Genomic DNA, 576,716 nt, shown 5'->3' with positions numbered 1-576,716 from the left:
ACAAGTCTAAAATTATAGTCTTCACTAAAAGATTCAGAGAAATGACTTGGCGTTTTAATGATGAAAAACTGAAACAAGTTAAGACATACAAATATTTGGGGGTCGTTTTTCATCATACAGGATCCTACCAAGGGCACATAGAAAACGTACACGGTAACGCCCAACGCACGGCGCTTGCTCTGCAGGAGTTTTACACCTCTAAGGGCGCTTATAACGCCTTAGCGGCTATTAAGGTTTACAACGCCAAGGTTATACCCCAATTAATGTATGGAGCTGAGATTTTCTTGTATAACAAATTAACTAAATTGGAGACGGTTCAATCGAAGTTTGTACGATGTATCCTACAGGTGCCAAAATATGCCTCATCTATTGCAAGCCTCTCCACATTAATGTGGATTAGAGGCTTGAGTCTCCTTTTAAGGGTGCTGGCAAACCCGGATGATATTGCACATCAAATTTTCTATGACTCATTCGTTAGCAATTGGTTGATGAAATTAAATTCTAAATTAGAGGAAAGTGATCTGAATATTGATTCTCTAGCCCTCATGTTTAAGAACGGGGCAAAAGCAATTATCAGAGACCGATTACTGAAATTGGAGGTGAAACAATCTCTGGCCAAAGTTGGGGGGACGTATATCCCAACCCTCTTTACAAGTGATCTTAAAAGTGCCAGGTATCTAGGAAAGATACAGCCAATTAAGATCAGGCGGATGCTGTCCTTGGCACGCTTGAACATTCTGGACACAGCAGTTCTGAGGGGCCGTTTCCATAAGATTCCGCTAGAAGACAGGATCTGTCCGTGCGGCCTGGAGGAGGTTGATACTGTTCCCCATCTTATTCTGAACTGTCTTTTCCATACAGAGGTAAAGTACAAACTTCTGCGGAACCACTTAATGTTAGCTGAATCTTTAAATCAGGCCCAAGTCTTGCACTTCCTCCTAGGTGACGGGTGTGATCAACTTTCCCTGGATCTTGCTAAGTTCCTATATGTTTCCGACCTTGACAGGAAGAAATTTAACACTGCTTGTATTTGAAAGAAAGTTGCCCTTAGTTAAGTATTGCCTATATCAGAAAATTTTATTACTACTTTGATGGTTGTACATAGTTATTATATTGTTTTGTGATATTTTAGCTTGGTGTTGTGTTGTTGTTGTATTGTTATCGATGTGTTGTGTTGTGGTTGTTGATTGGCCTAGAGCCGTATTAAACTGACTGACTGACTGACAAGTGGATTTCACTGGGTAGTTTATTCCATCTTGTGAAGCTTGATGGCACTCATCAAACTTGATCAAACTCTTCTTTTACCCTTTGAGGAGTCACCTGTAGAAGTTCAGCCAAGGCTTCATTTAATATTTTCTGCAAATCTTCAGTTTTCTCTTCTGGTATGTTTTGAAACCTCAGCATATAGGCAGCTCTGTCTATTTCCAACTGCAAGAGTCTGGAATCATGTATGTTCTGTTATTATCCAAGTTGTTCCACCTTTTGTGTATTATCTGTCACCTGGGCATCTAATACCTTTAAGGCTTTATTGGTCTCTGCTGTCTGTTTACTGTTCTCCAAAAGCTCTTGTTCGATCTCTGCCATCTGTTCTCCAATATTATCTACTTTAGTAGTCAACTGTGCTATGGCAGTTAGTAGAGTATTTTGCATCTCTTTCATATGGTTGTAAACTTCCCTGCATGGTTGTAAACTTCCCTGGGCTAGAGGAAGAACTGGGTGAAGGAATTGGTGGTTTTCCTTCTCGATTTTTTTTTTACGGTTTCTTTAAAACCAGTCACAGCTTTATTTTCCATTCTTATTCAAGTAAATGCACTCACAATCACCAAGTCTGTATGCTGCCTCTTCAGAGTTTGCTTTGGAACTCAGTATTCCTGTTTATAACAGATAAACTAATCTCTACCCAGCAGTGCCATTGTTATGGAAAGATTTTAAAAAGAAAACAGCCTTCTAGTTTCTATCAACAATTTACCATACTCAAAACAATAATAAATCTAGTAGTAAACAGAGGTTTTTTAGAACAACACCCTTTGTACCACTTAGTCAAAACAATTCAACTCACTAAAACAAAAACAATTCACTATAGCCAGTCTTCTACCAATGTTAATTTAACTGAAATCCAAGTCACTGCAGGATCATCCGGCTGCTTCAAGCCCTATTTGTAATCCACGGGTGAGATCCAAAATTAAAAATTAAACAAATAGCCCAAGAGAAAAAAAATTAAAAAACACAAATTGGACCAGATACTCCCAAAAGGGAAAAAAAAATTGCAAAAGTAAGGAAGACTCCAAATATGGTGAGTAGAAAGAGGAAAAGGACAAAAATATATCCAAAGCCAAAAATATTCAAACTATATCCAAAGTTTTCAAACCATGGAGAAAAAAAAAAAGGCAAAATTAAAGGGTTATATCCATAACATCCACCATCAGAAAATTATAATCCACTTTAGAAATTGGCGCAGGTATTCTTCCTTCAACCAAAAGTCATGCTATGTTTTATAATGTTTTATAATCCAGTATACAATGCCCACTAGGATTCAAGAATCTGATTGGAGCTCATATAAATTTGTTCAGAGCACTGCAGCCTAAGCTTCAGATTGTTTCTTAAGCCAACTGTCCTTCACATCCATATATGCTTGGAAACAACTTTCCCAAAATCAGATCTTTTTTAAAAAAAAGTTAAAACAAATCAGTTCAGCCATCAAGTCTCTTCTAAGTTTAAGAATTAGTGCGATTCTCATGCAGAAATTCTAAGGATCACCAAGATAGGCAGAAACTTTTAGAAGCCTTGAGAGAGAAGGAGAGAGAGTTCCCCCACCTTCTCTATCTTTGCTTCCAATTAAATTCCGCTTCAACCGCAGTTCTCCGTTTTTCCTGCTTTTTAAAAGCTATGCCTCAAGGAACAGTAAAAAAAGAGAATAAACTCACAATCATAATAGTGAAGATGCAGCTTGTCAGCTAGAATGCAAAGTTGCTTGAATCAAAGCAGGGAATGGGAAAGTCGACCCTTGAGCCATTTAAAAATGGTGATTGGGACTGTGATGCTTGGAGCAAGCTGGGATTGGGGGGCAGCCGCCTCTGCTGTTACCCCTGTTTGTCCGCTCGAGCTCCCTACCTTCCAGGATCCTTCCTGTGTCCTAGAGTCGAGTCACCCCTCGTGGGGGACCCCTCAACAGTCCGATGTAGAAGCGGCTCTGGACACGCCGGTCCAAGTTGCTCCTACAAACGCATCATCAAAACCGGAAGTCTCCAGTAACAGCACTTTTCTAAAACCTTTACTTGGAGTATGGGACACTCTCAAGAAAAAATTACTTCCGACTACTTCCAGATTCTCGTCATTTTTATTCCAAAGCTGGTTTCCTCTAGGCAATGAAACAAAAGTGGCAGAAATCTAGAGACAAGTGGGACTAATGAGACTGGTAGATACAGCTAATAATTCTGGATTATTACCTAAAAACATATTGGAAAGAAAACTACAATGACAGATTCCTTGGTACTTTTATTTGCAGCTTCAACATGCCTTTTCTATCTCAACTTGAAAAAAGTTATATCATCTCCTCACTCTGATTTTGAACTGCTTCTTAAACCATTGGACTATAATCTCAAAGGCATAATTTCTAAATCCTATACTATATTGATTTCTCTGGATAGTGCTCAACATTTACCATGCCAATCAAAATGGCAACATCATTGTGGGATAGCTTTCAGCAATGACCAATGGAACAAGATCTGGTCATCTAATTTGTTCCGCACTAAACTGATTGGTTCAAAATAAATGTCTTACATAATTATAACTCAATGGTACCTCACACCTAAAAGACTATCCTTAATATCATCTAACCACTCTCCGTTATGCTGGAAAAACTGTGGTGAAGTTGGTGATTTTGCCCACTGCTGGTGAAAGTGTCCTCGAATTACTTTGTAATTTGCATCAAATCAAAATTATAACGGGATATGAAATCCCATTTCTTCCCCAAGTGATCTTCCTGGACATCTGGCAAGATCCAACAATACCTCAATTTAGGCGAACACTGATAGCTAGCATGCTGATAGCAGCAAAAACCCTAATTGCATCAAAATGAAAATCACCTCAAGTTCCAACAATCTCCAGCTGGTTATCCAAGGTTTGGAACATTCTCATACTAGAAAAAATAACAGATCATATCCAACATTCAAACTCAGACAATGATATCTCAAAATTCATTAAAGCAAATGATATTCAACCACACAAACCAGAATATCTTGATCTTCTCTACTTATAAGTTTTTAATATTTTTCTTCAGTTTTGTTTTTTGTTTCTTTTCCTTTTACTAGTACTTTTTTATTTCTCTCTTTTTCTACCTTCCTTTTCTTTTACTGTGTTAGTTGTGGATCACGCCTAATAGTAATTACTCAATAGTAATTTTTGGAATAATCTGTAATAGTTTGCATAAAAATTATTTAGGCAGTTAAGAATTCTTAGCAATGCTTACTTAATAGTTTAATGATAACATGGGTTCGATTAGATTGATTATATTTTGATGCAGGAATTATTGCCTTAACTTTAATCTTCTTTTCATCTTGATTTCTCTCCTTGGATAGAAAATGGTCTAGATATCTAGATACAGCTATATAACTTAAAATTCTTACTAGATGTTTTATTGTATGTATGTAAGTATTTATGCTCGTTTATAACCTGATTCCATAAGATTAATTGTATATGAGTATTAATATTGATATTAACTTGTATATTTTCAAAATTCAATAAAATATATAAATGAGGGGGGGGGGAGAATGGCCAGTTGAGCCCCTGACCCTCTTACAATCAGCGGCATTAGTTGATGGGCCAGATACAGTTCATGGGTCTGAAGTTGTCTACCTCTGGCCTGACCACCCTGCATACAATACCTGGAAATACTAGTTGCAGTTTTCATGCTATCATTTTGTCACCATCACACCAATAACACAAAAGTAAACAACAACAAAATCCCCCTCACAGTAAAATACATTCACTGGTATAAACAAAACAAAATATCTGATACTCATATAGTTGCATAGATAACAGAATGAGCTGAACGGAAAGTTGCAGACATAAGCATGTGAAACTGAAGAGCTGAATTCATTCGAGCTTCAGCAGACAATTGACTGTAAGTAAAGGCTGAAAAGCTCCAAGCGTTTTGGAGCTTTGGAAAAGACTGTAACCTCAGCCTGATCTTGATGTGAAACTGGATCAGTAACCTGTTTTGGACAGTCATTGCTCATAGGCAAAGAGACAACAGCATTCTGTGTATGAGGATTAACCCCATTGGTTCCATGTACCTGCTGTTCTTTTTTAAAGCCTTATACAGACTGGTATCTACTTCTTGTATTTCACCCTACAGTACAACAGCATCCTCAGAGGAGAATGTACTAAATGTATCTAGAGTTCTATATGTTATAGCTTCTAAACCTCCTGCAATTTCACATTTCAGGACATTCAGATAAGGGCGCCAACAGCCTGGAGAAAAAGTGTTCTGTCCCTTTAATGGAGACCTTAATGACATAACTTGTCAGATGCCGTTATTTACCTTAATAGCACAAAAAGCTTCATTTGCCTATTTCCACACATTTCCACACATTAAACCTCTATTAAAGGAACAGGATGGGTTTTTTCTCCAGGTTGTTGCTAACACTACATTTAGACAGCATATGAGGCAATAACTTTTGAGTCTTCTTACATGTTAATTCTCAATAAATTTATTTTAACATTGTTACATTCCTAGCAAAGACAATTTTCTGTGGCAGAGAGTTCCATTGGTTACAGCGTGATTATAACCACTCGTGTCCAGCTTTCACCTGATTTTCTTGTAAGTAAAGCAGCTATGTGGATCCAGTATTAATATGCATCAGAAAATGTGCTCATCTTTAGGAGGGAAATCATGGTGTTAAGTATGCACTTTATTTTAAAAACTGAATAATATTTAATGACCTTTGATACCATATTAAAATCCATCCTCTGCATTTATTTGTGAAGAAATTAATAATCTTCTGTCTGGGCACACAGCAAGCAGCTGTTATAGCTGCCTGACTTAATACAGCCATGTGACAGAAAAGTCTAATGAAGAGTTCCATGATATCAATATAATTGTAAAGTGGGGAAAAGATTGAAAAATTGGTTTCAGTGGTGTGTGATGCAAGAGTTCATTTGTTTCCTCATTCATGCACTAAACAAGACCCTAATTAATCTTGAGCCTCAGAAGGAAAAGAGACTTGATTGGCATCTTCTGAATAAGAATGTACTTCACATTTTTGGAAAGTTTGAAGAGGCTTTTCAGCTTTCTCTTTTAACAGTATTTTTGCAGGGTTTTTAGTGGCTTTCATTAGACAGCCAAAGCTACTAATTGCATTACCATACATTTAAATTTTGGAGGTGCAGATTAGATGTAGACATTTCCAAAATAATCAGATTAATTTCTGAGCTGGAAGTGCCTGAGCTTTGTTTGAATTGTGGGCTCTCCTTCTGTGCTAGTCTTGATTGGTGGCAATTGTATTGGTCAACTGGACCATCTACTACATATTCTCTGGCAAAACACCCTGCCAGCTGCTGCTACAGCAGTCGGGTCTTTAATGTCTATGCTTGGAACGACGGCATCAACATGAAAAAGCAAGGGCAGCCCAGACATCTGGTGAATGTTTCAGCAAATGTTTGTCAGCAAACATACATACTATAAAGTATTACAAAGATAGCAAGACCATGTTGTTTTTGTAATCAATGAGTCCTCTGACTTAACTTGGTATTTGATGTTCATTTGTATATATTTTTATCATATAGCTTCAACTTTGATCACTGAAATAGCAGAATGAAATTTTAGATGCATGCTCAGGGACTCAGTTCACCATTTCAGTTTCAAATACCAGTGTAGGCTCTGTGCCTCTGTTGTTAAAGGGGAGGGGAGGAAAATGGAAAATACAGTGGAATCTGTTTTCTGTCTTTAAAACAGTGTGTGTCTTCTGTTTGGATACTGGCATGAATCTTGGCGGGTGCATGTGGGTCACCAGCTCAGCCCCTACACACATTCTCAAAGTAACCAGGAAAGATATGGAATACTGCAAGGCAGCGTTTCCCTTGATCATCCAAATATCACTGTGCAACTTTATGTCCCATCCCTACACCTTCATTCTTTTTGGCACTCATGGGCTTGCTTGTTACATTTTTTTAAAGCCTTTGCCATTCTACCCTACCATCTCCAAGCAAGATCAGCCCTGTCACCTCCCATTCTATGGGGCCGAGCTACTAGTCTCTATAGCAGCAGCAGCAGCAAAAAATCTTACAGTGATTGTAAGATGGCACTTCGAAGCCCTCCAAGATTGTATTAGTGTTCATAACTCCCTGAGTTGTCATCTCTCCTTTTCATTGCCATCCATTTATTCACATACCTTTCCTTAACCAGAGATAGCTCCTCATACCTTCCCCATTCTTGTTCTGCTGGTGTATTTCTTTTTTTATATCCTCAGTTCCTCTATTTCATGTAGGGAAAGGGGACCTTCTCTTTCTCTCTTGGATGACATTGCTACATGCTACTATTCATGACCATCTGCCTGAAGGTCCAGGAAGTGGATACAACTTAGGCATCCTCACACTTAGGGCTTTTTTTTTTTAGCAGGAATGCACAGGAACACAGTTCTGACTGGCTTTGTGTCGAGGAGGATGAGGCCTAATATGCAAATGAGTTCCTGCTGGGCTGTTTCTACAAAAAGTCTTGTGTAAAACAATGGCATTGGTGACATTAGGAGTGTGGCCTAATATGCAAATGAGTTCCTGCTGGGCTTTTTCTACCAAAAAAAAGCCCTGCTCACAGTATTTGAATGACTTGCATAAATCATTTTACTAATGGGCTGTTATGTATTATAGTTCTCACTAGGATACTAGGCTTGAAGTATGCTTCCATTAGTCTCCAGGATCCTGATGCCTACATTCCGATTGGCCATTCTCTTAGAACTGGCCAATCAGGACATGAGGCATTCCTTCCAGGAAATGAAATGAAGAAGGGATTGCCACCAACTAAATGGGGCATGTTTTACTTGGTCATAGGGTGTATATATTGAGTTGAGTTGCCTGTGTTGTTTGTGACTGTTCTTGTTCAATAAATCATTACTGCTTACACCTTAAACTGGCTGAACTCATTTTACAATACTGGCAATGAGGATGGGATTTGCTTGGGTAGGCAGCCCCAAGGTCTAAGCTAAATCACCGAGCTGAATCACTGCCAGCGAGGAATTGTCGCCTCAACCATCCGGCACATGCAGTCACCCATTTCTCCAATGCACAGCCGGCTCTTCCACTAGGCAAACTAGGTGGTTGCCTAGGGCGCCAGGAGGTTGGGGGTGGAAAATTCGGCTCCCCAAACCCCTCCCAGTGCCCCAGGCAAGCACCTAGTTTGCCTGTCTCCTCGTCTGCCACTGCCACCCGCCACCGCAGCCCCTCCCTTTCCTTCGTCTCTGCGCCACACCTCCCCCTCCCCACCGTGCCTCCTCCCCTCCCCGCCATGCCTCCTCCTCCTCCCTCCCTTCCCCATGTGCAATTGCGATGCCAGAACTGACTCTAACACCATGTTTCGGCGATCTAAAGCCCACCCCCGCTGACGATGACCTTTCCCTTAATCCCTCTCTACACTTGGTGGATTCTACGTTCTTACCAAAAATCTGCTGGAATAATCAGACAAAACAAGCAGCTCAGTTACTTTTAAACTCTCATTCCCTTTCGAATCTTAGAAGTGTTTTAACGAATGCAAATAATCCTTCAGTGCTAATAACAGCCTATGATTCCCTAGTATCTAACATTCTTAGTTCATCAAATGCTAGACCTAAAAATGTAAAAAGGGAAAGAAACATGAAATCTCTGCAGCCCTGGTTTGATAAAGAATGTAGAGCCGTTAAAACTCTGTTGCACAATACCTATAAATGTTACCGTGACTCCAGGGCTTTGTCCTTACCACCAGAGTATTTTGATCTTCAAAATCAGTTGTCTCAAGTTATCATAAACAAAAAGAATGACTATGCTAAGCTTCAATGGGAGGAGCTATTCCAGGCCATAATATTAAAGAACTCTAAAAAATTCTGGTCTATTGCATCAGGTGCCCATAGAGTTGATGCCCCTTCTATGTCTGCTATCTCACCCAATGTCTGATACCAATATTTCTTTTCTATCTTCTCCCAAAGTACTTTATACACTTCTGGATTTTTCTAACTATCTCAGGTAGATCTTCCGGCGTGGCCCTCTGTGCCTTCTGATGAAGTTAAAGAACTAATTTCACAATTGAAATTAGGTAAAGCAGCAGGCCCTGATGCTATTCCTTCTGAAATCCTAAAGTTAGATTCAGATTGGTGGGCCACTCCACTTGCATCCCTCTTTACAAGTATTGACAGAACAGGCATAATTCCTAAAGCCTGGCTCAACTCAATAGTGGTCCCAATTTATAAAAAAAGGAGATCCTGCCATCCCAAATAATTACAGGCCGATTAGTCTCCTATCTACCATTGGCAAACTATATTCTAAACATCTGTTGAGTAAACTTGAACAATGGATGACACAAGAAAAAATTCTTGGTCCGGAACAACTGGGATTTTGTAAAGGCAAAACTACTCTTGATCATTATAATACCTTGTCTCGTCTAATTTCCAAATACACTATTAGGAAAAAGATGAAATTGTATGTAGCCTTTTTAGACTTAAAGGGAGCATTTGATTCAATTGACAGGAACCTGCTTTGGGCTAAACTTGAACAAACAAGTATTGATAAAAGACTTCTCATGCTTATTAAAAAATTATATACTTCTAACTTTTGTCAGGTCAAATGCTCTTCATCAGGCAATCTTACGTCAAAAATCCCGTTAAACAAAAGGGTTAAACAAGGCTGTGTGTTGGCCCCTTTTCTGTTTAACCTCTTTCTTAATTACCGTGCTCCCTTTTTGTCAGATATCGATCATCATAGTCCTAAACTCAGTGCCAGACATGTTCCCTTACTTTTATACATGGACGATACAGTTTTTGTTCCAGAATTGGATTAAAACGCTTGCTTGCCCATTGTATCACTTTCTTTAACTACAATAAGCTCCTTTTGAACTACAACAAATCTAAAATTGTTGTATTTTCCAAATCTTGGGAGCCAACTAAATGGTCAATAGGTGGCAAAGAGATGGAACAAGTAAAATACTATAAATACTTAGGAATTCATTTCTAATATAACACACTTTGGACTAATCACCATAACTGTATAATTAAGTCAGTCAATGTTAACGTTGCAGCTATTCAGCACTTCTTTTATAGTAAAAGCAATCAGTTTGTCCCAGCTGTGCTAAAAATCTTTAAGACTAAAGTGATACCACAGCTCTTATATGGGATCCCAGTTTGGATCACAGCCTTGGACAACAACATTGAAGGTGTCCAATCAAAATTTCTACAGAAAATTCTGGGATTCCCAAAGCGTGTACCATATGCAGTTCTATGTTTAGAAACAGGGATGAATCTTGTGGAAATACAAGCATGGCTAAAGTTATTTAAATATTGGTTATGGCTACATTTCTATTCTGATTCGGAGAGCCTTCTATATCAACTGCTCTCTGAATCCAATATGTCAAATTGGTTAGTATTTATTGAGAGGAAAATTAAGTCTATGGGCATTGATATAGATTCACTTTTTATGCTATCCCTAAAAGATGCATTCTTGAAACTTAAGCTTAGAATCTTGGATATTGAAATCCAAACATTATATAGCCTGGCCAGCAAAACTTGCTCCCCGCTGAATTTTGAACTTCCTGTAGGGAAATTAGCGTCATATTTCTCCTCTCTGCAAGCACCACAACAACGGTGTGCTTTCTCATTGACAAGATGCAATGCATTATCATCTGCTATTTTATTTGGCAGATTTAACAGGATTGATTACTCTGCCAGACATTGTCTTTGTAATCCCAAATGTATCGAAACTATCTCCCATGTATTATTGAATTGTCCCCTTTATGATGATATTCTTCGTATATATTTGAAAGATGTTTTAGCAGATATGTTGAGCTGTGCTGATTCAGGCAAAGTCTACAGACTTTTAAATGACACCTGCTCTGAGTTAACTTTAACAGTTGCCGAATTTCTTCAACAGGCCATGGAAATTCGATAGAGACTGGCTCTGGAATGACCATATCTTATTTTTATTCATTTAATTTTGTTAAACTTGAAATTACATATATTTTACTCATTTTATGTACATTAGCTCTCCTGCGTACTCTATTTTCCAGGATTTTATATTACTTACATTGTTATTTGTACTGCTAAATCTGTTTTATGCCAATAAAGGCTTCTTTTGTTGTTGACTTGCTCAGCGGGTAAAACTGCACTGCAGGGCCTCGTTTGAACTCTGTCCGGACTGGCGTCCTAAAAGGGCGGCCTCACTGTTGCTGGCTCCTCTCCCATCCAGGAAGTGGGGAAGGGAGGAATCAGCAACAGCGAGGCCGCCCTTTCAGGATGCCGGTCTGCCGGACAGAGTGTAAGCAAGGCCCCCCGGCGTGGTTTTACCCACCGAGCGAGTCATCATCGGCAAGGGAAGGATTAGATCGCTGGAACACGGTGTTAGAGCCAGTTCCAGCATTGCAATTGATATGTGGGGAAGAGAGGGAGGGGCAGGGAGAGACGCGGAGCCACAGGGGGAGCCGCGGGCAGGGTGCTTTGGGGGGACGCCAGGCAGCAAGTCTGCCTAGGGCACTCCAGGGTGTCGGGCCAACCCTGCTTCAATGCAAGAGTCAGCATGGCTGCCAAGGGCCAATTCAAACCATTCAATGCTTCCAGAGAAGACTGGGGCTCATACATGTCCAGGTTCCAATTCTACTGAACGGCAAATGAGATCACTGACACAGCAAGAGCCAAGGCCACTTTCCTGTCTGTGGGTGCTCCACATTTGACATAGTGAGAGCCCTTGTTGCACCCACAGAACTCAACCAAGAGCCTTTCGACTCCATCCAGGCCAAACGTCATGATGACTTCACCCCGAGGCCTTCCAGAATCGCCTGCTGACATGCCTTCTACAAACAAGACCAGACACCAGGCAAGTCAATCACTGCCTTTGTAATGGTGTTAAGAATGACAGCACAATTATGTGACTTCTCAAATCTCAAGGAGGCCTTCTGTGACCGCCTAGTCTGCAGCCTCCATGATGAGAAGCTCCAGTAGCAGCTTTTCACCAAAAGAGACTTCAATTTGAAAACAGCCTATGAAGAGGCTATTGCTGTCAAGGTGGCCAACCAAAACACCAAAAAAGCCTGAGGAATGAATTGGATGAGGACGATGAAATCCATTGCACATGGGCAGTTTGGCCCAAGAAAAAAGAATCACAACCATTCACTGGGAAGCCCTATGCCAGTTGTGGGGACTCCCATCTCCAAAAGATCTGCTGTTTCCAAGATGTCCAGTGTCGAGACTGTGGTAAAACTGGGCAAATTGCACATGCCTGTCAGGGCACAAAGTCAAAAGACTGCACACAACCGACCTCTTCTTGCCTACAAATGGCCCACAAAGCGCTCATCAAATGGGAGGAAAGCCACACCATCTCACAGTGTTCCTGCCTGTCTGACCCATGCCTGGGGAACCACCATCCAGAAGGTCTATCCAAAAGAAAATCAAGGTGATGGTCTGCATTGATGATGTATCCTGTGAGATGGAAGTAGACTCTGGCTCAGCACTCTCCATTATCTCCATGGACACATATCACTGAGCCTTAGCCCAAGATCGAGGCTGAACTTGATTGACTGATCGCCACCTGTAGCCATTTGGGGTCCACCTTACAGACTTTTAGGGTTGGCATGTTCCTATAGCTGGCATCGGCTCCTTCAATGTTTGCTACAAAGACAGCCCTTTGAACCTTGTTGTTCCCAAGGGTTACCGTGCTAGCCTTCTGGGACTCAACTGGTTTGAGGCGCTGGGTATTCAAGACATGGTTGTCCAACAATCAGCCAGCTCTCCTTTGACTCCATCTGTTCTGAATATGCAAATGTCTTTGATGGGTCCTTGGAACACTATACAGGGCCTCCAGTGCCCTTTGACCTCAACCCAACAATAACGCCAGTGAAGCTCAAGGCTTGTTAGGTACCATTTACGCTGAAGCCCAAGATCGGGACTGAACTTGATTGACTGATTGCTCAAGGGGTCCTGAAACCGGTGTCCCACGCTTGGTGGGAAACCCTGATTGTCACTCCAATCAAGCTGAATAGGGCAATCTGCATCTGGGTGGATTATAAATGCACCATCAACAAGGTGCTTTGACAACATGCCTATCCTGTTCCAGTAGTGAGCCATCTACTCATATTCTTGGCTGAAGGGAAGATTTTCACCAAGACAGGCCTGGCACAAGAATACCAACAGCTGCCTATAGATGAAACTACTGCAGAAGCCCAGACCATTGTTGTCCATCGTGGCACCTTTAAGGTTAAGCATCTACAGTTCAGGGTGAGTGTGGCTCCAGGCATTTTTCAGTGACATTTGAAGGGAATTCCAGGTGTTATTCCCTAATTTGATGATGTCTTGATCTTGGGAGGCTCCACGATTGAACTGACTGAACACCTCTGAGGAGTCCTTCAGAGACTTTGGAGTTCTGCAGGTTGAGTTCCTGGGATTCCTGATAGATGCAGCCAGCATCCATCCAACAGCAGCTAAGGAGAAGAAGAAGAAGAAGAAGAAGAAGAAGAAGAAGAAGAAGAAGAAGAAGAAGAAGAAGAAGAAGAAGAAGAAGAAGAAGAAGATATTGGATTTATATCCCACCCTCCACTCCGAAGAGTCTCAGAGCGGCTTACAATCTCCTTTACCTTCCTCCCCCACAACAGACACCCTGTGAGGTGGGTGGGGCTGGAGAGGGCTCTCACAGCAGCTGCCCTTTCAAGGACAACCTCTGCCAGGGCTATGGCTGACCCAAGGCCATTCCAGCAGGTGCAAGTGGAGGAGTGGGGGATCAAACCCGGTTCTCCCAGATAAGAGTCCGCACACTTAACCACTACACCAAACTGGCTCTCCAGTGAGAGAGCCATCCTCAAAGAGGTGAGAGCCATCCTCAAAGCACCTTCACCTACATCCAAAGAGGTCCAGTCATTCCTTGACCTCCTAAATTTCTACCACTACTTTCTGCTGCACAGAACATCCCTAGTTGAACAACTGCACTAGCTTCTGGAGACCAAGCACCCCTGGGTATGGGGCCCAAGAGAAAAATGAGTGTTCTCTGCTATCAAGGACCTGCTCTCACTGGACAGCATACTCATCCACTTTGATTAGAGAAAGCCTCTTGGCTTGGCTTGCGATGCATCACCATACAGCATTGACACTGTACTGAGCCACCGATTGTCAGACAGGTGGGAAGCCCCCATTGCATACTATTCACCAACTCTTTCTTCAGCCGACCATAACTATGTGCAAATTGACAAGAAGGCACTGGCTGTTGTGGCCAGTGTTAAAAAGTTCCACAACTATGTCTACAGCTGCCACTTTGACATATTCATGGACCACAAGCCTCTACTTGGACTGTTTGCAGTGGACTGCCTAACTCAACAGATCCTCTCACCATGGATGATGCACTGGTCTATCTTTCTGTCTGCTTCTGACTACTTACCCTGCCACCAACCGGGCAAGGTGTTAGGGCCATGCAGACACCTTCAGCTGTTTGTCGCTTCCTGAACTGTTGGCTGATTCTCCTCCAGACCTCAGCATCATGCTCCTGGAAGATCTTCCACAGCCACCTCTCCATACCTCTGATGTTGCTGCCTATTCGGCCAAAGACCATACCGTGTCACAGGTTCTGAACTGGGTGTGGAGGGGTGGTGAACCAGTTGGATCAATGCTGAGTTCCAGCCATTCAGGTCCCACCAGCATGAATACTCTTTGCACAAGGGGTGCCTGCTCTGGGGGAACTACATTGTCATCCCCCAAAGCTATGACAACAGGTGCTCAAGGCACTATATGCAGGACACCTGGGCATCATGCAAATGAAGGCATTGGCACAGAGCTATGTTTGGTGGCCAGGGCTGGACAAGGCAATTGGGCTCAGTCATGCCAGCCTTGTCAGGAATCATGTCCTGCAATGCTGCAAGCTCCTGGCCAGTCCTGGGAGTCAACACATACTCTATTGGCCACATAGACTTTCCTGATTGGCCACACCTTCCTGACTGTGGTGAACTCATTCTCAAAATTGTTGGAAGTGCTCTGGTCTCCATCATGACATCAGCTGCGGTGGCCCACTCCTTAAAGCATCTGTTTGCTACTCACAGCCTGCCTGATGCCATTGTGTCCAACAACAGGGCACAATTCACATCGGTGGAGTTCCACAGATTTATGGACAGCAATGGGATCCACCACATCACAGCCATGCTATTCCACCCATCATCCAATGGGCAGGCAGATTGAATGGTGCTGACTATGAAGGACTTCCTAAAGCGAGTTGTGTGGGGGGACTAGATCTGCAGCTGGCTGACTTCTTGCTCCAACAGCACATAACAAAGTCCAGTGGAGCTGCTTATGGGTTGGAGGCTCACAACACTGTTGGACAGACTGCATCCCGATCGAACAAGTGACCAGCTGCCTCATAAGGAGAGCCAGAGTGCACCCCAAGCTTTTCAACCAGCAAACTCCATCTATGCCAAGAACTATGGCCGTTTTCGCACTGACCTTACTCAGGAGTGAGGTTCCTCTTCACCGCGCAGCGTCTGCGCAGATTTCGCACTAATTGCTCCGCAGAACCCGGAAGAGCCGCAAAGTCCCGCGGCTTTTGCGTTGCAAATGTAAACTGGCCAAAAAACAGTTTGCATTTGTGACGCTCTTCCGGGTTCTGCGGAGCAATTAGTGCGAAATCCGCGCAGATACTGCGCGGTGAAGAGGGACGTCGATCGTGAGTAAGGTCAGTGCGAAAACACCCTAAGAAAATGGTCCAGCATGGATTCCAGCCACCATCATCAAAGCCACCAGGCTGGTCTCATGCTATGTTGCCATCAAGGATGGCTTGATCTGGTGCTATCACATAGAGCAACTCTGGTGGCCATGGCCGGAACGTGAGCAGCAAGTGATCAGGAACTATGAGCCTCCAGAAGCTCCTCCTGTATTGGACTCTCTGACTTCCATGTTGGCAGATTCTGTCCCCTCTAAGGACAGGGCAGGGTCATCAGCTGGCAACTGGGAGTACTCTAGACTCTGGCCCTCCTGATTGGGCAACCCCTGCAGTTGAGTGGGAGCCAACTCCAGAACCAAGACACTCCCAGCAAGTGAGGGTTCGCCCCTGCTATTTACAGGACTATGTCTACCCTTAGGCAGCTTTGACTTAGGGGGGGAGAGGTGTTATGTGTTATAGTTCTCACTAGGGTACTAGGCTTGAATTTAAAGCATGCTTTCATTACACTCCAGAATCCTGATGCCTACCTTCCAATTGGCCATTCTCTTAGAACTGGCCAATTGGGTTATGAGGTATTCCTTCCAAGAAATGCAAATGAAGGATCCTGGAGAGACCAATAGGAGAGATTGCCACCAACTAAAGGGACATGTTTTACTTGGCCACAGTGTATATATATCGAGTTGAGTTGCCTGTATTGTTTGTGACTGTTCTTGTTCAATAAATCGTTACTGTTTACCTTAAGCTGGCTGAACACACTTTACAATAAGGGCTTCCCATTTTCTTACTTCTGTATGTATTTATTGCACACTTTCCTCACTAAGAATCAAGAAGGAATACCATTTTTTAAAAAGAAATCAGGCCCAGAAGCAAATGATCACAGTACAATAGATAAAAATGGATTTGGATTCAGTATTAGTTTATTCTAATCAACCGCAGATTTGTTTGCCTAATCAAGAATGAAGCAAGAGGAAGAGCTTGAACATACTAAGGTTACCAGCCTCAAGGCAGTGTGTTTAATTGTCTGAGAATTATTGCTCATCTCCAGACTATAAAGATTAGGTCCTCTGGACAGTATTGCCAGGTCTGGGTTGGGAAATACTTGAAGATTTTGGGGATGGAGCCAGGGGAGAGTAAAGTTTGGGGGTGAGGTATAATTCCATAGAGTCCACCTTCCAAACAGCCATTTTCTCCAGGTGATCAGAATTTGGTCATCTAGAAACCACTTGTAATAACAGGAGATCTCCAGGTGCTACCTGGAAGTTGACAATCCTAGAGAAAATGGCACCTTTGGAAGATAGACTTTATGGAATTTAATTTGTTTGTTTGTTTTTATTTGATTTTTAGCTCACCCTTCCCATAGAACAGGCTCAGGGCAGGTTACATCATAAAAAAAACAGTAAAAAAACAATTTAAAATATATAAAATCTAAAATTACAGAGTAACAGTATGTACTAAAATGGCAGTAAATACTAAAATTCCATTATTGCTCAGCTTGCACCCCAAAGATTTTCCTTCCCTAGCACCATGTGCAAATCTCCTGGAATTTCCCAGCCAGAGTTAGCAAACCTAGGGACAGCCAGTTTGGGGTAGTGGTTAAGTGCATGAACTCTAATCTTGGAAAACTGGGTTTGATTCCCCACTCGTCCACGTGCACCTGTGAGTGATCTTGGGTCAGTTGTAATTCTTGAAAGAGCTCTTCCAGCTCCACCTACCTCATAGGGCATCTGTTGTGGGGAGAGGGAGGGAAGGAGATTGTAAGCCTCTTTGAGACTGAGTGAAGGGCAGGGTATGAATCCAATCTCCTCCTCCTTCTGTGTAATTTAGGGCCTGTTTCCTTGTCTCTGTCCCCCCACAAGAACATAAATACCTTTTCAATCTGTGTTTAAGCAAAATGCATTTTTAACTGACATTATTAATTTAACCTTAGTTCCTGAGTTCTGCAAAGAAGCTCATCAATGGTCAGGGACTGGAGTGTGTTACAGTACACCTGGGCTGTAGTCAGATGAACAGTTTGATACAAAATTGTTACTGTTTCTTTCCATATTTAAGATACCCCATTCTGACCCACCTTCAAAGTGGAGCTCTTAGGCACATAAAGTCTGCTCTTTATGTATGCCAGTGTTTTCACCCCACATTCCTGATCCACATCTTTTACCAGTTTCACTTTTCAATCTCCCATGTGCTTCAAAGTGTGGAATGTGGGAAGCAAAAGCAAAACCTCAGCCAGAAGTTAGTATAGAAGTACTGTGTCTTCTTTTTCTGATATCAGCTCAGCTGTTCTCATGACAGTCAATGGTCTTCTGAACTTTGATAAGGTCACTTCCTTCAGAGATAGTCTTCAGCTAATCCAGGTGGTTTATCTGGGGCAATATTATTGCAAACCAGATAAGATAACATGGTTAGCTTCAAACATCTATCAGTTGTTGATTGCTGTAACCTGTATTATGTCAGGGAAAAGGGAAAACCAGCCATTCTCAGAATTAAAAATGGTGAGATAAGAGCGAACACAGAATCTGAATAAGGTAAATATCTGAATCATGACTGGGGTTTTAAGTGAATACAGAATACACTAACATACAAATGAACCTCTCCACTCCCAATAGCCTAAGGATTTAATTCACTTTATTTACTTTATTTTTCAGATTGTGCCCTTGCTCATTTTGTCACTAGCGATTCAATATATTATTGGAGTCTGCAGAACCAAGAGTCATACAGGTTTCATTAGTTATGTTTATGCCAATAGAAATAAATCTCAGCAGAGGAGAGGTAGTTCATGCTACCAGCACCGTCTAGGAAATTTGACTGGCTGCATCCTTGATGTGCTGGTGAAGCAGATACACTTTGAGATATACTTCTGCCTTATTGATTTCAAGGCTCCTTCATTACCTCCACAGCATTGCCAATCAATAACCAAGCCTGGAGCAACATAATAGATTTTTTTAAAAAATCAATTAAACAGAATATTCTTAGCAGAACCTGAGTGGAAAATTCTAGTTGCATTTAGCATTATCTACCATACGACTGAAATGGATTTACATTTCAGATGTTTTTTGATTATAATAAAGAATCTTTTGTTTGAAGAAGCACATATAGCAATATTAATGTGTTTGCATCTGAATAGTGACAGTAGATCACTTAATAGCAAAAGCAGAAACCTCCCAGTTTTTTGCTTTTGAAACTCAAATTCATCATGAAAGATGGCTGGAAAGTGAAATAATGTTTGGGGTTTTCAATCGCCAGTGGACAATAATTCAGTTAAAAGACACTGAAATCTGTCATGATTTTCTCTCTCCCTCTGGATGTAAGGGATAACTGCTCCTTTTAAATTAGCTTTCATGGTTGAAAGATTTTCCTTGTGCTAGTGGAGCCTGATTCTGCTTCCACTCAAGCCCCTGACAAAGCCTCCAGTGATTTCTTTGGGTGCAGGATTAGGGTCAAAGAACAGATTTCCCAAAGGGCAGTTACCTCAGGGCTAAATAAGGCACATGAAGTTCTGGAAAGCAGACGTCTCTGCCCTTCTCAGTGTGAGGTGAAATGAGGATGTGGTAGATCATCTAGGGAAAGGAGGTTATTTTGGAATCTCTCTTCATCAGGAAACAGATAAACAAAGGCAGATACTATTGCTGGGCACTCTTGATGTGAACAAAAACAATGCTGTTTCCAAACCAAATTAAGGAGCTGGTTCTCCATACTGTACGTCAGGCCCAGGACTAGTCCCTTGGCTCTGGACTCAGTTTTCAATGTGGATGATGGAGCAGAATCAGCTTTCTCAGCATGATTCCTTTTCAAGTTTGCAGAAGAACATTTGACTTTGTACTAATCTGATTTAAGAGCATACTCATTTCTCTCTCCACTGTTTGGTTATTTTTCTGGTGATTTAAATAAATTAATCATATGATAATATCAGTCATATGGCATTTGGTTATGTTTTTATTGATCTGCTTCACGGGTTTGTTTTAGATGGCAAATGTAGCAGAAAACAACAAGATCTGCTGACTATGAACTTCATTCAATGTTAATACTGTTGGGTATGTTTATCTATCTCCCAGACGACATCCAATCCTCCTGAAGTGTTCCTTAGGGAATTATTCCCAGGTGTGAGAATTTTAAAAAGATCAGATTGGTTGTATATGAAGCTAGGACAGTGAAGCTAGATATTTCTGACAAAAATAATCACTTTCAATAAATAAATCCAGAGATCAAATAATGATTTACAACAAGGCAATTTGAAGCCATACAGCTTACTGAATGGTGCCTGTATCCAAAAGGGGAGACCATCTGTCTTCTGTCTGCCTGAAAATGCCTTATCCTGAGTCAGGGCATTGCTTGGTCAAGGTCAATATTTTTTGGTCTGGCTGACAGTGGCTCTTCAAGGTCTCAGGCTGAAGTCTTTCACATTGCGTGCTACTGATCCTTTTTAAATTGTAGATGCTGGGAATTCAACCTTGTACCTTCAGCATGTGTTGTTGTAGTTGTTTAGATTTTTGACCACCCTTCCTAGTAGCCATAAAGATGTTCTGCCACTGAACCATGAAATCTTCCATCAGCAGATTAAACCCAATGTAATCATTCCTCTGCCCTTCAAGAATTCTGAATATTTTCAGTGGGATAGTAGCTCTATGCGTAGTTGCATGGAAGAGGCTACAGCCAATCATCCTTGATGTCATTTGAAGTTCCAGATACCAAGTATTTAAATAGCACTATAACTTAAATCAATTCTATTATCTCTACAAACTTTATTGGTTCTGTGAACATATGAAGTTGCTCAGCCCCGGGGTGCTACTTGAGGAAACCCATATGTTCACTAGGGATGTGGAAAAAAAAATATTGGAATTATTCAGATTCGGAACTATACAGGGCAAAAAAATTTGGATTACCATATATTTCCGAATACCAGTATTCAGAAATAGCCAAATATTCAGGAGATATTCCTGACAGCCGCCCCGAGTCTGCTTGCGGAGAGGGCGGGATAGAAATTGAACATAATACATATTTGGCTATTCCCAAATATACAGCCCCATTATACCCTATGGGCCAATGAACCCAATGGCAACATAGGGTATATTGGAAGCTGCCTGGAGGGGACGGGATTTGAGGAAGAGCCCCCATATCTGCAGGGAACCTGCAGGGGACTCTCCCCTATGGAACTGCCAATGCCCAAAAAGATTTGCCAAGGGGGTCCCATTCCCACCATTATAGTCTATGGGCCTTTGAACTCAAAGGCAACATAAGGTATACTCAAAAGCTACTGGGGGGCAGGGGGTTTGAGGGAGAGCCCCCAAAACTGCAGGGCAGCTGCAGGAGACTCTCCCCCAAGGAACTCCCAAAGCCCAAAAAGATTGGGCCAGGGGGTCCCTATCTGTGGGCATCCCAAAAGGCCCATTGCTCCCAATGCTGGGGAAAACCCAATTAGCCACTTCCTCTGCTGTAATTGCCCTGGGAAAAGTGACTCTGGCCAGCAGGGGGAGAGCCCCCAAAACTGCAGGACAGCTTCATGGGACTCCCCCACGTGCAACCCCCATGGCCCAAAGAGACAGGACTTCTCTGTGGGCACCCCAAAAGGAACACTGTTCCCAATGGTGAGGGAAAAAACAATTAGCCACTTCCCCCACTGTAATTATTGTGGGAAAAGTGGCTCTGGGGAGCAGGGGGCTTTGGCGAGAGCCCCCAAAACTGCTGTGCAGCTTCAGGGGACTGTCCCACACAAGCCAAAAAAAAAATGGACTGAGGGGTCCAATTCCAGGGTCACCCAAAGCCAAATCTAACTTTGCATCAGAGAATCTCTATAGGCCCCAAATGCACTACATCCATCTATCTACTCTATGCACCCTGCTGGCCTGGCATCAATATAAAACCAGTTGCCAACTTCACTGCCACACAAAACACAATCTGCTCAAGGTCTGCTGTGCAGTCCTAGCTGCAGCAAATCCAGATGCCAACTCTCCAGCCCTGCCCCCAAACAACACAGGGAGAATTGAACAAGCACACCAACCATGCTGCTTCTGGGTTTCTCACCCAGATGCCAGCTTCTCTGCCACAAAACACATAATCTACAGATGCCAGCTCTCCAGCCCTGCCCCAAACAACACAGGAAGAGTTGCCCAAGCACACCAACCAGGCTGTTTCTGGGTTTCTCACCTGGATGCCAGCTTCCCCGACACAGAACACACAATCTACAGGTGCCAGCTCTCCAGTTTTGTCCTAAACACCACAGGGAGAGTTGGCCAAACAAACACAAGTCTCAAACAACAAAAGCAGTGAACCACACCTAGCTCCACATCTGTCTATGTCTATGACACTAAGTGATGTGCAAAGCAAGATGCATTTGGACTTGAGCGATGGATGGTCGACCGGTCTAGCTCTTTGGCATTACCCAGGGTGCACCATGAGGAGGCGAGCCAGAGTTGCACCCCAAATGAGGAAGATCTCTTGGAGGACCTCAGATTGTGAGAGAGAGGGAAGGGAACCATTCCTTCTCTCTCAGCTCAGCAGCCACACACCAACTATCACTGTCCCAATTACAGGGATCTCAGCCTAGGTGTGGCTGCTGGCTGCCTATCATCATCATCTCACCGCTGCGGAGCTACGAATATCGTGGGATCACTAACAGAGAAAAGAAATATCCCACCATATCAAAGTTGTATAGCACCACAAAATGTTTTAAATGTATTTTATTGGTTTTCAATTGTATTTTATAACTGATTGTTAGCTGCCCTGAGTCCACTTGCGGAGAGGGCAGCGTATAAATTTAAAGTAATACATTCTAATAAATAATAATCATTGGCACCTCCCTCTTCCTTCCTCCTGCCCCTGCAAAAAGAAAAAAAAAAGTAATCCTGCCTGGGACTCCTGTGGGGGCTGTTGGTTTCTGTGGGGGCTGCAACCATGCCCCTTTCATTATCATAAATTCGTGTACATATGAACATTTGGATTTCTTTGGTTAATGTAGAAATCAGCATTCAGTTTTGATTGGGGGATGGGGTAAGGGGGTCTGCCAATCATTTGATTGTTCAATTGTTGGGCTGTGGAACCATCCTTGGGGCTCAATGTTTAGTTTTTGGTAGAGCGTTTTCCAATCACCTTCCAAGCACAGACCAAGAGAGAATGCAGGCACAAGTAGGTGTTCATTTCATTCACTCTCAAAATCAGTGTTTGGGGAGCTGAACAGAGTTGTTGACCTTCAAGACCAACTGCTCAACTGTCCAGGGTTGCAGGCAATTGTGATGTGGGTAGACAATGTAATCCATATGCGAAAAGATGCGGGCATGAGAGGAACATCTGGGCTCTGGTGGAGAGGGCCACCAGACCGCCTCCTTCACAGCCCAGTAGTTCAGAGGGCACGTGTCCTGCGACTCATAGGGCTACAAAAGGTATTCCTTCACCATAGCAGCATGTGTCTCCATTCTCAGGGGCCCACAGCTCCCAGAAGGGCCAATGAGCTGCCCAATGAGTATCATCTCAGCACTCTTCACGGCGTGAGCCTGGTGGGAAACACTGCCGAGCTGGGGACGCCGGGGATGGACAGCAGCAGCAGTGGCAGATGAGCTGCTTTCACACCCCTCCTCCGCAGCTCCCAGCACTGTACTCCCCCCCAACTCTGCAGCGCTCAACCTTCCAGGAGAGCTCCTCTCTCCAACGATCAAGCTCATTGGCCCACTCAGTGATCTTGCCTTTTATGTGTGGGTCTAATATGGTCGCCAGCATGTAGACCTTATCCTGTGTGAAAGTCTGAAAGCTGTCCTCGAGACCTTCCTGCAGCCTAACAACCAAGGCGCGCACCACTGGAAGCATGTCTGTGTGGTCTTGATCTGGCACTAGAAATGAGGCTAGGTCCTCTTGGGCCATGGGGACAGCCAGTGCGATGCTTGCCGTGTCAGATGACAGCATCTCTGTGTAGGTCTTGAAGGGCCCAAGAACCTTCACAGTCTGAGAAATGATCACCCAATCCTCCTGGGTGAGACAGTTCTCTCCCTGAAAGACCCTTGTCTCAGAGACAAAGGCTTCCAGAGCCAGTTTGGTGTAGTGGTTAAGTGTGCGGATTCTTATCTTTGATTCCCCACTCCTCCACTTGCACCGGCTGGAATGGCCTTGGGTTAGCCATAGCTCGGGCAGAGGTTGTCCTTGAAAGGGCAGCTGATGTGAGAGTCCTCTCAGCCCCACCCACCTCACAGGATGTCTTTTGTGGGGGGAGAAGATATAGGAGATTGTAAGCCGCTCTGAGTCTCTGATTCAGGGAGAAGGGCAGGGTATAAATCTACAATTCTTCTTCTTCTTCCACCAAGTGCTCCAGCATGGCACAGGGGGAGTTCCAGTACATGTTGACATCTCCAAACAGGCAGTGATCTGTTATGCCTGTTATTGTCTTTTTCTCACGCAGCAGATAAGTGTCTTTATTGCTGCGTGAGAAGTGACCTGTGATGTGCCAACACTTCTGGAGCAGAAGTCAGTACTCATGGATCACGGCAAGATACAGATCATCATTGCTGGTTGTCTGGCCCAATGTGTCCCTTACCACCAGGTGGAGAAAGCGGGCCACACAAGGAAGGCATTTTAGGCCCTGATGCTGGACAGCCACCTTGATGTTGGAGCCACCATCCATCACCATGAAGCCTGAGTGAATGTCCCTGCCTAACCAGCTCTCTAACTGCCATGAGAGGTTGGCTCTGAGATTGTCCACTGTGTGCAGCGCATTGACAGCTTCGACGTGCAGCAAAGCCCACCAACAGCCAGCCCAGTGGCTCTGGCTCTGCCTACCGCTAGAGCCATCTCCACCCTCAAGCTCACTGGGTTGCCACCAATGCACAGTCAGGAAGAGATACCCTTCAAACGCATTTGGGGAGCTCCAGAGATCCGAGGTGAAGTGAACAATCCTCCTCAGCAGCATGGGACAAATGCTCCTTCACCACAGATCTGGTCACCCTGAAAACAGATGGCACAATGGTCCTGTTAACGGTAGTTCAAGCAAGTACCTTGTACCAGGGTGCCAGGTACTTGAGCAACCCTAGCAACCCAGGATTCTTGGTCACAGAGAAGGGTGACCATCCTGGCAATGTTCCACCTTCCTGCCATGTCTGATTCCCCCTCTTGGCACGACAGTGCCACCCCTATCAAACATCTCAGGCAGAGATGCCTGGCATCCCTGCCCTGTTGTGGAACTCTCCTGGAGAGCTCTGGAGGTAGTTGTAGTAGGACTCGCCTCCTGGCTGGGTGGTGGTGGCCGCTTGGGCACCCCAGCACCAGCCTGCTTCTCCCTCATAAGAAGCACCGCCTGCTTGTGCTTCCACAGGTGGTTCTGCATCCTCTCCGGAGTCAGGTGGCCATGGTCCCACCCATGACTGATCCAGGCCCTGCACAGCTGGCACTGTGCATAGCATGGATCATCCGTTAGCTGGAAGTGCTGTCAGACTTCAGAGGTGTATGGATGCCCAAGCTGACCAACGATGTGTCTGTCCCAAGCACCTTACAGGAGGTGGCTCCAGTGGATACTCAAGCTGTTGGCCAGCTTGGGTATCCACTGGAGCCACCTCCTGTAAGGTGCTTGGGACAGACACATCATGTCTTGTGGTGGCAGGAGGAGCTGACGGCAGGGGGAAGTGGGTGGAGATAGAGGCACCTCATGTGTCTCCATCTCTTCCCCCTTCACCCCCATGCGGCCTCCCCTCCTGGCCATCCTCCAAAGGCCTGTTGGTGCCCAAAGGAACCCAAGAAAGGGGCTGGTCCTCCTCAATCAGCTTCTTCTCCAGCTCCTCCACAACACTCTACATCCTCCTTGGGGTGATCATTTTGGACAGAAAACTCCCCAAAACTCAGTTCCAAGGAGGAATGCTCTTGCTGCCCCTCCTCCGACTGCTGAGGCTGAGTGACATCAGCTGGTGGAGAGACTGCCCCTGCTGAGTGCCAGCACCTAATGACACCTCTGCTGGGGGCACCCCAGTAGCAGCCTTGATGAAGGGCCCAAGGCGGGCCTTCTTCATCACACCATGGCCAGAGGTCAGAGTGCTGGAATGTGGCTGTGGAGTGGCCCTACACATAGGTGTGAGGAAAACCATGGTCCTCCCCCTCTCCTCCACCCCTCTAGTCTTCTCCCTGGCAGCAGAAGGGCCCCTCTTCTGCTGCCTGTCACTCATGTCACCCTTGGCCAGTCTCACAACCTGAACCAAGGATGGGGGGGGGGGGGTTACAAACCTAACTCACTACACACTGTACCCTGAACCAACAGGTGGCCTGACTTCTTTCTAAAAACCCTCCCACCAAAACTGGTGGGGGGGGTGTCCCTAACCTGTCTTTTTTTTTTTTTTGGATGGGGGTAGTAGTCTTGTAAGGTTTAGGAAACTAGGTGATACTGCCTGTACTTGGCTACAGTTTTTATAAGGCTACTTTGAGATGAAGGCAATCTTTGTTATATGCTCCTAGTTAAACTTCTCCTAACTAGATCCTGGGATAAACTAGATTTCCTTGCAAACTAGAAATCAGGTGTCCCCTATGACTAGAGACAAGCTATGGTTTACCCTATGGAAATCAAAGGATGCACTGGTTTTCAGTGGCTGAAAGCAAGATGCACTGCAACCCTAATCTCTTTAAAAGGGAGCCTGATCTGGCCTAGTCACACTGCCTTTTTGAAGAAACCTGCAATCTTTATAAATTGCCCCTATCTGGCCTAGTTGAGTTTGAAAAATACTAAAGCCCTAAACTGGATTAACTTTTTTAAAATTTGAAAACACACAATCCCTAAAAACACCCTTATTAGTGGGGCAGCCTATTTACTGCCTCTACTCAAACCAAAAATTCAGACCAAACCAAACCCCACACACACAAGAAACAGAAGCAGAAGGAAAAAGGAACAACAGCAACCCAACAGCAGCAACAAATCAAACAGAATCCTTTTAAAACACTAAAAAAAACCTTGACTTTTAACAGTACAACTTAACCAACCTTCCCCACAACAACCTTCAGCCTAACCCTAAGAAATCCAAGCCAACCATAGAAATCAGGAAAAGTAAAAAACACTGTACTTTTAAAAGTCCTTTTGCTAAAGTAAGATATTGAGCAACACCCCCCTGCCCCCACCTCAGGCCCCCATCACCCCCAACAGAACTCCGTAACCCCATTCGCACATTTAATGTGTGATTGTACTGAACTGAAAAAAGGTGGGGACCAAGACCCTACCTGTAAACTCCATAATGTGTGAAGATGCACTTTTTGTTCATATGTTTGTTTCATTTGACACATCCCCAATCATGGTTATTGACTCTTCTCCCTAGTTCCGGTGTTGTGTCTTTATGTGGTTTTATTGAATTATTTTATAATGTTACATGCTGTTTTAATTGTTCCATCAATGTTTCATGTTCACCACCATAGGGGCCCTGATAAGAAAGGCAGCTTAAAAATGTTTTAAATAAATACATCAGGCCACTGGTCTATCTATCTCACTAGTGACATGTCTGACTGATGGTGATTCTTTGGGCTTTCAAGTGATTAAAAGTCTTTCCCAGCACTTGCTACCCTATTGAACTACAGATGCAGGGACTAAACTGGGGCTTCTACATATAAACCCAACCTCAGCTTCAAAGGTATTCTACATAGATAGGAGCTGTTGTAATTGGTGCCTGTTTTATTGGCCTCTATTCAGCTTATACTAAGCATCAATTGTTGTATCTTGTCCATGATGTCATCACTTTAACGACTGGTGTGCTATTAGACTCCCATTTTCAATAATCCTCACCAAACTATAATGAAATCAACATAAAGTGAATGAGGACTGCAAAATGTGGATATAGAGCTGGTATAGTAGTTAAGGACAATGGACTCTTATGTGGAAAACTGGGCTTGATTCCCTGCTCCTCCATGTGAAGCTTGCTGGGAGACTTTGGACCAATCATAGTTCTCTTGGAACTCTCTCAGCCCCACCTAGAAGATATTGGATTTATATCCTGCCCTTCACTGCTCAAAGGAGACTCAGAGCAGCTTACAATTTCCTTTCTTTTTCCCTCCCCACAACAGACACCCTGTGAGGTAGGTGGAGCTGAGAGAGTTCTGGCAGAAATTGCTCTTGAGAGGAACAGCTCTGAAAGAACTTGTGACTCAAGGTCACATCAGCAGGTGTATGTGGAGAAGTGGAGAATCAAACCTGGTTCTCCGAGATAAAAGGTACACACACTTAACCACTATGCTAAACTGGCTACACCAACAGGTGCCTGTAAGCTGCTTTGAGACTGCTTAAGGCAGAAAAAAATGGAGTATAAAACCAACTCTTCTTCTTTGTTGCTTTCACTGCTGCAGTCACATTGGAAAAACAGGGATGGGGAGAAAGATTAAACAACCAGAAAACACCAGATATCTCCCTTGTATAATGAAAACAAAGCACTAAATATCTCCAACACATAAATAATACACAAAACACTAGTTTTACATATGAGAAAACAAAGCAGGAGTCAAGGTGCGCCTTGAAGACCAACCAAGTTTTATTCAGAACGTCAGCTTTCGGGTGCTCTCTAAGCACACTTCATCAGACGAGGGGATCAGGTATTGTGGGCTGAAATACATGCAGTTTGTTGATTGAGAGGGCAAACTAACTGATCACATGGTCACATTAAACAGCGTGGCTTGGCCATTTGGTCTGGATAGCCATAAAACATAATAAAGTTCCCTGCCAAATGAGAAAAATTCAAAATGTTGTAAAACACACACTGTTGCCAATAAATACAATATCCAGAATAACATAAACCAAACCACCAAGTTCCATTAGAGTTCCAGGCTTCCAAGGAATATGTAAAGACTTGTACAACACTCAAAGGTGATATAAATGTATTCTCCAACTGTGCATAAAGTAGGCTCTCAATGGAATTTCGATCATTATATTTCCTGTTTTGATTAATATCTTTGTCAAGAGATGCACATATGAATAACCTAAGAGTATAAAAGTAAACAAACAACAAGGTAGAAGCATCACTATCCAGCTAAAAATACAACATTGCAATGGCTAGAGATAGATGTGTGCTTATTTTATCTATTTATTTATTTGATTTATATCCCGCCCTACCCCACCAGCCTGTCGGTCACTTCCGGGTTCCTGTCCTGCATCTCGACCTGTGTTATTAGTGACAGGCTGCTTCGGCGGGCCGCTGCGCTGGCCCCCTGGGTCCCACAATGATGGGACCGATGCCACAGGGACGGGCTCCAAACACTCTATAACCCCTCAAAAGAACAGCAGTCTAGCTCGCTTCCCCCGAGCCCTGCCGCCATAAGCCTCAAGGGGGCTCATTTTGCAGCATCTCCCGGCGGGAGGGTGGCACCCGCAAGGGACAAATATCAAATGAAAGAGGGGGCGCAGGGCTATCAGAAACAGCCGGCAAAGGGAGTTGGGAGACCACCCCACTGGGGGATCCACACCCCGAAAGTGATGAAGGTGGCGCAGATAGAGCCAACAGAGCAAACAGGACAAAATAAATAGGCTGCATTATGCAGCACAGTCTCACTGGAATCTGACTGGCTTCTCAGCGTGGAACCCGTTCTCTCTAGTCTTCTCACTTTTGAAAAAAGTAAAAAAAAGAGTTTTATTTAACTTTATTTCCCCCTTTCCCTCTCTATAAATAATCTTGGTGTTTCCGGCGGTGATATTTGGGGGATTTTTGGGGACGTCACAGGAAGTGCTGTGAAGTCACTTCCTGTTTCTGGCAGTGGCATTTGGGGGAAATGATGTCATTTGGTGGAAATGATGTCACAGGAAGTGATGTCACTTCCTGCTTCCGGCAGGTGGCACGGGGGAAATGGTGTCACCGGAAGTGACGTCACTTCCTGTTTCCGGCAGTGGCATTTGGGGGAAATGATGTCACAGGAAGTGATGTCACTTCCTGCTTCCGGCAGGTGGCACGGGGGAAATGATGTCACAGGAAGTGATGTCACAGGAAGTGATGTCACTTCCTGCTTCCAGCAGGTGGTGCGGGGGAAATGATGTCACAGGAAGTGATGTCACTTCCTGTTTCTGGCAGTGGCATGATGTCACCGGAAGTGACATCACTTCCTGTTTCCGGCGGCGCGCGCTGCGCGCACACGCGCACATTCCTTTCCCCCTCAAGGTGTCCCTGGCTGGCCTGCAGATATTATGGCCACCCTAGTTGCTCTATCCTCTCTGTTATCCCTTCGTTTTGTGCCTCCTCATACCCTGATGCCATTATATTATAAACTCCTTCTATTGTAGTACCACCTTAAGCCACCAGAAGGAAGCATGCCAAAAATTTAAACTTCCTAAGTGTCAGAACTTGTATCTTTACTGCTGATGCCCTATAGTGTAACCAATGCTGTATGGGGTTTCTACCGTGGCTCAGAGCTGCTTTATTCCTGAACCAAACCGACTCCATGTTGTAACCTTTTATTAACCCAAGATGCTTGAGTAGTAATTAACCTCGCCCCACTGGTATCCAAAATATTTGGGGCTGTAGAATGAGTTATGTTATGTCTCTGCACATTCTCACACTGGGACCCTTTGAAGCCGAACAGCATGGCCTTCGGAGTAGGGAGGCATCCTCTCTACTGATAGTGATGGTGAGAAGACAGATGTGCCTGTAACGGTGTGAATTGTGGCTTTGTGAGATGTTTGCTTTATGTGTATAAAATTGAGTTGGTGCTGGCTCTCGCCATCACTGTTATCTTGCCTCTTCCAGTGCTTAGTTCTCTCTAATAAAATCCTAGCTTTGTAACCAAGTATGGGATCCGTTTGAAGTTCTTGAGTTCTGACATTATAACAGTGATCCCATTGTTTCGTGGCTTATCTGGACTGGAGGCTTGGCCCGATGGCGGCAAAAGTCCCAGACGACGGAGAGCCCACCACCCCAACGGAGGACCCACCGCTCGACCCAAAGGTGACGGGGGTTCGGCGTAAAATTAAGGTCCCAGCGCCTTTCTCGGTCGACGCGTTCCCTGCCCCGCGAACCTGGAGCCCGCGGAAGTCTACGGCAGCGATCGACGCCGCGGAGCAACGGTACAGGAGCATGTTGGGCGAAGGGGGAGCCGGAGACCGCGACGAAGAACAGGCAGAAAGCCCGGGGCCCCGAGGGGGAGACGACCCGCTCCGGACCCTCCGCAACGACTTATTCGACTGGGTGCGGGAGATCCACGACGACGTGCATCGGTCCCGCGTGTCGATGGCCGAAGAGATGCAGCAGAACCTCGGCGCGATCCACGACCAGCTCCGCACCCTGCAAACTGCGGTCCTGGGGGTTCCTGCTGGAGGGCTGCCGCTGGGGCAACCGCCCGCAGCCCCGCCGGCTCCGCCGGCCCCGGCCCTGCCGGCCCCGCCCGTACCGGCGCCACCGGCACCGCCTGCCCCGGCGCCACCGGCTCCGCCCGCCCCGGGGCCACCGGCGCTACCCGCCCCGATCCTGCCGGCCCAGCCGGGCCCGGTGCCACCGCCGGCAGCACCTCGAGCCCCGGGGGGGGCCGAGGGTCGGGGAAGAGAGTTGAAGATTACTTTCGACGGGAATCCCGAGGACGTGGAGTACTTTACAATACAGTGCGACACGTTCTTCACCCACTGGGGTGCCGATTACCCGACCGAAGCCAGCCGAGTGTACCACATCGCGTCCCGACTGAGAGGCCCGGCCCGCAAGTGGTACGTGGGCCTCTTCATGGGGAGGAAGCCCGAACTAGCCACAGTGGCGGGGTTCCTGCACGCGATGCTCCGCCAGTATGGCGACCCCCTACGAGAGGAGAAGGCCGTCGCCGCCCTTCAGCGCATCGAGCAAGGCAATCGCTCCACTCGCGAGTATGCCACCGAGTTCTTGGGGTATTGCGCAGCAGCGGGAGGATGGAACGAGGTCATGAAATACACCGCGTTTATCAATGGTTTGAACCCGAACATCCTCGACCGCTGCTACAGCCAAGGGAGACCCGACACGCTGGTCGGATGGATCCAGCTGGCCGGAGAAGTGGAGACCAACCTCCAACACGTGGGAATGCGTCGGCAGCAGTTGGCAAAGAAGGGGACCAAACACACCCCGACTAAAACCGAAGGACGGAAGATCCCGGTGACCTCAACTCCGTCCCCCGCCCGCAAGTGCTTCAGATGCGGAGACCCGGATCATCTTGCTGCCAACTGCCCGGTGAAAGCGGGGGCCACCCCACCCACGGCGAAACCAACTGCCTCGGGGCCGAAAAAGAAGAAGAGCAGCCGTTCGAAGGAGCCCAGTCGGGGCTCCGTCGCCACTTCCTTGGCGACTGACGAGGATTTTACCACCGACCTGGCAACCGTGGAAGAATCGACCGAGGAGTCGGACGACACCGAGTCGGCGGGAAACGACAGCGACCTGCTTTAATGGGTGCCGCAAAGCAGGTCCAACAACAGCCGGCACTCCTCACGGTGAGAGCCTCGGGGGGTTTACTATTTATGGCCGTCACCCTCCTTAACCCAAACCTAAAGAGATTCATGCACGCCCGAGCGCTAATCGACTCAGGGTGTAACAGAGACCTGATCACACCCCGCCTGGTTGAGGCGTTGGGATTAGCCACCTCGCCCCTGCCACAACCGATGCAATTCCAACAGATGGACGGGGGTCCCATGAGGGGGGAGCCATGTACTCTAGAGACTCAGGCGGTCCCGGTAGGAACCGAGGAGCACTGGGGGATCGAGACTTTCGTGATCGCCCCCTCCTGCTCTTTCGACGTGGTGGTAGGCTCAGCTTGGCTCGCCCGCCACCAGCCAGACATAAGGTGGGAGGAACAAATCGTCCGGTTTCCCGATTGGAGGTGCGAATACCACCACTGGCGCCCCGAATGGGGGCCGCACGCTCCCCCCCAAAACATGCGGGCTTGCCTCACACTCGAGGAAGTCGCCTCAATCCCCAAAGAGTACCGGGACCTGAGGCTAGCATTTAGTGAGAAAGAAGCGGACGAGCTACCGCCCCACCGCCCCACGGACTGTGCCATTGAGCTGATCCCCGGGCAACAGCTTCCCAAGGCGAAACTGTATTCCATGGGCTGGGCGGAGAAAGCAGAGCTCCGAAAGTTTTTGGACAAAAATCTTAAACGCGGCTTCATACGACCAGCCACGGCCCCCCATGCCGCCCCCGTCCTCTTCCGAAAGAAGAAGGATGGGTCGCTTAGGCTTTGCACAGATTTTCGTGCGATAAACGGGATTTCCATGTCCAACGCCTATCCGATCCCGTTGATAAAAGACTTGTTGAACACTGTAGCAAAGGGAAAAGTGTTTACCAAACTCGACCTCAGAGACGCGTACTTCCGCGTCCGCATCAAGGAGGGGGACGAGTGGAAGACAGCCTTCAACACCCCTCTGGGACAGTTTGAGTACTTAGTTATGCCATTCGGACTGCAAGGAGCCCCAGGGGTATTCATGAACTTTATCAATGAAGTGCTACGGGACTTTCTCTTTAAGGGAGTGGTGGTGTACCTTGATGACATCATTATCTATTCACAAGATCTGAAATCTCATGTACCATTGGTTAAAAAAGTGTTAAGCACCCTCTGTAAACACAAACTATACGCCAAACTGTCGAAATGTGAATTTCATAAGACCGAGCTGGACTACTTGGGTTTCCGGGTGTCGGGGGAGGGATTGTCAATGGACCCCGCAAAGGTCCAAGCGGTGCTGGACTGGGAGCCCCCTCGCACGCGCAAACAATTACAAAGTTTTCTCGGGTTCGCCAATTTTTACCGCGACTTCATTAAGGGGTTCGCTACAGTCATGCTGCCCCTCACGGAACTCCTTAAGACCAAAGGAAAGGGTGACGAGGCGAAAAAGCCAGGCGCACGCCTAACGTGGACGCCTGACTGCCAAAAGGCTTTCACTGAGCAAAAACGCCTCTTCACCTCCGAACCCGTGTTGGCTCATCCCGATGAACTAAAACCCTTCGTGGTCCAGTGCGACGCCTCCGACGCCGCAGTGGGAGCCATACTAATGCAAAGGGGGGAAAATGGGGTGCTCCGGCCGTGTGCCTATATTTCAAAGAAATTCTCCAATGAGCAGAGAAATTGGTCAGTCTGGGATAAAGAGGCGTTTGCAGTCATGTTTGCCCTTAAAACCTGGCGCTCCTGGCTAGAAGGAGCGAGAGTCCCATTTGAAATCTGGACCGATCACAAAAACCTCGAAGCTCTCACCGGGCGCCGCAAAATGACTGCAAAACAAATCCGGTGGGCAGGCTTCTTTGCTAAATTTGACTTTGTGCTGAAACACATTCCGGGCTCAAAAAACTTCTTGGCAGACGCCCTTTCTCGCATGCCACAGCACGACAGTCTCCGGGAGGAGGTGGTGGACTCACTCATCTCCCCCTCGGCCATTTCGGGGGGGGTCACCACCCGCTCCGGCAGGCAGACCAGCCCTCCGGATTCAGACCTGCTGCCTCGATTTCTCTCAGAATATAGCCAGGAGGCGGATCGCCCACCCAACTTAGTTAAAACCGAAAACGGTCTCTGGCTGCACAATGGAAAGATCTATGTGCCCACTCCCCTCAGAAAAGAGGTCTTAGAACGCTGCCATTCTAGTCGCCTGGCCGGCCACTTTGGCTATGTCAAAACTCTCAATTTGCTCACCCGCCAGTTTTGGTGGCCAAAAATCAAAAAGGATGTATCGGAATTTGTTCTCTCATGTCCCACCTGCCTCATGGCAAAGCGAAGGGGTGGCAAACCTCCGGGCCACCTAGTTCCCCTTCCGACAGCCACCCGGCCTTGGTCGGTAGTCTCCATGGATTTCATTGTCGAACTCCCACCCTCACAAGGCAAAACAGTCATCCTGGTTGTAGTCGACACATTTTCAAAGCAAGCCCATTTTATCCCTTGCAAGCAGCTGCCCACAGCCAAAAAGCTCACCCAGCTCTTTTTCACCCACATTGTACGCCTACACTCATTCCCGGACAAGGTCATTAGCGACCGCGGGACGCAGTTCGTTGCCAACTTCTGGCGGGAGTTTTGCAAACTTGCAGGCATCGAGCAAGGGCTCAGCTCTGCCTACCACCCCCAGTCGGACGGACAGACGGAGAGGGTTAATGGCCTTCTCGAACAGTACCTCCGCTGTTTCATTAATTTCCAACAATCCAATTGGGTGGACCTCCTCCCTTTTGCGGAGTATGGTTATAACAACAGCCTCCATAGCTCTACCAAGACCTCCCCTTTCCAAATCATCAATGGGTACGAGGGCAAGCCATTTCCCACGCTCACCCTCCCTGCTAGCCCTTCCGAACCGACATCCTGCCAACAATGGTGGGAGGGCCTTCGTGCAGGCTGGAAGGGTATTCAGGAAAACCTGGAGGAAGCGAAAAAGGCCTACAAGAAGCAGTTTGACAAAAAACACTCCCCAGAGTGGGATCTAAGGGTTGGGGATACAGTCTTTTTGTCGACAAAAAACCTTCCCCTTCCCCAGTCCTGCCGTAAACTCGCACTGAAGTTCCTTGGTCCCTTTAAAATCAAAAAAGTCATAAACAAAGTAACGGTGGAACTTGATTTACCCAAATCTCTAAGCAAGATCCATCCTGTTTTTCATTGCAGCCTGCTTCGGAAAGACCCTGGTGCTACGTCCTTCCATCCCAGGGCCCCGCCGCCCCCTCCGACGACAGTGAGGGGTCAGAGTCACCATGAAGTCCAAGAGATCCTGGACTCCAAAGTAAAAAGGGGGAAACTGTATTACTTGGTCAGGTGGAAACACTTCCCCCCGAGCTGTGATGAATGGGTCGAATTTCAGAACGTAGCTGCTCCGCAACTGCTGAAAAAGTTTCACCTACTGTACCCGCACAAGCCCAAGGCTAGCCCCGCGGGAGGGGGCGCTTAGGGGGGGCAGTATGTCAGAACTTGTATCTTTACTGCTGATGCCCTATAGTGTAACCAATGCTGTATGGGGTTTCTACCGTGGCTCAGAGCTGCTTTATTCCTGAACCAAACCGACTCCATGTTGTAACCTTTTATTAACCCAAGATGCTTGAGTAGTAATTAACCTCGCCCCACTGGTATCCAAAATATTTGGGGCTGTAGAATGAGTTATGTTATGTCTCTGCACATTCTCACACTGGGACCCTTTGAAGCCGAACAGCATGGCCTTCGGAGTAGGGAGGCATCCTCTCTACTGATAGTGATGGTGAGAAGACAGATGTGCCTGTAACGGTGTGAATTGTGGCTTTGTGAGATGTTTGCTTTATGTGTATAAAATTGAGTTGGTGCTGGCTCTCGCCATCACTGTTATCTTGCCTCTTCCAGTGCTTAGTTCTCTCTAATAAAATCCTAGCTTTGTAACCAAGTATGGGATCCGTTTGAAGTTCTTGAGTTCTGACACTAAGTTTGTTAGGGAACCAAATGTTCCTTTTTCTGTCAACTATCCCAGTATCTGGCAGACAATATCAATATTTTGACAAGATAATAATTTGTTTAGGAACAGTCACTGCCTTCTTATTTCCATAAGTTAGAGAAAGTAGAAAGTCTAAATAAGAGCTGAAAATATTTTCAGTGATGCAATTTTACCATAACACTCACTCAGATGCCCAATGCCACAATATACCACCAAGTCCAAAGGACAACACAAGTCTCTTAGCTTGTATCCTCAAGACAGATTCAATAGTTCTGCCAGTCCTAGTTTTAAGATAGTTCAGGCCAGTAATCAAACAATTTGTGAGAAAGCTACAAGTTGTAATCCAAGGATGCCAAGCCAGATAATTACAGCTTCTCAAATACCATGCAAAAGCTATAAATTGCAATTCAAAAATGCCACCTCCAGGAAGTCTCCCTCCTCTCAAGAACCATACAAGAAAAAAACAAACAAACAGAGAAATCTTATATCCAGCCAGCCCAAAAGGCAAAAAAGGGCCAAATAAAAATGTAAAAACCCAAAAATCCACAAGGACATTCAAAAAAGCAAAATTATAATCCAACAGAAAAAGAAAAGCCCAAAGAAAAAAGACAAAAGAAAAGAAAAACCCATATATTCCACAACAAAATTATAATCCACAAAAGTAGACCTTGCAAAAACAACACAAAAACCCCCACAAAGTTCTACATCTTCCCCAAGTAACTCCTCCTTATAATCCACTGAACACGATGTTCTTCCTGGCCCTTTAAGACCAGCAAAGATTTATTCAGAAAAGCCCAGCACTCTTCTCTTCCTCCTCTTCTCCATTTATTTTTAGCATTTAATACCAGCAAAGTTTTATTCAAAATGTAGATCTTCCATCCTTCTAGAGTAAACTCCCAATATCTTTCTGACTTTATATCAGGGATTTCCAAAGCGAAATAATACAGCTCACCTCCTAATACGATCACTGTTAAGAATCCAGTCAGCTGCAGCTCAGAGAGTAAAAAATTTTGGGAACTCAGTCAACTTTATGCATGTAAGATTTCTCCTTAAGTATAGTGGATGTAAGCTAATTAAAATCTGATTCAGAGTGAGTTAATAGATAAATAGAAAAGTCTAGCAGAGCCTTTTGGAAGCCTGCTTGTTGAGCCACCAACCTGCACAAACCACCCTGGGGTCCACAACTTGAGTCTGTGGGGGGCCCTCCACTGCCTGATTAGAGAGCGGTCCGTGGGAACAAGCCCCAGTCACTCTCTAACTCAGGTTGCCGAATATTATGAGACTCATCCAGAGAAACAAGCCGTATTAATAACTTTGAATGCAGAGAAGGCGTTTGATAATGTGCATTGGCAATTTATGATACAACAACTGAAGGGAATGGAATGTGGTGAGAACTTCTTGAGGGCAGTACAATCAATATATTCTGCTCAAACGGCGAAGGTGAGAGTTAATGGTGAATTACTAGAATCAATTCCTATACAGAAAGGTACTCAACAAGGTTGTCCATTATCACCCCTTCTTTTAATTTTAACTCTGGAGATATTGAACAATCAGATCAAAGAAGATCCAAATATTAAGAGGGCTTCGATTAAAGGTGAGCAATTTAAATTGAGGGCATTTGCGGATTCTTTGGTTTTTATATTGGAACACCAATTAGACTCGATTGGTCACTTGATGGATAAAATTGAACAATTTGGTGTCTGAGCAGGCCTGAAGATAAACTATAATAAAACCAAAAATATGACAACAGAATTAATCCAGCTTTTCCAGCAAAAATCAGGTTTTTCTCACAAGAAAAAAGTGAAATACTAAGGTATTTATATCTCTAATAAATGCAGTACTTTAAAGATGGATAACTATGATAAACTACTTACAGAGATTAAAAAGGACTTGGATAAATGGCAATACCTGAACATATCATTGATGGGAAGGATAGCTTCGATAAAAATGAATATCTACCAAGATTGCTATTTTTATTCCAGACTATACCGGTGCTTTTAACTGCCTTTTTTTCAAGAAGTGAATAAATTGATTTTGGAATTCATATGGAAAAAGAAAAAAACCAAGAATTAAATTAAAAACACTCCAAGATTCCAAAACAAGAGCAGGTCTGGCGCTCCCAGATTGGCAATTATACTACGGAGCCTCAGTATTATCTTGGGTAAGAGATTGGGCACTTTTGAATAAAAGAAGACAACTATTGTTAGAGGGACATGACCTCACTATGGGTTGGCATGCCTGTCTTTGATATCAAAGATTAGAAGGTCATTCATATTTTTAAAATCACTGGTTTAGGAAATCCTTATATCATACTTGGTCATGGGTGAAACCTAGAATTTATCAGGAAACTCCAAGATGGGTCTCTCCATTAGAAGCATTTACTCCACCAAATCTTATAAAATCAAACCAGTTATATAAATATGAAGATCTGTTGAAAAAGGATAATTACCTGAAATCAAGATAAGAATTAGAAGATATTGGCATTAAAATGAGTTGGTGGATGAGACTGCAAATAGAATTCAGATATGTTAAAGATAAAACAATGGGTTTTAATAAAGAACAGTATGCATTTGATAAAATATTTTTAGACCCTCAAGAAAATCTAATTTCAAAAATATATTCATATTTACTACAGATGAGAATGCAAGATGAGATTGTGAAGGACTGTATGGTCCAGTGGGCTAAGAATTTGGGCTGTAGCATTATGTTAGATGAATGGGAAATGTTATGGAAATCTAATATTAAAATGACCAAGTCATTTTAAAGAAAACTTGTATAAGATGTTTTATAGCTGGTATGTAACCCCCAGAAACTCGCAAAGATGTATCCTAATATCTCTAATAAGTGTTGGAAATGTGCAAAGCAGGTGGGGTCGTTTTACCACATGTGGTGGACGTGTGATGTGGTGAAAGATTTTTGGAAGATGGCTCAAGAGCTATTACAAAAAATTTTTGAAGACACAGATCCAATTCAAACCAGAACTCTTTTTATTGAACATTTTTCCCAACACATATACAAAGGAGATGAGACATTTAATCGTTCACTTCAACACAGCAGCCAGAAATCTTTTGGCACAAAAATGGAAACTTCAGGAAACTCCCTCTAGACTCGATCTGATGAGCAAAATCCTGAGGCAGCGGTAGCAGACTATTTATCCCAGCTGTTGGCAGGGAAGTCGAAGGAAGATGCAAGGAAATGTTGGGAGAAGTTATATGTCTTGCTAGACATGTAAGACATTGTGGTGGTGTGAACTCATATTCTTATTCTATCTCCAAAGATATCTATTATATGTAGAAAGGCAATACTTTGCAGTTAGATAGGCACCCCTAGAATTGATTTACAATCTGTATAAGACTTTTTATAGACTATGAAGATAAGCATAAAATGAAAAATAATAATACTATTTTATAGGGAAGATTTAATTTCATGCAGACTGTACTAGAAGTGTATTGCTAAACTGCTATAAGAGAGCTCTTACAGCAGCTGCCCTTTCAAAGACAACTCCTACGAGAGCTATGACTGACCCAAGGCCATTCCAGCAGCTGCAAGTGGAGGAGTGGGGAATCAAACCTGGTTCTCCCGGATAAGAGTCCATGCACTTAACCACTACGCCAAACTGGCATCCAGTCTATCAGTCTTTGCGATTCTGCTGAGATACATGAGAAAAGGCTTCTATTAGTTATGTCAAGGGGCCTTGCCGTTTGTATGTTTCTGTACACTGAAATATTTTATTTATTTATTTATTTATTATTTAATTTAATTTATATCCTGCCCTCCCCACCAAAGGCAGGCTCAGGACAGCTCACAGGTTGGGGTCAAACAATGACCGAACAAGATAAAACAGCAATAAAACATAAAAACAATTATTAAAACATGAATATCAATAGGTGCTAGGGCAGTAGTTCATACAGACAGTTAAGATTTGATGGTAGCAACATACAGTATGTCACAGAAGTGAGTACACCCCCTCACATTTTGTAAATATTTAAGTATATCTTTTCATGTGACAACACTGAAGAAATGACACTTGGCTACAATGTAAAGTAGTGAGTCTACAGCTTGTATTTTTGAGGGGACAGCGTAAATTTGAGGGGACAGCACATTTACACTGTTATACAAGCTGTAGACTCACTACTTTACATTGTAGCCAAGCAAATTCGATGGGCAGAGTTTTTCTCCAAATTCAGTTTCACATTGCACCACCTCCCGGGAGATTATCACCCGGGCTATCACCCTCTCCCACCTCCCACAACACAAAAGCAAGAGGGAGGAGACAGTGTTCAGTCCCTCCCAGCTGGAAGGAGTGGTGATGACACAGGAAAAGAAAGCCCGCCTTACCAATCTGTCACTCAAATGAGAGCCAGTTTGGTGTAGTGGTTAAGTGTGCGGACTCTTATCTGGGAGAACTGGATTCGATTCCCCACTCCTCCACTTGCACCTGCTAGCATGGCCTTGGGTCAGCCATAGCTCTGGCAGAGGTTGTCCTTGAAAGGGCAGCTGCTGTGAGAGCCCTCTCCAGCCCCACCCACTTCACAGGGTGTTTGTTGTGGGGGAGGAAGGTAAAGGAGATTGTGAGCCGCTCTGAGACTCTTTGGAGTGGAGGGCGGGATATAAATCCAATATCTTCTTCAAGTGCTGTAGGGGGAGAAACTCTGAGTAGCAGCTGACACTGAAGGGAAGGGGGAGCATCCACCAGAGGTGAAACTGGGTGAGGGGAACTTTTGGTATAAAGACAATAGACTGTATGTGCCTAAGAGCTTGTGTGAAGATATTTGACAACACTGCCATGACAGGAAACTCTCAGGGCATTTTAGATATATAAAGACCTTGCACTTAGTGCAACAACAGTTCTGGTGGCTGCATATGAAAAAAGCCATTTCAGAGTATGTATCCACTTGCCCTATTTGCCTCATGGCTAAGAAAAGGAGAGGACCCCCCCCCCCCCCGGTCTTTTACCACCATCGGAAATAGCTTCATGCCTTGGTCGGTAGTTACTATAGACTGCATCACCAACCTTCCCCCTAGTAAAGGGGAAACCATAATCCTGGTAGTGGTGGCTACATTTTCTAAACAAACTCACTTTATGCACAGTTGCCGTCAGCTAAAAAGCTAGCCTGGCTCTTCTTCCAACTCATAGGTTCTATTCATTTCCTGATGAGGTGATCACGGATCAGGGCCCTCACTTTATTGCAGCTTTCTGGAGGGCTTTTTGCAAATTAACCAACACAGAGCAGGGACTCAGCTTGGATTATCACTCTCAAACAGACGGACAGACAGAACGCCTTAATCAATGATCAAACAATATCTTAGATGTTTTATCATCCACCAGCAGGACAACTGGGTGGAGCTCTTGCCCTTTGCAGAGTACAGGTACAACAACAGCATGCAGGGCTCCACCCAAAGTAACCCTTTCTGAATTGTAAATGGCTATGAGGGCAAGCCATTCCCTGGACTTCCAGGGGGCGCTCTCTCGCTCCCTGTGACCTTTAAAACTTTGTGGACTGCGTTAGCCAACTCTTGGCAACAAATCCAGGAGAATCTGAAAAAAGTGAAGGAGGCTTACAAAACACAATTTGATAAGACACCCCCCCCCCAAATATGGGAACTGAAAGTGGGGGACTCAGCTTTCATTTCCACTAAAAAAAAATTTAAAAGTTGGGCTACAAATACTTGGGACCTTTTAACATCAAAAGTGTAATCAGTAAAGTGACTGTGAAGCTCAATCTCCCCAAAGCTTTTTGTGACATACAGCCTGTGTTCCATTCCAGTTTGCTCAAGAAATATGGAGGCAGTTCCTGGCACCCTTGACCAAAGGCTCCGGAGGCTATCGTCGTGGGGAACCAAACACTCCATGAAGTAGAGGAAATTTGGACTCTAAAATCAAGAGAGGAACTCTATACTACTTCATCAAATGGCTACCTTTCCCCCCTCGCATAATGAATGGGTTGATAGCCAATTTATACATACACTTCAATTGGTAAAGAGGTCCCACTCCAAATACCCAGGAAAAATCTGGGGGGGCTGGCTTGAGGGGGGCAGTATGTCAAGGGGCCTTGCCATTTGTATGTTTCTGTGTGCTGAAATACTTTTGTGTGTTTAGAAGGAGGGGGTATGTTGAGTGCTTGCTTCGCTCTGGCTTTGCTCTGTCCATTGTATCTGTTTATGCCCCGTGGAAGGGAGCAAAGCTGCTGTCTCAAGGCCACTTTTTCTCATCCAAAAGGCAGCTTGATGTTTAGAAAATGGAAGGTGTTGGTGGGAACCAATTTGTACTGCTTTACGTGGGCTTTTTTGCACAGCATAATAACTTTGGGCGGGCTGCATAATAGCCCCAGTTAAGGTGTAAGTACTGACCACCCCCAAAGCTGACACAGATGCGTATTGCTACTTAGGGTTTGTAGAATCTTTCGGGCTCAAGTGCCGTGTTCTACTGGAGAAAGTTTTCCTTCCAGACGTTTCGTTCTCAGCTGCGGAGAACATCCTCAGTGGCGTTGCAGCCGGAGCAGGCGCTCAGACCTTCTTGGCTGCTGTGCATTGAGTATTGCTACTGTTTCTATCTTTCAGTAAAGCTAGCTTTCTTACCACACTGGAAGCCTTCTTTAATTGAGGATAGTGCCGGGGCTGGCACCCAAGACTAGTGGTAAAAGTATAAATGGCAACATTAAGTTTCCTAGTCCTTCCTCCTCCCCCCTTTGATTTTACTATCCGCACTTCCTTTGCCATTGAGAAGAGATTGCTCCCCTCTGACATGCTATGCTGTCTGTCAATGCCTCTCTCGCTAATGATTTCAAAATCATTAAATGTTCCCTATGAAAACACTTGTGGGTTTTGTTTGACTAACACATGGAAGGGAGTGAGGGGAGGGCTTGTTTGGAAGAGCAATTTGTTTGCTTTGATGATAGTGAGATATGTTTTGAAGAGACAGATGGAAGGCACTTTTTATTTGCTGCAGACACTTCATGATCCAAGCTGTCCATATTGTGTAACAGAGGCCAGATGCCTTGTTAATTCATAGACATGTTCGCAGCATAGAGATCCTAGGAGGTGAATATGAATGCAAAATAATTATAGTGCCTTCCTGACAAACAACTGCCTTGTGATCAACACTGGAGCAAAGCTTGACCTTTTCTAATGTAGCTAGATACACTGGCAAGTGATAAACTTGGGGAGCCTTTTAGTCAGCTTAGAAAGGCAAGCCCTACCATAAGGCTTGGAATGAGAGATATGTCAGGAAGGTTATGCCTGTAGGCGAGATGGTTAAGGAAGTTTCCTGTTCCTTTGAAAATTTAAAAATGGGGTTCATTGTGGTGGGTTGCCAGGTTCTTGTCTGGAGGCCATGTCTATACCTTTAAATTCTTCAAGCTATTGAGGAATGCCACTACCTGATTCTACCACCAGTCCTCTCACCTGCTTCCAGAATGGTCACAATGAGTCTCTGGGTAAGTGACCTGTGAAGGAATAGAGTGGGAATGGTTCAGCCTCCCTCAGTGTCTTGATAGGGTTGCCATCTCTGGGTTGGGAAATACCTAGAGATTTTGGGGGTTGAGCCTGGAGAGGAGTGGAACATCAGCAGGGTATAATGCCATTATAATGGAGTCCACCCTCCAAAGCAGCCATTTTTTTCTCCAGGGGAACTGATCTTGGTTGTCTGGAGATCAATTACAATAATTTTGGCAACCTGAGTCCGTGCATTGAACTGCTGCCTCATCATACGAATCGGAGGACTCAGGGGAAGACAATGCACTCAAGCTCCAGCACGCAGCTCAGAAGCAACCATCGAGATGACCAAACGAGACTGCACCTGCCCGTGAGTGAGCCAGCTGTGGGAAGTCCCACAAGTGATGTTCCTGCAGGTTCAGAGACACTGTCTGCCACCAGTGGAGAAAGACGGGACATCTGGCTAGGGTCTGCCATTCCAGATCCAAGCTATCAGCCCCGGGAAGCACCTCCCAGCACGAACAAGGCTGAAGCCAAGAGGCCTCCTTCGCAGAAGAGCTCCGCTCCATCATGGTAGTGGGAGAACAGGTATGCCAACTCCCCCTGCCCTCTCCATAGAAACTGTAGATCACCGTGCTAACTGAGGGCAAACCATGTAAAATGGGGCCGGACAGAGTATAATCTCAGCTTGGACCCTCCAGCAGCTGTGCCGGGGGGGGGGGGAACCCCAGCTGCAGCTGTCCCTGTTCATTGTCCGGGAGTACCAAAAATAGGAGATCACAGTAGTGGGAGTTGGGGTTCTGCGGGTATGGTCAATTCTCTGGGAGGCTGCCCCTGGTTGTAGTCGAGGGGGACTTGTGCAGTTTGGTAGGCCGGGCATGGTTTGGGCCCCTGGGGATTCAGGTGACCAGGATACACCAGACCCCTGCAAGGCTGCAGGATTTCCAGAGCATCTGTGGGGAGTTCCTGGCTGTGTTTGACGGCACTCTTGGAATGTACACCGGGCCCCTCGTATCTTTGCAACTAAACCTGAATGTGCAGCCCATAAGGCTGAAGGCCCAGCACATACCTTTCAACCTCAAACATAAGATCAAGGAGGAACTAGACCTCCTGGTGTTAAAGCCAGTTGCTAATGCCCAATGGGAGATACCCATCATCACCCCGGTCAAGCCTGACAGCCGCATCCACCTCTGCACAGGCTATAAGTGTACTTTTAACAAGGTGCTACAGGGTCACGCCTACTCAGTGCCGGTGGTCAGCCACGTATTGGCATACTTAGTGGGGGCAAAGATTTTTGGGAAATTGGACTTGGCCCAGGCATACCAACAGCTCCCGGAAGATGCTGCCACAGCTGAGGCACAAATGATTGTCACACACAGAAGCACTTTTAAGGTCAAACGCCTCCAGTTCAGGGTCAGTGTGGCTCCAGAGATTTTCCAGAATTTAATGGATTCTCTTTTGAAAGGTATCCCTGGGGTTCAGCCATTTTTTGATGATATGCTGATTGCCACAGTCACGGAGCAGGAGTTCGCCTTCCACCTCCACGCCATGCTGCAGTGTTTTGACTCTGCAGGGCTGAAGGTGAAGAAGGAGAAATGCCTCCTGGGGGTCCCAAAGATAGATTTCCTGGGGTACTTGGTGGACACAAACGGTATTCATCCCTCGAGGGGAAAGGTTGAGGCCCCCCACTAATAAGGCAGAGTTACAGGCTTTCTTGAGACTCCTCAACTTCTACCATGCCTTCCTGCCCCACAAGGCAGCGGTAGCAGAGCCCCTCCATCGATTACTGGACAAGAGGGCCCTGTGGGTTTGGGGCCACCAACAGGTCGCTGCCTTCCAACCAGTGAAGGACCTCCTCATGTCCAACAGTTTGTTGGTGCATTTCGACGAGTGGCTGCCCATCGTCTTGGTCTGTAACATGTCTCCGCATGTGGTGGAGGCAGTCCTAGCTCATGTGCTGCCAAACGCCACAAGGTCCCGGTGGTATACTATTCAAGGACTCTACCAGAAACAGAGTGCAACTACACGCAAATAGATAAGGACCACCCGGGGAAAGCGATGGGCCATGCGGATGCCTTGAGCCGGCTACCACTGCCTCCGGGACCTGGATCCAGCCTCGGCACACCAGATTGTGTTGCTAGAGTCCCTTCCAGACCACCCCGGTGGACGCCAAGGACATTGTTCACTGTTCAGCCAGGGACAAAATCATCTCCAGAGTTTTGAACTAGGTGTGGAGGGGATGGCCCACGGGCTGGGTGGGCTCAGAGTTTCCCGCCGGGACGAACTGTCAGGATTCCTGTTGTGGTAACCCTGAAGCAAAAAAACCCCACTTGATTCATTATGGTCTTTGTTCCTTTCTTGTTCTTTCCCTTTTTTTTCTTAGTTTAGTTTAGGGTGCAGTTTAGAAAAACTAATGTTCATAGATCCTATAGGAGCATAAAAACATATGTTCATATATAGGTTGGAAGTAGAGGGTTGAAGTATACATCTGAGAACTATAATATCTATTTTACTGGAAGCACCCCCAAAGATTTAGCCAGAATTGTGGGAGGTAGAACTGGTATTTCTACCATCTTGCTGGTTTGAAGCAAGGCCGAGGAGGCTTTAGATATATTTTATTATAGCTTAGATAGACAGAAAGAAAGTAGTTTTATTAGTTCATTAGTTTGTTAGTTGTTAGGAAATAATTTAGATGTAATTATAAGTTTAGACTAAACAAGTCTCAAAAATAGAGGGAAATCAGTGGAATTAACCTATTTAATATATATTTAGTTGATTGTATGCTATTTTATATATCTTTGAAGTTAAATAGTAGTTTTATTATCTACTAGAGTACAAGGGTTTTTTAAAATATTTGCAAAAACAAAAAATCATAGAAACAATATTAGTTTTGCATTTGTGGTACATATTGTATGACTTTCTCTCTGTTTTGACACTTTTGGATACTGAAGATTTGATAATAGTTGTAATATATATTATATCTGTTTGGTTTTGTAAATTTATAAAAAAAATACATTTGGGGGGGAAAAAAAGAAAATAGATGAGCCACAGATGCAGAACAATGGCACACAAACAGAACTTTTACATGTTGCCTTAAGTTTGCCTCCTTTTGTCAACCCCCGCTCCCAGCAATCCTTCTAGCTGCAAATCCTTATCCTTTCCTCATTCTGTTGACATATATGAAAGGGAAAACTTTTGACATCACGTAAGTCAATTAGCTAAAAAAAAAGAGCCCAGCAAGAACACTCAGCCCGCCGCTCCCCCTGCTCTCCCCCCTCCCTTAAGAACATAAGAGAAGCCATGTTGGATCAGGCCAATGGCCCATCCAGTCCAGCACTCTGTGTCACACAGTGGCAAAAAAATTTTATACATACACACACACTGTGGCTAATAGCCACTGATGGACCTGTGCTCCATATTTTTATCTAAACCCCTCTTGAAGGTGGCTATGCTTGTGGCCGCCACCACCTCCTGTGGCAGTGAATTCCACATGTTAATCACCCTTTGGGTGAAGAAGTACTTCCTTTTATCCGTTTTAACCTGGCTGCTCAGCAATTTCATCGAATGCCCACGAGTTCTTGTATTGTGAGAAAGGGAGAAAAGTACTTCTTTCTCTACTTTCTCCATCCCATGCATTATCTTGTAAACCTCTATCATGTCACCCCGCAGTCGACATTTCTCCAAGCTAAAGAGTCCCAAGCGTTCAACCTTTCTTCATAGGGAAAGTGTTCCAGCCCTTTAATCATTCTAGTTGCCCTTTTCTGGACTTTCTCCAATGCTATAATATCCTTTTTGAGGTGTGGCGACCAGAACTGCACACAGTACTCCAAATGAGACCGCACCATTGATTTATACAGGAGCATTATGATACTGGCTGATTTGTTTTCAATTCCCTTCCTAATAATTCCCAGCATGGCGTTGGCCTTTTTTATTGCAAACGCACACTGTCTTGACATTTTCAGTGAGTTATCTACCACGACCCCAAGATCTCTCTCTTGGTCAGTCTCTGCCAGTTCACACCCCATCAACTTGTATTTGTAGCTGGGATTCTTGGCCCCAATGTGCATTACTTTGCACTTGGCCACATTGAACTGCATCTGCCATGTCGACGCCCACTCACCCAGCCTCAACAGATCCCTTTGGAGTTCCTCACAGTCCTCTCTGGTTCTCACCACCCTGAACAATTTAGTGTCATCCGCAAACTTGGCCACTTCACTGCTCACTCCCAACTCTAAATCATTTATGAACAAGTTAAAGAGCATGGGACCCAGTAATTCTGTTGACAGTAATTCTCCCTTCTTTAGAGGGAGCTGGCTGGTCCAGCAGAACATGCCAGTGCGATGACGTCACTGGGGCGGCAGAACCTTTAATTCCGGGCCTGACAGGGTATCAGGCTCCCAGCCCTGGAAGGCACACCACTTATGCTGGCCCAGAAGGTGAAGAGCCTGGCAGTGATCCTGGATGCCTCACTTTCTATGGAGGCCCAAGTCAATACAATTGCCAGGTCAGCCTTTTATTACATTTGGCACATCAGGGCAGCCGGCACTCTATCTCTCCCCTCAGGACTTAGCTACAGTGCTCACTTCCATGCAGTGCTCATTTCCAGACTTGATTACTGTAACTCTCTCTACATGGGCTTATTTTGGGGTCTAATCCAGAAACTCCAGATGGTAAAAATGCAGTGGTGCGCCTACTGATGGCACTGCCTGTGGAGGCATGTGTTTGGTCAGTGCTATGCCATTTGCACTGGCTACCTATTGAATACTAGATCTGCTTCAAGGTCTTGGTATTGATCTTCAAAGCCTTGTGCAGCCTGGGACTGACATAACTGAGGGACTGCCTCTCCCCATATGTGCCCCAAAGGGCGGTACGCTCAGAAAACCAACGTCTGCTGATTGTCCCTGGCCCTAGGGATGTCTGCTAAGCCTTCTCTGCCCCGTCCCTGACCTGGTGGAACACGCTCCTGTTAGAGGATAGGGCCCTGCCAGATTTGCTACCTTTTCACAAGGCCTGCAAGAGAGAGATGTTCCTCCAGGCCTTTGAACGAAGCAGCTACCAGACATCCAAACTAAGTTAAATCAGCCTCCCTCGCTGAAGAGCTAAAATGTTTTATCTTCAACAGCCCATTTGAAATTTGACATCATTGATTTATTAGCCAGCTGGAAACTGCATTAATTTGAATCGCTTCTGTCTCTGCTCTGTAACAAGGAGGTTTAATTGTTTTAATGTATTGATATATTGCTCTTAATGTAACAATTTTAACTGCTCGATTGTGTTGTAATCCACCCTAAGTCCATTTGCAGTGTAGGGCAGAATATAAATTTACTAAATAAAAATAAATACTAAACAGTGATAGTTATGTACTTTGTAAGATTGGAATCCTTTCTCACAAAAATGGTGCCCAAGGCGGCCGCATACCTGGCCTACTCCCACGTGCCGGCCCTGTACCCTGTTCTCCTCCACCCTGGCTCAGGTACAAGACCTCTGCCTTTGTTGGATTAAGCTTCAGATGGCTTTGCTACAGTCACCCAGCCATGGCCCCCAATGCCTCAGCCAGATTGTCTGGGGTGGAGTCTGAGCAACCATCCATCAACAGATAGAGCTGGGTGTCATCTGCAAACTGGTGACAACCCAGCCCCAACCACCTGGGTTAACTGGGTGAGGGGATGCATATAGATGCTAAACATCATTGGCAAAAGAATTGCACACCACATTCAAGTGAGGAGACCTGGCTGCCAAGCACCACCCTTTGTCCCTGTCCACAGAGAAAGGAGGAAAGCCACTGTAAGGCAACCCCCTAAACTCCTATGTTGACGTGTTGGTGGGTCATAAGATCATAATCAACCATATCAAACACTGCTGTCAGAACTAAAAGCAACAGCAAAGCTGACCCATCTTGAACAAGATGCCTCTGGAGGTCATCTGTGAAGGTGATTAAAGCAGTCTCCATCCCATGGTCTGGGCAGAAACCGAACTGAAATGGATCAAAGACAGATGTGTCCTCCAGGAAAGCCTGAAACTGTTCAGCCACTGTCTTTTCAACTACCTTACCCAGGAATAGGTTAGACACTGTGCGGTAGTTGGCTAGGACCATAGGGTCTAATGTTGGCTTTTTCAGAAGCAGACAAATTACTGCCTTCTTCAACCCCTCAGGAAAAGTCCCTGAAGAAAGAGACAAGTTGACAATTTCACCCAGAAGGTCCTGAATGCCACCCCCATGTGCTTTAATCAGCCAGGATGGACATGGATCAAGGAAACAGGTGATTGGCTTCACAGCTGACAGAATTCTGTCAATGTCTTCCTGAGAGAGTCAGCTGAAGTGGACCAAAGTTGGAGCTGAAGATAGACAGGGGGCTTCTAGTTCTCTTACTGTAGCAACCGTGGCCAGGAAATCCTGTTGAAGAGACAGGACTTTATCTGTAAAACAGGTCACAAAGGCTTCACAATCAATATCCAATTTCCTATTATTTTGTTGGCCTGATGGCAATGTGGTTAAAGATCAAATTGTTCTAAATAATTGGGCATGACTTCTCAAATGCAAGGGAGGCTGCATAGAACTCCTTCTTGGGGGGGGGGGGCATCAGCTGTGCTCATTGGCAGATGCAGTTTATGTGGATTCTTTTCCTCCCTCACTTCTATCATCGATTTCACATATCCAGTGGAATGCTAGTAGCCTCCAGTTTATGGACAAAACAGGAACAACATGAAAGAATATTGTGTCACCAAAAAAATCGACTTTAAAATCATATTTTAGCCCCGATAACCTGACTTCAACAGGCATGCTATGGCACACTACTGAAACAAACATGGTCATTGGGACTGCTGAGATGGACCTTAACCAAAATCCTGTGTCAAAACTGGAACTCCAAAACTTGTTTAGAAAGTTCAAGATGGAAATTTTAATTGAACTCAGCTCACTACTTAAACCAATATCTGACCAACTTTTGGCCAAACAATCTTCACTCATTAAAATCACAGAGACTGCAGACACAGCCTTTGAAAACAGCATGACTAACAGCAAAGACATCAGGAAGTTACAAAGACATGAAACTTGGGCTAAAGAAATAATCCTTCAGCTTGAACTCAAAATGTGAGAACGCTTTGTTAAGTTTAGAGGCTTCAAAGAACAAGCTGAAGGCAATATAGAAGTGGCCACTTTTATCTCCACATGGGTGCTGCTATATTCAACTAAGAAGATGGGGTAGCTCCAGTGATTATCAAAGTATTCAGAATCAGCTCATTACAAATGGCTAAACGACATGGACCTCACAATATTCTTGTGGAGTTCTTGGATCTCCATACTAAACAGGCTGTTCTGCAAGAGGCTAGGTCAAGAAAAACCTTACCATTCAACAACTCCATGATTTTAGTCTTCCTGGAGCTACCACCAGAACTGCTACAATTGAGACAAACTTTGAAACCGATCACTACAAAACTGAATGAGGCTGGGATTAAATACAAATGGGTAACCACTGGGAAGCTCTTTGGGCAATATAACTCTATGTTGCTTCAGGTTGATGATGAAGAATCAGGCTGTGAAATGCTTCATGCTCTGAAGCTAGACGTGCCAAAAACATATTCAAGGAAATCATCAAAATGGAAACGGGATTTAATTCAAACTTGCTGGAACAGAATACCAGTTCCAGATCATAGAGATGACAGTAAGAAGGACAGAAAAAATGACACTTGAATGCTCTTTAAAAATTTCATATTTCTGCATTTCTAATTTTTGGAGGTATACTTGGGCATGACACTGTTAATCTAATAAGTTTTTCCTTTTTAACTAGCTACCTTATTAAAGCATCGACAGGATAGGGGGCAGAGATTTCTGCTTAACAGCTCCTAGAAATGGAAAGAGGAATGTATCTCATTTTGTTTTTGTTCGGTTCAATGGCAATGATGTGCAGAATGAGACATTTGTTTCCTGCTTGGTCTTTTATACCAAGTTTTCTTTTGTGGGGAGGGAACTGTTTTCATTATTTTTATGGAAACTGTTTTTCCTGTCTGGGGAGTTTTTTTTATGTTATTGTGGTGCAAGCTTTGCAAAGATCCACTTGGATAGTTTTTTGTTCTTTTAAGTTTGTTTAGTTTTTCTTACCATAGTGGCACAACTTGACAGGAACTTGTTAGACTTAAAAGGGGAAAAGGAAGGGGTGGCTGGGAAGGGAAGAGAGATTGTTCGTATTCAAAAGTTGATATGCTTTCTTTTTTTTCATTTTCAAATTTTATTAAGTTTGGGTATAAAAAGAAAAAATAATGCAGGCATACAGAAGCAAAAAAAAAAGAAGAAAAGGGGGGGGACAAGACAGAAAAACAATAGACAGGAAAAAGCAGCAAATATATCAGTTACATTTCTACCTCAAAGCATAATACCAAATTCTTTTTACCTGCAAGTCTTTAAATTTTAACCAATATAACCATTAAATTCTACAGTCTTATTATTTCATTATATACTTTTTACTATTCTATTGCTTATGATATAAATACAAGCGATTCATCTTCAGTGCATACAAATGAGAAAAGCAGAAAGAAAAAAAAACCAATCACAAGATAGAACTAACCGGTTAACTTTAGCAATATTAAAAATAAGAACTAATTACTTAATTTGACAACAGTGTTCCCTCTTAACTTAGTTAGTGTGAGCTAGCTCACAGATTTTTAGCCTCCAGCTCACACATTTTTGTCTTAGCTCAGAAGATATGGCCACAGAGCACAATAATTTATGCAGTAGCTCACAACTTTAATGCCAGTAGCTTACAAAGTAGAATTTTTGCTCACAAGACTCCACAGCTTAGAGGGAACCCTGTTTGACAATGCTGAGAATAAACATAAGCAGAAAAGATGAGTATAATTTCTGTATCCTTAATACTAACAATTATTTCTAGCAGAATAGAAAGAAGAAAAACAGAAAACACAATACTTTGCCTATTTCAATATAAACAAATTCTCAAGTCAAGAATATCAGGAGCAGATCCTTTAAAAATAAAAAATATCTATATTGTCTACCTTATTATAAATTGACCCAAATTATTTGTTTGTCTATTTTGAATATTTAAGATTCCTTTAAAACTTTTGGAGATTCTAACTCCTATTTTCATATTACTCTAAGAAAAACAAGTTTGATAAGAAGTAACAGCCTCATCTCCCACGCTTATTTATTTTTGCCTAGGGAGGAAATCATACAATCTCTATAACCCACTCTCTATTAAATTGCTTCATTTAGCTTTAAAAATATGCAATCCATAGATGAAAATAACAAATAGAAGAGAAAAATCCAGATTCTAAAAACCTCGCTTGCCATTTCAAAGTCGCACACCAGTTTTTATTAATTCAATGTTGACCAATTACGTAAAAGAAAACATTTTATAATCCCTTCTTTTTGAAAGGTTTCCAAGTCTTGATCTTCTTGAAGTCGTCTGCCTCTTCTCCCTTTGGCACATTCATCCATTTTGCTAAAAGTGATGAGGCCTCCACACCGTCACTTCCTCCTGTAAAAACTTTCATCAGTCTTGTTTTCAAACAATTTTATTGGTAACATATGGTAGTATATTCAATTTCTTATATCATTAATAACTACTTTTTCCCTCTATCCCATATATTAATTTCTACCTACCCCTCCCCCCGTTACTTGACCCCCGCCGGTGTACTATACTTAAAATATTAGTATTAAAGGTATCCTTAATTAATTAGAACCAATATTCATATCCTCCTCCCTCTTATACTTAGTCATTATCAAAAATTGTTCAATGTCCTTTTATTTTCCACTCTTTTTCCACGACTGGTGCTTGCACAGGGGACTACATTTACCTTTTTACATTCACTTTAGATGAATCTGCTTCTAATCTTAGAGGTCATTATATATTTGTTAAACACCTATTAGATGACAAGCCCATAAAAATTGTTTCACTTTATGTGCCTTATGGAAAACAAATCCCATTTATCAAGGGAGTGTTAACCCTCCTTTCCTCACTTACTACTGGTGACATGGTGGATTTAAATTTTTGTTCTCAATTTAGATTTAAATAGGTCTACTAAATAGGCAACATAAAATATACAGGAAAACCCCTTCTTTACTCATTAATAAAGAAAGAACTTCACTCATTAATAAAAACTTTACTTATTAATAAAGAAATTTCAATATGCTTATCTATGGAGATCTTTGAACCCATTTGATAGGGACTATACATATTACTCTGCCAGGTTTCAGGTTCATACAAGAATTGATTTCCTTCTAGGATCAATAAATACTGTTAATAGTTCAATGAAACCTGAAATAGGACCTAAATTATATACAGATCACGCCTGGGTGTTGGCTGTAATAAAATGGACTAAAATAAGAAAAGAACCAGAGGCAACGTACCTTAAATTCAGCTATTTTATTACACAATCAAATAAGAAAAAAACCTAAAGTATCTTTAGAACACTACTTTTAAGAGAATTATAATGGTGAAACTTCTAATGCAATTCTTGGGGATGCCATGAAATCCGTTGTTAGAAGGCCAGATCATTTCTTTTAACATTTTCCTATAGAAAACAACAAGAACAGCTAAGATCAGAACTTATAAACAAAATATGAAACTTAGAACAATTCCACAATACTGGTAGCCCCAAAATATATAAGAAACTGATTGCTGAAAGAACAGCCTGAGATGCTTTGGAACTCTCTTATATGAACAAAAAAACAAGCCCTTCAATTAAAACAAACATATTGGATTCGAAATTTTCACACCTTGAGAAATCTTGCACAAAAAGTTCATTGTAAACATCTTAATACACCAATAAAATTGATCAAAGACTCACAAGGAACTTTATATACAAACAATCCCCAAATTTTAAATCAATTTTATATTATAATTAATTATACCAATCAACTTTTCAACTTGAATTTCCAATCTTAAATATTTGGATTGAAGGCCCCACCAAACCTAGAAATATGGATATTTTAGAATACTTATTTGCTGCAGCAAGAATGCTGATTGCCAAAAACTGGAAAACTTCTAAACCATTAACAATTACTGACTGGTTACTAAAAGTACAAGAAATCTGCATTTTGGATAAAATAACTGATTCCTTAACTCATCAAGTGATATATTTGATTCAGAATTCATGACTGTCTGGTATCCCTTTTTGGAATATTTCGATAAACAGGAAAAATATAATTCAATACTAGAAGCTATCAATGTCATTTATTAGGTTTCCTTGAATGTTTAACCATAGATTTGTATTCCCCTATTTTTAAGGTTTAAGATGTATGACTATCATACTTTGTATACCGTTAGATACTGTACTTCAATTACTGTTCCTGTGTTTGTACATGTTTCTTTTTTTCTCAATAAAATTATTTAAAAAGAACTCCTTCTTAGTTGACCTTCGTAAACATTCTATAAGAAGCTCTTGCCTCTCCATCATGAGTACACTGCCACACTCGTCTCAGCTGCCGCTTCATTCTTCGCCAAACAATGCCGGGACCACAGAGGTTAACAATCAGGAAATGACAGAAAAGATACTCTCCGTGTTACAAAACAATATCAAAATATAATTGCAATACTTTCCATTCACAACACAGTATTACAATATAAATTTCAGTGACAAATTCAGTGACAAGTACCATCCGAAGCAAACAACTTCACTACTGTGCATAAGATGATATCAGGTTCTTTCCAAACAATACAGTCCGATGATGCAAAACCGGTCCGTTCTCGTTTTGGATCCTTATGATCCTTCCTCTGTGACCATCTTATTGATTTTGAATGCAGTAGTCTGATGGTGCGTTATTTCTTTACTATACACTGTTTTCTGTGAACAAATGTTACATTGTAATTGTAAAGCACAGACTGAGCTTCTCTAAACCTTTCTCAAAGTTTTACTCCAAACAAGTTTGATTTTTACAAAATTGCAAACTTACCCAGGCTTTCTCTAATTTATTTCATTACTAGAATGCTACTGTTCTTTCTCCATCTTTCAGCATTTCATTGCGTTCAATTTCCCTTTCACAAGCTCTGGAAAAATAAGCCTAGTAACACTGCACACCTGTTTCACTGTGCTGACTGCAATTTAAAGACACATTACCTATTTCTTAATAAATGTATTACAATACAGTTACAATCCATTTCATTAACATTTATACAATAAAATCATTGTTATTCAATTTATTAGCCTGGGTAAGTTTGCAGTTTTGTAAAAATCAAACTTAAATGGAGTAAAACCTTGAGAAAGGTTTAGAGAGGCTCAGTCTGTGCTTCACAATTACAATGTAACATTTGTTCACAGAAATGCGCCACAGAACAGAGGTCAGGAGCTGCCTAAGCACCCTCCCCATCATGCTTTGCTGCGCACACCCCAGAGGGGCAGACGGGCACAGGTGGCAAAGTGCTGCTGCAGAGGAGGGTGGTGGCTGAGGTATTTGCCTAGGGCACTGGTAGGAGGGAGGGCCCAATTCACGCCCCCCCCCCCCGACCCAGTGCCCTAGGCAAATGCCTAATTTGCTTAGTGGCACGGCTGCCTTCCAAATAGGGCCAACTCTGCTTGGTTTCTGAGATCTGATGGGATCAGGCTATCCAGGGCCATCCAGGTCAGGGCACACAATGGTGAGGGACTATATTATCTAAGCCCTGCCAGTTGCATGCAACCTATCTGCTGATCTGCTGAGCTAGGGAAGAGATGGTTTGTCCAAACTTCTCTCTTCTAGCTTAGCAGCTCCTCTTTTATCTTCTGCCAAGCATGCAGAGTATGTTTTTTTTTCCCCAAATGGGCAACATTGTCAGCCCACATCACTCACATCTGTTCCTCTGAAGAGTTGAGCAATTGGTCTTCCTGAAGGTCAACTTGCTGGTCTTCAGCTACCCAGCCCTTGGTGAATGAATGAAGAGAGGATGTCCTTATGCCTGCATCCTCACATTTTGTGTTGGGGAGACTGGGGGGGAAATACTCTTCCCAAAATTTGAAACTTAAAGCTCAAAAGCAGAAAGAAACATCAGGGAAGTTATCCAGTTTGATTGGCACTGTATGGTGTAGCCAGCATAGTGTAGTGGTTAAGAACAGCAGGTTCTAATCTGGAGAACCAGGTTTGATTCCTCACTCATTCACATGAAGCCTGCTGATCACTCACAGTTTTCTCAAAGCTCTCTCAGCCCCATCTACTTCACATGGTGTCTGTTGTGGGGAGAAGAAGGGAAGGTGATTGTAAACCACTTTGAGACTCTTTTGGTTAGAGAAAGGGAGATATAAAACACAATTATTCTAAAATCCATATTCCAAATTGAGTTTTTAAAAAAAAAACAAACAAACAAAAACTAGTTGCTGGGGGGAAGTTGGTGGGGCGCAGCATGTCTTGGCACAATTCTGTGCAGAAAATACTTTGCCAAAAATGTTGCTCTTGTCACCATCATAAAGAACCCTCCCAATAAATATCACTGGAACAAGAGATATTAGTAAAGTAGATGACTAAATCAATTAAAACAAGCAGAGTCCACAGAAGCACCTAAAACAAAGCACATGCCTACTGTATTGATGTTTGTGTTCCTTCTTTACAGGGGTGGGGGGGAACAGGAGTGCCGGTGATGAAGGGCAGCTGCAGTTCCCAAGGCTCCTCTTGCAAGCAAGTATTACAGATTGAAAATTACAGACAGGGGAGAACTTGGGTACCACAAACTGCCTCCCACTTGCTTTCTGGGAAAGTTGGGGGAAGGTGAAGTCTGAATGGCTCCATTGGTAGTAGCTTGCCAGGTTGCTTTAGTTTGGATCCTGTGCTTTTATAAGGCTCGTGTTGGGCTTGCCATATTGGTCCACGGTTCTGCTTGGATCCTCTAATTTGATGTTCGTTCTGCTGGGCTTGTTGATTCTGTTTGCATTTGGAGGCTTTTGGTCAGTGGTTGCTCTTGTGCGTTTGGCTATTGACTTCCTTGTCCTGGAGAAAGCATGGAATTTTTTCCAACAGGAAACAATAAAGAAAAGTATGACAGATGGGATTGCCTTGTTTATGGAACCTTAGAATTAGAAACTAGGTTTCCTGCAATACCGGTGTAATTTGTTTCAAAATTAGGCACCAAGGCTCCCACCAGAAAAAGTCTCCCATAGGGAATAACAGACTGGAAAAAGTGGGGAAATTCCAAAATAACAGGAGAAATCAGAATTCTGAAATGGTATGGGCAGCTAAATGCTTCACAATACTGGTTTGGAACTCATTTTTGAAATCTAAATCCAAAGTTTTATTTGCAGGTACACATCCCTATAACCATATACAGAGACCGATTTCTCATGGCTTTGTGATGCTGTCTTTTAAGGATTAAAAAAACAGGAGGGGAACTGGAGGGAGCCGCACATTAAAATGCGCCCATGGAGCAACTCATAGGAAATCAGTCACTTGTGCTGGAGGGAAACAGAATCCTGGAGGTGGAGCAACGCTAGTGAGAAATCGGTAAGAGAAACAACTCAGACCCTGTTCAGCAGCTGTTTTGGTGGTGAGACATCTTTATCCGTCAGGGATTCAGGACAGACAAAATAAAGCATTTCTTCACATAACTTTTTGACATATTTATTGTTCCATTGTCCCCCCCCCCATAATTAAATCCAAATATATTTTGACCTAGAAACTTGGCTTGTCATTGCTATCTAGTCTTTGCATATGTCAAAACATCTTCATTAAGCTGTATGCTAATTTGCGGTTTGCCTATGTAGCGACATCTGCTTAATATACCGTATATAAAACATTAACTTCCATTTCTTTGCATCTGAGGAATTGTAGCCACACATGAAAACTCATACCTTGAATAAACTTTGGTTGGTTTTAAAGGCGCCACTGGACAGAAACTTTGTTCTGCATGGAATACATAATTAATTTCTAAAATTCTGAGCCACTGGCTTAGATATCTTTAAAAGGCACATTTATGGAGGATAGATCTATAACACTATTAGCCACTATAGGTAAATAGAAGCTCCGTGCTCAGAGGCTATATTCCTCTGAATATGAGTTGCTGGGGCCCAAACAATATGAGAGAGTTGTGGCCTTCTGTGTTTGGGGAAGGCTGGTAATTGATACAAATAGCCTTTGTAAAGATAAAATTTAGAAAACACAGTTGAGGAACAAAGTTTAGAGAAAACACAGGGGACAGAAAAATCTGCTCCTCTTGGCTGACCTAAGTGTGGAACATGGAGGGGATTGGTTATTACTTGGCTTGCCTAGAATAAGCTAGGTTGATAGATTGCTTGGAAGTTTAAAGTTCTATGGCTGTTTGGACAGTTAAAGTCAGTTTTTGATGCTGACAACAAAAAATTGGATAGCAGCCAAGTATAATATACCAAATCATCAGTAGTTTAGTATAAAAATATTCAAGCAGGATAATTTCAGACAGGATACACTAACTTTAGGATTAAAGGATGAACTCATATTTCTTTTTCATGTTCTTTGCTTTAGAATTTGAAATTATTTCTAACTTTGTAGAATTACTTACATAACAAATATTGATAGATTCAGGTCGGTAGTCATGTTGGTCTGAAGCAATAGAGCAACATTTGAGTCCAGTGGCACATTTAAGACCAACAACATATAAATTAAATAAATAAATAAACATTTAATTCTGAGTATAAGCTTTCATGTGCATACATACAAAAGCTTATACCCAGAATTAAACTTTCTTTGTCTTAAAGATCACACTGGATTCAAATAATGATTATGAAATTGGTACATAAACCTGATAGTTCTTGGTACAATTGAATTCAATATCAAGTAATGTAAGAGGCCCAAGTATATTTGAGAGTACTTGGGGTAAAGTATAGGTCTCATGTAGCAACAACTTCTGGACATGCTAAACAAATTTCTGGGTGTCACACCTTCATTTGCTGTTTATAGCATCTGGTGGGATTAAGATGGCTCCATGGTTTGATCTTGCAGTGTTTTAAGAAATAAGGTGTCTACAATGTCGAACGCCTTAGCTATGTCTAATGATAGAAAGGCTGTGGGTATTTTGTGTTCCTTAACAAAATGCATAATATTCAAAACTTTAGTTGTGTTATCTGCAAGGTCTCTGCCCCTAATAAAGCCTACCTGGTCGTTGTCTATGTAGTTGTGAATGATTTCATTAAGTCTTTTTGCTAAAGAAGCAGTAAATATTTTAAAGTCTACGTTCAGTAGAGATATTGGTCTGTAAGAAGATGGAAGAGTGGCATCCTTATTGGGAGCATATAGTGAGCCAAATGTTACAATTTTCCCTGCTAGGGTTCCCTTTGTATAAAGAAATCTGCCTTTGGGGTCAATTAGCATATCTTTACAATTAAATAATATATTTTTTGACAATAAGATTGTGACTCCTCTAGATTTTGATGAACCCCCTGCTTGAAATTGTTGCACAAACCAATTTTTTTTTAAGAGTGGGATACCTTTGTCTCTGAGGTGCATTTCTTGAATGAATACGATGTCAGGGTGTAACTTCATTATATTAGAATACACTCTCTTTCTTTTGATTGGGTTGTTTAACCCCCTGACATTAATAGAATGGATTTTAGACTGCTGCACCATTTTGTCAATATAATGAAAGAAAATTTGGTTAAAAATAAAGAAAAAAAGAGGAGCAGAACAAGAAAAGGTAAAGGAAGGAAGAAAGGAGAGAATAATATGAGGAAAGCTTATAGAAACAACCACAAGAGGTTATAACACTCTCTCTATATAGATAATGAAACACTATTAACAAAACTTCTATTATTGAAGCACTAATTACTATTATGTATAATGCTTAGCAATAAGCTTATTTCACTCTAAATTCTATACAACTTATATTAACTATTTCTACCTACTTAACTTTTCTAACTTCTATCTATCTAATACTATATCCTAAACTCTAACTAATCTCGTCTATATAATTTTAATCTAATCTAATTTAATAAATTTCTAGGAGTATTTATCTATAGTTTATCTGTTAACCACTTGGCTCCTGTTCACTCACAGGAGAGTAAAACTTAATTTTTTACTACCAAAATAGGGTCTACAGTTTCCCTGGGAGCTATTACAAATAAACTATAAACTACATATTATTCCCGATTCCAACATTATAAGGTACTTAAAACATTATTTATTTTATTTTTGAAACTATTAATAGCATAAAGAAAAAGAAAACCTTTGCAGTAAAGGTATAATTGTAGAGTTCTTGAAAAGAGTCATAATGAAGTTACAGTTGTCTGCTGCAATATGAGTATAGGAATTCTGCTGTTTTTGTTCTTAGGTGGTGTAGAATATAAGAGACATTTTCTCTTGATGTTCTTTTTGGAGAGAGAGATAGATAGATAGATAGATAGATAGATAGATAGATAGATAGATAGATAGATAGATAGATAGATAGACAGACAGACAGACAGACAGACAGACAGACAGACAGGCAGGCAGGCAGGAAGGCAGGCAAGCAGGCAGGCAGGCAAACAGACAGACAGACAGACAGACAGACAGATAGATAGATACATTTTATTTGTATCCCGCCCTCCCCAACCAAGCGGCTCAGGGCGGCTAACAGCATAAAATTCGATACATACATTGTATAATAAATAACATTTAAAAACAGTTAATTAAATCCATAAAATTCTAAAAACATTAATACATTTAGTGCTATTCCATCAGTAAGTTTAGAGATCTGCAGGTTCTGACAGTCCCAATTTCTTTAGAAGATTCAGGCCAGAGTCTATATCTGTTGCTTGGATTCGAGTATTATTATGAAGAACTTGTAATGTGGCTGGACCAATCCATTTATATTTTTGTTGTGCTTTTTGAAGTTGGAGTGTGATCTGTTTCAACTCTCTTCTCTTCTTGATGGCATCAGGAGGCAAATCCAGAAATGCTTCTATAATGAATTCTTTGTACTGGAAGTTTTTTTGCTTTCTAGCTTCTTGTAGAACTTTGTTTTTCACTCTAAGATCCAGAAAAGAAATCACATTATCTCTTGGTCCTTTTCGCTTAGGATTGATGGGTGGTCTTAGCCGATAGGCCTTTTTTTAATAATAGGAACTATATCATCTTCAAGTTGAAGTTCCTTAGCTAGCTATTGAGCCATGAAAGATTGTATATCAGTCATTTCTGGCATATTTTCAGGAAATCCACGGAATTTATATTATTTTGTCTGAGGTCCGTTTCCAGTACCAATATTTTAGATGCCATTAAATTGTGTTCTTTTTGTATTATTTGGTTTTCTTCCTGGATAGTCTCAGCCAGAGTCATTGCTGTCTCAGCAGTTTTACCGACCTCAGTAAATGTAGTTTTTATTTCAGTCAGTTGTGTTTGTACTGGCTCAAAAAGTGCCGCAGTTTTAGCAAGGAGGCTGTTTTCCAGTTCAGTTAAGTCTGCTTTAAAAATTGGCTGAGCCTCCTCCTGCAAATCTACACTTGCGTCCGCCATTTTGTTAGGTGTTTCTTGCCCGCTCTCTGCCATCGCTTTCAGAGGATTTTTAGGAAAGAAATCACTCACCTGGCGTATTTTTTTATCAGCGTTTGTCCCTGTAGCTTTTTTCTCTGCTCCGGTGAGTTTTTTGCCCATTCAGGCTGCAGAATAATGCAATTTAGAGGCTTTAACTGTCGGTCTCAGGAAGTGCTAAGAGCTTAGCCATCCATTTTGCTAGTGCGACGCCCCCCCCCCCCAATTAGCCAGTTTTTGATCCACAAGAGGACTTGTCCTTTTACCCCATGAATCTTGAGCTTACCTAGGAGCCTTTGTTGAGAAACTTTATCAAAACCTTTCTGGAAGTCAAGGTAAACAACATCTATTGGGTCCCCTTTGTCCTCATGTTTGTTCACCCCCTCAAAGAACTCTAACATGTATAATTCCTAATTTCTTCCCTCACCATAGCCTTGTGAAGTAGGTTAGGTCAAGAGTGTGTAACTTGTTTGTTCAGTGGCTCAGAAGGAATTTGAGCATACATTCCATAACCTCTAAAATCTAGTTGAAACAATCTTCTATCTAAAAATATATCATTGGAAATATATCATGCTAAAACAAAATGCACACAATGAGGCACACCAAAATCCAGTTCCAAATTTTTATGGTATGTGTGTGCGAGAGAGAGACAGTAGAAATATAGGACTCAGAACACATTAATATATATACACTGCATTGCCTGAATAATAGAGAGCTACAGAAGTTCCAAAAAGGGCTACGATAGAGAGATAGAGGGTGCTGCAATAAAATAGCCTTACAAGTACCACAGGTCTTTTTGTTGACTTTCAGATTAATGAAGAATGCATGCAGAACAAATACGACAAAGACTGGTAACTGTTAATGACATATTCCACAGATATTTCAGTTTGTGGGTTTGTCCTAAAGTAAGTGGTTTGTGGATTGTAGCCAGCCATAAAAGCTGAACAAGCCTCTGTGTTTTATATCTGCCATATATTTTAAGAGGCAATTTGAATATATTGCATACAGTCAGTTCAAAACTGTTAATTGTGACCCCTTAGCATGCATTAAACATACACAGAAGAGCCTAGGTCTCTGGCTACATACCAAAGCCAACTCATTCATTCATTGCCTATAGTTTCTTCAAACCTACAAACATTTACAGATTTAAACTGAAGAAGGGGGAGTGTGGGGGGAGGGAGAAAGAAAACACATGAGATATTCTTGAAAATGGAAGAAGAGGTCCCCCCCACGTTATGAATATTGTCAATGAAATTAGCCCACGCTATTTGAGAAAAAATGAACAGGGAGTGAGAAATGTAAGGCAGGCTCAAAGGCAAGTTTGCAAAAAGAGAGCAAGAGTGAATGTAGCCTTTGTTTAGCCTTCTGATGCAGTGAATAAGCAGCCCGCAGCCCTGTGGTTCCTAACATGCTGCCTGTTGAATGAAGGATGGGTCTCCAATAATGAGAGCAAAGGAAAGAATGTGATTCATATTCATTCCAAGAGCTAACCAACAGCAGAGTAAAGTTAATTTACTATTGGACTTAATTTCCTGGTTAAGAGAAGGGATGAAGGAACAGGTTATAATGAACATATAAACTCTGTAACAGAGACACCAGGCAGGCACTCTGTTTCCCCATATGAAATTCTGAAGTGCCTCATTACTGAGATCACTTAACAATGTCCTTTACACTTCATTGTCAATGTCTGCAATGCTTGGGGCAGGGTGGAGGAGGAATTTTCACATGTGCTACTAAAGGGTCAAGATTTGACATATATACAGAATGAAGGCTGCATCCTTCTATTTCATTTAATCCTGTTCTTTTTCAAATGCACTAGAGCATTTTTATGTAAGTAAATAACTGCAATGGTGAAGAAATGACCTGTATCATAGTTTTATAATCATTTGCCCAATAAAGTATTTAAAATGGTCTGACCAAGCACTCACTTAGGGGACTGAAGACTCTGCATTAACCCCGTCTTCACCCTGAATGATTTCCCATTAGCCTTTCCACTAGAGTGCAACTAGCTTCACCTTTTTTCATGCAGCAAACAGAAACTGGTTTTTAGAGGTTTCTGTTTGCTGTGCGAAAAGGGCGAAGCTAGTTGCAGCCCCCCACAGAGAAGAGGAGCGTGAGAGCGGCGAAAGGCTAGCAAGAAATTGGTCCCTGTGTTTTGAGTTGTGGAGATTCTGTTTGCTTTGAAAAGAAATACAAATAAATAAATGTTATATGGCAGGAAAGTCCGTTTTTAATCTTTTAAATAAATTATGCAAATCAGAAAATGTAATTGTGCAACTTGAATTTTGCAACTGTTCATGAACAAAGCTTTGCAAGTAGAGTAAAAATGGAATACCAAACCATGCAAAGGGAGAGTAGAAGTGGCGGTGAATACCTTTGCCTCCTATCCCCACAGTGGGCTTTAAGTCTCAGGCAGATTTCACAATTACTGTAACAGGATTGCCAATCCCCAGTTGACAGGTAGAAAGCCAGAAGGCATCCATGCCAATACCAGCCTCAATAATTTAAGTATTTATACAAAACTTTTTTACTTATAGATAACACAATTTGGGGGGTGTTTTGAGGAGAGGCACCAGATGCTATGCTGAAAATTTGGGGCCTCTACCTCAAAAAATAATCCCCCAGAGCCCCAGATATCCACAGATTGATTCTCCATTATACCCTATGGGAACCAGTCTCCGTAGGGAATAATGGAGTGTCCAGCAGACATTTCCCTCCCCCACCCCTGCTTTCTGATAATCCTGAAGAGGGGGGAGAGCCTCAGAACTGGGGGATCCCCTGCCCCCAACTGGGGATTAGCAACCAAAAAGGGTAACATGGAAAATGGAACAGGTAGAAAGCCAGAAGGCATCCACGCCAATACCAGCCTCAATAATTTAAGTATTTATACAAAACTTTTTTACTTATAGATAACATAATTCTATATAAAGTGGAAACAAAAGCCACACCTGAACGCAAAGTCCATATTTATATCAGATAATTAATACTTCAAAACTGGAACTCCGGGTTGTGGTATGGTGAACCGTGGAAATAGAGTCCAACGCTCAAGTCTTCTTATAGCCAGTGTAATAATTGAAAGCCGCAAGGCACAATTGTTTGCCAAACTGTCAAAGTGCTAGTTCTACAAAACGGAGCTCGACTTTTTGGATTACTGCATCTCCACAGGGGGACTGGGAATGGACCTGGCCAAGGTACAAGCTGTGGTGGACTGGGAACCCTCTCGAACCTGCAAACAGCTCCAGAGTTTCCTCGGGTTTGCAAATTTTTATAGGGGTTTCATTAATAACTTTGCTGAGGTCACACCCCTCACCAAACTGTTGAAAACCAAGGGGAAAGGGCCACAAGCCACAAAGGGTAGCTCCAGGCTCCCATGGATGGAAAAGTGTCAAAAAGCATTCGATGGACTGAAAGCCTGGTTTATCTCTGATCCCTGCCTAATATATCCTGATGAAAACAAAAGGTTTATGGTGGAATATGATGCAAGCGACGTTGCCCACGCCGCCGTATTGCTCCAAGAGGGGCCAGATGGTCAGTTACACCCCTGAGCATACTTGTCCCAAAAATTCAGCCCAACTGAACGCAATTGGTCAGTGTGGGACAAAGAAGCCTCTGCTATCAAACTGGCCCTAGAAAAATGGAGGCATTACCTAGAGGGGGCGCGAGAGCCATTCGAACTATGAACAGATCACAAGAATTTAGCCGCCCTCATTGCTACCTGCAACCTCAACAATAAACAAGTACGGTGGACGGGGCTGTTCCTGCGGTTCAACTTCAAGCTAGGGCACATCCCCGGGAAACTGAACTTCTTGGCGGATGCGCTGTCCCACTCCCCTCAACACGACAGCAAGAGGGAGGAAATTATCAACTCACTGTTCATGGCCTCCCAGCTCAGTGCATTGGTAACTACGCATGCGCAAAGCCAGAAAGGGGGGGGAGCCCCCTGACGGGTTCCTAGGAGAACTGAAACAAGCTGTCCAGGACAATCCCCCAGGGGAGGACTTACAATTGGTGAAGGCAGGAGATGGGCTGTGGTAGCGAGGGGAGAAACTATACGTAACCCCACCCCTTGTAGAAACAAGTGATCCAAAGAGCGCACAACTCCAAGTTGGGGGGGCATTTCAGATTGGTAAAGACAATGCATTTGATTCAAAGGCAGTTTTGGTGGCCGGGGTTGTGGAAGGATGTAGGGGAATATACGACAGGGTGCCCCACCTGTATAATGGCAAAAAAGAGAGGGGGCTTGCTGCCAGGACACTTACAACTGCTTCCCCTTGCTTCACGCCCTTGGGAATGTATATTCATGGATTTTATGACAGATTTACCCTCTTCAATGGGGAAAACTGTGATTTGGGTCGTGGTGGACAGTTTTTCCAAACAGGCCCATTTCGTGCCTTGTAAACAACTCCCCACAGCCAAACATCTGGCCCAATTGTTTATCCAGCACATCTTTTGGCTACATGTTTTTCCCGCCAAGGTGGTCTCCGACCGCAGCCCACAATTCGTTGTCAAATTTTGGTCACATCTGTGTGAACTTACAGGGATCGAGCAAGGGCTCAGTTCTGCCTACCACCCACAGACGGACGGACAGAGAGAAGAAGAAGAAGAAGAAGAAGAAGAAGAAGAAGAAGATATTGGATTTATATCCCGCCCTCCACTCCGAAGAGTCTCAGAGCAGCTCACAATCTCTTTTCCCTTCCTCCCCCACAACAGACACCCTGTGAGGTGGGTGGGGCTGGAGAGGGCTCTCACAGCAGCTGCCCTTTCAAGGACAACCCCTGCCAGAGCTATGGCGGACCCAAGGCCATGCTAGCAGGTGCAAGTGGAGGAGTGGGGAATCAAACCCGGTTCTCCCAGATAAGAGTCCGCACACTTAACCACTACACCAAACTGGCACCAAACGCGGTGCTCGAGCAGTTCTTATGCTGCCATACGTCCTTCCAGCAGGACAACTGGGTGGCCCTACTGCCCTTTGCAGAATATGCATACAACAACAGTGTGCATAGTGCCACCAAAGTTAGCCCCTTCCAAGCAGTCTATGAATATGAGAGCAAACCGTTCTCTGAACTTGCCCCCTCCCCGCATCAGCCGCAAGGACTTTACGGAATGGTGGCAGGGGATTGCAGGGGGCTGGGCAGTTATAAGCAAAGAACTACAGAGGGCGCAAGAAGCCTATAAGACCCAGTATGATAAAAAAAAAAAACCACTCTGAACTGTGGGATTTAGCAGTGGGAGACAAAGTGTATATTTCAACCAAACACTCACCTAATGCACAGAATTGTAAGAAATTGGGAATGAAATACTTGGGACCTTTCCCAATAAAAAGGATTATAAATAAAGAACTGGATCTGCCTAAAAATCTTAAACATGTGCACCCGTGTTTCCATACCAATTACTTGAAGAAGGACCCTGGACTCTCACATTGGCATCCTCAGATGGAACCACCACCCCCGACTTTGGTTCGTGGTCAGATTCATCATGAAGTGCAGGAAATTCTCAATGCCAAGATCAAACGTGGTGAACTGTTTTATCTTATCAAATGGACTCATTTTCCATTAAGTCAAGCTGAATGGGTCAACTCCAAAAATACCAACTGCAAAGCTTTAATTAAAGAATTTTACAGTAAACATCCTAACAAACCTGGGAGAAGGGGACCTTAGGGGGGGCAGAATGTCAAGAGTCACTCCATCCTGTTCCTCTTGTCATATGTATCCAGTTATACAATACTATGCTTGTGCTAGCTATGCTGCTTTGATGTAGTTACTGCTTGTTGCTTATCTGAAGGGAAGATGGTATGTCTGGAAGATGGCTGGTTGCTATGTAACCAAGGCCGCGAGTAGGAGAAGAAGTGACCCGAGAACTGATAATGACACCTGTAGGGGTGAGAGCTTAATAGAAACCTCGCGCAAAACTCCCGCTTGAGCTTGGCGCACTTTGGTTTGAATTGCAACAGTCAGGGCAAAGGTTTATAAGCTGAGAGAACTGGCAGGCTTGTCAGTTCTGACAATGCATGTGTATGCCCATGAAGCTGAAATAAAGATTTTGAATTCTACTTGTCTTTTCCTTGGCTCTGGGCCTGACACCCCCTTTGAGAATTTTACTGAACTCTAAGATTGGACAAACTTTCTAATGTTTCCCCCCCCCCAAAAAAATGGGAAAATAACCAAAACATATAAAGCAGACAGATGGAAGTCTTCATCATGCCACTGTGGCCACAAAGGAGAAAGTAATTTAAAAAGGATGATGGGAATAAGGTTTTATTATGACAATTGTAATTCAAGAAGCATTTTAAGGTAGATGCTGAGCTGATAGAATTCAGTACACCTTCCAGTGTTGTCAGGGACATGTAGCATATGAAAAATGAGGTGCTAATGAGCTCTGGCACCTCTTTTTCTACAAAATGACCCCTGAATAATACAAAATCAGTCTGTGAATATGACAAGGATGAGAGAAACAGCCTAAATAATAAAAAAAAATTCATTTAAATATGAAGAAAAACAATTATATTTTAATTGAAAAATTCACCATACAAGCTGGAGGAAAATACATACTACTCTTAAGAATACCACAACTATATTTAATTATTCTGTCTGTGAAAAGCATTGCACTGCTGACTTATGGTGACCCCAGAGAAGAACTTTAAGGACAAGTGAGAAACACAGGTGGTTTGCCATTGCCTTCTTCTGCAGAGCCTTCCTTGGTGGTCTCCCATCCAAGTACTGACCCTGCTTACCTTCAGAGAGGAGATCAGGCTATTCAATGCCTCTTTCTCACTCATGTAATGATTATAAAAGCAATGCATTCTAAAAGGAAGCTAGGCAATTCAACCTGCACAAAATGAAAAAAAGCCCATATTGCCTGGAGAATTTCAAAGCCAGAATTCAACCATCTCAGCAAGTGAAGTGCTGGATTAACCAAGCGAAGACTGCAATAATGCACAATTCTTGTAGTCTACTTTAACATTATACATTTACAAATGTTATTTTACATTTTTCTCACGGCATAATCAGTTATTTGTCTTGCTTTCACCTTTTAAGTAAGTCAAAGTCAATATCTAGGAAGCTTTAACACATATCAGAAAACAACTTTTAAGCCTCGTTGTGTTGTTTAGAAGTAGTGGTGATTAGTGAAACAGCAGAGCCCAGAACAGTTTTGTATCAACATGGATTAACTAACAAATCAACTGCTTGCACTACTAGAGACAGTGGACGAGGTACTAGCCATGCACTCTGAATGTAGCACAACCACAGCTTGGAAGGGGACTGAAATGATGCTGATCAGAGCAAGGGCTGTTAAGGAAGCTAGGTGACTATGGTGGGGAGCTCTATCAAGCTGACAGGAAAGGTGCCCTGAACTCTGCACAACAGAGCAAAGAGAAAGACAGCGCTGCTTCCTGTCACTCAGCACAATCCCACCTCACATCCAGAAAAGCACTCTGCTAAAAAATCAGCACAACTTGCCCTAAGGGAGCAGGAGAGAAGCGGCACTCCACCATGTTCAGTGGGTCCAGTCTTTCCTTGCCCCTCTGCCAGGCTCTTACCAGACTCAGGCGGGGAGGGAGGGTGGGGAAAAAGCAAATTGGGAGGATGGGAATGCTGAAGCTAAAGTAGAAGGAGGCGGTGGCTGAGGAGGGAAAGCAGCGAATTGAGGGGGGGGGCAGGGAGAGAGCAAATTGGGTGGGTGGGAAGGCTGGAACTGGAGTGGAAGGAGGCGGAGAGAGACTGTGGCCAAGGAGGGAAAGCAGCGAATTGAGGGGGGGACAGGAAGAGAGCAAATCGGGAGGGTGGGAAGGCTGGAACTGGAGTGGAAGGAGGCGGAGAGAGACTGTGGCCAAGGAGGGAAAGCAGCGAATTGAGGGGGGGACAGGAAGAGAGCAAATCGGGAGGGTGGGAAGGCTGGAACTGGAGTGGAAGGAGGCGGAGAGAGGCTGTGGCCAAGGAGGGAAAGCAGCAAATTGAGAAGGGGGGGCGGGGAGAAAGTATGGGAAGAGAGTGAATCGGTCTCCAGGCCCAGATTGAGCAGAGAGGATAAGAATTTAATATCTAGATAGAACAAACTGGGGGGGGAGAGCCGGCCCGGGGCCCCTAAAGGCGTGGAGGCCCCTAGGCCAGTGGAGGCCCCTAGGCCAGCGCCTACTTGGCCCATTGGGTTAATCTGGGTCTGTTTAGACGGCTCAAGGTTGAATCAGCCTTCCATCCTTCCGAGGCTGGTAAAATGAGTATCCAGCTTGCTGGGAGGAAAGTGTAAATGTCTGGGGAAGGCAATGGCAAGCCACCCTGTAAAAAAGTCTGCCATGAAAACGTGAAAGCAACATCACCCCAGAGTCAGAAATTACTGGTACTTGCACAGGGGACTACCTTTACCTTTATTTGTGAGAAAGAAGGCAGTATTTCAACAGATTTCTTCAGATTTCAGAAGCTAAATGGGGTCAGTACTTGAACGGGTGAAAACCAAGGGAGATTATGCAGAGGAAGACAATGACAAGCCACTTCTGCTTCTCACTAACTTTGAAAGCCCCGTGCTAAATCGGCTGCAACTTGATAGCACTTTACACACAAACACACAACTCCGCTTAGGCTTGCCTTGTTAACCACAGTCTGAGTAACAAACATAACCAGGTGTAAGTAACAAATCCTGGTTTGTGTATTAACTCTGGCTTCTCTGATTCTTGCTCTGTCCACCTCCTGGCAGAGAGAACATTCTCTTTAAACAGTAGTTTCTGTGGATCGGCAGAAGCTGCAGGTGGTGCAACTCAAACAACTGTGGTTTGTGAATTCAGATGTTGGTTTTTAAATTTTTTGATCTTGTTTTTGCTATATGCATTGTGGTAGGATCTACAATGTAGAGATATTCTGTTATATTTTACTTTGTTAAAGAATTGGTAATTTGTGGACTTGCCTTAAGATCCCATGCTCTTAGTTTGTTCTAGGGCTCAGAAACTTTTCATAATTAAAGATTCAAAATAGAACAAAATTCAAAGCAAGAGATCAACGAAGAACCAGTACAAGAAAGCCGGTTTTCATAACTGAAAATATGCAACATAACGTTAATGATAATTGACATGTTTATCAATAATCCATAAAGTTTCAGCAGCCCAAACACTGTTTTTGCAAGTCCTTTGTTAGAAAGTGTCACACACACATAAGGTCTCATAATAAGTAATGAAGTGTTGGGTAAATATGCATAGAGGCGATGGATCGTAATTTTAAAAAATGAAGCTGTTTATCTAAGTCTGTTAGAAAAATGGAATACATGGGAAGGTTCTAAGAAAATAACAAAGGTTTCTAAAAACCAAAATATTAATTTTATTGTTTTTAGAATTTTAATGGATGTTAATTAATTGTAGTTAAAATGTTATATTATACAATGTATGTATTGAATTCTTGTTGTTAGCCGCCCTGAGCCTGCTTCGGCGGGGAGGGCAGGATACAAATAAAATGTGATGATGATGATGATGATAAAACTACATATTTATTTTACAAAGTAAGTTTACAGATAAAACATAGGCCACAACAAGTACAAGTCACAGATAGCTAGGCAGGCAGGTGAAGCAATTAGCCTCTTTTCTACGTTCCTGACTGAACATTAGTCAACCCAAAACACCGATAACTTAAAACCACCCAAACCGTTTATCAAACACACCAGTTAAAGCACAGGATTGGCTCTGAGCCAGGTTATACTTCTAGGTCAGGTATGTACTGGAATCGAAACAAATGTGTTAACTCTATAATAACTGAAATTTAGGTTTTGCCATACCCCAACAATAAGTAGTTTTACAATAAATGTTTTATTATTGGTCATGATACACTTACTCATGCTGGAAAAGAATTCAGCATTTAAGGGCTAGGAACCTTCAAGAGATGGGAACTCTCCTCTTCCCACTGCCAGTCGGGTGCTGCGTATGTTCTTCCAGAGCATTTAGCCTCAGGGATATCTCCTGCAGTGATCATACTTAATATGACCATGGCTCCAGATATAGCTGATCACCATAGTCCATTAGCACCATCACAATTCCCCTGATTCTGCCATTCTTCACATCAATGTACTTCTTGTAAAATTAGTCATAACTTTGTCAGTAACCATTAACAAACCCTATAGGGCTGTAATCTCGTGACACCAACCACATTGGGAGCTGACCCAATTTGATGTCCAGAAGCCACAAGACTTTTAACAAGAATGGGTCCATTCACAATCTTGCTGCTGCCAGGTGGCAGTTGCCTTAGGTAATTATGGAACCTATGGAACCAGCTCCCGGAAGAAGCTCCCGGAAGAAGTGCGGGCCCTGCGGAAACTTGAACAGTTCCGCAGGGCCTGCAAGACCATCCTTTTTGGGATGGCCTTTACCAATCACCGATTAAATGACAGAGGGACTCGCCTAAGTGATTTTCGCCATCATGCTTATTGGAAATAGCACCAGAATGTTAATTTTAAATTAGACTGTTTTAAAGCTAGTTACTGATTTTAAATATTTATTTGATGTCGTTAGCCGCCCTGAGCCTGCTTTGGCGGGGAGGGCGGGATATAAATAAAATGTTGATTGATTGATATATGCTTGAGTATCTTGTACAGTTGTTTTTGTGCACTGGCACAAATTTGTGTGTAGCTTGCACTTGGATTACTGGTGACAACTATTCATCTCTATGATTTCCCCTTCTGTAAAGCATTGCTAAGAAGTCCTTTAGTCCCTTAAAAATCTCTACCTGCCATTCCTTTCACATTTTAGCATTCCATCTACCATCTCCAATAAAAGATTTTAGGTTTATTTATACAGTCATATTTGGTTCCATACTGAGCATAGTGTTTACTCACTATGCTGAGAAGACTGATAGGTCTGTAGTTATTGGGATCATCTTTATTGGCTTTTTTATATAGGGGGATGATGACCACAACACCCCAAGCCCGTGGGAATTTTCCAGACTGGTCAATGTGTATGAACAATGAGGTTAAAACTGGGACCCACCAATTGACATTCCATGTTATCAACTCTGGGGGGATTATCTAGGCCCGGAGCTTTACTAGGCTTCAGAGTGTCTATAAACAGTTTTACCTCCGAGGACTCCACAGGGGGCCAACTGGATAGGTTGTTGAAATAATCAAAATCAAAGTTACCTGTCGAGGTGTCTTTATAAAGTTCCATACTGAGCCACATTTGGCTCTGGAGTTATAGGCTGATGACTTCTTTTCTACAGCAAGACTTATAAGTGGCTTTACAAGGTGTTTTAGTTGTGCTTTCCTATTATTACAGTTATTTTAAGCCATTCCTCATTCTGGTAGTCTTTAACAGTGGATCTAGAAATGGGCAGATTTGGGAAAGGGAATAGTCCTGTAAAAAAAGGACCTGCCCTCAAATGAGGAAGAGAGTGGCTGCCCAGCCAACCAGCCCCAAACACAAAGTGCTCAGTGCACCCAAGTTGGGTGGCTGGGCAGGGTGAGGCAAGGTGGGCCCATCCTGTAACTAACCAGCTGAGGTGAGACCAGGCCCATGGCCTAGGGTTGCCAGCCTCCAGGTGGTTACTTAGCAAAACCTGAAACTGCAGTGTACAGGTTGAGCAACCATAAAATAAACAACACTGTATCTTACTTAAGTTAGCATGTTATAATTGTTATTCACACACTCATGCACTCAACAATACAAAGTTACATTTCCAGAGCAAAAATTCATGTCTAGAAAGCCAAAAAGAAGTCCATGTAGAAGTCTCTAGTCAGTTTTCAAAACTCTGGTCAATTTCCAATAGCGGCAGAGATTAGCTCCCCTGTAGAAAATGGCTGCTTTAAAGGGTGGACTCTATGATATTGTACCAGGCTGAGGTTCCTTCCCTCCACAAACCCTGCCTCTCCTGGATCCACCCCTAAAGTCTCCAGGTATTTTCCAACACTGACCTGGCAATGCTATCCCTCACTGAAGTGAACCTAGGTGGGCATATCCTATTCCTCACTGTGTCGCAGCAAGGTTGGGCTGGGCAGGCACATCCTGTCCCTCATTGAAGCTGGCACATCCCTGGCCCTCCTTCCCTGCATCTCTGGCGCATGCCTATCCCTCTCTTAAAGATGAAGTGGTCCTGATGAGGGGTAGCCCCCAGGTTTGGATGACCCCAGTGTGTGTAGGGCAGCCCACCATGACTCTTCCCTATGGTGTTAATGGCCACATCTGCCCAGAAATATTATAATACAGATTCCTGAAAAGGTGAATATTAGTTTTGAAAGTCAGAAGAGATTCTTCTTTATTCTTCCTCACAGCTCAGAGGCCCTTCAAAAGTCTTGCTAAGCATTGTCACCTGCCTCCTTTCCTTCTGCCTCCAAGACAGTAGGAAAAAAGGTTCTTACAAATAAAAGTTTTATGTTCAGAATGACTGGTTCGATATAAATTCATGCACCTCTTCCATTTTGCATCGTTTGTCTTGGATGTAAAATCTGGGGGTTTAGTGGTGTATGTGTTATGATGCACAATTTAATTTAGATCAATAATTTTAAAGACATTCAAAGCATATGGTTCATTAACTGTCAAAATAAATAAGAAGTGTTAACTACAGGGGGGGGGTACTCTGAAAGGGGACAGTGAAGGGTAATTATGAATTTTGGTCAATGAATGATCCATTCCATACACTTTGCATACATTGTACTTCATCATTCACTGTAAGATGACTTTAACCAGCTTTTACGATGCCTCTACAATCTGGGCAAATCCAGAAGCAGTGAGACAAAGAGAAGTTTGACTGTGCTTGGTGCTCCTTTCCTGCTTTGCACTCCATGCTGCAACTAAAGAAATGTTCTTTTCTAATCACATCACCTTTCTGAATTTATCATTTTAATGTTCTCTGGGCCACTGAGCCCTACAGTTGTAAATTATTATCTTTTTTAAAGTAATACAGATTTTAAAACTTCCATCTGTTTCAATGAACTGGGAGGACTTTCATTGCTTGTATTAGAAAACAGGCATGCAATTACTTTGCTTTCTTGGATTCCCTCAGTCTCAGGGACCCAACCACCAGGATGCCTTGCCCTCTCAGCATTCTGATTCTTCGTGGTTACGTGGCATGTCATGCTTGCACTGCACGCCATGTGCCTTATTGTAGGGAGTATAGTCACCAAGAGAACCCTTCTAAGGGCTTACAGCAAACATTGGCAGATCCCTTGACAGTTTCCTTAGGCACCTTTCCATTAATCCAGCTTGGCAAAGTAGAAATATGAGGCAGCTAATGAACAGCATCAGTTCAGGCTGCCTGGAGGAACGGGATTAGCTGGACGTCTCTTTGAACTGCTTGATTACTGGTGGGAAAACTTCACCGGGGGGGGGGGGGGGATTGAGATCTGTATTTATTTTTTTCTCCCAGTCTTCTGCGCCTGTTTTGTAATATTTGCTCATAGTGTTCTTTTTTAATCAGCAATTAGCCTAATAAGCCACCTTTTCATTGCATGCGTGTAGATTAGCCACTTCAGAGAATACAAAACAAACATTATTGCACCACCCCACATCCAGTGTCTGGGGGAAAACAAATCAGTAAAGAGGGTCCTCTAAACATCAAAGGTTTGGGTTTTCATTATTAGCGCTGATTTTTTTTAAAAAAAAAAATAACTCAGATATCATCTTTAGTTGTTGGAGAGTACAATTTTTTAAAACATGGATACTTCTTCCTAAACGAAGCATGCAGAAAAACAAGATATTATTCTGAAAGATGAATGAAAACCGAAATCATCTTAGAACATGACGCTTATGAGCCTCTCAGAGCAAACAGCATATTTATGTGAAGCATTTCACATACTACAAAAGGCAAACCTGTAGTTACAAGTCATGGCTCTCTAATAAGTTTACATGTGTGTGTGTGTGACATTCATATGTTTTTAGTTTGACACTATATATGTTTTGAGTGTTCATACTTTTTTAGGGTAAGGCAGAAGGAGAGGCCCCCTTTCCAGGAGTGGCCTCTTAACTCCTCTGGGAGCAAATGCCAGTGAAAACCTTGGGCCTCCAGCAATGCCAAGAGGCCCCCTTCCAACTGACTGGCTCCTGATTGGTCCCCTTTGGTGCCAGTGCCAGTCAGTCACCCTATTGCCAAGCCATGAAAAACCACCTCTTAGCTGGGGTTAGTCTACTAGAATTGTGCATCGGCTCTGCAAAATAGTTGAGACTGAGCAATATTAGTTTGTCTAGTAAGATTCATGACTGGGCAGCAAGTAATTTGAATCCAAAATGGGCCAATTCCAGCGCTCTTTCCTTTGTATAATACTGCCTCTCAAGACAAACGATGAGAGATGTCTGGACTTTCGGGGAGTTCGTGTTTTAAAAAATTGTGATGGAGGAGCCCAAGGGGCAAAGAACATCAGAGGAGGTTCAGTTTTTTTTTTAATGAACATAAAGTTTATTGAAGTATTTAATCCATATAACTCAAACAATACATAGCGTAGCATATATAGCATACATCAGGGGTGGCCAACAGTAGCTCTCCACATTTTTTTGCCTACAATTCTCATCAGCCCCAGCCATTGGCCATGCTGACTGGGGCTGATGGGAGTTGTAGACAAAAACATCTGAAGAGGAATCATTGGCTGCCCCTGACATACATCAATACATCAAATGCTTCTTTTCAGAGATCATGCCCTACAGTTACAGTATTTCTGAACCCTTCAGTCTGATTTCTCAACCATCACCCTATTCTGCATAGAATAGCCTCTGCACATTACAAGAACCTCATCCATAAGCTTGGAAACCCCATCAAAACTGCATGTCCTGACTGTATGTAATAGAACTTGCAACTATAGTGTGTGTGTACACACACACATTTATTTGCAAGTATTACATTTACAATTTGTATAAGAAATCCAGCAATAGATTTTTTTTTAAAAAAAAAAAAGAATCCTGAATTATTTTCCTTAATCCAAAGAGCAACACCATGCAAAAAAAAAAAAAAATGATAAAGAGGGGAAAAAAATCAAACCTTGATCCAATAAGAAATATTAGTCTCAGAATGAAATTACAGTGATAAAGCCTATTAAAAACATTCCTGGTTAATTAATTGGACAAATTTAAATGTATAAAACTCCTGTAGTTCTCATTATGAGAGATGCATTATTATGCACAGCAAAATCCCTAAAGCAGAAACAAATATGTTCATTTGCAACATCCTTACCCCAGGAGGTATCAGCAGTCAGGCATTTACAGCAAAGCTGGATCACACAACCTGCCTGAATTCACACCTGTCAGACTGATTTGGTAACTACTAGGTAATTCAAGAGCCCCCTCTATGTCTCATCCACTCCCCTCCACAGTCCTACTTTCTAGCCCAGAGGATATTAACTGTTTAAAGGGTTCCACTCTATAACTTCTCATGGTGTATGTGTCAAGCATAAGGTTTATACTCCGTATTAAATATATGTTAAGTTTGATTTGTCTTGTAGAATGCTTTCCCATGCTTTGGCATATCAAAGCCAAAGAACCATCCTGCCCTCTACCCTCCCTTTTTTTTCGTTCCCACCTTTGAGTAGCAAATAAAGAACATATGAGAACATATGAAGCTGCCTTATACTGAATCAGATCCTCGGTCCATCGAAGTCAGTATTGTCTACTCAGCCTGGCAGCGGCACTCCAGGGCCTCAAGCTGAGGTTTTCACACCGACTTGCCTGGACCCTTTTTAGTTGGAGATGTCAGGGATTGAACCTGGGACCTTCTGCTTACCAAGCAGATGCTCTACCACTGAGCCACTGTCCCTCCCCATGGAATGTGCTGCTTTGATAACAGGCGCCTCCCGGAAGGTTTCCACACTGTAACCATCAACTGTATGCATGAGACCAGGGAAGTTTTAACCACAAAGATAGCTATGTGTAGATACGTAGTAATTCACATGTCCTTGTTATGTCTTTGAGCCATCATTCCCAAAGTGCTTTGATGTAACCCTTAAAGCTTCATGCCTTGCAATACTTTGTATCACTTTCAAGGAGTCTTACCGACAAGCAACAATGGAGTATCAATAAACTAAGAATTTGTATTAAACAAGTGCTTGGTTATCTGAATCTTCCATGCTTGACAATATGTTCCATGTATTATATATTCTCAATGATGCCACAAAAACCTATACTGTTAGATATAGTGGTCTTCATAGGTCATGCTCAGACATTACTAGGCCTTTTGTGGTAAAAAAAAGCCCAACAGGAACTCATTTGCACATTAGGCCCCTAATGTCACCATTGTTTTGCACAGGGCTTTTTTGTGGGAAAAGCCCAGAAGGGACTTATTTGCATATTAGGCCACACCCCCTGGCACCAAGCCAGCTGGAACTGTGTTCTTGTGTGTTCCTGCTCAAAAAAAGCCCTGGACATTACAATCTGAAATAGGTTTCTCTGCATTTTATCAATATTGTTACCAGTTGACATGTTGTCAGGTCCTGGGAGGGGGGTTGCAGGGAGCCTATTGTCTGTCTGCAAAAAGAGCCAGTTTGTTGTAGTGGTGAAGTGTGCGGGCTCTTATCTGGGAGAACCGTGTTTGAATCCCACCTCCTCCACTTGCACCTGCTTGGAATGGCCTTGGGTCAGCCATAGCTCTGGCAGAGGTTGTCCTTGAAAGGGCAGCTGCTGTGAGAGCCCTCTCAGCCCCAGGGTGAGAGGGTGTCTGTTGTGGAGGAGGGAGATAAAGGAGATTGTGAGCCGCTCTGAGACTCTGAGATTCGGAGTGGAGTGCAGGATATAAATCCAATATCTTCTTCTTCTTCTTCTTCTCTCCCCTGCTTGCAGTAGGTCAGTTGCTTTCCGAGCATCTCACCCATGCTCTTTCTCCCCAGCCTGGCCCATGCCTGCTGCTTAAGCCCTCCTCCTTGGGGCATGATGCCACCAGGCTCTCCCATTCCCCTTTCCTGGGTGAGGTTCATATAATAGACATCCCTCACGCCCAGTGAGGCACCTCCTCTCTGGCCCCACACCGTTCCATCAAGCTCTGCTGCAAGCTGGGGAAGGCCGGGCATGCCTGCCTTGCTCCTGCATTGTACAACACACAAAGAGTAACACGGCAAAAGGACAAGAAATCAAAGGCACATAGCCCACCGTGAAAACCAGCTTCTATTATTAAATTATACAAATTCAACATAAATTAACACACTCATATATAAATTTCACCATCATCAATTACACCAAAGCAACCCTAACATTCAGTCCTTAATACAAAAAGAAAGCAATGATTCCAAGAGTCCCTTTTTTTTCATTTTGTGATACAACTTTCCAATTTTCCAATTCATTCCATGAAATCCTGGTGTAGTACTCCAGATGATCAATGTCTGTCAAAAGATGCAGCCAATAATCCAAGTTTCCAAGGACAAGGTCGTACTGAACCCTTGTTTCGCGTAAGCTTCTTCAAGCTGCAATAATCCTGAATGACATAATAAATAGTATCCAATGATACAATAAAACCACATGCATATAAGTCATAAAAACATTTTAAACACTGAATAAAATCAGCAAACCTCTTAGCAATTTTCTTAAGTATTCGGCCAACCTAGCCGGCTTATTTCTAAATGAACACCTGAAAGGTGCTACAATGAGTCATGCTGAATGGCTTATATGCAACAGGTGCAACAATTCAAAATGTTCCTTAAAGCTACAGTGCCCAGCTACAGTAATGTAAAAAACCTATATATAACAGATGCCCAAAACACATGCACTTACGGCATACATTATAAAAAACCTGCTAAATCCCAATCGCTGTTGAGACCACGAGGAAACAATGTTCTTAATTTAAAGATCATGCGCTTTTCCTGCTGATGTAACCATCTACTACAATCCATCCTACCCTGCAATTGTGTTGGGAATTTAAGAAGTACACAAAAACGTAAAGAGTCTGGTTCATGATTAAACTGAATGAAGTGCTCTACCAAAGGAGCATCTACCACACGATTCTTCAGTCTAGATTTATGTTCCAACACACGTGTACGAATAGCACGTATGGTGGACCCCAAATACATTTTTTACATGGGCACAAAATCACATAACTACATCTCTGTGTGGCACAAGTAGTGGCATCATTTAGATATATTTTATACCCAGTTTCTGGATGCACAAACACAGACGTCTGCAACGAAAGACTGCAAGCTAAGCAGGCACCGCATTTAAAGTGCCCCCCCCATCCTAACCATCTCCCGCTCAGGATGTACAAAATCAGCTCTAATCAAACAGTCTCCTAAATTCTTAGTTCTACTAAACCCCATTTTTGGTATTTCCTGACACCCTGGTAAATCTTTCACCAGAAACCAATTTTTTTTAATAATGTTATAAATGGATTGACTCAAAGGGGAAAACTGCATGGCACAGGTTATATTATTACTGCCCACATTCCTTTCCCATGTCCTCCGGGAGCTATCAAAGAGCAAAGACCTATGTGTCTGATTGATTCTTGAAACTGCCTTAGTCAAAATCCTACTAGGATAACCCCGGGATATGAATTTTTCACAAATCCTGTCCCTCTCCTGTTCAAAATCCTGTATCCTAGTCGAGTTACGTTTAGCCCTAACCAATTGACTATAGGGCAAATTAGCTCTTAAATGTACAGGATGACAAGAACTAAAATGTAAAGGCACATTCTTATCTGTAGGTTTCCTATAGATTTTAACCGCCAAAGTTCCGTCTTCCATCTTAAAGACACATGTATCTAAAAACGCAATTGTTTGTCTATCCGCAATATATGTAAATTTGATGGAGGGATGTATATTATTCATCCACTGCATTAAAGGGGCAACTACTGACTCCTATGTGACTACTATCATAATGTCATCAATATATCTCTTGAACCAAATAATGGAATCAAAAAACAGATTAATATCAGAATTACAGAAAAATTGTTCTTCCAACTCAGCCATGAACAAACAAGCTACGCTGGGTGAAAGAGGACTACCCATAGAGACCCCCTGCACTTGCAGAAAAAACTGTTCCCAAAAACCTAAAAAAATTGTTCTCAAAAATAATATCTACCAAATCCAGCAGGAAATGTGTAGGGGGTTCTTTATTAGATCTTCTATCCAAAATCCTCTCTATCAAAGCCCTCGCCTCCTCATGGGATATGTTAGTATATAATGAGGTGACATCCATGAATACCAAAACAGCATCGGGTGGAACCCACAAACCTTCCGCCTGATCAGATGTATCTCTAATGTAAGACCGAATCTTAAACACCTCTGGTTTCAGGAAAAAAATCTAGATATTGACTCAAAGGTTCCAACACTGAAGCAGATGCAGACACTATAGGGCGTCCTGGCAGTGGAAAGCCGCTCTTATGGATCTTAGGAAGCATATAAAATAATGGAGTTCTCTGGTACATATTGTGTAAACACTTAGCCACCTGTTCAAGAATGTATCCCAATTCCACCGCTTCCACTACCATGATCTCAATAATTTTAGATACCTTATTTGTAGGGTCTGTCCTTAGAGGCTTGTAAAAGCTCTCATCAGAAAGCTGTCGATGTGCTTCCCTAAAATAATCTTCCTTATTCAAAATGACTATGCCTCCTCCTTTATCTGCGGGCTTTATGACAATGTCCTTGTTAGAAATCAATAAATTCAAAACCTGTCTATCCAACCTGGAAAAATTACACCAACTAGGTCGAAAGATTTTTTCCGCTCGGAGGGGGCATCTATCAGGAGGCTCCCTTTAAGACTAAGTCTGCCTTTATACCACCACACTTTGACAATTCGATATCGGTCTTTGAGAAATTTGTGCTCAAAGAAATAGAACAGCTAGAGAGTACTTATCGACCTAGTTGGTGTAATTTTTCCAGGTTGGATAGACAGGCTTTGAATTTATTGATTTCTAACAAGGACATTGTCATAAAGTCCGTGGATAAAGGAGGCATAGTCATTTTGAATAAGGAAGACTGGCTGATTCTCCCAAACCATTTCCATGTGTGTACAATTTGTATTTATAACCAGACCTACTTATTGTAGTTGTTATTACCAATAACCATAATGTGCCACTGTAATTGTAAATGGCATCTCAGTGACTAACAAAATCAATTTACCCCAAAACAGAGCAAACAAGAAAAGTCTCCACCATAAGAAATTTATATGAGTATGCATGACAAGCAGTGTGACCTATTTGCCTCTATCTCACAATGATAATCTACAAGACTTCAGACAAAGCAAAACCCAAGAAATTAAGCATGGCATTAACTCTCTTTGTGATCCAATAGAGCATAATAATTGATGTCTTTTAAAATACTTTGCTGTTTTGCTGTAGCAGATTAACCCAGATTATTCTGAATGGCCACCTACATCTGCTGAAACTGCCTTTTCTGCACAGCTAACCAATGCATAGGAATGCTGTCCTCCTTTGGATCTTATAATATAGTGGGTTCTAAGCACTGAAGAGGCAAGGTAGTGAATAATAGCTCTTTATTTGATACAGCATGATGGATAGCTGCACTGTAAAGACTGAAGAATTGGGCCAACGGGCCAACTATACAACCCAGGATTCCTGTGCAAGCATGTTATTGGGTCATTCAAACCGGCGGGAGCTTGTGATTGGTGTAGGGCAGCAGGGATTAGGATCCTGCTGCCCATTGTTCCCAAGTCCCCAAGCTCCATTCGTATGGCTCCAATGAGCCAGACATGAACACCCAATTCAGTCCTCTATTGAGTCCACATACACAACATCCCTCCCCCCTTGGTTTGCAAGCCTTAACTGACATAGTCCTTTAGATACGCCGGCTTGCGGTGCTCTCACATCGACTGACTGAGCACTGGAGTGGATGGTGGAGTAGCCGCAGCTTCTGGCGTGGTGAGCTGCAGGGCAAGCAATGCTGGGACTTTGGCCAGCAAGTCCTCAGAGGTCTCGGGCATATACTGCAGCTCCATTGACCAGAGGCTTCTGGTGCTGATGGGGGTGTGGAGGGGCCTCTGCTTCAGCTGGTCCGGAGGCTGTCAGGCTTGGTGTGGCTGATGGGTCATCTATGCTATCCTCCTCGATCCCGTCTCCAGGGGCCTCACATGACCACAATTGGTCTGTGTGACGCCTCATTGTGAACCCGTCCTCCGAGGTGACCTCGTACATTTCTGCCCATAACACCCTGGAAACTCGGGCTGGAATCCAGGCTGCCCCCCCCCAAGTGCTTAGCAAATACCAAGTCCCCCATATCAAACCATCTGGGAGCCCAGGCCACCTCAGGCACATCTTATACGTCGGGGGCACAGTCTGGGTGCATGAGGTCCAGTAGGGTTGCCAACTACCAACCCATTAGGAGTTTGGCCAGGCTACGGCCAGTGGCGGTACTGGGAATGGAATGTTGTGCCAGTAGGCACTCAGCGAGGTGGGCGGAGATGTATTTCCTGCTGGTCAATAGATAGGTCCCCAGTTGAACAGTGTTGAACCTTTAAATATCTGGGCATCACATTTCAGTCAGTCAGTCAATCAATATTTATTATGATCAAAGACCAGTACAAAAAAAAAAAAAAAAGACAACAAAGCAACTCATAGATGTACAGTCGATGAAATCAAGGATCTTCCAAATATTTCCGCTTACAAATTACAGTGTTACAGAATTTCGCTACTGCATGAGTTATAGAGCTCTGTGTATTTTCCAATAGGAATTTCTGAAATACTTCAATTCTAAAATTCATGGGAAACTCTAAAGGTTTAAATTTAGAGCATCACATTTAGCAACACACTCTCTTGGAAGGCACATCCAATAGTATAGGATCCCAATAGTATTGCATATAGTTAGTTGTCGATAATAAAGAGTCTCCTAAAAAGAATACATTTTGAGTAATTTGAGACATAATGAAAGTTTCCCAAATTCTATTGTACCATGTTTCGAATGTAAGTTTAGCTGAATCTTTCCAGCAGGAGGCAATGGTATGTCTGGCAGTTGCTAGTAGCTGGGAAATAAAATCTCTCTTGGATTTTAGCATCGAGATATCTGGCCAGTGATCTAAAAGCAGAAATTCAGGACTGAAAGGAATGTTCACCTTTGCCCACTCTACAATTCGAATCATGACTTTTGACCAAAAAGATGCCACCTCCTGACACTCCCACCACAGATGAAAGTAGGTTCCCAACTGACCACATTTTTTCCAACAATAAGGTTTGTATCAATCTGATAAAGTCGGCTGGGTGTCATATACCAATTTGCTATGAGTTTAAAAAATTGGGTTTTGATATTAAAGATTGAAGATAAATTAGACGGAGACCGCCATATCTCATCCTAGTCATCTAAAAACAATTCTGTTGGGAGAATTTTTGTCCATTTACTTACATATAATGGAGGAGATGACAGATAAGTGTCCAAAATAGTTTTACAGTTGCAAGAGAGGACACGTCTTGTTTTGGAACCATAATTATTTATAATGGTCTCGAAAGCAGTCAAAGGTTTAAGGGGAGTTTCCTGGGGTTAATTTCTAGCATGATATTAAGAATTTGAAGATACTGAAACCAATGAACTGGCTTGTGTATTTTGATTCCACCTCTTCCTTAGTCAACACTGCTTTATCTTTAAGCCACTGAATAGGTTTATCAAGACCTGCCCATTGCCGTGATAAGAGAGACTTAAAATCACTACCTTGTGGAAACCAATGTAGTTTTAAAACACTCTAGACGGGTGAAAGTGGGGAAGTTAATCTCTTCCTGAGTCTGTCCCAGATTTTAAGAGTATTACCCAAAATTGGGTTTGCAGCAACTATATGAGATCTAAAATTTGGTTTTGACCATATTGTTCCTAACATTTGAAAAGGTGAAGCATAGGCAGATTCTATAGCCACTCATTTATTATCTGGACAAGGTCGAAGAGTTTTATCAACTGGGCAATTTGAGCAGCCCAATAATAGAATTTTAAATTGGGCATATAAAGACCTCCCTTTTTAATGGGTCTACATAAGGTATGGAAATGAAACCTTGGTTTTTTCCCCTCCCAGAAAAAATTATTAAAAGAGTTTTGCCATTTTGCCAATATAGAATCTGAAATTTCCATAGGTATTGTCTGGATAAGATAAAGAAATTTAGGAAAGGCAAATGTTTTTAAAATTGCCAGTCTTATTGTCAATATCATGAAACAATACATCATAATTATATTTAAGGGAAGGATCTATTGGCACTTTAACACCCATGTACTTCCACTTTCCATAATCCAAGCAAAAGGAAAGGCCTTTTTGAGAGTTAGAGAAGTATCATGGGGTAAATTAATTGGATATATTTCTGACTTTTCTGCATTTAACTTCAAGCCAGAAATCTGACCAAAATGGTTCAGAAGGTAAAGCAAAGGAGGAATAGATTTCATAGGGAATGTAGTATACACTACCACATCATCGGTGAATAGGGAAAGTTTATGTTCTATGTCACCTATCCTTACTCCCTTGATTTCACTGTGGCAATGTATTGCTTCCACTAGTGGTTTAATAGATAAAGCAAAAAAGAGGGGAGATAGAGGGCAGCCTTGGTGAGTGTCCCTTGCAATCAGAAAGATTTGGGATCTTGTGTTATTTACCGTAACTTGCGCAAGATGGTTTCCATAAAGAGCTTGAATAGTTCTTAGGTGATTTGGTCCCAAGCCTATTGTCACGACTCAGGGGGTATTATCAATTGCTGCCACCATTCTGGGTTAAGGGTTCCCCTTGAGAAGGCCCAGAGTTCCCTCCCAAGCCCTTCAGGCCTCTTGTAGCTTAGGCCAAATAACAGGCGTGAGGACCAGGCAGAGTGAACAACAACAAAAAGGTTTATTTTAAGGTCAGTGCAATATAAACAAACGTGCATAAAACAGTAAAAGGGGTGAAGGGAAAAATAACCAAATGCCCTAACACGTCTGAACTTACTGTCCCTAACTGTCTCAGTCAGACCGGGTCTACTCACCCTACCGCACAGGGTGAGGGTCTCTCCCTGGCAGCAGCCCTTCCTCAGTTCTACCTCCTAGGAAAAGAACACCCACTTCCTGGGCTTGGCTTTTATATTCTCTTTCCAGGCCCCACCCCTCTCTGGGCCTGTTTCCCTCCAAAACCCACGCTACCCAATCAGAGGGACAGAGGGGATCCTGGGAGATGTAGGCTTTTTCCAGTAACTCCTAAGCAGGCTTCCCTGGGGCCTGTAGGCCTCACTAGGCCCAGGATCATGACACCCATAACAGAGAGAAGACGGAGAAAGTGAGGCTTTTCAATCGTATCAAAAGCTTTTTGCATATCTAAGCTAAATAACAATGCCTCGGCTTTAGTTATTTTGCAGTGTTGGGTCACATTAAAAGTTCTTCTTGTGTTGTCAGATATATTTCTACCAGGCATAAAGCCTGTTTGGTCCAGTTGTATAAGTTTGGGAATAACGTTCTTCTACCTGTTTGCAAAAATAGATGAAAAAATCTTATAATCATTGTTTAAAAGTGCTATTGGCCTATATGAGGCTGGATTTGCTGGATCTTTCTCTGATTTATGAATAGGAACCAATATAGCATATGACCAAAATGGAGAAGTGATACCAGTTAACATTATAGAATTACACAGAGGTTAACAGTATAATCCTAAAGAGACTTACTCCAGTCTAAGCCCATTAAAATGAATAGTCTTAGACTGGTGTAACTCTCTTTAGGATTGCACTGTTAGTGCTTTACTAACCTAGTCTGGATAACAATCTTCTCCTGGGGCCGAGTTATTTTTCATACAAGCTATTGCATATAACACTTCTTGTTCTGTTATGGGAACATCTAACATTTCGCAAGATGGAGGCCAAATCTTAAGCAGTTTTAATATTTCCATCTTTACTTCTAAATTGGTGAATAGTTCTAGAACAAATTTGTGTTTGTAGTTTTCAAGCTAGAAGTTTTAAGGATTTAGCCAACCTAGACCAAAATTTTTATTTAGTAAATATCAACTTCTTTTGGATTTGATTAGTATCTAATATATCCAGCAATTTTCTTTCTGCTATTAATTTGTGATAAATTTTAGAAGATCCTCCTTGTTTATGATATTGTTCTAATTGATTTATACGTTTAAGTACTTTTCCTCTAAATTGTTGTTTTTCCTTTTTAAAAGCTGCAGTCAGTTTAATCAAGTACATTCAATCAAGTCAAGTACATTCAAAGTGCATTATCCAACATGTATGAAAGCAGCTTTAGGGAGCAGGTCTGGAGTAGACAAACAGATAACCTTTATTGGCATATCAAAGATGTTAAGAGCTAAAAGTTTAAAAATGCAATGAAAGAACAAAGCAAGGCATAAACAAAATACATCAGTTAATAGCTTCTCTGGTTCAAATTGCGAGCTGAAGGAAACAGGTGACATTAGATGTTATAAGAAGGTTATAAGCAGAAAGTAACCGCTGGACCTTAACTCTGTACAAAGAATAGGGTTGTCGACCCCCAGGTGGGGGCAGGGGATCTCCTGGTTTGGAGGCCCTCCCCCTGCTTCAGAGTCATGAGAAAGCAGGTGGAGGGATGGAAATGTCTGAAGGCACTCCATTATTCCCTATGAAGACCAATTCCCATAGAGTATAATGGAGAATTGATCTGCTGTTATCCAGGGCTCGGGGAGAGCTATTTTTTTTAGGTGGAAGCACCAAATTTTCAACATAGCATCTGGTGCCTCTCCTCAAAACACCCTCCAAGTTTGAAAAGTATTGGACCAGGGGGTCCAATTCTATGAGCCCCTAAAGAACATGCCCCTATCCTTCATTATTTCTAATGGAGGGGAAGTATTTAAAAGATATGCGGTCCCTTTAAATGTGATAGCCAAAACTCCCTTTGGAGTATGCCTGTCACAACCTTGCTCCTGGCTCCACCCCCAAAAGTATCCTGGCTGCACCCCCAAAGTCACCAGATATTTCTTGAATTGTACTTGGCAACCCTAACAAAGATGGGGATTCAAAAATTTTCCTCGGAACCTTGTCTGGAGTAACCGTTCCATCTCTCCCATACTGAAAGAGTTACAGTTTACTTATTTTAAATACCACTCTTCCTTTGCCCAGACACCCTGCAGAGTACAAGGCTTCCCCTTATCAGCTTACCAAGGAAGCAATCCTAATCAATTCTGTTCAGAATCCTACTTGATTTGGCGGGCTCATTCCCAGGCATGTATTCTTCAGATTGCATTGTAAATGCTGCATTTTTAAAAGGGAGGTGGTTATGGGGATTATATTGTATTTTGCATGTTTTAAATCTGAATCTTTCAGCCACCTTGAGTTATGGGAAAGGTGTGATATAAATTAGACTTGCCAGGTGGTGCCTGGAGATCTAGAATTAAAACTGGTCTCCAGACAAAATGAGACCAGTTCCCCTGGAGAAAATGGCTTCTTTGGAAAGTGAACTCTATGAAATTATAACCCATTGAGGCCTCTCCTGTCCCCCCCAAAAAGGCTTACCACCCCCAAATCTCCTGGAATTTAAAAAAACCATAGCTGTCAACCTGAGGTATAAATATTTTAATAAAATAAATACATACATAAATCTGTCCTCTCCTAATGGAAGCCCTTGGTCTGAGCTGGTCATGATTACAACTGATAGCCAAGCTAGCAAAACATTATTTGCAAATTTCCTGCATTGTGCAGGGGGTTGGTCTAGATGACTTCGGAGATCCTTCCAACTCTATGATTCTATGATTAAATCATCACCTGAATGCCAAAGTTAAACAAAAAAAAAGCAGCCCTGAGTGATGTTAGGATTGCCAGTGCTGGGTTGGGAAATTCCTGTAGATTTGGGGGTAGAGCCTAGTGAGGGGGGAATTTGGGGAGGGACCTCAGTGGGGTGCAATGTCAGAGGGCAGTGCCATAGAACCCACCCTCCAAAGCAGCCACTTCCTCCAAGGAAAGTGTTCTCTGTAGTCTGGAGGCCAGTTGTAATTCTGGGAGTTCTCAAGACACCATTTGGAGGTTAGAAGCCCTAAGTGATGTCTTTGTTTCTCAAGTAGACCACTGGATTGCAGGCAAAGGATTCAAATAGTTAAATACATCCTAGCTAGGGTTGCCAACCTCCAGGTTGTTATAAGCAAGAGAGATCCACGAAAGGAAATAGGTCACGACCCCAAACAAAACACTGTGAATATATATAACTAATACAATTTCGTTCTCAATTTATAAACAATGTGTTAGACAATCCAAAATACATATAATTAGATTTACAGAGATTCATATATAAGTAGCAAACAATATATCATTACCTCAGTTCACAAACAGCCTCTTTTGAAGTACAATACTTGGATAACTTTAAATCCTTCCAAATGCAACAGTCTCTTAAGATGCAACGGTCTTCTCACATGTGCATGTACAAAGGTGCTTGTGCTGATCCTATGAGATTCCAAGTATTTATGAAAAATGTAGTCTTGTCAATTTTTCTTGTCAATTTCTTGCTGGTAGTTATGGATCAATTAAAGCCTCTTACGGATACTGTCAGTCTGTGAAGTCATAATAATATGTATTATGCCTTTAAGGTTCAGTATGGGTGCAATTGATTGGCTGTATATAGTGCTGTAGTATGTATAGCCCTGGTAAGAAACTCTTCGCCATTAAATGGTGCTTGAGACATTGCCGTCTACTTCTGAATGATGAGTGCTGTACCTTTTTGAAATGTTTAATGATTTGCTGTATATTTTGGATATGGATTTCTTATGTGGTTTTGTAGATATGGATTTGCATCAAACTGAGAGCTGGTTTGGTGTAGTGGTTAAGTGCATGGACTCTTATCTGGGAAAACCAGGTTTGATTCCCCACTCCTCCACATATACTTGCTGAGGTGACCTTGGGTCAGCCACAAGTTCTCTCAAGGCTGTTCTGCTCAAGAGCAGTTCTGGGAGAGCTCTCTCATACCTGCCTACCTCACAGGGTGTTTGTTGTGGGGAGGGGGGAAGGGAAAGGAGATTTGCAAGCTGCTGTGAGACTTCTTTGGTTAGTGAAGGGCGGGTTATAAATCCTATCTACTCCTCTTCTTCTTGTCATCATGCCTCTTTGAGAAAGAATGATTGAGAAATGGCTTTATTTTGGATTGTCTAGCACACTATTTATAAATTGAGATTAAAATTGTATTAGTTCTATATATTCATGGTGTTTTGTTTTAGCTTGTAAGTGACTAGCCTCTAGGAGGTGGTTGGGAATCTCCTGGGATTGCAACTAACTTCCAGGTGAAAGAGATCAACTCACTGGGAGAAAATGGATGCTTTGGAAGGTATACTCTCTGGGATTATAACCCAGTGAAGCCCATTCCCTCCCTAAACTCCACCTTCCTCAGGCTCCACCCCCAAAATCTCCAAGTATTTCCCAACCCAGTGCAGGCAACCCTAGCATTAAAAATACTAGCATGTCTAGGAGAAAGCTAGGCTAGAATCTCCCAGACATGTTTACTTTGAATGTACAGGGATCTCTTTTTCGGTCAAAAGCATTCAAATACTTGACATACACACACACCTGCAGTCTGAAGTGGTATGCTTCAGAAACCACTGCCCCTCATTGTGGGGACCTCATGTAGATGCTGTCTGAGGCAGAGTACTAGGGTAGGTGTTAAACATAGAAGGATTGTTCCATGAGATATTCTGTGCTTCTCACAGGCTCTGTGCATTTAACACACACATAGGCATATTGCTCACAGATGACACTAATAGTAACAACTGACCCTACAATGGGCTTCTCCTGCCAAGCTTGTCACCTATGTTGTCATCACTCATTAGAGGTGACAGAATCAGCAGGATTAAGAACTCCTTTATGGAGTGGAGCGGTAACTGAGAAAGATATAGCCAAACTGATATGATAGTGGCTAGATTCATCTTGAAGTACTCTGCTGAGGAAACTGAAGTAGCTGGAACAAGAGCCTTGCACTGAAGGGAAGAGAATGGCTGAATGACCCTGAGATGCAAGAAGTATCTAGCGAACTCAAACAAACAAAGGCTTGGAAGTGGAGGAAACCAGCTATTAATTGTGAGCAAGTTAGGCTTTTATAAGTAAAGCTGGAATAACAGATAAATGAAAGGCATTGCTTTCTGGACTTTCAACGTATCATTGCCAAAGGGAAAGTGTGGAGTTTTGAGCTTCACTGGTTATGTATGACCCAATAGACATAGCACCAACATGCTGGATATAAAGAGGCTGGCAGCCCCGGCTCTTGAGAGGTGCCATTGTCCACATGGACAAAAAAAGGGAGGGGGGACAGCATATAGGTCAACAAGAAAAAAACCTCAGAACCGCTGTTAAGACCATTTTACAGATTCACACAATGAATTCATGTAAAATGGCTTATGAGAATATTGTATATTGCCTATTAGTTTTGGACCACAAACCATTTGATATGAACTAAAAAAGGAAAAGAAGAAGAGAAGAGCCCCATGGTACAGAGTGGTAAGCTGCAGTACTGCAGTCCAAGCTCTGCTCATGACCTGAGTTCTATCCTGGTGGAAGTTGGGTTCAGGTAGCCAGCTCAAGGTTGACTCAGCCTTCCATCCTTCCAAGGTCAGTAAAATGAGTACCCAGCTTTCTGGGGGTAAAGCATAGATGACTGGAGAAGGCAATGGCAAGCCACTTCATAAAAAGTCTGCCAAGAAAACATCATGATGTGACGTCACCCCATGGGTCGGTAATATTAATAATTTGGAGATGGGAGTAAGCAATGAAGTGGCTAAGTTTGCAGATGATACTAAATTGTTCAGGGTGAGGGGTCGTGGCAGCAGAACTTCCGGCTGGCCGCACTCTCCTCTCTCTCCTGATACTCCCTTTGGATAATATAAAATTGCACTGAAATTAAGGCATTGTTTTGCATGTACTGCACAAGATCTGTGATGGGAAGAACTAAAGGAAAAAACGGTGGTAAAATCCTTCAAACAGACAACCAACAAGATCAGTGTCTGAGTCAGAAGACGAGTTGCAGCTGCTCTCCTTAGAGAAAATGGCATTGGAAGGAAAGAGTCCAGATACAAGTTTCCAAACAATGATAGCGAGCGTTCTTACAGAAATGAAAAATGAGTTCAGCCAAGGCATTGACTGTTTAAAGGGGGAGATTGGATACTTAAAAACAGAAACTCCAGGGAACTGTTGAACCAATGCAGAAGAAGTTTGAACAACTGATGACCACAATGAAGGATACAGAATTAAAAGCAGAAGCAAGCTTTACAAGAATAAAAACGACAACAAAAGATTTGAAAGCAATGAAAGACTTTGAGATGTGGGCAAAGAATAAAATTATATTACAGGACATAAAATCAAGAGAATGCAAAACTAAAATTAGAGGAGTTTAAAAGACTTTCTCGCCAGAAGATTTGTGTATGTCCTTAAACACCTGGCTCTTATCTCTGCTTGGAATAACAGTTTTAAATCAAAAGGTAATTACAACAGCTTTTCGTTTGCCTTTGGCAAAAAATGCCCCAATAGAAGCAACTCCAAATATATTAGTGGAATTTGTAGACATTCAGCAAAATAATAAATTACTTAAAATGGCAAGAGAACAACAAGGATTGCAACTGGCTGACACAATAGTGCAGCTCTTTTCTGATTTACCTCCTGAAATTCTTGCTTCACAGAGAAAATCACGAGGCATGCTTGATAAACTCAAGAGGAATGGTGTTAAATTTTGCTAGTTACCTCTCAGGAACGTTATTGTGCATCTGGAAGGCAAAACTTATATGGCTTTTGATAAATTATGTGGACAGAAATAGTTAGCAGCATGTGCAAAATTATAGAAGGTGTGGGAGGGAAATAGATAGTTTTGAATGTCTATTAAGAATAATTTAGGGTACAATTTAAAGATTAAAATGTTGGGAAAGATGTAAGGTTCTTTGTGTAATATTAAACAGAAAGGTTTTCTATGTAATATTAGTTATTAGTTTAAGGTTATAAAGCAACATTAACATTTTTTTGAGTTTTAATATTTAGAAATGCAAAACAGATAGTTGGAAATATACATATTAAGTTTGGGTTGTAACATTGAGCATTAGGAGGAGAGAGGGGGGAGCTTCCCCACAATAGCCTCTCCAACAGGAGGGAGGGTCCTTTCCCCACCCTGCTGAGTTCTTTTGGCTCCCGAATGAGAGGCAGCCATTTGGTTTTCTTTCTCTTTTTTATCTAGGTGAAACTGACTTCTTGGAAGGCAAACAGAAGGGGGGAAATGTGATAACATAGTTAGTGGAAGAAAGTTTAATCTAGAATGATATGAAGGCAATTAAGTTGATATTATTGTTATTAAGGTGATTAGGATAAAATGAAATAGGGGGAACTGAATGGTAATTAATGGGTGATATAAGATGATAAGATTCAGAATAGAAAATGAGTCTTGGTTAGTATAGGTGTATCAAATGTATGTGGATCAATTGAAGAATGCTTTCTATTGTAAAATGCAGATGAATGTTACAGTAGATAGATGGGAAAAGGTGGTTAATAATTAGTGTTAATGTTCGCTGTAGAATTCAATTCAATTCAATAAAAATTTCAGTGTAAATTGTTCAGGGTGGTGAGAACCAAAGAGGATTGTGAGGCACTCCAAAGGGATCTGTTGAGGCTGGACGAGTGGGTGTCAAGTGGCAAATGAGGTCCAAAGTTACTCCAGCATGATAGGCACTTCCTGTAACTTCAGCGCAGATGGTGGGAAATCCAACCGGACGCTGCAGAGGGAACAGGATTGTGACTGCGAGGTAAGCTGTGTGCGAAAACGGTATAGATTGCATGAGGGAGCGAGACAATAATTCAAAGCCTCGTATGATACCAGAAACTGGGGATAAGAACATTAAAGATTTGCAAAGAGTGGTGCATACGCTAGGTAATGTTAACTTGCAGGCTTGTACAGAAACCAAACCCTTGGGATGCATAAAACATGGGTTCCGATGTCTCTACACTAATGTACAGAGTATGGGAAACAAACAGGAGGAACTGGAAGTCCTAATAAAGGAAGGAGACTATGACATAATAGGCCTTACTGAAACTTGGTGGGATAAGAACATAAGAACATAAGAGAAGCCATGTTGGATCAGGCCAACGGCCCATCCAGTCCAACACTCTGTGTCACACAGTGGCAAAAAATTTTATATATACACACACACTGTGGCTAATAGCCACTGATGGACCTGTGTTCCAAATTTTTATCTAAACCCCTCTTGAAGGTGGCTATACTTGTGGCCGCCACCACCTCCTGTGGCAGTGAATTCCACATGTTAATCACCCTTTGGGTGAAGAAGTACTTCCTTTTATCCGTTTTAACCTGTCTGCTCAGCAATTTCATCGAATGCTCACGAGTTCTTGTATTGTGAGAAAGGGAGAAAAGTACTTCTTTCTCTACTTTCTCACAACTGGAATATTAGGATTTAGGGGTACAACTTATTTAAAAGGGATAGGCAAATGAGAAAGGGTGGAGGCATAGCAGTATATGTGAAGGAGGTATATACTTGTGAGGAAATATGTGAATCTGAGCATGGCAGCTCAGTTGAGAGTCTCTGGGTAAAAATAAAAGGAGTAAGAAATAACAGTGATATTATTGTGGGGGTCTACTATAGACCACAAAGTCAGAGGACTTGGAGGACATACTTCTACAGCAGATTGCAAAGTTCTCCAAGAGAAGGGATACAGTGATCATGGGAGATTTCAATAACCCAGACATCTGTTGGAAGTCCAACTCTGCTAAAAATGAAAAGTCAAATCGATTCCTGACTTGTCTTGATGACAACTTCCTTTTCCAGAAAGTGAAGACGGAAACAAGGGGATCTGCTATCTTGGATTTGATTCTCACCAACAAGGAAGAATTGATTGAAGAAGTAGAAATAGTGGGCACCCTGGGCAGTAGTGACCATGTGATTTTGGAATTTACAGTCTTAGGGAAGGGAAAAGCTATATGTAGTCACACTTATGGGTTGGACTTCAGAAAGGCAAACTTTGATAAACTTAGAACTATGCTGGGTAAACCCCATGGTCAGAAATACTTAGGAGGAAGGGGGTTCAGGAGGAGTGGGAGTTTCTTAAAAGCAAAATACTGAAAGCACAATCACAGATGATTCCTATGAGAAGAAAAAATGGAAAAAGCCTAAAGAAGCTGAGTTCGCTCCATAAACAGCTCTCTAAAGACTTGAAAAATAAAAAAGACTCTTTTAGGAATTGGAAGGAGGGCCTTATAACCAAGGATGAATATAAACAATCACCAGTGCTTATAGAGAAAAAGTTAGGAAAGCTAAAGCTCAGTATGAGCTTAGGCTGGGCAAAGATACTAAAAACAACAAAAAAGGGTTCTTTTCTTATGTTCAGAGTAAGAAAAAGAGCAAGGATATGGTAGACCCATTGCGAGGGCAAGAAAGTGAAATTGTAACAGGTAATGAAGAGAGGGCGGAACTGCTCAATTCCTACTTTTTCTCAGTCTTCTCTTCTGAGGGAAACGGTGCTCAACATATAACATAAACATATAGCAAAAACAGAACATATAAGGAGGGTATCAAGTTCCAACCTAGGATCAGCATAGGGGTAGTACATAAACACCTATTTTATTTAAATGAAACTAAGTCCTCAGGGCCAGATGAATTGCATCCAAGGGTTCTAAAAGAGCTTGCGGATGTAATTTCTGAGCCTCTGGCTATTATTTTTGAGAATTCTTGGAGAATAGGAGAGGAGAGGTGCCGGAAGATTGGAGGCGGGTGAATGTTGTCCCCTTCTTCAAGAAGGGGGAAAAAAGACCCATCAGCTTGACGTCTATACCTGGAAAAGTTTTAGAACAAATCGTCAGTCAGTCAGTCCTGAAACATTTAGAAAGAATGCTATGGAGCAAAGCCTCTATTTTCTCCATTAGCTGAGACTCCTCCTTGGGGAGGAAGGGGGGGGACAATAGTTCTATTTCACAATAGAACTACTAAGCCAAGCCTCTCTTTCTTCTATTGGCCGAGGTTTCTCAGAGTAAGAGTTGTCAGTTATCAGAGACAGGTAAATAAAATATTGCAAGAGTACTAATGTTTTAAGCATGTTTTATCTTAAGCTTTTTAAAAAAATCTTTAATTGCATTTGTCTGTGTCCCTTTTAAAGTTTATATCACCACTATCTGGCATTACTTTTTAGGACACACATGGCCCATCCCAGCAAGATCTCATTTATGTCCGATCTGGTCCTCTTAACAAATTATTTCGGCACTCTTGTTCTAGAGCAACTTCTGTGATACTCACTCTGTTTGTGGAAGGCACTGGCCAGGACTTGAGCCCCACTGTTTCTCTCCTAAGTTGGAGGCTGACTGGAACACCCTCCCAACAGTCTCTTCTGTGATTGCACAAGACAGAGCAAGATCTTCAGAGGTGTTTTTAAGGGAAGCTTGTCTGCTGTTACTGATCTTTTCATTAAGGAAACCAGTGTTTTCCAGGGGCCAGTTCAATCATTGCAGATGCAAGCATATTAGGGTGCACCTACTAATATAAGTAGATTCAATAGCAGTATGGGAAGCTTTGAGAAAGCCAATGGCAGATGAACGAAGACCAGAGAAAGATGGGAAATGGAACAGGGAAATGAAGCAGATTTCATCCAATTGAGAGACTGGAATAAGCATTTTTCACAAAGTGATTGCTACAGAGTAGATGCCATATACAGGAAGGAGTCACTGATGTCACAGTTCTATTGAATCTAATTATTTAATAAGAGATTTTTTTAAACCTCTGCTGCTATAAGATTTTTAACAGGACACAACTGTAACTGTGCCAGCGTGTTAGCAATTATCTCCTTTTTTCTTCTCATACTGTGGAGGCATGAAGTTTTTGATGTTTATATTGCACACAATATACAATTACAAATATTTTTTTCATTATTCATATAACGATAGCTTGCCTTTATGTTTAGAGGTCCTTCCATCAACCAGAAATATAGATCCAATTTTAGTGCTACCAGGTTTTGCCAGTCTACACAAAGAATACCAGGGTAGCTTCACAGAAGCAGGCAATGGCAAACCACCCTTGAACACCTCTTGCCTTGAAAACCCTACAATGTCGCTAATGCCATAAGTTCGCTATGACTTGACAGCACTTTCCACCACTATCACCACCACAGCTAATGGCTGCCACTTGGATATTCTCTGTGTTAGGATATCTGGTAGTATTTTCATTTTTCACCAATGTCTTGCAACGAACTGCATATAACCAGAACTCAGTATTTTGAATGTGGCATAAAACATACAGGCTGTTTTCGCACTGACCTTAATCAGCAGCGAGGCCCCTCTTCATCGCGCAGGATCGGCGCGGATTTCACACTAATTGCCGCGGAGCACCCGGAAGAGCCGGAAAGTCCCGCGGCTTTTGCGGCGCAAACGGAAACCGCCAAAACCCAGTTTCCATTTGCGCCGCAAAAGCCGCGGGACTTTCCGGCTCTTCCGGGTGCTCCGCGGCTATTAGTGCGAAATCCGCGCCGATCCTGCGCGGTGAAGAGGGGCCTCGCTGCTGATTAAGGTCAGTGCGAAAACACCTACAGTTAAAAAAGCTGTTCTAAAACCTTGGAAATCCTTAACCAAGAGACAAATTTCACTTGCCATGTTTTCTCTTAAAATAGCAAAACATACCATTTTCATCAGGTAGTATCTTTATATATTATTCAGTTTGTGATGCAGTAATCATTACTTGGATTCTACTGTACATCAGGAGTGAAGCCACATGGTCATGTGCCCATCCTGTTCATATCAAGGTTTTTAAAAATTACTAGAAGAAAATCCGTTCTAGTCGTGTCAATGAAACAATCTGCTGTGGCTGCTTGTTTGTAGGTTGTTAGGCAGAGGGGGCTTGCAAGTGTTGATCTATATTTATGAGCATTATAAAGTTGGCTCATTTTGTAAGTAGAACCCCTTCTTAGCTAAATTTGTTTCGCACTTACTGCAATGTTATTTATTTGTCTTTCCCCTAGACTTACATGTGCAGCAGACACAATAATGCCTCCAGCATCTGAAACGACAGGGTGGTTTGAGATATTTCCCTCCACATAAACATAATCAGATCTCATAAAACTTGATAGGCTAGGAGAAAATTCTCGATTGTTCGATATTTTCTGTGTGAAAAGCAAAGGTTAACTTCAAATTGGACTACTTAAATATATTGCATGGAAGTAAATCTTGTCTGGTCTAGAAAGCACAGTTCATTCTAAAGTGTAAAGCACTGAGATTTAATTGTTTTGTTCTGGACTTCTCTTTCTATTGCCTTTTAGAGCTATGTGGTCTCCCTCCAGTGGCAAAACCAGTTCCAATTATACTCTCTTTTCTGTGATGCAAAGACACTGCCTGATTCACAACAGCTAAAAATAGCACTATTGTGCATTGGGGGTGGGGAAGGGTGCTCCTATGCTGCACGCTTACTAACCCATTACACTGGTATTACTCGATATATTATAAACTCATCAAGCATCAATTGGAGATACCCTCCCCCCCTCATTTCCAGAACCTTGCAAAAACCTCAAGACAGCAAAATAAGATTTCACCTGGAGCTGCTATAATAACCAGAACTCAGTAGAAAGCCTTAATAATAATAGAGAGGATGACCACCTGGCAACTGAATGGTAAGGCTTTCCAATTCAGGAGTCTTCATAGCAATGTAATGTGACACACAAAGAAACATAATGCTCACAGAGCAATCCTATCACCAGTTTATGCCTCCAGGGTGTAGCGGTGATAGGATTGCTTCTAAGAGCACTAACAGTCCCAGAAGATTAGTTTATATAGGGATTTTTCCTGGTATAGCACCACAACTAGATTGGTGACACTTACTGCTGAAGAACCCTTTATGTACATAAAGGGTTCTTCAGCAGTAGGTGTCACCAATCCAGCATGACAAGTAAAAAGTGGGCAAAGCAGGACATGGTGACAGACTAACGGAGCTTATTAGGAAATCTGTGATTCTCTAGAGCTTATTCCTGCACCATGTGACATCATTAAGAGACTTTGCTACCTTCATTTCCACTTATATTAATGGACAGCCCCTCCTCTCTCTAGTGGAGGATGGGATTTCAGTTTGGGAGGTGTTGGAGGATGGGATGAGAGTTTGAGTGTCTGATTCGACAATATGTTAAATGTGAGTTGTGGAAACCCCAACCCAATATTTAACGTGTGACCCAGGATTCACCTTAAAAATAGTGTGGGAGTGCCAAACTGGCTCCCAAGTTCAGCACAGCAGCAGGAAGGACTTCAGCATTCTCTCCCTTCCACATTGTGTGCTGTGGCCGTGGAAGGCAGCTGTTTGTTCTGCTGTGGTTCCACATCTCTGCAGCTAATCATGACAGACCAGTATGGGACTACATCATTCTTTGCTCATGTCTGTAAGATCGTACGTGTTAATACTATAGTTGGGTCCCACTCCTGCAGTGCTGGGCAAGTCCACAACTTTGCTGCAGGTGCCTTGGCCAAGGATGGGCCAGGTGCTGATCCCAGACATTGTGTTTAGGTGGGTAAGTATCTCTCTAGACTTGCAATGCTATTGTACCTGTGTGACATACAGGGCGATTTCCCACACAGCTTACCGAGGAGTGAAGTCCCTCCTCACCGTGCAGCATCTGCTTGGATTTCCCACCAAGTGCTCCGCGGATTCAGGAAGTGCCGCACCTTTTGCATTGCTAACGTAAACTAGGGTTTTAACGATTTCCATTTGAGACGCAAAAGGTGCGGCACTTCCTGAATCCACGGAGCAGTTGGTGGGAAATCCGAGCAGACGCTGCGCGGTGAGGAGGGACTTCGCTCCTCGGTAAGCTGTGTGGGAAATCGCCCACAGTGTCCACCCTGTATCCATTGGCTTGCAACCTTTGTGCTACATATGGCCTAAAGCCATGTTGATGACAATGAACTGGTCATTGACTTAAGATGGAGGGGGATAGACAAAGACCAACAAAATGAATGCTTGAAGGCAACACAATGACAGTCAACTCACCATCTGACAGTGCCACTGAGCTGAGGTAGGGGTGTATGCACATTTTACTCATGGCTTTGCTACTTAATATATGAGCAAAGTGCAGGGGAAATGCCCAAGAGCTTCATGCCGTGAATACTGGCATACTAATAACAGATCTGAATGAATTATAAGGAGTGGGGAAGGAATGGAGAACAGTCTGTGATGTATGAATAACCAGCAGGCACTTGGGCAATCATTCAAAGGGGAAGGGGGCTGGGATGAATTGGCCTGACCAAAATGAACAGCATCCTGGAGCATCACTTGTGTACTAAAATATTGATTTTTGTATTACTCCTTGACTGGCACTATTTCTCTACTGATTCATGGTTCAGCCACAAACCATGAACTGACATGAACCATATTTTGGTGGGGGGTCTGCTATAGACCATCAAAGGACTTGGATGAGATACTCCTTCAACAAATTACAAAGTTCTCCAAGAGAATGGACACACTGATCATGGAAGATTTCAATAACCCTGACATCTCTTGAAAGTCTAACTCTACTAAAAATGAAGGTCAAATAGATTCCTGACTTATCTTGCTGACAACTTCCTTTTCCAGAAACTAAAGAAGGAAACAAGGGGATCTGCTATCTTGGACTTGATTCTCACCAACAAGAAGAATTGATTGAGGAAGTGGAAACAGTTAGCACCCTGGGCAATAGTGACCCATGTGATTTTGGAATTTACAGTCTTAGGAAAGGAAAAAGCTATATGTAGTCAGACTTACAGGTTGGACTTCAGAAAGGCAAACTTCGGCAAACTTAAAACTATGCTGAGTAAAATTTTATGGCCAGAAATACTTAGGAAGAAGGGGGTTCAAGAGGGGTGGGAATTTCTTAAAAGTTAAATACTGAAAGTGCAATCACAGATGATTCCTATGAGAAGAAAAAATGGAAGAATCCTAAAGAAGCCGAGGTGGCTCCATAAACAGCTCTCTAAAAACTTGAGAAATACAAAAAGATTCCTTTAAGAAATGGAAGGAGGGCCTTATAACCAAGGATGAATATAAACAAATCACCAGTTAGGAAAGCTCAGGCCTCTGATTCAGTGGGAGCTCACAGGAGTGGAGCTCCTGAACCTTTCTGAGAGTTCTACCTCCTCCTTCTGAGAGTTCCACCTCCTTGTCCATTGAATAGTATGTGCAGCTGCATAACAATCACTGGATGAGTTCTACCACCTATTTTTCTACAAAATGACCTATGGGAAAGCTAAAGCTCAGTATGAGCTTAGGCTGGCCAAAGATGCTAAAAAAACCAAAAAGGGTTCTTTTCTTATATTCAGAGTAAGAAAAAGTGCAAGGACATGGTAGACCCATTGTGAGGGCAGGAAAGTGAAATTGTAACAGATAATGAATTGTAACAGGTAATGAAGGGCGGAGCTGCTCAATTCCTACTTTTCCTCAGTCCTGAGGGGAACGGTGCTCAACATGGCAAAAACAGCACATATAAGGAGGGTATAAAGTTCCAACCTAGGATCTGCATCTGGCTAATACATAAACACCTAGTTTCTTTATATGAAACTAAGTCCTCAGGGCCAGATTAACTGTATCCAAGGGTTCTAAAAGAGTTTACGGATGTAATTTCTGAGCCTCTGTCTATTATTTTTGAGAATTCTTGGAGAACGGGAGAGGTGCTGGAAGATTGGAGGCAGGCGAATGTTGTCCCCTTCTTCAAGAAGGGGAAAAAGAAGGATCCGGGTAACTACTGACCCGTCAGCTTGACATCTATACCTAGAAAAGTTTTAGAACAAATCATCAGTTAGTCCTGGAACATTTAGAAAGGATGGCTGCGATTACTAAGAGCCAGCATGGGTTTCTCAAGAACAAGTCACATCAGACTAACCTGATCTTTTTTGAGAAAGTGACTACCCTTGCTGGATCAGGGGAAAGCTGTAGATGTCGTTTAACTTGATTTCAGTAAGGCTTTTGATAAGGTTCCACATACTATCCTTGTTGACAAATCGGTAAAATGTGGTTTGGATCCTGTTACGGTTAGGTGAATCTGTAACTGGTTGACAGATTGCACCCAAAGAGTGCTTGTGAATGGTTCCTCATCCTCTTGGAGAGGAGTGACAAGTGGAGTGCCTCAAGGATCTGTCCTGGGACCTGTTTTGCTCAACATCTTTATAAATGATTTAGATTAAGGAATAGAGGGAATGCTTATTAAATTTGCAGATGATACAAAATTCAGAGGGTTTGCAAATACAGTAGAAGACAGAAACAGGATACAGGAGGATCTGAAAAGGCTGGAAAACTGGGCTAAAACCAATTTATTGAATAGAATAAATGCAGAGCTTTTCTTTCTTTAGCAGGAACGCACAGGAACACCATTCTGGCTGGCTTGGTGTCAGGGTGTGTGGCCTAATATGCAAATGAGTTCCTGCTGGTTTTTTTTCCTGCAAAAAATTCCTGGATAAATGTTAAGTTCTGCATTTAGGTAGGAAAAATCCAATGCATGGCTATAGGATGGGGGAGACATGTCTTAGCAGTAGTATGTGCGAAAAGGATCTTGGGGTCTTAGTGGACCATACACTGATCATGAGTCAACAGTGTGATGTGGTGGCTAAAAAGGCAAATGCAATTTTGGACTATATCAACAGAAGTATAGTGTCCAGATCATGTGATGTGATGGTATCGCTTTACTCTGCTCTGGTAAGACCTCACCTGGAGTATTGTGTTCAGTTTTGGGCATCACATTTTAAGAAGGATATAGACAACCTGGAACGGGTCCAGAAAAGGACGTTGAAGATCGTGAGGGGGCTGGAGTCCAAGTCCTATGAAGAAAGGTTGAAGGAGCTGGGGATGTTTAGCTTGGAGAGGAGGCGGCTGAGAGGTGATATGATCCCCATCTTCAAGTACTTGGAGGGCTGTCATATAGAGTTTCATTAAAGTCAGGTTTTTCTGCGATGCCTCGGAGATGCCTGGCCTGCCACGGTGCATCGGGTATGGGAATCAGAATGATCGGATGAAGAAGACGCCGAAGATTCAGGCCGCTCACGATGGAGGGCGGCAAGAAGTTTCCATCCTGAGGTGAGGTCTGTGGCCATCAAGCGTTGACCCTGGTGCACTACCAGGATTTGTACGTGTGTAGACCAATGGAATTGGATCTTGTTGTCTAAAAGGCATGAAGTAATCGGGCGCAGTTCCTTGCAGTGTTGTAGGGTGTCGAGGGATAAGTCAAGGAGAACGAGAATCCGTTTATCGTTGTATAAGAGCCCTTTCTCGGAGCAGGCTTTAGTAAGGATGCACTCCCTGGTGCGGGCATCAGGGAAGGTAGCAATAATGTTGTGGGGAAAATCTGCATAGTGCTGCATGAGGGTCCCCAGGCAAAAAGCGATCTCGATGACCGACGCGACGCCATCTTCTAAGTTAAGATTTGAGGCGAGCCAGTTCATAAGTAAAATGCGAACTCCCTGGTTTCCTTCTGCCTTTTCTGCTATTCCCCTGAATTTTAGGTTGCGTTCACTCAGTTTGTTGTCTAAAACCATAATTTTTTCCTTCCCCCATATCTCTGCTTGGGATAGGGTGGCAAGATCTTTCTGTGACTGGGTGGCTATTTCATAAGAGGAGTCCGCCATCTGCGCCACGTCTAAGATAGTTTCGTTTAGCTTTTTGAGTTCATCTTGAATAGGGGAGATAGCCTGTAGAATGTGGGCAGAAAGATTATTTTCGAGTTTGGATATGGCTTCGAAAAAAAGTCTGGTTTGAAAGAGCAGCGTTCCCTTCAGTCAAAGGGGAATTCTCACCCACCATTTTCTCTGAGGCTTCTTGGGCCTGAGGGGAGTTGCGGCGTTGTGGCGTTGTTCTCCTGAGTGGAGATATTTGATCAGTTTTTGGGAGGCCCTAGAGCAGGGGTGTCAAACTCATTTGTTATGAGGGCCGGATTTGATATAAATGAGACCTTGTCAGGCCGGGCTATGTGTGTCATAAAAGGCAATGCCAGATAGTGGACATATAAACAGTATAAAGGGGGCACAGACAAACAATTTTTTTCTTACTTAAAACATTAGCACTCTTGCAATATTTTGTTTTAAAGTCTGATGTCATCTCTTGCTATGAATTATTGCATCAAAAATGCAGACATTGTCTGTGCTATACCACTCTTGATTATGCTGTTCATTTATGTCAAATCCGGCCCTCATAACTAATTAGTTCGACACCCCTGCTCTAATGTTTCCTTTCTGGCACTTTGCCATGTCATATTTGGTAAGGTGTATGTGTGTTCCTTTTTGTGGGCAGTTTGTTCTGGATCCCCAGTTTGCAGTCAGGTTTGCTTTGCCCCACCATTTATTGAGTAAACCTGCATCAATAAGTATGCATTTGCTCATGTCCAGTAAAGATCTGAGTTTCCTTTCAGCAATGCCATTCTGCTCAGGTGTAAAGCTCACCAATTTCCTATGCAAGATGCTTTCCTCCACCAAGAAAGTTTGTGTGTAAACTCACTACCAGTAGCGCTTGATGCTTTCTTTCACAATGATGAGGAATTTGTGAACATCACTCTTTTGGCTCAGAAGATATGGAACTGAGTAGCTTGAGAAATCATCCAGAAAGATTAAAATATATCTATTTCTACCATTTGATGTTACATGTATTGATCCAAGAACATCATTATGAATTAATTCTAATGGTGTGGTGGAAATGAGGGTCTAATTCCTAACCTTATATAACACACACATTTGTTTATGTCCCTGATGCAACATGGTTTTACCTTTATGCCTTTGGTGAGGTGCTTGTTCTGAAGGTCTAGGATTACCTTTGAATTACAATGTCCTAGGCATCTGTGCTGCAGTTCCAGACTTTTTTTATCTGTGTCTGTCTGCCTGGCTCCAGCTCTGATGCTTACAGCAAGCGCCGGGATCAGAGGGCGGAGGGAGCGATCCTGGCACTTGCTGTAAGCATCAGAGCTGGAGCCAGGCAGAGGAAGCACCCGCCCCATCCGCAAACCCAGTGCTTCGCGAGTACCGGCTGTGGAGGGGGCAGAGTGCTTCCTCCGTGCCTGTCTGCCTGGATCCAGCTCTGATGCTTACAGCAAGCGCTGGGATCGAAGGGCGGAGGGAGCGATCCTGGCGCTTGCTGTAAGCGTCAGAGCTGGAGCCAGGCAGACAGGCACGGAGGAAGCACTCTGCCCCCTCCACAGTGGGCGCTCGTGAAGCGCTGGGTTTGCGGTGGGGGCAGTGTGGAGTAAGCCCAGCACTTGCTGGAAGCAGAGCTGGAGCCAGGCAGGCAGGTGTGGGGGAAGCGCCGGGATCGGAGGCGGAGGCAGCGGATCGCCCCCCAGGAGGAAGGTGAGTCCTATGGTCCAGAGCGCCTTATGGACTGAAAAATACGGTACAAAGATGATCTGACTGCACTGGTAGCAAGAAAAAGAAAGTTTACTTAAGAAATAGAAGCACATCTTGCATGACATATTCATGTAGGGACAATTAACTTGTTGATAGATTAACTTCAAAAAGGTTAACTTGCTACAGCTCTAAGCCCAGATAAAAGTCCTTTCATAAAACCAACTAAGCCAGGTTTTTCTATGAACCCCTTTCTCCATGACCTCTTACTCTTCTGTGCTCCTTGCCTGCTCTTCCCTTCAGGCTTCTCTCTCTTATACCTATACTATTAGGCTACTGTCTCCTTCAGCCATTCTGCCTTAACTCTCCCTGTCTGGTGGTTTCCTTACTTGACATAGGCAGAACTGGTCCAAAGTATTTTATCATCACAAGCAAGGTACAGTTTTCTTGACACCCTTTCCCCCATTAATTCCTGATCAGCATAATGTGTTCATAAAAAAATAACCCAATTTACTAGGATATTTTTAAATTTTATATTAATATGTAATATTTATTAATTCAAAGCAAAAGATCTCAGCCCTGTAGTGGAGTATATTTTAATGGGTATGTGATGGACTGAACTTTAAAAGCTCACAAGTGCTGTGTAAACATGTGAAGGACTGAGAAAAGTTAATATCGCACACAGCCAGTGACAGGTTGCTCAAATTAATTTGATTGGTTAGTGTCAGTTGAGGAGAAAGACTTGGGAACTGACTGCTGAGCTCTGAAAAAAGTTTCATACTGACTGAGGACTGGAAGGTTGACGAGGAAGAGTGGGTGGATCAGTGAAGACCCCCATTCAGGCCAGGAAAAGGGATAGATTTTGTAGTCAGAGAAGTGATTCCTTGCCCAGTTGATAAGGAAGATAGCTCAAACACTGGAATGATCTCTAGAGTGTTCAGATAAGGAATTTGGGTACTAGGTAAGATATTCCTTTCTTTTGAAACTTATACTCAAGGAAGTGTACTGGAGTGTTAGGGAACACTGGAACCAAAGCCTCTCATTGCTAAGATTCAAAGACTTTGTGAAAAGCTTAAGCTCTCTCAATTGCTGGAAACATATGAATGTGAAATTACTGAGTTACCTCAGAGTTCATTGTGGATTTACCTCAGACATTTTACCTTTGATTTCATCTGACCATTTCCCCTCTGTGTTGAATAAGGTATCTTGTTTCTCTTTGAACTTTACAAAGCCTCTCATGTGCTATTTTTCAGAAGTATAAGTTAAAGAGAGTGATCTTGTCTCTTCCTTCAAGTTCCTGGACTGAGCCAGCATCAGAATGTAATACTGCAATAGAGTAGGACAGCCATAAACTTTCACAAAAGAAGAAAATAGATAAAGGGGCTGCTGAGCCAGAAAGGAAGGGAAATGGAGAGAAAATCCTGCATCTGAATGAGAGAACAGGGTAGGTCATCATAGGGTATTACAACAGCTGCCTTTCCTTACTAACAAGAAGGACCTTTGTGGTATCTTCTAAGCTAAAAATTTATTGCTGCATAAATAATTACTGATGAAATAATTGCTGATTTAGTACATATCAATAGATTTAACTGTGTTAACTAAGGCTTAAACAGAGATAACATACTTATCCATTATTGATGCATAATCAGCTTAATGTAATCAGGAAAACTGTGTTATCACCTGTTGTGACTATTGTAAATGCTCACTGCAATTATACTTCTGTGATTTACATAGAAATGTCACAAGCTATGATCACTTACACACAGGTTGTTTGCCTCAGTTTACATGCCATTGTGTCCCTCCACCCTTCCTGGAGGATTCACTCAAAAATTTGTTGTAAAAGTCAAAAGTTTGGGGTGAATCCTAGAGTGTCTGATGACACAGTGGTATCACTTCCAATTATGCAGCCAGGAGTGACATTGCAGCATTGATGGATGCCATTTGGGAAGACCTGCCCTTCCTAATCTCCTGGGAAAGTGGATCTTTCTGATCCTGGTTATATAGGCACAATTTTTGTTACCCAAAACCACTGCAGCAGCCATTTCTCTCTAAGGTTGCCAGGTCCTCCCCAGCAATCAGTGGGAGATGGAGGATAAAGTTGCCAGATCCAGGTTGGGGAACTCCAATCCAATCCAATCCCACCTTTATTGGCATAACGAAAATAGATATACAGAGGCTTGTCAATCAAACAACAATCAGATGTCTGTTCAAAGCATAAAAGGCTAAACTAAAATTAAGATCACATTAAAACCCGCATAGAATAATTTTTAACAATTTCAGCCAAGAATTTGGCAACAGCTTTTGTGATATCGATTATGTTGTCATTTAATAGGAAACAGCAATAAATCCTATTTTCTTTCCTAAAATCTTTTGATTGTATCTTTTTACAGGAAACATGGTCTACAGAAATGCTAAACTTTACAGATTCTAGAGTTTTTACTCTTCCTGCTTACAGAATTCACTCAAAAGGTCGATGTAAAGTGGGTCTAGCAATTTTGGTGAAATCCCATTTACAAGTCAAGGTATCTGCTTTTAGTCCCTGTCCACCTGTAACCCATGCATTGTTGCTGTCATTTACTGCACTTCATCTAATCATAGTTGATGTGTACAGTCCATCCTCTAATGATGAACTAGAGTTAACTGCTTATTGGGAGAAACTTTCTGAATACATTTTGTCTATATCCAGACAGTACTCTTTAGCCCAGATTATGATTGTGGGTGATCTGAACGCCCAAATTGGCTCTGATAATAAAAAATGGATCTCCTTTTTGGGCTACGAGGACACAGAGACCTTACCTCTACAGCTTGGGCTGACGTACCATTCTAAGGATACACTACTTAACAAAGCTGGTTTAAGCCTACTAAAATTTTGTATCAAACATGATGTCCAAATAGTTAATGGATTCCCCCAATTTCCAGCTGCCAGTGAATTTACATTTGTATCCTCTCAAGGTTGCAGTATGATAGATTATTGTCTATGCTCACCAAATATATTCCCATTTATTAACAACATTTCCATTGGTTGGGGAACTCCCAGTTTGGGATGGAGCCTGGAGAGGATGAGAACCTCAGCGGGGTACAATGCCAGAGTCCATCCTCCAAAGCATCCGTATTTTCCAGGGGAACTGATCTCTGTAGTCTGGAGATGAGTTGTAATTACAGGGGATTCCCAGGTCTAACCTGGGGGCTGATACCTTTAGTCGTATCTGAGTTGCATTGACAGCTGAAGCAGCAACAGGGAAACCACATAAGCTTGTCCCTTTGTGGAAAACACCTGTACTGTTTATATTTTGTAGTTTAACCCCACTGTTAATTTTCCCCCCACATATGTAGTTACATCTAGTGACTGAGGATTCACTGCATGTTTTAGCCATAAAACATATACAACGATAAATCTGTTAATCGTTGAGGCTGCAACAGGCCTCTGGAATTCATTTATGAAAATCATTATTTAATTTGTGCTATGACTGGGCCATAGCCAAGATTTTTCATCCAGTGGGGCACACAGCCAGTTTTTTTTTTAATTTAGGGGGGCCAGGGAGGCACTGCGGACCCCATTCAGGCCCCGGGAAACAAAGACACACACAGAGAGAAATACAGAGGTGGAAAGAAAGCAAATAGAAAGGGAGGGAGGGAAGGAGACAAAACTATGTCTCTTTAATCTCTTCTCCAAGCCAAGCAGCCCTGTGAGGTGGCAGGGATGGGCCTTGGAGACACATTTAAAGTTAAACGAATTCTCCAGACACAACCCCCCCAGCTGTGCAGGCTAGCTTGGTGAAGAGATTTAAAGAGACATATGCATTCTCCAAGCTAAACCAGTCTGTGCGTGGTCCCTTACCCCCTCTGCTGCATGGGCTGGCTGACTTGGAGAAAGCCACAGTGGCAGTGAGGGCTTGGAAAACTCATTTAAAGTTACATATGTTGTCCAAGGCAGCCCCACCCCCCAAAAAAATTAGGCCAGCTTTTTCTTGGGGGGAAAGGATTTAAAGAGATGTCCCTTCTGCAAGTCAAGTCGGCTTGTGCAGCAGTGGGGGTGGCTTGGAGAAGCCTGCCCCCCGCCTCCATCTCTGGTGCACACATTCACACACACCAACAGTGCTGGCTGTGGGAAGCCCACGAGGGGCATCAGGCCACATTGCCAAGTGGAAGTAAAGAGAGCATATGCAGCCTCTCCCTACCCCGATCCATGGCTCCCACACTACCAGGCCCCATGCAACACATACACATGCTGACAGTACTCCTAAGAAGTGCAAGAACTTGGAAGTCAGAGTAGTAGTAAGTGGGGTAGTAAGTGGTGGATCTGGGACCCTTGTGTTCATGTTAAAGTGGTGAGGCCAGGACCCTGGGAATCCACTGAAGCTACAGGCCCAGACTTCACTGGGGCTTAGCTCAACAGTCTGTCTTCAGCCCTAGAGCTGAGTTCTGGAAGAAAAGTACCTGCGAACACACAGAGAGTGCCCTCCCTCACCGCTTAACAACTGCTGGTTTGTTGCCTCCCTGCGCATTTAGCAATTCAAGAACATGTTATCTTGGCACAGACTTAATGAGGTTTCAAATAAAAGTTGACTCCACAATTCTTGGTCTCCATTAAAAAAAAGTCCACTCCTGATTTCTTTCTACTTCGTGAGAACTTCAGTGTCAGAGCACCCCCACGAGTGGGTGTGTATAGTGGTTCATAGGTGACAATTTAGCCTAAGGATCAGTTTCTTGGGTAAAGGAGGTATTTGTGTCTGGAGGTATTTGGAGGTATTTCTGTTGTTGGTACTAAGAGTTCATTGTTCTATTCAACTTTCTTTTGTTTATTTCTAGCAAACTGTAATTTGGATTGTGTAGCCTAATTTGCAGTAGACTGTAAAGTTGAAGGTCTTTGAACTTGATGGTGTTCTGATCCCTCCATATCATCCTGGTGCTCTGATTCTGCAGGACACAAGAAGTACACTCAAAACCACATAATGTAGTTTTGTTTGTATTCCTACTGCCTTTCAGGCATTATCTGAATGTTGACAACAGTGTATGTAACTCTTCTCAACTGTTAAACACTTGCTTCTGGGCAAACTGACAATAGGAACCAAATCTACGTTACTGATTGCATTTTTGAAATAAGGGGATATTTTTGGAATAAGGGGATGAGCAAAATGTGATAAACGGTTTGTTGTTCAGTCGCACAACTGAGCCCGACTCTTTGCGACCCCATGGACAAAGTCACGGCAGGCCCTCCTGTCTTCCACCATCCTCTGAAGTCTGCTCAAATTCATGTTAGTTACATCAGTAACACTGTCCAGCCATCCCATCTTTTGCTGTCCCCTTCTTCTTTTGCCTTCTGTCTTTCCCAGCATCAGGATCTTCTCCAGTGAGTGCTCCCTTCTCATTTGGTGGCCAAATGAGCTTCAGTTTTAGCATCTGACCTTCCAGGGAACAGTCAGGGTTGACTTCCCTTAGGGCTGACTGATTTGATCTTCTTGCAGTCCAAGGAACTCTCAAGATTCTCCTCCAGCACCACAGCTTGAAAGCATCTATTCTTTTGCTCTCGGCCTTCCTTATGGTCCAACTTTCACAGCCATACATTACTACTGGGAATACCACCACTTTGACTATACGGACTTTTGTTGGCAGGGTGATGTCTCTACTTTTTATTATACTGCCTAGGTTTGCCATAGCTGTCCTTCCAAGGAGCAAACGTCTTTTAATCTCATGGCTACAGTCACCATCTTCAGTGATCTCAGATCCCAGAAATGTGAAGTCTGTCACTACTTCCATGTCTTACCCTTCTATTTGCCAAGGTGTGATGGGGCCAGATGCCATGATCTTAGTTTTTTGATGTTGAGTTTCAAGTTTACTTTTGTGCTCTCCTCTTTCACCCTCAACAAGAGGTTCTTTAGGTCATCTTCACTTTCTGCCATTAGAGTGGTGTCATCTGTATATCAGAGGTTGTTGATGTGCAATCATCATTCTTCCGTCAGATTTTAGGTGCTCCCAAATGTGTCCCCCTACTCATTCATTTGTGAAGAACTAGGTTTACATCTTCTAGAAACCAGAGCCTGGATTATGGCTTTTAAGTTTTGGTTAAAAATTCGTTTCAGAACGGATTCAGGAAGTTTACTATACTACCTGATGAAAGATAGGCACAGCATTACTTGGCTCTCTACATTTACCCACAAACTACAAAAACTTGGTATTGAGGTGGACATTCTTTTCTTATGTGATGAACTATATATTTTAAGAACAATCCAATTAAGGCTTATGGATCATGAATACCAAAAAGTGTTCTCCTTACATCCCCCCGTTTGCTCTGCAGCCAATCTAGGTATACTCCAAAGACATGGGAAGATACCCCATTATTTCTTAACTTTAGATTCCCCATTCATCAGACTTTTACTCTGGCACGTTTAAATGCCTTCCCATCAACAGTTCTCTTTGGTAGGTTTAGACAGATACCTCTCCAAAATAAGATTATGTCCATGTAATTAGGAGTCCTTGATTCTATATCCCATATTATTTTAGAATGTCCTTTCCTGGCCTCACAACGTAGACAATTTTTAGCTGAATATCTCCAACACAATGTATTTACTAAAAGGAAAACTCTAACCTACTTTTTAGAAGATGTTAATCCCCACATTACTACATGTGTTGTGAATTTCTTAGTAGAAGCCTATAAAATTAAATCTAGGCATGCTACTGTATTTTAATTGCTTGGTGTCTACTCTTGATTAGTATTATTGGCTGCCATTTTATTTGATTGCTTTATGTATTGTTCTTACTATACTTCAGTGGGGAATCTAACCCAGTCCTCCAGATTTGAGTCCTGCTGCCCCTAACTGCTATACCAAACTGGCTGTCTGCATACTGCAGACATAATGCCTAGCTACAGAGATCCAGTGTCATCCCATGCACATTTACTCAGAAACAAATCACACTTAACGCTCCTTATCTTGGTGCCTCTGAAATTAACATCTTCCCTGATCTTCCATGTATAGCCAAGTCCATATTTATACACTAATGTTCAAACAGTTCTCTTGGCACAGTTGCTTGAAACATACCGAATCCATATCTAAGGGTCCTTTCCAATATGGGTGTGTTTTCCACTCTTCCTGATAACTGTTACTAAAAATGCCAAGCAATCTGCAGTGATGTATTGGCACTGAATAAAAAACCTACCTTGGCTCTGGCACACCCTATATAGGTGAGTGCTGTCTTAGATACGTCACTGCTAGGTTTGTTTTGTTAATAGGAAGCCGGCGGGGGGGGGGGGGGTGGGGAGGGCTCAAATGGGAGCTTTTCCTTCCTCAGTGTGTGTTTTGCAATGCGATGGTGCGATCTAATCCACTTCGATGTTACTCTTTGAATGGAGAGTGTGTGTACGGGAGAGGGAGAAGGGGCATTTAACAAACGATTGCATTGCATGTGGGCTAGACTCTAATCGGCCAGATCTGTTGCGGGTTTGGTATTGGGGAAGAACTCTTGTTATATTTTGGTTGTTTTGGCAAAAAAAAAAGAGCTCGCGTGGGTGGCCGGCAAGTGCAGCCGAGCGCATCGCGCGGCGGTTGGTTTTGCTCCATCAGCTCGCTCCCCAAACATCACCGGGATCCTCTAGAGCTGAAAAAGAACCACAGCTGTTCACCGAGACAGGGGCGGCGTCAAAGCGCATGTCCGCCTATGGCGCAAAGCTGTCCGCAGACTCCCCGTGCAAGAACCGCCGCCCGAAGCCTGCTTCTTCGCAAGCAGCGTCCTGCACCTGCGGAGGGGACGGAAACGGCGCGGCGCCTGCCTCGGATGCAGGTTAGGTAACGCGGCCAAGATGGCAGGAGCGGAGCAGAGCGGAGCAGAGCAGAGCCTGGCAAGCAGCCACGCGATGACTCCGGCAGGGGGGCGGCGCCGCTGACGCGCTCTCCGGGCTGATTTGCATGTCTCCGAGGCCGCCCCGCCCCCCGCGAGCCACGTGATCGGAGAGGCGGGCGAGACTTCCTGCCGAGGTCAGGAACTGGGGGCGGGAGCAAGTCTCGCGCCTCCCCCCCCCTCCCCTCCCCTCGCCGCGCTCTCGCGCCGCGTCCCCGCCTGGCTCCTTGTCAGTTAGCGACAAAATGGCCGCGGTGGCTGCAGCTCTGCTCCTGAAGCGGAGGACGGAAGCGGCGGCTGAGGCGGCGTGGAGGAGCGGCGGGCCAGCGCGGCGACACCTCTGAGCCCGGCGGCGACGCGGCCCCCTTCCCCTGCGAGGATAAAGCTCCGCCCGAGGAGCGGCCGCTGCCTCCACAGACCCCCCCGGAGAGACCGCTGCGTCCAGCCCCTGCTCGGGCGGGAGAGAGTCCGACGGGGCCTGCCGAAGAGCCGCTGCGGGGATCTGGGCGAGAGGGGCAGAGGCGGCATCCCGCTTTCTGCCACCCGCGCTCGGCGGAGAGAAGGCCGGGGGGTCCCTCCCCGAGAAGACGCGCGTCTGGAGCCTTCTTATGCCTGTGGAGAGTTTGCCGGAGCGCCCTTCCCCGCATCCACGCGCGAAAGGCACAGCTGGTGGGGCCCCGTGAATCCTCGCCTCCCGAGACACCGCCTGGGTCTTTCTGCCCCTCGGATCTTCCGGAGAGAGACTGCTAGATCTTGTTCTCTGTTCTGTTCTGTTCTGCCTCGCCTCCCTCGTAGCGAGGCTCTGCTGGGTACTTCTGTTTGGATCCCCGCGCGGAACACTGCTGGGTCCTCCCGTGGCTTCTTTTTGTTTTGTTTTGTTTCCCCCCCCCTCGAGATATTCTCTTTGAAACCTTTGGATGGGTTTGGTTTTTCTCCCGTTTTAATTTGCACTTTTGAAAAAAAAATAAAAATAAAACCCTTCGGGAGCTCGTCTATATAAACTGAGAATCTTTCAGGCCACCGTTTTTTTCAAATAAATAAATAAATAAATAAAAAATCCCTGCTGCAAAGTGCAACGTTTTTCCACCGGCTTGCATCCTCACAGCGCATTTTTTTTTTTTTTGCTGCTGCAACCGCGTTTTATTTAATTCTAAAGCAAATTCCGTGTGCAAACCTCTAGCCGGGAACTCGTAACAGCTAGTTTTGCTTCACTGGAAATTTAAAAAAAACAAACAACAACCCACAAACTTGTTCTGGAATTGGACCTGCATCTGCTGCACTTACTCCACTGGACTGGAATCGAACTGGAGCTTTTAGCTCTTCTGCTTGGATACTGTTGATTTCTTGTCTGATTCCTTCTCCCCTTCCTCTGTGGCAGTTTTTGTTTTCGTTTTAATTTGGAACGGGCATAAACATTAAAAAAAAAAAAAACTGACTTTCTTGGCCGTGTGAGATTTTTTTTCGTATTAAACGTGAAAAAAATACGGGTACTTTTTGTAAGTAACAGCATTAAAGAAAGGAGCACGCTAGTGAAACTCTCAGACGCCAGACAAAATATTCACTTGTTCTTTTCCGAGGAGACTGAGTCAAAAGCTGCCAAAGAGCCCCAGAAAGAAACGAAGCAGAGGTAAGATGGCTATTCCCATCTCTTGATATAGAAGCGGGAGAACTTAAAAATGGGAAAGACCCTTTTAAATCGTTTCAGTTATATCACTCCCTGTGCCATATTGATTATTGCTGTGTATGTTCTTATTTCCTGGTGGAATCAGTAAAAGGAGTCAATTAAATGGAAGTTTTAAATTCTCATGCATATTTAATATAAATCCTGATCGTAGGGGGAGGGGAGACGAAGCACGCTGCTTACCAACAGAAGAAGAAATAATACATTACAGAAAAAGGATTAATTTGAAATAATGTTCGTGTGTGCATACTGTTGATAACATCTTATTACCATGTGATGTGATGTTTTGAAAATAATGCTAATTATCCTTGACAATTTGTCATGGTTTAAAGTGTGGCTAGAACAGGAAGGCTGATATAATGTAACCAAGTGGACAAAATTTGAACTTCATTCTTGATTACCTACAGTGAGGTGTAAAAAGGTGACTGTAGATCTCTTTCTTTTGTATAGAGAATTCAGTTGTCCTTGGTACTCAGATTATGAATTTGTTGAAATGGATTTTTTCCCCATGAGGCCAAGTGTTTTCCTCTCCATGGTCATTTTGACTAAATGGAGGTTAGGCATTAATTTTGCACAAAACCCCTGCCAGTAGAAGTTTATTAAAAAAAAATCTGAAATCTCTTCATTTAACAAGTTTTTGTGGAAGTGTAATCTTTGTAGAAATAGTTCAGGCAAATAAGTTGTTTTGCTGAATTATAGAAAAGCTTATTATGACTTGTTTAACTTGTTATGGAATGAAAGATATTTGGGATGGTGTTTAAAATTGCACTTGTGAAAATGAAAGTTCGAATGTCATTTGCTAAGACTGTTAATGACTATGTAAGGTCAGTATGTGCAAATGTACTTCCATAGTAATCTTCACATAGTCTTCTAATAGCAACTAATTGTTACAGACATTGAAACCTCATCACCTGTTTGAACTGAATAATATAAAATCTAGTATTTCCAATTTTTTAACTGAACTTGGTCAAATGCATTATGTTAGATGAAGGAAATGGAATGCAGTAGATGTTTGGTAATACAAATACCAGAACATGAAGGAAATAACATCTTAAAAATCTATAGTCATGATTTTAACATGGTGTGGATCACTTCTGGTTTGTTCTGTGTGTGTGGTTGACAATATAAACAGCAATTAAAAAAATCCCTTCAGATACCATCTAGAGAAGAACAGAGCAGCATCTCAGTGGTGAAATTGGTTATTTTAAAAAAATGTTAACTGGATATTGGAATTTTTGGTCATCTCAGTTACTGGAAAGTCTTCCAAGTGATGCACCATTTAGCTTTTCTAGCCACTAACAACCAGTTATTAACTTTGATCTCAAGATGATATCTCAAATATTTGAAATTACTATCACAATTACAGTTATTTTCTAATCTGAAAATACCTGTGCAAATTTTTTTTTCTATATAAATGTATTGAACAGATTTCAGCTTTGTTACAATAGTCACTTTGGTAGAATATTCAGGAAGTTATAGTAATTTTTGATGTCTATTCTATCGTAGGTCTTGATTATTTAATAATAGGCATTAAATGTGATGATGCATGGTAGTTGTTAAATAAAGTACTACAAACAAGCTAGGGTTCCATTTTGTCATTTGGTATGTACCTCAAGTTAATATAGAACAAATTTCTGGCTGCACAATAACCAAAATAACCATTTTTAATTCCGTATGAGAAGGTAGTTTCACTGCAGAAGAGATCACTGGTCAAGACTTAATGGATACAGGGAGTGGTTTGACTCCTAAAGGTATATATTTCAATGCAGACATAAGAACAGGTACATTCTGCTTCCTTTAGGAATGCTAAAGAATATATCCTAAAAACAATTTCCTGTGAGTAAGCCCCATTGAATAGACCAGTTTAGGATTGCTCTCTAAATAGACTGAAGAGAGAATACTCAATGAAGAGACCATGTCATCATTTAAAAAGCATTATACTGCTGCAGGTAGAATTTTGTTTGTTTGCCTGTACTTTTTGATACGTTTTTCTTTTACCAATATGAGCACAATAAAAAAATATGAGTTCTATTTTACTCTGTAGCTCACAATGGACATGTGTCCTAAGTCATCAGCACTGAAGTAGTGCATCCTTTTAAAAATTAGGCTATCTATCATGACGTGAGACATATATCACATCCTTCTACAATAGCTAATACTTCTATTATCCAGTGGGAGAGTCGAAACACAAGGGAATCTCAGTGGATCACATAGCGTGTTGATCAAAGTCTTGGCAAAACACTCTGTTCTAATGAGAATTCTAGAGAGAAAACCCTGATTTTTGACATGCTTCTATGTCTTTGGCCCATGTAGTAAAAGCAAAGATGTCTTCTATTTTGAAATACAATTCCATATAGGACTGTTGGAGATCTTCAAGACCTTTTTTTTTTTTTGTCTGAAGGACCTGCTTTAAGTTATTCTCATACCAGGAGGGGTTTTTCCCTGTTCAGAATGTTTTTTTAAATCATTACGACCCTTGATTTATTACTGAAGGTGGAGCAGATAAATGTGTGCTTTTGGCAATATTTATTAATTGTCTTGGGTAGGCGCAGTGTTAGGACATTAAGCAAATGTTTCAGCAATTTTATTGCTTTCAATATTAAATTATTATGGTATATTATAAAATCAAGATTCTTGTAATCATAAGGGAAGGATTATGTGCTCCACAAGATTTTTTTGGGTAGTTAGGTATTCATGCATTTAGTTAGACAAGATGCTCTAGTCTTAACATCAAAAGAGCATAACTTGACCTGTGGTTAAAGACATTACAAAATAATTTTCAAGTTTATGTATGAAAACAGAATTTTGGAAACATTTCAAGACATTCCCTATTATTTCTGACTAAAAATGTGAACACATTTCCATCTACAGAGAGCTCAGCTTCTTTATTTACTAGGAAAAAACAGTTGTCATGGTGACTGGCCTATTTTGGAATATTTAGAAATCTAAAAATATGGCCTTTGGAAACTGCCTCCTCCTTTCCATTAATCAGTAATATAGCTTCTGAAACAGCAACGTGGAAATGATTTGACATTCAATTTTAGTGGCATAAAAATAAGAATGCTGTATCAGGGGAATAGAATAATACCTTTATGTTACCTTTAGTTACTCCTAAGCAGCTGGTCTTGTTGAGCTAAATATGTGCTTTCCCCAATACTGTCATCTGGCTTCTTTCCAAAATAAGCTGGGGGAGGTCAGGGGTGGGGTGGCCTTCTACTTCAGGGAAGGAAAGCTTTACGATAGAAAGAATAGTTAGAGACCAGTTTCGCACTAGACCTTTCATCCTGGTTTCGCCCTGTCCCCAAGCTGACATTCTACACTAAAATCATAGAATCATAAAGGCATAGAGTTGGTTTCTCTGATTCTAGTGTAGAATGTCAGTTTGGGGACAGGGCGAAACCAGGATTAAAGGTCTAGTACGAAATTGGTCAGAGTCTCTGTGAGAACACTACAGACTGGAGTTTTATCTCTCATCCCATTTCTGTTCACAGATAATATATGCTACTTTCATCTACTTTAAAATCTGTTGCTGATACTAGTTATGGGATTTCTTATAAACTGTTTTAAATGCATAGATTAATACTGCTAGTTGGAGGAGCTCCTAAATTATTGTTATATTATGAACTAAAGAATAAGATTACTTTGAAGACTGTCTAAAATTCATATTACTTATTTTGTGGGTTGCTCTTTGCTGCTAATGTCTTGTAATGGTTTTTTTGCTGTTATTGTTAATATTATTATTAGCAGCTGTTATAATTCAGACGAGAAGATGTTTGGAATATTTTTCTCCTGGTTTTGAAGCTTCAGGAAGGAATTTATCAGGCTATTTAGTACTATAGATATGATAAGAAACATCTAAAGTACTTTCTGATGGTGCAGTCTAGCCAATATAATATCAGCAGATGCCTTCTGGAGATAATGCCAGAGGTCTTCAGTAGCTTTATGAAGATATCAGCAAGGTCAAAGAAAATGTAAATTTAAATATGCAGTATACTTTTGAAATAAACCATTTTACAAACTTTTTTCAATTCTATTCAGTCTCTATATTTAAAGAGTTTAAATTTGGAAACTTCAGAGGAAAGATCCATGCATGCTATTTTGCCTTACAGCCAAGTAATGAAGTTATAAACTGCAGGAACCTCTCATTGATCGTTTATTTCTAAACATGAGTGCTTAGGATGAAGGTGCAAGGATGTGTTAATGTGCAGATATTCTAGGAAAATAGCAGTGTTTTTACCAGCATTTCATTATTCAAACATATCAGTGAAAACAAAATATAACCTAAGTTGTGAATGTTTTATCAAATGATTGTTGAAGGGCAGCTTGGCTTTGTACTGCTTCATGCACATTGGTACAATAGTAAAAAAACTGGCTGGAAAACAGAGCTAGAATTCAGTGTGGAGCAGTTGCATAGATTGAGAGTGACTGACTTTCACTTCTAGCTTTATCCTCTAACTCTAATGGACTGCAGAGCCCCTGGTGTTGGTGATGTAGAGGGCTATCGTCATGAAGGGAAATGCTTATATATGTTTCTGAAACACCATGCTTTTGCCAAGATTTAGAATTAAAACTATATTTAAGACAATATCTTTGCATCTGGAATATGCAGTGCCTTTTGAACAGGTTTCATTTATTCCAAGTAATAAACAGTGTATTTTGAAATGTTCTTAAAAATTAGGTGTCATGTTTGTCTTCTATAACTTAAGCTCAGTTCTTCCTTATTTAATGGAAATCTATTATATACTTCAGTCTGAGGTGTTAGATTTAAAAAAAAATCTGCTTTTGATATTTGCTGCTTCCCTGTGCCTTAAGAAAAGACATGGATTTCTATAAACGTTGGCCTACAGATCATGAAGAATCTGACGCAGTAAAGGCTTGTTACTAGAGCTCCTCTTGTTATATTTTACAGCTGTGAAGGGCTCAAGAGAGTGAAAGCAGTGTCTGTGCTACGAAGTGATGTTTTATGGCTGGCTGCCCAGATTGTCTAGCTTTGCGCACAGCTCTGTGGTTTGCCTTTGGAGGGCTAGAGAGGTGGAATGTATTCTTATAAACAGCTTTATCTCTGCAGAATTGCTTTAACTTGTTTTGAAATGGAGTTCCTCTTCCAATCTACAGTTAATTTCATTTTATTTTTATAAGTTGTAAACTGAATATTAACCACCAAATGTCTTTAGTAATTTCCGTAAAAAAAACCCCTTAAGCTGCTACTCATTATTCAGAATGCATACATTTCAGAAGAGACTGCTCACAAAAGCAATTTTTTTTCTGGAATAAAAGATTGATTTATTTTTGAATAGCCCTAAAAGTCCGTATGTTAGTAGTCTAAAAGCAAAACTGCAAGTTCAGTATCTCCTCCCAGCCCCCCAATGTGATACATTGAAGTCCCAGGAAATATGTGTGCAGTGGCAGTATTGCTGTTATTAAATGCCTACTGAACAGTGCCCCCCTTCTACAAGCTATGGCTGCTTTTTTTCTTCTGCATGTTCAGCTGAGTTAGTCTTTTCTATTTGATTTAGGGCAGGAATTTTCAATTTATTCTAAGGAAATACCTCAAGAATTTTGAAAGAGTGAAAAATGGTCTACACAGATATAGTTAAGACTGTACAGTCTGTTAACCCCATTTACACGTTCTCGTCTTGACTCTTAAGCCACATACTTCCAAGTTCAAGGGTGCACTAACTTTTTAACCTGTAGGTATTTGGTATCTATCCTGGGATCCCAGAGATCAAGGAAAGGAATAGCACACATCAACATCAGTCATCAGTTCCACAAAAATAACAGAACAAGTGTGTGTTCACAGTTAAAAGGGGAGGCAAGGATGGAGTTCGTGCTTCATCTAGCAGTTTCTTTAATATGGAGACCTGCATATTTTGAGAACAGTGGATAGTAAGGATCCTCTGGTAACCTGCTGTTGCTGTGTTTTATTGCTCTTGTTTTGCTGAAAAGAATGTTAGTAGGAAGATTCACAAATTGATGATTTTAAATTCTAGTTTGTAGTATTGTTATAAACTCTTGTTTATTTTAATATGTCTTGGAGAATGCAGGTTCATATCTTTAAAATGTACTTATATTGGATTGTTTTTGTATAGGTTCTGTGTTGCAGCTATATTATGGTAGCAAAATGATGAGATGGGAATGCAACTTTGATGTACATAATAGCTTTGCTTGTTAGTCTTTCCTTAGTATTGGATAATATTGCTTCACCTCTTCACTGTAGTTCCGCTGATCAGCTTTCTTAAATAATTAGCCTACAGCCAGAGAAGTTGTTGCTTCCATGACAAAACTAGTAATTTTGTATCTCAACCAAATAAGGTTTAAGAAACATCTGAAGTGGCAGTTCACTTGGGAATGCCAGTCTTAGCATAAAGATAACTGCCTAATTGTTTTGATAAATAAATGTAAGGTGCTCTTAACTCCTGGAGTTAAAGCTGTATATCTAAGGAAGTGTTTTCATAAAAAGAAAAAGTGGCACCCCATACAAATAAGAATATTTTGTAGAATAATTGTCAAGTGATGGATTTGATTCATTTGTTCATCAAGGTTGGTTTGTTTGATCACCAAAAATTTTCAACAAATAAACATTGTGGTTTCCCATGTTCATAAATGCAAACAATGTAACTGCTGGTGTTTTGGGAATATCATGTAGAGTGGTGTAAAGACTGCTTTGAACAAAAGCCAGTTGAGGTAAATATTCTGTGATAATGTGTCTGCACTTTGGTTTGCTGTTTTCCAAAGAAAGCCAGTTGAGGTAAATATTCTGCACTTTGGTTTGCTGTTTTCCAAAGAAAGCTGTATCTTGCTTTGATAGGGTTGCCAACCCCCAGGTCCCAGTGGGGGATCCCTCAGTTTCAGGAGCTTCTCCCTTCTGTGGACCTACTGGCAGGTGAAATCTTTCCCCTAAACAAGGACCTGGAAGTGACATCATTGCATTAGGGACATCGCACAGGGTATACTCTTTGTTTAAGCCCAATTTAACCATAGAGTTTGCCCCCAAACCAGAGCATCCAGGATGCTATGATGTCACTTCTGAGTGCTGTCATCATGTCAGGGACATCATGTGACATCCTCAGCCACCCTCAGAATGCTCCCTAAATCCCCCCTCTGGACCAGTGAGAGAATCTGGCAACCCTATTCTATGATAAGTAGTTGTATTTAAATACAACTCAAATATTTTATTGTCTTTGTTAATGTTTTTTGTACATTGGAAAAGCTACAGATTGCTCTCGTAAAAATTTCCATTAGATTTAGCTGTTTCATTCTTCTAATTTATTTGGACTGAAACAGTTCATCCAGCGTAAGTCTTTGTCTTTCAGCATACACCTGCACTAGAGATAATGGATGGTATTCAGTCACGTGCAAGGATGTGCTCATCTCTCCTTCCAAAAGCTGTTTCTTACACTACATCAGAGGATACAGTTTGTGAAGCTGCTCCTAGTTTTGGAGCTATAGCATAATGTAGATACATCAAGCAATAATACCAGTATCCAACATTACTTTTTAATCTAACTATAGCTGTAAAAACATAGGGCACTAATAATAGTACTACCAAGTTCTGTTATTCTGAATATGGGAGCATGAAGTGTTTCATTATTGTGCACTGTATAAGTGGACTGAATTGTAAAAATTTGCATCAAGTAAATAAGTCTTGAAGGAAAGAAGGTGATGCTGGCATATCTTTTAATGAAGGGGTGTCAAATGTCCATTCCATAGGCCAGAACCAGACCTCCCAGGGTTTTAATCAGGACTGCAGGGCTCTTTTCTTCCCCTCCCATACTCTTGTCCTCACCTTTTGAAGCTTCGAGGCTGCTGAAGTTCCCTGTTCTTTCTACTTTGTCTTTGCCAGCTGCAGCAGGAAGCAAACCTGCAAAGAAAATGCAGAGTGGATTTTCCTTGCAACTTTATCTGTGCTGCAGTGTGTTCCACTTCCCAGTGTTCCTATGGCTAGTTGAAGCTGTTGCTTCCTGGAGTTGTGATCTTGCAAATAAGGGGATGTCTCTGCTGAATGGACGTGAGGACTGCTGCCTAGTGAGCACTGTACCCTGGGAACCCACAGCTAAAGGGGGATATTACTCCGAAGAAGATGACATTGGATTTATATTCCACCCTCCACTCAAGAGACTCAGAGCAGCTCACAATCTCCTTTATCTCCCTCCCCCACAACAGACACCCTGTGAGGTGGGTGGGGCTGAGATGACTCTCACAGCAGCTGCCCTTTCAAGGACAACCTCTGCCAGAGCTATGGCTGACCCAAGGCCATGCCAGCAGTGCAAGTGGAGGAGTGGGGAATCAAACCTGGTTCTCCCAGGTAAAGAGTCTGCACACTTAACCACTACACCAAACTGGCTCTGGAGAGCCATTGCCAATTTGAGTAGACTGGCTGGGGGGAGAGAAGCTTGCAATGCCCAGCCATTTCATGTTTTCTTTAATATGGTTAGACAGAGCATTTTATATTTTTAGCTTCTGTTGCAATCCTTGTGCTTTCTCTTGATGTTTCATTTTAAAAACTGCATTGCCAAATCCCACTATTCTACCACCTTTCCATTTTGTACTAGAAGACTTTTAAGCGTGTTTGTATTTTAAGTGAAAAAATTAATTGTTTTTGTGTCCTTTATAAAGTTTATATCTCTGCTACCTGGCATTACATTTTATGACACGCATTTATGTCAGATCTGGCCCTTGTAACAAATGAGTTTGACACCCCTGCTTTAATGTGATTTTCAGAAATAAAATATTGATTTTAGATGTTTGACCCCTATCTTTAGTCTCGAAGGGAATGGGTAAGCGTGTTAGTGCTGATGCTCTGTTACCAGTGAAAAACCAATAATTCTGAGATTAAAACAATGGGGTTTTTGTTTGTTTAATGGACTAGACTAATGTAAAAGTATTTATCTTGGTAGTTTTTCTCATTAATGAAGCTTTGTGGAGTTACACTCTTTGATCAGGTGTCCCATATGAAGAATACACTGTTTGAATGCTTAAAATATTTTACCTTTATTGCTATTATGTTCTGCTTGTTTTTCATATATAGGAAGGGGGTTGTGTTTTACAAAGAGGGACATGCAATTGTACTATCTATTCTCCCTCTGAGGCAGAAGACATCTCCTTGGGTTATTCCATTGTTCCATTAGGGAGGCAGGAAAAACTTTTTTCCACTTCCTGTTGGCGCCTTTGGAATGACCCACTCCGGTTCTGTTCCTGCCTCTGAGGGAGAAGCGGCGAAGTCTGTAGGCTTTGATCTTGCCTAAATATTTTCCCTTCCTTAACTCCTTCCCCCCCCCCCCCTATTTCATACCTTTATTTCCTTTCTCCTTTTGTTCAGCCTTCTCTCCCCCTTGTCTTGTACTCTTTTCCACTCCTTGAAGAGCAAAGACCAGCATCCCAGAGTGCTCCCGCCTTTTTTGTGACCTCCTTAAGGCCAGCTATGGAGCACTCCGACGTTTTTTCTGCTGATGAGGAGGAGATGGAGATGTGCACCATTCCAACGGCCGCAACTGTCTTTTTGAGAGGGGCCGACAAACCTTCACGGTTTGATCATGCTGTTCACCCCAACGCTCCCAGCAGCAGAGCAGCAGCAGCGGCTGAAGAGAGGACTGTCAAAAAGCGCTGCTTTAATGAGGATGCTGCTGGCCCTTCGGGGCTTTTGGAAGCTGCCAGCCATTTGGGAGGTGTGGAGCCTGGCTCCAATATCCTCCTGCAGCCCAGAGAGCCCCCTGGTGATCGTGGGAATGATATACAGGGCTGCAGCCACCACTAAGCCCATATTCAGAGTGGTAATGTACCCAATCATGGGGGCTTTATTTACACTTTTGGGCTCATGAGTGAGTTAAAACAGGCTATGCAGGAGCAGTTCTCTGCCTTTGGGCTTCCAGTGGGTGCTGGCTGCAGACGGCTGTTCCCTCATCTCCTGAAGAGCTAAGTTTTTAAAGTTTTAAAGCTTTTAAAAATACCTTATTCTGCTATTAACAGCTGGCTAAAGCTTTTATCAAGACTCTGGCAGCCTTGTTATTGTTTATCTGGAAGCTAGCTTCTTACACTTACTTCCTTGCTGTAAGTTGACTTTCAGAAGATGAGGCTGGTTTCTCAGCTGTCGTCACTACTAATGGGAGATTACATTAGCTCTCTTTAAAGACTGTGAGACTTATTTTTCACACCTTGGTAGATTTTAAAGAGCTCAGGTGGCCCTAACTATGAAAACCTCCAAGTGAACAAGGGAAGAAGGGGACTGCTCCCCACTCTCTTCAAAACAATTAAAAATTGATGACTTTAAATCTCGAGTGCCTTCTTGCAATCGCTTTGCAGCACTGGAGAATTTAGGGGATTTATCTGAAACCACAGTTGCCTCTGCTGCCTTTTATTCTATGTTGGAGGATGAAGTGGGAACTAATGAAGTTAATGAGAGCCCAATAAAGCATATAAAAGTTAAACCAGATAGTACCCTGGAAGTAAGCACTAGCTTCTCAGGACTGCTGCAAATAACTGCTAGAACTATGGAGTTTATCTGCAAGTTGCTTCAGGAATTAGATCACAAAATAGACTATATAAGCAGCCTTCTTGAAAGAAATACTACTGGGGAGAGGGCCAAAACAAGGGAGAGTGAGTTTAAGACAGGAGGGTGAAGGCAGCCTGTAACAACAACAGAACAAATCCATCTCAAGGGACAATCCAGACCTCAACTCTTCTGTCAGTAATACCCCAAAGATGAGTTGATGAGAGCAAGTACTGATAACCTCCGCCTGAAAAAGTGCCAAATTTGTTTAACCATTTGCCCCTTTAAAGGCCAGATAATAAAATGGCCTGCGAAGACTCATATTGTAAGACATTAACAGCCCAATCCTGAGATCTGCGACGTAGCCCCACCCGAGTGTAGAACTGACGTGTGCGGTGCTAATTGGCTTCCAAAGGGGAGAAGTTATGCCAGGTGGGGAGGGGGATGGAGCAGAAGTGGGCAGGAGAGACAAGCAGTTGCCATGGTGATCCTGCCCGGGTGTACGCTATTGGCTCGCTGCCAAGGCGGACTGCGGGGAGGGAAGGGATAGTGCAGGACCACAGGATTGGCCAGTCTATTGCACGTGACTGGGAGGGGAGGTGGAAAGCCTGCGCCTGAGAGGCTGGCAACCCCCACACCCTCCCACTGTAAGACTCGTGCCAATGGCAGGCGGACAGCAGAGGCATGTGTCCACTGGCTAGCCACAAACAAACAAGAAGTACAAAGTGCAGAAGTCCACTACCAAAGACAGCAGCCGGAATGTGTGTATAGGAATGAGCAGGCAGAGTCCCAGCCTGGCACCAAGTCCAGCAGGCAACGACCCCCTGTGCTGCCCTGACGTTCCCTGCTGTGTGCACAAAACTCATCCCTTGGGGGCTGCAGAACTCAGAGTGCGAGGCCCTGGGCATGCATCCACTCCATTATGGCCCCTTCGGTTGTGCTATGAGCACAGCAGCCCTGTGGGGTTGGGCAGGCTGTCAGGCCAGCCAGGCTGAGGGGCTGCAACCCCCCTCCCCTTTCCAGGCACTCAGGGGCAGTGAGGCAGCTCATAGCCCTCTTCCCATCGCACCCCCAGAACCAGGTGTGCCCGCCCTCAAAAGCATTCCCTTGGGGAGCCCACTAACAGAGTGGTGGGGGGGGAGGGACACAGGGAACGTGCAGCAGACGCCAAGCAGGAGAGACAAAGGAGGGTGCACAGTTCAGACTTTATTGTGCTAGAACAGAGTACAGTGGTATCCCAGGTGCAACTTGGACAGTCTTGCAGGGGATGGGGCTCCACTTGGAGCAGTGGACAGAGGGAGAGGCTTGGAGTACCACACACAGAAGCCTCTGTGTTGGATTCCCACTTGCAAAACAGAGACAGAGATCGAGAGCACCTGCAGGGGCGGCAGCTGGAGCAGGAGGCTGCGTTTCAGCCGGGGGCTCTCTTAAAGGAATGGTCTCTGACCTACCTCCGCACAGGCATTGGATCAGCTGCCAGACCACCCCCCTGGTGCCCTGCCAGGGGTGGAAACATGGCAGAGGACAGACCAAGGGAAGGGGGCTGGCAGCAGCACAGGGGAGGGGGGCCAGCAACAGCTCCCTGCCTGAAAACGCTTGCACATCACCTGGCCTTGAGTGAGGGGAGGAGGAGGAGGAAAGTGGGTGTGCACAGTTGCTATAGCAGCGCCCACCTCACGGCCTCACTGGATCTCTAAATTTCAGTCTCTTCGGGGTATTTTACTTGTTTAGATGGATGGGACCACAGCAGCTTTGTAGTTTTTCTCACACAATATAGGCTCACGAGAACTTGAACTTAAAACCACAGATTTATTGTTACAAACAGTCTTAAACTGGGGATATGGGAGATATTTACACAGGTTACTATTTTGTTTCAGGCTTCACGATTACTTTTTCTTTTGTTTTGAGTCTTTCACCGTTACACAGTTCACCTTCAACTCCCTCTCCACCTTTTGTCGAGGTCTGGCCTCTTGGGATATATGTGTCTAGTCACACCCCTCGACTGAAGACTCTTCTCTCAGCCCTTCTTGGTGTCTCTGACCCACATCTACTCCCTCAACCTCCTCACTAAGGTCTTTAGAGTAGTTTCCTGGTGTCTGCGACCGTTCAGGTCTTTAACTGACTCACACACACACACACAGCCCTCTCGGCTGGTTAGGTCAAGCTGGCAGTCTCTGGAAGACTTCCCCGTCTCCTCATCCAGCTTCCACACAGGATCAGCTGTCTTCGCAGCCTCTCTCAGGCCCGAACTGACCCACTCAGTCTTTCTGTCAGGCTCCAACACTGACAGACTCCTGACTGAACTCCTGCCTCAGCAGTCTCTTGTCACCAACTAACTTTTTTTCCCTCCCTGAGAGCTCAGAGCACTTTGCCCCCACCCTCAGGTCACCTGACGCAGCCCTGTGCATCTTCAGCGTATGCTTAACCCATTGCTTTCCGTCACATGTCCCTCCCCCTTTTGAGACATTGCGCAAGGCGAAAGGTCTCAGCCTTTTGCTGAGCAATGGGACATGGGCACACTTGCTTGGGTTACACTACGTTATAACACTTTTGTCATAACACCAACTTCAAAATTATATACATTCTTCCTCAGTTATACAGTCTAATACTCTTTAAGATTATCATACAAACAGACTTTTCAAACTTTACATTCTTCTTGATAGTGCATCTGCTATCACATTTTGCTTCCCAGGGATATGCTGAATGTCAAAGTTGTAATCTTGGAGCTGTAAACTCCACCTTATGAGTTTGCTGTTCGTATCTTTAACCTGGTTCAACCATTTCAGGGGAGAATGATCTGTACACAGTGTAAACTTCCTTCCCCATAGGTATGGTTTCAATTTACCTATTGCCCACACAATCGCTAAACACTCTTTTTCAATTACTGAGAGGTGTTGCTCTCGGTCCAATAACTTCCTACTCAGGTACAGAACTGGATGATACAGTCCTTCCTCTCCTTGCTGACTTAAAGTTGCACCTACCCCCACATTAGATGCATCAGTAAAGAGGGTAAACTCCTTTGAAAACTCTGGAGTTTTCAACACTGGCTCCGTGGTCAGAACCACTTTCAGATGTTCATACGCTTGTTCACACTCTGAATTCCAGATTACTGGATCAGGGTTCTTCTTCTTGGTGCACTCACATAGCGGTGCTGCTATCGTGCTAAACTCAGGTATGAACCTCCTGTAGTATCCTACTACACCTAAAAATGCTCGTATGTGTTTCTTGGTTTGGGGTCTAGGCCACTCATGTATGGCTTGCACCTTTCCCCAATCTGCCTTGATCTTACCTCCTCCTAGCACATGCCCTAAATACTTAACCTCGGCCATGGCTAGTTGACACTTAGATGCCTTGATGGTGAGACCCGCATCTTTCACTCGCTGTAATACAATGGCCACATGCTGCAAATGTTCCTTCCATGTAGCACTGTAAATAGCAATATCGTCAATATATGCAAGAGCAAATTCTTTCAGTCCCACTAACATCTTATCAATTACTCTCTGTAATGTGGAGGGAGCATTCCTTAACCCAAATGGTAACACAGTAAACTCAAAGAGTCCCTCTTTGGTTACAAACGCTGTTTTCTGCTGATCCTTAGGATCCATAGCTACCTGCCAATAACCTTTTGTCAAATCTAAGGTGGTAATAAAATTGGCAGCTCCAATTGTCTCGACCAACTCGTCTATGCGAGGCATTGGATACACATCCGGTACTGTGATTTTATTCAACCTCCTGTAGTCCACACAAAACCTCATAGTTTTGTCCGGTTTGGGTACTAGGACTACAGGTGAGGCCCACGGACTTTCTGATGGTACAATCAAACCTAATTTCAACATTTCTTCTACCTCCTGCTGTACATACTTGGCATTCAGGCCGGTCACTCTATATGGTTGGAGTGCTACAGGCCTCGAATCCCCTGTGTCAATCTTGTGACACGCTAGGTTTGTCTTACCTGGTACATCTGAAAAAATTGTTTTGTACCCTCCCAATATTGTTTGTAACTGGCCTCTTTGTTCTCCATTAAGAGAAGGGGCGAACTGAACCTCCTTAATGGTTTCTTCCTGGGATATTTTCCCCCAACCCGATAATTCAGTTCCCGCACACTCTCCCTTCTTTGCAACTAAAACCAAATTACCCCTGTCAAAATAAGGTTTTAGCATATTCACATGGAACACTTTACATTGTTCCCCATCTTCACTTAAGTTCACTACATAGTTCACGTTGGAGACCTTATGGGCGATGGTATAAGGTCCCTCCCAGGCCACATCTAACTTGTTCTTCTTTCTGGGCTTCAAAACCAGTACTCTGTCTCCTGGCTTGAACTCTCTGTCTCTGGACTTGGAGTCGTACCACTGCTTCTGCCGTCGTTGTGATCTTCTCATGTTGTCTGCAGCAGCCGTCCTCACCTCCTGCAGATGCTGTTGTAGTTCTTGTAGGTAAGAGATGACATCTGTCTCCTGGATGTCCTCGTTCCCGGACCACGCCTCTTTCAGAACATCAAGGGGTCCTCTGGCTTGTCTTCCATACAACAGTTCAAATGGACTGAACCCGGAACTTTCTTGGGGTACCTCCCTGTACCCGAAGAGCAGATGTTGCAACCTCTGGTCCCAATCGTTGGGATGCTTGCATGCGTAAGTCTTTAGCATATGGTTCAGGGTGCCATTAAACCTTTCATTGAGTCCATTTGCTTGTGGGTGGTATGCTGTTGTGGTCACATGCCGGATTCCACAAGCTCTTAACAATTCTTGCATCACATTTGACATAAATGTGGTGCCTAAATCAGTCACCATCTCTTTTGGGAAACCCAATCTTGAAAACACAGTCAATAAGGCTTCCGCCACTGTCTTTGCCTCAATGTCCTTAAGTGGAACCGCTTCTGGAAACTTGGTGGCATAATCTACGATGGTCAGGATGTACTTGTTTCCCCTTCTGGTCACTCTGGAGATAGGACCAACAATATCTACTCCTATCTTCCCAAAGGCTTCTGTGACTATAGGGACTGGTTGTAATAGACCCTTAGTTTTGTCTAGAGCTTTCCCCACCATTTGGCAGGCCTGACACGATTTGCAAAAAGCCCTTATGTCCTTGCCCATATTTGGCCAAAAGAACCGTTCTTGCACTCGGTCCCTTGTCTTATTGATGCCAAGGTGAGAGGCCATGGGTGATGCATGAGCCAAATCCAACACTTGCATCCTATACTTTCTTGGCAGGACTAATTGCTTCTTTCTTTCCCACACTATGTTATGTTTTCTTTTTAAAGCCACCCGGTATAGTTTCTGGTCTATCACTTTAAATTGGCATGGGTGTTCAATTGTGATCTCAGTATCACTCACCCCAGTTCTCTGCCATAGTTCCCTCAGGCTGTCATCTTGTTGCTGCTCTCTGAGGAATTCTGCAGCAGGGATGGTCTGCAACATTGTTTCCTCTTCTTCTGCTGGTTGCTGTACACACACCTCAGTCGTTGCTGCTTCTGGCCTGCTTCTTGTAACAATGTTGACAGGATTAGCTTGCTGTCTCTTTAACTCATCAGCTAAATCATTGCCCAATAGAAGCGATGTTCCTATGTCACTCAGGACTCCCACAATCCAATCACCTTGGAACTCTCTATACTTGATAGGAACTTCTGCCAGGGCCACTTCAAATGTAGGTCCTTTAATGCCTTTTATGGTGTAAGATTTTCCAGGCAAATACTGATGACTTTTTACTAATTCTGGCTGTACTAGGGAAACCTGCGCCCCTGTGTCCCTATAAGCCTTGACTTCCTCGTCATTTACCATCACAGTCTCAATATATTCCTCACTCAAGCTTTCCTGCACTTTCCACACCTTCAGAACACTATTGGGTCTTTCCGGTGGTGTGTTCTCTGGAAGTGAGGGGTTTGTTTCTACTTCTTTCTGTTGACTTTGCACTATTTTAACTGTCTTAGCTGGTGGGGTCTTTTTTCCTTTTTCTGGGCAAAACCTGGCATAGTGCCCTATGCCCCCACATTGGAAACAAGCAGCCTGAGTCTTTCTGTAAGGAGGCGGACTGGACCGCTTTGCAGGGCTGTTGTTACCCACCCCAGACTTCTCTGGAGAGTTCCAGACTCGGGGTTTTTTAGTTGGAGCAGTCCACATTGATCTCCCTAGATCTGATTCAATCTCATCTAGAATCATAGCTGCTTCTTCTACTGTCTTCAATTTCTTGTCTCTCAGAACCCACCTATACTGAGAGGGGACTTGGTTATAAAACTGTTCCAAGCCCACTAAGTTTTTCAGGTCCTCTAAAGTGGAAACTTTACTCCCTTCTACCCATCTGTTCAGGGCTCTGTCTAACCGACAACCTAGTTGAGAGTATGTTTCTCCAGGCTTCCTTCTGATTTCTCTAAATTTTTTCCTGCTTTGCTCTGCTGTTAAGCCAAAGCGGACTCTGACCCTTTCCTTGTACAATTGATAATCAGAAGTTTCCTCATCCCTCAGTTCAGAGTAGATTTCACTCAACTCTCCACAGATCTGAGGTCTCAAATAAATCATTCTGTCCTCATCAGCAACTCTCAAATCTTTACATGTTCTTTCAAAATTAAACAAAAAAGCTTCAACATCATCCCCTTTTTGGTACTTGGGGAATTTCTTTTGTTCTACTGTGAGGTGCCTCTCATTTCTAGTATCACGTTGAAACTCTGGCCTTCCCTGAATCTCCTGAAGTTTCAAACTGTACATTTCTTTCTCATGTTCTCTCTCTCTTTCCGCTTCCCTCTCTCTGCGTTCTCTGTCCTCTCTTTCTGATTCCAGCCTAGCCATCTGTATTTCTCTCTCTCTTTGTTCTCTCTCTGATTCCAGCCTAGCCATCTGCAATTCTTTCTCTCTCTCTGCTTCCCTTTCCCTTTGTTCTCTCTCTGATTGAATTTTGGCCATCTGAATTTCTTTTTCTGCCTCTATTCTGGCCAATTCCAACTGTATTTTCATAGCCTCCAAGCTCTGACTAGGATTCTCCTCAGGAATCTCTTCTTGTGTCTGCCCATCCCCCGTGGCTGTGGTAGTTCTCTTAGGAGGAGCCATTTCTGACAGGAATTTTTCACAGAACTGTCTTAATTCCTTTACTGCAGTGTCCCTCTACTTTCTGTGTGTCTTAGTGACACTTATTTTGGGGTTTTTCTTCGAAATCCCGACGCTGGCAACCAATTATAGCAGCGCCCACCTCACGGCCTCACTGGATCTCTAAATTTCAGTCTCTTCGGGGTATTTTACTTGTTTAGATGGATGGGACCACAGCAGCTTTGTAGTTTTTCTCACACAATATAGGCTCACGAGAACTTGAACTTAAAACCACAGATTTATTGTTACAAACAGTCTTAAACTGGGGATATGGGAGATATTTACACAGGTTACTATTTTGTTTCAGGCTTCACGATTACTTTTTCTTTTGTTTTGAGTCTTTCACCGTTACACAGTTCACCTTCAACTCCCTCTCCACCTTTTGTCGAGGTCTGGCCTCTTGGGATATATGTGTCTAGTCACACCCCTCGACTGAAGACTCTTCTCTCAGCCCTTCTTGGTGTCTCTGACCCACATCTACTCCCTCAACCTCCTCACTAAGGTCTTTAGAGTAGTTTCCTGGTGTCTGCGACCGTTCAGGTCTTTAACTGACTCACACACACACACACAGCCCTCTCGGCTGGTTAGGTCAAGCTGGCAGTCTCTGGAAGACTTCCCCGTCTCCTCATCCAGCTTCCACACAGGATCAGCTGTCTTCGCAGCCTCTCTCAGGCCCGAACTGACCCACTCAGTCTTTCTGTCAGGCTCCAACACTGACAGACTCCTGACTGAACTCCTGCCTCAGCAGTCTCTTGTCACCAACTAACTTTTTTTCCCTCCCTGAGAGCTCAGAGCACTTTGCCCCCACCCTCAGGTCACCTGACGCAGCCCTGTGCATCTTCAGCGTATGCTTAACCCATTGCTTTCCGTCACAGTTGCGCTTACCCAGCCATGGGTGACCGTCCTCGTACGCTGAGCCTCCAGAGGCCAAGTACCTGTTGAGACCCGGAAACGAGCAGTTAGCCCTAGAGGAGAGACCTCGATCTCCTCTTTGCAAGTCAAAGATACTGCCTAAGCGGCCTTGCTGTTCAGTGTCCACCACTAAAGTGCCCGGCCCTCTAAGTCTGTGCATGAGTCCCGTGCTGCATACCCTTCCCTACCTAAAGGGCTGTGTGGGCCGGGGCAGCAGGCTTTGTAGGAAGGGGGACTGTGATTAGGTGCTGCGGAGAGGGCTCGTCCCGCCAAGGGCCTGTGGGGATTGGTGTGCCATTTAGTCGGCTCCCAAAGGGGCTTCGAGGCTGCGCTGGGAGTGGCAGCAAACTTTGTTTTTGGGATCCATGGGTCTCTATGGGATACGCCAACATTCTTGTTGTTGTAACTTTGCACCTCTTGCAAGGGGCGTTCCCAGGCGGTTAGGAAGCCGACTAACAGTGGCCATGCCCTGGAACTTCCCTCTTATATGCCGGAGTAGCAGTGTGCGCCCCAGTTCCACCACTGCCTGGGCGCAGTGGCACTCTGCCAGCAGCCATGGGTGGAGAAAAAAAAAGCCGAACCAGCTCCGTGTATGCTCGGCTCACGACCACTGAAATATTCTTCAATAAAGTCAATTTCACCACTCTTATGTTGCACTTCTCATTTATTATATAGGCACAAAACAATAAGCCATGAAAAAAGTGTGGAATACTTCAAGTTTGTATATATTTTACACCCAATCTATTCTCTTTCTCAGGCTGCTTACAAAAGATGCTTCTGCAGCCGCTTAAAGCTATAGCACAGTGCGACAGGATCCATCAATTTTATTTTTCCTGTTTCGCTTTTTAGCTTTATCACCAGCATAAGCTTATTCAGTTATCACAAAAATATTTCTCTTACATCCAATGCTCTACTCGCATTCTTTTCGAATCACTAGCAGGAAGGGAGTTAGAGTGGCAGAAGTACCATTTCTGCCAGTGTAGCGGTTAGTTAGCTCCCAAAGCACTTTCGACCCCCTCCCCTCAGGATTGCACTGTTAAATACTCTCCTGAGGAGAAACCCTGCATCCATTGGTCTTTTGAAATATGAAGATCTCTCCTCTCCTTCAAAACAAAAGGCATAAAATTCAACCGTCTGAACCAAAAGGGAAACTAGATACTCCACTGGAATGTACAGTACTCAGCCTTTTAGAACATGACATATCTAATCAATCTGCCCATTACCAAGTTACACTTCAAAAAGCTCCCCACTTGGAAAATCTTGTAGAACATGAACTCTTATCATCCTTCACTGAGCTCCCCAAGAATGAACAACTTGAGATTGTGGACAGATTTGAACAATTTAACTCCAGACTTAGAGAATTATTAGAACTTGCTGGAAAACCAGACATGAGACCACATGTCAGAAATATGAAGCTGAGCATAGCTGAATCTCTGTCAAAATCTATGGAGCAGAATGACATGGATCTTGTAGAAGATGACAGTACAGGCCCTAACTCTCTGTCCCTGCTTCAACCACAAACCAGTGATAATACATGTAATAATGCAGATCTTCTATTGCAGACTGCAGAAGAAACCCCGAATATAGAGAGAAAAGAGGGGGAACTGCATACTGCCACTTGCCAAATTGCATACTGTTTCAACAAAAATGGCTGCATCTTTAAAGACAACGAGAAAACCATGGGCATTATTGAAAATCTAGATTGACAACCATTGACTTTTATTATCCTGGAATATAGCAGGCTGGAGATCCAAAAATTATGATGGAGAATTTACAAATTATATAAGACATTTCGATATTGTACTCCTTCAAGGGACCTGGATGACAGGCCCTCCCAATTTATTGAATTATAGAGAAATTTCAGTCCCTGCCATTGCTAGCACAAAGGAGGAAGACCTTCAGGTGGTCTAAACATTTTTGTTTCAAGGGCGCTGGAGGCCACGGTTGAGTATGGGAACTTGGCAGTTTGGCTGCCTGTTTAGCCTTTACAAATTTCAAAATTTTATGTATAAATGTGTACCTATGGCCCTAATCTTCTCACTCTCAGATTAGAATTACTTGGGAAAACATAGAACAGCAGATACATAACCTGATGGTTAAGTTCCCCAAGGCACTTACAGTTGTGGGGGGTGATTTCAATGCTAGATTGGGTCAGAATGATGACCAGCTATTAGCTAAATTTGGAGTGGGGAATTTAGATACTGACCCATTCCAGCCATCTGTTAACCGCCAATCACTAGATCCAGTGGCAAATTTGGCAGGTGCATGCTTAGCTCAAATGGCCTTTAGACAAAATCTTTTCATTTTAGATGGGTCCAACCCTGATGATTGTCCAGGTCAGTTTACATACTGGTCAGGGATAAAACACTCAACATTAGATTATATAATTATCTCCCAAAGTCCTCATAACAGAAATTTCGAATTCAAAGTTGATGTAAGACAAGAAATTGACCACCTACCCCTCAGTGTTAGATGGGCAGAAATACCAAGATCTCACCAAAACAGTGGGAAATTTAAAATACATAGAGCAGAATAAGAAGGAAGAATAAAAATTAACTGGAACATCAATCAGAAATTTCTCACTTGGACACAGTCTGTTGAAGTAAAGTCTATAGTCCAGGTATTACTGTCACCCTCTGAGGATGTCGAAATTATATTAAATTCATATGAAGTCCTTACATCTAAGTTAATTCCCTTTTTCTCAAAAGCTAGTAGATCCAAAGATGGCAGGAAACCACTAAACAAAAAATGGTTTGACAAGGATTGTGTTCAAGCTAAGATCAAACTCACAGAGAGCTTCAAAGTCTTCCAGCTAAATCCCAATCTAAATGCCAACCTTAAACTTCAAGCATTGAAGAGAGACTATAAAAATATGCTGAAAGAAAAAAAGTGGGTACCCATAATAAATGGCAGTCATTAATTAGGGCTACTAAGGAGAGGGACAACTCACGCTTCTGGAAGCTCATCTCAATTCAAAGAAATAAAGCAAATGTTGCCATCAATAATATTGCAGTAGAAACATGGGAATACAATTTTGCCACCCTATATAGCGATCACGGTCATATTACTTATGAATTGGGCCTCTTAACAAATGTTGCATCTTGGCCACCAGTCACAGGTGCGGAGATCACCTCATTAGTTTTACAGCTGAAAAAAGGTAAAGCTCCCGGAAGCGACTTTATTGTTGCAGAACTTCTCAAATCAAATATAGACTGGTGGGCTCCAATATTAGCCAGTCTATTTACATATATTGCTCAAACGGCCCAGATACCAAATCACTGGGGCTTAGCCATCATAGTCCCAATATATAAGAAAACGGAAATAGAAATGACCCAAATAATTATAGACCAATAAGCCTCCTAAACACTGTAAATTATACACTAAACATCTATGCTTAAAACTATGCAAGTGGCTAGTTCAAGAGAATGTACTAGCAATAGAACAAGCAGGTTTTCCTCAAGGTCATTCGACCATGGATCACTGCCTGGTACTGGATTACCTAATTCATAAATATGCACTGTTCCCTAGAAAAAAATTATACGTAGCATTCATAGATCTGAGGGCTGCCTTTGATACCATCTCGCGAGGTAGATTATGGGCTAAATTAAGGGATTCCTCTATTGATAAGAGGCTGCTGCATTTGATATGCAGTCTCCATGAAAGTACCGAACTTCAGATAAAATACACACAAGCGTAATTTATCCCAAAAAGTGTCAGTACAGAAGGGTGTCAGACAATGCTGCCTTTTAACTCCCTTTTTATTTAACTTTTATGTAAATACATTGATTCAAGGCCTACATACAGCAGACATCCATGCTCCTAGCCTTGCGGGAAGGAAGGTCCCAATTTTGATGTATGCAGATGATGCATTCCTCTTGTCACAGACCAAAATTGGCTTGAAACGAGCTATCAAAAATTCATTGATCAATGTGACATTAAATTTTTAACAATAAATTATTCTAAATCCAAAATTATGCATTTTAGTAGACATTTTAAGAAAAGCAAATTGGAAATAAATGGGAACACTGTGAAGCAAGTAAAGCATGTTCAATATTTAGGTGTCTTGTTCACATACAATGTCAGTTTTAAAGCAAATACTATCTCAACTGCTAATGCTGCAGAAAGGAGTGCGAACGCAATTCTTAGATTTTTTTTTTTTAGGAGAGAAGGTGCAGATTTCATCCTGGCAGCTCTGACACTTTTCCAAATTAAATCCCTAATTCAACTTCTGTATGGCTGACAATTAAGCTTGACCTCAAATGTGAAGATTCTTGAATTGGTCTAAGCTAAGTTTCTCAGGTCTTTATTTAATGCACCTTGATGCACCTCAAATGTCATCCTCAGACAAGAAGCCGGCATGCCTAAAGTTAAACTTAACATATGGGAAAGTGCAATCTTTTACTGGCTTAGAGTTCACTTTGACCCCAAAAGCTTAATGCCATGGTTGCTAGCGTCTGTTCACTACCCTACATGGTTTGGTATAGTGGTTAAGCGTGCGGACTCTTATCTGGGAGAACCGGGTTTGATTCCCCACTCCTCCACTTGCACCTGCTGGAATGGCCTTGGGTCAGCCATAGCTCTGGTAGAGGTTGTCCTTGAAAGGGCGGCTGCTGTGAGAGCCCTCTCCAGCCCCACCCACCTCACAGGGTGTCTGTTGTGGGGGAGGAAGGTAAAGGAGATTGTGAGCTGCTCTGAGACTCTTCGGAATGGAGGGTGGGATATAAATCCAATACCATCATCATCATCTTAAAGATAATTGAGAAAATCGAATATTTAAAAGTTTTATTGGTATCAAGAAATTAGGGGTAGGGAGTAGGGAGGATAGAAAACAAAAATACATATTAATCTTATTCTGCATAAAAATACATTCAAAGAATATGTCTACATCTGCAATACTTTCTTAAAATAAATTGTCACATATTGTCTCTAAACTATGCATCATCAACATTTTAATATTTTATGTTATGAATCTTTTTGTTAAGATATCTATTGGTTTTGACAATTCCAATAAAGGCAATCTTGTGATACAAAATACAGGAAAAAAGGAGATACAAGTTCACACCAGAAAATCTTAAGAGTCTTGAGTGTCTAGCCAGGCATAACATTTCATCCAATATTTTCTTGCTTCTTCCTTAGATTTCCCAGCCAACAGCTGGGACAAAAAGTCCAGCTCTGCTATTTCCAGAATTTTCCCCACCAAGTGCATTTTTGTGGGAATTTCCTGAGATTTCCATTTCTGCTCAAAGAGAATCCTGGCTGCTGTATTGAAATGTGCCAACAAATGTCTCATTTTTTTGGACTAATCCTCAGTAAATATAGTCAATAAAAACAATTCTGGTTTGAATTGATTCTGTGTTTTCATAATCTTCTGTAATAGTTCATGAACCATTTCCCAATAGTCCTTCACCATCTCACATGTCCACCACATATGATAAAAAGAACCCACCTGTTTAGTACGTTTCCAACATTTGTTAGACATATTAGTATAGATCTTACACAATTTCTGTGGAGTCAAGTACCATCTATAAAACATCTTATACAAGTTTTCTTTAAAAGTTACTGACCTAGTTAATTTAACATTGAACTTCCACAATCTCTCCCATTCTTCTAATATAATGTTGTGACCAAAAATTTTCGCCCGTTGAACCATACAATCTTTTACAACTTCGTTTTGTGTAGTAGATATGCATATAGATTAGACATTAACTTTCCTCGTGGGCCTAGAAATATTTTATCAAATGGGTATTGTTCTTTGTTGAAACCTGTCATCTTGTTTTTGGCATACCTAGATTCAACTTGCATTCTCAACCACCAGTTCATTTTAATGTCCATATTTTCCAACTCCTCTCTAGTTTTCAGCTGGTTATCTTTTCCCAACAAGTCATCATATCTATAACTCTGATTTGGTTTTAAAAGATTTGGATGAGTAAATGCTTCCACTAGGGAGGCCCATCTTGGAATTGTTTGATAAATTCTCATTTTTAACCATGACCACGTATGATACAAAGGTTTCCAAAACCAATGGTTCTTAGAATAGGAATGTCCTTCAAGTCTTCGATACAATAGATACGCAAGCCACCCCATAGAGAGATCATGTCCCTCTAACAACAGTTGTCTCTTGTCATTCAATAATATCCAGTCTCTTACCCGTAAAAGCACAGAAGCTTTGTAATACAATTGCCAGTCTGGGTGGCCCATACCTGCTCTTAATTTGGAGTCTTGCAATGTCTTTAGTTTGATTCTAGGTTTTTTGCCCTGCAAACATATTTGGAGACCATCTTATTCAATTCTTGAAAAACCCCACTATAGTTTGATACAAAAATAATAACCTTGGAAGGATATTCATCTTTATTAAGGCTATTCTTCCCATTAAGGATAAGTTCAAGTCATGCCATTTTTCCAGATCTTTTAATTTCTTTAAGTAGTTTATCATAATTGTCTGTTTTTAAATTGCTGCACTTATTTGAAATAAGTATACCTAGATATTTGATTCTTTTCTCATACAACCCCCCTGATTTTTGCTGAAGAGATTGGATTTGTTCCATCGTCATATTCTTTGTCAAAAATTTTGTTTTGTGGTAATTGATCTTCAGTCTTGCCCAGTAACCAAATTGTGTGATCTTGTTTATAAGACAGTCTATTTGAATCTATTGGTTGCTCTAACATAAAAACTAGGTCATCTACAAAAGCTCTCAGTTTGTATTGTTCACCTTTTACCACTGCTCCCTTGATACTTGTATCTTCTCTTTTTTGGTTGTTCAGTATCTCCAGAGATAAAATAAAAAGTAGTAGTGACAGTGGACAGCCTTGTCTTGTACCTTTTTGAATATTAATTGCATCTGTTGGTTCACCGTTCACTGTCACCCTTGCTCTTTGAAAAGAGTATATTGCTTCTACTGCTCTCAAAAAATTTTCACCACATTCCATACCTTTCAGTTGCTGTAACATAAATTGCCAACGAACATTATCAAAGGCCTTCTCAGCATCCAAGCAAATTAGAGCCAGTTGTTTCTCTGGATGATTTCATAATATTACAAAATATTACAAACTGTTCTAACGTTATCTTTCAAGTATCTTCTAGGCAGGAACTCTGCCTGATCTTGATGTATTATAGACTGTAGAACTTTCTTCAAACTTTGTGCCAATATTGCAGCAAAATTTTTATAATCCACATTTAAAAGAGATATTGGAGGATAATTTTTAATAACTTTCAAATCCAGATCTTTTTTTGAAATTAAGGATATTGTAGCTTCTTGCCGTGAAGCTGGTATTTGGCGTTCATTTTGAATCTTTTCAAGGAGATGCTAAAATGGTAACAATAAAGACTCCTCATAGGCTTTGTAGAATTCAGCAGGAAGTCCATCTGGACCTGGGTCTTTGCCATTCTTTTGGGATGCCATTATGTCTCCAAGTTATTGATTCATTTAAATTTTTTTGCTGTTCCTCTGTAAATTTGTTAAGATTATTTTGGTTAATGTAATCTTCTAAATCTGTTTTGTGAGCTTGATTATCTTCATATAATTTTTATAGAACTGTTTACGATTTAACATATCTCTTGTTTTTGAGCTTTCACTTTGTTAATCACATCTTTCAGCTCTGAAATTATTCTTTTGGCCTTTTCTTTTCACATCCTATAGGCCAACCACCTTCCAGGCTTAAGATAATTGAGAAAATCAAACAAATAGGTCTAGATCCAGAAACCCTGTTTGATATGGGATTAGCTAAGGCAAAAACTCTGGTTATCCAGAGATTAACTGATACAGGAGCCCAAAATGATGATGAGCTGCTCCCCTTAAGCTACAAGAGCCTAAGGAAGGATTTGAATCCTCATATCTTTTGGACATTACTCAAGCGAAGCACAGATGGGCTTTTTCAAGAGTCCGCTTTAATGCCTTTCCTTCTGCTGTTCTAAGCGGTAGATTTTCCAACTTGTCTTTCCAACAGTGCTGTTGCCCTTGTTTGAGTAATGTGATTGAGACTGTCACACAAATACTTTTACACTCATCTATCAGGATGAGAGATGTCAAATACTTATCCCACTATTCTCTAAATTTAAACCTTTGCAAGACTGTATTGACCTCAGACCTGAAATATTGCAGACATTCTTGTTAAGGGATAGCCAGAAACGAGTAACATGTGTGGCAGCAAAATTCTGTGTATTAGCTCTTAGGAAAAGGAACTGTGTGATTAAGGAACGTAATTGACTTAGAATTTATTTTTATGTACATTTACAAACCTGCTTTCTATTTGCTTTAAACTGGCAGGTCCTTGGATCGTAATGAATTCTCTGCCTTCTATGCTAGCTTAGGCATGGCTGCACAGGGCTACAGTCATTCCTCATTGATTTTTTCCCAATCTGATCCCTTCTGGCCCACCAAAGTGGCTAAAAAAGTCTCCCTTCAGCATAAAAGACCCAAGGAGACATGTGATGACGTAGTCTCTTTTGACTCTGACCAGGATGTGCGTGAGGAGGGTGAATTTATTTCAGATGAAGAACTGGTGAAGTCAAGGTTTCAGCGCAGTCCAATAGGCTTTTTAACCCCGAGAACTATCATTTTCTGTTTTCTTAGTTTTTATAATTTTTATTGATTTTAACTACAAAAAGAAGAAGCGTAAGCATAGATACATAAAAGAGGGGAAGGGCATATACAGAATGGGAAAAGCAGAAAAAGAGAAAAGTACAAATATATCAAGTATAATTCTACTTCCAAATAAAATACCCAATTTGTTCTACCTGCAAATATAAAGTTCTCCATATATTTTACCATCTTTATCTTTCAATATAAAACATTTTCACTAAACTAAACTATTACTTGCAATACAAGTCTAAACAATTCTTCTTCAACACAAATAAGTATGAACAAGTCAGAGCAATCTCAACACAGAACTGGCTGGTTTGGCTTAACCATATTGAAAACACAGACTAATTTGTTAGTTTAACAATATCCTCATTAACATAAACACATAAAATTCATATCTTTATCCTTAAGACTAAAAGAAAAATACAATATAGTATTTTGTCTATCTCAATATAAACAGTTTCTCCTGGGAGGCATATTAAAAACAAATTTGCCAGTTTACATAATAACTGTGCTGTCTGCCTTTTTAACAATTAATCCAACTCTTATGTCCCTATTGGTCTAGAAAAAAACAACATATTATATCCCAAAAATAAAAGTTACATGCCTGTTCTTATTGAGAGTTCCATACCCAACTACCCACAAAGATAAAGACATTTCATAAGACCCTTCTTGCTAAAAAGAAATCTATCTCCTGATTTATAACTAATATGCACCTTCTCTCTCCTTAATACAATCTGAGACCAATATCTTTATCCTTAGCAGGCTAGAAATAGAACACAATAATTTATCTTATTATAGACAATTTCTTCAAACAAACATATTAGAAGGAGATCTACTAATTTACAAAATAATTATGATGTCTACCTTCTTAACAATTGTAGACTAACTTTTAGGACTACCCATATTGATAACAAACAGAAAAAGCTAATATCATTATCTGTTAAAGACAAGTCACCAATTTATCAAATAATTATGCTGTCTGCCTTCTAAAAGTTGATGTAGATTAACTATTTTTACATAAAATTCTTTTCAAAACCTTTTTAGTCACTTAGCCTTCTAATATCACATATCAGATTTTCTTGCAAAGTCCATATCCAACTATCCACAGAGAGAAATCTAGTTCAGGAGGCTCTTCTTTCTGAAAGATTTCCACATCATGATTTTCTGGTTAAAATGCACCTTCTTACTTCTTAATGCAGTCATCCCTCTCGAAGAAAGTGGGAAAAATTCCACAGCCTTTGTTCCTCTCGACATAATTTCAGTCAGTCTCCATTTCCGGTCTTCTTTTTTAATTACGCCATAGAGTTCCATTTTGATTTTCTTTTGTTCGTTTCCCAACGAGTCGCTCTCCCATTTCAATTCCACAGACGTCACCAGGTTCTCTTTAGCATTCTGCTCATGTAGATTTGAGATTTCGCTAGCTTTCAACACAAAAGCTCCCATTTGTTTCTTAACCAACTCTGTCAATAAACCAAGATCTTGCCTCAGAGAATTCAAACTGCTTAGAATATCTTTTTTGTGAGAGATTTTGCTTAGCAAAGCCATTTTTCTCTGTCAGCAAACTCAGTCCATTAATCCAAGATCAAAAGTAGCTCAGAGTCCCAGATAGTCGTTCCTTCCCAATCTCCTCCAACTGGAGTTTTGAGTGTTAGCGTATGAATTTCAATCAGACGACAAGGAGGAATCCCTCTAACAAGTATCTTATTTTGTTCAGACCATATTGCAGCTGAATAATAGTCTCTTTAACAAATATCCAATTATAATCTGGGTCAGTTTATGTATACATAGTCAAGTTAATTCAAATTGTTTCCAGTACTTAGAGATGTTCTTTAGCTTTTCGAGGCCTCATTCACAGGGAAATTGGAGGTATCGACCTCTTTCCATTCCTTTGAACAGCCTGTTTATTGAAATGTAAAATGACCCATTAGCCATTGGCAATTGAAAGCCCACTTACTTGCTTGTAGAATTGTCGTGCTTGTGGTAGAGAAGTGATAGATCAAAAGCTTATTGGAGAGAAGAGAAGCAAGCGATCGGGCGTTCAGCTCTTGCTGCTGTAATGGTTATCACGATAGGAGCTTCGGGGCATACAGAGAGAACAGGAACAACTACCGTTGTGCCCTGTCTTGCTGTAAAAGCCCCATGCCGAAAAGAGACCCCTTCAGGGCCTCTTTGGGGGTGTCACATCCATGGCACCCTTCCAGCCGCCTGATTTAGGGGGGGCCGCAAGCAGGATAACCCACGGACCCTGCTAAGATTAAGGCGACATAGCTCGGAAGTCCTCCATTTTCTGTTTTCTAAGGCAGTAGCAGCCTTAGAAAAGGTCATGGCAGTCTTAGAAAAGGTCGTGTTTTCTAAGACAGTAGCAGTCTTAGAAAAGGTCTTGGCAGTCTTCACGATGCCTTGGATAAAAGAGTGGAAATTGCACTGAAGAGGCTTTATGAAGCTGTTGCCATGATGGTTAGAGTTGCAGCCACTGCTTCTATCTCATCCGGGGCGTCCATTGTCTGGAACTGCAAACTGATACAGTTGCTACCTGAGAATAATCGTTACCTTTTAGGTGGTGCCAGCCATATTCTCAAAGCAGCTTCCTTCTCTGCCATTGCTATTTTGGACATTTTGACTTTTGCATCCAAAGCCATGGCCTCTCATATCATGGCTAGGCGGTTAATCTGGCTTCGGGCCTGGCCAGCAGACATGCTCTCCAAGAACCTTGTCTCTGCTTATCCTTTTCAGGGTGACCGCTTGTTCAGTGACTCCCTGGATAAAATTTTGGTGGAAAGCCGTGACAAGAAGAAGGCCATGCCCAGAGGCGTCAAACGCTCGGACAAACGTGGCAACCAGTCCTTTCGTACACAGCACTCACTACCAAGGTTTCGTTCAGAGTCCAAGAAAACAAGCTGGGAATCATCCAAGGCATTCTGGAAGAGTTCTTCAGGCCCCAGATTCAACAAGCAACGTTTTAACACATCTGACTGTGTTGACCGAGATGCCAAGCCCAAGCAGGACTGTCTACAACTCTCTGCCTGTGGGGGCACGTCTGTCCCACTTCCTTCCAGCTTGGGAGGCCTCTCAAGCAGACTTTTGGACTTTGGACATTGTTTCCATGGGTTACATCATAGTTTTGCAGGTTGCCACTGGACAGATTCATCCAGTCACCTGCAACCAAAAATCTTTCCAAGAGTGTGTTCCTCACTCAAGCCATACAGCACCTCATCGACATCCAAGCCATAGAACTCTTGGAAAGGTTTACCATGAAACCATGGCCCTGAAGGCAACATATGGTAATTTCCGTTTCCCAAATGGACTTGGAATTGGACTCCAGAAGATCATCTAAATATGGATGAACATGTATGCCCTGATTTCTCAGATATACAACAGGATTTATCAGGCTCTTGGAAAAAACCCTGGGGGCCGCAGTGAGACCGAATGGGAGTGCTGTTGTCTTCTTCCTTCTTCTTCCTTCTTCCTTCCTTTTGCATCACAGCTTGCCTTGCCAGGTTTGCTGAATCACACAGGAGCTACAGAGCAAAGTCTGTTTTATCAGTTGGCTGAAGCTCTTCCCTTGGGAAGGGAGAGGGAGAGCTTGCTTTGCCAGGCTGTCTCAGTTGCACAGCAGAGTTATTGAGCCAAGCCTCTCTTCCTTCTATTGGCTGAGGATCCCACCTGGTCCCCTGGGGAAGGAAGAATAGAGCCAGAGCTTCCTTTGCTCTGTTCCCTAGATCACACAGGAGAGATACAAAGAAAGTACCATTATGAAGACCAACAAGTGCTAAAGTTTTAAGCATCTTTTATTTTAAGATTAAAAAAAATATCTTCAGTTCTGGTTGTCTGTGTCCTCTATAAAGTTTATAGCTCTATTACCTGGCATTACATTTATGGCATACACAACCTGGCATGACAAGGTCTCGTTTATTTCAGATCTGGCCCGCATAACAAATGACTTTGATACCCCTGATTTAGATGATTGAAAAAAGCAAGTTCTGGAGGTAGGCACTTTTAAGCTTCTTTTAAGTTTAAGCTACTTTTAAACTTCTTTTAAGTTTAAAGAATCACTTTCCTTTTCTTTACCAGTTAGTATGAGGGCCAATTAATCTAGAAATCATCTTATTTATACATATTATACTGTGTTGGGGTTGGGCTTGCACCTGATTAGTAGAAAATTAAAGATAGGCGCCAAACCCTGCCACAATTTGTGAATGCCTGTACAACAAGAACTTAAAGCAACAGTTGGGCCTGTGGTTCCAATGTATCTCCTTCACTAGTTAGTCTTCAAAAGGCAGTATGGAGATTCCTTTCAGTCAGCCTCCCTTCCCTGCACAGAGGACAGACTGGAATATCTTGAAACTTACCAGGTCAGCCTTTTTATCAACTGACAGACAAGTCAAAGAAAACACATTATTTTCAGTTAACGAGCTGTACTGGATAATTCGACAGGGCCATGTTGGGGCAAGCCATGTGTGTTCCTATTTAAGATAAGGTAGTGGAGATATAAACTTTATAAAGGACTCAGACAAACTCAATTACATTTTTTTAAATCTTAAAATCATGCTTAAAACATTAGCTCTCATTGGTCTTAAAGGTACTTTCTTTGTATTTCTCCCATGGGATCCAGGGAACTGGGCAAAGGAAGCTATGGCTCTTTCCTTCCTTCCCCAGGGGACCAGGATGGGAAGGAGCCTCAGATAATAGAAGGAAGAGAGGCTTGGCTCAGTAGCTCTGCTGTACGATTGAGAGAGCCTGGCAAAACAAGCTCTGCCTTGCCCCCTTCCTCCACCAGGAAGGAGCCTCATCTAATGGAGAAAATAAAGGTTTTGTTCTGTCTTCTGTGTGATTGAGCAAGCCTTGCAAAGCAAGCTGTTACGCAGAAGGAAGCAAGAGAGAGGGAGAAGGAAGCAGATGACAGCCAGTTGCTCGGGGGCCTGATTTGGCCCTGGGCTGCATGTTTGACACCCCTGGGTTAGAGTATGACAACCCATGTTATATGACCCTTCACTCCAAGCTTTGTTGCTGGTGAAGAACAGATCAACTAGTGGATTGGACGATTCTTGAAAACTTTACCACAATTGTATCCAAGTATTAGTCCTCCTTCTGCTGCCCCCTCCCCAATTTATTAGTTTAGCTTGCCGTCTCTCAGCCACCTGTGACTGAGATCCTCTACTGCCAGCCATAGCTGCTGAATCCCAGGGGTTGTTATTACTGACTAGTTATTGGGGCATTCATATAGCTTTAGGGGAAGATGTGGAAGCAGTTGCAAAGTTCTTAGTTCAGGGACATTTTCCCCCTGCATTTGCTCCTCTGCAGGAATTATGCTGTGCACATTACTACAACAGAATTTCCCTACTGAGCCACCTGGTGGGAAGGGCGGGATACAAATTACAAATAAATAAAAATAAAAATAAATAAATAAATAAAAATACTTTCCTCCCCTTCCTTGTATCCATGAAGCTGTCTTCCTGCCTGTTTTTTTCCATACACAGCCTGTAGCCAGAAAATTTTTGTTGGAGGGGGAAATAAGTACAGTGATCAGCTCATCATTATTTTACTTTATACTTTATTAGTTATTTACTAGTCTTCTACTTGAGACTCAAGGTGGATTACATGGTATAGAATATTATAATCAGATAGCATATGAGATCTAATAAAGAATGCAATAGGTCTAGGCTTACAAAAGTTACAAAAATGCAAAAAGTATCAAACATGCTATGTCAAGCAATGGAGAAAATTGATCTACAAAAAACAAAAACAATGCTGTAAGAACATGATAGAACATCCAACAGATCAATAATATATAATTTACACTGTGGCATAGACTACAGCCCTGTTCTCTATGAGCTTTATAAAATGCGCTCTCGAGCAACTGTTTTAGTTAGATAGTTTGCAGAATTGAAAGAAGTATGAGAGTCTTCTTCCAAGACAGACCCCAAAGAGGCAATCAGAGAATACCACTAGTGGTTACACACAGCTTTCAATTTAAAACAGTTCAATGCATCATCAGCGACTTACACTTCTACTGGATAATGACAGCTTCCTTTCACAAGTATTGAGGGGCAAACCTTTTTCAGCACACAGATAGGCCCCCTAATCTCAAACTTCTCACCCACAATAATGCACCATCTAATTTAAACCTGTGCAGTTGTATCAGAGCTTGCAGTAAACCCAGATGCCAACTTTGGTGCCACATACACCCAGATAATACAATCACTGGACCCAGCAACATCAACTACACCATCTCAGGTTTATTCACCTGCTCATCTTCTAACATTGTATTAAATACCAACAATGTCCTTCAATTCTCTACATAGGACAAACAGGTCAGACCCTACACCAAAGGATAAATGGACACAAATCTGACATCAGGAATCACAGAAACCTGTAGGAGAACAGTTCAGCTTCCCAGGGCACTCAGTGGGGAACCTCAAAGTAGCTGTTTATTGCAAAGAAATTTCTGAAACACTCTGGAATGGGAGATTTCTGAATTTCAAGTTATTAAAACGCTGAAGACAATGGAACCCCTAGGGCTTAACAGATATATTGGCTTCTTATCTCACTACACTCACTCAGTTCTTACTTCTATCCAGAAATTAAACTTTGTTCTTAAAGGGGCCACTGGACTCACTTGGTTCTCACATCTGTTAACTCTCTTACTATACGTTTGCCAATTTGCTGCTATTTACATGTCCTACCATATTGTTATTCCAATCTTTCTGTATTTATTGCTCAGTTACTTATGCGTCTTTAATCATTTCTTCCTGACAACTAACCCCCCCCCCCCACCTATCTGTTTCTATGTATATGAAGAAGTGTGCACATGCCGAGTCTCTATTCTCGCAAGTTCCCAGGGTTGAGCTTGGTTTGTCTTGAGGGTTAGGTTCCTTTCTACCTTTGTAACATCATTTTCTGCATTTGGCATACCAAGCATAATTATTTTTGCTGTTATTGCATTGCTTATTAGATGTCTCATGTGAATTATTGCATTGACTTACATTGTGTAACCCATTTTGAGTCTCAGAAAGTTAGATCATATATAAAATAAAAGAAATAAAGTGCATGGGGTGGAGCTGTGAGCAGAATTCTTTTCTAAGTGAACAGACATAAGCTGAAGCAACAGGGGCATGATTCCTGAGGTGCCCACAAGTGGGATCCTCTTCCAGCAACTTTCAATCTTCACAGCAAACTTGAAACACTGCATCCTCCCCCTCTTTGAATAAGATTTCTGTGGTTTCGCATATATTAGCCCAGGGGTATCAAATGTCCAGCTTGCAGGCCTGATCCGGCCCCCAGAGGGCTTCTATGTGGCCCTCCATGGTCTGCTTCCTTTCGCTTCTCTCCTGCTTCTGTCATCAATATTTTAATTTTTCTCCATGGGATTGAGGCAGCTGAGCAAAGCATTCTCTCCTCACTCTTCCCCTCTTCCCCAAGGAGAAGTCTCAGCCAATGGAAGAGCTTTGATCTGTAGCTCTGCTGTGTGATTGAGATAGCCTGGTGCAGCTAGAGCTCTCCCAATCAAAGCTTGAGCTGTGCCAGGTTCTCTCAGTCATACAGCAGAGCTACAGAACAAAACTTCTCTATTGACTGAGACTCCTCCCTTCCCCTCCTTTGGGGAAGAGAGAGAGCTGTTTTCCTTGGCTGCCTTAGAGCACCTTTAAGACCAACACAGTTTTGTTCAAGGTAAATAAGAGCTTTTTGCTTTGCCTTCCTCCCCCTTCTCCCTCCAACTCTCTTGTTAAGCTGGGCTTTCCTGGGTGCAATTGGGTTCCCTCCCCTTTTCACTGTATTCGTGCCCTCATGATCCAATCTTTCTCAGTAGGAAAGCAATGGGAACTGTTTAGATGTGGAATAACAAGAAGCCAGTGAGGTGGAGACTGGGTTTTTTAAATTTAGGCTTCCCAGATAGTAGGCTGATAAATTGCTATCTCTCTATTCTTGCACTACCTCGTAGGAGTTATTTTTTGCAAAAGATTATAGCTACTAGATAAACATATAGACCTCAGTCTCTCATTGTGCCTTCACATGTTCTTGACCAGCACACTAAGCAACTTATGTACAAAAGCTTACAGTGCCTGTCCATTTCATGTTTTTTCCTGGGTCCTAGGGCACAGAGCATTGACCATGAGATTGCTGTAATGAATGGCAATAAATCAGAAGTAGGTTTGCAACTTATAGATACATGCCTGAATAACACCTGAGCAACATACTCATTGCTACAGCACATACATTGTCTCCAGATTTTGATGCAGTAATTCAGAGCAAGTGGTGTCAGTTATCAGGGACTGTTACATAAGCTATTGCAAGAGTGCAAATGTTTGAAGCATGTTTTTAAGTTTTTTTAAAAAAATATTTGTTTGTGCCCTTTATAAAGTTTACATCTTTGTTACCTGACATTACATTTTATGACACATATGGCCCAGCCTGACAAGATCTCATTTATGTCATATCTGGCCCTCATAACAAATGAGTTCGACTCCCCTATATAATAACAACAACAACAACAACAACAATAGTAATAAGTTATTGGATTCATATTCCGTCCTATCCTCTGAATCTCAGAGCGGTCACAACCTCCTCTACCTCCCCCCCCCCCCCACAACAGACACACTCTGAGGTAGGTGGGGCTGAGAGAGCTTTTTATAGCAGCTGGCCTTTCAAGGACAACTCCTGTGAAAGCTATGGCTGACCCAAGGTCATTGCAGCAGGTGCAAGTGGAGGAATGGGGAATCAAACCCGGTTCTCCCAGTTAAGAGTCTGCGCACTTAACCACTACACCAATCTGGCCAAAGAAGATTTGTGCTCAGTTACCTCTGGACCTAAATTCCTTATTATGTGTCTCCTGTTGTGTCAAAAATAATTTTCCCAATAAGAATTCTACAGGACTATTGTGAAAAACTGCTGTGTTCTTCTCTCTGTCTTTACATATGAGCTTGCTACACTTTTTTTTTATCCCTTCATTCATCAATCTCACTCTCTGCATTACTCTCCCCTCTTCTGCTAACTGCTAATTCTGTTCTAGCCAACTGCATAGAGAATTCACCCTTGGAAGATTTATGACAGGAGGATTCACACTGTATACTTCAAATTCCTCCTTTTTTTTACTGAAAATTTTTACACTTGATAAATAGGTGACAGATTTCACACCCTAATGCTGATCGTCAGTTCTGGGTCTCTCTGCGATCCTTGCTCTAGGCGACCACTTAGTTGGCCTAATGATAGCACTGGCCCCAATTACATAGATACCTCACATTTTGTAGAACAAAATCCCATGGGGATTTTAGATTATTTGCATTTATGGAGTCCTACTTTTTCTAGTACTTTCACTATATGTGCTTTGGAACATTTCTCCTAGGACATCTTTGAAGCAATTGACTTTTAAGCACTTTTTGTGATGAATATTAGTCGTTGAAATTGCTGCTTTATGAGGATCCCCATAACGGTTCCTGAGCAGCCTTTATTGAAAAGAATGCATATCAGGTGGTAAAGGTTAAAGTAGGACCTTTAAGTCCTTGCATTTTAATAGAAAAAATTTAGAAGTGCATAATCTCTTGGAGCATGTGACAAGTTTTAGACCAGACAAGCAAAGGTAGGTAAAGAAATACGAAGAATAATTGAGCAAGCCATAGTTGAATATGTATACTTAGGCAGGGAACCTGCAAACGTCTAATTTCCCCCTCACCCATTATTTTTTCCCCTCTTCCCTGAAAGTCTCATAGCCTCTTCCCCTTTCTCCTTCTAACCCACCAGCCAGCCTACTCTTATATGATCTTCTGTATTCAGTTTTTCCTCCATCCCTAACCTTTGCAGTTTCTCCCTGGGAAAAGTCTGGGTGAGTTGCATGGTGTCAGCTCTGCCTTCAAGAACTGATAAGAGGCATGTCATTTCCCCCCTTGATTAGTAGCTCCTGTTACCCTCTTCCTGACAACCCCCTAGCCTTACTTCCTTCCAGGTCCATAGCTACGGGAGGCTAGGGGGGCAGGCTGCTCTATTAACCCCCCTACCCATGTAGGACCCCTCCATTGGAGGGCCTCCAGGACCAGAGAGGGGGGAGTGGTAGATAGAGAGAGAACAGCAGTGAGAAAGACGAGGACAGAGTAAGAGAGTGGCAGAGAGAGAGAGAGAATGGCAGTGCGAAAGATGGGGACAGAGTGAGAGAGTGGCAGCGAGAGAGAGAGAATGGCAGTACGAAAGACGGGGAACAGAGTAAGACAGAGCGAGAGAAAGAACAGAGTAAGACAGAGCGAGAGAGAGAAAAAACGGCAGAGCGAAAGATGGGGACGGAGTGGCAGAGAGAGAGAGAGCGCGAGAGCAGCAGCCCGGAAGACAGGAACAGCAGCGTGAAAGATGGAGACAGAGAGAGAGAGAACGGCAGTGCAGGAGAGAGGGGAACAGTGAGACAGCGGCAGAGAGACAGAAAGCGGGAGAACAAGAGAGTGAGAGCCAGAGAGAGTGCAAGAGAGAGCTGGGGCTGGGCGGGTTGGCCACTGGAGGGAAGAAACAGACAAGCTCCACGGCCCCCTCACCAAATTTTTCAGCTCCTGGGCCCCTCCACCCAAAATTTCTGGCTACAGGCCTTTCTTCTCTCATTCCCATTCACCAACTTACATTTTATCTGCCTGCAACTTTCATTTATTATTAATTTTACATTTGTAAGCACCCCCCTTTCCACAATGGGAACCCAAAGCAATTTACATAATTCTCTTCCAATTTATCTTTACAACAACCCTGTGAGGTAGGTTAGGCTGAGAGTATGTTACTGCTCATGGTCATCCAGCAAGCTTCCATGACAGAGTGGGAATTTGAACATGGGTCCCCAGAATTTAGTCTGAAATTCTAGCCTCTACAACATACTGGCTTCCCTCATTACAGGCATGCTAACAGCCTTATATTGGGGGTTCTATTTCTTCTTTGTATAACCTTTCAGTTTAATTTGCTGAACTTAAACAATTCAAACTGTGAAGTATTCTGTGCCAGCTTTTTGCCTCTGGCTGAACTTGTTTTGAAAAATTTCACTGTAATAGTTTAACCATTTCAAAGGAGATACGTGGATAAAACAAGCTGCCTTAATAATTCCATTGATTCAAAATAGTTCCCTGTAAAAATTTGCTTGAGTAGCTCTGAACCAGAGGTATTGAACTCATTTGTTATGAGGGCTGTATCTGACATAAATGAGACCTTCTTGGGCCGGGCCATGCATGTCATAAAATGTCATGCCAGGTAGCAGAGATAAAAACTTTATAAAGGACACAAACAAACACAATTAAAGATCTTTTTAACTTAAAATAAAACATGCTTAAAACATTAGCACAGTCTCTGATAATTGACGTCTCTTGCTCTGCATTACTGCATCAAAATCTGGAGACAATGTCTGTGCTGTAGCAATCTTGAGCATGCAGTTCAGGTATGTATCTCTAAGATGCAAACCTAATTCTGATTTATTGCCATTCATTACAACAATCTCATGGTCAGTGCTCTGCCCTAGCACCCAGGGGGAAACATTAAATGGCTGGGCATTATGAGCTTTTGTATATAAGTTGCTTAGTGTGTTGGTCAAGAACATGTGAAAGCACCATGACATAGATTGAGGGCTATACATTTATCTACAAAACTATAGTCTTCCTCAGAAAAATAACGGCACCTCCTATGTGACAGTGCAAGATCAAAGAGACAGCAATAGTGGTCAGTATGAGCCTACTGGTTTAATTTAATTTAATTAATTTTTCAATTTATACCCCGCCCTATCCCGCAAGTAGGCTCAGGGCAGCTTACAGCATTAAAAACAACATAAAATGAATCACTGTAAAACATCTTAACACATATGTTGATCAAATTCAAGAGCAGTAATCAGTACAACAAACCACACAACATCATGTAGGTTGGAAACTTGCAGCATAGCTTGAGCACCTTGATGGTAGAGTGCTGGGTGCTGAGGGAGCGATGACTTCATAGGGTGCCCGTTGCATCAAGTAAAAGCCTGGTGGAAGAACTTCGTCTTACAGGCCCTGCAGAACTTGGATAGGTCCTGCAAGGCCCGGATCTCCAATGGGAGCTCATTCCATCAAGTAGGGGCCCAGACTGAAAAGGCCTTGACCCTCGTCAAAGCCAGTCGGGCATCCTTAGGCCCAGGGATCACAAGAAGATGTGTAGCTGACCGCAGTGCCTGGGGGGAAACTCATATGGGGAGAGGCAGTTCTGAAGATATGAAGGCCCCAGGCCATAAAGGGCGTTAAAGGTAAGGACTAACACCTTGAAACGGATCTGTATTCAATGGGTAGCCAGTGCAGTTTGCGCAGCACCGGATGCATCCGCGCCCGAATAGGCCTCGTTGCCAACAATCAGGTTGCTGCGTTCTCCCTCAGAGGTCATCGGACATCTCCATGGGTTATTCCTATTGGACCCTTCCCCCCCTTTCCTTTTGGCGCCTTCGGAGTAACCCTGCTTCTCAGTTTAGTTCCTGCCTCAGTAGGAAGCAACAACACGCAGGCTAGACTAAGCATTTTTCCTTGGCTATTTTCCCGTGCAGACTATTTCTCTGCAGACTATTTCCTTTCTGAACTTCTCTAATATCTACTCTCTCTCCTTCAATTTCTCTTTTCTATTGGATCAAAATCTGGGGGAGTTGATCCCTTTGGGGACCCATGGCTTACAGGGGCAACAACGGATTTTTTGTCAGAATAGGAGGGAGGAGAGCCCAGCGCCGCATCACTTGTGGCAGGAAACTTAGGAGGTGCTGACCTGCCTTCGTGGCTTGATCGTGTCCTCCCCAACGCTGCCGAAGGAGATTTAGTGTGTGGAGCCAAAAAATGCCACTTAACAGAGACCCCTTCTGGCACTCAGGGAGCAATGACGACTGCAGGCAGCCATCTGGGAAGCATGGAGTGCTGCTCCCCAAACTTCCACACTCCAGCAGCAGGCACTTCAGAGGCCCGTAGGGCCCTGCAGAATGCTTGCAACAGATCCCAACCGACTCCAGGTCTTCTTGGGGGTAATGTACTGCTGGCGGGCTACCCTCTGGATGCAGAGGCTATGCTTTTTTGGAGATGGGCAATGCAAACGGAAATGAGTTCTTTTTGTACTCGGATGGGTCTTCTTCCCCAAGTACCCTCTTCCTATCACCCCTCCCCCCTATTACCTGGCCTACCAAGGCAGCTCGAAAGGCGCCCTCTCAGCCCCTCCCCACTCAACCCATGGAATCTGAGTCCATAGCCTCAGGGTCGAATAATGAGGATAGGGAGGAGGGGGAGTGCTTTTTTGAGGAGGAGCAAGAGGAAGTCAGAGTACCTGAACAGGCTAGTTGTTTCTTCCGTCAGGAAGATTATCACTATTTGCTTGCAAAACCCCTCTCAGCATTAGAAATACAGGAGGGTCCTCCTGAAGAGGAGGCTACGTACAGCAGCACTAAGAAACTCAGCTCCAGAACCAGTGGGAATGCTGAGTTTCTTCCTCAAGGGGAAACCTCTGAGCAGGTTTTTCTTTTTCCAGAGTATCTTGAAAAGCAGCTTAGGAGTAAATGGGAAAAACCAGCTTCTAATAGGCAGTTCCCTCATTCAGTTAAGAAGCTATATGCCTTTCTAGCTTACACTAATGAACTGTTTCAGGCACCATCAGTTGACGGCCTTGTAGCATGCTCCAATCCTCTGGCCTTGTGTCTGAGGATGGTCAGAGTTCTCTTAGGGACCCCCTAGACAATAAAGCTGAGGCAGCCTTAAAAAGACTTCATGAATCTATATCTATGATGGTGAGAGCGTCCTCCATGGCCTCCCTGGTATCCAGGGCATCCATAGTCTGGATGCGCAAATTACTCCAGATGTTACCTGAGGACGATGGTCGTCTTTTAGAAGGTGCTACTCGTGTTTTGAAAGCAGCATCCTTCACTGCTGATGCAACACTAGACTTTCTAACCTTGGCTTCAAAGGCCATGGCATCCACGATGGTCACCAGGCGTCTCTTGCGGCTTCGGGCTCGGTAAGCAGATTTTCTTTCTAAATCCCCAGTGGCTGCTTACCCCTTCCAAGGAGGCATTGGACAAAATCCTTGTGGAAACTCATGATAAAAAGAAAGCCATGCCCAAATCCATCAAGAGAAATGATAGAAGAGGCACTCAGCCCTTTCGGTCACAACATTCTCTGGCCAGGTATCGCTCAGACACAAAGAAATCCAGTTGGGAGACAGCAAAGACCTCATTTAAGAGAGGCTCTTTCAGCTCCAAATTTAACCGAAATAATTTCTCAAAGTCTGACAAATCAGACAGAGAGAATATGTCCAAACAGTCATGACTGAATCCTTTCCGGTGGGAGCACGGCTTCGGCTTCTTCATTTCCCTTCAGCCTGGGAGGCTTCTCAGGCAGATCAGTGGACATTAGAAGTGATAAAACAGGGATATTCAATAGAATTTTGCTGTCTACCACCAGACAGGTTCATCAGATCTCCTACTCCCAAACAACTCAACAAGAGACTCATTACTCTACGAGCAATGCAACATCTTATAGACATCCGGGCTATAGAACCGGTGCCGGGGGCAGAGAGAGGAAAGGGGGTCTACTCCATTCTCCCTCTGAGTCAGAGGACATCTTGTGGGTGATTTCCCATCCTACTTGTAGGGAGGCAGGATAACTTATTTTATTATTTTTAGCTTTCTGTTTCCTGTGGGAGTCACCCTAGGGTCAGTTCGTTTCCTTTCTCAGTAGGGAGAGCACCTCAGAATAATCTCTGCAGTTGCTATTCTTCTAATACTTTCTATCTATCCCTATTCTCTTCTTTTTCTTACCTTACTCCCTTCCTGTCCTCACCTATTTAGCCTTTACCTTCATTTGCAACTCTTAACCCCCCCCCCCAAAAAAAAACCATAGCCAGTGCCCCTGCTGGGCGGCCGTTTACTGCTTCCCAATGAGGCGTTTCTAGCCCTTGGGCAGAGTTAGTCTTCGCCGCGTCTATTTTATGATGCAGTGCGGCCGGGACGAATTCCTGTTGGAAGACGACAGAGAGCCTCTGGAGACGAGCAGAGCTGGCACGACCCACTTGAGGCTTGCTTCGGCCTCCCCATCGATGCCGCAGTATTGCGGCTCTAATTCAAAGCACGCCAAAACTTCCCACGCTTCCTCTGACGATGCGACTACAAGCGGCCCTGTAATCGGTACCTCACAGCAGCCAGTGGAAGACCACAGAAACACTGAGCAGGGTAAAATGACGGCAAGTACTGGGGCCAGCCCTAATGTAAACGTCGGAATGGCATTTTCCCCAATGCAATGCATGACAGCCTTAATGCTTACTCACGAGTAGACCCGTGAGAGATTTGTCAGGGAAATTATCCAGGAGGGTTAGTATCTGTACTGTTGCCTAATGATTTCTTTGAAGTCCTTAAAGGACAACTCAGGGAGGAAATGTTGAGCCTTAAAAGCAAGGGCAAGAGGTGTCGTAGATCCCCCTCTCCCTCCCCTCCTCCCTCTCCAAGTAACAGATCAAGAGGAAAACTCCCTAGATCCTGGCCTACCAAGGCTGCCCAAAAACAAATCACAGTGGATGAAAGCTTGGGGGATCAGTCTTCCGACAGGGCTTCAGAGCATCCAATTAGACCAGAGAATAGGGAGGAGGGAGGTGATGAGGAAGCTAAAATTTTAGTTTCAGAACCTGCCAGGTGTTTCTTTAATATGGGAGATTACCAATACTTACTTTCAAAGACTGTAGCAGCTTTAGATCTGGATGATGATCCAGATATAGAGGAAGATGCTGAAGTTAAACGCAAGTTAACACACAAGGAAGGTGACAGGGAATTTTTCCCTAGATACAGTGCTACTGAGAAAGCATTTCCATTCCCAGCCTATTTTGAGAGGCAAATGAGAGCTGAATGTAGGAAGCCTTTTGCTAACAAACAATATCCAGGCTTCATTAAAAAAAAACTGTACTGTTTGTATTCCTTCACTAAAGAATTTTTGCAGGGACCAGCTGCAGATGCCCCATTTGCAGCACTCCAAAGCTATGGTATGGTCTCTGAAGGCGAACATGGAACCCTAAAGGATGCTCTGGATAGAAAAGCTGCGTTTGCCCTCCACAGGGCTCACGAAGCCTCTGCTATGTCACTCAAGGCTTCAGCCATAAGTTCCTTGATTTGCCAGAGCTTCCATTGTTTGGATAAGAAAATTATTAAAGATGTTTCCCGAAGAAAACTCACGTGCTATTGACAGAGCAAATAAGTTACTAAAAGCTGTATTCAGCCCTAGACTCCCTAGTCTTTGCCTCCAGGGCAATAGCTTCCACAGCGGGTACAAGGCAGAGAGCTATTGACAGAGCAAATAAGTTACTAAAAGCTGTATTCAGCCCTAGACTCCCTAGTCTTTGCCTCCAGGGCAATAGCTTCCACAGCGGGTACAAGGCAGAGAGCTTGGTCTGCGGACACAAGATCCAAGAACATCATGGTGGCATATCCTTTTCAAGGTGGGCGCCTTTTTGATGAGCATCTAGACAAGATGCCCTCATCCGGTACAACCAAAGGAAAAGATGTGGCACTCACTAGACGTACAAAGGGCTCTAAAACAGTATATAGCCAGAACAGAGGATATAAGGACCACAGACTCACTTTTCATCAACATTGTCCCACCACATACGGGCAGGAAGATGTCTTCGGCGGCGATCAGCAAAGTAATAAGACAGAATATCGCGGAAGCATATAGAAGCTAAGGTTTACAAGTTCCACAAGGCATAACTGCTCACTCAGTAAGAAGTGCTGCAACTAATGCAGCACTAGCCAATAGAGCCTCAATGGAAGAGATTTGCAAAGCGGTAACATGGTCTTCCCTATCTACGTTCATATGTCATTACAAGATTAATACGTATACATCAGCAACCTTCGGGCAGGAAGTCCTACAGCACGTTTTGGAGAACTGAGATGGATTCTAGTGTGGGCAGAGAAGAATCTGACTTCTCTTCGGGCAGAACACATCAAGGGCCAGAACAACATTCAGGTGGATTGGCTGAGCAGGCAAACCTTCTGCGAGGGGGAATGGGCCCTAAATCCAAGTCTATTCAATCTCATTTGTCAATGCTGGGGGCAACCAGAAGTGGATCTCTTCGCATCTGACACAAACAGTCAGCTACCAAGATTCTGCACCAGATTCTTCCATCCAAAAGCCAAACTAATGGACACCCTGACAGCTCAGTGGCCTTCAGGCCTTCTGCATGCCTTCCCTCCAGTACCTCTAGTTCCTTGAGTCATCAGGAGGGTGCTAGAGCTACAAGCAGAAATCATCCTTGTAGTCCCTTTCTGGTCACGTCGACCGTGGTTTTCGATGTTAGCAAAACTTTCTACAGACTCTCCTTTGACTCTACCAGTACTTCCCGACAAGCTACACCAGGGCCCAGTATGGCATCCGGATCCAGGGTGGCTTCACTTGACTGCGTGAAGATTAAGCGGGAGACCTTCAGAGGATTAGGGTACTCTGAAGATGTAACTGCTACCATGCTGGCATCTAGGAGACTTTCTACCATATGGATATATAATACTACATGGAAGGCGTTCGTCTGCTGGTGTCGGAGGAAGAAGATACCCGATTTCTCTCCATCAACAGCAGTGGTGTTTAGCATTCTTACAGGAGGGACTTCAGTCAGGTCTAAAACCAGCTACCCTATGTAGGCAGATAGTAGCTTTGTCTACTGTAATACCATCAATAGGTGGATACAGGTTGTCTCAGCACCCACACATTCAGTTGTTTCTACAGGGTACTACTTTAAAATCGCCCCCTCCTATTCACCGTTTTCTATCATGGCAACTTCATACAGTCCTGACAGCACTCACCAAGAAACCATTTGAATCTCTCCGGGACGTTGATCTAAAGTGGGTTTGAATGAAAACTCTCTTTTTAGTGGCCATCACATCAGCTCCAAGGGTATCAGAGCTGGGAGCCTTATCCATTAAATTGGAATTGTGTGTGTTCCACAAAGAAAAACTGGTCCTACGTACAGATCCCACATTTTTACCTAAGGCAGCATCTCGATTTCATAGGACTCAAGAAATCTTTCTACCTACTTTTTGTCCGCATCCGAAACATCCAAAGGAATTGGTGTGGCATACTTTAGATGTACGCAGAGCACAGAAAATTTTCAACTTGAGATCTCAATCTGTTAGGAAATCAGACTATATGTTCATCAACATTTATACTCCCAGACTCGGAGAGAGGATGTCCACTTCTTCAATCAGTGCAGTATTTAAAGCATGCATTGTGGAAGCATACAAGGCAACAGGGTTGCAAGTTCCTAAGCGCATTACAGCACACTCTCTCGGAAGTGCATCCACCAATGCAGCCCTACTAAACCGAGCCTCGGTGAAAAGTGTGCAGAGAAGTGACCTGGTCCTCACCTTCTACATTTGTAAGACACTACAAACTGCATTTCATGGCCTCAGCAGACGCAGCGTTCGGCAGAAAAGTGTTACAGCATGTTCTGGGTGAGGCCAACGATGAAGACCCACCCATCTAGGGGACTGCTCTGGGAGGTCCCATGGACATGTCCGACAACCTCTGAGGGAGAACTTACCGTGAGGGGTCCTTCTCCTCAGAGGTTTTGAGGACATCTTGCCACTCCTACTGTTTTTCATCGTCTCTATACTACACTGTTTTTTCTACTTGTTATAGTTTTCATTCTCTTTTGTACTTTTGCACTATAGTATTATAGGAGTTGACGTTAGTTCCTCTAGTTATATGTTGTTAGTTTTGTCTATAGTCCTTCTAGATAGAGGGAAGACATCACTGCTTTCAGAGTCCCACAACTGAGAGGCAGGGTTATTCTGCAGGCGCCAAAAGGAAGGGGGGGGGAGTGTTTCCTGCCTCCCTAAAGGGTCCAATAAGAATAATCCATGGAGATGTCCTCTGAACCTCTGAGGAGAAGGACCCTTCACGGTAAATCCAGTGGGCCGTTCTGCACCCACTGGAGTTTCTGGAGCAGGACCAAGGGTAGCTTCACGTAGGGAGAGTTACAATAATCCAATCTGGTGGTGACTGTTGCATGAATCTCTGTGGCTAGATCATGGGAGGCAAGATAGGGGGCAACTGCCGGGCCCGCCTCAGATGGAAAATGGTAGCCCTTGCAGTGGCGGCAACCTGGGCCTCCATAGATAAAGAGGCATCCAGGAATACCCCCAAGCTCTTCACCTCTGTCGATGGGACTAATTGAGTTCCATCGAAGGACAGGAGCCTGATCCAACTTCTTCCCCCCCCCCCCCCAAACCCAAACACAGGATTTCCATCTTTGATGGATTTAACTTCAGTTGACTCTGATGCAACCAACCAGCTACAGCTTGTAATGCCTCACCCAGTTCATCAGGGGCAGAGTCCAGACATCCACCCATAAGCAGATAGAACTGGGTGTCATAAACATATTGGTGACAACCCAGCCCATATTTCCAGACAATCTGTGTGAGGGGGCGCATAAAGTTTTTCAATTTTAAAGGTTTTTATTAGTTTCTAGAAATTGGGGATAGGGGGTAAAGAAGGGATAAGAAATTAAAGTTACACATCAATCTTAATCTGCATAGAAAGTACTTTCATAAAATACAAGTCTGCATCTACTATACTTTCTTAAAATACATAAATTGTCATGTTATTATCTCTTAGCTTTACATCATCAGCATTTTGATATTTTGTATTGTAAATCTTCTTGTTAAAATACCTGTTTAATTTGACATTTCCAGTAAAAGCAATCTTATTGTACAAAGTACAGGAAAAAGGAGATATAAGTTCACACCAGAGAATCTTATGAGTCTTGAGAATCTAAACCAAGCATAGAATTTCAGCCAATGTTTTCTTGTTTCTTCCTTAGATTTCCCAGGCAACAGCTGGGATAGGTAGTCCAACTCTGCTGTTTCCAGAATTTTTCCCACCAAGTCCATTCTTGCAGGAATTTCCTGAAGTTTCCATCTCTGTGCCAGAAGAATCCTGGCTGCTGTGCTAATATGCGCCAACAAATTTCTCATCTCTTTAGAGTAGTCCTCAGGAAATATATTCAATAAAAATAGTTTTGGTTTGAATTGAATCTGTGTCTTCATAATCTTCTGTAGTAATTCGTGAACCATTTTCCAATAATCCTTCATCATCTCACATGTCCACCACATATGATAAAAAGAACCCACCTGTTTTAGCACATTTCCAACATTTGTTAGACATATTAGTATACATCTTACACAACTTCTGTGGAGTCATGTACCATCTATGAAACATCTTATACAAATTTTCTGTAAAGGTTACTGACCTAGTTAATTTAATATTGAATTTCCACAATCTCTCCCATTCTTCTGACATAATATTATGACCCAAGTTTTTCGCCCATTGGACCATACAATCTTTTACAACTTCATCTTGCATCTTCATCTGTAGTAGATATGCATATAATTTGGAGATTAGCTTTTCTTGAGGACCTAGAAGGATTTTATCAAATGTGTATTGCTCTGTGTTAAAGCCTATCGTCTTGTCTTTGGCATACCTAGATTCAACTTGCATTCTCAACCACCAACTGATTTTGATGTCCATGCTTTCTAACTCTTCTCTGGTTTTCAGTTGATTATCTTTTCCCAACAGGACATCATATCTGTAACTCTGGTTAGGTTTTAGAAGATTTGGATGAGTGAATGCTTCCAATGGAGATACCCATCTTGGAATTTTCTGGTAAATTCTTGTTTTTAGCCATAACCATGTGTGATACAAAGATTTCCGAAACCAATGATTCTTAAAATAGGAATGTCCAAGTCTTTGATACCATAAGTACGCATGCCAGCCCAAATTAAGATCATGTCCCTTTAACAGCAGTTGTCTCTTATCATTCAGTAGTATCCAGTCTCTTACCCACAAGAGCACAGAAGCTTTATAATAAGGAGTGGCATGTTATGTTAAAGAGAAATTTAACCCCCAGCTCCTTTTTTCTGCAGATGATGGCTGAATGTTGTTTTTGCAGTTAAACATAGAAGGGAGCAAAATTCTGTTGGCCAATATTTATGCTCCTATTGACCACCAAGAAAATTTTTATCAAAAATTACAGCAAAAATTGACAGATTTTGATTATGATGACTACTGCATATTAGGTGACTTGAATGCAATTTTTAGTAAAGATCTTGACAGGAACGTTACTTCACCAACGAAATCAAAAGGATTGACATTTCTATCCATTTTTTGAAGTTAGCAGAAGAACTAAACTTATTAGACGTTTGGAGAACACGATTTCCGACATCAAGGGACTATACCTACTATTCTCAAAGACATAAGTTGTGGTCCAGAATTGATATGTGTTGGATGTCATCAGGTATGATAAGGGACCAGGTAGAAATTCACTATCAGACTATATCCTGTTAACTATCAGAATGAATGAAGGAGGAAAGGAAGGTGGAATTTGAATACACAGCTCTTGAAGGACAAGCATTTTGTTCAAGATACAAAAAAAGAATTGGACTTTAAAAAAAAAACACCAAAATATTAGCCAAGAAGTAACTATACAAACAGTTTGGGATACAAGTAAAGCCTTTTTTAGAGGGTTTGCAATCAGATATGCAACTAAACGGAAGAAAGATAGACTAAAACAAAATCAGGATCTGAATAAGAAATTGTGTAAAGCTGAAAAAGAATTCAGACAACAAATGTCAAGAACAGAACTGCAAACCAAAATGAAGCTGTTGCAACATCAACTTAATCTCTTATTGATGGATGAAGTAGAAAGAAAGTTTGCTAAACAGAACTATTTTGAAAATGCTAACAAACCAGGTAGATGGTTGGTTTACAGACTGACAAAAGAATGAACAAGAAGAACCATCTTTATAACTCTTAGAGGAAGCGATAATATAGAAAGATTCACAAAGAAGGAAATGGGAAAGATAATTGAGAACTATTATAAAAACCTGTATATAGGCTCAAAAGCAGATAAAGAAACTCTGGAAAACTGTTTGGCCCAATATAGCCCTAAGCCTTTTACAGAGGAACAACGTAAAACTTTGAATGACCCTATAACAATGAAAGCACTGGTGGAAGCTATAGGACTGCAAAAAGAAGGTAAAGCACTGGGTCCAGATGGCTTACCTACGGAATATTATAAAGCATTTGAAGATTCACTGACTCTCCCATACAAACTTTTGCTAGAAAAAATAGGCGCTGAAGGTATAATGCCACCCTTCTAGCAAGACGCTGCCATCTGCTTGATCCCTAAGGAAGCAAACGATTCAAAAGAGATTAAAAACTATAGACCAATTTCTCTTTTAAATGTTGATTATAAGATTTTTTGCATCCATATTAGCTCAGTGCCTAAAAAGAGTTCTTGCAGAGATTATTCATCTGGATCAAGCAGGTTTTCTCGCAAAAAGACATTTAAGTGACAATGTTATAGTAATATGTAATATTTTAGAGTATTATGAAACCCGACCTGATAAGCAAATGACATTAATTTTCTTGGATGCAGAGAAGGCCTTTGACAACGTCAGTTGGCAGTTTATGATATAACAGTTCAAATTTATGGAGAACAGATTCCCTTGATATTCAAAAGGGTACAAGACAAGGTTGCCCATTATCTCCATTAGTATTTATTCTCACTTTGGAATAATTGAATAATCAGGTTAGAGAAGACATTAACATCAAAGGACTCTCATTTAGAGGTGAATATTATAAACTTAAAGCATTTGCAGACAATTTGTTTTTTTATTCAGGAGCAACCCACCAACTCTCTCAAACACCTGGTTTTGCACCTTAAACAATTTGGAGAGTTGGCTGGAATGAATATTAACTATTAGAAAACAAAATTTCTGGCAAAAAATATGTCTGTTGAGCAAATTAAAAGTTTTCAACAAGAATCAGGATTTGCTTATGAGAAGAAGGTTAAATGTTTAGGTATTCAACTTACTAACAAAGCTAGTACCATATATAAAGAGAATTATGAAAAGCTGAATAAAGAGATAAAGACATGGAAAGATTTTTTTTAATGGGAGGAATATCAACCATCAAAATGAACATACTGCCAAGGATATTATTTATCTTTCAAACTATTCTGTAGTAATACCTAAAGTGTTCTTCCAAGAGTTAAACAAGCAAACTACTAGATTCATCTGGCAGAATAAAAAACCAAGAATAAAGCTGAAAGCATTAGAAGACTCCAAAGCAAGGGCTGGTTTTGCACTACCGGACTGACAACTGTATCATAAAGCTTGTGTTTTTACTTGGGTGAAAGACTGGATATTATTGAAAAGAGACTACTTACGTTAGAAGGGCATGACCTTGCAGAAGGGATGGCATTCATACTTGTGGTATCAGAAAATGAACACTTATAAGCATTTTAATATCCATATACTAAGGAGGTCCTTATATGGTTAAAACCTAAAATTGATACCAAAATTTCGAGATGGGTCTCACCAACTGAAGCTTTTATCCAAACAACATTGTCCCAAAATATGATACTCACCTATGAGGAATTATTGAAAGACAATTATGAATTGAAAATACAAGACCTAGCAGCCAGTAGTGTTTCTTTTTTTTGTTGGACAAGACTTCAATTAGAAGCGAGATATGCCAAGGATAAAGTAATAGGGTTTGCTACTGAACAACATGGATTTGATGAGATAATCTTAGGACCACACCAATATCTAATAAAAAAATTACTCAGTGTTCCTTCAAATGAAACTTCAAGATGAGGAAGTTAAAGACTGTGATAAAATGAGCTCAATATTTGGGGTATAATACTGAAATGGGGGATTGGGAAACGTTATGGAAATCGCACATAAAACTTACCAGAGCTGTTACTTTTAAAGAAAATATTTATAAAATGTTTTACAGATGGTATATAACAGCTGATAAACTGTCTAAAAATCCCAGTCTTCAAAGGAAATGCGCTGGACACACATCTCAGCCTAATCCACCTGACTGGTTTGTTGTTCCTCATCTAAATAGTTCACATTGCTTTCCTACTAAGAAAGATTGGATCATGAGGGCATAAATACAGTGAAAAGAGGGCGGGAACCGAGTTGCAACCTCGAGAGCGCTTGCAAAATGAGGTGAACAAAGCACACACAGACAAAAAGCTCTTAGCTTGAATAAAGTTGTGTTGGTCTTAAAGGTGGTTTTGTGTTTCTCCCATGGAACTGAGTCAGCTGAGCAAAACAGCCTCTCCCTCTTTCCCTTCTCCCCCTCTCTCTTCCCCATGGAGGAGTAGCCTCAGCCAGTGGAGGACCTTGGCTCTGTGTCTTTGTTGTGCGTTTGAGGCAGCCTGGGACCTCAGGCTCTCTCAGTCGCGCTACAGATCCATGCTCCTGCATTGGCTGAGGCTCTTCTTCCTCCTTTCTTGGGGAAGAGAGAGGAGGGAAGAGGTTAAGAGTGAGAGTCAGCTTTGTTCCACTGCATCACACTGGAGAAATACAAACAGCACTGACAAAGCAAGCTGCAATGAAGGAAAAAAGGGAAAAGAAAACAGACAACATCCAGTTGCTTGCAGGCTGCATACAAGCCCTGTGGGGCCCACAAGTCATTTGTTTGACACCCTTGATCTAAACAGTACAGCCAGCTCTATCACTGTGATTCTTAAAGTTTGAAGTGACTGTCCTTTAGTAGGCATGACCAGATATTTGGACAAATATGGATTCTGTTTTTATCTCCCTTGGGGGAAAAAAAATAAACAAATCCACTTCATAACATGTCTTGCAAACTGTAGGTTATGGTTCCAGATCATAAGAAGAGGACGAGAATGTTCAGGAGCCATGTTGGATAAAGTCTTAACAAAGAATGGATTATGGAATCAGTGGCCTGTTAAACATAAGTGGTTCCTTCTTATTTTTCTCTCCACCAAAATGCCTTGTGGGTGAGAATTTGGGTTAAGCATGCTTGGTATACGAAGCTTGGCTGCAAGAGAGTCTGGGCAATTAAGTGGGAGAGATTGGGAGATGAGAAGATGGCTGAAGTAGGAAACCAACTAAAAGCAGTGGTATGAGATATCATGGTCACTGTGCAAAGGAAGGCAATGCCAAACCACATCTGTTAGTCTCTCACCTTGAAAACCCTACCGGTTTTCTCTCATGCATATGTGATACCAATGACAAGGTGGGAAGGTAGTGGGAAGGAATTTTTCTTTAGTTTTAATACATAGATGAAGAGGAATTGGGTTGCATGTGACTGTGTGTCACATTCTCAGGGTACAAGCAGGCAGGAGTCCAAAGACAGTCCAAGGTCAACGTCCAGGAAGTCAAGCAGGAGCTGAGTCACCAATGCAGAATCACAAACCAGAATCAGAAGTCAGTGTCCAAAAGCCAAAAGGTCAGGGTGCCAAGGAAATCAAGCAGGTCAGGGTCAGGAAGGAACATGGATGCAAGCCAGAGAATAGATTTGTTGCTTCCACAAGGTTACCAGGTCCTGGATGGGAGCTATATGGGAGTCTCAATCAGCCTTTTCCCTGGGTGGCAGTGACTCTGCTAGAACTCAGGGCTGAGAGATCTGAAGCATCGGCGTGCCTCATGTCTTCGCTCTGAAAGTTCTTTTCGAAGCCTGCTTCGAACTCTTGAGATGGGAGGAGGAGAGCTTGGAGGAGACTGATCGTCAACAGCTGACACTGGTGCCTGGAGAGTGATTGATGGGCCAGCTGCTGTTTGTTCAGCTGAGGAACTGGCTGGCAACTCTTCCAGGTCTGTTAACCCTTTTAGCTCCTCCTCGTCAGGGCTCATGACACTGTGGACTTTAAATGGGAAAGAAGATACAGCCCTTTGCATACAAAGGAATGACATCTGTACTGAAATGGCTGGGGAGCCTACGCATGTGCAGGAGATCCGTGTGTGTTGCAGTACCAATGTCTGGTGATGCTGGAGTGGGATACTTTAAAGTCATTCTAAATTTGGTAGGAGAATAAAGGTTTTTTCCCTTGCAGTTTAAGAAGCACATGTTACAACTGAAAAATTATTCAATCATATGCAAATAGAAGGAATGTGTTCTTGATTTTGAGAGCTCTTTCATATTAAAGCCAAAGTTTCAATAAACAACTAGTTCTACGGGAAGGGTGGGCTAAAAATTGATTGAAATAAATAATGATGTGTCAGATGGGGTTTTATCAGTGCTTTTGCAATCACAGGTCAAAATATAAATTTATAAACAGCAACACTCCTTAATATCCTTTTATTTTATTGCTGGCTGATTACACATGGAAACAGCACAAGCTGCTGTTTGACAGACCACGTGGAGATTCCATTCCATTTTGACCATATTTAAAGTACATGTATCCAGATATGACATTATGTAACTCCACTACAAAAGTGGAGCTCTATTTAAAATTATAGTATCTTTTTCTGATTTAATCTGATCTACTTTAAACTCAGAAGTAGAATAAAAAAGGTTTCGTTTTGAATACCACTTATGCCTCTTATACTCAAAATATAAATGTATTCGAAATATATATTGTCTTTTAATTGCGAATATGTTTGTGGATTTCTGATTAGCTTTGAGAGATTCTAATTAAATAATGCTGTATCTAGGCAGGTTTTGAAGTTAAGTGCCGTTTTAAGTAAAAAGAGCAAGCTGTAGATAAATTACTTGTAAAAAGCGAGAGACAGTGGATTGAAGTTTTCTAGTAAGATCCTAAAACCTTTATCTCAGGTTCATTTTAATATTCACTCAGCTTGGTTAAGAACATAAGAACATATGAGAAGCCATCTTGGATCAGACCAATGACCCATCCAGTCCAACACTCTGTGTCACACAGTGCCCAACCCCTCCCCCCCAAAAAAACCAGATGCCATCAGGAGGTCCACTAGTGGGGCCAGGACACTAGAAGCCCTCCCAACTGTTGCTCCCCTCCAAGCTTCAAGAATACAGAGCATCACTGCCCCAAATAGAGAGTTGCATAGATACCCTGTGGCTAATAGCCACTGATAGACTTCTGCTCCATATGTTTATCCAAACCCCTCTTGAAGCTGGCCATACTTCTATCTTCCACCACCACCCGTGACAGTGAATTCCATGTATTAATTACCCTTTGGGTGAAGGAGTACTTCCTTTTATCCATTCTAACCTGACTGCTCAACAATTTCATTGAGTGTCCATGAGTTCTTGTATTATGAGAAAGGAAGAAAAGTACTTATTTCTCTACCTTCTCTATCCTATGCATAATCTTGGAAACCTCTATCATGTCACCCCTTAGTTGACGTTTCTCCAAGCTAAAGAGCCCCAAGCGTTTTAAGCTTTCTTCATAGGGAAAGTGTTCCAACCCTTTAATCATTCTAGTTCCCTTTTCTGCACTTTTTCCAGTGCTGTAGTATCTTTTTTGAGGTGCGGTGACCAGAACTGTACACAATACTCCAGATGAGGCCGCACCATTGACTTATACTGGGGCATTATAGTATTGGCTGATTTGCTTTCAATTCCCTTCTTAATAATTCTCAGCATAGCATTGGCCTTTTTTATTGCAGTTGCTCACTGTTTTGACATTTTCAGTGAGTTATCTACCACAACCCCAAGATCTCTCTCTTGGTCAGTCTGCCAGTTTACACACCATCAACTTGTATTTATAGTTAAGATTTTTGGCCCCAAGGTGCATTACCTTGCACTTAGCCACGTTGAACCTCATTTGCACATTGATGTCCACTCACCCAGCCTCAACAGATCCCTTTGGTATGCCTCACAGTCCTCTCTGGTTCTCACCTCCCTAAACAATTTCGTATCATCCTCAAATTTAGCCACTTCACTGCTTACTCCCAACTCCAAATAATTAATGAACAATTTAAAAAGCATTGGACCCAGTTCTGAGCCCTGCGGCACCCCAGTGTTTACCACCCTCCACTGAGAAAATTGCCCATTTATATTCATTCTCGGTTTCCTATTAATTAGCCAGTTTTTGATCCACAAGAGGATTTGCCTTTTACCCCATGACTCTTGAGCTTCCTTAGGAGCCTTTGATGAGGAACTTTATCAAAAGCTTTCTGGAAGTCAAAAGGTAAACATCTATTGGGTCCCTTTTGTCCACATGATTGTTCACCCCCTCAAAGAACTCTTAACAGGTTAGTGAGTCAAGATCTTCCCTTACATAACCCATGCTGAGTCTTCCTGAATAATTTTTGTTCATCAGTGTGCCTACTAATTCTCTAATAACGGCCTCCACTAACTTTCCTGGTATTGAGTCAGACTGACTGGCCTGTAATTTTCCAGATCTCTTCTGGAACGCTTTTTAAAGATGGGGGTGACATTAGCTACCTTCCAGTCCTCAGGAACGAAGGCAGATTTTAATGAAAGATTACATATTTTTGGTTGAAATATTTGTGTCTTTTAGTAGCGTGTTTGTAATATTCAGATATTTCCATTTACGGCTAGAGTGGAAGCATATCCATACAGTTGTTCACCAGAGTATTGAATGAAAACTTGATGCAGCAGTAGCTGGAGAAGAAAAACATTCATTTTCAGGTTTATGCCATATCATATACCGTTGGGGGAAATATTTCTCCATTAAATATGCACTGGTTCCATTGCTGATTGGGAGATACTAAGACATAAAAGAAACTGCTAAGCATCTCCATGGCTTCAGTCTTTTAGGTATAAAGAAATCTGTAATGAGATGCTTTGCAATGCTGACAGAAACAAGGATGAAGAAAGATCAGAATAACAGAAGAAGGAAGACAGAATACAAAGGCATATGTCAAAAAAATTGCAGGCAATATGATCTTCAACCAGGAGGGTGGGTGGCAATAATCAAAGAACCTCTAAGCCTTAACAAGTCTCAGAACTGCTAATGTATGGCTGTAATTCAGGCAGCATGGGCAATGAGCCAGACAATGGGAAAAGGAAAAGAGGAAGCAAATTTACAGCATTTCAGATTTAATTTGTAGCACCCGAAATCACCAGCTATAATTTGCTAAGGCAGAGAAAGAAAAGGCACCCTTGTATCATGCTTCAACCTTGTCAAATATCTTGAAACTAATATTTTAATATCTGTATTGACTTAAATTGCTGGAAGCCAATTTTGAACTTAAATGTAAGATAAAATATACAGTAAAAGGATGGCCAAAGCAAGGGATACTCCCCCTTCTGGAGTAAAAGGGTGTATAGCTGCATCCTGCATATTATCAATCTAACTATAAATGCAAACTAGTTCCCTGCATTCTATCATGCCTCAGCCTGACAAGAAATAGACTATGCAGCTATGCCTCATTGAATTTTCTGGGCTAAAGTAAAAAAAAAAAGAGGGGGTTGCTATCTAGAACAGAGCTGTGGGGAGAGTAAGAAAAACCTACTTAACATTCCAGAAACTGGGATAATCATAGACGCATCACAGATTTGCAGGCAAAATAGATCCAAGTGAGCAGCCATGTTGGTCTGAAGCAGTAGAACAAAGTAGGAGTCAAGTGCATCTTTAAGACCAAGAAGGTTTTATTCAGAACGGAAGCTTTCGTGTGCTTCAAGCACACTTCATCAGATGAGGAATCAGGTACAGTGAGCAGGGCTGTATGGTTTAGAATGCAAAATGGTACAAATTTACGATCCAATGACAGAATAGTAAAATTAACAAATTGAGCAAACCTTTGATCCGGGTAGCATGAGCATGTGAAAACAATAAAACAGTAATATGTCAAAATGTGAGAATGTCTGTCAATCACTCTGTTATATAAGCCTGGGTCAAAAAGAGGGCATTATTTTCTCAGATGTTTTTCCCATCTAACTAATTTACCTTTTAACATGTAACATACATTTCAGGAACTTCAAAAACAGAATGGAGAGAGAAATTGCTGAATTACAAATTATTATGAAACTTGGAACAAACACCTACTCCCCAGGACTGAACAGGGATATTGTTTTTTTTATCACATTACAGATGCTAGACCCACTCTCACTGAGTATAGTCATACATCCACAGTATTCCAATGTATTTCTCTTTTAGAATAGTGTATCAGAATAATTTTTGGAATTGACATACTCAAAATAGGTATATTGGCTGTTTATCTCATTACATATACTTAACCCATTTTCACTATATTTTATTGTATTCTTTTTTCTAATGGCAAACTAGAATGATGTTTACATGTTAAATAGTAAATTAGGTGGACAAGAACATTACTATCCAGTGTATTTCTTTTTTAGCTGTATTCACATACTCAAATAGGGATACTGGCTGTTTATCTCATTACATATACTAAACCCATCTTCCACTATATATTTTAATGTATTTTTCTTCTAACGGCAAACTATATATATGTTACGTGTTAAAAGGTAAAAAAGGTAACGGTACCTGATTCCTCGTCTGATGAAGTGTGCTTGGAGCACATGAAAGCTTACGTTCTGAATAAAACTTTGTTGGTCTTAAAGGTGCACCTGACTCCTACTTTGTTCTATTGCAGGCAAAATGTAAGCTTTTACTTTGATCTATTTGCTCATATAAGCAGGTAGTCAATTATTCTTATTGAGAAGTGCAAGATGTTATAATTAACTGTTTATTCACTTCATTTATAGCAGGGGTGGCCAAACTGTGGCTCTTCCACACATATTGTGTGGCTCCTGAAGCCCCGACCGCCCCATTGGCTGGCTTGGAAAAGGCATTTCTCTCTTTAAATCACTTCACCAAGCCAGCTGGCAGCTTGGAGAATGCATTTAAAGTCAAAGTTGCTTTCTTTCCACCTCTTCCTCTCCCCCATCTATTTCGCTTCCTTCCTTCCTTGTGGCTCTCAAACAACTGATGTTCATGTTTTCAGGCTCTCAAACATCTGACATTTATTTTATGTGGCTCTTATTTTAAGCAAGTTTGGCCACCCCTGATTTATAGTTTGCCCTGTTAATTGAGACTTGGTGGTTGGAGTATAACTACAATGCAGTAAGAACAGTACAATAATGGTTCAGTAGGAGCCATCGCCACTGACAATGACCCAAATAGGGGGAGCATTTTGACTTCTTTCCTCCTCAAGACATCCCAGTGTTGCTAACAGATTAATATGCTTGCTGTTACCCTCCCCTCATTCCCAGAAACCTTAAGTTAAGGATATGGACAAAGATAAGATGACACTGATGAGAATTTCTGATCTGCCTTGAGGATTGGAAGCCTTTTCAGTGCTTGGGAGCTGTAAACTGTTGTGGGAAATAAGCATAGATTTGGCACAGCAGACCTGTTCTGCCCCTTGCTCATCCCCAGTCATTGAGAAGTTGGCACAATGACACTGGAGGAGTAGAGTCGGACTACACTGGGCGTTTTCGCACTGACCTTACGCTGGAGCGACGTCCCTCTTCACCGCGCAGCGTCTGCGCGGATTTCGCACTAATTGCTCCGCAGAACCCGGAAGAGCCGCAGAGTCCCGCAGCTTTTGCGTCGCAAATGTAAACTGGTTTTTGTCGGTTTACATTTGCGATGCAAAAGCCGCGGGACTTTGAGGCTCTTCCGGGTTCTGCGGAGCAATTAGTGCAAAATCCATGCAGACGCTGCGCGGTGAAGAGGGACATCGCTCTGGCATAAGGTCAGTGCGAAAACACCCACTATTTCTTACCACTTGTCAAACTTTATGGGCCAGATCTTCTACATTTATGCAAAGCCGGAATATAAAGTAGTAGCTGAGAACTAGCACATGGGATGAGGGAGGTGATGCAATTCTGTGTTCAAAGCTCTAATTCCTTTTTTTCACTGTAGCATAGCATCAGAGAAAAGGAGCAACTGGGGAAGGTGATATAAGGCACAGTAATATGGGGAAATGGAGCCTGCATATGGTGATATATAGTAAGTAGTGGAATGCGTACATGAAGAAAGGCTGAATAGTAGAGGATTGGATAAGAAGGGAAAGGGCTAGGACTGTTAACTTCTGTAGCAGGTGCTTCCTGTCAGTCAAGGGGTTATTAGTTTCTCTCTCTGAAATGAAGTTACGCCCAAAAGGCAGGGCTCCTTAGGTTTCTATGTTAGGATTGCTTAATGAAGTAAACAATTCTTACAATGGAAATCAATATTATAATAAGTTTAAACCAAGCCAATTTAACCTGCTAAGAGAAATCTGCAAAATTCCCTTCCTAAAATTTGTCAGGAACACTCGAAGATGTACAGTGCAAGGAGCTGTAGTTGGAAAAGGAAATCCAAGATCTTGTTATATATGCCCAGTATTTGACTACTGAAGGGACTTCCAGCCTTCCGTACTGACTTGCCTTGCAGAAATATGGCACATTTCCCCTTTTCTAACATTGAAGAATAGCTTTAAAGAATTCTGAGAGAGACCATTATTTTTGTAGTCCTTGCTTGGATCATCCGTCTCTTTGGGGAATTTTCATGTCATGAATGACTCATAGTTGTCATCTTCAGTAGACAGACATTTCTGACCAAAATTGTCTTCCAGTTATTAAGTTGAAATATCAGGTGTTAAATATTTAAAATTCAATCAGGCTTTAATTAGAGGAATTTTTACTTTTTTTTTTCTTTTGCCACATTTGAGGTTAAAACAAATCTAGAACGACAAATCTGAGAATCCACTCTTGTGCTTCAGTCTGCCCTGTTTTCTGATATCTCCCTTGTAACTATAGGTTTGCAGAAACTTCTTCACTAGGGATGGGCACAAACTGACTTACAAACCCCATTTTGGCACGAACCAGGCCAGTTTGTGAAGCATGAACCAGGGGTTCAGGAGATCTGTTTGTCCCCAAACCCACCCACAAATCTCCTTATGGAGGTTTGGGTTCATGGGCAGGTTCAGAAGTGACTTCTGAAGGTGTTTAAATGCTGTCAGAGCCCACCACCCTCACCAAAGTGAGCTCAAAGTGAACTTCTTCATTGCATGAACCATCAGAGCCCACTTCTGGGTTGGAAAGTATTTAAATGCCTTCAGAGCCCACCTCGGGATTGGGGTGGCCCAATTGAGCTCTGAAGACTTTTATAGGCTTTCTGCACCCTTATATGGGCAGGCCCCACTGAGAAGCGGGCTCTAAGGATGTCTTCAGAGCTCATTCTGAGAGCTCAGTCAAGCCAGCCAAATCTGGAGGTGGGTTCCAAAGGCATTTAAATGCCTGCAGGTCTGACTTCTGGGTGGCGACCCCCACGAACTTCCTGAAGCATGAACTGGTTCATGCAATGGAAAAGTTTGTGGAAATTTGTGCCTCAGGGTTTGTGAAAACCCATGAAGCATGGACCTCCATGGACCTCCATTTTTCCAATTTGTGTCCATCCCTATCATCATTAACAGAACTTCTTGAGCAACTATAAATGGCACTGCTTATCTTAGCAGTAAAGCTGGAAACTAGGTATTAAGGAAATTCTTGACTGTCCAACACTGTAAAATTTGTTTCTGTAAAAACGTTGGGCCATGTACTTCTTGCACTAAATATTCTCTCTAAAATACACATGTAGAATCTATGTAAAGAAATACTTATATAGAAGTAATGGCTCCCCCCACCTCACAAACGTGTAAATGCTTAGTAAATAAATACTTAGGCATTCCAGAAGACAAGGCGGATTGTGACTGGGAAGAATAGTATATTTCCATAAGATAAAAATGGAGGTTCAGGTTGTTTGTTTGGTAATTAAATACTTTTTAACTTGTAAACTGAACCTATAAATTTTGGTTAATCAACCCAGATTTCTGGTTGCCAAGAGTTCACACCTTCCACAAGTTAGTCTTGTCTGTAATATATTGAATTTGGGGCATCCATGGCTTAGATCAGGGGTGTCAAACTCATTTGCTAGGAGAGCTGGATCTGACATAAATGGGACGCGTGTCCTAAAAAGTAAATGCCAGATAGCAGAGATATGGACTTTATAGAGGACACAGGCCAACACAATTAAAATATCATTTTTAAACTTAAAATACAAACATGCTTAGTACTCTTGCAATATTTAGTTTAAAACAGAAAGGGGAGATAGTGGGATTTTGCAATGCAATTTTAAAAATAAAACATCAAGAAAAAGCACAAGGATCACAGCAGAAACTTAAAAAAATAAAATGTTCTCAGCCTGGGAAAACATGAAATGGCAAGGCATTGCAAGCTTCTCTCCACCCCCCCCCCCCCGGCTGCTCAGGTTAGCAATTTTATTTATTTTATTTGGCAATGACTCTTCATTGTAATATCCCCCCTTGGCTGTGGGTTCTTAAGTTAGAGTACTCACTAGGCACTAGTTCTCACTCCAAGGAGAAGAGGCAAAGCTGGCTCAATGCATCAACACTTGTTTTGCAACTACACAACTCCAGGAAGCTTCAGCTGGCCATAGGAATGCTGGGAAGTTCCTTTCCATTGAAACACATAGACAAAGTTGCAAGGAAAACATGGAGTGGATTTTCTGTTCACATCTGCTCTGCCCAGAAGCCTGAAAAGAAAATCCATTCCACATTTTCTTTGCTTTCAGCTTTAGCCTCTGCAAAGAAAAGGCAGAAGGAGCTGGGAACGTCAGCAGCCTTTGAGCTTCATAAGCTGAGGACAGGAGGGGGGGAGGGGGGGAGAAGAGAGCCCTCGGGCATCATTGAAGCCCTTGAGAGGGCGGTTTGACCCACAGGCTGCACGTTTGACACCCCTGACATAAATGATTCCCTATATTCCTTCTTAGTTCCCTACTCCTCTGGAGTGCTGCAGCTTGTCTTGTCACCTTGCATTTTAAAGGTATTTTGAGTGTCTCTGAAATGTAGCTTGCTTCAGATAAGACCCAGTCCCCTCCTGAATTTGATTACAAAACCTGTGTTTCAGTGGACGGTCTTAGTGAGAGGTAGCATAGTGTCAAGGCCAGCTTTTATTTGCTGATCCTCAGACCGCAGTACCAAGTCCATTTTGTACTTCACAATCAATTGTGTTAGATTTATGATGATGTCAAAAAGTATTTCCGAGTAGATCAATCTTTACATTTTAATTCACTGTTTGATAGGGGGTCATTGTGGAGTCAGTTTTGAGTGACAGTAGGCTTCGTGCTGAAAGTGCTGCACTGGCTGCCTGTAGCATACAGGATCCAATTCAAGGTGCTGGTTTTAACCTTTAAAGCCCTATATGGCTTGAGACCTGCCTACCTGCGGGACCGCCTTTTCCTGCATATACCCCAGAGAGTATTCAGGGGCCCTAAATCTTTTGTCAATTCTTGGGACAAAGGAGGCTAAGTTAAGTTCGACCAGGGTCAGGACCTTCTCGGTGGCAGCACCAACGTTATATGGAATAACCCCCCAAATGACATCAAGGCGTTAAGAGATCTTGACCAGTTCTGTAAGGCCTGTAAAACGACATTTTTCCGACATGCTTTTAAGAACTAAGGGGAGAGTGCTATCAACCACCTAGAAGCCGGATATGTTTATATTACTATCATTACACTTTGTGAGACATCGACCTAGGCCGTCAGCATATCTGTAAACTACGAGAAACCATGAAGAACCATGGGACGCTGTCCATCTGTTTATTTATTTATACATTACATATCAGCAGATATAGCACCAAAGAAATTAATTTTATGTATCTGGTTTTAATAATTGTTTATTTTTTTTTATTTTCATATTAATGTTGTCTTATAATAGATTATTGTATTTTATCTTTTTACTATGTTGTTAGCTGCCCTGAGCCTGTTCTCAGGGAGGGTGGGATACAAATAGAAATAAATAAATGTGCAGTGTCAAGTTCAGATTTTTTTCTGGACTAGACCAGGGGTGTCAAACTCATTTGTCATGAGGGCCAGATCTGACATAATGAGACCTTGTTGGGCAGGGCCGTGTCAGGTTGGGCCGATCCATGTGAATATGAATAGCTTTTATCTCTCAGAAACGCAAAACTGGGCCTGTTAGGTCTGACTAAAGCATTATGCTTGAAATGGGGCAAATGAGAATTGAAGCTAGAATTTTCTTACTTTTGGCATATCAATGGCTTGAGATACATATAAATAAAAAAGGCCTTCTCCCTTCTCCCTCTCAGCTAAAGTGGTTCTCTTTAAATGGTTGGGGAAAAAATGGAGACTACATGCACTGCATCCAGGATGTGATGATGTCACTCTGCATTCAAAAAATCATTCCAAAATTCTGGGCTGCTCAGTACTCCTACACTGTCTGAATGCTCCCCTTTTTAAAGACATCATGCTGAGGTCATAGTTGAAAATGGATAGATAATTGAGTCTAGAACAAATTTCCACTTTAAGAAAGGCTTATTGCTAGCAGAGTTGTTATAGCTGCTGGCTGTGTAACAACATAATTCACAGTTTATTGCCCTTGCTTGCACAGAGCTGTGGTGCAGGGTCAAAAATTTCACCAGCTATCATAACAGGTCAGGATTTTTTACCCTAGATATCCGACACTGGATGAAAATATGGCAGGAAAGTAACAGACTTCCTCCCTATTTTCTCAGATTTGCCAGTTTACAAATGGAAGCACAGTACCCATGAGAGAAATTGCTATTGTTAACAACTGGAAAGGAATTTGGAAGTGGACTGTAACTGAGTCTGTTTAAAAATAGCTTGATTGAAGAATGCTTTAGAAAATCTGAGGCTGTTTAGCATGTTTAACACACTTGATCCATAGTCCAATTGAACTAAAATTTCTGAATTGTTATAGACAGTGGATTGGCTTACTTACATAATATAAAGTAGCATAATTACCTGTAGGTAGCTTTCTGAATCCTGTCTGAAAATATAGTTTGCAGTTTAGCCTTTTTCTTACCTAATGCCATTTAATTTCTTGAAATATTTTTGTTTTAACATATTCACATTAAATGTGGCACTACAGAAGAAGGTATGTGTACTATTTTTCAGAAGAAATGTTCCAGTTCACCCCAGTATCCCTTTTGGGTGGAAGTCATCCAGTCTAATTTTAATAAAGTGTTAGCAGTTTTGCATATAAGTGTTTACATTCCATATCCCTTTGGTGTAATCATCACTGAATGTTGACTGCAATTTTATTAATACTCTTTATGTTAAATCTTCCATTCAGTTTTTCCCCCTAATATTTCTGGGAATTATGTTGACTTTGTGTTAGATCTCTCTCTCTTTCTCTGATTTAGGTTGGTTTTAAAATATTAAATATTTTGTTTAGGAACAATAGGTCATGTTTGGCTGTTCTTCTGTAACTTCCCCAAGTATTCCGTTAACAAATTGCAGGTACAGCATTTCCTGAGCCATTTGGGTCTGTATCCTATCACTCCATAAAGCAAAGTTTGAAGCCTTCCTCCAAAAGATTAGCCAGTTAAGTTAGAGGAAGGTTCCTTAGGCTAAAGCCTAAGGTAGGGTACCATCTTCAGTTGCTAACCTGAAAGTCACTTTTCAACAAAAGAACACCAGAGGGAAAAAATTGTATGAAACTTAATTGGATTTCATTAAGAATCTCTCTTCCCACGCCCATCCCAATGCTTGAACTGGGATTTAGGATTTCTTTTAAGTACGTTAGCAGAACCTGGGATTCCCTAGTGCAGGGTTTCCCAAAGTTTTCTTTCCTGTGGCCTGGTTATTTTTACACTTCACCTTCGTGGCTCACTAAAATATGGGGGTGGAGCCAAGAGACTTTGGGGGTGGAGCCGGAAGACAGGAATTATGTCATTTCCTTTGGTGTCAAGGGCCAAGTGATGTCACTTCCAGGGCACACTGAACCAAAACTCCACCTTTTCCTGTGATGTCACTTTCAGGGCACTCCCCCAAACCTACCTCTTCTTCTGAAGTAACTTCATTTTCAGAAAAATCTTTCTGAAACTCATGCTGAGCCAAAATGGGTGTGGAAAGTGACCGGTCCTCTCTTTCCACTCCCACACCTGCATGCACCTATTTGCTTGTGTGTTTTTCTCCAGCTTGCAAGCACTTCTAATGCCCATGTTCAATTGCCTGCACCACCTACACACCCCTTCCTCATCAGCACGGGCCAGTGCATGCAGTTGGGAGTGCTGTTGCCATTGCCATCAGGAATAACAGCACTGTGTACCACCCACACTGTGCCCTGGCAGCTGCTCTACCTCAAAATATGCTGAAACATTTGGCCCTTCCTTCAGCTGCTACTACTGGAAACCTGACTCAGGCTATAACCGAGCTTGCTTGGTTTCAATAAAATCTTTCGACAGCTATTTTTCATACTTTTCTTTGGCCGAAACACTGGGAAATTGCTGTGAAAGATAGCAGAGAATTGTACTGCAATTAATGAATTAATTTCCAGTTATATGAAGTTCATACAAGGTTTTCTGTAGTTATCCCCAAAAAGATATTTATGAGGGGCCTGCAGCTTTTTACTGGCTGTGTTTCCCATGCCTTTAAAAGCAACCTCTTTTGCAGATATTTAGCCAGTGAACTTCTTTCTTTTTAATATCTACAGGAGGAGTTTAATTTTGGTGTCAGACCGCTGTTAAAAGCAGGACCAGTAAAATGGTGCCAAGTTCATAGTACCATCACTTCCAGTGCTATTGAGATATACTGCTGTAATCTCCAATAATCTCTTTCTGCCTCACACCTTTCACTCTCAGTCACTCACACAGAAATCTCATAGAAAGGCCAGCAGGCTACAACTGGGGGTACCAACTTTTCATTTGCAGAGCTCTTATGTCTGCGACAACAGTATGATGAACAGAAAAGTTTAATCCAGTAAAAATGGAAGGAAAGAAAGAAAGGGAAAGAATGAAATGGAAGGAGAGGAAAAGAAGACATGGAAAGAAAGAACATAAGAGGAGCTATGTTGGATCAGGCCAGTGGACTATCCAGTCCAAAATTCTCTCATACAATGCCCAAAAAGCACCAGAATGTCCACCAATGGGGCCAGGGCACTAGAAGACCTCCCACTGTTGCTTCCCCCCTCCCAGCACCAATAATACAGACAGAGCATCACTTGCAGGGAAAGAAAGAAGGGGGGGGGGGAGAAAAAAAAAGCCTTTCTCACCATCAGATGATCCCAGCCAGCAACAATTCTGCCCAGGAGTCATTTGGTAAAAAAAAAAAATAGCTACTGGAATGCCCAATCCCCTCTCTTCCTGGCTGAAAAAAACACACACACCCTTCTTTGCCGCCCAGGCCTCCCGGGGAAATCTCCCCAAAAGAACATACTGCGAGGCACATGAAAGCTCATACCTTGAAGAACACTTCATGGGTCTAAAGTGCCAGTGGACTCCAGCTTTTCTCTTAAACACTGGGAGGGGGGAGAAGGAAGGAGAGGCAGCCCAGCTCCTCTCTGCACAACATAGACGTGGGAAGGAAGGAAACAAAATGGAGTGCAGGCTTTGCAGCCTGTGTCAGTCTTCAAGGCTAGCTTTTCTTTGCACAACAGAGAGATGGGGAAGGAAGGAAGCAGAGCAGAGATTTGCTGGGGGCGGGGCTGGCTTTGGCTTTTCTTGTGACCCGGTAGTGAGGCTTCTGTGGCCCAGTACCGGGTCACTACTCTGCAAATGGGAACCACTGCCCTACTCTATTATAGGTGTCAAATATCTTAGCATATCTAGTGAACAGTCATTGTATTTTATGGGAAATTTATGTTCATCCATTTCTTCCTGCATTTCCTGGTCCCCTTGATCTTGCTGTTTAATTTTTTGTTTTTTCCTAATCCCTACATGATATGACAGCATACTGAGGACCCATTCACGGTGTCTGAAGTGGGCTCTACTCCATGGCAGTTTATGCTGGAATATAGTTTTGTCAGTCACAGGTCTTCTGTTTGTTTTGTTATATCCAGGCCTGTAGCCATGGTGGGGTCTACAAGGTCCCATCCCCGCCACTTTGGCCAGGGCCCGGTGCCACTACTTATCGACTTTTGCTGCAGTGGAGAGACCTCCCTGCCCCAGGCTTGCCAAGCTGGAATGGGTCTAAAGGAGGGCGACGAAGATGGTGAGGGGTCTGGAGACCAAGTCCTATGAAGAAAGGTTGAAGGAGCTGGGGATGTTTAGCCTGGAGAGGAGGCAGCTGAGAGGTGATATGATCACCATCTTCAAGTACTTGAAGGGCTGTCATATAGAGGATGGTGTGGAATTGTTTTCTGTGGCCCCGGAAGGTAGGACCAGAACCAATGGGTTGAAATTAAATCAAAAGAGTTTCCGGCTCAACATTAGGAAGAACTTCCAGACCATTAGAGCGATTCCTCAGTGGAACAGGCTTCCTCGGGAGGTGGTGGGCTCTCCTTCCTTGGAGGTTTTTAAGCAGAGGCTAGATGGCCATCTGACAGCAATGAAGATCCTGGGAATTTAGGGGGAGGTGTTTGTGAGTTTTCTGCATTGTGCAGGTGGTTGGACTAGATGACCCTAGAGGTCCCTTCCAACTCTATGATTCTAAGCTGCAGTCCCCTGGCAGATATGGGCCTGGAGCCTCGGGGTGCATGGTGTCTCCCTCCACCTCCCCACCACTGCCACATATGCATGTTGGTGCCTGGCCAACAGAGGCAGCCCTTCATCTGAGCAAGCAACCAGTCTGCATGGCCATGGGAGGGCAGTGAGAGACACCTTGGAAAGACTTGCAAAGGAACCTGGGCCAGCAAAGGACCAGAGTGGCGGCTCTGGCGGGGAGGCGGCATGTCAGCCTGGCCTGGTAGAGCAGTCTGACAGTGGGCCAAGGGAAGGAGTGTGCACAGCACATGGCGTGGGCTGGCCATCATTTATTGGGCTGACGGCTCAGCTTCTGATAGGGCACCACAACCAGATGTGCAGCGGCACGGCACATGGGGCACCCTCATTGGCCAGTGTGGAGGAGCACATAGTGGCTTTGTCATGCCAAGAGGGGGGTCTGCAGGGTTCGCTGGCTGTGGATGGAAGGTGGGAGGATGTCAATCACTTGTGGCCACCTCTCAGCTGCTTCTTTTCCACTCACTCCTTCAGTCCCCTCTGCTGCACAGGGGAAGGGAAAAAGTGAGCAATGGCTGACAAAAGCGCCTCTCTTGCCACAAATTTTGTTTGTCTTTAAGGGAGTTATTGGCAGCCCCCTGTCCCCCCCCCAAAAAAAACACCAACCAACCAGTGGCTATATGCTGCACTAAATTTGAAATCCTGACTATGACCCTGGTTATATTGTTTGTGGACAGCATAGTCAGGATCCATTCATTGTGTCTGAAGTTGGCTCTAGTCCATGGAAGCTTATGCTGGAACAGTTTTGTCAGTTACAGGACTCCTTTTTGATTAGCTATATTATGTGTGCAGCAAATAAAGGTCAACGTTACATATAAGAAGCACTTCCATAACATTTTGAAAGTTTTGAGTGCATTTTTACAGAGATATTAAATAAAACCAAAATAGTAATTTTGCCTAATGCTGTTGATTATATTAAAACTTAAGTTGCATATGTTAATACTCACTTTATATAAGGTATTTTGAAATATAGAACTCTCTAAAATAATTCATCATCTCAATTTTAAACAGGGAGAAAGAACAAACACAAGAAGAGGAACGTTTGATGGAAGAAAAGAAAAAGAAAAAGCAGGAAGAAAAGAAAAAGAAGGAAGGTGCTCAGAAAAAGGTTTGTTTAGATGACTGTTGCTATACGGCTAATATTTTGGGTAACTATTATTGTGTCACGGGCTGGGGCCGTGTCAGGCAAAGTCCAGGGGCAGTCCAAGGTCTGTAGCTGGTGAGCAAAGAGGGTCCAAGGCGCCAAAACCGAATCACAGTCCAGGTATCACAGGTCAGAGGTTCAGAAGCCAAAGTCAGGGGGTCCAGAAGTCAAAGCCAAAGTCAGGGGGTCCAGAAGCCAAAGTCAAAAGCCAACGTGGATGCTAGAACGTCAGGTAAATGACTAGTTGCTTCCACAAAGCCTCCTCCCAAAGCCCACAGCTATATAGCCCTCTGCTGTCTGTTGCCCATTTAGGCTAATTGCTGGCTCAGAGAGGCAGCCAGGATCCTGCTGAGACTCAAGCATCCTCACTCCTAGAAGGGCCAGAATCCTTTCAGAACTCAGGGCTCAGGGAGAGTCTTGCTCGTGAGCGTGCCGCCCTCCTCCGATCCCTGAGGTCCTGACGGAGGCGGTCACGCACACGAGCCACCCGAGAGGGCGAGGCAGGGGGGCTTGGATCTTTTCCAGCAGGAGGCAGGGGCACTGGTGCAGGTGGCAGGGGCACGGTTTCTTCTGCAGGCTCAGCTTCTGCAGGGTCCCCAGCACCCATGACATATTGTGAATTTTAGGAAGCATTTTTATGGTGTTATAAATAGTCTGAAAGATTCAGCAATGTTTGGAAAAGATAATGAAACAGTATGTTCAAGTTTTGTTTTGCTAGCCTTTTCTTCTCAAAATCTATCACTAATAATGATAATAACGTGATCAGTAAATCAATGGGCCTGAGAAAAGTTTTTTTCCCCCTATAGACTCTTGCAGCCCCAAATTATAGCCTAGGGTAATAGTTGGACAGTACAAGAGAGGCCTAAAAACACATGATGCTGGGAATGTTTCTTAAAATTCTGCACACAGAATACTATCCGAGCTTCCTTTTCAGCCAAGAAAAAGCCATCAAGTTGCAACCAACTCATGGCAACCCTTTCCACAAGTCATTCCAGACATGAGATGAGTAGGGGTAATTCCCTATTGTCTTTCTCCACAGTACTGACCTTGGCCAACCCTCACCTCGCAAGCCCAAATGAGCTTAGGGGAAACTGGGCTATTGTGGTAATGAAGAAAAGCTGCTATGAATGTTATTTTCAAATGTGTACCTTTATGGATGGCCATGGTTGATTATTGTGGTAACGCAAATGTATTTGCATAGGCATAATTGTGATCTTTTATTTTTCAAAGAACAGTTCTTAACGGCTCTGCTTTGTTGGCGGGAAATTATTTTTGTATGAAAGCTCAGGAATCTCTAATTGTGAACCTTCTTATATATCACATTTGTTTGATAGATCAGTGCATCCAACTGTAGTTCTAGAAACACTTATTGGTTCCGTATGGACAACTTCAAGTTACAAAAAAAAATCAAAATCAAAATGGGTAGCCATGTTAGTTTGTCTATAGCAGTAGAAAAGAGCAAGAGTCCAGTTAGCATCTTAAAGATTAACAAAATTTGTGGCAGGGTATGAGCTTTTCTTTAAAAGTGAGCAGTGAATCACAAAAGTTCATACCCTGCCACAAATTTTGCTAAGTCTTTAAGGGTCTATTGGACTCTTACTCTTTTATTTTAAAGAATGAATGATTGTTTTCTTGTTGTTTTTATTAGGATTACTGAACTAGATCTAGAGTTGGCTTTTGAGAGCCAGTTTGGTGTAATGGTTAAGTGTGCAGACTCTTATCTGGGAGAACCGGGTTTGATTCCCCACTCCTCCACTGGCACCTGCTAACATGGCCTTGGGTCAGCCATAGCTCTGGCAGAGGTTGTCCTTAAAAGGGCAGCTGCTGTGAGAGCCCTCTCAGCCCCACCCACCTCACAGGGTGTCTGTTGTGGGGGAGGAAGGGAAAGGAGATTGTGAGCCGCTCTGAGACTCTTCGGAGTGGAGGGCGGAATATGAATCCAATATCATCATCTTTTGAACCTCAAAAGGTTGGATGGGAATATCTTGTCTGCTACTGCTGTGGGCAGATGTTTTCAAGTTTTGGTGTGATAAGTGCAGTAGCACCTAGAAGAATTCTCCTTTCTATTTAATGCTAAGACAACCAGTTTTGTGTAGTGGTTAAGTACATAGACTCTTATCTGGGAGAGCTGGGTTTGATTCCCCACTCTTCTACTTGCAGCTGCTGGAATGGCCTTGGGTCAATCATAGCTCTTGCAGAGCTTGTCCTTAAAAAGGACAGCTTCTGGGAGAGCTCTCTCAGCCCCATCTACCTCACAGGGTGTTTGTTGTGGAGGAGGAAGGTAAAGGAGATTGTGAGCCACTCTTGAGATTCAGAGTAAAGGGCATGATATAAGTCCAATATCTTAGTCTTCTTCTTTTAGAAGCTCCCTAAACATTCATACCTGGCAAACCCAAACAATACTTGTAATGTAATGTAAAATTTTATTTGTATCCCGCCCTCCCCCGCCGAAGCAGGCTCAGGGCGGCTAACAACATTTAAGGTGAACAACACAATAATAAAACAATAAATTCATATTAAATTCACATTAAAACCAATCAATGATTAAAACATTCCTAGATCTGATACTAGCGGTAAACATTATTAATCTGGCGGTAAACATTAATTTAGTCATTGGTGAACGCCTGTTTAAAGAGGACGGTCTTGCAGGCCCTGCGGAACTGGTCTAAGTTCCGCAGGGCCTGCACCTCCTCTGGGAGCTGGTTCCAGAGTTGTGGGGCCGCAACGGAAAAGGCCCGAGTGCGGGTGCTTTGAAGTTTAACTTCTTTTGGCCCAGGGATATTCAGTCTATTTTTTCCCATTGACCTCAGTGCTCTCTGGGGCTCATATGGGGAGAGACGGTCCCTCAAGTAGGTCGGTCCTTGGCCATATAGGGCTTTAAAGGTTATGACCAGCGCTTTGTACTGGATCCGGTATACGATCGGCAGCCAGTGCAGTCCGCGCAGCCCTGGCCGTATATGCTCCCATCTTGGGAGACCAAGTAACAGCCTGGCCGCCGCATTCTGCACTAGCTGCAGCTCCCGGGTCCGGTACAGAGGCAGCCCCCTGTAGAGAGCGTTACAGTAGTCCAATCTTGAGGTGACCGTCGCATGGATCACCATTGCTAGGTCCCGACGCTCTAGGAAAGGGGCCAACTGCCTCGCCCGCCTCAGGTGGAAGAATGCTGACTTGGCAGTGGCTGTTATCTGGGCCTCCATTGATAATGATAATAATACTTGATTTCTGATAATACTTGATAATAATACTTGATTATCTCAATTGATAATGATAATAGTACTTGATTTCTGAGGATAATTAAATAGAAAAACAAAAAAGTTCCTAATAGCTGGTATTTCCATTCATGAATTAGTAAAATGTGTTGGCCAGGATAAAAAAAAGTAGCATGTACTCCTTTAAATAGCTTCCACTGCAAATAATGAAGAGACTCACTCATGAGCTGTGCCCGGATCACATGTCCTGTTCAGATTTTTTTTCAGAATAGTGTGGCATTTCCATTATTCTACCATTGTATATATTGAGGGAGAGGAACTTACTCTTTGGATCAAAGTTTGAGACCAGTGGCACCAACAAAGTTTGATTCTGGGTGTAAGCTTTCATGTGTGCATGCACAGAAAAGTTTATACAACGAATGAAACTTCGTTGGTCTTAAAGCTGCCACTGGACTCCAACTTTGTTCTGTTGCTTCAGATCAACATGGCTACCCCCCTGAATCTACTGCTTGAATGTGAGAGATGGTTCATGACCGCCAGTACCTTCCATTGACTGCTTTCAGGGTCCAGTGTATTTTTCAGTACCAGCACCACCATAATTTATATGGATGATATGGTTGATTGTCAAGGGTGTAGATTTCTTTTAACAGTTATCCTCATTTTAAAAAAAACCTTGCTACTGACAGTTTTTTGTTTTTATCTTTCAGGCTGCTGAACAAAAAGCCAAAGGTAATGTAATGTTTGATTCCTTGTAAAATGGTGATTGTTTCTATCAATTTGTACCTGAATTTTAATGTGAACTGTAGACTTATCATTAGATGGGAAAACATCTCATGGTGTGACTGCAGGGGTATGTTTTTATGTTGTAGTTAAGTAAGCCTCTTTAAGCACAGAGTTTATTTTCTTGTACCATCTTATGCTTCTGTGTTCCCTTGCGCCCTGGGCTGTTGTGACATTATTTTAACTGAGTTTATGGACCTAGTTTAGGTGACAAAGGGTGGGGCTTGTGCGCTCCTCCTCGTTCATCTCACCACCCTTCCATGGTTTGAGATAAATGATGTTTTTGTGACATCCAAATAAGGTAAATTTTAGTCGTTGCTGACTATACTTTGTCTTCAGACTAGGGATTGAAACCATGGGTCTGAAGTGTGTTTCAGTCCCTCATTTCGAGGGAAACTATGACTACATCTAAGTGTGGTTTGCTAGGTTCAGAGGCATGACAAACTTTGATCCAAAGGGTATGTGAAGCTTTGGAAGGGAGAGGAAAGGAATATGCAAATAGGAGGTGGTATGCCTAATCACAAAACCATAGGATTGGAGTCCCTGTGATATGGGGCAGATTTCAAAATATTGTGTGGAGACAGTTTTCCGATCAAACTTGAGATGTAATGTTGACCTTCCCTGCCTTGATTTTCTGTTGATACTTCCCTTGATTGTGTAAGTTTTTGTTTTTATTAATCTTACTGATAAAATTTACTCCACATTCCAGAATATTTTAATTTTTCCCCTTCTCTCCTTTTTACTTTTTGATGGACTAATGGGTAGGGGGAGTGACATTGCTTATTTGAGAGTCTTTTTCCTTCCGGGCACTTACTGTGCTAAAAATCACTGGCATTGAATGTGTTGGCCTGGGCTGGGATGCTGATGAGAGCTTGGCTGTCTGGGTGGTGTACCAACCGCCTAATGTGAACCACTGAACAGCCTGCTTGAAGTTGTATCAGGTTGGGCATTGGAGTAGCCCAGGCTTCTAGTGCTGGGGGACTTCAACATTCATGCTGATGATGCGGCTTCCTTGCCAGCAAGAGCCCTGGTGTCATCCATGGAAGCACTAGGGCTTTCCCAGTTTATATTGGATGCCACACATAAAGAGCCAAATGAGAACCCTTAGTGGCTTCAGAAAGCTCTGTGGGATCCGATGCCCCCTGGCATCTCGTTAAATGTGCTGGTGCAGGACTAGCATTGCCAGTTCTCCAAAGCCATCAATGAACTTGCTCCTCGACGTCATCTCAGAGCTCATGCCAAAATGGCCCCATGGTATAGCCCAGAACTATGGAAGAAGAAATGAGAGCTGAGATGGCTAGAGTGAAGGTGGTGGTGTACTCGTGACAAGGCAACAAGAACATCTTATAGAACATTTATGAAAGCCTGTGAGATGGCAGTGAAGGCTGCAAAGAAAGCTTTCTACACAGCCTCCATTGTGTCTGTGAGCTCCTGCCCAGCCCATTATTTAGTACGGTTCAGTCGTTAACCACCCTGCCACTGGGCAGACAAAATCATAGGGAATTGGCTATAGGCTGTGAGGCATTCACAAGTCATTTCGCAGATAAAGTTGTGTCACTCTGCTGGGAGCTCCCAGCCACAATTGAAACAGTAAGAGAGCTGGAGGGCCATTGTCCCTCTTGTGGTCCCCGTTTGGATCATTTCACCTGACTCTCTGCAGAGGATTTGACAGAGTCCTGGCTGCTGTAAGGCCCACAAGTTACCTTCTGGATGTGTGCCCATCCTGGCTGGTGAAGGTCTGCAGGTATGGGGTTCGGAGGCCCCTGGAAGAGATTATCAACTTGTCCCTCTCATCTGGGCTCTTTCCAGTGAAGTTGAAGGAGGCACTGGTAAGGCTATCTTTGGACCCTATAGTCCTCACCAATTACAGCCCAGTGTCAAACTTACCATTCCTGGGTAAGCTGATTGAGTGAGCAGCAGCTGAACAGCTCCAGGTTTACCTGGATGAAGTATTAATCCTAGATCAATTCCAGTCTGGTTTCCGCCTGTGTCATGGGGTGGAGACAGTGTTGGTCGCTCTTACAGATGACCTCCAGAGATACCTGGATTGAGGTGGGTCGGTGCTGCCATTGCTGTTAGATCTGACAGCAGTGTTCCAACACAGTCGACTATGAATTGTTGGCCCACCACCTCGCTCACATCGGGATCAAGGAGACTGCCTTGAAGTGGTTTTCCTCCTTTCTTCAAAGTCAGGGACAGAGGTTGGCGATTGGTGATTTGGCTCTCCCAGCGGTACCCACTGGAATGTGGAGTTCTGCAGGGAACAATTCTCACATCATTGTGTTCATCATCTATATTCAACCCCTTGCCCAGTTGGTATGGAGGCATGGGCTGGGATGTCACCAGTATGTGGATAATACCCAGCTCTGTCTGTTGATGGGCAGCCATTCAGACTCTGCCCCAGAAGATCTTGACTACACACTGGCGGCTGTGGCTGGGTGGCTCAAACAGAGTCAGATCAAACTTAATCCATCTAAGACAGAGGTTCTGTGTTTGAGTCGGGGCGGCATCTGGAACTGGGCTCCCAACCCTCAATGGGGCACTTAGTGCCAGTGCCGAGGGTTAGAAACCTTGAGGTGATCTTGGATGCCTCACTATCTATGCAGGCCCAGGTCACAGTGGTTGCCAGGTCTGCCTTTTACCATCTTCAGCAAGTCAGGCAACTGTTTCCTTACCTCTCTGCTCAGGATCTCACCACAGTGACCCATGCTATGGTCACCTCCAGGCTAGATTACTGCAATTTGTTCTGTGTGGGCTTGCCCTTGAATCTGATTCGGAAACTCCAGCTGGTGCAAAATGCGGTGGCACGCCTTCTGACTGTGATGCCTATATGGGCGCATATCCAGCTGATGCTCCACCAGTTGCACTGGCTACCTGTTGAGTACCAGATCCATTTCATGGTGATGGTGTTAACCTTTAAAGCACTTAACAGTCTGGGACCAGCATATCTACGGGAGCGCTATACCCCACCATGAGAACTTTACACTCTGCTCAGCAACATCTTCTGGTTGTCCCTGGCCCGAAGGATGTCCACTTAACCCCAACTAAGGCCAGGGCTTTTTCTGTTCTGGCCCCTACCTGGTGGAACAAGCTCCCACTAGATCTGGGCCCTGTGGAGCCTGCTGCAGTTCCACAGGGCCTGTAAAACGGAGCTGTTCCTCCGGGCCTTTAGTTGAGGTGGTAGATATCACTGAAGCCAGATATTGCCTCCCTGTCACATGCTGGCCCACTTTGGAGTAGTGACTGATTATGATTGCTATCATTTATTGTTATTATTCAGCTAGGGACCAGGATTTTGAAATGGTAGCCATCTGAAAGTTTAATTAGTCAGTTGGTTTGTTTAGTTTTATGTTTGAGTTAGTTGTTTTAGAAATTATATCATTTGTTTTATTATTGATGTGACCCGCCCCGTGCCCATTTGGGAAGGGGGGGACAGAATTGTGAAGTAATAAAGAAATAAATCTAGAATGTGCTAAATAAACTTGTAAACTCCCCTGCCTCTGAAAAATTAATGAACCAGGAGTTTGAGGATTGCAGATCTCCCTCACCACACTCCTTTCCAACCTTGGGAGGATTACTGGGTTGTGGGCCCTGCATGGATAGCCATGCAGGTCAGGACTGCCATGTGGAGTGGGTAGGGAACAAAATTACCCTCTCTTCTTTTTCTACCAGTGATTTTGCTCTCTTCCTCTCCTCCTCAGTGTTCCTCTCTTCTGTGACTCACATGCTGTGGTCCAGGCTGCTAAACCTACTTGCAGATTGATGGATCCAACTTAGGTTTGCCAGGTCTTCCCTGGCCACCAGCAGGGTATGGAGGGTAGGTCTGCCAGTTGGGAAACTCCTGGAGATTTGGGGATGGAGCCTGGGGAGGACAGGGACCTTTGTGGGATACAGTCCACCCCCTAAAGCATCCATTTTCTCCAGGAGAGCTGATTTATATCAACTGGAGATGAGCTGTAACCCTGGGGGATCCCTAGTTCCTCCCTGGAGGCTGGCATGTTTTAATCATAAGGCTTTGTTCAGCTGTTATGGAGGTGATCTTCAAATATGAATTCGTTGTCAAATGCACAACTTTAACATGCATTTCTATTGAGAAATTGTGTTTAGTTGGAATATTCTCCCTTTACTGACAGGACTGCATTTTGTTTGGAAAGGTCTTGCCTTTGGAGCTAGAAAGGCCAGTGTAGTAAAACCACTTCCAGAATTTGTCCAGTTATGACTGCTTGTAAGAAGACAATAGAGGGATGCTTTTATTCTCATTTTGCTCCATTTGGGCTAGGTCAGCAATGTAGAATTGAATAGGCAGTGGCCAAAGAAATTGCTTCCTATATTCTACCAGTATGGTAAACTAGGAATCTTCTTCGTGGTCTCTGTGCAGTCCCACACATGGGTCTTGCCGCAGGCAACGGATCCATACCTCGGAGCTCCAATAGCTCGTTTATAACGTCTTTTGGCGCGCTTTCCTCCCGCCCTGGGGAGCAGGCAGCGACTGCGCATGCCTGGAGCGGGGGGAGAGCGCCCATTCCACTCAGTTTCTTCCCTTCCGCCGCCCGGACAACACCTACCTCGTTGCGTTCCTCCTCTGGCTCGTCTCTTGGTATCGTACTATCTCTCTTACTTCTCCTTTTCTATTTTCTTCGTCCCTTTAATATATATATATAAAAAAAAAAAAAAAGGTAGATCCGACTTCTGCGCTTAGCCTTTTTTCCTTTCTACCCCCCCCCCAACCCCGTCTCTCCCTTCCCTCCTTCCCCTGTCCGGAACGGATGGAAGGGAAAATCACCTTCAAAAGGTGCAGGCAGTGTGCTGCTAAAATCCCGTCATCCGACGGTCACTCGCTCTGCCTTTTTTGCTTGGGGGAATCCCATAGAACCGATAACTGTCACCACTGCGCTTGCTTTGGTAAGCAGGCGCGTAAGAACAGAGCGGCTCGTCTTCGCAGCTTCCTCATTGAGTCTTCTCTCCGCGGGATGTCTACTTCAGATCCGCCGCCTCCCCCACTTAGAGCGGGAGATTCGGCAGCGTCGGCCCTTCCTACCGCTCCTAGGAAACATAAGTCCGACAAAAAGGCCTCTAAACACTCTGAGGGACATAAGGCGCCTAAACAAGCCCGTCAGGGCGAATACTCGGCTCCGAAAACCTCCAGTCCGAGCACCTTGGCGCCTAAGAAGCACGACCCGTCAGCTTCTACCTCCGCGCGCCCTAGTACTTCCGCTTTTGCTACGGCTGCGCAATCGGCCTCGGCGGCTGCGCAATCGCAATCAGTTGCTTCGGCGGCACAAGCGGCTTCTGCGCAGTCGACTCCGATTCTACCTATCGAACTTTCGGCTCCTTCTGACATCATCTCGGAAATGCCTAACCTCACTCAAACTTCTCTTGAAGTTATCCCGATTGGCTCTAGATCGCCCTCGGTGCACAGCCTTCCTCCCAGCGATATCCTCGACTCCGAGGCTCCACCTCTCAGACCGGAATCCTTCCTCGACATCACTACGCCAGTGCTGAAGGACGTTACAACTCCGGTACTCAAGGATTCCACAGCACCATTGCTTAAGGACAATACTACCCCACTGCTTGTCGAATCTTCTACTCAGGTCTCTTCGCATCGGCTCCGATCTCGATCTCCGCGGCCCCGCTCTCGCTCGCGGTCTCCGCTTCGCCCAAGGTCTCCGCTCCGGGATCCTCCGCTTCGTCCTAGGTCTCCGATCCGAGATCCTCCGCTCCGTCCCAGGTCTCCGATCCGACATCCTCCCAATTCTCCACATCGGGAGGACTACCATGAGAATTGTAAATGTAGCTAGAGATTCTCTCCCGCATCCAATCAAAGAATCCGAATTTATCACCTTTAAGAATAAGGAGGTGAGTATGGGTCTCAGTATGCAGCAGTTGTACCCAATAGTGGCAGTGGGTTTCCTCGTGGGTAATAAGCCTGGTTCAACCCTCAAAAGCTCCCCCTCTGAATTCTAGTCTTCTTCAGTCTAACCATTCAGGAGGAAGTTACCAGATTATATCACAGTGGTCATAAATAGACATATTCCTCTCCAACTCTTCTTCTCGCTCCTGCCATCTGATGGGGAATTCAGAAAACACAGCCTTTTGTAAATGGAGACCTAGTTGGTTCCCTAATGCAGTTAGGAAGGGATCTTGCAGAACTCAGACTGTTACACATAATCTCTTAGCATTCAGGACATAAATCTTGTTCCTTCCATAGAAGGGGGACAAGGAAACTTCTCCATTTTTCTCACCAAGCATTTATAGTCAAATGATCTTGATCAGTCCCTTACTGGATGACTTGTAGATCAAATGAGGTTTAGGAGTGTGCACAAAAAAAAAAGTTGATATTTTTCTGGTTTGGGTAAACCAGGTCTGAAAAATATCGGTATACACTGATATTACTAAATTCCAATATTGGTATAACATTGGGGTAGGGGAGGAAAATAGGTACTGCCAAATATATTCAGCACCATTACACCATATGGGGAATTTGATCCTTTCCTTCCCCCAGCTGCCCTACCAGTGGTCAGTTTCACTCCCCGCTGATCAGCAGGGGAGTGAAATTGACCAGTGGAAGCAACTGGGCAGCTGGGGAAGGGAAGACTCAGCAGGGAGGCATGTTTAAATGCCCCTACACCCTTCCCCAGCCTTCCAGCATCTGAAGGGCACCTAGGAAAGCCAAGGGAAGGAAGTTTAAACTGCCGTCCCACACAGGCTCTCACTAGTATAAAATTAAAAAAAAAATTCTTATAATGAACTAGTAAAGCAATAAAAGACCAAACAATTCTTCTTAATCACAAATTAAATATAACCGGTTCATAAGAAAAATGTTCCTTATAAAGCTGTCTCAACATCAAATTTCCTGATTTAACTTAAACTGATAATAGTGAAGCGGGGCTAAGCCACATGATTTGGTCATGCCCGGTGCTGCTTGATTACTGGGGCGATATACTCAGGTGGATAAACCGCGTATTGGGAAGTCAGCACAGATTCACAGCCATGCAAGTTCTTTTAAACTACTTCCCGTCAGCATGGGTGTTGTCTCGCCCACAGCGATATTGGGGATTTCGGGCACTGATGACGGCAAAGAGGATAATCATGCAGATGTGGAGAACGGATTTTTCAGGAACCGTAGCGCAATGGTTAGAGGACATGCTGCGATTGGCGGTGGATGAAAGGCTGGTCTACCGACGAATGATGCAACAACAACAATTCGAGGACATTTGGGCACCGTTTTTGGCGGCTGTCAATAATTTACAGGGTCCGGGATGTGAATTTGAACATAGTTCCCTCTAGGCTGTGGGGGCCAAGGTGGTCCAGAGAGCTATATCAAGTACTAGGCATACAATAGGCAGTGAGAGATAAGTATGGGCAACAAGGGTGACGGGTCACAGGGTGCTGGATGAGTGGATAATTGTGAACTACGTAATTTTTGTTTGTTTAATTGTTAAATACTTATTATTACTATGGATCTGTTACATATACTTAACTCAATAAATGATGAATATATATAAAAAAAACTGATAATAGGCACAGATTAGTTTATTGATTTAGCAAAATCCTGATTAAAAGGAACACACAAAAATATTTCTTTATTCATAACAAATTACATAAGATACATCAGATACAACTGTCTATCTCCATCTAAATCATTCTCCTGCTAACCTATTAATAACAAATCTACCATATTACCAAAACTATCAAGTTCTGCAGCCTTTATACTGTCTGGCTTTTCACCCTTGGTCCTATTTTTACATCATTAAAAGCAGTCTCCCTAAATATGCAAACTGTGAGTAAATCTACTATCTAGAAAGTTATACTAATAAGCCTCATTAACATCATTTCTTCAAGATCTCTCTTAATCTTTTGAATTTTAACCTCTGTTCATTAATATTAATTACATGTTTGCTTATTCATCAGGAAGAGAGAAAGGAAAAAAAAACACAAAGTTTTTCCCCAAAAAAACTTTTAAAAAAACCCCCAAACCTTTAAGTTCCTTTGCTTTCTACAGCCGAATTGTATCCGAGGCAGTCCCTTTGTCCACAGCTTATCTTTTAAGTAACACCTTTCACTTCTTAGTCAAAGTTCTTTATGCAGCCATTCACCAAAGGAGAAGCAGAAAAACCAAAGACCTTTTTACGGATAGATTTCTAAATTCAGATGCGTTGCTCAAAGTGGAGCTTTACTCTTCTCAGCATGTCCTGCCCCTTCAACCACAGGAAGAAGAATTCGTCGCCATTTTCCCTTCTTCGCTGGAGTGGTTTTAAAAATGCGTCTTAAGAGACCATCTTCTTTTGCCTTTGGTTGTTTCGCATAACAATTTCCCCTTCTATTTTCACTGCCATCGATTCACTCTCCTTAATGTTGAACCCCTGTAGGTTAGCTGTTTCATTAGTTGTCTGATCTTCTTCACTCAAATCATTAGCAATGGGCATAAAGTAATCTCTAAGGAGCTGCGTAAGTGCAATCAAATCTTCCTTTAAAGATCTGAGATTTGAGCAAATATCTTTTCCATGTGCCATTTCATTAGAAAATGCCATATTCAGTTTATACATTCAAAAGTCAGTCTCTCAAGTCAGATTATATTTTCACTTCCCTCCTGTTGAAGGTATTCGTTCAGTTAAAGTCAGATAAAAGAGACAGAGTTCTCTTTCTTTTTTGTATATCTCCTTTGTGTTCAAATCATATTGCAAATTCTTGATAATCTCTGTAATATATATCCAATTAAAGTCCGGGTCAATTTTAGTAATTATATTCAGTCCAATTCAAAAGGTTAAGACTGCTCCTGTCGGTCCGAGGTCACTTGGAATCCTCCGTGAGCTAGTCTTTTGTAGTTATGCAAAGTGACCCATCGGGGTAGATTTAGGAAGAAACACCTACTTGTTAAGTAGAATCGTTGCTTTAGAAGTGGAAAGATGTTGATTTGCAGATGTACTGGAGAAAAAGAAAGCTTCCGGTTAGCTTATGCCGACTAGATAAATGTAGCTTATCAGATTTTTAGTGAAATATACTGGATAGTTTTAATGTTAAGATTTTAAGGTTTTTAGGTTTTTTAAATGTTTTGACTTTTAAATGTATTAACTTTGTACCTTGTTTATTGTTTTGTCGTTGTTGTGAGCTGCCCTGAGCCACTTTGTGGGAAGGGCGGGATATAAATTATAGAATAAATAAATAAATAAATAAATAAATAAATAAATAAATAAAAGTGATCGGGAGTTCTTCTTTTTCTGCTGATAAGCAGCTTTCATAGCCGCAAAGCCTTGAGTTGCACGACGAGCATAGGGGGCAGTTGCCACTAACCCCTTCCCCACCATGGGGTTCCCATGCCGGTTTGGCATCTCTAACCCATTGGGAAGCTGTTCTGCTTCCCAAACTAACAAAACACATGTGGGTACCTGCTTTACCTGTAACTCAGCTCTCTGAAATCCAATTCTCACCAAACTTGGCGAGCAGGTAAAGGAGAGTGCACTGAAGAGTTTGCCACAAGTTTGGGGGCCATTCTACCCCTTCCGAGACCAAATCGACCAATGAACCATGCATTGGTTCAGAAAATTGAAAAAAATGTGAACTGAAACAACCAATGAATTGAGCAACCCAACGGACCACAAAACAAAACAAACCATCATTTCTGCATTCTGTGCTCATCTTCTAATATTTACCTTAAATTGATTATATCTTTTGACTTTAAAACTAAAAATTCTTATGTGACTATCGCTTCTAGTAACACATATCTACCGTGACTTTAAAGAGCATATTTTATAGCCATTTCTGTAATTAGGACTGTCCAACAGGTATAAAGTTTTGATTTGCCCAGTATTCCAACTGAGGGTACAATTTTTCAGCAAAATTAGTAGGGAATTGCAAGAATCTGTTGATACAATTTGATATTTTCCATAATATACTGGTCCCACAGTTTGCTGTACCAAAGAGACAAGGTTGGTGAATGTTGGTTTTTCCATCTGGCAGCTATTGATGTCCTCACCATTACAATTAATGTATTGATTAGATTGTTGTGTTTTCAGGCGTATGAACCCTGGGGCCAAAAATTTAACAGCAGTGTTTCTGGTGTGAAGGGGATAATACTCCCTGTTATCAGTTTAAACTAGGATTGGATCTCTCCAAAATTTCTGAAAAAGAAGACTGCGGATTTATACCCCGCTCTTCTCTCTGAATCAGAGACTCGAAGCAGCTTACAATCTCCTCTATCTTCTCCCCCCACAACAGACACCCTGTGAGGTGGGTGGGGCTGAGAGGGCTCTCACAGCAGCTGCCCTTTCAAGGACAACTCCTGCAATAGCTATGGCTAACCCAAGGCCATTCCAGCAGCTGTAAGTGGAGGAGTGGGGAATCAAACCCGATTCTCCCAGATAAGAATCCACATACTTAACCACTACACCAGACTGAATGACCTCACACAACCACCAATAGTGGGAATATGACCCTGTCTGTTTACGTTATTTCCAACAATCTGACCTTTGAGATGACATCATACACGATGCCCTAAGAGACGTGATATACCATATGGCCATGATTTGGGATGACTGGAGTCTGGTTGTTATTATTGGAGATGTTGCAATTCTGGAGTAACAATTCTGAAATCCATTTCTGCATCCAAGTATCCTCGACAAGCTGTAGGCCACAATCCTTTTGCCATTCCAGTCGATATTTTAATGTTTTTGTTTTCTGGATATTTAATAGGATTTCATAAATGTGGGAAATTAAGCCATGATTTTGAGTAGAGTGGTCCTGTAATCTCCAGTTGCTTCTGAGGCTGGGATATCTTTCCTCTCTGAGTGGCATGTATAAGGCAATCCAGCTGCCTCCCAGTCCACATGCTGCCCCTCCTCCCTCTCTCTCCTCTGCTGGCCCCGGTCAATCATTAGCAAACTTCTGCTCCATGCACCAACTCTTGCCTATCCACCTCATGGTTGCTGTTTGGTGGAATGGTGGCAGAACTGGCCACTCAGCTTTGCCTCAATATGCAGTAATTTTGCCATTTTCCCCACACTGTTTTACCCCAACTTTCTAGTGATGCCCCCTAGCAATTTCCTTTCTATTTCTTGTCTTTTTTCACCACACAGACTTCATTGTGTGTGCCTGTCCTTCCACTCTCCTACCCCAAGCAGCCTCCTGCCTTCTCTCCCTTGTACCTGTGGCTTGCAGGTCAGGTAAGAGCCCTGGAGGGGCCAGTTCTGCCCCCTGGGCCCTAAGTTTGACACCCCTATTTTAAAGTTTCATAGCATACCTAACATACTGTCAGATTGGAAATTACTAACTTTTAGAATATTCCCTCAGATTTCACTGCCTTGGACCCAACCATCTTGCCAAGAACTTTCCTCCAACCTAGGTGGCTCTTGCATTGGAGGAAGAGACATTTAAGTTGGACAAAGACACTTTAGGCTGGAGGAAGGCTTCAAACTGTGTTTGGGAGAGTGATAAGATGATAGTGTGATCCACACCACTGATTACCTACAATTCCTAATGTTCCATGAAAATATATTTGATCCGTTGGCAATCACACATCAGCGTACTAATTGGCATTTGATTAGCCTGGGTGACTGAAAAGTAGATACAGTGTTGCCTCAAAATTTTTAGCTTTAGCTGTGAGCACTCGCCGAGTACAAATTCAGTGCTTATCTGGAAAATGTGGGTTTTAAAAAAGGAGTTCCCTAGTGTGAAGTGCCACTTCACTGTCTGCCTAACCACATTGTCTCTTGCCATCTCAGGAATGAAAATCTAGTTAAGCATAAAAATGGTCAATATGCTGGCATATGTGGCATGTTTCTAATTAAATATCACCCGAGAGCCTCAGCGTGGTTTCATTCGTGGTGTAGATTATAGAGCCTGTCTAAAATAAATGCATGTACTGTTTTGAAGGAGAACATATTTTGATACAGATTTCTTGCTTCTGATGCCTCTATTCTGATACAAAACAGAGTTGCTTTGCAATCTTACTTCTTACTTCTACACTGGTGGAAATTGGCTTCCTGTATTAGAGCAAAAGTTTGTGTCATTGGTCATTTTGCCTTCATTTGTGGCCAGCCAGATGATGTTGCAAAGTGTGCAGATAGTCATTCCATGATGTTCATCTCCAACAAACATCTGGTAACCCAGTACTGTCTCTGAACATCATAGTTCCAGCATTAGCTGCCATGATAAACATATATGTTAATTTGTTTAATCATTTAATATGTCCCAGTAAGGAATCTTAGGAGATTTCACTGTCTAGTAATAGCTATATATATACACTGATAGATAGATAGATAGATAGATAGATAGATAGATAGATAGATAGATAGATAGATAGATAGAGAGAGAGAGAGAGAGAGAGAGAGAGAGAGAGAGAGAGAGAGAGAGAGCGAGCTTAGCACATGTTGTGGACAAAATAAATGGTAAATGTTGTTAAAATCTAGACCTCCAACATGTATTTCTGCCCTTTTATCTTGTCAAAATACAAAATGACAAGATGCCTTTCTTCTCATTGACACACCCGGTCGTTACACTCTAGGGGAGAGGCCTCCTGTGGGGGCGATCCGCTGCCCCCGCATCTGATCCCGACGCTTCCCCCGTGCCTGCCTGCCTGGCTCCAGCTTCTTCCAGCAAGCGCTGGGATCGCTCCACGCTGCCCCCACCGCAAACCCAGCGCTTTGTGAGTGCCGGCTGCGTTGGGGGCAGCGTGGAGCGATCCCAGCGCTTGCTGGAAGAAGCTGGAGCCAGGCAGGCAGGTGTGAGGGAAGCGCCAGGATCAGAGGCGGAGGCAGCGGATCACCACCCCCCCGGAGGAAGGTACCTTCGCTCCATTAGACGCACACACTTCCCCCCCCACACTTTTTTTTGGGGGGGGAGGGAAGTGCGTCTTATGGTCCGAAAAATTCGGTATGTCATTTTTCTATTCATTTTTAGTAGAACAAAAAGTGCCTAGTACATATTGTCAGATTATTAATAAAGAAGATTTGGTACAGGTATTGCACATAATATTGTTCATTTTGGTATGGTGCCAAAATAGGATGTCCTCTCTTGGAAACCATTCAAGCAAGATGAACTCTTTATATTCCAATTAAAAAGCTGTTGAAATATCTTGTTATTCCCAAATTTTCAAATACACTTTCTCCAAACCTCTTGTCTTTTCTTTAGCCTAATTTTGCATCTGGGAGAATGTTAAGCTGCTGTCTGCAGTTTTACTCTCTGTCAGTTCTGTTGACCATTTTGGTTTTAAGATAATATGTTAATGATGCAGTGAAATGTATGTAGCTTATCTGAAAATCTTTTAAAGAATCCTGAAAATCATAAGTTTGTTTTTGGGCAATGCTCTTTTGGTGTGTGATAAATAATTTAATTCCTTCCCCCACCCCCGGACAATTCTGGAGATCAGTTGCTTATGGTATCTTCTTGCTAGAGTTTGTTCAATATTACAAAGTTTTTGTCTTTTAGCAGTCAGATAGGATTTTGTGCACACCTCCAACTCATTTTGCTATTTGTAATTTGTGCTAGAAAAAACTCTCTGTGCCACTCTGCTAATTGGTAGTTCTCTGTATTGAATTCCTTGATTTACAGTAGTCAGAGGATGTAATATTCAGTTCCACAATCTTGTAGTAATATGACTACAGAAACGAGAAAGAAGTGAACTGTATGCTTCTACATTAATTTTTAATGAGTAATTGGGTGTACTGTTTGTCGATATTATCTGTAAGGTTTCCAAGAAAGTGATCCCCTTATACTTTGAATGAAACTGAAGTACAGACTAGATCATCAATAGGTCCCACTTATGGTCTAATCTCGCTAAATTGAACATTGTTAAGTGACTAGATAGAATGTAGTGCTTCCTCAACTTTGTTGCAGAGCAGTGACACAGGATTAAAGTAGGCACAAACTTTCTCTGTTAGGAAGGAACTGAGTCTTTAGGATATGAACTGTGCAATGGTGGACTCCATGAGTGGTATTGGTTTGAACCATATAATTTGTGTGAGCTGGGGATCTCAATTTAGCCAATAAAGACTTTCACACTCTACAAAGAATAAACTTTTTAATCTTTAAGGTGTCACAAACCACCTGTTTGTTTTTCAGTATGATGTCTTTTCAAAATTTAATACACACTTTAAAGTTTGGTTTTGCTCCTTAATGAACTTTGTACATACTTTTGCCTTAGTTTTGTGTCAGTTCACCAGGCTGTATTTCCTTATTTCCTTCTTCACAGGGATATGGTGCAGTGCTCTTTGCCTGGTTTCCACTGGTGACCAAGCATTGCACCTAGAAACTGTAACCAAGTCTGGTAGGTGGTGATTTGGTGATTCAGATTTGAAGCATGTTATTTTAATGTTTTGTTTTCTTACATTCACTAGCATCAGAATATCCTTCATTGCAGATTGTCCTCTGAGGTCTGTCTGTATTTACGTTCTCTTTGGCCTGAGGGTGTCACAGAGAAAGATGTGAAGTGAACTCTAATTAGGTCTTATAATTTGCTGAACTGAATAGAAATGTATAGCTGCCTTTAAAGGAAATTACTTTTATATAGGGTTTGTTAGAAGAGTAGGACTGTTATGGTCATGTTAACAAGTGAATCTAAGAAGCTCTTAGTCCACCTTTAAGGAATATCATTTTCAATGGATTTTTAAAACTTACCTGTAAGATTAATCCAATTTCATCATGTTGTTGCTACAGAGCCACTGTGGTGTAGTGGTTAAGCGCGTGGACTCTTATCTGGAAGAACCAGGTTTGATTCCCCACTCCTCCACATGCACCTACTGATGTGACCTTGAGTAAGTCACAAGTTCTCGCAGAGCTGTTCCTCTCAAGAGCAGCTTCTGTCAGAACTCTCTCAGCTCCACCTACCTCTCAGAGTGTCTGTTGTGGGGAGGGGAAGGGAAAGAAGATTGTAAGCTGCTCTCAGACTCCTTCAGGTCGTGAAAGGTGGGGTATAAATCCAATCTCCTCTTCCTCCTTATGACTACGTACAGTTATGTGTGGTAGTCAGGATCACAGTATTTTTATTTGCAAATCTGTAGTATTTGGTGGCAAAGAAGGTACTGAAAGCTACGATAGCTTTGCTGCAGCTGTCTGTGTTACTCCATCTTTTATGACTAGGGACACCTATAGATCTTTAACCACATTCCTGAGCACTGTATGTTCATTTCACAGAAGTGTTGGCCTCAACACTTTTTAAATAGGGGGCACTAGCATGGTCACATGTGGAAGTTCCTGGTACATATTTCTTACATTTCTTCTTATCCCATGAACACTGCAGAACAAGACCTTGACTATATTTTCACAGCACTTGGAACAGCACTGTGAACCGCCCTGAGCCACTCTGTGGGAAGGGTGGGGTATAAGTTACGGAATGAATGAATGAATGAATGAATGAATGAATAAATAAACAAACAAACAAACAAACAAACAAACGTATCAGATGTAGTTCACAAGTGCTATACATGCAGTGTGCTTTCATAGAGTACCCCTCCATAGTTCATGACAGTTCCTTGAAGTTTGTTCTTAATCCTTGCCTAGTTAGTATGAGACTGCCTAGCTGAGGCAGTCTCAAGACACATAGCTGTCATTTTTACTAGGAGGACCAGTAACCTGTGTCCCATGGGTGCACTCCATCACCACATCCACTGGAACAAAGTTGTTCTTTTTTTGGGGGGGGGGGGGTTGCACGCGCAAGGGGATCAGGGTGAGAACACAGTTGCATTGCAGCGACTCATGAGTAAGCACAGAAAACCAGGATACATGTTCTGCAAACAAACAAGGCTCTAGTTTGCGGGGAGTATTTGCAGTGGGATTGGGGCCATAGTCTGGTCTGAGGGATCTGTTCGCAAGTGAGCACAAACTTGTGATGGGCCATTGCATGGGGAGGGATTGGGGGCACAGAGAGGGTGTGGTGAACTTACTCTTGAGTCAGCTCTTGGGCTGATGCATGAACTCTTCTGGAGATCTCCCCCTGCTTGTCCTTCCATTGTGTGTGTGTCTTGCAGGGAATGAGGGAGCCTTGCACAAAGCAAGAGGGGCAAAGACGTGGGCCAGGAGCCTGTTGTGTACAGCTGGGAGGGGAGGGGGCTTCATAGCAAGAAATGCAGTCTCTAAAAAGAGTGACACTTTGTAGACGGTCTTGGGGGAGCGAGGCTGCATGGGGAAGGGAAGGAGGGGAGGGAGAGCCTGCCTCTTGGAAAGAATCTAAATGAGGAGGGGGGGACCAGGCAAGCTTTTGCCCTGGAGCCCCCTTTCAGCATGGCATACTCTCTCCAGTCCCATCCTGTGCCTCTCCCCTCTAGAGTAGTTGGGGAAGGGACTGGACCCCCCTTCCTCTTTTCCAGTGGCCAGCAGAGACCCAACTTTGCCAAAGCTTGAGGGGGGGGCTTTTCCTCCTCTCCCCTGCCCAGCTGTCCCCAGACCCTGCATCCTAGAGTCTCAGAGCGAGGCCACACCACCACTTTTGTCTGACCCATCAGCTGATCTGAAGGGGGTCTTTAAATGGGAGGGGGTTGGCCTTCTGCCATCTGGACACCTAGCTGGGAGGCAGCAGAAACAGCCCCAGTCTCTCCTCCCCATTTAAAGACCCCCATGGGGGCAGGGACAGGCTGCAGGCAGGGGGGCAGCTTGGTGCAGCAAAACCCCCAGTGCCACCGCTACCTCCACCCCGCCGGTCCATGGAAAAATGGTCTTCCACAAAACCAGTCCCTGGTGTCAAAAAGGTTGGGAGGCACTGAGCTAGAGGGATCTAACTCACTGTATACCTCTGTGGGATTACCCATCCACATGCCCAACAAGTTATGTGTGGATTGGACTTGGGGGGGTTCAAGTTAAGGGCCCCCAAACAAGAGAAGTGCTTATTGGAGTTACATTAGGCGCACATTCAGGAGTGCATAGACCAGATCAACCTCCATCCAACTGAAATATGATCACTGGGCAGGACAAGCCCACCCATCCCACCTGGGCGCAGGAGCCACCCATGTGCTTGTGGATGTCTGCTTCTACCTGGCCCCACCCTCCCTCCCTCTATGAACTGTCAAAGTGATTATTGGGCAGGACCAACCCTTCCACCATGCTTGGGATCCACCCTCAGGGCTGTACATGGCTCTTTCTCCCTGTACTCACCCTCCTGCCCTGCTCAGGGCCTAGGACCTACCTGCAGGATTGCAGGTGATGCTGTTTTCTTGGGCCCAGCCTCCACTGGTATGGTGACTGGTGGGCAGGACCATCCCTCCTGCCCTTCCTGGGAGCTACCCATAGTGTTGTGGGTAATGCTGTCTCTCCAGGCTCCCCTTCACCCTGTGGGCAACATGATAACTCAAAAGGCCAACCCTCCCACCCTGTGCAAGGCCTAGGAGCCACCTTCCCTTACCATAGGGCCCCTACTTTGGAACTAGGCAAGTACCCACACAGATCAGACCAAAGAAAAAATGGGGTCAGGTTTGAAATGAAGAGGAGTAAGGTGTCAAGAATGCTTCTTGCCATAAGAACATCCATTTTGATTTTCCTGCTGTAACTGTGATCATTTGCTTTGTAGCTCTGCATAAGTAACTTTAGACTCTGGGAATATGTGGGAAGACTAGATGCTGAAGGTCAGTCGCTTCTCAAGCCCAGAGACCTTTGCTTTTGAGAACAACCTGCTTCAACAAGGGGGGGATGTTCTCACTGGTAGAAAAAAGAAAACTGTTTGAAAATGCAATACAGGTGGTATATGACACCTAAGAAGTTAGCAAAAATGAACAAGCAGGCATCTGATCGGTGTTGGAAATGTAAAAAGCATGAAGGCTCTTTTTACCATATGTGGTGGACATGTGAAAAAGCAAGACAATTTTGGCAAATGATTCAACAAGAGATGTCGAAGATTCTGGGATATGCATTTAAAAGGGCACCAGATACCTTTCTGGTAGGATTACAAATGGAAAGTTTTCCGAAGCAAGACAGGACTTTGGTGTGGTATATGTTGTCAGCTGCAAGAACATTGTTTGCACAAAGGTGGAAGCAAGCTGAAATACCAGATAAATGGGACTGGATTTTAAAAACTTTACATTGGAGTGAAATGGATAGACTTACTAGAATCTTGAAAGACAGTGATGCAGAAAAATTTAAAGATGAATGGAAGAAGTTTCAGGACTATATTGAAAAGCAATGGAGAGTTAAGAGACATTTGGTGGTTTTTGAAAGTATAACCTGAAATTGGGGAAAATGGGGGAGACAGGTGATTAGAAAGAATTTTTTGAATCAATATACGATAGCTCCTTTTATTAGCAGTAAAAAATATAGTGATAATTACAACAAACAGTTATAATTGATGGGATAATAGATCGATGAAAGATAAGTGTAATACTTAAAAATAATTAAATAGCTATAACTGGTGTGATAATAGATGAAAGATAAGTGTGATACTATGGGTGAACTAAAAGGTTAAGGTGATTTGATTTAGTATATTGAGATAAATAAGTTCAGAATGTGCTAACAATGTCCTGAAGGAAAGCTAGAAGACTGAATTATAAATAGAAATATAAAGATATTAGATTTAATGTAAGTTTTATAGTGCAAGATTCTAAAACGGATGATACCTTAACTGTTTTTTCTTAATAGCTTGAAGCACCAACGGAGGTCAAAGAAAAGAGGTGGGGGAAGTGAGAGAAAGGGGGGGAAAAAAGAAAATGTGTAATGTCTTGATAAGGATTGAAATATTGCTTTTTTCTTTTTTTATTATTTGAAATATATTTCACTATATTGCAAAATTTAATAAATTTGGTTAACACACACACACACACAAAAAACTAGAACTGATAACAAGGGGGGATGCTCTCATTGGTAGAAAAAAGGCACTTTTAGTTTAACTTTTGTAATGGCCTGAACATTATAATTAGATGTCTGAGCCTGGGGACTTAGTTTCACCAAGACACTGTCTTGGAACTGTAACGTCTTCATTTTATGAATAAACCTTATCTGATTACATCATAGAGGTGATCATTGACATAAGGAACCCCAGGTAGTAATTCAGGAACCAGACAAGCACCCACACAGATGAGAAACAAGGGAAGAAGTAGAGTGAGGTTTGAAATGGAGAGCAGTTAATGGAAGGCACCCGGAGCAGTAACTCTGTAACTAGGCGGGCAACCCTACCCGCTTCCCAGGAAAAGAATGTAATTTGAAATTAATAGTAAGGTAACCCAGGTAGTAACTAAGTTGAAGCCCTCCCAGCAAGCAGATGAAAACAAAAACACCCAAAGAGCAATCCTTCCGCTGCAACCCAAAGGAGGGGTAGGGAATAAAATGAAAAGAAAGGGAAAGCTGACAGCAGCAAATTACTGCTATTCCAAAATGTTTGGTATGTGAAAAAGAAACTCAATCCCGATTTTTCTTGTGCACTTCTGCTACTCCCAGGGGCTGTCATCCCACTTCACAACCTTCCATTCCAGTCCTAGAGCACTGAGCCTGTTCCAGGGACTGTCATTCCACTCCCAGAGCACAGATTCTATTGCTAGGGACTGTCATTCCACTCTTAGAACACTTCTGCTACTCCCATGGGCTGTCATTCCACTCTGCGCCCTGTCATTCCAGACTCATCCATGGGCCTATTTTCAGGGGCTTTCATTACACTCTGCAAGCTGTCACTCTGGTCCCAGAGCACAGATTCTATTGCTAGGAATTGTCATTCCACTCTAGGGTCTGTCATTCCAGTCCCAGACCACTGTTTCTATTCATATGGACCATAATTCCAATAAGGGGGAGGGGTTGTCATTCCAGTCCTAGAATAGTCTGAGCCCAGAGACCTTAATGGAAAATCTATCCCACATTTTCTTTGCACATTTTTTTGTGCTGCAATGCATTTTAATGGAGCTCATGCTAGTCAATTGGCATTCCCTGCTCCCATTATGTCCAGTGGACCTTCAAGCCTCTTGCATTGTTTCCAATGAGCAATCAAGTTCCTTTTAGTACATTCCTTATGTGAAAGAGAAATTCAATCCCAATTTTCCCACCTTTGCACCAAACAAACAGGAAGAGGATTGCAACACAGAGGAACACAAGGCAAAGCTAATCCCTGTAGCCTCTCAGTGAGTAGGCTAGCTAATCAACCCTCCACCACCATGCCCAGCAGCAAAGCTCTTATGCGTGCTAGTACACCCACTCCACTGCCCCCCCAACAAAGGGAATGTTCACTTGTCTGATGCTTATATACATCAACCCCTCGCACTGCAAGCATGGAGATTAATTTCATTTCATTTCATTTTATTCGATTTATATCCCGCCCTCCCCACCAAGGGGTCTCAGGGCGGCTCACAACATAAAATTCTAACAATAAGATTAATGAATATTAAAATACATTAAATAGTTTACAGCAGTTAAAACAAGAAAACAAGAAAACGATCTATCAATGTGCTATCCTGCAACCTTCCTTTGGGGTTTTTCAGGTACCAGTCAGTTATATGCCAACCGGAAGAGGACTGTCTTACAGGCCCTGCAGAACTGCCTAAGGTCCCGCAGGGCCCTCACCTCTTCCTGTAGCTGGTTCCTCCAGCAAGGGGCTGAAATAAAAAAGGACCTGTCCCTGGTTGACTTCAGACGGGCCTCCTTCGGCCTGGGAATTGTTAGTAGATTTTGAGAACCAGATCTAAGCACTCTCTGGGGAACATGTGGGGAGAGAAGGTCCCTAAGGTAGGCAGGTCCTAGGCCATTGAGGGCTTTAAAGGTAATAACCAGCACCTTGTACCGAACCCGGTATATTATTGGCAGCCAGTGCAGTCCCCGGAGCCCTGGCTGAATGTGCTCCCACCTGGGGAGCCCTAATAACAGCCGGGCGGCGGCATTCTGCACTAACTGCAACTTCCGGGTTTGGCACAGGGGCAGCCCCATGTAGAGGGCATTACAGTAGTCCAACCTTGAGGTGACCGTTGCATGGATCACTGTTGCCAGATTGTTGTGTTCCAGGAAAGGGGCCAGCTGCCTTGCCCGCGGACTTAGCAGTGGCTGCTATTTGGACCTCCATTGTCAGGGCAGGCTCCAGTAGTACCCCCAAGCTCTTGACCCTGTGTGCCATTGTCAGTGGCACACTGTCAAAAGCTGGTAGGGGAATTTCCCTTCCCGGACCACATCGACCCAAGCAAAAGACCTCTGTCTTTGCTGGATTAGGTTCAATCTACTCAGCCTGAGCCAGGTGCGGGTTCAGGAGTGTATAGCAAGCTATGTTATTGACAGGAAGAATTGCCTGTCAAGCTTTGAGGGTACCTGTTTGTGTTCCCAAGGCTGGAAAATGTCACCACCCCTACTGTTAACTAGCATTTTTGCCCCAGAGTTGTTGGTGGGTTTCATTTTCTCAACTGCTCCAAGCCATGTCCAAAAGTTCAGAGAGTTGTTTGGCAAACATGTGGGCGATGAACTTTGGCTCATGAGCCTTGAACTGGGCAAAGTTCGCTTCAGATTTTGACTCATCACCTGGTTCGTGCCCATCCCTAGATGCCTCTACTTCAGCTTAAACTAAGTATTCCTTCCAGTTTTCTATTTAGACACAAAGATGCTCAGTGGACTCTCCAGCACCTTCCAAATGTGTAAAGCCCCTGGGTATAAAGATGTTTCTTTGCTACTGAACTCCCTTCCAATTAACAGGCCTCTCCTTAGTGGGTTTTTGCCCCTCCCCCCTTCTTTTGTGAGAGAGGGCAACTTATTCCATAAGTTATTAGAGGATGTTCCATGAGAACCATGGTTATGTTGTGTGCAGTTTTCAGATGGATCTTTGCAAAACAGCTAGATGACCAATCCATCAGTATCTGTAAGCAATATGTCTTGGGCTTTATTGTCGCCTCATGCTGTTTCTTATGGGGCAGCCCCAGTATCCTGATGTCACCGTTGCCTTTTGACACTGGCTTTCTTGTTTGAGTCTCTCGTGTGCCTCCACAGAAATCACAAATAAGAAAAATTAGTTGCTTATTTGTACCTCTTTTTTCCCTTGAATGGTTCTTACTGATCTGTGAAGTCACATGACTTGCCTTCATGCCTCTTTGCAGATGTGCATATTATGTTGAATGCTTTCATAGTGGTCATGCAGCAACCAGAGGAGGATAGCATTTGCTCCACTCATCAAAGCATGTATAAAGGGAGAACATGTTTACATTTTCAAGGAGATGGGACCATTGGTGTCAGTTTAAGATGTGTTTGCACATATGGTTACTTGAACAGCACTTGCAGGTAAGCAATCTGGTTTGATTTTGTTTTCACAACTATCTGTACTCACATTTCTGATGGAAACTGTTTTAGATTATGAACAATGTGTTAAAAAGATAGTTGAAATAGTTCCGGATTTGTCTAAGTCCTGGGAAGTCACTTGAAGTTGGTTTTCCCTGTGGTCCTTTCAGATGATTTTGAATATTCCATGCTGTATTCTTTTGCCCAGATACTGTGAAACTGATTTGCTATTGCTTCCTCTCCTCTTTGCCTCCCCACTCTGTTTTTTCTCTTTACACTACTGTGGACAATGTACACAATGCTCATCTTCCCTAGTGCCCCATTCCAGATTTATGCCCCAGTTTTGCACATGTTTGGTTTGGAGAGCCAGTTTGGTGTGGAGAGCCAGTTTGGTGTAGTGGTTAAGTGTGGGGACTCTTATCGGGGAGAACCGGGTTTGATTCCCCACTCCTCCACTTGCACCTGCTAGCATGGCCTTGGGTCAACCATAGCTCTGGCAGAGGTTGTCCTTGAAAGGGCAGCTGTTGTGAGAGCCCTCTCCAGCCCCACCCACCTCACAGGGTGTCTGTTGTGGGGGAGGAAGGTAAAGGAGATTGTGAGCCGCTCTGAGACTCTTCGGAGTGGAGGGCGGGATATAAATCCAATATCATCTTCTTCTTAAATGAGGGTACCATCTTGGAAGTCATAACAGTCATTCCCCCATGCCAATTTCATTTAAAGCTTTAATCTAGATACCTCATGGTAGGATAGGAATTATAAATTTAGGAATTCATTCCTTTCAAACCCTTAATGAACTTAGTACAGGCCACATATCTGTGTGTTCCTACCTTTCCTCTGTTTTATTTGAAGAAATGAGTTAAGGGCATACTGGACCAACATGTCTTCATTTGAGTTTCAGTGATTTGCAGAATAGGCTTGCTGGTTCTTTACCAGGCTGAAAGGTCATTTAGCAAAATTAAGTCTCATGGAATAGCACTGTGCTGGCTAGAATATAAATTTAGCCCAAACTATGTAACAATAGTTAAGGTAGTTGTGATCAGGCTTCCTACTGCTTTATGATTATTTATCTGCCCACAGTGGTTATTTCACTGTGCATTAAAAGACTTTTTCTCCTGTAATGTGCTTTGCCTCGTGCATTTTATTAAGCTACAACAGCTGTGATATGCTCAAATGGTAAAACTTTAGAAATCAGAATGGCTTTTATTCTGGCAAGGTGGGCTTGGATGAGGGATCTACTCAGTGACATTACTGTATACAAAGGGCAGTTTTTAATAAGTATACGCCTGTTGCAATATTTGAAGAGCAGAGGGTAGGCTGTATTTTAATGTACAAGCACAATTACGTGATTGCAATTTTTTTAGGTGCTTGTATTACAAATGCAAAAGTAGGCTGACTGTATGTTAGAACAAGCTATCTCTCAAATCTAGCAATACCATCCCACAGAAGGGCCTTTTCTATGGCCCGTTGCAATATCTTTCCTTCAGCAGTCGTTGAGGGCCACTTTAAAAAGGTGCCTATGGCTGAGCGGGTCTGCCCTTGGGGTGCAGATAAAGTGGAAAAGATTGACCCTGTGTTGCTTGGGTGCGGCCTTTACCTAGGCATACGCACCAGCTACATCTATTCTTTGTTTGAGGGATGCCTGGGGTTCTCTGATTATAAAATCAGAAATATGCTGTTATCAAATTCTAACCCCCAATTTACATCTAATTGTGCCAAATTCTTGGCGGCAGCTAGGAGAATTCATGAGGATTATGTAACGAAGGTGTCTTGAAACGGTCTGGTTTTTTTTAATTATTTTTGAATATTCCCAAGCTTGTATTTTACTTTATCCTAATCCCCGAGTACTCTGTATACTACCATAAATGCTATTGAAACTGAAACAAATGTTAATCAGTGTATTTTAGTTAATATTTTACCGGAGCTGTATAATCTTTTAATTTTTTTATCTGTATTTTTCATATCATATGTTTTACCTTTTTAGGTCCCTCTAGATTTTTACAATTTTTCTGGGGGCGTTGTTGGTCTGCATTGTACTGTGTGTTTGGTCATGGACCGTAATAAAGCAAATTGAATTGAATTGAAGCGAGGAAGTTGGTAGGCTTGTTTGCTCCTTGTAAACTTCTCCCCTTGCATGCCATGCCAAGAACAGTGCTCTTACAGTAACACACAGAGTTTATTGTTGTGTGGTACTACTTGGGACATCATCCCACTGTACACAGGTATCAATAGAACAAAAATATACCTATATTTTTTCAGTAGTAGGGTTGTCAGGTCCAACTCAGGAAATACCCGGGGACTTTGGGGGTGGATCTTGGACACTTTCCTATTACTTAAAATTAATAAAAATGCAGCAGTGCAGTTCCCCTGAATACAGTCTTAAAAAAAATATTTTGAATTTTCAATTGGGGATACAGAAAGAAAAAAATAGGACAATAGGGAAAAGGGAAGAACATATATTAAATATGCTTAGTTATCATTATCCAAATATACAATATATGGTTAGTTTTACAGATACTAAGGATATTTTAATCAAAGTACATGTGTGTTAAAATAATGTATGGGATATTAGTTTAACAAATACTTAACATAATATATTAGCATATTAACATGCTAATATATTTATTATTTATTTATCACTTTAGATTTTTATTCCGCCCTCTCTGAAAGCGGACTCAGGGCGGCTAACAGTCCAAACAGTCCATACAATTTAAAACCAATAAAATACAATTTACAGCATTTTGTGGTGCTGTACAACTTTGATACGGCGGAATCATATATCATGTTTTGTATTTGTTATGTATGCTAATATATCATGTTATATATTTGTTATATATATGAGATAATATAAATACATATAACATAATATAGTGTGATTGTTTAAAGGTTCAGTATAGCTGCCTATTACAGTCTCTTGTCTGTATTCTACATTATTTTCATATTTTCTTAACATTTTTATCCTGTCTTATCAGTCTAATCTATTATATGAGATAATATAAATAACCTCATAAGGACCGAGAGATTTCAAGTTAAAATTTGTTATGTTAAAGAAAAACACTTAGAGCTGATACCCATAATATATTAAGTCTATCATGTAGTATTACCGGTATATACCAACAAACCATCCAGATATCTTACAAGGATTGGTTATAGTAATAATAGAAAACTCTCCAGTTGTTTTTGAATCCACCTTTTGGTCTTTGATTAATATGTCATTTTGCCATAACTGCATTTTCTTGCATCTTGTCAATCCAGTTCTCAAGAGTTTGAACAACTCTGTTTTCCACATGGCTGCAAGTATTAATCTCGCTGTGATTTTTATATATATATATATATATATATATATATATATATATATATATATATATATATATATATATATATATATATATATATATATATATATATATATATATATATATATATATATATATATAATTCATGCATTGTTTTATCCGTGTTCATTTGTAGAATTCCTAGTAGCACTGTCTCTGATGTCATAGGAAATTTGATATTCAGATTTTTTTTTAAAAAAAAAAATCAGTATGTATTTTTGTCCAGTATTTATTAAATTTTTTGCAAGTTCACAACATATGGTAAAAGGTAGCCCTGTGGCGCAGAGTGGTAAGCTGCACTATTGCAGTCCAAACTCTGCTCATAACCTGAGTTCGATCTCAGTGGAAGCTGGGTTCAGGTAGCGGGCTCAAGATTGACTCAGCCTTTCATCCTTCCGAGGCTGGTGAAAGGAGTACCCAGCTTGTTGGGGGGAAAGTGTAGATGACTGGGGCAGGCAATGGCAAACCACCCCGTAAAAAGTCTGCAGTGAAAACATTGTGAAAGCAATGTCACCCCAGAGTTGGAAACAACTGGTGCTTGCACAAGGGACTACCTTTACCTTTTTACCATCTATCTAGTTACACTTCCAACATAATCCTGTGTAATTTTTTTCCATCTTCTCAGTGTCTTTTGGCATAATGTACCAGCGAAAAAACGTTTTGTATCAGTTTTCTCTGAGTGCCTGACTTGCTTTGAATTTTATGTTTTTTGTCCATAAATGGGTCCCCAGCAGCTGCACTTCCACTAAATTAAAGTGAAATGTGTAATACCCCCACAAGTCCCTTACCAGGCTTTGGTAGCATTTCCAAGCATAACTTTATTAAGGGACACACACTCCCAAAGCGGCCAAAATAAGCACCAACGGTTTGCAAGCTTACGCTTTTGTGATCTCACTAGGGCAATGGTATAAATCATTTTACTTACATGAATTGCTGAAAGCAACAATCTGCTGTATTTCAACCAGCTTTTTAAGACCTAACATAGGAAAATGAAAGTAAGGAAGAGGGCATTCAAGGGGGTGGAGTTTTCCTTCATCACATAATCAGGTTCTAGTTAACTATTTACTATCCATTTTACTATACAAATGACTTCTGAAATGAATGCAAAACAAACAGAGGGACTGTGCTCACTTCCTTTCTCACAGGCTTTACACATTCTCTTTGAAGAGCCATTTGACACTGCCTGCTCACCCTGCCCCTCCCTGCAGGTTTCATCCTACAGATTTAAAAGCACACACACATTCCAAAACACAGTTCTAAACCTACGAAGATTTAAAGGCACATCATGGCTTTTGGGGCACGGCTTCCCCCCCGCTAGCTGACTGGTGGCTGAGAGGAGCCTGCAAAACTGGGGGATCCCCTACCTGGGGGTCGGCAAGGCTAGACAGTGAAGGGTGTGTGTGTGTACGTACACACATATACATGCAGCTGCATTGCAGTTTTAAATTCACAACCATGGCAACCAGAAAAGGTTCATATATTTTAAAAGGCAAGTGCATTTATTCATGTATGCATTTGCCCTTTATACATTTACCTCATGAAGTTATATTTTATACTCTAGTAGTTATATCACAAAATGTCACAAGAGCAGCTGTTTCTATGCATCTGTTTAATTACAGCAGATGTAAGAACAAAGTATTCTGTTGAAAGTTCACTAGTGAATTTTTGTATGTTCTTCTATTTACACAAGTTTTAAATATTAATATTAACCTTAAACCTGTAATGTTCTTGATTCTTTGAAGAGAAACAGAATTTGGAGTCATTTGTTCTGGAACTATGTTTTATTACTAAGAGATTGTAAACATTTTTTCCTTTACTGAAATATCAGCTCTTCTAAACATTTAATGAAGTTCCTTCCTCTTTGAGCAACACTTGTGTTAGTAGAATAGTATGTGCTCCCTCCACTGTTTGTCCTTAATTCCTGTTCTACATTATTAATGCAGAATGGTTCAGATAAACAGGCATTTTCTTTTCATTGGCTGGACATTATGCTGTACTCTTGCTAGTTTTTACTGCGTTTTATTTACTTCTTGTACCTTTTTTGAGATGAAATGACCACATTGTACATTATACTCTAGGTGCAGATGTATAGGGGCACCATAATATTTTCTGGTTTTTCCCTAATAATTCCTAACATCTGTTTGCCTTTTTGATGCCAAAGTGCCTTGAGCAGATGATTTTCAGAACACTGCCCACAGTGCCTCCAAAGCGTTTCATAGAGCGCTAATATGCAGCTTGGAAGCTGGCATTGGGTTGCACACTGTAAGTGCAGGCAACTATGGGAGGTGTAACTGTGTCAACAGAGTCCACTGTCCTTGGGTATAAGTGGCAATGGGATACAACCCACTGGGTAAATATTAGTGGGATTCTGCCCTTGCCAACAGTAAATATTTTCCTTTAATGCCTTGTTTCTAGCACCCTGAAAATGTTCTGTAACTCTTTTCTGCACTGCATTTATTTTATATATATATATATATATATATATATATATATATATATAAAATAAATGCAGTGCAGAAAAGAGTTACAGATAATATATATATATATTATCCCGCCCTTCCCACTGGAGTGGCTCAGGGCGGCTTACAACATATAAAACTTACATAGGTTTGGCTTAAAAACAATTACATAGCAACAATTAAAACAGTAGATTAGTAAAACATAAAAACCAGCGGTCTATCAGAATGCACTCTAGCTCCATCCAAAATTCTCAGTGTCGGTTAGTTATAGGCCAGCTGGAAGAGGACTGTCTTGCAGGCCCTGTGGAACTGTCCTAGGTCCCGCAGGGCCCTCACCTCTTCCGGCAGCTGGTTCCACCAGTAAGGCGCCGTTACCGCCTTACTGGTGGAACTCCCTCTTAAATGTTCCCTGGCAGCTCATGTAACTTCATGTGTTCTTCTTTCCTTGGGGTGTCACTTTAAAATGAGAGAAAGCATTCCTTCTTCCATATCTAAATAGAAATTGCTTTTGAAGAAATACTGAAGTCTGAATTTAAGCTTGTATGAAACGTTAAAGAAAGATGCTACAGCCTGAATGACTTCACTGAGAGCAGCTTTCCTGTTCCTTGCCACAACTTCCTATGAACAAAGTTGTAAAAAATGTACCCCCTTAAAGTTGGCTACTTTGCTGCCTCGCTAAAAGCATAAATGTGCCTAAAATCAACTGTACAGAATTTTGACTGAATGAAGTAATAGCATAATATTATTAGTTTTTTTAATAGAACATTTAATTTATTTTAACATTGATGTAATAGGATCTGATTTACTGGGAGTGGCATTTAATTAATTTAATTCAATTTAGACAGTTAACTCTATTACATATTAGTATAGAAAATTACCTCTGAACAGTCATTTCTCATTAGTGACATGCAATAAGTTAATTTAGCGCTGTTCGTTTGGGTGCATTGTGAGTTGTGCACAGAGTTGCTATGGTGACGGGTGCTCAAGCAAGAGCTGTCAACTAAAACAACAAAGAGAATAAGCCATCTCTGCACACTGGCACCACTGCTGTTAGTCTGTAAACACTGGCATACGGATTTTGCTGTATGCCTAAGTCTGGTCTCTTTGATGTTTTTAGGGGATTCTGATTGTTTATATGCTTATAACTGCCCAGGAAAATTTGGTGAATATACCTTTTGAAGGCTTGTCTGATCATGTAAAAAAGTGACCACATTTCCTAGGAAGCATGGAAGGTTTCATTGTTGTATGTGCAGCAAACAGAAATAAATATTGCTGGTTTTCATTGGTAAAGTTACTGGGGAGCTGAGCTTGCTTGGGTTTGTGTGTATGTGTGTGTTGCCTGAAAGGATTCCTCCCCCCCCCCCCCGCAAATACAGCAGCTGAGAAATTTTAAAAAAACTGCTAGATGTGCATTCCTAGTGTTCCTGAATAATTTAAATTCTCCTTCCCATATATGTCATTAATGTATGATGGCCCTGCAGACATAAAAATCTTTTTGGCTTCAGCTGAATTAATGAAGAGTGTTCCTGTACTCCATCATCCCAAGTTTTTTACTCTTGGGTACTTGGATGTTGCAAGCAGTACTGATCAGCCAAGAAAACTCTTTATGAATTTAGGCCATGTGCTAACATGCAAGAACTAAGGGTATTAACTAAACTAGCAAAGTGTCAGGTCTCGTATGTTAATTATTGTAAAGATATCCCTGTTTAGAAACAAATTATTTTGAAGTGTGTTTTAAAGCCAGAAGCATCAGAAAATAGAACCCTAAAGAGCTGTCTGAAGCAAATCCATATATGTATAATTTTATAATTTTATTGTATTGTATTCATATGTTGTGAGCCTCCCTGAGCCTGCCCTTGCGGGGAGGGCGGGATACAAATAATAATAATAATAATAATAATAATAATAATAATAATAATAATAATAATAATAATTATTATTATTATTATTATTATTATTATTATTATTATTATTATTATTATTATAACTGCATTGTATAGTTAATGCTAGATCACAATAGCAGCTTTAATGGACTGAGATATTATACCAAGTCCTGTCTGTCCAATCCTGAAGCACCAGATCAAATTCAAGTTGCCTTCTACTGTCAGGGATCCACATACCTTTGGGACCACCTCTCTCAATGTGCACCCAATAGAGCATTATGCTCAGGTACTTAAAATTTCCTGGTGGTCCTTAGCCCAAGAGGGATCCAGCTGTTCTCAGCCTGGTGGAACTCTGCCAGAGAACATCCATGCTCTGCAGGATTTATTATCTTTCTGTAGGGCCTTTAAGGTAGAGATGTTGCACCAGACCTTTGAGGACACCAATGGATGGCAAGTAGTCTAGTGTTCTCAGATTTCCCACCTAACCCTTATCTACCCCTTCAGAGGCCTTGAAGAGTTTTAATTTCTAACTCAAATTATCTGCCACCTTGGAACTGTGTTTTTCTTGGAACTGTACTGTGTTTGATATTTGTAATTTAATCTAATTTAGATTATGGAGTTTTATGCTGATGTATGCTGCCCTGAGCCCTGCTTGCAGGAAAGGGTGGCCTGAAAGTCCAGACAATCAATAAGAGAATACTGCTCTATCTAAATCTTTGTATTCGGCACGTGTGACTCGTCTTAAAGATATTTCATCTGCATCAGGTTTGCTATCCAATGCCATCCTGGAGAAAAAAAATTAAAAGCTCTATTCTGTGGGGGTTTTTACCTGCAATTAAATCATGCCATCTCTAAGATTGACCTCTCAAAAATTTGTTGCTCTCAGCCTACTTTGAACGACTTTTGGACTCCTCAACCTCTCAGCTTAAAGGCCTCATCTCAGTTATATATGATATTTTAATATGTCTGGACAACTCTAAACCGATGGGACATCAACTAGTTTGGAATCAAGAATGTAATATTTCACTATCTTCTGAACAATGGTCAGCAGTATATTCCTCCTTGTTGTTTTCGTCACCAGCGGTCAGCACTAGACTGCAGTCTTTCAAGATTCTTCATTGATGGTATCTTACACCCTGTCTGTCTCGCTGCCATCTCCAAGTCTCCTCTTTGCTGGGAAAAATGCGATCAACCTGGTACCTATGTACACTGTTCGTGGGAATGCCCGGTAATACAGAAATTTTGGCAGGATATTCTGAAAACGTTGTGATGCAATGTCACTCCAGAGTAGGGGTGTGCAAAAATTTTTGGGGGGGAATTAATTGGATTCGGAAATATACGGGGCCAAAAAATTCGAAATACTGTATATTTCCAAATACGGGTACTCGGAATAGCCGCATATATGGTAGATGCATGGCTATTTCCGAATATACAGCCCCATTATACCCTATGGCCATTGAAATCAATGGCAAAATAGGGTATATTGGAAGCCGCCTGGAGGGGAGGGGGTTTGAGGGAGAGCCCCCAAATTTGCAGGGGACTCTCCCCTACAAAGCCCCCAAGTCCCCAAAAGATTGGGCCAGGGGGTCCCATTCCAGGGGCACCCACAGAGGGTGCCCCTATCCCACCATTATACCATATGGGCCATTGAAATCAATGGCAACATAGGGCATAATTAGAGGCTACTGGGGGGCAGGGGGTTTGAGGGAGAGCCCCCAAAACTGCAGGGATGCCAGCCATCTCTGCGTGAGATGTTTGGTGGGGGTGGCACCAGTGTGCCAAGAGGGGGAATCAGGTATGACAGGAGGGTGATTGCCTGGAACCTTGCCAGGTCGATCGTCCATGGGCTTCCATTTTCAGTGGTCGAGAATCCTGGGGTGCTAGGGTTGCTTGAGTACCTGGCGCCCTGTTAAAAAAGTGACCTTTTCAACAAAAACCTCAGGCCAAATCAGTCAGCAGCACCCCCACCCCCGAAAACCAGAACCAGGAAAAGGGACAGTAGAACAGGAGGATGCAAAACACGCAGCAACAGAGAATGGATCCAAACAAATCACTGAGAAAAGGCCAACAAACTCAACTGTTAAAAAAGTGACCTTTTCAATAATGAAAATTAGGTCAAACAGCCCCACCCCAAATAACCAGAACCAGAAGAGAAAAGGAACAACAGCAGCACAACACAGCAGCAACAAATCAAACACAGAATCCTTTTAAAACAGTAAAAAACTTGACTTTTAACAATACAGGAAATTTACCAACCCCTCCCCCACAAAAAAACCCTTCACCCTAACCCCAAGAAATCCAAGCCACCCAAATCAGGAAAAGTAAAAGGACACTGCACTTTTAAAAGTCCTCTCACTAAAGTAAGATATGGGAAAATTGGCAAACCCCCCACCTCAGGCCCCCACCCCCAGCAGAACCCCCTAACCCTAACCCCAAATAAGCTACCCAGTACTCACCCACCCAAATCTGGATAAGTAAAGGGACTCTGAGTCTTAAAAAGTCCTTTTACTAACTAAAATAAAAACAAGAATCCCAAGACTGTCTTACCTTAGACATCTTCTCTACTCCAGGCAAGTCAGGCAAGGCTGAGAGAGAGCAGCAGCAGCTGAGGCCAAGGGCCAGTGCAGCACAATCTCTCTCTTACACCAACACAGCAGCAATGAAATGGAGTCCAGCCAGGCAGACTCCTTAAATAGGTTCTCTGGCCCTACACAGAGCAGTTTCAAAAAATACCACTGCTCTGTGATTGGCCAGAGAACACTGTTTACTTGGATACCCAAGTAAACAAAAGAACAACAATGCTGCTGTCTGGGGGATTAGCCCAGCCATCAGCTACACAACAGCTCTGCAAATCCAGGGATTGTTATTCAGCTGCACCTACTATTCATGCATCCAAATGGTTGACCCTGATCCAAAAGAAAATCACATCCATAGGAATTTCCTTGGATGCATTTTATCTATCCTCTGCTTCTGCGGTATTTCAATCCATCAAACGTAGACTACTAGATATCCAGTTGCAACGTCTGACTGAGGCAGCTCGGAAAACTTGCTCCCTAAGCTATCTGGGTTTATCTCAGGCTCCTGGGCTTTTAGCTCCCTATTTCCTCTTTTTAACTGATCCTCACCAAAGAAGAGCACTCATGCTGGCTAGATTTAATGCATTACCATCAGCCATCCTCTCCGGAAGATACCACAGAATCCCCCGCAATCTCCTTGTAGCCAAGGAGTCATCGAAACGGTCCCTCATGTTCTTCTGGACTGCCCTTTCTATAGCAGTCCACGAGCAAGATACCTAGATGCACTGCTCTCTGACCATCAAGGCCTTTCTGACAATGACAAGGTTTGCTTTTTACTCCACGGGAAACACAACTTTGTCACTACTCACGTTGCTTGCTTTTTACAGGTTGCGATCCAAATCAGAGAGGCTTTTACTCATGCATAGCCCACAGCTATTTTATGTCATTAAACTTTTGCTGGTTTTTTAAGGTTTTATTATATTCTATAGTGTTACTGTTGGTTTTAAAGTATACTGTATTCTTATATTAATGCCAATAAAGGTCTATGGTCTTCTATTCAATGGACAAGGTAGGTGGGAAGGATGATGGGGAACCATCAGAAAGGCTCAGGAGCTGTGCTCAATTCAAGGCCTGGATGTATGTCACTAGCAGCTTACTGTATCTACTTATTTGCCAATGTTTCTGTACAGCATGGTGGGGTGGGGGAAGAGAAAAGAATATACCATGATGCCACTTATGTTTGAGCATAACTGAATGCCTTCTTACTGACCTAGCCCCAAAGGTTAATCATTCAGCACTTCAGGGCAACTGAACTACAGCACTAGACTGTTAACACAGAGGAACAAGTTAGAAGAATGCTATTCAGCTGGCCAAAGTTAGGGTGGGAAAACCTTTGCTTATGGTAGCAGTCGCTCCAGAATTAAAATTGTGGAAGGTAAGGGTTAGGTAACAGCTCTACCCTTCCCCCAGTAATTGTATGGGGAAATTTACTTACATTGAAGGGAAAGAATAACAAGTTCACTCTTCCGTTTCAGCCTTCCGCTGAGTAGACAGGGTAGGTAGGGACTCATTCATAAGTGCTGTCTTAATTCTTTTACTCTTTACTCATGAAGTCTTATTTTTCTGAGTACCTCTCTCCATATGCTGGATTTGAAATCTGCACTGATCTGTAATGAAATGCCATACCAAATACCCCACAATTGTGCTTGTGCCATCTATTGAAGGCATGGCTTTCTGGCTCCTTACCATGGAACAAATTAAATTCCCAAACCTACTGACAAAGTTGCTGTGATGATAGTCTGGCTGAACTGTGGAGCAGGGCAGAATGCACACACCAGCATTGAACACAGCATGTGTTTAGCAGAGAACACAGCTCTACTTAAGTGTGCTCTGTCCCTACTGTGGTAGCACAAATCCTGCTGTTATAAAGGGTAGCTGATACTGCTGAAGTAACAGGGTAGAAGACTGAAATTATGCATGGGCTCAGATCAACAATTACAACATAGATTTTAAAAAATGAGTTATGCTATGACAGTCATGTCTTCAGTCACCTGTTTTTTTTTTGTTTTTTTTCCCCTCTCTACACTGCTGTCCTGCAAACCAATTATTGGTATGGTTTTGGCTGCTTCCTTTTGCAAGCTGTGTTTGAGACAGTAGACAGAGATGAGTTTATCTAGAACCTGCATGGTCAAAACATAGGGTGATTGATTTATTTGGGTGAGCATCAGTTCTGGTTGCTTTATCCCATGTTATTAAGACCAGGTTTCCAGTTCTGCCCTGAAAAGAGCAAGATGCTGCTGCGCTGTTCTTACATAACTTAATTTATTATCTCTGTTATCTCTATTTTCTCTCTCTTTTCTGGCTCTCTTTGCTGCTAATTTATCTTCCTAATCTTTTATTTTAATTAGTTTTTTTTTTAATCTGGATGTGGAAGGCAGAGAAAGACAAAGGGATTTCCTGGGTTGTGTTTTGTCTACAATTTACAGAGTGTCTTTTGCTATTTTACCTAACTATGTAGTATTTATTTTAACGTCTTTCCATAGACGCCAAGGGAAAAAACCTCACCCAGGAAAGTCTCTGAGGGGAAAAACGGGGGAAAACTGGGCCCCGAAGGGCAAGTCCAACATTTTTTTTTTAACAACACTAACTATCTAACAATTAACTAACTAACTACACTAAGAAAATAACAAACGGGCTATATACAACAAGAAAAAGCAATCGTAAGATTCCTTTACCGACCGGGGACACAAAAGGAGATCCTCTCAGCACAGCGGTCAGAAAGGAACTGGTGGGATCCTCGCGCTGGCACCGGTGAGCATGCGCACTGGGACGCCTGTGTCGCTTATATTTGAGAGGAGTGACAGTTTACAGCACATGCTGTGAAAGTGAAACTGGTGCTAGAAGCTAGATCATCTAAATGACAGTAGGTGGCTGGGTGCCAGAGGTTGCATCAGCCAGAAGCACAGTCAGCATGACACAGCAAGATGCTGATTGGTTACTCAATGTATAAATGTTCAAAGACGCTTTGCTATGTGTGGGTTATGGAAGTTGGAGAGCAGCGGAGCATATTGTCGGAGTGGAGAGTGAATGGTGTGTAAATAAACTGTATATAGTGGTTTTACAACTACTGTGTGCAACCTTCATTCTTGCGTCACTAAAGATCACCCTCTTAAGCTCTAAGCGCATCGACAGGGTTATGGGCCCAGCACGCTTCTGCTGTGCCTAGAAGTCCTGAGAGAGGTGGAGAAGAAAGGACGCTGAGGTGCTCCAGAGGCTGCCTTGGAGATGAGACCAGCAGTGGCTGAACGAAGGAGTCTGAGCAGGATGGCTACAGCAGCAGCTACTGTGCTGGTGGAGAAACTCACCACTACCAACTACAACACCTGGTCGTTGAGGTTAGAGTATTTCCTGAAGAGAGAGAGGGGCTTTGGGACTGTGTGTCAGCTCCTCCCGCTGATCCCACGCCGGCAGAGGCTGTTCAGGACCAAAAGGCTCTAGCCACTATCATTCTAAGTGTCTCAGACGACCAGCTGGTGCATGTCCGTGGGCACCAGACAGCTAAGGCGGCTTGGGAAGCTCTCAAGGCTGTGTATGTACAGAAATCAGCAGGCTCGCTGATATCCCTGACTTGGAGGCTCTACAGGAAACGTATGCTGGCCGGGGAGTCGATGAGGGACCACCTTGACGGTATATCTGTTTGTTTCCAAGAGCTAGAGGCGAGAGGGAAAGCGGTGGCTGAGGAAGATAAAGTTTACCTAATATTAAGCTCTCTGGACAAGAGATATGACATGCTGGTGATAGCGTTTGAAGGGCAAGATGCCGACAAGCTGACGTTGCCTTACGTGACCGGCAAACTTTTGGCTGAGGAGCACAGGCAGCTGGAAAGTAAGAAGGAGCAGACTGACCGCAAGGAGAAGCAGAAGTCTGTGGGAGCTGTTTCCAGCTGGCAGGGGAAGGAGGAGGAGAGAGCCTTGCAAGTGCGGAGGAAGCGCTGTTATCTGTGTAACCAGTTTGGGCATTTGCAGAGAAGGTGTCCTCAACAGCAACAGAGGAAGAGCCGGCAGCAGTCTTCAAGGACACAGGCAACTCTGGTGAGAACTGGCCCGGGGCTGCAGAATGTGCCGTGGATCGTTGACTCTGGGGCAACGCAGATTTTTTGCTGCAAGCAAAACCAGCTGTAGGACAGCAGACCGGCTAGTCAAAAAACAGTAAGCTTGGCTGATGGCCGGGAGGCTGACATGCTTTGCCAAGGCACGGTCCATTTTCCTGGACTTATTCATACTTTCAGTAATGTGCTGTGTGTGCCAGAGTTAGAGACTAATTTGTTGAGTGTCTCAGTCCTGGCAACAGCTGGGTTCACAGTGGTGTTTGATGATAAGGGCTGTGAAATCTTGAAAAAGGGTAAAAGGCTGGCTAAGGGTATATTAAAAGCTAATGTTTAGGAGCTTGGGCAGACAGTGGGGAAGGCACAAATGGTGTGGAATAAACAACCACACAACAGGTGCATTCACCGTTTACACAGAAGGCTCGGCCACGCCAGCTATAATACTATAAACAAAACCCTGGAAATATTGCAAGGGGAAAAGGTGGACAAATGTAATGTGTTTCTAGACTGTAATGTTTGTAAAGAAGCCAAATCAAAATCATTTCCAGCTTCTAGGAGGAGTGAGCGTGTGTCCGTAAGACCGCTCCAATTAGTCCATGCAGACGTTGTGGGGCCGTATGCACCCAGTGTTTCTAAAAATAGATTTGGCTTGGTTTTGGTTGATGATTACAGCAGGTTTGTGTGGGTGTATGCAATCAAGCATAAAAGTGATGTGTTTCTTACATTTAAGTACTGGGCAAAGAGAGTGCAAAAGCAATTAAATGCTAAGATAGCCGCACTCTAGACAGACCAAGGAGGTGAATTTTTAAGCAAAGATTTTGCCAGCTATCTGAAACAAGAGGGCATAAATCACAGGGTTGCCAACGTCTCCTCTCCATGGGAGAACGGGGTGATAGAGTGCAGAGCAGCTGTTCTCCAGGGGATGTGCCACGCTTTACTGGAAGACAGTGGATTAAAGCTGGCATATTGGGGAGAAGCATTAAAAACGTCCTGTTATATAACTAATAGGTTATGGACTGAAGCTCTGAACGATATACCCTATAGAGTCCTATATGGCAAGAAGCCAAGACTACCTTAGGATCTTTGGGTCTAAGGCATGGGTGAACATTCCTCTAGACAAAAGGAGGAAGGGTGGTGCTAGAGCCAGGAAACTAGTGTTTGTGGGCTATCAGAACGGCATGAAGTCCTACAGGTTTGTGGACGGGAATGATGTAATAAAACTAAGCCGATCAGTATCGTTTTGTGAGGATGAAAATTGGTCTGATATACATGCAAATGAAATGCCCAAGGAAGCTGAACTGCAGCTGTCTCTGAAAAGTGAGGAGGGGCAAAAGCCAGAAAGTAAGGAAGCTCCCTCACTAAAACAGGAGGAGGACGGTGCAGGCAGTTAAGGCAGGATTGAGCAGGAGAGCTCTGAGGCTGTAGAGAGTGAACCAGCTGAAATCAGAGTCTCTGCAAGGGAAAATAAAGGAGTACTGCCGAAGAGGTACGGCTATGATAATGAGATACATTATCTGGGCAATGGAGGTTATCTGCCTAATGGAGAGCCCAGGTGTTATCAGAGTGCACTGGATTTAAACTTTGGTACCTCTTCCACTGTGGGAGAGGGAGGTTATATATATGAGGATGAACCTAAAACATATCCAAGTGTACTGGAATTGCTGTATGGTAAATCTCCCAAAGAAGAGGGAGAGACAGAAACTAACAGCCTGGAAGAGAGGCTTTAAACAGTAAAAGAATGAATGCAACATCAAAGACAGAACTGGCTGCTCCAAAATGTATTAAGCTGTAACTGTAAAATGTAATTTTTAAGGTGTAATGTAATATAAGTAATTCTAAACTGTAACTGTTGAAACAAACTGTAAAAACTCAAAGCTGTAAAATGTGTGTACTGAAAAACAGTGTGCCTCTATACTAAACAAGGTACGGTAAATGTTCTAGCTAACAAGCCAGGGAGATAAGAGAGTAATGAGCCTGGAGGAGGTTATCTAACTGATAAGAATGTGCTTGCAAGGTAATTAGCAAGCAGAGCTAAATGTGTGTGTGCCAGCACAGAGTTTCAGAGGCTGAATACTGAACTGTGACAATTGTAAATATGAAAGAAATGTAACCAATGTGTCAATGTTAATATGGAAACAATATGAATATGTAATATTGTAATAGATTGCAGCATGAGCTTATAAACTGAGGAGGGGTGTTGCTTATATTTGAGAGAAGTGACAGTTTGCAGCACATGCTGTGAAAGTGAAACTGGTGCTAGAAGCTAGATCATCTAAATGACAGTAGGTGGCTGGGTGCCAGAGGTTGCATCAGCCAGAAGCACAGTCAGCATGACACAGCAAGATGCTGATTGGTTACTCAATGTATAAATGTACAAAGACACTTTGCTATGTGTGGGTTAAGGAAGTTGGAGAGCAGCGGAGCATATTGTCGGAGTGGAGAGTGAATGATATATAGTGGTTTTACAACTACTGTGTGCAACCTTCATTCTTGCGCCACTAAAGATCACCCTCTTAAGCTCTAAGCGCATCGACAGCCTGCGCATGCCCATTGGTGCCGAGGGTGAAAAAATCCCGGGCTTTTTAGGTACCGATTCGGGGATCGGCGCAGGCGCTCTATCCCATGAGTGTGAATGCGCAGATGACCACTCGAAGATCTACAGTTACAGGTAAGCAACCTGTCTTTTCCTATTAATTCTTGGAGCATTATAGGAAGCAGTTAGTGTTAGTGTTTTATACCATTGGTATTTACACTCCTTGGGACTTTATCTTGCTAAGGCTAATGCTGAACTTGTGGTTAATTGCTACATCTGCTCAGCATTATGTCTGAGTGGGAAGGAATAGTTAATAACTGGATGATTGATCTTGGTAGAAGGACAACGGGTTTTATTCAGATTGGTTAAGATTTTTTTTACCACTTGGTTTCTGCTTTTATATTTTACTAGGAATAAAGCCCTTTGTGAAGAAAAATACAATGGGCTCTAAAAAGAGAAGGGACGGTGGCTCAGTGATAGAGCATCTGCCGGTTCAATCCCCGGCATCTCCACAAAAAGGGTCCAGGCAAAGAGGTGTGAAAAAACTCAGCTTGAGACCCTAGAGAGCCGCTGCCAGTCTGAGAAGACAATACTGACTTTGATGAACCAAAGGTCTGATTCAGTATAAGGCAGCTTCATATGTCCATATGAGACTCTGGGTGTGCCCCCCCTTGCCATCTTCCCACCTCTCCATTTGAAGGTATTCACTCCTCCCATCTCAAGGGGTGCTGATCTCTGCCATCTGTAGAGCAGCTGTAATTCTGAATGATCTCCAGCTGCCACCTGGAGATTGGCAACAGTTGTTCTCCAGGGGGAAATGGCATTGTACCTGTCTGAAACCCCACCCTTTCTCAAACCCCACCCAGAAGTGTGTGACTGATCCGAAATCACCCATTCATCACTGGACCAGCTGGGCTTGCAAACTGCTTGGAGTGTAATTCTGTGCTTCATATGAGTCCTGTTATGCTGGCATTGCCAAAATGGCACTGGGTTCTGCTGAGGGGATGTACTGAAAAAAAATGACTGAATTGCCCATTGGAAACAATGGAGAGGGCTGAAAGCCCATTAGAGATAATGGGAGCCGGGAATGCCAACTGACTTGCATGGGCTCAATTTAAATACATCACAACACGAAACAGTTGCAATGAAAATATAAAGCCAACTGTAAATTAATGTTTCTGGGTCCAGACAAACTGATTTGGGGTTGGAATAACAGGTCCCAGAGTGGAAAGATGACCCCAGAAATAGAATTAGTGCTCTGGGACTGGAATAACAGCCCTCCCAAGTGGAACAACAGCCCATTGGAGCAGCAGAAGTGTTCTGGGAGTGAAATGATAGCCTCTAGGAGTAGCAGAAGTGCTGGGTTTGCACTGCCAGAGTGGCCCTGGATCTACTGGGCAAATTGCACTGGTTCTGCTGGGTTTGCAAAAATGGCCTCCTCTTGAAAGAAGCTCCACATTGTTGCTGTCTTCCCATCCACCCACCCAAGTGAAGGCATTCACTTTCCCCACCACCCTTGGTGTCTTTCCACCCCCCCATCCTAATACCACCACCCCCAAACTGCTTCTTCCTCTTAACTACCCTGCACCCTTGGCATGCCACTACCCTCCCCATGACATTCACCCACCCACACCCTTGCTGTCTTTCCACACACCCCAAACTTTTGGTATTCACTCACCCCCCCCCCCACCCTTGCCATCTTCCCACCCACCCAATTGAAGGCATTCACTTCTCCCCATCTCGAGGAGTGCTGATCTCTGCCAACTGCAATTGTAATTCTGAGTGATCTCCAGCCATCACCTGGAGATTGGCAACTGATTCCCTGGGAAATGACATTGTACCTGTCTGAAATCCCACTCTTTCTCAAACCCCACCCTCTCCAGGCCCCACCCCTTAAATATTCAGGAATTTCTTAAGGAGTTGGCAACCATATCTCCTTCCCTTTATCTGCCCCTCTGACTTCAGCTTTCCACTGCCTTCCCCCTCCCTGCAGACTCTACATAAGCTGTCTTTCTCCACAGTGGGGGGGGAGGACCAAGGCAGTCTACATCATTCTCATCTCACAACCCCATGGGGAAGGTTAGGAAAGTCTGTGACTGGTCTGAAATCACCCAGTCAGCTTCCACAGCAAGAACCTGGGTCTAGCAGGCCCCACTCTGAAGCCCTGACTCTTCTGCCTTCCTCAGACTCCACCACAACCTGGAACTGGCAGCCATAATCAGGACTGGCCCCAATGAGTTCTGCCTCAGAGGCCTATAGTGAGACCTTTCAGACCAACAGTCTCTCTCTAATGATGTTGTTGGCCTTAAGCACAGGACTTCAATCTCTCTCTGTGTATTTGGTCTGTTGGCACAGAGCACCATTTTTTCCCCTTTCCAAAGGAGTTCTCAGCCAATCAAAAGAAGCCTTTCTCTGGCTTGTCTCCCGCCTTCTCCCTCCCTGTCATTCTAAGTTAGGGTTTCTTTCTGTGCTGTGTGACAGGCGGCTCAGCCAGTGGGGGAGCAGGGAGAGCCAATAACTGCCAGAACTAAGGTTGGTTGCATTTCACTGAGAGAATCAGCTTTTATGGCTAGCAACAGCCACTTGGGTGGGAGAGAGGAGCAGGCTGAACCATTGGCACGCAAGTACTCCTGACTGATAGTTTGACGGGCCAAAGATTGTTGCAGTGCAGTCTCACCCAGTTCCAACCAGTGAGGGAACTGGGATTTCCCATTATGAAAACGATTTTATGTCTATAGATACAAATTCGTAAGAATGCTAAATAAGCTTGGTGCAGAACTGTGACTTCAAAAACTGAGAACAAAGAATTGTGATGAGGAAATTATCTACTCCTCATGTCACCATGTTACTTATTTTTTTTATCCAAAGGATAGATTTAATTAATTGCAATGTTCTTGTGTATGTTTTTTAATTATAGTTTTAACCCACAGATTAATACTAGATTGAATTGATATGAGACTGAAAGAGACTTTTACAGTCTTATATTTTGCTGTGAGTTGATACCATATTTTGATTCTACCAGCTGATACCATATTTTGATTTTTGATTAAATATGGGAAAGAAGAGAGAATGTCATTTTACAGACTCCCAACCGATTAGTAAACAAAGCAAATGCTTTGTCCATGTTTCCCCAGTGACAATGAGTAGGGTTGCAGAACTGAAAAAGGGCACATTAGAGAAGTTACAAAAGATGATTTGTCCTCTAATTCCTCACAAAAAATTTTTTTTTACTTGATACTGATATTGACCTCAATATTGATATTGCAAATTTGGAAAGATTATTAGTAGGACTGTAGAAAACCTAAAATGCATAAAAAGATGGGTCAGGAGATTTAACTCCATTGACCAATTAGACTCTTATTAATTGCTGATGCCCTAAGTAAGATATACTGTAAATTGGGTGAACTTTCTGTCAACATAATATTTTTGATGCGTAATAGAGAGAATGCTTTACACATGCTGTTTAAGGGTCTTGGGGAACAGTTGCTTTTTTTGAGCAGGAATGCAGTTCTGGCTGGCTTGGCATCAGGGTGTGAGGCCTAATATGCAAATTAGTTCCTGCTGGGCTTTTTCCTACCAAAAAAGCCCTGCATTAGAATCATTGCTGGCATTGATTTTTCCAGAGGGAAGAATCCAGAGGGAAAAATCAGTATCTCTGCAGTCTAATATTGATTGCATCTGCATGTAACCTTACAAGAGGTTTCTAGCCCAAGAGTGTCAAGCATGCGGCCTGGGGGGCTGAATCAGGCCCCTGGAGGGCTCCTATCAGGCCATGAACAAGTCTGCTCCCTTCTCCCTCTCTCTTGCTTCCTTCAATTATCAGAAACTGTTAAATAAACAAAATATTACAAGAGTGCTGTTATTTTATGCATATTTTATATAAAGTTTTTTTTTTTAAAAAAAAACCTCTTTAATTGTGTTTATATCCCTTATAAAGTTTTTGTCTCCCATTTTATGACACACTTGGCCTGGCCCAACAAGGTCTCATTTATGTCTGATCTGGCCCTCATAGCAAATGAGTTCTCGCCCCTGTTCTAGCCCTTGCTGAAGATTCCAACTTCACTCTCCATTTGAGGGCAGAACGATGGTATCACAATTTCATACTTACCATAATAGTCTAAAGTCCTCTGGTCTGTTCCAGTTTTGGTTTTTAGTATCTTAGTATGATAATGAAATTCCTCTTGTCCTGGAGTCTCTGAAGATTTGACCGTGGTTGTGCTGTATTGATTCTGCTTAATCTTTCAGTACTGTTTGATACCGTGAGGTCTTAGGAGTTGGCAAATCAGCTACAGAAACTGGCAGGCATAGGTGTGCTTTATTCTACTCTTCCCTAGTGATGAGGTGTCAAAGTGGAGATCTGGAGGTTGAGGGCAAAGAAATTATCTTTTTTTAGTTCTTCACCTGTGTAGAATCCTACAAGACTGCATAGTATTAAATGCTGGTGGAACCCTGCTCTTTTGTTATCATATCCTCATCAAATTGTGCAGTCTCTGTTCTTACCCATTATCTGACGTCAGTTAAGGACTAAAATTAGGAGAGTGGACAGAAACAGACCAAAATTAAGATAGGCTTTATATTCTACATCAAAGGTATATTGCTTAGAAACGAGGAAATTATACATTTTGCAGACAGCAACAACCCCTGTCGAAACAAAACAACAGTTTTCCTTCTTCACGAACAGAGGAGTCCTAAAGAGGTGCGATGGAAATCTAGCTAGGATGTAAGCAGTTGCTAGATTTTTACACAGTGTTTCACTTAAAAGTTACTAATTTGTTATTCTTACCTGTCATTCAGTGTTCTACCAGGCCCTAATGGTGCTGGTTCTTTCTGGAGAAGGTAATCTCAAGGTAATCCACTTTATGAAGGAAAGGGAAGCTGAAAGCATCTGGAAGGGCCACCATTAGGGTTGCCAAGTCTGTGCTGGAAAATTCTTGGAGACTTTGGGGGTGGACCCAGGAGAGGGTGAGGTTTGGGGATGGGAGGTGCCTCAACATGGTACAATGCCATAGAGTCCACCCTTCAAAGTAGCCATTTTCTCCAAGGGAACTGATCTCTGCCAGCTGGAGATGAGTTGTAAAAGTGGAAGATCTCCAGGCGGCACCTGGAGGCTGGCAGCCCTACCATTAACACTATTCAGGGATACCATAGGACTCAGTAGCTAATTTTATTGTACAATCATACAAAGACTTTCTGTATTGGGTCTGTTGTGAGCTTTGGGTGGAAATATTTTAAATAAGTAAATTAGATTCTACTAGTAAATGGAAATTGGAAGTAAAATGGGTGGACAAGAATGCAAGATGTTACTCCTCTCACTTCCAACAACGTACAGGTTTTCTAGGCTCAACAGGAGTTGCACTGTTTGGTAAAATTTCTTTGTGTAGAAAAAGAAATTGGAACTGTACATCTCCTGCAGTCATCACAATATTAATTGTAGATCTTTCAAGTTTCAGTAATTAGCTTTAATAGCTATAGAGCAAAATCATATTTTCTTAATGTTTTGGACCTGGAAGCTGATTTTGTAATAGTCGTCTTAGGGTTGTCATCCTCTAGGTAGCACCTGGAGATCTCCGGCTATTACAGTTGATTTCCAGATGACAGAGATCGGTTTCCCTAGAGAAAATGGCTGCTTTGGAGGGCGGACTTCATGGCAATATGCCCTTCTGAGGTCTCTCCCCACGCTCAAACCCCACCCTCCACAGGCTCCACCTCCAAAATCTCCAGGAATTTCCCAACCCAGAGCTGGCAACCCTAAGTAGTCTACATTTTCATTATTGAGATTTTGTTTAATTGGTGTAGAATATGGGATTGTGGCTACTCAATAGGAGGTATAACTAGTGGGATGATCTTTTTGGAAGCATCCACATGCAGCTTCTCCTGAAATTATTACTGGCTTTCTGTAAACTTCCAGGCACAATGCAAAGTCATGCAGAGTGAGAAGAACAGAGAAATCTACTTTTTAGGTCCCCGGAGAGTTGTGTTAACATTCTGTTATATCAAGTAAGAAGTAACTTGGCAGATTTACAGAGTTTTTCGTGAACCCTTTTGGACAAACCCAAAAGTGCATTGTTTTGTTTGGAAGCAGAACCTGTTCCTCTGTATTAGCATTTTGAAGGCGGAGTCAGGTTCCCATCAAGACAGTTATTGATAAGGCAATAAGAAAAGTGCTTTCAGAAAAGCTAAAGTAGTTAACAAAAAGAAAAATTGGTAAGTTCTGTTCACAGATAGCAACCATGGTTTTACCAAGATGCAGTATAGACAGCAAGAGAACGTCTCCAGAGATACTGAAGAAATGCAGAATTAATGGATTTTTAAAAGCACAATTTTAAGAGGCGCTGTTAGCATTAAAAAGTATATATGAAAGAATGTTTACAGCTTTCAAAACTAGCAAAACATTAAATGCTATTCTTAGTGTAGTATTTATATGCTTGAAAAGATAGGAAATACAGTTTCAAGCCAAAATGAGTGATTTCTACAGAGTGACAGGAAGTACTTACTCTGAAAAATGTGATTTGTGACTCACTTATAGTAGAGCTTATAGGTTACCATGGCTTCTGCATAAAAATGTTGATATCCCACTGATGGTTTTAAATCCTTTCTGGATGACATTTTTTCAGGCAGCTTCTCTGGCACCAAATTAGGAATTAATTTGTCTGAATCCGGAGCTGCTGAATAGATGACAAATAAATTTTACTGTTTTATAACAGCTATTTAAGAAGGGCAGTTATCCACCAACTTCATTTGATGATCATATGTCTTGGAATGTGCTTTTAGAATGAATTATGTTTTACAGCTTGAGGACCATTAAAAGGTATTAAGATGAGATCTGCCTAAATTGTTGTACCTCTGATTTAAGACCTCTAGATAGAATAGGTTGTTAGTTCATTCTTCTCAGACGCTGACACATTCTGTGTGCAAAACTTTTTGCAGGGAAGAGAGAGGGAGCCTCTCAGATTTGTATACCCTAATTAGATTGCTTTTAAACTCGGAACATTGTGTAGTTTCAATATGCTACAATATGTGAATTGTGTTGCTTTGCATCTGCTCTGTTTGTCTGTACATAATATGTGAGATTAGGCCCACTGTCTGTCAATGTGACTGGAAAGGGCTAGGCTGTTAAAATCCTCACTACACCTGTTTGTAGGAAGCAGTACTGCTGTACTGGTCAGCTGTCTTCACCAGTATGATATATACATATGGGTTATATTGTCGACCAGTTAAAAAAAGCCTTGTCTGCACATGCACAGCCAGTGCACTCGCCAGTACAGCTGGTGGTGGCTGCCACAGGGAGAAACTCCACTGGGGAAAAGCTCTCTCCCAGGCCCAGCCACTGCAATGGAGGCCCAAATACTGCAGTGGAGGATGCCAGGAGCTGCTCGAGGCCCGGCTGCTGTGGCAGAAGACTCCGGGAGCAGATGACTGGTGGGGCCTGCAGCAGCACCAGGCTAGTCGAGTAAGCGAGGGGGACAAGTCATTTTACTACTGCTAAGAAACTAGCATCAATACATTTGGCAGGTCTGTTGGACCACAGGAGCTAACTATGTACCTGCTGCTATTCATGCCTTTCAGGTGAAGGTAGTTCACATATTAGATGATGTGCCATTTTCAATAGCTGAGGTAAATGACAAGCGTGAATCTTCTTCATGGTATCTGTGCAGTCGCTCACTTGGGTGCTGTGCCTGCACAGGAACTGTCGTCGGATCTTGTAGAGCTAGTGTTGGAGCCCTTTTGGCAGACTTTCTTCTCCGCTATGTGGAGCAGACATCAACTGTGCATGCCTGGAGCTGAGGAGAATCCTGCCCCCACTCAGTTCTTTTCCAACCAGCACACTGACAGCACATCTCCTCAGTCTCCCTTCTTTCGATGTCTTGCTGTTTCCCCATCTTTAAACCTCTTCTCTTAAAATTCCTTCAACTTCATTGTTAACTTCGTCTAACTGATTGTTTTCTTATTTCACCCATCCCCCATCTTTCTCCTTCCCCCTTCCCTCCCTTTCCCTGAGGCAGATAGAAAAGGCCATTTTTCTTCAGAGAGCCTGCTTGGTGTAGTCTGTAGTGGTTAAGTGCGCGAACTCTTATCTGGGAGAACCCACTCCTCCACTTGCAGCTGCTGGAATGGCCTTGGGTCAACCATAGTTCTCGCAGGAGTTGTCCTTGAAAGGGCAGCTGCTGTAAGAGCTCTCTCAGCCCCACCTACCTCATAGGGTGTTTGTTTGGGGAGGGGGAAGGTAAAGGAGATTGTGATCGCTCTGAGACTCTGAGTATAGGATGGGATATAAATCCAATCTCCTCCTCCTCTTCTTCTTCTTTCTGTTGAGCTAAAATCCCCTTCACAGACAGACATGACTTCTGTTTATTCTGCCTGGGTGAAAGTCATAGGATGGAGACTTAAATCTAACAAAACAAGTATGTTGAAATAAAGTGGCACACCTTCGGACTACAATATTCACTCTAAGCTGTGGAGTCTTCTGAGCAAAAATTTGTGAGCTACTGGCATTAAAGTTGTGAGCTATTGCATAAATTAGTTTGCTTTGGAGCTATTTTTCCTGAGCTAGGACAAAAATGTGTGAGCCAGAGGTTTAAAAACTAGCTCACACTGATTCAACTTAGAGGGAACACTGTTTTGGACATCTCTGTTAGAGACAGCTTTGCCACAGCTAATGGTGCACTTCCCACTCCTCCAACTCTTCAACATGAGGACCAACATCTCAGCCTAAGGACAAATGAGGATCAGTGTTGCATCCAGATAACCTTCGGTCCATTCAGGCCAACAGACCACCTCTTGGACAGATGATGTTTTTCACCATCAAGATGAAGAGGCTGACAATGCCTGACACCTTTCAGAGGAGGATCAGGAATCAGCCAGAGTCAATCAGGACATTCAACATATTCCAGATCACCACTCCAAACAGCAATCAGAGGAGATGTCCTTGGCCTCAGCACATCAATGGAGATCACTGACTCATACCCCATATCAACTCAATACCAGGGACTGTGATCCATACTCTTTGGGCTAGGGTTCCCCAAGATGGTACCGTTTTGGCTTTGGATGTCATGCTAGACAGCTGCAATATTCTAGATACTGGTCCTACTCTCAGTTATCCTCTTGAACCCAATCTAGAGCCTGAGAAATTGAGTGCCAGCCAAGATCTTAATACAGATACCTCGATAGAACTTATTACTACCATTCCAGCTTACGTTGAGATCATGTCTCTTCCTGGGCACGATACTCCTCTACTCCTAGGCTGTCTTCCAGGGAACCAGTGCTGTCACTTCCAAACCCAGGTGTTACATGAGCCTGACCAACAGATCTTCGAGACATTGAAATAACCATCTTTGATGGAACTATCCTTTGTCAAGGCTGAGAAGTCAGACCGTGAAGCCAAGGAAACCATCCTGCAAAAGGAGTCAGAGGAACCTCGACCTGGAAACCTCTTACCGTCAGAGGGCTCCAAAGCTTTCCTCAGCTTCTAGAAAGAATGGCAACAGCAAGTTAATCTTGCATCTGAGTCTCCACCAGTGACAGATGTGGTGCACAAGATTCTACAGTCAGATCTTCCACCAACTGCAATACTACCCATCCTTCCAGTACATTTGCTTGCACTGAAGGAGGCACTGGATAGATCTGCCTCTGCACCCCTCATCCCAAAGAGATATGAGGTGATGTATAAGATCCAAACAACAGGAGCAAACTTCCTCCTTTCCAGTCCACAGTCCAGGGTCTATTCAATCATAGTCCAATCATCCACAAAATCAAGACAACCACATAACATCACTCCACTGGACAGAGAGGGAAAGAAAATCAACCTTCTGGGAAGGAAGATCTACTCCCTCACCACCATGTTAACTTAGCTAAGCTACAAACTTACTCTTACTTTGCAGTTTATACTCACTATCTTGCTGCACAATTGGAACCCTCATGATTCTTTTGATGGCATTACTTCCTTTTGCTTCAAGGGATCTCCAGAGTTGCTAAACAGCAAATTGCCACAGAGAGACACTTCTGCACCCTGCTTCTCAAGCTCTCTTGCTTCTGTGGCTTTTAGACACCAAGCATGATTTAGATCCACTAATTACAGCCTGATGTGAAATCCAGAGAGGAAGACTTTCTGTTTGATGGTGATGGACTGTTTCATTCTTCTGCTGATGACATCCTCACATCTGTTGATGACAGTTGTAAAAGGCCAAGAAATCTGAGAGTTACCAGTAAGTTCAGTAAGCACCCATACAATCCCAAATCCTTCAGACAACAAATGCCAATACTATCCACAATCTACTAACCAGTGGAGAAAAAGATCTTTTGCCTCAAAACATTCTTACCAGCAGAAGCACAAATCAACTCCAGCCACTAAGAAGCCTTCTCAACAAAGCAGTCAGTTTGATGTTTTTCAGTGCCACTACGAAGCCACACCATTGCTATATACTCCCCTATAGGGACCCATCTTTTGCCCCATTTGAACATTTGGGAAGAAATAACATCAGACCATTGGGTCCTCACTGTCATCAGGGTGAGGGTACAATATAGAATTTGAAACACAACCACAAACACACCACTATCAGCCTGTAGCCAGAAAATTTTAGATGGGAGGGGGACCAGGGGATAAAAATTTAGGTGGGGGGCTGCGGGGCTGGTGAGTGAGAAAGGCAGCTGACGGGTGACCGAGAAAGGTGGCGGGTGGGTGAGAAAGGAGGCAGGCGGGGATGGGCGTGCAAGGAAGGTGGCAGGTGACCAAGAAAGGCAGCTGGAGGGTAAGGAAGGTGGTGGGTGGGTGAGGAAGGCAGCGGGCAGCCAAGGAAGGTAGAGGGCAGGTGAGAAAGGCAGGCAAGGAAGGCAGTGGGTGACTGAGAAAGGTGGTGGGTGAGCAAGGAAGGCAGCGGACACGAGAGAAAGGCAGGCGAGAAAGGCGGTGGGTGGGTGAGGAAGGCAGTGGGGCTGGCGAGGAAGGCGGTGGGTGACCAAGAAAGGGGCTGGAGGGCAAGGAAGGTGGCGGGCCACTGAGAAAGGCAGCTGATGACTGAGAAAGATAATGGGCAGTAGAAAAAGGCAGGTGAGAAAGGCGGTGGCGGCCAAAGAAGGCATGAGGCAGGTGAGAAAGGTAGTAGGCAGGAGAGAAAGGCAGGCGAGGAAGACGGCAAGTGAGCAGTGGAGGGGCCAGAAAGGTAAAGCAGGGGGAAGATTAGTGGGGTCTGGCCCCTCCCAGGGCCCCCCATAGCTATGGGCCTGCCACTGTGTGATAACGCCACCTTCTCAATCCCTCCTAGAAGAAGTGAAAACCATCTTAACCAAAGGGGCCATCGAACCTGGTCCTCAAACATTGTGGTTGAGCAGTGACTAAGCTAACCTGTTCAAGTTGTTTGGCTATATTTCATGCTTGAGCATGAAGACAAAAACTAATGTATAATTGTGGCATGTGGAATTTTTTATAATGAATTAACAAATACTTGAATTGTATTGTGTAAACATTGCGCTGCAACTTTGCTTCTCCAACTCCAAACCTCAAAGAATTTTTTAAAAGTTGCTTGGAAATAATTAAAAGTCCGTTTGTGAACAGAAGTGTTGTATCAGAGAGGTGTTTTATCAGAACCTTTTCAGAAGAATTCTGAAAATGTAAACTTCTAATGGTGACAGTCTAAATGAGAAGTCAGATAAAATGTTGCCCCCTCACTTCATCTTTCATGCATTGCTTAGAGGCCTCCAAATAGAATGCAGTGCACCAGGAAAACAAGACCAACAGAACCTAGATCATTGTTACTAGAAATGCTGGGGGTGTCCTTTTTTTCTGGGGGAAATTAGCAAAGGATGACCCTGGTAAAGCTTAAGAGCTGAAATTTTGCCAATAATACGAAAGTCCAGTATCAGAAGGAAGACTTCAGAGTTAAAAGTTTTTAAAATGTTTACTTAGAAAAATATGTAAAAATACAATCACACATAAAACAATCAGAATGCACACAATCAAGTGACTAGGAAAATAGAGATGAGCGATAGGGAAATTTAGGGATTGTTGAAGAGGGCAATATTACATGTTCCAGTTGTGCAAATCTTCATTTAGAAATTAAAGATGGAGATGAGTGCTGCCATTGTCCACGTCTGAACAAGGAGGTGTGATTTGCTCTCATCTTTTATAGCATTTGGAGAGGTGGAGATGCTCCCAGAGCGATGACTCTGGATGGTCATTAATGGGGTCTTTCCTGGGTACCTGAATAGATTCCAAGTTCAAGACAAGTAAGCGAGAATGACCCTTAATGTTTATCCATGATGGGCTTTTGGTATCAATTTCGTTGGGACCCCACTACTTTTGTAGGGTAATCCCATAGAGGCATGCAGCACCTCCTGGCCACAGTATCCTGTGAGGATCATTGTGATTAAACATATCCTGCTTCATAGACTGTAGCCCCATACCTCTTGAATGCTCTTATGTAGAAATCTGTGGAACTATATTCCATGCAATGTGCTTATGGTTGGGGCAGGGTTTTTTTTTCTGCTGGAGCCTGCAGGACGACTGGCCGGACCTGGCATGCGGCAGCCATGTGCTCCCAGGCCAGGTGGTGTGGCCGAATATACAAATTAGGTCCTCCTGTGCTTTTTCTACAAAAAAAAAGCACTGGGCTGGGGTATACATATCCTGATTGATAGACTGTGGCCCCCAACATCTTGAATGTTCTTATGTGGAACTGAACTGTATGCAGTGTGCTGATGGTTGGGGTCAGTGTTAAGAACATAAGAGAAGCCATGTTGGATCAGGCCAATGGCCTATCCAGTCCAACACTCTGTGTTACACAGTGGCCAAAACCCAGGGGCCATCAGGAGGTCCACCAGTGGGGCCAGAACTCCAGAAGCCCTCCCACTGTTGCCCCCCAAGCACCAAGAATACAGAACATCACTGCCTCAGACTGGGAGTTTCAACAATATGCTGTGGCTAATAGCCACTGATAGACCTCGGCTCCATGTGTTTATCCAATCCCCTCTTGAAGCTGGCTATACTTGTAGCCGCCATCACCTCCTGTGGCAGTGAATTCCATGTGTTAATCACCCTTTAGATGAAGTACTTTCTTTTATCTGTTCTAACCCAACTGCTTAGCAATTTCATTGAGTGCCCATGAGTTCTTGTATTGTAAGAAAGAGAGGAAAGTACTTATTTCTCTACCTTCTCTATCACATACACAATCTTGTAAACCTCTATCATCACCCCTCAGTCAACGTTTCTCCAAGCTAAAGAGCACCAAGCATTTTAACCTTTCTTCATAAGAAAAGTGTTCCAACCCCTTAATCATTCTAGTTGCCCTTTTCTGCACTTTTTCCAATGCTATAATATCTTTTTTGAGGTGCAGTGACCAAAATTGTACACAGTACTCCAAATGAGGCCGCACCATTGATTTATACTGGGACATACTGGCTGATTTGTTTTCAATTCCCCTCTTTATAATTCCCAGCATAGCATTGGCCTTTTTTATTGCAGTCGCACACTGTCTTGACATTTTCAGTGAGTTATCTACCACGACTCCAAGATCTCTCTCTTGGTCAATCTCTGCCACTTCACACCCCATCAACTTGTATTTATAGTTAGGATTCTTGGCCCCAGTGTGCATTCAATGGCCACGTTGAACCTCATCTGCCATGTTGATGCCCACTCACCCAGCTTCAACAGTTCCCTTTGAAGTTCCTCACACCACCCTGAACAATTTTGTGTCATCCGCAGACTTAGCCACTTCACTGCTTGCTCCCAACTCCAAATCATTAATCAACAATTTAGAAAGCATCGGACCCAGTAGTGAGCCCTGTGGCACCCATTGCTTTCCACCCTCCACTGAGAAAATTGTCCATTTATACTCACTCTGTTTCTTATTAATTAGCCAGTTTTTGATCCACAAGAAGGACTTGTCCTTTTACCCCATGACTCTTGAACTTTCTTAGGAGCCTTTGATGAGGAACTTTATCAAACTTTCTGGAAGTCAAGGTGAACAACATCTATTGGGTTACCTTTATCCACGTTTGTTCACTCTCTCAAAGAACTCTTAACAGGTTAGTGAGACAAGATCTTACTTTAGAGAACCGATGCAGAGTCTTCCTCAATAATTTTTGTTCATCACTGTGCCTACAAATTCTCTCTTTTTATAACGGTCTCCACTAAGTTTCCTGGTATTGAAGTCAGACTGACTGGCCTGTAGTTTCCTGGCTCTCCTCTGGAAACCCTTTGTAAAGATGGGGGTGACATTAGCTACCTTCCAGTCCTCAGGAGTGGAGGCAGATTTTAATGAAAGATTACATATTTTTTGTCAGTAGATCCACAATTTTACCTTTGAATTCTTTCAGAACTCTTGGATGTATGCCATCTGGGCCTGGTGACTTATTAGTTTTTTAATTGGCTTAACTGTTTAATTGTCGTTAAACTTGAGAGTTTAGTAGACAAAGGAGGTCATAGGACCTCCTTTCTCGTCACCTCAGTCTTACTCAGATCTTTCAACACCCCTCTCGAAATCAGCGGTTCTGGAGTGGGCAAAACACTTCTCATCATCCACAGTAAAGATGGAGGCAAAAAATACATCCAGCTTTTCAGCCATTTCCCTATCATCTTTCAGTAAGCCTTTTACCCTGTGGTCGTCCAAGGGCCCCCCTGCCTCTCTGGCTGGTTTCCTGCTTCTACTGTATTTGAAGAATTTTTTATTGTTGGTCTTTATGTTTTTTGCAATATGCTCCTCAATATGTTCGCAATGAGAGGCTTGAGGATTGCATGAAGAATTTTGTAGTGCTAAGAATATTTTACAAATGATCCTAGAAAAAATCCTCATAGTTGCATTGTTTCAGACTGAGTCAGATTATTTCAGTATCAAACTTAAATTTTACACAGTTATGGCTTTAGAGACCTTTCTCTATTCACATTTGAAACATTACCCCTTATGTAAGCTTTGTGATACCTTTGCTTTTACCAGCAGATGTCACTGTTGTTAAACTTGAGAGTTTAGTAGACAAAGGAAGTAATTTTCTGAATAAAAATCCACCATTTCAAAGTGAAATGGGTGAAAAAATAAGTGTTTCCATTCTAAAACTGTATTTTTGCAGTAAAAAAACAGATTTTATTTTTTTAAAAAAACCCAGAACATTGTATCGCTTCTGCTCTAGTTCCAGTGTTTCAACTGGGTAAGTTGTTGTCTTTGTATCTTGGTTCAATAGGGGATACCTCTGTGTGGGTGTGATAATCATCTTGGTTTTATTTAAAAGGTGTTTCCTGTTCCTGTTTGAAGGTTGCTCGAACAGCCTCTTTGCACAGCGTACATGCACAATTTTGGGTGCAAAGGAAATGGCTTCATTAAGGTTGATTGTCGGGAGGGGAGAGAGAGAGAGAGAGAGAGAGAGAGAGGAAAAGGAAAAATCGCCCATTTGATTGGCTGGATGAATAGCTCTGATTTATGGGATCCATCTGTTTCCTGTAATGAATTCATAAACCCATCAAACAATGACCCAAACCAATTATGAATGAGGGAAAAATACATTGGCATGCTATGTTTAATGCAGTGAGGCACTTGCATTGTATAATCGAAAATTCTTCTCACATATAGCACTTTGAAATGGAGATGCTGTGTTTAATGGAAGCTGTAAATAAATCCTGTCACAGCAGCAGCCAAGAATGCATTGCTGGATTTAACTGTTCCTATACCAGAATGCTCCCTTGTGTTCTATCTCTTGTTTCATCTCTAATGAACAATTGCAAGTTCTGTGCAAATCTGGGGAAGAAATTCGGCATGTTAGGGTATTCAGTGTTAGTTGGAGGTTGGAAGTCCATACAGCCAGAAATCAGCACTTGAGAGGCTTAAGCATTCCTTCCTTTGGTCCCAGAAATGTGCTTAAAAGCTTTTGTAGTAATTGAAGTCTTGGTGACTGATCCCATTCATTGCATTAATAAAATCCATATACAGTTTCTTAACGCTTTTGTGTAGAGTTGGGATTCCTCTGAGATTTTAATAATTAAAAAGCATATGTAAGTAATTATTGGATTTGTTTCTGTAAAATTGGATTAGAAAGTTATATACCATTAACCTATGTAGTTATTATTAGCAATAAGCGGTTTGCTTAGAATCTGGGAAGCTCTTCCAGTGTGTTACAAATATGTATCTGTCATTAAAAATCCTAGGCAATATGGGTTTCTCTTAAATTCCATGCTTTCTTTCTGTTTGTGCTACAATCAATACTGTCCTCTCTGTTTCCAAAAGAAAAAAATATATGCAGGCTGCAGTTCTTTAGTGTAACTTAATAACTAAAATAGTACATTAAATATTGTTATTTAGAAATGAACAATGCAGAAGACAGTGGACTGATCTCAACAGCATTAGGATGACAGTAAATGAGATTTCATTACTGTATCTCAAACAGCTCTTTCAATGACAACGGCTATGGCAATCAGGTGAAAGGGTAGACAGGCAACCTCTTGTGTAACTGGCAAGATCTTTTTGTAGATTGGCAGATTGGCCCTTGGGTCTGATTAAATGTGTGGTGCACAGCATTTTAGTGTTCTAGACAGCATTCACTGACCGAAGCGGCTGCCATGTAAGCTTTCATCTTATGAAGTTTGCTTGGTGAGAGAAAATGTTTGTACATTCAGAGGGAAACCATTGGAGGGATCAAGAGAGGTGATCTCAAAGAATTGACAGTTTATAAAGTCAGTTGCTGGATCTGCTAAAGCAGAGAAAGCACTAGCAAAGCAAATGCAGTCACTCAAAAGCAGCAGGCATTTTCCCACAATGCAATAGCAGATCTCCACAGCTACTCCGCCAGCAAGGAATGTTATAAATTGTGTATAAGGGATTTTAATTTAGTATGTGTTACAATTTTGATGTCATTTTTATATGTTAAAATATTTTATACGTTAGTTAAAATATTATTGTTATTATACCTTTTATACATACCTTGATATTTACCTTATATATACCTTTTTATATACCTTGATGTCTAGTCATTTTTATATACCCCTGTAGTATTTGACACCCCAAACAGCAGGGCAATTTGAAAACAAGGCCTGGGGCTTTAGTTTATCTTGGTGCTGTAGCTGAATGCCTTTCATCCACATTCAGTAAGCATGCAACATTTATTTTTGGACAGGGCACTTTTTAATTAAATGGTTCCCTGTTCTTTAATGAGTGTGAAAATAGCTTGTGTTTTTTGTACCATCAGTATAAATTTAGAACTTATTTATAGGTTATTAGAAAATATTAGCCACTACAAATAATTTTCAAGAAAATTAATTCTAAGTTAGTAGGCTGATTACCGCCTTGTTCCTAGCTAGTGCAGTCAACAGATTAGTTTTTAAAATCATTTTATGGTTTTGAACTGATTGATTACATTTCAATATATTCGCATATTTTAAAACACAATTATTATATTTTCACATATCTCATAAAGAGGTAGGGCATTTTCCTTAACCGTGACAATAGCTTTCACTGTCATTGTTTAATAAAAAGGAAATATTAAAAAAAATCTTTTTTATTTTTTCTAATATAATAACATACCAGACTCCAAAGTGGCAGAAAAAATAAACAAATTCAAGGTGTTGTCAGTATTTTTGAAGATTCAGATCGAAAACGTGGCCTGGCACTGATCCACTGCTCTGTCAGCTTCAATATCTTGTGGTTACCAGGAGGAAAAAGATATAATTGTTTCTCTGTCAAAAGAAACTAAAGAGAATACCCATATTCTTTTGCACACTGTTTATTTCACAAATTGGGACTTGATGCATTTATGTGTCCTGCACAGTAGTGAGTCCTTCAAGAGTCCCATAACTTTTTAATTGGAATGCCAAGTATATTGATATTACTTATTCAATGACTGGTGCCAATGGAATATGATTTACAGGTCACTTCTACAAATAAGCAAGAAATTTAGGAAAACCAGCGTTTATTCTCTCCCTGTGTGGTTATTTGGGGATTAACACATTAGGAAAAGTTTTTTTGAAGTGTTGATTGTTGCCTTCATAATTTATCTTTTTCCTTAATAGGAATTCAGAAGGACGGTTAAACAGTATATCTTTCATATTTTCTGATATGAACCTATGCTAGGGAAAAGTAAATGATCCATTAAAATGCCTCCAGAGAACCACTTTAGAATGCCTTTTGCCCTCTTTAGCTGCATTTAATAAATGGTTTAGATGTCAATAAGATTGGTGAAGTCTTTCAATAAACTATTAATTCGTCCATGAAAGAAGAACCTAACCAGCAAGTAATGAATAATTGGACTATTTTTTATGAATGGATATGTAAGGTTTGAATTGTGGGATATACTTGCTAATAAAGCTAACTTAGCAATATGTGATTAGATATAGGGGAAAGAATTTAATCAAGAGTTAACCGATAGTTGTACAACATGGATTTGATGTTTACGTTAACCACCTTCTATACCTTCATATGTTTTATGTCAGATATATCTGTTTTTGTGTATTCTATATGAAGTCAATACAATTCATGAAAGGTGAAAAAAAAGAAAAGAAAAAGATTGGTGAAGTCTACTCCTGAAGGCTGTAACCATATATATTTTTAAAAAGGTGGGGAAGGTGCTTACACCAACCATATCAACACTGGGCCCAAATTTATCTGTTAGAAATCACATAGGGCAAATAATCCAGGAGAGCAAAGTTTCCAGTTTAGGCAAATAAGGAATTCTGAAGAACTGTATCCAGAGCCCCTGACCTGAATGGCTGCTAAGCAGTCAAATCTTGGCTGCTTAGTAAAATCAGCCCTGGTCAGTACTTAGAAGAGACACCACCAAGGTAGTTCAGGGTTGGTATGCAGAGGAATGCAATGGCAAACCACCTCTGTTCATCTCTTGTCTTAGAAACCCTAGAGGGTCACCTTAAGCTGTCTGCAACTTGACAGTACTTTCTACCACATATCCAGCATGCTAAGTCAAGAGGGGAGGGACCTTCCAACTCCTAAGGCTTCCAGCCCTATTTGCTAACCACCACAAAACGTTCTCTAGAAGTGCTGAATTGCTTTGTATACATAATTCATCTCTTTTTCCATAATGGGGGTTCATGAGCAGGAACATGAAGAAGCACTATAGCTATGAGTGGTCACGCTCCCATTTTAGCCAGAAAAGTTAGGCAGATCATCAGGTACAGGTAAAAGTTGTGCTAGTAAAGGTAAAGGTAGTCCCCTGTGCAAGCACCAGTCGTTTCCGACTCTGGGGTGACGTTGCTTTCACAACGTTTTCACGGCAGACTTTTTACGGGGTGGTTTGCCATTGCCTTCCCCAGTCATCTACGCTTCTCCCCCCCCCCCCCATTAGTCTTTCCTGGAGAAAGACTTATGCAACAACACTGCAAAACATCAATTGTTGAAGACAGTTTAAGCTGTATTTTAAATAGTATACATCCATTTTTATAGCATCATCAACATAAGCATCTCCGAGTGGCAGAGTAAACCAAGAATAGAGGAGGCAAAAGAAGTTTTATCTACTTAGTTACTGAAACCAAAGGCAGCTGTTTTTTCTACAGAGATGATGAAAAGCAGAATTGTTTATATTCTTTGCAGGTTTTATCTGTCTGTCGAAAATTTAACTACTTACGCTGGTTTGGATGGATCTAAACTACCATGAATGACACGAGTTTGCAAAAGCAATCCTTGCTCTGTTTTCCTGCAGCCTTGGAAACAGTCTGGTTTCTAGCATGGTGGCTGTGATGGGGAGATGATACTGGGAGGAAATGCCCCCTTAGTTCTAGTCACAAAAGCCTATATGTGAGTCAGGGAAGGGGTGACTTCTGCTGATTCCTTTTTCTTGCTGCAATCCCTCACATTGCTTCTCAAGTAGTTCTTGCAGGTCTCTCAGCCCTTCAGGACCAGTTTCGTAGTGGCACAGGAGAAGAGTGGGGGAAGGAGCAAATACTCATTCTTCAAACTTGTTTCATTTGTGGTTGGTTGAATTCAACCCATTGTCCAAACCTCTTTGCCATTTAATGTATTTCATATTTTTTTTTTCTAGGATGTATTCACACAAAATTAAAAGCATGATTACAATTTTATTGTGCACATCTGGATTTCTTTGCACACCGCATGTTTTCTTAGTTATCAATGAGTTCTTCTATTTGATCATGGGAATAAGCATGTATTTCTTCCTTCAAAACTCCAGAACAGCAGTTCTGAAAAGTCTGCCACAGTGCATGAAATTGGCGCTTTGCCCGTCCACAAAACTCACTTTTTTCCCCTTTGCCTAGCAGCCTGTGCTCTTTGAGCTGTTCTAATCCTCACTGGAACTGCCATTGGTATGTAGCTAGCTAGACTCTGTCAGTTTGTGTGCCAGAAGCTGGTGCATACTGAGTGCGTTTGGCCTCATTACTTTAGCATGTGTGAGGTATCTGATAGAAATCTGGAGGGGAGGTCTAAAAACATACATCATTCCTGGAATGTGCACACATGGCTAATAATAAATAACTGAATAGGTCTGAATGAGAGGAACCAGATAACAAAGGCTTAGAATGACACAAAATTGACCTCTGAATCAGTTATTCTGTCACTCTGTTTTTTGTCTGAAAACTGTGGTTGGGAATGTAAGACCTTTTTCAAAATGCCTTTTTATTCCATTTTAGTAACTGGTTATGAATGGATTTTTTCTGTCATTTCAGACAGACTAATGTTAGTAACCAGCATTAATGGAATTTGTTTACCTGCTCATACAAACCCACTTGCGTTGGGTCAGCAAAGTGTGGTTGAGCCATTTTGAGGGAAACTGCTTTTTTCCCATTACCAACTCCTTTGTTGCACTTCTGCATCACTATGGTGTGCTGTTTAAAAGGTCCACAGTGTTTCCTGAAATGCCATTTCCCCCCCTTCCCCCCCCCCTGCAATCTTCCTCGGACTTTTAAAAAAACATTCTAAGGTGAGTACTATGCAGCTCCATGCATCTCAGTAGTGCTGTTAGCAGTTTAGCACTCACCTTTAAATTTTTAAAAAAAAAAAAGACTGAGGAAGATGGCAAAGTGAAAAAGTTCAGGGAAAATAGCACTGTTTGAAGCGACCATAGCACTTCAGAGACAACTCATTAAAGGATGGAATTTTGCTGTATGAAACCCCCTGTCCCTGTATTTCTTTACTCGAAATTGGGTTAACAGCTAATGACATCTGGTTTAGAATGCTAATGTGAAAAGGGCCATAATGTTTTGGCTGTATACATTAGCCTTTCACGTTGGGTGAGTTGGATAGGGGCATGTTTTCTGTTCCAAAGCCTGAAGAATGTTGTCTCATGTGAACAAATGGTTTCACTGAAGAGAAGACTATCAGGGGAGGGACAGTGGCACAATTGAAGAGCCTCTGCTTTACATGCAGAAGGTCTCAGATTCAATCCCCAGCATCCCCAGCTATAGATTATGTGAAAGACCTCAGCCTGAGACTCTGGAGAGCCGCTGCCAGTCTGAGTAGACGATACTGACTTCGATGGACCAATGGTCTGACTCAGTATAAGGCAGCTTCATGCGTTTTCAAGATTGTAACCTGAAAATTATATATAAACAAAAGCTTGTTTTTGTTTGGGGTAACTGGGGAGTAAGGACCTTGAACTTAAAATAGTAATGCAGTGGTTTAATACATTCCAGTTACAGCAAAAGTAGGTATGTTCTTTATGTTAAGGATGACTGAATGAATGGCCAAAATACAGATTCACTAAAGACCTGCAAAACATGTTCTTAAGTCTTAAACCTAAGTAGTTCATTACAGGTTTAAGAAAATGGAAACTTAAATTGATTCTTTGATAACCTAAGAATGGTTAAGGGCATCATGTTACTATTTTACTTTTTCAGCCCAGTTCTGTAAATCCCATTTCACTAGTTTTCTAGAAGCAAAAAGGGGATAGGAACATTTGGAGGGGGGAATTTGTTATTCTAAAATGTTGCCTATTTAAGAATGTGGAATATTTTTAGCAAAAAAAAAAAGATTTTAAAACTACATTTGATTTGTTTATATGTGTATATATAGAGAGGAGGGAGTGGTAACTCCGTCTGTACCTAGTTCATAAATGTTGAAAGTATAACTTGCAAAGCATTTAAGCTAAGGAGCTTTAGTTTTTTAAAAGGCACATTGACTTATGTTAAGCCACACTGAGATTTATATGTAGCATGAATTCTTGGCTGTAAGCGAAAGCATCCTTATTTCAGCTAAGAACATAAGAGAAGCCATGCTGGATCAAGCCAGTGTTTTATCCAGTCCAATATTCTGTGTCACAAAGTGGTTAAAACCCAGCTGCCTTCAGGAGGTCAGGACAGCCAGAACTCCAGAAGCCTTCCCACTGTTGTCCCCCCAGCAGAGCCGGCACGTGGGAGTAGGCAGGGTAGGTGGATTCCTAGGGTGCCACTCTGCCTAGGGTGTCCCCCTCTCCCCTGATGAGCCAGACCGGGGTGGGGGGTGGGGCTTGCATACCGTACTCCTTGCAGGAGAGCCATATGCAAGCGTCGGCTCTCCCCATCCCAATCAGGCTTCCTGCAAAGCCTGATGGGTTGACTTCATATTGCCTATGAGATGCTGCAAGTCAAACGGTCTTTTGAAAGGATGTTTTGAGAAATCGGCGTGTACAAGTGATTTTCTAGAGCAATAATTTCATTCGGCTTAAGAAAAAGCTTCAGGTAGCGGAACGTGGATTTTTAAGCTGGTGATCACATGAATAAAAATTACCCTTTGGATCTTAACCCTGTTGATAGACTCCTTTTTGCGATCTGAACTTTGGATCTTCCATGGTTTTTTGAAAGAAGGAGGAAAACCAAGGAGTTGCACGGGAAAAATAGACTGTTGCTTTAAGAGACACTGCTTTTGAATGTATTTATTTCAGTGGTTGTTATTGTGATTGCTTATATACCACTAAGAGACTTTTGATATTTTCTAAGTAATTTATGAGTATTGTTTTTTCTTCAGGCATAGTTGCTTTTCTCTATCTGAGGGGGGGGGTTGCGTACCACACTCTGATACGCAAGCATCGGCTATCCCCGTCCCTGGCCTGCTTGATGATGAGGGTGCTGGGGGGGCGCTGCGCAGGGGTCTGCTTTGAACGGCAGAACCCGTAGCGCTGGCCCTGCCCCCCAGGCACCAAGAATACAGAGCATCACTGCCCCAGACATAGTGTTCCATCTGTAAGTTGTGGGTAATACCCACGCATGGACCTCTGCTCTATAATTATCCAATCCCCTCTGAAAGCTGTCTGTTTTTATAGCCACCAACACTTCCTGTGGCAGTAAATTACACATTTGAGTGAAGAAATACTTCTTTTTATCTGTTTTAAGGCTACTGCTCATTAATTTCCTGGAGTGCTCATGAGTTCTTGTATTGTGAGGAAGGGAGAAAAATACTTTCTTTCTCATCTCTGTCCCATGCATAATTTTGTAATCCGCTATCATGTCACCTTTCAGTTGTTTCTCCAAAAGCCCTAATCTCTTTAACCATTTTTCATAGGAAAAGTGTTCCGTACCCTTAATAATTTTAGTTGCCGTTTTTGCACCTTTTCCAATAATATCTTTTTTGAGGTGCAGTGACCAGAACTGTACACGGTATTCCAAATGAGTCCACAAATTTATTGGGAGGGGGGGTTGAGTATTTGTGTGTGTGCATGCGTTTACATGGGCGTGCATGTCTGGAAGTCATAGTTGGCTTCTGGCAACCTCTATTGGGGCTTGGACACTTCAGAGAGGTGGCTTGCTTGCTTGCCTGCCTCTGTGTCCCAGCCCTGTTGTTCCTTAAAGGTCTCCCATCCAAGTACTTGCCAGGGTCAGCCCTGCTTAGCTTCTGAGATTAGATGAGATCGGGCTTGCCTGGGCTATCCAGATCAGGGCTGCATCCTAGATTTATATAGGGGCATTATGATACTGACATTTTTTTTCAAAAAATAACCTTCCTAATTATTTCCAGCATACTGTAATTGTATCATGGTTTCCTTTATAGCAGTGGCTCCCAACCTTTTTGGCACCAGGGACCAGTTTTGTGGAAGATAATTTTTCCACCGACTGGTGAGGGGGGCGGCGCTGGGGTTTTTGCTGCCCCAGGCTGCCCTCCCGCCTGTGCCCTGTCCTTGCCCCCCCCATGGGGGTCTTTAAATGGGGGAGACACTGGGGCTGTTTCTGCTGCCTCCTCGCTAGGTAGCCAGGCAGCGGAAGTGGCCAGTCTGCCTCCCTCTCCTATTTATTTATTTATTTTATTTATTACTTTGCATTTATATCCCGCCCTCTCCGCAAGCGGACTCAGGGCGGCTTACAGTATTATAAAAACAATCAATTCCATAAAACATATAAAACCATAATACATTTATCAGTTTAAAACTATTACGCTATCTCGATCCAGTCTGGCGGTATTGGGTTCTGACTATGACCACCAGCTTCTGTAGGATGTCCGGTGGCAGCTCATTTTCAGTCAACCAGAAATGCCTGTCTAAACAGTTCGGTCTTACAGGCCCTGCGGAACGCCGACAGATCCCGCAGGGCCCTTATAGCTTCTGGGAGGGTGTTCCAGAGTTCTGGTGCTGCCACCGAGAAGGCCCTAGATCTTGTTGCGCATAGCCTGGCTTCTTTTGGGCCAGGGGCAGACAGCAGATTTTTTGTCCCTGATCGCAGTGCTCTCTGGGGGATATATGGGGAAAGGCGGTCCCGTAGATAGGCAGGTCCCTGACCATAAAGGGCTTTAAAGGTTAATACCAACACCTTGAAGCGAACTCGGAACACAACAGGCAACCAGTGCAGCTCTCTCAGCACTGGCTGAATGTGCCCCCGTCGTGGTAGCCCCATTAACAGCCGTGCTGCAGCGTTCTGCACTAGTTGTAGTCTCCGGGTTAGCGTCAGGGGTAGCCCCATGTAGAGAGCATTACAGTGATCTATTCTTGAGGTGACCGTATTTAAAGGGGTAGGTGAAGGTCGCAGCAGCACTGCCCCTTCCACCTGCCTGGGACCCAGGTGGATGAAAGAGGTGGTGTGGCCTTGCTCCGAGGCTGTCTGCCCTGTAAGGGCAGCTTTGCCTTTTTCGTCCACCTGGGTCCCAGGTAGGCGGAAGGGGCAGCGGGGCTGCTCGCCTCACTCTGATGCTGCCTTCCCTACGCTCACCTCTTTTGTCCACCTGGGTCCCAGGCAGGCAAAAGGAGTGCTGTGGCGCCTCTGCCTTGCGGTCTGGTTGCTAACAGGCCACAGACCAGTACCAGTTCATGACCCGGGGTCTGGGGACCCCTGCTTTATAGTATGGGAATTTTAGAGGTGTGAAGAAGGATATGTTGTACAAAAGGTGACAATAGAACTAAAGTGTGTCTCAAAAGTTACGGAGGCCTTTTGGATTATTCTCTAAGGGGAGGGAAGAACTTTCTTATTTGTAAATAGAAGAAAAAGAGATGGGATTTATACCCCACCCTTCACTTCCCCAGAGTCTCAGAGCAGCTTACAATCTCCTTTCCCTTCCCCTACCCACAACAGACACCCTGTAAGGTAGGTGGGGCTGAGAGAGCTCTGACAGAAACTGCTCTTGAGAGAGCACCTCTGACAGAGTTATAACTGACCCAAGGTCACTCCAGCAGCTGCATATGGAGGAGTGGGGGATCAAACCTGATTCTTCCAGATAAGAGTCTGTGCACTTAACCACAACATTATACTGGCTCAAAGTGAACTACAGGAAATTGGGATCTATTCTTGAAAACATAAGAGCTATGCTGGATGAGATCAGTGGTCCATCTTGGTTAGCATCCTGTCTCCACAGTGGCCAACTAGTTCCCCTGGGCGGCTAACTAGAGAGCATAGAGGCCAAGGTTTGGATAGTGCTTCCTCATCCAAGATTAAATCATAAATGACTGGCATTCAGCATCTTGAGACCAAACAGAGTATGCCTGTGTGGCTGCTATGATACCCTTGATTGGGAAAAGGACTGAAAGGAGTACAGTGCCTAATTGTCTAATCCTTCCCTCCCTTATGAGGGGAGTCTATCCCCACTGATACTAGTCCTTGGGTTACCCAGTTTTTCCCAGGCCTGCATCACCACCCAGACACCACTAGTGATGACTAGGGATGGGCATGAGCTGGGAAAATGGAGGTTCATCCTGGTTTGTGAGGTCCCACAAACCGGGACAAACCTCTCCCACTTCACAAACCAGTTCGGGTTCATGAGGTTTTCCTTCATATTCCCTCCCTTCTTTCTCCCTGAGGCCGGCAGAATGGAAGGGGCGGGGGGAAGAATCCTCCAAAAGTGATTAAAAGGCTTTTGGGTGAGGCAGTGGGCACCAAAATACCATCTGTCCTGTCCTGTCATCAACCACTGTCATCAATTATTATAGTCTGTTATGACTGGCTGAAGTGATTATAGTTAACTAATACCAGGACTTTGTAGAAATCATGTGGAATAATCTTGATGCCATCTTTTAGAGCTATTTAATTTCATAGTTTTTAAAGGTGTTTGTGAGTTGTGTGCATCTTACAATTAATGCTATAACCCACCCTGAGCCAGTTTGCAGGAAGGTTGGGATAAAAGTCAAATAAAATATAAATAAATAAAGGGAACATTTTGATAGCAGGCACTGCATGGAAGTGAATGCCCAAGGCTGGCGTGTCCCAGTCAGCCAAGTAGGTGGCTGCCTAGGGTGCACCGGTGCCATGGGGCGGGCAGTGGGTACCCCCTCCCCGTGTGCTCCCTCCTGCCCTCCAGTCCCCCTTCCCTACCACTGCCACACTTGCCCTTGCTGCCACCCTCTTCCACCTCACCGTCCAGGGGTTCTGTGGGTGGCAGCGGCAGCAAGGAAGAAAGGGCTGAGTGGGGGCAGCGCAGTAGCATGCTGGACCACAGGAGGTCTTCCCCTGGCAAGTGGGAGGGAGGGGGGAGCATGATGGTCATCCATCTGCCCCACCAGGAGTTGACAAGGAGGCCTTCTTTAGGCAATGCATGGGGGACAAACTCCCCAGTCACTCTAAAGGAGGCAAAAAGCTACAAGCAAACTGCATTCAACACTATGGAAGGCAGTGAGGAGGCTGAGAGCCCAGTGCTCCTTCTTCTCTGGTTGTTGCTGCTGACACCACAGCTGTTCTCCCTCTTCTCTGCCTCCTCCTTCTCTACCTTCATCTTGCATTCATGGCCTCAGCTGCCATGGACCAGCACTCAGGTAGCAGCATGGGGAGGAGAGGAGAGGAAAGCCGACCACACACACAGCCTTTTGGGACTGGGGGGAACACAGCCATTCTCGGCGGCCCAACTCAGCCATGTGCCTGGTGGAGAAGAATCTCACTCCTCTGCCAAGTGAGCCCCTCACAGGTCTTGGGGGGTAGCTGCTAACGCGGTGATCCCACTCCTCCTGCCCTGTTGCCGAGGCTGAGGCAACTGTCGCTTCATCGTGCCCTTTCTCCCCCCCCCCCCCCAGGGGAAGAGGAGGCAGAGGCCATGTGGCTGGGCTGGCTTTCTGAGGGCAGCTGAGAGGAAGTTTTGACAGCACCTCCAGCTGCTGCTGAGAGAAACTAGGACAGAAGGGAGGGAATAAACGGTCACAATAGGCATGTGTGGGACGTATATATAGGGTGTGGGGATTTTTAAAAACTTATTTATATTTGTACAATGGTGTGTGAAGTGTGCTGACTTACATCACTCTGCCTTTCCCTCAGGTGGGCAGAGCCAGAAAGTCTTACATTTTTTTTGGGGGGGGAGTGGAGGGAGGGGCAGAGGAGGCCATCTCTGTGGGGGCAGGATGTGTCACTTGTGCCACTGTCCATCTGTCACTCCACACTCCCTGAGGCAGGTGGAAGCTTGGTATCTTCACAGCAGACCGAATTCTGTGTAAACCCCAGCAGCCCCTTACACACACACTTTCCCCCCGTTAAGTACACACAAGAAGGAGACACAATGTCCAGTTTTATTTTTAAAGAATATTATTGTTTGTTATTATTGGGACCTTTCCCAAGTGTGGGAAGGGCAGCAGCCGCCCTCCCACGTGATTTAAATTGCCCAGGAAGGAGGGGTGGCCCCCAGCCTGGGGTGCCAGCAAGCCTGGCACTGGCCCTATGAACTCCAAGTGGCAAATTTGCCACTGAACCTGCTCTCCTGTGCAGCTCACATTTGCAAAAATGTTTTAAAGTGAATTTCCCCTTTAAATGGGCTTTGCTGGTGGGTGCCGCACAGGAATGGAGGGCAAGTGGCAAGTTTGCATGGCGCCCGCTTGCAAAAGTGATGTAAGGTGGATGCTTGGAAGGGGGGGCTGAAATAGATCCATGCCATTTCAGCAATCCCTCTCCCCCCCCCTCCCCCGTTTCTCAATATGAACCCTAGAATCCTCCAAAACCATGTTGATGGTCCTGGGAAGCTTAACCTCCTCTAAAAAGATGAGAGAGAGAATCCCAGTGAATATACATCATGCAAAACAAGAAAATAAAATAAAATCAAACAAGTTACTCCTAAAGTTTATAGTTAAACACATCACTTCTGTCAAGTCTCCCATGCTCTTGTTTCTCTCCCAAGTGACAACCCAAAGGAACATCTGTGTGTGTGTGTGTGTGTGTGTAATTTGTGGTGTCAAAAAAATGGATGAAAATATAAATTTAAAAAATTCAGAAACCATTTAAATGTAGATTAGTTGTGTTATGATTCCATTTGCTTCTAAATTGTGTTAGTCAATGTTGCCCATAAATAGTTGTAAAAGAAATGTACCCTGTGCTGATATTTTAGCATAAACTTTGGGACTATCTATCGCTGATTATTTGCTGTCTAAAGCTGGTCTTACAAGGGGGGGGTTTCCAGGGGAAAGGGCACACAGATAAGAGCCGCGTTTCACTTGGTTGCCTTTTAAAATGACTTAATTTTTCCTACTGTAATCTAATTCTGAATATTTCATTTTCCACAGTGCCAGAACCTATTAAGACCAGTTTAAGCCAGCCCCAACCTGCCGGTACCAGTACCAATACTTCCACCAGCACTATTACTAACAATAGCAATGGCAAGCGTGCATCTGCCAATGGGCAGCAGCCAGCTGCATCCCGATACTTGCCTCGTGAGGTGCCTCCACGCTTCCGCCAACAAGAACAGAAGCAGCTCTTAAAGAGAGGCCAGCCTCTTCCTACTGGAACTCTGATCAGCACGAGCCCAGCACCCGGTACTGGACAAGCAGGAGCAAGTCCTCCTCCACAGCCAGGAGCAGGGGGACATCACCACCCAACTAAGACTCAGACCCCAGCAGGTAAGAGGCTTATGTTGAAAAGAATTACATGGAGAGGACTCGTTTGGGTGTGCATTTAAATAGCTACCTCAGAACTGCTCCCTGTCGTTTGGAGTATAGACCGTTTGGAGGAAGAGATTTCATTAACCAAGATACATTAACTTTACGTTACCTTTATCAGCATATTTTTTCCTGGCTTCCACTTGTCGTATCCCAATGATGTATGCTGATCATAGCTCTTGGAACGGCGGGCAGAATAGAACTATGGTAAATGAAGTCGAAGTGAAGACTTGTTTTAGGACTAAACTAGACATGACATGGGGATTGTGGCGGAACCGGCCCGATTCTGCCTTCAGACCCGGTCCCGTCAGCTCCCTATTGAGTCGCCAACTCCTGGAGGGAGCTATTTCTCCTCCTGCCCCTTGGGCGCGCTGCCACCACCTGCTCAGTCCCGGGGTTCAGATTGAGAGGAACAGGACTCCCAGTCCCCCTCTCCAGCTATGAGGCCCGGCCTCAAGGTCCTCTGCCACCCTACACTTGGGTTTCACAGAGACCTCAGCGCTTCTTTGGGGCACCCCTGGAGGATTGGCACCTTATCCAACTGCATGCCTTCCCCCTTCCCCGGGGCCCCCTTCTCCACACAGCGTGGTCTAAAGCGGTCTGGGGATCTATGTGGTACAGAGTTTGACTGCCAGCATTTAAACAGTAAAAATATATTTATTCAAAAAGAGAAAAAGATAGGGAAAGAAAAACAAAACAAAAACAGTTGCATTTTAAAAAGTAGCACAGCACAGCACAGCAAACAGCATGACAAAGGAAAGGTGTTTATAAACGCTTTCTACTGTCCCTGGTCTAAACTTGTCCAGTCTTGAGAATTACTTACTTGGTCTGCCTGCCTGGGGCCTCCCCGGCAGGAGCCTCCATGCTCACCACATGCTTGCTCGAGCGCTGGCTTCCAACTGCCCTTCTCTTCCTGCTAACACACATGCCAAGAACAAAAGCACTTCCTGCCTCTCTAGGAGACTTTCCCCCTAAAGTTGTTGGTTTGGCTCTGGAAGGGAGGGGGGGGGTTGGAGGGAGGCTACAAAGCCTGCTGAGGAATTTACTGATCCCTGCCAATGAAGCACCAGCACTCTAAGATGGTGTTTCTCCACAGGGATCTACAAGTATTTATAAGTGGGTGCACCTGTTCATCTCTAAAGTAGGTTGCGTGATTAAAGGGAACTAAAGCCTGTCACTCCCCCCTCCCGTGCTGTTGTGCTTTCAGCACTGTTCCAATGCCAGATGTGAACCAGGACTGGAGTACTGAAAGCTCCAGAGTTCAGTGAGGTAAGGGTTGGGAAGTGTTAGCTTCCCTCACTTACACACTTATGCTTGTTATAAAAAAAACCCCAGATCCATACCTGCCACTGCATTAGAAGTGAATGGGTGGACACACTGCTCCTCACATCTGTTTTGACCCTTATGAAGTGGGCTTCTTTGCTGTGATTAATGGGATAGTTTTTGAAAAATGTACCTACTTTCATGACTGAAAGAGCATGTTTAGAAATCTCTTGAAACTGGTGAAATTTGGAAAGCCCAGATAATCTGTTCTGGTAATGGATCTTCAGATAGAACTCAAAACACTGTTATGTAAATAACCATAAAGGAACAGGGTTTTACCAATAAGGCCAAGAATTCCACAGCATTCTGGTATGGATAGCTCCAGGTTGAATTTTTGCTGTGAGCAGTGGGGATCAATAAACTGAGACTGCATGTAAATGGAAGAAGGAGCTTACCTTTCTTTATCTAGTCTTTTACAGCTGGTATATTTGTATATCTTGATTAGGCCATAATACAGGGCCAGCTTCCTCCAAGTCAATACAATGTTAGTTTCTTCTTAATGATCTGCTGTGGTTCGGATTATTGTTAAGGTATGAAGCAGGCTTTACAGAGTAGATCAAGCTGTTGCTTTTCATACAGGTTATCCCTGGTTAAAGGAAGGAATATGTGGTGTGAAGAGCTGTACTCTGTTCAGTTTATCATGGTTAAACTATTATTTCAGTGTCTGCAAACAGCAAATTTGTCCTACAAGCCAGGAAGTAATTTTGCATTCTGCAAACACTGCAGCCTCATGTTAGTTGACGTGTATATAATTTAAGATTTGTTCTGATACAACTTGTAAAAGGAGCATTTTCCCTACTTTTTCACGACACATGAAGTGCACACCGTTTATATTTGGTTTCCAATTTAACACTTTTGACAGTGCTTCAAACATTCATTTTGGGGAGTAGCACTAGATTAACACAACTGTGAGCACAAAGAGAATGTTTGGCTGAGATAGGCACAACAATTCCATCAAACTGTCACTTCTAAAACATGCAATTACAGGAATTAATACCACTAGTCCAAGATTTATATAGATATAAAAAAGGCAAGTTTTCAGTATCAGCATATAGGTATTTTAATAATTAAATTACTGAAAGTTTTAGCCAACGTTCTTAATTTAAAAAAAAATTAAAAATTTGTTTTAATTCAGATTAGAAAAAATGTGCTCCTAAGGATACCGTGGGTTAACAGAGATACTGTTTATTGGCTTCTGCAAAGGTAGCAGAGTTTTAAAAGATACTAAACTACTTGGTCATTAAAAAAAAATAGGTTGGATTTCTAACTATTAGATAGGATTGCCAGGTCTTATCCGGGTGGGGGATCTGCATGCCAGTCGCATCGCAGGGGGGACGATCTAGCACTTGGTTATCATAGAGATTTTTCCCAAATGCTAGGGCGTCCCTCCCTCCAACGTGCCCGGAATGATTATGTCACTTCCAGGTGATGTCAATGTGCGAGGCATGAAGTTTTTAAAATGGAGGTTAATGTAAAAACTTACATAACTCCTAGAAACATTTAATGGATTTTAACTGAGCTAAACACTACCCTTGCCCTGACCTGGATGACCCAGACTAGCCAAGTTAAGCAAGTTGGCCTTAGTTAGTATTTGGATGGGAAACCACCAGGGGATTCCTGGGTTGCTATGCAGAGGAAGGCAATGGTAACCATCTTGTTAGTCTCTTATTTTGAAAACCCTGTTCAGTTACCATAAATTGGCTGTGACTTGAGGGCACTTTAGACACGCAAATATGTGACTAACAACTCAGTTTCTTTATACACAGCCTTCATAAATCTGGAAATTGGCTTTTGACTCCATATCCAGAGATAATCTCTGGGGAAAGTGCCACTTAGATTGACTGGAGACTCGTATTTTTGATCCAGGCCCTCAATACCGTTGTTAGAGTCAGATGCAACAAACAAGACCTCCTAACTCAGGTGTGTCAAACTCATTTGTTATGATGGCCGAATCTGACATAAATGAGACCTTTTGGGGCCAGGCCATGTCGGGCTGTGTGTTTTAAGATTAGGTAAATTTAAGTTTAGCTAGCAGAGATAAAAACTTTATAAAGGACACAGACACATAATTAAAGATTTTTTTTAAAAAAACTTAAAACATGCTTAAAGCATTAGCGATTCGTTGGTCTTAAAGGTTCTTTGTATTTCTCCCATGGGATCCAGGGAACAGGGCAAAGGAAGCTCTGACTCTTCCCTTCCTTCCCAGGGGACTAGGAGGGGGAGGAGCCTCAGCCGATAGAAGGAAGAGAGGCTTGACTCAGTAGCTGTACTATGCAATTGAGAGAACCTGGCAAAACAAGCTCTGCCTCCCCAAGGGAGGAGCATCAGCCAATGGAGAAAATAGAGGTCTTGCTCTGTAGCTCCTGTGTGATTGAACAAGCCTTGCAAAACAAGCTTTATGCAGAAGGAAGCAAGAGGGAGGGGAAAGGAAGCAGATAACAGACAGTTGCTCAGGAGACTGATAGGAGCCCTCCAGGAGCCTGATTCAGCCCCCAGGTCACATGTTTGAAACCCCATCCTAACTAATTTCATTCCAACAGCAAAGGGAGTCAAGCAAGGCTGCGTTCTGCCCCCAACTCTTTTTGCCATCTATATTAACAGTCTTATTAAGAATCTTCACCTAGTAGGTACCCATCCTCCCTCTTCGGCGGATCGCCATTTAGTAGCCCTACTTTTTGCAAGTGATACAATCCTGTTGTCTAGGTCATCAGTAGTCCTTAGAAGGGCAAGAAAGCAATTTAGCCTTTATTGCAATCTAAATCATTTGGAGATTAACTACCAAAAATCAAAAGTAATGACCTTCAGCCCAAAACCCAAGGTAAGGGAGTAGAGCATAAATGGCCACAGGCTACAGCAGGTGGGAGCATATAAGTATCTTGGGGTTATGATCCAGGCCTCAGGGTCAAAAAAGAACATAAGAACATAAGAGAAGCCATGTTAGATCAGGCCAATGGCCCATCCAGTCCAACATTCTGTGTCACACAGCGGCCACACACACACACTGTGGCTAATAGCCACTGATGGACCTCTGCTCCATATTTTTATCTAACCCCTTCTTGAAGGTGGCTATGCTTGTGGACGCCACCACCTCCTGTGGCAGTGAATTCCACATGTTAATCACCCTTTGGGTGAAAAAGTACTTCCTTTTATCCGTTTTAACCTGTCTGCTCAGCAATTTCATCGAATGCCCACGAGTTCTTGTATTGTGAGAAAGGGAGAAAAGTACTTCTTTCTCTACTTTCTCCATCCCATGCATTATCTTGTAAACTTCTATCATGTCACCCCTCAGTCGACGTTTCTCCAAGCTAAAGAGCCCTAAGCGTTTCAACCTTTCTTCATAGTGAAGGTGTTCCAGCCCTTTAATCATTTTAGTTGCCCTTTTCTGAACTTTCTCCAATGCTATAATATCCTTTTTGAGGTGCGGCGACCAGAACTGCACACAGTACTCCAAATGAGACCGCACCATCGATTTATACAGAGGCATTATGATACTGGCTGATTTGTTTTCAATTCCCTTCCTAATAATTCCCAGCATGGCGTTGGCCTTTTTTATTGCAAACGCACACTGTCTTGACATTATCAGTGAATTATCTACCATGACCCCAAGATCTCTCTCTTGGTCTGTCTCTGCCAGTTCACACCCCATCAACTTGTATTTGTAGCTGGGATTCTTGGCCCCAATGTGCATTACTTTGCACTTGGCCACATTGAACCGCATCTGCCACGTTGACGCCCACTCACCCAGCCTCAACAGATCCCTTTGGAGTTCCTCACAATCCTCTCTGGTTCTCACCACCCTGAACAATTTAGTGTCATCCGCAAATTTGGCCACTTCACTGCTCACTCCCAACTCTAAATCATTTATGAACAAGTTAAAGAGGATGGGACCCAGTACCGAGCCCTGCGGCACCCCACTGCTTACCGTCCTCCACTGCGAAGACTGCCCATTTATACTCACTCTCTGCTTCCTATTACTCAGCCAGTTTTTGATCCACAAGAGGACCTGTCCTTTTACTCCATGACTCTCAAGCTTTCTAAGGAGCCTTTGATGAGGAACTTTATCAAAAGCTTTCTGGAAGTCAAGGTAAACAACATCTATCGGGTCTCCTTTGTCCACATGTTTGTTCACCCCCTCAAAGAAATGTAACAGGTTAGTGAGGCAAGATCTTCCCTTGCAGAACCCATGCTGAGTCTTCCTCAATAACCCGTGTTCATCAATGTGCCTACTCATTCTGTCCTTGATAATGGTTTCTACCAACTTTCCCGGTATTGAAGTCAGACTGACTGGCCTGTAATTTCCCGGATCTCCTCTGGAACCCTTTTTAAAGATGGGGGTGACATTTGCTACCTTCCAGTCCTCAGGAACGGAGGCAGATTTCAATGAAAGATTACAGATTTTTGTTAGAAGATCCACAAGTTCAACTTTGAGTTCTTTCAGAACTCTCGGATGTATGCCATCCGGACCCGGTGACTTATTAGTTTTTAATTTGTCTATCAGTTGTAGGACCTCCTCTTTTGTCACCTCAATCTGACTCAGGTCTTTCAACACCCCTTCCAATATTAGTGGTTCTGGGGCGGGCAAACACTTCTCATCTTCCACGGTGAAGACGGAGGCAAAAAATGCGTTCAGCTTCTCAGCCATTTCCCCATCCTTCTTCAGTAATCCTTTTACCCCATGGTCATCCAAGGGCCCCACTGCTTCCCTGGCTGGTTTCCTACTTCTAATATATTTGAAGAAATTTTTATTGTTGGTCTTTATGTTTTTTGCAATATGCTCCTCATAGTCCCTTTTTGCCTGCCTGATCACAGTCTTGCATTTGATTTGCCACTGCCTGTGTTCCCTTTTATTAATCTCACTTGGACTGGTTTTCCACCGCTTAAAGGAGTCCTTCTTACCTTTTACAGCTTCCATTACTTTGTTTGTTAACCATGCTGGCCTCTTCTTATACCTGTTTGTGCCTCAGGGATTCCAGTGCTCCTGGGGAGGGGAGATATAGCGGCGGGAGCAGATATTATAAGGGAAGAGGACAGAGACAAGACAGTGCTCGGCCCTCTTCCAATCTGCGTCCCATCCCAAGGGTGACAGGTAGTAGGGCTAGATGGAATAACCCACCTCCGTCATTGGTGTTGTGCAACGCCAGGTCCATCAACAATAAGACCTCAACTCTTCGAGAGTTTCTCCTCGAACAAAACATGGATCTGGCTTGCGTGACTGAGACCTGGACCCGAGAGGATGATACTGTAGCCCTCTCGCAAACAACTCCCCCGGGTTACTCAGTCCTACATCAATCACGGACTAGTGGGCGGGGGGGAGGGGTGGCATTATTTATACGGGAGGCTTACTCCTTCAGGGCACTCCCGGCCCCAAAGATTGAGGGTATCGAATGTGCCGGCCTGGCGTGGGAGGCTGGAGAGGGGTTGGCGGTCTGGCTGGTGTACCGTACGCCTAACGCACCGGCCAGCGCCTTACCGTCCCTACTGGAGGCGGCGACGGGCTGGGCGCTGGAGCACCCAAGGTTGATAATCCTGGGTGACTTCAACGTCCATGCTGATGACCCGTCCTCCAGTCAGGCGACGGACCTAGTGTCCTCCATGGCGACACTGGGACTCTCTCAACTTGTTATGACCCCCACTCACCAGGCTGGTCACATGTTGGACTTGGTCTTTGCGGCCGGGGTTGTAGTGAGCGATATAACCGCCACGGTGGTGCCATGGTCGGATCACTTTGCCCTCAAGGCCCATGTAGATATGCCTCCCCAAACCTGTTTAGGCGAGGAGCCTATTATGGCTCGCCCGCGGAGCCAGATGGACCCGGAACGGTTCCAAATGGCTCTGCGGGATCCCTGGCCCTCTGGCATTCCTCTCGATGACCTGGTTGAGTCCTGGAATAACCGGCTCGCTAGGGCCATCGAGGGGATTGCACCTCGACGCCCTCTGCGACCTCGGATTAGGCCGGCTCCGTGGTATACCCCGGAATTGCGCCGGCTGAAACAAGGCCTTAGACGGCTAGAGAGGCAATGGCGACGTACTCATGACGAAGCGACTAGAACATCTTATAGGAAGTTTATGAAATCCTATGAGATGGCAATCAAGGCCGCAAAGAAAACATACTTTGCGACCAAGATTGCATCTGCAAATTCGCGCCCAGCCCAATTATTTAGAATAATTCGGAATCTTACCTCATTGCCACAGGGCAATCCAAAAGCTAAGGAATTGGAGATAGGCTGTGAGGCCTTTGCGAAATTTTTTGCAGAGAAGGTCCAATCGCTCCGCCACGACTGCCCCGCCAACTTGGATGCAGTAATTGAACTTGAGGCCCAATGCGTGTCTTCAGATTTAACCTTGGACTGCTTCGACCCACTCAGCTTGGAGGAAGTCGACAGAATTCTTGGCACTGCACGACCCACAACTTGTGACCTGGACCCTTGCCCCTCCTGGTTAATTAAGGCCTGCCAGGAGGAATTGAAATGTCCTATACGGGACATCATAAATCGATCCCTTTCGGAGGGTGTTTTCCCAACATCCCTGAAAGAGGCAGTGGTCCGCCCTCTTTTGAAAAAAGTTACATCAGACCCGTCCGTATTGGCACATTATCGGCCGGTCTCAAATTTGCCCTTTCTGGGCAAAATTATTGAGAGGGCTGTGGCGTTGCAGCTGCAGAGCTTTCTGGAGGACGCTTCCACCTTGGACCCATGCCAGTCCGGCTTTCGCCCGGGCCATGGGACGGAAACAGTCTTGGTCGCCCTCATAGATGACCTCCGGCGGCAACTGGATCGGGGTGGCTCGGCAGTATTGCTGCTGCTCGACCTGTCGGCGGCGTTCGACATCGTCGACCACCGGCTGCTGGCCTGCCGCCTCGCCGACGCAGGAATTCGGGGGCTAGCCTTACAGTGGCTCTCCTCCTTCCTCGAAAATCGGGGACAAAGGGTGGCAGTTGGAGGGAAGCTGTCTCAGAGACACCCTCTGCACTGTGGGGTGCCTCAGGGAGCAGTTCTCTCCCCGATATTGTTTAATATCTTTATGCGCCCCCTTGCCCAGATTGCGCGGAGGTATGGGCTCGGTTGTCATCAGTACGCTGATGACACCCAGCTCTATCTATTGATGGAAGGCCGGACTGGCGATGTCCCTATAAATTTGGACCGGGCGTTACAGGCCGTGGCTGACTGGCTCAGGCTGAGTGGGCTGAAGCTGAATCCAACGAAGACTGAGGTCCTTTGCGTGGGCCGGGACGGACCGGGAGGGGAGATCATTCTGCCGGCTTTTGACGGTGCGCCACTGATACCAGTGCGCAGGGTCAAGAGCTTGGGGGTGCTACTGGAATCCTCGCTATCAATGGAGGCCCAGATAGCCGCCACCGCAAGATCCGCCTTCTTTCATCTTAAAAGGGCGAGGCAGTTGGCTCCCTTCTTGGAACGCGACGACCTAGCAACTGTGATCCACGCAACGGTCACCTCAAGATTAGACTACTGCAATGCCCTCTACATGGGGCTGCCCTTGTGTCGAACGCGGAGACTCCAGGTAGTGCAGAATGCGGCGGCCAGGCTGCTAGCGGGACTACCTAGATGGGAACACGTGCAGCCTGTGCTGCGGGATCTGCATTGGCTGCCGGTTGTCTACCGTGTTCGCTATAAGGTGCTGGTTATCACCTTTAAAGCCCTATATGGCCGAGGACCTGCCTACCTACGGGACCGCCTCTCCCCATATATTCCCCAGAGAGCACTAAGATCCAGCTCCCAAAACCTTCTACAAATCCCTGGGCCAAAAGAGGCCAGACTCAAGATAACCCGGGAGCAAGCCTTTTCACTAATGGCCCCTCGTTGGTGGAACCAACTCCCAGAGATGGTGCGAGCCCTGCGGGATCTGAATCAGTTCCGCAGGGCTTGCAAAACCCATCTTTTTCAGCTCTCATTTGGAACAGGACCTGACCAAACTGACTAACTATTGTAATTTTAGCCACTTTATGTTGAAATTGGAACTGATGTATGATAATATGTAAACTATGACCGACAGAAATATAGCACCTATTTCTACCTACTTTATATTTTTATATCTTTTAATCTCCTATTCTCTTATTTTTATATTTTTAAACTTTATTAATTCATGTAATTGTATTATTTAAACTATTGCTGTCTATTTTAACCAAATCATGCTTGTCATGTCTGTGAGCCGCCCTGAGCCCGCCTTCTGGCGGGGGAGGGCGGGATATAAAAATAAAATTTGCTTTGCTTTGCTTGCTTTGCTTTCCTAACTTGTGGTATGTATTTTATCTGAGCTTCTAGGATTATAGTTTTAAATAGTCTCCAAGCTTCCCCAAGGGTTTTGACCGTATTTACCTTTCCTTTCAGTTTCCTCCTCACATGCCTCCTCATCTCAGAGAATTTACCCCTTTTAAAGTTAAATGTGGTTGTGGCGGTCTTTTTGGGCAACTCCCTATTTATACAAATGGTGAAATCTATAACATTATGGTCACTGTTCCCAAGCGGCGCAATCACTTTTACGTCTCTCACCAAGTCTTGGGCATTACTTAGGACCAGATCCAGGATCGCCCCACCCCTGGTAGGTTCTGAGACCATCTGCTCCATAGCACAGTCATTGAGAGCATCAAGAAACTCAATCTCTTTCTCTCGACCAGAACACATATTGACCCAATCAATCTGCGGGTAGTTAAAATCACCTATTACGACACAGTTTTTACGTTTAGCCGCTATCTTTAATCCCTCCATCATATTATAATCGTCCTCTCTCTTTTGATTTGGTGGGCGATAACAAACTCCCATAGTTAAATTTCCTTTTGGGCCCTCTATTTCAACCCAAAGCATTTCTAATAGGGAATCTAATTCTCTGACCTCAGTCTTACTGGACCGTATATCCTCTCTGACATACAGAGCCACCCCACCTCCAACCCTTCCCTCCCTATCCTTCCGATATAACTTATATCCAGGAATCACCGTGTCCCACTGATTCTCCTCATTCCACCAAGTTTCTGAAATTCCCACAATGTCTATGTTTTCTCCCAACACTAAACATTCCAATTCACCAATTTTACTTCGGACACTTCTAGCATTTGCATACAAACATTTATAATTTCCCAAGCAAGCTAGGCCCGCCACCTCTCTCCTGCCGCCTCGAGACTCTAGCAGACAGTCCATACTGTTTGTCACCATCACAGTGGACAACTCTGATCCGTTACTCGGTAGAAAAATAGAAGCCAACCCTTCATCTCTTTGAGACGAGTCCTCCCGAACCAGAGACATTCCATCTCCTGTCGGCTTTCCCCCAAGATTTAGTTTAAAAACTGCTCTGCCACCTTTTTGATTTTAAGCGCCAGCAGCCTGGTTCCATCCGGAGACAAGTGGAGACCGTCTCTTTTGTACAGCTCCGGCTTGTTCCAGAAAGCATCCCAGTGCCTAACAAACTTAAACCCTTCCTCCTTACACCATCGTCTCATCCACACATTGAGACTTCTAATTTGCGCCTGTCTCTCCTGCCCTGCACGTGGAACAGGTAGCACTTCCGAGAAGGCCACCTTGGAGGTCCTGGCCTTAAGTCTCCCACCTAGCAGCCTAAATTTCTCCTCCAGGACCTTACGACTGCATTTCCCCACATCGTTGGTGCCAACATGCACCACGACCACAGGCTCCTCCCCAGCACTGTCTATCAGCCTATCTACTACACGCGTAATGTCCGCTACCTTCGCACCAGGCAGGCAAGTCACCATACGGTCAATACGCGGTTTCGCCACCCAGCTGTCTACTTGCCTAAGGATCGAATCACCAACTACCAAGACCCCCCCTCTCCCCCTGCCCAGGGATGGTTCCTTGGCGCGAAAGGATACCCGCTCACCAACCGAAGAAGAGGTCCCTTCTGAGGGCGCATTCCCCTTATCCTCAGCAAGGTGCCCTGTTCCCTCTAGACCCTCACGCTCTCTGGCAGCAACGGGGCTGCCACATTCAGAGTGGGGCTCATCTAATACGCCCCCAAGAGTCTTCCCCAATTGCCTAACTGACCGTCTCTGCTTCTCCAGGGCAGTCACCTTGGCCTCAAGGGTACGAACTCGTTCCCTGAGGACCAGGAGCTCCTTGCATCGAGCACACACCCAAGACTTCTGTCCTGTGGGCAGATAGTCATACATGTGACACTCAGTGCAAAACACTGGAAAGCCCCCACCCCCCTGCTGGCATTCTACCTTCATGATATATATATTAAATATACAGTCCTCTTTAAATGCTGTTGTTTACGTGGCTCCCCTTCTGGAAGGTCAACTTACCTTATTGGGAGAACAAGGAAATCAGGGATCTGGGTTCCTGGTCCTTAGGAAGCCCCCAGGCAAAGAGCCACAGCCCAAGAGCCCTTTAGCTCTCGCCCTTCGGCTCGGCAAGGCGCCCTTTGGCAAGGCGCAGCTTAAAAAGGCCCACCAGGAACACAATGCTTTGTGCTGGCTGTGTACCGAAATAAACTTTTTGAATTTGGTCACACAATCTCCAGCCTTGGGTTATTTTCACAGTTGTACAAAAAAAAAAAGCCAAAGATGATGACCTACAGAAACCAGTGTTTATTATCTGTAACTCTAGCTGCTATATAAGCCAGTATTCACATTCAGAAAGCTAATAAATTATGGGCAAATTAATGATAAACAATGTGTTAATTTTTCCTCTTTATACTCAGATTTATTTAGCCATTGTTCAGAAGTACACATCTTTTACCTATGTTTGGAAGTATCCAGACATTGACTTTTGCATTTGCTTTAATTTTTACTGGCATCTGGAAGTTTTCCATACATACACACTGGTAAACAAAAATGGTCACCAATACTATACTAATCTATTAATGCACAGTTAACATAATACAGAACAATAATACAGGGGGTTGAGTGCATGTCAGTTTGCAGAAGATAAGAAGCCTAGATGAGAGAGCACCTGTAAATGAACAGTATGTAAGCAGCATAAAGTTCCTTGCAGAAAGACTGGGCTATAAACTGTGCAATATTGCTTTAATAAATATTTTTATATTAACTATCATTTTCTGTATTAACCAAGTGGTTAGCATGAGGCTGCATGGAAAACCATGTTGTATCTTAACAATGTTATTAGTCTTTATTTTTAAGACATACTCCAAGGATTAAGCTCTGATTCCATCACTTCTTCCTCCTGTCATCTTTCTTTCAAGTGAACATCCAGTACCAGCATTCTCTTTGGTTCTCTACTTACATATTTAAATTTCAACTACATCAGCACTTACAGAAACTATTCAAGGCCCACAGCCAACAACTGAGTTCTTTCAAAGGCATTTAAACTCTTTGATGTGCAAGAAACCAAACGCTCTCAGTTTTAAAGTTAAGCAGAATCTGCATCACAACTACATAAAATTTGAAGGCAGATTTAATTTATTGTGTCTTATTAAAGCATTTTATTACTTACAGTCTTACAATAAGTTAAAAATAAAATGGCTAAAGAAGGGTGCCTTCCTATAAATGGAGGAATAGAAAATATTCTAATGCCATTTCACTTGAACTTCCCCATCAACTAAACAATTAAAAGAGGAATCAAAACAAGGAGTTTCCTTTAATGCTGTAGCAATAGCCATCTTTCAGAAAGGGCCTTGAATAGTTTCTGTAAGTGCTGATATTGTTGTTAGATGAGTTAGTAGAGGACTGGTATTTCCAGTTCTCTGCAGTCTTTGATGACATTGCCCCCTGGCGCCCTCTTCGTCGCTGTACCAAATCAGCTCCATGGTATACCCTGGAGCTGAAGAGGATGAAATGGCAACTTAAACGGCTAGAGCAAGTGTGGTGGAGGTCTAATGACGAGAAGTCTAGAACTTCTTATAGAGTGTTTATGAAGACCTGTGAGAAGGCAGTGAAGTCCGCTAAGAAGGAATTCTTTGCGGCCTCCATTGTGTCAGCAAAATCGCACCCAGCCCAATTATCTAGGATAATTCGCTCATTAACTACAGTGCCGACAGGCAATCTAAAAGCAAGGGAATTGGATATAGACTGTGAGGCTTTTGCGACTATTTCGCAGACAAGATCTTGATTCTCCACCAGGATCTTCCAGCCACAGTTGATACAGTACGGGAACTGGAAGCCCGTTGTCCGTCCTCTGGTCCCATGTTGGGCCACTTCAGTCATCTTTCTTGGGAAAATGTGGACAGGATCTTGGCTGCAGTGAAACCACTTGCCCATTGTACCCATGTTCATCCTGGCTTCTTAAGGCAGGTAGCAAGGTCCTTTAGCTGATATTGTTAACTTGTCTCTGGAAACGGGGACTTCCCAAGTAAACTTAAAGAGGCAGTGGTTCGCCCACTTTTTAAAAAGCCATCTTTGGACTCGATGGTCCTGGCCAATTACCACCCAGTTTCGAATTTACTTGGTAAGGTAATTGAGAAAGCGGTGGCAGAGCAGTTCCAAGCTTTCCTGGAGGATACCTCTACCCTTGATCCCTTCCATTCCAGCTTTCGTCCTGGCCATGGGACGGAGACTGCCTTGGTTGCTCTCACTGATGACCTTAGAAGACATCTGGATCAATGCGGATCAGCACTGCTATTGTTGTTAGACCTTTTGGAAGTGTTTGACACAGTCGATTACAATCTAATGACCTTGCCGATATTGGAGTTCAGGGGGTAGCCTTACAGTGGTTCTCCTCCTTTCTCTGTGATCGGGGACAAAGGGTGGCAACTGGCGAGCAGATCTCCCTGTGGCACTCACTTTAATGTGGTGTGCCGCAGGGAGCTATTCTCTTGCCAATGATGTTTAACATCTATGTGCGCCCCCTTGCCCAGATTGCCTGAGATTTTGGGCTGGGTTGTCACCAGTATGCAGATGACACCCAGCTTTATCTGTTGATGGATGGCCATGCAGATGCCGCCCCAGACCATTTGACCAGGGCGCTAGAAGCTGTGGCTGGATAGTTGCAGTTAAGCCCACTGAAGCTCAATCCAACTAAGACAGAGGTCCTGTACCTAAGCCGAGGGGGGGGCGGGGCTAAGATTGGACATCTGTCTCCCCACCCTGGAAGGTGCTCCTCTTGTGCCATCCCAGAAGGTGAGGAGTTTGGGTGTGATACTGGATGTCTCCCTTTCTGTGGAGGCCCAGGTCACAGCAGTTGGGCGATCTGCATTTCATCATCTTCAGCAGGTCAAACAGCTAGTGTCCTATCTGGCCCCCATGACTTAGCTACAGCGATCCATGCAACAGTCACTTCCAGACTGGACTACTGTAACTCGCTCTACACAGGCTTACCCTTGGGGCTGATCCAGAAACTCCAACTGGTGCAAAATGCGGCAGCACGGCTGGTAATTGGGTTGCCTTTACGGGCAAGCAGTTTGCTGACGCTGTGCAAATTGCTCTGGTTACCAATTGAGTATCGAATATGCTTCAAGGTTTTAGTACTGACATTTAAAGCCTTATACGGTTTGGGACCGACATACCTGTCTCTCCCCATATGAGCCCCGAAGACTGCTGCGATCAATCAACCAACACCTTCTGGCCACCCCCAGCCCAAGGGACATCTGGCTTACCTCAACCAGGGTCAGGGCTTTTTCAGCCTCGGCCTGGTGGAATCAGCTCCCTGTGGAGATCCAGGCCCTACCAGATTTGCTTCTGTTTCGTAGGTCATGCAAGACAGAGCTGTTTCGACAGGCCTTCAGTTGAGGCAAGCGGATGTCCTCTCATTCTACTGTCTATACCATCTATTGCCCTCCCCCACAACAGGCTAAAAACCTCCAACAAGCCGAAATACTATGTTTTCATCTCAAATATGTGCTTGTCCACCTGTGTATATTTTTTAAACTGTGTTTTATTCGTATATTATTAAATTATTGTTGTATTTTAACTGTTTTACTATGACTGTGATCCTCCCTGAGCCCGCATGGGAAAGGGCAGACTATAAATTGACCAAAATAAATAAAATAAAATAAATTTACAAAGATGCACAGATTTTAAATTAAAGATTTCACTTTGGCCTATAACAATCTGATAGTCTTTTTCACCCACATTAAACTTTATGTAGTGGCTACAGGGTTGCCAAATTCCTAGTCCAGCTAGGGAATCCCCTGGATCTTCTTCGTGGTCTCTGTGCATCACACTGATGGGAGTAGGCGCCAGCGCCGATCTCGATCGGTAAACTTCAAAAGCTGCGGATTTCCGCGCCGACGTCCCAGTGCGCATGCCCAGGGCCCCCCCCCCCCCGCGCATGCTCACTGGGACAGGAGTGGACATCCCGCCAGTTCTCTTCTGACCGCCGCGCTGATCAGTCGATCTTCTCTGCTACGGTCGGTGAACTTACCCTTGGATAAAAAATTTTTTTCTTCTATTCTTCTTAGTTAGATAGTTGTAGCGGTAGTTGTAGTTATAGTGTAGTTTTAGATAGTTAGTATTAGTTGCGGGAGAGCGGGGGAGTTTTTCCCGCCCTTCGGGGCCCCCTCTCCCTACCTTCGTTTTTCCCGCCGTTCGTTTCCCTCGTATGGAAAGACGGTGGGGGTTCTTTCGCCGCTGCTCCTCGTGCGGGAGTAAAATCGCCCCTCCGGACGGGCACGAACTGTGTTTGCTGTGCCTGGGCGAGAGGCACCGTCCTGACTCCTGTCCTCATTGCGCCAAGTTTTCGCGCCAAACGAGGAAGAACAGGGCAGCCCGACTTGCAGCGGCACTGATGGAGCAGGCTCTTTCCCCTCGTCGCCAGCAGGCTGAACAGGCGGAACAGCCCTCCGGTCATTCCGACCAGTCGGCACCGAAGTCGGTCGACACCGACCAGACCCCTCCCGACACCGACCGCCCTAAGAAAAAGCCGGGCGATGCGGTAACCTCGGAATCCTCGACGCCAGCTAAACGGCGCAAGGAGGAGAAAGGGGCATCAGCTGTAAAGGGGAAGAAGGACAAGAAACAGAGACACAAATCGGCGCCGCTCTCCGCGCCGGTGTCTCCCGTGGACCCTACGGCTCCGATAGTCCCTCCGCTAAAGCTCTTCGCGTCCCCGATACGCCACTCCGACACTCCTTTAGACTCGAGGTCGACGCAGCTGGTCATTTCGGACTCTGATTCGGACATAGAATCGGGCCAGAGGGTCGGTACCGACCGCAGCCCTCTCGGCTGAAGCACCCCTCGACAGCGAAGCCCACTGGTCAGACCGAGTGATCGGCCCCGAGACCGTTCAGCCAGCAGGTCACGATCTCCTCTCGGCAAGGACGAAGGCCGATCGCCTCGTGGAGCCCCGTCCCACGTCCCATGGGACCAGAGGCAATGGCAGTATTTGTATGGGGCTTACCCAGTACAACCTCATTACCCATGGCTGCCGCCGCGACAACCCGAATGGGACCAAGCTTCTGAGACATCTTACCGGTCCCGCACGTCCTTTCGCACGGTGAAGACGGCCCCGTCGGCGTCGGTGTCGAAACCCCTAGAACCACGCACGAAGGAGCACGACTTCGCCCCACCGTTAAAGCCGAGGTCGACCCCGACAGCCCCAGCATCCCCATTGAAGCCGGTGCAGCCATCGGACTTGTCCGACTCCCCGGACGAGTCTCCCAGGTCGCCGGGGGGTTCGTCTCCCGACGGAGGACCTTCGTCGCCGGACGAGCCATCGCCACCGGGAAAGACCTCGGACGAACAGCCGATCTCGCCATCGGAGGACCTCAAGTCCTACGGCGACTTAGTAAAGCGGATGGCTCAAACCCTCTCGCTCCCGACGGTCCAGCCACAACCGGTCGTTACTGATACGGTTTTCGACATCGTGCAACAGGACACTTCCACCGCTGTGGCACTGCCTCTGACCAATGTTATGTTGCAGACTGCCAAGTCCTCATGGGACAAGCCGGCGTCCACGCCTGTGTCCTCTCGCAGGCTGGACCATATGTACAGGATCCAGGAGTCATCAGCAGAGTTCCTGTACGTGCACCCGAGACCGAACTCAGTGGTAGTGTCCTCTTCGTCAAAGGCGAAGAAGACCCATTCCACGCCCCCCGATAAGGAGGGTAGGAAACTGGATGCAATAGGAAGACGGCTTTACACCACAGGCTCACTGGGAGTCAAAGTTGCAAACTACGCAGCCTGTATGGGCAGATATCAATATGCCCTATGGGACCAGGTCTCCACCATTCTTGGTTCCATCCCGGAGCAGGCGAAGACCTCACTGAGAAAGCTGCAAAAGGAGGGCATGGCCCTCGCAAAACAACAGCTGAACTCAGCAAAACACTCGGGGGACACGTGCGCCAAAACACTGACCACTGCTATCGCCCTCCGCAGACATTCCTGGCTCCGTTCCACGGCACTGCAACACGACACGCAGGCCTATGTGGAGGATCTACCGTTCGATGGCTCGGGATTGTTTAGCTCAAACACGGACTCGGTCTTGCAAGAGTTAGACAAAAGTATAAAGACATCTCGGAACCTGGGAGTAACAAGCCCCCGCACTCCAGCCAAGAGACAGTGGCCAAAGACGTGGCACAAGAAGCCCTACTCAAAGTCGCCAGAGCGGCAATGGCGCTCCAAGCAGCCAGCTTTTCCGCGGCCCCAGTACCAGCAGAAACCTAAGTACTCGCCACCCTCTACCCAGGTACCCAGGCAGAAGGGTTCCAAACAAAAGCAGGGCCTTTGACTGCCTCCCGCCCCTGTATGGCCCTGTGGACTTGCACAGTATCCGGTTGGCACGTTTCCTCCCTGCCTGGGCCCGCATCACGTCGGACCGCTGGGTGCTGTCAATTATTCAACAGGGCTATGGGATAGAGTTTACCAACCCCCCACCCACCCCGACTTTCGTTTACACCCCTCCTTCGCAAACCCTCCGGGAAGAAGTATGCTCCCTCCTCGACAAGGCCGCGATCGAGAGGGTCCCTACGCACCAGCTCCGGCGTGGCTTCTACTCCCGATATTTTGCAGTCCCGAAACGGGACGGGGGCCTTCGGCCAATTATGGACCTACGGGCCTTGAACCGATTCGTAAGATGCGACAAGTTCAGGATGACAACCCTGCAGTATATCCTCCCGTTGCTGGGACAAGGGGACTGGATGGCCACGCTCGATCTAAAGGACGCATATTTTCATATATCGATTCATCCCTTCCACAGACAGTTCCTCCGCTTCACAATTGGAGAGGAGCACTTCCAATACAGGGCTCTTCCCTTTGGGCTATGCACGGCCCCTCGGGTGTTCACCAAGGCGATGGTGGTGATTGCCGCTCACTTGAGACAGCAAGGGGTAACACTCTTCCCGTACATCGACGATTGGCTCCTGGTGGCGGAGTCCAGGGAGTCCTTGCTGCGGCACATAGAAATCACCCTTGCCCTGGTGGAAGAACTGGGACTCCAAATAAACCAGAAGAAGTCCCATCTCCAGCCCGCGCAACGCGTGCAATTCATAGGGGCGATATTGGATTCAAGGGAGTGCAAGGCATTCCTCCCTCCAGACCGCGCGAATGCCATCGTGCGAACAGTAGCGGCTTTCCGGCAGAATCCCGTGGTCTCAGCACGGAAGGTCCAGAGACTGTTAGGACTTATGGCAGCCACCACGGCGGTGCTCCCCTTCGCAAGGCTGAGAATGCAGACTCTACAGCTTTGGTTCTTGAGGAGCTTCAAATGCAACCTGGAGCCGTACTCCAGACTCCTAACGGTACCGCCGGAGGTGCTGGAGTCCCTAAGCTGGTGGGGTCAGAAACAGTACCTAGTGGAGGGAGCCCCCTTCCACAAACCAGTACCAGTGCTAACGATCACAACGGACGCATCCCTATGGGGCTGGGGTGCCCACATGGGAGGAATATGTGTGGGGGACAGATGGCCGAGTCGCTACAGTCAACAGCACATCAACTTGCTGGAGCTCCTGGCCATCTTCCACGCCATCTTCTCCTTCCAGACTCTTCTGAAGGGAAAAGCAGTAGCGGTGTTGACCGACAACACCACAGCGGTGGCGTACGTCAACAGGCAAGGGGGGACGGTGTCCCGCAACCTCTGCAAATTGGCCATCTCGCTGTGGGAGCTGTGCAGATCGCTGGGGGTCTCCCTACAAGCAGCCCACCTGCCGGGAGTGAACAATGTGCAGGCAGATTTCCTCAGTCGCGGAGGAGCCCTGTCTCACGAGTGGGAACTGAACTCAGAGTTCCTGGATCCGGTCTTCCGCAGCTGGGGGACACCGGAGCTGGACGTGTTTGCTACGAGGCACAATGCGAAGTGCGACCTGTTTTGCTGCAGAGGGGGAGCGGACCCCTTGGCCCTCGGGGACGGTCTCCTAATTCCCTGGACCCACCATACAGTGTATCTGTTTCCGCCCATCCCATTGCTAATCAAGGTCGTGCAGAAACTTCTACGGGAGCGCCCACAGGGGATCTTGGTGACGCCATGGTGGCCGAGACAACACTGGTTCCCCTTGGTCCTACGACTGGCCAAGGGGAGGTATTACCGATTCCCACAGGCCCCGGACCTTCTCCTCTCCTACCAGGGCAGGATCCTCCATCACGATGTGCCACACCTCAGGCTGACGGCATGGCGCCTGTGATTTCGGACAGGGCGCAGTTTGTCATAATGAACGCGCGGAAGGCATCCACGAGGAAGTCATACGCAGCTAAGTGGGCGAAGTTTGCGGAGTTCGCGGCCAGTCGCTCCGTACCTCCCAGTAGAGCGGGACTGCCCGTGATTTTTGACTTCCTGATTGTGCTGCTGGACAAGGGCCTCGCCCAATCGTCCGTGCGGGTTTACCTGGCGGCCATTTCGGCACAACATCAGAATATAGAGGGCCGGTCGGTTTTCACGCACCCGGACACAAAGCGGTTCCTCAAGGGCATGACGAGACTGTACCCGGCAGTTCGGAGCCCTGCCCCAGCCTGGGACTTGCCCCTGGTCCTGAGGGCACTAACGGGAAGACCTCTTGAGCCTATGGCCTCCTGCTCTCCTCACCTATTGGCCTGGAAAACAGCCTTTTTGGTGGCCATCACCTCGGCGAGGAGGGTGGGGGAGCTGGCGGCGCTGCGCTGCGATGCCCCCTACCTTAATTTCTCAGTGGATGGGGTGATGCTCCGCCCCGACATTAAGTTCCTACCGAAGGTGGTATCCCCGTTTCACCTGAATTCGGAAATATTTCTGCCGGTTTATTTCCCGTTGCCGGCTAATGACTCAGAACGGCGCCTTCACGCCCTGGATGTTAAACGGGCGCTATCTTTCTATCTTCACCGCACAAGTCAGTCGCGGAGAGACCCCAGACTGTTTGTATCGTACGCTGGACCCTCCACGGGCCTGCGGATCTCCTCGCAGCGCTTGTCCAAATGGATTACGGGGGCGATCCGCCTGTGCTACATGCTCCACAAGAGGCCGCTGCCCGGCCCTCTACGGGCTCATTCCACGCGAGCTATGGTAGCATCGGCTGCGTTCATGGAGGGAGTGGCCCTGCAGGACATCTGTAAAGCTGCCACATGGGCATCAGCTCACACCTTCGTGACACACTACGCGCTGGACCTGGGGCAGAGACGAGCTTCCGCTGTGGGCCACGCTGTGTTGCAGTCCGTCTCCTCGTGATGGACCGTCGCACCCGCCTCCAGGTAGGCTTGAGCTTGCTAGTCTCCCATCAGTGTGATGCACAGAGACCACGAAGAAGATAAACAGGTTTCCTACCTGTAACTGATGATCTTCGAGTGGTCATCTGTGCAGTCACACTACCCGCCCGACCTTCCCCGCTGCTGACGGTCCCTCCTGAGGGGCTAACGTGGCGGTCAGAAGGAACTGGCGGGATGTCCGCTCCTGTCCCAGTGAGCATGCGCGGGGGGGGGGGCCCTGGGCATGCGCACTGGGACGTCGGCGCGGAAATCCGCAGCTTTTGAAGTTTACCGATCGAGATCGGCGCTGGCGCCTACTCCCATCAGTGTGACTGCACAGATGACCACTCGAAGATCATCAGTTACAGGTAGGAAACCTGTTTTCTTCAGGGCTTCAATCTACCACTGGCCAGCTGGCCGGTGAGAGAAAATTCCACCCCCAAACTGGAGTAGCATTGTGAGATGTCTCTGATGTGATGATGTTACTCAGAAGTGATATCAGTGTGTTGCCAATGTTGTGTGACAATGCTCTGGGTTTTGGGAAAACTCTGTAGTTCTGTAACAATAAACTGATAAAAGTTTTTGCCTAAAACCTAGTGTAGAGCATTATGTTGGCAACACAATGATGTTACTTCTGGGTGATATCACTGGGCACATGGCAGAAAACTCCTGGAGTGGTGCCAGGATCCCCCCGCCAGCAACAAGGAGGTCCTGGCAACTCTTAAGTTGCTAGGAGCTCAAGACATTTGAAATGAAAATGAACAAAATAATATTTCTACATTCAGCCTCCTAAAAGGGATTATTCTGAAATGTCTAGACTGGCTAACTAGAAAATAAGCAAACAAGACCTGAAAGAACATACAAATGAGGAGGAGGAGGAGGAGATGACGAATTTAACATTGCAGGAAAAGACTGAGGGAAATTAGATACTATACACATTTACATATTCACAAACTCACACACAGTTGGCACTTCAATGAAGTCCAGCCTTTTACTCAAACTAGAATTGCTCAAAAATGGCACATATTCTCTCAACAGTTACAGCAGGCGGGTCCAACCTTTTTGATCCTGCAGGCATCTTTGGAATAATGACACAAGCTGGTTGGGCGCAACCACAAAATGGCTGCTGCAGGAGACAAAAAGTCAGGGACTGAAGTAATGAATATTTCTAATAGTAACTCTAATATTTCAGGTGGAAAATGTACAGGAATGAACATACCGTTAAAAAATTCAAATTTCTAGGCATTGCATCTATGTTGGGATTTGTCCAGCCCCGAACAGGATCAATTTTCATCAGCTTTTTACTTAAGGTTCTGTGTTATTTCAGCATAACATAGCCAGAGAAGGGGACAAATTCAAATTAAATAATGTTCCATTGACATAACTCGCTAAGCACATCACCCCACACAGGTTCTCATTTACTAAACTCTCCCCTCTTGTGTAAATGTCCTTCACTGATACAAATCTGTTTGGGAAATGTGCAAAGGAGGTATGCCCTATGGGTAGAATGTTATCATGTCTAGTTCTTGATCAGACAGGGCATGATTGTGGCAGCAAAGTCCTGGAAGCCTGATGAGTGTCGTATTATAGGAGAGAGCTGTAACAACTCCAGTCCTATCCTCTGTTTCTGTTTATACAAGCACAATCCCCTGGGACAAGAAACCTAGAAATCTAGACAATTCTTCCTCTCCCTACCCACTTTGAAATGGAACTCTGTAATAACTGGCTTATTAAGATATATTTGTAGGACTCTGATAACTGTATACAGAGCTTAGTTACACCATGAATTTTCCTGAACTCTGTCTCTTCTTTCCTAACTTACTTGCTCTGAAATAAGCCATGCCCTGTATGCTGCAAGGGCTGGCTGGCCACCTTTCTTCTAGCTGACCCCATTCAGCCTCCCCATTTCTCAGACTATTCTTAGGGAAGAATATATTCAAATATTTGCAAGTAATTCCACCTGGCTAGGCTATAAACTGGCAGGGAGCCCATTGACTCTCCAAGGAATAGTTATCTTGCTCCAGTATCACATACTGCATTTGTGTGGCATGGTTGCCAGCTTCCAAAGTTTGAAGGCTTTGAAAGCAACAGCTGATGAAAAATCTCAACTTAGTTTAAAGAAAGGTAGCTCTAAGCACACATTTTGACATGCCGATTTTCATACCGTGTTACCTTCTATATAAATTGTTTCAGCTCTTATGATTTCAAGACAGCATAAAAATATCAACAGCTTTCTCTTTTGGGAAAAAAAAACCCCACTTAAGACAATGCTGCACAACTTACTCTGTGTAAATTGATACTTTTACTTTTATCACAGTTTATTTCTGCAAGGGTCAGAGATATCATTTCTCAAACGGGGCGGCAGAAGATACTAGCAGGTGGAGTGCAATCAATCTGTATGTCTTACTGGTAACATACCTATATGGACTGTAAACAGGCAAAGTTCAATGACTCCAAGTGCTGCAGCCCCATAGGAGTCATGCAAAGGGGGGGGGGGGTAAGGATGATCTCTCCTCTTTGCTGCAAGTCTGGTTACCTCAAACTGGAAAGTGCACAGGAACAGGAATTAGTGGGGCAGCCACGTGAACAGACGAGATCTTGCTCAGAGGGTTTATGAACTAGGTAAATATCAGAGAGTGGTCAGAAGACTGAGAGGCTAGAGTGGGTGTGTAACTTCAAAAAGTTTCAGAAAAAAATGGTTACTGAAAAATATTACAAAATGTTACCTGTTTTAATATTTGCTTCATGACAGCCTCTTATGTGTTACTTTCACCTACATGAGTTAGAAGTAACTATGAACAATTAATTCTGTTATTGTGACACATAGTGTAGAAGTAGCTGCAAGCAACATGATATGTGAAAGGTTGGACAGAGAATGAAAATATGGCTGTAGAGTTTTGAGTGCCATAAAAAGGATTGTTCCTAACAGGAAAAATACCAGCATTGGTAGATTGTTAAACATATATTAAACTGAGAGAGAGAGAGAGAGAGAGAGAGAGAGAGAGAGAGAGAGAGAGAGAGAGAGAGATCAGCAGCTCTTGTTTCCTCACAGTAGAGTTTCTGTATATTTTTAGCATGACTAATCGGTTTTGGCTGAGTTGGAAATTGACCTGCTCTTCCTGCTGCTTATGTCCTACTTGAAGTCTTAATCTTCCTCTGGGATGGTTATGACATAACAGCTATTTTCTGTGGGTAGGTGGGTGAGTGGGGTGTCTATGATGCATAGTTATCTATATTTTTTTTTTCTTAAATGTGGCCCCCATCTGTGTATATCTAAATCTGCAGATGGGGGCCACACTGATACTAAAACGATCTTCCTGGGAACCCCCCCCCTCCAGGTTTGCAGAAAAAAAACTTTATCTGTCTGTCTGTCTATCATCGTCTGTCTGTCTGTCTAACAGATATCGACAGGGGAAGAGCAATTTGAGAGCCTCAATGTTCAAATATTTGTTAACATGGGAAGTGAAGACAGCTGATGTGATGGCTGTTCTCATCTCCTTTCTCAATCCTGCTAGTAAGGATATGTGTGAGACTGGAAATGTGATTTTACTTATTTGGAAATGTGATTTTATTTTTTGGGTGCTAATATCACATTTGGTTCCTGTGTCATGTTTTAGGTAGTGCTGGAAAACATTTTTAGAATTTATTAACACTTGAGTCACCAGGTGATTGGGATTATTCCAGCCTTGGAAGGATGCCTCTGATTGCTCGGTTCTCAAACTTAACTCCATTGTGTCTGTGAATACTTGAAATAGTGTGGAGTATATTTTAAATACTTGAAGCCCACTGTATTTAAGTAGGGTTGCCAGCCCCCCAGTTGGGGCCTGGAGATCTTCCGCTTTTACAACTGATCTCTATTTGGCAGAGGCCAGCTCCCCTGGAGAAAATGGCTGCTTTGAAGGGAGGACTCTGTGGCATTGTATCATGCTGAGGCCCCTCCCCTCCCCAAACACCACTCTCTCCCGGATCCACCCCCAAAGTCTCCAGGTATTTTCCAACACAGACCTGGCAGCCTTATATTTAACATACAACTGTAGTATTTCCTTATCTAGAGATAATATTAAATATATCCTTAAATGCTCCACACCACCACCCCTGGCACTACTGTTGTATTCTGGACACTTGTGAAAGATGTCAGATATCTTATGCTAAAATGACAAAATTATAATCTTACCTGTTTATAATCTAGTGTGCATGTGTTTTCAGTATATTATCAGTTATTAGAAACTATGACATAAACAAAATACTGAGCAATTCCTAGAATTTTTAGTGCATGAATCAAATTTATATATTAGCTTTGAGATAGATCAAAGTGATTTACTAGCCTACAAATGTTTACTAGCCTGTCTGCCCATCCCTATTTTGAATGCTGAGAGGAGAGGGACAGAAATACCATTAATTCACAATAAGTAGAATACAGAAAACCAAGTTTAAAAATAAATAAACAAAATATTATTTTGTAAAAAAAGATTCTAACTATTGAGGAAATAATGGAAATTATTTTTAAAACATCATTAAATATATTGAAATGTTAATGATACACAATTTCAGTTAATCAACTACGTTTTTAACAGAGTATGTTTTTAAAGTAATTTTTCACTAAAGTAGTCTAAATTTGAGACAAATGGTTGAATCCTGCACTGTTTTGCATATTGACTTTTGCATAATTTATTTTGTTTTGGGCAGTAATGAGGAGAGGATACTGTTGTATAGTGGACTAAATCATTGCTGACAATTCACAACATTGATGACCTGAGAAGTGGAAAGCGAGCTCATCTCCCTTGTGATTTCCAGTATTGACCAACAATGGCCAAGTAGTTTCAAGCCTAGCTTCATACTCGCAGCACCTAGAATCCCCCTCCCCCAAATATTAACAACAAAAATGCAAAGCCAAAGTTTCTCAGAATGCTGAGTATGCCTAGGTAGAGTCATGGACATAAAACAGGGCATAAACGAGCTTGTATTCCTCAAAAGTTTTGGGAACTAGTGAATAACAGATTACTGATACATTATACATTTTGCTTCCTTGATTAAATGAAATTTGATCGTACACCTGTTATATATGTCGTAACAACCTAGTTTGCTAATCTGCATGCACAAATTACTCCTGGAAATCACCATGCTGCGTTCCCCATTGTGGTAAGGCAGGATGGAAACTGTGAGAAGGCAGATATAACTACGCTTTCCTATTTAGAAAGACTGAATCATAAGAGCATGAATAAAGGAGAGGCAAACTCAGTTAAACCCCATAACAAGCCCAACAAACACACACACACTCTGTCTCACTGTAGCAAGGCAAAAAACTCATCACTAGTCTTAAAATTACTTTCTTTGTATCTCTCCCGATGGAGGGAACTGGGCAAAGGAAGCTCTCTCTCTTTTCCCTCCTTCCCCAGGGGACCAGGAGAGCGAAGTGCTTCAGCCACTAGAGGGAAGAAAGGCCTGGCTCAGTAACTCTGCTGTGTGATTGATTGTGCCTTTTTTTGTAGAAAAAGCCCAGCCAGAACTCATTCGCATATTAGGCCACACACCCTGACCTCACCATTGTTTCATAAAAGCAGGAACTAAGTTGTATATTAGGCTACACCCCCTGACACCAAGCCAGCCGGAACTGCATTCCTGTACGTTCCTGCTCAGAAAAAGCCCTGTGCCTAGCAAACTTACTCAACACATCAGAGCTCTAGAGCCAAGCTCCTTCAATGGAAGAGGCTCCTCCTCTCTCCTCCTCCCTTTGGAAAAAAGGATGGGGAAGAGGAAATGAGCAAGGAGAGGCTGCTTTGCAGACTGACTTATTGTAGGGGAGAAACACAAAATCGTGACTGAAGGAAGCAGGCAAGGGAGAAGGAAGCAGACAATGGTCAGTTGCTGGCAGGCCTGATTGGAGCCCGGGGGGTGGGGATGGATCAGGCCCATGGGCCGTAAATAAGAACATAAGAGAAGCCATGTTGGATCAGGCCAATGGCCCATCCAGTCCAACACGCTGTATCACAAAGTGGCCAAAATATATATATGTACACACACGCACAGTGGCTAATAGCCACTGATGGAGCTCTGTTCCATATTTTTATCCAATCCCCTCTTGAAGCTGGCTATGCTTGTAGCCACCACCACCTCCTGTGGCAGTGAATTCCACATGTTAATCACCCTTTGAGTGAAGAAGTGCTTCCTTTTATCTGTTCTAACATGACTGCTTAGCAATTTCATTGAATGCTCACGAGTTCTTGTATTGCGAGAAAGGGAGAAAAGGACTTCTTTCTCTACTTTCTCCATCCCATGCATAATCTTGTAAACCTCTATCATGTCACTCCGCAGTCGACGTTTCTCCAAGCTAAAGAGCCCCAAGCGTTTTAACCTTTCTTCGTAGGGAAAGTGTTCCAAACCTTTAATCATTCTACTTGCCCTTTTCTGGACTTTTTCCAATGCTATAATATCCTTTTTGAGGTGCGGTGACCAGAATTGCACACAGTACTCCAAATGAGACTGCAGGATCGATTTATACAGGGGCATTATGATACTGGCTGATTTGTTTTCAGTTCCCTTCCTAATAATTTCCAGCATGGTGTTGGCCTTTTTTATTGCAATCACACACTGTCTTGACATTTTCAGTGAGTTATCTACCACGACCCCAAGATCTCTTTCTTGATCAGTCTCTGCCAGTTCACACCCCATCAAGTTGTATTTGTAGCTGGGATTCTTGGCCCCAATGTCCATTACTTTGCACTTGGCCACATTGGACATCATCTGCCACGTTGACGCCCACTCACCCAGCCTCAACAGATCCCTTTGTAGTTCCTCACAATCCTATCTGATTCTCACCACCCTGAACAATTTAGTGTCATCCGCAAACTTGGCCACTTCACTGCTTACTCTCAACTTCAGATCATTAATGAACAAGTTAAAAGATCATGGGACCCAGTACTGAGCCCTGCGGCACTCCACTGCTTACCGTCTTCCACTGCGAAGACTGCCCATTTATACTCACTCTCTGCTTCCTATTAATTAGCCAGTTTTTGATCCACAAGAGGACCTGTCCTTATAAACAAGGAAATACAGATGGAGTCATGGGAATACTTATGGAAGAACTCTATGAAAATATCTACATGTCACAACATTAAAGAAAATTGTTTCAAAATGTTATACAGGTGGTATATGACACCTAAGAAATTGGCAAAAATGAACACTCAGGTATCGGATAGATGTTGGAAATGTAAACGCCATGAAGGATCTTTCTACCATATATGGTGGACGTGCGAAAAGGCGAAGCAATTTTGGCAAATGATTCAGCAAGAGATTTCAAAAATTTTGGGATATGATATTAAAAAGACACCAAACATCTTTTTGTTGGGATTACAAATGGAAACACTCCAAAAGCAAGACAGGACGATAATTTGGTATATGCTTTCACCTGCATGGACATTATAGGCGCAAATGTGGAAACAAAACAAAATACCAGAAATGTGGGAATGGACTTTGAAAGTTATGCATTGGAGTGAAATGGACAATCTTACAAGAATCTTAAAAGAACAAGATCAAGAGAAGTTTAAAGTTGAGTGGGGAAAATTTCAAAAGTATATTGAAAAACAATGGAACGTTAAAGGACATTTGGTGATCTTTGACAATGGTTAATCTTTAAAGAAATTATATATGGATTACAGTTTAAAAAATGGGAATATTGGATTATAACTTTTTCGTTTCTTTGTGAATGAATAAGAAGGACTATCATGAGGATGGACTACAATTATAGCCTTTGGTATTTTTTGTTGTTGCTTTTTTATGAAGAAAGATTTTTTAATAGATAGAGTTTATTACTTTATAACAAATTAAATAAAATAGTAACAGGGAGTTGTTTGTGAAGGGGGTTGGCACTGCCGGGGGTCACCAAAAGGGGGGTGGGGTGGAGAAAATGTTATATATGTGTATTAACTTTTAATAACAATTGATAATATGCTACTACAATATATTACATAATAAATAGTTTTAAAATACATAAGCAGACCTGTCCTTTTACTCCATGACTCTTGAGTTTACTAAGGAGCCTTTGATGAGGAACTTTATCAAAAGCTTTCTGGAAGTCAAGGTAAACAACGTCTATTAGGTCCCCTTTGTCCACATGCTTGTTCACCCCCTCAAACAACTGTAACAGATTAGTGAGGCAAGATCTTCACTTACAGAACCCATGCTGAGTCCTCCTCCATAACTTGTGTTCATCAATGTGCCTACTCATTCTGTCCTTGATAATGGTTTCTACCAACTTTCCTGGTATTGAAGTCAGACTGACTGGCCTGTAATTTCCCGGATCTCCTCTGGAACCCTTTTTAAAGATGGGGGTGACATTTGCTACCTTCCAGTCCTCAGGAATGGAGGCAGATTTCAGTGAAAGATTACATATTTTTGTCAGGAGATCCACAAGTCCAACTTTGAGTTCTTTCAGAACTCTTTGATGTATGCCATCCGGACCTGGTGACTTATTAGTTTTTAATTTGTCACTCAGTTGTAGGACCTCCTCTCTTGTCACCTCAGTCTGACTCAGGTCTTTCAACACCCCTTCCAAAATTAGTGGTTCTGGACCAGGCAAACACTTCTCGTCTTCCACAGTGAAGACGGAGGCAAAAAATGCATTCAGCTTCTCAGCCATTTCCCTATCCTCCTTCAGTAATCCTTTGACCCCATAGTCATCCAAGGGCCGCACTGCCTCCCTGGCTGGTTTCCTGCTTCTAATATATTTGAAGAAATTTTTATTGTTGGTCTTTATGTTTTTTTGCAATATGCTCCTCATAGTCCGTTTTTGCCTGCCTGATCACAGTCTTGCATTTGATTTGCCACAGCCTGTGTTCACTTTTATTAATCTCACTTGGACTAGCTTTCCACCGCTTAAAGGAGTCCTTCTTACCTTTTACAGCTTCGATTACTTTGTTAACCATGCAGGCCTTCTGTTATACCTGTTTGTGCCTTTCCTAACTTGTGGTATATATTTTATCTGAGCTTCTAAGATTGTAGTTTTAAATAGCCTCCAATCTTCCCCAAGGGTTTTGACTGTATTTACCTTTCCTTTCAGTTTCCTCTTCACATGCCTCCCCATCTCAGAGAATTTACCCCTTTTAAAGTTAAACGTGGTTGTCGTTTGGAGCAACTTCCTATTTATACAAATGGTGAAATCAGTAACATTACATTTGACACCCCTGGTCTAGACAGACACATTAGGGTTGTTTTTTTAAAAAAATTGCTGGTTTACCTTTCTTTACTGCTCTTATTTTTCCTCCATATTACTTGAATTACAGTTGTTATTAGGTCTCTTTAATTTTAAAAAAAATTGGTAGTGTGCCTGGGTCCTCACACCTCATTCGGTCGCTGAGAAGGTTAAAACCTCCTGGAAAGGAAGTGGATAAAGGGGTCAGGCGCAAAAAGAGACAGGAAAAAGGACTGCTTCCTCTAGATCCCACTGTGAAGGGGGATAGCTGGAAGTATCTTTTGTTAGTGAGGACACTGAAGCATTCCTGCAAAACTTGGAGTAAGTTTGCATTGATTACAAGGACCCCACAGAGTCATATATGGAGAAGTTGAGATCTCAGGTGACTGGAGTTCTGTCCTCAGTGTCCAGACAAATGGAAGATGAGAAGAGGACAGATTACAAATTGCTTTAAACAGCATGTGTGTGAAAGAGTGGGGTTTTCCAACGGAGGAACTCAGAAGAGATTCAAGGAAGTTAAACCCGAAAAGAGAGTCCTACCCATAGTTAATGTATAGACTGGGAAAAGCCTGTGACCTATGGATTGAAGTAGCTACAGCTAAGACAATAGCTGATGTAAAGACTCTAATGTGTATCAATTGGTTCCTGCTTTTCATCCCAGAGCACATTAGTGCCCGCTTATTTACAAGAGCCCTCCCACTCTCCAGGAAGCTGGACAGTGGGCAGAATGCCTGGCTGAGGCCTATGGAGGACAGAGATCCAGTGACAATCATGACTGGCACAAGAGGGAACCTCTGAAGACTCCACCATGGCCTGAGGAGCAACCAGGAGCTAAGGGAGGATGCCCCAGCTAGTGTCCTGATTCCGCAGGTACTAGTGTGAACCCAACAGGGTCGAGGGGCACTTTGGAGTTATGCCTGCAATGACTTGGGACACATTCAAAAGTAAGTGCCCTAAATCAAGCACTAACACACACCATATGATTTAAATGGGATCCCAACCCGCTTCTCCTGATTTTGACACTGAGTATATTCCCTGGTGCTACCATGAGAAAACCACAATGGATCGGCATGACATTACAGCCCGACAAGACTCTAATTTGCTTTTGACTTCTGTCCATTGTTCTCTGGTTGATCCTGTTTCTTCTTAGGTGAAGAAAGGCAGGTGCAGCACCTCCACAAAACTGAAGGAATTGCCTTCCTGGTGGCTAGGATACTAATCCAGTATGAGGGATGGAGTGGACAGTGCAGGGTTGCTGTGCATGATTACATCCCAACGACTATGTTTGTGGAAGAGGATTTGGCCAAACATGTCCTTAGATGACAGGAAGGGCAAAAGGGATCAAGGCATTTAGAGGCTGGGACTGATCCAGTGGAAGATGTATACATGCAATTCCTGAGATAATTTTGGGGTTTCAAAGGAGGTTATTGACCAAGGGACCGAGGAATTTGTGGGAGTGTTAAAAGCTGCAGCTATTTGGAAAAACAGCCTAGAGGAGAAGTAGCCTCAACAAACCTTCTGGATTCTGTTACAGACCTGGGTGACCAGTGACCATGGATATCTTCTAGAAGGAGAAGGAGGAAGATGTGAGCTTCGGGGAGGCTCATTAACAAATGCTGAGGAATTGCCCTCAGCATAACCCCTTGTTTCACATTTGTTCTAGACCATGGTTTGTTGTATTGAGAAGTCCCTTCGACTGGGTCATAAGAGTGGGTGGCAACCACACCAGCAGCCAGTGGTACCAAGTAAACACTGCCTCCAGTTTATAAACCTAACCCAGAGGTGTTACTCATTTGTTATGAGGTCTGGATCTGACATAAATGTCACTTTGTTGTGTGGGGCTATGTGTGCCAAAAAATGTAAAACAAGGTACTGGAGATATAAACTTTATAAAGGTGATTTCAGATGTTGAATGACAATAGCAGGTTTGATTGGATTAGGTGTGATATGCAGATGCGTAGTAGGCATGGAGATATCAGCATTGGTAATAAGATAGGAAACCTAGATCTCAATTCCATCCAGGAGGATTCAGTCCGGGAGGATGCAAATAATAAATGGGCATAAGTCTGACATTAGAAACCACAACATTCAGTTGCTGAGCTAAAAGTAGCAGTGCTCTTACAAAGGAATTTCAAAGGGAGATTAGAAAGAGAGACTGCTGAATTGCAATTGATAATGAAGCTTGAAACAATGCATCCTCCTAGAATGAATTGAGAGCTAGTTTTTCTGTCTTGTTACCAATGTGTGCTCTTATCATTTGGCATCTGAAATCACTCCACTTCAAGATATATGGACAAAATTAAAGTGTTCTAATCAGGGTCTTTTTGAAAGAAAATAAATCCAAAAAAGAACAAAGAAATACAATTAAAAAAACTTTTCAGAATAAGCCAAAATAATTTCCTCAGTATACATTGTGCTTGTCAGAAGAATCCATCTATCCACCCTCCCTCCTTTCCTCTGAAAAATAAGTGTGCTTGCACACAAAAGCTTATACCTGGAATAAAACATTGTTGATCTTAAAGATGCCATCATGAAAATCCAACTTTGGTTTCTCTCTCTCTTTCTTTTCCCTCCCTTTCTCCCCCAAAAAGGAGGAGTAGCCTCAGAAAAGGAAACAGAAGCTCTGTGTGTGTGTGTGCACACACGTGCGAGAGAGAGAGAGAAGCTTGCCTTTGTATCTCTCCTGCAGAAAGCAAGAAGCAGCCACAGAACTCCCCGTGTGTGAGAGAGTGGGAAGGAGGGAGTGGGGAAGAAAAAGAACAGATTGGATTTATACCCCACCCTGCACTCGGAGTCTCAAAGCAGTTTACAATCTCCATTCCCTTTCTTTCCCCACAACAGACACCCTGTGAGGTAGGTGGGGCTGAAAGAACTCTTTCAAGAACTGCTCTTGAGAGAGCAGCTATCTCAAGAACTGTGACTGATCCAAGATCACTCAGTAGGTGCATGTGGGGGAGTAGGGAATCACACCCAGTTCTTCCAGATTAGAGTCTGCACACTTAACCAGTACACCAAACTGGGGAGGGGGGCAAGAGGCAGAAAGCAACACCTGCAGTTGGTTCTGCAGAGGATAAAAAAGGCTGGATTCACCTTGAGGGCCAATTAATATCAAATTGGCCTTAACTACATTACATACCTTTTTATTTTTATTTATTTATTTATTGAATTTCTATCTCACCCTATCCCACAGTGGGCTCAGGACAGCTCACAGCATGAATAAAATACAATTAATGTACAATTAAAAAGCAGTTAAATAAAACAGGATGGCAGCTAAGGAACATATATTACTCCAGAGAAGCTGAATATACCTCCCGTTAGATGTTCACAAAGTAATAGCCTTCTGTAGACTTGCTATGGGCAGGGGAGGCCAAGATGGTGGAAATATCTGCTGCCTCATCCAAAGGCCTGTCGGAACATCTCTGTTTTGCAGCCCTGTGGAACTGTAGCAGGTCCCACAGAGCCCTGATCTCAGTGGGGAGTGCATTCTACCAGACTGGGGCCAGGGCAGAAAAAGCTCTGGCCTTGGTTGATGCTAAGCAGATGCCTTTCAGGCCAAGGACTACAAGTAGATGTTGGCATGATTAGCACAAAGTTCTGTGGGTCATATATGGGATGTCATGATCTGGACTGTGCCTTAGAGGTCTGTGGGCCCAGAAGCGCCTGAGTGGTAGTAGTGGGAAGGGCCTACAACTCCCAGAAGCCCTGTAAGGTTTTGGCGGCATTTGGGGCCAATTAGAGAAAGAGGAGAGCTTGAATAAAAGGCCTGGGAGGTGGAAGCCTTTGTTCTTTTCCTAGGAGGCAGAGATGAGGAAGGGCTACTACAGGGAGAAGACCCTCGCCCTGAGAGAAAGGGTGAGAGGGCTCAGATCTGACTGAGACAGTCTAGGGACAGCAAGTCCAGACATGTTAGGACATTTGTTTATTTTTCCTTCACCCTTTTTACTGTTTAATGCACCTTATTTATTTATATTGCACTGAACTGATCTGTTAAATAAGCCTTTTGTTCTGTTGTTCACTCTGCCTGGTCCTCATGCCTATTATTCGGCCTAAGCTAAAGGAGGCCTGAAGGGCTTGGGAGGGTACGCTGGGCCTTCTCAAGGAGGACCCTTGACCCAGAGTGGCAGCAGTAACTGGTAACACCCCCTTGAGTAGTGACATGGGGAGAGACAGTCCCAAAGTTAAGCTGGTCCCAGGTCATGTAGGGCTTTAAAGGTCAGCACCATAACCTTGAAGTGAATCTGGTACTCAGTGAGTAGCCAGTGCACCGGCTGAATACGCACCCACACAGATGTCACTGTCAGCAGGCATGCTGCTGCATTCTGTGCTAGCTGGAATTTCCAGATCAGATTCAATCAGAGCCCCACATAGAGCATGTTACAGAAATCCAGCCTAGAAGTGACTGTTGGGAGGAGAGATAGGGAACAATAATAATAATAATAATCTTTTATTTATATCCCGCCCTCCCCTCCAAGACAGGCTCAGGGCGGCTAACAAGGCATGGTAAGACCATGATACAATAAAACAATATATAATGTAGTTAATAATTTAAACAGTAAAACCAATAAAACAATGTAACATTATAATATAAACAAATTGTGTATAAGATGGCTCGGTGTTATTGATGATCTTCTTCGTGGTCTCTGTGCCTCACACTCATGGGATAGTGCGCCTGCGCCGATCCCCGAATCGGTATCTGAAAAAGCCCGGGATTTTTCCGCGCTCGGCGCCAATGAGCATGCGCAAGCGACCCACTGCGCATGCCCACCAGCGCCCGCGCGGCAATCCCGCCAGTTCCTTTCTGACCGCTGCGCTGAGAGGTTTACCTTTCCGTTTCCCCGGTCGGTGAGAAGTTTTTTGGCTTCGCCTTTTCTTCTCGTTCTAGCCCGTTTACCGTTGTTGTTTAGTAGTTAGTTGTAGTTCATAGTTGTTAGTTAGTTAGTTAGAAAAAAAAAAAAAAAGCGTTTTGTGTTCGCCCGCCTGACGGCCCTTCGGGGCGCTTCGCCCGCGCTTTTCCCCCACTCCTCTTTTTCTCTCTCAGATTGTTCTGGGGAGTTTTTTTTTTGCGGCTACTTTCTATGGAAAGTCGCTGGGGGTTTTTCAAACGCTGTCGTGCGTGTGGGAAGAAGATCGCCCCTCCAGACGGTCATTCCCTGTGTCTACTGTGCCTGGGAGAGGCCCACCGAGTAGACTCGTGTCCGCATTGTCTCCGCTTTTCGAAGCAGACGAGGAAGAACCGGGCGGCTCGATTATCTGCGGCACTGATCGAATCGGCGCTTACACCCCATCGACCGATGGAGGTATCGGCACCGAAGTCGTCCGAAACCCCGGCCCTGGAGCTCGCATCGGCCGATGCGGCTCCGATACGGACTTTGGACTCGCCGGAAGAGCGTGGCTCCACGAAACGTTCCCTTGAGGGCGCGGTGGATACGCCCGCTAAAAAGCGCCAGGAGGACTCGGGGACCCGACCTCCGAAAAAGGCGAAGTCGAAGGAGAAGCGAAAGCGACCCCGCACTCCTTCCCCATCGGGCGGTGCGTCGACATCGACGTCGACAAAACCTCCGAAAAAACCTCGGACGCCTCCGCGCCGTAGCCCAGCTGACCAGCAGCGCCTGTCGGCGTCGGAACAAGAGCCGGAAATCGACTTAACCCAACGGTCTTCATCTTCGGGCTCCCGTCGTCGCTCCGAAAGCGAATCGACCTCGGAGGTTGATGCGTCGGCACCGGTGATCGACCCACCATTCAAGCCCCGAGTCAGGCGAGACACATTCTATCCTCCTCAACGCTTCCCGATACCACCGTGGGAGCAACGCAGGTGGCAGCCTCCCTACTCCCGGTACGAGACCTGTCGTTGGTACCCGGACGACTACCACGATTGGGAGCAAGCATCCCAATTTTCATCGGTGTCGAGGGTATCCCATCGGTCTCGGAAGGCCTCTGCGTCGGCGTCGGTTCCCCCGGATCGACAGTTGGTTCCGGTAGATGTGGATCGAAGACCACCGATCCTTCCACCGCGAGAATCGACCCCGATGCTCTCGGAGCACTCCACACACAAGGACTCCTCGTCGTCGGAGTCGGAGAGTGAAGTCCAGGGATTTGAGCCTTCACCGGGTTCCCAGACGGCCGAGGATCTCCCGATCTCGCCGTCGGAGGATCTGAAGTCCTATGGGGACCTTGTGAAGCGGATTGCCGCCACCCTCAAGCTGCCTGTGACGCAACCGGAGCCAGTAGTGGACGACAATGTGTTCGATATAATGCAAAGGAACACATCCACTGCGGTTGCCCTGCCAGTGACCAAGGTGATCCTCCAGGTGGTCAAAGAGCCTTGGGCGCGACCCTCCTCGACGCCAGTCTCATCGAAACGGCTGGACCATATGTATAGGGTCCAAGAGACTGGGGCTGAGTTCTTGTTCACCCATCCGCGCCCGAACTCGGTGGTCGTCTCCTCCTCTTCGAAGGCAAGGAAGGTCCACTCCTCCCCACCGGACAAAGAAGGGAGGAAGATTGATGGAATGGGCCGCAAGGTCTACTCCGCGGGGGCACTCGGCATAAAGGTGTCTAACTATGCCGCCTGCATGGCTAGATATCAGTATGCCGTGTGGGAACAACTTTCCCCCTTCCTTTCCTCGTTAACTGAGGAAAAGAGGGCTGCTGCAACCAGGCTACAAAAAGAAGGTCTCGCTGTGGCCAGACAACAACTGGCCGCAGCAAAACATATGGTTGAAGCCTCGGCCAAACAGATTACGTCTGCAGTCTGTATCCGACGGCACTCCTGGCTCAGGTCTACCACGCTCCACCAGGACACTAAGACCTTCATCGAAGATCTGCCGTTTGAGGGTGACGGGCTCTTCAGCACCACAACTGACTCGGCGCTGCAAGAGTTCGACAAGAGTGTCAAAACCTCTAAGAACTTGGGTGTCCAATCTGCTCCTAAGGCTTCCAAATCCAAGCAATGGTCCAAACCCTGGACCAAGAAGCCTTATCAGAAGTTCTCTCCTGAGCAATGGCGTCCTCGCCCTGCCCAGTCCGAGCGATCACCCTACTCGGGTAACGGCAGGAACCGTTATGGATCACAACCGCCCAGCAAGTCGAAGGGGGTTCGCTCCCAGAAGCAGGGGGTTTGACTTCTTCCAAGCACGCGTCGTCGTCCCCGTTGGGAATTCATCCATCCGCCTACGCCCTTTCCTGCCTGCCTGGGAGTTGATCTCCACAGACAGGTGGGCTCTGTCCATCATAGAAGAGGGCTACAAAATAGAGTTTGTTCAGACCCCAAACCAGTCCGTGGTAGTCACCACTCCCCCTTCCCCACCTCTGCTGGCGGAGGTGAACAACCTCCTACAGAAACAAGCCATAGAGGTAGTTCCACCGGAGGCCAGGACGGGAGGCTTCTACTCCCGGTACTTTCTGGTTCCCAAAAGGGACGGGGGCCTAAGGCCTATCATGGACCTTCGGAGTCTGAACAAATTTATTCTGTACCAGAAGTTCAGAATGGCTACGCTGCAAACAATCCTGCCCCTCATCAATCAGGGAGACTGGATGGCGACCCTGGACCTCAAGGATGCTTATTTTCATGTCAGCATCCATCCCGCGTTCAGGCGTTTCCTACGGTTTGCAGTGGGTGCTCGTCACTTCCAATTCAGGGCCCTGCCGTTTGGACTGTCTACTGCTCCTCGGGTGTTCACGAAGCTGATGAGTGTGGTGGCTGCCCATCTTCGTCTGCAGGGAGTCGTTGTCTTCCCATACATCGACGACTGGCTTCTTGTGGCGAAGTCGAGGGAGAGTCTAACAACCCACATCGCTACCACTCTGCGTCTTCTTGGCACCCTGGGGCTGCAAGTCAACCTGGAGAAATCCCATCTCACTCCCTCAAAGACAGTTCAATTCATAGGGGCTCTGTTGGACACTCAACAACATCGAGCATTCCTCCCTTCGCAGAGAGCGAAGGACATCATCAATCTGGTGCAGCTACTTCAAAGGCGGCGGTGGGGCACGGCTCAGCAGCTCCAGCGGATGCTGGGGTTGATGGCCGCGACGACAAGCGTGCTACGTTTCGCAAGACTGCACATGAGAGGCCTACAGATTTGGTTCTTGCGCCACTTTCGGCCTCTCAGAGACTCACCTCGAAAGAGGTTCACCATTCCACCCGGGACTCTCCGCTCCCTGCAATGGTGGGGAACAGAGAACAACATCCGTCAAGGGGCCCCTTTTCATCTGCCGACCCCTACAGTAACCATCGCTACCGATGCCTCCATGTGGGGGTGGGGAGCCCACCTGGAGGAGCTGTGTGTGGGAGGCAAGTGGCCACCGAAACTGAGCCGGTGCCATATAAACTACCTAGAACTGCTAGCAGTTCACTTTGCCCTTCGATCGTTCCGTCCACTGCTGGTGGGACAGACTGTGGCATTGCTTACGGACAATACCACTGCCCTGTGCTATATAAACAGACAGGGGGGGACAGTGTCTCGCAGGCTATGCTCGCTGGCGATGGATCTCTGGGAGGAGTGTCTCCAGTGGGACATTTTTGTAAAAGCTACACATCTGCCGGGGGTCCTCAACATACAGGCGGACTCTCTCAGCAGGGGTGGAGCCTCCCCACACGAATGGGAACTGCAATGGAGGTTCCTAGAGCCGGTGTTCCAACTCTGGGGCTACCCACAGCTGGATGCTTTCGCCACAGCGCAGAACAAGAAGTGCCCATTGTTCTGTGCCAGGGGAGGTGCGGATCCGGCTTCCTTGGGAGACGGACTTCTACTTCGGTGGGAGGGCTGGTTCCTGTACATGTTCCCGCCCTTACCTTTGCTAACGAGGGTGGTCCACAAGTTAGTGCAGGAGAAGCCACGTTGCATTCTGGTGACCCCGTGGTGGCCCCGTCAGGGCTGGTTCTCGATTCTGCTCCAGCAGTCGAGGGGGACCTTTTACCAGTTCCCGGCAGAACCGGACCTGTTGTCGGCCCAGGGAGGGCACGTGCTCCATCACAACGTGCCGCACCTGAAGCTGACAGCGTGGTTCATCGACCACTAGACTTCTCCACCAGGGTTCAGCAAGTGCTCCAGAGTAGCAGGAAACCTTCCACCCGTGCCTCTTACGAGAGGAAGTGGAAAAAGTTCAGTGACTTTGTGGTTGACTCTCCAATGTCACCTGACACTGTTGGGCTGCCCACAGTTTTTGACTTTCTTTTGTCCTTGGTGGATGAGGGGCTGGTATTCTCATCCATTAAGGTCTATTTAGCAGCTATTTCTGCTTTTCATGATTCAGTTGAGGGTTACTCTGTCTTTGCTCACCCGCAGTCCAAGAGATTTATGAAGGGATTGTTCCGCCTTCATCCCCCGTCTAGATCCCCTCCACAGCTGTGGGACTTGACTTTGGTCCTGGACAAGTTGACTCGTCGCCCCTTTGAGCCTATGGCGACATGTTCCCTGCAACTTTTGTCTTGGAAGACTGCATTTTTAGTTGCCATCACTTCGGCACGTCGTGCAGGGGAGCTCACAGCGATGCGGTGTGACTACCCATACCTTGCCTTTAGAGAGGCTGGGGTCTCTCTGGCCCCAGACATTACTTTTCTCCCGAAAGTGGTTTCCCAGTTTCACCTTAACTTAGAGGTTTGGTTGCCCACCTTTTACCCTAGCCCTTCCTCGGATGAGGAACGCAGACTGCACGCGTTAGATGTTAAGCGTGCCCTCCTGTTTTATCTAAACCGTTCAGGGGGTTTTCGTAAGGACAATCAACTTTTTGTTTCCTACTCTGCCCCAAAGTTAGGGTCCAAAATTTCTTCTCAGAGACTGTCCAAATGGCTCACTGAGACGATCAGACTTTGTTATTTGTTGGCTAAGAAGCCTCTACCTGGACCTGTTCGTGGACACTCCACAAGGGCGATGGCCACGTCGGTGGCATTCCTGAAGGGTGTGTCCCTTTCCGATGTCTGCAAGGCGGCTACCTGGTCTTCTCCGCATGCCTTCATGAAGCACTACGCGCTGGACGTGCATGCTCAGCAGAGGACTCGGTTGGGAGCTGCGGTGTTGCAAGCTGTTTCTTCAGGCTGACCGTCTTCCCGCCTCCAGGTATGCTTTGCTTGCTAATCTCCCATGAGTGTGAGGCACAGAGACCACGAAGAAGATAGACAGGTTGCTTACCTGTAACTGTAGATCTTCGAGTGGTCATCTGTGCATTCACACTACCCGCCCTCCTTCCCCGCTGCTGACGGTCTCTCTTCAGTAAAGGGGCTTTCAGCGGTCAGGGAGGAACTGGCGGGATTGCCGCGCGGGCGCTGGTGGGCATGCGCAGTGGGTCGCTTGCGCATGCTCATTGGCGCCGAGCGCGGAAAAATCCCGGGCTTTTTCAGATACCGATTCGGGGATCGGCGCAGGCGCACTATCCCATGAGTGTGAATGCACAGATGACCACTCGAAGATCTACAGTTACAGGTAAGCAACCTGTCTTTATCAGGGGTTCCGTCTTAAAAAGCTAGCTGGAAGAGGGCAGTTTTGCAGGCCCTACGGAATTGGTTAAAATCCCGCAGGGCCCGCACCTCTTCCGGCAGTTGATTCCACCATTGGGGGGCCTTCGTGGAGAACGCCTGCTCTCTGGTAGTTTTTAGTTTGGTTTCTTTTGGCCCAGGGATTTCGAGAAGATTTTTTGAACTTGATCGTAGTGCTCTCTGGGGAACATATGGAGAGAGGCGGTCCCTAAGGTAGGCAGGTCCTCGCCTGACCTGCTGCAGATAATAAAAGGCAAACCTGGCAACAGCAACGACCTGGGCTTCTATTGAAAGTGAGGCATCCAGGATCACCCCACGGCTCCTCACCTTCGGCACTGGCATCAGAGGTGCCCTGTCAAGCATTGGGAGCTGGATTCCCAATCCCAATCCTCCATGACTCAGGTACAGGACCTCCATCTTTGTTGGATTTAATCTCAACTGGCTCTTCTGTAGCCATCCGCCACGGCCCCTAATGATGTGTCCAAATTATCTTGGACGGAGTCCAGACAGCCAGCTACCAGCAGGTAGAGCTGGGTGTTATCAACGTACTGGTGACAGCGCAGCCCAAATCCCTGGACCAACTGGGTGAGGGGGCGCATATAGATGTTCAGTAACATTGGAGAGAGAATCGCCTCCTGCACCAGTCCACATTCCAGTGGGTATTGCAGAGACACTGTCTCCCCAAGCATCACCCTCTGTCCCTGACCACAGGGAAAGGAGGAAAGCCATTGTAAAGCAGTCTCCTGTATCCCTACGCTGGTGAGGTGGTGGGTCGAGATCATAATCAACCATGTTGAATGCTGCCATGAGCAGCAGCAGCACCGACCAATCTAGATCCAGATGTCTGTCGAGGTCATCCATGAGAGTGAACAGAGCGGTCTTCATCCAGTGGCCAGGGCAGAAGCTGGACTGGATGGGATCCAGGATGGAAGCATCATCCCAGAAAACCTGATGCTGCTCAGCCACTGCTCTCTCAACCACCTTACCCACAAACAGCAAATTTTAAACCATGCAGTAGTTGGCAAGGACCAATGAAGGCTTTTTAAAGAGCTGATGTACCACTGCCTCCTTTAGCCTTACTGGGAAAATCCCTGAAGACAGGGATAATAATATCTCCCAGGGGAGCCCAAACAGTGTCCCCACAGGCATTGACCAGCTAAGATGGGCAAGGTTTCAGGAGGCAAATGGTAGACCTCACAGCTACCAGAATCCTGTCAACTTCCTCCTAGGAGAGCAGGTTGAATTGGTCAAAACTGGACTAGGGCAAGGGACTTCCAGTTCCCTTGCTGTATCAACTGTGGCTAGGAGGTCCTGGCGGCGCACCAAGACTTAACATAACATAAGAACATAAGAGAAGCCATGTTGGATCAGGCCAATGGCCCATCCAGTCCAACACTCTGTGTCACAAAGTGGCCAAAAAAATGTTATACACACAAATGCACATATATATATATATATATATATATACACACTGTGGCTAATAGCCACTGATGGACCACTGCTCCATATTTTTATCTAACCCCCTCTTGAAGCTGGCTATGCTTGTAGCCGCCACCACCTCCTGTGGCAATGAATTCCACATGTTAATCACCCTTTGAGTGAAGAAGTACTTGCTTTTATCCGTTTTAACCCGACTGCTCAGCAATTTCATTGAATGCCCACAAGTTCTTGTATTGTGAGAAAGGGAGAAGAGTACCTCTTTCTCTACTTTCTCCATCCCATGCATAATCTTGAAAACCTCTATCATGTCATCCCGCAGTCGATGTTTCTCCAAGCTAAAGAGCCCCAGGGGTTTAACCTTTCTTCATAGGGAAAGTGTACCAACCCTTTAATCATTCTACTTGCCCTTTTCTGGACTTTTTCCAATGCTATAATATCCTTTTTGAGGTGCGGTGACCAGAATTGTACACAGTATTCCAAATGAGACCGCACCATCGATTTATACAGGGGCATTATGATACTGGCTGATTTGTTTTCAATTCCCTTCCTAATAATTCCCAGCATGGCGTTGGCCTTTTTTATTGCAACCGCACACTGTCTTGACATTTTCAGTGAGGCAAGATCTTCACTTACAGAACCCATGCTGAGTCTTCCTCCATAACTTGTGTTCATCAATGTGCCTACTCATCCTGTCCTTGATAATGGTTTCTACCAACTTTCCCGGTATTGAAGTCAGACTGACTGGCCTGTAATTTCCCGGATCTTCTCTGGAACCCTTTTTAAAGATGGGGGTGACATTTGCTACCTTCCAGTCCTCAGGAATGGAGGCAAATTTCAATGAAAGATTACATATTTTTGTCAGAAGATTCAGAAGTTTAACTTTGAGTTCTTTCAGAACTCTTGGATGTATGCTATCTGGACTTGGTGACTTATTAGTTTTTAATTTGTCTATCAGTTGTAGGATTTCTTCTCTTGTCACCTCAGTCGGACTCAGGTCTTTCAACACCCCTTCCAAAATAAGTGGTTCTGGAGCAGGCAAACACTTCTCGTCTTCCACAGTGAAGACGGAGGCAAAAAATGCATTCAGCTTCAAAGTCATTTCCCTATCCTCCTTCAGTAATCCGTTGACCCCTTGATCATCCAAGGGCCCCACTGTCTCCCTGGCTGTTTTCCTGCTTCTAATATATTTGAAGAAATTTTTATTGTTGGTCTTTATGTTTTTTGCAATATGCTCCTCATAGTCTGTTTTTGCCTGCCTGATCACAGTCTTGCATTTTATTTGCCACAGCCTGTGTTCCCTTTTATTAATCTCACTTGGACTAGCTTTCCACCGCTTAAAGGAGTTGTTCTTAGCTTTTACAGCTTCCATTACTTTGTTTGTTAACCGTGCAGGCCTTTTCTTATAACTGTTTGTGCCTTTCCTAACTTGTGGTATATATTTTATCTGAGCTTCTAGGACTGTAGTTTTAAATAGCCTCCAATCTTCCCCAAGGATTTTGACTGTATTTATCTTTCCTTTCAGTTTCCTCTTCACATGCCTCCTCATCTCAGAGAATTTACCCCTTTTAAAGTTAAACGTGGTTGTGCTGGTCTTTTGGGGCAACTCTCTATTTATGCAAATGGTGAAATCAGTAACGTTATGGTCACTGCTCCCAAGGGGTGCGATCACTTTTACATCTCTCACCAAGTCTTGGGCATTACTTAGGACCAAATCCAGGATCGCCCCACCCCTGGTAGGTTCTGTTACCATCTGCTCCATAGCACAGTCATTGAGAGCATCTAGAAACTCAATCTCTTTCTCTCGACCTGAACACATATTGATCCAACCAATCAATCTGTGAGTAGTTAAAATCACCTATTACGACACATTTTACATTTAGCCGCTATCTTTAATCCTTCCATCATATTATAATCGTCCTCAATCTTTTGATTTGGTGGGCGATAACAAACTCCCATAGTTAAATTTCCTTTTGGGCCCTCTATTTCGACCCAAAGCATTTCTAGAAGGGAATCTAATTCTTTGACCTTGGTCTTACTGGACTGTATACCCTCTCTGATATACAGAACCACCCCACCTCCAGCCCTTCCCTCCATATCCTTCCGATATGACTTATATCCAGGAATCACCGTATCCCACTGATTCTACTCATTCCACCAAGTTTCTGAAATTCCCACAATGTCTATGTTTTCCCCCAACACTAAACATTCCAACTCACCAATTTTACTTCAAACACCTCTAGCATTTATAAACAAACATCTATAATTTCCTAGGCAAGTTAGGCCCGCAACCTTCCTCCTGCCGCCTTGAGACTTTAGCAGACACTCCATACTGTTTGCCGCCATCACAGTGGACAACTCTAATCCATTACCCGGTAGAAAAGTAACAGCTAACCCTTCATCTCTTTGAGATGAGTCCTCCCGAACCAGAGACATTTCATCTCCTGTCAGCTTTCCCCCAAGATTTAGTTTAAAAACTGCTCTGCCACCTTTTTGATTTTAAGCGCCAGCAGCCTGGTTCCATCTGGGGACAAGTGGAGACCGTCTCTTTTGTACAGCTCCCACTTTTGTAAAGCATCCCAGTGCCTAACAAACTTAAACCCTTCCTCCCTACACCATCATCTCATCCACACTTTGAGACTTCTAATTTGTGCCTGTCTCTCCAGCCCTGCACGTGGAACAGGTAGCACTTCTGAGAAGGCTATCTTGGAGGTCCTGGCCTTAAGTCTCCTGCCTAGCAGCCTAAATTTTTCCTCCAGGACCTCACGACTGCATTTCCCCACATCGTTGGTGCCAACATGCACCACGACCTCAGGCTCCTCCCCAGCACTGTCTATCAGTCTATCTACTACACGCATAGTGACTTCGCACCAGGCAGGCAAGTCACCATACGGTCAGTACGCGGTTTTGCCACCCAGCTGTCTACTTGCCTAAGGCTCGAATCACCAACTACCAAGGCCCCCCCCTCCCTTCCCAGGGATGGTTCCTTGGCGCGAAAGGATTCCCACTCACCAACTGAAGAAGAGGTCCTGAGGGCGCATTCCCCTTATCCTCAGCATGGTGCCGTGTTCCCCCTTGACCCTCATGCTTCCTGGGAGCAACGGGGCTGCCACGTTCGGAGCGGGGTTCATCTAATCCGTCCCCGAGAGTCTTCCCCGAGGGCCTAACTGACTGTCTTTATTTCTCCAAGTCAGTCACCTCGGCCTCAAGGTACGAACTCGTTCCCTGAGGACCAGGAGCTCCTTGCATCGAGCACACACCCAAGACTTCTGTCCTGTGGGCAGTTAGTCATACATGTGACACTCAGTGCAAAAAACTGGAGAGCCCCCACCCCCTGCTGGCATTGTACCTTCATGATAGCTTTTTAAAAATATATATAGTCCCCTTTTAAATCCTGTTAGTTTATGTGGCTTCCCTTCTGGAGAGTCAACTTACCTTATTGGGAACACAAGGAAAATAGGGATCCGGATTCCTGGTCCTTACACAGCCCCCAGGCGAAGAGCCGCAGGCCAAGAGCCCGTTAGCTCTCGCGCCTCTGGCAAGGTTCAGCTTAATAATGCAAAGAGGGTGGGGAACACAGCCACTCCTAATCAATCAGCAACAATCACCTTCACCTTCAGCCCATTCAAACCAAACAGACAGCAGTTCCCCAGCAACCACAAAAAAGACTTTGTCTGCAGAATAGCTCACAAATGCCTCACAGCCAATAGTGCATACCCCTTCATTTTGCTTGCCTTGAGACAAGATTGTTAAAGATCAAATTGTTCTAAATAATTGGGGCGGACAAGAACTTGCAATGGAGGCTGCATAGAAATTCTTCTTAGCTGCCTTTACTGCCATCTCATAGGCTTTCAGAAACATCCTATGAGATGTTCTTGTGGCTTTATCTCTTTTGTTCTCGTGGCTTTGAGGTTGATCCGAAAAATACAACTGGTCCAGAATGCAGCTGCAAGAGTGTTGACAGGAATACCCTTTGAAGCGCATATCAATGGTTGCTTTATCAGCTGCCCTGGCTCCAGATTGAGTACCAGATCAAGTTCAAGGTCCTTGTGCTGACCTTTAAAGCCCTTAATGGTCAGGGACCAGCATACCTTCAAGACCTCCTATCTAGATATGTCCCCCATAGAATTACACTTGGGTGGTCAAAATCTGCTGGTGGTCCCCAGCCCAAATAGCATCTTGCTGTCCTTGATAAGGCCTGGTAGAACACTCTTCCAGGAGAGATCACAGCCCTGCAGGATCTGGTACACTTCCATAGGGCCTGTAAAATAGAGTTGTTCTGCTGGGCCTATGACTGAGAGCAGTACCAAGCCCCTAGCTAATAGACTATAGCTAGTCTGGCCTCCCTCACCTTTTCTTCTCCCTCTACTTCCTCCCTTTCTTCTGCTTACCACCCTCTATATGAATTTTTGCACCATGTTGGGTTTTTTTACAGAAATTGTTATATTGATTTTACTGTTTTTATAGGTTTTGAGTAACTAAATATTATGTTTAGAAACCTTTTAATTGTATTTTTATAAGATGTTGCCACCCACTCTGAGCCAGTTTCAGGAAGAGTGGGCTACAAATTGAATAAACTTATAGACTGTCTTCCTAGGACTGGCCAAAATCAAGGTTATTTGGGTCTGGCCCATATCCAGAACAAAAAGACAAGTCTAATCCTTCCTAAGACTCGCTGGGTAGTACTGGAAGTTTATGTGTAACTACAGTCAGTTAGCGCTGCCTATAATTAGTATAATTCGGAAACCCCCCCAAAAAAAGTTGCCGTGGAAAGTAGTGTTTCCACTAAGCTGAGTTAGCGTGAGCTAGCTCACAGATTTTTAGCCTCCAGCTCACACATTTTTGTCTTAGCTCAGGAAGGATGACCCCAGAGCATAATAATTTATGCAGTAACTCACAGCTTTAATGCCAGTAGCTCATAACTTTAATGCCAGTAGTTCATAAAGTAGAATTTTTGTTCACAAGACTCTGCAGCTTAGAGGGAACATGGGTGGAGAGTAGTGTGAGCAGGCTTTTGATGAGTTAAAAAACTCCCTCATCGCCTGACCTGAGGACTCCAGACTTTACTAGACCCTTTGTCATCCTTACTACAGACTCCTCTGATGATGGAGTGTGAACCGTTTTATCCCAGGAGGGCCCAGTTGCTTTCCTGAGTAAGAAACTCATGGAATGGGAAGCAGGTTGTGGAATCCCAACCTCCTCTCTCCATATATACCCTATAGAACCCTAAGATCAGCTGATCAACATCGACTGGCCCAAAAGACATCCATCTAGACTCTACTGGTGGAATGAGCTCCCCAAAGAGATCAGCTTTCAGTTGAGAAAGTGAACTTACCGTAACTTGTACGCCCTCCTCAAGCTCCACCACAGAATCTCCAGGGATTTCCCATGAACCTGGAACTGGCAGCTGTAGTCAGGACTGGCCCCAATGAGTTCTGCCTCTGAGGCCTTTCAGACCTATAGTCTGTCTCTGATAACATTATTGGTCTTAAGCACAGGATTTCAATCTCTCTCTCTTTCTCACTTTGCCCCCCCCCCCCGTGGTCTATTGCCACAGGATGTCATTTTTTCCCCTTTCCAGGGAAGCCTTTCTCTAGCTGTTTCCCTCCTCCTCTGTCCCTCAGCCAATCAAGGGATGGATTTCTTTCTCTCCTCTGTGAATCAGTGCAACAGGCGGCTCAGCCAATGGGAAAGTAAAGAGAGCCAGTAACTGCCAGAACGAAGTCTGGTTGCCTTTTACTGACAGAATCTAGTTTGCTGGCTAGCAATAGCCCCTTAGGTGGGAGAGAGGAGCGGACTCAACCAATGATATTGGTTGTTTGTTTGATAGTTTGATGGGCAAAGGTTGATACACTACAGCCCCAACCAATCAGATTGCTCGGTTTTGCCAAGACGAAATGGCTTTTAGTACATTATAGGAGATGACATTCCTGACCTCCTGGGGTTGTCCATTCCAAAAGGTGGAAACAACAACAGAGTATGCATGTGTATGGGTCCACAATCAGTCTTTTCCCCAGAATTCTGTATATTTTTAAAGGTCTAACCCCTCCACCCCAACTGACTCTGCATTCTCTGTCTCATGGAAAGTGCAGATGATAGATATGTGGTTTCAGAGCAACTCCAGGGCTTGTCAGATAACTCTTCTGCCCTAGACCCCTTTCAGGCTGGGCTACAGGACAGAGATGACACTAGTGGCTTTAGTTGATGACCTCCATCTAAATGTGATAAGGGTTGCATCTCTCTGCTCATCTTACTAGATATATCAGCAACTTTTGACAGTGGATCATGCCATCCTGTTGAGATGTTTGAAAGTAGAAATAATATCAGTCCTCTCAGGGTTGCTGTTGTGGATCTGCCTTCTGGAATTCCATAAGACTCAGGCTTATTCCCCACAATATTCAGTCTTCATATGAAGCCTTTAAGAAAAATAATTTTGTGGTTCTAGAATAGGTTTATCAATATACTGATAGCACCTACCTCTATATTTCCTTATCCAAACCCTCTGGTAATTCTATAGAGCAGTGGCTCCCAACTTTTTTAGCACCAGGGACTGGTTTCGTGGAAGACAATTTTTTCACAGACCAGGGTGTGGGGGGTACTGTTTTTTTTGCCACCCCAGGCTGTCCCCCTGCCTCTGCCCCCATCCCTGCCCCCCATGGGGGTCTTTAAATGAGGGGCAGGCGAAGGTCACTGACACGCTGCTCCTTCTGCCCACCCAGGACCTGGGTGGATGAAAGAGGTGGTGCTTTGAAGCAAGGCCACGCTGCCTCTTTTATCTGCCTGGGTCCCAGGCGGGCAAAAGGAGTGGTGTGGCTTCTCTGCCTCACTCCATGGCCCAGTTGCTAACAGACCATGGACCGGTACCGGTCCACAGCCCCGGGGGTTGGGGACCTCTGCTATAGAGATCCTGAATCAATGCCTAACTGCTGTGGTTAAATGGCTATAAGTAAATGAGCTTCAACTCATTTTTACAAGCAAAGGTAATATTGGTTGGGAAGGCTGAGGTCCTGAAGGATACGGTGCTTCCTTCTTTTGATGAGGCAGGGTCCAGATGACCCTTACTGACCCACTGAAGAGCTATTGAATGATACTAAATCCAGCTTTATTGCTGGAGAACAAGCTAATGCAACTTTAAAAAGGGCATTCTACCAATTTCACTTCGTTTGGAAGATGCCCCCTCTGCCATGATTCAGCTGACCTGGCTGTGTGGATCCATGCTATGATTACCTAGAGCAGAGGCGTCAAACTCATTTGTTATACGGGCCAGACCTTACATAAATGTGACTTTGTCATGCCAGCCATGTGTGCCATAAAATGTAATAGTAGGTATTGGAGATATAAACTTTATAAAGAACAGCAGTTTTTAAGTTCTAAGTTGGTGTGTCCTCACTGCAAGGCTCCATGGTATGTGCAGAAGAAAACCCACATGGGTGGACTGGATAGCTGGGCAGATGCTCTTGCACTTCCTGGAGGGGGACAAACCCTTCCCCAGCCTGCTGTCACCACAATTACTGTGAGCTCAAGCCCCAGCGTAAAAACATGAAGGGGTATTGCAAGCTTCCTGCTGTCCCTGAGCCACTATGGAAGGAGACTGGGAAGACAAGTTGAACTAAACCTTTGGCTACAGAAGCCAGGGGTGATGACCTGGTTAGAGGCCACATGCATGGTGGAACCCAGGCCAAGCAAAGCCCGATAAACTGGAAACACCCATGCACTTCCCACTTCCAACCAAAGCCACCAAGCAGTGATGTTGGGAGTCCAAGCCAGAGATAGTCAACAAGCTGCACCACCCCAGACCGAGGGCTGTGTGTGTCACAGAGGCCCCAGACCACCCAGCAACCAGTATAACCAGAGATCACTGGCACCACTTCTCATGAGGAGGCAGCCACCTATGGCTGAAGGCCACTGGATGATCCATGGTGGAGGGAAACTTTGCTCCCAATGTGTGGAAGAAGCTGCTGTAGAACATCCCGCAATGGGCCAAAGCACAGCTGCCACATTGGAGATCACAAATACTGTTGTGGCACTGGCCACCAGCAGGCCCCAAGAGAGAATTGTCTGAACCCCCCCCCCCTTCCCGCAAACACTGATCCCTGTGGCCATCCAGAACAGCATTCCTGGGGATGCAGGCTGAGTGGAGAGGTGAGTGACCTCATCTTGGAGCCCTGAGCTGGCATGAATACAGTTGCAGTAGCTCCCAAATTACCTGTGAGGCTGCCACTGAAGCAAAGGTATTCTGCTTGCCTGCTGCAGACATGGTTGTTCTGCCATGATGAAGCCACAGTTGGAGTGGCTCCAGCCCCCGCTCCCTCAAGCAGCCTCCTGTTCACTCCCTCACACCAGTTGCTCACAGGACAGATAAGAGCCCCAGATGGGCTGGCTCCAGCCCCCAGGCCTTATGTTTGACACCCATGACATAGAGGCAAGATTATTAAAGTGCACTTTAGTTGGGTCTGCCCTTAAAGACAATTGAGAAACTCCAGTTACTATAGAACACAGCAACTCAGCTACTATCAAGTGCTGGGTGGAATGTGTGTATAACTCCCATTCTATATATGCTCAATTGGTTACTGATCTGTTACTGGGTTCAAGTCAAAAGGTCTAGCCATCACATAGAAACCCTCTAATGGCTTCGGATTCACATACCTGCGGGACTGCCTCTCCTGCTATTTTCTGCCTTGACAGCTGTGCTCATCTGAGCAAAACCTTCTGAAGGTTCTTCCCTGCAAACAGGTAAAATTGATAGCTGCCTGTTCACATGCATTCTCTGTGGAGACGCCCACATTGTGAAATGGCCTTCCTGAAACTTCAAGGAAGTCCTAGTGCTTCTAACATTTCTCAGAATCAGGAGAACAGAAATGTTCAGGAGGGCATTCTTACAACGGGATTAGAACTGTAGTATAATGGAATGGTTCAGGAGATTGCTTTTTTAAGCAATTAATATTATAGCATTTTGCAGTGTTTAGTACATAACACACAGACACTTTACTACAATTCAGTGTCTTCTATCTTAGTAACTTTTCTTCAGTATAATATGTCAAAATAGAGAGTTTCATAGTCTTGTTCTTAGTCTATATTGACCATTTTGTTGTCTTAGTCTTTTTTTCACTTGCTTACATTGTTTTTCAGTTCTTTGGTCCTAGCCCAACTACACTATTTTGTGAGAGATCTTTGCAGTCCGATTGAATTGTTTTTATCTTAACTCACCTTGAGTGTCTGTGATAAAGGCTGTTATTTTTCTATCCACCACTCCCTAGCTAATGTTTAAATGGCATCAGCATTCCATGTCTCCTAAATGATGCTGATTTTTCACCAGGTGGCTGTTTAGCGTTTCCCCCTTTTCTTTTAATTTACAAAGTGATATAGTTCTGCATACCTAAAATTGTCTTGGTTTGCCAAAACTCCTAGTATTCTGTGTATCTGAAGAAGTGTGCATGCACACACAAAAGCTTATACCTAGAATTAAATGCTGATGGTCTTCAAGCTGCCGCTGTGCTCAAACTTCATTCTATTCTGTGTGTGGTCTGATTTTGCTGCCTTGCTAATTGGCATTTGACCTGATGGTCCAAGGAGTGATGGAGAATACCGTCCAGAACCCCATTGGAATGTATCCCTTTAAAGGCCTGCTGCCTTTTTCCCCTAGGTGGGCCTCTGTTTTATTTTTAGCCACATAATGTTGTTTCGGTCTAGTTTGTCTCATTATGATTATGACGTAATGGGAAGAGCGGTATGACTTTTCTATCATCCTGTACTGTTAACAGTGCAGGATAAGGTCTTTGAAGAAAGAATATGGCAACTGTGTTCTAGAATGACAATAGTTTCAGGTATAAATCAGAAGCAAAGCAATATGACAAATATATTCCTAGTAATAAAGACCAGTAACCCTGTTGATAGTGGATTCGAAAGTTTCATAGTGCCTGGATATGGTTGTGACGCCATAATTCACAATTTAATAATCATGACGTGTGCTCACAATACCTTAAAAATGCATTTTAACCTGCAATTAGAGTCCCTTCTCTATCAGGAAGTGAAAACTCTGCAGTCTGCAGGCGTGACAATTCTGCATGTAAACAGGGGCTGTGTTTTTAAAGGCTCTGAAATATTTTCAGCTTTCTCATTACAGAAATAATCAAGTACCTGGTTGCTTGCCAGATTCCATATAAGATTTGTTCTCATTATTGTCTTTAGTACTGGTATGCCAAGTGTACAGTGCTTCTGTTCAGAGATGAGAGGAGGAGGACAGACATGAAAGAGGCAGGAATTTATTTGCATGCAGCCAATCGGCACTGTGTGGCTGTTCTTTTGGCTGACTTTCAAAAACCCGAAGAAAAGCAGCTACCATGCTAATTGTGGCTACATCTCAAAGTGAAAATGTTTTGTGACAGTTGAAAGAATTTAAAGAGGAAGGAAGATCGGTTTAGTGTCAGCTGCAATTAGATAATCAAAGCTTTGAAATCATTGTGTGTTGATACCTTACTTAGAGTTAAGGGGGCTGTGTGCTGCTGGAGGTGGGGCAGGAGGGTGGAGGAGTCTCCCTGTGCAGAAAGGGCATTTCCAAAGCCGGCACAGCTAAGGCCCGAGCGAGCTTGCAGGTTTTCTGGGCGCACACTTGCACTGAGCGATTTTCTTGGCAGCTCTACAGGATGAGGCTCACTCTGTACACAGCCGACATATTGAAGCCGAGAGCCTAAGCGAATCTAGATGCAGGAGGGGAGACAGCTCTGCACACAATGTAGCGTCTCCTAGGATGGTTGGGCGACACCTTTCCTCAGGTATTTCATTACTTGTTGGCCCCATTAGAGCAGCCAGCGGAAAAAGAGGGCAAATAGCATATGCTTCTGTTAAATCAGTTTATTACATAACGTTTCAGAGACATCAGCAAGCAGCAGTACAGCGTCCTAAGCTTTTGGCTGCCTTTCAGGTTTGATAAAATGGCGTCCTCAGAGAAGGAGCTGCTTGCTAAAGATATGTTGCGCAGAGCAGGAAAATGAAGTTTATTATCTACTGCTGTTTGGTTTTGGAGTGTTCGTATTTGAGTGCTCACTATCTAATAATGAAGAATGTTTTTTTTTTTTAAATACTGCTCAGCTGTTTTTCTGAATGCATTAAACGTCCCTACATCAGAGGAAACTTACTTTGTTTCATACTGTGGTGAAGAAAATTAAAAGAGCAATAAGCTTTTCCACTTGGGTTACCTAATTTTGGACTTTGTCTGTAAACAAAGCAGCTGTATTTAAGTGTTCTCCTTTCTTAACTCTTACACATTTGCATATGCCTTTGTGGCATAGTTTGACAGCCTTAAGCATTTATGTAGTTAGCGTTCTTGTTGGAGCAAACTTACAGTAGAGCATTTAAACAGAATTTAGAACTCACAAATAAGGATCTCAGCTGGTGACATTAAAGGAACAAATAGTGTGGGAAAAGTTGACTCCCAGGACGCTTGCAAATGTGTAGGTTTTCACATTTGTTATGACCCCAGCATGTAAGTGGTGATGAAATGAAGCAGTGTCTATTAATGTTGTTAAACATATCCTGCCAGGCTTAACCCATCCCCTTTGGATGTTTTCAGCACTGTCCTGCTCATCATTGATTAAAGCAAATGTCCTCGCTTTAATTCACAATAAGGCTATATTTTCTGCATGTTTAACTATCAAAATACTGATTGTGATAACATATCGGGTTTGTTGAAATATTCAATCAAGATATTAATAACTTCTCATTTGGGGAAGGGGAACCCTATTGTCGTTCCTGTTTAGAATCCAGGCATTTTATTACATCAGAGCTCAGGTTACGGAAAAATACAATTGGACTGGTTTGTATATATTTATTTACTTCATTTATCCTCTTCCTGTTTCCCTGTTGGGGACCCAAAGTAGCTTTACATTGTTCTCTTCTCCTGCACCGTATCCTAACAATGACCCTGTGAGGTAGGCTAAGCTGGGTGTGTGTAATGGCCCGCTTCAGAACATGTAGTTTTATTTAATCAGTTTTAATATATTTAATTATTTATTTAATCGGTTTTAATATAACAAAACGTTAGTGGTCATCTCTGTTAGAAACTATCTTCTCTCTCTCTTTAAAAAAACAATAACACGTTTGAGCTTTCGTGAATACTTCTGGTAGATCACAAGCCTCAATCCTCAAACTGTTTCCCAGTGGTTCTTTCTGTTTCACCTTGTTGTATCTAATTAAACAGCCTAATCCTGTCTCTTCTGGTGAAATAGTGGATAAGATCTGATGCAGGAGGACAACTTGCCCTCTTGCCATAGCACAGTGTAGTATTGGTTTCATCGTCTGTGCTGAAGTGATAGTTTGCATGCAGCAAGTACTAGCATCTTCTCAGAGTTTCATTTTCAGTAGAAATACTTGTAACAGAAAATGATTTGGTGTTTGGAGGCTGATTTAGAATTTAGTTTACAATTTCTGTTGCATATGGGGAAATGTTTGATTCTATTCTACTGTGTCACTTCCAGAATCAATCCTATTGGTTTAATTAATACATGAAAAAATACTTGAATCTAGGGGAGAGGGGGGGGGTCACTGTTTGAGACTGTAATATTGTGATATATGAAATATATGGATATTATCCTAAGTTCTAAGCTCTGAAAACAATTTTAATTTTAAATACATTATTTGTAGTGGCAGTTGTGTAACATAAGCCAAGGGCACAGTATGGACTAGATTCCCCCCCCTCTTCCATAAATGAGGCTGTAAAAGGAGGATGTGCTTTAAAAAATGTAAGCATAACAATCAAGCCAAGAGTGCAACTGATGTATTTGGGTCAACAGCAGACTAATTTACATCATGTTTAATTTTTCAGACCTTGGTCACAGCGGATTGGGAGACCATTATGAGAATACTCACTGGGGACAGCAGCCCACTTTCCGAAGTGAAGCCAATTGCAGCTGGGATAAAGTGATAATAGACAGGACTGACAAGGAAGCGTGGCCTTCCATTACAGGAACTGAGACTGAGTCTGCCTCAGAATGTACTACAGACACTGACTCTGCCTCCAACTGTGGCTCAGAGAACAGTAGCATGGCTACAGGGAGTGCCCAAGGCAACTTCACTGGACATACAAAGAAACCTAATGGCAATAATGGCGCCAATGGAGCACTCATCCAAAGCACTTCTAACCAGAGTGCCCTTGGAGTTGGTGGAGCAAATGGAAATGCAGCCAGAGTGTGGGGTGTTGCCACAGGTTCCAACTCTGGCTTAGCTCATTGCTCAGCCAGTGGTGGGGATGGAAAGATGGACAACATGATTGGAGATGGTAGAAGTCAAAACTGCTGGGGTGCTTCCAACTCAAATGCTGGCATTAATCTTAACCTTAATCCCAATGCCAATCCAGCTGCCTGGCCTGTACTTGGACATGAAGGAACTGTGGGAACAGGCAACCCTTCTGGTATTTGCAGTCCAGTCAGTGCCATAGGTCAGAACATGAGCAACCAGAATGGGAACCCAGCGGGCACCTTAGGTGCTTGGGGAAACTTGCTGCCGCAAGAGAGCACAGAACCACAAACGTCCACTTCTCAGAATGTGTCTTTCAGCGTACAACCTCAGAACCTTAACACTGATGGACCAAATAACGCTAACCCCATGAACTCTTCATCAAACCCTATCAATACAATGCAGACAAATGGACTGCCGAACTGGGGCATGGCTGTTGGCATGGGGGCCATCATCCCACCCCACCTGCAAAGCCTTCCTGGTGCTAATGGGACATCAGTTTCTCAAGTCAGTGGGGGAAGTGGTGAAGGAATGGGCAATTCAGTGTGGGGGATATCCCCAGGTAATCCTGCCACAGGAAACAGCAATTCTGGGTTCAGTCAGGGGAATGGAGACACTGTGAACTCAGCATTAAGTGCTAAACAAAATGGATCCAGCAGTGCTGTGCAAAAGGAAGGAAATGGAACAAGTGCTTGGGATTCAGGTCCTCCTGCTGGACCTGGAGTCTTAGCATGGGGCAGAGGCAGTGGCAACAGTGGTGTTGGTAATATGCATTCTGGTACTTGGGTTCACCCAACCCGCAGCACCAGTAATGGTGTTAATGGTGAATGGAGCAAGCCCCCAAACCAGCATTCCAATAATGACATCAATGGGAAAGGATCAACAGGGTGGGATAGCTCTGCTGTTAACAGCCAGAATCCTGCCATGCAGCAGGGCAATGAACAAATAAACTCTTGGGCCAAAGCTGCAGCATCTGGCAATGCAAGTAGTGAAGGAAGTAATGATAGCAATGGAAGTCAAAATGACAGCAGTACGGGAAGAGAGGGAGCTGGAGATGGTCGAAGAAGAGAAAAAGGGATGATAGACCAAGGGCAAGTCCAGTTGCCAAGGAGTGATCTTGACCCAAGAGTTTTGTCCAACACTGGATGGGGACAGACTCCTGTAAAACAAAACACCGCCTGGGAATTTGAAGAATCTCCAAGATCTGAACGAAAGAATGACAATGGAACTGAGGCCTGGGGTTGTGCAGCTACTCAGCCTTCAAATTTGGGGGGCAAGAATGATGGGTCCATCATGAACAGTACAAATACCTCTTCAGTATCTGGGTGGGTCAGCTCTCCACCTGCAACAGTTCCAACTAATACAGGTTGGGGCGACAACAATAACAAACCGCCAAATGGCCCTGGGGGATGGGGAGAGCCAGCAGGTTCTACTGCTGTCACTAATGCTGCTGCTGCCAAAAGTGGCCACACTTGGAGTGGGACCACAAATCAGGAGGACAAGTCGCCTACTTGGAGTGAACCTCAGAAACCCAAATCTCAAAATTGGGGAGATGGACAAAAATCAAGTCCAGGCTGGACTTCAGGGGGTGGAGAATGGGTTGATTCTTCATCTGTCCCTGGACACTTGGGAGATGGGAAAAAGAATGGGTCTGGATGGGATACTGACAATAGATCAGGGTCTGGTTGGAATGATACTACACGTTCTGGGACCAGTGGATGGGGAAATGGCACAAATAGCAAGGCTAATACAGGTACAAACTGGGGAGAATCTTTGAAACCCGCTCCCCAACAGAACTGGGCTTCTAAATCCCAGGACAACAACTTGAGTAATTGGGGAGGAGCTGCTTCTGTTAAACAGACTGGATCAGGATGGGTTGGTGGGCCAGTGCCAACCAAACAGAAGGATAGTAGTGAAGCAACTGGGTGGGAAGAGCCCTCTCCACCATCCATTCGGCGCAAAATGGAGATTGATGATGGTACCTCAGCTTGGGGTGACCCAAATTACAATAACAACAAGACTGTAAATATGTGGGATAGAAACAATCCTGTAATCCAGAGCAGTACCACAGCTACCACCACTAGCACCACAATTATCAACGCAAACATGGCTGAACCTCAGCCACCACACCAGTCAAGTGCCCAGTCAACCCGGTCCCCGCTGCTTGGTCCAGGTAGGTTACCACTTTTTTTTTTCTCAAAATAAGTATTGTATACTTGAACAGATATTTTTATTGATCATTATATAAATGGTATTTGTGCACCTTATTTTATAAGATATGTTCATATTTAATAAGAATAAGATATAATTGTGTGAATTATTCATTTACATTAGAATATGTCACTTTATTTTCATTTCACAATTAAAGCACACAGAGCAGATTGAAACCTGGATTAGGGTTGTGAGATGAACATTTCAAACGTAAAGAATGATTCGCAAAAAAGATAAATGATACAGGCCATTTGGTACTAAATAAATTGGTGGAATATTTTTGGAGTACAAATACATATATTCATGCCAGTTTCTTCCACTGGAGCCATAGGAGATACAAAGAAAGAACAAATTCTAAAATTATTTTGGTAATTGGTCAGAGATTCAGAATCCTTGTTTTAGAATGGGTAAAACAACGTAGATGTCTTTAAAGTTAGAACATATCTATTTAATATAGATATTTTGGTGTGTTTGCTTGTTTGTTTTATGTTTTAAAGCAAATCTGAAGTTTGCAGAAACATCTTCTGGTCTGTACACAGCCGCATTGTGTGGATTTTTTGATCCATACTCTGAGGCCATTGTTCAGAACTACTGGTTACTGTATTCTGAAAGGATTGTGTATGTGTGTGTGTGTTTGTATATGTATATATCAGCCTAACTGTACTGGGGACAACTCACCTACTCCACCCTCCAGCTCCTGGACAGATTGGGTCACTGGGAAGCTGCTGGGCAGTGGTTGTTGTTAGGTAACCAAAATTGGCTTTGTCAGTAAAAGGCAGGAGAAGGAGGCTCTTTCCAGGCCCATTTTGGCTTTTGAGGGAGAACTCATTGGGCCAGTCCTGACCAGGGATGCCAGTTCCAGGTTGCTGGGAAATTCCTGGAGATTTTGTGGTGGAATCTGTGGAAGCCAGAGACCCCAGTCGAATATAATGCCATAGAGTTCACCCTCCAAAGCAGTTATTTTCTCTAGGGGAGAGAGATCTGTTGCCTGAAGTTCAGTTTTGATACCAGGAGATTTTCAGGCTCCACCTGGGAGTTGGCTACCCTAGGCCTGGTTGCTTGCTGCTGTTCATCAGCAACCCTCTATGACAACCAGTGTGGCATAGAAGTTAGGGTTTCAGAGCAAAGTCTGCCAGACCCAGGTTTTTGCTGTGGAAGCTGACTTGATGATTTCAGACCAGTCGCAGACTTCAGCCTAACTTACCTCATAGGGTTGTTGTGCAGATCAAAAGGGGGATGTAAGCTGCTTTGGTCCTCACTGTGGAGAAAGGCTGTCGTTTTCCTAGGTTGAGGCCATCTCATCTTTTACCTTCCCCTTCTTCTTTTGCCTTCTGTCTTTCCTAGCATCAGGATCTTCTCCAGGGAGTGCTCCCTTCTCATTTGGTGGCCAAAGTATTTGAGCTTCAGCTTCACCATCTGACCTTCCAGGGAACAGTCTGGAAAAAATACCTCCCCCTAAATACATAGGATCTTTATTGCTGTCAGATGGCCATCTAGCCTCTGTTTAAAAACCCCCAAGGAAGGAGAGCCCACCACCTCCTCCTTAGGAAGCCTGTTCCACTGAGGAGTTGTTCTAATGGTCTGGAAGTTCTTCCTAATGTTGAGTTTAAAATTCTTTTAATTTAATTTCAACCCATTGGTTCTGGTCCTACCTTCTGGGGCCACAGAAACAATTCCGCACCATCCTCTATATGACAGCCCTTCAAGTACTTGAAGATGGTGATCATATCAGCTGTCTCCTCTCCAGGCTAAACATGCCCAGCTCCTTCAACCTTTCTTCATAGGCCTTGGTCTCCAGACCCCTCACCATCTTTGTTGCCCTCCTCTGGACCCGTTCCAGCTTGTCTCTATCCTTCTTAAAATATGGTGCCCAAAACTGAACACAATACTCAGGTGAGGTAAAGCACCATCACTTCACGTGATCTGGACACTATACTTCTGTTGATACAGCCCAAAATTTCATTTGCCTTTTTAGCCATCGCATCACACTGTTGACTCATATTTCAGCATATGATCCACTAAGACCCCTAGATCCTTTTCACACATATTACTGCTAAGACTAGTCTCCCCCATCCTATAGCCATGCATTGGATTTTTTCTGCCTAAACGCAGAACTTTACATTAATCCCTTTTAAAATTCATGTTATTGGTTTTAGCCCAGTTTTCCCGCCTGTCAAGGTCATCCTGTATCCTGTTTCTGTCTTCTACTGTATTTGCAACCCCACTCCGCCCCCCCCCCCCCCCGGAATTTAGTATTATCGGCAAATTTAATAAGCATTCCTTCTATTCCTTCATCCCAATCATTTATAAAGATGTTGAACAAAACAGGTCCCAGGACAGATCCTTGAGGCACTCCACTTGTCACTCCTTTCCAAAAGGATGAGGAACCATTCACAAGCACTCTTTGGGTGCGATCTGTCAACCAGTTACAGATCCACCTAACCATAACAGGATCCAAACCACATTTTACCAACTTGTCAACAAGGATAATATGCGGAACCTTATCAGAAGTCTTACTGAAATCAAGATAAATGATGCCTACAGCATTCCCCTGATCCAGCAAGGTAGTCACTTTCTCAAAAAAAGAGATCAGGTTAGTCTGACATGACTTGTTCTTGAGAAACCCATGCTGGCTCTTAGTAATCACAGCCATCCTTTCTAAATGTTCCAGGACTTACTGGTGATTTGTTCTAAAACTTCTCCAGGTATAGACATTAAGCTAACAGATCAGTAGTTACCCGGATCCTCCTTTTCCCCCTTCTTGAAGATGGGGACAACATTTGCCTGCCTCCAATCTTCCGGCATCTCTCCTGTTCTCCAAGAATTCTCAAAAATAATAGCCAGAGGCTCAGAAATTACATCCACAAGCTCTTTTAGAACCCTTGGATGCAGTTCATCTGGCCCTGATTTAAAGAAACTAGGTGTTTATGCACTACCCCTATGCTGATCCTAGGTTGGAACTTCGGTTCTAGGAAAAAAGCAGAAGGGGGGAAAGCCCAGAGAAAAAAGCCCATGGACATAAATGCTCACAGGAAAAAAGTCCGCATGGAAAGAAGCCCACACGGAAAAAAGTCCTCATGGAAAAATATGTAAAGCACCATAGATGTTTATAATTGTGGAATTGGGTTGCCATGGAAAGGGGAATAAGGTTGCCAAGTCCAATTCAAGAAATATCTGGTAACTTTGGGGGTGGAGCCAGAAGCAAGGTTGTGACAAGCACAATTGAACTCCAAAGGGAGTTCTGCCCATCACATCAAAAGGGACCATGCTCCTTTTTAAATGCCTTCCCTCCATAAGAAATAATGAAGGATAGGGGCACCTTCTTTTGGGGCTCATAGAATTGGACCCCCTGGTCCAATCCTTTTAAACCTTGGAGGGTATTTTGGGGAGAGGCACTTGATGCTATGCTGCAAATTTGGTGCATCTACCTCAAAAAAGCCCCCCCCCCCCCAAGAGCCTGAGATACTAGTGGATTAATTCTCCATTATGCCATTTTTTTAAAATTAATTCCAACTATGTTTATTGATTTCTTCCTTGCAGATACTTGCCAGAGTCAGTCCTGCTTAGCTTCTTAGATCTATGAGGCCTTAACGACTTCTGCTATTTAAGAAAGAGAAGCGATCACAGAGCAGGCAGTAATTTGCCTAACCCCAAAACCATACATTTTGACATTCCTGAAAAGTATAGGCAACTGATACTTCACGATTCTGGTGTGGAAAAATCCAGACAGAATTCTGGTTTTAGGTGATAGAGATCTTATGCTTGAATTAAACAAAGATACCATCTATGGAGATGGCACCTTTGATAAAGCGCCAAATATGTTTTACCAACTGTACACATGGCATGGCAAGGTGTGTAATTCATATCCACCAGGTATTTACATTTTACTTCAAAAAAATAGCATGGACACCTATAACAGAATGAAATAATGAAGCTATTGATTCCAGATAAACTGTTGTGGGGGCACAATGCTCTTAATTCCTTAATTAGTTTGGTGTAGTGGTTAAGTGTGCAGACTCTTATCTGGGAGAACCGGGTTTGATTCCCCACTCCTCCACTTTAACCTGCTGGAATGGCCTTGGGTCAGCCGTAGCTCTGGCAGAGGTTGTCCTTGAAAGGACAGCTGCTGGGAGAACCCTCTCCAGCCCCACTCACCTCACAGGTGTCTGTTGTGGGGGAGGAAGGTAAAGGAGATTGTGAGCCGCTCTGAGACTCTTCGGAGTGGAGGGCGGGATATAAATCCAATATCTTCATCATCTTCTTCTTCTTCCATTTCAGTCATCCCAGTGTGTGGTCTCTATTTGGTGGACTGCAGAGGGACCTGGCTTGTCACAAACTAACATTGGCTAATACACAGGCAAGTCGCCTAGAGATAGAAAAGAGGAAATATGAGGCACTACATTACATGGTTGCCACTTCTGTGCAACAATATGAGCCAGGTGGAAGATAAATTTAGTTGGTTAAAGAGATTGGCTAATTTGCAATGAAGAATTATATCTGAGTTATTATTGTTGTTAAATAATTGTTGCTTTTACTATTAGCGTTAGATAGTCTTTTGTCATGGTCACTTGGTGTACACAATGTATTAACATTTAAAAGTTTGACAAATTGTAAATAAAGTTAAACAATTTAATTTTATTTAAATATGTATTTCTACGCAGAGTTTAATTTCATTATTGTTTTTCCTATGGTGCTTTACATATTTTTCTTTGGGGGCTTTTTCCATGTGGGCTTCTTTCCATGAGAGGTTTATTTCCATGGGGCATGTTTCCATGGGGGCTTTTTTCCTGTGAGCCTTTATGTCCGTGGGGTTTTTTATTTGGGATTTTTTCCTTTGGGATTTTTTTCCAGTTACCGGAACTTCATACCCTCATTATGTGTTCTGTTTTTGCCATGTTGAGCACTGTTTCCCTCAGAAGACTGAGGAAAAGTAGGAATTGAGCAGTTCTGCCCTCTCTTCATTACCTGTTGCAATTTCACTTTCCTGCCCTCGCAGTGGGCCTACCATGTCCTTGCTCTTTTTCTTACTCTGAACATTAAAAAAGAACCCTTTTTTGTTGTTTTTAGCATCTTTGGCCAGCCTAAGCTTCTACTGAGCTTTAGCTTTCCAAACTTTTTCTCTACAAGCGCTGGTGATTTGTTTATATTCATCCTTGATTTTAAGGCCCTCCTTCCAATTCCTAAAGGAGTCTTTTTTATTTCTCAAGTCTTTAGAGAGCTGTTTATGGAGTGAACTCAGCTTCTTTAGGTTTTTTCCATTTTTTCTTCTCATAGGAATCATCTGTGATTGCGCTTTCAGTATTTCACTTTTAAGAAACTCCCACCCCTCTTGAACCCCCTTCTTCCTAAGTATTTCGGACCATGGGATTTTACTTAGCATAAGTTCTAAGTTTATCGAAGTTTGCCTTTCTGAAGTCCAACCTATAAGTCTGACTACGTATAGCTTTTCCCTTCTCCAAGACTGTAAATTCCAAAATCACATGGTCACTACTGCCCACTGTTCCAACTTCTTCAATCAATTCTTCCTTGGTGAGAATCAAATCCAAGATAGCAGATTCCCTTGTTTCCTTCTTCACTTTCTGGAGTTAGGCATTTAACAAAGTCTCAGAACAGAAAATCTTTTCAGCATTCTTAAATGTATTTTTTATAAATGTTGTAAGATGTAACCGTGAAAAATCCTCATCAAAATACATCCACAATGCATCTAGTGAAAATGGAACACAATATCTGGAATAGACAATGCCTATTTTGGATGGATTTTGATATGAAATTTTCTTGATCGTAACTTAACACATTTATAAGAAATACAGTTAAGAACGTTGACAAGTTTTTCTGTTTCAAGGCTTTGTTTCACAGAGGTTTTGTGCCCAACTCCTTCCCCGCCCATCCATGTTACTCACTTTGTTGCCAAATCTCCAGGTGAGGGCTGAAGATCACAGAATTACAACTGCTCTTCAGATGGCAGAGATCAGATCAGTGGGGGGGGGGCACTCATCCAGAGCCTCTTTCTAGAGCCTGTGATATTTTCCCCGACAATAAGCCTTATTCATATTATGATCATAATGGGCCAGTTCTGAAATACCATGATGGAGGAGCAATCCCATCTACCTTATTGAAAACCCCATATGAGCTGTGACATCATCACTAGTGCCTAAATAGCATGCAAATTGATTTTTTTTCTGTGATTAGATACTTGAGTAGAAGCTGCAGTTCACATAGGAATGTAGGGTGAAAATAAAGGATTGGTGGTACTCTTACACCATACTTTTCAGTGCTGTCCCTTCATGAATTGCAAATCATATACAAGATCTTATATTGTTATTCAGATAAACTGCAGTCTAATAACAAAAGATGAAAAAAAAAATTAAAACCCAGTAAAATAATATAGTAAATTAGACATGGAAGTCTTTTGAGTAATTGAAATGTCCCTAATGATCAATATATTCTGTTTTCATTTCTTTTGGAAGCCACATTGCTTACCTGTCTGCACATATGTATGATGCAATGTGGTATTTTAAACTATTAATTGACTCAGAATTGAGTATTTATTTCTGTTATCCAGCCCAGTCTATTATTTAGGAGGATTGTTTTTTACACACTGGATATAATATCTCTTGATATATTAGCCTCCCTTCTAAATGATCTAAACATAAGTAGACCTCTGCTGGATCAGGCCAGTGGTCTGTCTGGTCTAGCATCTTGTCTCACGCAGTGGTCAACCAGTTCCTCCAGAGATCCAACAGCAAGTCATAGAAGAAAGTTGCCTTCTGGTACAGTTTAGTTGTAGTCGTTAAAAGCAGAGGACTGTGATCTGGAGAATGGGGTTGATTCCCCCTTCCTCCAAATGCAGCTACTAGTTGATCTTGGATCAGTCACAGTTCTCGCAGAGTTGTTCTCTCAAGAGCAATTCTCTCTTTTAAAAAATGTCAACACTACAACAACACACCAATGTTATATTAGCAATTACAGAGTTAAAATTTCTACAAAATTAAAATTACCATTATCATCTTATATAAATCAACATTAAAAGAACAGTGATTACTAAAAGTATATGGGGAATCTACATTATTTAAGTTTTTTCCAAAACTGGGTACTACTTACTAATTATCTTGGTTGCCCTCTTCTTTACTTTTTCCATCTCTGCAATGTCTTTTTTGAGATATGATGACCAGAATTGCAGACTGTATTCCAAGTAAGGCCACATCAGAGATCTATACAAGGGGATTATAATATCAGCTGTTTTATTTCCAAATGCTTTCCTAATAATCCCCAACATAGAGTTTGGCTTTTACACTGCTACGGCACACTCAGGTGACACTTTTATTGAGCTTACTGCAACCCCAAGATCTCTTTCACTCAGTCTCAGTAAGTTCAGGCCCTAGTAGCATATACTTGAAGTTGGATTTTTCTGTTCCAGTTTGCATCACCATACTCTTACTAACATTGAACTTCATTTGCCACATCGTTGCCTACTCGCCCAATTTGTGAGATCTTCCTGGAGCGCTTGACAGTCATCATTGACTTTCACCATCCTGAATAATTTTGTGTCATCTGCAGACTTGGCCACTGCATGCTCATCTCCAGTTCCAGATCATTTATGAACAAAATAAATAGTTCTGGCCCCAGTAGCGGGACTCTACTATTTCCCTTTGTTTTGAGAACTTGTTGCTTATTCCTACTGTTTGCTTCCTGTCGTTTAACCAAATTTTAATCCATACAAGAACTCTTAACATACTCCATCAAAAGCCTTTTGAAAGTCCAATTATTTAATGTCTGTCGAGTCACCATTAGCTACGTGCATGTTCATTTTCTCAAAGAACTCCAAAAGGTGGGTGAGGCAGGATTGCCTTTTGCAGAGCCATGCTGATTTTCCCTCAGCAGGCTTTGTTCCTCTGTGTGCCTAATAATTCTGCCTTTGATTACTGTTTCTACTAATTTGCCTCAGACAGATGTCAGGCTAGGTGACCAGTAACTTTCTGGTTCTCTTCTGGACCCCTTTTAAAAAAATCAGTGTAACATTTGCTACTCTTCAGTTTTCTGCTACAATGGCTAAATTTAGTGATAAGTTACATATATGGTTAGTAGATCATCAACAATAGTTCCCTAAGAATTCTTTGAGTGTGTGCCATCAGGATCTGGAGACTTACTGGTTTTTAATGTTTACAGTAGCTCAAGAACTTCATCTCTTATCACCTCAATTTGACTCAGTTCTTCAGACTCTCTATCTGAAAACAGTGGCTGTGGTGTTGGGTACAAGCCCCACGGTTTTCACAGTGAACACAGAAGGAAAAAAATTCATTGAGCTTCTTTGCCATCTCTCCATCTTTCTTTAACAAACCTTTTATTCTTTGGTCATCCAAAGGCCAGCTGCTCTCTGGCTGATTTTGTGCTCTGGATTTATCTTTAGTCTTTTAGCAGTCTGCTCCTCAGATTCTCTTTTTGCATGCCTAATTACTAACTTACATTACTTTTGTCTATTATGTTCAATTCGTTCCACTTTTAAAAAGAAACCTCTTTGCTTTTTATGGCTTCCTTGACTTGCAGGCATTTTTTTAGACTTGGCAGTGCTTTTCCTCACCTGTAGAATGCATTCTATCTGCAACTATATAGGCATAGCAAATGGGATTCCTTGCAAGTGGGATTCCTGCCTCTCATCCTATTCTGTTTTCTTGCTTCTCATATTGCATTTGCCAAAATATAGCTCTTCCTTGGGATGTAAGAAAAACTGTGAAGCATATTATCCATCTTAATTATTTGTGCGGACCCTTACACATTCCATGATATCTGGGGCCTTGCTTTTGAGGGAGTATTTACAGCATCCAGTTCTTAGCATGTAACTGAAACATGTAGACATTTTGTTCCTCTCATGCTTTTCTCCAACTGCTGCAATGACTTTTCTTTGTGACTCCACTTGTTTCTTCTGCTGCTAGCAATTCTGCCTGTGCAAGATTAATATTTTTTTCAAGGAACCTTTACACATGAGAATATCACAAGAACCCAGCCCAAGACTTATGAGTTCCAAGGAGTCACCTTCTTTTTAGTTTCCCAATTATAATGAAATAGGGTATGTATCGCCAATTTATTATCAAATAATGAAAATATCACTTATTTATCTACTTCCTTCATTTATACCCTGCCTTCCTCCCGAATGAGGACCTAAAGCAACTTACATCATTCTGTTCTCTGTTTTTACCCACACAACAGCCCTGAGAGGTAGGTTGAGTTTAAGGGGTGGCTTAGAATCACCCAGCAAACTTCCACCATAGCATTAGAACCCAGGTTTCTTAGATCCTAGTTCAACCACTACATAACCCAAGTATGTTATCATTTTATCAAAGGCAGCCCGATCCTAACTTGCGCAGCTGGACGCTCAGGCGTGGGCGTAGCTCCGGCACCACTAGTCAACTTCCTAAGGCCTTTTGCACATTCGAGCACAGCCGTGGGGAGGGCCTTCATTCCGGATGTTGCTGCAGATGGATGCTGCGGCCGCCTCTTCTGCATCTCCACCCCCTTGGACATGGGGAGGGGATGTGAGCAGATCCAGGGTCCGCAGTAGGAGTGAGGCTGCCATAGTCGACTGTGCGGGGATGCCCTCTGAAGGTCCTCCACAACATGGTCCGCCAGAGTCAACAGTGCAGCTACCTGCAGAAGGGGATGGGGTCAGCTGCTGCTCCGACTCCACAGTGCCACGCAGTCGCCCATAGCCACCCACACACCTGGAGGGGCCTCATGGCGCTCATCATCCATGGTCAGATGGAGGCCCACGATTGCAACATCCATCACTTTATCATTTGATGTGTTTCCCTGGCGAGCTGGTGCTTTGTAAGGCAGGTCCTGATGGGACCATGCTGCCTGGGGGCTCACAGCCTGGCCAGATGCTGCTCCGGAGGTGCTAGGCAGGCACTCTCCCTCCTTGGCCACCAGTTGTTTGCCAAGACAGCCTCCCAGCTCCGAGTCTCCCATGGAGCTTGTGGCAACCCTCAAGAAGTCCTAGGAGTCACCTGGGGGAGGAAAATGATGGGACTGTCAGCACTTGCAGACCCCATGGTGCAGCGGCTTCCAGAGTAGCGGAAGTATACGGGGAGCCATACTCGACTCCCGCATAATGGGCCCCAATTGGATTCGGCTGTATGCGATTCTGTATACAGTCGAATCGGGTGATTCGGAAGTTGATTCGGTTCGGCCGAACCGAATGCACACCCTTACTAACAATATCATGCTTTTGCTGCAGTTTGAAAAATATATATATAAATATTCCTTTTCCTGAAGTACTTTCTATAAAGTGTTGTATAGTGATTAGAGTGTCAAACTAGCAGCTGGGAGACCCAAGTTAAATTCACATTCTGCCATGAGAACTTGCTAGGAAACCTTAGGCTAGTAACATAGCCTAAACTACTTTTCACAATGGTTGTATGGATAAAATGGAAGAGAGGAGAACAATGTGAGCTGCTGTAGGTTCCCAGTGGTGAGAAAGGTGGGGCATAAGTGAAGTAAACAAATCAGGGAGTTGTTTTGGGGAATCGGCAGTCAGCAACACACAAGTTTCTACTTAAAGATTTTACAACAACTATCAATGATCCTCTGCACTTTTTGCACCCAATTTGATCTCTGGAGAACTTGACAAACTATGGGTGTCTTAATTCATTATTGTTTTATTTGTAATTACAAGTAATTTGCCAGGGCATGAGCTCCCTCGTTGGGCATAATAATTTACAGAACATTATATGACTCAAAACAGAATGTCTTTAACATAATGACTTTTTACATTATGGATTGGCAGCAATTAATCATTATTACATTATGAATTTACATTATTAATTATAGACTGGCAACAATTAATTATAATTTTAATTTAAAGAGTGTCCAGGGAAACTGGTTTCTTTTTTACTTAATAAATGAATATCTGTTTCATTGGAAACTGCAGTATTGGGGCTGAGGTTAAATGTATTGTTGCAAAAGTCGGAAGCTCTTTAAATAATGCATTGTGGCTTCCTTTCTGATATTTAATGGTTCTCTCTGACAATGTATATTTCAGTATGTGAGTAAAGAATGGAGGTAGAAATGAGGCCCTTCAATCCAGCTTCCTTGTACAAGAAACGTACAGCTAGTAGTTTGGCTGATTATTTGCAAAAAAAAATCGGTATTCTCTGATATTCCTGAATCCCAATACCAGTATGGCATTTGGATTTAGGATTCTTTTTAGAAATCCTGAATATTTTTGGCGCCATTATACTCTAAGGGGGACCATTATAGTCAGTGGTCCCCATAGAATATAATGGAGAATCGATCGGGATATCTGGGGTTTTGCAAGGGGGGGGGCTGGGTTTTTTGAGATAGAGGCATCAAATTTGCAGCATAGCTGCTGGAGTCTTGCCTCAAACACCCCACCCAAAGTTTCAAAAATATTGGACTAAGTGGTCCAAAAAACTATACAAAATTTACTACCATTCAGCTTTGTGTTGTACCTTGTTATAATTGCCATGGTTTACTCCACAAAGCTAATTTTAAAGAAAATAAAGGGGTTACAGAGAGCATTTTGCCAGCCAAATCCAGAAGGCTTTTGCATCTGCTTAGGGAAGAATATTGATGGGCACAGACCCGAACCCAAAGTAAAATCTGGCCCGGACTTTACCTTGTTCGATGTTCGAACAGTTTGGTTCGAAAGTCACATGTTGGAACCAGGAAGTCTCCGAACTTTCTGCTCGGTTCGGAACCTCTTGTGCACTCTTGGCAAAAGTGGGTATGAGTGGGATATTTCCAACCATCGAGGGACCAATAGTGACAGTCTGAAGATGACAGGCAAGTCTGATTTCCAATGACAGGCACTGATCTGACTTCCTCAGGATTTGGGGGGGGGGGATGTATATAATCACTGGAGGCACATTCTTGTCCTCTGTTTGCATCTAGTTTTTGCAAGTCTTGTTCTTCTTGCATGTGAAAGAATATCTTTTGGTGGACTGAAGGGGGGGAATTATTGGGGTGGGTGGAGAAACATGTTGAATCTCCTGGCCTCTAAACAAACTGCCAGAGTAAAAGCATCAACTCTATCTTTTTTCTCCTTTCCTTGCATTCAGGGTTAGATTTCTCTCCCTCCCCCCCCAGTCTTTTCCTTTGCTGTGAGGAGTGGGAAATATGGATAGGTTTTTTTCATTTAAAACATTGTTTTGATTTGATTTGGGGGTGGACTGTTCACTTTTGCGGGTTCTGAAAACTGCCCTTTTCTCTGCATGCTGGCTGTGGCGTCCCCTTTCTGCTCCTCCAAAAAGTACCCCGTTTCTTCCTGCATAGCTTGAGTCTCTGCCAGGGGGGTATCCTCTCCCACTCAGGCACCCAAACTACCTACACATTTTTGGGGGGGTTGGCTAACTGCTGTCTTCCCTGGCTGTGGGGTCCCCTTTCTGCTCCTACAAAAAGCACCCTGTTTCTTTCTGCGTTGCTTGAGTCTCTGCCTTGGGGATTTCCACTCTCCTCTCCCACTCAGGCACCCAAACTACCTACAGCTTTCTGGGGGGCCTGGCTAACTGCCCTCTTTCCCGGCTGTGGGGTACCCTTGCTGCTCCTCCAAAAAAGCATCCTTTCTCCTCTGCCACATATTCCTACACATTCCCGTAGCTAGTCCACCAGTGCCCCCTCCCACAGCTGTACAGAGAGTCCTAGTTGCCAGGCTTGGTTGCCCTGTCACCTTCCCAGGTAGGATGGAAGGCTTGGCCCCAGTCAGTCATCATGTCACCAGAGCTGTGTGGCTTGTCCCAGGAAGACACAGCCACCTGCAGCCATGTGTGTGGTCCCTGTGGAAGTACTCTGGGAGTCTGATGCCTGTAGCTTAACCAGGTCCACACTGTAATGTCTCAAACTGATGCTGGACAACTCCCCCCAAAAAAGTTTCCTGGATGCACCTGGCTTGGTGGTCAGCTACTTGGATCCCCCCCAAATCTGACATGCATGTAACATGTGGGCCATGTGGAGGGTCACCCCAGGGAGGAATTGTGTGCGTTGAAGGCCTCTAGCTCACCCAGGTCAGTTTTTGTCACTTCTGAACCAGCAAAGGTGACTTACCATTGAAAAGCATTGCAGTGAATGACTTTTTTTTAGGGGTCTGTAACTCACACACACACACACCCCGCCCGAAGTCCAATGTGGACCAAACTTGGTGGGTACATTGAGGAGAGTGATCTGGAGACAACCTGCCATTTTGGAGCTTCGAAGCCCTGTGGAGGGCTTTTTAAAAACCAGACCAGTTCGCAAACTGGTTCATGAACCAGGCTATGGTTCAGTTTGCGAACTGGTCCGGGAACCGGTTCGGTTTTGTTCGTGAACCGAACCAGCATTTTCTGGTCTGTGCCCACCCCTGGGGAAGTTAAGGACTGGCTTGCTTCCAACACACTCACTGAATTGTAACAAGAGGCTGATAAATTCCTGAGGAAGACTTTGAAAAATGAGACTGTATCCAGGAGCTCACTGAATGGACTTTTCTTTGTGATATTGTAAGGTTGTGCTTCTTTATAATGTGACAAAAATTCTGTAAGATTCTTGATAAAAGTTTTACTAAATGTGTTAGCCAGCATATCACAGTGTGTGTTTGTTTCTATGGCCACTCTCTAGGATCAGAACAGCAGGGTTAAAGACCACCAGACACCCTTCTGCTTTTTTTTAGCTCTCATCCATTAGGGCTATCCAGGGCTTTCTTTGTAGGAAAAAAACAGCAGGAACTCATTTGCATTTTAGACCACACCTCCTGGTGCCAAGTCAACTGGAACTGCGTTCCTGCTCAAAAAAAAGCCCATGGGCTATCACTAAATGCCAAAAGTATTATTAGCGTTACTAGTGCCGTAAAATCCCTCACTATAATATATTTATTATACATTATCCTCATTTGGAATCTTTGGGGGGGGGGGGGAGAAGAACATTAAGCTGTCAGGTTTTATTTTCAAGTTTCTGTAATTTTCTTTTTCACTAAGAGTAGCTTTTTAATCTTCCTGGAATCATGGGAGCCAAATGGAATAGTAGCCATATGGGCTGGTGGGCTGCAGTGAGGGGGGCGGGATGGGGGCAAAATTGTTCTCTTGCCTTTTCTGTCATTGTAACTCTGTTCATGGAAGAGGCAGGAAGGGAGATTTCACCCCCTTGCCCCTCTTGGGGTTGCCAATCCCCAGGTGGAGGCAGGGGATCCCCCAGTTTGGAGGTCCTCCCACCGCTTCAGGGTCATCAGAAAGCTGCGGGGGGGGGGGGGGAATGTCTGCTGGGAACTCTATTATTCCCTATGGAGACTGATTCCCATAGGAAATAATGGAGAATTGATCTGCATGTATCTGGGACTCCGGGGGGGGGGGATGTTTTTTGAGACAGAGGCACCAGTTTGTCAGTATAGCATCCAGTGCCTCTCCCCAAAATACCCCTCAAGTTTCAAAACGATTGGACCAGGGGGTCTAAATCTATGAGCCTCAAAAGAAGGTGCCCCTATTCTTCATTCTTTCCCAGGGAGGGAAGGAATTTAAAAAGGTTTGGATCCCTTTAAATGTGATGGCCAGAACTCCCTTTGGAGTTCAATTATGCTTGTCACACCCTTGCTCCTGGGTCCGCCCCAAAGTCTCCTGGCTCCACACCCAAAGTCCCCAAATATTCCTTGAATTGGACTTGGCAACCCTGACCCCTCCTCATTGCAGCACACTGACCCACATGTCTACTACTCTGTGTGGGTCTCACAGGCCCAGGAATCAACTTTGCCAGAGTTGAAAGGACTGCTAGGGAGAGGGGAAGGTGAGGAAGATGTGCAACCAACTGTTTGTGGATTGTTGAATTCTGTCCACAACTTGAAATATTCATCTTTGTCGCACAGCAGGGGACCAGGGAGGGCCTTCTACTAGCTGCCATCGCTATGGTAAGGGTCTGTCTGGGAAGGCCCAGAGCACCCACCCAACCCCTGTATCTTCTTTATTAGCAACTGCCTTTTAAACATGACCAAAAAGATGTGAGGACCAAGCAGTTTAACAATAACCAAAGGTTTATTATAAGTGCTCAAAACAGTAAGTGGGTTGCAAAACGTTTAGTGCACAGTGAGTATAGAAACACAGCTGTAACAGACTCAGGCAAGTTAGCCTGGAAGCTGGGAACAGCCTTGCAACAATTGGCCGGGCTGCAGCTATGGAAACGAGAAGGTAGCAAATTGAAGGGGCTTGCAGAAAGAAAAAACGCCTCAGAGTTTTAGTCTGGAGTTGGGGCTCGAGTACTGAGTAGTGTGAAGACTGGTACTTAAGCTGGTCAGTTGTGGTGTGAAGCAACTGGACAAGGAGCTGAGAACAGCCAGTGGGCCTGAGTTCCTTGGTAGATAGAACTAGGCTAAGCTTCTGAGTGAGAGAGTTATTGGTCGGAAGGGGGTCACAGCCAGAAACTCTCTGTGGGGTTCTGTCTGCACAACACGGCAGAATACTGGTATAAAATGAGAACACTCCAATACACAAATACTGTGACTGGATTCTTGTGGCTAGAAAGGGATCCCAAGAGTCAGACTAGGAATCTAGCTGGGACTGAGGCACACCAGGAGGCGAGGGGCTGGTTAGAGTACTCAAAAACGTGTGAGTCCAGCGAGCTAGTGTGTATGCTGTAAGGGAAAAGTTATTTAGCACAAGCCAGGAGTCCTCAGTGTGTGTGGAAAAGAGTGAATGTTAGTTTATGATTTGAGAAGCCAGAGCATAGCGCGATACCATCACCTCTGCAAAGCGTTTCTAGTGCCCCGTAGTCACTGCCTGCCTGTCCGAAACTTTTGGTATTTATCTAAAGCCTGCCTGTTTAGATTATCTCAGCCTGACAAACTTCTGGTGATCAGAGATTGTCTTTTCAGTTAAACTTTTGCCTGCCAACTGATTTGGTTTTAATATCATCCAATTAATATTATTTTAACCCTCTTCCTTGCCTTTTGTGAACCAATAAATATTCTTTGTGGTTTTTGAAATTTAAAATCTGTCTGGTGCCTAGTTTACTTTAGTTCTGACAGGATTTCTGTGTGTGTGCATGAGGGAAGGTGACTTGGGAAAAAATGATAGTGGTCATCCTCCCAAGCTGACCCCGACCGGTTCCTCCCAACAGCGAAGGTTGGTACAAAGAAACAAAAAACCCTGACACAACTACATAAACATTCCCTTCTTCTAACCTCATTAGATTCACTCACCCTCCGTGGATAAGGGATTCCCTCCTGCAGCCTTTTTCAGAGAGAACTACCCTGTCTGCAGCTTGGCCTGTTTATGCTTTCCTCCTAGGTCCCAGCCCTCTGGGCAAGTTTTCCCTCTAAAACTTCTTTTACCGTCAGAGGGACAGAAGAGATCCTGGGAGATGTAGGCCCTGTAGCTACTTCTACGCAGGCTTTCCTGGAGTCTGTAGGCCTCACCGGGATCAATGACAGTCTTGGAAATATAAATATCTCCCGGTCCTTAGAGCAGTGTTTCTTCATTAGGGACCCTTCCACAAAAGTTGGGGCACATTCAGAACTTTGAAAGACAAATGGGAGGCATCTGGGATTTATGCATCCCTTTCTTCTCATTTGCAATGGCAGCTGGCAGAGAAGAGTTGCTTTATCCTGCCAGACCCTCAGTTTCTCCTACAGGCCCTTAAAAAGTGACATACAACAAAGGAATCAGATTTTATATATGACTGTGTCATGATCCTGGGTCTAGTTAGGCCTGCAGGCCCAGGGAAGCCTGCTTAGGAGTACTGGGAACAGCCTACATTTCCCAAGATCCCTTCTATCCTTCTGATTGGGTAGCAAGGGTTTTGGAGGGAAACAGACCCACAGAGGGGAGGGGCCTGGGAAGAGAATATATAAAGGCCAAGCCCAGGAAGTGGGTGTTCTTTTCCTAGGAGGCAGAGCTGAGGAAGAGCTGCTGCCAGGGAGAGACCCTCACCCTGTGAGGTAAGATAAGTAGGCCCAGGTCTGACTGAGACAGTTAGGGACAGTAAGTTCAGACGCGTTAGGGCATTTGTTTATTTTCCCCTTCACCCATTTACTGTTTTATGCACCTTGGTTGTTTAGCACTGACTTTAAAATAAACCTCTTTGTTGTTCACTCTGCCTGGTCTTCACGCCTATTATTGGCCTAGGCTACAGGAGGCCTGAAGGGCTTAGGAGGGTACTCCGGACCTTCTCAAGGGGAACCCTTAACCCAGAGTGGTGGCAGCAATTGAGTCGTGACAGGCTGATTGCCATCAGCCTGAAGGTTCTCGTTGAATATATGCCTGAGGTTTGTTTTGTTTTGAATGTGTATGTCATATACCTCTGTAAGTAAAAGTTGTCTTGTTAGGAGTGCTGGTTTTAATTTTCTGTTTTCTTTTATTTGTTTACTTCTTGCTAGCTTTTTTGCCACTGCAGATCCTCCTAGGGTCATTTCCTGGTTGATGCTGTCTTCACAATGCCCATTCTGCCATAGCACAGGCTTATTTCTTTTTCTGACAGCTCCAGCATTATGGAATACCCTCCCCAAAGTAGGGTTGCCAAGTCCTCTTCAAGCCCCAGTGGGGGACATTCGCGCGTGACAAAATGACGCCACCCAGAAGTGATGTCATCAAAATGGCAGCACGCACATGGGCAGCTCTAGGCATTTCCGGGGAAACTCTATGGTTTTCCCGGGTGCTCTAGCCATTTGGGAGGTTAAAACTCTATCGTACCTATTGTACCATAGCGTTTTCCTGGAAACGCCTAGAGTGGCCCCGCATGCATGCCGCCATTTTGATGATATCACTTCTGGGTGACATAATTGCACCAGCAACGCAGGGGGAGGTTCCCCCCGCCAGCCCAATGTGGGTTGGCAGGTTGGGAACCTCCGGGGTGGGGGGAATCCCCACCCGGACTTGGGGCTTGGCAGCCCTACCCCAAATAAATATTGAGGGGCCTCTATTCTGTCCAGCTTTCATAAGAAATAAGACTCTTTTGCATTTGGCAGTTAATTTCATAAGGTGCACATTATTTTGAGGGAAAGTTATATAGTGTATTTTTCGTGTCTTTTAAAAATTATTTTAATTGTCTGGTTACCTACAGGTTAAGGATCTTTTTTGTGTGGGAAAGAGAACATAAATATTTAAATAAATAAATGGGGGAGGGACTCAACGATGCTGATGTATATGGGAGGACAGCAATTGTGTGTTAAAGGTTCATAACCACTGCCTTATGGCAGGGCTTTTTTTAACAGGAATGCACAGGAATGCAGTTCTGGCTGGCTTGGCGTCAGGGGCGTGGCCTAATGTGTAAATGAATTCCTGACCGTAGGCGTGATGTCATGAACAATGACAAATCTGCCTACACATGGAATGTTCAAATCAGATTTAGATTGGTTACTGCACTTTTATACAGGTTTAGTAGACCTTGTGGGATGGAATCATAAATAGGCTCCTAGTTAGCAGCTGATGTTGGCTTTTCTTTATTACTTTGGAACCACTTAATGTGCAAAATGTCCTATCCTGTAACACTGTTCCCTTAATGCTTCTCTCCAGCTGGTGCAGGAGCTTTCCTGCACTGTGGTGCACGCTTTCTCTGACACAAGCATTTTCACAGGTGCAAAAGCTCCTTGAAAAACATTGTTAGAGGCACAGCAGAGGATATCTTCTGCAGCAGCCAGAGAGAAGTGCAAGGGGAACCATCAGATCCAAACCTTAGTCCTTACTCATCCCTGAAACACACTTGTGAAGTGTTCACTCCTCTGTTTTTCAGATCAACCAAAATATGATGTTTTCTCAGACCTTCCCAGTGAGTTTAAAGTTGAGCAGGGATCTAACCCAGTGTCTTCCAGGATTCCTTGCAGTACCATAACTCCCGAGACATTTATAGTTAACATACTTCATGTTATGAAGTATGAGTTATGTAGAGGTATAGTTAACATACCTCTACATAACTCACCACTGTGTTTTAATCTTCCTTGAATAAGAGTACATTGGTTTCTTTCACCAAAAGAAATTAAAATTGAGACCTTAAAACAAGTCCCCTCAATGTGGTTAGGCTGCCTTTCCAGATACCTGAAAGTGGGTGAATTATTTTTTTGCTACTGCTACTGGCTAGTGGTGTGATATACACTACCGGACGTTTGTCTGCCCAGGAGCTCCTGCATTAAAGAAGGTAGGCAAGAAATGTCTGGGGACTTTGGGCATGGAGCTAGGATCAAGGATGTGACTAGCATGATTATACTCTGAAGGGAATTCTGGCAATCACATTTAAAAAGACCACACGCACCTTTTAAATGCCTTTTCTCCATCTGGAAATAATGAAGGATAGGAGCACCTTCTTTTGGGGCTCATAGAATTGGACCCCCTGGTCCAATCTTTTTGAAACTTGAGGGGTGTTTTGAGGAGATGCTCTGGATATTATGCTGAAAATTTGATGCCTCTATCTCAAAAAACAGCCCCGCCCCAGATACCCACGGATCAATTCTCCATCATACCCTACGGGAATCAGTCTCCATAGGGTATAATGGAGTGCCCAGCAGACATTTCCCTCACCATCCACTGCTTTCTGATAACCCTGAAGTGGGGGTAGGGCCTCCAAACCTGCCCCCAGCTGGGGATTCAAGCTCAAACAAAGGGAACTCAGTGTGAGATAAGGCACAAAAGAAATCCGCTAAGTAATCACCATCACTAAATTCACATATAGCAAAAAAAAAGTTGATGGTGAGACAACCAATCACAATTGCAAATCAAACTCAGTCCTTATACACAACTATGCTCATAAAATAAGAAACTTGTCTGAATTTAATGTTTTTGAAATCGGGTTCTAATTGGATACAGCCAACAGACTGAAGAAGACTGATTGAAACACCTTTGGAAATTATCTAGAATGGACATATTTGTGGCTGAAGGAATTTGTCAAGTATCCCTCTATCTCATGTTCTGAGACTATACAGGACTATCTATTTAGGGACAAAATTCATAGAGGGCAACTGGAAAAGTACTTTTGTACTCAAGTTTCTGTAGTGTATTTAATGAGCATAGTTGTGTACATGGACTGAGTTTGGTTTGCAATTGTAACTGGTTGTCTCACCACCAACCTTTAATACTTTTCTTAGTATAAAGTATGAAATGAAATTTTTGTTTGTTGTTCAGTCGCACAGTCGATTCCGACTCTTTGTGACCCCATGGGCCAAGTCATGCTAGGCCCTCCTATCTTCCACCGTCCTCCGAAGTCTGCTCAAATTCATGTTAGTTACATCAGTAATGCTGTCCAGCCATCTTATCTTTTGCTGTCCCCTTCTTCTTTTGCCTTCTGTCTTTCCCAGCGTCAGGATCTTCTTCAATGAGTGCTCCCTTCTCATTTTGTGGCCAAAGTATTTGAGCTTCAGCATCTGACCTTCCAGGAAACAGTCAGGGTTGATTTCCCTTAGGACTGACTGATTTGATCTTCTCCGCTCGCTTTGTTGTTCGTAATGCTTTCTAAGGCCCATTTGACTTCACACTCCAAGATGTCTGGCTCAGGTTCACCGCTTTCACTGTCATGGTTATCAAGGACATTGAGATCCTTCTTGTTTAATTCTTCTGTGTATTCTTGCCACCTCTTCCTAATATCTTCTGCTTCTGTTAGGTCCCTACCATTTTTGTCCTCTATCATGGCCATCTTTTCACGAAACGTTCCCTTGATTTCTCCAATATTCTTGAAGAGATCTCTTGTCCTTCCCATTCTATTATTTTCCTCTATTGCTTTGCAATTTTCCTTCAGGAAGACCTCCTTATCTCTCCTTGATGTTCTCTGGAAATCGGCATTCAGTTGGATGAATCTTTCCTTTTCACCTTTGCCTTTCGCTTTCCTTCTTTCCTCAGCTATTTGTAAAGCCTCATCAGGCAGCAACTTTGCTTTCTTGCATTTCTTTTTCTTTGGGATGGTGCTGATTGCTGCCTTCTGTACAATGTCATGAACCTCTGTCCATAGTTCTTCAGGCACTCTATCAGCTGTAGTTTCTTAAACCTATTCTGCACCTCTACTGTATATTCATAAGAGATGTGATCAAGGTCAAACCTGAATGGCCTGATGGCTTCCCCAGTTTTCTTCAGTTTAAGCCTGAATTTTGCAATGATAGCTCATGGTCTGAGCCGCAATCAGCTCCAGGTCTTGTTTTTGCTGACTGTTAGAAGCTTCTCCATCTTTGACTGCAGAGTATATAATCAATCTGATTTCTTTGTTGCCCATCAAGTGATGTCCATGTGTAGAGTCGCCTTTTAGGTTGTTGGAAGAGGGTGTTTGCTATGACCAGTGCTCTTGACAAAACTCTATTAGCCTTTGCCCGGCTTCATTTTGTTCTCCAAGGCCAAACTTGTCAGTTGTTCCAGTTACCTTTTGACTTCCTACTTTGGCATTCTAGTCCACTATGATGAGGAGGACATCTTTTTTTGGTGGACATCTGGAATAGGGGTGGCCAAACTTGCTTAACATAAGAGCCACGTAGAATAAATGACAGATGTTTGAGAACTGCAGGACACGAAAAAGGAAGGAAAACAGATGGGGGGAGGAGAGGTGGAAAGAAAGCAACTTTAACTTTAAATACATTCTCCAATCTGCTCACCTGCTTGGTTTGGAGAAGTGATTTAAAGAGAAAAATACTTTCTCCAAGCCAGTCAACAGAGCAGTGGGGGCTTCAAGAGCCACACAATATATGTGAAAGAGCCACATGTGGCTCCCGAGCCACAGTTTGGCCAACCCTGTTCTAGAAGGTGTTGTAGATCTTCATAGAACTGGTCCATTTCAGCCTCTTTTGCATCAGTGGTTGGGGCGTACACTTGGATTACTGTGGTATTGAATGGTTTGCCTTGGATACAGATTGAGATCATCTATCATTTTTGAGATCGTATCCCATTGCTTCCTCACTCTCTTGCTACCACTTCACAAGTGGTACCTTTTTGAGCCGCCTCCTAACTCTCTTGTTAACTATAAAGGCCACACCATTTCTTCTACAGGACTCTTACCACAGTAATAGATCTAGTGATCCTCTGAGTTAAATTCGCCCATTCCCGTCCATCTTTGTTCACTGATTCCCAAGATGTTGATGTTCAGTCTTGCCATCTCTTGTTTGACCACATCCAGTTTGCCTTGATTCATAGATCTTACATTCCGCGTTCCAATGCAGTATTCTTTGCAGCATCGGACTTTCCTTTCACCATCAGACACATCCACACCTGAGAGTCCTTTCGGCTTTGGCCCAGTCGCTTCACTCTTTCTGTGGTTACTTGGACTTGCCCTCCGCTCTTCCTCAGTAGCATATTGGGCACCTTCCTTGTAGAGCCAGTTTGGTGTAGTGGTTAAGTGTGCGGACTCTTATCTGGGAGAACCGGGTTTGATTCCCCACTCCTCCACTTGCACCTGCTGGAATGGCCTTGGGTCAGCCATAGCTCTGGCAGAGGTTGTCCTTGAAAGGGCAGCTGCTGCAAGAGTCCTCTCAGCCCCACCCACCTCACAGGGTGTCTGTTGTGGGGGAGGAAGGTAAAGGAGATTGTAAGCCGCTCCGAGACTCTGAGTGGAGGGTGGAATATAAATCCAATGTCGTCTTCTTCTTCCAACCTGAGGGGCTCATCTTCCAGCACGATATCTTTTAGCTTTTTGTTACTGTCCATGGGTTTTTCCTTCTTTTTTTCTTTTTTTTACTGGAGTGGGTTGCCATTTCCTTCTCCAGTGGATAACATTTTGTCTGGATTCTCAGCTGTGACCTGTCTATCTTAGGTGACCCAGCATGGCATAGCCCACAACCTCACTGAACCATGCAAGCCTTCTCGCCATGTCAAGGCAGCAATCCGTGATAGAGATGAAATAAAATAGAATCTGCTATATGTGAATTTAGTGATGGTGATTGCTTAGCAGATTTCTCTTGTGTCCAACTGGGGATTAGGAACCTTAGAACTTTGGTAAACAGCAGCAGCATGTAGTATGACCTTGTATTGTTGCTTCCCATGGAAACAGTTCCTTTTGGAAAGGGCCTATAGGGATCATACCAGGAAAGATAGGGTTGCTTAAGATGTTGCCTTCCAGTCAATTTACAATTTGCTTACAAAGGTGGAGTGGGCCAAAACAGATTATTCTGCAGATACTTTTCTGTCTGGGTATACGTCCAGTTGCACCTTAAAGACTAATGATGATATTGGATTTATATCCCGCCCTCCACTCCGAAGAGTCTCAGAGCGGCTCACAATCTCCTTTATCTTCCTCCCCCACAACAGACACCCTGTGAGGTGGGTGGGGCTGGAGAGGGCTCTCACAGCAGCTGCCCTTTCAAGGACAACCTCTGCCAGAGCTATGGCTGACCCAAGGCCATTCCAGCAGGTACAAGTGGAGGAGTGGGGAATCAAACCCAGTTCTCCCAGATAAGAGTCCGCACACTTAACCACTACACCAAACTGGCTCTCCTAACAAAATTTGTGGCAGGGTACAAATTTTTGAGAGTCATTCACTTCTTTAGGTGCTGTTGGTCTCTTGCTCATATCTTCTGCTAAAGACAGACTAACATGGCTACCTATCTTGATCTGTCTGGGTATGAGAATGTAATATGGAACATTCATACCTTTTTAGCAGAACAGTGAAGAAAACCAGGCAGCGCAAATGTAAGTTTTCTATGGAAGGTGAGAAACAGGAAATATTTGAGAATGCTATTGTACTGCAACAGTGGAGAAATTGTACTTGAATCTTGGTCTTCTAGTGCAGACCAACACAGCTACCCTCCTGAAACTAGCTCACTACCCAGATTCTATACAGGTAATCACCTTATTGTAGAACTGATGTAAAGTAAGTTTCTCCTCGCCAGCCCAACAAGTGGTTAGTGCACATTGTGAAAAGTTACCAATTGGCAATTGGTGATTTATATCTATTCTTTGTCAGGTTGAATAGATGAATCGTGCACATTCAGGTAGTTTTCACATTTTTGTTTTTTACATGATTTCTGCCGCTTCTTCTAGCATTGAGGCATAAGTGAAATGTCAAACCAAGCATTGATCTCAGGAAGTTCTGTTAAGCTCACTACTCAGTTTTCATTAGACATTTGTGTGCTTTCAATCTGTCTCTGTAACCATAATGATGTTTGTTTGCTGTGCTCAATGAAAATACAAATTGCTGAAATCTGTGCTTCGTTCAACAGAATTCTGCAGTTGAAAAGTTCCGTCACATGAACATGTAGGATATCATCTATCTCCCTCAAGGCTCTGGTCTTGTGCCTAGTTCCTGTCCAGGATTCTATAATTGCTTCTACTAGCCACTGCACCCTTACCCTAAGATTAGGCTTTGAGACAAGTAGGCCCCCAGAGAGTATCTTGATGTTCTCCCAAGTCACAAATTTCATCTGGTGCTGAAAACAGTGGGCAAGCTATTAACAGAGGCTATGAATACAATTGTGAGGAATGTTGCTTCCTTTGTCCCTTCTGACCTCCAGTGCCCAAGGCCTTACCATCTACCTTACTTCCTACCCTTGTCAGTCAGCCATCCCTCCTCCCTCCCGTCTTTTCTGGCTTTTTATTTTCCTTCTTCCTGCCACATCCTCTTTCTGACTCTCTTGGTGTACTCTTCAGTACTCTCAAAGAAGACTCTGGCCCTTAGACAGCCTTTACTCCTGAGTAGGCTAATACTTCCTAGTTACAACAACCTAGTACATAGATTAGTATTTTGCAAATTGCTGTGAAGAGAGTAGCTTGCCTGAGACTACCTGGTGAGTTCATGGCAGAGGCAAGATTGAAACTGGAGACTTCCTGATTCGTAACTTAGTCTATCAGCTGCTACATTACATCAGCTCTCAGTACATGGATGAATAAAACCATTATTTCTGTGCATCGTTGGCTTCATTTCAATTCGCTTTTACAATAAATTTGCCTGTTATCAATGCATACATTAATCTACTTTGGTTCTTACTGTAATTAAATGTTTTGGTTTGGGGGCCATGGTGATGCTTGGGACTCGATTATCAGAAATCATCTGCAGACCCTGCTGTTACTTAGTATGAAGCAAAGCAAACACCGCTGTGGAATAACAATGTTTGCAATAAGTAAAATATTTAAAGAAAGTGGGAACTTGACAATGCCACAGAGATTCTTTCTAGAAAGGCAAATCAAATCAGTCTGCCTTATATAACTAATTAAGTCATTTCTGCACCATTTACTTTATGTCCACAAGTTGCTCATAGTGTGTTTTTTTTAATGCTGTAAGTAGAAGTGAATTTTGTAAAAGTTTGTTTCTAACCATGGTGTTTCTGATTTCAGCAGGCTGGGGCGAGATGCCTGCTGTCCACGCAAAGCCTGAAGCTTCATGGGGAGAGCCTTCCTCTCCTTCTGCTGCAGTTGATAATGGCACTTCAGCATGGGGGAAGCCCCCCAGCAGTGGTACAGGGTGGGGAGATAATTCTGCTGAGTCAGCAGGATCATATGGAAGAGCGAGCGCACCAACTGCTGCCCCAGCACTGTGCAAACCAGGTGAATTATCTTGGCTGGGTGGAGAGGACAAGCCTGGCAATTTAATTTATGTTCCTTTTGTTGTCCTATTCATGTTATAGCTTGGAAGGCCAAAGGCAGACCAACATCTAGATCACATTGTGCCTGAAATACCAGGTTTGCAGCTCAGGAAATCTGTTAGGTTTTGCATAGCTGATAGGACCCTGTTAACTAGTTCTGTCGGTACATCAGCTACAGCTTGAATACTGCAATATATTTATACAGGGAGCTGCTCTCCCAAGTCACAAATTTCATCTGGTGCTGCAAACAGTGGGCAAGCTGTTAACAGAGGCTGTGAGCACATTTCTCCTGTGTTCAGAGTTCTTCACTGATTTCCTCTCAGTTTGTGGACGCAATTCAAAGTATGACCTATAAATATCTAGATGAGTAGTCATGTTGGTTTGTTTGTAGCAGTAGAAAAGAGCAAGAGTCCAGGAGCACCTTAAAGAATAACAAAATATATGGCAGCATATGAGCTTTGGTGAGTCACTGCTCACTTCTTAAGGTACTCATACGGTGCCACAAATCGTGTTTGTCTTCAAGATCCTGCTGGACCCTTGCTCTTTTCTACTGCTATAAAAATCTGAATGGCCTAGGACCAGGATAGCTGACCAGCTACATTCATACATATGAACCTAGCTGTCAATTGAGACCTTTATCAGAAGTCTTATCTGCAGGTTCATATTGTTCTTAACTGAGGTCTCTGTGTTAATGCCTTTATTGTTTACTGTTAGTGTTATGACTTTAATACTTATTGATAGATTTTTTTAAAAAAAACAAAACCAATAACCTTTCAGGCATAACTTCTTTGCCCTTCTTTATATAGCAGAAAACCATGCAGCTTTGCAGATACGTCCATACTGAAATCTAGAATATCAAACTGAAATCTTCCATTTTCTCTCAGCTTCTAAATCTTCTATGCAAGAAGGCTGGGGCAGTGGTGGAGATGAAGTAAATCTCAGTACAAGTCAGTGGGAAGATGAAGAAGGAGATATGTGGAATAATACTGCTTCACAGGAGAGCAATTCCTCTTGTAGCTCCTGGGGGAATGCCCCGAAGAAAGGACTTCAAAAGGTAGGATGGCAAACTATTATTTAAGATAGGAAGTCAAGTGTTTAATATACTTTTATATGTTTTTATCAAGTTATTTTGTGAAAGAAAGCCCTAAACGCAACAGATGGACCCAGTAGGTTCTACAACTTGGTTTGATTGTTTGTGCCAGGTGTTGGCAACCCAGAAGTAAACAGGATTCTCTGGTGCACCCAGCCATGCCTGACTTCTTGGTAGAACTGAGATATGGTCTTGGCCCTGAAGTTAGATTTCCCCTGCTTCCCAATCCTGATTGTATTGTAGTATTTCACCATCTGTGCAAAGGTATCTTAGCAGATCGAACTTCAAGATCTCCAAGACAATAATGGGGCTCCTGCTATTGCAGACCATATTGTGTGTCAGGTTGCTGACTGCATCTTTGTGCTGTGTTGTTCTGGAAACAAGTCGTCTCTGATTGAAGGGTTTTATGTGCTAACTTGGACATCAGAAAACTAATAGTTTTGTCTCTTGTGACTAAACCCCTTTAGCAGTGTAGAGGTAATTAGGATGATTGACCTCTGGAGATGTTAATCCAGTAATGGGGCCTATTTGAAGCACTAGGCAGGAGTTCTAATAGCAGTGAAGAAGCTACAGTTTTCCACCAGAACTGTATAATCTTCATTAGTGCTTTTACATGAAAAATAGTGTATTATCTTCTTCTAATGATTACCTGGAAGGAGAACTACCTGCAGTTCACTGTGACAGATTTAAAGGGCATTCTTCTTCTGAGGTGGAGGACATTTTGACCAGTGTTTCCTAATGTCCAAATAGGGAGGCAGAGCCATTTTTTTTTCCAACTTCCAGTCTCTTGCCTTGGGGAGCCACACTCTTTAGTTCTTTTCCTGCCTGTACAGGGAGAGCAGCTTAGATTAGGCCTTGCCTTTATCTAACTCTTAAAATCAGGGGTGTCGAACTCATTTCTTATGAAGGCCGGATCTGACATAAATGAGACCTTATTGGGCTGGGCCATGTGTGTCAGAAAATGTAATGCCAGGTAGCAGAGATATAAACTTTATAAAGGACACAGATAGGCACAGTCGTTGTTTGTTTGTTTTTTTAAAAAAAATAAAGCATGCTTAAAACATTAGCTCTCATTGGTCTTAAAGGTGCTTTCTTTATCTCTCCCATGGGATCCAGGGAACTGGGCAAAGGAAGCTATGGCTCTTTCCTTCCTTTCCCAGGGGACCAGGAGAGAGAGGAGTCTCAGCCAATAGAAGAAAGAGAGGGTTGGCTCAGTAGCTCTGCTGCGCGATTGAGAGAGCCTGGCAAAGCAAGCTCTCCCTCCTTCCACTTCCTCCTGAGGGGAGGAGCCTCAGCTAATGGAGAAAACAGAGGTTTTGCTCTGTAGCTCCTGTGCGATTGAGCAAGCCTATCAAAGCAAGCTGTGATGCAGGAGGAAGCAAGAGAGAGGGAGAAGGAAGCAGATGACAGCCAATTGCTTGGAGGCCTAATAGGAGCCTTCTGGTGGCCTGATTTGGCCCCTGGACCACATGTTTGACACCCCTGTCTTAAACTCTTACTCTTACATTTTTCCTACCCAGCATTATTCAATCATATATATTTTCTCTCATAACTACCTTAACTGCCTTATACAGTAACATTTTTCAAGGTATTCTAAAGACATTAATGTACATGATGTTGAGCTCCCATTCTTTTATATATATACTCATGATCACAAGAATGCAGGACCAGCTCTTCTCAAATGTTTGCAAGTCGGACCAACTTCTAAATTTACTGAACTTTTGGACCTACTTGCAAAGTAGCTCCACACTACTTTCCCCCTCCCCAGCAAAAGACACAGGAACCTCCCATCAGTTAATATTGAATACACTGATATTTTATTGCTCATTTTTTGTATTTACACTCCTGAGCAATAGATTGTATTTTGTGGCCATTTTGCACACAATGCAGAGCCAGATTGAAATTTGCCATCAGACCTCTCAGAGCCTCTTCTCCCAGCTCATTTGTTTTTTCTCTTCCTTGATCTTGCCACTCACCTTTGAGGGAGTTATTACCTCATGTTCGAGAACCACTGTGCAAGCCATTTCAAAGGCCTTCTCCCTTAGCTAACCATATATGTTGTTGGTCTCATTGAAAAGCAGATAATACTGCAGACAGAAAACATTGTATCACGCTAAAAGGAACCTTAGCTTTGTGGAAGCAATCCTAAGCAGATCTACTCAGAAGTATGTCATGTTATTCAGTGGGACTTACTCCTGAGAAAGTGCCTTGTATGTTACATTTTAATATGTTGAATGTATATAATTTGGTTTTATTGAACATATGTTAAAATATATGTCTTAAGAATATATGTACATATCCTTCCTATATATATAAAAACCTAACCGTATTGGGAAAACTCACCAACTCTCCCTTTGGCTGAGCCACATGTCTCTCAAAGAGTAAACCCACCCTCCAGCTCCAGGACAGATTGGGCCACAGGGAACCTACTAGGCAGTGATTGTTGCTAGGCAACCAAGATTGGTTCTTTCAGTAAAATGTGGGGGAAGGAGGCCCTTTCCAAGCCAGGGGTGATTATTTGCATGGGAGCCATTTACGATTTTTAGATTCAGCACACTGGCCATACAAGCTAAGAGAAATCCTGCATAATTGCTCTTCATATCTTTGGATAATCTTGCATAAGGCAAATAAGGCGTTTCTGAACTTGGGGGGCAAACATCTTACTCATTATGTAAGGCCTTATCATCCCTTCCCAATTTGATATTAAAATCCCCTCCTACTATTACATATGTAGTCAGATATGTTCTGATTAATTGCCAGATATAAGTTTCCAAGTCTCTCCAAACCTGTTCTATGGGCTTTAGTTTTAGCCTATTTTGGCTTTTGAGTGAGAACTGGCCTTTGGGACCAGTCCTGACTAGGGTTGCCAGCTCCTGGTTGGTGGGAAATTTCTGGAGATTTTGTGGGGGAATCTATGGAAGCCAGAGTTTGGGAAGGGAAGAGGCCTCAGCTGAATATAATGCCATAGAGTCCACCCTCCAAAGCAGTTATTTTCTCGAGGGGAGAGATCTGTTGTTTGGAGTTCAGTTGTGATACCAGGAGATCTTCAGGCTCCACCTGGAGGTTATGCAACCAACAAAATCACACGGATGTGGAAACTGGAGGGGAAAAGGCATAAGGATCTGTGTAGTGAGCACCTCCTTATTGCATCAATCCAGGAAGAGCCAGTTTGGTGTAGTGGTTAAGTGTGCACACTCTTATCTGGGAGAACCGGGTTTGATTCCCCACTTCTCCACTTGCACCTGCTTGGAATGGCCTTGAGTCAGCCATAGCTCTGGCAGAGATTGAACTTGAAAGGGCAGCTGCTGTGAGAGCCCTCTCCAGCCCCACCCACCTCTCAGGGTGTCTGTTGTGGGGAAGGAAGGTAAAGGAGATTGTGAGCCGCTCTGAGACTCTTCAGAGTGGAGGGCGGGATATAAATCCAATATCTTCTTCATCATCATCAATCGCTGAAATTATATACTGTTACATTTCAGTTTTATAGCAGTTATTACATTTTCAGTTTTACATAGTTACTGTTAAACTGGCTACTGCTGCTGTTAAATTCTTGAGTTGCTGCTGAACTCGTGCTGATTTCATATTGAAATATTGTGTATTGTTATTTGAGGAGAGATGGATTGTCCCCTTAATTTGGGAAGATCCTACATCTATACCTGCTTTTAGCCTGGTGCTATCAGTAAAGAATTGGAAATGTCTGAAGTGGAGCTCATTGGTTTTATTGAACTGTATTATTTCAGCAATTGATGCAATAAGGAGGGGTTCACTACACTGAGCCTTGCGCTTTTTTCCTCCAGTTTCCACCTGGAGGTTGGCTACACTAGGCCTGGCTGCTTGCTACTGTTCAGCAGCAGACCCTCCATGACAGCCAGTGTGGCATGGGAGTTAGCGCTTCAGAGCAGGGTCTGCCAGAATCAAGGTTCTTGTTGTGGAAGCTGACTAGGTGGTTTTGGATCAGTCACAGACTTTCAGCCTAACCTACCTTATAGGGTTGTTATGTAGATCAAAAGGGGGAGAGGAGAATGATGTAAACTGCTTTGGTCCTCACTGTGGAGAAAGATGGTCCTTTTCCCAGGTAGAAGCTGCAAGGAAGGGGGAGGAGATGGAAAGCTGAAGTCAGAGGAGCAGATAAAGGAAGGTTGATGGTTAGCTGAGAAGGAGATTCGGTTGCCAACTCCAGGTTGGGAAATTCCTGGAGATTTGAGGGGTGGAGTTTGAGGAGGAGGAGTACCTCAGACAGGTGCAATGCCATAGACACCACCCTCCAGACCAGCCATTTCCTCCTGGGGAACCATTGTTGCCAATCTGCAGGTGAGGAAGGAGTTAGGCATAAAACAAAGTCACAAAACAAACTTTTCAGCATTCTTAAATGTATTTTTGTTATAAATGTCTTAACTTATAATCATGGAAAGTCCATATCAAAATACATCCTAAATGCATGTAGTGAAAATAAAACACAATAGCCGGAATAGGCAATCCAAAAAGCATCCAAAGGAAAGTATTCTTACCTAAACTATCTCGATAAAGTGGAAAGCCTCTGTTTGTGTGTGTGAGAGAGAGAGACAGTGTAGTACCTCTGGTTTTAAAATGAGGATATTTATATGAAATTTAAAAGGCCAGTTTTAATTTCGTTTCCTCCTTCCCCCATCATTAACAGCAAAGAGGAAAGGCTGTGCTCAGTTTTTGGTTTACAATTGGGGTACCAGGTGTCTTCCTCCTGCCGGTGGAGGGATTGGGGGGACATTCCAGGGTGAGCAGGGACATTGGGGACATGCTGATGTCACTTCCAGAAGAGACATCATCACATTGGCGACACTGGGATGATGCTCTACTTTTGGGGCAAAATTCCATAGTAAAAATGGCTACGGACTATAGAATTTCCCCCCAAAAAGTAGAGCATTATTTCAACATTGCTGACACAATGATGTCACTTCTGGAAGTGATGTCATCACATCGCTAACATTCTGCAAGGACATCTGGGGACATGGTTTCCCCCACTGGCCAGCCAGTCAGCTGTGAGATGGAGCCCACAAAGCAGGGGAGCCCCCACCCTCACCTGGCGAGTGACACACCTAATTTTCAGACAGGTGGAATCTTTCTGTTAAGTTTTACTTGTTAACGGTTGGGATAATGCTATTTAGTTTGCAAGATGGATTATTTCTTTGCTGTGTACATCTTTCTTGCCTGGTTATTTGAGAATTGTATAAGATATATTTATTCTTCTTGGAAAGGAAATATATTCAAACATATATTCAAAATCAGGGGTGGCCAAACTGCAGCTCAAGAGCCACATGTGGTTCTTTCACACCCATTCTGTGGCTCTCAAAGCCCCCACTATCCTATCAGCTGGCTTAGAGAAGGCATTTCTCTCTTTAAATCAGTTCGCCAAGCCAGCTGACGGGTGAGAATGAATTTACAGCTAACATTGCTTTCTTTCCATCTCTTCCTCCCCCATATATTTTCCTTCCTTCCTTCCTCCCACACACATACATCCCCAGTGACCCCGGTTTCATGTCCAGAAGATGGCAAAAACCTCAGGATCAGTATTTCCTTGGGCGTATAAAAAAGGGCAATGAGAACTAGGCATTGATGCAACCCTTCCCACTCTCCTTCTCACGATCTGCCTAATTCACAGAATCAGCATTGCTGTCAGATGGCCATCAAGCCTGTGTTTCAAAACCTCCAAGGAAAAGGGAGCCCAACACCTTCCAAGGAAGTACATTCCACTGAGGAACTGCTCTGTCAGGAAGTTCTTCCTAACGTTCAGCCAGAAACACTTTTGATTTAATTTCAACGCATTGGGTTGGTCCGACCTTCTGAGGCAACAGAAAACAATCCTGCACCATCCTCTACATCAAGGGTCCCCAACCCCTGGGCCGCAGACTGGTACCGGTCCATGCCCTGTTAGCAACCAGGCCGTGGAGTGAGGCAGAGACCTTCACCTACTCCTTATTTAAAGATCCCCATGGAGGTGGCAGGGATGGAGTGTGGGCTTGGGGCAGCCTGGGACAGCAGAAACCCCAGCACCTCCACCCCCACCAGTCTGTGAAAAAATTGTCTTCCACAAAACTGGTCCCTGTTGCCAAAAAGGTTGGGGGCCACTGCTCTACATGAGAGCCCTTCAAGTACTTGAAGGTGCTGATCATATAGGGTTGCCAATCCTCAGATGAGGACAGGGGATCCTTCGGTTTGGAGGCCCTCCCCCCACTTCAGGGTCATCAGAATGCGGTGGGGGAAGGGAAATGTCTGCTGGGCACTCCATTATTCCCTATAGAGACCAATTCACATGGGGTATAATGGAAAATTGATCCGCGGGTATCTGGGGCCCTGGGGGGCTGTTTTTGAGGTAGAGACACCACCTTTGCAGCATAGCATCTGATGCCTCTCCTCAAAACACCCTCCAAGTTTCAAAAAGATTGGACCAGGGGGTCCAATTCTATGAGCCTCCAAAGAAGGTGCACCTGTCCATTATTTCCTATGGAAGGAAGAAGACTGCAGTTTTATACCACACGCTTCTCTCTGAATCAGAGACTCGGAGCAGTTTACAATCTCCTATATCTCCTCCGCCCACAACAGACACCCTGTGAGGTGGGTGGAGCTGAGAGAGCTCTCCCAGAATCTGCCCTTTCAAGGACAACTCTGCAAAAGCTATGGCTGAACCAAGGCCATTCCAGCAGCTGCAAGTGGGGAATCAAACCTGGTTCTCCCAGATAAGAGTCCACACACTTAACCACTGCACCAAATTGGAAGGCATTTAAAAGAACTGTGGACCCTTTATTTGTGGAAAAATTCTATTAAGCTTTCGACATGTCATAGTATTAAGGAAAATTGTTTTAAAATGATGTATAGATGGTATATGACTCCTAAAAAGTTGGCAAAGATGAACAATAAGATGCCAGATAGATGTTGGAAATATAAAAAATATGAAGGTTCTTTCTACCATATGTGGTGGACTTGTGAAAGAGCAAAAAAGTATTGGCAGATGATTCAACAAGAAATTTCTAGGGTCTTGGGATATGAATTTTAAAAAGTTGCAGAGACTTTTCTGTTGGGATTACAAGTGGAAAAATTTCCAAAAGAAGATAGAACTATAATTTGGTACTTGCTTTCAGCTGCGAGAATATTGTGTGCGCAGTTGTGGAAGCAAGAAAAAATACCAGAGAAATGGGATTGGATTGTAAAAGTTATGACATGGAGTGAAATGGACAAATTAACAAGAACTTTAAGAGACTATGATTTAGAAGTTTTTAAGATGGAGTGGAAAAAGTTCAGAAGATAAGTAGAAAAAGAGTGGAAAATAAAAAGACATTGGACAATTCTTGATAATGATTAAGTATTAGAAGAAAGAAGGATATTAATTTTTGTTTTTATTAGTTAAGGGTACCTTTAAATATTAGTATTTTAAGTAAATAACACTGGCGGGTGTCAAGTGATGGGGGAGGGGTGGTTAGAAAGTAATATATGGGATAGATAAAAAGAATTATTAATGATGCAAGAAATAGATATTGTTACCATACGTTACTAAATAAAATTGTTTTAAAACTAAAAGAACTGTGGACCCTTTAAATGTGATGGCCAGAACTCCCTTTGGAGTTCAGTGATGCTTGTCACAACCTTGCTCCTGGCTCCACCCCAAAACTCCCCAGATATTTCTTGAGTTGGACTTGGCAATCCTATGATCATATCACCTCTCAGTTGTCTCCTCTCCAGGCTAAACATACCCAGCTCCTTCAACCTTTCCTCGTAGGACTTGGTCTCCAGGCCCCTCACCATCTTCATCACCCTCTTTTGGACACGTTCGAGCTTGTCTATATCCTTCTTAAATTGTGGTGCCCAAAACTGAACACAATACTCTAGGTGAGGTCTAATCAGAGCAAAGAAAGCAATAGCATCACTTCACATGATCTGGACACTATACTTCTGTTGATACAGCCCAAAATTGAATTTGCCTTTTTAGCTACAACATCACACTGCTGACTCATGTTCAGGGTATGATCCAGTAAGACTCCTAGATCCTTTTCACACATACTACGGCCAAGACAAGTCCCTTCCTTCCTTCCTTCCTTCCTTCCTTCCTTCCTTCCTTCCTTCCTTCCTTCCTGCCTGCCTGCCTGCCTGCCTGCCTGCCTGCCTGCCTACATATCTACATCTGACATTCGTGTCTTGCATGCCTCAAACAGCTGGTGTTTATTCCGTGTGGCTCTTATGTTAAGCAAGTTTTGCCACCCCATTCTAAATATTAAGACACATTAAAATGTTATTAAGAATGTATGCAAATGTAACCTAAAGTAACATACTGTATAAGTTAGGAGAGCCTTCCTGTGGGTTTAATGCCTCACTGCTGTAAAACTGAAATTTAATAGTTTTCCCAATTTTCCCCTTCAATGAATTAATATAGGGCATGAAGACATCTAGTAAGCAAGATGAGGCCTGGATCATGAACCGTCTGATAAAACAGCTCACAGACATGGGCTTCCCAGTGAGTAAAATTCATATTCTTGCATAACCTGTGTTTTTGCCCTTCCCTTCTGCAGATTATTCAGATAGAGAGAACATAACTTCTTTTTTGAGTTTCTTTTTCTTAAATTTCTTCCTATTAGCTATCTAAGATTATTATCTAGATAAAGTAGAGTACTTTGGTTCATCAGTAATATATAAATAGCATATTATGATCATGGAAGCAAAAACGTTGAGCCTACACAAATCTTCCTGTCACAGTGAGGTACGTCACTGTTCCCAATTTCTAGTTGGATTGGGATAGAACTTGCCTGATGTCACATGGCAGAGATGGAATCTGCACATTAATGCAAGTCCACTCTGCCCAAATGTTGGTGAGCCAGGAGTTTGCTATACAGATTGCAGTATGTAATTATGTTTATTTCTGTGCCATGTAAAGCTTTACCTGTTAATTTCTGTACATCAACTTTCTATCAAAGGCTCTGGAGCACAGTCCTCTTTCAAATAAAAACACTGACAAGAGTAGAAAAGAATAGAATTAACCCCCCTGTAAGAATGGAGTTAAGATGCTCCCAAACCTTGAAGTCTAGAAATTCTAGCTGATTCAAAATGGGGGGGGGTCCTTTCTTTTTTGCATTTCTGATTGATCTCTTTGCAAAATTACAGTGCCTGAGTTAAATCTAAAATAATTTTAACTTGTCCTTTAGGAATGTTTTTTTTTACAGTTGTCGTAAAGCTCGTATTACATTTCTTACGAACAAACCTTCTCATTTCTCCAGAGAGAGCCAGCAGAAGAGGCCTTGAAGAGTAACAATATGAATCTTGATCAGGCCATGAGTAAGTGTTTATGAGGGTTGATCCGTTGTAATAAAATCAGTATATTTTCCCAACAGCATTTTATAAAAAAATGGTAGTTGGTTGTGAATTATTATCATTGCCTCAGTTAGTACTTTAAAAGCACACTGCAGTCTAGATTTTGACTTAGAAATATAATAGAAGCAGCAGTGGGAGCAGAATGATAGAAGTACCAATAGGCAATAGCCGTTTTATCCTGAGTCCGAGACATCTTTTACATTTTTACTATTTGCAGGTGCTCTGCTAGAAAAGAAGGTGGAAATGGACAAGCGTGGAATGGGAGTGGCTGACTACAATGGAATGGTCACCAAACCCCTTGGCTGCCGCCCACCACCAATCTCCAAAGAGTCTTCCATGGACCGCCCCACCTTCCTAGACAAGGTAGGTGCAGCGTTCTGCATATAAAGTCATTGCTCCATTTGCAAGGAAAAAGAGCTTCTAATAGATTAACCCTAAAACAGAAACATAGATGTGTTGCTTGGCTTCACTCTTATGTTCCTTTTTCTTCTTTACTTTGTATTTGTAAAAAGAAGAGTAGTTACTGCCCTAGAGACTGAGATTTCACTTGCTTGTTACAGAATGGACATATGGCATTAACCATACGAACTGTATTAAAACAAAACTACAGTTATTTGCAGAACATGCAGTCTTCACTATGCAATAGAAATTCCCCCCCTCCCCCAGCATTGGTAATAAAATGACAAAAGCTAGCAGGAACTTGAAATTCTCCTGCTTCATCCTTTAGCCACAAAGTAGGCATAAGCAAATGCCATTGCATATCCACACAGACATGAATCCTCCAGTCAGTGTATGGATTAAATCTCATTACCCAAATTCTGGTATGCTGTGATCTGAGAGCAGACGTTAATAGTGTGTTGTATTCTACAGATTCCTGTGTAATACCATAAATAAAGCCAAAAGTCCACTATTTTTGTCTCCCCCAGCATCAGAATTTCAAATGTAATTTTCTTGGGGTAGAGACCTGTTTGATTACTGTGTAAAGTGCCATAAACATACATAATGGTGAACCATGGTCCAAACCACATAGGTGTTGCTCTGGGAGTATATATGAAATATGATGAATGCATTTAGTTTTCTTCTCCTTTAGTGTCAGACTGGTACTCCCCAGATACCAGTGGTAGATTTCAAATTTTGCTTGTATTATTCATCCACGGAGTCTGTCTGACTGAGCCTTCCAGCACCCAGATTTCCATCTCTGGTCATGACAATGTGTACTACTCTGGAGAGGCAAAAATCCAGGCTGAACCCTTCCTAATCCCAGTAGGCTCTGGGTGTTTGATCTTTAAAGTGTTTTAAGAAGAAAATCCACATGTTTCTGATAATGGCAATACTTTTCCTCTCTTCCCAGAATAACTGTCATAGCTTTCTTCAGACTAAACTCATTTAAGAGCAGGCAGTATTTTAGAGCAGTTTAAAGGGTTTGAAAATAATCCAGACTATGAAGGTTGTGGACTTGCTTCATCAGATGACTCTTTTAATATTACCCAGTCTGAAGCAATTTTGTGGACCACATCTATTGCTCTTCCTGGGGATGACCCAAAACTGTGTTTAAAAGATGGCTCATTATTCAAGGGGGTTGAAGCCATTCAGATTAGTTCCCTACAGCAAAGTCCTTTATTGCCATGAAGAATGTCATTTTCCAGGGCATTCTTTTTTTATATGATAGCTATCTTTCTCAATTCAATATATATTTTGCACTGAGAATGTGAATGCTGGTATTTACTTTAGCTTTAAGCAAAGATTCTGGAATGGCATGATCAGGATAGGAACACATATGTGATTTTCTTCTCAACGGCATTGTGCAATACACTATATATTAATGCACGGTTTACACAGTGAACGAATCTCAAGTAGAGGGAGTATAGGGCACTGAAAATCATTCTCACTTAAGAGGCAGGGATGGATTGCAAACAACTTGTGACCTGGGGAGAAGAAATCCTTGAACCTGTTACTGTCATGCAAGCTGCTGTTTGTGGAGCATGACAGATACACTTGCAGAATGTTAGACATGTTGAGCTGAAAGACCTTGGGGATATGATTAGAAAATGTCAGAATCCTCTCTCAGGACTTTCCAGAACTCAACCGAGTATCACTTTGGTTGAAGATAAAGAAACTGCCTCTGCAGGGAGCCACAAGAAACTCCTATGGGCATGAGCATGGTTTATTAGGACTTCTAAGTCTGATTGCCATGGAACAATATTTAACCCCTTTTTATAGATGTGGGATGTTCCCTATCAGTTGCTAATATTCTAAATGAATGAAAGGGAAGATAATACAAATTAGATAATGTAAATTAGTTGTAAAGTGAGTTTTTAAAGCTATTGAACAGAGAGTGTGCGTTTTTAGAGCTACAATTACATGCAAAGTATATGGTAGTTTTTTCCCCCACAAATCTTCAGGCTTTTACTTGTGGAATATTTACTTGTGAAAGGGAACTTTTAGTCATCACGAGTACTCCTGCTCCACAAAGGCCAAAGCCATTGTTCAGTTCCCTGATACATAATATTGGGCCGGTGGTGGTGATGTTCCTTTTACTGATTGTGGGTCTTCCTGATAAACTGAATGCAACATCAATAATCCTTTGTCCATATCTTTATGGTTTTCTCCAGAGCACATATTTTGTTGATGCCGCACAAAACTCCAGACATTAGCTGTATTTTTTTATTATTTTAAAAAATGGAATAGATGGCAGGCAGCGTTCTCAGAGAGGAAACTGTACCATCTTTGAAGGAAAAAAAAAAGTAGACAAATCAGCAAGCGAGTCAGTTTGGTGTAGAGAGATCCTAGTTTGTTGTAGTGGTTAAGTGTGTGGACTCTTATCTGGGAGAACCGGGTTTGCTTCCCCATTCCTCCACTTGCAGCTGCTGGAATGGCCTTGGGTCAGCCATAGCTCTCGCAAGAGTTGTCCTTGAAAGGGCAGCTTCTGTGAGAGCTCTCTCATCCCCACATACCTCACAGGGTGTCTGTTGTGGGGGAAGAAGATAAAGGAGATTGTGAGCCGCTCTGAGATTCTGATTCAGAGAGAAGGGCGGGGTATTATAAATCTATGGGCGTCATCTTCAAGCATTAAATGCATATAGGAGGACATGCATGGAACCGTAGTTACATATACAGAGGTCTCTTGAATTCCCATTTGTTCTAAAACAAGATGTACAGTCTAGAGCAGGGCTTTCAAACTCATTTGTTATGAGGGCTGGATCTGACATAAATGAGATCTTGCTGTATTGGGCCGGGCCATGTGTGTATCTATTTAAGATTAGGTAGCAGAGATATAAACTTTATAAAGGACACAGAAAACATGATTAAAGATTTTCTTTTTTAAAAACATGCTTAAAACATTAGCACTCGTTAATCTTAAAGGTGCTTTCTTTGTATCTCTCCCATGAGATCCAGGGAACTGGGCAAAGGAAGCTCTGGCTCTTTCCCTCCTTCCCCAAGGGACCGGGAGGGAGGAGCCTCAACCAATGGAGAAACTAGAGGTTTTGCTCTGTAGCTCCTGTGCAATTCAGCAAGCCTTGCAAAGCAAGCTGCGATGCCAAAGGAAGCAAGAGAGAGGAATAAGAAAGCAGATGACAGCCAGTTGCTTGATAGGAGCCCTCCAGAGACCTGATTTGGCCCCTGGGCCACATGTTTGACACCCCTGATCTAGAACACTCAGCACATGTGTTAGTGACATCCTCCTTTTCTCCCTCCCACTTTTCTTCAATAAATTCCATCTGAGTAGATATGTTAGTCTGCTGCAGTAAAATCAAAAGAGGTCTTTTGTGGCATGACAGAAGATGGCACAGAAGACTAATGCATTTTCCAAAAAGCTGATTTGTGCCTGTCCTAAAACAGGGATAATTGAAAACACATGGTGTCAGAAAAAATCATGGAATCTCTTGCATTTTGCAGCCTTCTTGACTCTGTAAACGTGCTCAGTTGCTTCATGCTGTGCTCCCAAAATGCAGTCAGGCCTAACGTTTTCAGAAATACTAGATGTCTCTTTAGTTTTTCATTTTGTAATCTGATAGGAAAGAGAGGAAGCAAATTAAGCATGGAAGTAATGTCTGAACAATGCATTGCATTATGGGTAGTTTGTCCAATTCAAAAAAATTGAAAATAAGCACCCTTCCTTGGTCTTGCTGTTTTTCATATCTGAGAATGATAATTTAGTTATACTTTTACAAAATGCAAAGCAAACAGTTTGTTAATTCTGTTTCTCTTTTTCTTCTTCCTTCCACTTCATACTTTTATGTATTTCTCATGCCTTTTTAAATGATATTTTGATCTTTTATTCATCCACGCTCCACTTATATTTCCATGGGACACTGTTTTGTGCACTGTCTGCATTTGGACACGGCACACAGCTCACCCTTTCTTTTTTCAATCAGGATGGCGGCCTAGTGGAAGAGCCCACTACTTCACCATTTTTGCCTTCACCAAGCCTGAAGCTCCCCCTTTCAAACAGTGCACTCCCTAATCAGACCCTGGGTGGGATTGCCTCAGGGCTGGGCATGCAAAACTTGAATTCTTCTAGACAGGTAAGGTATCTTTGAGCGACGGTGCCTGAATGTCAGCACTCTCAAACTTGCTAGTCAAGGAAATGTTTGTGCACTTGTTTTTCATTTAAATCTTCATGTGTAGATAGATGATTGCAAATTCAAACATCAACTTGTCACCTATGGCTTTTAAAAACACAGTACTGCATGCCACATTGACCCAAGTTATCTACCTGTAGAATTTGCTTCTGCCGGCTCTTCCTCATAATTTCTCCGGATCGCTTGTTGATTGTTGGCCCTCCTCCTTATCCTCACGCCTAGGCTGCTCTCAGAGATTGTACTTTGTTCCCCTGCTCTATTCAGCAGGTGGTAATTTAAGACAGTGTCTCTCAAGATGTAGATTAGGACCCCAAAAGGGGTTGCAGCTCTCTCATGGAAGGGTTGCAAGATCAGGAGGGAATAAGGAAGAATGAAGAGAGTTGGGATATGAGAGCCTAGTAGTTTTGACAACAACAATGAATTTGCCTCTGGCCCTCTGTATAATGTGTATAATGGCCATGAAATATAGATCATTGCTCAGTAATACTTTGTAAATGTTAAACACGATAAAGAGAATATAAAGGTGTACAGTGTTTATGCAATATTTCTATATTACATCTTGGGAAGGGGGCAAGTAGCAAAGAATTACTTTATACATGGATCCCGAAAAATATAGTGAAGTGAAATGTAATCTCACTTAAGAAGGTTGAGAACCACTGTTTTAAGATTTCCCCTACATAAGAGCCCTCATGTCACTAGTGTCTGGATAACAGATGGGACTAAACCTGTTCTCATTTTTTCATTGTCAAAGTACCACATTTGGTTCTCATTCTCTGGGTGACAGTCAGTGCCCATTATTAGAGAAATATAGAATATTTCATATGTTCCAGTACTTGGAGCATAAAACCAGTCCTGTGAACATTGTGTGCCAAATCATTAGTCTTCCAGTAAATTGGAGTAATCATGATCCATGGCACTTCTAATTTCTAACATAAAGATTCCAGATATCAAGTTTATATAGTAGATTTGAGTTCAGTTGATAGCTGCGTGAGGTATCTTCTGACTTGTGGTTAAAATTTTAAAAAGTCCAGTTTTCTGCTCGCATGTGAGAAGAGGGAGGAGGAACTATAGATCTCAAATATATATTTGACAGCAAAATCAATCTATGCCTGTAGATTGTCTCATGTGAGGCGCAGCTTTAGACCCATTTGAACACGCATGTATAAGGATGGCCACTTAGCAATGCAACCAATAATATATATAAAGTTATTTGGAAAGCAATTTGTGTAGCTACTCCCTCATTCCACCAATTTCAACATCATTATTGCTAACCTTTTTTAAGTGGGCAATTTGTGATGCCTTGTTTGAAAGTGACTCCTTTGGGAACCAGCATACACAAATTACCAAATTGCGGCCCACACAGTTGCGTTATGAGCAACTGCCCACATGGCTGTTTGAATGGGCAATAACAGATATTTAAACTTTTGGATTCGTTCGTATATTTGTACAGAACTGATGTGTAAACATGGATATATAGCTACTGCTGTAAGTTTGTCTGGCTTCAAATTAAATCTTCACTGCAGTATCAACAGAACTGACTGCTACTCTGTGTAAGAGATCACTTATTTGCTGATGTCTTGAGCTGTGGGGTCAGAGGGCAATGCAGCCACAGTGACAGAAATGGTATGCTCTAACTTTGCCATCCCACAGATACCGAGTGGCAATCTGGGTATGTTTGGCAATAGCGGAGCAGCACAAGCCAGGACCATGCAACAGCCGCAGCAACCGCCAGTGCAACCTCTTAACTCATCCCAGCCTAGTCTTCGTGCTCAAGTGCCTCAGTTTCTCTCCCCTCAGGTTAGACTAAACTTGGTTGAAGCAATAATAAGGGGTGCAAAAATCCAAATGCCCCAGCCAGTTGCATGTAAAAAATAGTTAGGCCAGGTGACCAACAGTTAAATTATGGAGGTGACTGGGAAGCCTGTTTCTCCTTGTTTTGGGCTCCTAGAAAATCAAGCATTTCAAGAATTTTTGTGGTACTGGTGATAGCACTTTTTGTGTGACAGCTAATGTGTATTGCATGTAACACTTTTAAACAGGGGGAAAGGAAAGGCCCCTTGATTTTAAAAGATTACTGTACCAAGTGAATGGTTGATAGTCCCATCTCAAAAATTATATACAAACATAGCCAAATTTAAGAAATAGGGATGGGCATGAACCAGAGTAAAGGGTGGTTCGTTTCATTTTGATTTCACAAACCAAACAAACAACAAACCAATAAAAATCACAGATCCACGAACAATTCGTGGTTCAAGGATTTGTGGTTCATTATGACTGGGGGAGGGAAAGGGCGGCATTTCAATGCCACCCCCTTCTTTTCTCCAGCCAAAGAGCTCTCCATTTAAACTTTAAACTCCTTCTCTGGGGTCATGCCACAGCCATGGCCTGATCTCTCCATTGTAATCTTTGGGCCCATAGGATACAATGGAGAGCTCTCTCCTCAGTCTTTCTTCCTTTCCCCACCCAGCCTGGTAGCAAAGAATGATCAGGGACACCTCTCCCTGCAGGTTCAGCTCTGCTGGGCTGCCTGGTTTCAACTGGGCAGTACAGCAGGGCCTGTAGAACAGTTGCTCCTGCAGGGAGAGGTTTCCCCACAGGACTGGCTGCTTTGCCGGCTCTGCTGCGCTACCCATTTTCAACCAGACAGTGCAGTAGAGCCGTAGAACAACTGATCCTGGGAGGAGAGGTCTCCCTGCAGGGCCAGCTGCTTTCCCAGCTCGGTGCAGGCAGCACAGCAGAGCCTCTATAACGGTCAACCCTCTCCCCACAGGATCAGTTGGAGCTTCGAGGGAAGGCAATTTAAACTGCCTCCCCTTGGCTTCCTCAGATGCTCTGCAGCCTGGGGGAGACAAATGGGCAGGAACCGTCTCCGAACCTTCCATGGGAGGTTCAGGAAGTTCAGGGACAGTTTGTGGGAGGCATGGTTCAGAAACGAACCACAAACCAGCCCAATTTGTGCCTGAATCATGCTTTGTGGTTGGTTCATGCCCATCCGTATTCCAGAATATATATTTTTGGAAGGTACAGTGTGTTGTCAAATATCACTTACAGTTTAAACTCCCATGCCAGTATATATGATTGCAGAAAACTGAAAGTTCTTGTGTTCTTTTCTCCAGGTTCAAGCACAGCTTTTGCAGTTCGCAGCAAAAAACATTGGTCTCAATCCTGCACTATTAACCTCGCCAATTAATCCTCAGCATATGACGATGTTGAACCAGCTCTATCAGCTGCAGCTGGTGAGTGAAAATGCAGGCCAACTTGAATGCCTTTAGAGCCACAAAACTTGTTATCTTCACTTGAGAAACAAAAATAAGAGTTCTAACAATGCCGTCATCCAGATGTCATAACAATAGTTTGTCGCACTTTGGTCCAAAAGCAGCTTGTCATTCTTGCATGCCTTGGAAGTAGCAAAGTTTGGGAAACCTCGAATCAAGCTTCAGTTTGCTGTGGCATTCAAATGCAGGTCTCTGGACAAATTGAACTTTTTATTAGGGTTTGTAGACTCTTTCGGGATCAAGTGCTGTGTTCTACTAGAGAAAGTTTTCCTTCCAGACGGTTCTACTTCTACAGTTCTTCTTCTCCAGTAGAACACGGCACTTAATCCCCAAAGAGTCTACAAACCCTAATGATGTTACCAGCCGTGAAAACCTGAAATCTTTGATAAATTGAACTTTTGTTTCTTCTCCACAACCACCTGGGATTCCTAAGGTTTGTGTGTGGGGAAAGAGGAAATAAACTTCAGTTCATCCAGGAAGCATTCAGTTTGGCTCCATGCATAACAGGAGGAGAGAAAGGAAGGAGCAAGGCAAGCACAAAATAAATTCAACATCACAGCTATAGTCTCATGCACATGATGTTTTGTCAGAATGCTGCCATATGGTTGTTTTCTATTTCTAGGGTTTTTCCTATTGTGTATTGGTATGATTAATAAAATTAACTTTCTATATATATATGATTTCTCACCAGTAGAAATTGAGGGTAATTTCCATTCATTTATGCAAGTAATCATTTTCATGGATATCCCGTTAAGCTCATATTTTACTACTCATTTGATCTCATGTAGAGGACAGAAACTGTCATCCTTTTACTCATTACTCAGAATTGTAAGAGATATGCTATGTTTAAGACTCACTATGGTTTTGGAGAAAATACTTGAGGGAGTGAATTCAAAGGGTTGTTTGTTTCTTTGTTTCGTAGCTTTCATTTTTGGGATACTTTCAGAGTAGGGACTTGTGCAGACATAATGCTTAACTCTATATTTTTTCTTAATCCAGTTAAAAATTACGTCAGAATATTTAAAACCTGGTTATGGATTAGCCACGTGATTCGAACTTAGTTTGCATGCCAAGGTTAAGTAATGCAGTTTCAGGCAAGCCATGCACATGCCTCATTCAGACATTTAGCTTGGCAGGTTAAATGACAGTATCCCTATGCACTTGAGCAACTGTGTTTGTAGAAGGTTAAATCAAAGCTGGTCCCTTTGTTGTGCTCTTCTGTTAGCCAAAATGCCTTCTTCAAGTTAATTTGAGGAATTATAGTCAATTGGGCAAGATAGCATAAATTGCATGGAGTTGATAACCTGTGTATAGCAGGGTCAGTACTTCCCAGGATCCCTAAGTCAATGAAGAGCATTTAAATAAACTAAATTATTTTTGTAGAAGAAAATTCAATCGTACAAGGTAAAAATCACACTTTCAGCACAAAGTTCAGAACTAGGAAAAATAATTAGGAAAAAGATAGGGATGTTTGCATTAGCAGGTGTATCATTGGTGGGTAATACATTACCTGTCCAGAAGAGAAGCAGAGTTTTGGAAGCGAAGAAGAAGGGAGGGGAACACATGAGCCGACCAGTGTCACAATAAGGGGCTCAAACTGAACAGAAGTGAGGGTGGCTGTTCCTGCAAGGAAAGAGTCACACCTGAGTGGCAGAGGAGCCTGCCTTAAGTAGCCAAACTCATAACCTGAGGCAGGATCCCGTGATGGGATATCCTGGCAGGTTGATGGTTCCCAGGAAATTTAACAATAAAACTCAGGAAGCGATTAATGTTTCTCTGAGTAGAAACATACACTAAACTAAGAAAACCGGAATGGACTTTAGGGTCTGATGGTTGGTAATAGTGACACCTCATGGGGAATAATAGGAGACAAAAGAGGTCGGGAAGCATAGGAGATGAGTAGCAGGAAGTGGCAGGTGATGGCTGTGAGATTAAGAACATAAAAGAAGCCATGTTGGATCAGGCCAATGGCCCCATCCAGTCCAACACTGTGTCACACAGTGGCCAAAAAAATTATATAGATATATATATACACACTGTGGCTAATAGCCACTGATGGATCTCTGCTCCATATTTTTATCTAACCCCCTCTTGAAGCTGGCTATGCTTGTAGCTGCTGCCACCTCCTGTGGCAGTGAATTCCACATGTTAATCACCCTTTGGGTGAAGAAGTACCTCCTTTTATCCATTCTAACCCGACTGCTCAGCAATTTCATTGAATGCCCACGAGTTCTTGTATTGTGAGAAAGGGAGAAAAGTACTTCTTTCTCTACCTTCTCCATCCCATGCATTATCTTGTAAACCTCTATCATGTCACCTTGCAGTCGACGTTTCTCCAAGCTAAAGAGCCCCAAGCGTTTTAACTTTTCTTCATAGGGAAAGTGTTCCAAACCTTTAATCATTCTAGTTGCCCTTTTCTGCACTTTTTCCAATGCTATAGGTGCGGTGACCAGAATGGCACACAGTATTCCAAATGAGACCGCACCATCGATTTATACAGGGGCATTATGATACTGGCTGATTTGTTTTCAATTCCCTTCCTAATAATTCCCAGCATGGCGTTGGCCTTTTTTATTGCAAACGCACACTGTCTTGACATTTTCAGTGAGTTATCTACCACGACCCCAAGATCTCTCTCTTGGTCAGTCTCTGCCAGTTCACACCCCATCAACTTGTATTTGTAGCTGGGATTCTTGGCCCCAATGTGCCTTACTTTGCACTTGGCCACACTGAACCTCATCTGCCACGTTGACGCCCACTCACCCAGCCTCAACAGATCCTTTTGGAGTTCCTCACAGATGATGGGAGTAGTCCAACAACGGTCTATTGAGAGAGGCATAGTTTCGCAATAGAAGTAGGAAGATTCTTTTTTTGGCAGATACTCAGGGTGGTAGCGTTACATCAGTTCTATTGATGCAATCAATATCTGCATAACGAAAGCTTGATGCAAGAACTCTGGAATGTTGTACATGGTGAAGACGCAGCCTCATCATGGCTGCAGCAGGAAAGTAGTTGTTGTTTTGAAATCTCCAGGAACATGGCTTCTCCTTGGTCTGCTGCTGGTCTGGTCTCCATGAAGACAGGACTGCAGTTGTCTGCAGCAGGATGGCTGGACAGCTCAGGGATGCAGCACAGTCTGAAGTCCATGTGGCCCTGTGGGCAGAAATTATCCACAGTGTATTAGTCCAAGCAAGGGATATTCTGACTCAGCGCCATGAGTGCCATTAATGCCAAGTGCCCATATCTGGCTTGGCATATGTGCCAATCTTGCAGTCTGAATATAGTCCATTAGAGTCTTATGTCGAAGTTGGAGGTTTAATTTTGGAAATTGTGGTTATCTGGCAACACCCCCTTGACACATTTTTTTAAAAAATTTCTGTATCTAATGCTGTTCCTGGTTGCTGCATTTAATGGTGGTTGGTTAGTAAATGCAAGGTTTTTAGATGTTGTAAGAGAAGACTTATCTGGATTGCATTATGAAATCCATGGAACCATTAATAATTCAGAAAGTCTCTAGAGTAGTTAGTAATGTCAAGAAAACAAAATCTTTGACTATTGACTGTGGTTTCTATGAGAGCTTTGGGCATCGTCACTTTGTGACTTTTGACCCTTTATTTCCAACCTGCAGGCATACCAACGTTTACAAATCCAGCAGCAGATGTTACAGGCTCAGCGTAATGTTTCCGGACCCATCAGACAACAGGAGCAGCAAGTAGGTTTATCTTTTGACTCAGCTCCGAGTGTACAAATCTGGGGAATCAAGTATGCTACATGGTGCAAGTTAGTTTCATTAAGTCAATCTGTTTTGTTGTGCGATTTAAAATTAAAAAAAAAATAGTAACAGGTTTCAGCTTCACATTTTTATCGTTTGTTTTCTTAGTTATGATAAGAACGGTAAGCCTTTGTTCTATCTCTTGTTTGTTGACTTATTCTTATTTTTGTTGCCAGGTTGCACGTACAATCAATAACATGCAGCAGCAGATCCAGCAGCACCAGCGACAGCTGGCTCAGGCCCTGCTTATGAAGCAGCAGCCACCCCCTCCACACCTATCTTTGCACCCTTCTGCAGGCAAATCAACCATGGATAACTTTTCACCCCATCCCCAGGCTCCTGGCCTACCCGACCTGCAGACCAAAGAGCAACAGTCTTCACCGAACACCTTTGCTCCTTACCCCCTTGGTATGTTGATTTAAGGATTTGGTCAAAGAGATGCAGATAATTATGCATGTAATGTAACAGTTGACCAGAATCTTAGCAATTATTATTGCTTCTGAACCATGTTGGTTTCTGTTTGTACTGTATTTCATAATTATGGCAGCTGATGTCACCAAACTAAAATCAGTAAGCATTTCCCATACTTGGAACAAGTAGTCAGTTTCTCACCTTTTTTTAAAAAAAAAAGGTTCCAAGAAAATGATGACAGTATAACTAAAACTATTACTAGAATCTCAATGCATTTGTTTGTGTCCAAGGAGAAAAAACACAATAGTAGGTGTTTTTGCATACTGAGGGGAACTCCAAATTTCTATTAAAAAGTTCAAGTTGATAGTGTGGAGGGTTAAATAAAACAAGAGACTTTTTAAAATCTCAGCAATCTCATAAGATTACCTTGCAAAATATTTATACTTCTAAACTGCTTTCTGTTTCATTTCATCCCCTGCTCTCCTTTCCCTCAGATTGCTTTACTTCTCCTCCATACCCACGAGATACTCACAGTCTGGAACTGTGAGGAAATTGCAGTTCTTGCCACTGTGACTTTTAGACTGCTGTGTTAATGCTATTTTGTAGTTTTTATGTTTTTATTATATGTTGTATATTGTCCAGAGCTAGGGTTGCCAAGTCTAACTCAGAAAATACCTGGGGACTTTGGGTGTGGAGCCAGGAGACTTTCCCATTCCCTAAAATAAATAAATAAAAATACAGCAGTGCAGTTCCCCAAATACCGTCTTCATTCCCTCATCCCCCAGCAGCTGACTGCACTTTCACTCTGTCTCTGTCTCTCTTTTTCTCTCTCTCTCTCACACACACAAGCAAAGCAGCCAAAATAAACATAGTTTGGAAGCACACACTTTGTGGTCTCACTGGAGCAATTTACTCACCATGGGAGTTGAATACTGTACACTCAACCAAGTTCTTCAGACTAACACAAGGAAACCAGAGGTTTTCTCTATTTCACTGTGCAAATAAGTTCTGGAGTGGCTGTAAACCAAATGGAGGGAGGGAAGGAATAATAGCCCCATTTGGAGTGTGGGAATAGGAGGTAGGGAGGATTGGGGAACTTCAGGAGGCGAGAAGGGAGAAGGAGAACCAGGAAAGAGAAGTGGCAACCAGTAAGAGGGACAGAGAAGAAGAGGATAGAAGGTGAGTGGAGAAGCTAGCAAGGGAGGAGGAAGAGTAGTAGCCAGAGCAACCTGAGAGGAAGCAGGGGGAACAGAAGAGAGGTGAAGACAACTGGGGAGAATATATGATTCCCCCTCCAGTTCTCACAGTTAACCTGCTTGTATCATCTATTAAAGTTCACTGTACTGACAGCAGGATTGGAAGGTGGTTGATTATGAAGATAATGAGCTAAATGAGTATTGAGTTGCAATGTATTTGTAGCACCTACATCAGTACTTCGTACTCACCCTAGTGATAGCTTATTTCCCATACTGTCTCTCTAGTCCCTATAATACCAGAGTCCATATCACCTACTGGTACTTATTAACTGTAGGTTTAAAACTGCCAAAAGGAAATTACTTCTTCCCAAACACATGTAATTAAGTCACAGAAGGTGTGGTGATGTAAGTTTTGCGGCTTAGGAACATTTAATTTTCCTCTGATTTCCTCCTCTGCTTTTAACCACAGTTACTACAAATTGTTGTCTTATCGGTAGAAACAAAGAGTTAGCTTGTAAGATCTGAGAACTGGAGTGTGATTAAATAACAGAAATAGGAATTAAGTGTGTATAACAGCCTGTCCACTTCATCTTAGCTGGACTGAATCCAAACATGAATGTAAACAGCATGGACATTCCTGGTAGTTTGTCAGTGAAGGACACTTCTCAGTCCCAATCTCGCCTTCCTCAGTGGACACACCCCAACTCAATGGATAATCTCTCCAATGCGGCTTCTCCACTTGACCAGAATCCTACCAAGCATGGTATGTGTAATGCACTAAGCATATAATATATAATAGCAAAATGTCTCCTTGTTCAAGTAAAGATTTTCAGTGGCCATGACAAAATGCTTTTGCTGAATGTAAATTATTCCATGCAAAATGCTCAAATTCATACGTGAAATTCATGTATATGGTATATTTAGTGGTATGGGTCAATTTTAGATAGTGTATTATTAGATTAAATTGAAGATTAGTCAGTTAGTGGGTTAGTCTGGGGATCAGGTGGTAGGTTTCTCTATTGAAGTCTTATATCTTGCTACTGATCTGAGGCTGTATGAAGACTGGCTCCATGGCGTGATTAGGTCAAGGAATTCCAGTGCTCTTGGAGAGGGGAAAGTACAGCGGTGGGAACAGGCATAATTATAAGGGAAGGAGACCAAGATAAAGGAATACTTGCTCTCCTTCCAGCCTGCGTTCCATCCCAATAAAGGTAGAGGAGCCAATGGGAAAGACTCGCCTCCATCCTTGGTGTTGTGCAACGCCAGATCCATTACTCATAAGACCTCAGTCCTAAGGACTTCCTGCTGGGGCAGGAAATTGATCTGGTTTGCGTGACTGAAACTTGGGTACGAGATGGGGAGACAGTAGCTCTCTCCTAGGTTGCTCCCCACAGGTTTTTGGTCCTTCACCAATAGTGGACTAGCAGGCGGGGGGAGGGGTGGCATTGTTCATACGGGAGACTTGCTCCATGTTCTTCATGGTCTCTGTGCTTCACATTCATGGGATAGAGCGCCTGCGCCGATTCCCGAATCAGTACCTAAGAAGCCCAGGATTTTTCACGCTTGGCACCCAGTACGCATGCTCACCAGAGCCAGCGCGAGGATACTGCCAGTTCCTTCTTGACCGCCGCATTGAAAGGATCATTCTTCAGTGCTCCGGTCGGTACTTACAAAAAATTTTCTTGGCTTTCCTCTTCTTGCCCGTTTTTATTTTTTCTATTTCCTTGTTTAAAAAAAAAAGACTTTTAGTTGGACTTCGCCCTTCGGGGCAATTTTTTTCCCTTCCCTTGCCGCGTTCCCGCTGCCTATGGTTTGGGGTTCTTCAAGCGCTGCCTGAAGTGTGGAAGTAAGATCGCACCCCCGGACGGTCACTCCCTCTGCTTGTTGTGCCTGGGCGAGGGACACCGTGTCGACTCGTGCCTGCATTGCTCGAGGTTTTCCAAACAGACACGGAAAAACCGAGCGGCAAGGCTATCAGCGGCTTTAGTCAAATCGGCTCTCTGACCGCCTAAAATGGCATCGGGCCCTTTGGCATCGATGGGTGACGCAACCCAATCCACGGCCTTGGCATCAATGGGTCTGTCGTCTCCAGTGTCAACAGTTATGCCGACTGAGTGGGATCGGCCTATGAAACGACCCTCTGAAGGGTTAGTGGCGTCCGCTCCACCAAAGAAACATCGGGACTCGGAGAGCCGGTCGTCCCTTCCAAAGAAGCATAAGTCGAAAGACAAGCGTAGGAAGGACAGAATTTCCCGCACTCCTTCCCCTTCTAGGGATGCTTCGACAGATTCGGCATCGGCACAAACCACTCCACCATGGAAAATTCTTGCATCGCCCAGCTGCCAGAGAAGCCCAATGGTATAGGGCAGGCTTGGGTCTAAACCGACCCATTTTTTTGGGATTGGAACAGGAAATCGACTTGACCCAGCAAACTCGTTCTTCCAGGTCGGAGTCGCGTCGGCGGAGCGACAGCGGTTCGGTATCGGAGATTGAGGCTTCGGCTCTGACCGAACCCATAGTACCACTTCGTCCCAGCACAGGACATCTTCGGAGAGAGGCTGAGTTGAGTGCTTCGATTTGCAGGTTCCCACCACCACCCATGTGGGACCAGCGTCAGTAGCCTTGTTCATTTGGACCTTATCCATACCCGTCACCATATCTGTGGTACCCGCCCTGCGAGCTGCCGGAATGGGGCCAACGCTCAGAAGCTTCTCATTTCTCGAGGGTTTCGCATCACTCTTCCACCTGCCGCACGCCTTCAGCATCAGCATCAGTTTCTCCTGAGCGGTATAAGGAGAGGTCTGGGGACCCGCAGGCTCACTCGTCGGCATTGCTCCGCTCACCCGAGCACGCTTTGACCCCGCTGTTATCGGAACACTCTGAGAGGAGAGTCTTTGACATCGGACTCCGAGGTCGGTACCGATGATCCAGACAAGGCACAAGCTGAACCTTCTCCAGACTCTCATATCTCAGAGGATCTTCCGATATCCCCTTCGGAGGATCTCAAGTCGTATGGAGACATGGTGAAGCGTATGGCACAATCTCTTTCGCTCTCAGTGGTCCAATCGCAGCCGGTCATTGATGATACTGTGTTCAATATCATTCAGCGGGACACATCGACAGCTGTGGCTCTCCCAGTGACCAAAGTCATTCTGCAAGCAGTAAAGGAGCCATGGGCAAAGCCGGCATCCACACCGATTTCCTCACGACGTTTAGACCATATGTATCGTGTCCAAGAGACTGGTGCTGAGTTTCTCTTTTCTCACCCCAAACCCAATTCGGTGGTGGTCTCTTCATCTTCTAAGGCTCGCAAGACTCACTCTTCCCCTCCTGATAAAGATGGCAAGAAGATCAATAATGCTGGTAGACGTTTCTACTCGGCGGGAGCCTTGGGGTAAAAATCTCTAACTATGCTGCATGTATGGCACGCTACCAGTATTCGATTTGGGAACTACTCACACCTCTACTGTCATCTATGAGTGAGGAGAAGCGGTCTCTGATGAAGAAACTGCAAAGAGAGGGATTTGCTGTGGCTAGACAACAGTTGGCTGCGTCAAAGCACATGATAGACATCTCTGCCAAGACTCTAACTTCTGCGATTTCCCTACGCCATCACTCCTGGTTGTGTTCGACAGCCCTTCAGTCTGACACCAGGGCTTATGTGGAAGACCTTCCCTTTGAAGGTGAAGGTCTTGCAGCTCCACTACTGATAGCGTCCTACAGGAAATGGACAAAAGTATTAAGACCTCGTGGAACCTTGGCGTTCCTACATCTTTTCAGGCTGGAAAGCCTAAGCAGTGGCACAAACCCTGGCCCAAGAGGCCTTATCAGAAATTTTCCCCTGACCGATCTTGGAGGTCTCGCTCTTCGCAGACTGAGAGCAGATCTCCTTATAGGGGAAATAATAAGTCTAAGTTTGCTTCAGCTTCTGCAATAAATCCAAGGGGTCCCGCCCACCGAAGCAGGGCCTTTGACTTTTCTGCCGCACGCATCACCGCCCCTACTTCTCCCATCCACCTCCATCACCATCTACCTGCATGGGAGTCCATCTCCACAGACAAATGGATCCTCTCCATTATAACAGAGGGTTACTTTGTTCAGGTTCCAACTCAGTCAGTTTTTATCATCACATCTCCTTCCCCCCCCCCCCTTTGCTAGAGGAAGTGAGCAGTCTCTTGCAGAAACAAGCCATAGAACCGGTCCCTCCAGCAGCCAGGAGGTTTTATTCTCATTATTTTCTGGTCCCCAAAAGGGATGGTGACTGAGACCGATTATGGACCTTCGAAATCTGAACAAGTTTATCGTGTACCAGAAATTTCAGATGTCTACCCTACAAACAGTCCTTCCCCTTATCAGCCAAGGAGACTGAATGGCGACCTTGGATCTGAAGGATGCCTACTTCCATGTCAGCATCCATCCATCTTACAGGCACTTCCTCAGGTTCGCGATAGGCTCCAACTATTTTCAGTTCAAAGCCCTTCCATTTGGTCTGTGTACTGCACCACGGGTGTTTACCAAGATGATGAGCGTTGTAGCAGCACACCTCCGGCTTCAAGGCATAGTCGTCTTTCCGTATATAGACGACTGACTCCTTGTGGCGGACTCGAAAGAGCGTCTGTCCGGCCATATTGCAACAACTCTCTGTCTTCTCCATACCCTAGGTCTGCAGGTCAACATGAAAAAGTCCCACTTGATGCCATCAAGGACAGTTCAGTTTATCGGGGCTATGTTGGACATGGACCTTCATCATGCTTTTCTGCCTCAACAGAGAGCAATGGACATTATCACCCTCATTCATCTTTTTCAAGTCCGGAAATAGGGCACAACAGTTGCAGCGGCTGCTGGGACTGATGGCGGCGACTATAAATGTGTTACTATTCACAAAACTTCGCATGAGAGGGCTTCAACTTTGGTTCCTCAAAAACTTTCGTCCTCTAAGGGACTCGCCTCGAAAGAGGTTCACGATTCCACCTTCGATCCTCTGGTCCCTGGAATGGTGGACTTCCAGCAACAATATCTGTCAAGGAGCTCCTTTCCATCTGCCTGTAACGACGGTTACTATCACCACGGATGCATCCCTGTGGGGATGGGGTGCTCACATGGATACTCTGTGTGGGGGGGGTCCATGGCCACCACAGCTGACTCATTGCCACATAAACTATCTCAAACTGTTGGCAATTCATTTCGCCCTTCGGTCCTTCCGCCCCCTAGTAGCAGGAAAGGCTGTGACTGTGTTGACGGACAATACTACAGCCCTTTGTTATGTCAACAGAGAGGGTGGGGCAGTCTCCCGAAAACTCTGTGTGCTAGCAATGGAGCTGTGGCTGGAGTGTTTGGATCAGGGCATCTATGTAAAGGCCTCCCACCTTCCAGGGGTACTCAATCTCCAGGCAGATTCATTGAGCAAAATTTATTTTATTTATTTATTTATTAATTTCATTTATATCCCGCCCTCCCCCACCTTGGCAGGCTCAGGGCGGCTAACAGCAATCCATAAAAACACACCATAATAAATAAAACATTAGAATTACATTATAGAACAATAAAACATTAAAACATTAAATTAAAAACCAGTCTAGTAGATACAATTATACTGCGGTATAGATCTTTGGACCGCATTGGCGGATCTTTAATTTGTGGGCCCAACAGGGCCCACAAAAGAGCAGCATCTCCGCACGAATGGGAGATACAGTGGCGTTTCCTTCAACCAGTGTTCCAGCTCTGGAAGTATCCTCAGATCGATGTTTTCGCCACAGCCCTGAATCAGAAGTGTCCCTTATTTTGCACCATGGGAGAGATGGATCCGGCTTCCTTGGGGGATGGTCTAATGTCCCTGTGGAAGGGTCGTTTTCTGTATCTGTTCCCGCCTCTTCCGCTGCTGACAAGAGTAGTCAACAAGATAAAGAGGGAGGAACCGAAGTGCATACTAATCACGCCGTGGTGGCCTCGGCAAAACTGGTTTCCGATTTTGCTCCACTTAGCGCGGCAAGAAGGGCAAGTGTTTCACCACAATGTACCTCACATAAAGTTGACAGCGTAGTTCATCGATCCTGCGAATTTTCGTGCAGTCAATCACGTTTTTCTGAATAGTAGGAAGTTGTCTACCCGTATTTCCTATGACAGGAAATGGGGAAGATTTGTCCGTTTTTTGGCTGATACTGCAATCTCACCCCAACGGGTGGGTTTACCTGTGATTTTTGATTTTCTCTTATCTTTGATTGATGCTGGACTTTCCTTTTCGTCTGTGAAAGTTTATTTATCAGCTCAATGAGCCTGTTGAGGGGCATTCGGTGTTTGCTCATCGTTCGAAGCAATTCCTGAAGGGACTGGTCAGGTTGCATCCTCAGTCTAGATCACCCCCACAGTTGTGGGATTTGCCGTTAGTTTTGGATAGGTTGACCAGGCGTCCTTTTGAACCAATGGCAACCTGTTCCCTACACCTCCTATCCTGGAAGACTACATTTCTGGTGGCGATCACATCAGCACGCTGAGTAGGGAAGCTCATGGCTATGCGTTGTGACTACCCGTACTTAGTGTTTCATGAGTCCGGAGTTTCATTGGCTCCTGATGTTTTGTTTCTCGCTAAGGTGGTTTCCAAGTTTCATATTAAATTGGACGTTTGGTTACCTACGTTTTACCCTACGCCTTCTTCGGATGAGGAGCGTCGGTTGCATGCCTTGGATGTTAAGCGTGCATTACTTTTTTATCTGAACCGCTCTAAGAGATTTCGTCAGGACCAGCATCTGTTGCCTATGATACTCCTCTGTTGGGTTCTAAAATTTCGTCTCGGAGGCTTTCGAAGTGGCTTACTGAAACTATTAAATTGTGCTACTTGCTGGCAAAGAAGCCGTTGCCTGGACCCATTCGTGGACACTCTACTAGGGCTATGGCGACATTGGTGGCGTTCCTGAAGGGTGTCTCCTTGACGGACATTTGCAAGGCCGCCACTAGGCCATCAGCATATCTTGAAACTGTGAGAAACCATGAAGAACCATGGGATGCCGTCCATCTCTCTGTTTCTCTTATGCATTACATATCTGCAGATTTAGCACCAAATCAGTTATTTTTATATATTATGGTTTTAATAATCGCTTAATCTCTTACACTAATATAATTTTATAATAGATTATTGTATTTTGTTATGTTAATATGCTGTTAGCTGCCCTGAGCCTGTTCGCAGGGAGGGCAGGGTGGGTAGGTGGGTGGATGGATGATGGAGGTGGAGGAAGATGGATGGATGGATGGGTAGATAGGTAGGTAGGTAGGTAGACAGACAGGCAGACAGACAGACAGATAGATAGATTAAAATAAAATAACCTCGAAAATGATCCTGATGTTATGCCTGGAAGTGTTCCAACAGGGCCCACTATTAACACCACCATACAGGATGCCAACTTTTGGCATTTAAGGTAAATTAAATTAAGGATGCATTTTGTGTTTGTAAAACAATTACAATGCAAGAATATACATTTTTTCTGGGTAAATATTCTTTAATATAATAGCCAATTCAAAATGTATTGATAATATATGCATAGATACCAATGTTAAAAGCAACTGCACAAAGTTCTAGTCTTAAACTTGATGCAAACTACAAAATATTTCATCCTGTTTAATATCAGTAATGTTTTTTTTATTTTAAATTTTCAGTAGGGGTACAGAAGGGAAAAAAGAGGAGTGGGGAAAAGGGGAGAAACATATATTAAATAAGCTTTGTTATAATTACCTATATTCACAATATATGGACAATTTTACTAATATGAATACCAAAGATCTTTCTTACTCGTACAAATATGTAAAAAGAATAGTTTAGCAAGTACATGATATATTAGCATAATAACATGAGAGTATTTCATGAGAAAGTGTATACGTGTATGTATATACAGGGCTTTTTTGTAGAAAAAGCACAGCAGGAACTCATTTGAATATTAGGCCACACCCCTGATGTCATCATTGTTTTGCACAGGGCTTTTTTTGTAGAAAAAGCCCAGCAGGAACTCACCTGCATATTAGGCCACACCTCCTGATGCCAAGCCAGCTGAAACTGCATTCCTGCTCAAAAGAAGCCCTATGTATGTATATATATGTGTATGTATGAACACATACACGATAGTATTAAGAGAAGCAGTCAAAAATTAACGTTGGTTTTGTATTCTCCCTTCCTTTCTTCTACATGCCAGGTGCTATTCCTGGAGGTCTGAGTATTGGTCCTCCAGGAAAATCCTCCATTGATGACTCTTATGGTCGGTATGATCTGATTCAAAATAGTGAGTCACCAGCCAGTCCTCCTGTAGCCGTTCCCCACAGCTGGTCACGTGCCAAATCTGATAATGATAAAATCTCCAATGGTTCCAGCATCAACTGGCCACCAGGTAACTCTCAAGAAGTATTGTGGAATCATCTTGCTGCAATGATGGTTTTATTAATTTGGTTTTAATACCCCACTTCCTAACCCTTTGAAGGAATTGGGGGGGGGGGGTTGACCCCAGAGTCATGGGAAAAAATGGGGTTGCCTGTTTAAAGCTTTCTACAGGCTGTTGGAGAAGGATGAGGCTGTGGCTGGCTGTGTCCATCATGGATCCGAGCAGTGCGGGCCTCCCAGCTCATGGAAACAGTGGGAGGCTGGGACAGGCGTGTGCACGCTGCTGTGCTGCAGAACACGCACACACTGGCCTCTTGGGCCCGAAGGGGAGGGGAGGCCTCTCGGTGGGGAGAGAGGGCGCTGTACGACCCGTGACGTCATGCCTTCTATAGGCACCAACCTCCTGTTATGCCTTCTCAGTGAAGTGCAGTGCCCTGAAGTCCCTCTCTCCCCTCCCCACTACCTTTCTTTTTTTTAATTTTGAGTTTCATCAGAAGGAAAATGGGGTCAATCTGGCCCCAGTAGACTTGGCTTGAAAATGAAAGCACTATACATAATCATAATTTGGGGTTCTGTTGACCTCAAAAATATTGAAAAAATGATTTTAGCACTATTCCCATGTTTAAATAGATGAATGAACACCTATTATCTCCATTTTATGGAAGGGTGGAGCAAACTGAAAACAGAATCTTTTCTCACGATTTATAGACTTTTTTTTTTTTGGCTTTGAGGATTTATAACACTTTTGGAATTTGGAGTTTCAATGACCCCAAGAGAAAGCAGTCTTTGTAACCTGAATTGTTGAGTATATAGTAGAAGGAGGTAAAAGCCCTGTGTTTGTGCTCAGTCATAGCTTCCCTCATGCCCACAGCCTCATAGAAAAGCTCAAATTAAACCATACTGCACTTTTGGAAATGGGGTCATTCCATACCCCATCACAAGACAAGCCAGGACATGTTTGAAGGCATCCTCTGAGTCTCACATTTTCCAGACTTGAAGGAGCCATGAAGTCTGGAATTCTAGATGACCCCTGACCACCTGTTTTCTGAGATAATTGCTTCCCTTTGGCCTTTAAAATTTTGCAAACTTCAGAGTGATCTTCTCTATTTTACATATGGGGGGTAAGTACTCTAAATGACCCCAACCACCTGTCCACTGAGCTTATTGGTTGCTTTTGTCCTTCATATTTTCCAAACCTTTGATTTGATCATCTCAACTTTGCAGGGGGAAGTTAGTCTAGATGACCCATAGCCACCTGTGCACTTAACTGTTCACCTTCAAATTTCCCAAACCTCTGAGTCACCTTCTCAACTTTACATATTTGATGTGTGTTTTTGTGTGTGGAAGGTTACAATGATTGCTTTATTTAAAATAAAGTTTTATAGATTCCCAGCTCAGTCTTCTGCTTTAAAAATGGTGGGATCAATTTGACCCTATTTACATTTTTGTAGGTTTTTGATCCCAGTTCCAAATTTGTCTCTCCATAGTCCTGCATTTCTAAAGAAAGTTATTCTTGAGGCCTGATTTTTTTTTTAGAGAGAGCTATCAGGTTTCCATTGCTTATTGCTGTAATGTGGCGTCACTTCGGCCCCTATGCCAAAATAGTATAGCTGGGGGTTTTTTACTTTGGGTCTTCAAAATGAATTAGAGTATTTTTAAAATATAATATTAATTTATTCGACTCCTTCCCTCCTTCCCAATGTATTTGCTTCCTGCTGCTCTGCCCCAGAAGTTGTTCTATTGATGGCTTCAGAATGGCAGTTACTTGGTGTTCTCCAAAACCCTTTAAGGAAGCAAGTTAAAGTTAATTTATCCAGATATAGTATTCCAGAAAATAAGAACATAGAAACCCAGAGATCTTCATGGTCTCTATGCATCGCAACCATGGGGATAGCACGCCTGCGCCAACCCCGATCAGTACTTAACAAGCCAAAGGATTTTCGTGCCCAGACTCCAGTGAGCGTGCGCAGGAGCCCCACCACGCATGCTCACCAGAGTGGGCACGGACATCCCTCCAGTACTCTTTTGACCGCCGCGCTGATCAGTCGATCTCCTCACTCCGGCCGGTACTTTTCGCTACACCTTCTCCCCCTCTTCAAATATTCTCTTCTTATCTACATCTCAAAACAAAGGAAACCTTAAACAAACGTAGAGCGGGAGGGGAAAGTGCAAGACTTTACTTTCCTCGGTCTCGGACACCCCCCCTTTTTTTTTCACTGCCCTTCCATGGATGGAATGGCACTGGATGGTGTTTTTTTAAATGACTCCTAATGTGAGAGAGCAAATTCCTCTCCCATTGGTCCCCTCTTCTGCTCGCCCTTTCTCAGGACGACTCTCAATGCGGATCTACTCCTGCATTGTGCTGAGTCATTCCTGCAGATGAAAGAAAACTTGAGCTACACACCTGCCTGCAAAGCCCAAGTCGTCCTCTCACACCGACTGGAAAGAGTGGAACGTCCTCGATCTGGATAATGCATGGCCCAACTTGCTATGTTGGTGCCCGAGCCCTCTGAGAGTGAGGGAAACTCTCATGGCTCTTATCCCATTCCGAGGCCGACCGCTCTCTCAAAGGAGCAAACTCGGCATTGAAGTCGGAGTCCTCACTACCTGTCAGAATTTGCCCTGCAGGGAGGATAAGGGGTTACAGAGAAGGGCAAGCGTGGCAAACATGACTGCAGTCGTCATACGCCACTTGCCTCTACGAGAGGATCCGTGTCAGAGGTCATCCCCACTGACTGAGCTCCCCGACACTCAACTCACTTCCGCCCTGGTAGTTCAGCTCTTGCAGCTTGGAGTGCAAATGCACTTGCAGCCTCCAAGTGCCAGCGGTTCCCGCTCGGCTGCAGTCCTGTGGGCACCGATGCCATAACGCCCCTCCATACTGATGTTCGACCTCAACAGCGGATGCTAATTGACGGCGAGGACAGTAACACTTCCTACATCTGCTGCCGCCGCTGCCCTCACCCTTTACGTGGGTTAAGTGATGGGGGCAATATCTGCACGGGGTGCATCCCATCCCAAGCACCCTTCCGTGTTTTCGACTTTGAGAGCCTTTTGATTGAGTCCAGCAATTTGAAGCCTTCCAGAAGCAGTGGGTGCTTTACCACCCGTTATCTTGGCTGTCGGTAACAGTAACCAGACCAACCCAATACTGGATCAAAGCTGGAAAGAGTGCTCTCACAAATAATTTGAGCGAACTGACAAGGCTGTCATCAACACCAAATGTCAGTGTTGTTCCTTTTACATTGGCTTCTCTGTTGCAGATCAAGCTTCAGCCGCTCTGCACTGGTTTGATTTGTCCGAACGTTACTGACTGTCCCTGCTTTCACCATTGAAAGGCATGGCACAGAGTGGTAAGCTGCAGTACTGCAGTCATCTCTGCTCACTACCTGAGTTCAATCCCTGCAGAAGCTCGGTTCTGGTGAAAACGTTGTGGTGCGACATCACCCCAGAGTTGGAGGCAACTGCGGCTTGCACAAGGGACCATACCTTTACCTTTAATTTAACCTGTAAAGGATTCTTTATCCATGCTGACCCCTTCTCTAAGTCCCTCCCCCTGGCTGCATCTTACATGCAGGAACCTGGGGCTGAGTTTACGCTCACTCACAAAATCTAATCCAAGAGTCATTTTTTTAGGGTCCACAGTCTGCTGACCCCCCCTTCCCCAACGAGAGAGGGAGAAACCAACACTCTGGGCAGGCATTCTATGTGGCTGGTGCCCAGACATTAAGACCTTCAACTACTCTACTGACATGAGCTAGTACCAGTATGTGTTAGGGGAACAGCTTTCAGACACGTCGTTCTCCCCTTCCTCCTCAGCATTAACCATTAGACTGCCAAATGCATCCAAAGGAAGCACATCTTCGCTCCGACTACAACTTAGTCTATCCAAACAATGGGTCAGCCTTGCAACCAAGACTGTTACCTCAGCTGTCACCTTCAGATGCCATATATGATTCTACAGCATTAGCCCTGTACACGCATTAGCCCTGTACACAGCTATCATTTTATGAGAGATTCTCAGGAGCATCATAATGCTACAAGTTCTGGCCTCACCTCCAGATTCGACATGTAAGACATTGTCTAGATCAAATGCAGCCCCAGTGTTACCCCTCTGAACTCTAATGAGGGCATGGTTCTACCTCAGCATCCACCATATCCTTTTACAACTAATCAGAGTTCCACTAACCTATTTGCCCGTACCCATTCTGACCAACTCAGAGGCTCATTTTGTCTCTGTCAGGTGGGTCCTTCTTATCACAGCTGAGACACCTGTGGTACAATCCTTTTCAGCTACCTACTGAGTGTAAGTGTATACATCACCATTCTCAATCGTTCCCCTGGAGGACGCACAACTACTCCTCACTAACCGAGTCAGGGAGCAAGTTTCTTCCACTCTTCTGCGGTTCTATTCTTCTTTTCCAAAGAAAAAAGGAAAGGGGACCACTGCCCCTCATATGCCTCATAACCCCGGCATGTCTGTCCTAAACAATATCCTCCTGCTGATTCAACAAGAGGATAGGACATTTCCAAATCTACGTATGCCCTGATGCTAGGAAGATCTAGATCTGCACTTGGGACACCATTTGGCATCCTGAAGGCTACACAGTCTCCACCAGAACCATGACGCTCTTTGCAATCTACCTCTACTTCCAGGGTGTAACTATGTGCCTGCAACTAGCTATCCAGCTGTTTGCAAAATCCAAACAGACCCTCACTTACTGAATTTAGTCCAGTTTGGGATGCAGGGTGAATCTACCCGCCACCACACCCCAGAAAAAAAAATAAAAAGAGGGAAAATCCCACCAAGATCCAGTCTTTAGGAGACCATGGAACCCAACTTTCAAGATTTCTCCCCTTCCTATGCAGGACACTGTCCCCTTGTTGTATGTGTGCTCCAAGCACAAAAACAAGGCACAGCTTCCTTCACTCAACACCTTTTCTGCCTCACGGCCTGACCACCTCGGTCTAGATGTCTACCAACCTCCCCATGGACTTCTTGCATATCTGATGCTTCAGAGCTCCTGGATCTTTCAAAGACCCCTCATGGTTCCACCTCTCCCTATCAACCAGTGGCTCAGCCATGGGACTGATGGACAATGGGACTCTCTAGGCTTTTAGGAACACCTTTCTCTTACAATTGTAATCATTGCCAGTACCTTCCCTAGGCCCTGGAATGTGCACACGAATGGTCTTGTGCCAGGAACCCAAGACCTCGCAACTTGGCCAACCACCTTATTACTTTCCTAGAACTGCTGGTTGGGGAACATACTCTATGCTTCTTCGAACCACTGCTTGTAGCAAGGCTGTTTCCATTCTTACACAACTGCCACAACCCTCATATACATCATGGTCAAGGTGGACTTTTGCCTGGACTCTCTATGCTCTTGCACTAGGAGTATGGGCAGACGGCATGGACCTCCATTTCTCTCCTGCAGGTTTCCCACTAATTTGGAGACCTGAATGGGCAGACGGATCCTTTGGGTCACAGGGCAGCCGTCCCTCATCTCTCCAACTGGCATTATGCCTTTGAGGTCCCCTCCAACTATTCCATTACCACTGTTCAAGATCGGAGATGTCAATATTCTGCCCCAAAATAGGAGTGGACTCCTGCCCTTGGGGGATGGCCTCCTGTTCCCAGGATTAGACTAGTCTCTCTACATGTTTCCATGTCTCCCTCAAATCACCAAGGTAGTCCATACATTAATGAGGGAAGGCCCTCAATGCTCTCTGCAGCACCCTTATGGACTTGCAGTTGTTGCTTCCTCTTCTGCTTCATCACTCTCCTGGGACATTTTTCCACCCTTCTCCTGACTTGGATCTTCACCTGATGCACAGAGACCAGACATTGTGCCACAATGTGCTCCTCTTTTCACAGACAGCTTGGAAGGTCTTACTGTGCTCTCCTCTTCCAGGAGGCACCCTGCGGTTGAGTAGTAGAAGTTCTCCTCTCTATAATGGCACAATTACAAATACTCCCGATTGCTCCCCCCCCCCCAGCCTCCTTCATGGGGGGGCTGGACCTCCTGCCATTTATAACCTTACACTATAGTTAGTAGACTTTAGTCCTTTGCTCCTCTTCTATTAAGGTCGGCCTCCTGGCTGCCACAGTACATTGTAGCCCCTTTTGACGGGTACCTGCTATGCATTCTCATGCTATGTGGTTCCTAAAGGCTTCCTCTGCATTTATCCCCTGGTTGAACCACTCACTCCACCATGGGGTCTGCCTTTCTCCTGCCTAACCTGACGGGGAAACCAGCCAAGCCCCTGGCCACCTGGCCCCTTTGTTTCTTGTTTAGTTAAGCAGTATTATTGAGGGCCATCAACTCCATCAGACTGATAGCTGGACTCAAACCTCTTTGTCATGATGCCCTTCCACTTCACGACGCTGGTAAATTCCCTTCCTACAAAGGTGTCCTTCCTTTGAAATTAGGGTCTGAGTTCCTGCTTAACTCTGACACTTCTTTCCAATCTCCTTCTCCTTTGTCAGCACTTGGAGAGAGGCACCATTCCTCAAAGGTCTCAGGGTTTTCCCCCCTTTGCTTTTCCCTTCAGAAGGTTAAAACCTATAGAAGTGATACTAACTAAGCTAGATCATGACATCTCTTCACAGAGATTCCCTTTAGTCCCTACGGAAGCTATTTAGTTCCACTGCAACCTAGCCGAAGCCGCTCCCTAACCCACTTCGAGGCCACCCTGCTAAGGCCTTAGCTGCATTTATTTTCTCCCTCTACAGTGTACCAATTCAAGAGATTTGCAGAACTATGATCTAGGCATTTTAGCATTCTGCTGTGCCTTCAATGTGTGTCTGCACCAGTGTTTGGAGTGTGCAATGTTATCCTGCTGTCTGCTGTGTCTGAATGACCTCCAGCACCCTCCTCCAGACATAGGCCTAGCTTGCTAATCTCCATGGGTGTGATGCACAGAGACCACGAAGAAGATAAACAGGCCGCTTACCTGTAAATGATGATATTTGAGTAGTCTTCTGTGCATTCACACCACCCACCCTCCTTCCCCACTGCTGTCGGTCCTCTGGCTTTATTTAGGATCATGCAACGGTCAGAAGGAACTGGAGGGATGTCCACGCCCGCTCTGGTGAGCATGCGTGGGGGGGCTCCTGCGCACGCTCACTGGAGTCTGGGCGCAAAAATTCTTTGGCTTGTTAAATACCAATCAGGGTCGGCACACGCACGCTATCCCCATGGGTGTGAATGCAAAGAAGACCACTCGAAGATCATCAGTTACAGGTAAGCAACCTGTTTTTCAATGTTCCCTCTAAGCTGTGACCTAGCTCACAGTTTTTTAGCCTCCAGCTCACACATTTTTGTCTTAGCTCAGGAAAAATGGACTCAGAGCAAACGAATTTATTCAGTAGCTCACAACTTTAATGCTAATAGCTCACAAAGTAGGATTTTTGCTCACAGGACTCTACAGCTTAGAGGGAACATTGAGTTTGTCTGATTATTATTGAACAAAATATGTGTTTATAGAAAGACAAAATGCCTGCAGGTTCACATGCTGGTATAAACTGGGACAAAAACCCCACAAAACTTTCCTTGTCTCTATCATGATGAGCTTCCATAAACTTGACACCAAAATGAGTCCACATAGCCTTTTTAAGGTGAATTTTTTCTTATGTAATTAGCAAAATGCCAATCCCACTTGATGTTCTAATATGAGAGCCGGTTTGGTGTAGCGGTTAAGTGTGCCGACTCTTATCTGGGAGAACCGGGTTTGATTCCCCACTCCTCCACTTGTACCTGCTGGAATGGCCTTGCGTTAGCCATAGCTCTCGCAGGACTTGTCCTTGAAAGGGCAGCTGCTGCAAGAGTCCTCTCAGCCCCACCCACCTCATAGGGTGTCTGTTGTGGGGGAGGAAGGTAAAGGAGATTGTGAGCTGCTCTGAGATTTGGAGTGGAGAGCGGGATATAAATCCAATATCTTATTATTATTATTATTATTTTTCTACTGTACCCTTACCCATTTATGTGAATGTTGGAAGTAAATGTGATGCCTCCATACTCTTCCAAACAGAATTTCATCCTGGAGTACCATGGAAAGGATTGCAGAACATTGACCCCGAAAATGATCCTGATGTTACGCCTGGAAGTGTTCCAACAGGGCCCACCATTAACACCACCATACAGGATGTTAATCGCTATCTACTTAAAAGTGGAGGTAGCCTAATAGTCCTATGTTCTGTTGTATTTATTGTTTCCCTTTCTTTCTTTTCCTCTTCTCTGTGTTACAGTGCCTGCTAGCCTGAAAATGACCTCCCTATACTCAGGACCACACTAGACTTGGCTTGCAATCTTTCAGTTCTATCGCTTTTCTCTCCTCCTCATTTTATACATAAAAGCAAGCCTTGGGAAGCTATACATTTAAGCGGAACTATAGCAGGGGAAGGAATGACATTGCTGAACAGTTTCAGCTCTAGCCATTTTTGCCTTCAAAATCTCCTTTCTTTTCCTACTAATTTTCCACTCGCAAAAGAAAAGGTGTGGTCTGAGGGGAGCAGTTAGCAGCCCCTCCCCCCTTCACTCAGAGATAGCTTTTGCTTTTTTTAAAAAAAAAAGTGGCTTACCTTGTTTAAGCTTATTGTAACTAAATGAAGGAGCTAATGAACCTTATACTTTATCCATATGCTTTATACTTATCCATATGTTTGTTTTACCTTGGAAAGGGGATAATGTGAGGATTTCCTTGCAAGCTGTGGGAATTTTTAATAGAGTGGGTATAAATTGCTCTCTCATCCTTGAGTTTCAGTCAAGACTTTCTTCTCCATTTCTCTTCCTGCCTCTTACAGCTGTAAATTCCAAGCTCAAATACTCATCTTGTTAACCAAGGTAGCGAGTGCAATAAATCCCATTGGATGCCATTTAAGATGCGAAAAATGGCAGCCCCATCACTAAACTCAGCAATGTAGAATATAAAAAATTGAATGTCTATACACTGAGATGTCCTTCCTTCCTTTATCTGAGATTCTTCAGGCACTTAGTTATTAGACCCCACTGTGCTTCCAAAGTAGATTCTGTAGCACCAGGAATGGAAATCAAGCTGAGCTTATCTGACTACCTTAATATATAATGCTTAAGGGAACTCTAGTAGCAGCAATAGTAAGAACATAGTTATGTTGTTCAAACGATTAGTTGGCCTTCCAAATGTAGATTGTGCTGGCATTGCCTGTGTCTTCTAGAGTGCCTCTGAAGCAGGTCTTTATATATGGCATCTGGAATCCACCTTGAAGGGACATCTTGCCACATTTTGTAGCTGAATTGTTGCATTTTCTGGAATGCTACCTCACAGTGAAATCTCAGTAGAAATGAACATATTTAATTAAGTCGGGAAGTGAAATTAAGATTTTGAATGAAATGTGAATAAGAGCTAGTTACTTTAAAGATATTATTCTTCAGTTAATAAATATTTGCATGTATGTGTATAGATCTACTTTTTGTTTCCTGCTTGTGCTATATATTTTCTGATACCCTTCTTACCTCCACGTTCTTTCCATAAATGCAGGCTTACAACAGCAGAGGTTCCCTAGGCATCCTTGCATCTTCCTCACGGTCTGTTTGCAACACCTTGAGGAAATTCTAAAAATTGCTTTAAGCACTTTCCCACATTTCTGTAGATAACATCCAAAGCAGAAGTAGGAGCTCCTCCACTCCGTGAAATGCATAGAGTTTGTTGCAGCCAACCAGCCAACACCTCTTAATGGCCTACCGGTGTCTGATATTCTTCCACTGGAATGCATTGCTGAGACAGTGAAAACATTGTGTGTTGTTGCCACCAGACTCATTGGGGACTTAAGAAGTAACAATAAGGTTGGGATGTGGGATCTGAAGCAAAGGGAAGCTGAAAGGAGAAAGAAAAGGGAGTAACAGAAGTGAGTTGCAGAGAGATCTGTGGGATGGGGGAATGGAGCAGGGGTCGAGAGTGTCAGGAGCATGCATTGAGAACCTGTGATGGTAATGCAGAGCAGGTGCCATTGTGTACACAGATGGGGAAATGGGGGTGGAGGTGATTACCAAGCAGCTTGTGGAATAGAGAAAAAAGAGAAAGGGATAACAGGGAGTGCACAGAGATCTTTGTAGTGGAGAAAGAGATTGAATTAACAGAAATGTGAGAGTATGCGATGGCATGAATGCTATCCACAGTGTTGAGAAAAACAGAGTAAAGAGGAAGTGGCTTAAAGGAAATAATACATACCCTGGGGCATAGTACAAAAGGGTCAAATGGATTATTTTAAGACACCCATTGCATTAAAGTTACAAAAAATATTTCCTGTGTTTTGTAGAATGAAGCAGCCCTTTTTAAGCTGGCATAAATCACAAGTGGCTCCCAGATAAATCGAAGTCTCGCACCTCTGCCCTTGGAGAATAAGTTCATCCCATTTAAAAAATCTTCTCACATTCTACGCCAAGGAAACCCAAGTTATAGGATAAATAATTATGCCAATTAACAACATGGTTGCATAGTATTCAGTTTATATACTTTTGTGGCCCTTGAAATGTTTTGAGTACAAATTGACTCCATTCCAATGTCACTTTCAAATCTTCCAGTCTGTTTTTAGGATGGCTGAGAATGTTCTAAGTCTGGGGTGGCGAACACATTTGTTACGAGGGCCAAATCTGACATAAACGAGACCTTGTCGTGCTGGGATGTGTTGGGCTGGACTATGATGGGCCAGGCCATGTGTGTACCTATTCAAGATTAGGTAGCAGAGATATAAACTTTATAAAAGACACATACAAACACAAAGATTTTTTTATAAAAAAACCCAAAACTTAAAACATGCTTAAGACATTAGCACTCATTGGTCTTAACGGTGCTTTCTTTGTATTTCTCCCATGGGATCCAGGGAACTGGGCAAAGGAAGCTCTGGCTCTTTCCTTCCTTCCCGTGGGGACCGGGAGGGGGAGGATCCTCAGCCAATAGAAGGCTTGGTTCAGTAGCTCTGCTGTGCAATTGAGAGAGCCTGGCAAAGCAAGCTCTGCCTCCCTCCCCAAGGGAGAAGCCTCAGCCAATGGAGAAAATAGGGGTTTTGCTCTGTAGCTCCTGTGCAATTGAGCAAGCCTGGCAAAGCAAGCTGTTATGCAGAAGGAAGCAAGAGAGAGGGAGAAGGAAGCAGATGACAGCCAGTTGCTTGGAGGCCTGATAGGAGCCCTCCAGTGGCCTGATTTTGGCCCCTAGGCCACATGTCTTCCACCCCTGTTCTAAGCTCTTCTCCACTTGGGCTCTGATTCCATCTTTCAGTTTCAAGTTTTCTCTAACCATGCTTTGATTTGACATCCAAATTGGGCAAGCTGTGGCCATTGCTAAACTCCAAGCCACAGCTTTAAAGTCATAGTTCAAATTGAATTTGCAAACTGAATTGTTTTGTAGTGTTGGTTTGATGAGGTAAGTGTGAGCAGTAGAGGGTCAGGAGATGCCGTTTGGATAGGGAAGCTGAAGCTATGAACAAAATGCATTTGCAAGTCACAGACTGAACAGAGAAGCCTTTTATAAATCCTGTATGTTTTCCAACCTTGTTCTACAGCTATGAGAGGCAGAATCTTGTTTTCTAGATGTAGAACTACAAACTGCTGCATGACAGAAAATGGGCCCATATGTTTATATGCATTGTGTGTACCTGGTAACATACAAATCTGTTGCCTTTGACATCTCTTCCACACCACATAAACAAGGAACATGCAAAGCCACATGCAGCCTAGTAGTCTTTCTTTTTTTTTAGGTTGTGCTTCTTATATTTCTGGCTTTGTGTCAAAACAATGAACATCATGTGTATCTGTTTAGATACTCAGAGCTTAGAAATTTTACTGGTAGAAATAAAATTATATTCATAATCGGAATTAAGGTTTCCATTTTCTCTCTTCTAAGTTTGCATACAGTGGATATAATCCGCTTATAAAATGGTCATAGGATCCTCATGCCTGTGTGAGAACAAGGAAGAAAAACAGGCCTGTGTCTATGGTATGAGTGGATTACATCCAGTGTATGGAAACTTAGTTCTCTCAGTAGGATGTCAGGGGGGACTTCAGTGCATGTGCATTCCTGTCCTCCATTCTATACCCCTGTCACTCTCTTCTCAATGCAAATTACTTTTGCTCAGAGAACAAATTACTTGTAAGAGGGCTGGATGGGAGCTGCATGCAGAACTCTCATTCCCTATTCGTGCTGCCCGTGTGTTTACTGGCGGACAATGAAAACAGGACTGTATTGGGCTCTGTCAAGATATGAGTGCATTGTTCCATATATTTTCAAAAGAAATGCTGATTGCTCAAGATGTGCTCAAAACGAAGGCTTTGTGCAGTGAAGCATTCATTGAATGATTCCTTAATCAAAACGAACACATACATATCTTTGTATATGCTAATAAGTTTCTAGCAAAGGTTGACAAGATACCTCTCAGGGTGTTCCCACATGTTGTGCTATCTGCCAAGGTTCATGTCGGCATAATAATGCTGGAGCCAGTGTCCTAGTATGGAATTAAGATGGACAAACAGCTGATGTTTTGTTACATATGAAAATCTGGAGAGCACCTTAGTTTGTTAGAATTAACATGTTCTGCTCAAAAGAAATTTTAGCGTGACATTTTATTCGTTTGGATTGGAAACTTTTACGTTCACATAAAAGTTATTATTTTAAGGTATGTTGCACATACTGGCCAGAAGACATATGTGACTTCATGTTTGGACTTCCTGACCACGTAAAGTTCCACTGTGCAAGTAGTAGTGCTAGACATGGCATGATTTTTTTTAGCAATCCTGAATGCTTCCTTTGAAAAGGCATTCTTTAATTGAATTACTAAATTTTAAATTAAAGTTACTTCACAAACTTCCATTTAAATTAACATTTTGCTGCTACTGCAGTACCCCGCACGAGCAGAAACAAATCATTGGATACAATGGAGTTTCCTTATGCCACATCTTCCCACAAATTCACAACAAACAAAATGCTTCCACTAACATAAATCACCTTTATATTGATGGAAGCTGACTATATAGATTAGACGCCACTATATAGATTAGCTAATAAGCATTGCACCAGAAGTTGCAGCTCTATATGGCTTCTATACATGTGCTCCAATTAATAGTTGGTATTTTTTACAGTCTAATCATATGCCAGCTGCACAATGGCAGCAATGTCTTGACTCTTCACTCCCAAAGCAGGTTCAAAGACACACTTTGTTCCCTTACACAGTTCTGCAGCCATGCTGTTATCTAGCGTACAAGTGTATATGCAGCCATTGCTGTGCAGAGCTTGCAAAAGCAGCCTCTATTGTGAATCTTTATCATGCATAAATCTTGAAAAGAGACAAGTGGCTGATGATAGTTGCAGGGTTTCTTGAAGACAAAAATGGAACATAGATAAGAAGCTGTAACTTACTGGCCTTCCACAGAATGTTTATTTTAGTTTTTGTAACACCCAGGTGTCATCAAGAGAAATGGCTATGTTTCATTAACATTTTTCATTCACAATCCATGCATCCTGAGTACTGTCACAGTAGATGCCACCTACTTGGATGCAACCATTTGAGCATGTTAGAGTGTATATCTTTTTCAGCCTTGTTATTGTCTTTTTGTTTTTTCCTGCCACTTTCTGCTGCCTTGGATCCTGCTTTCCATACCCATTCCTAGACCTCAAAGGGCAAGGCTGGGTTAACTTTTCTTACCTTGCATGATTTCTGTTTGCACATGATAGTGTTAAAATTACATATGCGACAATAGACACCATTTTGCCCATCTTTCTTAGTTGCTTCTTTGCTGGTTCTGCAGGGTCATCCCCAACATCATCTCAGAATGCCACGCTGCCTTCATCAAGTGCCTGGCCACTTAGTGCCTCCAGCTACAGTAGCTCTTTCAGCAGCATTGCATCCGCACCTAGCGTTGCAGGTACGACCAATGGCCTTTCTAACGAGTCCCTCTTTGTCCACAAAGAGAGGAGATTGTGAGCAGCCCTCTGTTCTTTGTGGTAATGATACTACTGCGGCTGTGCTGCATGACTTTCATGTGCTGCACTCCTTAAACCAGTTCTGGGAGCTGGGTTGTAGTGAGTAATGGGATGCCTGGAATTGGCAACGCCAGACAATATCAGCCATTTCAAAGGGAAGGAAGGAAGAAAGAAAGAAAGAAAAGACCTTCATAAGATCTGGCTTATACATTTTCACCAAGAGAAACTGTGGCATTAAAAAGCATTGCCTTTCTGAAATTGTGCATCTTACTTTCTGGAAACAACTCCTGTGAGTTTACCAATGCAGCTACAATCTTCTACATCTACTTTTCCAGTTTTGTCTCTCCCAAAAGCCAGGGTGAACAGTGTGGGTTACTGACAGCCTTCATGTGGCTGTGCTTCCATTGTCTCTCCTTTGAGTATACAATCTTCAGAATAGTGGCACCGATCTCATTCAGTTTATCCTCACAAAACTAAATGTCTTCTGGCCTTTCTATGATTACAACTCCAGGCACCACCATTACCGTACTAGAATTTACAAGAACAGCCTCTGCAGTGGTGTGAAATCCACTGGGGATTAAAGTGACGGGGGAACAGTTGCAGGGGTTCCTGGAGGCAAGTGGCGCATAAGGCGGTTCTTTGCTGGTTCTGCAGCAAAGTAGCAAATTCTTTTTTGCCAACCTGTAAACATAAGACTAGCGTTCCTGATCGTGTTTTTAGTGAATTAAGCATCTTTCCCCCAAAAGCTACTGTATTGTATAGTACATTAGAGGTTGGTTTCCAAACAATAATATGCTTTAGTCAAGGCCAGCCCAAGCATTTTCACTATTCAAAAAGAAGAACTGAGTTACAAAACTCATCGGTAATCACTGCCACCTTTTCTGGCTGGAGTGGGAACTAGCAAAGCAGCCAGTGGAAGCTGTGCTCCTGTTTTTCACGGGGTGGCTAAGAAGAGGTTGTGCTACTTCCTCCCTTCTCAGAAGCATTGTGCAAAATGAGAGGATTTTCTCTCCTCCTCCTCTGTGACATGCTGCAGAGAAGAAAGTGGCAAACCTGCTTCCTTCACTTGGCAAAGTGAACATGAAAAGGCCCAGACTCTGCTCTTAGATGCTCTGTGCAATGTGAAAGCGCCACTTTTTAACAGGATTCTTTGTTTACTTCCTCCACTGCCAGAGAGGTTGCAGTGACCTGGAGGAGAGTTTGTGTTCCCTCTCACGATTGCCTGCAGATTGGGAGGGAAGGAAGGAAACGAATTAGTGGTACAGGATTTATTCTGTAAGAGAGAAAGAGGGAGATGGAGCCTGTTCCCCTTGACTGCACATGGTTGTACTGGGAGACAGCGGAGCAGGTGCTGTCACTGACAGAACTGAATCTGCCCTGGGCGCTTTCCTTCCATGGACCCCAGGCACTCTGGAGAGTGGGAAGGGTTTTCCTTTGTCCGCAGGGTGATTATTGATTTAAATCACTAGTCAGCAAGACTTTATTTAGATCATAGTTTTCTGCATAAAGGTTCATTGTATTTACAATCCAATGCTGGTCATAATATTTACAGTCCAGATGAAGATTTAAATTTAATACAATAACTTTTCAGGTTAGTTTTAGCTATACCAGAACATTAATGTTTGGTTATTTACCACTTGAAATGCTTGATTATTTACCACTTATTCACCATTGCAAGGTGAACTATCTCTGGTTTAATAATAATACGTATTTGGACAACTTTTCTCCTTTGAATTGTTTTATTTAACGAAAACATTATATATCGTATATATTCCTGTGATTGCTTAAACATTCATGAGGCTACACTTACAAAGATCTCAAGATTTCTGGAATGTTCTGCTGAAGAAGTTTCACTTTTATTTGTACCGTTTGCCCCTCCCTCATCACACTTAACATCTCCTTATCCAGACCTATTCCACCCCAAACAATCTTATATTCATGGAACTTCTTGAAACTTAGCACTAAAGAGATAAGAGATTAATTCTTTGTACATAAATTTGAAGGGAAACAATCGAATTAAGATCTTTTCCTCAACTTTATAAGTTTATTTTATAACATTTTTTGCTTTAGGGTTGCCTGACCAGGGCATGCGTCTCCCTAATTTTGGGGGCTCCAATCCACCACTGGCCGGTTGGCCGACAGGGAAGCCCATCCCCAAAGAGCCCCCTCCCAAGCAGACGTTGTCGGTGCAGTGATGTCACCCAGTAGTGATGTTATCATACCCGCCGTGTCATACCTCAAGGAGAACCCTTGATTCATTTTTATGGGAGAACCCTTGATTCAGCTTTATGCTATGAACTCCATGTCTGAATTTAATGTCTTTGAGATTGGGTTCTAATACAGCCAGCAGACTGAAGAAGACTAATTGAAACACCTCTGAAAATTAGCTAGAATGGGCAGGCCTCGGATTCAGTGGGAGCTCACAGGAGGACAGCTCCTGAACCTTTCTGAGAGTTCCTCCTCCTCCTCCTGACAGGTCCTCCTCCTTGTCCATTGAATAGTAGGTGCAGCTGCATGACATTCCCTGGAGGAGCTCCACCACCTATTTTTCTACAAAATGACCCCTGAGAATTGGGTGTATTTGTGGCTTAAGGGATTGATCAAGTATCCCTCTAGCTCATATTTTGAGAACATGCAGGACTTTCTGTTTATGGACTAAATTCATAGAGAGCAGCTGAGAAAGCACTTCTGTAGTGTATTTTATGAGCACAGTTGTTGTTTATGGGCTTAGTTTGATTTGCAATTGTAATGGGTTGTCTCACCACCAAGTTTAATACATTTCTTGGTATAAAGTATGAAATAAAATAGAAACTGCTGTGTGTAAATTTAGTGATGGCGATAGCTTAGCAGATTTCTTTTGTGCCTTATCTCAGGCTGAATTCCCTTTGTTTGAGCATACGTCAACGCTCTGGCATTTTGGCCATGGAGTTTTTGGCCAAAATGCTAGCGCATTGATGCATAATGTGCCCAATGCAATTGCATCATTTCTGGGTTATGTCAATGCACCCCATGCACACGAGGATTCCAGGATGGACCTCGGAGCCCACCCACCCCCACCTCCCCGCTGAAAGCCTGATAAGACTTGGGAACCCTAGTTTGCGGTGGAGGATTGTGATCTCTGCAGACACAAATTCACAGTTTTGAGAACTGTAGAACCAAGCATCTATGATAATATCTTCTAGATAGAAAAATTGTTCAGTAATCTTACAGAAATCTCTGCTGCATGGAGATCCTGGTGGCAGCTTCTCTTGTCAGGAGGTTTAAACTGCCCGGCAAGAGAAGCCTCCAAGGGGAGTCTGTGTGCAATGGGGAGAGACCTCCCCACGGCATGAAGCTCCTGGCACTGGCTTCTCTTGGCAGGCAGTTTAAACCACACAGCAAAGAGAAGCCTCCAAGCTTAGTCACTCCCTTTTTTCTCTCTTTCTCCCCTCTCTATTTACTTTCTTTGTTTCTTTCTCTCTAGTTCCCCTCCCCCCTCCTCTTCCTTCCTTCGTTCCTTCCTTCCTTCTCCCCCTCCCTCCCCCATCTATTCTCTCTCCCTCTCTCCTTCTTCCTCCCCCTGTATTTTCTTTCTTTCTCTCTCACTTTTTCCTCCCTCCCTCCCACATCTTTTTGCATTCTCTCTTTCTGTGTTCCTTCCTCCCCCCATTTTCCCTCCCTCAGGTATTTGCATTCTTTCTCTCACATGCGCTTTCCCCTTCCTTCCCACCCTCTCTCTCTCTCTTCCCTCCATCTTTTCACTTCCTTTAGGACACAAATCTGAACTCTTCATGTGGTGCTACTTGGCCCGCCTTGACCCTAAGTCATCTTGCGGCTGTTGAGCATCTGACATTTATTCTATGTGGCTCTTTCATAAAGCAAGTTTGGGCACCCCTGATTTAGTCCCATTATTGCAAGTTCTATCCTCTGCAGCCAACAGCTCCCTGCCCTTTTCTAAGTGACAGCCCTTCAGATACTTTGGGAGAGCAATCACGTTCTCCCTCAACCTCATCCTCTCCAGACTGAACATTCCCAAGTCCCTCAGACTTTCCTCACAGGCCTTGATCTCCAGGCCCTTGATCATCCTTGTCACTCTCCTCTGCACCCGCTCCATTCGGTCCACATTCTTTTTTGGATGTTATGCCTCTGTCGATACATCCCAAGATCATGGTAGCCTTTTTTGTTGCTGCATCAGACTAGCTGCTCATATTTAACTTATGTTTCACCCACACCCCTAGATCTTGTTCACACACACTGCTACCCAGAAGTGTATCCCTCGCCCAGTATGTGTGTTGCTAATTTTTGTTGCCCAGATGTAGAACTTGACACTTACCCTTGTTAATTTGCATCTTGTTCAAATTGGTCCACTTTTCCAGCATGCTCAGAACTTGTTGAATTCTATCCCATATCTTCTAGTGTGTTCACTGCTCCTCCCAATTCTGTGTCATCTGCAGATTTAATGAGTAGCCCCTCCACACCCTCATCCAGATCCCTATTAAAAATATTGAACCAAGCCCTGTGGCACCCCTCTGGACACCTCTCCATTCAGATGAAATGCCACTGACACGTATTCTTGAGTGTAGTTCTCTAAACCAGTTTCCTATCCACCTAACTATCCCAGACTCCAGTTCACAGTCCTCTGGTTTACCCATCAGGACTTCATTTGGCTTTACTGAAATCCAGGTAAGCAACATCAACAGCATTCCCTTGATCCAGGAAGCTTGTCAGTCGATCAGAGAAGGAAATGACGTTGATCTGGCAGGACATATCTTTATTGACTTCCCTGGATCAGTGTTGGATCCATTGGATCAAAAAAATCAGCATTCCCAAGTACCAATATCAGTTTTGTATTGGGATTTGAGTAAATATTTGGGAAACCTGAAATTATTTGGCTCCATTATACCCTATAGGGATATGTAGGGATTATACCCCATAGGATATAATGGAGAACGGATTTAAAGTTTAAATGCTTGCTGAGTTGACCGACCAAATCATGCTACAGTGGGAGACCTAGGAGATGGTAGTGGCTCAGATGTGGGATTGAGTGGCCTAGAGCGGGAGGGCAGTTTGGTAGCGGTGGCCCCAAGCCCACCAGGACAAGTGCAGCTGCAAGAGGAAGAAGGCAAAGAGAGGCAATGGGAAGAGGGGAAGAGATGTGAGCAGTGAAAGAACAGGGTCTCCAGCAACCCAGAAAGGTGCTTTTGCAGGGAGGAGAAGGCAAAAGGGAGTTTGCTCACAGTGAAGAGGGGGGAGTGTTGGAAGTGGACCCCTGGATGTTTGGGTGCTCAGGGACACCTTTGGATACTCAGTTGGAACTGCAGCACCCCAGGAATGTGGGGTTTGATCCAGTGGAAGGAAGTGATCCACAAGGAAAAATGGATGTATGAGGAATTTGACAGAGGTTGCGGGGGTCATGCTGGCTAACTGGCCCTTTGCAGTGGTAGAGGAAGGTCAGAAGGTGTGAGCAATGAAAGAACAGGTTCCCCAGCACCCTGGGAAGATGATTTTGTGGGTGGGGAGAAGGCAAAAGGAGGAGGCTTGCTCCTGGCAGCAGCCAAAGGGCAGGGTCAGGAAGCTGACCCCTGGATATTAGAGAGTGCCCAGGAGCACGTTTTGGATACTCAGTTGGGACTGCAACACCCAAGGAAGCCGGGGCTTGATCCAGGGGAAGGAAGTGATCCACAAGGAGAAAGCAGTATGGTGGATTTGATGTCAGTTGTGGGGATCATGCTGGAGTCAACTCAGCAGGGATTTAAAGTTTAAATGCTTGCTGAGCTGACTTGCAGTTAACTGCAGGTCAACTCAGCCTTCTAGCTCCACCTGAATAATATCAGCATTTATTTGGCTGTGGCTGTTGGTAGCCAAATTCAGATCTTTGTAATAAGGTATTTTTTTGTTATTTATTTAGCTCAGTATATACCAAGTGCACACCCCTATAAATGACCTTGGCGTGTTGAGGAAACCAATCTTCAAACCTATTCTGGCACAATAGATCTCACTCCCTCACTCGCCTGTGGTACTTATAATTAATACAGTCTGTTGCTAGTTCTTGCAGTGGAGATAATAATGCAGTGGTGCTTTTGTATTGTTTTGGGTTTCATATGGACTGTTGTTCTAGTTTATTTACTCCATTAAACTTTTTTTAATTTTTAACTTAAGCAGCTATAATAATTTTGCCCTCCCTCACAGGATTTCCCTTTATCTTCTTTCTGGCTGAGCAGCCCCTTTTTTCTTCTTTGTCTTTCTCTGCCTGTCCCACCCAGTTGTTTGAATGTATATTAGTAAAAGCTGACCCAGCATAGGAAACTGAGGAGAGAAACTAAAATTCTTGTGCCCTGGTTTGATAATGGCAAATGAAAGGCTGATGCTAGTTCAAAAAAATCCCCCAATTAACTTTGGGGAAATGGTCAGGTAGGAATCAGGTATAGGACTTGAGGTGAACAGGCAACAGGAATGAGGTTACTTTGTATAAAAATAAATGCCAGATAATTTGTCACAAACAAGTAACTGTTTCTGTTATTCGGATAGGTCTTTCAAACTTGAGGGAGATTTCTTGGCAGTCTCTGCTTATATAAACAAGCATAAGCTTCTTGTTCTAACAGACACTAAAGTTGGTGAAGGCAGGAACATTCAAACAACTTCCAATTTCCCTTCTTAACCACTTAATAGGGATCTTGCACACCCCTTTTCTATTTCACTCAGGCTTGAATGCAGATTTTTCTTCATCTTCTCACAGTCTTCTCTACCAGTCCACTGTCAGTTCTCAACTGCCACTCTCAACTGACGAATTCCATCTGAATCCCTTAAGGTTCTCAGACCAGATAATAGTCTGAGATTATATTAACCACCCTCTTGTCTACAGTTAATTAAAATGGAATAATAACTTGCTTTAGTTGTTATTATTATTGTTATAGTATATTCCTATTCTGCCCATTCCCCATAGGGCTCAGGGCAGAGTACAACATATGATAAAACAATAAAATACAATACAAACTTTATAAAAACAAGCAACTCAACAGCACTCGGAGAAGTTTACTGTATCATCACATATTGCCCAGCCTGGCTGTCTCACATTATAACATCTCATAGAGATGGCAGATGATAATCCACTTTGTAGCATAGGTGACAGTACTGATAGGGGAGGCCAACCAGATCAAGAATAGATGCCTGCAATCTCAACTAAAAGCCTGGTGGAACAGCTCAGTTTTACAGGCCCTATGGAAGGCTAATAAGCCAGGTAGGGCCCGGATCTCTCTAGGGAGCTGATTCCACCAGGTTGGGGCCAGGACTAGTTGTAATTGCCATACATTTCTTTTTTGTGTGCCTTTTCCTCTCTTTTTCCTGTTCCACTTCTTTGCATTGCCCTTGCAGGAAGTATTGGTATAACATTTAAAGCTACCCTTTTAATACTGAGGTTCAGTTATTGCTTAGTAAGAAGAAGACGACGACTGCAGTTTTATACCCTGCCCTTCTCTCTGAATCAGAGACTCAGAGCGGCTTACAATCTCCGATACCTTCTCCCCCCACCCTGTGAAGTGGGTGGGGCTGAGAGGGCTCTCACAGCAGCTGCCCTTTCAAGGACAACTCCTGAGATAGCTATGGCTAACCCAAGGCCATTCCAGCAGCTGTAAGTGGAGGAGTGGGGACTCAAACCTGGTTCTCCCAGATAAGAGTCCACACGCTTAACCGCAACACCAAACTGGCCAAGGTAAAACCAAAGGTATCTTTTCCTTTAGACCAACCGTGCAGTTCTTAGTTGTTGCTTTTTATCTGTGGTGCTGGTCTTGCTGCTCAGAGTATCTAGAAGGGGATAAAACTTTGATCTTGATCGTGAGCCAGTTTACAGAGGCATAACTTTACAAACTACACATGGGAGTGTGTGTGCAAGGATGCTGGTTCTCGGCCACAGTTATAGGTGTGGTAGTATATACACATGAGACTTACTTTAGCATCCCACCACCTATCCCACTTACACGCTGAGGCCATTAGTAAAGCCCCTGTCTTAGAATGTTATTAGCAGGGATCATTTTGTAGAAAAAGAGGTGCCGGAGTGTATTAGCACAACTCATTTGCAGAACTTATTTACATGTACCACGTATCCTTGACATCACCAGAAGGTGTACTAAATGATATCAGCTCAGCATCTACCTTAAAATGCTTCTTGAATTATAACTGTCATAATAAAACCTTAACTCCCTTCATACTTTTTAAATTATTTTCTCCTATGTGGCCACAATGGCAGGATGAAGATTTCCATCTGTCTGCTTTGTATGTTTTTGGTATTTTCCCATTTTTTGTGGGGAAAAATGTTAGAAAGTTTGTCAAATCTTAGAATTCAGCAAAATTCTCACAGGGGGGGTTGAACAATGGAGCCCAGAAGCAAATATTTTGGGACAGGGAGAGAGAGAGAAATAAAGAGCACAATAAAATTTAAATGTTCCGGAGCTTTGCTCCTGTGAGCCCCTGCCCAAAATGAGGCCTGGTTATTAGTAGTTCAGTAATGAGATATTACTATGCATTTTCTTTACTGACATAAGTGAAATCCAAGTGTGGATAATTCCTAAAGTTGAAGTTGGGTTGCATGCATTTCTTAGTGTCAGCCAGTTTTCAGATCACATTTTTGTACCATAGTTGGGATGATAAAAAGAGATTAGAGAACAACTGATATTGGAAGCCATGTTATGTTCAAATAATACATATCGTGCTATGAGGGCTCTTTTTGTGGAAACAGTTTTTATTAGTGTAGGAGACACTGCTTTTTCTGCAGTCTCTAGATTTAGTTTACTACTCAACCTAAGCTTTGATGGGCAACTTTTTGCTGCCTGGCTCTGAGCATGGCCAGCATGTGGGAGAAGGCCTATGCGGCCACCAGACACCCTCTCCCCCCACAGAGTGCAGAGCGTGTGCTCCTTGGAGCCTGGCTGCTTTAGCCTTCAGTGGGTCTGTGCTACAGACCCATAAGAACATAAGAGAAGCCATGCTGGATCAGGCCAATGCTGCATATTTTTATCTAGCCCCCTCTTGAAGTTGTCTATGCTTGTAGCCGCCACCACCTCCTGTGGCAGTGAATTCCACATGTTAATCACCCTTTGGGTGAAGAAGGACTTCCTTTTCTCCGTTCTAACCCGACTGCTCAGCAATTTCATCGAATGCCCACGAGTTCTTGTATTGTGAGACAGGGAGAAAAGTACTCCCTGTAGACCCAGGGAATGCGAAAGAGGACAGTGCCTGCTCAGTGCACTCCTTGGAGGAGTGTTCCTACACGCAGCCATTTTCAGGCAGCGCAGTGGCCTAATATGCTCTCAGATTACTTCTGGGTTAGAGACAGGACATACACTGCCATTGCTAGCAATAGCGGCTTGTATGAAGAGTGCAAGCCTCATCATAGGAAGAAGAAGACAGCTATGCTGTGTTTGGGGATGAGGAGGGAGGGCAGTATTTGTGTCAATGGGACGTCTTGTCACAGTAGGCTACTTTTGAGGCTAAGCAGGGTCCTGATCCACCTCCCCATCACCACCCCCTCAAATAGTGCCTTTGCAAAATCTAGCTTCTAAATACAGTAAAAAAGTACACAAGACAATCCCTGCAGTTTATGAAAAAGAGGAGCTTTTTGTTTGGAAGCAAAACCAATGAAAGATGTGTTCGGTACGTTAACACTTGCAAATGCTATCGCTGACTTTATTCTTAAGTAACGATCCTGGGGGACCTGCACTTGAAGTGTTCTTGAATGGTGTTTTGTCCTGGACCGTGAAGAGCCATTTTAGAAGCTTTAAAAGCATTGCGTTAATGGCACTAGTGCGATGGCGAGAATTACAGTTATGTTAACAAGGGAGGTTTTGTCAGTTATGTTAAGTAATCTGTTTATCAGTGTTGTTGTGGAATTCACTGCATATCCACTAGTATGAGGCCGGAATCGTAGAGACTACCAATTATCTCTGTATTTCCCCTTTTTAAGAAGTATCTGATTTGCATTTCTTCGTTGCAGGTAAATTGTCAGACATCAAGTCGACGTGGTCCTCTGGCCCAGTTTCTCATACACAAGCCTCTTTGTCTCATGAACTGTGGAAGGTACCCAGAAACACTACTGCTCCTACAAGACCACCTCCAGGCTTAACAAACACCAAGCCATCATCTACCTGGGGTGCCAGCCCACTGGGTTGGACCAGCTCTTACTCCTCTGGTATTCCTGACTCCTATATTTTATTGCAGTACAGCACTTTACTGTTCATATATCTTCTTTGTATTCAAGACTTGTTTATGTAGAAATTGTTAGACCTCGAAGGGCCACCAGACTACATCAATATGAAGGGTTACAATATTTTTCTCCTTTGGAAGATGCACTGTAGCAAAGCCAAGGCAGGCAGGCAGGCAGTCATGAGAATGCAATCTGGTAAAATAATTTCTTCTATTAGTAATTCTTTTCTTTGTGGCACGTGAATTTCTGTGTGCAGCTTGGGATTTTGCATTAAACAATTCACATTAGGGGAGGGACGGTGGCTCAGTGGCAGAGCATCTGCTTGGGAAGCAGAAGGTCCCAGGTTCAATCCCCGGCATCTCCAAAAAAGGGTCCAGGCAAATAGGTGTGGAAAACCTCAGCTTGAGACCCTGGAGAGCCGCTGCCAGTCTGAGAAGACAATACTGACTTTGATGGACCAAGGGTCTGATTCAGTAGAAGGCAGCTTCATATGTTCATATTAGGGGAGGGATGGTGGCTCAGTGGTAGAGCGTCTGCTTGGGAAGCAGAAGGTCCCAGGTTCAATCCCCGGCATCTCCAAAAAAGGGTCCAGGCAAATAGGTGTGGAAAACCTCAGCTTGAGACCCTGGAGAGCCGCTGCCAGTCTGAGAAGACAATACTGACTTTGATGGACCAAGGGTCTGATTCAGTATAAGGAAGCTTCATATGTTCGTTATTATGAATAAATGAAAGTTATAATTGGACTAGCAAAATATTAATTTTGAATTTTGTGGGGTATGGAAAACCATGATGCACAGTTGTACAGTGGATGTAAAACAGAATTCTCCAAATGTAGTCGCCGTAGAGGCATGTGAACCACCCCCACCCCCATAAGTAGTGACAAGAACGTCTTGTTAAAACATCTTCATGTTGGGTAGGAACCAGAAGCTCAAGAGAGGGAAGCTTTGCTTGTCTGTGCCTCAGGTGGGAAATGATTGTTTTCATAACCTAAAACATAAGCAAAAGAACAGTAGACTTTCCCATTTTTGAGAGGATAATCAGCTCCTCCTTTCACTGTTTTGTTATTGAGTGTAATAAATTCATAAGTTACAAGTCAGTGTTGACGGCCCATGATTATTGCTGCTAGTCCAAGTTGGATTGGCAGGGCCAGTGAAGGTGGCACATCTGTTTATAGCACAAAACATAGGGATGGCAGCAGCAAGCACAATGCAGAATATTGTTTTGCGTCAAAAATGGCATATAACATAAAAATGGAGTAAAAGATGCATTTAAAATGGTGGGAAACAGTGTAAAGGAGAAAAATAATAATACCAGCAACAGAACCTGACAAAATGAAAAGGCTCTTGAAGCTCAAAAAAGAACTTGTTTATACATTGTTACTAATTCTATATCCCTAATTCTAAGCTTTTAAAATTGCAGACCATCACACTTGCATGTTGTACAGCCTTTGTTTGAGTACACACCTGAACTTAGAAATCTGTATGGCAGTTTTGTAAATGCTGCCATGCCAAAGCCATGCAGTTTGCCTTTGTAGGAAGGACCAGGCAAAACAGAGGTGTTTTACTTGGTCTTCTGATTTAACATCGTTGATTCTAATTGAAATAAGCCGCCTCTTTTACACTTTTATTTGTGGAACAGCAGAACACAAAAGGGATATGATATTTTAGGCAAGCAATCTTAAACAGGTCTACTCAGAAGTTTTGTTCAGTGGTGCTTAATGCCAGGCAAGTTTTATTAGAGTTGCAGTTTGTTTGTCTGTGAGTTTTAGCAACATATAGTGTTTTACATTGTGAGTCTGAGCAATGCATAGTGCTTTGCACTCGGAGTGAGTGTAAGTTCAGCAACTAATGCTGCTTTGGGGGAAATTAAGTTGAAATTCACAGCTTACTAAGCTTAAGTGTGTGTATATATTTTGCGCAATTCTCCTCTTTACAGTCTTCCACAGTAGTTAAGGAAAGCATAGCATCAATGAAGACTTTACAGTCACGGTCTCAAATAGCTTTTGTCCATGCAGTTCCCATGATCTGCAGCGTAACATTTTTGGATAGTTAAAAGAGGCTCTTCCTCCCTTTTTCATCTACAGAAAAGCTGGTTGGATCCACCCTAATGTCATAAAATCAACAGTAGGGAATCTTCTCCCCATTGAATGCAGACCCTGCTTGGATGCTTCTCTTGCCGGGTGGTCTAAACTGCCCGGGAAGAGAAGCTGGGCACCCACAACCTTTCACCTTCCTCACAGCTGGAAGATGCTTAATCTAGTTCTATTAACTCTATGTGTTGCATGCTATTATGTTTTCAGCAATCTGTTTTCAGCATGGGGTCTGAAAACATAACAAATGAGAGAGAATCCTGTGAGTGTTTCAGCTGTATTTATCTGAAACTCACACAAACTGCAAACAAATTCAAATAGGACATTGCAAAGAAGCAATCATTCAGAAGTGTCTCAAGACCATATGTTGGCTATCATTCCATTAAAAATCTCCCACAGTAGTTAAGGAAAACATAGCATCAATGAAGACTTCAGTGAAATATACATCCTCCAGTGTAGTTCAAGAGCTGCTACCAAGGAAGAAAGAAATCAGCTGGAACTACCCCCCAATTGAGCAAGGGAGAATTCTGACAAATTTGCATATTAGAAATCCCTGTATCAATTGTAGTCCTCATGTTTGTGTCCCTGTTTGACTCCCCCATACATGTCTCTCCCTTAGAGGCAAGATTTTCCTCCTGTTTTTCTTTCCCTTTTGTGACTGAGCCACCCTAGTTATCTGTTTTCTTCTTTCCTAAAGAACTTAGTCACAATATCAGTTTTGACTGTTGGCTCAGCCTAGGAACCTGAGGGAAGGATCAAGATCCCCCTTAAATTTAAATGGTACTTGAGGTGTTTTGAAATTCCAAATTAACAAAATATTTTATTCAACAGGGTTAGGTAAAATTGGGCAAAATTTCAGAGGTAACTCAGTATAGAAGTATGAAATAAATCGGTGTATGAACAGACTTCAGTTCAGGGGTGGCGAAACTTGCTTAAAGTGAGAGCTTCATAGAATAAATCTCAGATGTCTGAGAGCCGCAAGACATGAGTGTTAGACGTCTGCAAGACATGAACATCAGATGTTTGAGAGCTGTGAGACAAGGGAGAAAGGAAGGAAGGGAAATAGATGGGGGTGGGAGGAGGAAAAGAAAGGTGGAAGGAAAGCAACTTTATCTCTAAATGCATTCTCCAAGCTGCCAGCTGGCTTGGGTTGGAGAAGTGATTTAAAGAGACCAATACCTTCTCCAAGCTGGCTGATGGAGCAGCGAGGGCTTCAAGAGCCACACAATATGTGTGAAAGAGCCACATGTGGCCCCCAAGCCACAGTTTGGCCACCCCTGCTTTAGTTCATATGCTATTTAGAGCAGGCCAAACTTGCTTCATGAAAGAGCCACATAGAACAAATACCAGATGCTCAAGTGCTGCAAGGTGACTTGGGGGTCAAGGCAGGCCAGGTAGAAGAAGAAGAAGATGTTGGAGCAAGAATCTACATAAACCCAGTCTGACAGCTACAGTATGACAGCTGGTGATCTAGCTGCCAGGCTAGGTCACAGTGACCTGATCAGCAGACCGGCTTGAGCCGGCAGAAGCCAAGTGATGCAATCTGCTGAGTCAGCATGGCCAGGATTGGCTGCTTGGACTATATATGATCTGTGTGTGCATCACACAGGTCTCTCCCTGTGAGATGGTGGTTAGGCGAAGCACTTTGTCCGTGGAGGTGATATTGTATAGACTGCACAAGAGAGCACTTGTTGTGTATATATGTTAATACACCTTTTGGCACTAGTTGCACGTGTCTGCCTGATTTTCTTTCCTGAAGCCCTGTGTCGGGCAAGTCATCTCCCTCACTCTGCTACTCCCGCTCCGACAGGGTTATGGGCCCAGCACGCTTCCGCTGCGCGGAGGAGAGAGTTGAGAGTTGAGCTGACTGTGAGGTTGGAAAGAGCCGGAGGCGAGGAACGCCGGTGAAGGACACAGAAGCACCACCGTTCTCTGTTTGAGAGCCAGAGGGACGTCGGCAGCCAGCCGTGAGGAGGAGTCGGCACGATGGCTCAGCAACAGCTTGGAGTAGCCGTTGAGAAGCTCACCTCAGCCAACTACGCGGTGTGGAGCCTGAGAATGCAACACTACCTCAAGCGTGAAGGGCAATGGCTGTTCGTGAGTAACCCCCCTGCTGACTTATCTCCTGCCGAGACTGTGTTATCGGATAAGGCACTGGCCAACATAGTGCTGTCTATAGGAGATGCCCAGCTGGTTTATGTGCGAGGGAAGGACACTCCCAAGGCTGCCTGGGACGCGTTGAGTGCGGTGCATGTTAGCACCACTGCTGGTTCCCTCATGGCCTTGACAAGGAGGATGTTCCGCACCGTTATGCCGGCTGGAGGGTGTGTGAAAGATCACATCAAACGGCTAACGGACTGTTTCGTTGAGCTGGAGGCAAGAGGCAAGACTGTAGCTCCAGACGACAGAGTGTACATTTTGCTGTCGTCGTTGCCACCTGAGTACACTCCCCTGATAACTTCTCTGGAGACGGTGGACGTAGCGACCCTGACCATGGAATACGTCTGTGCCCACCTGCTTGACTTCCAAGAGAGAATTGCGGCCGTGAGCTGTCCGGGGGTGTCGGCCGGGCAGCGTGCTGTTATCGGTGTGTCCGGGAAGACAGCCAAGAATGAGCCAGCTTTTGCTGCTGGCAGGCGTCCGAAGGTGGAGGAAGTGGAGCCGACTGCGTTTGCAGTCCGTCGCTGCTATGGATGCGGGTCGTCGCAGCACCTGCTCCGAGCTTGCCCTGAGAGGGAGAAGAGGTGGGGGCGTGTGCGGCGAGAGCGGAGGACCGCCAGCCCGTGTGAGGAAGCAACCCGGCTGGTCACGTCTGCAGTAGAGAGCACAGGGTCTGCTTGGATTTTAGACTCCGGGGCAACGAGCCATCTCTGCTGCGAGAAGGAGTTGTTGAAAAACATTGACAGTCCTGAGCATAAGTATGTGAGATTGGCTGATGGGACCACTGCCAATTCTGTTTGCTCAGGCAATGTGGAATTTCCTGCACTGAAATGTATGTTGCAAAATGTGTTGTATGTACCCTCACTGCAGTCTAACCTGTTGAGTGTTAGCACACTGTTTGACCAGGGATACCAGGTGAGATTTGAGAAAACCTGCTGCAAAATCCTGGGAGGTGGGGGAAAGTTGCTTGTGACAGGAAAGAGGGAAGGTAAACTGTATGTGGTCCAGAGTGATTGTGCCCAGGTGGCTCAGATGTCGAATGAGCCTGTGCACAATAATTGTATACATTTGCTCCATAGGAGACTTGGGCACTGCGGATTTAGGGCGTTAAAGAAAACCCTGGAGCTTGTGCCTAGTTTGAAAGTAAATCCTTGCAAATGTTACTTGGATTGCCAGGTCTGCAAGAAGACCAAAAGCAAGGCGTGTGCTGTTGCTAAAGAAAGCTCAAGGGAAAGCACACGAGCCCTGGAACTAGTCCATTTAGACGTTATTGGCCCATTGCCAAAGAGTCTGTCGGGGAGGAGATACTGCTTGGTGGCCACCGACGACCACACGAGGTACGCGTGGGTTTTCACCATGGTGCATAAGTCTGAGGTGTATAAGACATTCACCAAGTGGGTCAAAGCAGTGGAGAGACAATTAGGGGTTAATCTCCTAGCTGTACAAACCGACAGAGGGGGGGAATTCTTATCTAACCAGATGAAACGTTGGCTGGAGAACAAGGGCATTGCCCACCGTCTGACGAACCCAGCAACGCCCCAAGAACATGGGCTATCCGAGCGAACAGGCGCCGTGTTACAAACACTAATGCACAGCATGCTCGAGGATGCAAAGCTGCCAATTCGTTATTGGGCGGAAGCGATGCATTGCTCGGCATACGTACATAATAGGGTTTGGTGTAAGCCTGTAAATGATTTGCCTTATAAGCGGCTATATAACCACTGCCCAGATTTGAGCTTTCTGAGGGTATTTGGAACCCAAGCCTGGGTGAATATTCCTCTGAAACATAGAAGGAAAGGAGGTGACCGGGCAGTGAGCCTAACCTTTCTGGGCTACCAGCCAGAAACCAAATCATATCGCTTTTGTGATAAGCGGGCGAAGCTAACCTTTAGTAGGTCCGCTGGATTTAGTGAGTCCAGCTGGGCAAGATTGCACTCTACGGAAAGAGACCTGGGAATGCTGCCAAGTACTGATAAGAATGTTCGAGCGCAGCCCAGAACTCCAGCCCAGGAGGTGGCACCCAGTGGGGCTGGAGAAGGTGAGCCGAATGCTGGCACAGAGCCCGACGAGCAGAGTCAGGAGGCAGAGCCTCAAATGCAGGAACTGGAGGTAAAGTGTGAGAGTCAGGAGGTTCAACACCCAATTACAGGGGCAGAGCAACCAGCCCAGGAGGTGGGAACAGAGCAACCCGAAGAAGACAAAGCTGGTCCAAGCACAGGGCCACGGGTGTCTGCCAGGTCCACCAAAGGCCAACGTCCCGCTAGGTACAAGTGTCCCTATGTCACTCTGACTGTCAATCCAGACCCACCCGGATTTGAGGAAATGTTAAAAGAAAAGGCTAAGAAATGGAAAGCCTGGGTGGCAGAGTGCGAGGCAAGGGAGAAGGAGGCTGAAGCCAAGCGTCTGAAAGAGCTGGCTGAACAGGAACACGATGATGTGTTTTACAATCATGATGAGTTCCTGAACGAATTCCGGAAAGGGTTCCGAGCTACGTAAATATGAACTGTAATGTTGCTGGTGGACATGTATGTAAACTGTGTAAAGTGTTTTGGTGCACTGGGTTTAAATAGATTAGGAGGTGTGTTGGAGCAAGAATCTACATAAACCCAGTCTGACAGCTACAGTATGACAGCTGGTGATCTAGCTGCCAGGCTAGGTCACAGTGACCTGATCAGCAGACCGGCTTGAGCCGGCAGAAGCCAAGTGATGCAATCTGCTGAGTCAGCATGGCCAGGATTGGCTGCTTGGACTATATATGATCTGTGTGTGCATCACACAGGTCTCTCCCTGTGAGATGGTGGTTAGGCGAAGCACTTTGTCCGTGGAGGTGATATTGTATAGACTGCACAAGAGAGCACTTGTTGTGTATATATGTTAATACACCTTTTGGCACTAGTTGCACGTGTCTGCCTGATTTTCTTTCCTGAAGCCCTGTGTCGGGCAAGTCATCTCCCTCACTCTGCTACTCCCGCTCCGACAGAAGATATTGGATTTATATCCCGCCCTCCACTCCGAAGAGTCTCAGAGAGGCTCACAATCTCCTTTACCTTCCTCCCCCACAACAGACACCCTGTGAGGTGGGTGGGGCTGGAGAGGGCTCTCACAGCAGCTGCCCTTTCAAGGACAACCTCTGCCAGGGCTATGGCTGACCCAAGGCCATTCCAGCAGGTGCAAGTGGAGGAGTGGGGAATCAAACCCGGTTCTCCCAGATAAGAGTCCGCTCACTTAACCACTACACCAAACTCTCCGAACTGGTAGCACTGCATGAAGGGCTCAGATTCATGTTCCAAGCAAAGAAAGCAAAAAGATGGAGGAAGGGAGAAAGAGAGAGGGAGGGAGGGTGGCAAGGAAGGGGAAAGAGAGAGATGGGAGGGACAGGTAGAAGGAAGGAAGAGAGAGGAACGGGGGTGGGAGGGGAACCAGAGAGAGAGAGAAAGAAAAGGAAGGAAGGAAACAGATGGGGGAGGGAAGAAGGAAAGAAAGAAAATAGATGAGGAAAGGCAGGAAGGAAGGATAGACCCCACTTGGAGGCCTCTCTTGCCAGGCAGTTTAAACCTCCCAGCAAGAGAACCTGCCGCCAGGATCTCCATGCAGTGTGGAACCCTCTCCCCATTGAATGCAGACCCCACTTTTGGAGGCTTCTCTTGCTGGGTGGTCTAAACTCCCCAGGAAGAGAAGCTGGGCGCCCACAGCCTTCCGCCTTCCCCCATCCCCCCAACACACATGCACACACAGGCTGTCTCCCCTGGCAGCGCTGGCCATAACAGGTCTGTGGAGGGCTCTGGCTGTGTTACCGAGGCAAAGGAGGGCATGGGGGGTGGCAAGCTGCACCAGAGGAAGAGCTGCATGCAGCTCACGAGCCACAGTTTAGCTGCCCCCTGATTTAGAGTTTTATAAACTGTTCCCAGTGATTTAGGATTTTTAAGATGAAAGGCTTTTGTCCCAGTGTTTTCCAAACACTCCAGTTTCTTTGAGTATTCACTTATTATTTTGGTTTCCTGAAGGCTTGTGCGCTCTATCCAATGCCCAAACCCCTCTTCTCTAAACACACCAGTTCTCTTCTTGAGCTTTAATTGACTCTTAAGATTTCACAAGGCAGTCTCTAACCACACCAGACCACGGATCTCTCCAGAGCTATCCCCCTGTTTTAACAGGGTAGGGAAATCTCTTACTAGAAGATCTACCCCTTTCCTTGGCCCAAATTAGAGTTTTCTCCTAACTACCCTATCCTCCTGCCAACTTTCCCCAGTTCCCCATCTCTGTTAAACTGTATTCAGTCAGAGTTGGATTCAGAATGAGTTCTCCTCAGCATCCAGTTCAGAAGTCTTTCTCTGCTCAGCTGATGTTAACCAATCAGATCTCTTGGAGCAGCCTGTCACTCAAGGCTTTCTGGCTATGTGAGGAATTAACCTTTCACAGTCCTTTAACTGTTTGTACAGCATTTCTAAGCTTTTAAAATTGCAGTCTGTCACACCTACATGTTGTACAGCCTTTGTTCTATTGACTAGATTGTGCTGTTACTGATCTTTCCTTTCATTGCGATACAGGCTCAGCGTGGAGTACTGACAGCTCAGGAAGAACAAGTAGCTGGCTGGTCCTCCGTAACCTCACACCCCAGGTAAGCAAAGCTCACTGATTAATCCAGCAAAGAACTGGACCCCACCTGGAAGATTGGGAAGAGAACATTTGATATCCTGGTAGCCTTTCGTTCATGTATCTGGTAGCAGTGCAACTTATGGTATTACACTTATAGAACAAGGGGAATGTCTCATCCAAATGTCTCATTGGCTAGTTTCTCTAAATGTAGTATATCATAATCATGTGATTTAACTAGATAACTTATTGGTTCGTATCTAAATATGAGATAAGCAACAGACGTGCAAACAGGTCAGCAGGCACGTACGAGATATATTTAAAAGTTTTAATCTAGTTTTATGTGATCGTTTCAACTAACCGTCCAAGATGAAAGTAGCTTGAAGTAAATATAGTTCATTGACAGTTGAAAAGTGCTTGAACTCTTGATTATTTAGGTAATATCATGTGATTATGATAGTCGGATCTGGCACAAATGTCACTTTCTTGGGCCAGGCCACGCGTGCTGTAAAATGAGGTACCAGGGATATAAACTTTATAAAGGTGATTTCAAATGTCAAGCAGCAGTAGCAGGTGAATGACAATATCAGGCTTGATTGGGTTAGGTGTGACATGCAGAGGGGTAGTAGGCATGGAGATACCAGTATTGGTAATGAGGCAGGAAACCCAGGTCTCAGTTCCATCCAGGAGGACGAAGTCTAGGAAGATGCAAAGACGAAATGAACATAAGTCTGACATTAGAAACCACAACATCCAGTTGCTGAGCTAAAAGTAGCAGTGCTCTTAGAAAGGAATTTCAGTGGGAGATTAGAAAGAGATTGCTGAACTGCAATTGCTGATGAGGCTCAAGACAATGCCTCCTCCTAGAGTGAATTAAGACCTAGCTTTCCTGTCTCCTTTCCAATGTGTGCTATTATCGTTTTTCATCTGAAATCATTCCACTGACCAAGATATAAAGACCAGTCCTAGTGTTCTGATCCTTAATCAGGGTCTTTTTGAAAGAAAATAAATCCCGATTGCAGAAATCCAATCTTCTTTAAAACAACAACTTTTCAGAAAAAGCCGAAATAATGTCCTCAGTGTACATCATGCTTGTCAGAAGAATCCATCTATCCACCCACCTCCCTCACTCTGAAGAAGTATACTTGCATACAAAAGCTTATTTCTGGAATAAAACATTGTTGGTCTTGAAGCTGTCATCGTGGGACTCCAACTTTGTTTTTTCTCTCTCTCTTTTCTCCTCCTCCTCTCTTCTTCCTCAAAAGAGGAGGAGTAGCCCCAGAGAAGGAAGCAAAAGCTCTGGCTGTGTGTGTGTGTGCATGTGTGTGTGCATAAGACAGAGCGACAGAGGCTTATTTTTTTATCTCTTTCACAGGAAGCAGCCACAGAGGGGGGGAGGCAAGAGGCAGGAAGCAAAGAGCCACTAGGGAGTTGGGGGGAAAGCAAGCTGTAGCAGCTGCCCTGGTAAAGGAAGCAGGAAAAGGAAGTTGCTCGGGGGATAGATTTGAAGAAGAAGATATTGGATTTATATCCCGCCCTCCACTCCGAAGACTCTCAGAGCGGCTCACAATCTTCTTTCCCTTCCTCCCCCACAACAGACACCCTGTGAGGTGGGTGGGGCTGAGAGGGCTCTCACAGCAGCTGCCCTTTCAAGGACAGAGGCTCAGAGCGGCCTACAATCTCCTTTCCCTTCCTCCCCCACAACAGACACCGTGTGAGGTGGGTGGGGCTGAGAGGGCTCTCACATCAGCTGCCCTTTCAAGGACAACCTCTGCCAAAGTTATGGCTGACCCAAGGCCATGCTAGCAGGTGCAAGTGGAGGAGTGGGGAATCAAACCCAGTTCTCCCAGATAAGAAGATGATACTGGATTTATATCCCACCCTCCACTCCGAAGAGTCTCAGAGCGGCTCACAATCTCCTTTCCCTTCCTCCCCCACAACAGACACCCTGTGAGGTGGGTGGGGCTGAGAGGGCTCTCACATCAGCTGCCCTTTCAAGGACAACCTCTGCCAAAGCTATGGCTGACCCAAGGCCATGCTAGCAGGTGCAAGTGGAGGAGTGGGGAATCAAACCCGGTTCTCCCAGATAAGAGTCCGCACAGTTCACCACTGCACCAAACTGGCTCTCCATGGCCTGATCCATCCTGTGGGCTGCGTGTTTGACACCTCTGGCTAGATTAAGAGGAAGATAAGACTGATATTTTTCTATAAATATGCACTTCTGTGACAAACTTGAACTCTTGGTTAGCTTGCAAAGTCAACAAGAAAAGCTTAGCGGTATTAGAGCTACTGCTACAGAATCTCATGGATCTGGTGTGAACAACCATTAGAAGGTGCTCTGAAAAATGGCCATTTTTAATACAAATTATTAGAATCCTCTCCCTGCTTTTGAGAGGGTTCGATGCAAACTTCAAAAAAAAATATTAATCAAGGAATCTAAAAGGATGAAATATAAAAACAGCCCGTCGGCCAGCTAAATTATAAGACAATTCTTGACTGGATACACATGCTTACTTATTGTGCCAAAACAGCAAGATTGCCGTTCAAAGTGTGGCAGTTGGTATGTGTGTTACAGAAAGTGGACCCTTATTGAAAGCTTTAGTGGTAAGCAGAATCAATGGAAGCAGAAATACAAGTCATTCCACATACCCATCTTTCAGGAGCTCTGTGTAACATCTGATGACGGGAGCAATGTATTTCTCTCATGGTGAAATGTTGTTGCCAGAAAAACTCATTCCCTACAGCAAATGTGTAGAAATTCACTTTTCAGAGTTATCGCTCGGACATGGACCTGTGAGCATAGTTGGAGCTAACAGAAAAATCTGTAGGCCTCATTGTGGTGAGGTGAATCTGCCTCAGTCGATCACAGGTTAGCTACTTGAAAGCCTTTTAATATCTGAATATAGCTGGTATTTTAGTGGAGATGTCTGTTTCAGCAAGTAAGAAAAAGAATCACCTCAGAAAATCGTTGTGAACAAATTAATCTGAAGATACATAGTGTTAACAACCAGGTTCAAATGCTTTAAGATAGGTCTGGTTCAGGTTTAGTTTTATCATCTGTTTAGTGAAAATTAAATTACCCTTCCAAGTACAACTCTCAGCCTTAATGCATGTACCCTTAAAATCCTTGACATAAACTCTTGCTTTTAAAAAAAGCCTGGTTCCAGCTGCGCTTGTTCAGGGAAACAAGGCTCAGAGAGAGAGAGAAGCAGCCCAATGCAGTAAGCCTCCAGAGAGAATGCAAATATAAGAAGGCAGTAAGTTAGAGATGGCTATTACAACTCTGTCATAGTTACTCCTTCCTGGTAATGGCTGAAAGGTCAGTCTTCCTTTGGATGATATGCTTCTCTCCCTCCTTCCCCACCCTCCAATGTCAAAGTAAATGGGATGTATTAAGGCAGATAAAAATCCAATTTGGTGTGTTAGATTTTGTAAAGATTCTGTTTTGACTTTACATACACCTTCTTCTTAAAAGATTGACTCACAGTTACGAAGGCAATAATAGCAGCCTTCTTTATTTAAAAAAGCTCAATAAATCAATAAATGAATTCTTCTCCTCCTCCTGTTAGATTGATGGCTCTACACTGCGTACTCTATGCTTGCAGCATGGTCCTCTTATTACATTCCATCTGAACCTGACTCAAGGGAATGCTGTGGTCCGATACAGTTCCAAGGAAGAAGCAGCGAAGGCCCAGAAGTCTCTGCATATGTATGCATATAGCCAGTATTTGCTTTCTGATACTTCTAAATTTGCTGTGTTGTAATAATTGCCTGGTGCAGAATCAATAATAAAAAAAGAAGGTGAAGTGTACAGAGAAGTATGGCATTATGTGATCTTGCCTGATTTCTTTTTTTATGATACAGGGCAAAACTCTAAACACTGGCAAATCTAATATAAAAGTAGAGCTCTTGCAGCTTTTCCTCTCGTTCAGTGTCATCTCAGAAATGTTCCATTTTTTCCCCCATTCTAAAAGCAAAGGTTGCGAAATTAGAATTGACCTTTTAAAATGCTTGCTTTCATTCACAGTATACTCCTCTGTGTATGCTAAGATGAAACGTAAAGACCTGATGAGGAGATCAAGCCACAGTTTTTGGACGCAGTGTACATTTGTGTTGTTCCCCGGTATGAGACCAAGTGGTAACTGATTAGTCTATGATTAATTGGGATCTGTATTGGCACCAGCATGGTGCCCATTAAATGGTATCCATGTGTAGGCATTGTAGCCAGAAAGATGCGTTGTACCTGGATAAGCCCCAGCTTCCCTTCTCAGCTGGGTTTGACCAGCTTCATTTCCCATTTGTTTAGAATATTTCTGTACTGTTTTCCCATTTTTTAAAAAAAAAATGGGCTTGTGTCTTATGCTTCTGTCCCGTAGAACCCCTTTGCCTATATCCATGCTTCCCTCAGGGCCAGACCAACTGTGACAGCGTCCTGTGGTTGCCACGAGGATGATGACACCATTTTAAAGTAATATAAAAATGCTGTAAGGACCTGTTTATGACTAGACCTGCAGCACTGTAAGGTCTTGCCCAGTAACACTCAGACAGACATCGACTATAGATACATAGGAATGTATTATTGATTTGTTACAAGAGCATACTTCTCCCTTAAGAGTCTTTGTCTGGAGTGAAAGCTACCAGCATCAGTGTCATTAAGTAATTCCAAAAAGCCCTTGTTTTTCCTTCCCTTCCCTCCCCCAAGACCGTCAAAGGTCTAACTATTTTCAACTCAGAGCTCTTAGCCTGAGAGACAAAAGCTAGTCTCAGCCAGATGGTGCCAAAGATGCCTCTGCAGTTAAAGTGAATACACACAAAGCGAGTACAGACGGACATGGCAGGGGATTGAATACTTCAAGTGATACACTACAAAACGAAAGCAAAGGAGAACAAGGGAGACGTTAAATGTAGCATGGTGGACTGCATGGCATTAAAATACGTAATGACAGAAAATGTGTGGATTCTGACAAGCACTTCTGTTTCCCCCACCGTGTGCCCTTTCAAGCACTGAAACAGCCATGAGGGGTTGTGTACAGCTGCTTAGGCACTTGATAAGGGAGGACAACAGCATCTCAGCCCTCCACACTGTGGAAGTGATCAAGATCAGGCCCTCACGGCATTTTAAAATCACTTTAACATGGCAAAAGTGTCCCCATGGCAGCCACGAGAACACGATCTTGTCTAGTTTGGCCCTAACCCATGCAGTGCCACTGATTTGTGTTTCCAGTCCAGACAACCTTTGAACTCTCTGTATGCCCTTGTTCTTTCTGGGCCCCTTGGCTTTCAAAGTCAAGCATAGTAGTCCTTGATCCTTTCCTTTGTCCAATCCAATCCAAATACCTTTCTTTGCATTTTTAAAAGATACAAAATAGGGCATATTTTCAGAAGAGAAATAGAAGATCAGTAAATAGACATCAAATGGAATGACCTCTCATTTGCTCCCTGATTATCATAACAGCCGAAAGGTATCTTGCCACTGAACGAATCCTCCTTCCCTCAGTGTGTGAAATACTGTTGCTAGGCATACAAATAAGTCTGGGGTTGAAATAATGTTTGCTGATGTCACAGAGACATTGAAAGCAGTACTGTTCCACTTATAGTTCCAAAGGAAAACGGACCTTGGAGGTTCTTTTTTAGATTTGAGGCTGCAGGTTCTCCAAATGCAGCCCATTAGCTTTTCTTTTGTCTTACTTTTCTAGCAATTCCCTATTTCATCCATTATGGAAAAGCAGTTTAGGAAGAGAAATCAGACAATCACAGAGGTGCAGAAATTTGGACCAATTGTTATGTAGGTTTCTTGCATTAAAAGATTTGCTCAATCTTCTATGCACTTATTTGAGTCTGAATAAATGTTTAGGATAAAGGATTAAACCTCATTTTTCCATTCTTGGTAGTATAAGTAACAGATTTGGACATTCTGTCAAGATTTGAGCATCCTCGTGTCTTTCCTTCTGTTTCCAGGTGCGTTTTGGGGAACACTACCATCTTGGCTGAATTCGCTGGAGAAGAGGAAGTAAACCGTTTCTTAGCACAAGGCCAGCCACTGCCCCCCACCTCCAGTTGGCAGTCCAACACTGGAACCACTCAGACACGTTTGGGCTCCACAAGCAGCTCCCATGGAATGGTGCGCAATGATGCAGGCCACTGGAATACCCCCTGCCTCAGCGGGAAAGGGAGCAGCGATCTGCTCTGGGGTGGGGTCCCTCAGTACTCAAGCAGCCTTTGGGGTCCACCCAACACCGATGACGGCAGGGTTATCGGAAGCCCAACGCCTTTGAATACTCTGCTCCCAGGTGACCTTCTCAGCGGGGAATCCATCTAGGATGCCAGAGAAACAAAATGGAAGTAACAATCATCAGCACTAAAGGAAAAAAATAATGGTAACCCTTTCCAGTCCAGGGCATCATGAAGAATCCAGCTTTAATAGATCAGACTGGCAGCCCTTTCTTAGTACCTCTGTCCAATATCGACTATGAAACTCTGCCGAAGTCCTTGTGAACTGTTAGTGCAACAGTATGGGCTCACGTGCTAATGATAGGTTTTATGTGGGTTTTTTCCAATGGCTTTTTGGTTTTGTTTTTATGTTTGTATGGTGTTTTTAAAGACGTATAAAAGCTGCTTAGACTAGTTCTATCATGAAGGGCACTTTTCAGAATTTGGGCTGGAAAGGGTTATTTTATCAACTTTGGGAGTGGAGGAGGGATGAAGGAGGGATGTGAGAAAGCCTATTTAAAATGAGCCTGTGATAATTATGCACATTGCCAGAGGCAGATCCATTAATCACAAGGGGGTGGCAACCAACCAGCCCATCAGCAGCATTGGGGAACAAATCTTCACCCTTGGCTGTACAACTTTGATTGAGTGGTGGGGTGGAATATCTATGTCCATTACTCCCATGGGTCTTGCCTATGCACATTACACTTGTTTCATTACTTTTTTGTGTCATTGTTTTTTGAAATTCCCCCTCAAAAATAGTAAAGTGGTTTAGGAAAAAAACATATCAAACATGCAACTATACTTGAATCCAGCAGGCCAATAGTAAAATGTGAACACTTTCTATTATTACACTTCCAGGTTGGCATCAGAAAACAAAAGAACAGGCTCTTGGGAAAAAAATTAAGGTTTTTTTCTTATATGTATGCATTGGGGAAAAGATGGATCGATGTGTGAGCGTATGTGGGTGTGCGTGCGCCAGTTGTACGATTTAACAAAATGTGTGTTTTTTTTTCTTTTCCTTTTCAGTATATGCTTTTGATTTGCTCATTGGTCAAACGTTTAATTGTTATTAGTTTCTAACTTTGCACTGAGTGTCCACAGCCCTTCTTGTAGCTAATCCTACTTGTTTTTTTTAAGAAAAAATGGGGAAAAAACCCGATAGGAGGGGCTGGCGACAATTCAAGTGTAAATGTTTACTCAAGGACTCTTACCGCATTTTAAAAACTTACAGTGTGTATCTCTGGAGAATAATATGTATATCTACCTTTAGCAGCTTTTTATTGTGGACTAATGCAAGGAAATAATTACCGGAGTATTGCACCATTTTTTTTTTCCATTCGGAATATAAAGTTTTAAAAAAAGGAAAAAAAAACTCGTGTTGAACTGTGGCCATAAATACTTGTAAAGAGTGGATGGTTCCCTGCAAGCCGGAACAGAAACAAGCACTTGGACATAGGTTTTGACTGCTTTTGGAGGAGCCTACGTTTTTGGCTCCCACCTGTTTACAGACTTTTTTTTCCCCTCCTTCAAACTTTAAAATAAAAAAAGGAATTGAAAAAAAAGAAAAAAAAGACTTCCATCATAAAGAAACCTATTTTCAGAATGAAGATATGCTACTTCAGAGCTCTGGGATTGAAACAGTGTTGTTTGTTGTTGTTCTTGTTGTTCTTGTTGTTTATCTTTTCCTTTGGCCATTGCTGTGTACTCTTTTTGTTGTTGTTTTTTTTTCCTCCTCTTCGTCAAAGTGGCGAAAAAACGTTGTGATCACTATCTTGCACATGGTGGAAGATGTCTCAGGAAAGCCGGGTTTCCCGAGGAGCAACTCCACACCATTTCATGTATTTTTTAAACCCAACTCCTAGCACTGAAGATGTTATTAAAAAACAAAACAAAAAAAATAAAAAGACAGTAAGAGAAGAAGAAAAATACCTAATCTAATGTGTAGCAGTTACATATTTACCAAATAATGGACTCAAAAAAATAGATGTTTGAAGAGTGCTTTATATATTAAAATTGCTTTATGTTTAAAAATGATCAATGTTTTTGATTGTTTTGAAAGAAAGACAATGGAATAACATACCCTTTGAGTATGTTTTTAAAAATTATATGAACATTGTGCTCCCTGACTGCTTGGATCAGGAAACTTGTGCATTACATTTTTTTTTGTTAAAGATTAGCTTTTTAATGGCATTGTCCTATTAAAAAGGGTCCTGCAAGATTGCAAATCAACAAAAGCTGGTTTTCTAGAGGATCATGAACTATGCACAGATTGGGTTCCAGACTTGTGTTTTCTCAAGTTTTTGTAGTGTATTTAGCTGAATACCCTTTTCTTAGAGTGATTGCATCTCATTCTCATTACACGCACTCTACATATGTATTGTGTATATATCTCTCTCTATACAAACACACACACATTATATTTATATATAAAATACATATGTGCCTATGTGCGGATTGAAATAGTCAATACAATTTTCCATGCTGAAGTTTAGCAATGAGTTGTAGGAATTTAAAAAAAAAAAAACTCCCAATCATTTAAAATTTGGGATGGAAGTTTTAAAAAAATATCCTGTTGAAATTTTTTTTTTTTTTGCCTTTCATTTTGGATTTAAGATGTCTGTAACTGAGATGAAAAGAAAAAAAATTTGTGGCTTTTAATGTTATTTCTCCTCATAGAATGTGATTGTTAAAAACATGCACCAGAAGTTGCTTTCAAGAGTACGAAGATTCTTTGAAACTTAATAAACTGCAATTTTTCTTGGCTGTTAAAAAAAAGGCATGTGTATTTTTCTTGCATTTTGAGAAAACTGTTAACGTCCTCGCTTTAATTGCAGTTTTTGTAGAAAGCGTTTTGAAGGCTCATCGCATTTCTTACATGTTAAATATGAAACAAAACAAATATTTGAAGTAACTCAAATGTTCCCTTTACGTTTGGTTTAATGGATGTTATATTAATTGGTAGTCATATTTTTAAGTCTATATTTCTGTTCTCCTTTTTCCAGTCCTGTGGAAGAATTCTCATCACACTGCTACAACTGTTGTGGAACGGAGACAGAACTCAGAGAGTGTGATCTGCAAACCCACCCACATTTTCTGATGCTTTTGGGCCACCATCCCTTTACCATTCTTTAAACTTTGAAAACAAACTCATGAGTGTTGTTCTTGGTAAACTGGTTTATCCCTGGTTTTATATGTGATATTACAAAAGCATTCTCTATTTCTTCTGAACTCCCGTTTGAGAGAATAATAAAAATCACTCCCATGTGACAGGTTCAACTCAGACTTTCAGCAACAGTTTAAGGCTTTGACTGTGAGCTGTAAAGGCTTGTTAGCAGGGCCGGCGAGGTAGGCAGCAGCCTGGAGTGCCACCTCACCTACGGGGTGCCACTGGACACCCCCGCTCCACTGCCCTTGGCTTTCCAGGTCACAGACTCGGAAAGTTGAGAGCGGCTGAACTGCGTGTCGGTGGTGCTCTCCTCCGAGCCCTTGCAAGGGAAGCCTGGCTTGGAAGAGAATGTACCCCGCCCGGCTACTCTCAGCTTGAAGGCTTTCTCCCTTCTTGCAAGAAAAGCCAAGCTCGGAGGAGAAGAACGTGCCCAGCTCTGCCCGGCTGCTCTCACCTTGAAGACCTTGCAAGAGAAGCTGAGGTCGGAGGAGAACCCCTGTGAGTGCGTTCTTGGAGGCGGTCTCATATTGCTTCTGAGCACAGGTGTGACTTGCCTGGAGCCCACCCTGTCCTCCCCTGCCACACCTGCCCTCCCCACAGGCTTCGGTGTGGCAGCAGGGCAGGCTCAGGTGGGGGCAGGTGCCCAAAACCCTAGCACTGAGCCTGCTTGCTAGATGTGTCCCACTCCAATAATGGCAGCCCCACCACTGTCAGGGAGCATGACAGTTTAAGGGAAACAGGACACTGTGCTGAAGAAAGGCGGATGTTCCTTGAGAAGTGACCTTTCTACAGTTGGTGTGTACACAGGCATGTGTGTAGATGGGTAGCAAACCTGCATACTTACCAGAGACCACATGGTGATTTGCATGCCTGGTGTGAAAGTAGCTGACATTGCACATGTTCTAGATAGGATGGCTGGTAGACAGTGCTGGGGAGGAGCCACAGATCATGGTACATGTTGGCACTACCAATGTAGGGAAATGTAGCCATGTGGCCCTGGAGGAAAAATTTAGACTGCTGGGCAGGAGACTCAAGGCCAGGACCTCCAAGGTAGCCTTCTCAGAAGCACTGCCTGTTCAATGGGCAGGACCAGCTAGACAGACACAAATGAGGAGTCTCAGTGCATGGATGAGACAGTTGTGTAGGGAGGAAGGATTTAAGTTTGTTAGGTGCTGGGATGCTTTTGGAACGGCAGAACCTATACAAAAGAGAGTCGCCACTTGCCCTGAGAAGGATTCAGGCTGCAGTTTTTAAACTAAATCTTGAGGGAAAGCTAGCAGGAAATAGAATGTCTCTGTTTGGGGATGGTTTCTCTCTTAAGTGATGAAGGGGTAGCTGTTACTGTTTTAGAGGAAAATGGGTTAGAACTGGCCACTGAGAGGGTGACAATATCTGACTGCTTGACAAGGTTTAGAGACCACAGGAGGAAGGTTGCAGGCCTAACGTATCTGGGAAATTATAGATGTGTGTAGACAAATGCTAGAAGTGCCTTGAGGTAAAATGGGGAAGCTGGAATGCTTATTGTTAGAGGAGAACATAGTCATTGTGGACATTTTAGAAACTTGATAGAAAGGATAATCGGGGTACAGTGATTCTTGGATATAAATTATATCAGAAGGATAGGGAAGGAAGGGTCAGAGGTGAAGTGGCTTTGTATGTCAGAGAGGGTATACAGTCAAGTAAAACTGAGAATCTAAGAGAAATATATTGGCTTAGGGAATCATAGAGTTGAATGAGATGGATAGAGATGACCCCCAAGGTCATCTGGTCCAAATTCACATACAGTCACCCCTAGTTGCCCCTACTGCATATCCAGAAGATGGCAAAACCTCCAGTTTGGTGTACCAGTTAAGAGTGGCAGATTCTAATCTGGAGACTGGGTTTGAGTCCCCACTCCTCCACATGCAGCAGCTGGGTGACCTTTGGTCAGTCACTGTGCTCTCAAGTAGTTCTGCCAGAATTCTGTTAGTCTCACCTACCTCACAGGATGTCTGTTGTGGGAAGAGGAAAGGAAGGAGATTGTAAGCACTCTAAGACTTTAAGTGAAGGGTGGGGTATAAATTCAAACCTCCTCCAGAATCACTGGCCAAACTAGCTTGGAGAAAATTGCTTCCTGCCCCCAAAGTGGTGATCTGTATTTCCCTGAGCATGTAGGAAAGGGCCACGAGAACTAAGCACTGATACCACCTTTCCAGCCCTCCCTCTCAGGATCTACCTAAGTTCATAGAAGCAACATTGCTGTCAAATGACAATCCAACCTCTGCTTAAAAACCTCCAAAGAAGGAGAGCCCACCTGTTCCACTGAGGAACTGCTCTGTCAGGAAGTTCTTGATTTCAGTAAGTCTTTTGATAAGGTTCCACATACTATTCTTGCTGACAAGTTGGTAACATGTGGTTTGGATCCTGTTACTGTTAGGTGGATCTGCAACTGGTTAACAGATTGCACTCCAAAAGTGCTTGTGAATGGGTTCCACATCCTCTTGGAGAGGAGTGACAAGTGGAGTGCCTCAAGGATTTGTCCTGGGGCCTGTTTTGTTCAACGTCTTCATAAGTGATTTGGATGAAGGAATAGAGGGAATGCTTATTAAATTTGCAGATGATACTAAATTGTGATGTGTCCCAAATGCAGTAGATGACAGAGACAGGATACAGGATGATCTTGACAGGTTAAAAAACTGGTTCAAGACAAATAAAATGAATTGTAATGAGGATAAATGTAAAGTTCTGCATTTAGGTAGGAAAAATCCAATGAGTCATTATAGGATAGGGGAGACTTGTCTTGGCAGTAGTATGTGTAAAAAGGATCTAGGGGTCTTAGTGAATCATATGCTGAACTTGAGTCAGCAGTGTGATGCAGTGGCTAAAAAGGCAAATTCAGTTTTGAGCTGTATCAACAGAAGTATTGTGTCCAGATCACACGAAATGATGGGATTGTTTTACTGTGCTCTGGTTAGAACTCACCTTGAGTATTGTGTTCAGTTTTGGGCACCAGAATTTAAGAAGGATATAGACAAGCTGGAACATGTCCAGAGGAGGGCAATGAAGATGGTGAGGGGTCTGAGACCAAGTCCTATGAAGGGGCTGGGTATGTTTAGTCCTGGAGAGGAGACGATTGAGAGATGATATGATCATCTTATTCAAGTACTTGAAGGGCTGTCATGTACAGGATAGTGCAGAATTGTTTTTTGTTGCTCCAGAAGGTCGGACCAGAACCAATAGGCTGAAATTAAAGCAGAAAAGTTTTTGGCTAAACATCAGGAGGAACTTCCTGACAGAGCAGTTCCTCAGTGGAACAGGCTTCCTCAGAAGATGGTGGGCTCTTCATCCTTGGAGGTTTTTAACAGAGGCTAGATAGCCATCTGACAGCAATGCAGATTCTGTTAATTAGGCAGGTCAGGAGAAGAAGGTCAGGAAGGCAGTGTGGGGAGTATTTGTGAAGTTCCTGTATAGGTGGTTGGACTAGATGACCCTGGAAGTCCTTTCCAAGTCTATGATTATTCCTAACGTTTAGCTGAAAACCCTCTTGATTTAATTTCAACCCTTTGGTTCTGGTCCAACCTTCTGGAACTATAGGTAGAAACAGTGTGCCCAAAAGGCATGATTTAAAAACAGCAAAAGAATTAAGAAAAGCAACTAGATGAAATAACTATGCCATAGTAAGTTATTTTGAGCACCCACACATTGATTGGGTTCAATATGTGTTCAAGTCAGGAGACAGAGATTGGGTTTCTAGATATCTCTTTGACTGTGCCATGGAACATATGGTCACAGAACCTACTGGGGAGAGGTGATCCTGGACTTGGCCCTAAGTAATGCTCAGGGCTTGTGGAGAGATGTGAATGTGATAGCACCAATTGGGAACAGTGACCATAATGCCATTCAGGTCCAACTTTGGACCATTTCAGTCTGCTGTCCCAAGATGAAGTTGACAAGACCCTGGCAGCTGTGAAGCCTACTATATGCCCTCTTGACCACTGCTCATCATGACTGGTCAAAGCCTGTGGTAATGAGGTGTGGGCCCCCCAAGGGAGGTTATCAATCTATCCCTATCAATGGGGGCTTTCCCAGGAGGATTGAAGGAGGCAGTGGTCTGCCCTCTTCTTAAGAAACCATCTTTGGACCAGACAGTCCTTACTAACTACTGCCCAGTATCTAATTTAACATTCCTGGATAAGGTAGTGGAGAGGGCAGTAGCGACACAGCTCCAGGTCTTCTTGGAGGATGCTAACATCCTGGACCCCTTTCAGTCTGGTTTTCACCCTGCCCATGAGACAGAGACCGTAGTGGTTGCCTTGGTGGATGACCTTCGGAGACATCTGGATCAAGGCAGATCGGCATTGCTGATTTTTCTCAGCCAGCAGTGTTCAATATGGTTGACCATGATGTGTTGACCCACCACCTCACTGATGTGGGGATCCAGAGGGTGGCACTTGGGGGAGGACTATCCCAGCGACATTCACTAGACTGTGGCGTGCTGCAGGGAGCAATTATCTTCCAATATTGTTTAATATCTATATATAACCCCTCACCCAGATTATCCAGAGGTATGAGTTTGGTTGTCACCAATATGCAGATGACACCCAGCTTTATCTACTGATGAACAGCCGCCTGGACTCTGTCCCAGAAAATCTGGGTGAGGAATTACAAACTGTAGCTGAATGGTTGCAACAGAAGTGACTGAAACTGAATCAAGACTAAGGTTCTGCACCTGAGTTGCGGGGGGCTGGGAATCAGGCTTCCAGCCTTCGACGGGGCTCCATTATTGCTGACATCAAGAGTGAAGAACCTGGGAGGGTGAGTCTGGATACCTCACTGACTATGGAGGCCCAGGTCACCACCACTGCCAAGTGTGCCTTTTTCCATCTGAGGCAGATGGCCCCATATCACACACACACACACACACACACACCCCGAAACCTGGCTATGGTAACCGATGCAATGGTCACTTCCAGGCTGGATTATTGTAACTTTTTCTACATGGGGCTGCCCTTGACTCTGCTTCAGAAATTGCAGCCAGTACAGAATGCAGCAGCACATGTGTTGACATTGTCATCTGTGCAGACGCATCTCTGACCCTGTGCTGCATGAACTGGACTGGCTGCCTATTGAGTACTGGATCCATTTCAAGATGCTGGTGCTCACCTATAAAACCCTATATAGTTAGGGCCAGCATACCTTCAGGACCGCCTCTCCCCATGTGAGCCCCATAGGACTTTACTGTCTACAAGCCAACATTTCCTGGTGGTCCCTGACCCCAGGGACATCAGTCTTGCCTCTGCTACAGCCAGGGCCTTTTCAGCCCTGGCCCCCACCTGTTGGAATGAGCTTTCATTAGAGACCAGGGCCCTGCAGTCCAGGATCTACTACAGTTCTGCAGGGCTTGTAAGACAGCACTTCCAATGGGCCCTTAGTTGAGGCAGTGGGTGTTCACTTTATTTGACTTCCCCTCCAGTGACCTCAGGTCTGGGTGACCACTTCAGTCAAACTGAGTGGCTATCTGTTGAAGCATTGTTTACTTTTAATGCTGATACTTTGATTATTTTAAGTGCACTTTATTAATAGTTTTATGATGGAACCTGCCCTGAGCCTGCTTGCTGGGAGGGTGGGATACAAATGAAATAAATTAATGAATTAAGTTAGCATTTTTGTAAATAGAGAGTTGTCCAAAAAGACCAACACAACCGAATTTACCTTTAGAAGGGATAACATCTCTCAAATGAAGGGGCTTGTGAAAGAGAAACTGAAAGGAATGGTAAGGAGGATCAAATTCCTTTGGGAAGCTGGAAGACTATTTAAAACTACAGTCCCGGAAATTCAAATAAAATGTTTACTGCAGTTTAGTATTGGTATAAATAAAGTCTGCATGGTTAACAAGTAAAGTAATAGAAGTAATAAGAGGTAAGGATTCCTTTTAAGTAGGGGAAGGCTAGTCCAAGTGAGGTAAATAAAAGGAAGCACAGGCTTTGGCAAATAAAATGAAAGTCAGTGATCAGGCAGGCAAACGGGGACTATGAGAAATATATTGCAAAAAAAACAAAGGCCAACCATTAAAAATTCTTCAAATACATTAGTAGCAGTAAACCAGCCAGTGAGGCAGTAGGGCTCTTGGATAAACAAGGGATAAAAGGATTGCTAACAGAAGAAAGGGAAATGGCAGAGAAGCTGGATGCAATTTTTGCCTCTATGGAAAAGGGGAGGGGCTTGCCCACTCCAGAACTGCCGATTTCAGGAGGAGTGTTGAAAGACTTTAGTTGAATTGAGGTGAGGAGAGATGAGGTCCTACAATTGATAAACAAATTAAAGCTGAGAAATCACCAGGCTCAGGTGGCATCCAAGAATTCTGAAAGAACTCAAGTGTGAACTTGTGGTTAATCTTTGTGGCCTCTGTGCAAGCACACATCGGACTGCATTTCTGCAGGCCAGCCACCGGGAGGAGCTAGCATGTTGAAAAGGAATATTCTAGCATCCCAAGAATGCTGGCTGTCTCCCAGCAGCAAGGTGAGCTTCCTGCCCAAAAGTCACGTGATGTGGGAGGAGCCAGCACTCTCCCCTCAGTTGTCTTTCAGCTGCCACGGAGAGGACTACTCCCAGCGAGCCGTGAGTCTCTTCAAAATTACCTCAGTGAGAAAGATGATCAATATGCCACTTTTCAAAAGATGTCGTGAATGTGGAGCCAAGATGGCTAAGAATGATGACCATGCTTCCTGCATTTTATGCTTAGGAGTCCACAAAACTGCCTCTTGTCAGGCCTGTTCCAAAATGACACCATGGGCTTGGGACGATAGGGAGCTATAGTCTAGGTGGAAGATGCACATCTCTCCCCAGGTTTTTATTCTTCATGTTTCATTATTGACATAAAGTGTGGAGGCACACATCCAATCCTAGATCGTGCCCTCAATAAATTTCGTGCCACTCAAAAATTTTGCGTGCTATCTCTTCGTGAGATCATTATCCTGCTGGACACGAACTGCTGGTTTGCCAGCATGGACCTTAAGGTGTCTACTTTCATATTGCAATCCATAGAGACTGCCAAAAGTTCTTAAGTTTTACACATGCTGGTCATAGATTTCAATTTTCTGTGTTACCATTTGGCTTAGCATCTGCCCCCAGAGTTTTCTCAACATGCATGTCTGCTGTAGTATTCGCAGGTCCAAGGTTGTATAGTGTACCCTTATATAGATGATTGGCGTCTGGTTGCCTGTGATTCTACTGCCCTCCAAGCCGGTTTATCCATCACCCTTTCAACCCTTCAATCCTTAGGATTCTTGGTCGTTACTGCCAAGTCATGCTTGATTCCCCAACAGACCATTGATTTCATTGGGGCACATCTGGTTGCCCAGCAGGGCAAGGCTTTTCTGCCTTTCGACAGGGCTCTGAAGATCTCAGGTGTAGTAAAAGCCCTCCAGGGTTGTTGCCACAAACAAGCTAAGCTTATACAGCATTTGCTAAGCCACATGGCGTTGACCGTGGACATCACTCCCTTTGCTAGATTGTACCTGAGACTGCTACAAAATTGGTTTCTTCACACGTTCAGGGCACAAACCTGCGCCTCACTGTGCCAAGATCCATTCTTCACCACCTTATCTGGTGGATGTATTGAATCTCAGGGTGAGAGTGGACTTTGGTTGTCAGACACACCAGGGTCAGATCTACACAGATGCTTCCCTCATTGGATGGCCAGGGGGGGGGCACTCTGCAATTACATCTCTGCTCAGGGCACATGGTCTCCAGTGGATTCTCAGTTGCATATTAATCTTCTTGAACTCGGAGCAGTAAGAAGAGCTTTCTCTTTTTTTGCAGGTCAGTTGAGAGGCCACACACTGTTTCTGCATAGTGTTTCTGCATGTGGACAGCACAACGGTCAAAGCATACATAAATAGGGGGGCACAGCTTCTCTGCAGAGAAGCCACTTTGTTGTGGAATCGGGCAATTATCATGAGCAAAGTGTGGTCAGGAGTAAAGTCCAAATCCAGTCCAGGGTCAAGCCAGGGGATTCTAACCCAAGCCGAGTCAGGTGGTCAAATTGGGGGGGGGGGGTGTCTGGAGCTGAGAGGAATCTGAGGAATGTGATCAGGAGCACGACAGTCGGGGTGGAGGCAGGGTCATCACGGATACGACTTACTGCTTCCACAAGGATCCCAGCCCCAAGCAGGGGGCTAAATGGGCCTCTGACGATGTTCCAGTTAGTGCACAGTGACGCTTCTGTCAGGACTCAGTGACCATCTTCCTCGCAGGCATGTGTCCCTCTGATGGGTCGCTAAGTCTCAGCAGAGTCACTCCCTCAGCTGAGCTACCCATGGGGGTGAGTCTGGTGAGCTTTCCGCTTGCAGTTGTGCCTCCTCAACTCAGGTGGGGACCCAGCATGGCCATTGCTGTCACTCACAACACTATCCCCCCCTCAGGGTTCCCCCTGTCAGAAGGGCTATGCTTGTCAGGTGTAGAGGAATTGACATACCAGGTCCGGGGCATGGATGTCAGCAGGTTCCAAGGACTAGTCCTTGGGATTGTAACTTTCCCAGTAGACAAGGTACTGGAGGTCACCATGATGGTGCCGGGAGTCCAGGGTCTGGTGGACCTCGTATTCTTCCTCATCATCGACCAGCATCGGTAGCAGTGACAATGAGAGTGGTGGGTGAACAGGGTCAGGAGGTGTGGCTGGGACAAGAAGAGACCAATGGAAGAGGGTTGGCAGCAATTGGAGCTGGAAGGCTTCAGGGTTGATCTGTTCCCCTATCAGAACGGGTCCGGCAAAGCAAGTGTCCAACTTGCGAGACCGGTCAGGGCACTGTAGGTAGTGGGTGGAGAGCCAAACGCAATCCCCAAGTTTGAGCAGTGGGCCTTCCTGCCATTTGCAGTCAGCCAAAGTGGGGAAACAGTTTGAGGATCTTACTTGGTGCCTAGGGGGTTTGAATTATTTGGTATGGCTTAGCTATACCATTCTCCAATCCCAGAGGCTTATATGTGTTGGAATACTGCTAGATCAATTTTTTTCCAGATCTCTCTATTCCTATTGTGTGAAGCTATTGATGAAAAGAGGAGGGGGAGGAGGAAATTGGATTTATACCCCACCCTTCACTTGGGGATTCAGAGTGGTTTACAATCTCCTTTCTCTTCCCCTCCCCACAACAGACACCCTTTAAGATACATGGGGCTGAGAGAGCTCTTCCATAACTGCTCTTGATTGAACAGCTCTGACAGAGTTATGACTGACCCAAGACCATACCACCAGGTTTATGTGGAGGAGTGGGGAATCAAACCTGGTTCTCCCAGATTAGAGTGCACAACCACTACACCAACTGAAAGAGACCACATATTCATTGATTGCTATTACATAGTTTTATTAGTAAAGCTTTTGCCAACATTAATATGAACTTGGCCTCCTGTCAATACAGCAAAACTCATTCATGAGCAGATGCGGAATCTCTTTTTGAACAGAACAATGAAACTTCATTGGATGAATAGCATTAGAATGAATGTGATTTCTTTTGCTTAATACATGCTTAAAGCTTTGTAAGTAAATAGAACACATTATTGCACTCCATCCATCCCTCTATTGCTTGTGAGAATCTTACTGCTAGCTTTTTCCAGTGTCCTGAGGTTAAATTCTCATGTCTCATGTCTCATCCTCTACCCAGGAAAGCTGATGACTTTAGTGCCAGATGAATCATCTTGTGGCACAGCTGAGGGAAATTCCTGCTGAATAAAAAGTGTTAAGGAGTGATTTGGAATAGAAGAAGAAGATATTGGATTTATATCCCGCCCTCCACTCCAAAGAGTCTCAGAGCGGCTCACAATCTCCTTTACCTTCCTCCCCCAGAACAGACACCCTGTGAGGTGGGTGGGGCTGAGAGGGCTCTCACAGCAGCTGCCCTGTCAAGGACAGAGCCTCAGAGTGGCCTACAATCTCCTTTACCTTCCTCCCCCAGAACAGACGCCCTGTGAGGTGGATGGGCTGGAGAGGGCTCTCACAGCAGCTGCCCTTTCAAGGACAATCTCTGCCAGAGCTATGGCTGACCCAAGGCCATTCCAGCAGGTGCAAGTGGAGGAGTGGGGAATCAAACCCGGTTCTCCCAGATAAGAGTCCACACACTTAACCACTACACCAAACTGGCTCTCCAATGAATAGTTCATTGTTGACACTGCTCCTGACATGGTATAGGCACTGAGAGCCAGCCATTTCTCACTTTACATTTGCCCTAAGGTACTGCTTCTCTGAACATATCAAATTCATTCTGTGTTCCTTTTCAATGCCTGGAAGAAGGATTCTGTGTTTTTCAGAGTCACAGTTTATTCCTATTTTACAGTTTATGCCTATTTTTTTCATGTTCAACATTTTAAATTTAAGCACCCTTCAGACTGGACAAGAGGTGTTGTATACTCAGGTCATCTATGCCTAAAAGCAAAATGAAATTGGCCCAGATGCTGAAGATGTGTATTAGAGATTGGTGAAATTGCATGTCATGCTAATGATGTCGAATAAAATACATAAATAAAAATAAATTAATTGTACATGTGATGTGCAGTTGATCCACAGTGCGTATTGTACAGACTGGGTGAATAAGATGCATAAGAAAATGCCACCTTCCTGAGTTATGTACATACAAACTGATCTTCCAGTGATATTGGAATACTGTCAATTTCAGGTACAAAACAGGAATCAATTTCAGATTTAAGATGAACTTAGTTTTATTCAGAACGTCAGCTTTCGTGTGCATGCACACTTCTTCAGACGAGGAATGAGGTACAGTAAGCAGAGCCACATATAGCTGGTGGGGTTTGGAATGCCAAGTGGTGCAAAGTTAAAAACTAATAGCAGAATAGTAAAATTAACAAATTCAGAAAACCTTTGATCTGGGTTGCATTAGCGTGGGAAACCATAAAACAGTAACATGTCAGAATGTGAGGATGCCTGTTAATTATTCTATTCCCAATAAACCTGGGTCAAAAAAGAAGGCATTTCTTTCCCAGAAGTTTCAGGTACAGTCAGAAGAGGGTGCCATTGCCTTGATATAAGTCATACAAGAACATTTTTATATGTTTTTGCCGATGCCATAATTGGGGCTGAGGGGGTGTTTTCTGTTGATAATGATAAGAAATTATCAGCCAGTCATGACTGTAATCGATATATGCAAATTCAGATGGCCAACAATTGTGTATGCACAGTTACAGCACCCAAGATTTTAAACAAAAACGCTTGAGGGCTTTTGACTTCCTGAATCTTTTCTGGAGAGCCAGTTTGGTGTAGTGGTTAAGTGTGCGGACTCTTATCTGGGGGAACCGGGTTTGATTCCCCACTCCTCCACTTGCACCTGCTAGCATGGCCTTGGGTCAGCCACAGCTCAGGCAGAGGTTGTCCTTGAAAGGGCAGCTGCTGTGAGAGCCCTCTCCAGCCCCACCCACCTCACAGGGTGTCTGTTGTGGGCGAGGAAGGTAAAGGAGATTGTGAGCCGCCCTGAGACTCTTCAAAGTGGAGGGCGGGATATAAATCCAATATCTTCTTCTTTTAGAGGACCAAAATATTAAAGACAATTGATACATGCTATCCCTTGCATAGAAAGCTATGGGAAACAGGTACTAATAACCAGTATTTCCTCTAAGCTGAGTTAGCCTGAACTAGCTCACAGATTTTTAGCCTCCAGCTCTGTCTTAGCTCAGGAAAAATGGCCCTAGAGCACAATAATTTATGCAGTAGCTCACAACTTTAATGCCAGTAGCTCACAAAGTAGAATTTTTGTTCATAAGATTCTGCAGCTTAGAGGGAACATTGCTAATAACCTTTTTTCTAGTATCTGAAGCCACTGAGTTGGAATTCCTGTGTATTCATGTGAAACTTGGGCTCAGCAGAGACTGGGAATTGTCAACTTACTATACAAAGTAATCATTCCTCATTAGACCACTCACTGTGCTGTTCATTTTGCTTTACACAGTATACAATTGATTTTGTTTGGCCAATCTGTCCACTGGTCTATACTCCTTTAGGTGGGATACTTTGCTCTTTTGACTGGATCTTGGTTTTGGTTGTGCTTTGCTAGTAATGTGGCAAACCTGTTTCATAAGACCTTAAGAAGAGCCCTTCTGGGTCAGACCAATGGTCCATCTAGTCCAGCATTCTGTCTCACACAGTGGCCAAATATAAGAGGAGTCCCAGTAATAATATAGCCACAGACAAAAAGAACTGTTCCTATGCACTGAAATCACAAATTATTTTCTATAAATCCTATAGTTACTTCTTCATTAATTCCTGTTTCCAAAAATTCACAAATATACAACTTCAGTGAATGTTGTAACAGTAACACCTTACCTAGAAGGATTACACGGTACATATGGCCAAAGCCACAATGGTAACAACATTTCTTATGAGTCCAGGTTGATGCTCATAAAGTCCATGAAGTCCATACTTGGGTGGGGTTTTTGCATAATTAGTTGTTTTTCTTAGCTAATTATTATGATTTACTATTTTTCATATTAATGACCATTTTCGCACACAGCTTACCTCGCGTCACAATCCTGTTCCCTCCGCAGCGTCTGGTCGGATTTCCCACCATCTGCACCGAAGTTACAGGAAGTGCCGCAGCTTTTGCGTAGCAAACGTAAACCGCTAAAACCCAGATTACGTTTGCTACACAAAAGCCACAGCACTTCCTGTAACTCCGGTGCAGATGGTGGGAAATCCGACAGACGCTGCGGAGGGAACAGGATTGTGACTGCGAGGTAAGCTGTGTGCAAAAACGGTTTATATGTTGTACTCCACCCTGAGCCCTTTGTAGGAAAGGATGGAATAGAAATTAGCTAAACAAACAAACAAAAATAAATAAACTATAGGATTTATATAAAATAATTTGTGGTTACAGTGCATAGGAATGGTTCTTTTTGTCTGTCACACAATGGCCAACCAGTTCTCTGGAAGGTGAACTACAGGTCATAGAGGCCAAGGCCTTTCCCTGGTGGTGCTTCCTGGCGCTGGGATTCAGAGGCTCAGTGCTCTGAATACAGAAGTTCCCCTCAGTCAGCATGGCTGGTAACCACTGATAGACTTACTCTCCATGAATCTATCTAGTCTGCCTTTAAAGCGGTTTATTCCTGCAGCCATCACTACATCCTCTGGCAGCAAATTCCACATTTTAATCCCTCTCTCTGTAAAGTAATATTTCCTTTTGTCCATCCTGAACATACCGCCCCTCAGTTTCATTGGGTGATCCCAAGTTCCAGTTGACAATTTCTCTTTGTCAACTCTGTCTATCCCATTAGTAATTTTATAAACCTCTATCATGTCCCCCTTTAGTCATTTCTCTTCTAAATCGAAAAGTCCCAGGCCAGGGGTGGCCAAACTTGCTTAATGTAAGAGCCACATAGAATATAGGTCAAAAATTTGAGAGCTGCAAGACATGAACATCAGATGGAGGGAGGGAGGAAGGAAGGAAGGAAGGAAGGAAGGAAGGAAGGAAGGAAGGAAGGAAGGAAGGAAGGAAGGAAGGAAGGAAGGAAGGAAGGAAGGAAGGAAGGAAGGAAGGAAGGAATATAAATGGGGAGGGCAGATGGAAAGAAAGCAACTCTAAATGCATTCTCCAAGCCACTAGCTGGCTTGGCTTGGATTTAAAGAGAGAAAAGCCTTCTCCATGCTGGCCAACAGGCAGTGGGGGCTTCAAGAGCCACACCATATGTGTGAAAGAGCCACATGTGGTCCCTGAGCCTCAGTTTGGCCCCCTCTGTCCCAGACTCTTCAGCCTTTTCTCATGTCAGAGAAGGCGCTCCAATTCCCTAATCATCTTGATTGCTCTCCTCTACTTCTTCCAGCTCTGCAATGCCCTTTTTGGGATATGGTGACCAGAACTGTACACAGTATTTCAAATGAAGCTGCACCATAGATCTCTATTGGGGCATTTCAGTATCACCCATTTTATTCTCAATCCTTTCCTAATAATCCCTAACAGAATTTGCCTTTTTCACCCTTACAGCACACTGGGTTGACACTTTCATTGAGCTATCCACTACAGCCCCAAGATCTTTTCCCCTATCAGTCTCAGGCAAGTTCATATCTCATTAGTCTATACTTGAAGCTGGAATCTTTTTGTCCCAATGTGCATCACCTTACACTTACCAACACTGAACTTCATTTGCCACATTGTCACACACTCACCCAGTTGGTGGAGGTCCTCTTGAAGCTCTTCACAGTCAGCCTTGGTTTTCACAATCCTGAATAATTTTGTGTCATAGGCAAATTTGTTAGATCAGTACAATTTAGAGCAGTACCTCAGTGGAACAAGTTTCCTAGGGAGTGGTGGACTCTCCTTCTTTGGAGGTTTTTAAACAGAGGCTAGATGGTCATCTGGCAGCCATACTAATTCCGTGGACTTAGGCAGGTCATGAGACGGAGGGCAGGAAGGGTAGTTTCAGTGCTTAGTTCTCATGGCCCCTTCATACACGTTTAGGGATATGATGATTGCCACTTTAAGATCAGGAAGCAATTTTCTCTAGACCAGTTTGGCCAGGGATCTTGGAGGTTTCTTGCCATCTTCCGGGCATGGAACAGGGGTCACTGAGGATGCATGTGTATGGGGGAGGTATTTGTGAAGCTCCTGGGCGGTTGGGCCTAGATGACCCTGAAGGTCCCTTCCAACTCTATGATGTGATGAGACCTGGTCACTACACTACTCAATCCCAGTTCCAGATCATTGATGAATATTCAGAAACTTGACTAGTTTGTTAGCCTTTAAGGTGCTGCAAGACTCATTTTATTTGGATACTGCAGACATATTATACTTAGTTTATAGGGTTTCCAAGTCCTCTTCATCCCCCAGTGGGGGACATTCGTGCACGCGCTGCATGCCAAAATGACGTCACCAGGAAGTGACATCATCAAAATGGTGGCGCCCGTGCGGGGCCACTCTAGGCATTTCCAGGAAAACTCTATGGTTTTCCTGGCAGCTCTAGCCATTTGGGAGGTTAAAACTCTATGGTACCTACTGCACCATAGAGTTTTACCTCCCAAATGGCTAGAGCGTCTGGAAAAACCATAGAGTTTCCCTGAAAATGCCTAGAGCGGCCCCACACGAGTGCTGCCATTTTGATGACATCACTTTTGGGTGATGTCATCGCGCCAGCAATGCAGGGGGAGGTTCCCCTTGCCAGCCCAATGTGAGATTCTCCGCCCGGACCGAGAGGTTGGCAGCCCTATTAGTTTATGTCTCATATACTGCTTTGGAAACTTTTTTTTTTAAAATTCAGAGAAACATTCTAAGATAACAGTGTTTGTATATATAACCATGTTCAATTATTTTTACTCTGCATGTCAGAAATGGGAAGATTTCAAAGCCCAATGGTATCCAGACTGAGTGTCTGTTATCAAAGCTGCCTCCATAATATGCACAATTGGTCCATTGGAGTTTTGCAGTCCTATATTATGTCTCTTCACTCAAACATCAGTCTCACTGATTTCAGTAGGACTTAACTCTCAAGATGTGTAATACAGGATAGCAGCCAAGTTTCATGCAACCATCTGAGGTACTTTAAAGTATTTTTGACAATGCATTTGGCTTCATTGGGAAGTATACAGAAGAACACAGATCTCTTCAGACACAAGCTGGGAGACTGCCAGCCTTGCATCTCTAATTCTGAAATTTCCCTGAAGTGTCGATCAAAAAAAAAAAATCTCTACAGTGAAGCCATATAGATATAGGGGGGATTTTTCTACAACCTGCAAGCATATTGTGACAGGGCGACCATGTTATTTATCACCCAGCTAAAATGATCACCCTGTTCTTTCAGTTGTCAAAATTTCCCTTCAGAAAATTGACAGGAGACACAGTTAAAGATTTAAACAACTTTTGGTTTATTTGAACAGACTGGCAGGGAAGGGAATCAATGTGTACATAGGGTTTGGGATTAGGAATATGTAGGCAGAGAGTTAAAAAACTAAACACAGAACTGCCTGTGAGATTGCTGACTTTACAAGAGATGGTTTTACACTTAAAGTTGTTTAACTTCACTGAAGTTTTAGTCAGTGCTTAGTCTTAGTTATAATGCTTAGTCTTAAATAGGTTGCTTGGCACAGATGTCCTTTTTGCTTTACACTTGATAAGTATACAGTTTTGAGAGTGTACTCCCTTTGATTAAGACTAAGGTCTTCCTTCTAGACCCCTTTTCTCTGGCAAGACCGTTATTATCTCCTCTTTAAGATAAATAACCTGGGACTTTGGCATCCTTTGCCAAATCCTGATCTTCCAGACTGACAGTCTTCTCCATCTTCCCATCAAGGTGCTTAAATTGTGTTGAAAGCTTCCAGCTTACATGCTGTTGCGTGGTTTGTTGCCAATTGTATGAATTACTGTTTTCTGATCTGATTGAAATATCTGTTTTTATTATGTTATTTAACTTTTAATGTGGTTCATCTTAATGTTATTTTAGTGTTGCAAGCCACCCTGAGCCCACTTGCAAGATAGGGTGAGGTGTAAATTGAAAAATTAAATTAAATTTAAAAATTCTTCCACTGGACAGTAAGCTTAATACTGGAGAACTAAAATTCCCTCTCAATATGTGATTCTTTGTTTTACACACAGAGAGACTGTTTGTACTTTTGGGAAAAGTCTACCACAAGAGTCTGTCATATATTCCAAGCCACTCCACACTGGCTCTGACACAGACTTTTCTTTATTAGGCTTTTCTCACATGAGAGAGTGTCTCAAAGCAACCACTCTCTCATCCATCCACTCTGCAGCTCCTCTTCTCTCCAACTGCTTTCTCCAACTGCCAAACTGACCCCCTTTCCTGACAGCTGCAGTTCCCTAATCAGAAACCTTTTTCGCACACAGCTTACCTTGCAGTCACAATCCTGTTCCCTCCGCAGCGTCTGTCGGATTTCCCACTGTCTGCACCGGAGTTACAGGAAGTGCCGCGGCTTTTGCGTAGCAAACATAAACTGGGTTTTAGCGGTTTACGTTTGCTATGCAAAAGCTGTGGCACTTCCTGTAACTTCGGCGCAGATGGTGGGAAATCTGACCAGACGCTGCGGAGGGAACAGGATTGTGACTGGGAGGTGAGCTGTGTGCGAAAACGGTCATAGTGAGTTCCATTAGCTGTCACTCATATGCACTGCCTCTAAGCATACCTATGTCTGTGGTCTGTCACACATGTCAAAGGGGGAGTTGTTAGAGCATGGAAACTGTGACATAAACAAATAACCAAATCAGGAACTTGGGAAATGTCTTGAGAAAAACCAGGTTATTAAAAAGGATGGGTTCTCAGGAATCTTCCCCCACCTCTTTCCTTCCCATGGGAGAATGCAGTTCCCTACGTTTGCTCAGTCCTGCTCTTTCTCTTACCTCTCATTGAAGGAAAAAATGTGCGTGTGGGGAATGCTGCCTGAGTGCAGAAATATCTAAATATGGGACTGCACTGGTGAGGGTTGTGATAGCTTGTAGTCAGAACTCTATAGCCAGCAGCTACTAAAAGTGTAATTCCATGGAGATATTAATGCAAACATTCATAATGATACAAGCCAAAAGATCATATGAAATAATGGAATTCTTGAAGTGGCTTCCTGAGGTGGCAGCCTACCAACTCAACAATTCAAATGCATGTGGCAATTCTTACAAATGATCAAATATACCACACAGAAACAAAAATTTCCCTGTGATTGCCTTATCACTTATATTACACCTTAGGTATGGGTACAGTCCTCGCTACTTCTCTGCTAAGTCGTGTCTGGAGAAAAGGAGCAACAGAGGAACCAACTCCACCAAGGGTGCCAAGTTACCCACCGCAGTGAGCAATCTCCTGCATTCACACTCTGGGCTCCTGCAGTCTGCTGTTTGATGAAACGGTGGAAGGATAAAGGGATTACATGACACTATGAAGTTATTTCAGGTTGCATTAACTGGAAGTGATGTCCAGGTGTCACAGGCTGTTCTAGGAATTTCCCAAATCTGTATGGTAAAAACCATAGAGAAATTTGTGAAATTCCTAAAGCTGCACTGACACTGTATTTTTTTCTAGGTATGTTACCAGAAATGCTGGGGATCTTCTCTTTTTATGGAGAATGTAGTGGAGACAGGCCCTGATAGAGCTCTTATGGTGTGGAGACCTAGTGTATGCCAGTAATAACTCTAGAAAGAGAGATTTTGAAATGACTGAACAAATTTAATTAAGAAAAGAATTTTATTTTTTAAAAGAAGAAGACTGCAGATTTATACCCCGCCCTTTTCTCTGACTCAGAGACTCAGAGTGGCTCACAATCTCCTTTATCTTTCTCCCCCACAACAGACACCCTGTGAGGTGGGTGGGGCTGGAGAGGGCTCTCACAGCAGCTGCCCTTTCAAGGACAACTCCTGCCAGAGCTATGTCTGACCCAAGGCCATGCTAGCAGCTGCAAGTGGAGGAGTGGGGAATCAAACCTGGTTCTCCCAGATAAGAGTCTGCACAGTTAACCACTACACCAAACTGGCTCTCAGAATAATATATTTAAAACACACAGAGAGAGAATTAAACCAACACACACACACAAGAATACCAGAAAATAGCAGACAGGGAGAAAATTGGTGGGGAGAAAATAATAGCTACTTGTCCTGGTGAGTTGAAGTCTATGAAGAAGAGCAGCAGAATGACCAGCATCCAATTGGGGAGAGTACCCAAATGAATCTGGGGGCACAAGTCTGAAGGTGCCAAGACAGACACACTGAGCATGTCCAGAGTGTGTCCTTGAGTAGGCAACAACATAACATCATGGCACAGGTGGTCAAGATGTTCCTTGGAACCATGGCTGGCCTGCCCACTAGGCAAATTAGGCATTTGCCTATTGCGCTGGCAGGGTGGGGGTGCTGAATTTAGCCCTCACCCCTCCCCATGCCCTAGACAAATCCCTAGTTTGCTTCCTCTTTTGCCCGCCTGCCTTCTTCTCCTCCATCCACCTGCCCCTTCCTCTGTCCATCCACTCATCTGCCTTCCCCTCCTCCTTTGCCCACCCACCCCTTTCCCTCCTCCATCGCTTGCCCACCCGCCTCTTCCCAGTCATTTGCCCACCTGCCCTAGCTCGCCAACCCACCCGCCTACCTCATCCCCTTTGCTTGTCTGCCTGCCTCTTCCCCAACCTTCTCCCCCCTTCCTTCCTGGATCGCATGGGATGGAAGGGGGGGAGGAAACAGTGGCGGTGGCAGCAGCTCTTTCGGTGGTTCATCCTTCCCATTGCTGCTGCCCCCTCACCCCACACTGATAGCAATCGCGCCAGAGGGCCAGCATAGGAGCTGCGAGCCTCTGGTGCTGTTTCACCCACCAATAACTGATCGTGGGGGGGGGCTTTAAATAGCCTGGGAAGCATGGCTGTTCCACCACCGCTTCCCAGACATTGCAATAGTGGGGAAGGGAGGGAGGAGGGGGCTGGGGAAGAACCCACACAGCCCTCAAGCTGCCAGGGACCGCCGTCGCTTGTCTGCCGTGGGGTGCGGTGCTGCAGGGCGGTGGACAGTGAGTTTGCCTTGGGCGCCATGTGCCCTGGGGCCAGCCCTGCTTGGAACAATGTAATATTGGATTACGAAGTTGTGAGATTACATCTGCAAGGGCAATCAAGGCAATCAAAGGGTTTCAGGAAACATAGAAGATGTGTTGGTGGTGACTAATGGGTGCTGATAGCCCACTGCAGGAAAGATGAGGGGAGAAGAATTGAGAATGGTTAGGGCGATTAGATTACTTGGGTGGAGGCTGTAGGGCAATTAAGTTTGGAAGATGGAGGAAGGGAAATCAGGAATTGGAATTTAAGATATTAACAAGAAACACTGATAGATCATTGATACAATCAGAGGTGTTATTGACAAAGATAAGAGGTTGGGGGAGAAGACAGAAACTCGAGGGGAAAGTCTCTTTGTAGTCAATACAGTGCTGGAAAGATGATTCGATTTAGCTAGGTGTTTGATTACTCTCGAACCTGGGGCCACGCCTTAGCCAGAGACAATGCAATTGATGCATAATCTGACTTGCTCAATGCTTGCATGTTCTGGACCTTTAGGACATAGCATTTGTAGAGCTGGAGCTGCTTTTCCAGTTGCTGCCAAACTCCATTTTGTGTGCCAAGCTGGGCAGAGGGTGACCCAGAGTCCAACCGTGTCACGGATGCCATGTGCTATTAAGGCATGCAGCTTGTCGGTCCCTACATAGGCATGTGAGTGAGCAGAGCATATAGGTGGAATAACAATTGTGCAACAGGCAGTGATATCACAGCATCATGCAATGCCAGTTTCCAGAGCATCTGCCTCTCCAGCACCCCTGGAGGCTGCCAATGAGGGTTGGAACCCTAATCTCAGCCATAAAATAAAAATATGTGACAAAAAGAGAATATAGAAAACCAAGAGTAATGTACCGCAGTGTGAATGTAGCCACTAGTAAAATGGGCATCTATAGTATCCGGCTAGGCGTAGAGGAAATTTTTATTACTTGTCTGCTCCTCTCAATTTCTGATCAGGTGCTGGTGTGGTAAAATGCAGCTCACCATTTGTTGGAATAGCACACATGATAAGCTTACCAACTGGCTCTATATTGCATACTGTGATATTACCACTTGGTATATGACGATCTGTCTGCTTTCTCATTCTTCAGGTTCCTCCTAGCAACATAACCTTTTCCGTTAAGCCTTTACTTTTATCCTTCACTGAAACTAAGCCTAAGAGTATAACTTTGTTATGTTATGTAAGGGTCTTGTCTCGTGTCCCCTCTAAACTGAGTTAATGTGAGCTAGCTCACAGTTTTTTAGCCTCTGGCTCAAACATTTTTGTCTTAGCTCAGGAAGGATGGCCCCAGAGCAAACCAATCATGCAGTAGCTCACGACTTTAATGCCAGTAGGTCATGAAGCAGAATTTTTGCTCACAAGACTCCACAGTTTAGAGGGAGTATTGGTCTTGTCAAGTAGACATGCACTAAGCTGTTGAAACTTAGATCATCAGGAGCAGGGTGGGGAATTACAATTAGGACCACAGCACTTAGAGAGAGTAGATTTGAGCCTTCCCCTCAATTTTCCTACTCCCCTCAATTTGTCTACTCTGAGGAGCACCTATTAGGAAAAGTGATGGGCTACATATAAGCTTCCTCATGGGGGCAAATAATGGATATTTAACAAATTCTCTGCTTACGACCTGGGTTCGATCCCAGCGGAAGCTGGGTTCAGGTAGCTGGCTCAGGGTTGACTCAGCCTTCCATCCTTCTGAGGTCAGTAAAAATGAGTACCCAGCTTGCTGGGGATAAAGCGTAGGTGACTGGGGAAGGCAACAGCAAACCACCCCGTAAAAAGTCTGCCATGAAAACGTTGTGATGCAACATCACCCCAGAGTCGGAAACGACTGGTGCTTGCACAGGGGACTATATATATATATAATTTTGCACCTGGCTCAAGCCATTATCTTCTGTTTTCAACAGAGAATGATGACATCCAATGACTGGAGATACTCAAGAACCCAGAAATAACAAAATGCTGATTTATTAGGGCCATCTGTATGGAAAACTAGTACAAGAAGGATTGGCGATAAATTCAAGCTAGAAGCTAACAACGGTTCAGTTGTGTGTATTTGAATTCATATTTCTCAAGGCAGAGAACCCACTACTAAGAGAATATGGCTCCCCATAAAAATGTACAAGTGAAGCATCCTGACCAGGTCAAGCTGATGGTCACCCTTCTAGCCTAGGATCCATTCCAGATGCTTTCAAGAAAGCACATAACAATACGCAGCTCTTCTACTAGCCCCTTCTTGTGCTGTCCTGCACCAGGCAGTCTAAGAGCATCACCCGCAGGGAAAGCATACTGCAGTCTAGAGTTAGAGATATTTTTTTATTCTCCCCAAACCGAGTGCCTCTTTTTTAGTTAGCCACAGAAGAGATGGTGTCAAAAATACAATCATTGCTGAACAGGTAGCCCAATGGGACTCAGTTTATAAGGATGAAATAGCATTTTAATGTGTTCTGATGCTCTTATTTTTATTTTATTCAGTTATTGTTTGCTGCCAGTGCCTGATTATTGATTGATTATTTTAATAGCATTGTAATGCTTCTGTCACCATGGACATGGTGAAATGGAGAAATGGCTAAGAAATAAATTAATGAAATGAAATTGTAGCAAAATTAGTGGCATGAGCTCCATCTCCAGCCTCTTCCTTTCCTCCAGCTTTAATTCCTTTCTGTGTTAGAATATATTTTAGCACATCAAATTCTTCTCCATGGCTGCCGTATGCTTCCTGCTATTTGTATGGGTTTCCAACTTAGTAAAATGTAAGTAATTCAGCGATTGCATAGGATCAGAACTGTATAGATAAAGATAAAGCCCCATCTTTCACAGCAAAGGGAGGGGGGAAATACAGCAGGCTTGTACTTCAGGTTTCTTTTATGAGATACAACATTTGAAAAGGTTAGAAAAGCACAGATAATATGTAGTCGAGCACAGACCAACTTGACAGGTAATGCACACTTTTTGGCACAATGCAAAGATGCCACAGACAGTGGTTATCTCATTGTGAACAAAACCCGCACAAGGCCACATGCATGCAAACAGTCAATGAGATATTAGAAGCAAAACTACAGATCGTCTGGGAGGAGAAATATTCACACAAGCACATAATCTATGCACAGACTTGCTGTTCAGTGGAGACCAAATCACTCTTCCTCCCTCATAATGTTCAGTCACTCACAAGTGCAAATGAGCAACACGTGTCCCAGGATTTAAATGTTTCTGTTGGCACTTCTTTTTTAAAAAATTAAAAATGTCTTATTTAAGCAAATATCAACATAACACTTCTGACCTCTTGCCTTCAGTGCGCATTATATATGCCTTGGTGATGCTAGCTGTGTTGCCATAGATGATTGTCTGTGAGACATCCACCTTGACTAACCTGGATCCATAGCTGGGGTGTAACTTAGCTCTTCACATTTCTTTCAGTCTCTACATTAGCACTAGGTATGGTTATGGAAAACAGGACAAAAATTCTCAGGTGCGAAAGGTGTCTCATTTCTTGGGCAACTCAAAGCTGAATACATGAAAAGGCTCGAATTTGTGGCTTTGGGCCCCTTGAGCAGAAATGACACAGTCATGACAAGTTAAAAAGTTTTGCTAATGGCTCCAGAGCCCCAAAATGACAGAATATCACAACACTGATACAATGGATGCAACCTGCTAGAGTTTTCAAAAGACTTGCAGTCACCGTCCTTACATAGTTCAACAGATGGTACAGCTGTTTGCTTTGTTCATGGGGGGTCTCAGTGGTGGCTCCTCAGGAAATGTCTGCCTCCTTCTGTGCAGGGCAGGGCTCAGCCGGCTGGACAAGTTGGCTTGCTGGAGTAGCTCTCTGAAGACCTCCGTCACATTCTCATTCTCTTTAGCTGATGCTTCCAGGAAACTACTGTTCCAGTCAAGCTCCACCAAGGAAAGAGCATTCTCAGGTAAGACCTGTCTAAGCCCTCCTGCTTCTGCCTTATTGCCCACCACCACAATGGGTGGGAATTTATCCTCTTTCAACTCAAGGATCTCATTATGCAAAATCTTTACATATTCAAAGGATTCGGCATCATCCACAGCATAGATCAAAGCGAAGGCATCACTGTTCTGGATTGAAAGTTTACGCATTGCTGGGAAGGAGTAACTACCGCTGGTGTCCAGGATATCAACTTTGATGGTAGCACCACTCACCTCATACTCCTTGGTGTGCAACTCTTCTACAGTCCGCTGATGCTTTGGCTCAAAGGTATCCATTAGGAAGCGGTGGATCAGGGCTGTCTTGCCCACCCCAGCTGCACCCAGGAAGACCAGACGTATTTGGCTCTTCTCTTTCACTGCCAAAGACATGATTCTGTAGCTTTGCACCTGTGCAGAGGGCAAGTGAAGGCAGAAGATTAAAATCCCAAATACCTGTGGAGACTGTGCACCTGGCCTTGAGGTTCAGTGCCTGAGAATCAAGTATCTTTCCACTGTACTTCTCCAAGTTCACCTCCACACTTGTTCTGCAACTTCTCCCTGCTGAAATGCGGCTCTGTACAGTCGTTCGTCTTTTCTTCCCATTTATTTATGCTCCCACTTGTCTCTCTTACACACACACAAAATTAGTTTCCACTGCCTCCTCCAGTTTCTGCTGTGGGGAATGTTGGAGGAGTGTGGGGAGTGCAGGAGACAGACAGATACTCTAGGCCAATCAGCTGAGCCCTGTCCTTGAAATCCATCCCCAGCCCCTGGAGAGACAGAGAGAAACTAGCACAAATCACACACAGCTCACGCCATGACTGATTGCTCAAGGCAGCTTTGTGCCTCTCAGCTGCTGTGCGCATGAAAGCCCTAGCCTTTTGCCCTCTTGGGAGGTTAACTTGCATGTTGTTCTTGCATTTCCTCGAAGGGTCAGCGATGGCCTTCCTGCTCTCCTTTGTTGGCAAATTGTCTCTCTCTCGGCTTGACTTCGCGAACGAAGATTTAAGAAGGGTGCAGTAGTCCACGTCTGCTGCAGGCTCGCTGGTGGCTGACAAGACCAATGCGGGACAGGCAGATCCGGCCACAGTGGCTGCAGGGAAAAGTCTGATTTGGGGTTGGTGCTGTAGCAGTGTGATTCTTCCTCAATCTCCTTTTGTCCTCAAGAGCAGCTATGCGTGCGTTCTCAAAGGAAGAGACAGCCTGGTGGATGGTGTGCCTCCATGCTTTGCGATCTGAGGCTAGGTCAGACCACTGGTGATGGTTGATGCGACAGGTGCCAAGGGATTTCTTCAAGGAGTCCTTGTACCTCTTCTTTGGTGCCCCTCTAATTCGATGGCCGGTGGAAAGTTCGCCATACAGAGCAATCTTGTCTTGGCAAATTGTACTGCAGGGAGTAACAACAAAAAAGGATACTGGTTTTACAAATTAACATTGTGGGGATTTATCATTTGCAGTTTTGCTACTAGGTGTTGGGGGCAAATAAAAAGAGATCAAATCAGTACCAAGGGAGTGTCTACTGTCTAGTGAAGCAAACTTTTCATAGGGCTGCAAACTCCAGCTTGGGAAATTCTTGGAGATTTAGGGGTAGAGCCAGGGGACGATAGAATGTGGGGAGGACAGCAACGTTAGTTAGAGTATAATGCCACAGAGCCCACGCTCCACAGCGGCCGTTTTCTCTAGGGGATTTGATCTTTGCAGCCTGGAGATCAGTTGTAATCCTGAAGTTTGGCAACACTACTTCCTTGTGGATGTTCAGCTTCTATTATTTCTTTTTGTAAGTCATATTCAACATTCTTAATAACTTTGTAGCTCAGATTGGCTTATTTTTACTCAAATTTCAAATAACTGAATTGTATAGCTGGTAAGTGACCAATAGAATTTAGAAAGTCAGTGTCACTGACCTCCCATTAACTTTCCAGCTATGATCTCTCTCTTGGTCAGTCTCCTCCAGTTCACACCCCATCAACTTGTATTTATAGTTAGGATTTTTGGCCCCAGTGTGCATTGCTTTGCACTTGGTCATGTTGAACCTCATTTGCCATGTTGATGCCCATTCGCCCAGCCTCGACAGATCCCTTTGGAGTGCCTCACAATCCTCTCTGGTTCTCACCACCCTGAATAATTTAGTGTCATCCACAAACTTAGCCACTTCACTGCTTACTCTCAACTCCAAATCATTAATGATCAAGTTAAAAAATATTAGACCCAGTATTGAGCCCTGTGGTACTCCACTGCTTACCACCCTCCACTGTGAAAATTGCCCATTTATACTCACTCTCTGTTTCCTATTAGTTAGCCAGTTTTTGATCCACAAGAGGATTTGTTCTTTTACCCCATGACTCTTAAGCTTACTAAAGATTTGATGATGAATTTTATCAAAAGCTTTCTGGAAGTCAAGGTAAACAATATCTATTGGGTCTCCCATGTCCACATGTTTGTTCACCCCCTCAAAGGTTAGTGAGACAAGATCTTCCCTTACAGAACCCATGCTGATTCTTCCTCAACTACTTCTGTTTGTCAATGTGCCTACTAATTCTCTCCTTGATAATGGTTTCCACCAACTTTCCCAGTATTGAAGTCAGACTGACCTGTAATTTCCCAGATCTCCTCTGGAACCCTTTTTAAAGATGAGGGTTACATTTGCTACCTTCCAGTCCTCAGGAACAGAGGCAGATTTCAATGAAAGATTACATATTTTTGTCAGGAGATCCACAAGTTCACCTTTGAGTTCTTTCAGAACGCTTGGATGTATGCCATCCAGGCTTGGTGACTTATCAGTTTTTAATTTGTCTATCAGTCGTAGGACCTTCTCTCTGATCACCTCAATCTGACTCAGATCTTTCAACACCCCTTCTAAAATCAGTGGTTTTGGAGTGGGCAAACACTTTTCATCTTCCACAGTGAAGATGGAGGCAAAAAATGCATTCAGCTTCTCAGCCATTTCCCTATCCTCTTTCAGTAATCCTTTTACCCTGTGGTCATCCAAGAGCCGCACTGCCTCCCTGACTGGTTTCCTGCTTCTAATGTATTTAAATAGATTTTTATTGTTGGTCTTTATGTTTTTTGCAATATGCTCCTCATAGTCCCTCTTTGCCTGCCTGCTCACGCACTTACATTTTATTTGCCACAGCCTGAGTTCCCTTTTATTAACCTCAATTGGACTAGCTTTCCACTGCTTAAAGAAATCCTTCTTACTTTTTACAGCGTCCATTACTTTGTTTGTTAACCACACAGGCTTTTTAAATACCTATTTGTGCCTTTCCTGACTTGTGGTATATATTTTATCTGAGCTTCTAGGACTGTAGTTTTAAATAGCCTCCAAGCTTCCCCAAGGGTTTTGACCCTATTTACCTTTTCTTTCAGTTTCATCTTCACATGTCTACTCATTTCAGAGAATTTACCTCTTTTAAAGTTAAAAGGGGTTGTGTTGGTCTTTTGGGGCAACTCCCAATTTATACAAATGATGAAATCAACATTATGGTCACTGCTCCCAACAGGTACAATCACTTGTACATCTCTCGCCAGGTCTTGGGCATTACTTACCAAGTCCAGGATCACCCCACCCCAGTAGGTTCTGTGACCATCTACTCCATAGCACAGTCATTGAGAGTGTCTAGAAACGTAATCTCTTTCTCCCAATCAGAACACATATCGACTGTGTGGTCTGCATCCATTTCCTGGGCATGAAGGGGAACCATTGTGTAGCCAGGTGTCCCCTCCTGGAGTGTGGCCTTGGTCCCACTCCACAGTTCCTCCAGTTGCCACTAGTGAGTGAGTGGTGAGGGAGAGGTAGCCATGGTTCCAGCAACTGCAGAGGTCCACTATGAAGTGGACAGTTCAGCCTCATGCTCTGGAGAACTCAGCCTTGACCAGCTCTACTGTGGAGCGGTGAACGGAGGTCAACACTCGCTGGCTCATGGTCCTTCTGGAGGGAAAGGTGTACCAGGGAACCAAGTGGTGCAGTAGGCAGCAAAAGACTACTTCCTCCACGAGGGAGAATGGTTCTCCATCCACAGCAATCATCTTGCAGATTAGGTGAGTGAGTGCTTCCCAAGCCCTCCCCCATACCCTTTTTCTTGGCACTGTCAGCATTCCCGTGAGCATGACTTTTGGAGGGTGGCTTGCCTTGTAGACCCAACCACAGCACCCAGAGCCTTTCTTAGGGGGGCCTCCTGTTCTCTCTTTGGAGGTGCCTCTGGAGAATTATGGAGGGCAGCCATTTTGTGTCCTTGTGTCTCTGGACATGGGTGTAGTACACCTGCACTCCACCACATGGGGGTCATTCTCCAGGGTGCAGAAGTATTTCTACATGTAAAGTAGCACTGTGTCCCCTGGTGACTGGCATAACATGGGGGGGGGGCAACAGGGGCAGCTGCCCCGGGCACAAAATTCTTAGGGGTGCAACATTTCAAAAGAAAAAAAAGTAATAATAATAATAATTAAAAATAGTTTGCCCTCCCCCTCACACAGAAAATCTCCCAATGTTCAAACATTCTACACAGTTTTTCAACACAACAGGGGAAATAAATGTTGCCACATAACATTTTACAGTATTTTTCTTCTCGCTAATTACAGCCGTACTGTCCTCATGAAATTCTTTTCAATGAATTATTTACTTATTTCGTTTATACCCCCCCCCCCCCGTCCTCCTTGCTGAAGCAGGCTCAAGGCAGCTTACAAGGTCAGTTGGTAGAAATAATATATTTTAAACTCTAGTTAGTAAAAATAATACAATGCAGTACTATTCATACATTAATAATGACAGAAACAGCAGATCTTACTCCAGAATGTTGCATGGAAGTGCACCAGATGGAAATGAGCAGGGCTGGCTCGCCCACTAGGCAAATTACGCATTTGCCTAGGACGTTGGGAGGGGGGGCGACAAATTGGGATTCCCCCTCCCAGTACCCCAGACAAATGCCTAATTTCCCCCACCTCCCTCCGGCACGCTCAGAGGAGGGACTCCAGCCTCACCCTCACTGCTTTGAGGCAGGAATCTCAGTAAAGCATTCTCTTAAGAGAGAGCATGACAATGAGGTTTTGCTTCCCCCATCCCAAAGGGTGGGGGGAGTGAAGCCTTGTCATCGTGTGCTTTCGCTTTACTGAGATTCCTGCCTCGAAGTGGGTAAGGGGAAAGCTGGTGTCGCTCTTCTGAGCACACCAGGAGGGGGGTGGGGGGTGGAATATGGCACTGTGTTGCGGCAGCGCGAATAAAATGAGAGGGGGTGGGAGGGGCAGAGGGGAGGGCAGTGCAGTGCTGTGGCGGGGACGTGGCACTGAAGTCTGCCTGGGGTGCTGCACACCCTCGGGCTGGCCCTGGAAACAAGACCACACTTCAAGATACTCTGGTTGGAAAATAGGTGCAGGTCCAAGCTTCAGATGGTCAAATCAGTCCATTCCAGGCAACAGTTGCTGATTTTAGTTCATTTAGCTGTTAAAAGCTTGGTGGAAGAGCACTGTCTTAAAGACACTTTGGAATTGAAAAAGATCCCGCAGGGCCCTAACCTCCTCAGGGAGCTCATTTCACCAGTGCAGAGCTGAGACAGGAAAAGTCTTCACTCTCATTATAGCTAGCCTGGCCTTCTTAAGGCTGGGGATCACAGGCAGAGTTTGTGACCCTGACCATAGCACCTGGGGAACATATGGGGAAAGGAGGTCCCATAGGTATGCAGGTCCCTGGGCATGTAGGGCTTTAAAGGTAAGAACCAGCACCTTGAAATGAATCCAGTGAGCAATAGGTAGCCAGTGCAGTGCTTTCAGTGCAGTCTGAATGCGTTCCCACGAGGAGAGACCCAGTAATTTCATATGGAATGCCTATTAATAGCATGATTTCCCGTTTGAAGATGCTGGTACTGTCTTTGTTTCATAACTTCCATAAAAATCATAATTAAAATTTGTAATTTCACACTGAGTTGCAACAGGAGGCTAGATAGCTTTGCTCCTCCTTCCTTACCCACCTAATCTCCGTGGTGTGCCTGACATTGGTTGTTGTGTCGCATAATTTTTAAAAACCACCTCATGCCTGAAGTGATCCTTAAAATGCATATGTGTATAGATTTTCTACTCAGAATGACATATTATCCACCTCTACAAATAGTAAATGGTTTTATTTTAAAAGTGAAATAACTGGTTGAAAATTGGTGAAAGTAACCGTAAGAACAGTAAATAAGGTAAAGGGAAAAATAAACAAAGCACACAAACGTAGGGGTGTCAAACTCATTAGTTATGAGGGCCTGATGTGACATAAATGGGAGCTTGTCAGGCCGGGCCTTGTGTGTCATAAAATGTCATGCCAGGTAGTGGGCATGTAAACTTTATAAAGGACACAGACAAACACTATTAAAGATTTTTTTTCTTAAAATAAAACATGCTTGAAACATTAGCATGCTTGCAATATTTTGTTTTACGGTCTCTGATAAATGTCACCTCTTGCTATGAATTATTACATCAAAAATTTCAGACAATGTACTGTACAAATCTTAAACATGCTGTTCAGGTGTTGTTCAGGTGTGCACATCTGTAAGTTGCAAACCTACTTTTGATTTTTTGACATTCATTACAAAGATCTTATGATCAATGCTTTAGGAGGAAAACCCAGAGAGCTTTAACCCAGAGGAGAACATGAAGCAGCTGGGCATTGTGAGTTTTTGTGAATAAGTTGCTTCATGTGCTGGTCAACAACATGTGAAGGCACCATGGCACAGACTAAGGGTTACGTGCTTGTCTACAAAACTATAGTCTTCCCCAGAAAAATAAGTACAACTCTTATGTGGCAGTGCAAGAACAGAGACAGCCATGTACAGTGGTCAGTATTAGCGTACTATCTGGGAAGCCTAACTTCAAGATCACCAATCAAAGGAAAATATGAAAGAAAAATCAAGGGAAATTTGCTGAGTAAACCTGGGCTGGACACATGCTGGGTTGTTGTTCTTGCTCTTCTAAATAGTTCACTTGCTTTCCTACTGAGAAAGACTGGAGGGCATCGGTACAGTGAAAGAGGGGAACCCTGTTGCATCCATAACAAACCCAACAAAACACTCTCTTTCTCACTCACCCCCTCCCCTCTCTCTAAAAAGCTCATACCTTCAATAAAAGGTCTCTTAAAAGTGTTTTCTTTGTATCTCTCCTGATGGTGAGGACAGACAAAGGAAAAGCTGCCAGCTCTTTCCCTCCCTCCCCAGGAGACAAGGAGAGGGAGGAGCTGCACCACTAGAAGGAAGAGAGACTTGGCTCAGTAGCTCTGGAGTGTGATTAATTGAACCTTACAAATTTAATCGCACAGCAGAGCTATAGAGCCAAGCTCCTACATTGGCTGATGCTCCTCCTCCCTTTGGGAAAAGGGAAGGGGGAGATGAGAGACTGCTTTGCTGGCTGCTTAGTGCAGGGGAGAAAAAACAAAATGGTGACCAAGAAGTAAATGAGGGAAAAGGAAGCAGAAAATGGCCAGTTGCTGGCAGGCCTGATTGGAGCCCTCTGGGGGACGGATCAGGCCCACAGGCCATATGTTTGACACTTCTGCACTAACGCAACTAGCCATAAGTCCCCCCTTTCCTTCACTAACTTACCCCTTCTGTGAGGGAACTTTTCTGTCCACAGCAGCTCTCCTTGGCTCTACTCCCTGAAAAAAGAACACCTCCCCTTCTGCGGAAAGCCTTACATGCTTTTCTCCCAGGTCCCACTCCTCTGTCCTCTATTGGGCCAGTTTTCCTTCTAAAACTGCTGTCTGGCCAATTAGATGGATCCTAGGAAATCTGGAAGATGTAGGCCTTACAGTTACTGCAGGCTCCTTCAAGCCTTCCAGGCCTCTAGGCCTAGGCAGGACAATGCCAAACGGAAAAGAATCAAGTGCACAAGGCAGGAAGAGGGAAAAGACAGAGCAGGAGCAACAAGCTAAGCTAGCTGGAAGCCTTGAGAGGTTTCTTGTGAACACTGCTGAAAATATACCAGGCTTACCAGCAGCATCACAGGAGCCTCAGAAGCCTGATCCAGGGCCTGTGGACATACCTGTTGTTGCTTTAGAAGCAGAGATAGTTTTGCCTGAGGATGCTTCTCCTTCTGCTCAGGGAAATATTCTGCCAGAAAGTATTGACTTTAAAGTTTTCACAGATTTTGGCTATTGGCCTGAAACTGTGGATGAAATTTTGAAAACTGAGTTTGTCAAGAGAGGGACACTGGAACTGCAGAATAAGGATGCATTGTTTCCAAAAGACAGTGATGGCATTTCCCAAGGATTGGTTTTACATGAATTTGGACAATGGTGAGACTATGTTAAGAACATGGTTGATGTTTTCTCCTGTAAACTGTGCTGCATATGGCTTTCTTTGCATGCTTTTTCAGAAGGCCAAAGGCAAAAGTTCTTTTGAAAAGCCAAGTGGATTTAATGCATGGAAAAGGCTAAACCCTAGATTACTAGAGCATGAGCGCAGTTCATATCACCTCAGAGCATTTACAATGTGGAAAGAAATGCAGCTACAGAAACAATTGATGTTGCTGCCCAGCTTGCACAACTGAGGGCATTTGAGACATGGCAGTCTTTGCCAGAATACTTGATAGTATGTTGTATCAAGCCAGGCAAGCCGTACCCTTACATCCCCTACTCTCGGCTTGACTTCGCGAACAAAGATTTAAGAAAGGGTGCAGTAGTCCACGTCTGCTGCAGGCTCGCTGGTGGCTGACAAGACCAATGCGGGACAGGCAGGTCCGGCCACAGTGGCTGCAGGGAAAAGTCTGATTTGGGGTTGGTGCTGTAGCAGTGTGATTCTTCCTCAATCTCCTTTTGTCCTCGAGACCTACTATGCGTGCGTTCTCAAAGGAAGAGACAGCCTGGTGGATGGTGTGCCTCCATGCTTTGAGATCTGAGGCTAGGTCAGACCACTGGTGATGGTTGAAGACCACTGGTGATGGTTGATCCCTACACCAAAGGATAAATGGACACAAATCTGACATTAGGAATTACAGAACTGAGAAATCTGTGGGAGAATACTTTAACCTTCCAAAGCATTCAATGGGTGACCTCAAGGTAGCTGTTTCACTGCAAAGGAACTTCAAGAACAGAATGGAGAGAGAAATTGCTGAATTACAAATTATTACGAAACTTGCAACAAACACCGCCCCAGGACTGAACAGGGATATTGGCTATTTATCTCATTACATATGCTAAACCCACTCTCAGTGAGAATAGCTATACATCCACAGTATTCCAGTGTATTTCTCTTTTATGATAGTGTATCAGAATAATGTTTTCTGTTGACATACTCAAATAAGTAGGGTTGCCAAATCCAATTAAAGAAAAATCTGGGGACTTTGGGGGTGGAGCCAGGAGACTTTGGGGGTGGAGCCAGGAGACATTGGGGGTGGAGCCAAGAACAAGGATGTGTCAAGCATAATTGAACTCCAAGGGAGTTCTGGCCATCACATTTAAAGAGACAGCACACCTTTTAAAATGCCTTTCTTCCATAGGAAATAATTAAGGATAGGGGCACCATCTTTTGGGGCTCATAGAATTGGACCCTCTGGTCCAATTGTTTTGAAACTTGGGGGGGTATTTTGGGGAGAGGCACTAGATGCTATACTAAAAATTTGGTGCCTCTACCTCAAAAAATAGCCCCCCCAGAGCCCCCAATACCCACGGATCAATTTCCTATTATTCCCTATGGGAATCGTTCTCCATAGGGAATAATAGAGTGCCTAGTAGACATTTCCCTCCCCCCCCACGCTTTCTAAAGGGGGGGGGGGCCTCCAAACTAGGGAATCCCCTGCCCCCTCCCTCTCACACACACACACTTACCAGATCTTCCTCCGGACAACTCTACTTCCTGTGAAAACGAAAGCAAAAGAAAGGGAGGGTCCGTTCTCAGAAGCCCTTTCTGCTTCCTGCCCAGCCTTAAAGGGGCAGACATTTTGCAAACGGCAAAGGAGCTCTACAACATGAAGCCTAAAGGTATGCTCTCCCCCCTCCACCCCCCACCCCCGCTTCCAGAGTTTTGAAGAGCGGGAGATGAGGCTGCGAACCCAGAAGTCTCCCGCCAGAGCGGGAGGTTTGGAAAGCCTACAAATAAGGGATATTGGCTATTTATCTAAATACATATACTTAACCCATTTTCATTTTATGTATTCTTGTTTTCTAATGGCAGACTAGAATGATGTTTATAATGTATAGATTGATGTTGATAAGTAAATTAGGTGGACTACAACTAGGAAATACATGTCCTTTTGTGATTTACCTAGATTTGCAGGAAACTTTATTACCAACTGGCAGGAAACTTTATTACCTTTTATGGCTATCCAGACCAAATGGTCAAGCCACACTGTTTCACCAGGTGATCACAGCCAGTTTGCCCTCTTAATCAACAAATTGCATGTATTTTAGCCCACTATATCTGATCCCCTCATCTAATGAAGTATGCTTAGAGAGCACACGAAAGCTGACGTTCTGAATAAAACTTGGTTGGTCTTCAAGGTGCAACTTGACTCCTGCTTTGTTCTTACCCTTACATGGTCACTCAGAAGATCTAAGTACAGATGGTAACTGTGGAAATTTCCTAAGAACGTTCAAGTTACTAGCCAAATATGGCCCAGTTTCCAATCAGCATCTTCAAAAAGCTCTGCAGACAGATGGCTACGTTGTGTCCTATCTCTCTCCACAGAACCAGAATGAGTTCATCAGCCCACTCAGTGATCACATTAGAACAGCCATATTTTTTTTAAAAATCACATCTTTAAAAAAAAATCACATTTTTTGCTATCATGTTCAATAGTACTCCAGATATTTCTCATACGGATCAAATGTCCCAGGTGATTTGATATGTGCACATTGAAGATACAGAAGTCAGTGTGGTAAAGTCTTTCATTGACTTTATTCAGTTACATGGGAAATCAACTGATGTCATTACGAAACAGATTTGTGACAAGTTGCAAGCAGATGGCCTTAAGCTGGAGCACTGCTATGGCCAAGGATATGACAATTCTGCAAGTATGGCTGGACACTTTAGTGGTTTACAGAAACATATTTTGGATATGAATCTTGAAGCAGTGTTTGTGCCATGTAACAATCACTCGCTCAGTCTTGCCGGTGTGCATGCAGTTGGTATTGGGACACAGTCTGTGACTTTCTTTGGCATTGTGGAAAAGGTGTATGTGTTTTTCTCAAGCCCTACCCATAGGTGGAATGTTCTTAAGGAACATGTACCAATTCACTTAAAGCAATCATGTGACACAAGATGGAGTTCAAAGCATGAAGCTGTACACGTACCTGCTGACCACACTGAGGAAATAATAGAAGCTTTGGAAGTGTTGAGAGATGGGCCAGAAGGAACCTCTGAAACCAAGGGTGATACAGGAAGTCTGTTAGTTTGCATAATGACCTATCCATTTCTCTTATTCTTGCATTTTTGGAGCCCAGTATTAACTGATATGAATGATGCTCAGATCTACCGGCAGCAAGAAGGATCAATGTGTGCAAAAGTTGGAAGCACTGGCTCTATTTTGCCAGGGAAAACAAGTCTGTCTAGTGTCAAAGGCAGCTGAGAAAACTCTGCAGATGTGCAAAACGCATGACATTTCTACAGAGAGAAGAGTTGGCAGACGTAAGAAGATGCCTGGTAGAAGAGTTGTGATCCTGGCTTGACCTTAGTACAAGAAACATGTAGAGGACAACTGGAAGCAACAGATTGGCTAAAGGCAGAAATTACAAAACGCAAAATGCAGATGGATACACTTCATCAGTTATTTGCTTTTCTGCAAATTCAGACATAGTTTGATACTGAAAAAGATAACATTATCAATGAAGAAATTCAACACACACATGTGCTAAGTACACAGTTGAATGCTGCAGCTATGATCACCAAAGTAAATCACCTTCAACACCACATTGTCTTGTATAAGGAAATCAATCCTGATGAACAGATTGCTAACGGGACAGCTTTGGATTTGCTTTGGTGGGTGTACAAGCAGAAACTGCAAGAAAGTTTGACTAACTTTGTTGTGACATTAAAAATCTTTGACTATCTGTGTTTCAACTGCCAATTGTGAAAGAAGTTTCTCAAAATTTAATCAAAATGTATCAGAGATCTACAATGAGCCAAGACTGAGTAACCTAACAATACCGTCGATTGAGAGAGATTTCAATAGTTATTTTAAAAAATTGCACAAATTAAAACCAGGTGATTTTAAATAAATTTGAGTATACTAGCATTCATAGAAAAAAAGGGGGAAATTAATGGAGGAACCCAGGGCAAAGCAAAGCTCCCTGGCCTGTGACTGAGCAAGCACCCCCCCCCCCAATGCTCAGCAAAGCTCTTCAACTTCATTCTCTCTCTCTTTCTCCTCTTCTCCCCTCTCCAACTCTGACCAAAAACCAAAAGAGGACACTTGCACTCTGCTTCAGCTTATATAGTGTCTGAATTCCATTGCAAAGAGTGGGAGCTCTGTTATTGGCAGGCAGCAGTGCCTGTCAAGCTCTGGTGAGTCACTATTGGTGTTTCCAATAATGGAAAATACCACCCCCACCATCACCTAGCAATTTCGTGCCGGGTGTTTTGGGATGGTTTTCATTTACCAAACTGCAGTGAACCACTCCCAAAGTTTGGTGAATGTTTGGCAAGCATGTGCCCTACCAAACATTGCTTCCCGACCCCTGATCCATCAGTCAGTTTGTGCCCATCCCTACTGCTGAGCTCCCTCCTATCCTCAAACTCTGTTCTACTCGGGCTCTACACTGAAATCTCCAGGAATTTCCCAACCCTAGCAGAGTTCTTAAATGAGCAACAGAAGAAATTCAGTTTTCTTAAAACGGTGGTCTCCAGCTTTTCCAAATCTGGAATCCATCTTTAATTCATTGGCAGCTTTAATAGCTGGCTGGAAAGGGCAGGGGTCTGTGGAGAGTACAAGTAGCTAAATAAATGAGAGCAGATGAGAGGATAGAGGTTTAAATGTTTAAGTCAAATGGCTTTCCACCCTCCACTGTGAAAATTGCCCATTTATACTCACTCTCTGTTTCCTTTTAATTAGCCAGTTTTTGATCCATGAAAGGACTTGTCCTTTTACCCCATGACTATTGAGTTTACTTAGGAGCTTTTGATGAGGAACTTTATCAAAAAGTTTCTGGAAATCAAGGTAACCAACATCTCTTGAGTTTCCTTTGTCCACATGTTTGTTCACCCATCAAAGAACTCTAACAGGTTAGCGATAACCTGGAATCAGAAGACGTTGTCATCAGAAGATTTTTTTACTCACCTTTTTGGCATTCTGGCTTGAAGAAAATTGACTTATTTGTAATTGTATTTCTATGAGACTTTTGTATGAGACTTTTCTGATATATATTGGATTGATATAATTAATGAAATTACTTATGATTTGTTATTGATATTGGTATAGTCTAATTCATTATATAGAGTTGCGTTCCTGATAGTGTTGCATTCTTCTGTGCAACTCTCTTCTGTTTCTTGTATTTCAACCACCAGGTGGAATCTGAACTCCTGGTATCCCAACTGGACTCCAGACAATGGATCTCTCTCCTCCTGAAGAAAAAAAACTGCTTTGAAGAGTGGACTCTGGCATTATATTCAACTGAGGCCTCTTCCTTCCCCAAACTCTAACTACTGTGGACTCCACCTCAAAATCTCCAGGAATTTCCCACCAACCTGGAGCTGGAACCCTAGTCAGGACTGGCCCCAATGAGTTCTCCCTCAAAGAGCAAAATAGGCCTGGAAAAGGCCTCCCCCAACATTTCTTACTGACAGAACCAAGCTTAGTTGCCTAGCAACGGCCACTGCCTAGCAGCTTCCCCAGCTTCCTCATCTATCCTGGGGCGAGGCTGAGAGGAGGAGTGAGTGACAGGAACAAGACAGGCAGCTTGACTTCTGAGGAAATGCTCCTGGCATGTCAGGCCTTGCTGCCTAGTCACATTTCTAGGATAAGGCCTGCCCACCCATTCACCTTAGTAGCTATCCACCCTGGAGTCTAGCAGGAGGAGGAGCCACAGCAGCACCACCTTTGTTCCCTGTCTCTTTGCTGTCTCCTCACTGCCACTGCCTACTTTCTCTTCCAAATGCCACAGAGAGTGGGTAGGCAACAGTGGGTGGGAGAGAGGAGTGGACTCAACCAATGGAACTTGAGTGGCAGTTGACAAGCATTGATGACTGGCTGATGAGGTGAGTTGTGACCAGTACATCTGGGCTTTTTATTATATAAAGGATACAGAGCATATAGAAGAGAGATGATAGATAGATAGATAGATAGATAGATAGATAGATAGATAGATAGATAGATAGATAGATAGATAGATAGATAGATAGATAGATAGACAGACAGACAGACAGACAGACAGACAGACAGACAGACAGACAGACAGACAGAATGGAAAAATAGATATGAAATTTTACATTAGGAAATGATACTATTAAGTGCCATAGACAAAATTTTTTGCAACTATCAGCATGTACTCTGTATGTCACCATGTGCACTGCCATAAATTGTGGGAGTGTTTTGCATACAGCAGTAGGGATCCTCAGAAAAACCAACTGATACGCCAGAGGAACTTTTCCTGAGGAATGGGTCAAGAAACAGAAAAAAGAACAGAGCAACAAGGAGGGTGAGTTGATTATCACTTTGATAATCTTTGCCATTCTGGGCAATTGGTACAAAAGGGGGCTGTAATCTCTTTTACTCATTTACCTGGTTGCAGCTGCACAGTGAAACTAACATTTCAGCCCTACTAGACATCAATGAAATGGCCTAGCTTTGCTTTACACAGCATAACAATTCAGGCATCACAGAAAACCATGTTTTATTATTTTTTAAAATCATTATTATTTTTTTAATCGGTTTACAAAAGAACATATAATTATCTACTTAATCTTGCTATATTGGCACAACCTTAAACATTAATCTTAGCTTCTTTACTTCCTTTTCTTTTTTAAATCATAACTATTATTGCTATGTTTAACTATTATGAAAGAAAAAAACCTTGCATTTCAATCCAGGATGGCCACAAGGGTCCAGGAGGGGAACATCGACCCCTCTTCCCAAGGATTGGGGGGGGGGGGAGGGGGAAGAAACAACTAGGAAAATATATATATAAAAATAATAAACAATGGGAGAACATATCCAACTGCTATGCCATTCCAACATGCTTAATGCTACAGAAGAGAAAAATGAATAAATAGCAAATATAAATCAAGTAGATATATTAAATTATTTTTACCCAAGTCCTAACTTCAAAATGAGTCCAAGTTTTCTTCAATTTCTAAAGAGTCTTCAAGCATACATACTTTAGATATTTTGCCAGTTGAAGGAGAATGTTCTTTTCTTTTACTTGTTTTGTTTTTTGTTGGTTCAGACGCTGAAGAATTTATAGCAATATAATGCAATATAATGATATAAAAGCAATATAATGATTTTTTTCCATGATGAACTGATAGCTTGCCAGATCGAAGCCAGTGATATTTAATTCCACACTCTCAGAGCTTAGCTGTTGTTCCTTTAAGATCGCTTCTTAATTTTAAGAACTCCAGAGGTAACTCAGGGAAGACTTGAATCTTTACATCCTGAAACTCAAAGCCACCCCTATTTCTGGCTTCTTTGAAAATCCTGTCTGGTACAAAAGTCTTTGAATTCAGCTGGTATGTCTCTAGTCCTAAGGAGGCAGATTTCTCTGTTCCCACTCGAAAAACTCTCTGCAGGAGGGGGACGACGCCAGATTCCAACTTTAAAGTGCTCGAAAGCCAATTAGCCATAAATAAACTTAATTCTACTCCAGCCTCGGCATTCTCTTGGAACCCCCTAAACTTCAAAGAGAGTTCTCAATGACGATAATTAAGCATCAAAATGTGTTCCCTCACCCAGGTGTCAGATGTTTTGGAAGCTAATTGGCTTTCTAGTTCTGTTACTTTCTTAATGGCTTTATCTGCCTTTTGGTTAGTCTGTTCATAAATTTGTTCCAGTTCATCTAGGTGTTGGCAAATTGGTGTTAGCATTTCCAAGATATCATTTTTCAGTTCTTGTCTTCGTTTATTTAAAGCTTGCATTAAGAAATATGTTGTGAGCAAACTCTCAGCTGACTTTGACTTACCTGCTTCGTAGAGGAGGTAGACAGAGTCTCTGTTGATGAAAAGAATTCTGTTAAGAGGGAGACAGTCTCTTCCTTTTTCTCCCCATGCTTCCCTTTCTTAGTAGCTTTCGGAGACATCATTCAAGCTATACATTTTGTTACCAGAGTTGGCAAAAATCATTATTATAAGCAAGTAAATGATGAGCGCTGGGAAATGGCTCCCAACCAGGAAGTTGGTTGAAGACCCTCCCCCACCATGGTTTATTTTAACTGTGGTTAGTTCATGAAACTGTAGTTTCCCTCAGAAAATAGTGGTTTCATTGCGTTTTCTTTGCCGCTTGAGAGGGCATTCCTAGGGACCAAGGCAGATTTAAATCAGGTTTATATCAGGATGTTCCCATTCCTACATCACACAAAACCGCAGTTAAAAGTAGTATGGTTAATAAACCAACTTCAGAGCCTGCTTTGAGGAACCTTAACTGACCATAGTTAGTGGAGTGGCTGGGGGCACATGAATGCTTTTACCTTGAATAAAACTTTGTTGGTTTTAAAGGTGTCACTGGACTGAAATTTTGTTATAAACACTATAATTAACCACAGTTTTCCATGATGAACTGTGGCTAAGGATATGGAGATTTGGTTACATAATCCATGTTTGTAGGGCCAGCATCAGTATACCCTGAGGTGGAACAGCTTCTGGCAAGACCCACTGTGGTTGATCCCCCCCCCTCACTTTTTTGATAGTACTCCATCTTGCTCCTTGCTACGCTCACTGCCCAATGTGACTGGGGGAAAGGCTGCAGGCAGTGGTGAGCATAGGCAATGGGAAAGCTGATGAGAGGGCGGGACAAGGACACACAGGCACGTAGGGAGCATGTGGGTGAGGGGAAGAGAAGGAGGTCATGTTGGGGGCCCTGGTGGTGTGCAGAAGAGGGGAGGAAGACCATGGAAACTTCCTGCCTGGGGCCTATCCAACCTGGAACCAGCTCTCTGTGTTAGCTTCAATCCTCTTTTTCTATGATAGACTCAGTTCCTCATCCATGTACCTTTGAAATGAACTATAAACTTGCTTTATTAATGTGTATAGAAGATGATATGGACTCCTGCCTGCCTCCACCCTGAGAACAAGACAGACTGTGAGGCTTATAATGATCATTGCAAAGTACTTCCATTTTCCACAGCCATACCTTTTACCGGTAGTCAATAACCTGCAACTCCTTAAGAATCTTCTTGGCAATAAGAACCCTGAAGTTACATACAAATTAGCAAAATCTGGCTGGCTTGCCACAAGAATAAGGAAAACTAATAATTCAGTCAGGAAATGGCTAAACACCTATGCCAGTCTGTTTGCTGTAACTGCCATGTTCTGTTATATTTGTAGTTTTACAACAGTATTTTATGCCTTTTTATGTATGATTTTATGGCCATTCAGTTTTAATTTTGTATGATTTTACTGTTTTAAATGATGGCTTAGGCTGTGAATAAAGAAAAAAAATGATACAAGAAATAACTAATGTATCTTTGCCAATCACTCCTGAAATATTGCTACAAGAAAACTTAACTCATCTTCATATAGAAGGGGAAAACAAGAATTAATCTCTATTTTGCTTTCAATAGCAAGGAATATAATTGCAACAAAATGTCTTGACAGTAAACCACCTTCCATAAACCTATGGCTACAAAAACTATGGGATTACTTTATTTTGTCAAAACTTGCATATTTGAGTTCAAATTTGTCTCCAAAAAATTATGAAGCAAAAGTAGTTGAAGTTTGGTTTCCGGTACTTGATTAATTAGCTCAAAAAATATAATTCCAAGCAATCCATTGTATCAGATAATGATTTATTTTTAATAGTAGAGATTGTACCTATTATGTCATAAATAATAGTAGATATGTCTCTTGTTGTAGATTCATTTCTTAATTTTGTATTAGTTATTATTTTGTTTTATATGTTAATTTTTTGTTCAAAGAATAAAAAAATATAAATTTGGAAAAAAGCATATCCCATTTCAACAGATGTGGATGCATGTGGCAAACTAGTCTCTAGTCCACAAAATGTTATGCCACAACAAATCTGTTCATCTTTATAATGCCACAAGATTCCCTTTTTGTGTCACAAAATTCAAGGGGTCTTTGGCAGGGAACTTGTGAACTATGCTAGTTCAAGGGCTGGTCATGGATGGGGTACAAAAAGAATCTGTGATTCTTTTTTGGAGAGCACTACTGAAATAAGGGAATGCTAAAGACAGCCTTTTGAGAAAGGCAAAAGTTCTCTGCAAGAGCATAAATAGGCCATTGAAAACCGCCAGGCTGAAGAACTGGCGGTCGCTGTCACATTGACTTTGCCCCTTCCTTCAGAAAGAGTCATGGAACTGCAAAGAGCAGCTGGGAGCCTAGATGTCTGTCACCATGGATTTTGCTGATATGTCTCCACATATTCCTTCTCAGTAACACCCACTGCTGCTGATGTGCCTTTCATTTCCTCATTCTCTCCTGATGATCAGCTTGAAACAAATTGGAGTTGTCATTGGTAGGATACTAGTCAAATGTTTATGAGATTTAGAAAATATATTGTGAACTATGCTCAGTACATTACAGATCTCGTTTTGGGTGGATAAGCTGTTGAATCAGAATTTGGTCATCAGGATTTTCCATTTTCAATCATGTTCATTAAGGACCATTGGTCCTTTGTTCTTAGTTGACGGAGCCTTTCAGAAAATTCTACCCAAACTTCTTTCTTTTACACTTGCTGTTTTCCTTCCTGCCTGCCTGCCTTCTTGTATTTTGTGTGTGTGTGTGCACCTGGAAATCATGTCAACTTCTGGTGACTGACCACTACTGGCGCCTGAAGGATATTCAGGGAGGTGACTGAATAAGCCTGCCCTCACCTTCTGACTGGGTATTTCAAGGACAGCACCCATCCAATTATTCAGCACAGTCAACCCTGCTTAACTTCCAAGATCTGACGAGATTCGGCTTTCCTGGGCTATTCAGGTCAGGGCCGTTTTCCTTCCTTCTTTGATAGTAAAATGGCATGCAACTGGTAGGGATGTGCAAAAAAAAAAAAAAAATTCGGTAGTACACGGATTCGGAAATATACAGGGGGGAAAACTACGGAATCCCGTATATTTCTGAATTCCGTAGTCGGAATAGCCGCATATACAGTAGATGTGCGCCTATTTCCGAATATATGGCCCCATTAAACCCTATGGGCCATTGAAATCAATGGCAGATAGGGTATATTTGAAGCCGCTTGGAGGGGAGGGGATTTGAGGGAGAGCCCCCAAATTTGCAGGGGACCTGCAGGGGACTCTCCCCTACAAACCCCCAAGTCCCAAAAAGATTGGGCCAGGGGGTCCAATTCCAGGGGCACCCAAAACCAAACCTAACTTCACACCAGAGAATCTCTATAGGACCCAAATGCACTATATACATCTATCTACTCTATGAACCCTGCCACACAAAACACAATCTGCTCAAGGCTGCAGCAAACCCAGATGCCAGCTCTCCAGCCCTGCCCCAAAGAACGCAGGGAGAGCTGGCCAAGCACAACAAGCCTGCTGGTTCTGGGTCTCTCACCCAGGTGTCAGCTTCCCTGCCACAGAACACACAATCTACACATGCCAGCTCTCCAGCCCTGCCCCCAAACAACACAGGGAGAGCTGGCCAAGCACAACAAGCCTGCTGGTTCTGGGTCTCTCACCCCTGTGGCTCCACCTCTCGTCTGTGCTTCAGGCACAGATGCAGGAGGCAAAACCACAGTGGCTGGCTGACACGCATGCTCTGAGGCGTGGGTGCTGAGTCACCATGGTTATGGTCATGCTTGAGCTCACAGGAAGAGAAAATGCGGGCAGCAGCGGAGCCTTGCCTGGAGCTCTGGCCTTGTGCCAGCACCCTAGTGCTGCTGCTGACCACCGCCTGCCCTCTGTGAATAAGATTCCAGTGGGTTAGCATATATTAGTCAAAGAAGATTTGTGTTCACTTACCTCTAAATTTCTTATTCTGTGTCTCCTGTTTTGTCAAAACAGGACTACTGTGAAACACTGTCCTGTTCTTCTCTCTGTCTTTTTCTTTACTTCCTTCTGAGACTGCAACAGCAACTGTTTTATTATCCCTTCATTCCTTAATCTAATTCTAATTCTGTTCTAGCCAAATGCATAGAGAATTCAGCCTTGGGAGATTTATGATTTAAAGCAATTTTATTTGGTAACATATGGTAACAGATTAAATTATATTTCTTGCATCATTAATAACTTCTTTTATCTATCCCATATATGACTTTCTACTCACCCCTCCCCCCGTTACTTGACCCTTGCCAGTGTTATTTACTTAAAATACTAATATTTAAAGGTACCCTTAACTAATAAAAATAAAAATTAATATTCTCCTTTTTTCTAAAACTTAATCATTATCAAAAATTGCCCAATGTCCTTTTATTTTCCACTCTTTTTCTACATATCTTCTGAACTTTTTCCACTCCATCTTAAAAACTTCTACATCATAGTCTTTTAAAATTCTTGTTAATTTGTCCATTTCACTCCACATCATAACTTTTACAATCTAATCCCATTTCTCTGGTATTTTTTCTTGCTTCCACAACTGCGCATAAAATGCCCTAGCAGCTGAAAGCAAGTACCAAATTACAGTTCTATCTTCTTTTGGAAATTTTTCCATTTATAATCCCAGCAGAAAAGTCTCTGCAACTTTCTTAAATTCATATCCCAAGTTTTTAGAAATTTCTTGTTGAATCATCTGCCAGTACTTTTTTGCTCTTTCACAAGTCCACCCTTCTCTCTCTCTCGGCTTGACTTCACGAACAAAGATTTAAGAAGGGTGCAGTAGTCCACGTCTGCTGCAGGCTCGCTGGTGGCTGACAAGACCAATGCGGGACAGGCAGATCCGGCCACAATGGCTGCAGGGAAAAGTCTGATTTGGGGTTGGTGCTGTAGCAGTGCAATTCTTCCTCAATCTCCTTTTGTCCTCAAGACCAGCTATGTGTGCGTTCTCAAAGGAAGAGACAGCCTGGTGGATGGTATGCCTCCATGCCTTGCGATCTGAGGCTAGGTCAGACCACTGGTGATGGTTGATGCGACAGGTGCCAAGGGATTTCTTCAAGGAGTCCTTGTACCTCTTCTTTGGTGCCCCTCTATTTCGATGGCCGGTGGAAAGTTCGCCATACAGAGCAATCTTGGGAAGGCGATGGTTTTCCATCCTAGAAATATGCCCTGCCCAGTGCAGCTGCGTCTTCAACAGCAGTGCCTCGATCCTTGTAACCTCCGCCCTCTTGAGGACTTCAGTGTTGGTCACAAAGTCACTCCAGTGGATGTTGAGGATGGTGCGAAGGCAGCGCTGATGAAAGTCCACCCAGTCCACCACATATGGTAGAAAGAACCTTCATGCTTTTTACATTTCCAACATCTATCTGGCATCTTATTGTTCACCTTTGCCAATTTTTTAGGAGTCATATACCATCTATACATCATTTTAAAACAGTTCTCTTTACTACTATGACATGTTGGGAGCTTCATAGAATTCTTCCACAAGTATTCCCAAGTTTCCATCTGTATTTCTTTATTTACATTAATTGCCCATTTTATCATTTGAGATTTCACTACTTCATCCTCCGTAGACCATTTTAAAAGTAATTTATATATTTTTGAAATTAATTTTTCATTGTCTCCAAGCATAACTTTTTCCATTTCTGTTTGTTCTTTTCTTATTCCTTCAGTTTTGATATCATTATCCACCAAACTCTTTATTTGTTGCATTTGAAACCAATCATATTTATTGTTCAGCTCTTCAGCAGTTTTCAATTCTATTTTGCCACTTTGTATTTTTAATAATTGATTGTATGGCAACCACTTTTCTTCACCTATCTCAGCCGTTATTTTTATTACTTCAGCTGGCACTATCCATAGCGGTCTTCTCTCATCTCCATATTTCTTATATTAAATCCATGTATTTAACAAATTATTTCTTATATAATGGTGAGAGAAAAAACCATCCATCTTCTTTTTTCCGTAATACAAATACGCGTGCCAGCCAAGTTTATTTCCATGACCTTCCAGTGCTAAGAGTTTTTTTTATTTAACAGCATTATTCATTCTTTTATCCACACTAAACAAACTGCTTCTTGGTATAATTTTAAATTTGGTAATTGGAATCCACCTCTCTCTTTTGCATCTGTCAAAGTTTTCATTTTAATCCTTGGTTTCTTCCCAGCCCACACAAATTCTGAGATTTTTCTTCTCCATTTATCAAATTGTTTACTGTCTTTCACAATAGGAATAGTTTGAAACAAATATATTATTCTTGGTAGAATATTCATTTTAATTGCAGCTATTCTGCCCAGCAATGACAAATTAAGTTTATTCCATTTTAACATATCTTCATCCATTTTACGCCTTAGCTTCTCATAGTTATTTTTGAACAAATCAATATTCTTCATTGTTATTTCCACACCCAAATATTTTACCTTGGTGTCAGAACTTGTATCTTTACTGCTGGTTCCCTATAATGTGACCAATGCTGTATTGTACTCTCACTGTGGCTTAGAGCTGCTTTGTTACTGAACCAAACTGACTCCATGTTGTAACCCTTGCTTGACCCAAAGTGCTTGAATAGTAATTAACCTTGCCCCACTGGTATCCAAAATATTTGGGGCTGTAGAATGAGTTATGTTATGTCTCTGCACATTCTCACACTGGGACCCTTTGAAGCCGAGCAGCATGGCCTTCGGAGTAGGGAGGCATCCTCTCTACTGATAGTGATGGTGAGAAGACAGATGTGCCTGTAACGGTGTGAATTGTGGCTTTGTGAGATGTTTGCTTTACGTGTATAAAATTGTGCTGGTGCTGGCTCTCGCCATCACTGTTATCTTGCCTTTTCCAGTGCTTAGTTCTCTTCAATAAAATCCTAACTTTGTAACCAAGTATGGGATCCGTTTGAAGTTCTTAAGTTCTGACATTATAACAGTGATCCCATTGTTCGTGGCTTATCTGTACTGGAGGCTTGGCCCGATGGCGGCAAAAGTGCCAGACGACGGAGAGCCCACCACCCCAACAGAGGACCCGCCGCTCGACCCAAAAGTGACGGGGGTTCGGCGCAAAATTAAGGTCCCAGCGCCTTTCTCGGTCGACGCCGCGTTCCCCGCCCCGCGAACCTGGAGCCCGCGGAAGTCCACGGCAGCAATCGACGCCGCGGAGCAACGGTACCGAAGCATGTTGGGCGAAGGGGGAGACGGCGACGACGACCAGGCGGAGGGCCCGGAGCCCCGAGGGGGAGACGACCAGATCCGGACTCTCCGCAACGACTTATTCGACTGGGTGCGGGAGATCCACGACGACGTGCATCGATCCCGCGTGACGATGGCCGAGGAGTTGCAGCAGAACCTGGGTGCGATTTACGACCAGCTCCGCACTTTGCAAACTGCGGTCCTGGGAGTGCCGATTGGAGGGCTACCACTGGGGCAACCGCCCGTAGCCCCGCCGGCTCCGCCGGCCCCAGCCCCGCAAGCTCCGGCCGCCCCGGCCCCGCCGGCTCCGGCCGCTCCGGCGCTGCCGGCTCCGCCTGCCCCGGCACCACCAGCTCCGCCGGCCCCGGCCGCCCCGGCGCCACCGGCTCTGCCCGTTCCGGGGCCCCCGGCGCCACCCGCCCCGATCCTGCCGGCTCTACCGGGCCCAGCGCCGCCGCGAGCCCCAGGGGGGGCCGAGGGTCGAGGAAGGGAGTTGAAGATTACTTTCGATGGGAATCCGGAGGACGTGGAGTATTTTACCATACAGTGCGACACGTTCTTCACCCACTGGGGTGCAGATTACCCGACTGAAGCCAGCCGAGTGTACCACATCGCGTCCCGACTGAGAGGTGCGGCCCGCAAGTGGTACGTGGGGCTTTTCATGGGGAGAAAGCCCGAACTAGCTACCGTGGCGGGGTTCCTGCACGCGATGCTCCGCCAGTATGGCGATCCCCTACGGGAGGAGAAGGCTGTCGCCGCCCTTCAGCGCATAGAGCAAGGCAACCGCTCCACCCGCGAGTATGCCACCGAGTTCCTGGGGTACTGCGCAGCAGCGAGGGGATGGAACGAGGTCATGAAATATACCGCGTTCATCAATGGTTTGAACCCGAACATCCTCGACCGCTGCTACAGTCAAGGGAGGCCCGACACGTTGGTCGGATGGATCCAACTGGCCGGAGAAGTGGAGACCAACCTCCAACATGTGGGGATGCGACGACAGCAGCTGGCGAAGAAGGGGGCCAAACACACCCCGACTAAAGCCGAAGGGAGGAAGACCCCAGCGACCTCCACCCCGTCTCCCGCCCGCAAGTGCTTCCAATGCGGAGACCCAAATCATCTCGCTGCCAACTGCCCAGTGAAAGCGGGTTCCACCCCACCCACAGCGAAGCAAACCACCCCGGGGCCGAAAAAGAAAAAGAGCAGCCGCTCGAAGGAGCCCAGCCGGGGCTCCGTCGCCACTTCCATGGCGACTGACGAGGATTTTACCACCGACTTGGCGACAGTGGAAGAATCGACCGAGGAGTCGGATGACACCGAGTCGGCGGGAAACGACAGCGACCTGCTTTAATGGGTGCCGCAAAGCAGGTCCAGCAACAGCCGGCACTCCTCACGGTGAGAGCAACAGGGGGTTTACTGTTTATGGCCGTTACCCTCCTTAACCCGAACCTAAAGAGATTCATGCACGCCCGAGCGCTGATCGACTCAGGGTGTAACAGGGACCTGATCACCCCCCGCCTAGTTGAGGCGTTGGGATTAGCCACCTCACCCCTGCCCCAACCGATGCAGTTCCAGCAGATGGACGGGGGGCCCATGAGGGGGGAACCATGTACTTTAGAGACTCAGGCGGTCCCGGTGGGAACCGAGGAGCATTGGGGGATTGAAACTTTCGTAATTGCCCCCTCTTGCTCTTTCGACGTGGTGGTAGGCTCGGCTTGGCTCGCCCGCCACCAACCCGACATAAGGTGGGAGGAACAAATCGTCCGGTTCCCGGATTGGAGGTGTGAGCACCACCACTGGCGCCCTGAATGGGGGCCGCATGCCCCCCCTCAAAACATGCGGGCTTGCCTCACACTCGAGGAAGTCGCCTCAATTCCCAAGGAGTACCGGGATCTAAGATTAGCGTTTAGCGAGAAGGAAGCGGACGAGCTACCGCCCCACCGCCCTACGGACTGTGCCATTGAGCTAATCCCAGGGCAACAGCTTCCCAAGGCGAAACTGTACTCCATGGGTTGGGCGGAGAAAGCTGAGCTCCGAAAGTTTTTGGACAAGAATCTTAAGCGCGGCTTCATACGACCGGCCACTGCCCCCCACGCCGCCCCCGTCCTCTTCAGAAAGAAAAAGGATGGGTCTCTTAGGCTTTGCACAGATTTTCGTGCTATAAACGGGATTTCCATGTCCAACGCCTACCCGATCCCGTTGATAAAGGATTTGTTGAACACCGTAGCGAAGGGAAAAGTATTTACAAAGCTTGATCTCCGAGACGCGTACTTCCGCGTCCGCATCAAAGAGGGGGACGAGTGGAAGACAGCGTTCAACACCCCCCTGGGACAGTTTGAGTACCTAGTCATGCCCTTCGGACTGCAAGGAGCCCCTGGTGTATTCATGAACTTTATCAATGAAGTGCTACGGGACTTCCTGTTTAAGGGGGTGGTGGTGTACCTTGATGACATCATTATCTATTCACAAGATCTAAAGTCTCATGTGCCCCTAGTCCGAAAAGTGTTGAGCACCCTTTGCAAACACAAACTGTATGCCAAATTGTCGAAATGCGAGTTTCACAAGACCGAACTGGACTATTTGGGTTTCCGGGTGTCGGGGGAGGGATTGGCTATGGACCCCGCAAAGGTCCAAGCGGTACTAGACTGGGAGCCCCCTCGAACCCGCAAACAATTACAAAGTTTTATCGGGTTCGCTAACTTTTACCGCGACTTCATTAAGGGGTTCGCTACAGTCATGCTCCCCCTCACGGAACTCCTCAAAACCAAGGGGAAGGGTGACGAGGCGAAGAAGCCAGGCGCGCGCCTAACGTGGACGCCTGACTGCCAACAAGCTTTCACTGAACTGAAACGCCTCTTCACCTCCGAACCCGTGTTGGCTCATCCCGATGAACTGAAACCCTTCGTGGTCCAATGCGACGCCTCCGACGCCGCAGTGGGAGCCATATTAATGCAGAGAGGGGAAAATGGGGTGCTCCGACCATGTGCCTATATCTCAAGGAAATTTTCCAACGAACAAAGAAATTGGTCGGTCTGGGACAAGGAGGCTTTTGCAGTCATGTTTGCCCTAAAAACCTGGCGCTCCTGGCTTGAGGGAGCGAGGGTGCCCTTTGAAATCTGGACCAATCATAAAAACCTTGAAGCCCTCACCGGGCGCCGCAAAATGACTGCAAAACAAATCCGGTGGGCAGGTTTCTTTGCTAAATTTGACTTTGTGCTGAAACACATCCCAGGCTCAAAGAACTTTTTAGCAGACGCCCTCTCCCGCATGCCACAACACGACAGTCTCCGGGAGGAGGTGGTGGACTCGTTAATTTCCCCCTCAGCCATCTCGGGGGGGGGTCACTACCCGCTCCGGCAAGCAGACCAGCCCTCCGGATTCAGATCTGCTGCCCCGATTCCTCTCAGAATATAACCAGGAGGCCGATCGCCCACCTAACTTGGTTAAAGCCGAAAACGGGCTCTGGCTGCACAACGAAAAAATCTATGTGCCCACTCCCCTCAGAAAAGAAGTCTTGGAGCGTTGCCACTCGAGTCGCCTGGCTGGTCACTTTGGCTATGTCAAAACCCTCAACTTACTCACCCGCCAGTTCTGGTGGCCAAAAATTAAAAAAGATGTGTCGGAGTTTGTTCTGTCATGTCCCACCTGCCTCATGGCAAAACGAAGGGGGGGTAAACCCCCAGGGCACCTGGTTCCCCTCCCTACAGCCACCCGACCTTGGTCGGTAGTCTCCATGGATTTCATTGTCGAACTCCCACCTTCCCAGGGAAAAACAGTCATCCTGGTGGTTGTCGACACATTTTCAAAGCAAGCCCACTTCGTCCCGTGCAAAAAGCTACCCACGGCCAAAAAACTCGCCCAGCTCTTTTTCACCCACATTGTACGCCTACACTCGTTCCCAGACAAGGTCATTAGCGACCGCGGGACGCAGTTCGTTGCCAACTTCTGGCGGGAGTTCTGCAAACTTGCTGGCATCGAGCAAGGACTAAGCTCTGCCTACCACCCCCAGTCGGACGGACAGACGGAGAGGGTTAATGGTCTTCTGGAACAGTACCTCCGCTGCTTCATTAATTTCCAACAGTCCAACTGGGTGGACCTCCTCCCTTTTGCAGAATATGGCTACAACAATAGCCTCCATAGCTCGACCAAAACCTCCCCTTTTCAAATTATCAATGGTTACGAGGGCAAGCCGTTTCCCACACTCGCCCTCCCCGCCAGCCCGTCCGAACCCACATCCTGTCAACAATGGTGGGAGGGCCTCCGTGAAGGCTGGAAGGGTATTCAGGAAAACCTGGAGGAAGCGAAAAAAGCCTACAAAAAGCAGTTTGACAAAAAACACTCCCCTGAGTGGGACCTAAAGGTGGGGGATACAGTTTTCCTGTCGACAAAAAACCTCCTCCTTCCCCAGTCCTGTCGTAAACTCGCACTGAAATTCCTTGGGCCTTTCAAAATAAAAAGGGTAATAAACAAAGTAACGGTGGAACTCGAACTACCCAAATCTCTAAGTAAGATCCATCCTGTTTTTCATTGCAGCTTGCTTCGGAAAGACCCTGGTGCTACGTCCTTCCATCCCAGGGCCCCACCGCCCCCTCCAACGACAGTGAGGGGTCAGAGTCACCATGAAGTCCAGGAGATCCTGGACTCCAAAGTCAAAAGGGGGAAACTGTATTACTTGATCAGGTGGAAACACTTCCCCCCGAGCTGTGACGAGTGGGTCGAATCTCAGAATGTAGCCGCTCCGCAACTGCTGAAAAAGTTTCACCTACTGTACCCGCACAAGCCCAAAGCTGGCCCCGCGGGAGGGGGCGCTTAGGGGGGGCAGTATGTCAGAACTTGTATCTTTACTGCTGGTTCCCTATAATGTGACCAATGCTGTATTGTACTCTCACTGTGGCTTAGAGCTGCTTTGTTACTGAACCAAACTGACTCCATGTTGTAACCCTTGCTTGACCCAAAGTGCTTGAATAGTAATTAACCTTGCCCCACTGGTATCCAAAATATTTGGGGCTGTAGAATGAGTTATGTTATGTCTCTGCACATTCTCACACTGGGACCCTTTGAAGCCGAGCAGCATGGCCTTCGGAGTAGGGAGGCATCCTCTCTACTGATAGTGATGGTGAGAAGACAGATGTGCCTGTAACGGTGTGAATTGTGGCTTTGTGAGATGTTTGCTTTACGTGTATAAAATTGTGCTGGTGCTGGCTCTCGCCATCACTGTTATCTTGCCTTTTCCAGTGCTTAGTTCTCTTCAATAAAATCCTAACTTTGTAACCAAGTATGGGATCCGTTTGAAGTTCTTAAGTTCTGACACTTGGAGGTAACTTCACAGCCCGTCAGTCTCTGCAAGGCCTGTTGCTTGTTTATTTGCATATTTTTACATAAAAACTTTGATTTTTCTTTGTTAATACAAAGTTCTGCTAACTCCCCATATTCTTGTATTTTGGCTAACAACAAAGGTGTAACTTGTATAATATTTTCATTTATAAACATCAAATCATCTGCAAACGCTCTATATTTGTAAGTAAATCCTTCTATTTCTTTCTTGAATCTGCATCAATAATATTTCAAGAGTCATTATAAACAACAGTGGGGAAAGCGGACAGCCTTGTCTTGTACCTTTGCTAATTGTCATATCTTCTGTAAGATCTGTGTTTATACATAGCCTTGCACGTTGTTCAATATATATTGCTTTTATCATCCTTATAAAGCTTTCTCCCAACTCCATTTTCTCCATTACTGCAAACATAAAGTCCCAATTTAAATTGTCAAATGCTTTCTCTGCGTCTGCAGAGAATAATGCTACTTCCTTTTCTGGATGTCTTTCATAATATTCTACAATATTTACAACAGTTTTAATATTATCTCTTATTTGCCTTTTGGGAAGAAACCCCGCTTGTTCTTCCTTTATAAAATTTATCAGATGTTGTTTAAGCCGTTCTGCCAAGATTCTTGTATATATTTTATAGTCAGTATTTAATAGCAAAATTGGTCTGTAATTTTTTACATTTATGACATCTCTATCTTCCTTTGGAATCAATGGAATAACAGCTTCCTTCCATGTGTTTGGTATTTTCCCTTTTATTCTTATCATGTTCATCAACTTCTGCAATTTCGGTATTAACTCCTCTTTAAAGGTTTTAAAGTATTTAGCTGTATATCCATCTGGCCCAGGTGCCTTTCCATTTTTCATTGCGTTAATTGCTGCTTCAATTTCTATTTTTTCAATTGGATCATTCAAAACTTTTCACATATTTTCTGTTAAGGGTTCTATTTTTATCTTTTGTAAATACTCGTCCATCTTTTCTCTCTTTATTTTAACACCTTTAAACAACTTGGCATAATACTTAAAAATTCTCTTTTTATTCCCTCTTGGTTAACCACCTCTCTTCCATCTACCACAATTTTATTAATAATTTTATTTTCTCTCTTTTTCTTCAGTTGCCAAGCCAAATATTTTCCAGGTTTGTTTGCACCCTCAAAAGATTTCTGCTGCAATCTTTTCAAATTCCATTCCAATTCTTTATTTAACAAATGTCTCATTTGTGTTTGCAGTATTGTAATTTCCCTTATAATTTTCTTTTTCCCTGGCCTTTTTCTCAACTTCCCTTCTTTTTTCTTTATTTCGTTTTGAATGCCCAACAACTGTTTTTCTTTTGCTCTCTTATCTTTATTATTCAAAGTAATCAATATTCCTCTCATTACTGCTTTGTAGGCATCCCAGACTGTCTGAAATTCTATATCCTCTTTGTCATTCATTTGAAAGAAAGCTTTAGTTTCATTTTCTAGGGATGTCACTATTTCTTTATTCTGTAGTAAATCTTCATTCAATCTCTATCTTCTCAACTTCTTAGACAAATTTGTAATCCACATTATTGGGTTATGGTCAGCCCCAATTTTAGGTAAAATCTCTATTTTCTTTTTTATAAGGCCTAAGTCTTTAGTGCCCCACAACATGTCAATTCTGGAAAAAGTTTTATGTCTTGCTGGAAAAAAAGGTATAGTCTCACACTTCAGGATTAAATTTCCTTTATATATCCTCCAAATTTTCTTGCTTGATCAATTCAAAAAAAGTCTTTGACAATTTTCCTTCCTTATTATTTTTTTTACCCCCAGACCTATCCAGTGTGTTCTTAATTGTTCCATTAAAGTCCCCCATTATCAAAACTTGGTCATAAGTCAGTTCATCAAATTGTCTTTTTAAAAAGCATCCTTTGCACCATTTGGTGCGTACAGTCCCAATAACAATGGGTTTTTTGCATTTAATATTATTTCTACCACTACAAATCTTCCATCTTTATCTTTAAACACTAATTTTGGCTCCAATTCTTGTTTAATATAGATCACTCCCCTTTTCTTCTGTTCAGCCAATGAATAAAATTCTAGTCCCAGTTGTTTATTCCATAAAAATTTGTAATCCTTTTGTTTGATATGCACTTCTTGTAAACAAACTATATTACAATTTTGCTTTTTAATCCAAAGAAACATTGCCTTTCTTTTTTGTGGTGAATTTAGTCCATTTACATTCCAAGACAATAATTTGTAATCCATCATGGTGCAAATTCTTTATGTTCTTCATAAAAGCTACGCAGTTCCTGTACATTCGTAATTGTGGTTCTTTTCTCCTGAAGTTCAAAGCTCAAGCCTTCAGGTATTATCCATCTATACCTTATTTGATTTGATACGAGTCTATTTGATTGTCCTGTAATTTTTCTGTCAGTTTTTTATATGTTCTTCTATCATTTATCACTTGCCTTGGCAACTCCTTAATAATTCTTACATTGCTGCCTCCCACTATCAATGTCTTTTCAAAATTTTTGTTCATGATCTTTTCCACCATTTCTTTTGTCATATATCTTATGACAACATATCTTGGTAAATTATTTTTTTTAGCATAGAGTGAGTTCACTCTATACATATAATCATACATACTTTTAGTCTCTTCAGGATCTTCCTCTAAAAATTCTGCAATTATTTTTATTATATATTCTTTCAAGTCACCATCTTCCTTTTCAGGTACTCCTCTCAGACGTATCTGAGTCTCCATCAATTTGCAGTCATGAATTGCCACTTTTTCTTGTATTTTCAACAAGGTGGAGTCATGTGCTTTCATTCTCCCTTCTACCTCCTGCACTTCCTTAGATGTTTCCTCTGTCTCATTTCTGAGATCTTCAATATCTTTTTAAATCTCTTCTATAATCTCTTTTTTAGATGCAGTTATCATCTCTCTCATACCTTTCATCATTCTAGCTTCCATTGCCTCTAATTGATCCTGCATTTTCTCCAAAGAGGTAGCCCTTGCACGGGTTTGCTTGTGTTCTGACATTTAAAAACACCAACAATTTTGATCTCACCAATTTCAAATTTGACTATCAGATTTAAAAGATTAGAGCTTGCTTTTTACAACAAGCCTAATTTCGCCATCGTCAGAGCTTCCCAGACCGAGATATTAATTTTTAAAGTTTTTAAATCCTTCAAAATGGCGGTTGCGACTTTTTGCTACTCTCTAAAAAAATTTTTTCTCTTTTCTTTTAAAGGCTTCTAAGGTCTATTCTAAACAATATGTCCAATAGTATTTATCTTCTTATCATCACCTCAATTATTTCCAACAATTTTAAATGTCCCGAACACTTTTAAAAATTATTTTAATTTTAACCTCCTTGCAATGGCCACCGATGTTTCTCTATGGTATTGTAGACCTAGAGTAGGCTTTTCATCTGCTACTTCCTGCTTTACTTGCCACCAAATCTTGTTTTCACTGGTAAAGAGATCTCACGATACTTGACGTACTTCCTGTGTTGATTGTAAATGCTACAGATCTGTGACGATGGTGCTTTTTTTTCAAAACCTCAAGTAGACCAAACAATAAATTCCTTCGCACTTTTTAGCACTGTCCTTTAAATTTACAAAGTCCAAATTTCACCTCTTCCTCCCTTCTTCTTCCAAGCTTTCTAGATTTCCATTTCCCACCTTCTGAGTTTATTCTGTTTAACTGTAAATAGTCCCTGAATGAAAGATAGTAATCTGTACCTTTTCTGCCAATTATCCAGATCCAGATCGGTCTTGGGTAGCTTTAGATGTTTAGCAATGTCCAAGAAGGATAGGATTCTGTCGAGCTTATGTCAAATAAATGACTCTGAGAATTTCTGCAGATGATGAATATGCAACTCGTCTCTGGAGACCCCTCAAAGGAGCCCCCCCCCGGGACTCCCTTTTAGCCAAGGTAAATCTCCTCAAAGTTTCCTGTGCATGTCTTGGACTAATCTCTAACTGAGAAAAGTAGGCAGTAGGCATTAATTTGCCTTCCACTACCCCAAACAGAAGTTCCAGCCTGCTCCCGTTATGAGAAGCAGCTCAGCTTGGCATTTTCCTCCCCTGGAAGTCGAGCCTTGGGAGAGTTATGATAGGCTTCTCCCTGTTTACCTCAACTTCCTCCTTTTTTACTAGAAAATTTACACTTGATAGATGTGTGACAGATTTCACACCCTAATGTTGATTATCAATTCTGCGCCCACTGAGATCTGCACTATAGGTGGCTGCCTAGTAGGGGTGTGCATTTGGTTCGGCTGAATTGAATAAATCCCATATACCCCCTGATTCAGAAGTATTCGGTGCTGAACACTTCCGAATCAAATTTTCTATCATTAAACAGGAGCTGTATATGGCTCTGCCGAATACCGCCAACTCAGAGTTCAGAAAGTATTCAGAAGTCAATGGAAAAGGTGGGAAAGGAGGTTTTACAGCAGTGGTAGGGAATGTCCATCCTGAGGGCCATTTACGGCCCTTGAGATCACTTGGTCTGGCCCTTGGGGATTGCTGGGCCAAGTCGAGCCATGTGGTGGCCTCCCTGAGACCTGGCTGGCTGGTGAGGATTGTGGGACCCAGCTGTGCTATGCAACGGCCTCCCTAGGGCCCAGGTGGCTGGCAGGGATTTCAGGGCCCAGTCACACTGCATAGCAGCCTCCCTGGGGCCTGGCTGGCCAGCCAGGATTGCTGTGGGGCCTCATTTCTTTATTTCCCTTTCTTTTTATTTCTTAACCCCATTTCTTTGTTTCCCTTAATTCCTCTTTCTTCCCCACATTTCTTTATTTCCCCCCTTTCTTTTCATTTCTTCTCCCCATTTCTTTATTTCCATTTATTTCCCCTTCTTCCCACCATTTATTTCCCTTTATTTATCTTTCTTTCCTACATTTCATTTTCCTTCCTTCCTTCCTCTCCCCCCCCCCTCTCTGTGGAGCCTGCATGGTGGGCATTGTGAGGTATGTGGATGCCTTTAAAGGTTTGCTGGGAGCAGCTGCAGTTTCTGCATGAAGGGAGGGAGGGAGGGGTGGGGTGGGAGCCAACTACCACTAGTTCAATTTACACTTCGTTAATTCAGATGGTGTGGCCTAACATGCTAATGAGTGTGTGACCTAATATGGTGATATTAGGGGATGTGGTCTAATATGCTAATGAGTTCCTACTGGGCTTTTTCTACAAAAAAAGCCCTGAACCTAAGCATTTGCCTAGGGCATTGGGCCGGGTTTGTGAGTGCGCGCGTGTGTGCGCGCGTGCCAAATTAGGCTCTCCTCACATGACTTCAAATAGAAAAAACAATTATTTGCATTAATTTTGCTGGCCTGAATCATATTCCCTTGGCGGAGCACTGTTTTTAAAGTTGATAATTTTGTATGACCCACAAATGACGTCATAAATATCCAAATGGCTCTTGGCAGAATGCATGCTTCTTTGCAGGGCTGTTGTATTGCTGATGGCTGGGCTAATTCCAGCCATCAGCAACACTGTTGTTCTTTTGTTTACTTGGATATCCAAGTAAACACTGTTCTCTGGCCAATCACAGAGCAGTGGATTTTTTTGAAACTGCTCTGTGTAGGGCCAGAGAACCTTTTTAAGGAGTCTGCCTGGCTGGACTCCATTGCTTCTGCTGCTGGACTGCTGCTGTGACTGAGAGGCTGTGCTGCGCTGGCCCTTGTCTTCAGCTGCTGCTGCTCTCTTTCTCAGCCTTGCCTGGCCTGCGTGGACTGGAGAAGACATCTAAAGGCAGGCCTCAGATTCAGTGGGAGCTTACAGGAGCACAGCTCCCGAACCTTGCTGAGAGTTCCACCTCCTCCTTCTGAGAGTTCCACCTCCTTGTCCATTGAATACAGCTGCTTAACAATCCCTGGATGAGCTCCACCACCTATTTTTCTACAAAACGGCTTCTGTCTAAAGGTAAGTTTTGAGGTTCTTCTTGTTTTTTTATTCTACTTAGGATATTAGTAAAAGGACCTTTTAAAACTCAGAGTCCCTTTACTTATCTATATTTGGGTGGGCAGCTTATTTGGGGTTAGGTTTAAGGGGTTCTGTTGGGGGTAAGGGCCTGGGGTGGGGGAAGGAGGGGGGTTGCCCATATCTTACTTTAGTAAGAGGACTTTTAAAAGTGTAGTGTCCTTTTTTCCCTGATTTCTGTGGGTAGCTAGGATTACTTGAAGTTAGGGTGAAGGTTGTTGAGGGGAGGTTGGTTAAGTTGTATTTGCTAAATTCAAGTTTTTAAGTTAAAGTTAAGGTTTTAATAGATTTCCTGGTTGGATTTGTTCTGCTGTTGTATTTGTTAAATTCAAGTTTTTATATTAAAGTTGAGTTTTTAATAGATTTCTTGGTTGGATTTGTCCTGCTATTATTCTGTTTCTTCAGGGGGGGTTGGTTTGGCTTGAGGTGGGGTTTTTTTTGTAAAAATTAAGTTTTCAAGAGGTTTGGTTGAGTTAAAGTTTTATGTTTTTCAAATACCCTCTGGTTGGTGTGAGGGAATTGGTGGGTGGGCTGTGTGGGGTGGGTCACTGAACTTTCCTGTTTTTTTAGAGTTATTTTTGGAGTCTGAGGGTATTTTTGGTTTGGCTAGGGCCAGTAAATAGGCTGTCCCACAAATAACGGTGTTTTTAGGGATTGTGTTTTTTGAAATTTAAAAAAAACTTTATCCAGTTTAGGGCTTTAGTTTGTTTCAAATTCAACTAGGCCAGATAGGGCAATTTAAAAAGATTGCAGGTTTCTCAAAAAAGGGAGTGTGACTACTAGGCCAGATTAGGCTCCCTTTTAAAGAGACTTGGGTTGCGATGCATCTTGCTTTCAGTCACTGAAAGCCAGTGCATCCTTTGATTTCCATAGGGTAAACCACAGCTTTTCTCTAGTCATAGGGGACACCTGATTTCTAGTTTGCAAGGAAATCTAGTTTGTCCCAGGATCTAGTTAGGAGAAGTTTAACTAGGGGCATATGACAAGGATTACCTTCATCTCAAGGTAGCCTTTTAAAAACTGTAGCCAGGTAGAGGCAAGATCACCTAGTTTCCTAAACCTTACCAGACTACTATTAAAAACGACAGGTTAAGGATCAAAACAACAATAACCAGTTTTGGTGGGAGGATTTTTAAAAAGAAGTCAGGCCACCACCTGTTGGTTCAGGGTACAATGTACTGAGCTAGGTTTGTAAAAAAAAACACCCCACTCTCAGTTCAGGTTGTGAGACTGGCCAAGGATGATATGAAGAGGGGCCCTGGGGACAAGGCCAGGGAGAAGACTAGAGGGGAGGAGGACCACAGTTTCCCCCAGACCTGTGTGTAGGGCCACTCCACAGCCGCCTTCCAGCACTCCAACCTCTGGCTGTAGTGTGATGCAGAAGGTCCACCTTGGGCCCTCATTGAGGCTGCTGCTGGGGCGCCCCCAGCAGAGGTGCCATTAGGTGCTGGCACTGAGCAGGGGTCTGCTGCTCAGGTAGTCTCTCCTCCAGCTGATGTCGCTCGGCCTCAGCAGCCGGAGGAGGGGCAGCAAGAGCATTCCTTCTTGGAGCTGAGCTTTGGGGACAGTTTTCTGTCCAAAACGATCACCCCAAGAAGGATGCAGAATGTTATGCAGGAGCTGGCGGATAAGCTGGTTGAGGAGGACCAGCCCCCTTCTTTGGTTTCTTCGGGCACCAGCAGTCCTTCAGGGGATGGCCAGGAGGGGAGGCCACATGAGGTGGAGGGGAAAGAGATGGAGACACACTAGATGCCTCCATCTCCGCCCACTTCCCCCCGCTGGCCAGTGCCTCCTGCCACCCCAAGACACAATGTGCTTGCCCTGAGCACCTCACAGGAGGTGGCTCCAGTGGATACCGAAGCTGCTGGTCAGCTTGGGCATCCATACACCTCTGAAGTCTGGAAGCACTTTAGGCTTACGGAGGATCCACTCTATGCACAGTGCCAGCTGTGCAGGGCCCAGATCAGTCGTGGGTGAGACCCTGCCCACCTGACTCCAGGGGGGATGCGGAACCACCTGCAGAAGCACCACCTTCTAAAAGGGGAGAAGCAGGCTGGTGCTGGGGTGCCCAAGTGGCCACCGCCACCAGCCAGGAGGTCCGTCCCACTATGACTATCTCCAGAGCTCTCCAGGTGAGTTCTGCGACAGGGCAGGGACACCAGACATCTCTGCCTGAGATGTTGGGTGGGGGTGGCTCCTCCGTGCCAAGAGGGGGAATGAGGTACAGCAGGAGGATGATCACCTGGAACATTGCCAGGATGGTTGCCCATGGGCTTCCATTTTCTATGACCAAGAATCGTGGGGTGCTAGGGTTGCTCGAGTACCTGGCGCCCTGATACAAAGTTCCTGCTTGAGCTACCATTAGCAGGACCATTGTGCCATCTATTTTCAGGGTGACCAGATCTGTGGTGAAGGAGCATTTGTCCTGTGCTGTCGGGGGGACTGTTCATAGAATCATAGAATTGGAAGGGACCTCTAGGGTCATCTAGTCCAATCCCCTGCACAATGAGGCCCATAGCATTCACATAAGCATGTTAGGAAATGGCAGGCAAACACACAAACACCTCCCCCTAAATTCACAGAATCAGCATTGCTGTCAGATGGCCATTTAGCCTCTGTTTAAAAACCTCCAAGGAAGGAGAGCCCACCACCTCCTCCTTAGGAAGCCTGTTCCACTGAAGAATCGCTCTAACGGTCAGGAAGTTCTTCCTAATGTTGAAACTCTTTTGATTTAATTTCAACATATTGGTTCTGGTTCTGGTCCTACCTTCCGTGGCCACAGAAAACAATTCCACACCATCCTCTATATAACAGCCCTTCAAGTACTTGAAGATGGTGATCATATCACCTCTCAGCTGCCACCTCTCCAGGCTAAACATGCCCAGCTCCTTGTGGCACTAGCAGGCCTATAACACCTAACTGATAATGAGAACATCTTTGGATGGAACAAAATGCTTCTATAGACCGCTGGTTTTATCTTGTCTTGTTTTATTAATTATGGTTTTAATTGTATTTGTAAATGTTTTAAATCGAATTGTATGAATTATTATGCTGTGAGCCGCCCTGAGACACTTCGGTGAGAAGGGCGGGATATAAGTCCACTAAATAAATAAATAAATAGCAGTAGTCAGGGCCAAGACCGCCAGGCTGGCTATTGTTGGGCCTTGCTGCATGCCAAAGCAGTCGACGTGCCACACATGGCGAACAATTTCAGAGCCATCCTCTCATGACAGGGCTGGGTAGGCTGGGACATCGCCATGAGCTTCATGGTGACTGATGGTGGCTCCAATATCAAGGTGGCTGTCCAGCATCAGGGCCTAAAACACCTTCCTTGCATGGCCCACCTTCTCCACCTCCACCTCATGGTAAGGGATGCATTGGACAAGAAGAAAAGCAATGATCGTCGGTATCTAGCCGCGACCCATGAGTATCGACTTCTGCTCCAGAAGTGCTGGTACATCACGGGCCACTTCTCATGCAGCAACAGGGACTCTTATCTGCTGCGTGAGAAACGGACACTGACAGGTGTGCCAGGGCACCGCCTGATTGGTGACATCAGCACATGCTGGAACTCCACCTGTGCCATGCTGGAGCGCATGGTGGAATAGAGAGCAGCCCTGGATGCCTTTGTCTCTGAGATGAGGATCTTTCGGGAAGAGAACTGTCTCACACAAGAGGATTGGGTGGTCATTTCTCAGACTGTGGAGGTTCTTGGGCTCTTCAAGACCTACACAGAAATGCTCTCGTCTGATATGGCGAGCATCACACTGGTCGTCTCCATGGTCCACATGGCCCGTGAGGACCTGGCCTCATTTCTAGTGCCAGTTCAAGGCCGTGCATATGTTCTTCCAGCAGTGCACACCCTGGTTGTTAGGCTGCAGGAAGGGCTTGAGGCCCGCTTTCAGCCTCTCACCCAGGATAAGGCCTACATGCTGGCGACCATGTTAGACCCATGCATTAAGGGCAAGATCACTGAGCGGGCCAACAAGCTCAATCACTGTCGAGACGAGCTCTCTCAGAAGGTCAAGTGCTGCAGAGTCAAGGTGGGTCCAGTGCTGGTAGCTGAGGAGGAGGGGAGTGAAAGCAGCTCATCTTCCACTTCCACTGCTGTTCATCTCCAGCCTCCCCAGCTAGGCAGTGTTTCCCACCAGACTCACGCCAAGAAGAGTGCCAAGATGACACTCATTGGGCGACTCGTTGGCCCCTCTGGGAGTGGTAGGCCCCTGAGAGCGGAGATGGGTGCTGCGATGGTGAGGGACTATCTTTCAGAGCCCTACGAATAGCAGGACACATGTCCTTTAAACTGCTGGGCTGCAAAGGAGGTGATCTGGCTGGCCTTCTCCATCATGGCCCAGGCGTTCCTCTCATGCCCACCGACGAGTGTGCAGAGTGAGTGCATCTTTTCTCATATGGGCGATATTGTCTGCCCACATCACACTCACCTGCAACCTTGGACAGTTGAGTAGTTGGTCTTCTTGAAGGTCAACTTGCCTCTCTTCGGCTCCCCAAACATTGACTTTGAGGGTGACTGAAGTGAGCACCTGCTTGTGCCTGCATCCTCTCTTGGTCCGTGCTTGGAAGGTGGTTGTAAAATGCTCTCCCACTAAACAGAGAGTCCAAAGACAGGCCAAAAACTCACCCACAAATTTATTGGCAACCCTCCCCCATCCCATCTCTAAACCAAAAGTGAATGCTGATTTAAAATCTGCAAAGAAATCCAAATTTCCCCAGTCCCCATCCACACATGCCTAATAATACTGAGGGCCATTGCAGCCCCCACTATAACCGACAGCACCCACAGGACCAGCCAGGATAACCTAACTTTTTTTCAGGGGCAGGAGGAAGGAATGCGGAGGTGCCAGTGATGATGACAGGCAGCCAGCAGCCATACCTAGGCTGGAAAGGAAAGGAAAGGTCCCCTGTGCAAGCACCAGTCGTTTCCGACTCTGGGGTGACGTTGCTTTCACAACGTTTTCATGGCAGACTTTTATGGGGTGGTTTGCCATTGCCTTCCCCAGTCATCTACACTTTTCCCCCCGCAAGCTGGGTACTCATTTTACTGACCTCGGAAGGATGTCCCTCTAATTGGGACAATGATAGCCGGTGTGTTGCTGCTGAGCTGAGACAGAAGGAATGGTTCCCTTCCTGTCACAATCTGAGGCCCTCCCAGTGATCTTCCTCATTTGGGGTGCGACTCTGGCTCACCTCCTTGTGGTGCACACTAGGTAACGCCAAAGAGTGTGAGCAAAAAGCCCCCTACTATTCATACACATGGACATCGTGATCACCAGTACGGTTGCCGGGCCGCCTGGAGATACAACTCACACACATCAGCCAAGAAATGTGGGGTTTTGTCTACCTGAATATAAGGGACTTATGTGAGCATTAATAACGTTGCAGCAAGCACTCAGCGTCTCTGGAAGAGTGCTGACCAGGCGGAAAGATGGGTTTCCAGCCCCTGACCATGGGATCCCTATGGGAAGGCTAACACCACTAGCCACTATCAGTCTGCCTCACAAGACTCCATGAAGCAAAGCAGGAGGCTCACATACACAATAGATGTCACCTGTGCATAAGGCAATCAAACTCACCCCAGGAGGGGAATTTGCCAGACTGCCTCAGCCTTTGTTCATCGGAACCAAGACAAAAGATAGCACCAGCAGAGGAATAAAGAAGAGGAAGAACAGCATCATGCAGAGCCAAGCGTTTTTGTATAGATCGGGTGCCACCTTAGGTAGCAATTTGGCCATCTATGGACACCTTTTTGGTATGTTTAATAGCTCTCAGTTACCCCCACCCCAGGAATGTCACACATTCTTTCCTTTGATGGTCACCTTGGAGCCTCCCACCTTGGCCCTTTGTTGCCTGGAAGTCCAATCAGATAGCTAAGACCAAGTCTGCTCATTGGTTAGCTAAGAGCATCCAACCAGGGGTTGCCAATTAACTGGCTATTGGCTACTGCATAAGTCCAGCCCTTATGGTCACTGCAGAGCCGCCCCTTTTTCTGAGGTCATACACCAGCTGACCACCTGTCATCCACCTCTGGACCTCCCACCCCCTTGGGGCTCAGGGGAAGCCTTATAACCTCTGACCCAACATTTTTATGTGTGTGCATCTAGCAGTACCCCAGTTCCACTGTCTAGATCCATCCCAATTCTGGCCACAGTTTTGGGTCCATTTCCCCCGTCCTCTTTTGTCACCATTGGAGCCTTCCTTGAAGACTACGATAGGTAAATATCACCCTGTGTGTCTACCCTTATGTTCATCTATCTATCTATCTATCTATCTATCTATCTATCTATCTATCTATCTATCTATCTATCTGTCTGTCTGTCTGTCTGTCTGTCTGTCTGTCTGTCTGTCTGTCTGTCTGTCTGTCTGTCTGTCTGTCTGTCTGTCATCTATCTGTCAATCATCTTTCTTTCTTTCTTTCTTTCTTTCTTTCTTTCTTTCTTTCTTTCTTTCTTTCTTTCTTTCTTTCTTTCTTTCTTTCTTAGGACTGTATGTGTGATTTTATGAGTATTTTATCTGTATGGAAGTCTATACTTTTCCTAATAAATTGTAATTGGTTTTACTAAATTAGAGTCCCAAATATTTAAGCATTACTTTTCTGGACGTGTATTCTTGTATACATTGGTAAAAGATCCCTAGTGAGCCAGGTGCCCACCTGATAATTCCCCAACCTCATTTTTAGGGCATTTAGGCTTACAAGAGCTAGACCAGCCGACCGTCCATCACTCAAGATAAATTGAAATGCATCTTGCTTTGCACATAACTTAGTTGTTGTGCTTGGCCAACTCTCCCAGTTCTGTTCGGGGCAGGGCTGGAGAGCTGGCATCCGTAGATTGTGTTTTCTGTGGCAGGCAAGCTGGCATCTGGGTGAGAAACCCAGAAGCAGCATGGCTGTTGTGCTTGGCCAGCTCTCCCGGTGTTGTTTGGGGCAGGGCTGAAGTGTTGGCATCTGGATTTGCTGCAGCCAGGTCTGCAGAGCAGACCTTGAACAAATTGTGTTTTGTGTGGCAGTGAAGTTGGCAACTGCTTGGCAACTGGGTTTATATTGGTGTCAGGCCAGCAGGGTGCATAGAATAGATAGAGGGATGTAGTGCATTTGGGCCCTATTGAGATTCTCTGATGTGAAGTTAGGTTTTGCTTTGGATGCCCCTGGAATTGGACTCCCTGGTCCAATTTTTTTTCGCCTTGTGGGTTTTGTGTGGGACAGTGCCCTGAAGCTGCACAGTAGTTTTGGGGGCTCTCCCCCAAAAACCCCTACTCCCCAGAGCCACTTTTCCCACGATAATTACAGTGGGGGAAGTGGCTAATTGGTTTTTCCCTCTCCATTGGGAACAGTGTTCCTTTTGAGGTGCCTACAGAGAGGTTCAGTCTTTTGGGGCCAGGAGGGTTGCATGTGGGGGAGTCCCCTGAAGCTCCCCTGCAGTTTTGGGGGCTCTTCCTCAAACCCTCTGCTGGCCAGAGCGACTTTTCCCAGGGGAATTACAGGGGAGGAAGTGGCTAATTGGGTTTTACCCAGCATTGGGAGCAATGGGCCTTTTCGGGTGTTCCTGGAATGGAACCCCCTGGCCCAATTTTTTGGGGACTTTGCAGTTTTGTAGGGGGGAGTCCCCTGCAGGTTCCCTGAAACTTTTGGGGCTTTCCCTCAAACCCCCTGTCCCCAAGCAGCCTTTGATTATCCCCTATGTTGCCATTGAGATCAATGGCCCATAAGGTATAATAGTGGGATGGGGGCACCCTCTTTGGGTGCCCCTGGAATGGGACCCCCTGGGTCAATCTTTTTGGAACTTGGGGGTTTTGTAGGGGAGAGTCCCCTGTAGGTGTTCTGCAAATATGGGGGCTCTCCCTCAAACCCCCTTCCCTCCAGGCAGCTTCCAATAAACCCTATGTTGCCATTGAATTCAATGGCCCATAGGGTATAACGGGGCCATATATTCAGTAATAGCTGTATATCTCCCATATATTCGACTATTTTCAAATACTGGTATTTGGAAATCTATGGTAATCTGAATATTTTGCCCCTGTATATTTCCAAATCCAAATATTTCAATTTTTTTTTTTTGCACATCCCAACTGCCACACTGACCCTGATCATAGTGACAGAGATATTCATATAACCAGACAGCAAATTCAAAGCAATTATTAAATATTGGTTAGATTAGGATGTGTGCTTTATTGTGGGTTACAGTACATCTAGCTCTGTGGATAGCACAGGAATGAACATCAGCCTTTTTTGAATTTAGGATGTCACATAGCCTATCGCTTGAGCTTCCGTGGGTTTCCCATAAGCTAGAGGCTGCTCCGTCTGCTCTCCAGCAACCTTTGAAAGCATGTTGCATGCTTCATCCCCAGATTACCTCACTCCCTTCTTTCTTTGTCAATTTGCCTTCATTATGCATTCAGATCACCACTTCTGATTCATGAAGGCTCATGCTGGGGGGTGGGGAGGTGGGAAATACTAGAGTTTAACTCCTGTTTAGTTTTAGATATTTTTCAGGCCACCAGCTCTTCCTTCAAGTATATAGATATTCAGAAAGTGGTTCTGTGAAGTCCACCAGGCCAGCAAATGTGCAGGCTGCATTTAAACAAGTCCGCAGGTGGCTTATTTTCTAGTGACAGTACAAGTAAAAAAAATGACACAACAGTCCTCAAATAAACTTATTATTTTCTGGTGTATTTACAAATATCACAGCACCTGAAACTCGTTTTTTTAATATATGTTTTAATGTACTAGGATCATATTGGCTAGCTGGTTATGTGATGTTTTATGAATATGTAAGCAGCTCTGAGCCTGCTTCAGTGAGGAGGGTGGGATATAAACTGAATGAATGAATGAATGCATAGAAGGGAACTCATTGTTTGACACACCGGAGGTCTTCTCTTTTGAATCTCTAGCTGTAGCAGTTTTATAGACACTTTCACTCAAAAGTATGTAGAACACAGTGAGAAGGCAATTTTTCCATGAGTGGAAATGCAGTCTTCTTGCCTCTCCAGTGGCGCAGAGTGGTAAAGCAGCAATACTGCAGTACTGTGGTCTGAACTCTCTGCTCACGACCTGAGTTCGATTCTGGCGGAAGCTGGATTCAGGTAGCCGGCCCAAGGTTGACTCAGCCTTCCATCCTTCCGAGGTCGGTAAAATGAGTACCCAGCTTGCTGGGGGGAAAGTGTAAAAGACTGGGGAAGGCAATGGCAAACCACCCCGTAGAAAGTCTGTTGTGAAAACGTTGTGAAAGCAACGTCACCTCAGAGTCGGAAACGACTGGTGCTTGCACAGGGGACTTTTCTTTTCCTTAAGAGGACAAGTTGTGTGGGCTCATCTCCTGAAATGCTAAAGACCAGAGAGGTGGCTGAATAAGATCTCCAGGGAAATGCTTAATTGTCTTTGTTTCTCTGGCATTCATTAAACCAAAATAAAATGGGAAAAAATGGCAAAAAGGATAAATATTTTAAATAACAATTCATAGTTACATAACTGATACAAATTGGAGATCAAGCTCTTATTTGTGCAGATTTGGATTGTCTGGTACATAATTTAATCTTATATTGGGCATGGAATACATGTAGTCGTGAACATTCTGCCTGTGTATGTTATAGAGGAAAAATTTCACAGTCATTGAACAGGAAAGGCTTAAGGACAAAGCACAGGCTATATTAGACAAGTTTGATCTCTTTCGGGTCTCTGGTTCTTGCTTGCACTGAGGCTAAATGTAGAACAGGACCAAACCTCCCATAAAACAACATGAAATTCATTTTGGGTACATTCAAAAGAAACAAAGTGTTACTTAATGTTACAATAGGCAATGCATACACTTTATATCTCAATTGCCAAAAGACCCTCTGCCTGATCTTGGGAAAGGCTTCAACAAAACAAGCAGCGTGTGATTCCTGGATTTTAAAAAACCTTTCATTAGAAAAGTGTGGTGTAGTGGTTCCAGTCCTGGATCTGGGAAACCCCAGCTTCGAATTCTCCTTCTACCATGGAAGCTTGCTGGATAACCTTTGGCCATCACATAGTCTTAGGCTTACCTACCTCACAGGGCCGTTGTGAGGATAAAATCAAGAAGAGAACAATGCAAGCTTCTTTGCATCCCCCCACTGCGAAGAAAGTTAGGGTATAAATGAAGTAAAATAAATAAGAGTAGGAAGGGATACTTGCTTGAGTGATTTCTATTCTATACCATCCTACATTTGGAGAGCCAGTTTGGTGTAGTGGTTAAGTGTGCAGACTCTTATCTGGGAGAACCGGGTTTGATTCCCCACTCCTCCACTTGCACCTGCTAGCATGGCCTTGGGTCAGCCATAGCTCTGGCAGAGGTTGTCCTTGAAAGGGCAGCTGCTGGGAGAGCCCTCTCCAGCCCCACCCACCTCACAGGGTGTTTGTTGTGGGGGAGGAAGGTAAAGGAGATTGTGAGCCGCTCTGAGACTCTTCGGAGTGGAGGGCGGGATATAAATCCAATATCTTCTTCTTCTACATTTGGTGTGGAGCATCTTGGTTCCCTTAAGAGCAGTTTTTGAAAGAGCTTTCTCAGCCCCACTTACTTTGCAGGGCATCTGTTGTGTGGAGAGGAAAGAAAAGGAGATTGTAAACTGCTCTGAGACTCCAAGTGAAGGGTGGAGTATAAATCCAATCTGCTCCTCCTCTTTCATGTGTCTGTGGCAAATTGTTATATGATTGCTTAGGTCTGGTCTGCAGAGGCATGGATTTGTAGAGAATCAAAAAGATGGAACAGAAGCAGAAAATCTAACAGTTCTAAGAGTCTGATGATGTCCAGGATCTCAAGAACAATAGAAACTGCTTAAGCTCTGGTAAAATAGACGGCAAACATGCACTTGCTGTTTCCAAGGTTTTACTGCTGTTGACTTGATTAGAGTGCTTTCTTGGCACCTTATCTTTCTCCATCATTGCTTTTCTTCTTCAGCTGTCTTTAAGCTCTACAGGAACAGTTTGTAGCAAATCTCTCTCTCTCTCTCTCTGAAGGGCAAAGTGATGCATGACTGCATTGGTGCCTTCAGCTTGAGGCAACAGTGGATCATGTCAGTATGTCCTATTTGATTTTCCAAATGGGATAGGAATGTAGGCAGCTCCTTAAATGGATTAGAACTGAGCCTTTGATGGTTTGTCCCATCCAGCTTCTTCTCTCACTTCCAAGAAACTGGCAGATAAATTGTACTGGCTAATTCCCTCTGGTAGATAAGTCCCCCTATAAACCCATTCAAGTCTTAAGATCTAATATATATATATGAATGAAAAGTCTCCTATGACATAAAATATATTAAAAAGAAAGGAAAGTCTTCTATGATGATCTTGACCTCCTCTTCCTACTTTAGACACAAGAGTTCTCCTCCATTTTTCTCTTCCTTTCTGATTGAGCAACCCCTTTATATATTTTCTTCTTTACTGAAGATCTATGGCTGTCCCACCCTGTCATGTTATTGTATAGGTGGCAATACTTATCCAAGAGTCTTTCTCATTCAGGAGACTCCCCACACCAAAAATCACTGGCATTGATTGTATAGACTTGGTGTGGAATGCAGAGAGAGTTTGGCTATCTGGTTGGTGTACCAACTGCCTAACACAACAACAGATACCCTGTCGGGCCTTCTGGAAGTGATGTTTGGCTGGACCTTGGAGTTTCCCAGGCTAGGAGGATTAGGGACACTGTAAGCCAAATTGCCCTCAACAGAGGTTTGGGGAATTAGTTTGATGGGCAACTAGGCTCTAGCGAGATCAGGATCTATGTATACAGATGTCTCCTTTGGAAGTCACCCAATAATGAGATGTTGTCTAATAATCGATGGTATTTATTATGAAATAGAGACAAGCATACAAGGATATAAAATCATTCACCACACATACAGGCCTAGGAAAACAGCATGGAATATACAGGGGTAACACAAAGCATGGACAAACAGGGCAATACAGTTACCTATCGTAGTCTTCAAGGAAGGGCTGCAATGGTGACAAAAAAGGAAATGGGGGGAAGGACCCTCAACTTATCAGGTATTGGGGGCATATCTAAATAGCAGGGTAGGGGTACACCTGGGGGCACATTGGGTTAGAGCTTTTAAAGACAACCTTGAGCCCTTAGGGGGAGGGAGGTCCAGGGACCTGTGACATGGGGTACATGACCTCAGAAAAAGGGAGGCTCCAATGTGACAGTTGGGCATGGCATGGGTTGAGGGGATTAAAACAAGCGACACAAACTTATCTAAAATGACAATAGAGGGCCGAATTGATATTTAATTACACAATAGTGCTGGCTCTGGATGAAGACTGGTCTTCCTCTTCTTCCTCCTCTGGCTGGCATCATCTTTTGTGGAACATTCCGTTTGACAAAGGCTTGGGTGGTCTGGCAGGATACACACCTAAGATAAGCATAATGGCCTTATGCAGATGTCTGAAGCAACCACTGGATACGTGGGGCTCCCGCTTCTCCCTCATGGCGTCTGGAAGTGCATGAAGATGGTCGCTGGTGATATTAGCTTTGGCAATGGTTTCCATCGAAAGAAGCTGAAAACTGCTTGACTGGACAGCTCATGGCAGCATGACTTCTTCCACTGCAACAGCCGGGATTGTGCACGGGGAGGCTGGGAGGCTGCTTTACTCTAGCTAGCGCCCATTTAGAGAGAGGGCTGCTGTAAAGATGAGGCTCATAGCATTCACATAAGCCTGTTAGGAAATGGCAGGTTATAACCAAGTCTTAGCGCAGATGTGTGTGAGTCGAAACTCCAGACACCCTGGCAACCAAACCAGTGATCACGATGTGCATATTTAAACAAAAATATGGGGTTCTCACTCACAACACATCACTTGTCAAATCAAGATTTGATTAGGTGATTAGTCCCACCTTCCTGCTTCACTCCAGGCTCCCCCCCTCCCACCCACCTGGGACTGTCAGGGGTGGGTGGAGCCATCCACTGGGGGCTGGTGAGGGCATTTTGGGAAGAAGGGGTCCAAAATGGCCACTGTAGTTTTTTAATAGGGGAAAATGCTTGGTACAAACTTGAAAAAAAAACTGTATTTTGGAAGTGTGCTTTTGCAACTCTGGGGTTATTATACAGGGGAAATGCTTGGTGTGCTTTGAAAGTGTATTTCGCAGCAGTATTTAAAAGATCTCCAGGCAAGGCTTAGACAGCTGGGAGTTCTCTCTTTCCTCAAGCCCTTGGTTCCCCCCACAAAGAACACTGCCCTTTATAAAAAGCAAAGCAGCTGCATGTTTTCCTGTGGGAGAGGTCTCCTTTTGCAAGAAACAGATACCTTTTTTTAAAAAACCTGCACAAAAGCTGTTAGAAGCAGGGTCCCTGCAAGCCCCGCGGAGAAAGCATTTGGGTCTGGGTAAAAGTTGGATCTACATGGATCTTCATGAATTCATATGATTTTTACACTGAAATGAAATAAAACCAGTATTATTCTGTAGATCCTGTCTTAGACTATAGGCAGGACTACAAAAATCATGCCTCCACGAATTCGGGGTGCCTCAGCACTGCAAAAACAGGGTTCCAAAGCACGGATCCTCATGAATTCATATGATTTTATGGTGAAATGAAATCAAACCACCATCATGTTGTAGATCCTCTCTTAGACTATAGGCAGCACCAGAAAAACCATGCCTCCACGAATTTGAGGCACCACAGCATTGAAAAAACATGTTTCCAAACCACGATCCTCATGAATCCTCATGATTTTTGCTTTGGGCCACCCCAAGATCACCAGACAATCACATATCATGTCCATGGGCAGATTTTGCACCACAGAAATCATTGATCCGCGGCTTCGTGGCTCTGCCAGGGACCAAAAACTTAGTTATGAACCACGAATCATGGATCCACGGTTTTGTGGCAGCGCCAGGAACCAAAAACTTGGTTTTGAACCACGGATCCTCATGAATCCACGTGATTTCTACTTTGGATCCCCCCAAACCCTCCATCCAATCACATATCATACCCATGGGCAGAGTTTGCATCCCAGAAATCATGGATTCACGGCTCCATGGCAGCGCCAGGGACAAAAAACTTGGTTTTGGACCACGGATCCTCATGGATCCACGTGATTTCTGCTTTGGATCCCCTGAAGCTCACCATCTAATCACATATCATGTCCATGGGCAAAGTTTGCACCACAGAAATCATGGATCCACGGCTTCGTGGCAGCTCCAGGGACCAAAAACTTGGTTTTGGACCACGGATCCTCATGGATCCACATGATTTCTGCTTTGGATCCCCCGAAGCTCACCATCCAGTCACATATCATGTCATTGGGCAGAGTTTGCACCACAGTTTGCTAGTTCTGACCCATAGAGCAAGCCCGGTGTTGCAGCCCTTGCACTGCGTTACCTTGGTAGGGACCAGGCAGAGCTCTAGCCAAACCAGAGATTAAAATGGGCCCCACAGCATTGCCGTCCCTTCTGCACTGGCTTCACTTTTGATTAGCGTCAGTGACTTTTGCCTTGCACCTAGAACTAAACTGGCCCCCAGAGGAACTATTTATTGTTAAAACTCAACTATGGAAACGTATTTTTATGTTTTTGCTTCCATGAGCTTTCGTATTTTTTTCTGTCCTTAACATATGTTCTCAAAATGCCTAGGGCAATTCTACTTGCATAGATTTGTACTGCTCATGCCCCTGCGTCCCTGAGGAGTCTGGGAAACAGATTCTCAGGAGCCTTGCTTCCCCTGCTGAATGCTTTCACTTTTGGTTTCATTTTGTGCGTCTTTTACTTGGTAAAATAGAGCCAAACAAGGGCCAACTTTAAAATAGGACAGGCTTTCTACTTGTCCTCCAAGGCATGGGAGCCCCATCTGAAAATTCTACCCAGTTGCTTTACGTATCAGAACTAGCCACCCAAGATGCAATCTATCTTGGCACCCAGGGTTTGGAGCTGACACAAGAGCCCTACTGGGAAGAAAAATGGTTTGTTTTATGACAGCCCTTCAAGTACTTGATGGTGATATCACTTCTCAACTGCCTCCTCTCCATGCTAAAAATGTCCAGCTCCTTCAACCCTTCTTCATAGGAGTTAAGTTTCCAGCTAGGGTTGCCAAGTCCAATTAAAGAAATATCTGGGGACTTTGGGATGGAGCCAGGAGACTTTGGGGGCAGAGCCAGGAACAAGGGTGTGACAAGCATAACTGAACTCCAAGGGAGTTCTGGCCATCACATTTAAAGGGACAGCACACCTTTTTAAATGTCTTCCTTCCATAGGAAATAAGGATAAGGGCACCTTCTTTTGGGGCTCATATAATTGGACCCCCTGGTCCAATCATTTTGAAACTTGGGGGGCTCTTTGGGGAGAGGCACTAGATACTATACTGAAAATTTGGTGCCTCTACCTCAAAAAACAGCTCTCCCAGAGTCCCCGAAACCTCCAGATCAATTCCCTTTGTCAAACCAATTTATTATTGCAATGTATTGTAACAATATTTATAGAAAAAAGCACTAAAGCAAAAATAATACCAATACATCAGTTTTCACCACTTCCATCCCCCTTATTTTGACCCCCGCCGGTGTTTACTTAAATTGCTAAAAATATAATGTAATATCTCTTAGAAAAAAAAGTCTTATACTCTATCCTCTTAACCTTATAAAAAAAGATACTAATAGTCCAATAAAAACAAAAACCAACACAAAGAAAAAAAGACAATTCAATTTCTTTATAATTATTACTATAGTCCACCATTCCACAAATCTTCAATTATTTTCAAACATCACTAAATGTCCCTTTACTTTCCAATGTTTTTCAACATATATTTGAAATTTCTCCCACTCCATTTTAAACTTCTCCAAACCATAGTCTTTTAAAATTCTTTTAAGTTTGTCCATTTCACTCCAAGACATAACTTTTAAAATCCAGTCCCATTTATCTTGCTTCCATAGCTGCGCATACAGTATTATACCCTATGAGAATCGATCTCCACATAGGATATAATGAAGTGCTCAGCAGACGTTTCCCTCCCTCCCCACCGTTTCTGGCAACTCTGAAGCAAGGGATTGGCCTCTCTACTCATGAGTTGCTGCCAACTTCTTAAAAGTAACACAGACACGACATCCAAAGAGGAAGCCTTTTCAATCAGAGACTGGAGCCTCCGGAGGGGGAAAGTCACATGGCGGCTTTGAGGGTGGGGCTTCCCCCCTCCAGCCAGCTGACTGGGGCCAGGAAGGAGTCTGGGAAAGCGGAAGAACCCCCGCTGGGACCTGGGGACTGGCAAGCCTATTTCCAGCCCCCTCACCACCTTTGTTGCCCTCCTCTGGACCTCTTCCAGCTCGTCTATATCCTTTTTAAAATGTGATGCCCAAAACTGAACACAATACCCAGGTGAGGTCATGCCAGAGCAGAGTAAAGCGATACCATCACATCACATGATCTGGACACTATACTTCTGTTGATACAGCCCAAATTGCATTTGCCTTTTTAGCCACCGCATCACACTAATGACTCATGTTCAGTGTATGGTCCACTAAGACCCCTAAATCCATTTTGCAAATACTGCTGCTAAGACAAGTCTCCCCCATCTTATAACCATGCATTGGATTTTTCCTACCTAAATGCAGAACTTTACATTTATCCCTGTTAAAATTCATTTTGTTGGTTTTATCCCAGTTTCCCAGCTTGTCAAGGTCATCCTGTATTTTGTTTCTGTCTTCTACTCTATTTGCAACCCCTTCCAATTTAGTATCATCAGCAAATTTAATAAGTATTCCCTCTATTCCTTCATCCAAATAATTTCTAAAGATATTGAACAAAACTGGTCCCAGGACAGATCTTTGAGGCACTCCATTTGTCACTTCTCTCCAAGAGGATGAGGAAACCCCCACAAGCACTCTTTGGGTGCAATCTGCCAACCAGTTACAGATCCACCTAACGGTAACAGGATCTAAACCATATTTTACCAACTTGTCAACAAGGATAATATGTGGAACCTTATCAAAAGTCTTACTGAAATCAAGATAAACAATGTCTACAGCATCCCCCTGATCCAGTAAGGTAGTCACTTTCTCAAAAAAAGAGATCAGGTTACTCTGATATGACTTGTGCTTGAGAAACCCATGCTAGCTCTTAGTAATCACAGTCATCCTTTCTAAATGTTCCAGAATTGACTGATTTGTTCTAAAACTTTTTCAGGTATAGACATCAAACTGATGGGTCGATAGTTACCTGGATCCTCCTTTCTCCCCTTCTTGAAGCTGAGGACAACATTTGCCCTCTTCCAATCTTCCCGTGCCTCTCCTGTTCTCCAAGAATTCTCAAAAATAATAGCAGAGCCTCAGAAATTACATCCGCAAGGTCTTTTGGAACCCTTGGATGCAGTTCATATGGCCCTGAGGACTTAGTTTCATTTAAAGAAACTAGGTGTTTATGTACTACCCCTATGCTGATCCAAGGTTGCAACTCCATACCCTTATTAAATGTTCTGCTTATGCCATGTTGAGCATTGTTTCCTTCAGAAGAGAAGACTGAGGAAAAGTAGGAACTGAGCAGTTCCACCCTCTCTTTGTTACCCATTACAATTTCACTTTCCTGCCCTCACAACGGGCCTACCATGTCCTTGCTCTTTTTCTTATTCTGAACATAATCACCCTTTTTTGTTGTTTTTAGCATCTTTGGCCAGCCTAAGCTCATACTGAGCTTTAACTTTCCTAACTCTTTTTCTACAAGCACTGGTGATTTGTTTATATTCATCCTTGGTTATAAGGCCCTCCTTCCAATTCCTAAAGGAGCCTTTTTTATTTCTCAGGTCTTTAGAGAGCTGTCTAAAGGTCTTTAGAGTGCTTTAGAGAGCCACCTTGGCTTCTTTAGGCTTCTTCCATTTTTTCTTCTCATAGGAATCATCTGTGATTGTGCTTGCAACATTTCACTTTTAAGAAAGTCCCACCCCTCTTGAACCCCATTCTTCCTAAGTATTTCTGACCATGAGATTTTATCAAGCATAGTTCTAAGTTTGTCAAAGTTTGCCTTTCTGAAGTCCAACCTATAAGTCTGACAATGTACAGCTTTTCCCTTCCCCAAGACTGTAACTTCCAAAATCACATGGTCACTACTGCCCAGGGTGTCCACTATTTCCCTTCATCAACCAATTCTTCCTTGTTGGTGAGAATCAAGTCGAAGATAGCAGATCCCCTTGTTTCCTTCTTCACTTTCTGGAAAAGGAAGCTGTCAGCAAGAGAAGACAGGAATTTTTTTGACCTTTTGTTTTTAGCAGAGTTGGACTTCCAACAGATGTCCAGGTTATTGAAATCTCTCATGATCACTGTGTCCCTTCTCTTGGAGAGCTTTGCAGTCTGTTGTAGGAGCATCTCATCCATGTCCTCTGCCTGGTTGGAATTTGGGGTTGGGATTCATTCCCACACCTTCTTACAGAGCATTTAATGCCAGAATTGACTTATTTAAACTGATTAGGCAAGTAAAATTGTGTAAGTTCTTTGGTGCTTCTGCGAGCATTAAGTCTTCCACTTTTGCTCCTAGATCCGCATTTATGCTTAATACAAGTGATCCCATAATTAGTGCTTTTGAAAAGGTGGTGAGCAGGGATCTAGCAAGGCTTGAATTGAGATATCAGACACATTTACACAATATTTTCTGCAAGGAGTCCAATGCTTTAATGTCTTTAAAATCTGACAACTCCTCTGTAATTAAACCCGCCAATAAGGGTGGGGCTGTTGTTATTTAGGATAAATTAGACTACTTAAAAGAAATATGCAGCTAGTGCATATGTCCACTTACACATGAGTAGCCCATAACCCTACTAAAGAGGTTTCTAGCCTTATTAATTTAACACTGGATGAGATGGAGTTAATGGGCTTCATCTATAACAAGCCGTGCGTTTTTTTGTATAAACAATTTCCTAGGGTTCCAACACTGTATACCTTGCCTAAAATTCATAAGAATGGCTCCCCACCCCTGGGGAGACCAATTGTATCTGGCAATGATAACTTATTGGACCCATTGTCCCAGTACAATAATTCCTTTCTTAGGGTGAAGGTTAAAGATATGAGATCTGTAAAGTACTGGGGTCGGCGCAGTAAGAGACCAGAGTCGGAGAGTGATTTCAGCAAGCTTTACTTTAGGAACACACACACAGACTGAGCTCTATTCAAACCTCCCGCTCCTTTATACAATTCTTGCCCCCTTCTGATTGGACCTTAACTATGTACATGGATTGGCTATTTACAGAGGCCTAAGGGCCTATCAGGGTACAGTATGAGCCTAAATGTTGATTGGCTACTTATGTTTCAATCCTTCCCCTGATTGGGCACGCTTAGGCCTTCTCTGGAACCCTGGTGTGGAGTACAAGCTTGGCTTGTTCAGCTTCCCTCCAAAAGTAACAGTTCCCTCCAAAAGTAACAGTTCTCCATTTGAACCTAGGACACAACAAGATCCTATAAAAAGACACCAGAGATTTCATCATGAAGGTGGAAGGTGTTCAAGTCATGACTTGATCCTATCTCCTAATGTTAGATGTTACATCATTGTACACAAGTATTCCTTTGGAAAAAGCTCAGAGCACAATTGAAAACATGTTGTGTGCTAGGTCAGAACTCCACCCTCCACTTTCTTCCTCCTTTAATTAACTGACATTATCTTAGAAAAAAATCATTTTCAATTTGGTGGTAAGTTTTATTGGCAGACCAAGGGTGTGGTCATGGGCTCAACTTTTGCACAGGGTGTGGCCAATTTATTTATGGCTGCCATAAAAGACAGAACTTATAGGTTGGACTTCAGACAGACTGAGCATCCAGAGCATTTAAAGTGACCCACCCCATTAGTGGTTAAGTACTAGTCCAATTGTAACTTCGCCCTGACTAGATGGTCCCTAAGGCTCCTAGTTCTCCTAAACTCAACAAGGGGTCTCTTATTACATCCTGAAATTGCTGATAATAAATGCACCTCTGACTACTAAGAATAATACAGATGAGAGCTCAGAATATAGGAATTAATTTCCTTGGTGTCTACAACATAAAAGAAATAACATTATTGGATTGAAATAAGAATCAGGAAGAACTGATTATTTACACATTTTGATGTGAATTATAACATCATTGTAAGCCTAACCACTGCTGAAGATTTATATAAAAAAATTAAATAGAGAAAATAAAGGACTTGGGTCTTCGTTTGGAGAACTTAGGCGAAGACATTATCCACGTGGGACTTCATTTCCTAATTTTATTGCCTAGTGTCTGTATTAATTTGATTTGGATATTGTATTGTTTCTAATTGCAACAGTCTAAGTTCTATCCTGAATCTTCCAGGCAGTTTTTGGAAGTAAACATTTCTCTGCCAAGCACAAAGGTGTCTCAGACGGTTATACCTGTTGTTCTCACAACAAATGGCAGGTACTAGTCCCCATGCCTACCATCTCAGTGTATTTTCTCTGCAATACTTTTACTGCAGCTCTGTTTCTATTTAAGCAGAGAAAAAATATTGCATTCTGTAATCTGTAGCTGTATGATTAAGCCATTAAAAAACACAAATTTTTGTATTCTGCATTAGTATCTAGTTTGGATTACCTGTCTTGCTCCTGTTTTGTATTCACAATTTTTAGCACGGGCTGGCATGCTATGAAATCTGTTGTTAAAAGGTTTAATGTTTCTTCTTGCTCTGTTCCCCAAGACATTGAGTAAAATGAGTCTTTTAGTATTAACTTATCTAAGTATGCATCCATAAATTTTTAAAAGAAAAGAAATTTTGATGCATCTATGTATGTATTAATGCAAGACAGCAAGCGCTGTCATTGGAGGTGAATTTCAGACACAGAAGAGATTGCGTTTGCTTAATATATGCTTGCTTCGCATTTGGTTATGTACTTAATGGTTGAATTTGTACATCTTTGGCACCATATGTGACATCTCCTAGGATGGAGGTCCCTGGAAATTATGGGTATTATCATGAGGGGAATGAGGAAACTAGACCTTTCAAAGCAAGCTATAACCTTTTATGGGGGGTGGCCGCCTTTGGCCAGCCTTTTTCCGTGACTGAGCAAGGTGGTAAAATGATATTAGTCACTTCGGGGGTCTTGTTGATGGCTAATGAAGGGATCACGGCTGATTAGGTGTCTTTCCCAAAGACTCAGGCACCGGAAATCGTAACAATAAAGCACAGTACTTTATTTACAGATAGGCATAAACTGGGGGATGTTTAGTCGGAGGATAGTTTGTGTCTTCTATGAATAACAGTTTATATACAGGCTGTAGGCTTGACACTTTCAGGAGGGCACTGATGTTTTCCAGGGTTCACAGTCCTCTTATTATTCCCCTCTCCAAAACTTTACTCAGGCTGGCCTCTTGGGCTTTAAGTGCCTGGTCCCTCGAGTCAACTGGTGTGACAGCCCCCAGCTCTCTTGACTCCCTTAGACCCGCGGCTCTCCCTCAGCCACCTTATAAGTTATTAGGAGCAGTGTAAAATATGTCTGCGACCATTAAAGTCTTCCACCTTGACACTCTCTTGTCACCCTCCTCTTTCTTAAAGGGCACCCGTGACCAAGACATATGCCACACACAGCCACCTGGCTGGTTTCACAGAGCGTACTGAGAGCTTCACTCCACAGGAAGTCTCCTTCACAGCCCCCTGTCTCCAACTCCCAGTCTCTGACCGTTCTCTGACAGTTAACCCCTCAGCCGTTGACTGTCACTTAAGACCTGAGAGTTCTGAGCACACCTGGCCCCCACCCTCGGGTCACATGACTCAGTGCTCTTTGAGTCCTCAGCTACTACATTAACCCTTCCATTCCATCACACAAGCTGATAGAGTAGAATTGGGGGGGGGCGTAGCCTGAATTTTAAAAGTTAAGTGTTTTTAGGCAGCACAGGTGAAAATGAGGAAGTAAAAATCTTGGAAGTTACAATACTTTCACATTACTAGTGTCTTGTTAAAAAAACTGTATCTGCAAGGTAGGATTTATACAAAATAATTACAAAATACGGACTGAAATCCCACTAAAATTATACCATGCTTATTATTTTTTTTATTTATAGCATGCTTTATTTTTAGAATATTAAACATTTTCAGCTTGCTCACAACTTTTATGCTAGTAGCTCTTTCGGCTCACGAAATAAAACTTCTGCCCATGGTGTCCCACAGCTTAGAGGGAACATTGGGCAGGAATAGTCCATGGGATATTTCACATGGAACAGCAAAAATGGGAAAATAACTCCTTGCTAGAGTCCTGGTCTCAAGCTTCTAGAATGGCATTTCCCAATAGGAGGGTTGCGACCTGGTACCGAGCCAAGCAGGCCTCAATGCTGAGTTGTGGGGCCTCCTGTCAAAGATCCCCCCATGCTGGCGGAAGTCAGGGGACCCAGCTACACTGGCACGGGGACATCTGGACTTCCCCCTGGCCAGCGGAGGTCAGGGAACCCAGCTGCACTGGCACGGATGCTTCCAGACTTCCCCCCAGCCAGTGGAAGTCAGAGGACCCAGCCGCACTGGCATGGGGGCATCCGGACTTCCCCTGGCCAGCGGAGGTCAAAGGATACAGCCATGCTAGCGTGGGGGCCTTCCAACTTCCCCCGGCCAGCAGAAGTCAGGAGATCCAGCCGCACTGGCACAGGGGCATCCAGACTTTCCCCTGGCCAGCAGAGGTCAGAGGACCCAATCGGACTGGCGCAGGGGCCTCCTGACTTCCCCCTTATCAGTGGAAGTCAGGAGACCCAGCCACGCTGGCGTAGAGGCATCCAGACTTCCCCCTGGCCACTGGTCAGGGGACCCAGCTGTGCTGGTGTGGCCCCCCCAACTTCCCCCTGGCAAATGGAGGTCAGGGGACCCAGCAGCACCGGTGTGGGGGCCTCTCGGCTTCCCCTGGCCAGCAGAAGTCAGGGGACCCAGCTGTGCTGGCGTGGCGAAGGTCAGCAGTTTTAAAGGTGAGTTGCTCCCACCCCATTCCTTTCCATTTTTCTTTTCCTTTCTTCCATTTGTTCCGCCTTTCTTTCACTCCTTCCCTCCCTTTTCCTTCCTTCATATTTCCTTTCTTTTTTTCTCTATTTGTTTCCAACTCCCTCCCCCCTTTTATTCATTCATTCTGTCAGTCTTTTTACCCTGCCTTTATTTCCCACTCCCCCCCCTCTCCTTCTGTCAATCAGTCTTTTCTCCTTTTTTCCCCTTCCTTCCTTCCTTCCTTCCCTTTGCTAATCTGAGTAGACTGGGGTGGGGTGGTGGTGAAGATTGAAATGTCCTGCCATTTCATGTTTTCCCAGGCTGAGAGCATTTTATATTTTTAGTTTTCTGCTGTGTGATCCTTGTGCTTTTTCTTGATGTTTTATTTTTAAAATTGCATTGCAAAATCTCACTATTCTCCTACCTTTCCTGAACAAAATATAGCAAGAGTTTTAACCATGTTTGTACATCATTTCCTGTCTCCCGGCTTCACTCCCAAAGTCTCCTGGCTCCACCCTCAAATTTTAGTGGGCCATGAAGGTGAAGTGTAAAAATAACCAGACCACGGGGCAAAAGTTTGGGAAACCCCGTTCTAGACAATTGTAAAGAGTTCACTTCTTCTAGCTTCATCCGACTCATTCTCTTTCACAAACAGGGTTACCTTCTGCTGACACCAGCAGTCCCCAAATAAAATTGTAGTCTGATCACTTGCAGTCACACCATGTCAAAAACCAGAATCTGCTCTGCAGCTCAACCAATGTGAAGGTAAAGGGGAAATTCTTGAAATCTCTTGGTTAATACTCAACTGGGCAGCCTCTTTGAGAAGCCTTTTCTTGCAGTTGCAAAGACTAAATAACGCTAGAAAAATATTTTTTAAATCTTAAAACTTATAGCCCAGGGGTGGCCAACAGTAGCTCTCCAGATGCTTTTTGCCTATAACTCCCATCAGCCCCAGCCAGCTGGGGCTGATGGGAGTTGTAGGCAAAAAACATCTGGAGAGCTACCATTGGCCACCCCTGATATAGCCTATGATTGATATGAGTGAAAGCATGCAGTTGAACAGCAAGACTACAGCATCTGAGTACATAACACTTATGTACATCTGAGTAGGCATAACACTTATTCCCTCACTCTATAACTTAATCTCTACGGTGCTTAAGACATATATACAAATATTACAGTAGTTCAAGGTTTGTTGTTCAGAGCCTGTTCGCATCTGATTACTTTTTTCTCTATCTGGCCGGTCACTGCTCTTCAGATCCTGTGCCAGCACGTGTGTTCTTCAGAATTATGGTTGCTGATTAAAGGTTGGGAAATATCTGGAGATTTAGGAGTAAAGCCTAGCGAGGCTGGGATTTGGGGAGGAGGGGAAGCTCAGCAGTAGACAGTGCCATACAGTCCACCATCCAAAGTAGTCATTTTCTCCAACGGAATAGATCTTTATAGCCTGGAGATCGGCCAGTTTATGAGAATCTCGCATGTCTTTGTGCTTCCAACAAAAATCTGCCCATAAGAAAAGCCACCCCCTTTTAAAAGGAAGCCTTTTCTCTCTCCCCCACCCCAACAACTCCCTCAATAATTTTACCAGGGAGGGAAGAGGAAAATACTACAGCCATCAGTCATTTGTAGAACTCCATGATCTCCACTGCATACACGCATCAGCTCAAATCCTGTTTCTTTGGTTGCTGTCATTAGCACACCAATGACTTTATTACCTCAAATTCTACAGCATGGAATTCAGAAAGAATTGAGAAAAGGGGTGTATGGAAGGGGAGAATTTGATCTTTCTTTTGACTAGACTATATTTATTTATTGAGCTTGATTGTGCTTGAAAGACAGTATGAACTTAATTTAAGCATTCATAGAATGCAAACTCAACATTCACAAAAGCGAAGTGTAACATTCTTATACAGAAAATTAGATGAATCCCCTGTTCATCGTAGAGCCTTTTCCCTAGCTAGATGGCATGCACTCCCCTCTGCAGTTTTAGAGGGGAGATATAGAAAGATCCCTAAGAATGAGAGGGTCTGCCCTTGTGGAGCAGGGGCCATTGAAAGTGTTGAACATGTTCTCCTTTCATGCCAGGAGTTTTACCAGGAGATACAGGCAAGGTTAATAAGAAGATTTCAGGGCCATTTCAGTCTTGCCAAATTTTAATTGCTATTTTATAACTTCCCACTGTTATCTTATGCGATGTTCAAATATGTTGTAAGTATTTTAGCTTTGTTTTTAGCTTTTGTAAATTTTTTGATTTGTGCTGGTCGTTGACTGTATTAAAATTGAATAAATGAACAGTGAAGCGTCAGTTTATCATAGAAGTTCCAATTCTTCATCTCAACCTTCCTGGCATTCTCTGGCCTCTGGGATTTTTGTTAATCTTTTCCAGGGAGAGTTATAGGCATCTCATTAGCTGGAATTCTAATAATATTGCTCTAGTGGAAATAGTAGTTTTGGTCCCATTCATATGAAAAAGAAACATTTTCTTCCTTACTTACCTGCTTAGGTTAAACGGTTTGATTGGCTACCCAAATTCAGGAGAATTCACTTTTGTCTCCCCGAGGGGCTGTAGTGTAATTGATTACATTTTAATCTCTCCTTTATTGAAACCTTATGTCAAAGATTTTACATTAGGGGATTTTATTATTAGTGACCATTTCCCCCTTATTTTGACTCTTCAAATTGGTCCTCACATTTTAGTTAGTATGGTTGATTGTTCTGATGCACTTAAGGTCTATAACCTTTTGAACGATACTTCATCTAGTGTCACTGAGAAAGTGGCTAAGTTTCTTTATTCTGTTTTAAAGGCACGTCAGAGGATCTCATAGAAACAGTTTATGTTTATGCTTTTCCTGATGTATATGTATGCAATCATTCCATTTTTTAAAAAAAAAAAACAATTTGCTCTGATATATACATCTATATATTTTATGCCAATAAAGGCTAACTTGACTAACTTAACTAACCTGCCTTCTTGCGTAGCCTGTGTGGAGGAAAATCTCCTGTATGTGGGGCACTACCAGCATCCTTTTGTGCCCACTAGTGATATCTGGTAGCTCCATCAGTACTACGGTTTCCCTGGCAACAAGGGAATCAGCTGTCTTTATTTGCTGTGAGTGTGCTTTTCCAATGGAGGAACAAATCCTTCAAAACGAAATGTCAGCTAGTCCTCCCAGTTATGATTCCTTTAGAAATATGTGGGTGGAAGGGATGGGGTAGAGTTGCCGGAAATTTGTGGCTGAGCCTCTATGCCTCTAATTGATGTAGGCATGTTTGCTAAGATGTACGGAAGAGGAGGAAGGAGGAGAAAGAAGCCACATCCTTCAGACAGAAAGGTTGATCAGACATGAAGACTTGTGTTAGTCATTTTATATCCAAGTATGTGTGTACATACACAGAGATACTTGCACACACAGATGCTTGCCATTTCTTTCAAAGTGGTGATAGTATAACTCTTCTTCCAGATGTTTGATGATTTGGAACAGGACCAGGTCTACCTATTTTTTGAGGGGGGGGCAAAATAAAAAAATGATGGCCCTTTATGGGCCATTCTATCTTATGGTCCCGTAGAATACAATGGACTCCATACCCAATTTGGATACCCAGGGCAAGCACTCCCCTCTGCCCCCCCTAGATCCGGCCCTGATTTGGAGAATCTACATGAACAAGGCCATAGATTAGAAGAAGCCAAGAAGGGGGCCAAGGGGAAAGGAGTTCAACCTTTCCATTCCTCATGTGGTTTGGCCAAGCAAAACTTCTTCCACACAGTGAGAATGTCAAGCTTCCCCCACCCCTTCCAGGTCTAATAATGCTCTCTGTGTTTGTGTTTGAGGAGGGAGGTCATTTTTTACATGTGAGTTTCCCCCTTGTTTGTTGCACCCGATTTGAAATGTGACCTCACGTGGCTGCCATTTTTTCAATTAAAATGTCTAGTCAGGTTCTAAGGCTGCACTTGTATACACATTTAGTTGGGGCTACATCTCATTAAATTAATGGGATTAAACATGTATGGAGCCAGGCTGCACAAGCCTGAACTGTGAACCAGGAGTCCAAATCTTATCTTCCATCATGAATTTGCTCAGTGGTCTTGATCATGCCACTGTTTCTCAGTCTGACCCCATACTGGTAATAAGAGACTACTAATACTACTGACCTGCTGTGACAGACAGTAAATGGTTAATGCTGTAACCCAGTCTGAGAACCTTGAGTGTCAGGGGATTCAAACTGAATTCTTCAGTTGAGAGGGTCAGTTAGGAGTTGACAGTTAACAGTGAGAGAGCAAAGCAGACTGTGAAAGAATCAAGATGGATCCTGAGTTTGGGAAGTGGGATGTATAGCCCATCCCTATAAAGTCTGAGGAAAATAGTTCATAGAAGACAGAGGATAAGGAACTAGTCAGTGGATCCTAGTCAGTGGATAAGGAACTCTTGTGAATATTTTTGCCTTCACCAACTTTAGTGTTTGTGAAACCAAGAAGCTTATGCTTGTTTATGTAAGCGGAGACTGTCAAGAAATCTCTCTCCTCATGTTTTAAAGACTTGCCTGAATAACAGAAAGTTATTTGTGACAAATTATCTGGCGTTTATTTTTGTACGTTACCTCATTCCTGTTGCCTATTTACCTCATAAATCCTAAACTTGATTCTTACCTGATCATTTCCTCTCAAAGTGAAATAAAAGTTTGTTTCAATTTGCCATCAACCTTTTGTGCGCCATTATAAAACAAGGGCAAAAGAAGGATTTTAGTCTCTCCCCTCAGATCCCAAGTCTGGGTAACATTTAAACTACTGCGTGGGATACCCAAAGTAAAACAAACAAGAAGGAAAAAAGTTAGCTAAGAACAGCATATAGGGAAATCCTGTGACGCGGGACAAAAACTTCATATCTGTCGTTAGGGTTATTGCTGCAATAATATATGAAAAGTGTTGTTGTGGCACAGAAGTTAAATATTAATATGAAATAGATTCAAAACAAAATAAGGATTTCACCTGAGCCATTGACAGAAAAACTATCCTGTTGAGCTTGGATCAACCTCTAATTGTAAAAAGTTTGCAGAACTCTGATTTAAACAGCCAATTATACAACAATTCATAGCAAGAGATTGACAAATATAAGACAAATCATTTCCATAACGGAAAATATACAAACATTACTGAAAATTGACATGTTGATCAATAATCCATAAAGTTTCTACAGCCCAAACACTGGCTGTTGCAACTTCTTTATGAGGAAGCGGGATATATAAGGGCTCTCTATAGCCCAGGAGCACCCTGTTGTTATTGTACTAGTGCACTGGCATAAATCCATTCATGAATTTAAGGTGGAGCTGACTACTAGCAGACTAAAATTAATTAGCCTTGCACGAATTTAACCTGGATTACTGGCACCTCTCCACTTTCATCATTTCCACTTCTGCAAGGCATCACTAAGACCCCTTTTATTCCCATAAAAATCTTTGCCTGCCATCCCTTTTACATACTGGTTATTCTACCATCTCACCTGACCCTCCCTCAAATATAACATAAAGACTCAAGAGTGATATTTGGTTATGTCCTTAGTCACATTTGACTCACAGCCACAGGGTGGAGATCACTCCTGCTCTAATCTGTTAAACTCAAGGCTGCGGCAGGTACATTTTTATACACAAGACAGTGTCCCCAAGCATGACAATGAAAGGAAGATCTATCATGCATTACATAAAGAAGCAGAAGTTGCGGAAATGTTACCCACGTCACTGTAAATTTTTTGTTGTAAGACACACAGTTCCAAGTAATAAATGGTAAACACCTGATTTGCATTATTCTGGAAGCATAATTAGGTATTTTAAATTTAATTTTTAAATGGAGGAGCGGCCTTCCGTCTCTGTAGATCATCACTGGGCATCTCTGTAAGTCACACAGCTCTACAAAACAGCTGACCATGCCATAGATTTGGCATATCTGTGTAGCGCTGGAAACACATGAACGGAATCAAGCACGTTATCTGAGGGAAGCGTTCAGTCTCAAGGAAAGGGGGTGAATCCTGCTGTACAGATGGCAAAGCTTGCAGTTCATTGGGGGATTATTCCTAGCTAAGCAGGAGCAGCCCTAGTGAGGCTAGTTCCTTCTGCAAGCTAGAAGCATAAAGGGAGAAAAAGGAATTGTAGTTTGGCTAGCCAACTCCATTATCCATCTTCAAAGACCTTCCTTGGACAGCTCAGGAACTTGAGGGAAAGTCTTAACAACTTCAGGAAGGCTATTCTGCAAAACAGGGGCTGCCATAGAAAAGCTCAGGATTATGCAGAAGTATTGTGTGTGTACATGTGCGTGCATGTTTCATGTCCTCCTTAATTTGTAGTGCATTCAGAAGTTTGAGACACCAGGACCATTTTCTATCGTCAGTCCAGAAAGCAAGTCCCCTCCCCGCCCCAATCTCTACACAGGGGTGGTTTTATCCTGCATCCACATCGCTGACCATGGCTCCTTTTCACTGCTTGCCTAGCTTGAGAAGGCGTCCTGAGTTCACGTTGACTCTCAGTTTACAAGGTACTTCAGAGGGAATAGCTTGCCTTCAGAAAATGAGAGAGGAAGATGGAGAGTAGCAGTCTCTTGGTTTAGTGGCCAAGAGAAAAGTAATTATTTGGGAAAGGTTTACGGCAAGGCCAGCTCCAGAATTGGTGGAAAACAGGGTTGCACTTACCTGTAACTGCTTTTCATCACTGTGGCGTCTGTGCAGTGACTGCGCTGTCACAGGCCAGCCACAAAGAGGAGCTAGCAAGCTTCTTTATATTTTTTCCCCCCCAAACTCCCAAGAGTGCTGGTCCCCAGGCCTGGCACGTGGGAGTAGGCCATGTAGGCAGCTGCCTCAGGAACCGTAAGGCGCTCCCTCCCCACACACCAGCTGGCCTAAACTCGGGCAGAGGAAAGAGGCAGTTCAGCCTCGCTTCCAGACTGCCTCCCCTGCAGGGAAGACAGCCCGAGAGTGATGAGCTCCTGAGCGAGCTCTTTCCCCCGCCTAAGACTCAGGTGGAGGAAAGAGTCTTGGCTTTACTCTCCGGCTGCCTCCCCTGCAGGAAGGGAACAGGAGAGAACCATGTTCTACTAAAGAATGAATTACCGTTATCTGAAGTTGTTTCTGAACAATGCTGAAACCCTTTGCAGAATATACTTCTGAAAACTGGATGCAATAAATGCAGGATGTCTCATTATCTTCAGTGTTTAGCACTACATAGTTTATAATGTATAAACTATGCTTACAATATACATTTACATAAAGGCAATTGCCAACTTACAATCTAATGAAAGAGTCTACTCAGAACGAAGACTAGCCTGAGGGGAACAAAGGGGTCTTATTACTCAGGGAAAAGGACCTCCATTGGCTCTGAATAAATCATCTACGCCGGGAGTGATGAGATCTTGGCCTTCTGGGCTACCACCTTATTCACAGGGGGCAGTCTTGGGCCTCCACCGGTTCTGAATAAATTGTCTACACCGGGATTGATGAGGTCTCAGCCTTCTGGGCTAGTGGGCCTGGGCAACACGGCTCCAGAGACTGCTGCTGACTCTACTGCTCACTTCTGAGTCTCCACAAGTTTAGGATCATGAAGGAACCTGGCTGGAGGGATTACTGGTGGCAAAAGTGGCAGTCACTGAAGTTCCAAGACCACTGAGGGACCAGCCTGTGGTTTCAGGGTCAAGGAGCCATGCGGCCAGCTGCCGCAGTGAAGAACAGGATACCAGAAAGGCCTGGGTGCCTAGGTACCCTCGTCTGGTTCCCTGGTCACTTCAATTTCTTTCTTATCAGGATCTTCAAGCCCAACAGAGCTCAAGCTGACACATCCTGCTTCAAGGGCAGGGCCGGTAAGATTGGGAAACCAGGGGATAAGCCCCTCCCCTCCAGGATCAAGTTTAAGCCGGCTCTATCATGGAAGAGAAGCTACATTCCCAACAGTAAGGACTGACCCACTACCAGGACCACCGAAGAAAGGGAAGTTTCTGGAAGCTGCTCAATGAGCTGCAAATTAAATTGTATCTCATGGTTGAGCGCTACTAGAGCACATGATGCCATCATTTTGTGTGTATGAATACTATTATCCTAATCCTTTCCTTTTGTTAGTGCTATCTTGTTCAAACATTGTCATCTTTTTGCCTTTCCTGGAAACTCCAAGGGCTCCAAAACACTACCTCACATAAGGGCACATGGCTCTATGCTTGAAATGTTGTTCTTCTAGTCCTACCTAATGTACTTGAATGGATGGGGTGACCTGAATGCACAAGGAAGATGTACTTATGTACTTATCAGTTTATTCCGTCTTACTGCCTCCTCCTCTACCCTCCTGAATCTAAGAAAGATAAGGGCTGGTCCTCTGTTAAGCCTGCATGCTCATCAGCTCCAGTTCTGAAACTATCTTATCACAGAAGTTCAGTGATCTCGTAAAAAGTCGGAATCAGATGTCTACACTTGGACCGAAATCAATAAATTTGGAGTGCTGTTTTGGACATTTATCTTTAGGATTGTAATTGTAGGATTATAGTAATGAGTTTGTTGGTTTTTGTAACATGAATATTATAATGCTTTGTTAATAGATTTTTGAATATTTTTGATTTCGTTTTTTGAATATTTCATTATTTTTCACAGCTGTTTTATGCTCACCTGGAGAGTGGCAACAGCGGTTCCCCAGGAGGAAGCGGCTGGTTTGGAGGGTGGAGTCTATGGCATTGTACATGGCTGAGGTCCCACCCCTCCTCAAACCTCACCTTCCATACTTCACCCCTCAAATCTCCAGGAATTTTCCAACCTGGAGTTGGCAACCCTATCTCCTTCCCAGCAGCAGTAGCAATGTTATTATTACCCAGGTCCAGGGGTTTTGGTGAGTGTTGATGAGTCAGTCAGGACACCTTTTCAACTGGTCTGCAGTCACTGTTAACTGATTTTTACCTCAAAACACTGAGCTCCACTGCTGACCAATCAGAGAGGGGTGTGCAAGCAGCCTGGCAGCCACTTCCCCACATTATTTCTTCATTCCCTCCTCACTTTTCCTCTGCTTCTTTTTCTCTCCACCCATCACCCAACCTACTTTTCATCTGCCCCTAATTTTGGCTATATTATTTTTATTTACTTTATTTAGCCATCTCTCACTAAAATGTGGAACCAAAAAGAGCTTACATTATTCTCCTCTCCTCCACGTTATTCTCACAACAGCCCATAGGCTGAGACTAGCCCAAATTCACCCAGTGAGCTTACATGTCAGTGGGGATTCAAACCAAATCTCCCAGGTCCTAAACACTATACAACATTTTTAATTATTTCATATTTGAAATCTGCATTTTATATTTGAAATTTGCATTGTAAATGTTATGTTTATTAAGATTTATGATCATTATGATATATAATTCAAATATCTTCACCCCTTTTCTCTTTTATTTTCTGTATTCCTATTCTTTTAAACCTCCCCCACCTTCTACTGATAAAAACCAAGGCTTGAAGGCTGGAAATACTATTGGGGTTACTTAGGAACAGCCACTGAGAGGACTTGTTTCTTAAAGGTAGTGGTACTACTTCTTTGGGGTGTGGTTAATCCCCTCCCCCTTTTTATGTTTCAATTTTTTTGTGCAAATCTGGGGCTTTTCTCAGGCTTGTAGAAATATCTTCGCTCTTCATGACTCCGGTTTCTGGATTTAACTATCCACATATTTCACAAAGACAAGCACATGTTGAAAGCTATTAGAAATTCAGATTACAAAATCCAACCTATGGAGAAGATACTTTTTGAACCAATTGAAAAATTATGATCAAATTCTGAGAATCTAGTTGGTGGGTTCCAACCTTTGATGAAATGTATTCAAAGGGGATTTGTAATCTCACATTATAACTCTTCTAAAATTACAACTATACCACTCCTGGAAGCAAGAACTGCTATACATATAAGATTTCCAGCATCACCTGGTGGCCATTGCCAGTTTCACACAGTTAATATATAATCTATAGATCAAGTTAATTCTGTTTGTGTAAAGTACCACAGCCAACTTATGGTGACCCTGTAGACTTTTCAAGGCAGGAGATGTTCAGGTTATTTGCTGTTGCCTGCATTTGTGTAGCAACCCTAACTTCCTTGTTGGTCTCCTATCCAAGCAGGGGTGGAATTCTAGCAGGAGCTACTTTGCATATTAGGCCACATACCCCTGATGTAGCCAATCCTCCAAGAGTTTACAAGGCTCTTTTTTGGTAAGCTCTTGGAGGATTGGCTACATCAGGGGTGTGTGGCCTAATATGCAAAGGGGCTCTTGCTAGAATTCCACCCCTGCATCCAAGTATTAACCAGAGCTGACCCTGTTTAGCCCAGGACAGGGCTCACTCCACTGTTGTTACTCTTACAGTGTCAACAAGATTCTAGCACTTACCTCTTTTCTAGAGGAACACAGCTTGCCTTGCACACTGACGGCCACCACAGAAGTTGACAAAAGGAAAACAGTTAAAAACAAAACAGGGAAACAGGGTTCTATCTAGACTTGTACTTTAACTTTCTGTATACAGGGCTATGGCTAATTCAATATGGAATTGCTTTCGAGACCCACGTGATTGAGTGGTTAGAATGTCAGACTAGAATGCACTAGGTTCAAACCCCTACTCTGCTATGGAGTTCACTGGGTGCATCTCTCTCTCAGCCTAATAGTCATTGTGAGGACTAAATAGAGAACACAATCATGTATACAGTCCTCAGCACCTTGCAGAAAGAGCAGCATAAAAATGCAATAAATAACCTCAGCACGCCTCTGGGTATGTCTAGGCAGGGGTGTCAATGGCATATAACCTAATATACTCTTTGTGCTGGAGAGAACATGGGTAAGACTGTATAGAATCCCCCACCCCCAGAATTCTGCATTGTAAATTAAAAGGAACCTTCATGTGGAACTAGAGAGAAAATGCCTCCCTGACTAGAGCCAGTTTGTACAACTTGTTTAGGTGTTAACTGCAATAATCCAACAGTAACTAAAGTAAAAAAGGACTTAACAATGTATCTAATTCTCAATGCGGCCAAATCTATGGATACTTAAATCCAGAGACTGAAGTTATGTACAGACAAGACCAATCTTTCTACAAACCTGAAAAGCCTCAGGTTTTCAGAACTGAGAAAATACATGGGGGGTAAATTAATAGAAGCCTTTGGCCTGTAGTCACTGTTGCAGTTGTTAGGCAACAAGAATAGCACTGCTGACCTTCAAGCCTTTGTTTCTGTCAGTAAGAAACAGGGAAAGAAGGCCCCTTCTGGGGCTATTTTGGCCACCCTGCTTGCCCTTGGTTCCCTCCTTTTTGTCTGGGAGGACTGGGGCTAACCCCAGCAGCAACTAGCAGGCAACTTGCTACCAAGTGTGGTGGTGAATACTGGCTGATGTAATGCCATAAAATTTGCATGTAGTCAACTGCAACCTCTGCATATCTTGCAAGACTTGGCCAGAACTGGCAACTGTCATCACACAACTCATGTGAGCAACTTGCTACCACACGTTTTTGCAATTTGGTCAAAGTTTTCCCAGGGAGAGGCTGCCAGGAGAAAGGAAGGATGGGAAACTGACAGCCAGTGTGGAATAGTGATTGGGATGTCCAAAAGAACCAAAATCTAATTCCCACACTGCCATGGAAGCCTGAGTGACCTTGGGCCCAATCACTCTCTCAACCTAATCTACCTCACTGTGTTGCTATGAGGATAAATGGAGGGCAGAATGATGTAAGCAGCTTTGGATCCTCATTGGGAAGAAAGGTGGTGTTTAAATGAAGTAAAGAAATAATAAAACTAAAGTTGGGAGGGTGGGCAGATCAAAGAAAGCTTGGTTGGTGAGTGGGAGAGAATGAAGCAGGGAAGAGTATCTGGGGCCAGCAAGGAGGAGAAAAAGTATGGGAAAAGGGATGCAAGAAAAATGACCCCCACAAGTCCTTGCAAGTTCTCTTCTTGTTTTACATAATTTCTTTGCTTGCTAGTCATAAGAATAGGTAAAGATATATGTAAAAAAACAAAGCCGTGTCTTGATCACTGGAGATTTCCCTACAGTTTAAGGATGCTCCTACAAAAAATCCATGCTACTGCCATACCATGTTTGAAGTCTGTGCAACATTAACGAATCCTCCCTCTTGCCAGAGTAGTGCCAATTTTTGAGTTGGGATGATACTGTTTCATCTGAGGGGTTTATTGAATAGAAATAAAAAAGGAATTTGCATTGCTGGGGGAGAGGGGTAAACAGCTATATAGCAGGAGTGGGCAACAGTAGCTCTCCAGATGTTTTTTGCCTACAACTCCCATCAGCCCCAGCCATTGGCCGTGTTGGCTGGGGCTGATGGGAGTTGTAGGCAAAAACATCTGGGGAGCTACCGTTGGCCACCCCTGCTATATAGGACAATCCATTGGGATGTGAAATATTAAGCAGAACTGAGGATAAGTCCCTGGGAATAGGATGCTTTGGGGGGTAACGTGAATGAAGAGAACCAAGATAGAAAGTCAGCTTTGCCCATTAATTTGAATTTAACTCTCACCTTGACCTTGAATATTTAGAGTAATACATATGAAAGAACTCAAAATATAATACAAGTTCCCCAACCAACATGCCCCGATTTAAATTCAAACCAAGACTAACATATTTACATTGCTTCTGGAAGATGCTCATATACAACTTTTGGAAAATTAGCAGGGAAAAGGATTTCATAGCTGCAGAACAGCCTTTGATCACTTTTCTGTATTACCATGTTGCTTAAAGTTAGGATAGAAATTGTATAAGAACATAAGAGAAGCCATGTTAGATCAGGCCAATGGCCCATCCAGTCCAACACTCTGTGTCACACAGTGGCAAAAAAAGTATTATACACACACACACACACACTGTGGCTAATAGCCACTGATGGACCTCTGCTCCATATTTTTATCTAAACCCCTCTTGAAGGTGGCTATGCTTGTGGCCGGCACCACCTCCTGTGGCAGTGAATTCCACATGTTAATCACCCTTAGGGCGAAGAAGTACTTCCTTTTATCAGTTTTAACCTGTCTGCTCAGCAATTTCATTGAATGTCCACGAGTTCTTGTATTGTGAGAAAGGGAGAAAAGTACCTCTTTCTCTACTTTCTCCATCCCATGCATTATCTTGTAAACCTCTATCATGTCACCCCGCAGTCGACGTTTCTCCAAGCTAAAGAGTCCCAAGCGTTTCAACCTTTCTTCATAGGGAAAGTGTTCCAGCCCTTTAATCATTCTAGTTGCCCTTTTCTGGACTTTCTCCAATGCTATATCATCCTTTTTGAGGTGTGGCGACCAGAACTGCACACAGTACTCCAAATGAGACCGCACCATCGATTTATACAGGAGCATTATGATACTGGCTGATTTGTTGTCAATTCCCTTCCTAATAATTCCCAGCATGGCTTTGGCCTTTTTTATTGCAAATGCACAGTTGACATTTTCAATGAGTTTTCTACCACGACCCCAAGATCTCTCTCTTGGTCAGTCTCTGACAGTTCACACCCCATCAAGTTGTATTTGTAGCTGGGATTCTTGGCCCCAATGGATGTGGTGAAAAACCACTCAGTGGCCTCCTGGTTGGTTGGTAAAGTTGTTGCCTGCAGCTGACTCAGACGTGGTCACTGGAGGTACAGGCAATAGGGAGGAACAGCACCTCTTTCTGGCACACCTTTGGTTCACCTGGAACCAGCTGACAAAGTGGGTCTCGATTGATCTGCCACAGTCTCTGCAGTGTTTGAACAGAGACTGGCTGTGCGAGCGGCTTCCAGCTCTTCTGCAGAGAGAAAGCTGTCACTGCTCTCTCAATTTTCCATCTCTAGAGCAGTTGAAGGATGCTCTTTGTGCAGGCTGATGAGCAGGGAAGATAAGAAAGTGGCCACTGGGTCAGCAGTCAGCCTCCTGCTGGGGCCTTCAGTCCCTTTAATCTTCTTTGTGAAGACAAGAAAGGGATCAAAGGAGGGAAGATCAGGTGATGGAAGAGTTCTAAAACCAATTAGAGTAGGGGGGAAAAACACAGAAAAGGGCTGAGCAGGTGAGACAGTACCTATTCTAAACTGCTCTCCCTGTCAAGGCAGCAGCAGAACTGGAGAGATTAGTGACTCCTGTCAGGGAGTCAGGAAGTGGACGACTTTGTTTCTGCCTCCATGATTGCAGGGTGGAAATCACCCACCACTATGTCCTCTGACTCAGAGGGAGAACATGAATATGACAAAATAACATAAGCACTACCCACAGGGGTGTCAAACATGTAGCCCAGGGGCCAAATTAGGTCCCGGAGGGCTCCTACCAGGCTTTTGTCTGCTTCCTTCGCCCTCTCTCTGGCTTCCTTCTGCATCTCAGCTTGCTTTGCAAGGCTTGTTCAGTTGCACAGGAGCTACAAAGAAAAACCTCGATTTTCTCCATTGGTTGAGGCTCCTCCCCCTCCTGGTCCCCTGGGGAGGGAGGGAAAGAGCCAGAGCTTCCTTTGCCCAGTTCCGTGGATCCCATGGGAGAAATACAAAGAAAGCACCTTTAAGACCAACGAGTGCTAATGTTTTAAGCATGTTTTATTGTAAGGATTTTTTTTTAAAAAAATCTTTAGTCATGTTTGTCTGCGTCCTTTAAAAAGTTTATCTCTGCTACCTAATCTTAAATAGGTACACACGTGGCCCGGCCCAACAAGGTCTCATTTATGTCAGATCCGGCCCTCATAACAAATGAGTTTGACACCCCTGCACTACCATGTACATCTGCCGTAACTCATATTAAATATTGTCATTAAAAAAATGGTGAATTTGCTCTGACGTAAACAGAAGTCCCAGAATCAGGTTGGCCTTGGTAAGCAATCTGGATATGCCAATTCTGTGCAGTTTCATCCTTCGAACAGAAAGTGAGCTGTTTAAAGTGGGGGCGCCAAAGAAAGGGTACAGTAAGCCAAGCTGAATACAACTTGTTCCCCTTCTATCCTTGATCCATTAACTTTGGCTAAAACATAAAGAAATTCATCTCAAGGGTGCTGAAACAGGCTCTTTAGATACAACTAAAGGGAGGCGAGAGTTTCAATGAAAAATAAAATAAACAGTGTGTGCGCCTCAAAAAGGGTTGAGATGAAGCTTCTTGCAGTGCAATTCTATGCAGAATTACATCCTAAATCTTAAAAGGATGCAGCTGCTTAGGATGGCACTGTCCATCACCTATTTTCTTACATTTAATATTTAAATCATTCTGTCTCTAGGAAGCTTGAGAAGCTAGTTGACAGTACATCCAAGAGTGTTAATTTAAAAAGAGAGAGAGAGAGAGAGAGAGAGAGAGAGAGAGAGAGAGAGAGAGAGAGAGAGAGAGAGAGAGAGAGAGAGGAACCACTCAGAAAAGAGGTATGGAAGGGGAGGAAGGGATTCTCTAAGAGACCTTGTATCATGCCATTTATGTTGGACCACATATTCCTCTGGACAAACAAATACAAGGATCAATATAGCTTGAAGTGATAAAGTGGCACAATGAATAAGTATACCCAAACACCAACCCCCAGTTCTCCATCTGAAAGCAAGTTTAGATGTGAAGTCCTCTGAAGACTGCAGGCCCGTCCCATGCCTGCAAGGTGTCGTACTTGGAGTTCTCCTTTTGTTGGCTCTCAGGTCTACAATGCAATCTTTCCTTCTGCACCCTGGGAAAAGCCATCTCTTCCAAAACAAGTTGAAAAGTAAGCATTCAGACTTTCCCCCCAAAAAAACAGTTCACATTTATTACTGATAAAAATAAAAAAAAATCTTTTAAAGACTGTTATCATTACCAAGATTGAGGTAATATGTTTACAAAACATTTACAGAAACTGATATGAAGTTCTTGAGGTTTGACAGGGAAAAAAATTGCTAAATTAAGATCAGAGAAAGAAGGGCCAGCAGAATTGTCAGTTCCAGAAGGAAAAGCAAAGCAAAGCGGTAACGGAAAAAGAATGAGAAGAGCACGGGGTTAGTCAGGTCATAGTTGCCATGGCACATCGCTTAAAAAAAAAATCAAGTCTTGCTTTTGTGATGTATGGTGCCCCTCAAGTGTTTGTGCTTTGAGCTCTGAAATATGCATTAGATTTCTAGAGAAATAGCATCCCCGAAGGACACCTGTGAGCAAACTTAAAGAGATCTTCAGACAGGAGAGCTGGCTGCAACTCAAAAAGAAAAAAAGTTCTACACATCTCTGGGCAGATGTGGACTGTTGAATGAAGCAGTTTCTTTACAGCTGTCAGCAAAATCGCCATCTGAGAGAAAGAGAGAAAGAAAGAAGGGACCATCTTTCAAGGCAGAGCCCTTAAAAGTGGGAAAGAGGATGTGCCCATTTACAGAGGGGCACCAGTGATACTTAACAAGGCAGCTGTGCATGGCACTATGTGTCTTTGAGGTGAGAACCACATTCATGCCTGCATAACAAGGGTTAAAACTGTTACTGAAGGTAGCTGGGATCTAACTACCTAAACAACAGTAGGAGAAACAACATAGTATGTGCATGGTTATAAGATCTATCTAGATTCTCCCTAGCTCCAGTTAGCCAGTACACTGTATGCCTCACCTTGGTGGAATACTTTGAAAAATACAATTATTACTTGCCCAGTTCAAAAGGAAGCTATTTTAGTTGACCTCATCTTGAAACCTGTATAGGCTTTTTAAACACCTTGTTTCTAAGCATATCCTTTTTACCTTCCCATTAAGAGGTTTACAAGTTGCATTTCACTGTTTCTTTACTTTTTTTCAAAAGGAAATATGCCACCGTTACGTTTACAAGCTGCCCAAACAGAGTTTCTGGGCCCAGTCAGAAGGAGATTTGACTGCCCTGGGAGGAGAGGAAGCCATGTAGAGCCATTTCAACAGTTATTGTGCATTTCGGGAACTTGTTTGCATTCCAACAAACTGAATGTCTTGGATCTTGAGCTCCCTTGAATGCATGACAAGTTTCAAGCTGAAGTCTTGCATACAGTATTAATGGCCTTAATGTTGGGCTTTTAAAGACCATTGAGCTCTGGAATTTAAGCTTCCATTTCAGGGAGTGGTGGAAGGGCGGGAGAAGCGAGGAGTGCAATCAGTACAAGCTAAAGGAGGAAGCTTTACTAAGATGCTAGTACCCCAGCTATGCTGCGGTGGCATATTTTTGCCCGGTATTCGGGGTTAAAGACAGGAAAAGAACGATTGCAGCTGCGTCTTCCTCTAACCGAGTCCTGGCAGAAAGGAGCTCCCCAGCTGAGTGCTTGCTGAGGGTGGGGGAAAAAAAAAATCTAGCACGGTGTGGTGATACGTGTCCCTCCCCAAAACAAAGAAATGACCCTGAGAACCTAATATAGGGCCAGCCTTTAAGCTGATTTGAGGAGAGCCTGGTCTATCCTCTTCTTCCCCTTCATCAGTGCTCAGAAATGTAAATTCAAGGCTGAAAAACAAAATCTTTCAATGCCCAAAGCTGGAATATGGCCTTAATGATCTGATCAAATGTAAAGTTATCAGTGTCAAAATGGCTTCTTGCGAGAGACTGCTCCTCTTCCTCAGCAGAGGGCAGCACACGCTGTAACAAAGCGAAGTGAAAACTGCAGCCGGTCGCCAGCTGGCCTTTCTGAAATGTAAAGCATTCAGCCACTCACGCCTCTAGGCCTTTAACCACAGGCAGTTAATACAGGAGGGGAGCTTGCAGCAGGAGGGAGGGAGGGAGAAAAAGGTTTTTTGAAACTCAGCAAGATCGTCATGGGCAGCAGCCTTAGAAGAGTTATGGTTTCTAATGCTCTACAAGATTTTCTGGTAGGGTGTTAGTTTTTAAAATTAAGTTCTCAACCGCCAATACATTGATTACTTGTCCTTTTCGTTCCAAAACAGCCCTTGCATTTCCAAGTTAGGGTTTGTGCAAGCATGTTTAGTAAGTATTATGGCTACAGAGTTAAGTTTAGACACACTCACTGTTTCAGGTCTAGTTCAAACAATACCCATTACATTTAAATGCAAACAGCTACTTTACTATCTATAAAAAGGCCTTCCACGTGTACTTTTTGTGTGTGTGCAATTTGTCTATGATGATTATGCTGCATTGTGGTTGGCCTCCACAGACGAGGGTCCAGCCATTTCATCCTTTGGCTTTTTGCTGGTGGTGGCACTACCTGGAAATCATGGAGCTGGAGTGAGACTGGCTGGAAGAGGTTGTAGCAGCACTAAGCTGAGAAAATCCACTGTGGCTCGATTCAAGGCTGCTCATGGACCCTCTGCAGCAAAAGAGAGACAGACAGACAGACTCATAGACAAGTTAAGGATGAGAGTTACTTTGTGCATCTCTAGCCTGCTACTTGTTTCAGCTTCTGTCTCAGGACCCAACACATTACAGTGAACAACAACCCACTGTCAGTTCCTTCTCTTGATGTCCAGCACAGAAACAGGTCTCCCTCAAATTCTTTATCTAGTGAACTGAATGTGCGGCATCTCTTATTTCGCATGAACCCAAAACTACCTTCTTGTCTCCCACCCTGTTCCTCTGGCCCCTGCAGAGCACCCAGCAAAGGAGGTCTTCTTTTTCACTTCACCAAAACCTGATGTGAAGGCAAGATGCCATTCAAATCTCTGGCACTGTTACTGACCTTCTCAATTCTTGGTATATTGACCAAGACATGCTTCACGTGGCCAGATATCCACAGAGGGCAAAGTGAATGAAGAGTTATTTTCCTCACCTCAAATCTCCAGCTCACCCCCAGATTCAAGAAATCAGTAAAAAGTTCTCAGGCTGAACATGCATTTTTTTTCCTGATTGTCGACAGCCAGAAATGTTCATAAATGACACTGCCATTTATGGCCAAAGACTGAAACTGATTTAACCAACTGACTTATCCAAAACACAGCTGATGAGTTTGGCTGCTTCACTGATGTAGAACATCAGGAGCAGCCAAGGTGGGTACAAATCCTCCTCAAGAGGAAGGAGGAAACAGAGGCTTCTGTGTAATACTTTGTGGCAAGAGCAAGGCACCTTTGTGATCCTGGGCCTAAATGCCCTCTCTTCCTTTAACCAAGAGGGCAAGAGCTGTATCAACAACCAGATTCTCATATAGTCTGGCTTAGGGTATTCTATATAGCCACCGTTCCAAGTATATGGAAGTACATGATCTAGACCTGGTTTCCTAACAATCTGGATCCTCTGAAACAGCATTCAAGCGTTTATAACAGCAAAAAAACCTGGAAATGCATAACTGACATCTGGTGACTTTCAAAAAGTTAAAAGCAGAACTAACCTAGCTTTGAATGAACAGGGCTTCCATGGCCTCCTAATCCTTCTTTCATGATTATTTCTCTTTTCTAAACCCTGGTCCCATAATAATTACTGCTGCCCTGCTTGCTGGTATCCCATTCTTCGCCAGGTTTACTGTTTATTGAACATACAAAGTTGGGATTTTTGGGAATTCTGAGGTCATGTAACCTCTGCTTATGTATTATGTAGGCAAAACATACAATTCTGCATAAAACCTTCACATAAATTCTATACAAGGAATCTGTACTCAATGTAGACTTCAAATAAGGAACCAAGTCCATGCTTGTTCATTTACAACTTTGGAAAAAATCAGAATCCTTGTGAAATGCAGATATTTTGTGGGTGGGATGGTGCAATGGCAAGCCAAGGTGAAAGGATTTCACAGTAAACAGGATGGGAAGCAGGATGCAGGGGTGTGGCCCATAAGGAGTTAATGACACCAAACCAATCAGCAACAGAAAGGTGCAGTCTAGAGTACCAATCAGGGCTTTCTTTGTAGCAGGAACTCCTTTGCATATTGGGCTACGACCTTTGCATATTGGGCCACCCACCCCAATGTAGCCCATCTCCCAAAAGCTTATAGCACTCTTCTTACAGGGTCTACCATAAGCTTTTGGAGGACTGGCTACATTGGAGGTGGGTGGGTGTAGCTTAATATGTAAAGGAATTCCTGCTACAAAAAAACCCCTGATATCAATTACAACAATGTACTTCAAACTCTGAAGAGTCAGAATTTTTTCTCCACCTATAGGCCCGAAGGAATTCTGGATTCTTTACTGCCTATTTCCTTTTACAAGACTTTGCCCCTGTTAAGCTACTTCACGACCACAGCCAATAGTACCTGAAATCTTCTGACCCGATTACTTCTGTGTAATACATAACTTTGCACTTATGAGAGGAGACTTGCAGAGATGCCAGGACGTCATCCACACGTGGCAAGCTGGTTGTAGCGCAGGCAGGCATGCTGTGGAACTTCCACTGGAGAATGTAGAAGCCAGGCCACCGAGTCACATGAGACCCCTGCAAGCAACAGCAGAAAAACGCAGCATTGGACTTGTTGAGAGCTCTTTTCTGTGCCTCAGGATGAAATCACCTCTTAGTGCCCCATGTGGCAACACTAACACAAGGGAAGAGACTGTTAGAAGGATCCAACTTGGCAGTTGTGGGACTGAGGTAATACTCAGCTAACGACTTGAGTGGATATCCTGAATACCTCCAAAAGAGACTGGCAGGCAACCCTAGGGCTCGCCTTGCTTTCCTCTCTGATTACCTGCCCTATAGCCACCCTGGCATGGGTATGATATTGGTTTTTCCCCCCCTGTAGAATACTAATCTGAGGGACAAGGATTAAACTGGTAAGAGCAACATATGGAAGATCTTTCTTTCTTTCTTTCTCTTTCTTTCTTTCTTTCTTTTTCTCCCTCTCTTTCTCTTTTTCTTTCTATCTCTCTTTCTTTCTTTCTATCTCTCTTTCTCTCTTTCTTTCTTTCTCTCTCTCTCTCTTTCTTTCTTTCTCTCTTTCTTTCTCTCTCTCTCTTTCTTTCTCTCTCTCTCTCTCTCTTTCTTTCTACTTATATCCCGCCCTCTCCGCAAGCGGACTCAGGGCGGCTCACAACATCATGTCAATACAATTAAACCAATAAAACATATAAAACCATAATTTACATATTTAAATTAAAAACCATTCTGTGGTGCTGCATCAGTATAATATAGGCGGCATTGAATTTTCGAACAGCGATCACCAGCATTCTATGTGATGTCCGGTGGCAGCCCTCTTTCGGTTAAGCATCGAAGGCCTGCTTAAACAATTCGGTCTTACAGGCCCTGCGGAACGCAGACAGATCCTGCAGGGCCCTTATGGCTTCCGGAAGGGTGTTCCAAAGTTCTGGTGCCGCCGCCGAAAAAGCCCTAGATCTTGTCACTCATAACCTGGCTTCTTTTGGTCCGGGGTGGACAGTAAGTTTTTTGCCCCTGAACACAGTGCTCTCTGGGGAATTTGATCCATATGTTAGCCTCAGTTCAGGAAGTACTTACAAGGTCTTCAAACCAGCCTTTCAGGAAAATTTTTATATATGACGTTGCCAAGCACCGTATTGAAAAACAGCTAATACAAGAGTCTTTCACTTTACTGGGGATTCTTAGTGCCCACATAGCACTAGTTTCTTGATATAAAGCCCCAATGCCAGAATAGCAATGGGAACTGCAACAGTGAAATATGGGAAGATATTGCATGGGGAGGGACGGTGGCTCAGTGGTAGAGCATCTGCTTGGGAAGCAGAAGGTCCCAGGTTCAATCCCTGGCATCTCCAAAAAAGGGTCCAGGCAAAGAGGTGTGAAAAACCTCAGCTTGAGACCCTGGAGAGCCGCTGCCAGTCTGAGAAGACAATACTGACTTTGATGGACCAAGGGTCTGGTTCAGTATAAGGCAGCTTCATATGTTCAAACATCTGAGAAGAGAGAGGCTGATAGAAAATATAGGCCAGCCAACCAGACCAGCAGGGGTGAAGCTGACAAGGTGGCCCTTTCCACACCTTCAGTTCGAATTCTACTCACCTCTCCTGTTCTGATCAGCTTGGCTTACCTTGTTTGTACTCTACAAGCCAAAGCAAGCTGCCTTTTTGGGACTGTGCATGGACATATTCCACATCTTCATTCAGTCAACTACATCAGTTTGTGGTTTTATTTTAAAACCATTTTAAAATAAATATGCACAGGGATGGTTTCCTGCCATGCCTTAGGAAGAGCTGCATTTTTGTTTTAGTTATTCCGCCCCCCCCCCCCCCCCCATGCTGTTATAGTGGAATCAGACGCTCTGTTCTATTTCTCTCCCAACAAGAAAGCTGAATTATACCTTTTATCTTTCTATGACATATCCTCATACGCAACAGCAGACTGCATACATGGACGTCTGCACACTTACTGTAGAACAGATGGTTAGAATTGTACAGGGGAATGGAGAGAAGGCAGTGTAAGATGAGCAGCAGACAAGTGGGGCCTGAATTCAGCAAGACTCAAGAAATGTTGTCCTAACAAATCTCACAGAGCCTTCCTGCCAGAGGCGCTGAAATGGCACACTTTAGATTAGGGAGCTAACTTCACACTTTACCTCCCAAGATTCCATACACAGATAAAATAAAATATGTAAATATAAAATTTAGCAGTTTTCTTTGAATTGGCTAGCTACCTTTCATCAAGATCATGGAGTTTCAGAACACTGTACTGAGCACTGAGGTCAGCCGGGAAAAACTTGTTGACTATTCCCGGACCGAGAGAGGTGAAGTTGCAAAGCACCCATAATCAGGCTTTCTCCTCTATAGCTCTGAGCCTATGGAATCAACTTCCAGAGGAAATGCGGGCCCTGCGGGACTTTGAACAGTTCCGCAGGGCCTGCAAGACCATCCCCTTCCGATTGGCTTTCGCTGAAGAAGAACGAAACTGTTAAGAAAAACTGCCATCATAAAAGCAAATATAGCACTAGCACTTTTATTAACTAACTTTTAAAACTTAATCTGAATTTTAACTAAACTGTTTAAATGTAATTTTATTTATTTCTGTATAATTGATGTTTGAATTGCTGTTAGCCGCCCTGAGCCTGCTCCGGCGGGGAGGGCGGGATACAAATAAAATTTTGTTGTTGTTGTTGTTATTCCCATCAAAAAACTGAACAGTGATTGAGAGAGGGATTTGTACTGCCTGGCATGTACTGATTTCAGAGTCAGCAATCAAACCATGGATCACGTGCAGCGAGTCTTACTCACCTGGACGCTCTCTCCCTCCTTACAGGTGAGTGGAGATTCCACCATGCTGTAGTCCCGGCCCAGTTGCCAAGCTTTGTCTATCAGCTGAACATTGTTGCCACCAGGAGAGGTAATGCTGTGGGCCCCCAGGGACTCCTTTTTAGGAGGCTGTGGTGCTCTCTTGGAGTGATAGATGTTAAAGACAATGTCACCTTTACAAACATCAAAATCCCAGGTGATCACAGAGGAAGCTTCCACAATCTGAATGAAAATCTAGAGGGGAAAAGAGAAACTCAGCCAAGGCAGGAAATTCATTTAATAGAGGAGAAGCACTATCACCACAGCACACTGCCAGATTTCACTTTCAATGAATCTTCCATCACTGTCTTTATTCACTACAGTACTGGCTCATAAACAAATACAATAGGAAGTTAATTATTCCTGTATCCAACTTTGTAACCTTTATGAAAGGCATCATATTATTTAAGTGATATACCCAATCAAGCCAGTCTTAGAACACAAAAGGAGAAGTATAAGATCTTACCTTTTCTGCCCCCTCCTCTTGAACCGGAAATTCACAAATCTTTCTGATCACTGTGGAAGAGTTATGAACTTGCAAACACCCCTTTGACATGTGTAGTTTGTTAAACAAGTATTTTCCAAGAATGAGTCAGCTAAGATCTGCACTGGCTCTAAGAGACCCAAGACAGGAAACCTAGTCTAAGTCAGCCTAGGTTAAGTCCTTCCTCTTCAGACAGTTGGGAGTAAAAAAGGAACAGCAAGGAAATCTACCTCATGGGGAGCTCCTTTGAAGACGCTTGCAGACTGATAAATGGTTTCTGTCCACAGCTTTAGGTCTTCGTTTTCTAGTTCTTCTGCTGTCCGGTACAGAGATTTGGGAACCAGCCCGCCCTCTGGAACTTCACACTTTAAAAAATGTAATTGGAGAAAAAATGAGTCAGCATGATAACTCTGACAGAAACACCCCAGGAAGAATGTGCTGGAAAGTTATACCAAAGACCCCCCCCCCCCTTCCCCTTCACTGGAAGCAAGGTTTAATTTATTGCTGAAGAGCACACTCATTTGTAAGAAGAAAAAAATACGCCATTTCAGATAAAAGTGAGAATGTTAGGTTCTTGTGGGACAAAGATGTTGTAGTTGTTTATACAGAGAACAATTCCCATCTGAAAGTCTATATAAACACCTACATTTATTTATTTATTACATTGGTATCCTGCCCTCCCCTGACAGGCTCAGGGCGGCTAACAACAGTTAAAGCAACATAATGCTAAAATAAAATTGCAATAAAATCATTAAAAAACACTCCATACAATTTTGTACAGTTCAGAACATTCCATTCCGTTTCATTCCCTAGCATCCAAGATGGCGTGGTCAGTTCTTATTGAGCTCTGCATATAATGATGTTATTAGATGTTGTTCGGTGCTCTACATTTATATTGGGATGAGTTAAAATACCAATGCTGTGGGATGGTGGAATAGTGGTTGCCTCCCCATTAGATGTTTAATGCCAGCCTAAACAATTCTATCTTGTCGGCCCTACGGAATTGTGGCAAATTCTGCAGGGCCCTGGTGTTTTGGGGGAGGGCATTCCACAGGGTAGGGGCTGCCACCGAAAAGGCTCTAGCTCTAGTGGTGGTCCTGCAAAAAGCCAAGACACCAGGGAACTTTCTCCATGTTATCCAAAGGAAAAGTTATCAGAGATGGAATTAATTTATGCCATGGTGTGGAGCAGCACTCAGCAATTATAAAGTCAATTAGAAAACCACCTCCATAATAAATGCTCTGTGGGAAATGAGGGAGTAAGGCATGTATGGCCAGGGAGCTCTGAAAACCTAATCAAGAACTCCTGGAAACAAGCATTTTACATTTATACTAGGAGTAAGGCCCGTTGTGAAGAAAAAAAGAAGGAGGCTCCAGGCGAGTGCCCCACCCACCCTTGCTGTCTTCCCACCCACCCAAGTGAAGGCATTCACCCCCACACGCCTCAAGAAGAGTGGATCTCTGCCATCTGGAGAGCAGCTGTAATTCAGGGTGCTTTCCAGCTGTCACCTGGAGACTGGCAACAGTGGTTCCCCAAGAGGAAACGCCTCTCCCTCAGATGCCATCTGGAGAGCCGTTGTAATTCTGAGTGGTCTCCAGCCCTCACCTGGAGACTGGCAACAATGGTTCCCCAGGAAGAAATGGCATTGTACCTGTCTGAGGTCCCATCCCTCCTCAAGCCTCACCCTCTCCAGGCCCCAAGCCTTAAATCCTAACCTGGAGTTGGCAACCCTATCTCTTTCCCTTTATCTGCCCCTCTGACTTCAGCTTTCCATCACCTTCCCCCTCCCAGCAGCTTTTATATGGGGGGAGGCAAGGCAGCTTACATCATTCTCCTCTCCCCCCCTCTGATCTGAACAACAACCCTGTGAGGCAGGTTAGGCTGGAATTCTGTGACTGGTCCAAAATCACCCAGTCAGCTTCCACAGCAAGAACCTGGGTCTGGCAGACCACACCCTGAAGCTCTAACCTGTATGCTTTCCTCAAAGTCCATCACAAAATCTCCAAGAATTTCCCACCAACCTGGAAAAGTATCACTAAAGGCCTCTGGGCAAGTGCCTCCCCACACCCCCAGTCTTGCTGTCTTCCCACTCACCTAAGTGAAGCCATTCACTTCCCTCCCACCTCATGGGAAGCTGATCTCTGCCATTCTGAGTGATCTCCAGCCCTCACCTGGAGATTGCCAACAATGACTCCTCAGAAGGAAATGGCTGGTTTAGAGAGTGGCCCTGTCTGAGGCCCCACCCTTCCTCACACCCAATCCTCTCCAGGCTCCACCCTTTCAATCTCCAGGAATTTCCCAACCTGGAGTTGGCAACCCTATCTCCTTCTCAGCCAACCATCCTGAGATAAGGCTGAGGGGAGGAGGGAGACAGGGAGTGAGGAAAGAGTCAGGAAAGATAGGAAATAAGCTCCCTGGCTTATTTCGGCAGCCTTTGGAGGCTGTCTGTATTGGCAGGTTGTCTGTGTGGGCTGCTGATGGGGTGGAAGAGGTTTGTTGCTGGTGGCGGCCACAACACCTTTTGTGAGGTTGCAGTACAGCAGCAATCCTCTGAGGCCAGTTGACAGAGAGGACACAGAGAGGAGTGGGAGATGTGTCTCTCTCTAAGATAAGACTGCTTTTGACAGTTTGTTCAATATTCTTGTGCCTGAGTAGGCGGGGGCAGGGGAGTCCGCCAGTAGGAGGCAACGGTTTCTGGAGTGCCTTGCTGTCTTTCCACTCACCCAAGTGAAGGCATTAATCCCCCTACACACACATACCTCAAGGGGAGGTGACCTGGAGTTGGCAACCTGGCAGCCTCTACATGTGGGGGGGGGGAGCCAAGCACCTGGAGGTTGGCAACAGTGGTTCTCTGGGAGGAAACGGCTGACACTGTGAGGAAAGTCACTGCAAGCCTCCCTTTCGCTCCCTCTGAAGTGGCCCCTCCCTGCTGTGAAGGAACATTCCTTCTCAGTTGAAGAGATGTTAACTGCTACTGTTTGTGTGCATTAAAGGGAGGAAGGTAGACAGCAGAATGAAATAAAAAGACTGAAAGATAAACAGAGAAAGAATGAGAGAAAGAACATAAGGGGGAGGTAGAAAAAGAGGGGGAGACAGGAGTGAGAGAAAGAAAAATGAGAAGAAGGAAGAGACAGGGCCCTGAGGAGAGGCAGTTGTAATCAGTAAGCTCCCAGCAGAGAACGATCTGCGTCAGAGGTCAGTGGCCATCTGATGGTGTTCTTGCCTGACAGAGCTGGCAGTGGGCGGGGGAGGGCATAGGGCGGGGGACAGGACAATGAACCAATGTGAGGCAAGAGGGGTTGATGGACATGTGATGGACCAGTGGCTCGTGGAGTGCAGGCTTAGCCAATGAGGGGCCTGGATTTGGCTTCAAGCAGAGGACTTTTAGGCTTTTATTATAAAGAATAGTGCCTTATGTACATTCTTCATAATCTTTCAGACAGCAAGACAGGTTGCCATCATTCCCATATTGCAGAAGGGAGAGATTAAGCGACAACATCTTGCCAAAGACTATTGAGCTAAAGTGAGATTTAAAGGAAGGGGACTTCTGAGCTTATAATTACAGTCATTGCACAAACTTTCCAGTATTTAAATACAATACAAGTGAGCACCTCTTGGCAAGTCAATCAGCTGCTGTAGATGTAATTGCACCCCAATTATCTGTTCATAGTTCAAGAACATCTTGTTTCTTAAGTAACGCCCCAGGAATTGTAATCTAGCTGCATTGTACCACAAACATTGTGGTATTAAAATAAACCTGAACGTGAAAGCTCAAATGTAATTTAGGTGCTAATAGTAGACATAATTGTGCTACCTACCATACATTCTCCACCAAGGAAATCGGGGATGATTTCTTTGTCAATATAATCCAATAGGCCACCAGGACCTTGATAGTCATTGCCTGCATAAATGAGGAATTTTTTTCGAGTGTTGTCGTCAATGAAAGGACTGACCTGTAGATAAAAATGGAGTTAACACAACGGCCAACTGCTCAACTGGCTTCCATATATTTGTTATTCTTCCAGGCCACACATATATTGATTTCCTATTTGGAGTTCTTGTTTTTATTACAAAAACAAAGGACCCTATAATAATAAAAGCTGTCAAGTAGAAATCTGCTATTTTTGAGAACAGGTAAGGCCCTCACAGACAAAGCACAGATTCCAAGGACTGGGGAACTGAACTTACCAGTGTCCAAAGGACTGGAAACACCCTGGGAGCTCGTAGAATGAGAAGCCGTCCCAATGTTTCTGGATAATTAGCTTCAACCACTTCAATGATCCTTAGCAAGGCCTTAACACCAGGTCTCCATAAGTGTCGCATATTCAAGCCCTCTAGGTCTACTAAACAGGTCCAGGAGCTATTTCCACCAAAAAATAAACATAAGGGATTTTAAATTATGGACGTTATGTGTCAGATTTCCTCCCTGAAATGAAATATGCTGAAGAATTTTGTATCAGAGATCAAGGTAATACTTGCACCACTGAACACTGGGTTTATTCCCAAGGCTCAAGCAGCAAGCAGAAACCAAAACAAACAAACTCCACACTGTGGATAATGTGATAAACGAAGGTATATCTGTTCAAGAATATAAATTTGTATATTGTTTGTTATATGCATCCAATGGTCTAAATTGGATCCTTTTATGTTAGATTTATATTTTTATTATTTATTTTCCCTATGCTCCCTTTGTATTGGATTAGATTTAATAAAATGTATTTTAAAAAAATACCCTGACACTGTAAAACGTGATATAAAAACAGACTAGGCAGCTATCCATCCTATCAAACAGACTGCCACCCATATAGCACTTTAAATGTTTTAATTTTTATGATTTTATGCTTTTATGTCTTAATGTACTTTTAGATTTCATGTATATACATAAACACATAAGCTGCCCTCTGGCGGCGAGGGTGGGATATAAATTGAACGAACTAACTAACTAAATAAAAAGCATGTACAGAGTTATTGCATTACCCTTTATTTCAGAGTTCACTACTAGATGGCCCTGAAGCTACAGAAAGTTTCTTCATAATTAACTGCACAATGTTGAGAACACCTGTCCTTGGCTTTTCATCAAGAAGATAGCATAGTAAAAATATCGAAACAATTCCTTTCAGAAAATGACTCCATTCTGTGGCTTGGAGCCTGCTAAAAATCAATGCAGAAGGGAGAATTTCTGCCTTCCCACTCCTGCTGCAGCCCAAGGTTTCCCACAAATTCTGTTCCTGATGGACAGAGAATCCCAGGTGCAGCATGAGGGGAGAGCTGGAGATTTACTGTAGAATGACAGAATCAGCAAAACTCCCCCTCATGTGTGCAAGGAAATGATCAGTGGGATCCAACCTCATATGGCAAACTCCCCCTTTTTATTGGAGGCTGAGGAACGGCTTTTCAGTCAGTCTAGTACAAACACTATGCAGCAATATCAGGCTCTGACTGGGTAGGGTGGTCAAAGACAATGCCGCCAACACAAGGCACAAAAAACAACCTCTGACTTTCATTTAGTGCCTTGATTTCATTTAGTGACTCAGATACCAGACAAAAAATTCTATGAATCTCCTAAATCAACCTGCTCTCGTGCCTGAGGAGGGGCCTTCAGATCTTTCATTCGACCATTTCATGTTTGTGCTAATAAACTGATCACTTGTGCAGAATGTGACAGAACAAATAAGCTGGTGAAAGTCTCTCCATTCTTTCTACCCCCCCTCCCCCCAAAAAGCTAATAGAATATGAAATATAGGGAGGTGGGTGAAGGGCATATCCTTTTTGATAAATCTACAATTTCAGACAGTTCATCACCTTTAAAAGGTAAAGCAGCCGGTAACATCTACAGATTTTAATTTCTTTGGTCTTTTCTTTACTATCCCTCCTCAGCCCTGCTAGCCTATTCTTCTGCAGCATTTGACTATCAAATGGTCTCTCAACAGATTTCATTTTCAAAAGATTCCAAAAGAGACCAGCCAGAGCCTTACGGATCATTAGCACTGGAAAACATGTTATGACAAACGTGTTCTGTTCAAATTGGCTCCCTTAGTTAATCTGGTAATCATAACCTTGTAACACTGGACAGAAGTGCCATCATGTTCACCATAAGCAGTCACCATCTTTCGCACATTATATTGCAAGAAACAACTGTTCTCCTTTACCTTATAGGCCTTCCAAATACTTTTGTATTTTCCTCACACCTTCTCAATCCTTCTTCATTTATAGACAGGACCTGCACTCAAAAAGAAATCCAGAGATCAGGACGTTCAGAAAAGGCTGTCACAGAACACAGCAACTTCCATAATCTGCATTTCAGTTCTAATTGGTTGTCCTTCAGTTATCAGAAGCAACAAGAAGCTTAGCAGGTAGACAATTTCTAATTCATATCTAATTTAGCCTCAACGAGGGCTGGGTCCTTTCTGTTCTGGCCCTTGCCTGGTGGGACAAGCTCCCACTGGAGATCTGGGCCCTGCAGAGCCTGTTGCAATTCCACAGGGCCTATAAAACAGGGCTGTTCCACCAGGCCTTTAGTTGAGGCACTGGGCATCACCGAGTATCGCTATGGCCTGCCTGCCACATACTGGCCCCATCGGGGTAGTGACTGATTTTGACCATTATCATCTATTTATTGTTCAGCCAGGGACTAAGTTTCTAAAACGAATGCCATCTGAAATTGTAACTGTCGAATTTTTAATTAGTAAATTGATCTGTTTGATTTTAGGTTTTATCTAGTTGTTAAGAATTAATGTAATTGTTTTATTCTTGGTATGATCCACTCTGAGCCCATTTGGGAAGGGTGGGATAGAAAAGTGACTAAATAAATATCTTAGCCGATTTTGCATACTTTAATCATAACACCATCAACATCACTGCTTATCTAAGAACCTTAATTGGCAGGATCCCTTATATGGAAACTGTTTCAGACTACAGGTACGTTTGTTGCTACAATTTTTCCAGCTCTACTTTAAAATCAAAAGGTAAATGTAACTGCAGGTAGTACTCAATGAATTCATGTACCAATAATCTACATAAGGCTGTTTAGCATTTCCCTGCTTTCATTTTTATTCAGCGATCCCTATCATTATGTATGACATTTGAGCACAGCAGTATACTCCAGTGATGTTATCAAGAAGTTAGCTTTGATGATCGCAAGGTCTTTGAGCAGTGTCAGTGACCTTGCTACAAACATCGCCGGCGTCTTTCTCCTCCAGGGTATTACACTGTCAAATGTCAACACTGAATTTTGACTGTATTTTCTAATCTTTATGATGCCAGCTGTGAGCACCTCACATGCACATTTACGATTACGATGTGGAGAGCATCAAAACATACCAATACCAAAAAGTGGAAGTGATTCTCTGGCTAGAACAGTATAACCCAGAACAATTTTGTAAGCAGAATGACTTGCCTTTCAATGGCTGAAAGAACCTTTCAAGAGTACCTCTAAAAAGTCATTATGAACATATCTTCAAAATTAACATTGATTGCTGAGACTGACATAGTTCTGGCGTGGCGCTGAATAAACTGGGAACATCACATTCGCTGAAAAACATACACAAACTGCATCTAAGGCACTTACGTAACGAAGCAAGGCTTCCTCTCCAAGAGCTCGTACCAGACCTTTGGTATCCATCTGGCCAAGTCTAAGCACATACAGCGGGCGCCCATCTGAATGACAAAAACAGTAGCAACTTAATAAAAACAATTATCTTAGATGCATAAGCTAAGGCCTCACTAGGTCCCTTATTTATATGGACCGCTAGACTTGTAAAAACATGTCAGCCTTTGTTTTTACAATTATCTTCACATCCATATGGTTGTAAAGGAAATCTAAAATGTTGACTTCCGTGGCAGAGGGTCCACCTTGCTGAAGAACCATGTGCAAAACTTGAGAAGCATTCAAGGCAGTGATGTCTCAGTAAAGAGGAAGAATCCTAATGGAGACTACTCTTTCAAGGTATGTGAACTAGCTGGGCTGGGAGAAAGAACTCAGGAAAAAGCTGCTGGGAAGGTGAGTGGGGTTTTCTGCCTTTCCTAAACTGCTAAACTACTGGGGACCATTAACTGAGGTTGCTTTGTGAGAGGACAGAATCGGAGGCTGAGTGGGTGCTTGTAGCCTGCTGGGGAGTGTTTTTTCTGGGTCTGTTTGGGTCTTTTGTCTGATCGATTGCTCATTGAACTTGTGGATCTTCTGACAAAAATATGTAATCTTTCATTGAAATCTGCCTCCGTTCCTGAGGACTGGAAGGTAGCAAATGTCACCCTCATCTTTAAAAAGGGTTCCAGAGGAGATCCGGGTAACTACAGGCCAGTCAGTCTGACTTCAATACCGGGAAAGTTGGTAGAAACCATTATCAAGGACAGAATGAGTAGGCACATTGATGAACACGAGTTATTGAGGAAGACTCAGCATGGGTTCATGTGGCACTCTTCTGCAAAACAGTGGATAGCCCCCACTCCCCTGCTCGCTTTCTACATTTATAACTAGTTACTATTTCAAAGGTCTCTAGAGTGATGTGGGGTCCTCAAGCCTGATCTCCAGCCAGGGAGGCAGTGGGGCCCTTGGATGACCAAGGGGTCAAAGGATTACTGAAGGAGGATAGGGAAATACCTGAGAAGCTGAATGCATTTTTTGCCTCCGTCTTCACTGTGGAAGATGAGAAGTGTTTGCCCGCTCCAGAACCACTTATATGGAAGGGGTGTTGAAAGACCTGAGTCAGATTGAGGTGACAAGAGAGGAGGTCCTACAACTGATAGACGAATTAAAAACTAATAAGTCACCAGGTCCAGATGGCATACATCCAAGAGTTCTGAAAGAACTCAAAGTTGAACTTGTGGATCTTCTGACAAAAATATGTAATCTTTCATTGAAATCTGCCTCCATTCCTGAGGACTGGAAGGTAGCAAATGTCAAGTTTGCAGATGACACTAAATTGTTCAGGGTGGTGAGAACCAGAGAGGATTGTGAGGAACTACAAAGGGATCAGTTGAGGCTGGGTGAGTGGGCGTCAACGTGGCAGATGAGGTTCAATGTGGCCAAGTGCAAAGTAATGCACATCGGAGCCAAGAATCCCAGCTACAAATACAAGCAGTCATGGTGCTTTTGACACCAAGGACATCGGGAAATGTAGTTGTGCAGTCCTGGAGGAAAAAAATTTGGTTACTACGAAGAAAGTTAAAGGCCAGGACCTCAAAGATGGTATTCTCAGAAGGGCTGCTTGTTCCACACTCAAATTAACAGAAATGATATGGGTAGAAATACTGAGTCCTAAGTGTTGGTATACTATCACCCACCCACCTTGAGGCTGATCTTGAGATGATCAGGGAATAAGAGGTAACTAAAGCAGATAATATTATACTGGGAGACTTCAACGACTCTCACATTGGTTGGGTAAATGTAGGCTCACGCTGTAGAAATGAAATTCCTAGACACTGTAAATGACTGTGCACTGGAACAGTTGGTCCCAGAGCCAACCAGAAGGATAGTGATCTTGGTTTTTGTTCTGAGCAGGTCTCAAACACCTGATGAGAGATGTAGAGGTTGTTACATGAGTTGGAAACAGTGCCCACAACAAAGTTTTCCCAAAATACCAGAGCATCACCGTGCGACATCCCTGGTGTGATGACAAGGGGTGTGCATTCAGTTTGGAACCGAATACAACCCTGAATAACAGCTAATTTGGCTAAATTTTGCACTGTACACAGATTCCCTGATCTGATTTAGCTGCTGAATACAGCAGTCCTGAATACTGCTGAATAGATTCAGCAGTATTATAGCAGTAAGCTATTTTACTCCATTATACCCTATGGGCCATTAAAGTCAATGGCAAAATCTCATATGGTATAATTTGGGGGTTGTGAGGAAGGGGTTTGAGGGAGAGGCACCAAATTTGCCATGTAGCTGCAGGGGTCTCTCCCCCAGAAAACCTGCAAGTTTCAAGGTGATTGGACCAGGGGGTCCAATTCTAGGGGCACCCAAAGAGAGCCCATTCCCTCCATAGACTCTTATGGTTTTCTAAGACAAGCAATTTTTTAATTTAAAGTATAAGCTTCTGTGTGCAAGCACACTTCCTCACATACAATGCAATAAAAATGCATGTGCCCAAGTTCACACAGTAAATCAGATTTCCTCAAATATTGCATGCAGGTAGGGGTGGGTTACTTGCCAGAAAGAGCTGATTAGAATCAAGCTGCATAAGTAACAGAGCAATAAACACAGTCAAGATTTGAATAACACATTTGCTAGGACATGTAAATAGCAGCAAATTGATGTTCCGATAATAAAGGTGTGAGAACCAAGTTTAAGTCCAGTGACCCCTTTAAGACCAACAAAGTTAAAATTCTGTGTATAAGCAAGAACTGAGTGACTTGATAGCCAGAACTTAGTGACTGAGAGCCAGTTTGGTGTAGTGGTTAAGTGTGCAGACTCTTATCTGGGAGAACCGGATTTGATTCCCCACTCTTCCACTTGCACCTGCTGGAATGGCCTTGGGTCACCATAGCTCTGGCAGAGGTTGTCCTTGAAAGGGCAGCTGCTGTGAGAGCCCTCTCCAGCCCCACCCACCTCACTGGGTGTCTGTTGTGGGGGAGGAAGGTAAAGGAGATTGTGAGCCGCTCTGAGACTCTTCGGAGTGGAGGGCGGGATATAAATCCAATATCTTCTACTTGTGTAGTGAGATGAGAAGCCAATATTTCTGTTGGGCCATGGAGGTTCCACTGCCCTGAGTTTTGTAATGAGTGTAAAGGTTGTAACTCAGCAATCTCCTGTTCCAGTTTGTTTTTGAAATGATGTCACAGTAAAATAGGTTGCTCAGTTTTGTGAATCTTGATTTCAGATTTGTGTCCGTTCATCTTTTGGTATACCCAAGCTCACTTGGCCCAGCTGTTGGTCAGTAGTTGGTAGGATTGTGTCACTGGGCTGGTCACTATGAGGTTAGCCCAGGCCTCTGCTGCTTAGCGCCAGTGCATCCAATGTCCTGTTTCTGTGCTGCGGTCCTTGCAGAAAGCACCCGCCAGGTTCGTCATTTAGGGAGATTCTCAGATTTGCTAAAGTCCTTTATATGGCATTGGCACTGCCACAGTGGCACTTGTTCTGCTGGGCACATAACACTATTATGCTCCTTTCAAACAAGCACCATCACCACAGTTGACTTTCCACTGCAGAGATTCTCTAGGAGAATCTGACTGCTTACTATGTTTGCAAGTTTTTCCCATCATAGGAGACACTGAGGAAGGGGGGCAATCACTTTGGGGTCCCACAGAATTGGAAACCGTGGTCCAATCTTTTTGGAACTTGGTATAGTAGCTTTGCTGTGCTCTACTTCTGCTGATTATGTATGCACCTGTGAGGGGGCTCTGGGAGCTAACGTTTGCCGGGAGGGGAAGCTTGCTTGGCACCACTTTCGTTTGAATGTATAATGGCTTGTAGCTATGGTATAAGTAGGGGCGAGAGCTCGCCGTTAGTTTTTGCAAGGATCATCTTGCCTCATGGAAGTCAGCATTCCAATAAAGTTATTCTTCTGAATTAACTGCTGTTGCTAGCTGAACTGCCGGGGACTTGACAAGATCCTTCATCCCCAAGGTGAATCAGCCAATACATTGCAGTGTTCCTGCTTACTTCTCTGCCATGTATAGAATCTGAAACTTACCGTATTTTTCGCACCATAAGGCGCTCTGGAGAATAGGACGCACCTTCCTCCTGGGGGGCGATCCGCTGCCTCTTCCTCCGATCCGGCACTTCCCCCGCACCTGCTTGCCTGGCTCCATCTTCTTCAGGCAAGCGTGGGATCACTCCACGTGGCCCCAGCGCTTCGCAAGCGCCGGCTGCAGAGGGGGCAGCGTGCTTCCTACTTCCCTGTGTGCCTGCCTTCAGCTGTGATGTTTAAAGCAAGCGCTGGGATCGCTCCCTCCCCCCTCCGATCCCAGCGCTTGCTTTAAACATCACAGCTGAAGGCAGGCACACAGGGAAGCAGAAAGCACCCGCCCCCTCCGCAAACGCAGCGCTTTGCGAGCGCCGGCTGTGGCGAGGGCAGCGTGCTTCCTACTTCCCTGTGTTCCTGCCTTCAGCTGTGATGTTTAAAGCAAGCGCTGGGATCAGAGGGGGGAGGGAGCGATCCCAGCGCTTGCTTTAAACATCACAGCTGAAGGCAGGAACACAGGGAAGTAGGAAGCACGCTGCCCCCTCTGCAGCCGGCGCTCGCAAAGCGCTGGGGCCACGTGGAGCGATCCCAGCGCTTGCCTGAAGAAGATGGAGCCAGGCAGGCAGGCGCGGGGAAGCGCCGGATCGGAGGAAGAGGCAGCAGATCGCCCCCCCACAAAGGTACGTACCTTCGGACTATAAGACGCACACACTTTCTCTCCCACTTTTTTTGGGAGGGGGGTGCGTCTTATAGTCCGAAAAATACGGTGTTTCTTCACTCACAGACATTCATTTGACCATTCTTGGGTGGAGGGGATACTCAGGCAGAGCCATTTCCTAACACGAAAGGTCCACAGACGAGATGTCCAACAGCTGCTAAGAATTACCATTGGTCATGCTCTATCCCCTACTCCTCAACACCACTTTAATAATCCAAGCCCATTTAATAGAACTCAGGGGGTCAAGAGGGAGTTCTCTTGAGGCATATTCTCATGCACTGTACCTGCTGAGCACTTCAGTATGGAAGTATCTTACATTTTTGCTCTAATGGAGCTTCACAGCCTGCCTGGCAAGCTTAAATCAGCCTCCTACAACTTCAGTATTTTTCAGCTCTACTCTGTAATCCACACCGACCTATTACACTTGAGCAGGTAACATGTCTTCTCATCTGCAAGGTCTCTAAGTCCCGTATAAAAGGCACACTGGAAATCTGTCACTATACCTTTGTCATGGTGGTGCCAACCGCCTGCGTAGTAATCTTCCAGTACTTGAGGAGGGTTCCAAGTGTCTAGAATATAATCCACTTGATGCTGTTTACGCCATGTTAAAGACTGGCAGAGAATTTCTCTGGCTTTGTCAATGTTGAAATCTCGAGCACGCAAGAATCTTAAAATGTGTTCATCCTTGGGAATCTATAAAAATGATGCATGGTTAGTTTCTGGATGTAGGGAAAGCATCTGCTGTTAACTTACATTTTTTATTCTTTATCAAAAATGAGGCATTTGGGCGATTACCTAAACTATTAGCTGATTAACATCAACCATCACCAATGGTCTGACCTAGCCTCAGATCGCAAAGCATGGAGGCACACCATCCACCAGGCTGTCTCTTCCTTTGAGAAAGCACGCATAGCTGGTCTTGAGGACAAAAGAAGATTGAGGAAGAATCGCACTGCTACGGCGCCAGCCCTAAATCAGACTTTTCCCTGCAGCCGCTGCGGCCGGACCTGCCTGTCCCACATTGGTCTTGTCAGCCACCAGCGAGCCTGCAGCAGACGTGGACTATTGCACCCTTCTTAAATCTTCGTTCGCGAAGCCAAGCCGAGAGAGAGAGCTGATTAACAATTAGTTCTTCATAGCTTTTATATAGAACATTCTAACACAAAGAATTCACTTTTCCTTTAAATTATACCCATGAACAGCAGAAAGCACTCCCCCCAAATATGGGATGCCTCTTTTAAGACGGTTCTTGCAAACCACAGTTGCTCTACCTTCTTGCATCAAAATCAGTTCACTGGCGGCACTATTTAAACAGTTAATCTAGCTAACCTATCAACTGAACACTGCAGCCATATTAAAGAGTACTTTGGAGAAGATTTGAAAAATATAGATTAGATCAAGGGTGTCAAACATACAGCCCACGGACCACACCCAGTCCTCCCAGGACTTTAATCTGGCCTGGAGGGGGGGGGGGGTCCTTCCTTTCCCACCAAATAGCTCTGCAAAGGCAGGAACTCACTCGACCATTCTGGCCAGCCTTCACATCATTCTGTACTGTAGACTCTTTAAATTGTATATCTGTTGGAGAAAAGCAGCCACCTTGGCCTCTTCCCCTCCCCACAAAGCATTCGTGCAAGGGCAGGAGCTCAGTCGACTGAGCCCACATCATTCTGGTGCCTCTTTGAAACACTGAGGTAACGCAGCTGCCTGGCCTCTTCCCCTCCCCACCAAGCAGGTTTGCAAAAGCAGGAGCTCAATCCACAAAGCTGGCTGGCTCCATGTCCAGGGCTGGCTCGCCCACTAGGCAAACTAGGTGCTTGCCCAGGGCACTGGGAGGGTGGGGGCGCCAAATTGGGCTCCCCCCTTCCCGGTATCCCAGGCAAGCGCCTAGATTGCCTGCCTCCGCCGGCCACCACCACCGCCCACCCCTCCTTTCCCTTCCCTTCCGCCGCAGGCAGGATCACTGCGGGGCCTGGAAATGTCACTGTCACAGTTCAGGTAAGTTTTCCCCTCATTTCTTTATTTTCCTTTCTTTCTATTTCTTCTCCCCATGTCTTGGTTTTCCTTAATTTCCCTTTCTTTATTTCCCTTTCTTTCCATTTCTCTTCCCCTCCCATTTCTTTATTTCCTTTTCTTCCCCCCTTTCTCCTATCCTTCCCTCCCTCTCCCCCTCTGTGGAGTTTGGGTGGTGGGCATTCTGAAGGACTGCTGCTGGGGTATGCAGTAGGGGTGTGCATTCAGTTCGGCCGAATCGAAGAAACCTCCGAATCACGCCTGATTCTAAAGTATACAGCGGCATATACTTCCGAATCCAATTGGAAGCCATTATATGAGAGCCGTATACGGCTCCCCGTATACTTCCGAATCAATATTTGGAAGTATATGGAAGTTCATAGAAAAGGCGGGAAGGGAGCTTCTGCAGCCTCAGGGGAGCTGCTTGCCTCCTTTCCCGCCTTTGGAAGCCTTTTCCCACCTCTCCTATAGCCTCCCTGGGATCAGGGAGGAAGGGGGAGGGTGAGAGGAGCCCCAGCAGCCAATCCAAAGCATGCATTTGCAAAATACATTGTAAACGCATGCTTTGCAGGGCTGTTGTGTAGCTGATGGCTGGATTGTGGGGTGTCTGCGACCTGGTAAAAGTCCTTCCTCAGGATCAATAGTTGGATTGAGACAGAGACACGAAAAAAATGGGCATGTCAAGAATAGCACCGAAATCTACAGCAGTGACAAGAGGAATCTGAAGAGTAACTTCTCCAATCACAGTCCTGATGATCCCCATAGTAGACGGGGGGATCTCAAATTCCAAGCATGATGATGGCGCATACTGGTTGAACCTGATTAGCTGTAAGAGCAGTATCAATGCCCCAAAGCTGATGTTACATGGGCTCTCAGTGGACAGTAGGTCTCTTGATGCGAGGGCAAGTATTCAATGTCTATGGGGAGGAGATTGCATACCAAAGGAGACTTCAATGGAACCTGAATGACTTGTCCAGAAGGCAGCTGAGTATGGGTCACAGGAAAGGCAGTGGTCAGTTCTGAGAGGGCTGGCACGAGCATCGCTGATGTGCCCTGTCCAGAGTCAGGCTTTGCTGTGCCAGTGGGCATCAGCAATGGGGCTGGTATCAAAGCTGACACTGGGGCAGGTTTTGCTTTTTTAGATTTTGGGGCATCCGAGGACAAACCCAGTGGCCTCTTAGGTGATTTGTCAGGCTTGTGCTTCATTGTAGCAGAAGCAAATGAAACTCTCAACACAGTCAAATCTCCCCTCTTGGATCGGGAAAATGGTGTAGCTCGTGAGCTCGATTACTGGGACATGCTCAGGTGAAGGGAAGCCTCCAAGAAGCGATTACATAGATGGGCAGCTCTGTTCTTCCTGGCTTGTTTGGTGAAATCGGCACAGTGAGAACATGAATCAACTCTGTGACCTTCACCAAGGCAAATAAGGCAAAGGCCATTTGCGCAGGGAAGTTTGGCCTAGCAGCCACAACATTTTTTGAAGAAAATAATCCCTTCTATATGCTGCGCTCAGGGAGAGGTTGGGGGTGGGGGGAGAATGAACTCACAAAAATTTTTTTTTTGGGGGGGGGGTGTAGACAGCCACAAAGATGGAAGATATTGATGAAGAGAAGAGGCAACAAAAGTCAGAGAAGGAGCCAAGGAAGCTCAAGATGAGAGAATGCAGTGAGGTGTGAATGATGGAGCACTCAAGAAGAAACTGAGTGGGAGGGCACTTTCTCCTCAGCTCCAAGCATGTGAAGTCAATGCTGCTCCCAAGAGTGTGGGACTAAAGTGCACCAAAATGCAGATGCTGGTGCTTGTATTCTCCAAGGCTGGGTTCATACACGGGTGCCAGATCCAAGTGTGGGACTGAACAGAAACCACAAAGAAGACGACAGAAAGTTAGAACTTTTGTATCTGTGGAAAAGCTAAATGACAAGCCAATTTGTATGGCCTCTGATGGCTTTCAAATTCATCATATCAGTTTGCACCAACATTTTATAAATTATCAACCATATATCCAAATAAGTCTTCTACCATCCTCTCAGACACGCTGCATAGCAAGACAGACCCTACACTAATGGCAATGGCCAAGACCTTGCTTGTAATGAAGGACAGTTCCAACATAAATGTCATTTCATCGGGCGTGGCCATGTGTGCCATAAAATGTAACACGAGGTACCAGAGATATAAACTTTAAAGGTGATTTCAGATGCTGAATGGCAATGGCGGGCATGACTGGATTAGGTGTGATATGCAGAGGGGTAGCAGGTGTGGAGATATCCGCATTGGTAATGAGACAGGAAACCTAGGTCTCAGTTGGGTCCGGGAAGATTCAATCCAGGAGGATGCAAAGAATAAACGGAAGTTAACCTGAACAAGTGAGCAGTGACTCACGAAAGCACCTATCCTGCCAAAAAATTGTTACTTTAAGGTGCTACTGGAGTCTTACTTTTTCTACTGCTATTAGAATCCACAACATTCAAAAACCCGTGGGGGGACATTTTAACCTTCCAGGACATTCAATTGCTGACCTAAGAGCAGCGGTTCTTTTACAAAGAAATTTCAAAGGGAGATTAGAAAGAGAGATTGCTGCATTGCAAGTGATAAGGAAGCTCAAGACAATGCATTCTCCTAGACTGAACTGAGACCTAGGCATCTTCTCTCCTTACCAATGTCTGCTATTGTCATTCGGCAACCGAAATCACTTCACTTTCCAAGATATAAGGACAGATGGACTCACATTCTATCTATACCTGAAGAAGTGAGCAGTGACTCACGAAAGCTCATCCCCTGCCACAAATTTTGTTAGTTGCTAAGGGGCTACCAGATGCAAGCTGTGGTCTTAGGTTTCTCTCTTCCCCCCCATCTGCTAGAACTGGAAAGGGGGATCTCTCCAAGTGCCAGAAAACTCCATCTCTCTCTCTCTCTCTTTCCTTCCCTCCCTGAAGAAATGTGCAGGCACACAAAATTATACCTGGGAAAAAACATTGTTGGTCTTCTTAAAAGTCCTATAGGACTCTCTCTTTCTCGCATGCTCTCTCTGGCTCTTCCTTTCTCTCCCCCTCTCCCCTCCCCTCTCTCTCTGAAGAAGCGTGCAGGAAAGCTTACACATGGAATAAAATGTTTTTGTTGGTGGTCTTAAAAATTATATGAGACACTCTATGAGCCGCCCTGAGCCTGCTTCGGCGGGGAGGGCGGGATATAAATAAAATTTATTATTATTATTCTATGACTCTTCCCTTTCCCTTCCCTCCACAGAGGAGGAGGAAGAGATTGGATTTATACCTGCCCCTCACTTGGAGTCTCAGAGCAGCTTACAAACTTCTTCCCTTTCTTTCCCCACAACAAACACCCTGTGAGGTAGTTGGGGCTGAGAGAGCTCTTCTGAGAAACTGCTCTTGAGAGAGCATCTCTTTCAAGAACTGTGACTGACCCAAGGTCACTCAGCAGGTGCATCTGGAGGAGTGGGGAATCAAATGCAGATCTCCCAGATTAGAGTCCACATACTTGACCATGACACCAAACAGGCTCTCTGAGGGGGAGGAGGCCTCGGACAGTCAAAGGAATGGAGGCTTAGCTTTCTTTCCCTCCTCTGCAAAGCAGGAAATAGGCGAGACTGGGTAAAAGCTAGCTCTGATGCTGGAAACAGGAAGGAGGAACAGGAAGCAGCAGACAGCTGGCTGCTTGTGGACCTGACTGGAACCTTGCAGGAGCTGGATGCAGCCCGTGGGTCATATGTTTGATACCCACATAATATTTCAATGCCAATAAAGGTCTACTACTACTACTACTACTACTATCCACATAATAAGAACTGTTTAATTTGTACTGGTTTCATAACCTTAAGCATACCAAAGCATCTCTGGCCAAAGCTTTGTGTTTTTTAAAGTCTGAAATCATGCAGTCTATACACATTGGAAACTAAACTGAAAGACAGACATTTTTAGTAAACAAAACTAAAGGTATTGGGTTCAAACTAGTCCAAGGCTAATTTATGTAGAAACTATTGTCCTCCAGGATGGATTACTAACATTCTGTCAGACTATCTTGAAAGTTGTGCATTTTTCTGATAGACAGGAAGCCAAGTAGGAGAGTGAATTCTTACTTTGCCCTTGTGTGTCTCCTGGAGCCACTGCCGAAGCCTGATGAGGCAGCTTTCCTGAAGTGGAGTCAGATCACCAAGATACCTCTTGATATAATCAGCGTCTAGCTTGTCTGCAATGGTATTTACACAATGCTATCAGAGGCATCGATTGCAAGGTCAATTAACAAATAGGCTTCTGTGCATGCACTTGAACTTGAAGCACTTGCCAGTTGCAAAGTCAACTGCCCATTTCAAGTCTTCAGACCTAGCTATATGTTATGCTTTCCCCCAAGCTTCCCACAATTAACATGCACAATTCACATGCACTTGTCAGTTCACCACTCGGAACTCAATTCAGACGCAGATTAGAACAGTGGTGCATGACAGGGGTAGCCAACAGTAGTTCTTCGGATGTTTTTTTTGCCTACAACCCCCATCAGCCCCAGCCATTGGCCATGCTGGCTGGGGCTGATGGGAGTTGTAGGCAAAAAAAGCATCTGGAGACCTACTGTTGGCCACCCCTGGTGTATGAGAAGGGGCTTCAGCCTTCTGTCCCATGCTCCTTTCCAAGCCTTAAATGGCAGCAGATGTTCTCTAAACCCTCTTGAGATGGTGTTTCCCCAATGGAGCAAACAGCACTGCACTACTCCAGGTAGTTTAGGGTCAGAGAAACGGGGCAGGGGGGCATAAGCACCATTTCGCTGCAACAGACAGGAGAAGATCCCACCCTCTTTTCTTCACCATACAGCTTGCACCAATCACCAGGCACATTTGAAAATGGAATGAAATATTGAATTAGTGAGACATTTAATGCCTTCCCATCGGGTTAATAAAATTAAGTGTGTTTGTTACTCTTGGCTCCTGTGTTCTCATCCACACATACAACCCACAGCAAACTCTATAGGATCCAGGGAAAGGGCTCCTGATTGGTACTTGCTGTGATATCTGGTTTAAAGATTAAAGGAACCTGTGTGTAAAAAAAAAGGAGGGGGGGAATCCACTTCATCTCACATACCTAAAGTGGCGGGTGTGCATAGTGAGGTGGTTCACAACCCTATGGTAAAAATAAACTTAGAAAAATGAAAGACCTTGATAAAGGGCTGTAACACTCTCCATATTCTTCAATTTAACTATGCCTGGAAAATGAGTCCCAAGCACAAAACTCCAGGTGCATGTCCGACTGAGGAAGCTGGGGGAAACGTGCAGTTAGGCCCCTTGTTGTATTTGATCTTATGAAGTCAGTTTTAGTGATCCTTTAACTTCTATTAATTCTAATATCTGGGACTTCCAAATAGTTCCAACAATACCAGATATGCCACCCTATTACCATTTAAGACCTCAATCAATAAAAAAATCCAACAGCTACCAATATTGTTTTTTTCACTGATAAAGTTCAAAATTTGCCTACATACTTTATTTTATGCCACTTAAAATAAGGTGAGTGGCTGCAGAAACTGTTTTTTTCCCCCTGTGTAGAAAGACTTCCTGCTTGCATCTGTAGAAGACAGAGGACTAAATGACATGGCACATGGGAAATCTTAGACCTCCTAATAGGTTTTTTAACTTTAATGCAGTGGGGGTGGCAATTATGTGATCTATGGCGCTAAGAAGATTGCATTTAACCCATACCATACCATACCACACCACACCACACCACACCACACCACACCACACCACACCACACCACACCAAACCTTTAATGGCATAATAGATTCAGAATATAAAAATTTAAAAATTGGAGATAAAATCAAAATGAAACCGAGCTTACAGATGCATTCAAACATGGTCAGAATTAAATTTAAGGATGTCGGCCAGAAATTTTGCCTCAGCCTCACTAACCACCCCCTCAGTATCACTCAATAAATAATAACAGGGTGGCAGAATAGACAAATCTGGGGGAAAAGAAAGCTTGCCGAATAAATCTTTGCGGAGGTTATGGTAAAAAGAACAATCAAGCAATATATGCTGGATTGAGTCAGGAGTATTCGCTCCACAGGAGCAAAGTCTGTCGGCTAAAGGGACTCGCTGATATCTCCCTTGTAAAACTTTGGAGGGAAACGCATTTAGTCTAGCCAACATAAATGCCCTGCGATGACTTGGAGTGGTTAAGTCTGATAGATAATTGGGCATTTTGCCACAGAAAGCATAGAAACCTAAGGAAGCTGGAGAGCAAATATAAGTGTCAGTTGGCTGTAATTTCGTTTCCTCCGATTCCCACAGTCTCAATTTAATACATCTGAAGATATATGACTCAACAGAGGTAGAAAAATCATCTACCTCTAACCCCAATTGATTGAGTTTGGACAGAAGCACTGCTTTCCAGGATGAAATATATGGGTCTCTTTTCATACAATCAAGAAGGCTGTTAGGATCTGCTCTAAAGTGAATTTTGAGCCAGAATTTAAACACTGCAATCCAGGCTTTTGTCTCCACCAAAGACTGACCCACTTCAGAGCAGAGAGCAAAGTAGGAGCATTTAACCCTTCCCACTTCGTTCTCCACTCTACCCCACCCTCCACCAGCTGCTCACAGAAGGAAAAATAATCATCAATACTGGCAAAACACGCACCATCAGGTGTTCCTGCTGTCAGATCCGATGCACTGTTGCAAGCACCAATATCCTTAGCGATAAGTCCCTCCTTAGTATCAGGTATGCTGACTGGAGAGGACAGTGGCCTTCCTCCATGAGATACACTGTGCTCAGACATAAATTTGACAGGTGGGGTCCAACGAGGAATAAACTTTATTCCTTCTTCATTTAGCTGCTTCAAGTAGTATTCTATTATTTCTTTGCCCTTTAAAAACAAGGCAGTTATTTAGTCAATGTCCAAACAAATCCAGGAAATCGTACCACTAGTTTGTAAATCTGGAAAACCATGTCTACTTTCAGACGAGTGCCACAATTACTAGCCCTTCTCTTCACCAGCACTGAAACATGAATAATGTAGGGAAGAATAAACCTAGTCCCTTGATTCTGAAAAGGCATGTTGCAAGCCCCCCTCCTCCACACATAGGCAGACATTAGGAGAAGTAGAATCTCCTCCCGGAATCGTTTTTGGCATACATTTAAGGCCAACTAGAAGACATGGTGGCTGCTCCTAGCCATTTTGTCATTCAGCTTAATTATACTTTCTGCCGATAGCATAAGTAGCTTTCATAAAAGAGAAATTATATTTTATGTAATTAATGTAATAATGTGAGTAACTGTAACCCCTACAGTAGTGGACCGGAGAGTTCAATATTCTAGTCTCTTCTTTTTCTCAAGTTCTTTAGAACCAGCAGCTTCTAATCCGCCTACTGTTTTAGAGCACAACACTGCTGCCAGTACTGCTGGTCAGATTATACCTGCCACTGGGCATGAATTATCACTGGAGAGACTGGTGTGACAATCTCTTGATTTAATGCTCCCTCCCCCGGATATTTCAAATAGCAAGCAAAACTGGATCACCGGCACTTACACTCATACGCAGGAGAATCTGATGCTCTGTGATCTATTGCTAGCACTGGTAAACACATCAGTTAATATTTAATGTTGAATCCTGCTTTCTGAGGCATTTCTGTTCCAACAACCAACCCATATTGTCCAGAAGTATATGCCACTAGCAGAGAACGAAAGCAACTGCATAATTACACCCAGACGCAGCAACAGGTACTTGCTAAGAAGTGAATCAGCAAGTCAGATACCTACAGTTTATGAGCCCAAAATATATAAGCCCACCTTTTTAATATTGCTGGTATATTGCTTCATGGCAATCTTTTCCACTGTGCTTTCAAAGCCAAAGAAAGATTTGATATCCAGGCTTGCAGATTGCTCAAAACAGGTCCAGTCTTCATTGTCTGGGTGCACCTGGAGAATTGAGAGGAAACAAAAAGAAGGCAGGCACATGACGTAAGAAATCTGATCAATGAAACTAGTTCAAGTACAGCATACTATGTATGCTGGAGGAAGAAGCATCTCCCTTAGTGTTCTTTATCAAACTACAGCATGAAAAACAGTAAGCCAGTGGGGCTGAAGGTGAAGGTGATTGTTGCTGATTGATTAGGAGCAGCTGTGTTCCCCACCCTCTTTGCATTATTAAGCTGAGCCTTGCCAGAGGCTCTTGGCCTGTGGCTCTTAGCCTGGGGGCTCTGTAAGGACCAGGAACCTAGATCCCTAATTTCCTTGTGCTCCCAATAAGGTAAGTTGACCCTCCAGAAGGGGAGCCACATAAACAAACAGGATTTAAAGAGGACTGTATATTAAAAAAAAAAAAAAAGCTATCATGAAGGTAGAATGCCAGCGGGGGGGTGGGGGTTTTCCAGTGTTTTGCACTGAGTGTCACATGTATGACTATCTGCCCATAGGACAGAAGTCTTGGGTGTGTGCTCGATGCAAGGAGCTCCTGATCCTCAGTGAGCGAGTTCGTACCCTTGAGGCCGAGGTGACTGACTTGAAGAAGCAGAGACGGTTAGGCACTCAGGGAAGACTCTCAGGGGCATATTAGATGAGCCCCGCTCTGAACGTGGCAGCCCCGTTGCTGCCAGGGAGCATGAGGGTCGAGAGGAAACAGAACACCGTGCTGAGGATAAGGGGAATGCGCCCTCAGAAGGGACCTCTTCTTCCGTTGGTGAGCGGGAATCCTTTCACGCCAAGGAGCCATCCCTGAGCAGGGAGAGAGGAGGGGTCTTGGTAGTTGATGATTCGATCCTTAGGCAAGTAGACAGCTGGGTGGCAAAACCACGTACTGACCGTATGGTGACTTGCCTGCCTGGTGCGAAGGTAGCGGACATTACGTGTGTAGTAGGATAGGCTGATAGACAGTGCTGGGGAGGAGCCAGTGCTCATGGTGCATGTTGGCACCAACGATGTGGGGAAATGCAGTTGTGAGGTCCTGGAGGAAAAATTTAGGCTGCTAGGCAGGAGACTTAAGGCCAGGACCTCCAAGGTAGCCTTCTCAGAAGTGCTACCTGTTCCACGTGCAGGTCAGGAGAGACAGGCACAAATTAGAAGTCTCAATGTGTGGATGAGACGATGGTGTAAGGAGGAAGGGTTTAAGTTTGTTAGCCACTGGGATGCTTTCTGGAACAAGCGGGGGCTGTACAAAAGAGATGGTCTCCACTTGTCCCCAGATGGAACCAGGCTGCTGGCGCTTAAAATCAAAAGGTGGCAGAGCAGTTTTTAAACTAAATCTTGGCGGAAAGCTGACAGGAGATGAAACGTCTCTGGTTCAGGAGGACTCATCTCAAAGAGATGAAGGGAAAGCTGTTACTTTTCTACCAGGTAATGGATCAGAGCTGTCCACTGAGATGGTGACAAACAGTATGGGCTGTCTGCCAAAGTCTCGAGGCAGCAGGAGAAAGGTTGCGGGCCTAGCTTGCCTGGGAAATTATAGATGTTTGTATGCAAATGCTAGAAGTGTTCAAAGTAAAATTGGTGAGTTGGAATGCTTAGTGTTGAGAGAAAACAGACGTTGTAGGAATTTCAGAAACTTGGTGGAATGAGGAGAATCAGTGGGACACGGTGATTCCTGGATATAAGTTATATTAGAAGGATAGGGAGGGAAGGGTTGGAGGTGGGGTGGCTCTGTATGTCAGAGAGTGTATACGGTTCTGTAAGACTGAGGTCAGAGAATTAGATTCCCTTCTAGAAATGCTTTGGGTTGAAATAGAGGGCCCAAAAGATAGTTTAACTATGGGAGTTTGTTATCGCCTACCAAATCAAAAGATAGAGGACGATTATAATATGATGGAAGGATTAAAGATAGTGGCTAAACGTAAAAACTGTGTCATAATAGGTGATTTTAACTACTCACAGATTGATTGGGTCAATATGTGTTCTGGTTGAGAGAAAGAGATTAAGTTTCTTGATGCTCTCAATGACTGTGCTATGGAGCAGATGGTCTCAGAACCTACCAGGGGTGGGGCGATCCTGGATTTGGTCTTAAGTAATGCCCAAGACTTGGTGAGAGTTGTAAAGTGATCGCACTGCTTGGGAGCAGTGACCATAACGTTATTGATTTCACCATTTGTATAAATAGAGAGTTGCCCAAAAAGACCAACACAACCACTTTTAACTTTTGAAGTTTTGTGGAATGGTGGATGATAGTAATAATTATAAAGAAATGGAATTGTCTTTTCTTCTTTTTTTTGGTTTTTGTTTTATTGGACTATTAGTATCTTTTTTGATAAGGTTAAGAGGATAGAGTATAAGGGTTTTTTTTAAACAGATACTACGTTTTTAGCAATTTAAGTAAACACCGGCGGGGGTCAAGATAAGGGGGATGGAAGGGGTGAAAAGTGATGTATTGGTATTATTTTTGCTTTAGTGCTTTCTTTAGTGCTTTCTCTATAAATATTGTTACAATATATTGCAATAATAAAATTGGTTTGACAAAAAAAAGGGGGTTAGATAAAAATATGGAGCAGAGGTCCATCAGTGGCTATTAGCCACTGTGTGACACAGAGTGTTGGACCGGATGGGCCATTGGCCTGAACCAACATGGCTTCTCTTATGTTCTTACTTCCACTTCAAGAGCTTTCAATGGCTAGTTTTAAAAAGCACACATTTATTAGATGTACAGCGCTCCTGACTTTTTGTCTAGCATAAATAGCTTGGCATTCCTTGTAGCACAAACAATACTCTTAATGTACCATGCAAGCTGCCAGGAGTATCAGAAGGCATTAGTAAGCAGTCTAAATAAAAAGAAACATTATAACTTCTGTTGTGTTTATGTCTGTGGATTTCAATGGCTTCCCTTTGTAATCTGACAAGGTAATTGGATGTCAGATTACACAGAGAAGCCATTGGAATCCACAAATAAACACAATTTCAACAGGAAAGAAGAGAGTTTAAAATGAACAGGGCATGGTTTCCAGTTCTTAAAAACACAGAATGCTCTACAGCTTACAACAGCACTACAGATAAGATTAGAATTCCAACAGCTATTCCATATGCAAAGAACTCTTCAGGAAAACTCCATATACAAAAGAACCTCCTCAGGAAAGCTCCTCCATTAACATGTCACAGCCTGGGAAATTCCTACAAAATAATGACTCAGCCCTACCCCACCATCCTGAGTAGATATAAATCCCATTTCTTTTTCTTTCCTCTCACTTTGACACAGAGAACTCAATCTTTCAGCATTATACCTTTGAGGATGCTGGTCACAGCTGCTGGTGAAACATCAGGTACTACTATGCCAAGACCAAGGCCATACAGCCTGGAAAATCTACAACAACTAATAAACTCCGGCCACGAAAGCCTTCAACAACAAACTACCTATTGTACACAGAAGTTAGGGGGGTTGTCTTTGCTTTCTATGGAGACCCAGGTCACCACCGTTGCCAGGTCCGCCTTTTATCACCTGTGGCAGGTCAGGCAACTGGTTCCTTATCTCTCCACCCAGGATCTAGCTACAGTGGCCCAAGCAATGATCACTTCCAGGTTAGATTACTGTAACTTGCTCTACGTGGGCTTACCCTTGAATCTGGTCTGGAAACTCCAACTGGTGCAAAATGTGGTGGTGCGCCTGCTGACTGTGATGCCCATGGGGGCACGTATTCAGCTGGTGCTCTGCCAGTCGCACTGCCTACCAATCAAGTACTGGATCTGCTTCAAAGTGATGGTATTAACCTTCAAAGTCCTGAGCAGCCTGGGACCAACATATCTAAGGGACCACCTCTCCCCATATACCACCCCCCCCAGACTGCCTTGCACTCCGCCGACCAACATCTACTAGTTATACCTGGCCTAAGGACGTCCACTTAGCCTCAACCAGGGCCAAGGCTTTCTCAGACCTGGCCCCCACCAGATAGAACATGCTCCCCCCTGAGTTCAGAGCTCTGCAGAGCTTACTGCAGTTTTGGCCCATCCAATCCAACACTCTGTGTCACAAGTTAAAAAGCATTGGGCTCAGTTCTGGGTCCAATGCTTTTTAACTCGTTCATTAATAATTTAGAGTTCGGAGTAAATGGACAGTCTTCGCAGTGGAGGACGGTAAGCAGTGGGGTGCCACAGGGCTCACTACTGGGTCCCATGCTCTTTAACGCGTTCATAAATGATTTGGAGTTGGGAGTAAGCAGTGAAGTGGCTAAGTTTGCAGATGACACTAAATTGTTCAGGGTGGTGAGAACCAGAGAAGATTGTGAGGCACTCCAAAGGGATCTGTCGAAGCTGGGCGAGTGGGCATCAATGTGGCATATGAGGTTTAACGTGGCCAAGTGCAAAGTAATGCACATGGGGGGAAAAAATCCTGATTATAAATACAAGTTGATGGGATGTGAACTGGCAAAGACTGACCAAGAGAGAGATCTTCGATCATGGTAGATAACTCACTGAAAATGTCGAGACAGTGAGCAACTGCAATAAAAAAAGGCCAATGCTATGCTGGGAATTATAAGGAAGGGAACTGAAAACCAATCAGCCAGTATCATAATGCCCCTGTATAAATCGGTGGTGCAGCCTCATTTGGAGTACTGTGTCCAATTCTGGTCACCACACCTCAAAAAAGATATTATAGTGTTGGAAAAGATCCAGAAAAGGGCAACTAGAATGATTAAAGGGTTGGAACACTTTCCCTATGAAGAAAGATTAAAATGCTTGGGGCTCGTTAGCTTGGAGAAACGGTAACTGAGGGATGACATGATAGAGGTTTACAAGATTATGCATAGGATAGAGAAGGTAGAGAAAGAAGTACTTTTCTCTCTTTCTCACAATACGGGAACTTGTGGGCACTCAATGAAATTGCTGAGGAGTTGAGTTAGAACGGATAAAAGGAAGTACTTCTTCACCCAAAGGGTGATTAATACGCGGAATTCACTGCCACAGGAGGTGGTGGCGGCTACAAGCATAGCCAGCTTCAAAAGGGGATTGGATAAACATATGGAGTAGAGGTCCATCAGTGGCTATTAGCCGCAGCGTACTGTTGGAACTCTCTGTCTGGGGCAAATGATGCTCTGTATTCTTGGTGCTTGGGAGGGGCAACATGGTGTTCTGGCCCCCCCGATGGACCTCCTGATGGCACGTGAGGTTTTTTTGTTTGTTTGTTTTGCCACTGTGTGACACAGAGTGTTGGACTGGATGGGCCAGTGGCCTGATCCAACATGGCTTCTCTCAAGTCTTGCAACTACTATTCTATACATTAGGAATTGTAGTAATTGTTTAATATATATGATGCCTTAATCTACAGCAAAAAAAAAGCTCAAGGAACTGCAGCCAAAAAAAAGAAGAGAAAAGAAAAAGCCCAAGAACTGCCAGAATATGGATTGAATATGAACTGTTATGTAATGGCTAATTCGATACTCAGTGGGATTATGTCCCAGCCATCACTTCTAAAAATTAAATGCATGTTAAATAGCTGAAGAACGGCAGAAACCAAGATGTGCAACATTATAGTTAATTTTTTTTTTAAAAAGGTAAAGGTGCAAGCATCAGTTGTTTCCGACTCTGGGGTGATGTCGCATCACGACATTTTCATGGCAGACTTTTTATGGGGCAGTTTGCCATTGCCTTCCCCAGTCACTTTTCCCCCAGCAAGCTGGGTACTCACTTTACCGACCTCAGAAGGATGGAAGGCTGAGTCAACCTTGAGCCGGCTACCTGAACCCAGCTTCTGCCGGGACGGAACTCAGGTCGTGAGCAGAGAGCTTGGACTTCAGCACTGCAGCTTTACCACTCTGCGCCACGGGGCTCCTCATAGTTAATCGAGGAATACCCGAACATGAGACCTCTGATCAGGATATTGAAGATTAAACCCAAGCCTATCCCAACCCTTTCAGCAGTTGGATTCCTCTGCCTTACTCACCGTGTAACTGCAGTGTTCGTTGATCACAACTCTGTTTGAGAAGGTTTCATTGTAGGCCTCTATGTGTAAAGTGCGTTCTCTTCTGTTCAAGGAGTTCTTCTGGATAAAGTAAACATAATCTACCCCTGCTATCTGAGGAAAAAAAAAACAAGACTGGGTTCAATCAGCAGCATCTTTGCAAAGAAATATTTGGGCCTTTTGCTCACTTGTCCAGCTACCTTTTTCAGCAGTCGTGGTGCATCAATGTCCAATTTACAGCGTCTTTCAATCACATGTATTGCTCCATCATCACTCTTGAACTCATTCACAGTATCACTGGCTACAAACATGGGGATAAGGGGGCATGTGGGAAACCTTCTTTCATAAGCCTGCAAAAGACAAGGAAGGAAAAATACATTTAACAGCTTTCTTATCAGACTCTCCAGACAGCGTTTCCACAGGCTTGTTAAAACAGATAATTTATGTCTAGTTATTTGTTCAAATAAATTTGTTAAGTTAAAACCTGCGACATTAAAAAATGCTACTTCGTGCATCTCAGTTGTCTGCCAACAGTGCTATGTGACAATGGGCAATTTTAAGAGCAAAGACTAATTATCATCCCTTCAGAGAGTCACCGAAAGGATCTGCGAAGTACCTCCCCCCTGAGCCTAATAAAGGCATCCAAAGCTTGTTCCTTCCGCTAATGCCTGTCCCCAAGCACAGTTACTTAGCTCTTTTATTGACTCATGTGCCTTTTACTAGTCTGTACTTGTCTAAGAACATAACACTTTTAATTAAGTTGCTAACACATCAATAAGCTCCAACCAAAAAAAGGCAGACGATTACAGTGAATATTTCAGTTTTACAAAGTTAAGACACTACAGCGCAGATGGAATGCCAGCACACTGAAAAATGGAATAATACTTAGATCTTAGCACCAAACGATATGTAATGCTGATTTTAATTCTGAATGTATAATTTTATTGAATGGATTATTTTATAGCTGGTATTTACTATTTTACTATTGGAGAGCTAGTTTGGTGTTGGAGAGCTAGTTTGGTGTAGTGGTTAAGTGTGCGGACTCTTATCTGGGAGAACCGGGTTTAAATCTCCACTCCTCCTCTTGCACCTGCTAGCACGGCCTTGGGTCAGCCATAGCTCTGGCAGAGGTTGTCCTTGAAAGGGCAGCTGCTGTGAGAGCCCTCTCCAGCCCCGCCCACCTCACAGGGTGTCTGTTGTGAGGGAGGAAGGTAAAGGAGATTGTGAGTTGCTCTGAGACTCTTCAGAGTGGAGGGCGGGATATAAATCCAATATCATCATCATCATCATTGTGGATTTCTATGTTGTGAGCCACCCTGAGCCTGCTCCGGCGGGGAGGGCAGGATATAAAATAAATAAATAAATAAATGGAGTTGAAAAATAGAAACAGAAGACTCCAGCGTTCTCAAGACAATCCCAGACACCAGATTTATAAGGCATTTTATATTTTCCATCTCCAAGGCAAGAGAAGCAGTTCTGGTATGCACACGCTAATAACTGTCTTCCTCTTTGTTGGTCTTAAAGGTGCTGCTGGGACTCTAATTGTCACAATTCTTCCTCTGTAATAAAGCAGATGCCTCTCATACTCATGTACTTAGCTATGTTTATCAGCGCAGCCCCTTATTGATGCTACAATCAAGTTTTGTTCTGTACCAGTCACAATGGAGTATTTTCCTTATGGATTGTGAGAGTAGGAAAAGAGATGAGACCTATAGATTAGGAAAAACACAGCCGAAGTAGCAGTCTTGCTGTAGACTTATAATTTGTCTAGAGTCCAAACCAGTAAAAGTAGCAAATCTATGTAAGAGACTGCTCCTTATCCCAAAGGACACAGTCTAAGAAACTGGGGGCAGGGGAAGCAGTGGCCTGTAAGGCAGCCAATTCTTTAAAGGAATGCTGCTAGGAAGGAAGGTCATGGCAGGGGCCCAGTTGTGACTGCAGCAACCATTCAAAGGTGTGATGTCCCAAATGCAATTTGTTTGGGTCTAGTTCTCATCAAAATGGTAAACCTAATTTCAAGCCTTCTTCAGCACACCAATCATATCTTACTTCTTGGTAGAATACAAGAGATTATTTTAGAAGGCTGATATTCTTTGAACGGTCGTGATGCAATGCAAGCTCCTCCAGTTTCTATAATTCATTTCTCCTTTCCCTGAGGAAAAGCCACAGGTGTGATTTAATTTTCACTGTTTCATTGAGAAGAGCCCCGTGGCGCAGAGTGGTAATGCTATAGTACTGCAGTCCTAAACTCTGCTTTCGACCTGAATTCAATCCCGGCGGAAGCTGGGTTCAGGTAGCCGGCTCAAGGTTGACTCAGCCTTCCATCCTTCCGAGGTCAGCAAAATGAGTACCCAGCTTGCTGGGGGTAAAGTGTAAACGACTGGGGAAAGCAATAGCAAACCACCCCGTAAACAAAATCTGCCGTGAAAACGTGAAAGCAACGTCACCCCAGAGTCAGAAACGACTGGTGCTTTCACAGGGAACTGCCTTTACCTTTATGTTTCATTGACATAGTACATGTAGTGGGGGGAGAAACCCAGGATCTTAACTTCTGCTGGGGATTATGGCAGGGTATCTTCAGTCTCAAAAGCAAAACCTACCATGAACGTATCCTGTACATCCCACTACCTCGTGCCCATCTTTTCATGTTAGAATTTACTGTGTCTCAGAGGAGTGGATCTTAAACATCATCCAATTAAATGTTTATATATAGCAGGAAAAGTTTCACTTGATTTAAATTCATCTATGCAGTACTGCAGTCCAAGCTCTGCTCACGACCTGAGTTTGATCCCGGCAGAAGCTGGGTTCAGGTAGCTGGCTCATGGTTGACTCAGCCTTCCATGGTCAGCTTGCTGGGAGTAAAGTGTAGATGACTGGGGAAGGCAATGGCAAACCACCCCGAAAAAAGTCTGCCGTGAAAGCACTGCGAAAGCAACATCACCCGAGTCGGAAACGACTTGTGCTTGCATAGAGGATTACCTTTACCTTTTATGTGCTAAACACTGAAAAGCACAAAAGAGTCTCCACATCTCTGCCCAACGCCATATGATAAGTCTGAGGACTAATATACCATGGTATATCACGAGTAATACTAATTCAGCATTATTATTTATTTATTTTATTTATATCCCGTCCTCCCCGCCAAAGCAGGCTCAGGGCGGCTCACAACATAAAATCCCACAAACAATTAAATTAATAAGAATTAAAATTACACATTCAGTAATAAAATAGATATATGATTAAAACAGTTAAAACAGAAAAACAGAATACTGAGTTGGTGCTATTGTGGTGGCGATGGCCTTCTTCCACTTCTCTTAAGTACCGGTGCCATCAATTGAATGCCAGCCAGAAGAGGACAGTCTTGCAGGCCTTGCGGAACTGCACAAGGTTCCGCAAGGCCCTCACTTAATCTGGCAGTTGGTTCCACCAGCAGGAGGCTACGATTGAGAAGGCCCTGTCTCTAGTTGATTTCAATCGGGCCTCCTTTGGCCCGGGGATTACTAACAGATTTTGTGAATCCGATCTAAGTACTCTCTGGGGAACATGTGGGGAGAGAAAGTCCCTACACATGTTGCTACACATGTTTAGTTGCTACACATCTAAAAAAACAGCAGTACTCAAATAGTAAAGTTTCAGTCACATATCACCATCTACAACAGAACAGAATAGCTTTATAGTTTCACTTCAGAGAATGAAACACAGTATGGCAAAGCAGTTTGAACTTTTAAGTCTAATGGAATCGCTTCCATGCCAGTATTTTACGGGATTGTTTACTTCAAACTGAATACTGCACGTACCTTGCATAAGTATGTTGTACATCACTTTTGACAAGACGCTCCTTCATGGTGCAAAACTGAAGGTGCACACTTGGCATAAAGTAGCTGCATGCAGTATCCAGATTGCCAATTTCTATCCAACTGACAAAGTGATTCTGGATTTATGGAGCTGGATTTTGAGGACTGGTGCTTAAATATCAATTCAAGCATATATTCATCAAGGGGAACAACAGCCTGATCAAATGGCAAGGCTAGAAGCAATTCACAGCACAAAATTGTTTGCTGATCAAAACTGTTACATAAGCTCTCGCCTATGCAATTGCATGGATACGTCTTGCAAACTTTTCTCAGCTTAATCCTAGTAGGAAAACATTACTGTCTGAAGCAGGAGTATTGAACTCATTTGTTATGAGGACCAGATCTGACATAAATGTCACTTTGCTGGGCTGGACAGTGTGTGCCATAAAACGTAAAGCAAGATACCAACGATATAAACTCTATAAAGATAATTTCAGATGCTGATTGGCAACAGCAGGCTTGATTGGATTAGGTATGATATGCAGAGTAGGCATTGAGATATCGGTATTGGTAATGAGACAGGGAACCTAGGTCTCAATTTGGTACAGAAGGATTCAGTCCAGGAGAACACAAAGAATAGATGGAAATAAGCCCAAAGGAGTGAGGAGTGACTCATGAAAGCACATACCTTACCACAGATTTTGTTAATATTTAAGGTGCTACAAGACTTTTGTTCTTTTCTACTGCTATTAGAAACCACAAAATTAAAAAAAATGGTGGAGGGACACTTTATCATTCCAGGACATTCACCCAAAGGGTGATTAACATGTGGAATTCACTGCCACAGGAGGTGGTGGCGGCCACAAGCATAGCCACCTTCAAGAGGGGTTTAGATAAAAATATGGAGCAGAGGTCCATCAGTGGCTATTAGCCACAGTGTGTGTGTGTGTGTGTATAAAATTTTGCCACTGTGTGACACAGAGTGTTGGACTGGATGGGCCATTGGCCTGATCTAATATGGCTTCTCTTATGTTCTTATGCTGACCTAAGAGTAGCAGTTCTCTTACAAAGGAATTCCCAAGGGATTGCAGCTGATAAGGAAGTTCAAGGCAATGGACTGAACTGAAACCCAGATTTCTTCTCTCATTACCAATGCCTGCTATTGTCATTGGGTGTCTGAAATCACTTCAGACACTGCTGTTCTTAGATCAGCAACTGAATGTTGTGGTTTCTTATGTCAGACTTATGTCCAAGTTTGCTGTACAGCACCAATACTTTGTTTTAAATTGTAAATTGTTTATGTCTTATTGTTTTATACCTGAAATTGAGATGTTGGTTTTATTATGATTGTTAGCCGCCTTGAGTCCGTTTGTAATGAGTGGGATATAAATCAAAAGTAAGTAGTGAATAAGTAAGTAAATAAATAAATAAAATTTATTCTTTGCATTCTCCTGGACTGAATTGAGATCTAGGTTTTCTGTCTCATTACCAACACTTTTATCTTCATAACAGTGATTATGTTACACCTCTTAACATTACACCTAATCCAATCAAGCCTGCCATTGTCATTCACCTGCTATTGCCATTCGACATCTGAAATCACTTTTAGAAAGTGTGTCTCTCCTGTACCTCATGTTACGCTTTATGGCACACATGGCCCAGCCCAACAAAGTGATGCTTATGTCAGATCTGGCCCTCATAACAAATGAGTTTGACACCTGTACATTAGAGCTTCAGAAGTCTGGAACCACCGGAAAGAACTGAATTATGCCTTAAATTGAGCCCTGTAACAGATAAGCAGCCAACAGAGCATCTGCAGAATGGGAGTGATATGCTCCAGTTCTAGCTGAGCCACAGCATTCTGGATCAATTGGGAGTTTCCGGGTTGATTTTGAGGGGAGACCAATGTATAGTGCATTACAGTAGTATCGTCTCAATGTTATTCTGGCAGAGATCCAGGAGGCCAGGTTAGCCATATCAAGTTAAGGGGCCATCTTATGGGGTGGGCTGAGTTGGTAAAAAGCCTTTTTTGTCGTTAATACAGTTTGTTTCTCCAAGTAATAAAGCTGGGTCCAATATGGCTTTTAACTAAGTCTGCAAGGGTCAGGTGCATTCCATCAAAAACAGGGAAGATATCTGACGTGTTAAAGAAGTAGTATCTGCAGATTACAGACCATGAAACACCATCACAGATACTCATAGATTAAACCTGTCTGTCAGGCATCTTGTTTCTTTCTTGGTATAGCTGTATTGTTAACTGTTATTCTAATGTATTGCACATCAAAGCCATGTAAGCTCTTTCAGTTCTCACTAGTAGCAAATGCAGGAATGCCCTCTTTGAAGATAAGGCCTCCTAGGATACTTTCCCAGGCTCAAACCTGGACCCAGGATGTTGCTAAACTGCAAGAATAGATAAAAGTAGCCAGCATGTTAGTTTCACACGCCTGTGTAAGAATTCCTAAAATACCTTTGATGTGCCCCTTAAAAGATAGCATTCTATAGTTATACTGTATCACTTCCAATTTGGTGCCTACCCAAGCACATTGGATTATCAATAAACCAAGACTTTGTTTCAAAATCATTGACTGGTTATTTTGAGATCTAATGCTTGACACCGTCAATGCCAAATTCTGTTTAGAACTAGGCACGTTGCACAACAAAAACTTGCTTCTCAAAATTAAAGTACACATGCCACATGCAGATTAAAAAGCACGGTGAGGGGCAAACTGAAGCATCGAAGGTTCTTGAACTAAACCCCCAAAATGCTATTTTTTTAAAAAAAAAAACCCAAGAAATACAGTGCTGCATGGCGGGGGGGGGGGGGGGAGAATCCAACAGGAAACCATTACTTCCAAACAAATGTCATGGTTCTGTAGCTCTCACAATCTTGTGGGGAGCAAGAGGCCACAAAGGAAATAAAATTACTCTTTGTAGGGTGTATGACAGGCGCAATATTTGTAATGACAGGTGTATGATAAAATCTCTGCCTATTACTGATTAAGTCATAAATACATTCCAAAAAAACCTTTTACATTAAGGAATCTTGAGAATTGTTGCATATAATTAACATACATGTGGGAGTCTCGTTCCTATTTTAGGTACCCAAGATTCCTTTATTTTTTGTTGAGTCCCACTTTTTAGCTCTTCCTCATTTGAAATGAGGAAGTGGAATAATTTCCTGAGCTATTAGTGCTACATGTGAGCATACTTATTTTATTCACATTATACAGCCAAAACTTTTGCAATATGGTTCAAAACCCACATAATCCCTAATCCAACACTGTGTTTATCAGCCTCTCCCATAATTCCTAGCATACTGTGCATAACACCATTTCCCCATTTCTTTGTCTATTAATAGAGAAACATAAACTCCTGTGTTTCACCAAGCTTTCCTAGGATTATTTTATGCAATCACTTATCCTGAGATAACCCTTCAAATCTGACAGCCAGATCAGTTAGGAAGGAAGCTACATGGTGAAGACTCCGAAAAAACATTTAAAAAGAAAGTGCTAATCTTTTGTGTATTTCAGGTCACAAGACCATTTTATTATTTGAATGACAATGCTGCCTGTTAACACAAAATGAGCTGCAACATGTTCAGACAAATGTCATATGTTACAGATAATTTTCTGCAAGTGTGGTGTACTGATGAAAAAGTCATCTAAATCAGATTCTGGTTCAGATCTTCACATCACCATGAAAGCTTAGTGGGTGACCTTGGGTTAGTAACACACACTCAGCCCAACCTATCTCACAGGCTTGTTGTGAGAATAAAATGGGGAAGGGAGAACCATTCATGACGCCCTGAGCTCCTTGAGAGACCAGTAGGATAAAAATGAGAGACCAGTAGGATAAACAGAGTATTACAGATAAACAAGGGTGGAACTAGAACATAAGAACATAAGAGAAGCCATGTTGGATCAGGCCAATGGCCCATCCAGTCCAACACTCTGTGTCACACAGTGGCAAAAAAATTTATATATACACACACACACTGTGGCTAATAGCCACTGATGGACCTCTGCTCCGTATTTTTATCTAAACCCCTCTTGAAGGTGGCTATGCTAGATGACAGTATAAAACTAGATGACAGTATAAAAGAGAACCCAGCAGTCCTGTATAATATCCTCTTGTTATCAATGGGGAGGAAGTACATTTTTGTGCTGTCTTTATAGGTAACTTTTCCTCACCACAATAAGACTAAAGTGACTTAAGTTCTGTAGATTGTGTAACCCTTTTACTGTGGCCCTTTCCCTGTAAATGAATTTGAGGAGCAACATGAAAATGTAAATAAAAGCAACTGGCAAAGTGGCTTGTCAAAGACCAGTTTAGGCTGAAATTCAACTCTCCCCCCCCCCCCCTTAGATGCCCCTAATATAACAACACTTTAAACTGTAGTTCACCCCTAGAACATCCCTAGAGCGTGTTGCTCAAAGCTCAGTGTTTAAACACCTTCAAGCAACTACAATATTTTCAGCAACTTCCTTGGCAAAGCACCACTACCATCTTAAGAAAACATGCACTGTATTTCAGCAAATGCTCCTCTGTAAATTTAGAAAGATGTTTTTTGTTTCATCTTGCCTAATGGGAATTACTTTGAAAAATAATTGGGTATACAAGTAAACTAGAATAAAAAAATTTAGCTGTTTTCAGTTAAACAGAAGATGAGACTGTCAAAATTCTACAGGCATTCACAGGCTAACTCTGCAGAATAAAGTCAAGCCTTTCTAGACAACCATGAACTGTGTTTCCTCTGCTGGTTGCAGAATTCTTTCAGAGTAGTTGTTTTTTTATTATAGCGGTCCTTAGACCAGACCAGTGCATAATCGGTTCTACAACTTCATCCTCTTATAGCACTGTCACCCACACATTTGTAGATGATGTCCTCACTTTTCTTTCTGTAAACAAACAAAAAACCTAGGGTCCAAAACAAACCCAGAAATATACTGATTTTGACATTTGAATGCTTTTTTTTTTTTTTACCCCAATCCATATAACAAACTTTTGTACAAGAATACCCCTCGAAGTCTTAAAACAAATTAATAATGCTCCATACTGGACAATAAAGAACTTGAAGCTACTTCTGCCAACTTCCTTCCACAGAAAAGAAGAAATTTTGACTAAACACAGTCTGAAACTTGCTTTTTTATAATAGAGAATTCATTGGAGTACATCTCTATTCCTCATACACTCATCAACCTAGTTGGTCCTTAATAGGCTTCGCTTGCTCAGATTTCTCAAGAAATGGTGCCAACAAAACTTTATCATGTAACTTGGGATTGGTGGGTGGGGGGTACTCTTGTTGGTTTCGTTTTTAAATTTTTATTAAGTTTCAATATAAAGGGGAAGAAAGGGGAAGAAATGGTGCAAGGATATAGAAGCAAAAAAAGGGAGGGGAGTTGGGGGAGAACAAGGCAAAGGAAAAAGAAAAGAAAAGCAGTAAATAAAGCTGTTACATTTCCACCTTCCAAACCTGATCTTAAATCTTTCTACCTGCAAGTCTTAAATTTTAACCCAATCCAACCGTTACTTTCTACAGTCTTCTTATTTTATTATATATATTTTACTAGTTATTACTTATAATGTAAATCTATACTATTCATCTTTAATGTCCACAAACGAGAAAAGCAAAGAAATAAATCACAAAATAAAATCCAGTAGCTTATTTTAACCATCTTAGGGATAAGTACTAACTTTAACCATCCTAACAATAATCATAAGGAGAGAAGATGTATATAAGCTCTTCATCCTTAACACTACCTTAGCTATTTCCAACAGAGAAAAAATCATAAAAATAGCAAAGGACCAAAATAGAGCCTAACAGATATTACTTTATCTGTTTCAATATCAACAAAATCTATTGCTAAAAAGAAAACAAAAAAACAAAACAAAAACCAAGAGCAGATCTTTATTTTTAAATACCTGTGTTGTCTACCTTATTGTAAATTGACCCAAATTAATTAATTATTTGTCTAGATTAAATATTTAAATATTGAACTTCATTAAACTTTTGGGAGAGTCATATTGCTCTAAAAATAAACACACACAAATTCAATAACTAGTGACAATCTCATTTCCCCTGCTTATTGTTTTTACCTAAATAAAAAATCAATCAATCTCTGTAATCCTCTCTCTATTAACTTGCTCCATGTAACTATAAGAAAAAAGTAGAATTCCTAAATAAAAACAGCCTCCTTTCTCTCACTTATTTATCCTACCCATGGAAAAAATCATATATCTCTATAACCCACTCTCTATTAAATTGACTAGTTTTAAAAATATGAAACCCATAAGTAAAAATAACAAACACGAAAAAAGCATTCAGATTCTAAAAAGTCTCATTTGCCATTTAAAAATCACATGTCTCTAAAAATCACGCTTGTCATTCCCACTTCGTTTCAAGACCGCATGCCAGTTCCCTTTTGTTAATTTCATGTTAAGCAATTACAAAAACAGCAACAGTTTATAATCCCTTCTTTTTAAATTTTCCAAGACTTGATCTTCTTGAAGTAGTCTGCCTTTTCTCCCTTTAGCATATATATCCATTTTATTAAGTGTTATGAGATCTCCACACCATCACTTCCTCCTGCATGAATTTTACTTAAGCTTGATTTCCGCCTCATTTTTGTAACTACGCACAATGTCTCCATTGTCTCCATTTTGATTTCTTTCAACTCCTTTCCCACTGGATCTTTCTCCGCCTCTCCCATCTCCATAGACATCACTGGCAGCGGTCATTTTGTAGAAAAAGAGGTGGTGGAGCTCATCCAGGTATTGGTATGCAGCTGCACATACTATTCAATGGACAAGGAGGAGGAGAAACTCTCAGAAAGGTACAGGAGCTGTGCTCCTGTGAACTCCCATTGAATCTGAGGCCTGATCACTGGGATCCCTTCATCATTCCACTCGTGCAGATTTTCAGTTTCGCTGTGTTTTAAAATAAAAATTTCCATCTTGTTCTGTATTAACTCTGCTAGCAGACCAATTTCCTGCTTTAAGGAGGATATGACAATCATAATATCTTTTTTTTTATCAAGCGCTTCAGGTTGAATTGCCATTTTCTCCGCAATATAACTCAGTCTGATAATCAAAGTTAAAAAACCAACTCAAAGTCCCAGATAGTCTATCTTTCTCAATCTCCTCCAGCCATAAATTTTTCTCTTACAATTTGGTTGTAATAATTTCAATTCCAATCAGATATCAAAAGCATTTCTCTTAAAAAATATAGCAGACTTTTGTTCAATCCGTATTAAAATAAAATGCTCTCATTATAGCTTGATTAATTGTAAGCCAAATCCATTCAAATGTCCATGTTCAGTCCAATTTAAGTTTTAAAGAGTTCTTAAGTTTGTTGTCCTTTTGAAGCCTTGCTGTCAGAAGACCCCTCCAGGATCTTCCTCAAGATACCACAGAGTGGTACCCCCACTGCTGCCCTGGTTTGGGGGGTCGCCGAGAGCGAGCTCCGCACACCCCACCAAGCTCAAGATGTCAAAACCCAGAAGTCACTCTTGTTGGTTTCTACGTAACATCCACAAGTAACTTCTTAACTGTACAGAAGAAATTACTATAATCTTCCTTTGCCTCATGACTCTGAGTTCCTTCTTTTTCATTGATCCAAAACCCAGTTTTTCTGTCTCATGTTCAATCCAATTCAGAAAGTGTTCTCAAACAATGTATTGTATTTACCATTCAGCTCAGCCAAGCCAGGACCTTGGAATGCACCAGGCTCAGCTGAGCACAACAGCAGAATACAACCCATCCCAAGTCTATAAAATAAAGCTAAAAATTCAATAGTTGGTATTCAGATCTGTCATAGACAGGACTGGCCCTGTCACTAGGCAAACTAAGCAATTGCCTAGGGTGCCGGCCTTCTGGGTGCACTTAATACCTCCCCCCACACCCCTAGTGACCCCCCCCCCAGAGGATGGCAAAAAAACACCCCAACCTCTCCAGGATCCCTGGCAAAACTGGCCTGGAGAAAATTGCTTCCTGATCCCAAAGTGGCAATTGGCATTTCCCTGAACATGTGAGAAAGCGCCATGAGAACTAAGAACTGATGCAACCCTTCCTGCCCTCCCTCTCATAATCTGTCTAAGTTCACAGAATCAGTATGGCTATCTGCCATCTAGCCTCTGTTTTAAAACCTCCAAAGAAGGAGAGCCCACCACCTCCCAAGGAAGCCTGTTCCACCGAGAAACTCAGTAAATTCTTCCTATACTTTTGATATAATTTGAACCTGTTGGTTCTGGTTCTACCTTCTGGGGCAACAGAAAACAACTCTGTACCATCCTCTATATGACACCCCTTCAAGTACTTGAAGATGGTTATCACATCACCTCTCAGTCATCTTCTCTCCAGGCTAAACATACCCAACTCCTTCAGACTTTCTTGATATGACTTTGTCTCCAGACCCCTCACCATCTTCATTGCCCTCCTCTGGATACGTTCCAGCTTGTCTATAACCTTCTTAAATTGTGGTGCCCAAAACTGAACACAATATTCTAAGTGAGGTCTAAGCAGAGCAAAGTAAAGTGATACCATAACTTCACATGATCTGGATAATATACTTCCGTTGATACAGCCCAAAATCACATTTGCCTTTTTAGCTACCATATTGCACTGCTAACTAATGTTCAGTGAATGGTCTAAGACCCCTAGAACAGATCCTTTTCACACATACTACTGCCAAGACAAGTCTCCCCCATCCTATAACCATGCATTGGATTTTTCCTACCTAAATGCAGAACTTTACATATATCCCCCTTGAAATTCACTTTAGTTTAGCCCAGTTTTCCAGCCTGTCAAGATCATCCTGTATCCTGACTCTGTCTTCTACTGTATTTGCTAACCCTACCAATTTAGTATCACATGCCGATTTAATAAGCATTTCCTCTGTTCCTTCATCCAAATCATTTATAAAGATATTAAACAAAACAGGGCTCAGCATAGATCCTTGAGGCACTCCACTTGTCATCCTCTCCAAAAGGATGAGGAACCATTCACAAGCACTCTTTGGGTGCGATCTGTCAACCAGTTACAGATCCACCTAACGGTAGCAGGATCCAAACCACATTTTACCAACTTGTCAACAAGGACAGTATGTGGAACCTTATCAAAAGCCTTTCTGAAATCAAGATAAACTGTGTCTACAGCATTCCCCTGATCCAGCAAGGTAGTCACTTTCTCAAAAAAAGAGATCAGATTAGTCTGTCATGACTTGTTCTTGAGAAACCCATGCCAGCTCTTAGTAATCACAGCCATCCATTCTAAATGTTCCAGGACTGACTGTTTGATGATTTGTTCTAAAACTTTTCCAGATATAGATGTCAAGCTGACGGGTCAGCAGTTACCCCAGATCCTCCTTTTTCCCCTTTTTAAAGATGGACAAACATATGCCCACCTCCAGTCTTCTGGTACCTTATCTGTTCTCCAAGAATTCTCAAAAATAATGAACAGACGCTTGGAAATTACATCCTTGAGTTCTTTTATTACACTTGGATGCAATTCATCTGGCCCTGAGGACTTAGTTTCACTTAACGAACTAGGTGTTTATGTACTACCCCTATGGTGATCTTAGACTGCACTTCCCTTCCCTCATCATATGTGACATGTTGAGCATCGTTTCCCTCACAAGAGAAGACTGAGGAAAAGTAGGAACTGAGCAGTTCTGCCCTTTCTCCATCACCTGTTACAACTTCACTTTCCTGTCCCCACAATGAGCCTACCATGTCCATGCTCTTTTTCTTACTTTGAATATAAGAAAAAGAACCCTTCACGATCAAGGTGTCTCCTCTGCCAGGTAAGTATTGCAGTAGGATGCGTTACCCTCTGCTGTTCTGGAAGACAAATATAAGAGGACACCTTACAAAGAGTGTCTATGTCCATGTGGGGATGGGAGCATTAAGTTGTTAGTGCACATTTTTTTTCAATTATAAAATCTATAAACACATCTGGAAAGCATATACTAACTCCGTAACTTTTAGCCTGAATGGGAAAGATAGAAGAGGTTATCTTTTAATAATGTTAGCTGATAGGAACATTTTCCTACAAAATGACCCCTGCTTGGATATATATTGGAATTGTTCTTCTATTACAGTTTAATTACACTGTATAAATGAAAAATGGGTCAGTTTAGACTTTTTAGGCTAGGTTGATGGTTTACCGTAATTCCTGTCTTGCTGATTAAATATTTATAGGTTTTCTGGAATAAATTTTACAAAATAATCTTAATAGCTGGAAACTGTCTTTTGAAGACTGTCTAGAAGCAATTTAGTTAACATTCTTTTTTCTTGTATTCTGTTGATGTTGGTTGTTGTATGATTTTATTAGCCCTGGATGTATACTGAGTCTGTAATAGCCTATAGCTAATAAATGACTACTGTTTCTTCCTTCCTAAAAAGCAACGTTGTTGTTTTTAGCATCTCTTGCCAGCCTAAGCTGATACTGGGCTTTAGCTTTTCTAACACTCCCCCTACAAGCACTGGTTATTTGTTTATATTCATCCTTGGTTATAACACCCTCCTTCCATTTCCTAAATGAGTCTGTTTTATATCTCAAGTCCTTTGAAATCTGTTTATGGAGCCACCTTGGCTTCTTTAGGTTGCTCCCATTTTTCTGCTCATAGAAATAGTTTGTGATTTTGCCTTCAATATTTCCCTTTTAAGAAACTCCCATCCCACTTGAACTCCTTAAGTGTTTCTGACCATGGGATTCTACCCAGCAACATTTTAAATTTGTTAAAATTTGCTTTCCTGAAGTCCACCTTTATAGTCTATGTACAGCTTTTCCTTTCCCTAAGACTGTGAATTCCAAAGTTACATGATCAGTGCTACCCAGGGTGCCCACTACTTTCACTTTGTCAACCAGTACTTCCCTGTTGGTGAGAATCAAGACCAAGATAGCAGATCCCCTTGTTTTCCTCCCCACTATCTGGAAAATGATGTTGTCTGCAAGACAAGTCAGGAATTTGTTTAACCTTTCATTTTTAGCAGAGTTGGACTTCCAACAGAAATCTGGGTTATACTGAAATTTACCATGACCACTGTGTCCTGTCTCTTTGAGAATTTATAATCTGTTCTAAGAGTGTCTCATCCAAGTCCTCTGCCTGGCTTGGTGGTCTATAGCAGACCCCCACCATAATATCACCATTATTTCTTACTTCCTTTATTTTTACCCAGAGACTCTCAACTTAATCTCCATGCTCAGATTCATGTATTTCCTCACCTCTTTTACATACAATGCTCCTTTACATATAATATATACACCTACCTCCTTTACATATAATGCTACTCCTCCCCTTCCTTATTCGTCTATCCCTTTTAGACAAGTTGTACCCCTCATTCCTAATATTCTAATTGAGTGTCTTTAGTTTAGTTTATTTATGATTTATATCCCACCCATCCCAGCAAGTGGCTCAGGGCGGCTCACAACATAAAATCCAACATAAAAATATTAAATTTAAGCATTTAACACAGTTAAAACAATTAAAACATTAGGGATAGCCTAAATCTAGAAGAGCTACACTTAGTTTCCTGTGCCAGTTAGTTATAAGCCAGCCGGAAGAGGGTTGTCTTACAGGCCCTGCGGAACTGTGCAAGGTCCCGCAGGGCCCTCACCTCTTCCGGCAGCTGGTTCCACCAGGAAGGGGCCATAACAGAGAAGGCCCTGTCCCTAGTAGATTTTAGGCAGGCTTCCTTTGGCCCGGGGATAGCCAGAAGATTTTGGGTTCCCGATCTCAGTACTCCCTCCGAGTTTCAGTGATGCCTATTAGGTCATAATCCTCTTCCTGTATTAGGACTCCCAGTTCCTCCTCTGCTTGTTTCCCATACTCTGCATAATTAGCATAGAAACATCAGAACCCATGCTTTATGTGCTCTGAGGTTTTCGTTTCTGTACTTCCCTGAGAGTTAACGTTTTCTAGTATATGTGCAACTCCTCGCAAATCTTCAGTGTTTTTATCTCCAATTACTAGTATCATACTAGGCTTTGAATTTTTGTCTCACTCCTCCATAGGATTTAGTTTAAAGCAGCCCTATAGCCAGAAAATTTTGGGTGGAGGGGCCCAGGAACTAAAAGATTTGGTGGGGGGGCCATGGGGCTTGGCTGCTTCTTCCCTCCAGCAGCCAGCCCACCCAGCCCCAGCTCTCTCTTGCACTCTCTCTGACTGTTGCTCTCTTGCTCTCCCCCATTGCTGTTGCTCTCCCGCTTTCTCTCTCGCTGCTGCTCTCTCTCTCCCCTGCTGCCGTTCTCCCCTTTGCTGTCACTCTCTCATTCTCGCGCTCTCTCGCTTTTGCTGTCGCTCTCTCATCTTGCTCTCTCTTGCTTGCTGCCACTCTCTCTCTCCTCCGCTGTCGTTCTCTCTCCCCTCTTGCTGCTGCTCACCCACGCTCTCTCACTGCCACTCTTCCCCATCGCTCACCCACTCTCAATGCCACTCTCTCGTTCTCGCGCTCTTTCATTGCTGCTCTCTCTCTCTCACTGCCGCTCTCCCATTCTCTCTCACTGCCCCTCTCTCACCACTGCCACTCTTCCGCTCTCTCTCGCTGCTGCTCTCTCGTCTTGCGCTCTCTCATGTGCTCCCTCTTTCTCGCTCTTCCTCCCTTTTCCGGGGTCCTGGAGGCCCTCCAATGGAGGGGCCTAACATAGGGAAGGGTTTTTAATGGAGTGGCCTGCCCCCACCCCCAGGTCTCCCGTAGCCATGGCCCTGGTTTAAAGCCCTCCTTTTTAGGCTTGCAAGGCTCTTACCAAAGACATTTCCCCCTAGCCTCATGAGATGCAAGCCATCTCCCAACAGAAGAGCTTCATCTCAAAAGTGTAAGCCATGGTCAAAAAACCCAAACCTTTCCTCATTACATTATCTATGCGAGTCATTTATTTGCAGTATTCTTCTTTCCCTTCCTAAGTCGCAGCCTATGACAGGAAGAACTAATGAAAACACAATCTGTGTTCCCAGGTCCTTCACCTTTTTACTCAGAGCCACATAGCCTCTTTTAATACATTCTGGGCTATGCCAGGCATTATCATCTGTTCCCACATGGATGAACAAGAAGGGATAATAATCTGTGGGCTTGATGAGTCTGCCTAACCTTTCTGTCACATCCTGGATGCGTGCACTTGGTAGACAGCATAGGTCTCAAGATGACAAGTCTGGTCAGCACACTTCCGTCTCTACACTTCTCAGTAGGAAATCCCCAATTACCAGCACACACTTTCTCCTATACTAGGGAGCAGAGGCTCGAGACCTCTCATCCACAGGGCATTCCTCTTAGTACCACTGAACACAGGAACATCTGATTAAAACTATTACTTTAATACATTAAATTCAAATATTTCTGGTCTATCTGAACTCTGCCTCTGTCAACAGAAACCCATTTGTACGGCAGAACTATACAATTTGTCTAAAAGGCCACTGTCAACATCTTCAGGCTTGCTGTAAATTCTATGCCAAATCTCTATCATATTGTTTAAGTTTAGGGGCAAAATAATTTGTGTGAAAATATACATTTCCCTCACTTTCTTCCCATGTTTGATGCTTATCTTATACTACAGCAACAGAAAATGAGGTCAAGCACTGCAATCCGTCTCAAGATCAGATGCTCTACAGTGGCTTAATGTTGGTATCATGTCAAACAATTATTTATGCCAGCCACAGTTTACAAACAAAACCATAGTTTCAGGTTCCAAACCACAGACCATAGATGCTTGTCTGGTTCCATTTTTATCAGCTTAGCATTCCAGATACAGTGGCTTCCAGATGTGACACACCACAGAGGAGTACGGTCAGTTCATACTTTACGCCAAACCATAGTTTCCTGGCTAACAGCAAAACATGGTTTGTCAACTAAGATGTGACACAAAACCACAGCTGAGCTTCTTAAGTGAACTGCTTTGTAAAGAGAGGCAACAAGAATATGTTATTCTAGAACAGTTTGGCTTTTGAAAATCTTCCAAAAGGACACATTATTTGACATGGACCCTGCTATTCTATATTAGTTAAAGGCAGTTGAAACAGCTATAGCAGGGGTGGCTAACGGTAGCTCTCCAGATGTTTTTTGCCTACAACTCCCATCAGCCCCAGCCATCAGCCATGCTGGCTGGAGCTGATGGAAGTTGTAGGTAAAAAAACATCTGGAGAGCTACCACTGGCCATCCCTGAGCTATTGGACTACAAAAAAGGAGATGTAAAAGAGATCACCGTGCGCTATTTATAAGTGAAAAGAAGCTTAAATATCACACAATTTAGGGCATAACAGATTTACAAATTCATGTAGAAAAAACTTTATGCTGCCTCTAGTGGAAAGTGCAAAACGCAATTTATAAAATAAAAGAGATATTCAAAATTTTTCAAAGATATTAAATGCAGCATCAACCCAGCATAACAACAGACCACTGACGACTTAAAACAACAGTTTCCAAGTTAAACAGTAAAAAATGATCAATCCCTTCATCAAAAGCCTCAGTGAACAGAAACATTTTGACCTGGCACCTAGAAAAAAGCAACACAGACATCAGGTGAGCCTGCTGGGGAAGTGCATTCCATAAGCAAGATGCCACTACTGAAAGAGCCATGTCTCCAGTGGCCACCCACCTCACCTCTGAAGGTGGGGCCACAGAGTGCCAGGAATGTGAGATCTTAACTGGCACTCTGGACAATATGGGAGAAGGGAGTCCTTCAAACTGTCCAAACAATTAATACAATAAATATGAGCAGATTAGAAAATGGATACTTACAGCCATAATTAACTCAAAGGGGTGCTTATATACCCTCACAGGAGACTGGTATTTCTGCACCATGGTTGCAAATAACTAGTGCTTCACAGATCTGAAAAAGTGATAGAATCAAGTCACGCATATTAACTATGGAGATTATGCATGTCACTTACCATCACTAAAATCTCACATCTTAAAACCACATAACAAAATGATTTCAGATAGCGATTTTAATCAGGAATTCATAAAACCATCATTATGATCAGAATATTTTTTCCTCAACATTTTTCTCGACTGCATATTTAAAACGTCAGTACTATTGCAAAGTTTGAGCGACTATACCTTAAACATAAATTGCTATATTTAAATGCCCTAACAGTACAAATACCTAACACTAGTATTTATATTCTGGTTCAGTTTATAACCACTCACTTAGAAAGTGAATGAACAGCAGCACACTGGGCTGCATATGACTGTCAGAAAAAATGCCACCACTAGCATAAAGCTACCGAGGTAATATTTGTGATGAACATATGGCATTACAATAACTGGTCTTTAAGACTCTAGTCCTCATGGTTATATAAATGTTTGAATAAACAAACTGATTTATTAGAAGGGCTGCCTAATATGGGGCCTCTAATCCTGCAAGTAGTATGCATTAGTATTAAAAGCTTAGATCTCATCTTCTGAAAATGAAGTTCCCTTGTTTTATTTCAGTTTCTTTCAGACAGGCGTGCAAATGCTACCGACTTAGAGAGTGTACTTATGACATGTCATCTATTTTGGTAGGCTGAGCTATTTCAATCCATAAAGAAAAGAGGGGGCCGCGCCGAGGCAAAACGAAAATAAAAAGACAAATGGTGCAAAGCAAAGAACTGTTAATGATTGTACAACCCCCAGGCATTTTGTGTTCAGCCTTGTCAGGGGGGATCTTTCAGATTCTTAAACGGAGAGCCAGTTTGGTGTAGTGGTTAAGTGTGCGGACTCTTGTCTGGGAGAACCGGTTTGATTCCCCACTCCTCCACTTGCGCCTGCTAGCATGGCCTTGGGTCAGCCATAGCTCTGGCAGAGGTTGTCCTTGAAAGGGCAGCTGCTGTGAGAGCCCTCTCCAGCCCCACCCACCTCACAGGGTGTTTGTTGTGGGGGAGGAAGGTAAAGGAGATTGTGAGCCGCTCTGAGACTCTTCGGAGTGGAGGGGGGATATAAATCCAATATCTTCTTCTTCTCCTTGAAATACACTATAAAGGTAAAAGGTAGTCCCCTATGCAAGCACCAGTCATTTTCAACTCTGGGGTGACGTTGCTTTCACAACGTTTTCACGGCAGACTTTTTACAGGGTGGTTTGCCATTGCCTTCCCCAGTCATCTACGCTTTCCCCCCAGCAAGCTGGGTACTCATTTTACCGACCTCGGAAGGATGGAAGGCTGAGTCAACCTGGAGCCAGCTACCTGAACCAGCTTCCACTGAGATCGAACTCAGGTCGTGAGCAGAGCTTAGGACTGCAGTACTGCAGCTTTACCACTCTGCACCACAGGGCTCTTCAAAAATACACCATAGCTATAGTGTATATTGGGAATGGAACTTTATAAAAATTTATTTTATTTATTAATTTCTATCCTACCCTCTCCACAAATGGGCTCAGGGCAAGTTACAGCATGAAATTATAACAGTCACATTAAAATTTTAAAATATCAATTCCAAAGCAATAAAGATGGCAATTTAAGAATCATGCTATACTGGTCTGGTTTCAAAGTCTGTTGGTATTCCAATATAGCCAGATCTAACAGTTCCTGGTTTACTAATACCCTGCCCGCAACAATTGGAAAACAGTTTGAGAGTTTAAGCAGGAGGGGTCAGATAATATTTGACGTCCACAACCTCAACTAAAAGCATGGTAGAATAGCTCCCTTTTTACAAGTCCTGAGGAATTGTAAAAGATCCCGCAGGGCCGTGATCACTATTGCGAGCTCATTCCACCAGGTCAGGCCAGGGTCAAAAAAAGCCTTGCCCCTAGCTGAAGCTAGATGGATGTCTTTTAGACTGGGAGTTACCAATAGATGTTGACTGGACAAATGCAAGGCCCTTTTGGGGGCAATATGGGGAGAAGCAGTCCCGCAGATATGTTGAGGCATTAGGGATTTATGAATCTGAAAGATTCCCCACACGAAGCGGTATGCAAAACATATAGAGGTTATACAACCATCAAAAATTCTTTCCTTTCATTTGTCTTTTCATCTTTGTTGAATCATTTCAGTCAACAAAATCTATCCAATGCAACACTTACTTTGCAATACCTTTCAATAAAATAGAACAGACAATATAATAAACTCTCTTGAGATTTAATTTTAAATAAACACTGTCCAGGAGTATGTGCTTAAGAAAACACAAAATAATTCTAATAAGGAACAATAATTTTGCCATTTAAAAAAACCACTGACAATTCAGGCATTTGAAAAATGCTGAAAAGGTACTGCTAGGAGAAATATTAGTTTTCAAATCTTAGGATTTAATCATTACCCCTAATTATATTTTTTTAAAGTGACATTTTCAACCAAAACAAACAACAAAAGATTGCCATGACTATCACACCATAGCTACAGACTCCACAACCTTAACTGGAAGATAGCAAGCAATTCCTAAAGTGAGATCAGAAGGTTACTGTAACTTGCACTGGACAGCACATTTATTTAGTAGGTAGACATTTAAATCCTAATTAAAATTTATCCGTTTATTCCGTACAGAATATATTTTATATTTTAGCTACTTAGACTGCCATAGAGTTCAAAAGCAGAATAAATCATAAAAATCATGACTGAGCCATGGACACCTTAAAGAGGCCTCTTACCAAGTCCCTGAAAAAAATATATATATTTGGTTTATTGAATGCAAAACAAACTAATTTTTACTTTACAAAATGATTCTAGCTCACTCCACCCCTGAGATTTGAAAGCTAGCAGCAATCATTTTAAAAAATAAGAACGTTTTAGAATCACTTATAATAATTCTTAGCTTTCTCAGCACAACTGAGGTGCTAATTAATACAGTGAATGGTCCTAGATTGGTTTAGTATATGTTGGGTCAGCACAAAAAATGAAGAGAGATGGGTGAAAAGCTTAACTTCCCAGAGATAACTTAGCTGTCTCCCAGACACTCACTAGGAAAACCCCTAAGGGATGCACAGACTTAAATACCCACTGAATGTAATTCCCAAAAGAGATACTAACATCTTATCTTTAGCGCCCACCTGCACTGGTCTCATGTACACAACTGACATAGAAGTCTCTTCTAACATCCGTTCATAGGACAGATGATCAGGACCAGATTTGGGGCGGGTGGGAGAGAGTTCTTTACCGGTAACAATTGACTGCTTTTCCAATTAATCTAGGAATGCTAATGAAAGTTAACATTTTCTTCCCAGAGATAGACTCAAGTGGGCAGCCAGGTTGGTCTGAAGCAATAGAACAAAGCAGTAGAAGAGTGCACCTTTAAGACCAACTAAGTCTTATTCAGAATGTAAGCTTTTGTATGCTCTAAGCAGACTTCATCAGACAAAAATGGAATGTCAAGCAGTCCTAAATACAGAGAAAGTGGGCAGTGACTTGGTATGTAGAGTCATGGAAATGTTTTTAGCAGATTAAAAGAATCACAAATTGGGGTCTGTGTTTGTTAGTGTTGTTGTTAACTGGGCTGAAACTACAGTGGAGGGTGATAAAAAGTAGATTGATGTCATAGGTGTGAAGTGCCATAAATCTGGGTATCATTCTGGCTTTGTTAATTCTGGGTTTAAATAGAGGGCATTAGTTTCCCAAGAGGTTATAACATCATTATCGTTTGTCATTAGAAAAAAGTGGAAGATATGTTAGTATATGTAATAAGATAAACAGCCAATATCCCTTATTTGAGTATGTCAATGCAAACCCCACCCCCCACCCCCAATATTCTGATACCTTCCTGAGCATTCAATGGGTGACCTCAAAGTAGCTGTTTTACTGCAAAGGAACTTCAAGAACAGAATAGAGAAAGAAATTGCTGAGTTACAATTATTATGAAACTTGGAACAAACACCTCCCCAGGACTAAACAGGATATTGGTTTTTTTATCTCATTACATAAGCTAAGTCAACTCTCACTGAGTACAGCTATACATCCACAGTATTCCAATGTATTTCTCTTTTAGAACAGTGTATCAGAATAATGGGGGGGGGGGGTTGGAAGCAGCCCCATGCTGGCTAGGACTGATGGGAGTTGTAGGCAAAAAACATCTGGAGAGCTACTGTTGGCCACCCCTATACTAGCCCATCTTCCACTATATTTTAATGTACCCTTTTTTTCTAATGGCAAACTAGAATATATTTCTCTTTTAGAACAGTGTATCAGAATATTGGGGGGGGGGGTTGTATTGACATACTCAAATAAGGGATATTGGCTGTTTATCTTATTACATATACTACTTTTTTCTAATGGCAAACGATAATGATGTTATAACCTCTTGGGAAACTTTTTTCTAATGGCAAACGATTATGTTATAACCTCTTGGGAAACTAATGCCCTCTATTTAAACCCAGAACTAACAAAGCCAGAACGATACCCAGATTTATGGCACTTCACACCTATGACATCAATCTGCTTTTATCACCCTCCACTGAGGTTTCAGCACATTTAACAACACTAACAAACACAGACCCCGATTTGTGATTCTTTTAATTGCTAAAAACATTTCCATGACTTCACATACCAACTCACTGCCCACTTTCTCTATATTTAGAACTGCTTGCCATTCCATTTCTGTCTGATGAAGTCTGCTTAGAGCATTCTGAATAAGACTTAGTTGGTCTTAAAGGTGCACTTGTCTACTGCTTGTTCTGTTTTCTTCCCAGGACTGTGTTTTAGTTTTGAGTTTCTGTGGAGAAGCACCATTTTAGGCTATGGTTATCTGGGAGTTGGAAGGAAGAGGCCATCAAACTGGATTCAGGCTTTGACCTACTCTCCTCCTCCTCCCCCCTCCCCTGCAGTCTGGAAGCAGCAATTCTGAGGAGGCGTCCTAGAGAGGCAGGAAGTCTTTCAGGCTGGTCTCCCAGAAGGCTGCAGGAGGGAAAACTAGTTCCTGGGTGGGAACTGGGGTTTATATTAGAGATTTTTGGCAGGAAGCCTGCAGTTGGAGTTGGGTTTTGAGTTCAGAGAGTTTGATTTGAGTCTTGGAGACTGGTGAGTTCTGAAGGTATCGTCATCCAGTGAGGGCAAGTTGTATAAAAGGGAAAGAAGGAGCGTTTTTCCCTAGTTTGATTTATTTCTTCTGTTCCCTATTTTAAAATACCTGTATATAGTTGTAAATTTTAAATAAATGTTTTGTCTTTTTAAAAGGTAGTCCCTCTGTACCACGTAGTTTCCCCAACCGCCTTAGACCACGCTACTGCAAGAGGGGAGTGCAGGGAAGAGGGAAGGCATACAGTTGGCAAGGGTGCCAATCCTCCCAAAGAAGGACTTTGGTCTCTGTGTTAACCACGTGCTGGGTTGGCAGAGGACCTTGAGGCCAGGCCTCAGAACTGGCAAGGGGGATTGGGAGTCCTGTTCCTCTCAGTCAGGAACTCCTAAATTGAGCAGGTAGTGGCAGCGTGCCCAAGTGGCAGGAAGAAGATTAGCTCCCTTCAGGAGTTGGCAACTCAAAGGGGAGTTGACGGGACTGGGTCTGAAGGCAGAATCAGGCTGGTTCCGTCCCACTTGGTGGCAGCGGTGGATTGGACAGACAGAGGGGACAGAAGACCAAGCCAAGGGTCTGAACAGGCATTTTAAGCTGGGGTACCCACCAGGCAGTGACAGAAGTGTTATTTTCTTGGGTCAACTGGAGTAGGGAAAGTTTAGTTCAGTTAGGATGGAGCCTATCAAGATGTGGGACATCCTGAATATGATGAAGCCGCAGCTCCAGGAAGAGTGTGCAAAGCGTAAACTGGAGTATGAAAATATGACTGTGCTAGATTTGCAAATCTTCCTAATTTACTACTACCATTGTGCAGGGGCTCCTGCAGAAGTGTAACCAGACTCATCAGTGGAGAGCCTCCAGCTGCAACTGGAAGGAAGGCTGATCGAGAGCAATGGAAGCATGAGCATGAGGTGCTGCGTCTGAAAGCAGCCCAATACAAGAAAAGTAAAGTCACCCAGGAGGGGGAGAACCAGCCTATCTCAAGCCTTGAGGGAGGGTGTTCCCAAGGGGAAGAGGGATGTAGCTTTCCCCAAGTGCAGCAAGAGGCTGTGGATGTTGGTAGCGAGGAAGGGAACCTGTCTGGCATAAAGGATGTGCATGCTGAAGAGACAGAGGCGGAGAGTGGAGATTTTACAGGAGGTTCGGAGAGCAGCAAGGCTAATGTGGGCTCAGAGGAGCACATAGCTGAGGGCTTGGGGGAACGGGAGTGGTTCCAGGAGGAGGTCCAGAGTGACCTTAGGTTGGAACCAGTTCACCAAGTAGCAGTGGATCAGGAAGTGAGATCTTCAGAGACTCTCTCAGAGCAGGTTGTCTTGAAGCAGGGCAGACAGGAGTCCTGGGAAACTGTGGAACCTTCCAGGCAGGAAGGGGATCAGTTGGGTATTGCTGAAAAACCAACTGAGGGGACTGAGAACCCAAACCAAACCTTTGCTGAGGGTCCTGGAAACAGTGGGACTAGGGGTGGCTTGGAGGAACAGAAGACAGAAAGTCTGGGGGAGCCAGAAACATTCCTGTCAGAGGTTCAAAGTGACCCTAGTCTGGAACCACTGTATAAGGTGGCAAGGGACCGGGAAGTGGAGTTCTCAGAAGCTGAGATAGGGGATAGGGTGATGGTTTTCCTGCCCCTTCATATCGGTGAAATGAAACTGAATGGGAGGGACCCCATGTGATTGTGGATGACCTGGACGATGCTACTTATGTGGTGGCTATGGAGAGGGCTGGAAAGACAGCTAAAGTGGTGCATGTGAATATATTACAGCCATTCTCTACAAGGCCCATGGTGCTGCATATAGGTAGAAAGGAAGGAGACAATGAGAAGCTGAACAAATGCCAATTTGGAACATCAGAGATGGTTTTTGGGGAGGACAGAGTGGACAGAGGGAACATTCCACTAATGAGGGATAAAGAAGAAGCAACTGTGTGGGTAGTGGGCAGTTTCCAACCTCATGTGTAGGGCCAAGAATTCCCTCCTTTGACAGACCATTCATCCCAACAACTGCATCTGAGGAAGAGCAAGCTCCAGAGGTGGTCCGGGAGGATCCAGGAATTCCAGAGGAAGAGGAAGCACATTGCTGAACGCGCAATGGAATTGCAGACTTTTTGTCCAGAAAGGACGTGGACACTTAGGGTGTCGGACTTGGTAAATTGTTGGCGGAAATTTCCTGATTTGTATATGTTCTATTTTTGGTTAATGAGTTTCTCGTCCATTATTTTGGATTCTGCTACGGGGTCCCGTCTGCAGGAGGAAACCCCTCAACTCAGAATCTAAGGAGGCGGAGGTGTGGAGAAACACCATTTTAGGCTATGGTTATCTGGAAGTTGGCAGGAAGAGGCCATCAAACTAGATTCAGGCTTTGGCCTAGTCTCTTCCTCCTCCCCCCTGGAAGCAGCAATTGTGAGGGCAAGTTGTATAATAGGGAAAGAAGGAGCGTTTTTCCCTAGTTTGATTTATTTCTTCTGTTCACTATTTTAAAATGCCTGCATATAGTTGTAAACTTTAAATAAATGTTTTGTCTTTTTAAAAGGTAGTCCCTCTGTACCACCTAGTTTCCCCAACCGCCTTAGACCTCGCTACTGCAGGAGGGGAGTCCAGGGAAAGGGGAAGGCATAGAGTTGGCAAGGGTGCCAATCCTCCCAAAGAAGGACTTTGGTCTCTGTGTTAACCACGTGCTGGGTTGGCAGAGGACCTTGAGGCCAGGCCTCAGAACTGACAAGGGGGATTGGGAGTCCTGTTCCTCTCAGTCAGGAACCCCTAAATTGAGCAGGTGGTGGCAGCGTGCCCTAGTGGTGGGAAGAAGATTAGCTCCCTTCAGGAGTTGGCAACTCAAAAGGGAGTTTTTGGGACCGGGTCTGAAGGCAGAATCAGGCCAGTTCTGTCACAGTTTCTAAAGGCAAGGAATGCGGGGGGGGGGGGGGTTGCGGGACAAAGCCTTCCTAAACAAAAACACAACAATCTGTTTGCCAGGAAGTCACCAAACCATTATATTTAAGTGGCTGGAAAGAGGCTTTTTAAGGCAGCCATGCAGGACAAAATCAAATTAAGATCAAGGAAGCACTTCAATGAGCAGCTGTTCTCTTCTTTCTACCCTAAAAATGAGCAGCTGTCTCTTTTTTCTACCCCAATTCCTGCACGGAGTGCAAAGTTCTCAAAAACAAATTTTAAAAGAACCTTGTCAGTTTAAAAAATAGGGGTCAGTGGAAATGGGGTATTAACAATGATCTAGTATGTTCATTACATATTAATCTACCACCGACTAACAAATATTCGCATGTTGTAGACATAAGTGCCTCCTAATTGCAAGTTCTTTTCCAAAATTTCCTGTAGAAAGGAGCACAGCAACATAAGCCCCCCAAAGCAGACATTTCCCTTAACACGCACAGGGAGGAGAAAGTAACAGAAGGCCAGCAGAACAATATCAATACCTGACAGGCAAAACCACTCACAAATTACGTCATATCCTGAAAACGTCACTTTCATCATTTTTAGACAGCAGGACAGGAGATGAAAAAAATACAGACGCAGACAAGTGACCAGAAAAAAAAACAAGAAAAGAGGAAATCAAAATCAAATTAAAAGGCAATGTTTAAAGCTGGAGGGCCTGAGTGTAAACCTCCGAGGCAGTGAAAAGAAAAAAAAGAGAGAAAACGAAGGCAATTGTGGGCAGCAGTAGAAAGCGACCAGAGGGACCTGTGACGGAGGAAGGAATGATTAAGTTAAGAGGGAATGAAGCTATACCCGGCAGACTGGGTGTCACAGGGTTTGTATTGTTTCCGAGAAAAAGAGCAAGAGGGGATGCGCTGCAAGACTCACAACAGAGCCCCAGTGTGGTTTAAGATACCACAACAGATGATGGTAGGGCAGGGCTCATAAACAAAACAGGGATAGGGCACGGGAGGGGAGGGGAGGGAAGGGGAGGGAGGCAACAGTAGCGCAACATGCAAAAACAGAAAGGTTAAAAAAAAAAAAAAAGACACACACCTGAACTTACTTTCGGGCATGAAACCCTTGGCAAAGCCTAGCGCGTTGAAGGGAAAGCAAGGAACCCTGCAAGAGTCATTAAAGTATTAAAACGCATTCTTGGGAGGGAAGGCAGCAAAAGCGGAAGGAAGGAAGGAAGGGAGGGAGGGAGGAAGGAAGGAAGGAAGCAAGGAAGGGAGGGAGGAAGCAAGGAAGGAAGGGAGGGAGGAAGGAAGGGAGGGAGGGAGGAAGGAAGGAAGCGAGGAAGGAAGGAAGGAAGGAAGGAAGGAAGGAAGGAAGGAAGGGAGGGAGGGAGGGAGGAAGGAAGGGAGGAAGGAAGGAAGGAAGGAAGGAAGGGAGGAAGGGAGGAAGGGAGGGAGGAAGGAAGGAAGGGAGGGAGGAAGCAAGGAAGGAAGGAAGGAAGGGAGGGAGGGAGGGAGGAAGGAAGCGAGGAAGGAAGGAAGGAAGGAAGGGAGGGAGGAAGGAAGGGAGGAAGGAAGGAAGGAAGGAAGGAAGGGAGGAAGGGAGGGAGGGAGGAAGGAAGGAAGGAAGGGAGGGAGGGAGGGAGGGAGGGAGGGAGGGAGGGAGGAAGGAAGGAAGGAAGGAAGGGAGGGAGGAAGGAAGGGAGGGAGGGCCGGGGGGTCCGAGCCAAGAGCTACGAAGCAGCCGGACACGGCTTTTGTTTCGGGCTTTGCTGCGGCCGACGGAAGGGAAAGAAGCGCGGGGAGCTCCTGGCCGGCGCGGCGAAGGCAGAGCAAGGCTGGCAGGCAGGCGGCCGCAGAGAGTCGCCGAGGGGGGATTAAGAGGGCCGGGGGGGGGGGCACCGGCTGCGCAGGCGCTTCGCTCACCTTCTCTCGCTAGGGCCGGCTGACACCCAAGCTCATTCCGGCTCCCCGTCCAGCTCCCCCGCTGCTTTGGGTGACCCTGCCCCCGCCGGTTCCGGGGAGCAGCGCAGCGCCAGCAGCAGCAGCCAGGCCCGCTGTGAAGCCACCGGCAGGGCTGAGGAGGCGCAGGGCCGCCTGCCACCTAGCGCGCCTGCGCACTAAAAAAGAACGGGCCATTCCCCCCCCCCCCTCTTTTTCTCGGAAGGGAGCTCGGTGCGCACGCGGCTGTGCGCATGCTCGGCTCAGGCCGGTGGGCTGGATGTTTCGGCGGCTGCGCCAGCTGGAGAGGGCCCGCGCAAGCGGACGTCAAAGCGGGGTTGCTTTTCACCTTCTCGCCCGTTGTGATGTTGGTGTCCTTTTCGGAGATGCTGCGTTCTTCTTCTGCACGGGTGTCGTTGCGTGCTGCCGCTTTGGTGACGCGCCGGTGCCCAGGCGAGAGAACAGAACGATGGGCAGAGGCAAACCTATTTTGCAAAGTTAAAATCCCCCCCCCCCACCGCCGGATGCCCAGTTGGTAGTCATCTTTCACTAGGAAGCATTGGAGAAATAAGGTGAAATAAAACGTCAAGTGAGAAAAGTGAGATACATTTGGGAAACCACCAGACTGATCTAGTGCTTCAGAAACAATTCCATAGAATTCAGAATGGGGCATTCCTTTAATCAAATTGCACATTTAATCTGAGGGTGTCAGGAAGTATTGTGTATTGCATGTACTCTTCCATGAAAAGATCCAGTGCTCTGCTTTTTCGGGGCAGCTATTTCGCTTTCTTCTATTATTCCCTAAAATTCCTACTTTGAATAGCAAAATTTGGCATCTCCCTCTGCTCCCCACCCCCCCAAATTTAATAGCTTTTTAAAGATTAAGCCTGTTTTTGAGCTGCACGCTCTTGTTCGGAACCCACTCAAGAATCAGCAGGAGATTAAAAATAGATGTGCTACACTGTTTCTGGTCCTGTTGTCCAACTGTATAGGCAGATATGTTGCTAGGAGTTCTCTTGGATATGTATCTTGCCTCCTGCCATCTCCACCCCCACACACTTGGCAGTCAGTTAATACTGGGCCCTGAATTAGTGCGCTTTCCAGCACAGCTTCATGAATGGCAAATGCAGTCGGTAGCTCGGGGCAGTGCAGGCCTTCCGCATTCTGAAAAGCACAGAGGTCTTTTAAATAAATATACAGGAATATTAAATTAATAAACTGAAACTAAATGCTTTAGCATTTTAGAGGTGATTTAGATTATAATGCTATAAACGACGTCTGCAAAACCAGGGCTTTTTTCCTTTTAAAAAAAAGCCCATCAAGAGCTCCAGGAAGCCGGTCCGGTCCCGCAAGCCTGGCTGACGAGTCAGGCCCTGAGAAGCCGGAGACCTCTTTTTTGAGCCAGAGCCCAGCTGGAAGAAGAAGAAAAAAGTCCTGAGTAAAACCAATCAACATTGCCAGAGGTTCTTAAATTCGGCTTTGCTACTGTACTGTAAAGAAGTATTTTAACCTAGTAGTTGCCATGGTGTAAATAAATGTGACAGGGAAACTGATAATTACCCACATTAATTCTAATCCAGCTGATCTTGCTGACTCGGTTAACAGCCTAGCTGGAGAAGCAAGACAATGCAGCTGCAATAGTGGTTTTTTCCCTCTCCATTTAGCCCAGAAGATTGTGCCCTACTTTGACTCAATTGATCTGGCCACACGTGTTCTACATGCATTCAATTGAAGGTGCTGGTTATCATGTACAAATCCCATTATGGCCCTGCAACCTCATATCTGCAGGACTTGGGGTTCCCAGCCTCCATGGGGGGCCTGGAGATCTCTCAGTGTGATGACTGATTTCCATACTACCAAGCTCAATTCCTCTGGAGAAAATGACTGGTTTTGAGTGTGGTCTCTACGGTATTATACCCTGCTGAGCTCCCTTCCCTCCCCAGGCTCCACCCCCAGACCTTCAGAAATTTCCCAGCACACAGCTGAGAACCTTAGCAGACTTTCTCTCCTGGAATGCTCTGCTGTGACAGATTTGTTCACTTGAGCAAAACATTCTCAAGGTGCCACCCTGCAAATGGGTGAGATTGACAGCCACCTGCACATGGGCATTCTCTGTGGTGGCCAGCCATGGAAGGCACCCCAGTGGATGGATGGCAGGGGGCTCCTTCCTGGCACCTACTCCATGGGGAATGAAGAATGTGAGCGCAAGCTACCAAGGTAGAGATGGATGGGTGGCATCTTCCTGCTTCCTGCCCACCTCTGCATCTCTAAATGTTAGAAGGTAAGCATTGAATTTCAGCTGGTATGGGTCAAGGACTCCTTGAAGAAATCCCTTGGCACCTGTCGCATCAACCATCACCAGTGGTCTGACCTAGCCTCAGATCGCAAAGCATGGAGGCACACCATCCACCAGGCTGTCTCTTCCTTTGAGAACGCACGCATAGCTGGTCTCGAGGACAAAAGGAGGTTGAGGAAGAATCGCACTGCTACAGCACCAACCCCAAATCAGACTTTTCCCTGCAGCCACTGTGGCCGGACCTGCCTGTCCCGCATTGGTCTTGTCAGCCACCAGCGAGCCTGCAGCAGACGTGGACTACTGCACCCTTCTTAAATCTTCGTTCGTGAAGTCAAGCCGAGAGAGAGAGATGGGTCAACCAATGATTCATTCCAGTGCTGGAATGCTGTGACATCTTCACTCACCCCATCTCAGAGTTACAATGGCTGAGCCCCTTAATGAATTCACCAATCATAGCAGTGTCCAAAACATATACCTTCCAGTCAATTCACGAAGCATTATCCGGTGAGATTGCTAGTTCCAGCTCCTTATCCATGCATCATTTGCGGGTTTAACAACTCACTTCCTCTATAATGTCTTGTGGGGATGAGTCAGCCCCAAAGTGTAATACTCCCTAATGTGGGTTTATTTCACTGTCATCAGAGGGAGTATGTCTGAGCTTGTTTCACATATGAGCGACTTGACCTGGTCAGTTTTGGTCAGCATGCAGTGTTGCTCCTGTGGGAGAACAGAATTTTTTTTCTCAGAAGCGCTTTCTGCACCCATAGTGGCATATGTTTATATTTGAGATTTTATGCTTCTAATTATCTGCTGTGGAATCTGCACGTTACAGGAGTCTGCTCTGCGGTAAGCAGACCTATGGGCTACCATCACTGCATGTCTCTTGAGAAAGCACCACAGAACACCCCCAACACCCCAACGGTTGCATTGCAGGGCAAGGTTGAACACTATAAACAAGTTGTCTTTCATCTAGGATGTCTGCTGTAACCAAACTTTCTATTTTTGATTACTTCCAGAGTAAGGGTTTAAAAGCTCTCATCCGATGTATGCTTAGCTACCCATGAGGGGAAAAAAATGCAACAGTCCCTATGCTTTTATGTATAGTGAGGCTTATAAGCATATACCTAAATGAATAAAA

At 43.7% G+C, this 576,716-nt stretch overlaps 3 protein-coding genes across 11 annotated transcripts; 1 reads left to right on the top strand and 2 right to left on the bottom strand.

The window, feature by feature from the left end:
• The first annotated feature begins 113,006 nt into the window (after positions 1–113,006).
• On the top strand, positions 113,007–410,151 carry TNRC6C (trinucleotide repeat containing adaptor 6C). Of its 8 annotated transcripts, none has more exons than XM_060252964.1 (23): positions 113,007–114,474; positions 182,759–182,855; positions 186,808–186,829; positions 254,649–254,981; positions 309,763–312,345; positions 337,580–337,786; positions 338,709–338,878; positions 347,310–347,390; positions 348,148–348,205; positions 348,459–348,604; positions 352,594–352,767; positions 354,475–354,621; positions 355,941–356,060; positions 359,728–359,811; positions 360,048–360,279; positions 362,074–362,241; positions 369,656–369,847; positions 377,872–378,015; positions 383,616–383,732; positions 393,755–393,949; positions 402,761–402,831; positions 406,376–406,515; positions 408,765–410,151. In XM_060252964.1, the coding sequence occupies exons 2-23, from the start codon at positions 182,793–182,795 to the stop codon at positions 409,123–409,125; spliced, it is 5,808 nt and encodes a 1,935-aa protein (XP_060108947.1). In that variant the 5' UTR covers positions 113,007–114,474; positions 182,759–182,792; the 3' UTR covers positions 409,126–410,151. The 8 variants fall into 8 exon arrangements, with proteins under 8 accessions (XP_060108947.1, XP_060108948.1, XP_060108946.1 ...); XM_060252965.1 differs by having other exon boundaries at positions 337,577–337,786; positions 352,618–352,767; XM_060252963.1 differs by having other exon boundaries at positions 337,577–337,786.
• A 24,368-nt stretch (positions 410,152–434,519) lies between these two features.
• LOC132581407 (GTP-binding protein Rhes-like) lies at positions 434,520–436,328 on the bottom strand. The gene is made up of 2 exons (XM_060252641.1): positions 436,135–436,328; positions 434,520–436,010 (listed from the first exon to the last, which is right to left on the bottom strand). The coding sequence occupies exon 2, from the start codon at positions 435,990–435,992 to the stop codon at positions 435,366–435,368; it is 627 nt and encodes a 208-aa protein (XP_060108624.1). The 5' UTR covers positions 435,993–436,010; positions 436,135–436,328; the 3' UTR covers positions 434,520–435,365.
• A 72,365-nt stretch (positions 436,329–508,693) lies between these two features.
• SEC14L1 (SEC14 like lipid binding 1) lies at positions 508,694–573,439 on the bottom strand. Of its 2 annotated transcripts, none has more exons than XM_060252281.1 (17): positions 573,268–573,439; positions 563,287–563,377; positions 544,963–545,112; positions 544,745–544,876; positions 538,681–538,809; positions 537,532–537,757; positions 534,984–535,093; positions 529,384–529,573; positions 524,103–524,191; positions 522,685–522,755; positions 520,724–520,895; positions 520,354–520,488; positions 516,766–516,900; positions 515,995–516,246; positions 513,078–513,256; positions 511,104–511,205; positions 508,694–509,231 (listed from the first exon to the last, which is right to left on the bottom strand). In XM_060252281.1, the coding sequence occupies exons 2-17, from the start codon at positions 563,347–563,349 to the stop codon at positions 509,216–509,218; spliced, it is 2,151 nt and encodes a 716-aa protein (XP_060108264.1). In that variant the 5' UTR covers positions 563,350–563,377; positions 573,268–573,439; the 3' UTR covers positions 508,694–509,215. The 2 variants fall into 2 exon arrangements, with proteins under 2 accessions (XP_060108264.1, XP_060108263.1); XM_060252280.1 differs by lacking the exon at positions 573,268–573,439 and adding an exon at positions 572,441–572,462.
• Between the last annotated feature and the right edge of the window lie 3,277 nt (positions 573,440–576,716).

This window comes from Heteronotia binoei, chromosome 13, assembly GCF_032191835.1.
Source record: "Heteronotia binoei isolate CCM8104 ecotype False Entrance Well chromosome 13, APGP_CSIRO_Hbin_v1, whole genome shotgun sequence".
NCBI classification, from domain to species: Eukaryota; Metazoa; Chordata; class Lepidosauria; order Squamata; family Gekkonidae; genus Heteronotia; species Heteronotia binoei.
Note: the sequence above shows the minus strand (reverse complement) of the source record. Positions and strands in the feature narration are given on the sequence as shown.

What these genes read in the sequence shown, in the direction of transcription:
- TNRC6C (XM_060252963.1), top strand. Translation starts at nt 182,793, where the DNA reads ATGGAAGAAAAGAAAAAGAAAAAGCAGGAAGAAAAGAAAAAGAAGGAA. An exon ending in CAGCATCAACTGGCCACCAG is followed by an intron (nt 369,848 to 377,871) that starts GTAACTCTCAAG and finishes TCTTCCAAACAG; the next exon opens with AATTTCATCCTGGAGTACCA. An exon ending in GCCCAGAAGTCTCTGCATAT is followed by an intron (nt 406,516 to 408,764) that starts GTATGCATATAG and finishes TTCTGTTTCCAG; the next exon opens with GTGCGTTTTGGGGAACACTA.
- LOC132581407 (XM_060252641.1), bottom strand. Translation starts at nt 435,992, where the DNA reads ATGTCTTTGGCAGTGAAAGAGAAGAGCCAAATACGTCTGGTCTTCCTG.
- SEC14L1 (XM_060252281.1), bottom strand. Translation starts at nt 563,349, where the DNA reads ATGGTGCAGAAATACCAGTCTCCTGTGAGGGTATATAAGCACCCCTTT. An exon ending in ATACCAGCAATATTAAAAAG is followed by an intron (nt 537,758 to 538,680) that starts GTGGGCTTATAT and finishes TTGTTTTTAAAG; the next exon opens with GGCAAAGAAATAATAGAATA. An exon ending in ATCGGGTCAGAAGATTTCAG is followed by an intron (nt 511,206 to 513,077) that starts GTACTATTGGCT and finishes CTTTTGCTGCAG; the next exon opens with AGGGTCCATGAGCAGCCTTG.